The following is a 576716-nucleotide window of genomic DNA, read 5'->3' as shown; positions in this document are numbered from 1 at the left end:
GGCAAGACAATTGGTGTATTTTAACTCAAAAATATGAATAGAAAGATGTAATCTTAAAAGATAATCTTTTAAATCATCATCATATTCATTTTAATGGAAGACTCACTACATTGTCCTTTTTTTAAAATTGTAAACCAGTGACAATGGACCTGCATTGGTCTATAGCACAAGGACTGGTAACTAGTGATTAAGTATCAAGTAAAAATAGGAGAAAGCAAATGTAAAATTATAATGGATTTTAAAGGAAATTTACTTTTTTTTTTATTAACTAGACAGAATACAAACGTCAGATATCTGGTTCCTTCATTTTATATATTTCAGACATCTTTCTAGGTACATATAGAGCTACCTCATTCTTTATTATGATCATAAAGGTTTACCATAGGCTTATCCAAACTTTCTGGTTTTTTTCTTGTTAGTATCCCCACCCAAAACGAACCATTAAAGGAAAATAAACTATCAAATGTGACTTATTAGTTACAGTAGGAAAAAGATATTAAAATACTCAATACTTTGTTGAAAGTCCTGAAACTTTTTAGTTCAGTAAACATTTACTGAGCACCTACTATGTGGAAGGCCCTGTGGAATTCATCTGACAATATGGATATTCCTTGTACTTTGGACAACTCTTCTAATTAGTCAAAAATCTCAGAATCCTTAAGAATTACAAAAAAACTAGAGACAAAGTTCTCTCCCCCAGTGAAGAAAATTTAAAGAACATGGAAGGTAGTAATGAGAAAATTGTAGTCTTCAACTATAATTTCAACTGTTCAAATTTATTGGTGGAAAAGAAATCACTTTCAAAAAATGGTTGCAACAGTTGGAGTGGCAGAAGCACCCAGACTCCTTCACATCCCAGACAAACTGTGACAGGTCACTTTGGGTCAAATTAACTTGACAGGCCCAAAAGCCCAAAAACATATATTCACCTTTCAATAATGAATTCTCTGCTTCTTTCCACCCCCAACTCACTACCCCATCTCTTTCTGGAAACAAAAAAAGATTATTATTATTGTCCATTGTGCTTAAGTAAATCATGTTAAGATCTATAAGCCTTCCCTCTAGGAGGTAAATTATACAGTGTGAAAAAGAAGATACATAATAGTGCCCAAATCCTTGTGGAAAATCTCTGTCTAAAAACTATGCTGACTTGTTTTTCTAGTGTCTCTATTTAAAAAACAAAGAGGACATCAATCCTGCCCCAAATAAGGTCACGAGTTATGACTGGATGTCAGCTTGGCCACCATTTTTGGCCCCGAGTGAAGTAAAAGGGAGTCAGAACACCTTGTCCCTGAGAAGCAACTGCCTTGTTTTGCTAACAGGGTTTAGCAGTATGTTGTCTGTACCCAAGAAAGTGAGAGTCTAAAGTCACCATGGATTTTTCAGAATATTGTTAAAAAGTTTATCTTAGATAAAGAATAAAGAAGACAGCCTTTGGTCTTTGTCCACTGGTGTCCTAATACTCTGGCTTATTAGAAAGAATGAAAACTAGCGTATATCATAGAAGGAAATATTCCCTGATGTGGCAATATTCTAAAGCACATGCTCTCACTTCTTGATAAATCTGACACGAAGGAAAATGATCCTCTTCTGAAAAAAGAGCATTACAAGTCTCGTTCCTAATTGGCAAAGAATTAATGTAAGGTCCAAACTTACTTATCGGTAGGTTCACCTTTGGCTAGTTTTTCAGCACAAGCAACAGCACCTTTGTGAAGCCAGCAATATGTATCCACCGCTACTACCTGTCCCTTATACTTCCTCACGTGGATAGGTTCAGAAGCTTCTTTGATAAATTGCAGTAATCCTTGGATTCCCATAGTGCCAAGTTAACTATATGATATGAAAAAAGAAATGGAGAACAGCAATGGTTAAAGCAAAATATATTTACCCAAAAGTTTTGGAAAAATACAGAAAAAGAGTTCAAAAACTAACATAGCACCTATTATTGTTTAGACATTTGAGAGTCACTACTCTTTAATATTTTAACTGGGGTCCTCTCTGTCAAACAATTTCTATTGTCTAGAATACTTACCATAATAACATACTATCCCTATTTGATAGTTCCTTTATGTATTCTTTCTAAAGTGCTTTCCCTCTTGGAATCATAATGTATGCTCCAAGCCCTGGAAACAGTATGAAGCAGACAGAAAATACTAAAAAAAAGTATGAGCCTGTCTTCTCTCCAAAAAGGCATTGTTAAAATTGTGCATCCTGTGATATCACATTGCCTCTACAAAGGCTTTGTAAGAAACAACATGCAAAACACTTGGTAGAACATTTCAACTGAAAAATAAAATAAGCAAACAGTATTATAGAACTAGAGGTATACTTTTTTAGGACTGAAATTTACTACCATCAGAATGCTTTATTTCAAGAACTGAACATTCTGTTAACAGGCAATGGTGGTGCCCAGGGGCAAGTCCATCAGACTGAAAGCTACCCACAAATAATGTGAAACTGCCCGCCGTGCAGATACAGTTTCAAGATAAATGCTTCAGCTTTTCCATCCAGGTTGCAGCCCCCAAGCCCTTTCTATACAGAAACCTGAAGCTGCCACAGTCCTTTTTCAAGTAACTACTGCCCTCTCACCCAACTGCCCATGATAAAAAGTAAAAGCAGTAGACACTGAGCATTGCTTAGCATTTCAAAACATAAATCTCTCCCAACAGACATTAAATTAGGGAGGATAGGAAGAAAGTACAGGATCAGAAGTCAGACTTAACCCTGTTGATACTGTAGGAAAGCTCTGATACTCTAGTCCAGCAGTTCTCAAATTTCAGTTCGTTGCAGATTCTCAACTCCTCCACTCCTCCTGACTATGATTCACTAGTTGTGGCATGAGGCGGGAATTCTGAATTTTAAACACGTTAGGTAATTTGGGTGCACGTAGTCCTCAAGCCACAGTTTGGGAAAAACAATTACTCTCCTACCTCTCAGATATTCCTAAAAAGAGTTTTCTTTCATTCCAAGGGAAACTGTCAGAGTATAATTTTGTGAAACTTACATGTTTCTTCTAAGTTAGGTAAATAATCACGAATAAATGTTTCCTCTTCAGCACGATGAGAATGATGGGGGCCACAGGCACAAAGCATCCTCAGGAGACCTCCCGCGGCACCAGGTAGTAAATGACAGCACAATGTCACCGTTCCATCTGATCTCACAGGGCCTGGCAGAGCGCCCACAGGACTGTTCCAGGAGACACGTTCCTTTCGCCTGCACAACTTTAAGAAAACCATGTGCTTGTCAACATTTGGAAGCCGGGAGGTTGCATGTAAAACCGGCCTGCTCGTTTCCGCAGGAAAACGAGAGGTCCCTCCCTCGGTCCCCCAAATCACTTCCCCGGCCTATACACTCCAGCACCCCAATCTCCGCTCAGGGGTGCCCAGCCTGCCGCCCCCAGGGCCGCTGCAGGGTCCGGCACCAAGTCAGATATTCCCCTTCTGCCAGGAAGACCCGGATCCCGAAAGCAGGGACTGGGACCAGCGCGGACACGCTGCGGGCCTGCACTGCCCGCTCCACCCGCTAGCCGGGAAGGGCCCTCCATCTGCCCGAGGAAGGCCGGGTGGGGACCCAGAAGCCCGGCCCCGCGGCCCCCACTTACATGAGCCAGAGAACGCGAGGCCGCGGCGCAGAACTTGAGAAGCCGGGGCGCAGCGCAGCACAGATGGCCGGAGCTTTCAATTTGCGCGGGATGGCCCACGGCCCCGCCCAGAGGAAGTGACGTAAGCGCCCCTCCACGGCGCCGGCACCACCTCCCCGTCCACGGTCTCCCACTTCCGGCCAGAGCCCAGTTCTCGCCTCCCGGCTTCCCGCCGGCGCCAGCGCGGGCGCCGCCGCAGCCGTCCCCTTGGATCTCCGGGCGACCTTCCAGAGAGCTGAGTGGAGCTGGCTCTGCGGGCCCATGGCGCGTGGCGCCCGGGAAGCGCGTCGAGCTCCTCCCCAAACTGCTGGGAGTCGTGGAGCTCTCCCGACTGCGGCCTCGGATCCCGGCGCAGAAGCTCAGAGAGCGCCGTCGCGTGTTTGTGTTGAGGTCTCTAAACCGAAAAGGGGTCCTGGCTGGAAATCACCCCTAGTCCTTGTGCTGCTAATCTCGGCTCTTCATAGGCAGCTACACATGGGCTCCAGGCACACAGAAGGTGCAGCTTGAGGTATATGCTCCATGGACCCTTCCCCTTTGGGAAGGGGAGGGAGTGCCTGCTAAGTAATTGAACTGGTAAGAGACAGTCTTTCCTTGACCAGGCCAGCCAGGGTCCTCTGCCCTCTTCTCAACTAGGTCTCAGACTTGGCTTATAAAGACTTAAACAAACAGCAACATGGTTTTTAACATCAAGTCTTCATCCGTAGGGTGACCCCAGCCCCACTTAAGTGCCTGCCTGAGAAAACTCAAGGCTGCCAAAAGAATTCAGCATTTGTTCCAGCCACCACCTGAAGACAGGATCTCTTCCCCCAGCGTCTCTAGGAGGGGAGGTGCCTGACTTCCACAACTTCTGGTTAGCAGTCCCAAGTGAGTCTCCAACTCTCCCTTCCCGATTTTTAAAAAATGTTTCACTCCCTGGCTGCTGAGCTGTCACTCACGCACAGCCCCATTCCCTCTTTAAACTGCCCAGTCACTTCCGTACAAATTCAGGGTGAGTTCATTTCATGCTGGGTGCTTTTCCCTATTGCAATATATTATTGATTAAAATCTGTCCTGACCACTTTACATAGTGTCCAGCTTTGTTTACCTTTGGCATAAACCTGGGGAAACTTTATAACCAAACAGCCATGGAAAGTGGCCTATGGTGCACAGACTTTAAAGACATTTTTGACTTTGGTGGCCACTTGGGGCGAAGCTTCCGGTCCTCATGATACTCTAGACCTGGTTGTTGTCTTCTTAGGAATATTGTTAAAATAAAAAAAATGGGAAGAACCTAACTTAGGTCAGACAGGGAGGGGTATTTAGAAATAAACATAAAAAGAAATATGTGAATAAACTTCATATGAATAAAAAATTTAGTTTCCCAAAGTTACTGGGATTTTCTTCCATGTGACATTTCCCTAAATGAAAAAGACAGAGAGCTAGAGGCTTGATGGGCACATTTTTCTTTTTAATAATTCTCTTTGTAGTCCCCAAAGCATGACACATAATTAATTTGCCTCTTATTGCTTACCTTCTAATAATAATTCTGGTTATGAATTAGGGTTAACAATGGTGGGAAGTGGAAACCTAGTCATTGATTAGATCTACTTATGCTATTGATTTTCTTTGTTTCTTAATGTGTCATTTTCCTGACAGTAAACAAGAAGTATCACCTATTCAGTAAGTGGATTTCTGTTTATGAAATAAGTTGGCCAATGGGCTGCTTGCTGCTTGCTTCATACTCAGAGGTGAGGCCACCTGAGCTCCCTGAGTAATCTTCTCCATCAGTAGGATGGCTTGAGGATACAGATATGGGTGACAGTGTCTGATGGACCCTTCACTTTCACCCTGAGATAAAGACTAGACTATCAGTCAGACCTTGCCATTTGATGTACAGCTCAGGCCAAAACAGCCACTTCTGATTTTTCTCTCTTCATTTGGGGATGCTTGGGAAGAAAGAAGAAGTCAGATTTATTTGTGGGACCAAATTTCTTTTCAGACTTTTCTTCCGTTGTGTCTGTGAAATAAAGGACTTGTCAGTAACTGTCATCTATGACAGTTTTCTAGAGTCAAATTGTACCACTAATTTTTAGAGATCTTAATCCTTCTAGAAAGAAAGTATAATTTACTTAACTATTCTTTGTGCCTCCGGGGTAAAAATGTGTTTAAAAAACAAAACAAAACAAAACAACCAGGAGGCAGGGCTCCAGAAAGGCATAGTGGAACAAGGTAAACTTCAGAACTACTTAACTGGGCAGCAGGATTCACTGCCCAATCTGTAAAGTTTGGTTAAAAACAGGAAACAAAGGAGCTTGCTAGGTTGTGTTTCATCCATTACTTAAGACAATTAAAATAACTCTTATTTTTATAAAAAACTCTACTGTTGCCAGAAATTCTTGCTCAAATAATTGGTAGATTGATGATTAACAGGAATCATTCATATTCTCATTAAGTGCACAAGATAACAAAATTATGTGAAGTTTTCTATATTAAATAAAACAGCTTTTTGTTGTAGTTGTATTTGTTATCTGTTGTTCGATTAAGCACAAACAATAACTATCTCCTTTCTGTGTTTATTGACTACATGCGTGGAGGCTTATAAAAATTACCATATATTAGATTTTCCTCTTAATGTTTGATGTATTTTAATGACTAGATAAATGGCCACAGGTTAAGTTAGGCTCATATAAACTTCCTAGAACTAGTAAAAGAGTAATAGGATTTGAGTTTTTTAGGCTGTTTGGTTTAATAGAATGAGCATGAAATTTGGAGTCAGAAGTTGACCTCAGATTGTCAGTTAATTCTTATGTGATCTTTGTTAAGTCACTAAACCTCCCTTTTGGCTCCACTTTTTTTCCAGTTCTATGATGGGTATAACATTTTCTTTGTGATTGTGAAAATCAAGAGGATCATTTATAAAAACACCATGTAAACTGTAAAGTTTTATTTGTTAGTTATTCCTGTTAATATATGGGAAACATTCTCTTTGACTTGGCTGGTGAGCCAGAAACTTACTGATGTCTTGTTTCCATCCTGCAGTACAATAGGATTAGGAAGAAACAGTGACTATACAATCCCCGTGTCATGTCATACTGCCTGGATTTTAAGCTTAGTAAACCTAAGTCTTAAATTAGCTGTAGGAAGGTTTTATTTGTTCAGATCAGAGGTCCTGTTTGATTTTTCTCTCTATCCAAGAAATTCATGATTTCCACCTCCCTGAGCTAAAATCCTGGAGTATTTCTAAACAGAGTATGGTTTGAGATAATTTTAGGTCCAGAAATAAGTAACAATTGAAACAGAAATGGGATACGAATGGAATTCTAAGTACAAACTTACTTTTTCATGTTGAACATGACGCCCCTTCTTCTTTCCTGAAATGCCATCTGTAGACTCCATTTGTGCTTCTGAACCAATTAGTGGAAGCAGTCTTAGACTAGGGGGGCTTGGTATCTAGAAGCCATATATAAAGTTAGTAAGACATATTTAAAGCGATAATTTCTGTGAATTCAGGGGTGGGGGATAGGGAGTGATAAGGTCCAACTGCTTTCAAAAATACCCACTTTGCCAGTAGCCCACTATTAATTCTGAGGCTGTACCTTTAGTCCTGTCTGTAGTTTAAGTGTTTGATACCTGTAATCAGCATCAACATGTTCTTGGGAAAGGGAAATAACATGTTAAGAAACTATAGGTTAAGATTAAGTTGTAATATTTGGTTTTTGGTTTATTATCCTTGGTTAATAATTAATTCTTTAATTTAACAGGTTTTCTGAATTGGAGACTTGAAGGATGAGTAGGGATTTGGAGGGAAACAAGAGGTGGATGAGTTACAGGCAGAGGGGAAGTCCAGGCAAAGTCCCCGAAAAGGGAAGAACAGTGATGCTTAAGGAATGGTAAGTAAGTTAGCTTAGCTGGAATATGGGGAACATGGGAGAATGTGGTGGAAATTGAGGTTATACATGTTTGTGGAAGCATCACTCTGCTTGGTTATGCAGTTTTCCGCAACCTTGCTCGGTAGCCCAGGTTCAGGAGTGAGATGTCAGGTTCCCTATTGTTCTGTAACAAATCTAGTCCTGAATACCTCCAACTCACCCTGTATATAGGCAGAGAACCAAAAACAATCCCCGCCTTTCTGTTTTCAGTCTTGAAACCTTCTAAAGCATGTCTTCGAATCTGCAAAATAGAGAAGTGACTGTTAAAATGGAAAGGGCACATTACATCAGTGGCAAAATTCTTGGGTTCAAATTCTGACTCTGTCACTTATTAGCTGCATGACCTTAAGCAAGTTCTTTCCCTGTTGACTGGTTATGAGGATCAAATGAAGTAATGTATATAGTAAGGAGCTATTCAAATGTAAGATTTGGTGATATTGTATTATTATTACTGAAAACAATGTCAAAAAGAGTTTAACAGAAAAGAAGTGAATAGATAAATATTACACAATTGAGAATGAAAAGGAATGGGCAAAACAAGATTGCTATTAGAAATCAGATTCCAAAATGTATTTTAATTCAACTTGAGCATTAAATCTTTGTCGTTTTACCAACCAAGAAGATATAAATGTGTTAAGAAGAGGGTAAGCCTTATAGTATTGGGGGCTTTCAGTTGTTTCAAAAGCTTTAAAACCTTTCTAAAGATTTCCCCAAATTTATTTCATGTTTCAGATTACTTTAAAAGTTATTCCTTATTTTCAAGTTGGAAGATAATATTAAAAGTGAATCCAATCTTTATTTTCAAGTTGTGCTGTTCAACAAAACTGAGCATTGTTATGTTCTCTGCATCTTTGTCCATAAAGAGCTTATGATTTACTGGTGGGGTGAGAAGTAAGAGTAAGTATACCCAATGGAATACTACTCAACCATAAAAAAGAATAAAATAATGCTATTTGCAGCAACATGGATGGATCTGGAGATCGTCATTCTAAGTGAAGTAAGCCAGAAAGAAAAAGAAAAATTACATATGATACCACTCATATGTGGAATCTAAAAAAAAAAAAAAAAAAGGAAAAAGAAGACACTAACGTACTAATGAACTTATCTACAAAACAGAAACAGACATAGTAAACAAACTTATGGTTACCAGGGGGAAGAGGGTGAGAAGGGATAAATTGGAAATTTGAGATTTGCAAATATTAACTATTATATGTAAAATAGATAAAAACCAAATTGCTTCTGTATAGCACAAGGAACTATATTCAAAATATTGTAGTAACCTATAATGAAAAAGAATATGAAAAAAAATATATATATGTATGTATGACTGAAACATTATGCTGTACACCAGAAATGGACACATTATAACTGACTATACTTCAATTAAAATAAAATTTAAAAGTAAGTATATCAATAATTCTAATACAGTGTAGAACATGGTAAGTGAACATGTTATGAGACACAAAGCAGGGAGAGACTGGGCTCTTCTCGTAAAGTAGAATGAACATTTATTGAGTATCTAGTATCTATGATGTACATTTTCTGATTTTAATCTTCATAACAGCTCTTTGAGGGATTTGCAGATGAGGAAAGAGATAAAATAACTTACATGAGATTAAACCTAAGTCTGTCACATTCCACAGCCAGTCCCTTTCCTGCCTGTCACCCTGTCCTCTGGGAGAAGCTGTCTGAGTTCCATTTGGACAGAAGGGTAGCGTTTATGAAAATTGATTCATTTGGAAAGTGTTACATATTTATTAAATATGAAGTTGATACCGTGCAAGAATAATGGCACTCTGAGCACAGCTGTGTTTTACAACTTGGAGCAATATCCTCAGCTTAGAGGTTTTCAGCGTGGTGTTAACAGGCTTCCGTCCTTTTCGTCTGCCCTCAAACATAATGACGATCCAAGTGTTGTGCTTTTAATTCTCTTGCTTTATAGTTTTACCTTATATGGTTTTTGCCAAAAGAATATTTTATTTCGTTTTGCCTCTTCTCTCTTTTTATCTAAATGAAATTGCTATGTATATATCCTTATGCAAAACTTTCCTCACTCAATAGTATGTTTCAAACCTTTGTGTAGGTGAGTGTTATTCAAATTCATTTATTTTTACTGCTCCATAGTATTCCAAGTTGTAATTACATCATTGTTTATTTACTAATTACACTGTTGATGAGCATTTAGGCTGCTTTCAGGTTTTTGCTATTGCCAACAGTCCTGCTCTGAGCTTTCTTGTTCCTGCCTCCTAAACACAGACTCAAGCATTTCCCCAGGGTATGTCCTTAGTAGAGTAGGCCTGTTTTCAGCTTTACTAGATAACGTCTGTCATATTATTTCCCAGAGTGATTCTAGCAGTTTACACTACTTCTACCAGCAGATGAGTGTTCTGATTGTTACAAATGCACACCCATGACATGGTCAGACTTTATGATATTTGCCAGTCTGGCGGGTGTAAAATGGTATCTTACATTATTGACATGGATTTCCATGATTGCTAATGAGGTTGAGCATCTTTTCATGTGTTTATTGGTAATTTTTTTTTCTTTTGTGAACTATCTATTCAAGTATTTGACCATTTTTAAAATTGGACTGTCTTTTCTTCTTGATTTTTCTTATTGTGGATACTAATAGTTTGTCAGTTACAAAGAAGGATGGACTTTGATAGAGAGAGATCATGGTTGTGGTAAGGGGAGCCCAGGTGGACTGTAGGGGCAGAAGACTGAGAGTAATGCTCAGGAAAACAACGATTAGTCTGATTTGTAGAGGGTCGGGCAACTGTAGGTTAGTAATGAGGGATAAGTTTTAATGGGAGGTAAGTTTGGTTTGGTTTGCAGAAAATCCTGAGGAAATCCATTTTAATTCATTTATGCCAGACCTTAGCCTAAAGACTCATGCTGTGTCCATTTTTTAAAAGTGTTAGGAATAGAAATAAACAGCAGTATACATTTCTCTCCTATTTCTGCACTGAAGAGAAGTGTGTCTGTCTGGGATGGGCAGAATAATGGCAACCAAGGATGTTCACACCTTCTTCCTCCCACCCCCAATTTGTGAATATATTGCTTCACTTGGCAAAAGGGACTTTGCAGATGTGATTAAGGTTAGGAACCTTGAGACGGATTATCTAAGTGGGCCCAATCTAATGACAGGAATCCTTAAAAGCAGAGAACCTTTCCCACTGGTCAGAGAGACGAGACCACGGAAGAATGGGCAGAGAGATGCAACATTTCTAGCTTCGAAGATGAAGGAGCGGGGCCACAAACTAAGGAGTCTGAGATTCTCCCCTAGCGCCTCTGGAAATGAACACAGCTCTGGCAGCACCAGTGAGACCCAGGTCGGACTTCTGACCATCAGAACCGTGAAATAAGTGATATGTACTGCTTAAGCAACCGGGTTTGCTGCGATTTGTGACAGCAGCAGTAGAAAGCTAATACATTGGACATATCTAAATTCAAAACCAAAAGTGAAAAACCAAAGCAAAGTATTTTTTTTTTGTTTTGTCTTGTCTTTCTTTTTTGGTTTTTAAACCTACCTTGGGAGTAGAAAGACACTTGAAATACTTAAAATCATGTTCCACTTCAAAGGCCTTAGGAGGTGTACGTTTGAAAAGCAAAGACATTGAGCTCATTTTTTTCCATCTGCATATAAAGATACACAAAAAATGGTCAAGCGCATACCACAACTTTTATTTTCTGCCTACTCAACAAGTATCCATTTCATCCTTCTTTGTGTGGACTCCCACTTTCTCTGGCTCCCACGGCACCTGTCCTAATGATGCAACCTTTGTGCTTAACTCTTATGCCTCATGGCTTCCCAGATTTCCCTCCAGAGATTTCTGCTAAACCTGAACATTCCATGTAGTTAAATTCATTAATAGCCATTGGAAAAAATCTGTATAGTAAAGATGAGGAAACCTCTGGTACAAAACCAATGTTTGATTTGTTTTGTGACTCAGGGCGGCTCTATTATAGTTAAAACCTACTTACGCATATATTTGAGAAGTCATAACTAAATATTAAAAGCATTTTTAAAGGTACTAAATAGTATGTCCTAGGATGGAATTCTTCTACAGAAAAAGGCCCAATATGCTACAGACAAGACATAATTATTTACTTATAATGTGGACACGTATCCTACTTCAAGCTATCCCAAGTACATCATAGTGTCTCATACTTCTGTATCTATCATTTACATCGGTTACCTCTGCTTGTAATGTTCTCCATTAGTCATTCTTTATTTGTTCCACAATATCTTTTGAGTGCCTACTGTGTGCTAAGCGCTGAGATAAGAACTAGGTATATAAAGATGGATAAAACATTGTACTAGCCCTTAAGGAACTCAGAGGATAGTGAAGCAGATGCATACTAATTTAATTAGAATATGGTGTTTTAAGTACTAAGATATATGGATGTTCAGGGTGCAGCAATTACCCAAAGGGATTGATCAACTTTGCTTGGTGAACCTTACCATAGCCTGATGAATCTTAGCTCTACCACACCGCCTCTTACATTTCAGCTGGACTTCTTCCACAGAGCTCCTTACTGCCCAGCCAAGGCAAGCCTTGAGCCCTTCAGTGGGGTTTTGGCAGTCACCTGAGACCCTTGTTAATTGTTCTTAAACTGTTTCTGTTTTGACCCAAATTCTGTATGGCTTATGACTCTTTGCTTCAATTTCTATTTACAGCCATTCTACACTTTTGGACTAGAAGATGGCATTGGGTCTCCCCAGCTTTGACCCACTTAGGATTTCTCTAAAAGACTTGATCTTGGACAGTCCTCTCTGATCCTTCCTGTTTCGGACTCATCTGGTCTGCTGAATATTACCAGTCTAAGCAGTCTGGTCCCCCAAGGGCTAGACATCTAGACATCTACCACCTAGGGCTGAGCTTTGCTAATGTTGAGAGCTCAGATGAGCACTGATCTCTTCCATTATAACAAAGATTCAGATGGGACTGAGCTTAGCAAAAGCATAAAACAACTTTTCACCAATATTTTTTTCTCTACTAGGGGACTGGCTTCCTTCTTCTGAGCCTTGAAGCAAGCTCAAGTCTCTCTCCAAAACAAGCAAACTCATGAAACAAGCTCTTCTTCAACCTTAGAGCTATTTGACTTCCTTACAAAGTAATCTATACTGTCATCACCACGCATCTCCTGTTTATTTCTCAGCCACTACAATGTGATTTTTACCTATCAGTCTTTGAAATTTCACTCTCTAGAATCATTAGTGACCTTTCAGCTGATGGACATACCAAATCCAGTGTTTACTTTTCTGTTGTCCTGTGTGATTTCACTGCCATGTTCTACAAACATGTCCTCTTTACCACTTTTCTTAGACTCTCTCCTCCTTTGATTTCCATCATAGCACTTGTTTATGACTTTCCTTTCAACATCTTGGCTGTTTCTTCTTAATATTTTTTCACTGGTTTCTCTTCCTTAGCCTGCTCTTTACAGGCTATTTCTTGATTTCTTCCTTCATTTTCTGTTTTTTTTTTCACTCTATACACAGGACCTACATGACTCATCCACATTGAAAATACTAGTATGCTGATAACATCTTTATCTATAGTTATGACCTCTTTTGGGAGCTCCAGACAGGTCTATCTCATGCTGATTCAAGATCTCTCATTGGAAGTCCCACCAGCATCTCAGACTTAAACCTGTCCAGAACCAAACTCACTGTCTTTTTCTCCAGGCCTGGTCTTCCCCTTATGTAGTCTGCCAGAGTGATTTTTATAAAGTATAAAATCCTTTTGCTGGCCCATGAAAGTCTTAATTCCATTTTGGCCCCTATAGGCTTTTCTTGCTTTATCTCCTACCATATCCTCCCTATTTGCTCCCTGGACTTCAAGCCTTGAAAGACTATAACATAGTATTTTTTTTTTTTTAGTGCCTTTTCTTAGGCAATTACCTCTTTGATCTTTGAGTAAATCTTATTTTCCCCGCTGTGATTATTTTAAGAACTGATGTTCCTAGAGGTATTATTATACCAAATTGTAGCTTTTGTTTGCTTATTTCTCCCTTCCTCTGAATTTCAAAATTACCGAAAAGTTCTGGGCTTTTCACCTTTGAATTCTCCATGTCCAGCAGAGAGTCACAGTATCATATAGTTTAATTTCGTCTGCTCATCTGAAAACAAACAAACAAACAAAACCAAATGCTCTTACCTTTCCTGGTCAAATACCAGAGGATATTCATATTTTTGCTTCTTTTCTGTGAACTTGCTTTCTTCTTTTATTTCTATGGGATATTCATTAACATCACAAGGCAAAATAAAATCACTTGTCTGTGATATTTCAAAGACTCTTCGCTGTCCAAAATATCCACAGTAATGACCACTGAGGGCATGCCAGAGCCTGAGGAAAGGCAAAGGGAGGGAAGAGAAAGTAACTAGAATTCAGTGGAAGTTATTGTGTTCATTAGATCATTTATATAGACTTTCACTGACCCAACAAGGAGTTTTAAACTTGAGTCCATGACTTCCTATTAAATATATGGAGCTAATCATAGCACAAACATTTTTATAAGTTAGAATTCTAATCTATAATAATTTTGGGGAATGTCAGTTTAAATCTGTACAGGGATAACTGTTTATTAAACCCAGAAAACAAGGAGCAGATTTTTCCCAAAATAACATCACTCATTGAAGCTGAGCAGAACTCATGCTGACTTAGTTGAATTAGGCCGTATCTCATCTCAGTTGTCTACTTTCTGTATCGGCATCAGTAGAACTTATGAGAGGAGATAGCTACTAATGGTTTTACTGTTATCAAAATCATCTCAACCTCCATGCACAATTCCCACTATTGTGGAAACAACATTCTGTTTTTCACAACTGAGTTCTGCAGTAAGATGGCAAATGAAGTGGCTCTTATCCGTATGCATCACTTCTCTATCAATTCACTCCAAGAGGACCTTCTAAATAGCCCACATGCTTAAGGGTCATATAGAATGTCATATAGAGTGTGTGCTCTATGTCTTATGGAAATAAGACACAAAGGAAATAATGTTTGGCAGATCTCCCATTTATGTCCTAATCTCAAAGTAGCAAATGATGGAAACAATCATCATGTTCCTGCCTCAATGACCCAGGAGGAGGATAATCTAAATGAACTAAAAATAGATTCCACAAAGTCCAGGTGGTATCCCAGATCAAAGCGGTAGGCACTGAGGAGCAGGAAGGACGGAGGTGTCCAGTCAGGAATCTTCACACCTGACAGTGTCCTGAGTGTGTAACATGAGCATCTTACATTCCTTACATATTTTAATTCCTAACACTGTGTAGATGTTTTCATGGCCTTCCCGGAGCCTTGGCCAAAGTGAAGTGGACCAGACCTTTCAACACAGAAGTTCGAGGGGTGAGGGACTAACTTCAGGACAACTCTGAATTCATTCTACTGGAGGCAAGGACTGAAGTAGCTCTTCGTTCTCTTGTTTTCTGGTGTTTCCTGCTCCCTGTGGAACTTTCCCAAATGACTGATCCTATTTCTCAGCCTGATTTTCTGGGCCTCAGATATGGATCCTTAGCCCCTTCTATCCTCTGTCCCAGAGCTAAGTCTTTATTATGCTTTTTCCTACTATGAAATCAATCTTTTTGACAAGCAAGATTGTTAAAATTGCTTCTTTCTTTAGAAACTGGCAGCTAGTATTAGCAGAAGGACCTTGTTATGAAGACGACTGTACTCTGACAAAGCTATTAATAGAGCTAGGTCTTTTGAACTGAGTATTTAGGGAGATCTTCACTGAAAGGAATTGTAAAAGTAATTTCTCCATGCCACGGGTGACTGAGCAGGAAATGCTCATAACAACAGAGGTGTGCACACATGTAACATGTGGGGAGTGTGTGTGTGTATGTGTGTGCATTACAGTGCCCGGTTAACAACTCTGATGACAGGTAGCTGAAAATAAGCTGGAGCAGAGACCCCAGGGACAGAGTTGCGGAAAACATCTATAATAATGAAGTGTCATTATCTTATTTTTTCCTATGAATAAAACATATTCAGCTCTATCAGAGGAAGCAGCTGTTTGCCCTCAAATAGGAGCTTACCCGAAAGATTCACCTGAAACTCAACATTTCTAAAAATTCTTCATCTTCCCACATATTTCTAAATGTTTCCTTTTTTCAGTGCTTCCTCCCTCAGTGCATGGCATCAATGTTCACCCAGTTTTATATGCCGGGAGTCACTCTTGACACCTGTCTCTTACCTTCTCTTTCAGTTAACATTCACATCTTCTGGACTTTGCCTTCTAAATAGTTCTCCAATCCAAGATACTTATTTCCAGCACTGTTGCCTCTCCCCTAGTCCACGTCACTCCACAGACATCTCACTGGTCTCTTTGCCCTGACTTTTGCTGCTCCAAAATCCATTCCCCACACATTATTTTTTTAAATGTAAATCAAATTATATCAGTCGCCCACTTGAAATCCTTTGGTGGCTGTTTATTTCAAGGTGAAGATCCAAGCCCTTAATGATGTCTGTTAGATGCTACATGGGCTTGTCCCTGCCTAAATCACCAGCCTCAGGCTCGTTCAGCTAGCTAGGGTCTTTTGGATTTCAGTCCAGGGCCTTTCGTGCAACATAAAATATTTCTTCCTTTTCATCTTCATTATGCTTAAACTCTAAAACACTTTGAAACCTCTCTGTCTTTCTTGATCTTAACTAATTTTATTACCCATAAAAGTATAATTCATTATCATGATTTTCAGACATTTAATATATAGCAATTTGTCTCAAGAAATGTCATGACATTTCCTTTCTCTCTTTCTTGCTCTCTCTGTATATGGATGTGTTTTTAGCAGTTTGTGTATGTACACTTAGCATTACTAGGCAATTAAAAGCAAGTTGGCTTTGTACAGCATGGCCACTATAGTTATTAGTAGTAAGATAGTAGATCTTAAAAGTACTCATCACAAGAAAAAAAATGTTTGTAACTGTGTATGGTGACAAACATTAACTAGACTTATTGTGGTGATCATTTCACAATATATGCAAATATTGAATCATTATGTTGTACACCTGAAACTAACATATTACATGTAAATTATACCTCAGTTAAAAAAAAAAAAAGCTGATCCTGAAGGGAGGCTCTCTAAAGAATATAACTATGCCTCAGTCCTAATAAATCATCTAACTGGCACAGCCCTAGTGAATCACCTCCGGTCACTCCAGTCACAGCGCTGTGCTCACCCCTCTGAAGCAGGCCAAGCAGCCAAGGAAGAAGAGAACCATAAAGACAGGGAGGCTTTGTAGCATCAGTCACATTGTCATTGAAACAATTAGCTCACCTTCACTTTTCTCAGTGTTCTTTTCTAGGGCTTTTTAATGACTTCTGATCCTGTCTATCCTGTGGTCTTTCCGGAGCCTGAGTCTGTCTCTCTGAGCTACTCATATTGCTTAATATTGTGAAATAGTCTACAAAAACACTTATATTGGAATTATTTATTATATCTTTTAATATGGATGAGCATGGCATCTCATTTCCTTGGGTATGGAAAAGAATTACAAATCAGTGCCCACCATCTCAAAGCCCTTTTGTGCCACCATCTATTTGTTTGTTATTTCTTTCTTTTAATCAGCTAATCAAGTTGCACTTATGGTGTATACGTAAACCTTAGCTTAACATCCTTTTACCTCTCACACTCAAAACCCTGAATTCACAAGATGAAGGTCCATACCTTACTGAGCCATCGATGGAGGCCGTAAGCACCACTTGTTTATCTTCTACATAGATTATTTGAATAGTTTCTAAAGAATGAGCACGCCAGGCAAGCAGCTGTTTGAATTTCTAGATAACAAAGAGAAAGCATATCCCTTGTAATAAGTATGTACTGATCCAAATTCAGTCTTAAGCAAAACCATTAAATCACTAAGCTTATGAGTGAATGGTGGGGACATCTGCTCAAGACAGTGAAGTCCCACCCTGATGATCTCTTCTCTTGCTTGTTGAGGTACCCAAATTCCGTTTGTTGATGTTTGGTTAATCTGTACGTCTCCCTGGGACAGGAAGTATCTCACATCTTTAACAATTTATCATTTAATTGAGGCATAGCGATCCATTTAGCTGAGGATTAGGAGATGACCAGATGAAGGAAAAGCCTTAGGAGAAGGGTTGTGAGGGTACTGAAAGATATAATCAGGAGCAGGAGAAAGCAGAGTAGAAAGGAGACCAAAGGGGTGATTGGCAAAAAGACTTGTCCTATTTCCAAATTTTATCCCGATTCCTTTTTTTTTTTTTTTCTGGTGGTGGTGGTGAGGTATATATGATCACTATAATCCACAAGGAATTAACCAAAGGAATGGACCCAGCTCATTCTCTCTCAAAAACGTCTTGAGGCTTGATTGGTACCTTCCTTCAGAAAGTGACTTATCCTCCAGTACAGAGCCCTTAAATGGGTTTCAGAAGAAATTTCTAAACTGTGTGAACTAGAGTTGTCAACCGAGGAGCTTGCTCTATTAGCAGTATCCCCTTGGAATGTGTCCCCCTCTGTCACCGATGCACCCAGAGTAGGACCTTACTTCTTCCTGGTCATCTACTAGGGAGCTAGAATTCTGGCAGCTTAGAGTTCTGTGAGGCTCATGTCCCTTTAGCCTTTCACATAGGTTAGGCACAGTTTCTTGACCTTCTGATTCAATCCCCTGTTCCTAGAGAGCAAAGGTAAACTCTTCTGTATTCTCCTTTTTACTGTCTCAGAACTGTTCAGGAACATTTGGTCATCCAAAGGTTTTTTTTTTTCTCTGCCTTGGGATTAGATTCTCTAAGGCAAGTATTTCTCTAATACAGACCGTATCTATAATAAGAAATACATTTTACTTCATGACCCAGTGACCACATACAACTCCAGCTCATTCATCTGAAACAAGCTGCAATGTCCTTCACAAAGGGTACTTAGCCGCATTGTGTACAATGCACACTGATACTGTGTGTTCTATTCTATTGCATTTCAGTCCACTCCATTCTCTTCTATTTTCGTAAAAATACTGCTTGCCACTTATTAAACTGATTTGACGACCCCCTAGTGGATTACAACCTGTAATTATAAAGACACTGATCTAAGACTTTTCTTTTCTGTAAGCTTGTATGTATAATCATGTATTATTTCTTTTTCTGTGGACAGATTTTGGCTACCCTATCTCTTAGAATATCTGCATTCCATACAGCATCTTTTAAGCAGTACAGCTGCAAGAGAACCAGATGTAATCTCTGATTTATAGACGGACATATTAAGTTTTCACTATAGTTGTAATCTGTGACTGAATCTGGCTTAATGCATGGTATATGTTAGTCTGTGTAATAATGAGGTATCTTACAAGCAGATTCTGTGTTATATTTATAAATAGGCAGCCAGGTACAAATTAGAAAATCACATTGTCCAAATAAAGAAAAGGTTGAAATGAGGCTGAATAGGGAAGAATTTAAATAAGTCATTAAAATAGATTCTCTTCTTTTAGATTGGTGAAGATGCTTTCCAATCAACCCCGCAATTATTCTAATTCAATATTATTACACAACTTTGTTTTAAAGATTCTATCTGAATTTTGAAAGATCTTGATTGCCATCTTGTAGAAGGCCCATTTACAAAAATGTAGGCTTTGAATCATATTTTTACCTGCTAAAACTAATAACAGAATATTGATAATCGTTGTGAGTAGGAGAAAACAATTAGAAACCCTTCTCCTCACACGTGGTTCCAGCATATGATTGTTTTTGTTCACTCACAGCATGCCTTGATTGTAGGCCATTTCTAGTTGTTGATAAATGAACCATGCTTTCTAAGTTGAAACTTACTTTTTTCCATTTGCCAGCAGTATGTGTTATACATGTAAAGAGCACTGGATTAGAGGTCGAGAACCCTGGTTCTGGTCCTGATGTCATCAGTAACTATTATGTGATCCCAAGCAAGCCACTCCCTGATTTCACCTCTGCAAACTGAAGGCAGTCATACTAAATCTAAATATCTGAACTTTATAAAAACTATAATGGGTTCTTGGATGCAAAAAGAAAACTCTATAGATCCAATGAAACAATGTTTGAAGTAATAACCATTGTAAAACTCTGTAAGGCGTCTACCTAATCTATGTACCTGTATGTTAATACCTATAACTAAAAATAAAACATTACTATTGAAGCTATTATTCAGCTTTTGGATTTGAAGTATTAACTTAAAGGGAAATAAGGCTGTGATAATTAGTGCTTCCTTGCTTACTCTTTAATTAGTGTTGAGTTTTTGTAATACACGTAGACGTTTGTATATCCACATACACACAAGAAGTGCATATTTAAATGGTTACCAAATAAGGATGGTGACATTTACATTGCATTAACACTAAAAGTAAAATAACATATGTTTAACTGCAAGGAGGATTAGACTACAGGGGAGGAAAAGTTTCTTGAGAAGAATAATGGCAGGACACTAGGTTGAACTTTCAGGAAAGGTAATGGAACCTTATTCTATTAAGTGGTATAAGACACAGAAAATGACTGTGGAGGACTGGATGGTGTATGAATTCTTTTAAGCTGTGTGTTTCTACATAGATTCTAACAAGTAAGTCAAAATATGAAGTAGATGCAGAGTGACCAGTGGCTGGCTTACTCACTCATCCCCTGTTTTCTCCAGGAGAACATTGTGATTTGTCATATAGGTTAAGTTTCAATAGTATTAAATATGATTTGAGAGTAGGCAGTCTTGTCCTGTATTTCTGACTTTTGTGGTATCTAGCACAAAGAAATGCTCCATAAATAATGTGTTGGTTCATTAATTAAGCTAAAACTACAGTTCTTACCTTTTCATCATGAGGGGGATCCAGGAAGGAACTAATGCTGCAAAGGATAACATGCCCTTCTGTATAAAATTTAAACATTGAAATCTTTCATTAGATATTTTGCTGTCTAAGTAAATACTACCCAGACTGCCAAACTGTTTTGCTTCAGGCATTTACAATGGTAAATAAAACAGAATCTGAGAAACCATGTGTTTTGTTAGAAAAGACTTACCACATAGAGGGTAAAGTTAGTGCAAAAATATACAAGCTATTTTTAAAAAGAAGAAAAAATTTGCCTGATCTTAGATTTCTCTATTCTGCTGTAACCAGAAACAATATTGGTGAAACTATGGAGACTGACAGATAAATAAAAATAAGAATTCAAGAATAAGAGTATCAGAGTACAAAAGGGCTGGTGTTGAGTAATAAAGCAGATAAAATAAAGGTAACGATTGATTGATTGATTGATTGAAGTATAGTTCATTTAAAATGTTGTGATAGTTTCTGGTGTACAGCAAAGTGTTTCCGTTTTATATATATATAAAACAGAATATATATATATTCTGTTTTCAGATTTTTTCCATTATAATTTATTACAAGATATTGAACACAGTTGCCTGTGCTGTACAATAGGACCTTGTTTATCTATTGTTTTTTTACTTTTTTTTATTGAGTTGTAGTCATTTTACAATGTTATGTCGATCTCCAGTGTAGAGCACAAGTTTTCAGTTATACATGAACATACATATATTCATTGTCGCATTCTTTTTTTGCTGTCAGCTTCCACAAGATCTTGTATATATTTCCCTGTGTTATGCAGTATAATCTTGTTTATCTATTCTACATATGCCTGTCAGTATCTACAAATATAGTAGTTTGTGTCTGCTAATCCCAAACTCCTGATTTATCCCTCCTTCCCCCTTTGCCCCTTTGGTAACTAAGTTTGTTTTCTATGTCTGTGAGTTTGTTTCTGTTTTGTAAATAAGTTTATTTAAATAAAGATAACTTTAAAAATCTGTTATAAATCTACTGGTAATACTGAATACAAACATAGACAATTATTTTCTATAATCTCCAGAAGACTCAATTTTTGATACAAAATAGTTTGTTGTGACTTTTGTAAAATAACTTTTGAAATGAAAAAAAAATTCTTAAAGAGGAGGTATAAAATTTAGATATAAATGTAATAGCAGTACCTGTAATCTCAAGATTACATTACTAAACGATAAGTGAAGGGGTGGTTTCGGAAAAAAGAGAAAGGTAGTAGGCTAAGCTTTCTGTTTAACTGGAAGGATGAGGTTTCAGCCTAATTTCTAATAAACTGGTTAACTACTTTTTGAAAAACTTAAAGGTAAACACTGGTAAAATTAAAAACTGTGTTTACATATGCATGTGCATTTACACATATACATAATCTTTCAAAGTACTGGGGAGAAGAAAAGGAAATTTAGGCTTAATTCAAAAGACAGAAGAAAGGAAATAGAAAGGAATATTAAAAAAAGAATTATGTCACATGAAAGAATTAAGACCAACTGTATGGGGGATGGGGGGTGGGAAGGGACAGACTGGGATTTCAAAATGTAGAATAGATAAACAAGATTGTACTGTGTAGCACAGGGAAATATACACAGGATCTTGTGGTGGCTCATAGCGAAAGAGAATGTGACAATGAATGTATGTATATTCATGTATAACTGAAAAATTGTGCTCTATACTGGAATTTGACACAACATTGTAAAATGACTATAACTCAATAAAAAATGTTAAACTTAAAAAAAAAAAGCTAAAGCTCTAATCTGTTTTTAGAAACAATGATCAGTACATATATGTAAACTAAAAAAATATGCAGTATACTGTATATATGTATTTATATATAATATAATGTGTATGTGCAGTCAAATTGTAATAATTCTACCTAATAAAACTGAAAAAAAAGAGATTGCAGGAGAGAATAAAACAGTACCATCTTTCAAAAAAAAAACCCAATAAATACAAGTTCCCTATTGAGAAAAAATAATCTCTTTCTTCTCTAATTCATGCCACTACTCCCTTTAATAATGAAGATTAATTCAACATAACCCTTTTAAGATAAAAGTGAAAACTTTACATTCTTCCCAATATGTGAGGTAAGGGGTGGGTAGTCCTATACTCAAATTAAAGATGGCAGAAGTAGAATGTCTTACTCTAAATAAAGAGCTAGGAATGAAAGAGGTTCTCCTGATGTTCATTCATTTTTCTATTTGGGAGTTTGCACATCCCTCTTAGTCTTCCTTTTGTCTCAATAAATGTTACGTATTTTCCTATATTCATTTTTATATCATGTAGGTTACTAAGATACCTGTGGCCAATGACATAAGAGTAATGACTTACCCACATTGCCAGTCAGTAGTATTCTGGCGCATGAATCAGTATACAGCGATGTCAGAGAAACAGCAGTGTGTTTTGTGAAAGGTAGAAAATCTTTCAGTAGTCTTCCCTGTATAAAGTATAATAAATTCTATATTAAATATTTAATTGGAGTTGAGTTTCTCTGTAAATAATTTATCTAAAGAATTATGTCTATTACTTGAAACATGATTCTCTTCTTTGTAGTAAAAATGATTTGAAACTATCTATAGGGACTTATTTCCTTGAAATTAAATATTCATAAAGGTGGAGACAACTATTGATTATAAGCATCTGGAGTCTGATGATGGCAGATCACCTCTATACCTGGGGGTTGTTTTCTGTCATTCCCATGACTCTTTTCATGCAGTTCCTCAGGTCCCTTTTCCAGTGACATATTCTCCTTTTAAATATTCTTTTCAGATCTAAGTGTACCTCACTTACTTTGAGCAAGAATATTGTGTTTGCCTTTTCAGAAATACCTATTTTTGAATATTGGTGCAAGATAAGAGAGAGCAAGAGAGTCAAATTTGGCAGATTGTTTTTCAGTGTTTAGTGTAAGTCAGCACTGGGAAGGGTTTTCATATTCATTGCTCCACTTGGAGAATAAACATCCAAGCTTGGGAAGAAGGAATTTGAACCTGCTGCTTGTTTCCTGAGATTTAGTTGGATATAATCTTTTCTTTTCCTATTGTTCTCACACTTTTATCTATCAGGAAAAAAAGACACTGCTCCAATATCAGGACCACTTCAGGGAAAATTATTATTACAATATTTTGTAGTATTTTCAAACCAAGAGTTTCTTACTCATAAGCGAGGATCAACTGATAACCTTAGAGGTTTTATCCAGCAGACAGCTATGCTGTTCTGTGTTGTTGGATCTCACTATCTGTATACAAAACTCACTGTTTTCTGGATTTCCCTCTAGGAAGGAGCCTTACAAGTGGTACCACTCTACCTTCCCTCTCTAAGAATTTCATGGTCATCATCATCATCAGTCTACTCAAGATCCCTCCTTCTGTCATTTCTGTCTTCCCAGTTCAAACCCTGTCCCATTTTCCTCCCCAAATCATCTAAAATCTTTCAGTAAATGAAAGTTATTTTTTCAACTTGAAGTAAAATGTGTAAGGACACTCAGCACAATGTAATAACGTCTTCCAATAGTTTGTGGTACTTTTTTTTTTTTTATGGAGGGACTGGGGATTGAACCCAGGACCTCATGCATGCTAAGCACACATGCTCTACCACTGAGCTATACCCACCCGCGCTCTGTCTTCCAATAGTTTGGATAACTAAAAATTTATATATAGTTAACATTTCAATATTCATATATTCTTCCACTATAATACATCATTAATATTATCTAATATTTAAACATCCAATGAAATATATAGTGGCATGATTCATAGCCCAATGTAAAGAAAAATTTGAAATACATTGGTTGACGTAGCCATTTTGATGATTTGATCTTTTGATTACAAAACTGACCTATTACAATTTTGAGTAGTATTTTCACAAAACAGGCTTCAAAACCAGAAATTTGTCTTGACAGTTGAACAATACTAGAATCAGATGCTATATGGAACCTTAGAAGGATAAGATTTATTCAATAGTCCTTTTTATCTTTCCCATTCTTTGCTATTACAGGTAAATAACAGGCCTATCACCTCCATAGTCCACAGGCGGAGGTGTCCATCTTCATGTGCAGTGACAAGGATAGGTGGCTGAGTGTCTGTTAAATTGGTGCCTCCAAGATGTTTTTTATCCACTGGCTGTTGCTGTCCTCCCATGACATCTGTTTGCACACCTATTGGAAAATTAATGTTACCATTGTTTGTAGTACTTGAAATTTCAAATTTTATAGAATGTAAAAGAGGAGGCAGATAGGAAAACAGGGGGGAAAAACACATTCTTTTCCCTAGATTTTTTTTTAATGCCAGAAAACTTCAATCAGGGCAGAGAACAAAAAACCATTAACAAATGGATCCCATATCACTGGAAGAAATAGAAGAGCTTATTTTGGGTTCCATTGCAAAAGCCACTATACCGTGAGTAACAGCTAAACCTAGATAAACACCCAGTGTAAGTCTTACACGTTATAAAACGGCTTATGAATCTAGTATAAGTTTTAGGGAAACGGGCTAGAGACTAAGAAGCTAAGTAGTATTTTGGATTTTTTAAATCTAGAGTTAGTAGTTAAAAAGGCATCATCATAATGGAAATTCTGCTTCTTAGACTACTGAATCCTACGGCACCTCCACATTTAGTCACAAAAAGGATACATGCTAATTACAGGTATTCGATCACCTAAACTCCCTATTGCAAATAAATTATGTTATTATAAGGAAGAGAGGAGATTTCATACTGACCTTTAACCTCACTGTCATGTATGCTCTGTTTGCTTCCCTGAATTAGGGGAGAAAAAGAGAAAGTATTTGTATGACATTGTAAGGAAATGAGATATAGATGAGTAGATTTTTTTTCAGATAGCTAAATTTACATTTCTAATTATATTAGTTTTAAATTTATTTTTAATTAATTCTTTGAAAAATGCATTGCAAAGATTTTTATGTTCATAAATAGATATCTGTAACACAGCACTTGCCGAGTGTAGCGTAGTAACGAGAGTAATTAAATGCCTGGTGCATATTGTGTTCTTGGTGCATGTTGTCTCTGATTCCATTGACAACAATGCCAGTTAGGCTTTATTAGCCCCTTTTTACTGATGAAGAAACAGAAACTTAGAGAGTAAGTGGTATCTCTAAAGCTAGTCAGATAATAAATGAGTGTTTGGATTCAAGTACAAGTCTGTCCAACACTTACATTCTTACAAGTTTATTCTTTCCACCATGCTAGTGCTTTCAAAATAATTTTTGTAGTGAAAACTTTCCTTCAAACAAAATCCTAACTAGAAACGAAATGTGTAAAAATATATGAAATTAGAACTGAGAACACAGTTTGAAAACCACTGCATTACATTATGTGTTGTAATTACGTGCTGTCTCTTCCCTCTGTGAAATGTGTGTAATACTTTTTAAGCAAAGATATAGTCTAAAATGATTATTTTGAACGTAAAAGTAGCATGTGTAATTGATTTTACTTATGATTATTTTCAGATATGAAAACCTTGAAAATTGGAAAAAAGGATGAAAACAGTTTAGACATTGCTTTTTAGTGGAAACAAAAAAGTGTTTGCATATATACAAGGGAGGGGCTCAATTGCAACAAATCACTATTTTTGGACCAACATTGGGTATGACAGGAAGACATATTCTCCCTATTTCTTGCTTACCTTGCTACTCTGTGGACCTTTGCTAGAATCACATTGGGATGAAGAACATATGGAATCCTGACTTGATCTCCTACAAGGCAAGGGGGGAAGCGCAAGGAGGAAAAGTTGAGATATTTTGTCATACTCAGAGGGTGCGCTCCTCTTTTCAGTTTCAGTTGATTACTTCTTTCATCATCTGTGGATACTGTGGGTACTGTCTGAGTGTGGGAAACAAAAATCTGCCCTGTCCCACCGTTAAGGCTAGATTTAGTCCCAGAGGCTCTGATACTGAAATGGTGGAGAGCAGGGTGGCAATGGGGGCCCTGGAAAACCTGGTAACTTCTGTTCTGCAGTTTCCATTTCTGCTGGAATGGGCTGAAAACTGACTTAGGATTCTGGCGCAGATATATACAGAACATTCGTAGAATAAGAACACATTTTCGTCAAGGAGAAGGAGTGGTATTATATTCTGGATGATGATATGCTAGTACAGAAACTGATGTCTCCCCAGAGATGTGTTTACCATTGCCTATTGCCTGAAAATCAGAGCTCTCCAGCAAATGTAAATAGGAAAAATACCTTTTCTTAAAAATTAAAAAAAAAAAATCTCCTGCTCTCTCAGAAATGGATGAAGATTGCTCAGTTACAGTAGACATCACATGAAACCCGCTGTCATAGAGTCTTTCATATTTGCCCTATAAACCTTTTTTTCTGTTTTGTATCAGTGCTCAGAGTGTGGTCTGCAAGTGTGGTCAAGTGAGCATTTTCCATCTCTGACACTGTTGTAAAGGGAGCTGTGGGGCTGACATGGTAAGGGGCATTAGATCCCCAAACAGCAAATTGATCACCCTGGGGACTATCCACCTACAAAAACAGTAACAGGGAAGAGAGCTAAAGCCAAGTAGTCAGCCCACCTATATCTCCCCTCTATTGTACCTTCCTAAATGCTGAGATGAGGACCCTTTTTATATCATCTACATAAATCCCAGGCATTATTTCTTGATCCGTTAAGTACTGAGTTACCTTGCACATTCAGGTTTACGAAAGAGGAACAGTATGTCATTAATTCTAAAGCGTTTAGGATCCAAGTCACGGTCCACAGTGAAGCAATCTTCAGGTCTGTACCTGGAAATAAGCATACATTTACATGATAAAAATGTACAAATGCGGTGACTTACATTACTTATATCATATTGTGTATCTCATGCAGAGCCAATCAACTCCTGAAATGTTGATGGTTATTGTTAAATATGGAGAGAAAATCCAGAGGTATAGCATTTGAACATAATTTTCCTTAACAAGGCTCTATATAACGACATGATCTTTAGTGTTTAGAAGTCTTTTAACTTAGTAAGTTGGTCTAGTTTTCCAACCTGTAGTTCAGAGAGTGAGCTTATATGACTGCCTGGAAGTTTCATACAGTTTAAAGAATAGAATTCCACTTTTTAAATAAGTGGGGTGACAAATTTGAATAAAATACAGTTACTGCCCTCAAGCAGCTTATTTTTAAGTGGAAAAGAAAAGCAAGTAATTCAGTGATTACACTATTCTTGCTGTTCAAGTCTCCCATTGACCCAGATTCCCAAGAACCATACATCTTCCTAGGCAGTTTCCTGGAAGCAGAGTGATGGTCCCTCACCACCTGCCCTGGCACTTCATGGCTGGCTTTAAAAGCCACACTTGACATTCCTTACAGCCAATAGACCTTGTAGCTTTTTTTTTTTCCTTTAGTGGAAATTGCCTCTGCTAATTTGGATGATGAGTGATGAAGAATCTCCTGGGGAGTGAACCAAGCTCAGAAGCTGTGAGCTTGAGTTTGTGTTGAACTCATTTTTTACATACTTCTGCTCTGCAGGTGAACTGAATGGTGAAGTGGCTTATTCATTAGCATCAACAGTTTCCAGTTCATGCCCCCAAAAAGCATGGGGCTTTGAACTAAAAGAGAAGAAAAAGAAGGGCTATTTCTCCGAACTGGTGAAGGGAACTTAGATAAAGTTTGAGGTAGAGGAAGAAATGGCCTCCACCATGAATATGGAAACCATCTTCAGCTTTAGACCCAGACCTAAATTACCTTAGACAGTTTTGTGTTAAATTATATGTTTTGAAAAAATGCTCCAGTGATTCTAAATCAATTGTTTTTATAGAATCATCTTTTTATGGGAAGAGGACACTGTGTATGACCCATTATAATCAGCTATTTTTCTTCAGTTGGGTGTTGGGTTTGCGTGCATCCCTTGGCAAAATGCCTAGCACTTCCACAAGAAGTATCTCCACCTTTGAATTGGGAATAGTCTCAGGAGAGCTGCCCACCCCCCTCCTTTTAAGCTGTGACATTAGGACTATGATCTTTGCCTTTTTAGTCTATCTGCTTTCCCTAAGTAGTGAGTCATACACAAGCTGACACTTAACAGTGTGAGAATTGAATTAATAAGAAGGTGCACTCTTGAGGAGTGTTGGAAATGTTAGCTATCCTGATTGTGGTGGTGGTTTCATAGGTGTATACATCTATCAAAATTCATCAAATTGTACATCTGAAATATGTGTGGTTTACTGTACAGGAATTATACCACAATAACAGTGTTAATTTTTTTTAAATAAGAAGGTGCAGAATTGTGCAATGTATATTGATTTAGAAATAAAATGACAAGTATACAGTCTGTGAGAAAAGCCTAAAGGCAGGGGTTGAAGAGAAGGAGCAAGGATGACAAGAATTCTAGGGACAGGGCCCAGGAGAACCTGGCTGAGGTACAGAGCAGGGGTCTGCAAAAACAGCTACTTCAACTAAAGGTTCAAAGGAAAATACACCCAGAGTCCCCAAAAGGAAGAAATATTTCCTCCTAAAATGTGGTGAAAAGCAAAGACTCAGATATAGACTGGAAAGGGGCATGGAGTCCAGGTAGACCAGTAGAGTGTAAGAGACTTGTAGACAAGCAAAGATTTCTTTTGCATTTTCTTTTTTCTCCCCCTTGTCGTCTCTGACTCTCTTCTCTCCTCTTTCCTTCCCCCAGATGCTTAGATAGTCTTGAGTTTATTTTTAATTCATCATTGAGGTTCTTGGCCATCTTGTACCTCAGAGTACAGTTTTACAAACTCCTTTGACATAGGGTGTTCACACAAGGCCCTTGGTTAGAGCCCGATTATACAACTGGGGAAAGATTATTTATGATCTATCCATAGCAAATCATACAATGTTGCATTATTTCCTTTATAACCAATAGTAAGTACATTTAGAAATGGATTGCAGGGGGAGGGTAAAGTTTGTGGAACAGAGCAAATCTCACTGGTTGAGATGCAGAACTGTATATGTCATGCCCTTGTTGGTACTGGCCTGTAGTAAATTGGATGTGTTGGGGTGGTGAATGAGAAGGATAACTCATCTAGAATGTGTCTCACCATTTGACTTTAGTGACTGACTAGATAGAGGTTTCACTGGGAATACAGAAAGAGGTGTTTGTTGCAGGGCGGGGGTAGGTTGGGAAGAAGTTTTGAGCATGTGGGACTTTAAGGGTCTTGTTGGTAATCCAGATGGTAATTGCTAGCAGGATATGTGTGTTTGAAGATCTGAGGAAATTATTGTTTTAAGTTATTATATACTTTAAGTATTTGTTAAGGTTATGAATTTGGACAAGATCACACATGGAAAGCACATAGTAGAGTGAGAAGAGTAAAGGTAAAAGCACTTGGGAATGCAAGCCTCTAAGGTTCACTTTATTCATATCATTCTGGGATTTAGACACTTAGAACATAGTCTCCTCATGAACATAACCTCCAGGAAAAGCCTCCCTTGACAGAGTTATCACTTTTATTTATTGCTTTTTATTTTTTTAATTATTGAATGTTACTCTGGCTCTTCTGCAATGCAACTTTTTAAGGAAACGATTATATTATTTAAGGAAATGATGCAACTCACACTTCTTTGACAGTAGATGTTACAAAATTCCATAAGATGATCACTCCATTTAAAGTTCCAGCAGCTATCATGTTATATCCTTCTACTTGTAATAAATCAATGCAGTTCACTTCTGTACTGATGGCAGGATTCTGAAGAAGGAAGGAAACAGACTCATGACCATCATGAATACAGTATCTAAGCACAGGACAAATACAATGTGCATAGTTTGTTATTCTGTCATTAACTTAAAATGCCATATATATGTAGATAGATAGATAGATAGATAGATAGATAGATAGATAGATAGATAGATAGATAGATTTAAAATCCTAGAGCATGAAATTTAGTAAAACCTATTTTTTCTTTTTGGCATAAAGTATTTAATTTGTAGAATTTATTAAAACAACAAAAATATACCTCTCCTCTACTCTCTTCTTCCTTCAGCCTTGACCTATTCTTCCTTAATCTACCAACTATTAGATTACCTTCCCAGCTTTCTCGAACTTCTTGAAAGAATATTTCTTCTAACTTCTTGAAAGAATATTCTATATTAGCTGTTTTAACGTACTTACCTTCCTTTCACCCATCGTCTGGCTTCTGCACCATGCCACTCTATGAAAGTGTTTTTCTCAATATCACTAAGGACTTTCTATTGCCAGTGCTGTTTGATATATTTCAATTTTCTTGCCTCAAGTACTTTTTGGTAACTACTATGTTAGGTTCTTAGAATAGAAATATTCTATGTTAGGTTCTTGGAATAGTCAAATAGAATATCTGTGACTTGGAGAAACTTATAACACAATTCAGGCAAAGTGTTGATTAATGTACAGCTTTAAAGTGCTATATCAAAGGCATAAGCAAGACTTAGAAACATCTAAATAAGGTTAGAGGTCTGTTATTCTTGTCACTCTCAGTTGCTCTCTTTCCCCTGAAGCTCCTTGCTCTCTTGAGATGCTCGGCACTGGGCTTTCCTGGTTTTGCTTGTGTCTATATGATCCTTCCTTTTCTGTTTTCTCCTTGGTACTCTCTTACTCTACCAACCTTTTAAATGTTTATATCCTTAGGATTTACCTCCAGCCCATTTGCTTTTTCTTTTTTCTAACTCTCTCTGGGCAATCTCGTCCTCTTATGTTTCAGTAATCATCCCAATGTTAAGAACCTAATAGCCTAGTTCAGTCCCCTCCCACAAATTTCAGGCTTATATATATTAGAAATTTTATAAGTATCTCAAAGTTATGTCTAACCCATCACCTTCTTTAAGCATTTTCCTTCACTCTGTTCTATATCTCATTGGGTAGCACTGCTTCCCAAAATTAAATTTTAAAAAAGCAGTGAATTAAAAAAATGAAATAAACTTTGCTGTTTAAGAATTGGTGGCACAAGGAATTATTTCAAGTAATTTTAAAGTATGATAATTTGACTGCACATTCCAGAGCTATATACTCTAAAGACAGAAAGTACAAAGAAAACAAGATCTTGAATAGTTTCAGCTATCACATTGCTAGTTATTTTATTTTTTCTGACTCTGTAGTCTAAATTCTATAATATAATGTATCGTAATACAATATAATATGACATAAAACCCTATGTATTATATAGGATATATAGGTCATAGGATAAAGTAAATAAGTAATTATGTTGATGTCATTAGAAACAAAAATTTTCTGTGAGAGAGAAAGATATCATTTGAGATAAAATCAGTAAAGGCATGTTATTTTAAATATGAATGGGAATATCAATACAAACTGAGGATGTATTTTCTCTTAAATTTTTTTCCTAGCTCCATCCATTGAAAAGTTCTAAAAACAAGGCAATAAAAACTAGTGGCAATAGACATCTCTAAAATTCAGTTTGTAGTTTCTTAATACTGTTTTAATTTTATAATTAAATGAAGTTAATTGCACTAAAAGGAACTAGGATTTCTTGGGGAAATGGTGGATTCTAGATCTGGAGCAAGAAATGTACAAGATAAGCCTGGAAAATGATCATACTTGGAAGCTATCTGGAACTACTAGAGTCATGTCAGAAGAACTCAGGAGCCTGAAAAGTGTCCAACTAGCTTGAGATGGGACAATTTGAGAATTTATCAATAATAATGGCAAATGCAATAGAATGAAACACATAAGGAAAATTTAAATTTGTGATTTGATAATGATACTAAACAAACAAACAAAAAATCCACTAACCACTTTTGGAGGATGCAAGGGAACCTATTTCTTATTTTGAAAACTAATAAATATAAGGAAAGAGTTAATCAGTCACTTTGATTTCCTATCTGAACTGTACCTCAGTGCAACCAAATAGCTGATAACAGTTTTTCTTTAAAGACACATTCCAGCTAATAAATGAATCCAAACGGTAGAATGGGAACTCAGTGAAAGAATAGACCTAGATACTGATCATCAACTGCTGCTGACATCCAAAAAAAGAGAACTAGTCATTATGTAAATTTTGATGGAAGTACACGGCACTATAGTGACCTCCATGTCCTATAGTCTTATTTTTTTCAGTCAAAGCTTCATGCACCTGATATAACTACCAGATTAAAGGAAGTAAAGAAGTTAAATGCACCCTGAAGGTGCAATCAGAAAATGAGAAACTACAGTACCAGTATCTTCAAGAAATAAATTGCAAGGGAAAAAAACAAGAGAGAAATGGAAAGATAATCATAGATTAAAAGAGATTGAAGAGATGTATCAACTAGGGGTAACAAATTGCTTGACTGGATTCTGGTTGAAATAAACTGAAAATAAATGTATGAGAAAATCTGGGCAATTTGAAGAGTGTGAGATGATTATATTAAGGACTTCTTGTAAATTATATTTTAGAAAAGATTTGAGAAAGTAATAGCACATTTTTATTTTTTGAGTCATTATCATTTAGAGATCCACACTGAAATATTTAGGGATGAAGTGACACAGTGTCTGGGATTCGCTTCAAAATAATTGAGCCATTGACAGTGGTTGTGGGAAGTAGTAGGAATAATGAGAAATAAATTTGGCCATGCATAGAGCATTTTTGAAGCTGGGTGATAGTACATAGAAGTTCATTGTATTATTTTTTCTACTTTTGTATATGTTTATAATTTTCCATAATAAAAAGGAAAAAAATTCAGGAAATAAAACTTACATTAGCATGTTGAGAAAAGTTTTTCTCAATTATCAACTCCACATCTGGGATGGGAATAACCATGCTCCTATTTTTATTGGATGTCCTCAGATGCACAATACGGTTCCCGTTTTGCAGGACACGCACAACGTCAGGCAGCTCCCATATCACCGCCAGGTAAATATCGTCTTCCTTACCCTTGAATAGAAGTCCAGTGAGTACATGAAAAATTCAATTAATTATTTTATTTTGAGCTATTTTAAAGATATAGAGAAAAATAGAACATACAGTGACATACCCACCATTCAGCTTTATCAACTCTTAAGCCCCGTCTATCCCCTTCCAATATAATTCCTCTTTCTTTTTCACTCTTTCGAGGTAACTAGACACCTAAATATGGTTTCAGTCATGAAGAAGGCATTAGCATTCTTGGGTGGTAATAGACTCACAGGAAAAATAAATTAGTCTACCTCAATCATCCCAAAACAGCCCTGAGCATATTGCATTGTTAATCTTAAAGTAAACAAAGCAATTTTGGTGACAAACTGTAAAAGTGACTTGAGCATCCCAGAATGCATTATGAGTTATTAAGCTTCAGAGAGGAACCCTTTCCCAGAGTCTGCTAGGAAGCAACTCTGCCAGTGAATTATCTCCAAATGTGGATATAAACCATGTCAGAGGTGGCAGCTGTATGTGAATTTAATCTTTTTGATACCACTTCCACAGATCCCGACTAATCCCTTCAGCAAATAAAGGCTGGATGGGCAGGATGCTATGGTTGAGCAGCTATTCCGTTTTGCTCTTTGCTTGGACCTGGGCAAGGTTAATTAGGAGCAATCTAGGAAGGCTGATGGGGAAATACTATACTCAGTTTGCTGGCAAGAGAGAAGTTAAATGGGGGTTATCCAATGACTTGGTATTCCCAAGAAGAGCAAACAGAGCACATAAAAATGGATTGCAAACCTGGATCATTTTGATCTTCCCGCTGCGCTCCAAAGAGAGGAGCAAATACTGGTGTTTTTCCTGAGCTTTCAGGAAAATCAAGCGTTGCAACCAGTGCTCCTCCTCCTTCCAGTCTTTCCTTTCTGGCAACACTTTCTTCTCTTGCCCACTGCCAAAATCCCAGATTTTAACTGTTCCTGAGCACACAGAGAAAAGACTATATGGGTAAAAATAATTTATAGAAAGCCTGGCTTTTATCTCAGGAAAAAAACCCTGATCTAATTGAGAGCTTTCTGCAACAATTTATCCTGTTTGTTTCCTACTGAGACTGACATGTGAGTCTCTCTAGCCTTGCTGTGTACAAAATGTATTTCTTTATGCCTTCATTTGTCACAGGCTGATGGAAAATAATCAGGACCATGCATTTTCTTGAAAATTGTGACAGTCTTTTTTGAAAATCTCAGACTCTCCTATCTAAGCTTTCTCTCTTAAGTGGATCCTTTCTGTCTTTATTCTCCCAATACTTTCCAGTTTGATAAGATACTCTCCAATGTCTGTCTGTCTGCCTATCTATCTATCTATCTATCTATCTATCTATCTACCTATCTATCTATCTAAATCATGCCACAATTATTATTAATAGTAAAATATCGTTCCAATGGTGTCATTTCCTAAGGTGCTAACATGTTTCAGAAGTAGCTTTTATTGGGTAACAAAAGGTTTAAAGTAATTCCAGTAGGTAGGAAACAATCAAGTTTTGAGTTGTTTTGTTGGTTCCATAAGAAAAATGCAAAAAGGGTGTCAAGTGTTCTTACATTTAAAATCATACTTTTAAAAAAATTTAAGTATAGTCAGTTACAATGTGTCAATTGCTAGTGTACAGCATAATGTCCTGGTCACACATATACATACACATATTGTTTCATATTCTTTTTCATTAAAGGTTATTACAAGATATTGAATATAGTACTCTGTGTTATACAGAAGAAATTTGTGTTTTTTAACCTATTTTTATATATACTTAATATTTGCAACTCTCAAACTCCCAGATTTATCCTTTCCCACCCACTTTCCCCTCTGGTAACCATAAGATTGTTTACTATGTCTGCGAGTCTGTTTTTGTTTTGTAGGTAAGTTCATTAGTGTCTTCTTTTTTCTTTTTTTACATTCCACATATGAGTGATATCATATGGTATTTTTCTTTCTCTTTCTGGCTTACTTCACTTACGGCAATCTCCAGGTCCATCCATGTTGCTGCAAATGACATTATTTTATTCTTTTTTATGGCTGAGTAGTATTCCATTGTATAAATATACCACATCTTCTTTATCTGGTCATCTGTCAATGGACATTTAGCTTGCTCCCATGTCTTGGCTATTGTAAATAGTGCTGCTGTGAACACTGGGGTGCATGTATCTTTCCAAACTTGAGTTTCCTCCAGATATATGACCAGGAGTGGGATTGCTGGACCATAGGGTAAGTCTATTTTTAGTTTTTTGTGGAATCTCCACAATGTTTTCCATAATGGCAGCACCAATCATAACAAAGTTTCTTTATAGTTAACTTTGTTCATTTAGGAGATCCTGATGCATGGGCCAAGTGGGATGATAGTGTACATGCTGAATGCCTATTTCTAAGTCATTACTCAATGTAGAGAATTATCTTCCAACATGGGTTCTTATAGTGACCCAGGTTTAGAAACTGGTGGTCTGCTTCTCACAGCACTTTTCCTCCCCTCCCTTATCCCTAACCCCTCCCCCCTCCCCCTGCTGCTTGTCTTCCAGCTGTAATCCTGCTGGACATCCAGGGTGTTTTCCTTCCCTTATGCCAGGTTCCCTCCATCAGCAGTTCTCACAACCCCATCATTTGCTTGTTTTTTCACTAACAACATCTTTAAACATTAATTTCTTCCTATACACCTAGCACGGTGGTAGGAGCAGGGGATGAAAAGTGAGCAGGCATAGTTCCTGCCCTCGAGGACTTTATGGTCTTTTAGGAAGTCATAAAAGCAAAGGAAGTGGTCCTGCTCTCACTCTTTCCCAGGTAGGTGGACCACAGGCTCATGGCCCAGATTTCCTGCTACCTTAGGACTTTGGCAGTAAGATTTAGTGGGGTCGAGAGCAGGGCGGGTACCGCTCAGTTCTTCCCAGGCAGTGGGTTGGTGAGAATGGGAGAGTGCTGCTGGCTTGTGGCTAGGGCTTCTCTGGGAGTCAGAGAATCCTACTTTTCAGGGTGTCCTAGACCCAGAGTCTTTGTCAATTAACATATGTACCTCTGAGGAAGACAAAACGGTCAACATTTGAAAGAATTCTAGACTCTAGACCTAACAAAGTGAAATATGACTTGCTTGTATGAAAAGTAACACTATCTCAGTCATCTATATGAGTTTCTTCTTTCTTTTTTCAGTCTTATAGTCTGTTATTTTAGGTACCTCTTGTGTCTTTAACTTTTCATTAGCTTTTTGCAATGAATCTTTCTTTCTTTTTTAATCTAACAAAAACATGGAACATCCTTATGTAGAAAATTGCAAAATGTATAGTAAGGTATTACAATAGAACTAAATATAGAAACATAACACTTTCGTGAACAGGAACATTCAAAAATGTAAAAATTTCAAGTTTCTTCAGAATAATCCACAGATCTAATACAATTCCAATCAACATTCCAGCATGGTTATGGTGGACAATGGTTACCTGCATTGGTCAGAGCTCCTAACTTTCATATGTATGCAAGATATGCCTATAGAGTAGTAGGACTGCTTAAGAATTGTTCCAGATGAAGAGCAGTTGCATTTACTCACACCCCATCGATTCAGCATTCATGATTTTATTTCATGTGTATTGTTATCTGCTCACACTTAAACTCAGACTTTCACATCAGAATACTCATTCAATCCATCAATTGGTTTACAAGCAAGTATTAATTTAGGAAATATATCCCTACAGTAAATATATTCCAGTAGCTATGCAGATGGTCATCTTGTCTAGATAAAGCAGTTCTTTCAGGGGAATTCAGAATAAGGCAGGTGAAAGGAGAGGCAGGTTGTAGCTCTCTGGTTCCAGCAGGTTCTATGCAGTGCCTCACAGCATGAGGGGCAGCAAATGACACAGGACAACTGGAGCATGACATCCTCTCAAGTGTGACATGACACATGCCCTTAAGGAGCTGGATGAATAAACCAGTCCAGTATAGACTTCTAGATGTGATATAGCAAAGTTGGAAGGATATTTTGTCTGGTCCCGTATTGTCAGTAAAAATATTACCAGCAAGCGCTAAACTGAATTTCTGTCTCTTCGCTGATGGTATCCAAAAGTAGAAGGACAGAATGAGTCAGTGCAACACAGGTAAGTCCCAGTCAAGATGGACTGAGATGGTACATGTGAAAGGCTTTGCAGACTGAAAAGCAACTAGATAAGTGTAACGAAAGGTATTGGTTATTTTGAACATCGGTATCAAGGCCTTAACGCCTGTTAGAGAAGAGCCCAGCACTGTTCAGGCAGGCACAGCACTCTCCCTGGCATGCTTACAGATTCCAGCCTGATTCACACTTGCCCTCCAACCCAAACAAGTGAGATGAGATCCTAGAACAAATTCTCAGGACACTAAAGTAGAGAGGCCATGTTCTGGATATTAGTCTGACCGTTATATGCTCCTGTGGCAAAAAGAAATCCACTTTCATCGACAGCGGCAGAAGTCAGTTCAACATTGAAGCCATGTGGGTCTGAAATCTGATATATTTGGAGGCCAGTCTCGAGTTCCCATACCTACAGGAAAGAACAAAACAATCAAATGATCCAGAAGCCCTTCGGTTTGCATCAATTTTACAGTACTCAAAATAGCCTCAAAATTGGTGCAATGCACATCTAACACCTTTCCCAACATTCTGCCATGAAGGTTGGCTTGATCAAAGAAAGGGCTAAAAGATGCAGTGCTGTCTAATAGGCTGGAGGGTGTCTGTAACGTATGTAGGTGGGCTGAGACAAGCAGTGACTATTCCAGGCAGCCGCTGGCTGCCGAGGAAGTAGTCAGTTGCTACTGTCAGCATGAAGCTTAGCAGCAAGATAGAAATGTACCAGTTAAAAGTTCAGCAGACAAAGAAATCAAACTGAATTTATTCTCTGTTGACATTCATCCAAATGAGCTAGGGACCACAGGACAAAATCTGGGTTAACAGCAGGAAATCTGAGAAAACCCTGAGGAAAGAGCTCACTGACTTTTCCAATGAGTGTTCTGATTAGGGACAAGGGCTCAGCTCTTAAGAGAGAGAAAAAGGAAGGGAGTATGTGGGAGGCTGAGACTTCAGAGAAGGCTCTCTGTGTAATTAGGCTGGGTGCAATCAGAAAGTCTGAAAGCATGTCAAGTCTCATCATTGTCTCTTTCAAAACGGAGTAGAAGTTTTAGAGCCGCAGTCTTTTGGTCTGAATCTTTCCCTCTTTACGGATCTGCCAACATCGAGTGTATATTGGAATGCCAGCAAGTAAGAAAACTGAACTGGCAACGCAGAGTGATTGCACTCACGGTGTCTGGAGACAAGGGCAGCATAAACCAAGGGCCGGAGGTGGGGAGGTGCACTGTTTCTCCAAAGAACTGAAAGTCAGTTGTTGCAGCTGGAGGGAAAGAGGGAGAGTGAGAGAAGATGTAGCTGATGTAGTAAATAGTCTGAAGGCCAGGTAACAAAGGGCCACTGACTCAGCAGTGGCAGAGCCAGGATCTGAGTGAAGTCCGTCTGGCCCTAAAGCCCGTGTTCTTAACCACTGTGTGCCCCTGATAGAGACGAGGTCCTGCAGGGAGAAAGGAATGAGGGCCACTGCACGAAGGGGTCTCAGAGGCTACCTATTCCCTGGCCCAAAGTATGATGCTTCTCCAACAAATCTGGTATGAAAACTCACTTAGTTGTCTCCCCTTCCCCTTCTCTTGCAGGAAAGACAACTTTCCGCTTAAGAGGTCAGAATTTTATGAATACAGACAGGTTTTTGTTTCTGTTTCCCTCTAGTTACTCTGTAGACATTATCAGAAATAAGTGACACCTAAATGAACTTGGGAGATTTTGGCCTAAGAAAATCTCCACCAGACGAGCACAGAAGGTCAAAGATCGAGAGGAGATTTGAAGGCTTCCCCAGGGAGTGTTTTCCACTGCTCCGTATGTCTCCTTCTGGAGAGCATGCATGAAATAAAAGGATAAACACTTCAAGCAAATACCTCCAGCCATCACTGCTAGATGACTTCAGTGATCGTAATTACAGGTCTGGTTACAATGGTCAAGTACCCTGGCCTCTAGGGAACACAGTAATGACAGGGCCAGAGGACTACAGAGGAAAGGATGTGGGTATTCACCACAGAGAAGCCTGGGTTCATATCCCAGCCATGATGCTCACTAGTTATATGCACTGGAGCATGGAACTTTGTATCTGTCCACAGAGAACTAGCGTGAGGATTAAACAAGATCATGAATTTAAGGCACTTGGCACATATCCTGTGCTTACAGGGGTTATAGTAAATGTCTGTGCATTTCTTTCCCTTCCTTCTTAACGTTCTCTCTTTCCCATAGCTCAGTTTAAACATTTTACATATATATATATATTTATATGTATACATACACACACACATATACACTAGTTTTTTCTCCTTGATGTATTCTTTTAAAATTCCTACTTTCACAAGAAGAAGTAGCTTTATTTTTTCAATTGAGCATGTAGCTTAAAAGCAAGCAGTCTGAGCTGGCTTAAAATGCATATTTTTCACATGTTCATGAAAGCTAAAAATAGCTCTGATGTAGCTCTGATCATATGTGCTGTGGGGTTCCAGGACAAGTAAGAGGCCTCACAGAGAGCCAGAGGGGCTCCAGTCACAGGATGTCTGCCTGCCCCCAAATCACTCATGCTGTGAAGACATAGACCAGAAAACACAGACAACATTCCTTTCCTAAGACATACCTCCCTTAGCTGAGATAATGATCGTCTATACAATACCTGGACGCCAGACCATCAGAACTGGTCACAGCCCGGACCAGAGTCATGTAGCCCTACCCTCTCAAGACCCCCTCCCTTCCCTACTATCTCAACATTGACCAATCAGAGACTTGTACACGAGCTGACCACTGCACCTTGTGACCCCTCGGTGCCTGACATAACCCTCCCTAATAAAAGACCTCAGCAACCGGCCCTCGGGACACACACAGGCACCTCTCGTCTGTGTGGTCCGCTTTGTCTGTGACAGCATCCCTAATAAACTCCTTCTCTATTTTCACCCTTTGCCTTTGGTAAATTCTTTTACCGCCCATGCACCGGCCGGCCGGACCCCATGACATGTGCCACTGCCTTTATTTAATCACTCAAAAACTCACCTATAAGAAGAGAAAATTCTGCTTTCTCTTTTTCTTCCTGAAGAGTCAATAGGTACCCACCTTAATTATGGATTCAGAGCAGATAGTAAGTACTTGGTGAAAATATCTGTTGTAAAGCATGACATTGATTTCCCATTCATGAGTGTGAGGAACCTGTTTTGTATCTTGTATCATCCTAGTTAAAGGATACATGTCCATAACACTAGATCCTGGAACAGAAAGAAGAATCTCTCAGACATCCTCGATATTAGGAGATTTGAATCACAAAGGATTTTATTCAACCAGTTGTGTTTGGAAACAGTTGGTCAGTGAGATTATTAGTATCAGTGGGATTATTAGTGCCTAGGAAATCTAATGAGGTGAAAACATATTGATTTAATCAAAAAGCATTTTTGACAAATGAAACAAATATGATTTGGCCAGAGAAAAGTATTCATTTTGGGCTTCATTAATTTTCAAGTGTAGGACATTTGGACTTCCTTGATATCTTTTCAGTGGCCCCTATTTTCCTGTTTTTTTTATGGTTTACTTTTTTCCTTCTTTACAGTGTCTACCGCATGCCTCTTCATTTAGTGTAGAATAATAATGGTAATGGCCAGCTTTCTGCTGAAGGAAAGCTTCCGTTTAGTGATTGAGATATATTGTTGGAAAGCTCTGTCAACCAGTGAATGATAAAGCACTTTGTAAACATGGTTTTATCAAATGTAATGAACAAAAAGATTTGCAAGCCAGTGCTTGCAACATCAATGTTAAGTAAGCGTGATTCCTAAATCATTCATGGTGAATTAGCTGGGGAGCAGGTATTCCCTACTTGCATTTTTAAAGGGGTGTTTGGTTTGGTTGTACAGTAATCTTATAAACTTCAAGTATGATTTAACTCTCAAAAGCAACTATGTATTCTAGTGTAATGTCTAGAACTATAAGAACCTCAAATCTTTCCGCAGTTCAAACAAAAGTGAAACTTCTTCCCTAATTTATTGATGTGGATATTAAGCTACCAAAGGCTGACCCTTTGTATTGGTTTCCTCAGGTCCCTCCAAAGAGATCTCAATTGTAGCGAAAGTTTCAGTGAAAGTTACTAAACTCTTAACTAAAGTGTTTGAATTTTAAGGTAAATTCTATTCATATGTAAAGAACAGAGGTGGCCCTTCTGGAAATATTTCTCAATTCAAATACCTCAGGATGGAGGTGTGAGAGGGAGGTGGTGACCAGGAAATCAAGTAACACTTTGAGCTTCTTTGTAGGTCCTTTAACATTGTGCTGATTGTGACTGACTTTATCCAGACGGACACCAAAGCGGGATATACTTATGAACAGCTGGCAATCCTCTGCATGTCTGGCTAGTTGCCCTACTACTACGGAAGCACTGCAGTACAGAGAAGTAGGGCGGATTCAGGGCTCAGAAGCTTTGGGACTGAATCCCAGCTCTATGTTTTAACCCAGTGTCCTACTAGTCAGCTGAACTACTTAATAGTCAGTTTTGTCCTTTATAAAATAGGATAAAGAATAATGCCTACTTCAGGTGGTAGTTGTGCAGATCAAATGAAATAAAATCCATAAAAGCACTTCGTGAAAGAACTAGTCAAATGGTAGTTGTCTGAATAGAGTAGCGACAGCAACGGTGGTGACAGTAACGATGGCACATCCTACAATGTGGTGTTGCTGTCATTTAGAAGATGACAATGGCTGCTTCATTTGAAAGCACAAATTAAAATCTGAGAGCTAAGCTTCATGCAATTCTGGTGTCACGTTGATGGTTGCAGTCAGTGTATGCAATTTTAGTGATGACTCAGCAAGACACAGAATTGTATATTTCTGTAAGTAGAGTACCATCAGAATTACATAAAATTGGGAAGAAATTTTGATTTTATGGTTGTTTTTTGTGGGTTTTGTTTTTGTTTACGGTCTTGATGCTTGAGTCTTTAGCTACCCTGATGATAAATGATGTGGAAATGCTGAGCCCAGCAATCAAACATGCAAGTTGGGGCACTGAGAGAAAATTCACTTGCAGTCATTATTATGTTATTTTTGGAGGAGGTAGTGTAGAGGAGGGGAGCTTACAACTAGAATTAAGTTCTGTTTTACAAGATGGAAAATTATCTATCAAGCATCAAGTGCTTCTAATCCAGAAAAAAACCCAAATGTTAAAAATGGTTATATGCTACACCAACAGAGGGAGCACCAACCACTTCTCTGCCCTAATTAACCCCACAGGAATTCAGAGCAGGTAGGTGGTCAGTGGGAAAATGCTTAGTAAATGCCTTCTGGGTTGTTGTTCCAGAAGGAAGAAGTACTATTAATACCATTCATTTCTTCTAAAGCTCCTTCTAAGGGTTCAACCAGATGCCGAGCAAGGTCTTTGGTCTCTTTAGTAAACACATGTTCCTAAGAGGCAGCAGGAGAAGGGGGCAACAAATTGTTGGCATCAGTATGAGGGGAGGTCTGTCATTCAGGGCTCTATCCTCTCTCTGCACTGTTCTTTGTCTAGAACAAAAGGCAGGTGGGAGGGTCAGCACCCTCCTCACTGAGTAACTGTCTCTGAACCAGAGTGCATGGGGCCACATTGCCTTTCTCAAGAAAAGGGGCACTGACGCCTCACGCTGGTGCAGCCGCTCCAAGACGGGTCCTACTGCTGCCCCCGACAGTCACCGTAGAACTGGATTTGCCTAAATGTGGCAGCCGTTTACATCCCACTTCTCTGCTTAACCCCGCCACCCTGAATCCTAGGTTCAAGACCTCATCCACCAAGCCATAAAAAAACAGGAAGGGACAGAATTGAATTCAGTTGTCTACTGTGAGAAATCACGGTTTATAAATTCCCTGTCTCGTTTTGTTTTTCTTATAGTCAGCGATCAAGTGCTAATTTAAAAAAGGTTAAAAATCAAGCTCTGAGGTTTGTTTGCCATTAACTGGGTGCACTTACCTGTAATAAGCATGCCGTGATTGGCATCAAATACCATAGAGTAAATCTGCATGTCTCCGGGTCCTCCCTGGCTGTCATGGAAGACTTGTAATAGTGAAAGAGTCTGTATATCCCACACCCTGAAAACCTGGAGGAATAAAGATCATGGGTCACCGCTTTTCCACTTTACTTTCCCTACTCAAAGCTATTTAAGTGAAGCATTTTCAGAATCTGAAATATGCTCTTAAAAACTTGCAGCAAAGTATGATTTATATGATGAGAGAAATAGTAGAGAAAATATAAAAATAGAAAGCAAAAAGAAATAGCAAGGCTTCAAAGCAAAGTGTATGAACTCTATAGATCCAAATAAGAGAGGCATACAGAGCAATGAGTGGGCTCCACCCAGAGCCTGGGCACTGGAACAGACAGTGGCAGCAGGAGAGCAGCTCCTGCAGGGCAGACAGGACCAAAAGCACACTCACTGCTCCATGGCAGAGCCCAAACAGGGACTGAGAAGCAGTAGGTTGTGCTCTGTTTTCATCTGGAGGCACAGTTTATAGAAAGCTGTAGGATCAGTGAAAGGGGAGGACACTGCCTTTTGACCAGGAACTAAACCAAGGCAACCTCTGGCTCAGGGTCTAGGCTTATTTGTAGACTGGGGCCCAGGGGCCATGTGGAGGATGGATGGTTAAAGATGTGCAGGAGTGAGCATGCATACCACACACATGCACAAACGCGCGCACACACACGCAGAGATACAAGCCCCTAAATGTTAAAAAGAAACTATAATGTTAAGAAAAACTTAGGAAATGTTAGCTATCTTGATTGTGGTGGTGATTTCATTGATGTATACATCTATCAAAATCCACCAAATTGAACATCTGAATTATGTGTGGTTTACTAAACAAGAATCATAGAATAATAAAGGTGTTAAGGAAAATAAAAATTTAAAGGAGGGTACCTTTATGAACTTAAGAGTTGAAAAGGATTTCTTAGCACAAAAAGCATGAGCCATAACAAGCTGATAAATTTAACTAAATAAAAATTAAAAACCTCTGTTCAATCAAAGCGATAGTCACAAATTCACAAAGGATAGAAACAACTCAAATCCTCAGTGGCCAAGCTGAATAAGCACATAACGTATATGCAACAGAATACCATGCAGCAGTTAAAATAATAAACTAGAGTTATATGTAAGAACATAGAGAAATCTCAAAATACAGTGCTGAGGGGAGAAAAAGGAAATCTCAGTAATATTCATTCACTACATTCATAGAGAACATTGAAACATGCAAAAATTTGAAAATGGATAAAAAGGACACTATGAACTCATCTGCAAAACAGAAACAGTCTTGCACACATAGTAAACAATCTTATGGTTACTGAGAAAAGCGGGTGGGAAGGGATAAATTTGGGAGTTTGAGATTTACAAATGTTAGCCACTATATATAAAAATAGATTTTTTAAAAGTTCCAGCTGTATAGCACAGGGAACTATGTTTAATATCTTTAATAACCTGTAATGAAAATATGAAAATGAATATATGTATGTACATGCATGACTGGGACATTATGCTGTACACCAGAAATTGACATATTGTAACTGATGGTACTTCAATTTAAAAAAAAAAGAAACATGCAAAAATAAAACTATATACCATTTAGGGCCACTTACATATGTACTAATGGTATGAAAACATGGTACTTGTTCAAAATTTAATACAAACTCATCAAAGATTCATCTCCTCTGGACAACTTCCATTGGTCACCCATTCAACCTAGGTGTTCTTCCTCTGATGCCCATAGTACTTGCCTGTCTTAATGGCAACTAGCAATTATATGATGACTAATTCAGTGGCCTTTTCTACGAAACTGTAACTTGCTTGAGTGAATAACCATGTCTTATTTGATTCTGTTTCTCCAGTGTCTTATGTATTCTCTTCAGTTTGGTTGGTTAGTTGGTTTTTGGTCTGTTTGCTTGCGTATTCCCTGTCTTGGTCCAATAGGAATTTAGAGTGGTGCAGCACTGCATAAACACTCAGTAATTCTTAAAAAATTGAATGGATAATTAATAAAGGGAATAGCTTCAGAAAACATAATTCATTTACTTTATTCTTGGGTGGTCACAATACATTAGTTACTTTGGAGGTAAAAGGAGTAGTGCTATTCACTTGGCTGCACTGATTCCAGTCCTTTTCTCCCTCATCCCCCAGGGGCTGGCAGGGTTCCTGTCGTTGTATTAGTACTTCAAAGCTCTGGAGAAGAAAAGTGGAGCCAGGTCAGCCCTAAAGGGGTTTAGGAAGAGCAGAACATTTCAGAAAGAGACCAAGGTGATGTAGAGAGAACACCCGAGAGGACAAGTAGCTTCCACTAAGGAAGACTTGGAGGGGCAGAACTGGATATTTATTAACCATCAATTAAATATTACATATAGGCATATAAAACTGAAATTACAAAAAAAAATTCACCTTCTAGTAGCAGTTAAGAATAAAGATGATATTTTTAACAAATTGGGAACGCAGGAGTTAGGTAGAAGGATTTTTTTTTAGGTATTTTTATTTTTTATTGAAATATAGTTGATTTACAGCTCAGATTTCAGCCACCTTAATGAATTTCTCTGCTCTAAAAATTGTAAGCTGATTTTATTAAATTTTTCCAGTAATCACATTATTTGCAAATATAATAATGCAGTCACCTCATTTCTAATATTCATGAATCATTTTTCCTTGTTTTATTACATTGGTTAGAACATTTAAAATACAGTATAGTAAGAGCAATGATAACAGAAATCCCTATTTTTTGTCTTTAATGATGACAGGAGGGCCAGCTTGTGTTTTTCTATTGAGGATAATGGCTCTCTTCCCAATGCTGTATTTTTCACTCATTACTTTTACTCTTGTCTTTAAACATGTTCTTTCTCATGCTGAGATCAATAGAAACAGAACAGTGAGATCATTGCCCTTTCCACATTGACAATATTTTTCTCAGTGACTATCAGCTATTTCAGTCAAAAATTGTATGTATTCTAGATTTTCCAATAGTTGACTTTAAGGGAAGGAATTGCTCTTTTTCATTTTTGTTGTTCTCTTTTTGTTACCTTTGCGGAAGAAAGGCTGATTACATGTTGGTCCTTCTCATTTGTTACGATGTCGGTGATGCTGAACGTGTGCCCCACAAGTTTCCCCACTGGCTTGGTGCTGATGCTGGGATGCCACAGCCGGAGCACTTTATCGTCTCCTGAAAGAAGGATGTAGGAGACTACTTACATTCTCAGGGATACAGGTGGTCAAAGTTTAGAGAGTCTCTCTCACCCTTAATCATATCCTTATCTTCCTTCTAGTATCAAATCACAGCCTGTTTCTTCCAGGATGCCATCCCCGATGGACTGGCTACGAGTCTAGCCTTGTTTTGGATCTGCATCTTCTTGTCAAGGCTGTTTTGTAATAGTTGTATTTCCACACTTAAATGTGAATTTCATAAATATTTTATGAGTCTTTTTCTTGACTTAACACTTCCCTACTCATTCAGGCATTAATGTATTATTTATACTTCATTTACTTCCCAGATACTGAAGGCAGCTGTTCCTTTGTTTTCACATTCTTAAATTATGCAAACATTGTAAGAATAAAGGGAATCAAAGGAAGTGGAAAGTTGCACATAATTTTTACCATTATAACAAATCAACTCTTTTCATTTTTCCATCTTTCCTTCTAGCACATACCCATGAGCACACAAAATTTCTGTGGAGTTACTATCATGGCATAGATACTATTTTCTTAATTGTTACAATCATATGGGTACATAGTAAAGGATTTAAACAATGTGGAAGGATATATTTACTGTAAAAATGTATTCTTTTCCCCTATAAAATTCTAGTTCCACTCCCTATAGATTGTCACTGTTAGCTTATTTTTCTCTCTTACAGACTCTATTTTCAGAGTTGAGAATTAACATTTTTCCATTTATATTTAAACACTTGGAAATATTTTCAGGAAATGCTTTTTTCCAACAAAGAAAGAATCACTATCACTAATTTTTATCTTTGATACACATGTAAAAATATATTATAAATGTTGCCCAAATACAAAAATCACTGTTCTAAAACGTACTTTTATCAAGAAATTACAGTGTGCTATGTTGAATGTACAAAGAGTCTAGGGAATGTAGTCTAGGTGTATATCAAGTAAGAGATAATATAGGTTTGGTTGCTTTGCCGTATACCTCAAATTAACATTGTAAGTCGATTGCATTTCAATTAAAAATAAGATTTAAAAAAAGAGATAATATACGTTGGTGAACAGCTGGCAGTTTTATGATAAAATTGGATGTATATATAAACATATATGAAAATAAACTTTTTATTAAATTTTAATTTTTAATATCAGAATTATAATAAATCATGGGTAAAAGATATAGTCAAACAATTCACAGGAGATACAATTAGCTTACATAGGAGAAAATGCTCCACAGCATTGGCTATCATATAAATTAAATTAAAACAGTGTCATTTTATACTTATTGAAACTGGTTATCAGTTATACGATTCAAACTGAATAATTCCAATAATGCAGCAGCTTGCTTGCATTTGCTTTTCACTGGCTGTGGCCAAGAAGTATCACATTTCTCAGGTATGTTCAGAACCCTAAGCCACAGGCCCACAAATCATCCTAGATAATGTTGGCCAGGATCCCTGCTGAAATAGGCATTATCACTCCTGGAGGATGAGACTGGGCTGTCCCCAGAAGAAAATCTATGACTTGTATTTTACATGAAGGAGGATTGAATAGACAACTTCCACCTGAGAAGTGTCCAGGTCTCTTAAGCTAAAAACTGTGTCTGGTGTGCATTGTGAAGGAAAAATTTATACAAATTTTTAAATTCTCTAAAAGGTTTATCCAGCAGTAAAATGCTATAACTGTATGAAAATTCTTTAACTGTGTTAATTAGGGACAGCACTGTTTGCAAAGTAGAAAATCTCTGTATAACATGAACTGTCTTACCTCCAGTGACAATCACATTCGTTTTTACACAGTAACAAAAAGCGTTTGCTCCTCTTGGCATGGAAAACTCTCTGACAGGCCTGGGAAACACAAATTAGAAGTAAAGCTTGTGTGTTTTTCTTTATAAAGCTAATTCCAACTTATAGATAGATTATATTCAAGAGGCTTATTTCTAAGTTGTTACACATCCATTTATCCACAGAAAATATTATAAGTAAAATGGTTAAATTCTCCCTGACCCACAGAATCTACTTACTCTATAACATGATATTAAGACAGCATTTGCATTGTTTCTGTTTAAAGAGAAATCCAGTCCTCAGCCCTGCAGTTGAGAAAAACTAAAATACAACAGCTGTTTTATAGTTACTATACATTAGTAAACTCTTAGTATATATCAATGTAACTATTAAATATTTAACTAGATAGAAAATAAGATTACATACTATTTAAACTCAGCTGTCTATAAGCCTCTTTGTGTATTTATTATACATGGAACATAATGGTTTTGTGTTACAAATACTCACAAGGCTACTGGCTAGTCAATTAACCTGTAAGAATGATTTTTCATGTATAAAGTTTTACGGAAGAACTATATTTGGAATATGCAAGTACACCTATATTGATTTACTTTAATAGATCACAGCAACACACAACAAATGACAGAAATTGCTGCTAGCAGGACACATCATGTTCAGATTTGTGTAACTTCAGCTGCCTCCTGAAAATCTAATTAATCTCGTCGAACAAATGGGATACTTAACACCTGATATTTCTAAAAACCAGTTTCAAAGCTCCAAGGCTGCCATGGGTTTATCAACTGGAAAATACCTGAAAGTCATAGAATGTTTATATATATAAACTATTGTACTTACAAATTATCCTCAAGTCTCTTCAAGGATTCCAAAACTAGTGAATGAGTACTGTCTAAGGAGCAGGATCCAAAGCAATTTAGGGCTGGAATATATCTAATTTTCATAACCCAGTCATTATGTAGCTTCCTTTTAACACTGGGAATTCAAAGGAAGAAAGAGAGCTTATATTAGACTCACAAACACATCATGTTGAGTTTCTATTTGGTATTTCATTTTCCCTTTAACCAAATCACAACTCTGAGCTATGGTAAAGCTGTCCTATGCATTATACCACTTTCAACTGTTGAACTGTAAGTTCATCATCCAGCATAGTTTAAATGAAAGAAGTAAAAGTTTATCATCAGATTTTGAGCTACAGAATCAGAATTAAAGGAAGAATCTAGAAGAATCCCAGTCCAGTATTGACACTATCATCCTTACCCTACTGAAAAAGTTCTGATCATCCAAATGGAGGATTGTGTTTTATGTTATTTTTTATTTTATATGAGTCAATTCAGTTTTGACTATTCATATTTCCCATGAATAGTCAAAACTGAAGAACTAAGAAGTTTGTAATCCCGGATCACCAGTGAAGCTGAGGCTAGGACAGCCATCATATTCTTTGTCAAAGGCTTGCTCATCAGTACACAGCACACTTGAGGGAGAGGCTTAGCATCAGAGTCCAAAACTTCTGCCATAAAATTCTTCTTGTCTTAACCTGGAAGAAGCCATCTTCATGGTATTTTATTTACTCATATTTTACAGTATATTTGTTTCCTTATCCACAAGTATTTATTGAGCACCCATCATATCCCAGGTACCAGGGGCATAAAGTTGATTAAGGTAAAATTCTTATCCTCAAGTTCCTTAGAGTGTAGTTGGGAAATAGACATATTCGTAACTCAAGGCAGGAAAGTTTGACAATACTGGATTAAACAGAGTGGGGAGAGAGATTTATTTTTCCATGCCAGACTGTGTTCAATTTTAGCTCTGGATACTGGCAACTTCTTTCTTTAATTTCCACAATGTTTTGCACACCAGTGCTTGCCACCTACATCACCCCCACCCCTATGCAGTCAGTGAATGAATGATGTAGATATCAACTGCAGGAAAACTTTGATGGCTCCAGAATTTAATTACCCCTTTAGCCTTAATACTTTTCATGCTGTTGGGTCTGAGGACCGCTTGGTGTAAGAAAATGCCTCAACACTCAGCCTATACATACACTTCAGTCTCGAATTTAAGTCATGTACATAATGATCAGCTGCATGATTAAATCGTCTACAAAAGAACCAATGTGAATTAGCATTCATTTAACTGTACTCAGCTTCCTCAAATTCCTCAGATCCCTAATCTCATTTCTAACATTTCTGTCTAATGGAAATAGAGATGGAACACAGGCCGTGGAATTTTCTGACAGGTGACACATATCTCAGTAAAGAGAAGATTCATGTCTCAGCATCTATTCTAAGAGCCTATCATAATTGGAATAAAGTTCTTGACAGTAGGTAGAGCAGCACATCACATATTGGGGAGGTCCTCCACCAGAGTCTAGAACTTTGGTGTAACTAAGGAATACTGCTTATATACGAATGATAGACAGTGGAGCCAGATACTTTAATTATTGTCATTCTTAGGGTTCCAGCAATGGGCTAGTCGTACTTCCGTTGTAGCAACAGATATAATGAGCTTTTAACTACATATTTTAACTCTGGGATAAAATATTTGTTATATTAGTAACAAAGTATAATCGTGTGTTATTTAAAGTTTTTTTCTTATTCTAAAAGGAAAATTTTGTACAAAATTTAGAAAGTAAAAAAACATAAAGAAGAAAATAAAAATCACCACTCTGAAGTTCAAAGAGAATCATTGTTAACATTTTGGAAACTTTATATTCTATTTATTTATTTGTTTGTTTGTTTGTTTATTTATTTATAATTTATAGCTCTTTTAAAAATATATTTGTCATCTTTTTTTTTTGGTGGGGGTAGGTAATTAGGTTTACTTATTTATTTTTAGAGGAAGTACTAGGGATTGAACCTAGAACCTTGTGTATGCTAAGCACGCACTCTACTGCTTGAGCTATACCCTGCCTCCTAGTATTTTTCTAAGAAGAACTACAAAGACACACACACACACACACACACATACAGACATCTATGTATTTTTTAAATAAAAATGGATACAAATAACACATAGAAAAATAAAAATATTTTTACTTAATATTATATAATGAACATTTTCCATATTATTAAATGTTTTTCAAAACAGTTTAATGGAGGTGTGTGGCATTCTGTAATATGGTTATACTATGTTTTGTTTTATTAAATGCCCTTGATATCTTAAATATTTTTAGGATTCTGACAAAAATATATTTTACATATAAATATATTACATATGTATGACATATTTATAAAATATGTAAATATATTTATAGAATTTACATTACACATTTACATAATATCTGTATTATTTAAATGATTACTTATTTAAATTAATCATTCTCTTGTCGGCCACACTGGTAATCATATTTTTAAATACACAGGGATCACTCGTCTCAATGTATAAATGTTTATAATGTTTATAAATTAAGGCACTTGATGCAGTTGCCTAAACTGTTTTCCAGAAAGGGATTCAACTCACACTTTCGCCACCAGCAGTATGTGAGAATGCCTATCTCACAGTGTTATACCCATTTTTAACCTTTTCTAATTTTATAGGTGAGAATTGTATCTGATTTTACACTGTATTTCTTTGATTAATAAAGATGTTATATTTAGTACAAAATTTGTTTTTCTGCTAATAAAAATAATATGTCTTACTCTAAAAAACTTCAAAAACACTACAATTATAATGCAGGCAATCGAAATCACCGATAATCACCCATCAGTTGGAGGTAACTGTTGTTAGCATTTTTTTAAACATTTTTTTATTGAGTTATAGTCATTTGACAATGTTGTGTCAAATTCCAGTGTAGAGCACAATTTTTCAGTTATACATGAACATATATATATTCATTGTCACATTTTTTTTTCGCTGTGAGCTACCACAAGATCTTGTATATATTTCCCTGCTATACAGTATAATCTTGTTTATCTATTCTACATTTTGAAATCCCAGTCTGTCCCTTCCCACCCCCCTACCCCCTGGCAACCACAAGTTTGTATTCTATGTCTATGAGTCTGTTTCTGTTTTTTATTTATGTTTTGGTTTTTTTTTTTTTTTTTTAGATTCCACATATGAGCAATCTCATATGGTATTTTTCTTTCTCTTTCTGGCTTACTTCACTTAGAATGACATTCTCCAGGAACATCCATGTTGCTGCAAATGGCATTATGTTGTCGGTTATTATGGCTGAATAGTATTTCACTGTATAACTATACCACATCTTCTTTATCCAGTCATCTGTTGATGGACATTTAAGCTGTTTCCATGTCTTGACTATTGTAAATAGTGCTGCTATGAACATTGGGGTGCAGGTGTCATCCTGAAGTAGATTTCCTTCTGGATATATGCCCAGGAGCGGGATTCCTGGGTCATATGGTAAGTCTATTCCTAGTCTTTTGAGGAATCTCCATACTGTTTTCCACAGTGGCTGTACCAAACCACATTCCCACCAGCAGTGTAGGAGGGTTCCCTTTTCTCCACAGCCTCTCCAGCATTTGTCGTTTGTGGACTTTTGAATGATGGCCATTCTGACTGGTGTGAGGTGATACCTCATTGTAGTTTTGATTTGCATTTCTCTGATAATTAGTGATATTGAGCATTTTTTTCATGTGCCTATTGATCATTTGTATTTCTTCCTTGGAGAATTGTTTGTTTAGGTCTTTTGCCCATTTTTGGATTGGATTGAGCTGCTTATATATTCTGGAGATCAAGCCTTTGTTGGTTTCATTTGCAAAAATTTTCTCCCATTCTGTAGGTTGTCGTTTTGTATTACATATGGTTTCCTTTGCTGTGCAGAAGCTTGTAAGTTTCATTAGGTCCCATTTGTTTATTCTTGCTTTTATTTCTATTGCTTGGGTACACTGCCCTAGGAGAGCATTTTTGAGATGTATGTCAGATAATGTTTTGCCTATATTTTCTTCTAGGAGGTTTATTGTATCTTGTCTTATGTTTAAGTCTTTGATCCACTTTGAGTTTATTTTTGTGTATGATGTAAGGGAGTGTTCTAGCTTCATTGATTTACATGCTGCTGTCCAGTTTTACCAACACCATTTGCTGAAGAGACTGTCTTTATTCCATTGTATGTTCTTGCCTCCTTTGTCGAAGATTAGTTGACCAAAAGTTTGTGGGTTCATTTCTGGGCTCTCTATTCTGTCCCATTGGTCCATGTCTGTTTTTGTACTGTTGTTAGCATTTTTGCCTGATGATCATTTTGAAATGTTTATTGACTATTTGTACTGTGTGTTCATGTGTGTGAACTATCTGTTCATGATCTTTGCCAATTTTTATCTTGAGGAATTATTGTTTTTTAATTGAATTCTAACACTTATTAAAGAATATTAACCCACTGTCTGTCATATTTGTAATAAATATTTATTCCAGTTTGTCATTTACTTTTAAAATGTTATCATTTGATGTTTGGGTATAGTCAGATCTATCAACCTTTTTCTCTGAATTCTATATCCATTGTTTTCATGTTTAAAATCTTCCATATTTAAGTACTAGTAAACAGTCATATGTATCTTTTACATTTTTTCATGATTTAATTTTTCATTGAACTCTTTAATTCATTCAAGTACCTATAGATTTTAATAGCCTTTAAAATAGGAATTTCAGTTGCTAATTTCAATTGTCTGTCTTTCCTATTATATTGGAAGTTCTTTGAGATAAGAAACATTTCTTTTTCAGCTTTGTATTTAAAATCTCTACCATGGGGTCTGGCACATTATTTTCACTACATAAATACTTGAACAATGTCTATATTAAAACAGTTGGACTATCCATGTAACACTCTTACCTTTTAAAGTTCTTTGCATCTAAGACCTGACTTTGTAATTTTTTTTTGTATTTTGCCTGTTTTAGTCCAAAGTCATTGCTATTTACTGTGAATTTGTTCACAAAACCACCATCATCCCCCAAGAGGATGTCATCTCGGCAGAGCTGGCCAGGCAGAGACACTACACACACACAGAGGAGGCAATGGTCCATAGGTTTTATGACAAAATAGTTTTCCTGGAAACAGAAAGCTCCCTTTAATAAGTTGTGTAACCGTAAGCCTTAATTAATAACTTATTAACCATAAGCTTCTACAAGATATCAAATATAATTTCCTGTGCTATACAGTATAAACCTGTTTATCTATTTTATATATACCAGTCAGTATCTGCAAATCTCGAACTCCCAATTTATCCCTTCCCACTCCCTTCCCCCCTGGTAACCGTAAGTTTGTTTTCTATGTCTGTGAGTCCGTTTCTGTTTTGCAAATAAGTTCGTTTTTTTTCTTTTTAGATTCCACATATGAGTAATATCATGTGGTATTTTTCTTTCTCCTATGGCTTACTTCACTTAGAATAACATTCTCCAGGTCCATCCATTCAGTAAATATTTTTAAATCGGTTAAGTAGTAACATCTCAGCTACTGAAGGGATTAACATTAACATCTGCTCCATTGGATTTTTTTTTTTTTTTTTTGCCAGAATTAGGCATTTGATTTTAGTAATTTTCTTACCAAATGAAGCTGGACTGGAGAGAAAGAATTGGATAACGTGAGCATAATCAAAAAGCTAATACTTGGATTCAGAGAAAGGTATAAAAGAAGAAAGGAACTAATCATTCTCTCTCTCAAAAACAAAACAGGGGAGGGTGTAGCTCAGCAGTAGAGTGCATGCCTAGTATGCACAAGGTCCTGGGTTCAATCCCCAGTACCTCCATTAAAATAAATAAACTTATTTACCGCCCCCCAACAAAATTAAAGAATAAATGAAAAATAAATAAAAATTTAAAAACCGAAACAAACATACACTAAATGGAAAGAACATTCCTTTTTAATTAGACTCACAGAATATTAATGCTGGACTTGATAATTTTAGTTAAACACCCCCATTTTATATATGAGGAAACTGATATTCAATAGAGAAAGTGGGTTGCTCATAAACTACCAGTATGAAAAAGACAATCCAGTTTCTCTGATTATTTCTCTTGGCACATGCCTGGCTGCTTCCTTGAGCTTTATAATCCCAGACGACAATGGTCCTTTCGGTAGTAGCAACAATTCGTTTCAGCTGAGAGAGGTAATCACATCCTGTGATCCAGGAGGTATCCTGATAGACAAACACAGAATTAGAATGCTTTGTTTTGGGATATATAGTGTTTTGTCCTGTCACAGAATGATGGTTACTAAATAGTAGATTAGTTACATTAAAAGCCCCATTTCCCCCTTATTTGCAGAGGAGCCTCACAAAGTCTCTTCTTCGATGTCTTGAGTAGAGGCTCTCATCTTTTTCCCTTTCACTCTCACCATGAGTTTCTCAGCACCATCAGCTGGAGAATGAATGACACAGCCAGAGCCTGGAGCAGTTCCCTGGAAGTGCACAGCCACTGGCCGAGCAGTCACCTTTGTGCACTGTTCATTCAGGTGAGAACACTTCTTCACAGGAACTCAGGGAGACTAGATTTAGGCACTGAAAAGCAAGTTCTCTGGCCCTGTCCTTATGCTTAGACTTTTTAGCTGGAAAAGACCTTCGTGAACATCTGATCAGTGATCAAGTTGAGGGCAATGAGTCTCCCTTGTGTCTTCCTACAGTCACCAGGTTGGCGGGGCTAGATCCGTCATGTCACTGACAATACACTGCTGAACGAGAACAATGGCTCCCGCCTGTGAGTGCCTCCTGTGCCAGAAACTGTAGCATGTGTTTCAGGCATGCCCGTGAGTCTTCTGTAAAATCGGTTAGGAATTCTGACAAGTTTTTGTTTGTTTGTTTTTCAGTTTAAGAAAAAGAGGCTCAGAGACTCCTCTGCCAGGTGCCTGGCACCCTCCTTTGAAGTTCAGTGCAGTTCAGTGCATGCAAACAGGGTAAAAGTCAATCATTCCCATCTCTCATAAAGCCACAGTGGGATTCTGAGAGTAAGTCACCATAGCTTTACATCTGCCACAAGATTACTGTTCCAATTAACAATATGGATTAAATAAATTACAAAATTGCACTCTAGTTTTTTATGCTGTTTTCAAGTTTAAAATAAAATGTTTTCAAATAATTTCCATTGGTTATTGCCTTGTTCTCACAACATGGGTTTTGTCTATTTTTTATATTCCTCAATAGTGAGTGCTTAGAAAAACAGGCAAGGCTTTTAAATGGAAGCTTCCAAGGAGTAATCAGTTTCCAAGAAATTCTCTGCAATCATATCAACTCAAAAAGCAAGAGCTGGGTCCTCTTTGCTGTTGCTCAAGGTTTAGTTTGGAGCCTAGTCAATAAAGATAAAACGTAACCTATGAAAACATCTTTTTCTCAGGGCCTATTCAGGCTCTTCATTGATTGAGATCTTGATTAGTTATGGAGGAACCATCATCATAGCCCTCAGTTTAACTTAATTAGGAATTTTTAAAAGGTACTTACTGTAATTTTGGTGCTGGTCTGAACTTTCATCTATAAAAAGAGAGAGAGACTAATGAACGCTAGTTGGCACTACAGTTTAGAATGAAAATATTGGCTCTAAGGCAACACAGTATCTCCTTGGTTTAATCTCGTTAGTCATTTCTACCTTCTTTGAGTCTCCCCTGAAAGCTCTAGCTCTGTGGAATAATGCACTGTTCGCTTTGGGCAAGTTTATGCTTCTGTGGCTTGTCTTTAAGCCTGGTCATTGTGCTCTTAGTCTTAAAACTTTACTAGGAACAAAAACTTTTTGTTCCTTCTATTTGCAAACTGCCTCACATTCTTTAGCTATTCAGAGCAACATTTGATAACAAAATCTGGAGATGCAAAATAATACTAACGGCAACAGCAAGAATGCTAAATAGGTCAATACGAAGATAGATTGATATAGAAAAAAAGCATTGCATTTGAAAGTTATCTGTCAAGTTACTGAGATTTAAGAACATTCTATCCGGTGGGCTTCCTCTTTTACTCAGTAAGTATCTACTGAAGGGATACCGTACCCTCAGTACTATGCTCATTGAGGATCATAGGTTTATCCAAGCAGAGCTAGTATATACACGAGCAGCTTTTTAATACCTTTAAGGCATGTTAATTGCTCCTAAGGTAAAGGTAAGTGTCCAAAGTATATTAACGACCTGGTTAATTTTGCATGCTCAAATGGTCTTGGGGAAAGTCTAGAAAATGATTGCCAAGTAGGACAGATCATGTGAAAAGGAAAAAAATAAATCCAGGAGATCACTAAAAGCGTCAGTTGTGGTCATTGTAGACTGTCTTTCATCTGAAGAGTTCAAAAATGCTTTTCCAACCAGGAACTTTTTTCTAGATGGGAAAAATAAAGCGCTTCAAGAAATTCCTCCTCTATTTCTCTATCTCCCTCTTTAATGGAATTCACTTCAAGTTTAAAGTTCTCTTATCCACTCTAAAAGTGTTGTAATCCTTAGAGATATTTTCTGAATTTTTAAAATCTAGCCCTTTTTTTGCAGGATATTTACAGTGTACATTACCAAGCCCTCCAGAGAGCACCCTGAAAATTTTTCAATGTATTTGTTCTACTTCAGATCAAGCCAAAACTGTGAGTATAAGATATTTTGCATTATTAATGGCTATCTTTTAATAAATCATTCCTGTGATCCTCCTTACCAAATTACTTTTCTCATAGAATGTACTATCTTATTTTTAAGGCATGCAGCATTCAAAATACTATTCATTCCTGGTGTACTAAATCTTAAAGTAATTTTTTTAGCAATCTTTTCTCTCCAATTGTATTATCTTTTAAGAAACAGATGTGAGCATCTGCATGTTTGTGAGTATACATGTGTGTACCCATACATGTGTGTGCCTATACATGTGTGTGCCTACACATGTGTACCTTTACATGTGTGAGTGAATGTGTGTGTGATACATCCCTGGATCTGTGATAATGCCATCCCACTTATTTCACATAATCCTGAACTATTTCATTCTAAAGATCATTGTTCCTTCTCACTGTTTTTCTTTAGCTACCACATTAGTTCTATTTTTGAGGAAATAGAGGTTAAAAAATGAGAAGGGAAATAATGCACCAAGAAAAAGAGCTTGAGGAAGGTTTTCATACTTAGATGAGGCAAATCCATTTTTATTTTCACAGTATTTGTTCATAAATGTAGTCACACCACCAGTTACTAAATGCTTACGATGATGTTGAGTGCTTTATATTTATTAACTCATGTAAACAGCGCAACTACCTAGGGAGGGATGTTCTCTGATCTGGATGAGGAGGAACTGGGCACCAGAGATAAAAAAAATAACAGGCACAGCTGGGCAGGAAAGCTAGTCTGCACACCTACACTCTGAACCTCCTGCTGCGCCTCTGGGTGCAGGCCAGCCTCTCCTCTAACTGAATCTGGCCGCCTATGATGTAAATCACTGAAAGGCTGAAAATTATTGTTGAAATTTTAATCATTGGTTATCATTTTAAGTATATCTATGTGTATAAAGCTTGCCTCTACTTGGAAATAAATGAATAACTCGAACTCTTTTTTGATACTGATCACCAAGCGTTTATTTTCATGGTGAAACACGATGTAGACTATATCATCATACATGCCATTAAAATCTCTCATAGTTTGAAAATAAGTCCAAAACATAAATTTAGAAAGAAATGACATTAATAATAGCAATGCCTGAAAGTGTTTCCACATTCATCATCTTGTCTGACCTTCACTGTAATCCTCTGAGGGAGAGGGGACCGATCCTATTGTCCTCATTTTATAGATGTGAAAAAAAAGACATGAAAAGATCTAAGTTGGCTCATCGAGTTCCCTACTTAACATCTAGCTAGTAAAATAGAGGGGCTAGAATTTGAGCCTTCTTTTTTTTAACTTCAAGTACAAGGTTCTTGTTAGGACCTTTCATTGTTTTGTGGGATTATGACAAAAATTACTTGACTGGTGAGTTTTTATAGTTTTATCTGAGAAATTACCAAGGATCCTCTTTTAACGGTGCTGATGCCACATGGTTCAATATGGCATCCCGAGGAGCAATGCCACATGCAATTACCAAAAATCTCGAAAATTGCTCTGGGGTTCAGCAAGCTCCTCATTTTAGGAATACTTGGTTTTGTTTTTTTGGAATAAATCAGAAATATGACTATAGTTTCAGCTGCATCTGATATAGAGGCATAATGTATAAACAAAACAGAAGAGAGAAAGGGATGAAGAAAAGAGGACGGAATCCAAGCTTTCAAATTACCTGGCCATTAAAGATTGTTATCAGTCCTTTCTGAGAAGCTGTAATTAGTAAATCCAGCTGAGGAACCTTGACAATGCCCTTGATCACATCTCGTCTTCTGCTGCCTGTCAATGGCACAATACTCACTTTCAGTCCCAGCGGCAAAGATCCTGAAAGTCACTTGTTAGTTTTGTTTAAAAAGAAAAGAAAAAGAAAACAAACAACTTTTTTTTTGCTAGAAAGGCTCTAGTTACTTAAAAAGTAAACTAAAATAAAACCATAAAAATGAGCAACTTTGCTTTTTAATTATCCTTAGAGAAACTAATCTGACCTGACAGTGCTTTCCAACTAGATGTGATACATGAATCCCCAGAGGAAAGCGAGATGCATACCCCAGCCTCCACCCCCATGTGCACATTTCACAGAATGAGTTTTCCAAACGTCTTTTAGAATCACTTCTATTTTAAGATCTTTGCATCTCAGGAATTCTTTCTTTGAACTGTCATTATGATTTATGTAGAATAAAAACCTAATACTCTCTTGGGCTTTCTAGTACAAAAGAATGAAACTACCTTAATACTATTATTAAGGTTTTTTTTTTTAACTTCATGCATTTTGAAAAAAATACTTTTTTTTTTTTGCCTGTGTACTGAATAATAAAGCCACACATATTGGGCCTCTTCCCAGGGGGGGTTTAACTCGAGTTTTTACGATTGTAAACTCTTAGAGAGGAAAAGCAAGCAATCAAATCTCATACTCCAATATTATCACCCTTATCCATATGCATTCTCAACTGAGGAAGTATTGCCCCCCAGGGGGTGCAGATTGGTTCTTGGTGGGGCGTGTGAATGAGTCTTACTCTCTTTGTGTCCAAAGCTCAGATATACCTACAGTACATAGATACACAGTATGTCAGAGGCAATTAAATGTCTAGGGGAGGAGGATAAGGAGGTTGGGAAGGCATTTGGGATGAAAGGAGCCAGAAATTAGAAAAAAAGGTTCAAAAGACTCCTTGGGGATGGTCAATAATGAAAAAAAGGCTGAGAATACCATCCTATTTGAAGCCACTATCATTCTCACTGCTTTCAATCCTTCCCCTCTAAAGACCATATTCATCGCAGAAGCCAGAATAAACATGTGAAGTGCAACCCATGTCCTGCCTCTCTGCTATCTGAACCCCTCCCATAGCTTTCTATCCCACTCAGAAGTCTTTGGAGTGGCCACAAGGCCCTAGACATCTGTCCCCGTGCCACTGTTGCCTCTCCCACCTCATCTGCTACTACTCTGCCCCCAGCCCACGGCACTCCCACTTGAAGTGTGTGGTTTGGTCTCATAGCTCCTCCAGGTCTTGCCCCAGCACCCTATTTAAAACCCCAACACCATGTTCCCATCTCCAAAACAACTCCCCATACCCCTGCTTTGTTTTTCTCCACAACCTGCTTCCTTTCTTATTTTTTTTTTATCACATTTAAGACCATCTGACATATTATATAATTTACTTCTTTGATTTTCTTTTATTGTCTGTCTCTCCCCATTAGAATGTAGATTCCAGGAGGTCAGGGATTTTTAGATTGTTCACTGCTGTGTCTCTGGCACTTAGAGGGTGACCTGGCCCACACAGTAGACCTTAACAAATATTCACCAAGTGAATAAATGAGCTACAGAACCCAACTGCCATCTAGAAATTTGCTTTCAAAGTTCTAACTTAGGATGCTGGCAGCATGTCTCCCTTGTTCACTGGCCACTCCTCGCTCAGAGATGATGTTTGCCGGGGGAGCGGGAAGAGCTCCCTTGCTTCCTTGCATCAACTATCTTTGATGATAGTTAGGGTGGCCAGAGGTTAGGCCCTGGTGAGGCCTGTGGCTGGGCTCAGGAAGACTCAAAGACAAGGGTCAGCTTCGTTCAGAAGGGACTGAATTAGGTTTGGGGGCTTATTTCAGAAATACCAGCTTTGACCTAAACTATTCATTTCACTTCAGAATTTGAGATGAAATGTTGGAGGACAGTGGCAGATTCCAGGGTTTGCCTTTCCTCATCCTGGGCTTCTCCCTTTCTGGAGGGAAGAAAGGAAAGAAAACCTAAAGTGCCAAGAGGAGAGAGGGAAGTGAGTTCCTGGAGCTCAGGCTCAAATTTTAAAACAAATGTGTATGTAAAGTGATGGCTTCTTAAGCTAATACTCCTCTGTGATGGACCCAAATTCACAGTTTTAGAGGTGTAGGGTTAAACCTCCATAAGATAATCAAGGGTGAGAGTGTGGGAAATAATTCTAATTTATGCAAACTTGAAAATTTAATTTTAAGAATTTGTTTAAAAAATGTATTTGGTACCGGAGTATGCATTATTGAGGTAACACTGTAGAGAGCTTTAATTTTAGATCTGAACCCCTTCAGGAAAATGTGAATTTTTCCTCTTACATTCCCTACTTAGTGTCCTTCAGAGCAATGATAATATTTCAAACTCGACTGCAAGTTTCTTTCAATACTGCATTTGAAACTGTCACTTCTCTCTCTTTGGTTATAAAGTATTGATCAAGTACATAAGACCAAAAATGGTTCTATGGAAATGTTATAGTCCCAGTATTTATTTTTGAGAAAATATTAAAACCCACATTAATTCATTTGGGAAATTTAAAGTATCACCTGAAATTACAACTCGCTGTTTTCTAGAAACAAGGAAAACCAGATTTTCTTCATCCATTTGGGAAGTAAGAGAATCTTTCTCAGAGGCGAAGTATCCAAAGATCTGAAATCCCAAACAACACGTGTAAACATGCACCGTATCTCAGAAATGGCTGTGAAGTAAGAGATTTAATGTTGGTTGAATTTGACATCTTAATTTGGATTAACGGTCAACACCTTGCTTTATAAATATCAGAAGGCAGTTTAATATATTCAACATTCCATATGCTGATGGTGCATGATTTTTGAGCAGTCATTGATTTTTCTTTCCGATGGTTAAACCAATGTACCAGGCTGGCGTCCTTGCTCAGACTGATAGTTCAATTCAGAGCTGGCACTTGTTTGGAAATCAAATCAGCCTTCTTCAGACTGAGAACCCTAACACTGAGTTTGGCCTCTCTCTCTCAAATAATTACTCCTACCCATTTCCCATAAATCTTCCTGGGCAAAATTTTTCATTCCTCTGCGGGAGAATTTTTGAATTTAAATTTTTCTGTTTTACTGTTCCAAATCCTACCCTCCAAGTATGGCATGAAAGTAAATTACTAGGAAAGACTATCCTGAAGAAGAAAGGGCTTTTTATTTGTGAATCAACTGTCAAATTATTGATTCTAAGGAATCTGAAAAATAAGACAGCGGTCTTTCAGTTGTCTTATGAAAACAGAGAAGTAAAACTCTTATAAATTAACAACACACAGTATTTCCCATAAACTCAAGACTAGCTGGTGCTTATTAGTGACTAAGCAGAATGAGCTTCTTTCTGAGGGTTGGCATTTAAATGTGCCACACGCACACTGTGGGTCTAACCCCTGGGGGAGTAACACTTTATTTATTTTGAACAAAGAAAAGTAATACCTGGATTTTATAATATAAACATGAAAAATGAGTACCTCACACCAGTCTATAGACGCTTCAGGGTTGTTGCAGAGTTTCCTGTAAAAGCATTTCACATCTTGATTTTTCACTTCTGGACCGAAGAGTTCCTGTACTGCTGCATAAAACTTGTCATAATCAGTTGCATCTGCAATCAAACAAAGCACAGGAACACTGTCAAAACATTCCAAGGACTATGTTGCATTTTTCAGCTGCTTTTTTCTATTTGCTAATCCATTTTATCATTTCAACCTATAAAAACCAGATTCTTCTAAATTTTAAAGATCTTTTCATTCATTGGGAATGTTACTGGGCTCTTGGCTAAAATATTACTTAGTCAGAAGAAAGTATTTTACTTTGGTGTTTAGTATCTCTTCCATAGCTTTTGTTTTAATTATTTCAAGAGTTATTCAGGAACACAAAGATAAGAAAGTGAATTACTTCTTTCCTATCGGGAAAACATTTTGCTAATCAGAAGTGTTTGCCAGAGTTAGTCTTGAGTGGAAGAGAGAAGTGACCAAAGAACAGTTCTTGACTGATTCTTTGACACCGTAAACACACTCGCACAAACCACGTCATGGATTGAATACTGATTCTGACAAATTTCGTGATTCGCTGGGGTCTAGCTATTGAGCCTAAAGACAAGAAAGAGTTAGACACAGAAATACATTGAGCATCTGTTATGTGTCAGAACTGAGCTAGACAGTGGATTTAGAATGGAAAACTAGGTAGACAAGACTCTTTGGGTAGTTTATATTCCAGTGGGAGAAAGAAAATCAAAAAGTGAAAAAACAAAATATCTACAGATTGTGACAGGCAAGACTAATTACTAGAGATGGGCATTAGATTAGTGGTTATCTGTATAAAAGGGCATGAGAGAACATTCTGGAATGTTAGAAATGTTCTCTGTCTTGATCTTGTTTGGGAATTACAGGTATGTTTACATGCGTCCAAATTTATTGAGTTACATGCTTAGGATTAGTGCACTTTTTGTGCTTTATTGTATGTAGGTCTTACTTCAGTAACAATATGAAAATCATTAAGTTTGGAGTGAGAGCTGTGATAAAATTATCTAGTGGTGGTGGTTCGGGGTGGACCTGAGGGAAGCCCTCTCTAAGGATGAGTTAAAAAAATAAAGCTGAGGGAAAAAAAATAAGCAAAAAGGAGTCAGTCATATGCACAGCTAGACATTTAGGCAGAGGCTAGTGAACACAAGGACACTGAGCTGGGCAAAAGCTTGTCATATTTGGGAAGGTCTGTGAAATGGAATATGATGAGTACCTTGAGGTGAGATCAGAGGTGAAGGAGGACTGAGCTAGAGTTAGAAGTAAAGTGATCACTCCGGAGGGGAGGAGGACGGAAGGAAGGATAGGTGATGATTCTGGTAATTTGGAAGTGGAGGAAAGGGAGTTTGAGAGAATTCTTGTCTTTTGACCTTGTTTTCACGTAGGATGTTGGAAGCTTGGCTGGAGGAAGTGAGATCCTACAGGGGATTTAGAAAAAGTGGCAAGGATTTGGAAAATCAGTTACACAGAGAGGTAGAACGAACTGGACTAGGGAAAAATGAAAGCTTATTGAGTAGTTTAGAAAGTCTAGCCAAGTTCTCAATCAGGTAAACATATATATACACACACACACATATATCTTAAAATGTATGAGTCAGCTCTAACACTTAGAGTAATTCAGTAACTTAGGAAGATGATTTATCTGTACCTCTCATTTTTTAACAAATAAAATGGGGATAATAGCAATAATAGTAATGTTTGTCTATTAGAATTGTTATGAAAATTAAATATATTTATTAAAGTGATTAGTAAATTCTTAACTGCTATTCAGATAACACTGGTTTGGGTTTGAACACCCAAAGTCAACATTTTCACTTATTTATGACTACACAGCCTCGCATATTAAGGGGCTGGCCATGCTGTCCCTTTAGCAGTTTTGTGGGTCCTGCTACTTTCCTTGCAAAAGCTGTATATGTCCTGTTAGTCTTTTACTCAGCTGTTAAGCCTTCCTCTTCACTACTGTCCTCAGTGCTCTGAAGCCCCTCACTGCACCGCTCCCCTTCACCCCTGACCACGGTGCTGTGCTTTCAAGTTCTGTGTTGGCATCTGCTGCTAACAGTCCTGGCAGACCACTGTTCACCGCCTTCCCCTTACCTTGGCATGCTGGAAATTATTCTAGCCTAGAGGCATGGGGAGAGGCTCAGACAGTGAATCATGGTGAGGTAGGAGCCTTTCTTCTGCTTATGAAAGTCTTGAAGATCTTGTGATACCCTTAAGGAAAGAGATGGCAGGGGCTCACATGGATTGTTATTGGTCACTACACACTACTGAGAGGCCTGGAGTAACCGGAGAGCCATCAAATGGTAGATCCCATGGAAGAACCCCTAGATGTCATTTAATCCAACCCCTCAATTTTACATTCGAGACAACTAACATTGAGAGAAATGAAAAGAGCTCCCCCAAGTCTACTTAGCCAGTCAGGGACAGTCAGAACGAGGACTCAGGCCACTCAGTCAGTATCTTTGCTATTAGCTATGTTGCTTCTCTGATTGCTTAAAACTTTTCCCAGTTCTAATCAACAGACCCAGCAGGACTGCCCTGTGAGCTACGATCTTACCTTCTTTTTGGATAAACAAGCCGGCTCTTTCATCTCTTTTCTGGGCAGCTACACGTTCAACCAATTTTTCAAACCCTTTCAAGGCTGTCCTGAAATTGCTAGTCTGAACCTCAAGGTTGGAACGCTTTTCTTCCCCGATATCCATAGGGACATAGGGAATCTTTTATTTCCGTCCAGAAATAGCAGTGCAAATTTGCTAACTTGGAAAACCTTCCAATGTCACAATGCCTCCCTGCTGCCTCAGTTTTTTGTCCGAGGTCTCATTCCTTTGATATTAAAATCCCATCCTGTGGGTAGGAGTAAGAGTTGCTACCTCTGGGATGTTAGCAGGGAGAAATACTGACTTAGGCAAACATTTCAGTAAAAATCCTGACCTCAGAATGTTGCCATGGTGCTTCTGTGGTCCTCATTGCATCATAATATCTAACATTCTCCTTCCTTCACAAGGAGATTGAGATTTCTTTCCCCGCAGATTGTGAGTGTGAGTGTGTGTGTGTACGCTGCCTGAGAAGGAAGAAAAATGGGTAAAGACCAAGTAAGAAAGCTGGGCATTACTTTCTCCCCCCTATATCTCCTTTCACCTCAGACCCTTTACCTTCCTCAAGATGCCATGGGGAGTAAAATTCACATTCATTCTTGCAGCTCTACTGGATGTGGAAGCATGAACTTCTAAAGATGAAACTGTCTTTCAGCATCTGCCCTTTCTATCATACACGTCTGTCTCTTGAGTCACAGTGCCACAGTCAGAACCAATGCCACATGTATCAGGACATAGCTGTCATACTGCTATTTCCCATTGTCATTATTTTGAGAATTCTCTTATCTTTTCTCTTGTATCTTTCTCTTCTGTGGTTTATTGCCAACATTTAGGTGGCTCACATCCAGAAACTGTACGTGGAAGATAAATTTTGATACCTTGAGTATCTGAAAATATTCTTAATCTTCTCTCACATTTAATTGACATTTGGTTAAATACTGAATTCTAGGCTGGAAATTGCTTTATTTCAGTATTTTGAAGATATTATTCCATTGTCTTCTTGCTTTTAGTGTTGCTATTAGAATAAAGTCTATTTTGAGCAGATTTTGTTGCTGATTATAAACTATTCTGATCTCTGATTCTTTGTACATAACTTATTTTATTCCTGCCACACCCTACACCCCCTGTCTCAGGAAGCCTATAAATGCTCTCTTTGTTCCCAGTGTACCAAAATTTCACTGTAATGGATGTGGAATAGATAGATAGATAGATAGATAGATAGATAGATAGATAGATAGATAGATAGAGATATGATATAGATATACATTAATCATAACTTCACTAATCAGATCCTTCAAGAAATTGAATGTTTATTTTTCCCTAACTCCTTGGTCACCCAAAGCAAGATAATAAGCAAGATTCCATTTTTAAACAAATATATGTATTTTAGGGGAGGAGAATGTGGACAGGTACATAATTTTCATCAAACTGATTCCTACATCTCACACATCTGAGGAGCTCTATGCACAAAGAGAATCGACATTCAGAACTTGAAGGCATGCCAGACTCCTTAAAAAAAAAAAAAATCCAGTTACATTCACTAACTTCTGTTTCCTAAGATAGGAAATGGTTCAGATATGCTTGGCCAGATTTTCTGCAAGGGCTCTTCTGAGTCTCACTAGGGCCCAAGCTTAGAGAAGCCAGTGACGAATATGTTCCAGCCCTTGGAAGGAGGTTACTTGATTGAGTAAGGGTCGGAGTTTCCTCTCAGCGGACGTGCACCACGCAGAAGGCTAAGGGTTATCAGTGATTCTGAGCAAGAATGGCAGATAAAGCCTGCCCCCATTCACACTCTCATACTTTGTAAAAGATTTTTTTGGAATATAGGGATTGTGATGATTTAATGTTCCAGTGTAGAAGGATATTAAAATGGACTTCTTTCTGTCTTGGCAGAAGCTCCACAATACAAATGGCTTGAATAATTCCCCCATTCTAAAAAAAAATGCATATAGCCCATTTAGGGGGATGTGGGGAGGCACTGGGAAACCAGTTCTGCATGCATTAGTCCGTTCTCACCTTCAGAATACTTAAGAGAAGGCGAATTTATTAGGAGATTGAGGAGACCCTTAATGAGCACTTCTCTAGAAAAAATTTTCAGAGTAGTCAAGGGACCATGACTTTTCTCCACTTCTTTCTACCCAATGGGCACTGAAGGGGAAAGACTGAGGCTGGCCAGTTCTCCAACAGCAGGCCACATCCAGAACTCAGTGGGACAAGAATGCAAACATATTTTCAGAGGGCCGATGCAAAACTAAGCAGAGGAGCCAAGCTGGGTCATTTTGGGAGGGACCATATTGGCCAAGACTGTCTTCCAGGGTCCGAGAGGAAGACCCAAAGAGCCAGCTGACAGAGGCATTGCCCCTGTTAAGGGAGTTTTGGGATAAATATCTGCAGTGATCTCAGGCCCTCTAGAGAACCCACGAATCACTGTAGAAGAGGACACAGGATTGAAAAATCTGTGGTTTTGATTTGCATTTCCCTAATGACTAAAGATCTGGAGCAGCTTTTCAAGCGCTTACTAGCCATTTGTATGTGTATCTTTGTGGAAATGTCTATTCAAGTCTTTTGACCATTTTTGAATTGGGGTGTTTGGTTTTTCGGTGTTGCAGTGTATGAGTTTATGGATTTTAATTACTTATCAGATATACTATTTCCAAATATTTTCTGCAATTTTATATATTGTCTTTTTACTCTGATAGTGTACAAAAGTTTTTCATTTTGATGAACAAAAGTTTTTCACTTTGATAAAGTACAGTTCATTTTTTCCTTCTGCTGCCTATGCCTTTGGTGTCACATACAAGAAATCGTTGCTGAATCTAATGTCACAAAGATGTGTTATTTCTTCTAAGAGTTCTATAGCTGTAGTGTTTAAGTTTAGCTCTTTGATCCTTTTTGAGTTAATTTTTGTATATGGTGTAAGGTAAGGTTCTAACTTCATCCTTGCATGTAGATATCCAGTTTTCTGAGCATCACTTATTGAAATGGCCTTTCTCCACTGGGTAGTCTTGGCATCCTTGTTAAAAATTAACTCTCTATTCTATTACTTTGGTCTATATGACTGTCCTTATGCCAATACTGCACTTGCTTTTAAGTTGTATTTTTGGCATTCTCCTATTGTTAGAGCAGGCAGATAGCTAGATACGAGCAGAGAAAGGGGAACACAGACCAAATGGCAGGAATTGGGCAGATAGGAGGGGCACAAGCCAAATGCAGGAAAACATACATCATGTAAGGACCAGGGGTCCCTGGGAAGAGAAAGAAAAGTGGGAACCTTTGGGCTGATAAAGGATCACACATTTTGGGGTGATGAATGGCCTGGAGATGAACAAAGAAAGGTGAGAAAAGGCAGGAATTTCCAGTGTCTGAATGTTACCTTTTGCTCATTATGCCCTGATTTCAATAAAATTAGCCTTGCCAGTCAGAAGTACCCATCATGCACCGATGCCATGACACTTCTGAACCAGACTAAATAAGGACAAAAATCCCTCCTCCCTTTGGGAAGGTGGAGTTGGGATGATAATCAAGGAATACAACCCCAAACCCTTCCCTCCCCAATGAATATTCCGCCCACTCATTTTTACACCCTATGTAACTAACTTGCTGAAGAAACACAGGGCAGCTGCTCACCTGAGCCTGTCCACTCTCCCCTTGAGAGTGTACTATCCATCCTTTAATAAATCCTCATTTTACTTTTTTTAACCTCTACATCTTGTCTCTGAATTCTTTCTGGGATGGGACAAGAACCTGGAACACCGGTTGCATCCACTGGCAACACTATGATTATATAATTCTGAAAATGGATAGCAACATATATCATTATTGACAAAATAAATATTATCTGTAGTATCATCGCCTGTTTCTGTCAAGCATAATAAATAATTTTAACGTTCATACTATTATAAAAATAAATCTATCAAAATTCTTAAACATTTTCCCAAAGTCTCTTATTCTTTTTTTTTCCTTCACCGCTTTATTCCTCTTGCTTAGGCTTCGCCTGGGACTTTACTCTGATAGAGTAAAAGCCAAAGTCCATTTACTAAAGTAACCAAAGCCCTGCATGATCTGGCCAGTCACTACTCACCACCTCTTTGCCCTCATTTCTTCTCATTCCGCTCCAGCCACATTGGTTTCTTTGTTTCTCCCTCAATATGCCAAGCACAGTCCCACCCCATTACATGTACCCTATGCCTGTGGTGCTCAGTAAGGCTATCTGTAACCGCCGTCTACAACGTAACCTCTCCCTTCTTTCCAAACACCCTTTCTCTGCTTTATTTTTCCTTATGGCATATTTCGCAACACCATATATGTACTTATTTGATTATTCTTCCAACACCACCAGAATGTAAGCTTTATGAGGGCAGGGAGTCAGCACCAATAAATGAATGAAATGTTTTAGGAAAAATTATGAGTCCTTCCTTCCTTCCTTCAACTAATATTTATTGAGACCTTACTGTAGACTAAGCGCTATGTTGTTAACACAGTGGACATTAAACATACAGAACTTGTTAAATGGCTACATACATCTAGAATACAAAAGTAAATGAGTTTTTTTTTTTTTTTAAAGAAGTGGGTGGGTTAGTCTCATCAGTGACAAATCCAGACTGGAAGCCTTAATGACAAATCAAGATTTTTAAGGCAGAGCACACTGTCCCTTAGCTATTGCTCAATGCACCATGATGGAAAGCAACCCCACCCAATGATTAGATTTTACCTCCAAGGAACTTGGAATGGGGGTTCCCTGAGGCTAGTCATTCTTTATGGGTCTTTTAGAGGTGGAGAGGCACATACCCTCATAAAGGGCAGTTCCTTTGCTCTTGCACAGACACTCTGCTGGCCAGCAGTGCCCAGGACAGCCTGCAGGTCTGGCTCCAGACTGCATCCCTCTTGGGGCTTTTTGGGGCCTGTGCAGATGCAACAGTACAGCCCTGCAGAGACTGATCAGTTCACGGACCTGTGCTTGACTTGGCTGCTATTTTCACTGGGTAAAGGGCCAGAGGAAATGTGCTGCTCCGAGTATAGCATCCACCTCTCTGCACCTGCTAGATGTGGGCTGGAGCTTGAGGGCGCAGCCTGGGTCTCTCCGCAGTGAGGGCCTCAGTGACAGGGTGTATCGCCCGCTACTGCAGGATGGACAGGAAGGCCCATATGGGCAGGGTGTGGCCAGGGCTTGCATTAAGTGTGCGACACCGGCTGGCACCGGGTCATAACAGTTTCCTGAGGAAGGCAAAGCCAAGGGCGGGGGCCCCTCGTGTAACCCCCTACATGAGCACGTGGTGGGCCAGGCGCCCATAATGTTCCTGAATGAGTGAGTGAGTGGTCAACGCCCAGCAGCCTTCCTGCTGGGTGAGGGGGGCTCCTCAGTGATGAGCCACTGCAGATGATCTGCCTGCGGGGTCTCACCGTCTACAAGGGTGGGAATCAGGTCATGAAGGGGTGCGAGGCACCGAACCTGCCTAGCGGGGAAGCTGCTACGACAAGAAGGGGCGGGGTTAGGAGGCACGTCGGGGAGGGCGGGACTACGAGCTGCGTTTGGGCGGGGCTGCAGTGACGGGAAGGGGCGGGGTTAGGAGGCACGCCGGGGGCGGGGCGGGGTCCGAGCGGCGTCTTGCGGCCTGCGCCGTGGCCAAAGGGGCCGACGGGTACCTCAGAGCGCCCGGCGCCCCACCCCGGCCAAGAGTGCGGGCGCCAGGCAGGCACAATGGGAGGCGTGGCGGCGCGGAGGGCGCCGAGTGGCCGAGGCCTGGGCAGCCGAACCTCCCTTCGCCTGTCAGCCAGAGCGCCTACGAGCGCCTAGCCCTGCTGCTGGGCTCCGTGGGGCTTCCAGCGGGCCGGCAGCAACCTGCCGGTGCTCACCTGCTTCAAGTTCCCGCGGCTCCGCAGCCCCGCCCGCCTCCGGTGCTCAAGTCCGCCTGGGCCGCCTGCTGCCGTCTGTCCTCAGGGCCGCGCTGGCTTTCGCGTCCCGCCTGAGGGGCGGCGGGTTGGGGCGCCATGGACTACGCGTGGGACAGCTTCAGCAACAGCCTGTCCGGTGAGTGGCCCGGGGACACCTCCCGCCATTGCGGCCTCCTGCACGGGCCCCGCCCCCGTCCCCTCCCCCTCCTGCGCTCCGAGTTCGCGGCGGTGCTCTCCTGACCTCATCTCCCCCCACCTCTGTTCCTCTTTCACCGGCTCCCCCGCCCCCGACTTGTCTTCCTCCACCTTGACCTCACTTCCTCCCCGTGACCTCACCCCCATCCCACCTCCTCCCCCACCTCTCCTCCTCCTAAGCACGCTGATGTCCTTCCTTTCCTGTGCTCACCAGGCCCCACGCCCACCCGAACCCCAGCCTGCCTGCAGTCCCAGCTGCCCTGTAACCCTCTCGTAAGTGAGCCGCTGTCCAGCTCATCTCACTTCTCTGCTTTCATCTCCTAATTTAATTCAACAGAGACAATTTTACACTTCGAGGAAAGAAATGAGAGGCCGTAGGGTCAGGAAATCCAAGAAAAAAAAAAGTGATTATTTTGTGAAAGTTGGAGACAGTGATGAGGTCTAACTCATATATTACTTTCCTAAAATGAGAGGAACCTAACATAGTGGCAGGTGTAAACTTTTTTTTTTAACTTGCCCATTAGCTGTTGTAAACCTTTGACTGCTTCCTAGGAAGTGAGATAGTTTTATTCAGGTCCTCAGAATGCAAACTGGCATGTGTTCTATGAGCTATTTTTACTATATTTTCCTCCTTATAGGTTCCAGCTCACCAAAAATCTAAGGTGAAATTGCAGATGGCTCAGAGAATCCCAACTCAAATGAACAAATAACTAGCAGTGCAGCCAGTTGATTTCATTAAAGTAGAATTTCATTGTTAATTGAAATTTTCTTTCAACAATACTCTTAATTTAAGTCTCACTGAGACTTGACAGTTTGAAGGATGAGCCACCCCTCGTGTCATTGAAGATGTGATTTTATAAGCTTAAGAAAGAAAAAAAAATTTTTTTTGTTGGTGAGCTCCAGGAATTTCATTTGTACAAAGATCTGAAATAGAAATGTATATTTTTCAGGTCTTAAATTTCCTTTAAAAAAATCCTGAAATCTATTGATAATTTATTACTGCTTTTATCTTGGCAAATTTAGGGGAACAAAAATCTTTGTAGCATTATCAAAAGTATTTTCTTAAGAACTTTCCATGTGGTGACAAACCCAAATGTTATATTTGTTACGATTCTTACAATTTAAGCTCACAGCTGTGTATCATTTATTCACATACTTAAAAGCAAAAATTATAAAATTGTATTACATTAATTCTTTATTTGTGTGGGATGTTATGTCTATTTTTTATTGTTGAATTGCTTGATTTGAGGGAGTCTATATCTTTTGTTCATTTTCAGAAAATTAGAAAACATGTGAGAATTCATTTAATAACTTGCTTTAGTAGAGGCTCTGTCCTCATAACAAGTCGGGCTCCATTGAATTATAATTGCTGTTGCATGAAATTACTTTTCTCTTAATATTGTTTACAATTATATTCTTTCTTGACTTTTTTTCTTTCACAGGAGAGTTCCAGTCCAAAATGCATATGTGATACATTTTGACATTCACTGCTAAGATGAAATGCAGAAATGAACACCACACACTCATTTTAGTATTCTGAGGTATGATTAGATGTACTTTATCATGTTTTTATGCTGCTGACCTATAAGGGGGAAAAAAACGATAATAGGGTAACAGTTAAGTAACACCTAGGACCCGCAGCCTCAGTACTTCTGGAGTGACCTGAAACATCACAAGGAGGGTTTTATTACAGCATATTCACACCTCATGTGAGCCCTCAGCCTGGGCTCATACACATTTCCTTCATCAGAAGTTGTAACCAGGCACTCTACCTCCCAAGATGGCCAACAGTCTCCCAACAGAGTTTGATGTGGTTGTAATAGGGACAGGTTTGCCCGAATCCATCCTTGCAGCTGCATGTTCCAGAAGTGGTCAGAGGGTTCTGCATCTTGACTCAAGAAGTTACTATGGAGGAAACTGGGCTAGTTTCAGCTTTTCAGGATTGCTCTCCTGGTTGAAGGAGTATCAGCAGAACAGTGACATTGGGGAAGAAGGTAGTACCGCATGGCAAGACCTGATCTATGAAACAGAAGAAGCCATCACTCTTTGCAGGAAGGATGAAACCATTCAACACACAGAAGTTTTCTGTTATGCCAGTCAAGATGTGAATGATAACATTGAAGAGACTGATGTTCTGCAGAAAAGTCCTTCCTGGGTCGCATCTAGTACCCTCATTAAACCTCTGGATTCTGCGTGCTTATCTGAAGAAACACATCCGTTATATGTGAGTAGCTATGAAATGTCTGCCAAAGACACTACAAAAAACAATGGAGAAGTAACTGATGCAGCAGAAACCCTGGTGAAAGAATATTGTAGATATAAAACTTATAAACACACAGTTTCAGATGGAGCTAAAGACGAAACCAAACCTATCTTGGAAGACAACAGTGATCCACCAAAGAGAAATAGGATTACTTACTCTCAAATAGTTAAAGAAGGCAGGAAGTTTAATATTGATTTGGTGTCAAAGCTGCTTTATTCTCAAGGATTGCTAATTGATCTTTTAATCAAATCAAATGTTAGTCATTATGCAGAATTTAAAAATGTCACTAGGATTCTTGCATTTCGAGAAGGAAAAGTAGAACAGGTGCCTTGTTCCAGAGCAGATATCTTTAATAGCAAAGATCTCACGATGGTTGAAAAGAGGATGCTAATGAAATTTCTTACATTTTGTTTAGACTATGAACAACATCCTGATGAATACCAAGCTTTTGTGCAGTCCTCATTTTCAGAGTACTTAAAAACCAAAAAATTAACCCCCAACCTCCAGCATTTTGTACTACACTCAATTGCAATGATGTCGGATTCACCTTGCACTACAATAGATGGCCTTAAAGCAACAAAGAACTTTCTTCAGTGTCTTGGACGGTTTGGCAACACTCCCTTTTTACTTCCCTTGTATGGCCAAGGCGAAATTCCCCAGTGTTTCTGCAGAATGTGTGCAGTCTTTGGTGGAATCTATTGTCTTCGCCATAAAGTACAATGCCTTGTAGTTGACAAAGAATCTGGAAGATGTAAAGCAATTATAGATCACTTTGGTCGAAGAATAAGTGCTAAATATTTCATTGTGGAGGATAGTTACCTTTCTGAGGAAACATGCTTAAATGTGCAGTACAAGCAGATCTCCAGGGCAGTGCTCATTACGGACCAGTCTGTACTAAAGGCAGAGTCAGATCAGCAGATTTCCGTTTTGATAGTGCCTCCAGTGGAACCAGGAGCATGTGCTGTTCGCATCACTGAATTGTGTTCTTCAACCATGACATGCATGAAAGACACCTATCTGGTACATCTGACCTGTTCATCTTCTAAAACAGCAAGAGAAGACTTAGAATCAGTGGTGAAGAAATTATTTACCCCATATGCTGAAACAGAGATAGACAAGGAAGAACTTAAAAAGCCAAGACTCTTGTGGGCTCTTTATTTTAATATGAGAGATTCCTCAGGAGTCAGCAGAAGCTCATATAATGGCTTGCCTTCCAATGTTTATGTCTGCACTGGGCCTGACTGTGGACTAGGAAGTGAGCATGCAGTCAAGCAAGCTGAAACACTATTCCGGGAGATCTTTCCAAGTGAGGAATTCTGCCCACCACCTCCAAATCCAGAAGACATTTTCTTTGATGGTGATGACAAGCAGCCAGAGCCTTCTGGAACCAGTAACATAGTAATGGCCAAACTAGAATCCTCTGAGGGAAGCAAAAACCTAGAAAGCCCAGGAAAGCACCTTCAAAATTAGAAAAAAAGCAAACTGGAAGTGCTATTTTGGACCTTCATCCTGGCATCAGAATATTCTTATTTAAAGGACAATTTCCTATATGAGTGATTATATAGTGAATGCTATGCAGATGTTGTCTATAATTCTTCTTGAGACATTGTCATTGGATGTCTTTGTAAACCTGTCAATAACCGATTTATTGGTTATTGGACTACTTTCTGTTTCAGAATGGGGTCCATGACCCAGAAGCTTAAACAGGACTAGCTTTATTTTAGCACTGGATGTGTATGTGAGGATTCCATAATAGCAGTGGTGCGTAAAGGAAGGTCATATTGTATCTGCTACTGATCTTCAGATTTTATTATTGTCTACAGAACAATAATATCTAAGGAATATTTTAACTATTTTTGCAGCTTATTACAGTTGCTACCACCTCTGAATAGTGAAACACACACACAGTGGAAGTCTTATGTGGGTCTTTTGTTTATAATATAAACATATAAACATAGTTGCAATAGCAACTAATGCAAGTGCCACTATGATAAAATACTTTTGTCTGTAATTGTTGAAAGAATGGTTTTGCATGATCCTTTATTTGTGAAGGTGATGTTTACAGTACATCCTACAGCTTAATTCTCCTGCTTGACCCTTGTAACCAGTGAGACAGTGACGCCACCGTAGTCTTCTACATTGCAAAAAGAGTCAGAGAGTTCAGTTAGTAATTGAAGAGCTCATTCTTGGGAGATTTGGTCCAAAAAAAATCTAGGGGAAAAGATTAGTTCTATTTTAATATTTCAGAAAATTTCTGCAGAGCACTGCTCTGGCACCTAAAAGAAAATAATTTCTAAGTAACTGAGGCTAAAAGAAAAAATAAATTGCTCCAGGAAAATATATTTTAGAATGCCTGTTCTGAAATTCTGAAGGAGAAACTGAGTGAAGCATTTTTAACTTGGGATTTCAGATGGTTTTTAATAGCCACTTGTAAATAGATTTCCCAAGGTTTCTTGATGAAAGTGAAGTACTGTTTGGCTCCACCACTTGAATTAGCAGCACTAACTACAGTTGACAGTAGTGAATCAAAGGAGGATTTACCATGTCCCTCTGCTTGTGTCCCACCCCACAAATAATGAGGTAACCACCTTCATAATCAACTCCTACCGCTTAGCATTATCTTAGGATAGAAAATTTTTTTTTTCTTTCCCAAGAACCATCAGAAGTCATGAAAGCTGGTTGTACTCCAGGGGTGTAAGCTTGTGGAGCTGTCGGAGGTAAACTTCCCTCCCTTCCAGTCCCTGTTCCCATTCCTCAGACAGAGAATTATAATCCCATAGGAAGTGAGCCCTTTAATTACAGTTTTTGTCCTGAACAAAGCATTTACAATGTGCTAGGCACTTACTGTGCTCTCTCATTACAGTTTCTCAGCAACTCTGTCAGGCAGATATTATTGAATACATTTTCAAAGAGGAAATAAAGACTTAATAATTTGCTCTGAGTCTGGCTTGTTGAAGAGCCAACACTGGAATCTAGGCTTTCATGATTTCAAAATCTTTCCACTAACCTTAACTATTAGAAGAGTGTAGGTACTGTAGGAGAACGAAAAGATGCTCATGAAAACCAGTCTAGCATTGCTAGTGAAGCAGAGTAGACAGACGTCTCAACTTACTGAGTCAGAGAAATATGAAAATAAAGGTTAATTGAAAGTAAGTATAATTTAGCACTGTGGAGCTCATTAAAGCAGAATTTGTCTAAGTTTTAACAAAGTAATGCTTTTTAATGTATCTTTTGATTTGAACATTGTGTTGTAAAAAAGTAACATGTTACTAGACCAAAGTATGCTCTATGAATAGTCTCTTGTTGCTCCTCTATATGTGAAAAAAAATGAAACAAGAAAGATTTAAGTAACTTTCAGCTTACTGGAAATAGAGAAGCCATGAGTTGGTATATATATATATATATATGTCTTTTGAATATAGCAAAGTGGTATTATTGGGTGGATTCTAAGGTATAAACCTATCAAAACAACTGAAAAGTCTGAAGTAGACCTAAAAATTAGTTACTAAAATGAAAATTCAAGATGATATATAAAATGGAGGTGAAGGTAATGCAGACCTATTGAAAAAAACTTCAATTTCAACATCATGAATATTTTTATTCAGAAGAATTTGAGAAAAAAGACATTGAGAAGTTGCAAAAGATGGTAGAGCCAAAGATAATGGAAACAGGAAAAATGTTAAGACTAGATTAAAATAAGTGTTTTTTAAAAAGTAACAATATGAATATATTACATTCCTAGTTGAATGTGAATAAGTTGGAAATTTAAAAAAATATAACCAATAAAAAGCATTTTAAAAATTAGGGGATATTATAACCTAGTATAATTTTCTGATAAGTTGAAGTTTTACCCTAATAGGCTTACTGGTGAACTTTTTCAAATATTCAAAGGATAAATAATATCTATGTATCAGAAAGATGATATGCCAATATTTGCATTTTGAGGCAAATTTGGCCTCAATACTAGAAGTCAAAATATTTTGAAAAGGGTCTCATTCTGAACAGATGCAAAATGCAAAATACTAGCAAATACTATACAACATGAAAATTTTCTATGACCCAGGGTTATAAGGTTGGTGTTCAATAGCATAATCATCAAATCTATATCAACAGAACAAAATAGTAAATAATCCAAAGTATTAACTACAGATAACTTTAAAAATATTAGTAAAATTTATCATTTATTTAATTATCTCTGGTAATGATTTTGTTGGTTTCTCATTGTGATAAGTAATACTTAAAATGAAGAACTAACATCATTCCTACTAGGAAAACATAGGAAACATTTCTCAAGCAGAAATTAAATAATCTTGGCACTGTTTTTATTTATATATGGTCAAAAAACCTTGTCATTGTAATAAAACCTTAGTAAGCATTCATAAATGAGAAAGATAAGAGAAAGCACAAATATTTTCTATTAACATGGTTTTTTAACTAGTGAAACCTATAGGATAAGTGTACTGACAATAAAAGACTGATCCAGGAAGTTTTAAAGATTAATTTTAAAAATTAATCTTATTTCTAGATTCCAACAGTGATGAACTACAGTTTAAAATGTTTGTGTATTAATACATGCAAGTACTTAAAGTTACACAACTATATTGGGATAAATTAAGAAAGATGCTTATATAGAAGTGAGTTGAAGGAACCATATCCTAGTATAGTGGAAAACAAGTAAATAGGGACTCTGAAAACCAAAGTTATAGTCCTCACTTTGCTGTTTACCAGTTGTGTAATCTTGGGAAAATCATACCTGGCTTCCATTTCACCATATGTAAAACAGAAATACTGCTTCGCAGAATTATTGTGGGGATTAAATCAATGTAAATGAAATTGTGTCCAAAGGACTGATGTTAGTATGTAGATTTACCACATTTCCACTTACCATTAAACTGGACGTTTTATATAATTTGACAGAATTGTGATAAGTTAATTAGGAAAATAAACAAAGATATGTCTTTTTAACTTAGGAGAAAAAGGGGGAAGTACATCTTTCTAAATACACTATGGTATTGAGTAGAAAGTTTAAGACTAATAACCCAGTTGGAAAGAAATATATAGTAACTACTGGAGGAAAGATTAGCTGGACATCAGTGTTAAAAAAGAAATTAGATCCACTTCACATATGATAACAGTTAGTTCCAGATGAACTAAAATGTTAAGTATAAAGGTAAAAATAAAGACTGCAATTCTCATCCCAGTAATTGTGCAAAAGAAACTTTATGACAATGAAAATTATGGACAAGGTAGATGAGATGAACTAAGCAAAAGGAAAAATGTATACTAGATGGGAAGAAGACAAAAGAAGAGATGGGATAAAAGCTACTTGCTTTACACAGGGATAAAGGACTCTATTTTTTAAAAGGTAGATGCAAATCCATAAATCTTTGTGTGCTTAACTAGGCAAATTTGATTCGAGTTCAAAGGAGAAGATGCAAATAAGTCAATTCTTAGAATGGTATTCAGATTTCCTAATATTAAAAATGCAAACTAAAGCAATTTTGACCTAGTTCATGCAATTAGATCAACAAAAAATTTTAAAATTGCATGTATCCTAATACTAGTAGCATTATTTTTTTTTAAAGAGCTGTTTAGAAGAATATAATAAGAGCTCTTTAATCAATTTGTCTTTTGATAGATTTAACTCACTCTGAATAGCATATGTCCAGGAAAATATTTTAAAAGAAGAAAAAAGTTATTTGTATAAAGATGTTTCTGGAGATTCCATTTGGGTTAAGAAAAAAAAAAAAGCCCAGTAATTGGGAACTGGATAAGTAAATTTTCATGTATTGCTATCGCTCTCATAGACTGTTATGTAGGCATTAAATAATATTGATATTTGTAAACACTTTATGGAAAAATGTTTAAATGAGACTCAAAAACGTTAGAACATAAATTATTGTATTTACTGATTGTATTTGTGTAAAAATTTAGGTCTACATTGGAAAGAATCAGAAGAAAATACTGTAATTGGAGTTTAACATTAAGAGGTTCTTTTCTATACAATATTGATATGTGCAATGAAAAATAAAGGATTAATTGGTATAATGGTTTACTATTTGTTGAAATTTGATTTCTTAGAAACTTCTAAAATTCTTTAAATTAGAAAAATTTATATATATGTATAAGTATATATATTAGTATATTTTAACGTTAGTGTCAGAGATAATCTCCAAAAACAGAATGTTTTCCATCTCTTGCTGGGAAGGAATTCTTCGTCAAAATGGATTTTGTACCTTTTCTCAGTTGCCCAGCAGTAAAAAATAAGATATACTGTGACTACACACACACACACACACACACACACGCACGCACGCGCACACACACACATATGTATATGTATATACACATGTATAAATGTATACATGTATAAGTAAATATGTATAAATTATATATAAATAAATATATGTATTTTAATGGAAAGCACAGCACCAGAGGTGGAAATAATAGAAATGATATTAATGCATCCAGGACATTAGCATGAAGACATAATTACTAATTAAAGTATGTCCCCAGATCGAAGAATATAATTACTTTGGGAGTGTTGGAGGCTAGGGAAATGAAGGTTGGATTTGGATTGGTAGAGGTGGCCAAGCCTGGGGAGTGCTTTCAGGGAGATTGATGCTAAGGACAAATCTCAGGGTACTGAGGATGCTGGCAGACCTCTTCTTGTCAGTATGAGAGATCCAAATCAAGATGATGTAATACGACAAACATCAGTGGAATATCAGCTGTGGGTTATGAGTTTACATTATTCTAGGGATTAGAAATAGAAATATAAGCCAGGTCCTTTGTACCTGAGAACCAGTCTGTTAAAGGACATACATTTTATTTTATCTTAATGAGAATTTAAGATGTTTTCTGTCCATCATACTCCCCATTATAGCCACCTCCTCCCCCTGAAAAGAAAAGAAAAACAAAAGAAATCTGATTTGTGATGCATAGAATTCCTTTAAAGAGGTGACAAGACCTTTTATTACACAGTCTGGAACAAGTAGCTTAATACAAGTTAAAAGGTTGATCAGTTTATATTTTCTGAAATCTATTTCAGCTAACATTCTGTTAATCAAGAAGTCTTAAATTAATCAGAAGCTTTCTGTCTTGCCTTCACTGATGAGTGAAGAGAAGGTACAAGAGATTGGGTCCCCAAAACCCCAGGCACTGAGAGCTCAGGGAGTAGGAAGTATAAAGAAATGTAAGAGAAGCAGATCATAAAGTTTCAAAAGGGAAAAATTCTGGTTAGCACTAGTTTTACCTACGTTTGTTTCAGCAGGACAAATGGAAGTCATGCTTTTATTGCATTGAGGTAGTTGTTTCCTCTCTGAAGATTTTTAAATTTTTATTTCGGTATTTTCACTCTTTCAAGAGGTGTTATTTCCAGTATAGTTTTTACCCTTTTAACCAATAACCAAATGTATCCACAGTTCAGCAGCAGGGGACATACCTCCAGCTTTATGTAAGGCATGAACAAAGAAGCTGAGTGATTCAACTGAAAGAATTTGACTCTAACATGAACATTATGACAGCGGTTCTGCTACAGCATTTGTAGGAGTACTGCTTTTTCTCCTGACAACTACACTTTTTATATGAACCTCAGGCACTAAGGTAAGAAAGGGCAGGTATTTATATCCATTTTACAGAGAAGACTCGGAGGAATTAAATGACTTGCCTGGACTCTTTCCTAGTAAGTATTCAGATCCATTAATTAGAATTGAAATGTAACTTCTGCTTTGCCTTCATCTCAAGCGGGTTATTTATTGCATGCAAGAGTGCATAGCACATAAATCACTATTTTAAAAGTGGTGGCCTCTACAATTTTAGAGTACATTTATTTTTCAACAAGTAAACGATCATCCTATAAATTACAATTTGTGTAATTAAAGGGAGCTGACCTGGACTGGAAGAGAGGGAGTTGATTATTTAAGCTTACACCTGAAATCAAAGCAAACCATTTCTTCTGGTTTTTATGTCAAGAGCTTCATTTCTATAATAAAGTATTTTTATTAATTTCTGTTGATGTCCCTTAATGTTGACATTTGCTTGTTGCTAAATATATATTTAACCCTTAATACACTCTGTGAACAACTTGAATGAAGGGATACACATCATCAGAAGAAAAGGAATGACTTTGGATTCAGAGGTGCAGGGTTGGCAAAGATAAAGACCTGTTTGTAGTTCAGTCAGAAAGACATCTTCAGGTATTTTGTAGTTTTAAATAAATAGGAATCCTAGGGGATATCAGTGCAGTGGGGTTTATGCCAATTATTTTTGTTATAGGTCATATAATTAAAGCCTTTGAATATCCCATTTATATTTGAGACTTTTATTTGATCCTTTATTTATTTATCCCTTATATTTAAAAATAAGAACGGAAATATTGCGAATCAGTATGGAGATGTATTAATTTTACATCATTATGTTAATTTTATTATATGTGTTAAGTTTAATTCATAGTTCAAGTTTTTGTACCAATTTCAGTATTTTTACTGCACATTATAAAGAAATTTGGGGAGCTGACTGCTGAGGAAGAGCAGGGAATCTTTTTTTTAAGGCAATTAGTATGATTGTTAAGTTCTTAAAATTATTTAAGCGAAGTTTTAAAGAGATAAGAGCTGTATGTCCTGTTCCTTTAACAATTCTATTTTATGACATTATTTGTAATGCCTTCTGTTGTTGAAACACAAATACCAACCAGGTGTTTATTAAAAGGAGAAGGCAAAAAACGAGAATAGTTTGTCGTGAGATTGTAATCTCCTTTAAAACAGTCTATGTGTGTTGTACCTGTGTATTGCCTACAGTGTCTTGCATTTCACAGGCATTCAAAACAGATTTGCTAAAAACTAAGACCAACGAGCAGCTTCCAGCACCTCTTTTCTTCCCTCTAGGTTCCAGCTAAGGAACAGAGTACCACTGGGAACATTCTCTTAGACAACGTATCAAAACTGTGTTCCTGGGTCTTTGTATTATTAGTGCAGATGATTAGTTTTAGGATAAGCCTATGTGAGTTAATGAAACTACTTAAAAGTAGGGAACATTTAAATAATCTATGGAATGTTTCATCTAATACTTTTACTGATTTTCTCCCATCAAGACAGTGGTTCTCAAACCAGGGTGATTTTGCTCTTCAGGGGACATTTGACAACATCTGGAGACATTTTTGTTGTCAAAACTGAGAAGGGGGTGATATTGGCATCTAGTAGGTAGAGGGCAGGAGTTCTGGTAAACATCCTTTGAGGCACAAGACAGCTTCTCCACAGGAGTTATCCAGCTCAAAATGTCCGTAGTGCCAACTTGGAGAAAGTGCACTAGAGTAAAAGTCCAGAGTCTAGGCCGTTGAAGCTATTCAGTGTGGACATCTAGTGGCCAAAGGAGGAAATAACTTGGTTCTCAAACAATTGTACATATAAATAGAATCAGATTTAAGCTCCAGAGTTCTTCCCACTCCTGTGCCTTCTGCTAACTTTCTACCACCTAACACAGTTTTGATCCCAGATACTCAAATATTCAATAATAATAATAATAATGATACCATATATACTGCCATTTTAGTAACTACATTTATATTCTCATTATTGTGCGCGCGCACACACACACACACACACACACACACCATGAGACAGCACTTTGGTACAATTATTCCTATTCTACTGGTGAGCAAATTGAGATTCAAAGAGTCATAGTAATTTTCCCAGAGTCATAGTAATTATGTATAGAAACTGGAATTGAATCCAGGACTTTGGCCTCAAAAACCTTCCTCTATCATAGAATTTATAGTATTGTTTCATAATTGTTTATTTCTCTATTTATAATGCATCTTTGTTTTTCTGTTGCCTAGCACGGTGCCTGACATATTGTGTGTGCATGTTTGTTGATAAATGTTGTAAGTAATGCATAATCCTCAAGCTGTATCACAAAGAACTTTACTGGACTCAAACTGATGCACAGAGTCAACATTTGAACACCACTTTTTCATGTCCATGTTTTTCTAGACACTGTATCTTTGGCTTTGAAATATCTTCACCTTTGTCAACTTGATAAATCCCTCTCACTCATCAATTCAATTTTTTTTTTCTTAAAATCTTCCCCAGTATTACCCTAGGCAGAGATAAATACTTTGTTTATTGCATTCTCGAGCTCCCTAGACAGAGCTCTGTTTCAGCACTTACCACATTCCTGTAATTATTTGCTTACACGTCTGTCTTCTTCTCCAGACTATGAATGAGATCTTTGTCATAATTGCAGGCAGAGGGAACAGCAAACTCAAAGCAGCCACTTTTTACCGTGGCTGGTAGTTTGAGGCATGGTGTATATCCTAATATAAGCAATGTGGCAAGATTAAGCAATCTTGATAATATGCCAATGAGATTAGATTTTATAGACTGTTGTCTTCAAATTGGAATACACATACCACTAGGGGAATATAAGCTCTTTCTAATGGCTGTGCATGTGACCCTTACAAGATCAAGAAGGAATGTTATCTTTTAAGGAGTTGTCTTGTTGATGCTAGGAGAATGGTGCTTTTTTGAGCTGAGCAGGTATTCCTCCTGATGAGGGAGTTTTGGTCAATGCATAAAGCAGCACACAGAGCACAGTGTGGGAAGAGGAGATCAAAGGGCAGAGAAGAATTTTTTTATGTTTAAAGTTTTCTTGTCTTGCCATAAAATATGAATTTTATTTCATAATTACCTTCTTTTTTAATTCTTATTTTTTATTGTAGTGTAGTCAGTTTACAATGTTAGTTTCATGTGTACAGCAAAGTGATTCAGTTATATATATACATACATATATATTTTTTAGATTCTTTTCCATTAGAGCCCATTGTAAGAAATTGAATATGGTTCCCTGTGCTATATAGTAGGTCCTTGTTGTTTATCTATTTTATATATAGCAGTGTGTATCTATTAATCTCTAACTCCTAATCCACACCCCTCCCCCCACTCCTTGCCCCCTGGTAACCACAGTTTGTTCTCTATGTCTGTATATATTTAGATTTCACATATAAGCAACATCATATGATATTTGTCTTTCTCTGTCTCACTTATTCACTTAATATGATAATCTCTAGGTCCATTCATGTTCCTGCAAATGACATTTTATTCTTTTTTATGGCTGAGTAATGTTCCATTGTATTACATATATACCACATCTTCTTTATCCAGTTATCTACCCATGGACATTTAGGTTATTTCCCTGTCTTGGCTATTGTGAATAGTGCTGCTGTGACAAGTCCATGTGTCTTTTTGAAATACAGTTTTTCTCCAGATATATGCCCAGGAGTGGGCTTGCTGGATGGTATGGTAACTATTTTTAGTTTTTTAAGGAACCTTCATACTGTTTTTCATAGTGGCTGCACCAGCTCATATTCCTACCAAGTTTCCTTTTTCTCCACACCCTTTCCAGAATTTATCATTTGCAACCCTTTTAATGATTGCCATTCTGACTGGTGTGAGGTGATACCTCATTGTAGTTTTGATTTGAATTTCTCTAATAATTAATAACGTTGAGCATCTTTTCATGTGCCTGATGGCCATGTGGATGTCTTCTTTGAAGAAACATCTATTTAGGTCTTTTGCCCATTTTTTAATTGAAGTGCTTGTTTTTTGTTTGTTTTTTGATATTAAACTGTATGAGCTGTTTGTATATTTTGGAAATTAGTCCCTTGTCAGATGCATCATTGGCAAATATTTTCTCCCATTCTGTAGATTATCTTTTCATTTTGTTTATGGTATCCTTAGATGTGCAAAAGCTTTTAAGTATAACTAAGTCCCATTTGTTTATTTTTGCTTTTAATTCCAGTATAGGAGTATAAAAAATATTGCTGCAATTTATGTCAGAGTGTCCTGCCTATGTTTTCCTATAGGGGTTTTATAGTATCTGGTCTTACATTTAGGTCTTTAATCCATTTTGAGTTTATTTTTGTATATGGTGTTAGAGACTGTTCTAATTTTATTCTTTTACATGTAGCTGTCCAGTTTCCCCAGCACCATTTATTGAAGAGACTGTCTTTTCTGCATTGTATATTCTTGTCTCTGTTGTCAGATTAATTGACCATTAGTGTGTGGATTTATTTCTGGACTTTCTATCCTGTTCCATTGATCTATGTATCTGGTTTTGTGCCAGTACCACTCTGCTTTGATTACTGTAGCTTTGTAGTTAGTCTGAAGCCAGAGAGTATGATTCCTCCAGCTTTGTTGTTCTTTCTCAAGATAGTTTTGGCTATATGGGGTCTTTTGTGTTTCCATACAAATTTTAACATTTTTTGTTTCAGCTCTGTGAAAAATGTCATTGGTAATTTGATATAGATTGCACTGAATCTGTATATTGCTTTGGGTAGTAACAATTTTAACAAAATTGATTCTTCAAATTTAAGAACACAGTATATCTTTCCATCTATTTGTGTCATCTTCAATTTCTTTCATCAGTGTCTTATAGGTTTCAGAGTATAGGTCTTTTGCCTCCTTAGGTAGGTTTATTCCTAGGTATCAAATTTGATGCAGTGGGAAATGGGAGTTTTTCCTTAATTTTTTTCTGATATTTTGTCATTCATGTATAGAAATGCAACTGATTTCTGTATGTTAATTTTGTATCCTCCAACTTTGCTGAATTCACTGATGAGCTCTAGTAGTTTTCTGGTAGCTGGTACAGTCTTTGGGATTTTCTGTTTATAGTATTGTGTCATCTGCAAATGGTGACAGTTTTACTTCTTTTTTTCCAATTTGGATTCCTTTTATTTCTTTTTCTCATCTGATTTTTTTGACTAAGACTTCCAAGATTATATTAAATAAAAGTGGCAAGAGTGGGCATCTTTGTCTTGTTCCTGATCTTAGAGGAAATGCTTTCAGCTTTTCACCATTGAGTGTGATGTTAGATGTCAGTTTGTCATATATGACCTTTATAATATTTAGGTATGTTCCCTCTATGCCCACTCTCTGGAGAGTTTTTAGCATAAATGGATGTGAAATTTTATCAAAAGCTTTTTCTGCATCTATTGAGATGACCATATGGTTTTTATTCTTCAGTGTACTAATGTGGTGTATCACACTGATTGATTTGCAGATATTGAAAAATCCTTGCATGTCTGGGATGAGTCCCACTTGATTATGGTGTATGATCTTTTAAATACATTGTTGGAGTTGATTTGCTACTATTTTGTTGAGGATTTTTGCATCTATATTCATAAATGATATTGGACTTTAATTTTATTTAATTGTGATATCTTTTTATGGTTTTGGTATCAGGGTGATGGTGGCCTCATAGAATGAGTTCAGAAGTGTTCTTTCCTCTGCAAGTTTTTGGGATAGTTTCAGAAGGATAGATGTTAACTCTTCTCTAAATGTTTGGTAGAATTCACCTGTGAAGCCATCAGGTCTTGGACTTTTGTTTGTTGGGAGTTCTTAAATTACTGATTCAATTTCAGTACTGGTAATTTGTCTATTTGTATTTTCTATTTCTCCCTGGTTCAGTCTTAGAAGATTGTACCTTTATAAGAAATTATCCATTTCTTCTAGGTTGTCTTTTTTTGTTGGCATGCAGTTGCTCATATTAGCCTCTTATGAACCCTTGTATTTCTGTGTTGTCAGCTTAACTTCTTTTTTTTTAACATTTTTTATTGATTTATAATCATTTTACAATGTTGTGTCAAATTCCAGTGTTCAGCACAATTTTTCAGTTATTCATGGACATATACACACTCATTGTCACATTTTTTTCTCTGTGAGTTATCATAACACTTTGTGTATATTTCCCTGTGCTATACAGTGTAATCTATTCTACAATTTTGAAATCCCAGTCTATCCCTTCCCACCCTCTACCTTATTCTTAACTTCTTTTTCATTTCTGATTTTATTAATTGGGGCCCTCACCCCTTTTTTCTTGATGAATCTGCCTAAAGGTTTATCAATTTTAGTTATCTTTTCAAAGAACCACCTCTTAGTTTCATTGATCTTTCTTATTTTTTTTAATTCTCTATTTCGTTTATTTCTGCTCTAATCTTTATGATTTCTTTCCTTCTACTAACTTTAGGCTTTGTTTGTTCTTTCTCTAATTGCCTTAGGTGTAAGGTTAGATTGTTTATTTAAGATCGTTCTTGTTTCCTGAGGTAAGCTTGAATTGCTATAAACTTCCTTCTTGAAACTGCTTTTGCCATGTCCCAGAGGTTCTGGATTGTCATGTTTTTGTTTTCATTTGTCTCTAATCATTTTTTGATTTCCTTTTAAATTTCTTCAGTGTTTCATTGGTTGTTTAGTAGCATATTGTTTAGCCTCCATATGTTTGTGGTTTTTGAAGTTTTTTTCCTGTAGTTGATTTCTAATCTCGTAGCATTGTGATCAAAAAGATGCTTGATATGATTTCAGTTTTATTCAATTTACCAAGGCTTGCTTTGTGGGCCAGCATGTGATCTATCCTGAAGAATGTTCCATGTGCACTTGAGAAGTATGTGTATTATGCTGCTTTCAGATGGAATGCTCTATAAATATTATGTCAATCTGGTCTAATGTGTCATTTAAGTCTTCTACTACCTTATTGATTTTCTGTCTGGATGATCTGTCCATAGATGTCAGAGAGGTGTTGAGGTTCTTCACTGTTATTGTGTTACTATGAATTTCTCTTTTTGTCTGTTAATAGTTTGCCTTGTATATTGAGGTTTCCTATCTTGGGTGCATATATACTCATAATTGTGATATCTTCTTGAATTGATCCTTTGCTCATTATGTAGTATCCTTCTTTGTCTCTTGTACCCATCTTTATTTTAAAATCTACTTTGTATGATATAAGTATTGCTACTCCAGCTTTCTTTTGGTTTCCACTTGCATGGAATAGCTTTTTCCATCCCCTCACTTTCAGCCTGTATGTCTGTAGCACTTAAATGGGTCTCTTGTAGACAGCATATACATGTCTTGATTTTGTATCCATTCAGCCAGTCTATGTCTTTTGGTTAGAGCATTTAATCCATTTACATTTACATCAGTTGCTGATCTCTTAATTTCAGATGCATTTTACATATCCTCATTGGTGCTCTCCTCCCGTCACAATTACTGGTTTTGATGTCATATTTTACATCTAATTGTTTTTTCTATCTTTAACTACTTACTGTGGATACAGATGATTTTACTACTTTTGTCTTTTAACTTCCCTATTAGTTTGTGTGTGGATGATTTCCTACCTTTACTGTATATTTGCCTTTCATGATGAGTGTTCCCATTTTGTAATTTTCTTGTTTCTAGTTGTGGCCTTATCTTTTCTACCTGGAGAATTTCCTTTAGCATATGTTGTAAAGCTGGTTTGGTGGTGCTGAATTCTTTTAGCTTTTGTTTATCTGTGAAGCTTTTGATTTCTCCATCAAATCTGAATGAGAGCCTTGTTAGGTAAAGTATTCTTGGTTGTGGGTTTTTCCCTTTCATCACTTAAATATATCATGCCACTCTATTCTGGTCTGCAGAGTTTCTGTTGAAAAATCAGCCGATAACCTTATGGAAGTTTCCTTGTATGTTGTTGTTGCTTTTCTCTTGCTGCTTTTAATATTTTCTTCTTATCTTTAATTTTTTTCAGTTTGATTTCAGTGTGCCTCGGCTTGTTCCTCTTTGGGTTAATCCTGTATGGGACTCTCTGTGCTTCCTGGACTTGGGTAACTATTTCCTTTTCCAGGTTAGGGAAGTTTTCAGCTATTACCTCTTCACATATTTTCTCAGACATTTTCTCTCTCTCGTCTCCTTCTGGGACCCCTATAATGCAAATATCAGTGCACTTGCTGTTGTCCAGGGGTTTCTTGAACAATCCTCATTTCTTTTCATTCTTTTTTCTCTTTTCTGTTCTTTCTACTACTCTATCTTCAAGCTCACTGATCCACTCTATTGCTTCATTTAGCCTATTCTTGGTTCCTTCTAGTGTATTATTTACCGTCACTTTGGTCAGTTTGGGTCACTTGTGGAACCCTTTTTGACTTTATTTCCATAGCTGAGTCAGATACAGCTGAGAAAGGTCAAAACCAAGAGAGACATTTGTTTTAGTGACTCTTGCTGCATCACTCCAGAGTTTCTCTTTGGCAGAAAATTTAACACAGTAACTGCACCAATGGGCCAGGGCTGACTTTAGAGCTTTTATTTATTTATTGACCTGCTATAATTCACATGCCGTTTTCCAGTCCACATTTTCTTTTATGAGTAAATATGTCTCCAGTGGAATTTCCTGGGGACTGTCAGGCATTATTCCTTCTAGATATTTTGGCTTTTAAAGTATTCTGTTCATTCCAGATACTCTGTAAGTTATTGCCAGTGGAGAATGTATCACTTCTGTTCTGTCTGCCCCTTCCCGCCCTGTGCCATGATATGCTATCCCACTTTCTCTTCTTGCAGGGATTGTCTCCATTATCAGCCTAACTGTGCTGGCCTATGAATGTTATATTCATGTGGTTCATGCCAGAATGATCACTTTTTTCTGGACCTGGAGGGCCGTTACCTACATCTGGCTGTACACACTGGTGTGGTCAGGAGTGCCTCTCATGGGCTGAAACAGGTACATCCTGTTTCATGGACTAGGATGTGCTGTAGACTGGAAATCCAAGATGCCAATGACTTCTGCTTTGTGCTTTTCTTATTTCTTGGCTCCCTGGTGGTGCCTGTGGGTGTCATTGCTCATTGCTATGGCCATATTCTGTATTCCATTGAGTTGAAGTGAAGGGTGAGTTGAAGACTATGAATGCTCCTGCCCCAAACCATGCAGGGTAGAAAAGTTCATGTGGAAGAGAGTTATACTCTTTCCTACAGCTGGCACAGTTCTCAGGGACTTCCCACTTGATAAAAGTTTGCACTATAAGTCACTTTCTGAGAAGATCATTGAGGAGTAACATTTACTCTTTATATATCACTCTCTAAACCACAAGAAGGAAGGAAAGGGGTTCTGGACAGACAAAAATAGACAATAACCAAAAAAAAAAAACCTACATTCTCCAGCATTCTTAGAATTTAAGAACTCTAGTAAAGGGAATTCCACACTTCCCGTAATTTTATTCATCCAAAGTTCACATAAACCCACTAGAGAGTGGTACAGACATTTTCTCTGGAAATCACTTTTGAGTCATAAATGACAAGAGCTGACCACAGCAGGTTTGCTTTTAGGTGCTAGCAAGAAAGACATCTGGAGTTACAGACTGTGGGGCATACTCCACATCCCAATCTCTTAACTTCAACCATGTACATTTTCCTTACTCATTCACTACTTCTTCCTACTCTGTTCTCTTCTCTCATCAAAATTCTCCAGTCTCTTATGTTGAGATATGTTCCCTCTATACCCACTTTGGCGAGAGTTTTTATCATAAATGGGTGTTGAATTTTATCAAATGCTTTTTCTGCATTGATTGAGATGATCATGTGGTTTTTGTCCTTTCTCTTGTTGATGTGATGTATTACATTGATTGATTTGCGTATGTTGAACCAGCCTTGTGTCCCTGGGATGAACCCCACTTGGTCATGATGTATAATCTTTTTTATGTGTTGTTGGATTCTATTTGCTAAAATTTTGGTGAGGATTTTGTTGTCTATGTTCATCAGTGATATTGGCCTATAATTCTCTTTTTTTGTAGTGTCTTTACCTGGTTTTGGTATCAGGGTGATGGTGGCTTCATAGAATGAGTTTGGGAGTATTCCCTCCTTTTCAATCGTCTGGAAGAGTTTGAGAAGGACTGGTATGAGTTCTTTGTATGTTTGGTAGAATTCCCCGGTGAAGCCGTCCGGTCCTGGACTTTTATTTGTAGGGAGGTTTTTAATTGCTATTTCTATTTCCTTTCTAGTGATCGGATTGTTCAAGTGTTCATTTTCTTCTTGATTCAGTTTTGGTGGACAGTATGTTTCCAGAAACTTGTCCATCTCCTCTAGGTTATCCAGTTTGGTTCCATATAGTTTTTCATAAAAAACTATATTCTCGAATGATAGTCTATTTCTATTTTGTTTGTTGTAATTTCTCCATTTTCCTTTCTTATTTTGCTAATTTGTGCTCTCTCTTTTTTCTTCTTTGTGAGTTTGGCCAGAGGTTTGTCGATTTTATTTACTTTTTCAAGAAACCAGCTTTTGGTTTGGTTGATTTTTTCTATGGTCTTGTTAATCTCTATTGTATTTAATTCCTCTCTGATCTTTATTATTTCCTTCCTTCTGCTGCTTTTTGGGGCTTTTTGTTCTTCTTTTTCTAATTCATTCATGTGGTGGGTTAACTTGTTTATTTGAGATTGTTCTTCTTTTTTGAGGAAGGCCTGTATCACTATAAACTTCCCTCTTAGCACTGCCTTTGCTGTGTCCCATAGGTTTTGAGTGGTTGTGCTTTCATTATCATTTGTCTCAAGGTATTTTTTAATCTCAGCTTTGATTTCCTCATTGATCCATTGTTTTTTCAATAACATATTGTTTGATCTCCATACTTTCCTTTTTTTCTCCTTTGTTTCTCTGTTGTTGATTTCCAGTTTCATGGCATTGTGGTCAGTAAAGATGCTTGAGATAATTTCTATCTTCTTAAAATTGTTGAGGTTTCTTTTGTGCCCAAGTACATGATCGATCCTGGAAAATGTTCCATGTGCACTTGAAAAGAATGTATATCCTATTTTTTGGGGGTGTAATGCTCTGAAAATATCCACCAAATCTAGTTTTTCTATTGTAGTATTTAATTTCTCTGTTGCCTTGTTTATTTTCTGTCTGGAAGATCTGTCTAGTTATGTTAATGCAGTGTTAAAATCTCCAACTATGATTGTATTCCCATCAATATCCCCCTTTATCTCTGTTAGTAATTCTTGTATGTACTTAGGTGCTCCTATATTGGGTGCATATATATTAACGAGTGTAATATCCTCATCTTGTTTCACTCCTTTAATTATTATAAAATGTCCTTCTTTATCTTTCTTTATGTCCTTTGTTTTAAAGTCTATTTTGTCTGAAATCAGTACTGCAACACCTGCTTTTTTGGCTTTTCCATTGGCATGGAATATCCTTTTCCATCCTTTCACTCTCAATCTATATGTGTCCTTCTCCCTAAAGTGGGTCTCTTGTATGCAGCATATTGAAGGTTCTTGCTTTATTATCCAGTCTGCCCCTCTATGTCTTTTGACTGGAGCATTTAGTCCATTAACATTTACAGTAATTAATGATAGATGTGTGTTTATTGCCATTTTGAACTTATCTTTGAAGTTGAATTGGTATATCCTCTTTGTTCCTTTCTTCTTCCTTTTGTGGTTTGGTAATTTTCCTTTGTATTATCATGGATTTTATTTAATTTTTGTGACTCCCTTGTAAATTTTTGGCTTGTGGTTACCCTTTTTTGTAAATCTATTAACCCATTACTATAACTGTTTTTATTAAACTGATAGTAACATGATCTCAAACCCATCTTACTGTTAAAAAAATTTTAAAAAGAAAGAAAAAAATATTCTATATTTCCCTGCCTCCCTCTCCCACTCTCAGTGATTTGTATGTCTTCTTTTATAATTTCGTGTTTATTTGTAATTCATGAGTTATCACCTTTCCAGTTGTGTGTTTCTCATTTCTGTAGCATCCTGCTGCTTTTCTATTTAGAATAGCCCTTTCAGTATTTCTTTTAGCGTGGGTTTAGTGTTGCTAAACTCCTGCAGCTTTTTTTTTTTTGTCTGTGAAACTCTTTATTTCTCCTTCTATCCTAAAGGATAGCCTTGCTGGATAAAGTATCCTAGGCTGCATCTTTTTTTCATTCAGGGCTTTGAATATATCTTGCCACTCCCTTCTGTCCTGTAGTGTTTGTGTAGAGAAATCAGCTGAGAGCCTTATGGGGGTTCCCTTGTAACTTACTCTTTGCTTTTCTCTTGCTGCCTTTAGAATCATTTCTTTATCCATGACTCTGGCCATCTTGATTATGATATGTCTTGGTGTGGGTCTATTTGGGTTCTTCCTGTTTGGGACCCTCTGAGCTTCCTGTACTTGGATATCTGATTCCTTCTTTAAGTTTGGGAGGTTTTCAGTCATGATTTCTTCAAAAACCTTTTCAATCCCCTTTGATCTTTCTTCCCCTTCTGGGACCCCTATTATGTGAAGATTGGGACGCTTTATATTATCCCATAGGTCCCTTATGCTATTTTCATTATTTTTTATTTGCTTATCTTGTAGTTCTTCTGAATGGGTGCTTTCTATTGCCCTGTCTTCTAGATCACTAATTCGTTCCTCTGCATTATCTAGTCGGCTTTGCAAAGCTATTAGATCATTCCTCATCTCTGTCAATGAGTTTACCCATTCTATATGACAAACCTACAGCCAGCATAGTACTCAATGGTGAAAAACTCAAAAGCTTCCCACTAAAATCTGGGACAAGACAAGGATGCCCACTATCACTACTCCTATTCAACATAGTCCTGGAAGTCCTAGCCACAGCAGTCAGGCAAGAGAAAGAAATAAAAGGGATCCAAATTGGAAAAGAAGAGGTAAAAGTGTCATTATATGCTGATGACATGTTACTATATATAGAAAACCCTAAAAGGTCCACACAAAAGCTACTAGAGCTGATTGAAGAATTCAGCAAGGTAGCAGGTTACAAAATTAACGTTCAAAAATCAGTTGCATTTCTTTACACTAACGATAAATCAACAGAAGAAGAAAGTAAAGAAACAATCCCCTTTAAAATAGCACCCAAAGTAATAAAATACCTGGGAATAAATCTAACCAAGGAGGTGAAAGAATTATACACAGAAAACTATAAACCATTGATGAAGGAAATTAAAGAAGACTTTAAAAAATGGAAAGATATTCCATGCTCTTGGATTAGAAGAATCAATATTGTTAAAATGGTCACACTACCCAAGGCAATCTACAGATTTAATGCAATCCCTATCCAATTACCCAGGATATATTTCACAGAACTAGAACAAATCATAATAAAATTTATATGGAACCATCGAAGACCTAGAATTGCCAAAGCATTACTAAAGAGAAAGAAAGAGGCTGGAGGAATAACCCTCCCAGACTTTAGACAATACTATAGAGCCACAGTCATCAAGACAGCATGGTATTGGTACCAAAACAGACATATAGACCAATGGAACAGAACAAAGAGCCCAGAAATGAACCCACAAACTTTTGGTCAACTCATCTTCGCCAAAGGAGGCAAGAATATACAATGGAATAAAGACAGTCTCTTCAGCAAATGGTGTTGGGAAAACTGGACAGCAGCATGTAAAACAATGAAGCTAGAACACTCCCTTACACCATATACAAAAATCAACTCAAAATGGATTAAAGACTTAAACATAAGACAAGATACAATAAACCTCCTAGAGGAAAACATAGGCAAAACATTATCTGACATACATTTCAAAAATTTTCTCCTAGAAGAAATAAAAGCAAGAATAAACAAATGGGACCTAATGAAACTTACAAGCTTCTGCACAGCAAAGGAAACCAGAAGTAAAACAAGAAGAAAACCTACGGAATGGGAGAAAATTTTTGCAAGTGAAACCGACAAAGGCTTGATCTCCAGAATATATAAGCAGCTCATACGACTCAATAAGAAAAAAATAAACAACCCAATCCAAAAATGGGCAGAAGACCTAAACAAGCAATTCTCCAAGGAAGACATACAAATGATCAAAAAGCACATGAAAAAGTGCTCAATATCACTAATTATCAGAGAAATGCAAATCAAAACTACAATGAGGTATCACCTCACACCAGTCAGAATGGCCGTCATTCAAAAATCCACAAATGACAAATGCTGGAGAGGCTGTGGAGAAAGGGGAACCCTCCTACACTGCTGGTGGGAATGCAGTTTGGTGCAGCCACTATGGAAAACAGTGTGGAGATTCCTCAAAAGACTAGGAATAGACTTACCATATGGCCCAGGAATCCCACTCCTGGGCTTGTATCCAGAAGGAAATCTACTTCAGGATGACACCTGCACCCCAATGTTCATAGCAGCACTATTCACAATAGCCAAAACATGGAAACAGCCTAAATGTCCATCAACAGGTGACTGGATAAAGAAGTGGTATATTTATACAATGGAATACTACTCAGCCATAAAAACTGACAACATAATGCCATTTGCAGCAACATGGATGCTCCTGGAGAATGTCATTCTAAGTGAAGTAAGCCAGAAAGAGAAAGAAAAATACCATATGAGATCGCTCATATGTGGAATCTAAAAAACAAAAACAAAAACAAACAAACAAAAACAAAGCATAAATACAGGACAGAAATAGACTCACAGACAGAGAATACAGACTTGTGGTTACCAGGGGGGTGGAGGGTGGGAAGGGAAAGACTGGGATTTCAAAATTGTAGAATAGATAAACAAGATTACACTGTATAGCACAGGGAAATATACACAAAATGTTATGATAACTCACAGAGAAAAAAATGTGACAATGAGTGTGTATATGTCCATGAACGACTGAAAAATTGTGCTGAACACTGGAATTTGACACAACATTGTAAAATGATTATAAATCAATAAAAAATGTTTTAAAAAAATTCTCCAGTCTATTGCTCACTCTGCCAAACCCCTCTAGCTTTCATCCCGTTTAAATCACTTAGCCACATGCATCATTTTAAATCATGACCTATTACTCTCAACTTTCCTGTTCCAACTTTCTTCATATACATCTATTTTGAAAAAAACAAGCAAACAAATCCCTGGTTCAATCCAACTATTTGTTTTCTCCATGCCTGTAATCAAACTACAGAAAGGGGCTGGAGAAAAACCACACTGGATTCCCACTGTCTACACTCAGCGGTGAGATGTCCTCTCAGCAGTGTCTAGCAGTGCTTGGATCCCTAGATTGCTCGCTCTCACTATGCATTTGCTATTACAGATCCTCAGTCCTCATCATCATCTCTTGCCCTCCTATTCCTCCTCATTCTTATCAAACAATCAAGCCTCTTATTTATTATGCAAGACAAGGCAACTATCAAATTTCTCAACTCCCTGCCTCCCTTTATACAAACCTCTATGTTCACACTTGTTCTTAGACCCCTCTTTTCAGTTGCAAGGTAATGAGAGAGGTCTCTCAAGACCAAGCTGATCCTAGATTCCTGTTTTCTTCCCCACCCCGTTCTCTGCCTCAGGGACCTCCCTCAAGTAATAATTTTCTCTTTCACATATATCTTCAATCTCTCCCTCACTACTGGCTCTTTACCTTTAGCATATAACCATGTTAGCTTAATTCAAAAGCAGAATATACTCTCAACTCTCAGTAGTTATCTCTTTAATTACCTAACATTTATTCCTCAACCCATTGCAAATTGGTGATTCCTTCTTCTACCACACTCTCACAGAAGCAGCCCTCATTGTGGTCACTAATGATGTCCCAAATGTTAGAGTCAATGAACACATTCTATTTCTTTTTTTTTTTTCCTGGCATCTGTAGCATTGAGACTTCTGACATTGTTGGCAGCTTCCATTTAATTGTAATTTTTCTGCTCCCAAATTTTCTAGGACCTCATTCTCTTCTATCTTTGTTGCTGACTCTCTGGCCCCATCTTCTAAAGTCTCCTTCAAGGGCTTCTTTTCCTTGGGCCTCCCCAGCACTATGCTCAGCTCTCGTCTCATACTACACAATAGACATGGATGATCTCAGTTAACTCTAATAAGTTAATCATTTTAATCTCCTTTAATCTTTACTCTTAGAGAAGGTAATTGACTTGCTCAACATCACACAAGGAGCAAAAGTGGCGAATCTAGGATATGAACCCAGATCCTCTAATTCCAAACCTAGAGCTCTTACTAGGACTCCATAACCTTCTTAAAAACTCTAAGGAAAAACTCCCATCCCCTCAAAAACGCTGATCTGAAAATAGATTGATATTCTATCGCATTAAATAAAATCGCTTCTTTTAAAATATAATGGCACACATAGATAATAATAGTACCAGGAATTTAACAGTCACTACCACACATTTCCTCTACTCTAAAAAAAAAAAAAAAAAAATCAGCCATTTTACTTGTTCACGTTTTCTTCCATTCCTTGTCAATATGAATACAGAATTCTAAATAAATAATCTTAAAAATATCAGTAATTTAGATATATCAATTTAAATATATTTTAAAATAGTATAAGCACATGTTTTAACAGATTTTCTTTGGAAAATTTTTTCTTAACCTTTATGATATTGCTAGAAATAAAAGAAGCACTTAAAGTTTGTTGAAATGCAATAAATTTCCCAGTTTAAAGTTATACACTAAGTACTAGTGGTATGCCAGTGATTTTATATCAATATATAAAGCATTTGTATGTTTGTAGCAAAATTAGCTTCTTAGTACATCAGAAACAACCATTTTATTTAAGAAAATACTTTTGATATACAGGAATATTCTCCCCTTCATCTTAATAGCACATTTATAATAATAATAGGAGGAACTTCTAAAGAACTTTTTATCTGAGAAACTCAAAGAACTTTCAGCCTATAGGCCATTATTCATAAATATCTTTAATGGGGACAAACTAGGCATAGACATGCTGATTTTAGAGAAATGGGGTTTCTTGGGTTTTACCAAGCATTCTCCTCTATAGCTGAGCCCCTGATGAAACCAGCCACGAACAAATTCCTCATCAAACTGCACTTTATAGTCATTCGCTCTAAAGTGGAAGCCACAGTAGTCGCCATTAAGAATTTATTTGGGAATTATGTTTTCATCAAGACCAGCTGTAGGCTTTACCATGTAAAACTCCTGGCATCACATGTTTGCTGCCTGGTTTGAGAATCTGAGGATTTTGCTATGGATAAAAGATTCCAGGATCATGGAGAAATTATTTCCAATTTATCATGACTCTTTCAGGATGTCCTTTAGCAACTTGAAGATCTAGATAAAATAACTCATTTTATTCTTCTTTAGGCAAATTAGAAAACATTAAAAACCATTGAAGGATCTAAGAGACTATGTAGTTCAATGTAATATGTTAAGATGAGGGGACTGAGGCCCAGAGAGGTTAAGGGCTGGGCCCAGCTGCAGGTCCTGGATCAGATGTCAGCCTCCCAAGGTGCTATTCATTTCTCTTTCTGTTAGGGTAGGGCCAAGAATGGTTCTGAATATCTATTATGAAAACAATGAACAAAAATGATTTTTACATTTTCAACCCTTTCTTTTCCTTTTCCTTTCTGTGGCTTCGTGGCATTGAAGATCTTCAGACAATAAAAGTGATAAGGATTTTAAGATATGAAAATAAACTGGCCAGAATGTGCTTTTGTATGACATTCACCTTTATGATCCTTTGGATGCCTTATGTTGTGATTTGTTTCTTGATGTTTAGTGATTGTGGACACTTGGTCACTCTAACAGTATCTATTGTTTCATAACTCTTCACTAACTCCAGCACTGTGTATGATGCAGCTTTTTATATCTTCATGATCAGAAAGGTAAGCTTTGTACTTAACCAATCATTTTCACCATGTGGGTGGGGTTGTTGGAAAATACAGTACTTTTACAGACTTTATTCAGAGCAGTTTTGATGATAAAAACCTAAATCAAGCATTTTACAGGAAAGTAAAGGGTTCAGGAAGAAACGTGGATGTTTCCAGATAAAACAATAAAAATCCTAAGACCTGCCAATGGAGGTCACAGTTGTTAGGTAAAATTCCATGAAAATCAACATTTTATTCATCAGAAAATATTTTATGTCTAGTAATAATAACAACTACAATCAAAGTTAATTTATTTAAAAGTCTTACTGCACTATGCAGATTACATCCATTATCTTTAATAAACTTCATAAAATAGGCACTAATATTATTCCTTATTTTATTTATGGATTATGAGAGGTTCAGAGAAGTTAAAGCACTTGTTTGGTCCGGGACACGTTGATGCCTGGATTTGAACCTGGTTTGCTTGAATCCCAAAGGCCTACGCTCGTAACTTCTCATCACTTGGGGTTATAGGTACCATTAGCAATTCGTTGGGTTATTATTCACATACCACAGCCAATGTGCAGCTAAAGCCAATTTGCCTCAAGAAACTTCCTCTCTGTCTGTGAGAAGCCTATTAATCTATTTTTGTAGTGAAAAAGTTTCAGCTTTGTGGTCGTCAGTCATGGCATGAGTGCAATGGATCTGATACGATTGACATGAAGCTGAGCCTCTAAGTTAAAAGAATTTAAAAGTTATGAGTCATGGTTAATTACAATATTGAAATTTCAAAGTAACAGGTCATATTACTAACAGGCAAAATAACTACTCTGACTTCAAATGCTCAAGAGCTTGAAAGAGGAGGGCATTTTTATATTAACCTGAGAATGTTCAGTGCTAAACCGCCCTCTTTGTTTTTATGCCTTTCATTTCCCTTGAATATTGCTGCCTTATCCTCTCCATAAGCTTACTTTCATTGATAAGTTTCAATATCCTTTCAGCTGATGGTCTTTCTTTCCCTTTCATGTTGCCTTCCATTTGTCTATTTCCTTGAACCCAGAGATTTTTAATTTGGAATCCTTAGAATCTGAGAATTACTTGAGTTGGCCTCAGGAGAATCATTGGAGCCACTGAAATTGTTCATTAAACTTTTTGAGAATATGCATATGAATCTTTCTAGTGAGCCTCAACGGGCTAATAAGTACATTTAATGTTCAAAATCCCTTAAAGAAACATATCTAGCTGCTCTCATGGAAGGTTCATGCAACTTGAATCTAGATGTTATAAAGTATTGAAACAGACCTACGTGATAAAGTTAGTAAGAATTATAATAAATAAAAGACATAAAAGTCCAGGCTTAATTAGGTTGATCTGAACAGTACCACCTAACCCCCCAACAGCTAGCAAATAAAAAACAACAATCCTAATTAATCCAAATCCAGATTAAGGGCCAAACTTTTACATTTTTTTTTTCCATTTAATTTTTGCTTAGTTTCTTGGTAGTCACATGAACCACATGGAACCGGGAAAAGGCCAATGAATTTCAGAATAACTTCTGGGGTTTCCAGAGGAACTAGAACTGCCACACCCCTGCACTGGGGCTTTTCCTAGCACCTGATCACTCAGAAACCTGCTCACCGTCATAACCCGTACAGATCAGACTCCCAGCCCCATTCCCCCACGTACTTCTTCCTCTCCTACTGGCCTTTATAGACATCTGTTTCACCTCCACCACTGTTCAGACATGGTGAGTAATTAACAAACAAAGTCACAATCTATGCAGGCTGCACCAACCTGGTGTGTTTTTTCACACTCTTCATGGTTGGATAGTGTTCTGATCTTGATGGCCTGTGACTAGTTTGTGGCCATCTGTCCTCCCTGCACTACATGGTCAATCTGAACCCCCAGCTCTGTGGACCACTGCCAAACTTTTACTTAATATTCAGCTTTATTTTCTTCCTGCCCAGTTTCAAAGGGCCCTTTTGCATCTCCTATGTTTCCGACTGCTCAGATGCCAGCAACCTGCTAAAGACCTACCAGCAGTTGAGAGTTAAATGCAGATTAGACCCATTGAGATGTCACAGAAAGTCAGGGACAGACCAAAGAAAAAAGTGATTTTTAACTCTTCTCCCATCATTTTTATTATCACTCATGATGGATCACTATCAGTCGATGACAAAGACAGAACCAGTGGGTCAAAGGTTGATGTAATCCAAATTCGCCCTTTATAGGAATGTAAGATAGGGCTTTAAATCAAGATATCACTTTTAGACTACCATTATAAGATTGTTTTGGAATCCACATTCTATGTAATATTAACAGAAGTTTTGTGGTCCAGTAGAAAATCTGAATTGCTCTTAAGTTTTCTTGCCTCTGGGAGGAACTGAGCAGGACAAATTCTTTACTTCAATGGGTGCTTCATATAATGAAAAATGTTTTATGGCCCAAGGTGGGCATCAGGTACCATCAACTTCTAACATGCTGAAAATTTTCACTTCAAATAAATATTTTTAAATGATTGTATTTCCAAGGCAAATAGCACATACTTCTCAAAACTTATTTAGCTGTTAAAATAACTTTGTCTCATACACGTGTGAAATAGCTAGAATATCTTGAATTTTCTGTAGTGTTGGGTCCTATTCAGTATCATGACAAATGTTTGATCAATAAAATTTATCAAAGACAATTCTGGGATGAAAAAGAAAATCAACTTTTTAACTTTATGGGAAACAAAAGACTATTGCTCTATGAGTAATATGATTTTTTAAAAAGGAGTTTCAGACTAATATGCTACTGAGAAAGCTCTAGAATATACTATTAAACAGCAACACAGAAAAGAAAATAGAATGATTAATTTCAAGGTGATCAAGGTTTACAGGTCATCACTCATTAGCAGCAGAGATACATGGTGAAGCTGGTGTTGATGGCGATAGGCGTCCCCATCTATTTCATTTCAAACATGAACGTGGTAGGATTAGCCTCTCCTCCTAGTAATTTCCTACAATTTTGCCAAGACTTATGGATTTGGAAAAGGAGTTCCAACCAAAGCTGAACAAACTTACATTTGAAGGAGGATGAAAGTAAGTGTAGACTGTACTCACAAAATGTGCTATTTAATCTTGATTGCTCTTCAGTCAATCCCCTAGATAAATAATGGTCAGTGTTAGTAAGGAGGCCATTTTCCTATGAGTCATTATTTAGACTGAACGTGGATTATTAGGACCCAAGAATTTCCTTGACAAGATAGGAAAGACATAGCGAGTCACTATCTTATTGCCTAATTTTTATTTCTTAGATGATTATTCTACTAGTGTTGCATCTTCATAATTAGTCACGTTTGAAAGATTTCTAAATGATCCAGTTGGCTTATTGAAGAAGGAAGAAACAAACAAACAAAAAAGTTTTCACTAAACGAACTTTTAAAAATCAAGTTTATTGCTAGTTTTTCCACAGCATGTAGTTCGAGAATGTTAGTAAATTGTTTCTGAATAGAATAAAATACGGCTTTATATTGCTATGAAAACTATCTCCCTTTGTTTCCTTTCCACTCTCTTGTGTATATAGATACTTAATTTATAAACAAAACTCTTCTATCCTTCACTTAGTATGGCTATTAAACATTTGAAGAAAATCTTCAGAAGGTAATACTTTCATCTAAAAACTGGGAAATAAAATTGATTCATTTTGAACTCTCTAGAAAGCCCCTCAATTCCTTGTTTACACTTCCAGTTTTAGCAAGCAGGCCTGAGACTTGTGCTTAGGTGGTTCCATCCAGGTGATGAAAAGTGTAGTAAACATCTTAGGCAAATTGTGACTTTTAGTCCTGGGCGTTAAGTCAGTCCTATTAGGGCTTTAAAGAAAAGTGTGATCAGTGTCTTCCTTGAGGCCTCTATGGCCTTACTTTTTAAGAAGTGAAAGAGATCTTAGTCATTGCACTTTTATATTTAGAATGATCTGACTTAAGCCTAGTGCTATGGGGAAGCTGCGTTTTGCAACTTAAAGTGGTGGGGGTTTTTTTTCTCAATAATTTCAGTGAACACATAGAAAAATTATACATTGAATTTAAGTATAAGTTGATAAATACCTTCCATTAGTGAATTAAATAAAATGATGGAAACATGATTTTGATCCTGTTTTGATTACAGAGAATTCAAGTATTTGCTACTGCAGCATCTTTATATCACTTGCTAATAACATTAGTAATTTGTTCTAGTGACCCCAGGGAATTTGCAGGGAGACACGTCCTGTACTCTGGAAATAAGTGACCCAGTTCCATGGTCTTCTCAAGTATTCCAGGGACCTTGGTGACATGGAGCGCCTAAGTAGGTAGGTGCCACTGATGGCTATCAGCATTCCAAAGAAAAAGAGTCCTTTGTTTATCATCTGTAAAAAGAGCAAGAACTCTCATTTTATTTGTGCAGAGATTAAAATCTTAAAAAGAGACTTCATTCTTAAACAACATTGTATACAATTTCCTCTTTGTTCTTTAACCTGAAACAGTGATTTAATTGCATGACCACCAGGTGAAGCCCTGCAATGACTGGTAAGGTCAAGAATTTGGAGCTTCCTGCCTCCCTCTCTTCCTCCTCTCTCTCTGTCCCTGGAAACACCTGAATCCATGAGTTCTGGATAAAGAATTCTTAGCATTCAGCCTTTGTCCAGACATTAAAAAAAAATCCCACAGTTGAAAAAAAAAAAAAAAAAAAGAACTGTGAACTATGTCTTCAAAGAGAACTGTGCCAAAGCCACAAATGATTCAGTCACTGCTCAGACCCTGCACAAAGTGTCCCTGAAGAACAGTGATGGGCCCAGTGGCCTCTGTGACTCGGAAGGTGCACATTCAAAGACTCAAACTTGCACCTTCACCACCTACAGCCTATGAACGCCATGAGCTGAGGCTCCGTCTAGTCTGGGCTGGGTGCGCTCCCCTTCTATCCTGGCCTCTCACTGCACTCACTGTCCTGCCTCTTGCTGTCTATTTCCCGTTTCCCCTTTGGACTTAAAGCTTCTCTAGGGCAGGGACCCTATTTTATTATTTCTGTATTAATAAATCTTGATTCATCCCAATATATTCTCTACACAGCAAAGTAATCTTTCTAAAATCCACACCTGAGACTATGAGCCTCCTCTGTCTCCCTATTTCCCCTCAAAATAATATTCAAGATGTTTCAAGTCCTGCTTACCATTCCAGCTCTATCTCTAGCCATTCTTACACATACGTGCTTCTTCCAGCTCGCTGACATACTTGCTACTCACATCCTGAATGTGTGAGCGGTTTCTGTAACCTCCACCCGCCGGGGCCATGCCCGTTCTCCTCCGGGGCAGTGCCTCTCCACTGCAGGGGTCTGTTTCTCCCACTAGTCTCTGAGCCACGCAAAGGGTAGGGGCTGCTTCTCGTTCATCACCATTCCCAGCTCAGTGTCTACGTACTGAATAGAACTGTTTATTTAATAAATGAAATTGTAAAATTTCCACAGTGGAAGATCAGGAATCTGAATCTCCATTTCATGACATCTCTGAGTCAACTGCAAAATTAATGCGCTAGATAGCATTACACTGGAATTAGATTGTTTTATAAGTGATCCACTTTTTATCCAGTTTTATAAATTAAACCCATAAGAGTATTGCATGAAGCAAAAGTCAATTGCTAAATAAAAGTAAACGGTCACGTTGATAAAATAAACTAGAAAGTTTAGAAATATTAGCACCAATTTATCTTTTTTTAAATTTCTTCCCGTCAAGAAGTTCTCTCTCTCTCTCTCTTTGCCTTGTTTTTGTAATTTTGTTCATTAGGCTTCTGCTACCTGTATACCCAGGACAGTTTTTATTTGGAAGGCAAGCATTTGGTGTCTGTCACATCATTTTTGTATTTGCCTGAGGTAAATAGAACCATAACACTGTAAACTTCAACACATCAGATTTTTTAAAAAGTGTAATCTGTTCCAACCTTTTTTTGCCAATGCCAACGCAGCATTGCCTCGTGGTACCTTATTCTGGAAAAGGTGACCTGTAAGGAAGTTTAAAAAATACTCTTGTGTGTTCTTTAATGGCTAAAAATAAGATTAAAGTGAGGAAAAGTCTTAAATCCAGCCCTTACCATGGTATAGAGAGGGATAAAGGTAGATGGAATAATGGCATGAAGAAATCTCTCTATGTTCTTTTGGAAGATGAACCACCTTGAGTTGACGTGTGCTCGCATCTGCAATAATGTGAGAGTCTTAAAGAGAGCCTTGAACAAAGTACCTTTAATTGTTTATAACAACTTACTGTCACTCTTCATCCCCATTCACCACAAAGCCAGACTAGAGTAGTCAAATAAACTCCTATTTCATAATAGTCACTTTCAATCCTCTTCAGTCAGTGTCAAAAGACAATAACTTGGAAAGGTAGAGCAATTATACAAAACCTGTTAGAGAACAATATTTTGCTCAGGGGTCAATATGGGAATGCTTTTTCAGCAAGGGTTTGTCCAAATCTGTAAGTAGTCTGTGAGCCCAAAGGTTTGACAAATATCTGTTTCCTGGTCAGTTTGGAATATTGTTTATGGCAAGAAGAGATCTGTTTAAAGCTATGCCTCTCTTAACCTATTTCATATTCAGGATAAATATTATGTTCTAGTTGTTTTTAAAGACAAGGCAAGATACATCAATGGGACTCTCAGTATCTTATAGAGCTTCCTTCACCACAAATGAAACAATTCTGCTCAAGCTGAAGTCTACTTTATTTCTTTCTATCTTCTGGAGAGATGGAAAACAGTTACAGTCTTTTTTCAAAATCTATCTTGTCATTTTTTCATTTGATTATTTTAAAAAAATCTATAACCATAACCATTTACTGTGAGCTTTTCACATGACTGGCTCAAAATGGAATTGTCTTTTTCTTCTGAGTATTAATCACTGACCATGAATTTCTTTGTTATTACATATTTCTTTCAGTGCAAAAATTCCCAAAGGATATTCAATGCTACTTTAAGCTTCCCGCTTATAATGTTAAGAGCGGAAAGGTCATTTAATGTTTCTTAAATTTTCCAAATATGTTAACTAATATCAAAATTATATTTTCGTTAAAATAGCATATTACTAACTCTTCTAAATGTCTAAGATTTTGCACCTGTGACCTAGCAGAGATTGAAAACAGACATTTCATCAATTTCATTACCTCCTAAATGTCCCTAATGGAGATGATGTGTGTGGGTCATTGTCACTGTCTTCATAGTTACAGTTCAACTGTGTGTAAGGAATGCTCTGTGTATGTGTTTTCTTTTGGTCCTATTTTTATTCAGCATGCATGAGATGGAGTAGAATAAAGAAAAATTGAAGAATGTTTATTAGAATATCAGTACATGAGCTCATTGAATAGACCCAAACCTTATCACTTACCTCTATGTAATTGTACATGGATAGGTCTGAAATCGCATGGTCATCTGGAATTCTAAATCTTGAGAATTCAGGAAGACACATACCTAGAAACCAAATTAAATAATACATCTTTCCAAAACAGTCAGTAAAAAATGTGCTAGACTCTACACAATTCAAATTAAATGGTATGGTCTCTACTTTTAAATGTTCTCCCTAACCTTTTAAAACTATGGGCAACAAGGCTATGAATACTGAGCAATAACAAGTAGGTGTTTCCCACTGTGATTAAATAAAACTTATTATAAAGTTAGTATAATATGTACTAGATTAGAAAATCATTATTATTTATTTCACAAATGGAAAGCAGTTCATATAAGTGACTGCAAATGACCCCAAATCCTCAGAATTTGCTACTCTTTTTTTGTTCTCCCTTGCCACCCAATGCACATTTGTTTCATTTGTACCTAAGACACCTTATTAGCTTAAACTTTGGCTTCCCTGTTACTCTGTTGTCTCCCAGAGGCAGGCCCTGTATTTTGTTCATGTTTGAAAACTTAACCTGGTATATGGTAAGTAATAAATATTTGATAAATTAATGACTAACTAATATAACTTTCACAGGGCCAAACAACTCTAGTTTTTTGGGAAGCCATTCCTAAAACCAGAGAATGTGGGTGCAAGTCCCAGCTTCACCACTTCCTAGTTACACGACTTTGGACAAGTTACTTAACCATCTCTAAGAAATTTCCTCAGTTGTAAAACAGGGACAAGAATGGTACCAGTGCTGACAGTATGTTCTGTTCCATGAGCTCTCCGTCTACCTCCATCACTGTCATCACATGCAAACCAATCACACGAGGGCTAAGGAGGGAGGAAACAAAATGCCTCTGGATCCCCAGCACCTGAATGAGAAATTTACCCTGGAACCTATAATCTCTTCAGATTCAGACACCACTCTGTTCACTGACTCCCTATAACACCATAAGAAAACATTTACTGTGAACTTTCTTTGATGCAGGCTTTTCCCCCAAACTTTTGTTTCTTGGGATACAGTTTATGTACAATACTATATAAGTTACAGGTGTACAACATAGTGATTCACAATTATTAAAGCCTATACTCCATTTATAGTTATTATAAGATATTGGCTATATTCCCTGTGTTGTACAATATAGCCTTGTAGCTTATTTACTTTATATATAACGGTTTGTGCCCCTTAATCGCCTACCCCTAGCTTGCTCCTCCCCACATCCGTCTCCCCACTGGTAACCACTAGTTAGTTTTCCGTATCTGTGAGTGAGGCTTTTTTAAAAAAGAAAGCTTTACACAAATCATTTGATTTAATTTTCACAACTCTCTGAGGTTGGTATTATCCCTCTTTTATTGATGGGGGAAAAATTGAGCCTTTTAAAAGATAAAGTGACTTGTTCAAGGTCACAGGGCTAGTAAGTTGGCAAGTCAGGACTGGAATCTGGGTATAGACTCAGCTGGTGCTCCAAGTCTACCCCTTACCTAAAACAGGTTTAAATTCAGAAGTGACCTTTGAGAACATGTGATGCTGAGAAGCAGTAAAAGTTATCTAGTTCTCAGGCTATTGTTTGCAATTTCTTTTACAGTTGAAAATTATGTACATTTAAGTTACTTTCAGAATTATACATAAATTTTAAAACTTCAGTACTTGTAAAATGAATATATTTATGGAATCAAATTTAATCAAAAGGCAAATGGAAGTATCAGATGCAACCTTTGATAAGGCAAAAAGAAAGAAAATGCTGGAACTTCTAAAAATTTTTCTGAGGGCACGCTGTACGGGATGCAGGCAGAGCTGTTACCTAGGTTGAGAGGGAACGAAAGGAGTATATCTCTGCCAAACTTTAGTAATTGGAACTTTCATCTTTGTATAGATTGCTGCACAGACCTTCATGCACAAAACTTAGAAGAAACGATGCTATCCTCTCCAGGTGCTCCTTGTGTGATATGGGAAACAACAGTGGCATAGATGTTAATGGAAAAATTTATAACCCTGAACAGGAAATAAGCATCACTTATTGGTTTGTATTCATCCAGGGTCAGAAATAGGTGCACAATTAATCAGCAGGGCTAGTCCATGTCCAATCGAGAAATTTTACTTACTAAGGTCATTATTGAATTTATCCATTAATTCATCAAACACCAAGCAGTCTTCAAAGCCCTAAAACAAGAAAAATGGGAAAAAATAAACTGGGAATAATAAAAGCTTCTTAGGAACTTTCATCGGTGAATATAATTCACAGGATGTTTACCCTCAGTCAACACAGGAGAGCTGAATAGTCATATTTGGCATTGAATTCTGATTATAAAAGACCATTGATTGCATGTTTGATGGTTTTGTCTTTGCTCAATTGTTTCCTATATATGTAATTTAGAATTTAATGAAAATTTTAAATTACTTGTCATTTCGACAATTCTATTGCTTCTTCAAGAAGCAAAAATAATTATATTGTTCTACTATGAACATTAGAATAATATTTAGACTATTTAGGGCTTTAAGATTCACATTTAGAGCAATTTAATGACAGGATAGAACTTTCATATTAATTTACTTCCTATAAGCCAAGGTTAAAGCAAATTTCCAATATCAAGAAATCTGCAAAATTAGTAAAGTACAACATCTAGTCTGTTTCTTCCTTTTGTTTAACTCTATCCTTTGGAATAAAAAAGTGGAGGAAATAAAAGAATAATTTGGGATATTTTTCTTATTGGAGACTAAAATTATAATCTCTAGAAAAAATTACATTAAAAATTAAGTCTCAAATTGCTGATAACAAGTTTCTAAATTTCAAGTTATCAATACATTTTCTAACTGAACAAAAATTATTTTGTGCTTTATGCTCTTTTTATACATTAAATTGATCAAGTAATCCAAGAATTGACTGTAGTTAGTGATCGATGTAGTTCAACAGCTGGTATGGTTGTTGAATTAATTGTTTTCTCAGAGATTACGTGGGGATAGTTTTATTAGACACGTTTTTTATTTAAGATTTTTTCGGTTGAGACTGACCCAGAAAAATTTCAGGAACTTACAGAGGAAGAACTTACCGCATTCATTCCTTGCCCATAAAAGGGCACTATGGCGTGAGCTGCATCTCCCATCAACACGCAGTGTGATTTAAAGTGAAAAGAGGAACACTTGACGGTTATCATGGGCTGGGCGGGCAGCAGAAAGAAATCTTGTGCCAGGGCTTGTCTTCAGAGGAACAATAATCAAAATGTTAAAGTGTTAAGTTAGGTATTAAATCTTGCATAACTCTTTCTGATACACTGACTTTGTTACCGTAATATTTCATTGAGAACTACACAGGAATGCCAGGAAGGAAACAGGAGAGGGAGAACCGAGGTTTCTTCTAGTCTCAAAATTCCATTGTTCTAACCACCTTCTTGATTTGCAACAGTATTAATCACATCCCCAAAGATCAAGTTTGGCTGAATTTGAGTAACTTGAAATACGTCTGTGATACATGTCATGAAAATTTCATTATCAAGCACTTGGATCACACAATTGTCAACTACGTAGGTATGGTGTAGGTTTCCTTGGAAAAAATCAAGATGATGTCGTACATTTGATTAATGTGCAACAAACCAAAATTAAATTAATGTGAATCTATATGCATTCGGAAATGGACAATTGTAATCAAGCTCGTGTTTGTCAAGCATCTACAGAGGTTCCGTGGAAGCTATAGGTAGAGAAGTAGTACATACACTAGAGGATCTTAAATCCAGTCAGTGAGGCAGGAAATAGCCACAGAACAAGTTCTGAAAGTACCTAAGGGCTAAATTTTGGTGTCCAGAGATTTCGCTTCAAAGTCAGAGAAGGGGAAACCAAGACAGACAACTGAATTGTTCTGCAGGAAAGGATGAGAACTGACACTTCTAAAAACATCTGCTATGGTCTGGCAGTGGGCCAACCCTTTTAAATACTTAGCTCACTTAATTTTCAAAACCGCTCCTAAGGTGGGTATCCTGATGTCCATTTTAACACTGAGAAAATCTGAGACTCAAGGAAGTCAGGGACAGAAGCAGTACTAAAATCTTGCTCTTTCTGTAGCACTGTACTGCCTCCACGAAGACATCGCTAGAGGTAGAAAGTGAGCCGCGTTCCAGGAGGGAGGGACAGTGGGAGAGAGGCACTGAGTGAGACCAAATGATAAGGCCCTCGTGGAGGTGATGTGGACATGGGTCAGAGGAGCTGAGACTCATAAGCCCAACAGCTAATACAATTAGCTGTCAATCTGGGGTAACTTTATGTGCTCCTGTGCTGTATAATTCATAGGTATGATCTCCTTTATCCTCACAATAATCCTTGGGGCAGGGACTTATTATTATTGCCGTTTTACTGTGAGGGGCCCAAGACAGGAAAGCTTACATAGCTAGCAAGTCATGAACCTGAGTCTTGGTGTTGCCAGCTATATCCGCCGTGACACAGATTTGTGTCCCCACCAGCGGAAGGCAGCACAGCCTTCCCTGAGGGCCTGAGTGCCAGCACCAGGTACATAAAAGGCCCAGGGACACTTGTGACTTTTCTTTCTCAGGGGAACTGTCCTGGCCTGGGGCTTTCCAGAATTTCTGCTCCCAGCACAAGATCCTCTTGGACTTTTTCTGTAATCTAGGCTTCCTGTCCAGGTCACTGCACGATGGGTCATGTTTAACAAAAACTGAAATAGGTGCATTAACCTTTATTTGAATTTTGAATAACTCACACCAATGGGGCAAAAGGCACAACTGCACATCTTGGAACTTACTTTCCAATTAGAGGGATAGAATCCGGAAAGTACTTCTGGAAGAAATCCAGCACATCACTACTAGTTAGCAGTTTTTCAAACTCTTCAAAGGGCATGAACAAAGTACATGTGAAAGATTTGTTCTGTGAGAAGAGAAGAGAAGGAACAGTGTGAGAGAGACGAGGGGTCCAGGCAATGCCGGCACTAAGGCAGACCCTGGGAGAAATGTCCAAGCAGACAGGAAAGGTCCCCTCGCTTTCTCCCCTCACTCCCAAGGAAAAGTTCTGCCAACCAGGGTGCTCCCCAGCTTCCTGGTTATTGGGAGAATTCCTGTACTGTAAATTACAGAAATTTTCACCAAATAAACATTACACTCCTTAGATTATTAATAGGTTGGTTGGATTTGATTTCTCCTCTTTCCCCTCCCTTTATTGTTCCTTTTAAGACATTAAGACATCAAAGCATTGGACCCTAGGACTGTTAACAAGAGAAAGAAAAAAAAAAAGAGAGAGTAAAAGAACAACCAGAGAAATATAAATAGTCAATCTGTCTATATTATAAATAATATAAATATAATAACTATATATGCATATATATTATATATTTTAATAGAAAAAAAATCTCTAGGGTCTAATGGAAGAACAGAAATGCTCTTTCTTGATAATGTATATTCCAGTGTCCTACAGACCTTAAAGGATGAAAATACTTCCCAATATATAACCTAAGTCTCTCTGGCTTAATCTGGGGGCCATTTCTTCCTGCACTGTCTTGAGGGAGGTGACAGGTACCACCACACATAAACCCCCATTTGTCATTCATATCTGTTAAACCTCCTTTCCAAAGTAAATAATTGGAATTCCTTCAGGTTTTTCCTCAGCAATTCCACAGTTTCAAAGGTATCATCACCGAAGAGACTAAACAATGAAAAAGTTGATTAGGTAGACGCATACTGAGTACAAAAGTAAGTAACAAAAAACATTAATTATATACACAAAATGTCAGTTGATAAAAAAACTTTATACCTACCATGTTAGGAAGTGCAATCATCATAAAGGTATCTCTAGGCCAGATATGCAGATAATTAGGTTCCATGGCAAACTGCAGGAAAAAAAGCATATGTAATTAGTGTATTAATGCAGCATATCTGTAAGACTGACTCTGTTTATGTTATACTTGTTTCCACAGTAATTTAAATCAGTACCATATGCATGGTGATATGCACATCCATTGCTACATAGAGCAGAAGGTGTCTTAGAAGAGACTGTGTTCGGTCTTTATAAACTCAACCTTGGGCGAGTTTTTGATGCCACGGATAATTCAAGCTTTGAGAACATGCTGTAAGATGCTCTTTCTCTCTCTCCTGTCTTTATTTCCATGGACACACACACATACACATATGCACAAATATGTATATAAATATACATACATATTTAAATATACACACATAAACTATGTATGTGTGGATGTGTGTATATATATGTAAGTTTTTTACACTTTACTTTTTACTTTATTTGGGTACTTATTTGTATGAATGGAAAGATCCTAAGTTTAAATTTCATGAGTAAAACAAAATCTTACAAACAAGCCTCTTATCACTTGTTTACTGCAACATAAATAGTAGAGAGAAATGTGTTCTCTTTAGTGACCCCACTACAAGGCAGTAGTATCCTGAGTAGGTATTAATTGCTTAGAAACATGAATTAACCCAAACACCCAGTTAACCCAAACCATCCAGGTTCCCAGGGGTATTACATACATAAGACTATGCAATCAATTTCCCAACTATTTCAAATTCGTGTTACTTTTTACAAATGTTTAGAGTTCACGTACCACGTATATGTCTTACAGATTAAAAAGACAACAGAAAGCACAGAATAGTCTCCTAGCTAGCATTTTCACACTTTGTTATGGTTATTTGTATCTTACGAGAAGAAACCGTTTCTTCCCGGCTTTTTTATCCCCAGAGCCCCAAAGAAAGCCCAGTACACAAAGAAATGAATAAGGGCATAACTCTTTGAGCCCAAAGATCTCACAAAGCAGTTGACTAGGCAAGATACAAGAAAAGCCAAATAACTTCTTTTGAAACAACAACTCAAGTGGTAGAGAGACAAAAAGATTGGCTGCCAAAGTAGAAGCTGGGCAGGTAAGACATTTGTGGGGCTGGAGTGGTTAAAGTAAGGGATTCGTAGATTAGAGGGGACGTGAAGGCCAGTGGCTTCCAGGCAGGGGTAAACTCGCTGAGCAGAGGGGAGGAGGCACAAAGGAGCACCCTGCCTCAGCGGGTAAAAAGGAGACCAGCCTGGATGAAGTGAATGTCCTTGCCTTTCCCTCTTGCTATCTTTTGACCACTGTTACAATCTTTTAGAACTCCAAAAGATAAGAAAGCGAAGAAATGACAGCTGAAACCAATCTATCATTTGCAGCAACAGTAAAGGTTGAACCTGCTGATTAAAAATAGTCTGCAAGATAATATATACCTCCTGTCCTCACCATTGGCATGGACAATGGTCTGTCCATTGTTTTGAAATAGCAAATATGAGACCAAGAACACTTTGAAATTCATATATATTTCATGACCCTGGAAAACAACTCTAAATTTTCAGCTTCTTTAATAATAGTCATTCTCTCAATATATACCCTCGTGCAACAGCAGTCCCAAGGTCAGGCTCGTCATAATCCCCATGGATCTTACTACAAGTCCCTCCAAACTGTAAGTCTCAGCAAAGACAATTTGCTTGCTGTGCAAAAGCAGCTTTAAGATGAGGCTCCCACATAATTCCCCAAAGCACGCCCCTCATACTGTCACTCACCCCACCTCTCACCTCTACTCCAGCTGTCAGAGATGGAGTCAAAGTGTCTGTTACGTTAAAAAAGAAAGAAAAAGAGAGAGAGAAAGGGAGGAAGAAGAGAAGGAAGAAAGGAGTCAGAGAGGAAGAGGGAAGAAAGAAAGGGAGAGAAAGTTTCACAGAATTGTTTTGGGGCCATGTCAAAATATTCCCATATCTGAGTCACACTGCGATGTCAAAACAGCATTTCTTAAGAGAATGGAGACTTTCGATAAACCACTAATCATTCCTATTAAATAGGAACACCTAGGAAATAAATGGCTGTCTTAAATCCACTTTAGGAGGCATGAGGCCACTCAAGTCTGGGACAGTTTTTCAACAGAATCCTGTTACCCTATAATCCAGAACGATCAGATCTTGGGCCATGAGACTGTGACACACTTGAAAACCATAAAATATCATTGAAGAATTAGTAAATACATTTTTGACCAGGAGGAAGAAAGATAATGAAGTGTTAAAATATGGATTTGACCGGCTGATAGGATACCACTATCCCAAAGTGACTAGCTATTTTATAGACGTCTGAATTTCAAACAGGATAGATTAAATTGGGATGTCTAAAAATGGATGTTTTATATGCAAAGCAAATATTTAACTAATGCTCTTTAATTTTTATTACTTTCAAGCCAAGATCCTTATTGCTTCTGTTGGCATTTTAAATTTCCTTGACAAGTTACCACATTTATTTGCGTATGACAATACACCATGTACATACTGCATATTTGTCTCAGGCCACATAGGGTTTATGCACATGCAAAGCAAATCTCTGCAACAACTTGCTGTTCACTTTATTTAAGAACTATTTTTATTTAATCATGAGTCTAGTAACTCTGGATTGTCAGTATACATAGTTGATTCCCAACCCATTTTTTTTCTCTCTCAAGAGATAATATCAAAATGATACTATTGTGTGAGACCAGTCCCTCGTGTGTTTCCAACAGGGTAGTTGTAATTCCTCTCCTTTCTTCCCTGTTCAAGAAAGCCAATCAAAAGGGAAGGGAGTCAGAGTGATATTATTAAAGGGACACTTGTACACTCAACTTATTATTAACCATAAAGCACTTGTGGCAGACCCTAAAGCCGATCAGGACATGCTGCTGAGAACAGCTGCACTAGGACGTGCCCTACACTAATGCGGTGGGCGAGGGCCGGGGGAAAGGACTTACATCGCCATACTTGGGTGGAATAGTCAGCTCCATGTACCCATGAGGAATGTACTGCTGGCTGTAATCAAAGCGGGGTTTCTTCATGAGGTGAGTTCTGACAGTTGAATAGGCTCCATCACATCCTACAATGAGGTCACAGGTGACATCTTTGGGAACTTTGTCAGATCTGAAAAATAAAATAAACCATCCAAAAAAAAAAAAGTCTAGTGGTGAAAATGATGAGGTACCTCTACTTGGGCAGAAGTAGAAGGCCATGGAAGCATGACTAAGAGTTGAGTTCCCTGCATGAAGAACCTTGAAGAGAAGAACAAGTGTTTCAAACAGAGGGAAAGTATGAACATTGGCAAGGATGTGACCAGGGTCTTCTAGGAACATCACATTTTCCTTAAACAGAGGGGATCAGTAGATGAGCTTAAGAAAAGAATACAACTGGAGAGGAAGGAGAAGAGCATTTTGAATGTTAAGACAAAAGGTTTCAATACATTATTCTGGCAAAGGGGAGAAAACAATTTTTTTCCACTGGGGTGATGATGTATGAAGAGTGGTGATTTAAGACAACGTACTTGGCAGTGAACACCCTGCAGTGGAGGCAGAATGCAGAAGGGACAGGAAATGAGGACCAGGTACTGTAGTAGCCTACAGATGTAGGGATGACAGCTCATGGACCATGGTGCCCAGGAGGAAGGCAGACATAGGCTCTGAGGTGAACAGGAAGCATGAAAGATTGGGGAGTGCTGACAGGTCTAATGGGAGAAAATAGGGGAAAGGGTACATCAAGAAGGATTTTAATTATTGGAGTAATGGTACTAGGGAAGTCAGGAGTGGGACATGCTTGGAGATCAAGGTTTTAAAAGTGTTTGTGATTTGCTGCAAGAAGTACTTATGAAGGTGTCTAATGGGAAATTAATATTGATTAGGATTGAAGTAAGGATTGAGAATGAAGACGCAGGCCTGGCCTGGAGAGGTTAATCATAGAAATGTGAATTTACAAGTGGTTGTTGAATGAACTGTGAATCCATGGCATATCCCAAGAGTGGGACATGGGGCTTGGAACTTTAGAGGAAATGGAGTCGGCCAAGGGGAGGCAGACAAATAATATTCAGAAAAAGGAGAAAAGAAGCAGGGCAGAGGAGGGTCATCTTTTTCAAGAGAGTAGAGTGAAGCAGAGTGTGGCTGCCAGTGTGAAATACTGCAGGAAGGTGAGTGAGCAGGAACCTCAGGAAGAATCCCTGGGGTTAGTGCTCAGAAGGCATCTAAGTCCTATTTCAATAGAAAATTACTTGATTCTAGAAAGTATTTGAATTTTCCTGTTAGTACTTATGTAACTCTTTCAAAAGAGCCAAAGAACAAAGTTTACAGGTACAATTCTGCACTCCAACCCTTCACCCCTGAAGTCAAAAGGCTGACTGCTCATTACCCAAGCACTGTGATCATTCCTTCCTCAGGAATGCATTTCAACAGCCTGTGGCCAAAGTACACCTTTGCATTGGGGTATTTCTCAACAGCTGAGGAAACAAAGAAAACAAACAGACATGAAATTCCAATTCTTATTTCACTTAATCAAACAGAAATAGCAATCATTTTCTGAGAACAGAAATACTCTTAGTGATGTAAAAATAAATTAGTTAAAATGTAATTTGACAACTGTTTGGCAAATGTTCCAGGATAGTAAAAGAGATGAATAAAAACCAACTATCCTCATCTCAAAAAAAAAAAAAAAAAATCTAACTAATTCTATTTTGCAAATTCTTGTAAGACTGTAATTGTTGGCATCCTGGGAAAGAAGCAGTCATCACATATTTTAAAAGTTGCCCCCAATTTAAGGCTTAATTTACGATTGAAAATATTCAGTCAAACTTCTTTTTTCATACTATTTCTGAATGTGTATCTCTTTTTAGCAAGTCCTCTAGACTTCTGTTTCAATTTGTCATAAATACAGATTATTTATACTAATTCTTTTTGTAATCAAACACTGGAACAGTTAGGGCAAAAAAATGAGTAATAAGATTTGAAACTTCTCAAATAATAGAATAAAATTATTTTAGTGCATTTTTTTTTGCCTGCTAATAATCTGTAGTGAATTTCATTTTTTGAATTATTATGTTCTTATCACAGTAGTAAGATATGACTTTTGTTCCATTAATTCTTGTGAACAAGAGCTCTGTAATTAGGGGCTAGTTATGTTCTAAAAGCTACAAATCATAATGCAGGTGTTAGAGCTGGAATAAACCTCAGAGACGATTTATTTCAAAACTCTTCATCTTATAAATGGAGTAACCAAGATCCTGGAGAGAAAGGTAAGATGCCTGGGACCACACAAAGGGAAAAATTTAGGAAAACTAAGCCGGAGGTCTGACTTCCAATTCAACATTCCTCTCTGTACTTATCTCTCCTTTTTATCATGGGTTTGTCTTTTTTTCTTCTGCTTTGCTTGAGTTTGACTTGTGGTTTGAAGACTTTAAGATTCTTGGACATGGGATTGGAAGCTTTAGAATATTGAAATCTGAGAGACCCTAAGCCAAAGACTCATCTATGTTTAAGAAATCTTTTGGCAAATAACTTTGGAGAAATTAGAGTTTACCCGAACAATTAAGGGTGTCTTTTACAAACACAAAATGGGTTTGTGGAATTGACTTCTTTTGTAATTTAATTTAATTTAATTTAATTTAATTTAATTTAATTAATTTAAATTTTAAATTAAATGTATAATAATACAGCTCAAGAGTTTTCCATGGAGAACTACTCCCTAAAATAACTGATCTGTGGTCAAAGCCATTAGAGAAACGCTCACACTCTGACTTGCCTGGCTGTGTGTCCTGGTCCTCAACCACATGTGACTTTTGAGCACTTGAAATGTGGCTGGTCTGAATTGAGATGTGATGCACCCCACTGGGTTTCGACAACTTCTTATCCAAAAAAAGAATAAAATGTCTCATGAGTATACTTCTTACATTGACTACACATTGAAAATGATAATATTTTGGCTATATTAGGGTAAATATACTCTTAACATTAATTTCACCTATTTCTCTTTAGGTTTTCTACTGTGGTTAATATAAAATTTTAAGTTATACATGTGACTGGCATCTGAGGTCACATCTTGGACAGCATTGCTCTAGAAAATCCACACTGCAGGCTAGTGGAATAAAGGCCCTGAGAAGTATTGTAAGAAAAGACTTTTAAAACAAATTTGATGCAGAGTTTATCAGACTTACTTCCCACATAACCTTTTTCTGTTTGTTTTGCTTAACAATTATTAACATTCCACAGACTAGTGAACCATGAGACAACCCCACGTGAAAAGCTGATGCCGGTAAATGATTTAGTACAGTCCTTTTAAAGGGGAGGCTGTTCTGTCAGAAGGAAGAGGCAATTATCTGTGTAATGGGTGGCTCACAAGTTTGATGCCATTAAAGGAAAAGAAGCTGTGTAAAAGAACTTTATATGCCCAACAAAGCTTAGAGATCCAGAGATTCAGCATTCATTTGATTAACATATTTCTGTCATTTATGAAATCGCATGCTGTGCGGTGCATTCCCAATGAAAAACAGGGGGCGTCCGAGACTGGATCTCGCCCGTGTCCTAGCTCCTTATTATCAGTAGGTGTTTCACAGGTAACACTGGAGGCAGTGGCTATAACAGGTAAAAGCATGGACTTTGAAATAAACAGACTCAAGTTCAAATCCAGATTCTACTACTTATTAACAGTAGAATACCACTAATTCTACCACTTACTAACATCAGTATGCTGCTATGTCATTCACTGTGGAGCTCTCTAAGCTTCCTTTACCATCCATAAAGTTGAGGTGAAAATAATTCCCACCCGACAGAGCTGTTTAGAGGGTTATACAAATCAACGCATATGAAGCACTTAACATAGTGTCTGGTGCATCGATGAATGTTACTATTTTTATCTTAAGTTCAGAGGATGCGCTTAAGAAATTGTCTTAGGTCGACTATGCAACTTTCTAAAAAAGCTGTTTTGTAGTTTCTTAAGCTCAACACAAATATACCGAGAAACCTAGGTCACCCCCACCTAGCTACTCATCCAAAAGTCAGTCTTACAAATACAAGTAAAGAAGTGGAATTAAGAGTACTAAGCCTTATTTCTTAAGTACTTGGTGAATTAACTAGAGTGAACTTCCCTATCACTCCTCCTCCCAATTCAATTCAATTCAGTTTAATTCAACAGACACTGCAAACACTTTCTGGGTAGGGGACTGAGGGCAAACACAGATATACCACTGGAACTTCTGCTCTCCAAAAATCAGAGGCTGCTAGACTGTATTAAGAGGGATTAATTGATTTAAAAGATAATAGAAATACTAGTGGCATGCTTTGCATGGGATAAATCTGTTTAGTACAAATGCTGAAGAAGAGAAAAAAAACTATGACCAAGGACTACATAGGATGTGATTGGATTGATTATCCAAGCTACAAATTTAATTTGCAATCCAGAAGCTTTTCAATTAATGGGCAGGTCTTTTTAGTTACACACATAAGAGTCTTCAGGGTTATATTTTACATCTTCCTCTTTCTCAACCTTCGATACCCTGCATCTATTTTGTCGCCTAAAAATATCTTGAATATACACCTCCCCCTACAAACCACTTTGCTACAGACTTAGTCCAGGGCCTTGTTTTTGCACAAAGGGATTATCATAATACTCTAAAAACTGCAGCCCTCTATCAGCCTTTACACTATTGCTTTCATCTTTCTGAAATGCACATCTAACTGTGTCACTTTGCAAATTACTGTATCTGTATATCTGTTGTTCCACTGGACCATGAGTTCTTCATCAGAGTGAGCACTCATTCAATCTAGTGCATAGGAGACAACAGGAATTCAATACACACTGAACAAATGCTTTTTATTTAAGTTTTTTTTTTCTTTGCAAGGTGGAGGAGGTAGTTAGGTTTATAAATTTATTTTTAATGGCAGTATTGGGGATTGAACCCAGGACTCATGCAGCTAGGCATGTGCTGTACCACTGAGCTATATACCCTCCGCTTGATTTTTATTTAGATCATTGATAAGATGAAAAAGAGACAGTAGATGATGTATCACCACTACTTTTAAAGAAAGACTTTGCCTTGTACATAGTCTTGTTTTAGTAACCCATAAAGAGTGATAGTAAAGAAATTTCAGTATATCATGTGACAAGTTTAGTCTCGTGTGCTTAACTGAAAATGACAACTGGTGAATAAAACATTAGACTTACCAGTCAGTAGATCCTTGTTTAGATTTTCTCTGCTTATGGAAAGAATATACTGCAAGAAAAATATAGTAGATACTGTTCGTTTCTGGAGGGTGAACAAATGTACTTCTATGTTATTCACTCAGCAATAGGAAATTTTATTATTTAGCAGAAGGTTGAAAGCTTAGTTTTATAACCATTTAGATAAGTAACTTTTTTTCTGTAAACACTTTAATCAAATACATGTAATACAATATTCAAGTTTAAACTTAGGCTTTTTCACACATGTAAATGAAGTTAGAACACTCCCTCACACCATACACAAAATTATACTCAAAATGGCTTAAAGACTTAAAATATAAGACAAGACACTATAAACCCCCTAGAAGAAAACATAGGCAAAAATAAATCTGACATAAATCTTAGCAAAGTTCTCCTAGGGCAGTCTACCCAGGCAATAGAAATAAAAGCAAAAATAAACAAATGGGACCTAATTAAACTTGTAAGATTTTTCACAGCAAAACAAACCATAAGCAAAACAAAAAGACGACCTACAGAATGGGAGAAAATATTTATAAATAATGCAACTGACAAGGGCTTAATTTCCAGAATATACAAACAGCTCATACAACTTAATAACAAAAAGCAGACAATCTAATCCAAAAATGGGTAGAAGACTTAAGCAATTCTCCAATGAAGACATACAGATGGTTAATAGGCACATGAAAAAATGCTCAATATTGCTAATTATCAGAGAAATGCAAATCAAAACTACAATAAGATATCACCTCACACCAGTCAGAATGGCTAATCTTTAAAAATCCACAAACAATAAATGCTGGAGAGGGTGTGGAGAAAAGGGACCCCTCTTATGCTGTTGGTGGGAATGCAGTTTGGTGTAGCCACTATGGAAAACAGTATGGAGATTCCTTAAAAAACTGAAAATAGATTTACCATATGTCCAGCAATACCACTCCTGGGCATGTATCTGGAGAAAACTATTTTGAAAGGATACATGCACCCCAATTTTCATAGCAGCCCTATCTACATTAGCCAGAACATGGAAACAACCTAAATGTCCATCGACAGATGACTGGATAGAGAAGATGTGGTATATATACAATGGAATATTACTCAGCTGTAAAAAGAATATAATAAAGCCATTTGCAGCAACATGGATGGACCTAGAGATCATCATTCTAAGTGAAGTCGGACAGAAGGAGAAAGAAAAATACCATATGATATTACTTATATGTGTAATCTAAAAAAAAAAAGATGCAAATGAACTTATTTACAAGAAAGAAACAGACTCACAGACATAGAAAACGAATTTATGTTTACCAGGGGGGAAAGGGAGTGGAAAGGAATAAATTGGAAGATTGAGATTTGCAGATGCTGACTACTATACATAAAAGACATAAACAATACGTTCATAGCACAGGGAACTATGTTCAATGTTTTATAGTAACTTATAATGAAAATGAAAAGAATATGAAAAGGAATATACATATGTATATGTGTGACTGAAGCATTATGCTGTATATCAGAAATTGACACAATATTGTAAACTGATTATACTTCAACTAAAAAATAAATAACTGAAATTTTTTAAAAAATTAAATTAAGCTTAGGTTTTTTCAAAGTTTGACACTATAAAACCCAAACTTCTTTCTGATAGCAAAAATATTATTTTCACTAAGATAGTTTTGTTTTAACAATAAAACATAAATCTCATTATGTTCATTTTAGGTCTCCAAATCGAGTTGTTTAAAAACTTCAGAAATGACACATCACTAGAATAAATGTACTATTTCCCAAAGAAACTACTTGGAGAGGCTTCATTCAATGTGAAAGGCTGTGTGTGTGTGTGTGTGTGTGTGTGTGTGTGTGTGTGTGTGTGTGTGTGTGATGGGGCAAGGATTGGCAAGAGTAGGATGGACCCTGGCTGGGACATGTGTTGGTTGTTTCTGACTTCATAGGGCTGACTGTTCCATGGGGCACAGTCAGAATGATGCATAGGGCCCAGGATGCTTTTAGGGGTTCATGAAAATGTTTTAATCTTAGTTTATTTTAAAATCAGAAGAAAAAATAAATATGAATATATATAGGAATGAATCCAGTCTGGATTATATTAACCTTTCTATCAATGCACTCATATAATCTAATTCTTAATTTTTATTGTCTTATAGAGAAAGTGTCCTACAAAGGCCGAAGGGCCTACCTAGGGCCCATGAAATTCATAATGCAGCTTTGCAATTCAGGGCAAGTCTACTGCTTTAAAATTTTAAAGCATACAGTTTTCCAAATTATGGGACATTACATTTAACACAAATATGCTAACATTCATCTTCACCTCATTCAATACAGACATTAAAATTAACATCTAACTCTATGCCTGGTGTAAAAATAACTTGGTCATGCTACACAGGCAATGACTGAGGAAGAGCTTCCTGTGTCTTTATTAAAAACTAAAATTAACAGGGACCTTTTAATTCTCTGCCTTGTGGTTCTCCTTTCCAGTCTCCTGTGCCATTAATCATTGCATTTCAATAGAAACCACACTTCTTATTCAAAGTATATTAGGAAACATTCAAATTATGAAGCCTTTACATGGGGAAAATATTCTTTCCCTATTAGTTATCAGTCTTGGTTGAGATAATCTGGGAACTGATCACCTGGGAACCAACCAACCAACACTGGTCCTGCAGGAAGACCAGGGAGAGTCCCCGTCTAACTCCCCACCCCCACCCCCACCCCGTCTCTGGGCAGTATTGTAACTATAACCAAAAGTTTGAGTCACTCACATCAAACTCACTTCTCCAATACATATTCTAAAAGGCTTATCTTACAAAGAGTAAGTAAGAATAAGAACAAGTCAAGAGCTATAAAATGGCCCTTGAAACAAACAAACAAAAAACACTAAGAAAAAACCCAAAGGAAGTGGCATAATCTCCTCTGGAGGTTTGTTGGAGAACAGTGCAGTGCTGACTTGTTCAAATGTGCCCGAAAATACAATGTTTACATTCTAGGTCCTGAAAGCCTCCAAATGAGACTGTTTTCTAGTAAGGGGGTGCCATTTCTACATTTTGGGTCTAGGAGGTTAGGAATAAGAATTGAGGAACTCTGACCTGCTCTGTATATTACAGAATATTTTGGTATTTGGCAATCTGGGAGGGAAATGGGCGAAACCAGCAAGTCAGTCACCACAAGGGAGAAAGGGCAGAGAAAACAATGCTGGAGGACGGAGGCTCAGAGAAGGGGGTACAGAAAGGGTTTCAGAGGTCACATTGTACACAGTAGGGATTTATAAATTGTTTGTTGTGCCCTGCACAATGTGGGCCTTCCATGACCCCCAGGTCTCCAGCATATTCATGTGTACTTTGAGTGTGTGTGTGTGTGTGTGTGTGTGTGGGTGTGTGTGTGTAAATTAGTGAAAAGGGTGAGTTTCTCGTGTGGACCACATGCTACATAGCCAATCCTAGAGGAGGAGTGGGCTTGACCAAGAGGCAACAGAGGCCAGTACAAGGTAGGCTCCCTGAGGATTTGAAGAAACCCTGGGGTCATACGGATGGCTTTGCATCGCCACAGGCTGTGGAATTGGCCAATTCAAAGCAATTTTATATAGTTCTTACAAGACAAAGAGGCCCCCGTGTTCAACTCCAATATAAAAATAGTGATAGTAAGAGGGGTGGCTGTAAATTTAGCATTACTCGATTCTTAAAGATTAAAACATGGCAGGATTCATGGGGAAGGGTAGTTCCTCCTTCTGTAGTGAAGGTTCCAAAATGAGGACTCCCACCAACTCCTTCACCTTCTTGGGGAATCACTGGTGATGGAACTGCGTCTCTCTCTCTGTCTCTCTCTCTCTGTGTCTCTCTGTCTCTGTGTCTCTCTGTCTCTCTCTCTCTCTCTCATTCTCTCACCATGAGAGTAAGGAAGTTAATTTTAGCCTCGGGTCCAAGTCACTCTTCTCATCTAGATTTCCTGTTAATTTAAACCACATCTTACGCTTTGGTCTATTCACACTTTACTGGTTCAACCTCTGGGGATGGGATGGGTGTGTTGAGTTGAGTTTCCTCAGCTCAATGCATGTTAATCCAAGAGAAAGGCGGGCTGACTGTTATGAGTCCCTCTCGTTTTGGCGAAAAGAAATAGTGTAAACTAAGCAGTATCGCCCACACTCCTGTGACTGTGAGGGGCGCCTCCACTGTGCTCGCTGGCCACTGTCTGCAGGGAAACCTGCCTTGCTTCTCCCTTGATGTGGTCCTCACATAATCATGCAGCCTGTTTCTTCATCTGTAAAGCAAGGTGGTCGGAGTCAGCACATCTAAATTGGCCGATCGCCGTAAGATTCCATTATTCGAAAGCACATTTGCAAGTTTTCTCATCCAGTGCACCCTTGGCACTTAAACATTTACATTTTTTTAAAAAATTTGGTCTCACCCAACTTCCCTCTACAGGAGGACTGTCGTTTGATTGGGACAATGTGATTTTGCTACCAGTTTAAGATTTAAACAAAATGTCTGTTTCAAGTCTCACTTTCTCTTCTCTGAAAACAAAAGGTTTCCTCCTTTTCTGAATCATACAGCTCAGTGCTCCTGCCATCACTCAGTTGAGTTCTTTTCTCAATGAACTTGATTACTGTCTGTCCTCCCCAGGCGGCAGGCTCCTCTCCTGTCCCTCAGCAACTAGCACGGGGCATGGTGCACAGGAGGACGATCACTGTTTACAGAAAGCATACGTTTAGTTGGTGTCGCTATTTGATTTCCATGTGTAAATCTTCCTTGCCTGTTAAGAAGAGGTGATCTTTCCTATAGCACCAAGCTTTATTTGGGGCCAATTAAACAGGACATATTAATTATCTGAAGATGTTTATCTGACAATAGATAATCAGTGGGACTTTCCCTTCCTTCCCCTGAGAGGATCATGTATTAAGGCTCTGTCCCTAGGTTTTCACCTTACTGAAATAAGCAGGTTATTATTTCTAAGAAGTCACTAAATGGAAAAATTTAATCCTTCCCCACCACTGCTCCTTTCCTCACTCAGTTGTTGGAATGTTTTACTTTTCAGCCACTTTTGACACACACACACAATAACAAATTTACCATCTTAACCATTAAAATACACAGTTTGGCAGCATTAAGTACACGCACGTTTTTGTGCTACGATCAGCACCATCCACCACAGGACACTTCATCTTAGAAAACTGAAACTCCATCCCCATTAAATAATAGCTCCCCATTCCCCTTCTCCAGGCCCTGGCACCCACCATTCTACTTTCTGTTTCTATGAATTTAACTCTTCTAGATACCTCCTATATGTGGAATTATACAGTACGTGTAATTTTGTGACTGGTTTATTTAACTTATAAAGTCTTCAAGGTTTATCCATGTTGCAGCATGTGTCAGAAGTTCCTTCTTTTTAAAGGCTGAATAGTATTCCATTTTATGCTGTATAGAAAACCTACACTTCTCCTGTGTGTCTCTCTTTTACTCTCATACTATTACCACACTCACAACACTTCGGACACCAGATATGGAGGAGTTTTCCTCAAACCACGTAATTCTCTGCAGCACCAGCTGGATGTCCTATAATTGAACTCTGTTCTGACACTACCGGCTTGTAGATGGCAACAGATTCCACAGCTTAGGATCTCAGCCCCACAAGACTGTCCCCTCCCTTTAGATGCTGATTGCAAATGCAGTTCATTACCTGTGCTTCTGACTAATCCGCTGTAAAGCAGAAGTTCCCAGGATCACCTCTTCAGGCTCAATCAATTTGCTAGAGTGGCTCACAGAACTCAGGAAAACAGTTTACTTATGTTTGCCAGTTTATTATAAAAGAATATGATAAAGGATACAGGTGAACATCCAGATGGAAGAGATGCATAGGATAAGGTATATATTTGCCATCTCTAGGTGTGCCATTTTCCCAGTAACGCCATGTGTTCACAAACCTGGAAGCTCTCTGGACCCATACTATTGGGATTTTTTATGGAGGCTTTATCACATAGTCATGATGGATAATTATCTCCATTTCCAGCCCCTCTCCCCTCGCTGGAGAACATGGGATGAGTCTGAAAGTTCCAAGCTTCTAATCATGGTTTGGTCTTTCTGGTGACCAGAGTTACCTCATTAGAGCAAAAGACACTTCTATCACCCAGCAAATTGCAAGGGATTTAGGAACAGAGTCAAAGACCAACTATTCGAACAAAAGATGCTCCTAGTATTCTTATCACTTAGGGGAGTACAAGGGTTTTAGGAGGCCTTTGTCAGGAACCAGGGCAGAGACCGATACCTTCTATTATCTCACCTGTGTTTATACCACATTTTGTTTATTTATCCATCCAGTGATGAACATTTCGGTTGCTTTCACCTTTTAACTATCAGGAATAGTGCTGTTATGAGCATGGATGTTCAAATAGCTCTTCCAGACCCTGCTTTCAGTTCTTTTGGATCTATACCCAGCGGTGGAATTCTGGATCATTCGGTAGGTCTATTTTTAATTTTTTTGAGGAACCATCACACTGTTTTCCATGGTGGCTGCACCAATTTAAATTCCCACCAACAGTGTACAAGGTTCTTACTTCTCCACGTCCTCACCAACACTTACTTTCTCTTTCTGTTTTTGTTTTCTGATAGCAGCTATCCTATTGGGTGTGAGGTACTTCAGCTTCTTAAATCCTCACACAATCCACAAAGACCTTATTCCCATGAGCGTATGTACTTTATTTCTGGCTACCCAAAGTGTGGTCCACGGACCAGCAGCATGGACACCACGTAGGTCTATTTGGATTGCAGAAACTCAGCTTCTGCCCCAGCCCTACAGAATCAGACTCTGCATTTTAACAAGATCCCAGGTTGAATCTGAGAACTGCTAGTCTACCTGCAGTTGGAGCTCTGCAGAGGGTCAGAGACTCCAAAGAATATGAACCTCACTTGGGTTCTGCAAAATGAGGCATTGCTGAATAAAGCAAGTTGGGTTTCTTCTGTGGTTGACAGATGTCTAGTACATTCATTCTCTCTCAAAGAAACAAACCTAGAAAGTGTAATCAGATAAAAGTACATACTTTGCCCAACTCTATACGTTACTATTTAAGAGACAAGAAGAAAAACACAAAGCAGGATAATGGATATTCTTTCATAAACTCTGTATCATCATCTGGCTTCTGCTGTTTTAGAAATTACACAACACTGAAGCATTTCTGGTTCATTCTATAAGTTCTATTATAATAAATTTGGGGCCAGAGAGTCAGGAAAAGGCAACAGCATCATAAGACATAAGTTTACATAGAGTTGTTCTTGCATAGTATGCTTAACAATAAATACATGGTAATCTCTGCCTAATTGAAAGGAGATGGGAGGGAAAGGGCATCCCAGGCCAGTACGAGCAAAGCATAGAGGCAAAAAACCAGCTTAATAGTGATAACAATAATATCTATTATTGAACATTTATGAGGAACTTGGCCCTTTCTAAGCACCTCCTATGAATTAACTAGCACATGTTCTTGAATTCCAGAAGGCAAGTGATGCCAAAGATAAGGCTAGAGAAGAAAGAAGGGCCAACAAGCAAGTAGCAAGCTTCCAACATTAGACTCAGCTATTACCACTTTACAAAAAAAGCCCCTCCAGGTAAACCTACCTGGGACTTTGTCCCATAGGGAATTGCAGACTTTTTTCCTGAAAGAGAGTGAATCATTCTTGCTCTCATGGGGACACCTTGGGATACAATCTGAAATAAAACCAGAAATACTGATTTCATTTCCACAACATGGTGTCATGCAAATAAGACAGAGATTGATTTTAAAATGTGATTTTTCAAATATTGTCCAAATATCAAAACATAATGGAGCCATGGGAGTGCAGTATGGTGGAAACTTAATGAAAACCATTTTCCTGAAAATTTTAGTTTTTAGGTTTTTTTTTTTTTTAAACTTTTAGATTTGGGAATTGACTTAAAGTTTATATGGTCTAAATCAAATATTACAATTGAGGAAAATGGTTCATTGTCAGAGAGATAAGTGATTTTTCTCATGACCTCAAAAGAAAGTAATGCAAGAGGGATTCCTGAAACCCAGCACAGAGTGTTTTCCTACACATGCCTCAGAAGACTGTGGAGATGCAAACTGAACTTGTATTGACTTACACTATCATTTCAAAAACACATTGTCAGCAAAAGCACTATCAAGAAAAATACAGTATTTCTGTTCACATTTCTAAGATACATGAACGTGAGATGTTTGGCCACACTGAATCCGTATAAGGAAAACCCACAACAGGCCCACAGTCTTTACCCAATCACTTAGGGCCCATTGGTTTCAGAATTCAGAGGTTTTCAAATTTTAGGTAGGTAATGTAGTGCGTATGTGGATATTATATAACACACAGGACACCACCACATAATCAAACACAATATTTCTTTAGAAAAACATATTCAAGCTAAATGAGATTTTTTTTAAAGGCCATAAAAAATCTCACATCAGGTCAAGTTTGCTGCTGAATGGGTGGTGAAAAGCTTTCTAGTCCCAGAGTTTTTGGAGTACAGAATTGTGGATAAGAGATAATGGACCCAAGTAGTCAAACGGGGAGTTGCCTGCCTCCTCCGGTCCCGGAGGCCATCCCTGATCACACTGCAGCAGGCAGGGATTCCCTGTCTGGTTGAGAGCCCAGTGCCAGACGTGATGGCCAAGTTCCTACCTGGTACAGTATCCACCTGCCCCACATTATGCTCCGGTCCTCCCTCCAGGTGCCTCAAGTGTGAAATGTTCCCCCTGTTGTGAATTTTAGAAGCTTGAAAACCTTTGTAAAATGAGTTCTCATGCAGAGGGTTTTGGCATTAAGTGGTGCTTTGAACCAAGATGAAATCAAGACCATGCAATTGTTGAAAAACAGCAGGTGCTATCTTCTTTAAGGAATATGCATTAACAAGGTACCTGATCTTCCAGGCCAATGGCTTTCAGAGCCTGTCGTCCTCTATGAGAAAGGGCCAAATTAATGCTTCTTCCACGTGCAAATTTAGCCACCCGGAGATCTAAGACATTGGAAGTAGACGCCATGTTACACACACCTGCTTACAGCCTAGGACAGGATGAGCACCTGAACATCTGGTGCCATCAGGACCACATTAAAAGAGCTTGTTTACTCTTTTAAAGAAAACACTAATAGTAATAAATTTGCATTATGTTAAATTTCGATAGTTGAGGTTATTAATGAAATCTAACAGTTCATCTTAATTTTTTTTTCTTTTTAAAATCTAAAGAGGAAGAAGTCACAGAATCAGAACCACACCTCACATTGTTTAGTATTGTCTTACCTTCCCTAGCTTCGTATACATTAACTTGGAAATTCCTCTTGGCAAGGAAGCATGCATTTAACGATCCAACCTAGGAATCAAAGCAAGTTTTTCCATATTTTAATCTGATTCCACAAATAGAGGGGATTTTTGCTGGCTAAATGCAACCTCATGTGTGGCCATACTATTACTAGCCTCACTCATCACATTGATCTATTCAGTCACTGCTGGAAAATACCATTTGCAAAAATAATAGGATTAACTCAAGATTTAAAACGTATACTTTTCAAGGATGTTTTATTTTTTGAACTTTTTTTAATGATGAGATATACCTTTCATACAGAAAGATCATAAAACATGTGTACAGATTATAGAATAACTAGAGCAAACACTCACATAGCCACACTGATGAAAAAGTACAACATTGCTGATCTCCATACTCCCCTAGCCTCCTTCCCAGTTGCAATCCCCAAACTTTCGCCTAGAAGTTCTGACTTTTGTGATAACCTATCCTTGCTTCTTTATAGTTTTCCCACTTAGGTATATACATCCCGAGGCAGTTTAATTTTGCCAGCTTTTGAATCACATAATTAGCATCACACTTGTGTATTTTTTGCATCTGCTTCTTTAACTCAATAATAATGCTGATGAGATCTCTCCATGTGATTGCATGTAAACCCCATGTCATCCATTTTTCATTTCCATATGATTCTTCATCATATGAAATCTCACAGACTATTTAACCATCTTCCTGTTGAAGGACACTTGAGTTATTTCTGGCCTGAGAATATTAGTTTTTCCAGTTTTATTGAGATATAAGTGATGTATAAATTATATAAATTTAAAGTATACAACATAATGGTTTGATATATGCTGTACGTTGTGAAATGATGGCCTGGGAAAATTTAAAATGTTGCAAAGAACATTCTTGTACATGTACCCTGGTACACATATGCATGATTTCTTCTCAGATTCTATGCACAGAAGTGGAATGCTTGATCAAAAGTTTATGTATCTTCACCTTTATTATGCCAAATTGTGTCAAAGTTTTGTACGAACATGTTTTCCCACTGGCAGCTTCTGAGGGTTCATCTTGGCCAGCACTTGGTGTTCTCAAACTTTTAAACAAAGTGGTAGGTGGGAATGTGGTTTTAATTTGCCAAAATAAATAGATACTGCTAAAGAGACTGAACAGCTTTTCATATACTGATAGGCTATTTGGATCTCCTCTGTTGTAGAGTGTCCGTTTAAGTTTCTTGCCCATTTTCTGTTGGACTGTCTGCCTTTATTTTTCTATTTGAGTTATTTGAGTTATTCAGAGAGCTGAATACAGAGTGCCTCATTTTTAAATGTTGCAAATATCTTCTTCCATTCTGATTTGCTTTTTAAAAAATTCTATAGTATCTTTAATGACAAGAATCTCTTTGTTTTAATGTAGTTGCACTGATCAATCTTTTACATTATTGTTAATGCATTTGGTATCCTGCTTAAGAAATCTCTCCCAACTTTGAGATTATGAAGAATTTTTTGTTTATTGTCTTCTCACGGCTTTATAGTGTTTCCCTCCTATATGTTTATACGAGTTGCAGTGATTTGTTTACTGCCTCACCACTAGCAACTTAAATTTGGTAACACAGTCTACAATGATCGCAGTCAATTTTTCAGCAGCACGCAGTACTGTTAACTTTTCTTCTTGGAACGTTAACCTTCCTGTCTGTTTGCTTTCTCATACCTCTCTGGCCATTTCCTCTTTCTCTCTTTCACCCTTGCAAAGAAAACAATCAAATGTTGGAGTTTCTCAAACCTCCTTCCTGGTCCATCTCTCACATCCATGGTGATGTGAAAATTTACGTCTCCCACTCAGATCTCCTTTCAAGCTCATGCACATAGATGTTGAATCAATGTGGCTTTTTAAATGTCTCAAAGCACCTCAGAATCAACAGAGACAAACTGAAACTTGTGATCCTTGCCCCACATTGTGTCAGTTTTCTCCACATATTCCCTATGCCAATGAATAACATCCCATCTACCCAGTTGCTCAAGCTAGAAATCTCAGAATCGTTCTCGGCAACCCTCTCTCCCTCATTCTCCACAACCAATCCATTCCAAGTTCTACCAACTCTACCGTGTAATGTTTTTCCATCTATCCATCTCTTTCCATTTTCACCATTCTGCTTTATCACAAGCATCATGCTTGACTAATGTAAGCTTCCTGTCTGTTCTACTAGCATTCATCTGACTTCTTGACCATCTGTTCTCCACAAGCAGCCATTTGTTGTAATAGTGCAATAGGTCATTTGAACTAAGTCTTCTGCTAAGAGAAAAAGGAAGCCCAGAGAGGAGAACTTGGCATCAGTTGATTGTAGGGGAGGCTGAGAATCTCAGCAGGATTTTTGATAGACTCATGAAGCTAAAAGGACAAAATTTGGAGTTTAGGACACACACTCCAAACCCCTGCTCAGGAGGGTTTAATAAATGCCCAGGCTTTGAGTTAGGACCCTAAACAGGTATATCTTAGAAGTAGAATAAACTGGAAATAAACCAGTGATCAAAGGGACCAAAGCAGCCTTAGGAATCATCTCTGGCCCTGATTGAATTATGTTCATCTGGGATTGCTGGCAACCACAGACACTTAACAGAAGCAAACATAAGCCTCTCAGAGAAAAAATGACTCCTTGCAGACCTCAGATTTTCTCCATAATGTTTTTAAATTATGGAGATCACATCACTGTTCCACTCCAGCCTTGCTAGCCTACTTTCAGCTCCTGCACTCACCAGGTTCGCCCTCACAAGAGGATTTCCGTGGCTAACAGTCTTCTCTTTCCTCTTTTTCTAGCCCACTTATCCTCAGGTCTCCACTCAGCTTTACTTCCTCAAGGAAGCCTGCCTCGGCCCATCTAACTACCTCAAACCCCCTCTTAGGATGTCTCACAGCGCTACAAACTTCTCCTTTGAGAAGCGTTAAGGGTTGAATTGCGGTCACCCAAATTCATATGCAGAAGTCCTAACCCCAGTGCCTCAGAGTGTGACCTTATTTGGAGACAGGGTCTTTACAGAAGTAATTAAGTTAAAATGAGGTCATTAGAGTGCCTCCAAGCCCAATATGATAGGAGTCCTTATAGAAAGGGGAATTTGGACACTGAAACACTCACACAGGGAAGATGATGTAAAGGGACACAGGGAAAGGACGTCCATCTACAAGCCAAGGAGGGAGACCTGGAGCAGTGCTTTCCCTCACAGCACTCAGAAGGAGACAACCCTGTTGTCACCTTGGTTTTAGACTTATAGCCTCCAGGACTGTGAAATAATTAATAGCTGTTTTTTAAACCACTTGTTTTTGGTACTCTGTTGCCCTAAAAATCTAATACAAAGAGCTCATCACAAAGGAAAGTCCACATTCTTAGGGTGCTTCTGTAATCAATATCTGTTCTGCCCCACTAAGCTGCAAACTGTTTTTGCTCACCATGTTATCCTTGGCCAAAACCATTGCAACATAATACGTACCTGATCGATATTTGTTGAATGTATACATGAATGGTAGAGATTACATTTTAAAATAAAATTTGTAACCAAACCAAGCCAAATTTTATTGAGCATGTTACATATAACTTAATCTCCTAAACGTTAGGGGCCTAAAGATTATTAAGCTAAGTGCTCAGGCCTAGGAACACCTAACTGTTAAAAAGAGATAAACATATAAACCAATCAATGCTTAGTAAATTTTATATAAAAGTTTTGCAGATTTCTCACATTATTTGAATTTTGATTTTGATCAGTTAAATTTTCAAATAAATTTAATCATAAAACATTTACACATACTTTAAAAAAAATTATATGTTTTAGTCATTAGAATTTTATTCAATTTACCCAATGTTTTGAGTGCATATAAACTAGAGACCTTTCCTTGCAAAATAATCTAGGTCCAAAGGCGGAAATCAATGTTAAAAAAAAAAAAAAAGGACTAAATGAAATCTTACATAAGACACGCAAGAGATTAATTTTGCCTTGAGTGATGTACCAGACTGTATTTTCCAAAGGCGGCCATAATAAAATCTCTTCTGCCATGTGACCTCAATACTTCTCCATCAAGAAATGGAATTTATTTCTTGAATCCAGGTGGGCCTGTGATAGTCTTGACCAATAAAATGCAGCAGAAGTGACACTTGAGCCATTTGTCAGGCACAGTCCTTTGCTGGCCTGGAAACTTTTGCATCCTGCCTTTTGGAAGCCAGTGATCATGTAAGAAGAGTAACTATCTGGAGGCTGACATGTGTGAGAAACCCAAGCCATGTGGACAAGCCACAGGCAGTTGCTCAAGAGCCTCAGCTGAACGTTTCACTCATTAATAGCCAACGCCAACCACCAGCCACGGGAGTGCGTGATCTTGCACATCCAGCTTAGTCAAGCCTTCAGATGACTGCACCCCTAGGCACATGACAGAACACCCACAGAACTGTGAGGCATAGTAATAGATTTTTGTTTTAAGCCACAAAGTTTTGGCGTAGTTTATTACATAGCAATAGATGACCAGAACAAAGGGACTGGTAAAAACTTCCTGGAGATCATTTTTGAGTTGAGCTTTGAAGAATGAGACTATTTTGACACATATGTAGAGAAGGAACAAACTGATAAAGAGTATGAATCTTTGGAAATTCAAAAACAACTTTCAAGAGGCACAGAAAAATGATTATGTGGAAAATATTTATTGATTTCTAACTCTTACAAGATCTCTTTCTAGGCATTTAAAGTGATCCAAACATAATACATAATGGCTGCCCTGAGGGGATTCATGGTCTTGTCTGGGCCTTCATTTTTCCAAATACTATTCATGTATTTATTTAACATCTATTTATTAATTTTTTTCTCTGTGCCAGCTCTGTGCTAGGTGCTACACAACAGAGTTCAAGATACACCTGGGCCGCTCAAGGGCATTATAGTTAATTATAACAAAGGGTAATAAATAGTATGGTGGGGAAAGTGCAGCTATGAGAGTAGAGAAAAGGCCCTTAACCCAAATAGAGGGTTATAGAGTGAGGTAGGGAATGACTTCTCAGGAGAAGTGAAATCTAAGTGGAGACCGAAAGAATGAGTGGGAGTCAGCCAAGTAAGGGTGACTGAATCAGGAGGCAGAGACGTCTAAGTAGAAGAAACACATGATAAAGGTTAAAAACAACCACTAAAAAGAAGCAGAAATCTGATTAAAGAAACAATAATAATAATGTACAGACACGTGAAGTAGCTGTTATGTACCATTCACTCATTGCTCTATTTAATCTCCTCTGATGTGGAAGGAGGTAGATACTTTATTATCTTATTTTACAGGTATGGAAACTGAGGCACAGAGAAGTTAAGTGGCTCACCTAAGGTAACACAGCTAGTGAGTGCTGCAGTTGGTGTCAAGATTCAGATGGATCCAATCTGGGTCCAGAACATGGGCTGCTTAATAAAGTAGAAGTGTGGGTGAATAGCACATGGTTGAAGATTGAGACCATGATTAAGAGTAGCACCAAGATGTGAGGTTTTGTTATATGCTTTTCTCTTGTAGCATTAACAGCCTGGATTCTATGCAGAGGAAGAAAACCACTGGAATTAAGCAGGGTGGGATTCAGCCACATGGATGAAACAGAAAGCAATGAGTTGAAGTATTAGTTGGATTGATGGACAGTTAACAGCTGAGCTGGATGGGATGGAAGGAAGACAGAGAGGGCTGATGAACGGGGAATGTAGGAGGTCCCTGTGAAGAACAGACGTAGCAGAAGCAACTGAATGGGAGCGCTAGGAAGCTAGGAGGTGCTGAATCAGGGAGTCCTAGGTCTGACACTGTTATCCTAGATGGGGCAGTTCTGTGGAATGATCAGGTGCAGGTCCAGGATGTGGTCATGGGACTTGGAGGCTGAAGTATAGCAGAGGTGGAAGGGATTGAGAGCAGAATTCAAGGAACTGAAGGGCTAGGGAATTGGATGGGTCAACAAAAACTTTTGATAGTCACTCAAGGTGATGGTTAGGCTGGAGTATAGAAAAAAGATTATGTGTAAGTACTGAAGTCTTCAATATTGGGAGGAAGTGACCTAGAGGTGGGTTGATGACAATAGTGAGGAGGACAGAGGTGGTATAAGGAGATAAGTTAAGTCTCAAAGGGTTAACATGTAAAAATGGAAACTTACAGGGCTGAAAGTTGCAGTGCAGAATAAGTGCTACCATGGCAACCACCAATCTTCAGATACTTGAGCCATAGGAGAAGGCTGCAAGGCAGCTGCTGTCCTCAGGTTTAAGCTAAGGCCAGGAGTCTGGGGGGAGATGCAATAAATAAAGCGAAAACACTGACATTTAGCACACCAAAACATAGATCCAGAGGGCTCTGTGGAAGAGGTTGGAATGGAAGGTAGCAAAGAGAAGTTCAGCTGGGAGAGAGGAATCACAGAGCTGGCCGAGGGGACACCTGGGAGGGGATGCTTAACTAGAGGAGCTCTGAGCTGTGAGGCTGATGGGTCCTCAGCAGCCCCCGGTGGATGTGGGGGGTAAGGAGAGAGGGCCTTGCACCCGGGCGGTGTTTAGGGGACCTGTGAGTACAGGTGTGCAGGCACAGGAGGACCTGAGTCCTCTTCTACTATTCACTCCACACGAGTTTTGCTTCCTTTGCTCCAAGGCACCTTAGCATCTAAGCACTTGGATATTCCTTTTCTTAATAATCTGATGGTTTAGGGCTTGTGTCTCCTTTTGTCATGGATACTGCAGTCACCTAACTTTTTTCATATTATTCAATCTCTGCAGACTGTAGTGGTTAGTTTAAAAATGTAGTCAGCCCTCATTTAAACCATTAAGTGTGTGGAAGGTTTTAATTTTGCAAAGCAATTCACATATTTAATATCCTGAAAGGCCAACCAAGAAATCCTAAATCACAGATATATGTATATGCATAATTTTTAGAAGTATATATATTATTTGTGTGTATATATGATAAACATATATCATATATACATAGAACTTTCACATACATTTATAAAAGCAAAGGAATGGTAAACACAAGATTCAGGGCAATGTCATGGATTGGGGAGAAGCACAGAGGTTGTTATAAGTCACTGCAATGTATCAATTCCCAGTTGAGTGATGAGTTCAAAAGTACTGCTGCTTCTTATTATTAATAAATATACATATGGATAAACAAAAATGTCTTCTCCAAGACCAGTGGTAATAGGGAGTCCTGAAACAAAGATTATGGTCATTCCAATTCTGTGTACCCAAGGTTTGAATAAAACTAAAAGAAAAAAACTTTGGTAGGTATTATATAAATTTAGCTGAAGGATCAGTAACATCAGTACTTTTCAGACTCGCTCTAAATTTATTTCCCCTTCTCACTTTCTGTAAAACATGCTTAATCAGGAATAACTGTCAGTGCTTTCTTTAGCTGTTGCACAGGCAAAAAGGCTAGCAAGACAATAAAGATAAAAATGGAAAGGAAAATGAGTGTACATCATTCTGAGCCCACCACAAACCCTCTGTTAAGGCACAGCTGGTTCCTGTGCATCGATGGGGAAGGAGGGTGGTGAGAGGAGAGAAGAAACTGGACAGGGTTAAACTCCCGGGAGCAAGCAGTGGTTTTCCTGACAGTTCTTATAGTTAAGCCTGGACAGAACTAAAACAGTTCTATTAAGGACGTGGACAATGATGAAAAATCTCTGTATCTGTTCTGAAGCACCCAAAGTCCACAATAGCAAACTGTTTTGATCATAAAATAATATGTAAGTTAAATGTTTTATTAACGACTTACCTAGCCTGTCTATGGTTAAGCAGCGCTCTGAGGAGTTTCCTTGGTTACATAATTGTGGATTTACCCAATTTATTGTTCTTCCGTCTCTCCACCTCTTTTCTTATTTCCTTCTTTAAATGTCATGTGCTTTGGCCCCGCCCTGGCCTACTACACTGATGCCTAACTTACCAGTTTAAAGGATAATTTGAAATTGTTTTTTAAAAAATGTTGAGCTGTGCTTCTCAGGCATTCAGCAGGTGTGATTTTATGTAATAGGATTCACTAAGTTTCTGCTGATTCCCACATGATCTCTCCATCAATGATCATTCAAGTGTCCAATGATCATGAGAAAACTGTACTTTTTAATTTGTAAGTGCTAACCTTAACAGGAAGAGGCATCATGATTATAAAAATGTCATATATTTTCTGCCTTTTTATTGTAATGCACTTGAAATTAATCTGATAATGTAATGTTAAACATGTGTCAACTATTTTTGGCTTAATGAAGCACATAAAACTCTCCCTAAGAAACACAGAGTTTGTTTCTGAGTCTGTCACCAAATAGATGTTTAAAAAGCCAGTTAATACCTCCTACTCATGGATCTGTAGCTTGGTCTCTGAAGAATTTAATCTTTGAACATAGCAATGTAATGAGAGGAACTGGATGGTTAACTGCACTTACTCTGAAATAAGCAAATGAAAATCTCTTCATACTTTGTCACTGTTACATATGCCAGGATTGCATCTCTTATGCCAAATGTTGTTTTACTATTTAAACCTTACTCTGAACTCTCTGACTTGTACCATCTGAGTATGGGCTCTAAGGCCAAGCAATGGTCTTGACTGTCCCTCTTTTCATGATAAGATGAATGCCCCAAACACTTCCAAGTGGGGGCTCTGAGGAAAGCTTGTGCATGAATTTTTCTCTAGCCTAGATCCTTCCCCAGAATGCCATCTCTGACTACTGAACCTCTCTTCCTGAGAGTCTTAAGAGAATCTTCATCTCAACATACCTTGAACTTATTCCCATCCCTCAATCTTCAAATCTTCTCCTCCTCCTGTATTCCTTCTGTTAGTGAATGGTAACCTGCCCACTACCTCACCCAACCAGGACGCCTCGGAGAATATTCACAGCTCCTCTCCACCAACCGATACACATTTAATTAGGCAACAAGTCCTACTGATTGCTCCTTTTGAATCTCTCTCGAAATAGATCTCAAGCCCATGGATGATGCCTTTTCTGTACTAAAATCCTTTATTGCCTCCTCAGAAGTCTCTAGGAAAAAGTTCCAAATTATCAACATGACATAAAAGATTCTTATATGTGACCCACGCCTCTCTCTCCAGCTCCTTTTTGGCTATTCCCACGGACTATCTGCAAGAAGTATATTCAGGTTGCTGTATATTTCCTGAATCTGCCATGCACTTTTATAATTAAGTGCCTTTGAATCTAACGTTCCCTTTGTGTGGACTATTTTTTCCTGCTTTAGCCTTCATTTAAGACCCATGTCCTCAGTGTAATTTCTCTTAGTATCTCTCCTCCTCCATGAGGCTTGTCTTTTTGTCTTTAATTCCATGGACGTACATAGGTATATATGTATTTTAACATCTCTCACAATTAACTGAATGATTGATTTACATTTCTGTCTGATTTTCCCACCAGGCTGAGAGTGCCCAGAAAATGATGTGTGTATGGCTTGTACTTTATCAATCTTGCTATTTCTGGTACAGACCTGACACTTTGTAAAAACTCAACAGTTTTTAATAAAAAATTAGAAAATGCAGATAAACATAAAGAAAAACATAATCTCCCACAATCTTACTACCAGGGGGAACCAGTGTTAGCATTTTCTATGTATATAAAAACACATATTTATTTTAAAAATGGTAGCAGGTGTATATTTTATTTTATAATTTCCTTTAAAATGAATAGTATACTATGAATATATGTCAGAGTCATAAAATATTTTAGATCAAAATACTTAACAATTTCATTACATTTCATTACGTGCGATGCTCTTATATTTGTATATTTGACTTATTTTAATTTTTAGGATTATAAACAATTGCATGGTGCCCACGCAATGCTTTTGATACAATCACAGTAATGAAATGGTCCATCAAAGCACAGGTCTTCATGACAGGGACCAAACCCCCAAAACTTCTGAGAGCCACACCTTCTTTCTGTCTTCCCCATTGGTTCCTGGGCCTTAGAACCGGGGAGGAACGGAGTAAAGATAACAGAGTAATGATAAAGGATGTAGAAGAGAGTCTGAAATGAGCTGGGGAGAGGATTTTGATTACCTAGAACATTGGAGGAGTTTTCTGTATCGTCTTTGGTTTTGTTTTTGGAATAGCTGAGACGTACATGAAAGAGATGGAGAGTGAGTGAGATTTTTAGAAGGCTCTGTTACAGGTTTTGAATATACTTCAGATTTGGTGTTTTTGAGAGACCCCATTAAAGATTCTAATGCTTTCAATTTCCCTCAGGCTGAAGGATAATCGTTCCTCTAAATGCAGTGCCTTTCTGAGGCTGACTTCAAGATAGAGAGCTATTGCTGCTTTTTGCAGTTCTCCCATATTTTTAAGACTATCAGCATACATTTTTTTCAAATTGTCTTCTGGAAAAAAGGACCAATTTAGATTACCATCAACAATGGAGGAGTGCTCCCCCAGTGTTCACAGCAGCACTATATACAACAGCCAAGATGTGGAAACAACCTAAATGCCCATCAACAGATGACTGGATAGAGAAGCTGTGGTATGTTTATACAATGGAATACTACTCAGCCATAAAAAAGAAGAAAATAATGCCATTTGTAGCAACATAGATGGACATGGAAATTGTCATTCTAAGTGAAGTAAGCCAGAAAGAGAAAGAAAAAATACCATATGATATCACTTATATGTCGAATCTAAAAAAAAAGGAAAAAAGGACAAACTTATTTACAAAACAGAAAGACTCACAGACATAGAAAACAAACCTATGACATTGTAAAATTATTATAAATCAATAAAAAATGTTAAAAAAAAAAAGAAAACAAACCTATGGTTACTGGGGGGAGGGGGTGGGAAGGGATAAATTAGGAGTTCGATATTTGCAGATACTAACTAATATATAAAAAATAGATAAACAACAAGTTTATACTGTATAGCACAGGAAAGTATATTCAATACCTTATAGTAACTTAATGGTGAAAGAGAATATGAAAACAAATATATGTATGTTCCTAAGTGACTGAAGCATTGTGCTGTATACCAGAAACTGACACAACACTGTAAACTGACTATACTTCAATAAAAATATATATATAAAACAGTGCAGGAGTGCTCTTTTCTATTTGAGTGGACAGACAGATGAATGGGTGGATGGATAGATGTGTATGCACAGACGGACAGGGTACTTTGGAATCAATGAAAAGGAAAGAAAAACACGTTCTTGGCAGGCAGTTAACAAAACTTTGAGCTGTCTAAAGTCATTGGTTCCCTTCCAGATACTGCTCATCAGGCAGCAAAATAGGTAAACTCTGAGCTATGAATTCTCTTCTTATGTTGGTGAGAACAGGATTTATGAGGCACCTTAGAAGTCCATCAGGGTAGCAGAAAAAAATCTCAAAATGCTAGGCCTGTTAGAGAAATATAGGCACATGAGTGAGATGGCTGAAAGAAAACTTGTTTGGTGAGAGGAAATGGAGCACAAGCAAAACTACAAAAGAGACTGAGAAAAATTAATAGAGTGAGATGAAAACTTGTTCCCCAGCCATTGAGCAGATTCAGGATGACATCCGTAGCCACAAAGAAATCTACTCCACTTCTGTTTGTAAAAGGTGCTAGATATCGGGGCAGTAATAAAGTTTTTTCATATATAGGCTTAATGCTCGGGGAGTAGAAAGCAAAAATGGAGTGAATAGAGTTTTGTTTACTTTAATATTAATAAAATAATAATAATAAAGGTAATTAAGTGATTACATGTTTCGTCTCCTCAATATTTGCATAAAATAAAAAGTTTACACTTGAACAGAATTATTTTCTTTCCAATCTTCTTCCTTGTGTATTTTTTTTTCACCTTTCCCATTCTCTTCCTCCCCGTGGACTGACCCTAGTCCCTTACTCTGTCTAATCCCGTAAAGGCTCTCCCTGGGCCCCAGGGGGAGAAACTGCAACAGAGCGGAGAACCTTTACTGAGAAGTCTAAAGAATACAGTGAACTTATTTTTTTTCTGTGATGCCTTCCCTTCAAGACCCTAGATCTCTGGCTCTTTCAGTCTCTGCAGCCACAACAGCACCCTTCTCCAGTCTCATTCTTCCTGCCTTTCTGTCTGCTCCAAAAATGTGGCCAGCTCATTATTACTTCAGGGTCCCTCTTCTCAGGGGCAGTTGTCTCTTCGCCCAAACTGTTCTTTCTGTACCTTCACGTGGCTGCTTCCTGCTCATTACTCAGGTCTGTGGTTACAGATCTCCTCTCGGAAAGGCTATCCCTGACCACATTCCAAAGGGACACCTGCTGGGACACTCTACAGCACTAGGGCTTGTCTTTCATAGGGCTTAGGTCTCACCGACTAACTTATTATTACTTTTCTTTCCCATGGTCTTTCTCCTCGCTGAATGCCCACGATCATATCCTCAGTACCTAAAACAATGTTGGCACATAGCAGGCACTCAATAATATTTTGTCCAATACATGAATTCTCATTTTATGCAAAATTTTGATTGGAAACAATTGGACTGAAGCCTGGTATGGAGAAATGACAACATATGTCACATGCATTGGCCAACATGGCACATGGTATCATCCCTTAGCATCTTGAAATTTAGAACCAGAAGTGTTAGAACTGTCATCATACTTTGGGGAAAACACAAGAAGGAAGGCAAAACAAAAGTCAGAATTAGCACAAACTATGTAACTCTATGTGTGGTATAAAAAAAAAAGTCATCTATACACAGCCTAGAACAGTGTCTGGTGCATATTAGGCCCTCGATACATTTTTGTTGAGTAAACGAATGAATGAATACCTATGAACTAAAAGCCTGCAAATGATTAGACCAAAGGCAAAAACGAAATGATTAAACTTTAACTAATGGGGATATGTTGACTTCAAAATAGGAGTTCTGCAGGAGAGACAAAAATACAGTTTAGTTGAGGCAGCCCCACATTAAGCAGAACTAACTTTTGTATAATAGCAGTGGAAGCAGAGGAGAGACCCCCCTCCTCTATCTTGTTAGATGTGGAGCCACCTCAGCCTGTTCATTTCACCAGCTCAAGGACAGGGGAACACCTCACTCACCACCTTAAGCCCAGCTCCACCAGACCAGCCATGTAAGGTGACTAAACAGGTATTCCTCCCAATTACTCAAATAACCAGCGAACACCCAACATGGTTAATTTCATGTTTCTTGACAAAAGGAACCATTTATTCTTGTTAGACAGTATAAACTTGAGTTATTAACCAAAGCAGGGCAATTTTTTTTTATTGAAATGACTGTTTACACGAATATCTGTTTTTAAAACAGCCAGTTTGGTGATTAATCAAATTCAATTTGCTTTATTGTCTATTTTAAAAAAATGTTATACCAAAAAAAAAAAAAGGTGTGGGGGGGAAACAGACACCTCTGTATTTAATGGAAATAAAATAGCTTTTCGAGCAAATAGCAAAATAAACTAATACTACATTTTTAAAAGGTGTATTTAAATGTCAGAAAAGTTTCAAAAGAAAATTAACAATACTTACAACCGATGAATAATAATAAAGATAAGTGAAATACGTGAGGGAGATTATGAGGAGGTACAAACTTCCCTAACAAAATAAATGAGGCACGGGATAAAATGTACAGCATGGGGAATTTAGTCAACAATAATGTGATATCTTTGGTGACGAAGGTGGTCAAAAGGCTCAAACTTCTAGTTATAAATAAGCACTAGGGGTGTAATATACAACATGATTAATATAATCAGCACCGCTATATGTTACATATGAAAGTTGTTAAGAGAGTAAATCCTAAGAGTTCTCAATACAAGAAAAAAGTTTTTTTAAAATTTTGTAGCTATATGAGATGAGGACATTCACTAAACTTCCACTGTGGTAATCATCTCATAATGTATGTTAAGTCAAACCATTATGTTGTATGCTTTAAACTTATACATTTTGTATGTCAATTCTCAATAAAACTGGTAGAAAAAAAATAAAAGCAGTTAATCTCAGAGAAACAAACAAACAAAATAAGAGTAATGATAGTTAATATAATACCACTAACAGGAATAATAAATACAAACAGATTCTTACCAAGCCACCACCAATGACAGCTACATTTTTCCTTTGAATGTCAGATGAATCCATCACTTCTGAAGTGTTTTTCATTAATTGTTTCAGCTCTTGTCACGGAGAAAACTGTCTCCCACACACTGATTTCCCCAGTCTTTTTTCTGCCCAAAGCACTGCATGTGCGCAGTGTTTGAGCAGGGCTAATTTCCTTGAACTTACAAGATAGCATTTAACCCATTATTAGCCCAAGGACAATCAGTTCAGCTCTAGGAAAAAAGGGAATTCACTGCAATTACCAAATTTTGAAAAATCCAGCCAAGTGAAGACACTCACTATCTTATGTGTAAGACAGAATTTTTAAAGCTTAAGGTTTTTCTTCTTCCTTTTCTATACCATGTATTCTTACTTTCATTTTCATCCATAACTAACTATGAATGAAACTTTGCTCATCTGATGTCCCAGAACATTTAACACTTCTCTTAGAGCACAAGACGGCGTGGTTTCATAATTGATCTATGGAGACCGGTCAGGAATTTCACCTAAATGGTCCTCGTGCATTGCCTTTAACTAACTCAACCAGGGGAAAAAAATGTTTTCATAGTCTTAATGTTCTCCTGAGCAAGGTTTTTAATTGTATAGATAACAATACTTCCTTTTTTTAATTTTTTGCATCAAACTTCTTTGTCTTCTTTCACCCCATTTTAAACGTATATTTTTTATTTTTGAGCATATTTGTGAATTGAGGGTTTTTTAACAATGGAATATAATGTGTAAAACAAAGTAAGAACATAAATGAAAATGCTTCTTCACTTCCTAGTGAGAGTGGGAAGAATTCAGAACAGTATTTCCCTGATAAACAACTGGAATTAAATGTCATTCAATAGTGACCCCTTGTGGGTAAACATGGTTAGAGTTGCTAGAAAACTTTTTTGTAGTTAGGAAGATCTATTTGTTTGTTTGTTTGTTTGTTTAAAATAGGTAATACATTCACATGATATGAAATTCAAAAGGAACAAAAGGGCATATAGTGAATAGTCATTTTTCTTCTAACCCTGCCCCTTGGCCACCTCGTTCTTCTGCCCAAAGTTTTCTTCTACAAGCACCTCTCTCTTTCTTTCTCTGTCTCTTCTTCTTCCTCTCTCCTTCCTTCCTTCCCCTCTTCCTTTCCATAAACAGTAGCCAATTTTACACACTTTTCCACATTCAACATAAGCTCAAGAATTCTTTAATGACAGTATACAGAAAACTGTCTTTTTTTGTGGACTGTAACACAAAAAAACTGAAGTATGTCAAACACAAGTGTAGAGTACAATAACTTATTGTAAAGCAAGAACCCATGTATTCATCACTCAGGCTCAGAAAAAGAACACTGCCAGAACCCCAGAAGTCTACACGTGTCCCTCACTACACACCACCACCTAATAAATTAATTCACACTGGGTTTTTTTTTCTTGGCAACTTGCTTCTTTTTCTCAATATTACACTTCTTAATTAAGATCCATCTGTGGTACTGCATGGAGTTTTAGTTCATTTGTTTTCATTTATCCATCCTACTACTGATGGACATTTGGGTGTTTCCAATTTTTAAACATCTACATGTGAAATAATTTTCACGAATACCTACTGAAATAGGTAGGAAATCACATACAATCAAAACTGCAAGAAAGCTTATCACATAACCAGGTTTTTGAGCATTAGCTGTTTGTATTCCTTGCTTGGCATCTGCAATAAATGCTGCACTTACCCTCACCACAACCGAGTGTCAGTGGACTAGCTTTACTGTACACAGACAAATGGACCCAAGCTCGGTTCAGTGACAGATTTAGTTATGTGAGTCCATCTGGGCCAGATATCCAAGATGGCTCAGTCAAATGACTGAGAATTGATGCTGGGTGTCAGCTGGGAGCTCAGCTACAGCTGTTGACTGTGGCCCCTCCGGCATAAATGTCTCAGGGCAGTCAAACTTTTCACACGGTGGCTGGCTTACCACAGAGCAAACATCTCCAGAGGATCACGAGGAAGGAGCATAGCCTTTTCTGATCTACCTTCAGTAGTCGCTTTTCTCACATCCTATTGGTTATCAGGGAGTCATAAGTCCAGCCTAAATTTAAGGAGAAGATACTATTTAAACTCACCTGTGACAAAGTCACACTGCAGACAAGCAGATGGGATGGGAGATACTGTCGTGACTCTCTTCGGAAAATACATTTTCCACACTCATTTATTCATTTTTTAGAAATTATTTTTAATCACTCTGCAGTGCCAGGCTCTATTTCCTGAAAAATATTAATAATGATGCAGAAAATGAATCTCACACCATGCCCGCAACATAGTAAAGATTGTGGGCTAATAGGATGCATTTGGGCATCAATTTTTCTCTTCTATGAATAGGAATAATCATAGGACCTACCTCATAGGGTTGTTTTGACTGTTAAAAGAATAAATACACATAAAGTGCTTAGAAAATTTTCTGGATCATAACATGTATCAATAGGTGACTGTTAAAAGGGATTAAAATAGTCCATTTATAAAAAGTCTATCAGTTAACATTTTAAGTTAAATTGTATGGTAGAAACAGAAGATTAAACTCAAAATAAAAATGAAACAGAATTATATAAAATAAAATGAGAAACACATCAGGCAAATAGTAACCAATATACAACTGGCATAGAAATCAATATTTAAGAGAGTTTAAAATAACAAGTAACAGAAATAAAGTGATATTACTCAGTGAAGAGAGCCAACCTATGAAGAAATCATTGGAGCACTGTGTGTAATAGCAAAAAGTACCCTTCATTAAGAAACTGTATAAATAAAATGTTTTATATTCATTCAATGAAATACTGTTAAGTTAAAAAGATTATTAAGAAAATGTGATTAAGAAAATGTGCTAAATTCATGTGATGGAATACTACAAATTAAAAAAAGCATGACTAGATGTTAAAAACGGAATTCAGTTTAAAACAGTAAAACTTTAAGGTAAAATTTTAAAACCATTGTTTGCATAGCAATACTCAAACCAAAAAATTCACTGGTGAATATTATATTAAAAAATGATAGTATCTGGGAATATGGGGAAGAAAATGTCACTTCATTATTAGTAATTTGTTATTTCTTTTATTTTAAAAGGGTATGAAGCAAATACATCAAAATGTTAGTTAGCATTTTCTAGAAAATGATAGTAATTGTTAGTAAATGCTTGTTTCTCTAGTTTTCTGTCAAACCATTGACAACACTAACAATATTATCTTCACACTAAACTTTAGTTGTGTTGCCTTTTGACTTATGTTGTTTGTCTTTTGAAGGTGGAATGCATAAACATATGGGATGGATGGTTCATTGTTTTCTAAAACTGTTGCATTATATAAAGAAATCTTGGTTTATTTGACGGGGGAGATACTAAAATATAAAGAGGTGGGGGGTTCTGGAATGTTCTAATCCAACTATTATGCTCTCATTTAAATTTTCAAATTTTAAATATATGAGTCAAATTCATAAGCCACAAAATAACATAAAATGTGTTACCTACAGGTTTGACAGAGACTAACTCTAATGAGCTTGGCTTTGCAGGTCCTGGACTTTTGACTTCTGGATATCATCCAGTGGGTTTCTCTCTTGATTAACTGTCATCTGGTTCCAAGCAATTCAAAGAAGAGAGAAGGAAAGATAAAATTGTGGTTTCGGTTTGATTTTATATCCGTTCCTGCTTTTCTGTCATCATCTATTAAAACAATATGACTTTAGTTTTAAAATATATGTTATCAATGCAAAAAAGGCTTGGAAAACCTAAATGCAAAAGAAAAATTCCGAAATCACCTGTAACTATGGATATCTTCTGCACTATATTTAAAGAGTTCTTAAAGTACCTATTAAGAGAAAGGAAACTTCACAGTCCTCAAAATGACGTTAAAATAACTGAATAATTATCAGTGTTTTTTTTTAATGGATATTTATGATTTCATTCTCTATGCTTTGTTTTCCAAAGTTTCTATACTCTGGAAGGGATGAAAAAAGAGCCAATAGAAAGAACATGTAATGAGTGAGTACATGATAGATAAATGAATAAATAAAGTCTCTCTAGTCTACAGGCCACCATCTAAATAGTAACGTACTCATCAGCGAATACCTAGCTCTCCGTTAGCTACGGTAACACTGATTGAGGGGCACCACGAACCCTCTGCCCCATCATTCCCGTCCCACCAATTTCCCAGGAATCCCAGGGCTCCACGCTGAGGAAGTTAAGCCCGCCCCTCAACGCTTCACTGGCCATTGGCTAATGGTCCTGCTGCATCAGCCCATTCTGAGGCTGTTGATTGGATTTGAGTGAGGCCTATGGGCGGGACAGCCAGAGCGGAGGCGTGGCCAGAGAGCCCGGAAGTTCTACCCGGACCTCGGAGCCATGGACCGCGCGCTCCGACTCTTCGCGCGTTCGCGTTTTCTCTCGCGGGTTCCAGCCGCCGCCCCCGGCCCTGGCCCGGGTCCCCGTGGTGCGGCTGTCCTCCCGCTCTGGACTTCGAACGCCGCTCGAATGGTGAGCTCGTGCCGCTCGACCGCCCTGGCCGCGCCGCGGTGACCTTCAGGCCTCCCGCCTGCCGGCCCTGGCGTCCTGGGTACTGGGCTGCGTGTGCGAACTGCGCTGTGCGGCCGGGGCGCCTCCTCCGCCCGGCGGGCGCTCAGGCAGGCGGCAGCTCTGGGCGAGAGTCCTGCCGGGCCTGCCGGGTCCCTCCCCGGACGCTCCGCGGCGGCCGGCTCCAGCTGCGCTCGCTGCTGCGCCCCTGCCCGCGGCGGCTGCCCCCGGGACGGTGCTGGGGTGGACGGTGTGAGGAGCGGACAGCGCCACGATGGGACAGTGTCCATAGGGGGCCGCTCCGCCTCTGCTGCTGGGGGGCTGAGCTGGCTGCTGGGTCACCGTGGTGCGAGGAACTGCGCTTAGGACTCCAGGCGGAGTTGAAGGTTCTTGTGAACCTAAGGGAGTTTGCTTTTTATGAATTTGGCTATTCAGTTGCTTAAGCTGGTTTTCTCCACTCAACTTTTGTAAAACCCTGAAATGTGAAACATGGGCAGAGTGTCCTGAAGTCCGTTGCAGGAAATTGCGTGGGACCTAGCTACAGCTGCAGCCGCGCTGTTTATTCTGTAAGATTTCAAAGGAACTTAAAGGTCCAGTATCAGGTTTTGACACCCTGACTTACCTGAGCCCTTTTGCTCTTTAGAGTGTCACTGTCCGTAATTTGGACTTGAACAAGCATTGAATACATATGCTCACCTGTGTATTATCAGGAAAAGTTTGGGAAATAAATGCTAGTTTAGGAAGACTTATAATAATTCACTGTTCACTGTGCTGTGTAACTTGAGCTTTCATTAAAAGAGGTGTGACTTCAGACCCTACTCTGCTGCTCAGAGTTGGGATTTGGGGCAGATTGTACTTGTCCTCAGTGCCTACAGGTAAAATGAAAATAATTACAGATATTCAGTAAGATTGCCCCTGTAAAAATACTTTTGACTGAGTCTGGGATGTGATGAGTGCTTATTAAATGATTGCTTCCATCTAAGGTATTTCAGAGGCCCAAGACATTTCTGGACTATATAAACTTAAAGGTAATTTGATGACATCACTGTACCTGAAACTACGAAATCAGGGGTGCTTTGTATTTCTGCAACTCCCTGCTCTAATTATTTTAGTGCATTTTAGGACCTTTAATAATTTATTTATTTTTCACTTATTTAGTGTTTCGTAGAAGGGAAGAGGAAACTGGAGAACTGAATCTCTCCTGTAAATGTCAAAAAATAGCCCTGTCTTGCTTTTAGTTTGTGGGGTTAGCTAACGTCAGATGAGGATAGATTTTTTTCGTTATTCTAAATACATCTTTTGCCTTCTCATCTTAGCTCCAGTATCTCTGAGTTGATTTTATTGAAAGTTTTTCTTGTTACTAGTTTTAAGAAATTCACATAACCGTAAATGTCCTGTTGCCTTTTATTTAAAAGAACACATAAACGTTCATCCAATAGGAAGATTACATTTACTGAATGCCCGCTGTATATTGAACGCTGTGAATAAAACAGTCACGGTGGGTGCAGAGTTTAGAGGCTACTGGGGGATATTAAATAAACCAAGCAATTAAATAAGCAGAGTAGTCATGCACAGCTGATTACAATGTGATACTGAAGGGAAGAAGTACAGTGAGAGTGAGAATATATAATGGAGCCCAGCTATGATACCACCTTGGCAGCATGGAGGATAAGGAAGCCCTATATTTTTAAAAATTATTTTTCTTAATTTCCTTTATTATCTTCAGGATGGCCATAAAGTCTGGAAACATAGATAATATCTTAGTCTATATTGCAATACAATATCAATAAGCCATTTATTACATATTTGTCAATATTTCAAGACTTGGTGGTCGCCCCACATTTTAAGACCAGAAAGACTTTTTCTAGGAAGAAACTGAAAACCCAAACACAATGAAGTCAAATTTTGGGTATTTATCTCGTAAGAGAGTCTTTTTGCCTGAGAAATGATAATGGATTTTCTTGAACACAGAAATATTCTTTAAACCACATTAGACTGAGAATCTGAAAGGCATTTTACATTTTCTTTAGGGGGTACCATGATCTGGTTAAGGGCACCTTACACGTACCTGGGAACATCTTTTTTGCCTGGCCTTTCTGGTTTAGACTGGCTTGCAAATTTTGAGACACCTCACCATTTCCTGAGGTTCCTGGGGTTAGTGGCTGGTGATAGTTCTTGGTATTTCTAGAGCCAAGTAACAATCATATGGCAATGAACACTGGACACTTTATTCATTCATGCTTCTCCGGGAAGGGAAGTGATTGTAAATGAACATGCATCTTCCAGGACATTGGAAAATTGGATTTTTGTGCCTGCCCCAGGCCTAGCTGGTTACATTCTTTCAAGAGTTTAATTTTTAAACTTTTCCCAGAAATTCTGCTCTCTAAATTATTGGATATGAAAGGTGGACTTCAAGTGGACTCATTAGTGGGTGGAGAAATCAATGCAGTGGGCAGTTAACCAGCATTGGTCTTTTGACAGAACAGAGTAGCATAGAGTAGAAAATATGAGGACAGGACGTAAAATCGTGTCTCAGAATTTTTGTTTTAGGCTTGTGTGAGTATACACGTGTGTTTATGCACAGTGTAAAGGCTTTTCTTTCTGTAGGTACTTGTAAAGAACGTTTGACGAGATTGTGGTCACTGGTCCTCTACCTGCGTGTCTGTGCTTGTCTGACAGACACCAGCCCTGCGTAGGCATTGCCTCCTCCAGCAGGTTTTCTCTGAGTCCTGGGGCCTTGCAGCATGCTTTACAGCATTGCTTCTGTTTCTTTTCTACAGACTTCTGTGCGACCTATGTATGTCCTGGGTTAAATAAAGGGAGAACTTTCTGGCTTTTTGGAATAGTTTGTTATTAGCTAGCGAAGCTACTACACTGTTTGTTGTTACAAATCTGGGGTGTTTATTTTTATCACTATAAGGGCAGGAAGTATATTTTTTGAAGTATTTATTGAGATTATGATTTCAGCCACCACTGACATCTGCATTTTTTTAATGGTCAATGTCAAGATCCTAGAATTTGATTGTGGCTGTTGTTTCTTGAATTGGAATTTAAATTTTTCTGAAGTTTAAACTGAAGAACATAGTTAAAACTTATTCATTTAGATCTTTCCAGATAACTTTGCAGAGTTTTATCAAAACAACCTGTTATGTAGGTGACAGAGTTACTTCTATTTTATGGTGAGAATATAATAATTTTGAACACAAAAAGTGGTGATATAAATTTAAGAAATTGAACCTGATTGCACAAATGACTGATTGAAACCAGTCTCCTTTCTTTGGAGCAAGCATTTATTTGCTGTCTTATAACAAGGTGATGGAGAGGCACAACCTAGCTTATGTGCCCATCTGTTGTCATTGATAATGGTATTGCACCAATGTATTTTAACATACAAGGATATTTTCTTGCTATTCAAAACAAAGATCATTATGCAAAGTATTTTTATTCGTGCATTTGAGATATAAAACCCCAGCTGCAAGTTGGTGTGCAGTGGTGTCAGTGTAACCACACTCTGGGGAAAAACTAGCTCCACATCTTCAGATTCTTTTATTCTTTTATTCAGGGTAGCAATTGTTGTGGACCAATCTGGAGTTACTCCCTCTGTTTTTTGGTTTATGGAAGTGATAAAAAAGTTAATCCAAATGGCTTTTAGAATCCGACAGTCCTGAATTTGAGTATTTCCACCTTGCTGCTGTTGGGGTATCTACTGAGATTATTTAATCTCTCCTAACCTCAGTGTCTCCTTCTTTAAGATGGGAGTAATAATAGTAAAATCTCCAAGGGCGATTGTGAAATTCAAATAAGGTGATACCTAAAAAGTGCTTGCTATCTGGCACAGTAAATGATTATTTTTATTGGCTTCTCCTTATTTGCTTAGGCCAGTCCTCTGCAGACTTATTTCTTACATTTTCATTGAAATATAATTGACATACAGCGGTTATAAGTACAGCATAATGATTTGACTTACATACATCATGAAAAGATTGACACAATAAGTTTAGTGAACATCCATGTTATATAGACTCAGAACTAAAGAAATAGAAAAAAATTTTTCCTGTGATGAATACTCATAGGATTTACTCTCTTAACTTTCATATGTAACATATAGCGGTGTTAATTATATTTATCATGTTGTACATTACATCCCTGGTACTTACTTATCTTGTAGCTGGGATTTTTGTATTTTGTACTTTTTGACTGTCTTCATCCAATTCCCCTTACCCTTAGCTTTCCACTCCGGTAACCACAAATCTGATCTCTTTTTCTATCAGTTTGTTTGTTTTTGACTACAACACTTTGACTACAACAATAACTACAACACTATGTTAGTTCTTGTTAAACAACATAGTGATTTTTTAAAAGTTATTCATTTTATTGAAGTATAGTTGATGTACAATATTATGTAAATTATAAGTGTACAATATAGTAGTTCACCATTTTAATACTCCATTTATAGTTATTATAAAATATTGACCATATTCCCTATATTTTAAAATATATCCTTGTAGCTTATTTTATACATAATAGTTTGTACCTCTTAATCCCCTACCCCTATCTTGCTTCTCCCACCATGCCTCTCCACTAGCTCTCTGTATCTAATTCTCTGTATCTGTGAGTTTGCTTTTTTATTGTTACATTCATTCATTTGTTGTATTTTTTAGATTCTATTTATAAGTGATATCATGCAGTATTTGTCTCTGTCTGACTCATTTCACTTAGTATTAATACCCTCCAAGTCCATCCATGTTGTTGCAAATGGCAAAATTTTATTCTTTTCCTTGTGACTGAATAGTAGTATTTCGTTTTATGTATATATGTACCACATCTTTATTCATTCATCTGTTGATGGACACTTAGGTTGCTTCCATATCTTGGCAATTGTAAATAATGCTGTTATGAACATTGAGGTGCATGTATCTTTTTGAATTAGTACTTTTGCTTTTTTTTCGGATATATACCCAGAAGTAAAATTGCTCGGTCATATGGTAGTTCTATTTTTAGATTTTTAAGACACCTACGTATTGTTTTCTGTAGTGGCTGCTTTAATTTACATTCCCACCAGCCGTGCACAAGGGTTCCCTTTTCTCCACATCCCTGTTGTGTTCTTTTTCATGATAGCCATTCTCACAGGTATGAGGTGATACCTCACTGTGGCCTTGATTTCCATATCCCTGTTGATTAGTGATGTTGAGCATCTTCATGTGCCTGTTGGCCATCTGGATGTCTTTGGAAAAATGTCTGTTCAGGTCTTCTGCCCATTTTTTAATGGGGATACAACATAGTGATTTGATATTTTTATACATTATAAAATGATAACCATAAGTCTAGTTACCATCTGTCACTATAAAAAGCTACTATAATGTTATTGACTGTATTCCCTATGCTGTACGTTACATCCCCATGACTGACTTATTTTAAAACTGAGAGTTTGTGCCTCTTAATGTGTCTCACCTATTTCATCCTCCTGTGTCTCTTCCTTTTGCGACCACTTGTTTGTTCTCTTTATCTATGAGTCTGTTTCTGTTTTATTTTATGTGTTTGTTTTGTTTTTTAGATTCCACATATATGTGAAATCAGATGGTGTTTGTCTTCCTGTCTGACTTATTTCACTTAGCATAATATTTTCTAGGTCCATTCATGTTGTTACAAATGGCAAGATTTCATTCTTTTTATAGCTATAGTTGAGTAATAGTCCATATGAGATTTTACGTGCACTCTTCAAGAGTGGAGTTTCTATTTCTCACAGCCCTCTGGCCAAAGGTAGGTCACACTGGCCTTCAAAGCCAAAATTTCTAGGGGCTCTTTTTCCCAGAAGGACCCCTGGGCTAGGAAACCTGACGTGGGGCTTGGCCCTCTTGCTACTTGGAGAGAACCTCTGCAATTGTAATTATCCTCTAGTTTGTGGGTCGCCCACCTCTGGTTTAGGTCTTGATTTTATCGTGTCTCCACTCCTCCTACCCATTTGCCATGGTTCCTTTATGTCTATAATTGTGGAAGATCTTCTCTGCTAATCTTCCGGCCTTACTCATCAGTAGTTGCTCTGTAACTTGGACATCTTGACCACTCCCCTCCTCTGGAGACTTTTAGGCATAAAAAAAAATATACCTCGTAGATTATACTCCTATATTTCTAACTACGTACAGTATATTTTTCTTTGCATGCAATCTAAAAGGATTTATAACATATAAAGGGTTTTGTAAATCTAGTCCCAGGGGACAACTACAGAATTAAATTTTTCCTTTTCAGAGGACTGTTTCCTAAAATAAAATACTTGGCTAGGTATTTTTAAATCTTTTGAATCATCTGACCATGTTTATTTTATAATTAATGCAAGATGAACACTAATTAAACTTCTGAGTATCTGAAACCTGCTTAATATAAAGTATCATATATAAATTCCAAATGTCTTATTGTTTTCTTAATTAGTATAAATTGTACTTGGCAGAATCCTAGGTTCTCCATGAAAGGGATTTTGGGTCATGGGTTCTTGTCCTGGAGAGTGGATTGGCTTCAGGCTATAAACTCCCTAAAATCTTACATAAGATCATTTATGAATTTATGGTCATTTTTCTAGAGAGAGGATCCATAGCTTTACTCATATTCTCCACAGGTTCCATCACCTTGAAAAGATTAAGAACTGGCTAGCCCAGTCCCCTTGTCTGTACATTTACTGTAATTTATAGATGAGAATAGCTGGCTTGTTGACAGTGACACAGCTGCCAAGTGATGGGCTGTCTCACTGCAAAGCCTGGACCGTTTGTATTGCTCTAAGCTTGCTCTAAGCTCTCTCTCATGCACAATATTTGTAGACCACAGTTGAGCTTTCTTTAAATATATAATAGTTACAAATTTTAAAGTATCATTCTTGGGTCACTTTCCAAAGTTCCCAATAAAACAGACATTAACCTAAGTACATTGAAGTGGTCAGAGCTTGACCAATAATAGGCATACTCCTAAATTAGAAAAGATTATTATTTTTACTTCAAAAGCTTTCTTTGTATTTATCATGTGCATAGTATATAAACTCTATAATGTATCTTTAAGATCTATATTAATAAACTTGTGTGGCAAAAATTTCTCAAGAAAAAAGCTGGAGGTGGGGGAGTAGAATGAAAATCAGAATGAAGTTTTTTGTCTTTTGGGTGCTTACTGAGGTTTATTTTCCCTTACGTGATGTTTCCCTTGTATGACGCTACTTCTCTTGATACTTGGTTTCTTTTCAAGGTTTAACAGTGTCTTGTCTTTATCTTTAGGCAAGCCAAAATTCTTTTCGGATAGAATATGATACCTTTGGTGAGCTCAAGGTCCCAAATGATAAGTATTACGGTGCCCAGACTGTGAGATCTACAATGAACTTTAAGATTGGAGGTGTGACAGAACGCATGCCAGTAAGTGGCTTTTGTGGAAATGTTGGCTTATTTTGAATGGGTCATTTTACCTTAAAAATTAGTATTTTGCAGAGTTAAATTGTAAAGTTATTAGAGAGCTGGCTTTGTGAATAATATGTTTCTTATTAAAAGGTCTGAGAACTTTCTGAAGTTTGTATACTATTACTTTGAGCTGTGATTTTGAATATTTTGGATTTTTATTTGATAGAACTAAGTGATTTATCTTTCACTCTTGCTTGGATTTTTCATATTTTTATTAGAATTTTGCAGTTTGTGAACATTTTTAATTTTGATAAAATTTTTGTTTTTACTGATTTTTAAAACTTATTTACAAGAAAAAGATTTTTCTTTAATATTATACTTTCTATTGTTTTGGCTTCAGTTTCTAGAAAAGTAAATACAAATTCATAAAAATACTGTTTGTCATGATGTCTGGCATATAATAGGTAATGTATAAGTATTCGTTGACTGCCACGTGAATAATTTAGTGATCAGAAAACATTCTACCATATTCCGTTAAATCTAAGATGGCCTCAGTCAGAACTGACATGTACTACTAAGGAAGAAAAAGACTGTCAGTTGAAGTCGTGGCATGTCATTGACTGTAAGATGCATCCTGATTTCAGAGATGTTAAACTGTGAAAAGAACTGATGAAATATATTACAGAACCTACTGGAGCCCAGTTGGAGTATGAAAAATAGTCAGTGCAGGAATGCAGGATAGGCAGGTAAGCCTGGAAGTAACCAGGCTTCATCTGGTGAGATACTGTTTAACACTTATCTTCTAAATATACTTTTATCTTATAATAATTTTAACTTTCATAAATTAGCTCATTCCTAAGGCTTCAAGACTGAAACTTGACAGATTCATACAATTTTACAAGAGGCAACAGAATCTTCTTAGAAGAATATCTCTGTTACGGCCACCCGTAGCCAGTTTAATGGTGAGGTAAACAGGATCAGACTACATGGTTGAGTGACAGAGGGCAGCAGCTGATCTTTAAATATTCTCATGTAGTTCAGCTCCTGAGATGAGAGAGATCAGTCTTAACCAGTATTGATTGGAATAAGCGTGGCTCGTGTTTTGATTTTCCTTCTTCAACTAGCAAGGTGTGTGGTTCCAGGGGTGTGTGATTGCTGCTGCTGGGCAGTTGTTTGGATCTGGACAGGTGTCTGTGAAAGATGGATACATGCATTGTCAGTTTTTTCACATTTGGCTTCATCTGGATTAATTTCCTGAACTATATTAAATATAAAGCAGACTCTATGTGCCTTGAACTAAGTAGTATGATTAAACCCAACCCTTTGTACCTGAGGTCCATAGACAAACAAAACCAAAAACGATCATGAACTGCTAACGTGAGTAAATGAAGAGTAATGAGACCCTTCTTTTGTCTCATGATCCATTTACCATTGTGTTCAGTGAAATGCTGTGCTGTGACCCTTTTTCATTTTTATGAGCCCACAAACACTGTGGGCTCAGTCACTTGATTCCAGGAGCCAGAGTTGGTTCGCATTAGTTTATGACTTTGGCTGGCAGTGGGTTAGGGTTAGGGTTAGACTACAGTGTTCCTGTAGAAATATAAATTCTCATTTGTTTTCATGTGTAAAGTTTTAAAGTTTATAATGCCATGTGCCATTTTTCTCCATTTCGTTTGGGTAAAACATAATGTTTTAATTTTAATTTCTTAAAATTCAAAATAAAAATGTTCTGTTTTTATTTCCTTTCCTGTTTGCCCCTCAGTTTATCCTCTGTGTGGCCCAGGTTCAGTGTGTCTTACTTCTTACTTTTTGTTTTCCACTTTTATTTCCCTCTGAAGACTAGAGCTTCTTTTTTATTAATTTACCACCCTCTTCCTTACCCTTCCTTTCTTCCTTCTCTTTTTTCCATTCAGATATGGTATGCTATCTAAACCACAGTCTGTATTATTAATTTTGACAAGGACACATAATTTTACTTCTTATGGAAAACCAGGTATCACTTCATTGAAACCTCATCAAAATTACTCAGTTGATCCTTTTAAATTTGGTGAGGTACTTCGGTGTAGAATGTCGAAAAATTTGCAAACTAAAAGGGTTTGACATACGGTTTTATGAATATATATATGTCAGAAGGTATCATCTTTAGGTCTATAGAACTCTGGGTTTAAAAAAAAATTATTCCGAGAGGAGTGTCCAGGCTTTACTGACTAACTAAAATATGCTTTTTGGCTTTGGGATGAAATGATACCCAATCAGTAACTATTTCATACTAATTAGCAGTTAAATATATAATCCCATTATATTATTTATTTATTCAATTATTTATTTAATTGAGCTATAATTTATGTATAACATATAGTTTCAGGTGTACAACATAATGATTCAGTATTTGTGTACATCACCGCAATTAATCTAGTCAACATCCATCACCATATGTAGTTACAAAAAAAATTTTGTGTGTGATGAGGTCTTAAAATCTCTCCACAAGTTTCAAATATGCAATACAGTATTATTAACAGTAGTTACTATGCTGTACTGTAAGTCACCCCCGTGACTTACTTATTTTATAACTGGAAGTTTGTACCTATTAACCTCTTCGTTACATTTCATCCACCTGCTACCCCTGACAACCACCAGTTTGTATCTGTAAGCTTGGTTTTCTGTTTGTTTGTTTTGTTTCTTAAATTCCACATAAAATTGAGATCATGTGGTATCTGTGTTACTCTGTCTGACTTATTTCATTAAGCATAATGCCCTCAAGATCCATCCACGTTGTAAATGGCAAGATTTCATTCTTTTTAATGGCCAAATAATATTCCATTGTATGTTTACCACATCTTTATCAATTCATTCATTGATGGCCACAGGTTATTTAAATAATGCTGCTATGAACATGGAGATGCATGTGTCTTTTTGAATTAGTGTTTTTATTTTCAGGTAAATACCCAGTAGTGGATTGCTGGATCAGACAGTACACCTATTTTCAATTTTTTGAGGAACCTCCATAATGTATTTCATAGTGGCTGCACCAGTTTACATTCCTCTCAACAGTGCACGAGGTTTCCCTTTTCTTCACATCCTCGCAAACTCTTGTTATATGTTATCTTTTTGATAAAAGCCATTCTAACAGATGTGAGGTGATATCTCATTGTGGTTTTAATTTGCATTTTTCTGATGATTTCATGTGTCTATAGGCCATTTGTATATCTTCTTTGGAAAAATATCTATTCACATCCTCTGCCCATTTTTTAATCACTTTTTTTTCCTATTGATTAGTACGAGTTCTTTATATATTTTGGATTTTAACCCCTTATCTGATATATGGTTTGCAAGTATTTTTTTTCCATTCAATCGGTTTCATTTTTCATTTTTTTTGATGGTTTCCTTTGCTGTGAAGAAGCTTTTTAGTTTAAGGTAGTCCCATTTGCTTAGTTTTGCTTTTGCTGCCTTTTCTTTTGGATCTATCCAGAAAATCCTTGTCAAAACTGATGTCAAGGAGCTTACCACCAATAAACATAGTATTATGGTTTCAGGTCTTATGTTCAAGTCTTTAATCCATTTTGAGTTCATTTTTTGTGTATGGTATAAGATAGTGTTCAGTTTCATTCTTGTACATGTGACTATCCAGTTTTCCCAGCACCATTTTGCTACCTCTATTTTATTTGCTATTTTTACTTTTTTAAAGAGAAGGAAAAATTATAATGTAGCATGGGATCCAATAAGAGAAAATAATGAAGTAGGCTGGTGAAATGATTATCATTAATTTTTAAATATATGAAATAAAAACATGTTATAATGTCATATTAAAAATAGGGTGAATGATATATTGTGTATGTGTGAGTATGTGTATATAAGTGTGTGGGGCATACACACATATCTATGAAAAATCAATGTACTTGCTTTTGTTTGGTTCTCTGAACAAGTAGATAAATGATGATTCTTGGCTTTTATATGCTTATCTTCATCTAGTATACCTTATATCTTTTATATACCTATCTTTAATGTTCCTCTACATTCTAAGCATTTTAGGGTCGTAGTGTTACTTAAGTTATTGTTTTACATGCAGTCTTTGCACCTGCATAAAGTAGTAATCTTAAACTTTCGTGCTTAACTGAAATTGCAAATTTGAGATATTTTTCTGATTAATTTTAGATCCCAGTTATTAAAGCTTTTGGCATCTTGAAGCGAGCAGCTGCTGAAGTAAACCAGGATTATGGTCTTGATCCAAAGATTGCTAATGCAATAATGAAGGCAGCAGATGAGGTAAGAGGTGATAAATATGTTTACTTAATGGCATCAGACCCGTATTATCCCCTGGATGATGGCAAGCTCTGGCAGGAGGAAAGGGGCACTGTGAATCCCTGAGTTAATGAATTTCAGGGTAGGGTGGCAGCATTATTGTTTGGTAAGGTTATTAATATGGTGCTTAAAATACTATATTGTGGCAAATTTGCTGGATGACCTTTTATTTTCAATTCTCTTTACTTATAATTTATATAGTTTAAGAAAACTTTTTGACGAGATACCCTTTAAACTTATGTATTTGATTTATTTTATGTATAAATGATTCCTTTTAAAGCTAATTGGTTATTTGATAATATGTATGGAGAATATAATTTCACTATTCCACTAATAACATAATTGCTTAAGGAAGCAGACAGAGATAACAGTTTTAAAGCTCAGTATATAATGTTCTTTGCAGTACTGTTTGTTTGTTTGTTTATTTTTTAGATTTCTACCTTCAGCTTCTTTTTTTTTTAATGGAGGTACTGGGGTTCAAACCCAGGACCTTGTGCATGCTAAGCACATGCTCTGCTGCTGAGCTATACCCATCCCCCACCTTTGTTTGTTTGTTTGTTTGTTTTTTAATGGAGATACTGGGGATGGAACCCAGGACCTCATGCATGCTAAGCATGAGTTCTGTAACTGAGCTACCCCCCCCACTCCTACTATTTATAATAATAATAAATTAGACTGTGTAAATTACATTGTGAAGCCATAGTAGTTTAGTTTTTTAAAGAATGTCATAGAACAAAGCCTACCATGGAAGAAGTGGGGAGAAAAGATTGCAAAATGAATGTACTTTATGATCCTAGTTTTGTTTAGAAAAAATGAACATAAAATGTGTTTTTCTATATCTACACGTATACTCCCATCACTTGAAGTAGAGACTAGGAGGAGACGCCAAAATGCTGATTCTCTTTATTTGTGAGGGTGGAACTGTGGTGACTGTTATGCTTTTCTCAGTTCTCAGAATTCTTTACACTGATCACCTATTTATTTTTATACAAAAAAGTTTTACTTTGAAGTGAACCGTGTCTAAGGTAATCGATTTCTAAAGTGCCTATTGATTTTTTTTAAGCTAAAATCATTCCTAAAGATGAAGTTAAGCACCCACTCTCTTAGAAAGCTTACAATTCAAAAACTAATAAATTAACTAAAAGTACAAAAATATGACAAAAATAGGAACAAATCTAGATGATGTTTATATCTATGCTAGGAGGGTGCTACTCATCAGACATCTGTGGCGTGCAGTAGCTGTTAGTGAAGTCACACTGTTAAGTCACTCATTCGTTATCATGTTGACTCTGGCAGTAACATCTGTTGGATATTCCTGCCAAGTACCAACAGTAAATTTATCTAGAGGCTTAACATGTTTACCAGCCTTAACAGGTGGCCCTATCTGGATATTTCTAGAGGAGGCAGATGGAGAAATAGAAGAAAGATCACTTTGATTCAGTTTCATTTGCAATCAGTGAAATTGTTATACGTCACAACAGATAATCTTTCGCCTTTTAAAGTAGCAGTGGTTAGAAAAAGTGATGCTGCAGAAGCTTCAGTTTGCTGGACAACCACGAACTATATGGTACCATCAATAGCATACGAACAAAGTGAATGTCTTTAAGATATTATAAATGAGGCCAGCTTAATTGTATTTGATTAAAAGTGGTAGTTAAATGAATACTGAATATTTCTTATTTTTTTAATTTATTTTTTAACATTTTTTTCTGCAGGTAGCTGAAGGTAAATTAAACGATCATTTTCCTCTTGTGGTGTGGCAGACTGGATCAGGAACCCAGACAAATATGAATGTAAACGAAGTCATTAGCAACAGGGCGATTGAAATGCTAGGAGGTGAACTTGGCAGCAAGAAACCTGTGCATCCCAACGATCATGTTAATAAAAGCCAGGTCAGTATACGAACTCTTCTTTTCTTTGTTATAAATTGAGATTTTCCTTGTGAATAGGCATTAACTTTTGACACAGTGTTCATTCTGCTTATGTTCTGTAATGGAAAGGACTTCTTATATATTCTTATTTTTCCTAGGAATCTTGGGTATGTGTCTTAAAATTCATAAAAATTACTTTTAGGGGGAAAAAATCACTTTTAGGACACCTGAATTTAGTATATATGTATATCTTTATTGCTTGCTTTATATTTTATAAACTCTGTTTTGAAATTAAAATTATTTATAAGAATTACAAAGATATTTCAAAGAGTTCCTGTAGACCCCGTCACCCAACTTCCCTTAATATTGAATATTTTACATATCCCTGTACACTTATCCCACTAAGAGATTAGCATTGTTACAATACTCTTAACTAAACAGGCTTTGCTAGGATTTCCCTGGCTCTCTATCGATGTTCGTTTTCTCTTCCAGGATCCAGTCCATGTTCCACATTGTATTTAGTCATCATATCCCCTTAGGATCCTTTAATCTGTGAGAGTTTGTCTTTCGTCTTCCTCACTTTTGAAAGCAGTGGTCGAGTATTTTGTAGAATGGAATGAATGAATGAATGAAACCTCAGTATGAGTTTGTCTGCTATTTTCTCATGATTAGACTGAGACCATGGATTTTGGAGAAGACTAAGTTAACTCAGTGTTTTGTTACTGCTGGTCTTACATGCATCTGCTAGCTGTACTTCTCTATGTCTTGCTGTCATTTGTTAGTAAGCAGATATGATGATAATATATAATAAACATTCATTATAGGTGGTGTATGTAATACCAACCTAAACACCTCCCACAAAGGAAATCAGGTTGCGTTGTATTTGATCCTATGTCACTTGCCATACGTAAATGGCATTGAGTACAAAATATACCGAGTTTTGAGTAGTCATTTAGTGAGATTTTTAAATTGAGACATTCAAGTTTGTTTTTTGTTGCCTCTGATTTAATATTTTACATTTCTTTTGAAAATTTTTCAACAGAGCTCCAATGATACTTTTCCCACAGCAATGCACATTGCTGCTGCCATAGAAGTTCATGAAGTACTGCTGCCAGGATTGCAGAAGCTACGTGATGCTCTTGATGCAAAATCCAAAGAGTTTGCCCAGATCATCAAAATTGGGCGTACTCATACACAGGACGCTGTTCCACTTACTCTTGGGCAGGTAGAGGAGTGTGATTACTTTTGGTTCAATTGTGGGCTTCATACAAATGGCCAAAATAGAGATTACCCTCTAAACCACATTGGTTTAAGAAACCAGATTTATAACAATTCAGTTCAGTGGCAGAGATGGTTCTGCATTAATCAGTCCATAGTTTTCTTGGCATCCACTTAGGAGAAGAGCAGAGCATCCTGGCTATGAGCCAGACTTCACGTCAGTCTGCTTGAGTTCAAGTCTTAGCTTTGCTATGTGCAAGCTATTGGACCTTAGGAAAATTATTGAGCCTTTACGTGTGTCAGTTTTCTGAGCACTAAAATGAGAAAAATATTATCTCTTTCCTAGTACAGTTACGAGGTTCAAATAAGCTGATTCATGGAGAATGCTTAGAACCATTCCTGATGCATTATAAGCACATATTGGTGTTAGCCATCATCATCATCTTCCTCAGTATCATTATCATTTCTTCCTTTTCTCTCTTACTCTAAATTAGTAGGTTCTTTAAAAATTGATTTTAAAATGATTAAATGGGGCATACTTTACTCTTTAAAATTGTTTTGGCCACATACTCTCTTCTCCAAAATACCAGTATTTTGGAGTTTCTTGATTGTATTTTTACGTTTCTTTATTATATTTTTATGTTTCTTTATTGATACCTTAAAGACTGTAATAGTATACATTGCAAAGGAAATGTAAGGAAATACAGGGAACAGTTTTGTCTCAGTAAGCTTACTCCAGTTTGGGAAGTAAGACACACACAAGTTCTATATCAATAGATGGTTATATATGCCAAGTATCAAATGATGGTTATTAAATAATAGTTCTGTAGAAATTCAGGTGAGGGTGAGAGTTTGACTGCTGCTTACTTGGAAAGATTTCATTTGAAGTTCAGATAAGAACAAACATTGAAAAAAGCTTGATCACTTAGCTTAACTTTGTCACAAAAGGGGTGAGGAAAACTAGAAATGATTAATTGACATACAGATGATATGACCAAATTGAGCTCATTAAATTAAGTTGCTTCTTAAGACTGCCTTATTTCTCTTTGTATCATTGGCTCTTAATAACATGCATAATTTCTAAGGAGATACAGTATATGTTTTTGAAACTTTTAAGTATCCCTTTGTTTTCTAACATTTTTCTTTTTTGTGTGTGTCTCACATGTTGGAAAAACCATTGTGTGCTCAGGTCCGTTTGGGCCATGACTCAGCCTCCCATGTAAAATCATCACCCTGAATATTATGACAGAAAGTCACATTTTTCTGTTTGACTTTACCTTATCAGAAGCATGTATACTTGGTTTTATTGGAATTGTGTTTTGAGTTTTTTGACTGCAATTTTTTTCCCCAATAAAAAAATATATTTCTTAAGTAAATCCAGCTGTTATGTACATAAGTGACATCAGATCAGATGGATCAGGTCTACCTGAAAGAAGCTGTATCTTCTAAAATGTTTTCTTTAGCGCAGTATGAAATCCTAGTACTAATCAAAAGTATTCAAGGTTTTTCTGTGTTTTTAGGCAGGAAAAAAGATAGATTTCTTATAATCATATATCCTGGCTTGCTCAGTTGAGTTCCAGTTTGTGCCTTCTGTCCCTGCATAGTTCTTAATAGGGCCCCTGCTGTGTTCTCAACATGATAAATTCTGTGGTTACTTAGAATGTTATACTTTGGGAACCAGTGTGGCATTAATAGCGGAATTAGAATGCATCTTGAAGCTATAGTCTGTCTTTATCCTGTTACCTTCTTATGCTGTTCAGTGAGTCACTTAGCTTCTTGAGTCCCTATAAAACATCCTCGAATTCCCTGTCAAGTGTTTTAACTGAAATTGTATGGAGGATATTTCTATGTTTGGTTTTTTTCTTGAGGGGATTCAGGTTTTGTCTTTCTCAAAGTGATTTGAGGTACACCAAAAAATAAATTATTTGCAAATAAACCAATAATTTAATTTAGGACAGTTGTTCTTTTTTTTTTTTTTTTTAAGTTTATTTCCTATGTTGTTTTTCTTTGCTTTCTATTAGAAGACTAGTTATCACCAGGCCGCATGTTATCATCAGTGACATTATCTACCTGATAGGTTTATAAATCCTCTTTCTCCCCTATTCTTTGCTTGTCGTATGAATTAAAATAGCATAAATACCACTTGGTAGCTTATTTTGTACTTGAGACAGGTTTCTTAAAAACTTCTGTTTAATGCAGTTAGAGTAACTCATAAGCCATTAGGAAATTACATATTCTCACTTTAATTTTTTTCTCTTTTCAGGAATTTAGTGGTTATGTTCAGCAAGTGAAATATGCAATAACAAGAATAAAAGCTGCCATGCCAAGAATCTACGAGCTCGCAGCTGGGGGCACTGCTGTCGGTACGGGTTTAAATACGAGAATTGGCTTTGCGGAAAAGGTTGCTGCCAAAGTGTCTGCACTCACAGGTAAGTGATAATACGATTTATTACTCATTTCCATCATACTAGTCTGTATTTTTACCAGGTGTTTCTGCTTTGAATCTTAGAAATTTAAAGTTAGAAATAATATTTTCCCATTGAACGTGTATGTGCTTTATGTCTGTTTCAGAAGTTATAGTGTTAATCCTCTTGCTTTTTAAAAGTTTTCCATCCGTGAGTTCACACAGCATGTAATTAAAATCTGTTGGTGTTAACTTTGTTTACTATCAGGTAGTATGCAGTTATTTTCTCTTTAAAGATGTTTTGAATACTCATTTTCAAAGCAGGGAAAATCAACTAATGGTTGAGAAATTCATTTGAGTGATAAATATGTTGGTGATTGACAGGCTTAATTCTTTTTTTTCTGTGGCATGCTGTGGAGTTTTTTTGAATTAATGACTTTTTTGAATTTTCTTTTCTTTAGTGGAATACTATGCTCAGTAATGAGAATTGTCATTAGAGCTGTCATCTCCAGAAAACTCTTACTAAGATACAGATGTTGCCGGGGGGTTAGGGTTGAGATAATTATACAGTGCTCATTCTTACTTACTAGAGATTTGTTTTTTAATCAGATTTTAATTGAGAGAAATTGTATTATAGGGTTTAGAATGTGTAGATCTTTAAAAATTTGAACATGGGAGAGATTGAGAATGTCTAACTCTTTTGGGTCCCCTAATCTCTCAGGATCCTGTGGGCCCGGGCCAGAGGAGGGAACAGAATCCCTAAAATGGGGGAGGGAGGTTACAAAGAAGGGGGTGTGGAATAAAGCAGAGTGAGTTTTACCTATTTTTCATCTTTACTCAAGTGTAGTCAGACATCATACACACGTGTTTCCTGTAGGATAGTGTTTTTTTCTTTCAATATATTTATTGTACTTGTTTTTTTATCCTTTCAGTGTGCTGATATCATCAGTTTCTTTCTGCTTCTTAGAGACTTTTTGAATAATGTAGACGAAGCTTGAGTCTTAAGCATTTTTTTCTGAAGTAAAAATTGTATTTTGTTCTGTTTTTGCTTTTCATGTATTGGCACTTTCTGTTTAACTTGCTGATATTAGAAAAATGTTTAATTTTACCTGTTAACTCATACAGGTTACTTTTTCTTCAGGCTTGCCTTTTGTCACAGCTCCAAATAAATTTGAAGCTCTGGCTGCTCATGATGCTTTGGTTGAGCTCAGTGGAGCCATGAACACTACTGCCTGTAGTCTGATGAAGATCGCAAATGACATTCGTTTTCTGGGTTCTGGTCCTCGCTCAGGTCTGGGAGAACTGATTTTGCCTGAAAATGAACCAGGAAGCAGTATCATGCCAGGTAATTATATAGCTGGTAAATGTTAGAGCTGGAACTTGACTAGAACCCAGGCATTCTCATCTACAAAGCGGGTCTACTTTTGTTTAACATGATCCCCAAGTGGATGGGGACATGTATGGCGTATGTGTTTCAGAATGTCTTTGTGGGCCGCCTTCAATCAGGGCTCCTAGGAACATCACCCAACAATATAGGAGAAAAGAGTTTTAGTTAGCAGCATATATTTTGATTCCCACATTAGAAAATGTTTGATAGTTCTTTCTCATGATCCAAAGCCCATAGAGTTCTAGAGCACACTGTTAAAGTGATCAGCATGGGTTGCATAAAAATGAATTATACGAAACGCATCTTAAATTTTTCATTTTGGGTTTTGGCTCTTTAGGTAAGGTTGGCCCCACAGATATGGTTGGGTCCTTGCTTTATTATATGTCTTACTTTTTTTAATGAAGTTATATTTCCTTCTTTTCTGGATTATTTGACATAAAACCGAATCTTAACTCATACTTCAAGCCACAGTTGTGTTTGATGTGGTATCTTTCCTTGGCGGTTTTCTTGAAGGCAAGGTGAACCCCACCCAGTGTGAAGCAATGACCATGGTTGCAGCCCAAGTCATGGGGAATCACGTCGCTGTTACTGTTGGAGGCAGCAATGGACATTTTGAGTTGAATGTTTTCAAGCCAATGATGGTAAGCTTTAAATTTGACTTTTAATGTCTTTAACTGAAGGTTAGTGGTCTTGGTTTTTGTCTTTCATAAAGCTTTCTTAAAGTTCATGAGGTACTTGAATGATAAAGGTAGCAGTTGGAAATCAAGCATACATTAATGTTAGAGGATTAATCCTGAATATTTAGATAGGTGACTTTTAGCTTAAGTAATTTGATGGTTTGCTTTTTTTAATGGAAAGAAAAATTCCAGAAGTGGGATATAGGTTTCTCCCTTGTCCCTTGCCACTGGGGATGCCAGTAGCTAGAAATATGTTCCAGTCTACTCTGTTTAAAAAAAAAAAGAGGAAGGAAACCCTCCCTCCAGCCTGTCTCCTTCTTATGCTGTTGCTTTCTTCTTCTCTCTGAATTCAACCCTTTTAAAGGAAGACCCATTCTCACTTTTATTTACACTACAGTCTGCCTTACATCCCTGCACTTGTATATGAATTGTTCTCATAGCACTTGTGACCTCTTGAGTCCAGTAGACATGCCATGGCTAACATCTGACCTTGACTCTTCCCCTCCTGAAACACTCTTTGTCATTGGTTTCTTCAGCACGCTCTCTGCTTCTCTCCCCTCCCCGCCCCCCAAGGCTTTCTTCCATTGGTTTTATCTCTTCCATATACCTTGAAAACATTGTGTCTGCTAAATCTGTTCTTTTTCCTTCATCTTTATGAAGATGGAACAAGATGGCATCATCATTCATCCAGTTTCCCCAACTTCAGATAAGGGAGCTGTTGTCATTTAGAGTCCTTTACTTGTGTAAGGTATTGTATCTAAATATATATTAGAGGCTTATTTCCAGTGCATATCTGGTGTACAGTCTGATTTCAATTTGATAAGAACATGAATGACAAATATTAAATACATTCATTCAGTGTATTCATCAAATATTGATTATTAGTTTGTACCAGGCACTGTACTGGTTGCTAGTGATAGAACAATGAAGAAGACAGATTTTTTTTGCGTCTATGGAATGTACATTCTAGTGTAAAATAGAAAAATAGGCCAAAGTACGTCTCAGACCAATAAGCTTTTGCTTTCAGGTCAGATTCCAAACAGTTAACACCAACTGCCTGGCAAAAACAGTGCAAAACAATAAATGTCTTGCTAATTTTTTCTTTAAAAACAAAAGCCTGTTTTGTTTTTAGTAGAAAATAAGTCAAGATAATCAACATTTGCCATGTAATAAAATCATTGGTATCGAGTTAAACCTTGACGTTCTTTTCCTTCTCCTTGAGTCCATTGTTGGTTTTCAGACCCTGGGGTTTCAGACCAGAGGGATTAGGATGTAGATACGTGTCTTACTATCTATTGGGAATATTACTAAAAAGAACAAAAAAAAGCTAAAACAGACTTTATACTGTTTTAAAATACTGTGTGAAAGGTTATTTTCAAGTGACCGTGGAATATTTGTTTTGTTAAGCATAATAAACATGCTGATCATTAAGAACTAGGAAGCCCTGGGTGGAGGCTATAGCTCAAGTGGTAGAGCGCATGCCTAGCATGCACAAGGTCCTGGGTTCAAATCCCCAGTACCTCCTCTAGGAAGAAAGAAATAAACCTAATTACCTCCCACCTCAAAAAAAACCAAAACAAAACAAAAAAACAAACAAGAACTAGGAAGCCCTGACTTCACTGATTGCCTCCAACATATGCTGAACTTTCTGACGTCTGCATCTTTGTTTCTCTTCCTGCTGCATGGAAGATTCTTTTTCCATCTGTCTATTGAAGTCCTCTCCATCAAACAGAGCTCTATCGATTCCTACAACTGAAATTTGTTTCTCTTTCTCTATGCTCTCTAACATTTCATACCTGTGTTTTGTAACACCATAGACTGTCTTTGTTTTAGTTATTTGTATTTATACCTTTTTACCTCTTCTAGACTTATGTGCCCTGAAATGTTTATAATTCCTTTCATATTTGTTTTCTTGAGTATGATGCTTTGCAAGTTGTAGGAGTGCTATATGTTAATTGAATTGTATATTCATTTGTGAACCAGCAAATAGTATGTTATTGGACAAAGAAAAAAGGTAGGCTTAATAAGTCTCGTTCTTTCTTAGATTAAAAATGTGTTACACTCGGCCAGGCTGCTGGGGGATGCGTCAGTTTCCTTCACAGAAAACTGCGTGGTGGGAATCCAGGCCAACACAGAAAGGATCGACAAGCTAATGAATGAGTCTCTAATGTTGGTGACAGCTCTTAATCCTCATATAGGTATGCGTTTAAGGATTAGTAGTGCCATTTTGAATACAAAGTTAAAAAGCTGAAAAATTTTAAGAGACTTCTGGATCAGTGTTGGTGAACAGCAAATTCCTTTTGGACAATCGCTTAAAACATTTGAAATTGTGTTGAAAGACACTATATATTTTTTTAACCTTTATGGTGTCATAGTTCTTTCAAAAACTTGATTAATTATGCTTCATTTTATCTGAAATATGGTAAGTTCAGAAGTAGAACTTCAAACTTATTTTAATCTTGATGGAATTCAGATACTGCAGGACACTTGGGAAAGGTCCTCTCAGTTCATAATGTCACTAGGTGACACTGGCTGATTAACAACAGTGATTTAATTCATTTTTCTACCTTCTCTAGATGCTGTACTATACTTTGTTGTTTTATTCAACTCAGAAATGTATTAAATTAAAAGAAAAAGGGTTATGTATGCATTGCTTATAGGGAAAGGGGGGAAATGCAAATATTTTGTCTAAAATTATGGCTTTTGTATTGCAAGCCTTTTCCAGAATTATAAATATCTCATTATGTAGCTTCAAACATGTTGACTTGGATTGTAGACTGACTAAGACCATAGTGATCCCCATTAAATACACTCTTGACTCATGGGTTTTGAGGCATTCATTGCATTATGTGATGATGTGTTAAAAGCCTTTTCCCATCTTCTCCTTACTTCTGAGCTGAGATTATTAACATATTCTTTGATTTTCTATTTTAGAGCAAGTTATGATGTAGTCATTTGGCATGATATGATTACTGTTACGAAACAATCTTACTTCTGTAATCCTGAACTGTCGAGGCTGATTTTATATTCTTGGCTTTATGTTAAGTTATAATTTCAGTCTTTTAAAGTTAGAGCTCATTTGACTGCTTCAGGTAGCTCTGAGCCCAATATGTTATCTCTTCTTTGATGTACTGTTGACATTGGCAATGATATTTGGATTCTTTTGAAATTATTGTCCATCAGCATTCAACTGGAGAGACACAGGGGAACCCAAAGGCTCATGTGAGAAATGTTTCATCACATTTATACTTCAGAATTTATTACCAAAACATGTAAATTAGAGATACTCCTAAAGCTGAGTGATTGGTATGTCTTTCTTAGGGTCAATTTAGTGTGAGGTAAAGCCATACAGGATAATTGGGCAAAGCACACCTTACCAGTGACAGAGCATGAACCTTACAACTCCACATCAAGGGTTCTTTTTGTGCTTCTTATGTAACAAGCTGGTTGGTAATCATGTTTTGTGGGACTTGTAGAAGAGGACCAAAAGGATTAGCATAATACTTAGATTTTAATGTCATTATTAACATGAAAGTACAGAATATCTAATATTGACCCCAAAGGTTTAACATGAGAATTCTTCCAAAGTTAGTCTGATCAGTAAATGCCCTTTTCAGCATGTTTAGCATTCACAAATTCAGTTAAGTATAAAATTTACTATGCCCATGGTAAGTTTTATAGGTGGTTAATAATTGCATACTACATGTAAGATCTTGTAGGTGGTTGATAATTGCACACGACATGTAACATTTTGCTCGGTTGATGATCATATTGCCTCAGCAGGCTTCTTCTCTTTGGTCATAGTCCTCTGACCTTGGATTTTGTTTTTTTTTTTATTAATTTTTTTCCTCCTTCATTGGTTTCATTTTTATTTTTTCTCTGCTTTCTGGCTTTTGTCTTTGTCTTTTTTTGTTTAATTGCATTCAGTTGAAATAACTTGCAGAATTGTCCTGCCCCATCTTTATTAATTTCAAAAGCAGTTAACCTTGAAGTAAACAGTTGATCTCTCGCACAAGTACATATTTATGCTAAAACTTCCCAACCTGTACCCTTGTAATGTCTGGAAAGAGGCCAGTGTCTGGAGTGCTGAATAGAGAGCTGTTGGGAGCAGCTCGGAAGGCACATCTCTCCTCAGAGCCCTGCCTGCTCTTCCCTCCTTGTGCATGGACTCCCAGGAGAGGAGACGACTGTCCTGTCTTGTCCCTCTCAGAGCCTTCCACCACAGTTCCTGGTCAGGCAGTGCCGTATGTTCTGTAGTGCTGCCGCGTGCAGCTTGTTAATGCTTTGTTAGAAAGATCATTGCTTCTGGTTAAACATGCTGTTGAAACAACACATTTATCCTACTCAGATGTATGTTTTTCTGTCTTGATATATGTGTATATGTATATATACACACACATATATGTATGGAGATGTATTTATGTATATATTCTCCCCCTTCCATGAAAATAATTTGAGTCATTGGGCAATTTTAATTTAGGAACAAATCTTGCAGAAAGTGAGGTGTGTTTAAGTCTGTATTAGTTAAGAAAAGTAAAACTTATGTTCTGTATAAGAAATGACAACCATCAAGATAATCACTGTTAAATATTTTTAAGATTAAAAACTGTTTACTTCAGAGACCAGCAGCATCAATATCAAGTAAATAATAATGATTCCCTTTTGCTTTAGAAAACCACTGCTAACTGTTACCTCCCCTTTTAATTTTTCCTTCAGGGTATGACAAAGCAGCCAAGATTGCTAAGACCGCACACAAAAATGGATCAACCTTAAAGGCAACTGCCATTGAACTTGGCTATCTCACAGCAGAGCAATTTGATGAGTGGGTAAAACCTAAGGACATGTTGGGTCCAAAGTGATTGAAATAAATTTATAATAAACAGGATTATGGAGTATAAAATAAAGTGAAACAGACTCCTTACATTTCTTAAACAAAAATGGATAAATGTGAAGAAAGCTGCTGTGGAACTTGAGCATCTCTAGCAGGGCAGTTTGGTCAGTTTGTAAAACCCCAGGACCTGCTAGGTCCAGAGTGAATTTAAAAAGTGTAAAATAAAATAATTAAATTGTATAAAATCAAAAGAAAGACAGACTGATTGTTCTTTCATCATTAATTGACTTGTATTATAGCTGATTCTGTGATTTATGTGTATGGGTGTTTATTATTTCAGGTGTTTTATAAAAAAGCTTTAGAGCTTTAATTTTTTTTGGTTGGTGGTATTTTTAAAGAATTCTCCTGTGATGAAACAGTTCTTGTTAGTTCATTCTAAAGTCATGTCTTCAGACATCTTTTATTTTCCCGTGATTTGGGAGTATAAGCTGACCAAGCATTTGCCCTTCTAAGTGGGCATGTGTGTGCACACGCATGCATGTGTGTATTTGGAAATAGGGTAGATTAACAAAATTAAGACATATATATCCTATGTGCTAATTACACAGACACACATACCTCCTGATCTTATTTGAATTTTCATAGGCTGGAAAGACTGAGTCGAGAATTATAGGACATGGATTAGAAAGGACAAGGGGAGCAAGCACGAAGCTTGGAAAGAAAGGGAGGGTATCATGAAGGTAAGTCTTATCTCTCGTCTCTACACCAGCGCCAGGATTTTTCAGCAGGAATTCATTTGAAACAACTTCAGGAAGTTTTGAAGTAGCAGATCTAGGGAGATCCAGGTTAGGTTGATTTAAACTCGAAACTTAAGGCTTTATTTAAAATAGAGCCAACCTCAATTATATAGGGAATTGGGACAATTTGGTTTGCTCTGCCCCTTCCCACATGTATAATAAATAACAGGATTATGAAGAGGGTGATTCCCACTAGCTAAAGTATCTCTTCTGTAATTAGTGCTCTATCAAGTATGTTTAAAAAAAAAACAGGTTCTTTCCCCTGATACTTATTCTTAGAAAATTAGGCTCATTAACACCAACTCCCCTGTGGTATTTAGAAGGTAGCATATATAGCATTTAAAAGCATAATTAAAAGTTCTAATATAATGTTATATGTCAATTGTATCTCAATTTTAAAAAGTTGTAGAAACACTGTAATGAAAAATGAAATTATATTCTTACAACTAATCTCTTAAGCCTGAGTGGATATTCTTTCTTTTTTCTTTTTTCTTTTTAACTGTAAAAGAGATTTCAAATCTTTTAGTGGAACTGCAGAGCCCAGAGGATCTACTTTTAGTCCATGCAGTATTGTTTTTGGTGGTGTTTTTCACATGGTGATGATGGGATGCTCGTGCAGTTAGCTTTCCTGTAACCTATTTTGTTTAAAAAATATTTTTATTGGAAAAAATCAGACAACAAAATCAGCTAGAGGAGCGGTACCTCGAACTCAGCAACCAAACTGGCAGCTTCTGTAGTTTTGATACTGAGTGATGTTGAATATTTTGCCTTCGCAGGCGTCCTCAATCTAAACAGGCTGTCGTTTGAGGGCTCAACTAGAGACATAACCAATTATGTAATAAAGATAACAGCAGATCAAGTTCCTAGCCTCAAACAGTCTTTGCACAGCTGTCTACTATATCCTGGCATATTATGAGCCGTCACTGAATCCTTTGGGCTGACAGTCCTCTTTGTGTGATGTTAGTGAAATCAAGCACTATGCTTTATGATGAAATCCTAAGTAAGGGTTTTAGAATTCTCGGGGGGGGGGTTGTACTGAAAATCAACTTCAGTGTTTGTACACTGGGGACAGTTTTGTCTGACAAGGGACATTTGGCAATGTCCAAAGACATGATACAGGTAAAAGAGGAAAGAGAATTAAGATCTTTTAAAAAATGATGAAATTCTACAAAAGCTATGATCTCTTCAGGAAGGGCAACATGAGGATGATAGGTATCCCAGAAGGAGGAGAGAGGGAGAATGGACCAGAGAAAGTATTTAGAAAAACGATAGTTGAGAACTTGCCAAACCTGAGGAAGGTATTGGATATACAAGTCCATGAATCTAAGGGAACACCTAAGTTACCTTAACACAAAAAGTTTTTCAAGATACATTATGTTTTGAACTCTTAAGAAATTTGTTTTATAAGTTGTTATGTTTCCCTATCCTAACTTAGTAACAAAGGGTTTACTCATAATACTGTAGAAGTTTAGTTTAAAGTAATGGTCTTGACTGTGTACTGAATTTAGAAGTTGAAAATAATAGTATCTGTTTTATTCTTAGGGCAAACTGACATATTGTGCAATAAATCATCTTTTTAAAAAAAGACACATTATGTTTAAACTGCCCAAAATTATTGGCAAAGAAAGAATTTTAAAGGCAGCCAGGGAAAAAAGAATTATAACCTACAAAGGAATCTCTTGATAACTACAAAACATGAATCTAGAGCAGAGACACAAACCGTTAAAAAAAAGGAAACAAAAAAATATAGAAAAACACCAAACCAAAATGGCAAATGGAAACACAAGGAAAAAGAAATAAAGGAGATATAGAGCAACCAGAAAACAGAAGAAAAATTGGCATTACCAAGTCTTCATCTATCAGTAATCACCCTAAATATAAATGAATTGAATTCACCAGTCAAAAGGCACAAAGTGGCTGGGTGGATTAAAAACCAAGACCCAACTATATGCCACCTTCAGGACACTCAGCTCTAAAGACATAGGGTCAAAGTGAAGAAATGGAATATACTCCGAGCAAATGATAGCCAAAAGAAAGTGGGTGTAAATAGACCTCAAGCCAAAAAAGGTAAGCAAGAGACATTATAATGATAAAGGGGTAATTCATCAAGAAGACATAACAGTGATTGATGTATATGCACCAATATATGAGCACTAAAATATATTAAGCAATTAACAGGCCTAAAGGGAGAAATGAGCAGCAACACAATAATAGTAGGGAACTTTAACAACCCACTTACGTCAGTGGACAAATCATCCAAATAGAAAGTCAACAAGGAAACAGCAGCCTTAAGTGAAACATTAGACCAGATGGACTTAATAGATTTGTATAGAACATTCCATCCACATGCAGCAGAATACACATTTTTCTCAAGCACACATAGAATATTTTCAAGGATAGATCATACATTAGACATAAAATAAGTTTCAGTAAGTTTAAAATGATTGAAATCATATCAAGTATCATTTCTGAACACAATGATAGGAAACTAGAAATCAACCGCAAGAAAAAAGCTGGAAAAATCAGAAATACATGGAGACTAAACAACATGCTGCTGAACAACTGTTGGATCTATGAAGAAATCAAAGGAGAAATAAAAAAATACTTAGAGACAAATGAAAATAAAAATACGATATAACAAAATGTATAGGATGTAGCCAAAACAGTACAAAGAAAGTTTATAGCACTACAGGCCTACCTCAAGAAATAAAGAGACTGAAAAGAAGAGGAAATAAAACCCAAAGTCAGTAGAATGAAATAAATTTTAAAAGAAAATTTAAATAGAGACTAAAAAGAAAATAGAAAAAAGTCAATAAAACTAAGAGCTGGTTCTTTGAAGAGATAAACAAAACTGACCGATATTTAGCTAGGCTCACTAAGAAAAAAAAGGAAGCTCAGATAAAGTCAGAAATGAAAGAGGAGAAATTACAACAGACACCACATAAATACACACGATTATAAGAGAATACTATGAACAGCTATATATGCAAACAAATTGAAGATGTGGATAAATTTTTAGAATTATACAATCTTCCAAGACTGAATCATGAAGAAATAGAAAATCAGAATAGACTGATTATTACTAAGGAGATTGAAACTATAATCAAAAAGCTCCCCACAAAAAGAGTCCAGGACCAGATGGCTTCATAGGTGAACTCGGTCAAACATTCAAAGAAGATTTAATGCTCATTCTTCTCAATCTCTTCCAAAAATTTGAAGAGCAGTGAACACTTCCTAACTCATTGTATAAGGCCAATATTACCCTAATGCCAAAACCAGAAAAGACACCACAAAAAAGAAAATTATGGGCCAATATTTCTAATGAACATAGATACAGAAATTCTCAACAAGGTATTAGCAAACTGAATACAATACATAAAACAGACCATACACCATTGTCAAGTAGGATTTATTCCAGGAATGCAAAAATGATTTAACATCTGCAAATCAATCAATGTTATATACCACATTAACAAGATTAAGGATAAAAATCTTAAAATCACACCAAAAGATGCCCCAAAAAAGCACTTCAAAAGATTCAATCCCATTTGTGATAAAAACTCAATAAAATGTTTATAGAGGGAACATACATGAATGTAATAAAGGTCATTTATGACAAATCCACAGCTAATATCATACTCAGTAGTGAAAAACTGAAAGCTGTTCCTCTGAGATCAAGAGTAAGACAAGGATGCCCACTCTCACCACCTTTAATTCAACATAGTATTGTAAGTCCGAGCCAGAACAAATGGGCAAGTAAAAGAAAGAAAATGCATCCAAAATCGAAAGGAAGAACTAAAACTGAATAATATGATTTTATATGTAGAAAACCCTGAAGATGCCACTAAAAACTCTTAGAAATAATAAATGAATACAGTTGTTTCAGGGTACAAACTTAACACACAAAAACCTATTGCATTTCTATGTGCTAACAGTAAGCTAGTACAGTAAGAAAATTAAGAAAACAATCCCATTTATAAGTGCAACAAAATAAATAGATTACCTAGAAATAAATGTACAGGAGGTAGGGAAAGACCTGTACACTGAAAAGTGTAAGGTACTGTTAAAAGAATTGAAGAAGACACAAATTAATGGAAAGATACCCATGCTCATGGATTGTAAGAATTAACATTTTTTTTAAATGTCCATATGCCTAAAGCAATCTACAGATTCAATGAAATCCCTATGAAAGGAAAAAAAAATGAAATGCTAACAGTGCTGAGAGCTGCCTGCCATTAGTGACCTGAGCTGCGTTTCAGAGTTCCTGCTTTACTCAGCCATTTCTTGGCATAGACCAGAGTCCTCAGATCACTTTTTTTCTTTTTTCTATCTTTCTCACCCATAATCTCAACTACAGTTGCCTTTGAAAAGTACTCATCTGTTTCTCAAATGTTGTTCCTACAGAAAAAAAAGTCTTTAGACCCTGAATACTATTGTGTGTCTCGGCCACCAAAAAGAACATTTATGGAGAGTAACTGGGCAAATTGAGGGTACAAATCCCAGAACAAACAATGTATTTTTGACAAGAAAAATTGGTTGGCAAATGTTAAGGTTTTGGTGAATAATGATGATTTTTTAAGTAATTGTAATTTGTTCTGTACTTTGTCCACAGTTGTTTTGATTTGTGACTTTTATCAGTGTATCGAGTTGTTTTGTTGTCCTTATTTTTAGGAAGAGATTCACAGCATTGAAATATTTCAAATGCCAGTGATGTTAGATTTCTTGAATATTTTCCTTTTCCAGTGCCTGATGAATCATTGGACTATCATTCTGTCCCAAGAACATTATGGTGACATCAGTCTTAGTCACAAATTCATTACTGTAGGGGATGGGGGGCCGGGTAGCAGGATAGGGGAAGAAACCTACACAATGAGTAAAACCTGTTATAATTTTAAAGTTGGAATTATGACCCACATTTTAAAAACAAGTTTATTTTAAAGTAGATTTCCAAGCCTACAGTTGCTCAGCTGCCCTATTATCATGCTGTGTTCAGCTCTGTGAAGTCTTGAGTTTCAGGGATATGCAGTTTAGATGCTCTAGTTTGTAATTCAGTTTTCTTTTCACCAGCATGACGAATGAGGTTTGGGCAGATTACCCTATAAAAAGACTAAGTGTAGTAATTGAATGTAAGCCCTGATATGCTCTGTTATACCCCCTAAGCCATAAAGCTGGAACATATCTACAGGTTATCTGCTTCAGTTCCTTTTTAAATATGAAACTCATAGTAACAAGGCTCTGATAGACTTTCATACAGAGGAGATGAACACCAGTGTTGGTTGATTATCAAAGCACTGCATACTGTTGAAAAATCTAAATAGCAGAGCTGTTTTCAAACATGATAAATAGACCAAATAATTCTGTAAGAATTAAAGCAGACAGCTTTCCAGCTTCAGGATTTGGATGCAGCTGCCTCTGAAAAGTGGAACTACAACTGAGGTTTCTTGAGACTGGAATCATTGGCGGGCTGTGGATTTTTGTTCCCAGCCCATGGTATACTATTTGATTTTTTGAAACTGTGTGTTTATATTACTTTGAGAAAAATTTAAATGAATGAGCAGTAAAAAAAAAAATAATTAAAAAAATAAAACAGACAGCTTTCCCAGTTATGTTATAACATTAAAAGATAGCACAATATTGAGACTTTGGGGGTTTTTGCGAAAATGAATTACAAGTGGAACACCAAGTAGCACTGCCTTTCTTTTTCACTGCGCGTCAGAGCTGGGGGCTCCAGGGAGTGATGGTAGCCGAGGAGGATGGCCTGAGTGTTAAGTGCTGTAACTTGTCTCCTCTTCACAAAAACGAATTCAAACTCAAAGAAACTGGCATGGAATATCTATGCCATTTAACATTTTCCAACAGTAAGTGTTTAACATTTACTACCCCTTTGGCTTGATCGGGCCTAAGGCTTAGAAGATAAATGAGGCCGTCTTAACCTAAAAGAGGATTGCTCATGCCCCCGTGGCAGACAGTGGTGGGAGAGCCTCTCCAGCAAATAGCTTGGCGCACACGTGGGCGGGGGGAGCAGGTGAGGAAATTGTCCTAACCTGAGGGCCCGGGCCTGCCGTCATTTCTTTGAATTTCACTTTAAAACCTGATTAGTGAATTCTCATGTGAGCTATAGGCTTTGGGTGATAATTTTGTGTCAAGTTCAATTCAGCAGTTAGAAGAGATGTACCAATCTGGCAAGGAATGTTGATATGCACGTGTGGGGAAAAGGGCATATGGGGGATCTCGGTACCTTCCTCTCAGTTTTGCTGCGAACCTAAAACTACTTCTAAAACAAATAGAGTTTATTTTTTAAAAAGAAGATTAAGTAGTAAAATACCGATGGTAATTTCTGTTCTTTTTCTACCCCCTCCATATACCTTACTCACTTTTAAGTAATTAAAAATTACTATCTCAGACATCATTGCTAATGTATACATATACTGAATACGTAATATTTTGATTCATGAATATTTGAAGTGGCCTAATAAATAAATCATATGCCTTTAGTTTTATTTTATAACCAAGAAATACATGTAAAACTAAACCTCACCTCATCGTTGACGGCCGTCTTCATCTATAGGTGTGACGGTGAGAGGGAGAAGGTGTATGTACCTTATGACTTCAGTTTTCTCCATTAAATGGAAGGTCCACCCTCCCAACCTCATATCTACAGACTGGTTAGGTCAGATGTCTAGGGAAGTATTACCTTGAGCTTTGAAATAGTTTTATTTTGGGTATTATTTTGTTGCAACATTTTAAACTCAAGCAGATTAAGAAGTATGATCTCTGTTCTTCAGAAATTGATTTTGTTAAGTTTTTCTGTTTCATCACAACTAACACTTTAAATTACCAAAGAGCTTTAAGAACAAAGTAAGTTCTCATAGAAGCTCTATAAAAAATACTTAGTCCTATTGTGTATAAGTTACAAAGAGATTGAAAAAGACCCCCAAACACAAGATATCTAGAAAGAACCAGCCATTTGATCCAGTGAAACAGCTAGTTCTGGCAATTAGAACTAATATTTAATTGTTTCTCAAGAAATTGGACCACCCTGAGGGTTATCTTGGCCTTTTGTAGATACAGTGATGATACATACGATGAGATTTTTCTACCTTACCTACTTCTCTGCATGTATGTACTTCTCTAAGTTCTTTCCTTTCTTGTGTTTTAATTGATTGTTTAATGAGCGAGTATTATTTTACTTGGTTCTGACTATAAGTTAATAGTCAATCTTTCGTTATTAATCAAAGTTAATTTGAGGAAGGAGGAAAATTATTTATCTGACTTTAGTGACAACATTATAAGAAGTTTTTTGGTGCTTAAAAAAATCTTATCAAAACCAATATATTTTAACAGTGGACAGAAGCAAAATTTATTATCTTAGAGGTTACTTTTATTTTTATTGCTAATGGAAATTTCTGTGATGAAAATTATTTATGCTTTGTAACTTGTTCATTATTTAAATCATTTTATGTGTGAATTACTTAAAATGTTTTATTGTGAAAAATTAGAAAAGTAAAATATACAAAGAATTCTTAAAATTTAACAATAAACAAACAACCCAGTTAAAAAATGGGCAAAGGATCTGAACAGACACCTTAACTAAGAGGATATACAAATGGGAAGCAAGGGTATGAAAAGATGCTCATCATTAGGGAATTACAATTACGACAATGAGGTACCATTACCACCTATTGAAACAGTGAAAATCCAAAACACACCACCAAATGCTGGTGACGATGTGGAACAACAGGAACTCATTCATTGCTGGTGGGAATGCAAACTGGTACAGTCACCTTGGAAGGCAATTTCTTACGAAGATGAATACACACCATTAAACCAGCAATTGCCCTCTTTGATATTTATACAAATGAGTTGAAAACTTATGTCCACACAAAAACATGCACATCTTTACTCATCGTTTCCAAAAATTAGAAACAATCAAATGTCTCTCAGTAGGTGGATGGACAAATAAACCCTGATACACCTGTACAGTGGAATACTATTCAGTGATTTAAAAAAATAAAAGAAATGGACTATCCAGCCATGAAGAAAGACACTAGTGAAAGGTGCTAAATGAAGGTGAAAGAAGCCAGTCCAAAAGGCTACATACCATATGAATCCAACTATACGACATTCTGGAAAAGATAAAACTATGGCGACAGTAAAAATCAGTGTTCACCAGAGGTTTAGTGGGGAGGGATTAGCATGTGGAACATGAGCATTTTTAGGGCAGTGGAATCATTCTGTATGATACTGTAACGGTGCATACTTGACACTGCATTTCTCAAAACATGCAAAATTACACAACACAACTAATGAACCCTAATGCCAAATATGGACTTCAGTTAGTAATAATGTATCCTTGATTCATCAGTGGTAACAAATGTGCTACCCTAATGCACAATGTTATTAGTTAGGGGAGAAGTGGGTATATGGGAACTCTGTACTTTCTGCTCGATTAGTTAAAAGTATGCAAAAGTATACAGACGATAAATGGATTTTCACAAAGCAAATACTACAGATCACCAACTATAGAATAAGTTTACTATAGAAGACTTGCTGTAGAATAAGCAACTAACTAAAGTAGTCAAAGCTATTGAGTGGGGCACTATGCTTGGTTTTCGCCAGAGAAGTGAGAATAGAATATCCTACCTAGATGAGCTTACAATTTGGGGGGAACATCAGGGAAGTAAATTACCTTTACTTTAACAATTCTAAGTGCTTTGAAAATATTTTAGAAATGCATCTCTAAAATTGGATGCATCTTACAGTCAATGGCATTTTCTAATTAGTAACTCTTCTCTTTCTTAGTGACACATAAAATTTATGAGATCTTGGAATTCAGTAAAATATGGTAGCTGCTCCTTCGTAGTCTCTTAGAAGAAGACTTTCTCTCTAAACTTAAAAAGAGCTATTCAAAGATCTAGGCGACCAGGTTCTGGTGTTGGCGCCGTCATAATTCTGTGTTGACCTTGGCCATGTCCATTCATTTTTCTGATCTCTGGTTTCATCATCCATAAAATGGTAGAAGTTAAAACATCCTTAAAGTTCCTATTAGCTCAACATTTGAATCTAGGCCACTTGGTAGAACAGGGCAGAAAAAGTGCCAGGGTAATACGAATGAAATTGAATTGTTCTCTCCCTGTGAAGCACCTGGGTTATTTCCAAATAGAAAATGCAGCTTGGGAATAGTTGTGAGCAAGAAATGTTCTAGCCGAACTTAGTGAGGAAATAGCAGCAAGAATCACAGGACTCGGGGCATGCAGTCACACATTTTATATATTTGGCACCACCTTGGGCTTTCATATGAATAAAAAATGAAGAAGTTTTTAGTTTTTGAAAATAAAGTGTTTCGGATTTGATTTGCCTCCAAATTATACTTAGAAGTAAGGGGAAATTAGCTAAATCTCCAAGACACCCTCCAACTCTCCATCTGCCCGCTCACCCCCGTGTGTTCCCAACATCCCTCTGCATTCCTACCCCACCACCAGTGCCACTGAGTATTGTTCCCATGGCCCCTTCTCCAGGCATGTCCCAAGGCTCTGGCTTCTGTATACAAGTCTATACTCTGCAAACTACCTTCGCCTCCTAAAGCTGCTCTAGACTGTGGACTTCATCCTTCCAACCACTCCCCAGCAAATCTGTGAACAGTGCTCCAAATGTCTTAGCTAATACCAACAGCCAGAGAGCCTCCTTTAGGGCTGATTATGAAATTGTGGATTTTATGTTTCTCAGAGTTGTGACTGGTGAGCAAGTTAGCAAAACCAGAAAGGAGGCCGATCTTTGCTACTTGCTTGTAGGAGCAGGGGGTAAATTACACGATTATATTGTGTGTTAATGATAATCATGGGTTTTATTATGGTAATGAACAATTGTTCTTTCAGACGAACACTACAAGGGCTTTAGTCTAGCCTTTAGTCTTGCTTAAATCTGTTAATTAAATGGCCAGAGGTTTCTATGTAAACCAACCACTTCACTCACCGCTGAAACCCGACAGCTGTCTGCGTGACACAGAACTGCTGATCACTTCCTCGAGAATCTGTCTTCTGACAGTTCTGGTCAGAAAGGAAGATGAGTAATGTAATGAATAGGCATCGGAAGGGAAAATTTAGGGCCATTTAAATTAAATCTTTTCTGTTTTGCTGAATTGCCCACACATAGTGTAATAGAAAAATTAATGCAAGACTTTAAATACTGGAGACATTTTGAAAGACTATTACTGTTTGCTTTTTAATCAGAACTTGAGAATAGATATACAGATTTGTCTTCTTCTTCAGCTTATTGGCACTTCTTAATTTTATACATCTCATGCTTATTGGTGTCCTGGGTTTTGGAGGAGAACAGATACTGGGGAAAGCCATTATTTCTCTTTTCATATCTCCCACCCTCCCTTCCCAGTTTAATCTTTAAAAAAATGATCACTCACTCCCTAATTTTTCTTCTTTCTTCTTCATCACCTAGTCTATATCAATAATTACTTCCTAGATTTGGATAATTGTAGAGATTGTGATATTTGTGAGTTCACAACCATCAAAACTGATCTGATAACAGCATTCAATAAATAATCTGAATACCAGCTCGTAAGCTGGCTACCAGAACTATTTCCCAGAATTTTCCTAGCGTGCTTGCTGCTGAGTAAAATGCAACGAAATTGCTTTTGAGCAAGATGGTGGCATGAAGAAAAGGCATTTTTATTCCTGCTCGCACATTCCTATTTAAATGAACAGGAAAATATACAAATATATTTTTAAATCGCTGAAAACTAGACTCGGGTGTCACCCATACACCAGAGGAAGCGAACATGAGACCCTAGAAGGGTTCCTCTGGCCAGCTGTGAAGTTCAAGAGCAGAGGCAAAAATAGGCCCTGGAGCTGGAACTGCCTCTTGCTTTGTCCCACCAGTAGGATTTGTATTCCACTAGCAAACTCAGAGGTCCCTGTGTTCATTCCATTCTTGTTTCAGTCTAGAGAGGGGAGAACTAGCGTCCGCTGAAGTCCACTCCCTGTCCTGGTGAGACTGTGAGGAGAGAGGGGCAGGGACTTCTCTCTAGTGAACTGGCAGTATTGGTGGCATCGATGAATAGTCATTAAGTGAAAATCTATGATTTCTGTTCCCTCTCTGTGCCCCAGACTTGTAGATATCATGACAAGGGTTTGTAACTGTAAACTTTTCTTTAAACTGTGGGCTGAGATCGAAACTAATCATCTTGCTCAACTTCACCGTAAGATAAGTAAACTGAAATAGTGTAGGATCTATGAAAATATACTGCAATTTGCATAAAATGGGTCGCTCAAAAATAATTACATCCAGTGCCTTCTTCTGAAATGGATTTTCTGCCTGAGAAGGAAATTCTAACTTGTAACAAAATCGTGAGTCCACTGTGTGTGTGTATATATATATGATTTTATAATGAGTATTTGTGAAATGAAGACAAATTTAGGACAAAAAAGATTACATGAAAAAGATGAGAAACATACAAACTGAAAACCAAAAGATGGTTAGGAGAGGACACAGGAAAAGGAAAAGTTACTCATTAATAGTTATAAATATTAAAGGGGCACAGAGAAATCAAGCTACTCTTGGACCTCCTGATGTGAGAATTAGAAACAACTGCAGAACACTTGAGGGGAAGGTAGTTTTCCAAACACAAACCGTATAGCAGGATAGGAAAAAGCAAGAAGAGAATGGATATCTTAAAAAAGAAAAAAAAAGAAATCACAAAGTATATTTGACATAAGCTAAACATGTCAATATGCTTGACAATGTAAATGGATTAAAAACTCCCTCATTAAAGTGAAAAACTTTCAGACTGGCTTAAAACAAGAACAAAACAGCCCCCAAGGCCCAGAACATTTCACTGGGACACAGAGTAGGCCACCCCAAAATGGGCCTCCATGGCATATTAATTATTTTGAATTAAAGTTACTTAAGAAATGGCCAACACCAGGGGGACACTCTGGCCCTCCTTTCTGTCTCCTTGAAAGCAGGAGATAAATCTCCCACGTGACAGGTGTGCTCCCTGCATCTGGAGTTAGAAGGATAGGAAATCCAGGCTGAGAAGCCTACATGAACAAAGCGTGTTACTTCTTTAATTTATTACCCCAAGTGCAAACTGTTTAGACTCCACCAATTGAGCACCCCAAACCTAAGTTTCTTTGTTCTGTCAATTCTTCACAAATCTGTTGTTTCTTTGTCTAAATAGTCTAAAAGCTGTCTGTTTTGGCCACTTCTTTGTTCCCATTTCAATGGGACCTCCAGGCACATGAATTAAAACTTCTTTCTTTCTCTCTGTCCTGTGCACTTTCATTATTAGTGTAGCCACAAGAACTCAAGAAGGGTAGAGACGGAAATGTTCCCCTCCCCAACAACATTATTTATGAGGAAGGTACCTAAGGTAAGAAGAATGAACTGTTACAAATAAAGAAGTGCAAAGATTTTTTAGTTAAAGACAACATACAGGAGAGCAAGGGCATTAATATTAATAAGCATGTGCTCCATTCATTATATTTCTGTTCATTCATTTTCCCTCTTACGTACCTTCTGTGTGTCAGACAAGCAATTTACTAGGCACTGGGGATATGAATGAGTAAAACAGACAAAGTTCACACCTTAATTGAGCTTGCTTTGTAGCAGGGGACAAGCTAAACAAATAATTACATAATATAAAGTCAAAGAATGATAAATACCACACAGGAAACTAAAGCAAGGCAAAAGGAAACAGTAAGGCAGCATTTCAGAAGGAAGGCTTCTCCGAGGAAGTGACGTTTGTCCCAGGACCTGAATGAAATGAAGAGCCAGGTAGTTACTTGGGGATGCTTCGGTGGTCTGCAACAGCTTGGTCCATGGCATGTTTGTTTCCAGTTGACAGTAAGAGAAGGAGAATGCTCCAGAAGGTAAACCAAGCACATCGTGAAACACTGTTCAGTCTAGCTAACAGTTTTCTTTTTTATTGCAAGGCATTCTTGATGAAGGAAGCCATGTGCCAGTTTGCACTCTGGCTTATTATGTCTTTTTTTTTTTTTTTTTTTTATCTTATTACACGTTGAGTAACCCTGGTGGACAGAAGGAGCAAAGGACAAAGGCCTGCAGTGAAAACACAGCACATTAGGCAAAGTAGACAGAATGAGCAGACACGGCTAGATAAGTATATTTTGCTTAAATACACTAAATAATTATTTGACTTAAATGATTGTCTTAATTATTTATAATTAATAAATATAAATAATATTAATAAAAATTAATAATATTTCTTTCATATATATCAACATCCAAGATCTGCTAAGATCTCTCTCCTGAACCCACGACTTGGATCAATATATATAATTTTTAGTTGGAACTCTCCACTTTATGTGTAGTAAGCATTAAAACATAATGTGCTCCAAAACATAGCAAAGTCCCAATTCTGGTCCCTTAGGTCCTGCCTTCCCGAACCATAACCATCACCACCTTGGTTCAATCTACCATCTTCTAATGCAGGTGCTGTTGCAATGGATTCCAAGATTCTCTCTATGCCTCTATTATTGCCTTCTCCCCAGACTATTGTCCACTTAGAATCCAGAGTAGTTCTTTTAAAGCGTCAGTAAATAATCTTGGTAGCTTTTTTCATCCTTTCTCTTAGGTCTATTTGTATCTGTGAAATTGTTATCTGACTACCATAGATACAATTTCAACTCATCCCCAAACCAGGACATCCTTTCTCACTTACTTTGGTTTGTTTATGTCTAAAACATTTTATATCATTTGATGTTTGTTTTTGCTTATCTGTCTCTCAACCACTCCCCCAGTAGCTTTAGGCCACGAGAGGACTTTGTTGTCTTTATTTTGTCTGTAGCACCAAGAACGAGCTCAATCTACATAGATACAGATACATACATATTTATTTCCTAGAAGGAAAAACACATTTAGAAGAAAAGACTAGGGGCAGAATCAAAAGCATAGCTTTCCCTCTCATATAAAAACCAGATCTAGACTTAGGTCAGAAAAAGCTATTCATAAGGATCCTTGTGTCAAGGACAGAGAGACAATTGCAGTGGAGTTGGGGGACTATGACCATGGTGAGAGGGTGTCTCCTGCGATGGGGAGAATGCATAACGTTTACAAGTGTCTCAGAGGGCAGGCAGGAAAGTTATTTTCTTTTCTAGGGAGGAGTCATGAAGTCTAGAGAGAACTGGGTGTGCAGGAGTGGGATGAGCTGGTGGTGTGAACAGACAGTTCGAACAGGAAAGAGCCTTTCAGGGGTGGATGCTTAAGCTTACTTAAGCTACGGGCGAACCGAGGTTCAGCTGTGAGGAAGGGAGAGAAGCCTGATAAATTTTAAAGGAGTTAAGTTAGTGGGCAATTTTCCAGTTTGGTCAGTGGGGACCAACGGTTCAGCTAATCATTTACGAGACAGAGAAGGGGAACACGGAGGGCCTCGGTCTGCCTTGTCATGGGTACGCAAGGAGCCAACAGGGACATGCGCTATCACATGGGACAGGGGGCTGTCTGCAGCCAGCCATCTCCCAGAACACAAAAGTTGGAGGAGCCCTTGCCCGACACTGTTTTCCAGGAGCACTGGTCTCAGGTAAAGTTCCACGTCGTTAACCTGTAGGAGTTCGGTCCCAGTGAGGCTGTGCACTAACCTCACGCCTGGAGAATGGCAGCTGTGGTGCCATCAATCAGCCAGCAGCTCTTTCCACCACAGTGGGGTGCAGGAAGCACTTAGAGATGCGGTTCCTCAGCATCCCACCCTTCACTGTCCCCGTTAAGTCCCTGTGGGTCTCCATCCGCCATTCAGCTCACAGACTCTTGAATCTCACTTTGCCACCTTTCCTCTGGGTTGTCCAAAGAGAGCAAAAGGTGATTCAATGGGGGAAGTCAGAATATATATCTGGTTCTGTTCATTGCTCTACCAACCAATGTGATATATTATTATTGGAGCTAAAACAGCAGTGATTTCAGTTATAAATCATTTACTATCCCCAAAGAAAGCTGGGATTCACTTGTTCAGGCTTTCTTCCTTTTAAATAGCTTGCTCAGGAAGGCGGCTCTGTTTCCTAAACCTAGTTTGGCACTGATTCCCAGGATTCTGTAGCTCTTATTAAATACATAAATCTTGTGTTTTCTAAAGCACTGCTTTATATGAACAAAGCACCTCAAGTTCTTACCCAGATTTTTAAAGGATAAGAACTTTGGGGAATGCTGGGGCCATATTGGTCTTAAATAGAAAATGCAAACACTTGAAAGATGGAGTAGCAGAGAGGCCACACCCAGTCACCCAGGTAATGTCCATATTCTCTGTTTATAGAGAAGAAATCTCAGGGTACCAGTCCTATGAGCAACTTCTCCCCGGCCTCCCTATGATAGCTCCAAGATGAGGACAAGTCAGATGTCCCATAAAAGGATTAAACTGAAATAGTCTTCTCATACTCTGGCACTTGAGAAGAACTATGTTTCTCAACAAGCAGTAAAAAATAGGACTTTACACTTGCCTGGAATTCATACTTTAAAAGTGCTTTTAAATATACCATGTCATTAAATTTCACAACAATTTGGCAAGAAAGAAATGATCGTCTCCACGTTGCCGATGAGTAACACGAGCTATTATCTATTTCACACTTATTTCTTGCCAGCTCCATGCTAAGCACTCATTTAATCCTCACAACAGTCTTCTGACGTGCATGCTATTATTACCCTGGTAACACACAGATTGAAAATTAGGCTCAGAGACATTAGGGAAATTGCCTAGGGTCAGGCAGCTAGTAAGTGGCAGCGTGGAGATTTGAGCTCCCTTTTTGAAGCTCATGTTTTTCTGACTCCTAGTGCCCTGAACCAGTGGGCTTCATGCTACTTTGGCCACATAATTTTTGAATTATCTATGTGCTACTGGACTACAATGTGCATTAAAAACACACACAAAAGAAGTGTAGAAAGAGACTATGATAAAAATACATCCAAATAGAAGTTCTGATGGTTTCTCCTCACACCCTAATAGAATACCTGTGCTCTTCAAGAACTTAACCTTGATTAGTCCACTCTCCTGGCTCATTACCCTGTACGGACAGTGCGGAGGCGGTAATAAGGCCCACCATGTCTTGGTAAGTTGCCTGTCACACAATCAGTAAAAGATTTATTGGAGTCTCTCAGCTTCTAATTCCACATCCTTCCCCAACCATCCCACTGCCTCTTGGTCTGCCTCTGACCACAGTATTCTGTGCCCTGTGCTCAGCTGGATGCCTGCAGTCCCCATCCCCCATCCCCTCCTCCCCCACCCGCACCCCACACACAAGACCTGCCCACTCAGATCCTTCTCAGACTCTGTGATGAGTGACAGGCATTTGTACCCTAACTGTTGCAGTTGCTTGAGTGAACCAGGCTCAAGTCCACTTTAAGCCCAGTTTCTCTTGACAGAGAGCAACTTCTGTTTCACTGGATAATTGCTAACCTCTCCCCACTGCTTGATGCTGGGGAAGGCTGCCCGTTTAGCATGGTTCAACATAAGTTTGTTTTTGGCGTGAGGGAGAGTTTGTATTTGACTGATTGTACTCTTATTTGGGGGCTGAGCATGCCCCAATTTAGTATTCATCACTTTACTTGGGTGCTTTTTGCTAACTTCCAATGATTCTGTGAGTTCATTTTAATGTGAACAATACATACTGGTTTTTTTTCATAGCAGCACTATTTACAATAGTCAAGACAACCCAAATGTTCATCAACAGAAGATTGGATAAAGAGGATGTGGTGTTTGTATATACAATGCAGAGCTACTTATAACTTGCCTCTCAGTGCCCTTCCACCCTGGTTTCCTCATGTCCATCCTCTGCTGGGTCACATTTCCTTCCAAGCAGGCTTCTTGGGCACAGCTTCCAAAGATAATCAGTGCCCTTATTTCTGGAGGAGACACTAATTTGAAAAGATACATGCAGCCCAATGTTCATAGCAGCACTGTTCACAATAGCCAAGACTTGGAAACAATAAATGTCCATCAACAGATGACTGGATGAAGAGGATGTAGTATATATAGTACATATATAGCATATATACATATATATATATATATATGTATATATATATATATATAATGGAATACTATTCAGCCATTAAAAAGCAATGAAATAATGCCATTTGCAGCAACATGGATGGAGCTGGAGATCATCATTCTAAGTGAAATAAGCCAGAAAGAGAAAGAAAAATTTCATATGATATTGCTTATATGTGGAACCTAAAAAAAAAGGACACAGATGAACTGCTTATTTTTATAATGTAGATGATTGATTTCTTGAATATGTGTAAGCACATTTGACTGTCCTTTATGATTGGATTGCTGCATTCTGTTGATTCTTACTTTGTGGTTGGCTTTATTCCTTTGATAACTATGTAAGTTTAAAAAGCTAAAGCTCTAAACTGTTCTTAGAAACAATGAACAGTATATACATATAAATTTTAAAATTATGTGCAGTATATTGTGTTTATGTATTTACATGCAATATATTGTATAGGTGCAGTCAAATTGTACCAGTTTTACCTAATGTAACTGAAAAATTATTTTTAAAAGTTCTTTGTAAGCAGTAATACACTGTATAAAGTCATTAAATGTAGATGGCTTCCATAATCTATGTTTTAATAAAGCTAATAGACCTGTGGGGAAAAAAATACACACTGTTGCTTTGGCTATTTGCACACTGAAAATAATGTAACTGTGTTCAACTTTGCAAATGTCCCCAGCATGCAGGAAGGACATGTTTTGTTGGAGCCCTCAGGGCCAGGTGGCCGGAGTGGATCAACCCCTGAATGGGGCTTGAGATGGAGTGGGAAGCCTGGGGTCATTTTTTCCCCAGAGGGGGCACAAGCCTGAACGAAGCGTGTCTCATCAACAAGTGTCCTCAGCAAGAGTCTCCAGGGACCACTGCGGGAGTGTGAATTCTGAAGGTCAGGACTCTGGAAGCCCCCAATGGGAGCAATTGCTTTATCAAGATTCTCATTCCAAGGACTCCAAGCCTTTACCTCTGAGAGTCATTAAAAACTTCCCAGCTCTAGCTATTTCTTTTGAAGTCCACTCTCCCCAAATCATAGTAAAAGGCAGATAATAACAGACATAAAATCATCACTTTAAACTTTGTGTTTGCTTCAAAGTCTAGTTTTATCGTGGACAAGGATGTTGGTACCACTGCAGATCATTTGATTTGATTTGGTTTCACTTACCCAACAGACCTGTCTTCAGTTCCTGCCGCAGGCCAAGCAAGTTGCTGTGTGCCGGAGGGTGAAACAGTGAGCAGACGAGGCCCCTGACCTTCCGGAGCTGGCGGCCAGGGGAAGGAGAGGAGGCAGCAGCGAGCTGCACTGCGTCGCGCCTGTGTTCCAGGGGTGGTTCCGTGACGACTATGTGACAGTTCATGCCAAGCACTGCATTTGTTTCATTTCCCTTATGTCACCCATTTCTGTGATACTGAGACTTCATGTGGGCTACACACCTCATGCTAGGATAAAAATAGATTCCTGTGGATGCTCTGAGATAAGACTGGGCTCTCTGGGTAACCGGAGGAGCACCTTCTCCACTTGGCAGTGTTGTCCTCCTGCAGGGCTTCAGGACTGCGTCACCGAAAGAGGTGTCGGGGGCTCTCCAGCAACGGGCCCCTTACTCCGCCCACAGCAACAATGACTGGGTCGCTCACGTGGCTTCACGCCCTTGCTGAGGGGAGCTAGAGAGGAGACCCTAGAGAGCTGGCCCATCTCTGTGGCCCAGAGAAGGAATTTGAATATTGATTCCTTTAGAGCATCCAACTCCGTCACCCAGACTGTGTGTTCTTTCTCACCTCTTGGAAAATGCTGTTTGCCATGTTTCAGCTCATCCTGTGGGCCACACCAGAGTGACAATAAAATGTATGTGATCCCCCTACCCATCCATCTAAACTATACCCAGTCCCTGTGCTTTATTTCTCCTCCAGCTGTGCCCCTGGTGTATGATATTTCTATACGCTTCTGCGCTTGTGGTCTGCCTCCCCAGCTGGACTGTGACTGCGTGGACAGAGTGCCCTGTCCTGGCTCATCCACTGTTGTGCCCTCAGCTCACAGAGCCCTTCCTGGCCCATTAACTGTTGGTGGGTTGAATGAATAAGCAAAAGAATGAACAAGCAGGTGTATATCTTGCTCTGTAAATATCTTACACCGAGGCTAATTCTATTAGATTCTTATCGAAGAAGAACTGTGATATTTAAGGAAACCAAAGATGGCCTTTCTCCAACCAGAGCGCCTGTATTTGTGATCCTCCATTCACGTGAGGACATTTATTTGCACGTCCACAAAGCCATGTGGCCCCTTTGCTAGAGCTGTCTGAGTGACTCTGAACTCAGAGAATGACCTTCACACGTCTCAGATGTCAAGGCTTCCCAAGGGGAGTGAGTTGTATCCATGTGATGAGATATTCCACACACTGGAGCCCCAGGTTTCCCTGCTAGCCCCTCTGTGGCTTAACCACAGAAACTTGACCTCAGGGGGTTCCTTGCTCCAAGATGTAAAACCACCTCCTGGAATAAAGATATGAGAAGCTTGTGTTCCTTTGGATAAAGCCAGTGGGCTGACACACAGGGTTGCCCCAACTACCAAGTTAAGATGAGCCACAGCTGACAAATAGCATTGTTGGGTTCTCATACTGAGGACCAGTGATTTTTTAAAAATTGAAGTATAGTTGATTTATAATGTATAGTTGAAGTATAATGATTTATAATGTTCATTTCTGGTGTACAGCATAGTGATTCAGTCATATTTTTCATACTCTTTTACATTATAGGTTATTACAAGGTATTGAATCTAGTTCCCTTTGCTAAACTGTAAGACCTTGTTGTTTACCTATTTTATACATAGTAGTTTGTTTCTTCTAATACCAAGCTCCAAATTTATCCTTCGCTCACCCTTTCCCCTCTGGTAACCATAGGCAGGGCTGCTCATTGCGATGTGTATCGTTCATAACAGTATAAGTAAAACCGGATGAATCTGTGGATCCTATTTGCCACCCTTACAATGTTGGCCTCCATGACTTATGTAGAATTTCACATTTGCAAGAAATTTTCAAGCAATTGTTATTTCCATGTTTCAGTGTAGAACAGCATTTCCCAGTTTTCAGAGTAGAGGATACACCTCTGAACTTTCAAATAAATCCTTCCAGTCATCTGTCATCTGAAAAATCTCCTCAGGCATAATATATATTTTATATTTAATACAGATGTTTATTATGCAACTTTATGTGTCAGTCTTTGCCCTGGGATCTGGAGAGGCAGGAAAGAGTAACACATAATCCATTCTCTCAAAGAAGCTCAAATTTCAGTGCAAGCAAAAAATACACACATAATTACAAACCAATATAGTAATTGAAATACAGGAGTGCTAAACGGAGCACTTCAGTGAGACAAGGACTGGAGAGGTGGAGAGGTCAGGATGGACTTCTTGAAGGAGGTGATATCTAAGCTCAGTCTCAGAGGAGTCCACCTGGCTGGGATGGGGGGCAGGTAGGTACATTATTAGTTAAGGGGATAGTAGCTGCTGTAATGAACAACCCCCAATTTCTGTTACCTAATGCAATAAACATTTGTTTCCTATTCATGTTATGGTCCAATGCAGGTGTTCCTGTTAGTGGTGGGAGTAGGGGCAGGTGAGGCTCAGTCCCTGAAGTCAGTCAGGGATCAAAGTTGACAGAAGATCTAACATTTTCAACACACAACCTCTGGTGTCTCCTTGACATCCAGAAGGGAGAAAAGACGGGGTGGAGGAGGCACATCTGCATCTTATCCACTTGAAAACACTTCACTTCTATAGATACTGCATCGGACTGTGCGTGGGCCAGTCACATGGCCCAGCCACGAGGGCCAGGACTTTGTTTTGCTAACTGCTATGTTTCCTACACTGGAAGCAGTCCCTAACACATAGTAACAACAAGTACTTGTTGGATTTTTAATGATTGAATGAACCTTTCTACCATTAGCATAGTGTCCAGCACACAGTGCCGTTTGATGTATATTTGTAGAAATAAAATGCAGCTTCCCACCCTCCTCTTTCCCTACATTAAACGTGGTCAAAATGTAGTGAAAAACCTAAGGCATCAGAATATATGGACTTCTTGGTAATGAACCTGAGAGCTGTGGCAGGCTGGGAAAATTCTAGGAACTATTTGTTTGCTGGGCATCAAAGAGGAGCCCTATTTCTCATTGATTTCAGCTTGGAGGAGGTCCCGGGGATTGAACCCGGGACCTCTTGCCTGCCAAGCATGCGCTCCACCACTTGAGCTGTGCCCTTCCCCAACCCTATTTCTCAATTCGACTCTATTCACTGGAGAGTCTTTTCCTCCTGCCCTCCCTCCCTCCGTCCCTTTCTTCCAATTCCACAGGCATGAGCATATTCCACAGTGCTGCTGCCCCACATGTTTGGGGGAACACAGAGATTCATCAGGCACGCTTTTGCTCTGCCAAAGAAGTCCAGACACATCACCAAAAACAAGAATACGAGGAAAACAGTGACAAGCACCACGTGAGAGCCATTAGATAGAACCACCCCCTTGCCTGTTCTCCGAGGCTGCGGGGGGCTGGTTCTAGGACACCTCCCATCATCTATATGGTTCTAGGGCATTAGCTCTGCCTTTTCCCTACCTGGAGTCTCTGGTACACCTAATGTTCAGACGCCTTCTCCCACATCCTAGTTCTCGTGAGAGGAAAGTGACAGAAAAGATGACTGGGTAAAAGCCCTCTACTGTCAAAGCCACAATTTTCTTTCTTTCTTTCTTTTTGTTTTTTTATTGAGGTATAGTCAGCTACAATGTGTCAATTTCTCATATTCTTCATGTTAAACACCTGATGCCTCCCAAGAGAACTTTCTTGTTTCTACATATGTGCCCGAAAGTGATCATTCCCATGAAGCATCTCCTTATTGTCAGGCCCAAGAATTAGAATTACACGTATCAGCGGGACAGTTTTCACCCTCTTTAAGAAGTGAATTAATTGTAACGTATATAAATAGCTATTCCCACAGATGCAGCTGAGTCTGGAGGACACTCTAACCAGCAGGAGTTAGTGATATTTTTATGCAATCAGGAGGATTAAACAAGCACTGCTCCCCAGCGAGACATTCATCAGCCAGGATATCAAGTCAAGCTCCAGGTTCTCAACAATCTTATACTAAATGGATCATGAGTTCCCTCAGCAGCTTGAGCAATATGCTGGATTTGTCGCCCTAGGGATTCACCCTCTGTTACAAATGTTACAGGGCCCACTGATGACTCCCAAGGGCAGCAGGGATAATGTCAAGTTAATGTCATTAGAGGAAGAATCAAAAGATTCTTACCACATTTCTTTTTCATGAAGGCAATTTCAGTAATGAAGCGATAAGGACGTAAAACATTGTGTCTCACTGGGATATCAGCTGAATGGTTGTCTGTGTTTTTAATTTCAGAGGAAGTCAAGAATATGAAACAGTCTCAGTTCTGGTCATATCACTAAGATTACACTGTGTGCATTTTAACAGAGATTTTCTGTTTTCTGGCTGATGATGTCACTGACTCTAGCCCCCTTTTACTCTTCCAAGTAGTTGTTTGACTTCTATTTTTATGATCTTTTTGTTTTAGTAGCTACATGAGCCAAATTATTGACGTCAATCACAAAAAGTCGTCTAAATAGAATTTATCTTCTTTGATGTCTACAAGGAAGGAGAGCAATATCCTGAGCAGCAAGAAATATATTTAGTTCCCTGAAAACTGATAATAACCTAAAATGGTCAGTTTGGAGATCATGGCCAAACTGCAGTCACTGTCAAGAAAGCCAGCCTGCCTTTTGCAGACCTATTAGGCAAAAGCAGTCAGAGCTGTTCATTTCTTGAAGCTTTGGCTCTCAGTTACTCTTGGACCATCCTTCCTAGAACTCGTTTTTAGGTCATAACCAAATCCAGGATTCTGTTGAGATAGTCCTGAAAGTTCCTTAATGAATAGTCTGTAAAGTATATATTTCATTAGGATTAGGAAGTAAAGCTGTATTTTAGGACCCATATGAATAATGGCAAATATCCAGAGTCATATTGCTCATTTATTAGAATAACACTTCATCTCAGAGTTGTGTGATCATTCAGAGGCCTGAATCTGAATTTCCATTCTGCCGCTCAGCAGCTGTCTGACCTTGGGCATCTCGCTTAACCATTCTGAGTTTCATTCAGTGGTTGATCTTTAAAGTGAAGATAGTGTTTTCTCTTCTGACTTCAAAAGTTTTTTTTTTTAACAAGAAATTAAAGATGGTGAAAAAGCCATTTGAACTATGAAAGTTACAAACTATTAATTAAAATAATCCAACAAATGAGCCTCACGTACTTTTGCCTACACGTGTATCTGTGGGTAAGTCCTTTCTGCTTTACATTTTAAAAATACCTCAGACCAGATAAAACGAACCGAAAGACCTTTTTGTTCCTATTATTTTTAGCTCTGGAGGGGTGTTGAGATGGAGGAAAACAGCTTTAAAGCTGATTAAAGGGGCTTGGACTAAAACAGACTTAACACTCACTAGTAGACATTGGGATTTTAGATTCCACATGTGTTTGTCTTTTTTTATCTGGCTTATCTCACTTAGCATAATGCTCTCTGGCTTTATCCGTGTTGTTGTAGATGGCAGAATTTCCTTCTATTTTTTATGACTGAATAATATTCCTTAGTATATACACATCACAGGTTTTAATCTATTCACCCATGGAAGGACATTTAGGGTATTTCCATGTCTTGGCTATTGTGAATAATGCTGCAGTGAACATGGGTCTGCAGGTATCCCTTCTAGATACTGATGACAATTTCTTCAGATATATACCCAGAAGCTGGATTGCTAGATCATATGGTAGTTCAATCTTTAATTTTTTAAGGGACCCCTATACAGTTTTCCATAATGTTGATGTAGATCAAAGGCACAAATTTTCATTTATAAGAAGAACACGTACTAAGGCTCTAATGTACAGCATGGTGACTATAGCTAATAACATGGTGTTGTAGACTTGAAAGCTAAACATTCTTAGCACAAGAAGAAAAAGAATGAGCTATGTGAGGTGATGGATGTGTTAATTATTGCAATCTTGGTAAATATTCTGCAGTATATATGTATATCAAACCATCAAGTTGTGCACTTTAAATATATGCAGTTATATTTGTCAATCATTCCTCAATAAAGTTATCTTGAAAATACTGCTAGATAGAACAGTGATAATCCTCAGAGACTAGAGATTTGGAGAAAATATCCTGCCTCTTCATTAGAAGCTTGGACAAAATTTTCATAAACTCATAGTGTCAGGGAATACAGATCCTTGGCCCTAACTGTCTTTAAAGTTATGAGGGCAAATGACTGTCTTTCACTAAATTGTTGCAGTATCTTAAAGTTAATTTCTAGATCCCTACATAAGACCAACGCAACTGACTTTCTGAAAAATAAGAAGAGTAGACTTGGATATATAAACAATGAACGTCACCAACTCTTAGTCACTGAGGTGACCAGTTTTGGGGTATCAGAACATGAATTTGGTTCATCAAAGATCAGGCTCTTGATAAGACAGAATAAACAGAAGATAAAAGCCTTTTAAAAGAAAATGTTTAATCCCAAAGTAATTCTACAACTGCACATTTCCCCTGCTATAAAAGTGAGAGGTGAGAGGTTAGAGACTGTAGAAACAAATGCTAAGGTGGGAAAAATCTTTGGTGTATTTTAAGTTCGGGTTTGTGCTGAGTCATATTTTGACACCTTGGGGAGAATGTGATCGTGAACACCTCCAGTGGCTTCTCTCGTTTTGGACCCAAACCCTTTATCAGTAATTGCTGATGTGTAAATGACAGCTGATGAGAGCAGGCATGTCTTGATTGATCCTGGAAGAAAATATTCTCTAAACATTTTGGGAATTAGTTGATGCATTGTATTTGGTTTTAACCCATGTTGAGTCATCAGTAAGCAACAAGGCAATGTCATAAAACAAATACTTGCCTGGCAGTTTCTTTCTTATAAATGCAACAAAAACTGTTATTAGAATGTTGAAAAGATTTCACTTAATCCTTGCAAAAACTCTATGAGGTTGATACTTTCATTAGCTCTCAGCTTTCATTGAAAGATGTGAAAATTGAGGCACAGAAATGACAAGAAAACAGTCAAAGCATTTATTGTTATAGTTGTGAGACGAAGTTGTTAACAAGTACCCAAGTACATACAAATACTGAGCTGGCCCTGTCTGGATGCATGTGAAAGTATAAGCTTCAAAAATATATATGCAACTAATAACAGAATTCAAAAATCCATGAAGCAAAAATTTAAATGGTTAAAAGGAGAAGTAGACAATTTAATGATAATAGTTGGAGACTTGAATAACCCACTCTTAATAATTGATTGAATACAGAAAAACAGAAAGGGTTTATAAGACTTGAACAAAAGTGTCAACCAACCTGTACGAATCAGTATTTATAGAATGATTCAGCCAATGACAGCAGAATACACAATCTTTTCAGAAGCACATGGAACATTATTCAGAATAGATTATATGCCAAGTCATAAAACAAACTTCAATAGGTTTCAAAGGATTGGAATCATATAAAGTATGTAAATTAGAAATTTACATTAGAATGAAATTTGGGAAATCCTCAAATATTTGGGGATTAAAAAAACACACTTTTTAGTAACCCACTGGTCGAAGAAAAATTCTCAAGGGTAATTATGAAATATTTAAGCTGAATGTAAAGAAAAACACTGCTTATGAAATTTTATGAGTGGCCATAAAATGGTACGGCTAGTTTGCAAAACGGTTTGGTCATTTCTTAAAAAGTTAAATGTAACAAAGACCAGGTATCTTACCATATGACCAAATAATCCACTTCTAGGTGTTTAGAAGAGAAATAAAAGCATATGCCCACAAAAAATGTTGCACTTGAATTCTTGTAGCAGCCACTATTCATAGTAGCCCCAAACTGGAAACAGACCAAATGTACATTAACGGGTGAATGGGTGAAAAAAGGCAGTATATCCCTGCAATAGAAGATTACGTGGCAATGAAAAGAATGAACTACTGACACATGTTATAAAATAGATGAACCCCCAAAACATTGTGCTAAGTGAGAAAAGCCAGATGTAAAATACTACATATTATATGATTCCATTTATGTCAAATGTCTAGAAAAGGCAGATCGGACAGAAAGCAGATCAGTGGTTGCCTGGGTCTGGGGTTGGAAGGAAGACTGACTCGAAATGAAAACAGGGGAACTTTGGGGAGGTCATAGAAATGTTCTCAAACTGGATTCATGTGATGGTGCACAGCTTTATAGGTTTACTAAAAATCATTGTGGTGTGCAGTATGATGGGTGAATTTTATGTTATGTAAATTATACCTCCGTAAAGCTGTGAAAAATCATAAGCAGCAAGGAGCAGTGGTTGGGGAAGGAGAGATGAAACAAGACTGACAATGTATTTATGACTGATAAACATAGATGGCTCAGAATGGGGGCTCATTTTACTATTTCTTTTACTTTTATATATGTTTGAATATTTTTATAATAAAAAAGTATTTTGAAAGTTAATATTAAAACAAAATGAATAAAACGTAAACTTGCTTTTCCATTTTTCTGGTGTCTAAAGTATATATCTACCTCTTGAAAACAAAGTATCAATCCTCAAGGGTCTCATTAGATAATTAAACCATGAATTAAGTCAATTCAATTTAACAAAATTTGACTGTACATCAGTTATATGAAGGATTTCATCCTGATGCTTACTGCATTATTTTCTTCTCCCCTCCAGTTTCTGACTGATTGAAGCAGTCATGTCATTGTTTTTAAATGTGGTGTTTTTTGTTCCTTTTCCCTGAATTTTTATTATTGTTAATGCTGTACACTTAGAAACATTCTGTTCTGTATCTCTCTCTAGATCATCTTCCTTTCCCACATTTTTGTCTATAGATAATAGAGGTTTCTTGCAGATGATGGCATTTTTACCCCCTACAATTCAAAACTCCTAATTGATGAAGTAAAATACTTGACAATGTGGTAGGATAATTAGATTTTGGAAAAAGTCATTAGCCCCCTCAGTTGATGTCCAGCAGAGACAGTAATTCAATGCCATGCTCTGAGTGGCAGCAAGGTCTCACTTTGTAAAACTGACTTACTTTATGTAGAGATGAATTCCTCCCATCAAAGGGTAATGCACTCAGTTGAAGCAGCCAGTCATAATTCTAGCTTCACCTGTTTGAAAACCTCAGAAGGAATAGAGAGAATGAGGAATAGTTTTGGAATGTTTTGCATTCCCTGCTTCCCATGAAAATAGAATCACCTATAGTGGGACATTTGAGATACTGCACACACAAACCTTAGTAAGATATGTATTTGGAGGCAATGGTTGGAACCAAAGGAAGACTGATGTCCCTAGGTATCATCAGGCCATGAACTGTCTTGACTTCTAGAATTTGGGTACAATGTCAGGAAAATCAACACAAATTAAACAGGTTAACTCTCCAGAGTGGTAACTTTAGGTAGCAAACATAAGAGAGAAGATTATGGAAGGCTTCAAAAGCTCATCAAAGACATGGGAGAATCTCTGAAACATTTATAAAAAAAAAACCTCAGGTCTTCTGAAATCCCCACCTTTCTTCCTAGGGATAGAAAAGAAGCAGTAAGCACAAGAATAAATAAGTAAATTGTATAATATATTCAAAAGTGTCAATAAACTGGAGAAAAGAAATAGAGCAGGATAAAGGGGATCACATCCCTTGTATGTGGATTGGAAGGTGGTTTACATTTTGAAATGGAGTAATGATTGAGAAGATGGCATTTGGGCTAAGACTGGAAGGAGTCAAGAGAGCTGCTGGGTGGGAGAAGACTTCCCAAGGGCTCTGATGTGACTGGAGCAGAATGAGCAGTACTGGCAGGGGTAGGGAGTGGCTTGCGGAGGGAAGAAGAGGAATACAGAGACATTGGCATACAAAGGGCTTTCCTTTTACCTTCTCTGAAACAGGGACCCATCGAGGGTGTTTGAGTAAAAGGATGATTGATTTAAGTTTGAAAGGAGTGCTATGTTGAAAGTAGACTGAGCTAGCGTAAATGTATAATTCAATTGTGCATTCACCATAGCTCGTGTAGGTTAAGACTGGATCATACTTAACACGGTCAGAATCGTGGCAAATGTTCATTTTGTTAGACCAAGAGGAGCCATGGAGAAGAGCGGGCTGTAAGTCAAGCCTAGAATGTCAGTGGTAATGGAATGTAGGAGATGAGGGGCAGAGTAATAGTCAGAAGGGAAGTGTAGTCTCTGATTTAAGAATCTCACTTTATAACCTCAGCTCTGTTTCCAAGTTGGATTTCTTTGATGTGCATCTTTCTTTTCTCCATTTTGTGAAAAGATTTTAGTTTCAGAAATTGAATTTCCCCTAAAAGATCTTATTTTCAGTTACACATAAGACATAATTCAGATTTTTTTGTATTTTTTGAGCATATGCCAGTAATTACTTTCAATACCTGTTGACGGATTCTTTTCTATTCCCTGTCTTTCTTCCTTTTTGATACCTAGTTTCCCTGAAAGAATCCAAGACAAGATGAATGGAAGAGCTTTCCAAATAAATGTGAGAATCTTGTCTCTTGTCCTCTTTTGTTTGGACGAGTTCTCTCTCCCCCAACTTAGAATGTGAATGTGAAACAGGAGATGTTCCTCCTCTCAAGTAGCCATTTGTATTGCTTTGATACTCCTTTCCCTCTCATCTGAAACATGAATCATATTTATATGTATTAGATAGATGTTAAAAATGCATTTATCAAGCACCATTTTAATTCAAAGCACCAGGCTGGAAATTGAAATATGAACACAGGCTTGCAAATCCTCTGAGCTCCAGGAGCTCAGAAGCTAAATGCTTTCACTCCAGTGGGAACTTTGTTTGGGAACCATTGTTAAAAGCATCTTCTAATATTTCAACTCTGCATGGCCATGCAGAATTAACTGATTGTGATGACTCGGGTCGTGGGCAACTCTCCTGCCTGCACTAGTGGAAAGGAATGGGTCAGACAAGATGTTACAAACCTTCGCTACCCACACTATAGCCCAGGGTCACCTTACACTCTTGGTGACTTTCTGGGCTCATTCTGGTCTTGTAAAATCACTATTGGGATTCAGACTTGCAAGAGTACCTTATATATTGGAAAGAGTTAAAAATAAATCCAGTACATACAGATCTAGATTTAAACAGTAAGTCAATTACAGATTATTCTTTTTACCAAAAGGTTCATAACTGATTCCTTTAAGAGTCAAGCTCCTCTTACACATTTAAAACTATGATCCAATCCATTATCCACAGCTGACCTACTACTCCTTAGGGATACAAGTATGTAGAGAAGTGTAGCTGTGCCTTGACTGTAGGAATAACTCCTATTAATTCTGTGAAGTGAAAATATAACAGTATTGGAACTGAGGATTCCATGAAGATAAAAGCCTGTATCACAGAAACTGAAGACAGTTAATTACAGCAAAGGGAGGGAAGGAAGGAGGGAGGAATTCATCTGTCGTTCTCTCAAGGACACACCAAGGAGAAGAAAAAGGAACTGTATTTTCTGTTTCCCTACTACCACAGGGAAAGCTTTTAGATGATACTGTATTTTTAAAATGCCTGTTATGTCTTCATGTTTGTGCTCATGTTTGTATATATTAATATATATATTAAAAACCATACTTTAGGTAATTATCACTAACACGTATAATACTATATCCTATCTCTCTACCATGTTTACCAGCTCTATCGATCATCTATGTGTCTGTTTATCTATCTTCTATCCATATAGCCATTTATCCTTCCATTCATCCAGCATAAAATCTCTGCTCAAGATAACTACCTTTTCCAAGAAAATCTCTCCATTTCTAATTCTAGCCCACGCTGGGATCTAGAGTCATTCGAGTCTCTTTGAAAGTGAAAGATTATCGTGAGTCTGTTCCTCTCTTCAGGATATCCCACTTCAGGGAACTTCAGCAAATCAAACGGCAAAGCTACATCAGAGACTGCGGGGAATAACCACACACGCGCACAACCACAGCACACGCCCTTGGACTCTTAGAGTTAATCACCTGCTGAAGGGACAGAAGCCCAGCATGGGATCCAACTGCTCATTGGGGCTAGATTCAGGAAAACCAGCTTCTGCCACAGGCAACGGAGGACCAGGGTGGGCAGGTGAGCTTGTGCCTAAAAGACACTGCGTCTTTTACATGCGAGGTGAGCAGCTCGCCAAGCTCATTTGATCAGTAGTGTCCAGATGTGAGCATTCTTCCCTCTTTTTCATGTTTTCACTTCATTTTGAGGAAAACAATCCTGCCTAGCTCTCTTCTGAAAGACTGTGGGCAGGCCCAGTCTTCTGGGAGTCTTCTGGGAGCCGGGCCCAGCTCTTCAGCACACTTGGCTCCAGGCCATGGGTGACCAGTATGGCTCACGGCCACATGTCCTTCCCATGGACCACTAACCCCACTGCCAGGATGCCTGGGTTGCTGGAGGCCGTGAAGTGCCCACAGGGTGTCAATGGAATGTATCCAGTGCGTGCCATACACTCCCTTTTGATCAAAGGGAGCTGCAGGACAGAAGCAGTGACAACAGTTGAAACCAAGACAGCATGTCACATTTCCCAAGGGAGCGGGAGTCAGTTTGAGAAGGACTCTGTCTTTCAGGTCCCCACAGAAGGCATTGCTGGATGGCTCCCAAGGGAGGTGGGGAGAGTGAGAAACCACACAGGGCCCACTCCCGGCAACTGCTCCTAGCAGGCTTCTGGCTCAGGTGTCTGCGTACTGTGCCCTGACACTGGGTTCTTCTTTTGGCGATTTGGTGGCCTGAAGGAGGTTTTGGCGGCGATTACACACGCTTGGCTCAGGAATGAAGCATATGCTCGGCAGAGCCTGACTCATTATTTTCTGATAATGTTTACATCCTGAGCAGTGTCCTCAGAACAAAAATATCGGGCGTCGTGGGGTAGTGTCTGTGTGTGACTGCGGCTCAGCGCAGGAGCGCAGGCTCTGTTCTGGGCTCTCCGCAAATCGCCTGCTGGGCTGCAGCCTCGTGTGGCCACAGCACACTGACTCGCACCGTAGTCCTCCTCTCCCTCCTCCGTGATGCACTTTCACCCGAAACACAGATTCAACGATTAAAATGATTAAATGATAAAAAGCACCAGCTTTTGCATCACTGGAATCTGGATTCAAATCCCAGCTCCACTAGTTAGCAAATGAGTGAAACTGAGCAAGTCATCTAGGCTTTGAGCCTCAATTTACTCAGCAGTGAAATGGGAATAATAACATACCACTCATTGCCTTATTTTGAGGAGTAAATTAGATCACACATTCAAGCTGCTCTCCAAGGAAATTGGCATAAATAGAGTAAGTAATACTAGTTATTGCTATTGGCAAATCTGTCTCCAAAGCTTCTTTCTGTGAGCTGGATGGTAGGCGACTGCACTTCTGCTGATTTATGCCATAGCTGCAGCTGAATTCATTCCACCTGAAATAGAATTTTCTACCTGGAAAGGGATGCTGCAAGTAAGATTCTAAAATGAGGAACTGGCTGAGTGAAGGAGGTGGGGCTTTGGACAGTGAGGACTCAGATATTTCAGGCTACAAATCTGGTGACCCTTATTGTGCGGTGGAAAAACGCTTGATCAGATTGCCACCTGCTGTTCTCTGGAATATAGACCATGTGTCACAGCAGCTTTGCTATTAGCATAAGTAGTAGGAAAATTCAGAACCCTGGCATGTGGTTAAAGATTTTTTTTCCCCCAAGGGGAGGTCTGTACTCAGACTAGAGTTAGCAAATCTATAAGCAGAGATGGGAGAGGCATTCTTTACCTGTGGCCTGCATTTTAAATTCACTGAGAGTCCTGTATTTTGTATATATGTAGAATTTAAAAAATAAATGTATTCTTACCAAGCTGAGACATGCAAAGAGAGTGGCAGTTTTCCTTGGTAAAGGAAAGGAATCTTCAGGCTAAATATCACGCTTGGAGGAAATATTTGTTTGTGGTTAATCATACGTGCAATTAACTGACCAACAGCAAATAGATTAGAAGTCTGAATTTTTGATGGAACTGTATTGCCAAAAGCCCATAATTGTTAAACCTCTAAGTCCATTCCTATATCCCAAATTCCAACCAATAGAAGGGAATCAAAATTTCTGTGGCCCCCCAAGGGAAGTTACCCCTCCAACCTCCGTGCCTGCTTCATATGTAAATAAAGGACAATGGTCAAGAGATGGTCTCCCAGGGAGCAGAATGTGAGGATGCTGAACTGGATAAACCGAGGAAAGGATTTAAATGATGGAGCACGGAAATTCTGAGCTTTCCTGCCTGGAAATGCTTGGTATTTACTCTGGTGCCATCTCTGCTGTGTGCTTTCCATAGTTCTCTTCTCCAAATAGGAGTACCATTGAGGAGGCAGAAGAATGTGACTGTGCCGGGGACCAAAAGGTGAGGCCAAGGAGAGGGCAATAGTTCTCTCTTAGGTAAAAGGCCCTTGGGGCAGATAAGCGCCTGTGTCAAGCAGGCTTACTCTGCCTGGGCCCAGGTACACGGCAGCAAGCTTCACTGGTTTGTGTTGGAGCCTGGAGGCTGAAGAATCAGCAGGATGCTCTCCCCGCCTTCCTGACATTCTGCAAAGAGGCGTGTTTGGGTTAGGGTGCAGCTTGCTCTATCATGGGTCTTCTGCCCTTCTGTCTTTTTATAGAATAAACATGAGGACAGTCATTCTGGGGGATAAACAGTCTGGGTTTAGGTTCTGTGCTGGCTGTTCAGGGGAGTGGTCGGAGTACGCAGCTTTCTAGCATCTGGTAAGCCTGAGGCAAGGTGGAGCTGGGGAGGCAAGGGGAGCCATCATTCAGACCTCCAAATAAACCTCAGTTAGTCCTGTTTGACTCTCGTAGCCAGGGAAGACATTTATTTGCATTTAATATATATTTTTTTTACCCACTAATTGCACGAGATGTGATATTGGGTGTAGAATCTCCCTGTCTAGTGAATATATAACTGAAATCTAGTCAAAAAAAGCGATCACATCTCAGTTATCAGTATAATACACATCTGAATCATTTCACTGGTCTCTCTGAATTTTTCCTGATTTCTATTCTTGCATTTTAAGAAATTACAAAGGAAAAAGTCCTCTAAAATATGGCAGTCTTCCAAGCTCCAAGCAGACCTCAAGTTGGAAGGCCTGAAATTGAAAGCACTGGTAATGGATCTGCGCAAATCAAATAGGATAAAGTCCTCCCTTTTGGCATGAATAAAAACAGCCACAATCTTCAAGTAGCATGTAGTCGATGTTACGATTATGCATCTCCTTTTAATCTACTCATAAAGAATACAAGAAATGGCATAAAACGATGGGAAATCTGCCCATCCCTTTTTGCTTCTAATCTTAGTTTTCATAGGGAATATAAGGTCATAGTGGTTGGCTCATAGGCCAGCTGCATTAGGCCCAGTGTTTTAAAAGATTTCCTAAGTACTTGTTAAGCCAATGGATTAGAGACTACTAGGACACATGTGTAGTTAACAATATTAGGTTTCTTTACATCGTTGCAACGAGAGTGATCTCGCTCTGTGGACGCCTTAGGAATGTCTGGGTGAGGAGTTGCTGAAAGGGTCTTCTTTTAGAGGTTGGGCTTGTGTTAGATTTTGAGAAGGAATTGGGAAGCAGAGACCAGTTCTGGATTTCAGAATACCAAGAAGCTAGGGCAGTTTAGACGTTGGGCATCTTAGTAAGTTTTACCTAGGAGATGGGAGCATTAAATGGGTCTAGAGGTATGTTTGTTAAAGAAGCAGAATCCATGCAGAAATAGGTGATGCTAGCCAGAAGAGCAGGGTGGTGAGCCACTTTTGTGTCATGGGGTGGCCTTCTGTACGTCTTGTTCTGAACATGGTCGTGGAGGACCTTATTTATGTCTTGCTTTGAGTGTTACAATTTTGGGGAAATGTTGTGGTCTGGTTGTCAACAGGAACTTTTTTTTTTATTTACTTTCTCATCATCAAAATTTAAAAATCAAGAGATTTTCACCTAATCTGAATTTGTCTTCTTTTGGGAAAAAAAAATGGAAATACTGCACAATGCTGGCCTTTTATTCCCAGTCAGTCTCCACCCATTTCTTATTATTTGATAACAGAGATACTTTGCTATTTTACATTATATTCCTGACCTTTGTAGACATATGCATTTTAAACCTGTAGTCTAGATAATTAGCTAACCGTTGTTTTGCAGTGGCTTGGGTCTTTTCAATGACTGAAAATGTTTAATTCCCCAAATTTCTTCATAGTTATTAAAATGAAAGTATTTACCATCACTTAACTAAATCACTATGCATTAAATTTTGGTCCATATTATTTTCAAGAAAATAAAAGGAAAACCTCAAGGCATCATATATCATGTTTTAACTGATTGATCAGTCTCTGAACGGCTCAAATGATTTATGTTGAATTGTATAGGGAGTAAGCCAGAATACACCTTTCTAGCTAAATTCCGTAGGATGCCTATAACTTGTCTATCAGTAGCATTCTTGAGTACAAGTGACAGAAAAATCTTACTCAAACCGGGTGAGGAATATTTCCAAAGCTAGAACTTTGTGAAGTTTGAGATGATCCTCCCTCAATTCTAGGCAATAATCAGGACTTTATTTTCATATTTTTTTCTGGTATCTGACAAATTACAGAAATAAAATATGGAGGCCATGAAAGGGGTCCAGAGAAGCATAAAAGGATAACAAAGTTGGAGTATTGGTCCTCCAGAGCCCCAGGGTGTCTAGGACTTGGATTAATTTTTCCAGAAGAGGAGGCTGAAGAGGTGGTCAGTTACAGTCGTTGAAGAGTGATCAGACGTTGTTCAAGGCAGGTGGAAGAGCTGTTCTTCTTCTTCACCGAGGCCAAGACCAAGGGGAAATGACTTCTACTTCAGCCAGATGCCAGTTTAAGACTAAGAAAAACCCTCTGGTCACATGAATAGGGTTTGAGATGATGAAAAACATGTTTGAAGAGGATATTTTCTTTAGAAAATGTAGACAAAATAGACATTCAACAGGAGTAAATGAATTCTAGGGATAGTTTTGATCCTTGGAAAACTTTTACATTGAAGAAGTCTCATAATGTTCCTATCATTTCTGTGAGGAAACAGTAAGACAGAGCTGTAAGTCAGTAACATTCCCCCAACACACACACACACACACACACACACACACACACACAAACACACGGAGAAAGGAAGCTAAACCTGAAACCAAAAGACCAATAGGAATTTTTTATGTAATAAGACCATCAAAGTAGCTATTAGTGTGGTTCAATGACTTGATACTCAGAAAGCTCATGATTTTTCTTTTGTTTTTTCATCCCATGCTCAATACCTTAAGTTGCAAGACAGGCACGCCTCTTCTTGGCACCAACACACATTGAAGGCTAGGAGAGGCGGGAAGGGCAAGAAGTTAAGTAGGCTGTGACTTTCCTATTTTTCAGGAAAGCAAAAAGAAGCTCTCCTGAAATCTCCTGCAGGGATTTCTGCTCCCTGGCAGAGATTACTAGCTGTTTCTCCAGAATTTATTCTCCCAGAGTTCCCAATAACAGAAGCCAATTTTATGTGGGGTGTCACTGTACCCAGCTAAAAGACCACCTCTCCCAGCTTTCCTTGCAGCTAGGGGTTGTCAATGAGACAACAGGGAAGTCGTGAGGTTTTAGAAAATTCCCTCAGGAGCTGGCCAGCTCATGCCTTTCATGTCCTGGCTTTTTCCCCCTCTCCAGCCCCACGGTCCTGCCTGTACTGTGGTGTCATGGCTGAAGCCCCAGCAGACGTCCCCATTTAATCATGGGCAGTGGTGAACTGCCAGAGAGGTCCCTTCACTTTCTTCAGGACACAGAGAAGAAGGAATAGTTCTTGCTGGTGGCCTCATCTCAAGTTGTTTGAAAGTTCACTGTTCTGCCTCACACTTACCAAATTTGGAAACAAACTAATTTCCACCTTTGAGAATAGTTAATCCAGGTAGGTATTTGCTGAGGACTCCATTCTCAATTTTGCCAAAGACCAGAGGGAAAAACTCAGTGGTTTTAAGGGAAGGAATGTATATGGAAGAAACAGTTTTGGATTTAGTCTTATCGACTGAAAAAAAAAAAAAAAATACCACAATGTGAGAGTTGTGAGTTAAGTTTTCTTTGGGGCCTAGTGAGGACTGTAGCCCAGGAGACGACCTCTCAGAGAGCTCTGAGGAACTTCTCTGAAGAGGTGTGGGAAGAAGTCTGTATGTATGTGACTTTGGTGAAGGCAGTCACGTGCAATCAAGCACAGATCTTGGTGGAAGGTTGCTGCAAGTCATAAGAAGGTTGCTGCCAGTCATGGGGGCCAGATGTCTCTGTTAATGATTTTAGAGCTTTTCTAGATATGAGAAGATGCAAGAAACTGGGCTCATAAAAATCTTCTTCTGAAAATATCTAACTAAATGAAGGCCTGTTTTCCCAGAGCACAGAGTGCCTCACTCCTGATCTCCGCCCTGAACTCCCTTCAGGGAGCATTGAAGGTCATTGACTAGTGACTACTTTCTTTCCTAACTTTGGCAAGTGACAGTTTTTAGTTGGTAGCCTTTTTTATGCATATCAGTTTATTAGAGACATTACCTACCAAGTGGTTAATTTTGGCACAATACGTATACTCTGACTGGGGTTGGGGCAAGAAGCCCCTCATCGAGGCATCGCTACATTTATGCTAACTTGAGCAATTTGTCAGGGTGACGCCAAGTGAAAGATCTTATCTGAGGCTTTTTTTGTTTGTTTTTTTTTTAAACTATTCAGCATACTCCATATGTTTTCGTTTTCATTTTATTTTGGAAGCCCCTGGTTCTGGACAGGGTGCTAACCTGGGAGTGGGCTCTGCCCAGTGGCCTCCATTGTCTCTTTGGAAAGTTTAGGGCCATTTAAGTTAAATCTTTCAGACCCCAAGCGCCGTTCCTTCTGCTCCACCTTTTCTGCAGATGTGGGATACTGCTCTGCTGTTGGCACTTTTCTTTTTAGAACTTCTCTTTAGAACTTCTTTAGATGTGTTTAATTTGCTGGTTTTATTCATCCCTTTCTTTCTCTAAAACTTGCAGGCCCTTCTTAGCACAGGCAACACCCAAGTGACACTGAGATGCCTACAGCTTCTGGAAGATTACTCAGCTACTTTTGAAGTGTTTAAAAGCGTTCAGCCTCTGGATAAGGCTATCCATTCACAGTCTGCCCCTTTACCCTGAGAACAGAATGGAATTTGGGCAGCTACTCGAACACTTTCCACCAAGGCTTGGCATTCATTATTTAAAGGTAAACTCTCCTTTACCATACCTGGAATGTAGTTCCCTTGAAATTTAAAAGCAACCATTATTTTCTTCTGCCCAGCAATTCCTACAGTGCCTGTATATGGAGACATTCGCTTTGTCTTTAAGTTGAATCTTTATCTCAGCTACAACTGCTTAGACAAATTATGCCCTCTAGTTCAAGGTCAGGCTGTGGAGACCAGCATCCCACTACACACTGACACTTCGCACTGTTTTCCAGAGCGCTGATGCCTGCAGCTTTGTCTCCATAGAAACAGCAGTTCGATGTGGCAATGTTGCCATACGCTCCTGTGAACCATTAAGGTGAAAAATCCCACATGGCTGGGCCTCAGGCCCAAAGTCGTATGCTTTGGTGAGGACAGCTAAAAACTAAATAAATGCACAATTGTTTAAGACACAGCCGCATGGCCCAGAATGGCCTCTCTAGGTTGTCAGGGTCCAAGCTGTGTGCTTACCGAAGCCCACACCTAAATTCCCGTGCCCTGGCTCAGCTAAAGACTTACCACACATTATTTTGGTCTGGTCCTCAGATTTCTGGCCCAACCCAATAAATGTTGTACATAGTGGTTTTTACCCGCCGTCCAAATATTGAATCACTTGAAAAAAAAAAGATATGCTATACACAGGATGTCTGTGTTGCCCCAAAATGCACATGTTGAAACCTAATGCTGATGTGATGGTGTGAGCATGTGGGGCCTTTGGGAGGTGACTAGGTCATAGAGCGCAGTCCTCATGAGTGGGATTAGCCTTCATGAAAGAGACCCCAGAGCGCTGTGGGATTATCACAGTAGCGCAGCAATGAACTCTATTGTGTGGGTCTTTGGGTGAATTTGCATTCTATTTCTCTTGGGTAAACACTTAGAGATGAAAGGGCATTTGGGATTAAGAGATACACACCACTATATATAAAATAAACAAAAAGGACCTATTGTATACCACAGGGAGCAATATTCAGTATCTCGTAACAACCTATAATAGAAAAGAATCTGAAAAAGAATATATGTTATATAACTGGTGCGCAGTCTGCTGTGTACCTGAGACACTGTAGATCAACTATACTTCGATATAAAAAAGTCAATAGCAAAAAAAATTGGAAAACGTTCCTTCCCTTTCTAACCTCTGAAAGAGTTTGTGTGATATTGGTATTTTTTCCTCTTTTAACATTTGGAACAATTCACTAATGAGACTACCTAGATCTGGATATTTCTTCGTAACAAAAACTTAAATAATAGGCTCAATTTTGATAATTATTTTATAACTCTGGTGAAGTTGTTTTTCCAATGGCTGTTTCCAATTCACTGTCAAATGTATTAACATTAAGTTGTTAATGATATATTACTGATTATTTTTGTCTATGAGGACTTTAGTGATGTCTCCTTTTTTGTTCCTAATATTGGTAACTTACGCGCTCTCTTATTTTCTTCCTGACTTTTTTTTTTTTAATTTTGTGGGGGGAGGCAATTCAGTTTATTTGTTTATTTATTTATTTTAATGGAGGTACTGGGGATTGAACCCAGGACCTCGCACATGCTCAGCACGTGCTCTACCACTGAGCTATACCTTCCCCCCACCACGCACTCTCTTTATTTTCTTGATCAGTCTTGCTAGAGGCTCTTCAGTTGCATTATTCATTTTGTAGACACTGATTTAGATTTTTAATTTTTTATTGTGCATTTTATTTCATTTAACTGTTTTTGGCTCATATTTCTTGTTTTTTATTTAATGTTATTTTCCATTTATTGTGATGAAATCTCCTATTAGTTTTTGCTTTTTTCTTTACTGATATATAATTTAAATCTATAAATTCTTTTCCAAACACTGTTTCTGCTTTATGCCATATTTTGACATGATAGATTTTCATTGAAATTAAACTCAAAATGCTTTCGAATATTTATTTTAGTTTCTCTTTTGAATTATTTGTTATTTAAAAGCTTACTGATTGATATTCCTAACATTTGGAAATTTTCTGATTGGATTTTTGTTGATGACTTTTAGCTTAATTGCGCTACAATTGAAGAATGCACTTTCAGTTATTTCAATACTTTGAAATGTATTGAGGCTTTCTTTCAATGCAGCATATGAAATATGAAGTTTTGTTAAATGCTCATGAGCATTCCATAATTTTTGCCACACTGTTATCTTTATGTGACGTATATCATATTTACATTTTCTGTATGTTTACTATGATTTTGTCTCTTGGTTCTAGCACCTATTGTGAGAGGTGTGAAAAAAGTTCTCCAACTTGATTAAGATTTATATATTATTTTATTCTTCCTTTTTGTAAAGTCTGTGCAGTTTCGGTATTAGGATAATTCTGGTCTCATAGAATAAATTAGGAAGTGTTCCCTCTATTTTTAGTTTTTATTTTTGGAAGAGATTGTAGAAAATTGGTATAATTTCTTCCTTAAATGTTTGGTAGAATTCACCAGTGAAACCATCTGTGCCTCTTACTTTCTATTTTGGAAGGTTATTAATCATAGATTCAGTTCTGTTAATACACGTCAGCCTATTCAGATTATCTGTTTCTTCTGTAAGAATTGGTAAATTATATCTTTCAAGGAATTGGTCCCTTACTTTGTGGTTATCAACTTTGTGGATATAGAATTGTTCATATTTGTTTATTATTCTTGTCCTTCGTATTGTCCATGGCATCAGTAGCGATGGCCAGTCTTCCATTTTGAATATTAGTAATGTCAACTTTAAAATAAAACAGCCAGTTATCTCACCAGCAAAAAGAGTTTATTTGGGAATAGCCAGAGAATTGCCATTCATGAAATGCTGGCTAAGGTGAGCCACAGGCAAATCCAAAGAACAAAGGAGAGAAGTTTGCTTATATACAGAAAAGAAGGACTGAGATTTAGAAGGACCAACAGCAATACTTTTGATCAAGGTATTTGGAGGGCCTCTACAAATTTTGCCAGTTGAGTGTTAATAATGCCATTCATGCTTTAGAGGACTGAGAGTGGTGAGCACAGTGAAGGTGTAAAACCAGCCAAACAGCAGAGACTTGTTGAAGCACTTGGCCAGCAAAACAGGATTCCTGGTCACTATGAAGTTTAAATAATCTTTTCCAAAATGACTTTAGCCACAAAAAGAGCAGTAGTCTGTCTGAAAGGGAGAGCATCAGTCTAGTCTGGAAACATACAGATCACGACTAAGCGTATTTGTATTCATGGGACAAAGGAAGTTGTATGAAATCCATTTGCCAGATCTTGAATGGTCCATTAGGCGGTTGAAAATGTCTCTTAGCAGTACGAACAGTCTTCCCTGGGCTGTACTTTGAGCAAGTGACAAGTAGGCATTTTTTGGTGGCCTGGTTAATGGTTACCTGCCAATATTGATTCATGAAGGCTGTAATTTTGTCAGCAGACCAATAGTTTACTGCATGTGCAATGGTGAGAAGTGGGAATTTTAGAGCCTCCAGTAGGACGAGGCTGTTATTTGATCCAAACCAGAGCTTTCTTTTTTTTAATCAAACCAACAGTTGTTGAACTTTCAATCTTGTTTCTCCTTTTCTGAGGCCAATTTTTGGTGCTCTCTGACCAGTTTTTTAAAAATTACATTTGGGAAAATATCCCTCATTTGAATCATGGCAAAAGTTTGGTTGCTGTTATTTCCTGTAAGGAAAACATTCTTTGCAAAATCATCAGTAAGGTGATTAACTTCCAGAGAGTCACGTTTGGAAGGCCCTGGAATCTTAATAATAGCTAAAGTGGCAGGTAAAAGTGTTGCATCAAATCATTCTTAAATATAGCTGCTGTTTAAAATTTTGTTTCCACTGGAAGTAAGGAAACCAACATTGCTTCCACAACATTCCAAGATCATGAGCTACCAAAAGCATTTCTACTATCATTAGAAATATTGGCAGTTGTTGTCCTTGGCTAAAGTTCAAGCCTGTGGGAGAACATATAACTCAGCCTGTTGGGCCAAGGTAGCCACAGGTAAAAATGCTGCCTCGACACCAAAAGGCATTGTAACAGCATACTCAGCACAATATTTGCCATTTTCACTTTTTGAATAAGGACCCTCAGTGAACTGTGAGAAGTCAATGTTACCAAATGGAATTTCCAGTAGATCATCGTAAGGAGTCAGGAGCTGGTCCATCAGTGTTATGCAGTCATGAGGGACTTTGTCAGTGATTGAGGGAAGAAGAGTAGCTGGGTTAAGTTTATTAGAACATGAAAGTTCTATGCAGGCCAGTTAACAAAAGGATTTCATAGGAGGGGAGGCAGCTGGCTGAGAAACACTGTGATGGGAATTCAGGAGAGCTTCTACTGCATGAGGTACAAAAATGGTTAATGGGGCCCATTAGCCATTTTTTTCTCCTGGGCCTTAAGCAAAATGGCAGTGGGCATGATGGCTCTAAGACAAGAGGCGTATCTCCATGTCACAGGGTCCTGTTGCTGGTTATACTACCCCGTGGATCAATGGCAATCCCTGTGTTTTGGGGTGAGTACCCCAAGGGCATTCCCTTTCTTTTCATATATAAATAAGGGAGGGGGATCAGATAATTAGGGAGCCCAAGGGCAGGTGGGCTCATCAAGTTCTTTGTGTTGCCTCATAAAACTGGGCTGGAGTTGTTAATGTTGAGCACAACATATAATGGTTTGGCCATAAGAGAGAAATTTGGAATCCAGCATCAGCAATAACCAATTGGCCCAAGAAAATCTCACACTTGGTGTTTAGTTTTGGCTTTTGAGAAACATGGACACCATGAAATCTATCTGGATCTAGGGGTTCAAATCACTTTCTCCTATGCCGTGTCTTTCAGAGTTAGACAATGTGGATTAGAAGTAAGCATAGTGGTCACCTAGCTCAGCATTGTCAACGTAACAATAATCCCTAATGATCACTCAGCGTGTCCTCGGACACCTCCAGGGACGTGCGGCTCACCTCCTCAGTAAGGCCATTCTGAATAGCCCTGTTTTCTATTATTAGAAATCACTGTGCTGGATCTAAGTGAAATCCATCTGCCTGAAACTTCTACCTTTTAAATTTAAATTTGTCTTCTGGGGCTTGAAAGATTATATTTGATTCTTTTTCCACAAGAGAGTCCTTTAATGTTTTAAGATAATTATCACAACTCACCAAAGCCCTTTCCTTTACTGACAAAGTATCTCAATTTCTTTCCATTGTCAGAGTGGCTTTGAGCACCTCCCCTATCCTTATTGCTTTCCTCCAGGTTCACTCATCACCCCTCCAACCTGTTCCACTCTGCTCTGTGTCTGGCACTGTTCTAGGCACTGCGTGTACGACAGGTGGAATAAGTAGTGAAAACAGAACAAAATCTCTGTGCTCGTGGACCTTAAATCGCAAAGGTGGAGGCAGAATTTTAACAAAGGGTTGAGTGTGAAGGTCTATGTCCTTGGTATGTGGAATCGAGAACATTCTAGATGTGGCACACAGAGTGACTCTAGTCCTGTGCCAGGCACAGTTTCTAATAACTCCATTCATTTGGTCTATACGTCTCCACTATATTTCTAGCAACGCAGTTTGAGATTACATTATTTGGGGGGGAGGCAGGTGGGTGCTCTTTTGAACAATACTGAGTTTGTTTTTAACTACAAACAAAACAAACAAAACCCAAGTATCTTTTTCATTTATACTGATGTTCAGTCCACTTTATCCACCTTGTACTTAGTGTCAATTTACCGCTCTCCCATCAGGTATAAGGGTTAATATTAATCCTTCCTAAATTTTATCTTATTTGGTTAACGTTCATCTTTTCAGCCTGCCTTGGGTTTCACTGCCATTATTTAGTGCATTAGCTATTCTTCACAGCCTTGTGCCATTTAAAAATCTGATAAATGGGCTACTTACATCCTTACTCGAGTCACTGCACAAGCCCAGTTAGAACAGGGAAATTCTAAGGTCAGAACTCTGAATCTTCCCCGTGAAGTCCTCCTTTCTGGTGTGTCCTGGCCACCTAATCAGCTCTTTCTGCTGACTTTGTTCAGTCCCTTATGAATCCAATGAACTGTTATTCAAGCACTCATTTTACCTTCATGTTTACAAAGGTCTCACAAAAGAAACTGTCAAACGCCTTGTTGAATACATATTCCTATTGCCTTCATATAGTCCTCATCTGCCGGTCTGGAGACCATAATCACAGAGGAAATGAGGGTAGCCTGCATGATGTTGTGGTGGGGGGACCCTCACCAGCTCTTTGTGACCCCCCCCCACCACTCTTCACTGTAGGATTTCACAACTCGTCTGTTTTCTAATTGCTTTAATCCCAAACTCCCCAGCATGGGCTTTAGGTTCTTTGCATTCTGGCCACAATTTATATACCATCTTCATCTCCATTAAAGCCATTCCTTCTGTTTGACAACATCCATCTAAAACTTCTTGCCACTCATCAAACATTCATCTTTTATTCGTGTTTCTGTAACTCAGCACATGTTATTCGACCCACCTGCGATGCTGCTGGGCTGTTTCTCCCCTTTGTCCATCTGGAAGATTCCTATCCCTTTTAGAGACTCCGATAAAGTGCGTTGACTCTCATTTCTGCACTTTCCTAACACTTTGTGTGTACATGCACTGAACACATCCCACTGTAGTGATTTACCCATCTCTCTTCTACTGGACTCTGTCTTGAGCAAGGTCTGTTCATCATCAGAGACTAGCATCATGCCTGGTATGTTGTAAGGGACTTGACAGACATGTGTTGAATTCTATTAAAGAAACTTCCTTCTGGACGGGTTCTAGGTACCAATCCAGTTTGTGCATCTTCTCCCTTATTTCAGGCAAATTGGCTCTATTTTGCTGTCATCTTTTCTCTACCATGCTTTAAAAGTTCCTGAGAATTTTATTTCCAAATTCTCTCAGTGCCAATGAGTGGAACCTCACTGATTCTTGAGATAAAAAATTTTAAAACAATTGAGTGCCCTTTTCTTCCCTTATCTTGAGTCTTAGTTGCCTCTTAGATGCAATGTAAGAAGCATTAGATTTGGAATTTTCAGACTGGGGTTTAAGTCCTGGTTCTAACTCTGCTGAGCTGTGTGACCTTGAGAAGGTAAGTTCCCTTCACTGAAGCCCAGTTTCTCCATTTGTTATTTGAGAGTTATCCCTCTCATTTTTATTATTTTAATATTCTAATTATGTCTGCTATCATTTCTAATTTGAAGATTGTTCTTGGCTAAGAATTTGGAACCTAAGTAGATGAATTGCTCTGTGTTTTTCCACCTTCTGGGGTCATGACCCCACTTACCCCCATCCAGCTATTGGACTTTGCACCCAACACCAGCCCTGCTCAAAGCTCCAGATGAGGTCTGTTCTTGCCATGTGTAGCCCTCCTGCAGGGGCTCCACCTTCTACCTCTCATTCTGCCATTCTGATCCTGTCACTACATTCTAGGCACCATACACTGCCTGTTGGATAGACTGTTTTCAATTACTGTAGCTACAGCTGCCTCTGGTGTCTGACCAACAGAAATGATGGTCTACTTCTAGGCCACTGCTTCGGATATGATCAATATGACTGCTATCAGACTGTCTTTCCAAACACTTTATTTGCCTTGCAATGAAGGATTTTCACAGTAGAACAAAGCAGATAATACGAGTTTTGTTTTATAGTTAAGGGCACTGAGGCTTGGAATAGCCACGTCACTTGCCCAATGTGACCTAGATTTCAAGCAGTGGAGTCAGCTAAAACTCAGATGTTCTGATGCCTTCTCCAGTCCTGCTCCAACATGCCAAAAGGGCAGGAACAAAGTCTCAACACTTTCTGTATTCCTCCCCAAACATTACAGAGCATTCTCACTCATAATGTGTTCTCAAGTAATTTGCCAGTTAATTGAAAAGTGTATATAACATTTAAAAATTATGTGGTTTTGGAAGTAATCTCTATCAGCATTTAAACATTTCAACAGGAAGGAGTGTTATAGCGTGATTTCTCTTGTGTTTTGATTTCTACCCTCTTGTGTGAAATTTATCGGATTTACGCTACGTTAAGCTAAGTAGTTGAAAATGGAGTCACAGTGGCCCACGTGAACCTCTGTATTTGTTGTTTTGAAACGTCTGCTGTAGGACTGCAAGTGTTTTTGAGTAATACGCAAACTGAGAGTGCTATACCTTCGGGATTTATTAGGCAAAGTAGGATTTATGTCACTGGAACTGAAGGGGCAACTGATGGAAACAAGATCCCCGGGGGTGTAACCATTACTCCTACTGACAGACAGACTTCTTAAAAGGAGACCACTGAGTTGAGCGACTGGAAGGCTCTTTGCTGGAGGACCTGACTCTGCACTGCTGGGGTGGAGGGGGGCTCCCTCAGAGCACCTCGGAGCACAAGGTGACTTCCCACTCTCGCTTGTCGCTTGTCCTGAGCCCTGCTGCTGGACCTGGGACGCTTCCTTCCCAGTCTTCTCCTTGGAGTGGTTTGTTACCCCGTTTCCATTTCCCCACTTGGACTAACTTGTGTTCTCTGCTAATTGTGTGCTAGAAACCCAGCGATTCATGAATTGAATTGGCTACATTTCATCGTCTCCAGTCTGGTGATTCTTACCCGGCCTCACTGCTGGGCCCTGACAAACAAGGAGAGAGGAATAAATTCCTGATAAGGACAAATTTTAGGTTTTACTTTTTTTCCCCTCTTTTCTAGCTCTCGGACATTGGTATGAGAGTTCTAATTAGCAAGAAAATGGCCATAAAATAGACAAAAGGATGGTAAAAGTGGAGGATAATTCATTAATGAGAGTATTGTGCCATAAATAATTGAGGGCTGACTACAAAGAAGGAGGCATTTCTTAAAAATCTGTCATTTGGGATATGATTTCTTAAATCACTTTGCTTTTTTCACCCTGCCTATATCAATCTCAGATCAATTATCCCATAAAATGCCAATGTAATATTGTGAACAGTACAATCCTTTTAACATGTCCTCATCTTTGTACTTGCCCACGTGTCACTTACAATTCTTTCACACAATAAAAGCCTCCAATTAATAAAGTACTTTCTTCTAGAAATTCAAAATGCTTTCTCCATGTCACCGTTTAATTAATTCTTAAAGCCTTTCTCTGTGGAGTGGGTGTGGAGTGGGAAAAGGAATTATTCTTTCCCTTTATGACACACAGGAAACAGGTTCAAAGAGTGGATCATTTCCATCTACTGTGGAAACTTGGTGCTAATTCAGTTCCATTCAGTCACATAGACCACGTTCTTCTTGTGCACCCAGTCTTTCAAACACAGTCACATTCACGGATTTATTCACTCAATAAATCAGCAAATAATTACTGGTTGCCAGCTCTACATCTGATCCTGTTCTAGACCCTGGGGATACAGTAGTGAACAGGAGAGGAAAAATCCCTGACCTCCTAGAACTTAAATTCTTTCAGGGGAAGACAGACAACAAAAATAGTCAGTAAGTAAATTGATCAGGATGTCTAACGGTGACAGATGCTCTGAAAAGCAAATAAATCAGTGTGAAAAAGAAGGGGAGTGCAGGGAGGCTGCATAATTTTAAATAAGTTATATGGAGTAGGCTTCACCGAGAGGGTGCCCTCAGCGAGGTCTGAAGGAGGAACATTCACAGCAGGGGTATCAGCTCGTACAAACATCCTGTGGTGGCAGCTCGCTGGGAATGGGTCAGTGTGGCTGGAACAGGTGAGTACGGGGAGCAGTAAAAATTGAGGCCAGAAGAGGTAACAAGGTGTCGGATTGAATGGTGTCAGAATGAGATCACTAGGGGTGGGCCCAAATCCAACATGACTGGTGTCCTTATACCAAGGGGGAAGTTTGGACACAGAGAGAAACAGAGTATGATGTGAAGAGACACAGGAAGAAGCCAATGAGAGAGGCCTGGGATGGAGCTTTGGTTCCTTCAGAGTCCCTCAGAAGAAACCAACCCTGGCTGACGCCTTAATTTTGGACTTCTACCCTCCAGGGCTGTGAAAGAATATGTTTCTGTTGTTTAAGCCACTCAGTTTGTGATGCTTTGTTACAGCGGTTAGCAAACAAATGCAACTGTTTCCAATATTTCAACAATATTAATCAAATTCTATTTTTTCCAAGATATGAGTGAAGCTGAAGACAAAAACAACAACAACAAAAACCTTAAACGTCATTGCTTGGGGTGGAATTATATTCATTGGGTGAAGTAACAGGGCTTTTACCTGCCAGGAGTTCTAGCTGGCATGGAAAACGTGTACATGATTACATTTTATAATTTAATTTGTTTGACAAGAATATTTCACAATATAAGGTCCATGAGGAAAATGAGAAGTGATTTTGAGTGATGATAGCTGAAGATCACATGTTTATATGCTTTGGGAAAGAAAGAAACAGAAAGACATCCCAGAATATCCATGCTGTTTTGCTGTTTGCAACATAAAAGGCCATAATCTAGGAGGAAAGTACAAAAAGGAACATATTAAAACTTCACATTCTAAGATCCAGACGGGCTTTGAGAGATGATCTAATCTAATTCCCTCAGTTTACATATGAAAAAGGTGAGTACTAGAAATGTTAAGGGGATGGACATAATTTTGTTTCCAATACACTGTAACAAAAATTATGAGTTGTCTTATGAGGCTTGATAATAACAATGGGAGAAATCGTGAGATGTGCTATGACTTGAATCTTCCTCCTTGATGTTTGCCTTGAAACAGTAAGTAGTGAGAAGCACCCCTGAGTCATCAATGCACAGAGAAAAAGGTGTGAGTTACGTAGCAGAGGGATGACAAGTGGAATGAACGACATCTTGGTAGGAAACCCCTGGGTTGTTTTTTTTTTAACTCATACCATGGCTAGAGGCATTTTTGCACAGTTTTCATAGGGCTTTGGAGATTCACAGAGGCATGTTTGAACCCAAGCTCTGATAGAAGGTATATGACCACAGTCAAGTTTCCTGATTCAAACCTCAGTTTCTTTACCTAGTTTGTATGGTAAATTTTGTTAGAAATTGTGAGAATAAAAAAATAGGCATGGGAGGAATATAGATATAAATTATGTCTAGCTATATAAATATAGTAGGAATCCAATAAATCATAGTCTTTTTATACTAATTTTCCTAATGGGTTTCAGAATTCTAGCCTTCGTGTCTTATTAGAAATCCTTTCCTTCATCATCTCTACATGCAGACATCCTACGAGTTCTTGAAGAGCCCGGTTTGAATGTTGTCAGCCCCTTTCCTTCAGTCCATTCACATACTTTCTATCGTTCAGTCTTGCACTTTCATGAAGTCGTTGGTTTCAGGGTTTTATCTCCCTAACTTGGATTTCTTGTGGAATGGTGAAAAGCACCAGGAAGACTTGGATTTGAACTCTGCCCCAGCCACTTAGTCAGGGAAGCAGAACCACTAGGAGTAGACTGGAATAAGGGGGGAATTATAGGAACAAGAGTTACACAATTGTGAGGGAAGCTGGGGAAGTTACTTTTCAGAGGGAGGAATTGAAAGTCTGAGGAAAGTCACTACCAGAGCCTCTGAGACCCTTGTGTGCATGGGCGAGTTGAAGCTTATGGGGGAATCTGGGAAGCCAGGCATGGCCAGGTGCTGGAGGGGACCACGACAGGGAGCTGGTAGGAAGTCAATGGAAAGCTGTGGTTTTTGCATGGCTACTGCTTCTTTAGGTCCACATTCAGGCTCTTGGGATGTGTGTAGGGCTACTGTTGCTCAGAAGGGCTGGGAATTAGGAATACCTGGATGATGTGAAGTAAGGGAGAGCAAGGACATGCTAGAACCTTCTAGGACTCTGTGCATGTCACCATGTCAAACTACGGAGTGCTTCAGAGAGGAATAGGTACTGTCTCACTCTGTTTTCCCAATTTTGCACAAATTCCTCCTTTGGGACAAAAGTGGTTTCTTCTTAAGGTGGTTCTCATCCTTATAGAAGAATTAGTGACAGCAATCTGTAGAATAATTCTGGCGGATCAGCACCTCACTCCGTCCTTGAAAATGCCAGGGGGTGAGAGCAGTTGGGTGAAAGTTCCCTGAGCATCTTCTGTCAAAGCGAGAAACCAGATATTGGGGATGTGCCTTCATATTAACAGGTGGCAAGATTTTCCTCTCGAGTTGGCAGCCTCCAAATCTTTCCCCATTCCTCTAACTTAGGAGGAAGCTGTGAAAGTCGCAGGCAAATGGGCTGAATGACTCATTTGCTCCTCTCCATTTCCTTCACTCCTAGGATGTCTCGGTATCTCTCTACTCTCGTTATTTAAGCATAACGATCATCAGTTATCTGCTTCCCTCTCACTGTCAGTGGAGTCATCAGGCACGTGATGAAACTGCCTGCCGCGAGGGGCTCCATCCATTCCTGCATCCACCCAGCCACCCACCCAGCCACCCGTCGCCCTCCCTGCTTCTACTGCTCACACTCCCGTCTCCAGGCCTCCAGCGGCGCGCACACCGGCGGGCGGGGTGTGCCGGGGCGCGGGCTGCGCGCGCTGCGGCAGGGCGGCCGCCTTCCCCGGCCGAGACCGTGGGGCGGCCGGACAGGCGGGGCAGCGAGACCGCGCTCGGCCGAGCTCCCTCCGCCCCGCCCCCTAGCCCGCACCTTGGGACGCCGGGCCCCACGTGACAGTCCCCGCCTCCGTCCCCAGTCGCGCGCACGGGCCGGGCGTCTCGGTCCCGCGCGCTCTCGTGGTCCCAGAGCCCGGGCGCGAAGCGGAGGAGGGAGCGCGGGCCGCCAGAGCCCTGTGCCCGCGCCGAGGTGATGAAGCTGGCCTCGCGCTGACACCGCCGCACCCAGCCGCCGGGAAGCGGGCGCCGCGGGCCGCGACCTTGGGGAGAAGGTACGGCGCGGGGCGGCGGCGCGGCCTGGGGGGAGGGAGGCGGCGCCCCGGGGCCCCGCACGCGCCCCCGCCCCGGAGCCCCGCGCCCTGCTCGGCCGGGCTGACAGCGCCGCCGGCCAGGCGCCCGCGCGCGGCGGGGGCTCGCCTGCCATTTGTGGCCGCCGTGGAGCCAAGCAGGCGAGCCGGGCTTGCTCGTTTTCCCCTCCGCCTGGTCGCTCCGCGGTTTCCGAGGCTTCCGCAGTTAGGTGCTGCCCACGGTGACCCGGGTGACTGCCTGAAGGGCCGCCCTCCCAGCTAGTCTTGTTGCCAGGACACCTTCCGATGCCTCCTTGCAGAGGTTGGGCAGGGTCACACTGTGACTGCCGAAGCCGAGTGGGCCGTCAGGACAGCGGCCAGTGGCCGGCAGTGCCGGCAGGTGTAAGTGGGAGCCGCTGCCCCGGCTCTGGGCAGGAGCCCCGGGGCATGGAGGGGAGGCGCGTGACGGGAGGACGGCTGGGGCGGTGGGCCTCTCTGGTGCTCCTGCGCGCCGGGAAGCTAGACAGACACCTGGGAGAAAGTGTGCCGCCACAGGGCGCTGCCTTTCCGCCCTTTCGGGGGAAACCCCGTCAAGTGGAGCTGCAAGTACTGGGAGACAGGAGAACTATGTGGGATGAAAATGGTCACCTGGGTACCCCAGCCTCTCCCTCCAACACTTTCGTGAGCCCCGCACCCTTTAAAAAATGAGTATCCAGAAAATCAAGTCAACTGAAACCATAGCCAATGACTATTTTAACTGAAAGATTGTCATTTCTTACGATTCCTTGGGAGCACTGTAGGTGTAAATTAAGGTGGTGGTGGTGGTTTTAAAATCTATTCCTGTGCTACTTCCAGCAGTCAACCTCAGTGTGTAAGCAGCTCCGTGCAGGGTGGGTGCTGTGGGTGCTGTGGGTGCGGGAGATGAATCAAGGGAGACAGCCTCCTTAAGCACTGCCGTTAGGATCTCACTGAAGTCTCTAACTCTTGCAGAGTGACGGATAATTTCTGTATCTGAGGGTGGACCACGTGTGGTGACATGGCCCAGGGGAATAATTATGGGCAGACCAGCAATGGGGTGGCAGATGAATCACCCAACATGCTGGTGTACAGAAAGGTAAGATCTTCTTCACTTTCTTGGTAACAGGGAAACTTCTGGCTTCCTTGCATTTTTTTTTTTTTTTTTGCTCTTAATCAGAGTATATATCAATTCTGTGGCCTTGTGGATTCTCCAAATCCCCAGTGATTGCACACTCCCCTTGAGGGTGATCTGACGTTCTCAGGTGATGCATGTGTGTAGAGGCTCACTCAGGAAAGTAAATGAGGCGACTCCTACTTTGTCCTCACATGTCCCCAGCTGATCTTACATAGATTAATCCGCAGTCAGCAATAATAGCAAGTTTGGACAGCCCACATATTTTGTTTCTTACATACAGTTTTATAGCACCCATAATAATTTTTAGAAGATTTTTTATATACCCCCCTAAACATTTAGGTTATAATGATTATATAAATGTGTACTATTTTAGAAATGAAAATACACTACTTTGCAGTTCTGGGACAAGAGTGAATGTGGCTGTGAATATATGAGTGGTTTAATGATTTTCCTCCTAACTAAACAATTCTTTAAACTAAACTAAACAATTTTTAAAAATCCTAGCCTAAGTTATTTTTCATTTTGTGTTATTTTTATGATTTTGCTTATGGGTATTTATGTTCTAGTACCATATGCCCATTAAATAAATCTTTATATTTCAGAGAGTTATTTTCCCTTCAAACCAACACGATAGCTTTATGCATTTTATAGCAATGCTATCAGCACCAAACTTGTAGACACTAAGCCTCCATAATAAAGGTGTATTTTGAATATTGTGTGTGCTTCACAATGGCTGCTTTGGTAAGTTCATTCTGATTACAATCAACAATGTTGCTAAAGTTAAGAAGCAGTCTTAAGTTCTGTACCAGTTATTTGTATTGTATTTTATGCAAGGATTATTTTTCTTTAGTGTATTATCTGCAGCTTTTGTTGGCAAGATTTCTTTAGTTAACACTAGCAATGGGAAAAAGGAAAGCAGACCTCGAAACCAAGAAAATTGTCAAAGGTTTTGATTAGTGTGAGCCCACTGAAGAGTCCAGGATGTGTTTGCTAGAGAATCAGACCTGGTTATAAGTAAAGATTAGAAGTTGTCCACCTTGACCTGTGCTAAATCAAAACTTCCCTTCTGTGTGACCCAGGATCATTAAGAGGTAGTGATGTTATGTGTTTGAAGAAATCTGGGAATTGCTTTGATGTGAAGATGCCCGGGCATCCTGGCAGTGCTCCCCTGTGGACAGCAGTTTGTTGTGTACCTGTGAATGCAGTTCTGTGTGACTGCGACAGCACAGTAGGACAGGGGAAAAATTGAAACTTACTTGCCTGTTTTGGTCTTAAAGCATCCCAACTGGATAAGTCGAGAAAACCTAAATTATTACTAAAATTGAAATCCCTGGATATTTGCCCATTCTATAGAGATTTGGTTCTGAGAAGAACTATTTTGGGGGCAGTTATGCTATTTTTAAAAAAGTTATCATTTTTTTCTTATTGTTTTGTGTGACTCTGAACACTGTAAGGTGCAAGATGAGAGAATTGTAAATTCTATCTTAGAAGTTGTGCCTTGTGGAGAGTTGGACTTTGGGAGGTAAGATTACAGTAGTTAGTCATTTTTGTTAGGTCAAACACTGTATTCTCTGTTTCCCCATAAAAGATCAAGGGCTGAATTGATTGGACACCTAATAGTGAATACTGATTAAGTTTATACTTAATATGACATCAGTCCCTGTGTTTCATTTGGTCAGTTATCATGAGAAAAAGTGACAAATGAGACTAGGAGTGTTAGAAATAGTTATTGGATTATTTAGTGTACCTATTGCTAATTTTGAAACACTCTATAAATTATTGTATGACATCAAAGTGCTAAATTAACAGGCCTTGATGACTGCAGGGGGAGAGTCTCTTGTCTCACTCCTTCAAGCACTGTTATTTTGGCTGGTAAGCTCGGAACTGCTTGGGCTACTTTGCCCTGTTTTTACTAGCTCTTTGTTTAGGATAATGATACATATAATTTATTTCTAGAAAAAGAGTCTCCTGATTAAATCATTGCTGGAAAAAAAAATAACTCCATTCAGTAAATCTTACTCATAATGCTTAATTATGGATTGCCTGTCTATTCTTTTATTCTCCGAGCATATAATTTGTTATGGTTTGTAATATAAATAAAAATCTATCAAAAATACCATATGATTTATATGAGGAAACTCAGTGTTCTTGGTTATCATTTGCTACTTACCAAGTCAAATGGCCCGGGTCTGCAGGCAGGTATATAGCATGATGTCATGATGTCATGTGACCACTTTACCTCTTTTTCCTGTCTTATGTGGGCTTTGACATTTAGTATCTTCTTAATAGAAGCCAAATTTTAATGTGAAGAACAGCAGAAGAGTTGGAGAGGGGTGTAGGTTGAATCCATGTATTAGGCTGTTTCCGCTGCTCGACCTGCATAAAAGAATAAGCACTATGTTCCAAGTGCCTGATCATAGTCAGTCAAAGGTTAGGAAAGAAGCTCAGTCCCACAGCGCATTGCTTAGTAGGAGTGGAGAGAACGGGTACAGAAAATGCTGTTTCATCAACTCAGTGCTGATTTTCCACTTGTAGTTCACTGTCAAAACGCAGTTCTCAAAGTGGGTTCTGAACTAGAAATGTTCGTGTTGTTCTCACCACTTCCCCTCCCGGCAAGCCACCTCTTGTTTATTGCCCAGGATTCGGATGGTTTATACCTGACTAAAGATGGGCATGTGCTGTTTCCATGTTCTCTTGGCAGGTTGTGGATGATATTTAGGGAGCTTCCCATGAGAGGCGGGAAACAGTGAGTGGTTGCCAAAGCGGAGTACACAGAAAAGAGCTGGGATTTGTGACCTTCTTGTGTTCGTCTGATGTCTTTCCATTACGATTATCGTCATATGGATTATAGGAATTCCTCCAAATAATGGGAATATTTCAGAGATCTTTTTTCCATGGAGAGTTCCTTAGTAATGTTATGGGAAAAATAGACAATGGGTAGAACTGAAATCCTCCAGGCAGAGTGGGTGTCGCCATAGTGAAGGCTGCAGGCGGTGGAAACACTGCTTCACAATCAGGGTTGGTACCTGGACGTCAGTCTCAGATGTTTGCCAGGAGCTCCTTGGCTTAATATGAGGACTCTCTGTAGGCTTCATTTGATGTCAGAGGTACAGTAAAAAAAAAATCCATATGGACAAAAGATTTTTCTTACCAATTTTTCATTTTATAATGCGACCTTTTCCTAAGCAAGTGATTAAGTTAGAGTGGTTATGCCATTTTATGTATTTGAAACCATCTTATTTAAAAACTTATAAAATACGAGGCTTTACCACTTTTATTTATGGGGCTTTCTAGGCTGCCTTCAGACAGGCCTTAACTGGAATGGAATAGAAAGTAACCAGCTTCCTTAAGAAGAGACTCACTTAGCTCCAACTCACCTTGGATGCAGGCTAGCATCTTGAAATGTATGTAGAGGTGACAACTCAGAACTCAAACACTGCTCTCATTCTTGGTCTGCTTTGGGGAAAACTCTCCTTCCTGGGGCAGTACTGGCTGTAAAGGACGGCTGAGCTAGACCCAGGGTGATAGGGAAACGTATTCCAAATTTGGTGTCTGGCCAGCGTGCTGCCCACTAGACAGTATACATCACTTTTTGTCCAGAAGCTGACATTCCCGCATTTGAAAAACAAAATATCTAGGTCACCTTGAGGCCAGTATTTCAAATTGGCTGGAATGCTGGCTCTTTACTAGTAAGAATGATCAAAATGACCAATAATTTCTGATATTATTGCAACAACCCTTTATGCTACAGCTGTCAGAAAAGAAAATGAGAATGTTTTCCTCATTAACCATCTTAGTAGAATAAACACATATTTTGGATCTAGCAAACCTGTGAAGTTCACTATGCCTCTCCCCTCCCCAGCCCCCACCCCTTTTCCCTCACCCGTTCTCCCCTCTGTTCTACCTCCCTTCTCTCTTCATTTTCCATCTCATCACTCTCTTTCCATTTGTTTCTTCCTTTTTATTTTTCTTTTTGAAATAGACCTAAGGGTGAAAATATGATTTTCCCTAAGATGCTGCTCATTGTAGTTGTGAAAGAGAAAATGATGTCTTTTGGAGATGAGAGCAGGTACCAGCCTTGGTTGAGTACCTGTCATGCAGACACTTGGACAGGTGTGTCTAAACTTGGTATCAGATTGCAGTAGTGGCAAAAGGTTAGTCTGTAAGGATTAAGACTATTCTGTTCTTGACAAGTGAGATGGGACCACTAGCTTTTCTTATATAAAAAGCATAATGAGAGCTATCAGCCCAGGGGGAAGATCACCTCTGCTGATTGGCTTGACCTAGACATTGCCTTTGGAAGCTATTTCTGAAGTCTGTTCTGTGAAAACAGATTTATCTGCAGGATAGAGGAGTGACTTGTTTCTTCTTTGGAAAAGATGGAGCTACAGACATCACTAGGTTCTTAGTGGTGAGTTAGCTGACATTTTCGACATTAACTCAGTGCATTTGTCTCTTCCAGATTGTCCAACCTGGTCAGCCTTGAAGGTGTCATATTCCTCCCTCCTCGAAGTCCACTATAAGAAATAGCCTTTGGCATTTTTGAACCTTAGTTATCTTGATCTGTCTGGGTATAGGGTGCTGCTACAGACTAGTAAAGAATATCTGTAAGTATAACAAGAGAGAGGAATGTTAGAAAAGGAAGGAACGTTTGCTAATGCATAACCACAAAGGCATTTAAGCCCTCAGACTTCTAAATTAGGGGCTCAGATGGGAGGCAGGCATCAGGAGAAATTCCATTTCCCCAAAATTCCAGAACGGAGTATCTTCTATATAGATTATTTGAAAGCATCTTTCAGGACTAAGGTATGTTGTCTACTTAAATATGAATTTAATCTGTTTGAATCAAATGCAGACCTGTTTTTCCCTCAGTAATACAAATGTGCCCTGAGATAGGGTGGAACCATCATCTATGATACTTCTGAAAAACAGAGACATTTTATGAGTAATAATTTACTGATGAATTTTTGATAATAATTAACTTGAATTTGCAGCAAGCAAGCCTTCCATGGTTGAGCTTTTCCCTTACCAGTTGTTGCTTGTCAGTGCCATTTGTGGGATTAAGACAAGGATTTGTGGTCTGAATTTTAGTTCCTTCATTTCTCACCTCCAGCCTCCCCAAATCTGAAGTGTGGATGTAGTAAAGAGAAGCCATAGAGGGATTTTATTGCCTTCTAATAGCCTTCGTGGTTCTATCAAGTGATGGAAAACAAGAGTATTTTTAGGTAGTGTGGGTGATGGAATGTGATCACTGCAGAGAATATGAAAATATTTTGGATTTGGACAGTTTAGTGACTTAATAAATGTCAAGTCTCCCTGAAAATGGTATTGTGGAAAATAAGGAACACGAATAGTTGGCTCTGGCTCCCCCCTTCATAGCTGTGAAAAGGAGGCATTTGGAGGTCAGAGTTACAGAGACTTCTATCTTACAAAATATCAATCTAATTATAAAATAATTATAAATGATAAAGTGGATACACAGTTCCTTAGGGATAAAAAAGACCCACTTCTCTGCCGTTTGCCCAAGGCAATGTGAAAATTTAACTTACCCTCCTTTTAATTCCTTTTGTCTTGTGTCTAACTCAATTAACGAAGGTCTCAGGACAATGGAACTCTAATAGACAATCATGAGCTTGACTCCAGTTCCATTAAAACTGCTGCCTGGCCTAGGTTAGAAGAAACTGTGGCTGAGGGGCCTGTCCAGGGAGATGAGTTATTGTTCTGTCTTCCAGGAAAATATATAGGAAAATGGCAGCTTTGTAACTAACGTTAGCTGGGTTCTTAAGACTAGTCTAGGAGCCTTCTTATTTTAGGTCCTTTCTGGAGAGTAGCAAGTTGAAGTTTTCGGAGGGAGTCAGTGCACTGAAGCAGAAGCATGTGTGTTGCAATTGGGTGGTCTTGGTTTTAGATCATGGCTCTGCCACTGTTCAGCTGTGCGGTTGTGGGTTAGCAGCCTAACTCCTTTCATTTCAGTCTCCTTATCTATAAAATGATAAAAAAAAATTCCTTCATAGAGCCTTTTGATGGTAAAATGAGATAGCCTACGTTAAACCCTCAGTAAATGCCTCAACAAATGCTATTTAATTGTAAATATAATGATTATGTTATAATGTAACATAAATGTAATGTGTAATATATGTTACATTGTATCTTATAATTATAATAATTATTATTTTCCTATTACTATTTACTTAATAAAGCACTGTATATGTGCCATGGGGTCCAGTATGTTGCTGTATTTTTTTATAAAGGAAAAAAGCTGAGCGTTTTCACCACATCTAGTCATGTCTTTCTGATAGTTAAAGAGGCAGACTCTGTAGGATGCTTTGGGAATATCATTTTTATGACGCAGTGTCCTGCCGTGTATTATTAGTCCTATATAGCCAGCTTCTATTTTTTAATAAGTTCTTTGAGTTATTATCTAATATATCTTTGAAGTCTGCACAGTTCCTTAGATATTATGTAAACTAAATCAAGCCCTTGCATTCTGGAACCTCAGAGGTAAAAGGGAACTAAGAATTTATCTACTTTTTTATTTTGCAGATTATGAAGTTTAAGATCAGAGAAGTAACCTGATTTGTCTCAGGTCACACAGGTTGAATTCAGGTCTTTATTTGTCTTTCTGTGATGTGTGTGTGTGTCTCTCTCTGTTTCTCTTTCTCTCTTAAAATAAATGCAGTAAGTCTTGTGTTTGCAGTTAACTAGCGTCCTGCTCACCCTGTGGCATCCTTAATCACCCACTGTGACTAGATGACTAGATCCCCTTCTCCTTTGAACTGTAGGTAAGCTCTTGGAGCCTCGGGAATGCTAAGATTAGGAACCGAGTCTGACCGACTCTGGAAATAGTTCTGTTCCTGATTGGATCCTGACTGGAAGTCCTAGGCTGGGGAAAACCCAGCATGTGATGCTCTGAGGCGACACTGTCCAATAGAGCTCTGTATCATGGTGGAAATAGTCTACATGGATACTATCCAGTGTAGCAGCCACTAGCCCCAGGGAGCAATGGAACACCTGAAATGTGGCTAATGTGACCAAGGCCCTGAATTTTAAGTTATATTTAATTTTAATCAATTATAATTTAAATTTAAATAGTCCCCTGTGGCTAGTGGCTATTATATTCATTATCACAGTGATTATGGAATAAAGACCTTTGGAAAGACAGCATCAAACCCAAGAGACAAGATAAAAGAAAGTGCTGTAGTTGGCTTGACACTTGGCACAGGGTATTTGCAACACAGTGGGGCTCAACAAACAATTTTTTAAAATAATAAAGCCGATGTAAGGTTTTAAAGGAGGACCATGTCCTGCTAAGGTGATAGTATGAGACATGGTGATAAATGACATCAAGGGTTTATGTTTTGATTTTTTCCATCCTATGGAAACTTTCAGTGGTCTGCAGAGGGTGGCCCTCCAAAGGTCAGATGACAGGTTTTCAGTAAGTCTAAAGCCTGCGTATACCATGGATATACCAGGATGATTTGATGCTGTTGAAAGTATTCCAATTAATCTCTGTCTTATGGTATCTCAGAGATGCATCATAGCCATTCCAGTTCCTAACAAGACTGAGAGAAAACCAGAAGCTCTGGGTAAAAGGGATTTAAAGTGGTTGGAATCCTTGTTGAGAATTTAAAATTGGGATATAAAGGAATCTTTTTTTTTTTTTTAAAGCTCACTTGTCTTTCATTTGTCTCAGAACATTGAAAGGAAGGTGGTAGTTTATGGGAAGTAGTAATTAATGACCGAGTGACAATCTCCAAGTCAGAAGGGCTGAATGTGAATTCCTGCTCTGCGCTGACTGGCTATGAGAGCTTGGGCAAGTTTGTTAACTTCTAGAGATGACTTTACAGACTCATTGAGAAGATGAAGTATAAGTGAAAATGTATGACTGAGAGTGATTGACAAGTAATACTACAGACTCTTTTTGGGAACTGTGGACGTTACTGAGGTTCCTTATAAGAGTAAACTTTGCAAAACTCTCCCTGACAAGTCTTGTCTGCTTGCTGAGTGTCCTCACGGCTGTAGGTCATTTAGAAGCCCAAATGATGTGATTTTCCCCATTTGGTCTTTGCTAGACGATGTCAAGAACAATATAAATCTTTATGACCTTCTTTGGCCACACAAAATCTTTTGAATGTCAGGCAAACTGGTTCGGTAGAAACTTTTTCTCTAGTACAGAAATCTAGGGAAATATTTCACCTTTAATATTTAAGATGATATATACCAAAACATCTTGAAGAAAATTAAGTACCACATAGAGAAAACATATTACTAATATTTCTCTTGCTCAACTTTTTTAGGTGCATTTCCTCTGGAAATTAATGCCATTTGTCCCTTCCTTTAAGTTTTGTATTTTGGATTTTGACTTTTAGTTTATTGTTAATAAGAATAGTTGTCATTTATTGAGTGACTGAATGCTTACCATGTGTCAGCGCCTTTATGTTTATTACCCAGCTTCTTTAAAATAATGTTGCACGTTTGTTATTAGTGTCCTGTTTTTCTGATAAGAAAGCTGAAACCGACTCTTGCAGACTGAACGAATGCCCAAGATCACTCAGGGATTAGTGGCAGATCTGGTGAGCTCCTTGAGGGTGGAGACTCCTGTGTTTCACTGCTGTGTTCCCAGCACCTAGAAAAATGGCACTAGTCGGTATTTTGGAATACTGAGTACTAAACACATGAATTGATGAATGAACAAATGAATGAATGCTTGATCCAAAGGCCCCACTCTTGCCTCTTCACCATGTTGCTTCCATTTAAATTAGCAAATGGACAGCACACTCAGAATTCGGTTCTGCCCACCACACATGCACTGAACCTCAGCTATATGGTGGAGCCTTGTGGTGGGCGTTGGGGATAGAGTTGTGGACAAGAAAGACAGGGTCTGAGGCCTCACTGAGCTTGTTTTACAGTGGTGAGGACAGATGCCAGACAACTTATCATAGAGTGATTATTGCCATGAGAAGGGAAGAACTGGGTGGTGGGAAACTTTGTTTATGTGGGGTCATCTGATTTCTAAAATAAATATTTTGCTGATCTGTACCTTCTATTTGCAGTTCTGAGTGCCTGCCTAGCACAGTGCCCAAAGTGCCCAGCCTCTGACACTTTGTAAGTGCTCAATAGATGAATTAAATTGAGCTAAGCTAATATTGAAAGTCTTCAGAGCTTTACTTACGGAGACAGGTGAGGCAAAAGTGTTGATCATATTCCTCAGAAAATCAAAATCTCCTTCCATAGGCTTTCAGTCAGGCATCCTCAATACTGGTAACTCAGGACTGGTGAAGCCATCCTTAGCTAGCAAGAAAGAGTCAAGGGATACTCTCGTCATTAGAGAAATGTATTTGTTAAGCTTAAGTAACACTGCCTGTGTTAAAATCTGAGTACCACTTGTGAACTTGACATTCCCTTTCCTCTTCTTCTGTGGTGACAGCACCCTGCATTTTCATCTAGGCACCTGGCCACTAGAATAAAGATTGCATTTCCCGGGCTCCCAGGAGTGAGGCGTGGCCATGTGGTATATTTTGGCTAATGAGATGTAAACAAGAGAGGTGTGCATAGTATCTGGGAAGTGCTCTGAAAGAAAGGGGATACACCTTTCTTTTTTCCTTTTCTTCCTCTTGCTGGCTGGAATGCAGTCACCTTGGCCAGGGAGTGGAAGCTGAGAGTTGTGGATGACAGAACACAAAAGGGAGTGAACCTGGGTCCCTAATGATCATAGAGTCAATATATCAACCTGACCTGCCTAGATAATTGTACGTTAGAGAAAAATTAACTTATGTCTTTTTCGATTTTTTTATGATTTGATGTTTTAGAGTAGTTTTAGGTTTACAACACAGTTGGGAGGAGGGTACAGAGATTTCCCATATACTCACTACCCTACTTAACCTCCCCTGTTATCAGCACTACTCACCAGACTGGTACATTTTTACCAAGGATAAACCTACACTGACATCCCATAATCACCCAGAGTTCATAGTTTAAACCAAGTTCTACCCAACTCAATAACTGTATCCGAAACCTTTTATTTTTAATCTATAAAGTAGTTATAGGGGTCAAGTTTTGCTTGAAACATGCGTTTCTTGTTTTACTTTTAAAATAATCTATTTGCTTTTTAGGAATAAATCTAGTTTCTTTTAAACAATGTAATTGAGAAATTCTGACATGTCAATTATGTATATGGTTCAATTTAACTTAGTAAATATTTATTGAACAATTGTTTTGTTCAGGGTAATTTGCTGGAAGTGTCAGGGGTAACGAATCAGCGATGACAATAATACATTCTTTATCAGCACTTTACAATCCCAAGATTGAAGGATCAACAGATATACAAGTAATTTCATGTATGTGTATGTATAAAACCTCATAAAATTGATGATGCAGTTATTCAATTTTTAAAAAATTCCCATTTTCCTGTAAGGAAACCAAGGCCTGGAGAGGTGGTTAGCCCATGTCAAAAAATAAATGCACATAAAAACCATATGTTTCATTTTGCTGTCAATTAAATATGCTAGATATGAGGAAAGCTTTTGAAAGTATTTGAATTTATTTCTTTACCGTAGAAATTAGTTACTCATATAACAGATTTTGTAGCTGAAGATGCTCTTCTTGCAGTCTTTGCTTGCTTGTAAGTTTAGCTATTTGAAAATGAATCATTTTACATAATAAAACACACGCTACTTGAAGTTGTAGAGGTAAGCCGGTACTGCCTAAATTTATTTGAACCTTATTTTATGTCTAGAAACATTCTGTTGAGCATATTTATGAAAAGTAGTATGAGTGACCCTCCTTGGTAGCGTCTTTGTTGGAAAAAAATCTTAACACCTTTATTGTGGTATGATTCCCGTACAGTAAACTACACATATTTCAAATGTACAATCTGATGAATTTTGATAGATGTATCCACCAGTGAAACCGCTGCCACAGTCGAGATAGCTAACAGGAAATTGTACATTCTTCACCATGCAGATGAGGTGCTGAATTGAATTTTAATAAAGAGAGTCAAATAAGTGCAGTGAAAACAATTTATTTACATCATTTATTCCATCAATCTGTGGTGCCCGAGTATGTCAGAAATATCCACACAACAAAGCAAAATATAGACATTTCTGCTGTAGCATAATACATTCCTTTAGAAAAGCCCTCTGCAAAATCACACGCTAAAAATAACTGGCATTTTGAAGGAAATAGAGTTGGAATAGATCAGTCAAAATGTTTTAATCTCCCCAAACATTTAATGTTATAATTAAGCAATAAATGAAACAATCTTATTAAAAGTTCTAGCACAGCTTTAAAAACATGCTCCTTTCCCTATAACTAAAGAAATAACACAGTAACACAAGATTACTTTTTGAAAGTTAAGGAGAAGGTTGCTTGATGGAAAAGTATGTGTGGAAGGATTGAGTCTGTTGAATTATGGAAACAAGGACAGAGGGCCAGTAGCTCCAGAATTTTCAGGTGGAGGGAGAGTGGCAGGCTTACCATAAAATGGCTCTGTATCTAGGGTTTGCATGTTTGTTTTACACAAATATCGGAGAGAAATGTGCAACAAACTCCTTTGAAAGCTAGCATTTAGCCAGATTGCGCCAAGAGGAAGAATGGGTCATGTGGGGCAATACGTTCCTCCATGGCTTGCTGCACCCACTTGTGTGTGTACTTTGTGTGTGGCTGCTGTGTTGTGGTGGCACAAGATATAATGTGCTAAGAAATACCGTGTATGAACCCATGGGGCTTCCGTGTTGGTCTGACATAATTCTCTGATTTACCAACGGGCTAATTCTTGCTGTGGAAATACACTCTGTGTGAAACACACTACATCTGATGGTCATTGAACTCCTCACTGTTGGGCTAGGGAGGCCTGCCCAGTCAAGGTGAGAAAAAATGGCAAGTGTCTTTAAACTAACGGTGGTGCAGGGAAAGGAGGCAGAGGAAATGAACAATGGAGTAGAGAAAGGTAGACTAGGGGATGTGAACGTTTTGAGAACCCACCATATGCCAAGTGTGATTTTGTTTGATTTTTATAACAGTCCTGTGAGGTGGGTACTGAGGCCCAGAGAAGGTGAAGGCTTTGCCCAAGATCACACAGATAGAAAGTGGCGATGTCTGGAGTTGAAATCAAGTCTGCATAACCCCAGATCCTGTGTTTTGCAGACTATACCAGGCGACCTCTCTGCTGGGTTGGAATATGGGCTCTGTAGTCCATGTGTTGAAGGCTGTGGGCTACCCTTCTGTGACTTTGTAAATTTAGGGAATCTTTTAAGCTCCCGGAGCCTCTTTTTCCTCACATATAGGGATGCTAGGAATAGCCACTTCAGGAGATTATTGTGACAGTTATACATAACACACATAGGAGTGCTTTGCAAGTGCTTAAACATTATGCAAGCAATAAAGCATCTTATTTTCCCTCCAGAAAAAATTCCAGCTCTTTACATTAAAAATAATTATAAATATAAATGATTTAAGATTTTAGGCTTAGTAGTTTATACAGCCACAAGTTAAAAAAAAGAGAAAGAAGAAGATCTCTGGGATGTTTGGTTCTAAGCAAAATGCATCTGTATGTTAAGAAAACTGAAGGAAGAACCATTGATTCCAGCTGCAGACACTGTTGAAAATAAGTATCAAAACCAGACAAGTGGTGCATCATTGAAGCCTGTCTGGAGGGTTGGCAGAAGCAATGACGTTCTTGTCGGTATTCCTGTGCTTTAGAGATCACCTCTTGCCTTGTCCCCACTTCCCTCCCCCTTTTCCTGTACAGACATTGTATGATTAAATATTTGAAATGATTAAGAATGTGTGCTGGCAAAAATAGACATACAGATCAATGGAACAGAATAGAGAGTCTAGAAATAAACCCGCACACTTACGGTCAATTCATCTTGGACAAAGGAGGCAAGGATATACAATGGAGAAAAGTGAGTGGTGTTGGGAAAGTTGGACAGCTGCAGGAAAATCAGTAAAGTTAGAACACTCCTTCCCACCATACACAAAAATAAACTCAAAATGGCTAAAAACTTAAATATGAGGTATGACACCCTAAATCTTCTAAAAGAGAACATAGGCAAGACGTTCTTTGATATAAATTGTAGCAGTGTTCCAGGGCAGCCGACCAAGGCCATAGAAATAAAAGCAAAAATAAACAAATGGGACCTAATTAAACATATAAGCTTTTGCACAGCAAAGAAGACTATAAACAGAATGAAAAGACAACCTATGGACTGGGAGAAAATATTTGCAAACAGTGTGACTGACAAGGGCTTAATTTCTAGAATATACAAACAGCTCATACAACTCAGTAACAAGAAAAACCAAACAAACAGCCCAATCCAAAAATGGGCAGAAGACCTAAACAAATGTTTCTCTAGTGAAGACATACAAATGGCCAACAGGCACATGAAAAAACACTTAATATCGCTAACTATTAGAGAAATGCACATCAAAACTACAGTGAAGTATCTCCTCACACCAGTCAGAATGGCCATCACTAAAAGTCCATGAACAATTAATGCTGGAGAGGCTGTGGAGAAAAGGGAACCCTCCTACACCATTTGTAGGAATGTAGTTTGTTGTCGCCATTATGGAAAACAGTATGTAGATTCCTTAAAAAAAAAATCTGAAAATAGACTTATCATCCGATCCAGCAATCCCAGTCCTGGGCATATATCCAGAGGGAACTCTAATTTGAACAGATACATGCACCCCAGTCTTCATAGCAGCACTATCACTATATACAATAGCCAAGACATGGAAACAACCTAAATGTCCATTGACAGATGACTGGATAAAGAAGCTGTGGTATATTTATACAATGGAATAAACTCAGCTATAAAAAAGAATGAAATAATGCCAGTTGCAGCAACATGGATGGACCTGGAGATTGTCATACTAAGTGAAGTAAGCCAGAAAGAGAAAGAAAAATACTATATGATATCACTTATATGTGGACCTTAAAAAAATGAGACAAATGAGCTTATTTACAAAACAGAAACAGACTCAAAGACATAGAAAACAAAATTTGTGTTATGAGGTGGGAAACGGGGAGGTGAAGGGATAAATTGGGAGTTTAGGATTTGCAGATACTAACAACTAGATATAACATAGATAAACAATAAAGTCCTACAGTATAGTGCAGGGAACTATATTCAGTTCCTTGTAATAGCCTATAATGAAAAAGAATATGAAAAGGAATATATATAAAATATATATATATAACTGAATCACTATGTCATACACCAGAAGTTAACACAACATTGTAAACCAACTATACTTAATTAAAAAATTTAAAAAAGAATGTGTTGTGGGAGCATGCTGTATAAATATATTTTATAGGCTATAGAAAGTCACGTGGTCATGAAGGTGGCACTCAGGAAAGCTTAGTGCTAAATGAAGTCTTGTGACGCCTCCAGGTTGAACGCTGTAGGGCATCTCCTTTTTCACTTCTACCAGCAGTAGTGGCTCTGAAGCTAATCTGATGTGTCTTCCAAATATTTTGGTCTCTCCACTCCTTAGATAATTCTGGCAGTGCCTAGAAAAATTGGTCTGGGATAAGGATCTTGCTGCTAGTGCTGATCTAAAAAACTCTCTTTATAAAAAAGGTTGGATACTAACAAAAAAGCATAAAATTCAACATAATTCCATTGCTCTAAGATAACAGCTGTAAAATATTTGGTTAGTTCTTTTATACATCTGTGTGTGTGTACATTTATATGAATATAAACATAAATATAGCAGTGGTGCCTCAAGCCAGCTTAGACAGTGCACATCGCTCCCCAGCCCCATGTTCAGGGAGGGCATGTGGGCAGACTGAACTCAGCCGTGGTGGAAATTGGCCAGTGAGTGCTATAAATCAGGGCTTTTTCACCCCCTCCCCACTTCTTACATGTTAAACATTTACCAGCACATCACTGTGCGTGTGCGTGTGCATGTGCGTGTGCATGTGCACTTTTTTTTTTTAATCTTTGGAGTTTCCTTAAGAAGATCTGGTTTTAGTTTCCCTTTGTATCCCTAGAGAAACTAACATATCATCTGGCAGATTTAGTGGATATTTAATAACTGTCTGACAGATTTAGGTCTCTGTGAAGGAAGAAAGAGAATTGTGGTTAAAATTTTTACAACAGATTCAGTATATTTGTTTCTAATATTTTATTAAAAAGTAGCTCCGCAAACTATGACAAAAATGGCAGTTTTGCAGTTTGCTGTGTAAGTTGTTGAATTAATAGCAGTGGCATTTTCTCCAATCCCAGGAGTGTGTAAACAGCCATTGAAGCCCACACAGAGTAGAAAGTACATTGGACTAATCTGAAGTCCCTGCCCAACTTTGCTCGTCATTACTAGCTCGTTGGTTTGGACAAACTGGGTCTTAATTCCTCAGTTTGTGAAATGTGCACGTGTTTGTGCGTGTGGGAGGAGTATAGCTGATGGAAAGATGCTTTCCAAGCAGTGTGAAGGTTTCAAGATATGATTCAAGGTGCCTGAGTAACTTCCCATGCTCACCCAGCAGCCTGAGAGATGTAATTCATCTCCCAGGGTTACAGAACACCCCCTTACGGTGGGCTCTGTCTTTAGTTTCTTCCTGTGCTGTTTAATTTTATTTGGTTAGCCCTACTTTTGAGTGTCGAGATTGAAATAATCAATGTGCAGGAAATTAATTGTCTCATGGATATTATTTTTGATTGTTTGGAACATTAGACTGGCAAAACCCAGTGCCCTGCTGCTGACTGTTAATGACTCCTAATATGTCATAATTTAATAATGCTTGTGGAAATAAATGTTTGCTTTCTTTTGTATGTGCATATATTAGAGTCTTTGCATAAATCAACTGATGATTCTTGAAGTGATTTTATAGCTAGAACTACTGATAGGGTTTTTGCCAAGACATGGCCTTTTTATTGCAATTTCTTCTTTTTATAAAAATACAGAATGTCATAATATTCAAAGGAAACTAAAAAATTTGTGGACTTTCTTATGCTACTTTTAAAAAACTACAGTAGGGAAAGAGAATTTTGTCAGTTGAGTGGGTACTGCCGTTTGGGGGCACTGCTCAGGCTGCCCCTCCTCTCTGCATTGCTTTGCAATATACAAAAGGACTTAACCATTCAGTGTAGAATGAGTCCCTCCAGGAGATGAAGTTTCTTTCTCTAAGAAGTGCATCGGCTCAGAGAGACTGACCATTTGGGTGGATGGGAGTGGCACTGAGATTATCAAAGCATTCCATGCTCTAGAATGATCTTAATGACCTTTATGACCCAGCCAACCTCTGACTGAGGATGAATCCTGCTGTTTCAACCTCTGCCCGTGTGCTTAGTGGAGATCTTAATTACTCTTTAAACGGAAGAGGATTTTAAACTCCTCCATTAGCCACCAGCTTCATAATGTCAGTCGAGAAGCTGAGAATTCTGAAAAGCTTTTACTTTTCTCATCCATCATCTGCTTATTCTAGATGATTTTAATTCTGGCTTACCTTTTTTTTCTTCTTTTTTTTTAATTTGGAAGGGAATTAAACACTTTTGATGTGTATTACACTGACTTATTCCACTAGTAGACTTCTGATCAAGTTCCTTTGTGGTTATGGCTTTTGTTTTGCATAAACGTAGAACCAAACAATGCTCATGAAACCATAATGTTATAATTTCTATTTATGTAGAACTTTCACAGAAACTTGTTAAAATAAAGAAATACCAAGGACTATTTTTTCTACTAAAAAGGTGAGGAAACTAAGATACAAAATAAACAGAACCCTTTTGTACTACTAAATCTAAAACTCAAAATGGCTTTTTGATCTTGCTAATAGATCATAATACCTATGCAAATAATTTTGATATTCTTACAGAAAATAGTGTATTTCTTTAAATTATTTTTTAATTATTGAGACTGAAGGAGTCAAACCATGACGTAAGTTAGACTCAGTAAAAGATTGCCATAGCCTAACTTTTTTATTTTTATTTTTTTATTGAAGTATAGTTAATTTACAATGTTGTGTTAGTTTCTGGTGTACAGCACAGTGATTCAGCCATACATATAGGCATACATATTCTTTTTCATTATAGGTTATTACAAGGCATTGGACATAGATAGTTCCCTGTGCTATAGAGTAGGACCTTGTTTATCTATTTTATATATAGTAGCTTTATCTGCTGATCCCAAACTCATAATACCCTTTCCCCTTTGGTTACCATAAGTTTGTTTTCTATGTCTATGAGTCTGTTTCTGTTTTATAAATAAGTTCATTTTTATCATTTTTTTAGATTCCAAAATAAGTGATACCATATGATATTTGTTTTTCTCGGTCTGACTCACTTCACTTAGTATGAATATCTCTAGGCCCATCCATGTTGCTGCACATGGCATTATTTCATTCCTTTTTATGGCTAAGTACTGTTCCATAGTATATATATACCACAATTTCTTTATCCAGTCATCTATTTAGGTTGCTTTCATGTCTTGGCTATTGTACATAGTGCTGCTATGAACATTGGGGTGCATGTGTCTTTTTGAATTGGGGTTCCCTCTGGATATATGCCCAGGAGTCTGATTGCTGGATCATAAGATAAGTCTATTTTTAGTCTCTTTTTAGGAATCTCCATTCTGTTTTCCATAACGGCTGCACCATACTACATTCCCACCAACAGTGTAGGAAGGTTCCCTTTTCTCCACCCCCTCTCCAGCATTTATCCTTTGTGGGCTTTTGAATCACGGCCATTCTGACTAGTGTGAGGTGATACCGCATCGTGATTTTGATTTCCATTTCTCTAAAAGTTAGTAATATTGAGCATTTTTTCACGTGCCTGTTGACCATCTGTGTGTCTTCGCTGGAGAAGTGTTTGTTTAGGTCTTCTGCCCATTTTTAGATTGGGTTTTGTTGCTGTTGTTATTGAGTTGTATGTGCTCTTTGTATATTCTGGAAATTAAGCCCATGTTATAGCCTAAATTTAAGCAATATTTTGAACTTTACAGAGTGCTTTTAGAGATAATACTTCTTTTTAGTCCTCACAGTTATCCTGTGGGAGTTATTGTCCTTATGGAATATGGCAGATTAGAAACTTCAGTCTTAGGACACTTAGCCAAGATTATAGATATGAGGACATGAACCCAGGTTTTCTTTTCTTTTTCCCCCTTTTTTGGGGGAGGGGAAGTAATTAGTTTTGTTTATTTATTTTGAACAGAGGTACTGGGTGTTGAATCCAGGACCTAGTACGTGTTAAGCACGTACTTTACCACTGAGCTATACCCTCCTCTGAACCCAGGTTTTCTTACTCACAAAGTAGTTCTCTTTCTTCCAACCTAAGTCTTTCCTTAGCCACCTAGATGCTATTTTGAATAGATCTGTTATCATGGCCTCAGAATAAAGACTAGAGTGATCCGGTTGAGGTACATCAGTCACCACTAGATTACTCATGGCAGGTTTTCACATGTGAAGAAACAGACTTGCTGAAGTTGCCGTCACATCAACTGTGGTGGCATCTCACCAACTGAGTGTTTTTCTGTCAAAACCAGTAGTCTAGCAGGCCTTGTGGAGCATGTTGTAGAGAAGGCTAGGGGAGGCAAATGACAAGATTGCAGTGGTTGATGCCTTTAAGGAGTGCCTGGGTCTGCTTCCCTGCTGAGGTGGTTTGGAGATTCTTTCTAAACGATAACTACTGAATTTCCTCTCTGTGAGAGACTCTTCAAAACAAAATAAAACCCTATATTTGTTTGCCTTTTCCCCTCAGGTGAGAGTGAATTGAGACAGACTGGAGGGTGCAGCCTCGGTCGTGACTATGCCCCATTTTGGAATAAAACTCTGCATCCTTTGCAGGAGGTAGTGAAAACAAAGGCTGGTGGGGAAATAGGGCTGCCTGCTGCATTCTTATAATGTCAGAATCCGTACTATATGGTTCAGAAGTTCACATTTTAATTTTTTTTTCTTGCTCCTGTTCATGTCTACTTGTGGGGAGCGTTCAGAGGCCTTGTATTATTGGCATTCCAGCTAAACTCTCCAAGGATGGTCAAGCCGTCCTTCCGTTCCTGCTTCTCATTTGCTTACAGGTGTGCAACTAGGAGATAACACCACAATCAAGTTTCGAAACAGTCTGCACAATTAATTAGGTTTTTCTCTAAAAGGGAGGTGTTTCATTGTTTTTGATATTTCATTGGCAGAGTATGAAGTAAAAAGTTACTTTTAAAATTGAATGATACTCTTTGGAATAAATGTTTACATGAAGGGACTGGAATGGAGGCCGAGGGCACAGCGGCTGAGAGGGAGATTCAGTGTTAAAATTCTCCAAGAACAATTTTAGAAACTAGACTCTCAGTCTATTGCAGTTTTAACCTTCCTGGACCAACAAAATTCCTCCTCCATCTGCTGAACTCTCCCAACCTTTGATGGATGCTTCTCTTCTGATATGAATCACTTTTTGTCTCTGCATTACCATATATCTTTGCATTGTGTGTGAATGAATGCCCCCTGACTTGAGATATCGAATATAAACCATATTTCTCATTTTATGTCTCTGTACAGCATTACTGGTATAACTTCTAGCTGGCTAATAAAACTGCCCAGAGCTCTACTCATGAACAGTTGTTTGTTTAAATCTCTACTGTGAGAGAGTATATGGATTGGGTGAAAACGAGTAAGTAAATGCAGAAATAAAATGGCGAAAATGATCAGTTGATCCTGGGTCTAAAACTTAGTCTCACAGCACGTAAAAGTGAATAAATAATAGTAATAATAATGACTGTAATAAGAATATCAAAAACAACAGTATAATAGTTAAAATATATGATTTCTTTACCATATGTGAGGCATTGCACCTCGCATATGCTATATAACTTAATCCTTAAACTAGTTACAGATTTGGAGAATTTAAGGAACGTGCCAAGGCTAAGCTGCATTTGGCAGAACCAAGATTCAAACCCAGATGTTTTCTTAAAGCTTGTTCTCTCAGTCGTTTTATTATAATGCAATAAATTCAATAGATTCTCAATCAGATTTCATTAACATTCTTTTGTCCTCAAAGTGAAGCCACGAGGTTTTGCAATCTTAGTGATGACGTCCAGATCAATAAGTAAAAGCAGAGTGGGTGAGGGAGTGTTTGACCCAGGATGATACCCTCTTTCTAAAATTAGACTTTTTCTTTCATTTTTGATAGAGAGGATCTGAAGTTGGCAACAAAATAGTATATATATTTTAAAGTCCTCATTGTTTTTTTTTTTTTTTCTGACGTCTGCTGGAGCAAACAATTTTTAAAAAAACAGAAGGAAAAGTCCACTAAAGAGGAATACATTTAAAATAGGAATTTTAAAAAAGCCATGCTAAATACTCAGAGATGAAGTGATGGACTGATGAAGCCATTGGTTGCACCTAAATAGAAGCAGGGTTTTATTTTGCTTGGTAGCGTAGAAACATATTCCTTTAGATTCTAGGGTGTACAAACTGTTTCCATAAGAAAATTCAGCCAGAGTGACTTGATTAGGAGAGAGTATAATGGAACATCTACACCCTATTTTCTGGACATTATAATTCTGGTTTTGCATGAGTGTTTTCGATAGAGTTTTGTCTTATCAACTCCCTTATACTTCAGATCATATTGAACTTGCAGTCAAAGGAAAACTCCAGGTATTTCTCAGGGAAGCTACTGTAGAGCAGGGCCCTCTTCAAGTTCTACTTTGGTGATTGATTATTTAAGCCCAAACACTGGCTTTATATTTAAATCTGTCTAATTACACTTTATTAAAATAAATTCAGGTTTTTATCATGTTGAGTTTTTTGATCTGACAGATTATGTTCCATTTCCTTTCACTCTCAGATGTGTGACATGGGCCTTAAAGCTGATCATGTAAGACAGAGCCCTGTGGCCTCCCTTTAGTTAGAAACTTGCCACCAAATTTTCATTGACTTATTTACCAGTATTGTCTATAAAATCTAATTTGAAAGCATCATGTGTCCTTTAAACCTACATATTATCCAACAGAAGCACACAGGACACTTTGTCAAATATCTTCGAAGTTTTCACTTAGGTTCCTATAGTTAAAGAACATCCTCTTTTTATCTAGTACTAAAGACAGCTCCACATTATCCAGCAAGTAAGGACCCATGGGAACCTTTAAGGACCCTTAAGTGGTTGCTGATGACTTTTTGGCTGCCTTATGGAACAACAGTAGAGGGGACGTAATGGTAAGCTGACATCACCAAGCCCTGCGTGCAAGGTTCGCTCTTCACTGCATTATCACAGCCATTAAGCCTCTTGTGAACTATCTTGTACAGGACGATACAGGAAGGAGACGGGGCTTTCACTATTAGTGATGGACATCCCATCTGTGAAGATGTCCAAGCAGCTGTAACTGGGTTCCCAAGCATTTGGACATTTAAATCCCCTTATGCAACTGAGTGGTATGCAAGTGCATACCATGTAGCTAAGAATACTTTAAAATACTGTCACATATAAGAACCAAGTTTTAAGAGTGGAGAGCCCTTTGAGACCATCCACTTGCTATATTCCAGCCAAGCCTTATTTTATACTTAATGTGAAATACTGTAGATACATATCACTTTATTGTTATTTTATTATTAATACTGAGATACTTCCATTAGTGTCTGATGTCTGGATTCCAGTGTTGACTTAATAACTCTAACTTATTGTCCGTATATATGTCTTTATTTGCTCTTTTCCATCAGCATGTTTTACTCTTTGGTTATAAATTCCTAGGTGGTAGGGGATGTTGTCTGTGATACATAGACAAATGTATTAAACAGAGAATAAATGTTATGCTCAGACTCTCCATTGAGAAGGTGAAGTGGGTCAAGAGCGTCAAGATGGCAGGAGGTGGCTCTCATGTGGAATACACAAGTAAGGATTTAGTTTATGTAAGGAAGCCAAGGCCTTGAAAGGGAATCTCAGAATAACTGGATGGCATATGAATCCGTGTTTACTGCCCAGTGTTATCTTCTGCTTTCACAAAGGAGATGATAATACTGTTATCCTTATAATATATATTTAGAACCTAAAAATATATCCAGCAAAAGCAACTGAGGCGTGGCTGAGACACAGACGTCTGAAATCTTGATAGTCCAAAGGGATACATCTGTAGTATCAACAGTGGAGATGTGTATTCCATGATGTTTTATTAAAGGTGCATACTTTGGTATGCGGGAACCACATTGGTCTCTCCTCTCCAAACCTGTCTTCAGAATCCTGGGTGGCTGGGCATTTGGTCCTTAGTGTAGTGGGTTCCTGGGTGAGGTCTTAAGAAGCCTGGCTTGAGGTTCAGGGTTTCATTCAGCTGAAGGGTTGACAGCAGCTTCCGTCAGGCACATTGAGAGACCCAAGAACACATAAATGCAGAAAGCAAGCAAGAGGCAGGTCTCTTCCCCATATTTGGCTCCAGGTCATCCTAACAACTTGCTTACTGGAGGCCCAGCTGCCGTTCTAGAGCTGACTTGTGTTGTTTTATAAAAGTCAGCTGTTAAATTCTCAGGAGGTCTCTGTGTTGGTTTAAACACAGCCATTATTAAGCATTAAATCATATCAACTTACAATTCAATAAGTTATATTAAAAGGAGATAATAAATACTCAAAACTCATCACTTCTTAATTGTTTTTTTCCCAAATATTATTATTTTCTCTGCTTTTAAGATTATTACATCTTGTAAATAAGCTGCCTATCTCTTCCCAACTCTGAGTTTCGCATCATGCATTGGAATCTTGAAATCAGCCACATTGGGATATTTGTACCATGGAAATCAGTACAGGACAAGTGAATATTTACTTGATTGGTTTTTTTTTGACTTCCAGACCTCAGAAAGTCATGGAGAAGACAGTAATAATGCAGATATAAAGGCATAAACCTAAAATACGTCATGTTTATAGCTGTTACATTTGTGATCAGCAAAAAAAAAGGAAATATTCCCCTGATATTTGAAAACTGTTATCTGAATCAACAAAAGACAGTTGCTTACATCATTGATAAACAAGTAAAGTTTTGACATTCATCTTTATGGTTTACTTGTTAAAGTAAACACAGGTATCAACCAGCATTCATGCCACTTATTAAATTATAACAATAACTTTATTTTGAAAGGAGTTTTGAATTGGGATGCAGCTCCCTTTGTCAAATCATAGCTGAATTGCAGCCATCATTGGCTGTGGGCACAAAAGTTGGGCAGAAAGCAATGAAAGCATCCTGTGAGAATCAGTTGACTGTACAGAATTTACAGTAAGAAGTATGTCTGCTTTATTCTTGGTAAATTGTGTGGAACTCATTCTGTTGGTAAAATTTATAATAAATTTACGTGTATACTCACAGACGTTTTGGAGGGCCAGCTGCTGTCATTCATTAGCATGGTGCTGCCAAACTTGGAGCTGACAGTGTACCACCTACCCCTGCACCTTAAAAGTTTGGGGCTGTTTCTGGGGCTGTGATTATGAGGCTGTGGAAGAGCTCTTTCTCCTCCTTCCTCTTGATGATTAGACATTTATTTCGTAGACTCAAGGCTTCCTGTCTGTTTAAGAAGTTAACATTCCCAAGAGGAGTGGCCCATTATTCTTTTTTAGACCTTTGCATTCTATCATACTTGAATTTGTTACATTACTCCATCGATTAGAGAGCCGGGGGGCAATGTGGAAGTGAAAAAGCTCAGAATGGAGAGTCAGAAATCAAAGATGAATTTTATCCACTTCATTATTTTGTTCAAGGGCAGCAAGGAATTTAGAATTAGAGTTATTTACAAGTATTGGTCACTGGAGAGTTCCACGTCCCTTCTGAGACAGTGGTCTTAAATCATTTGTTTGCTTCTTTTATAAGGGTCTTTTCTGGTCAGCTCGCTCCGTGTGACAGTCCACAGCTCAGGGGCAGGAAGGTTAACAAGGTAGGAATTGTTGGTATAGGTCAAAACATAATTCAGCTGAAATTATCAAAAAGAAATCATATTGGAGAACACATTTAAATCTTTGGTACAACAAGAAAGTGACTATTGTTGGTTATTGATATATTTTTAAGCCATTAAGTTCCCGAAATTTATTTTCTCTTAATCTGAAATTTTTAGGCAATAAGGCATAGCTATTTTCATACATCAGACAGTTAACAGGATAACTATACTGGAGGAAATACAGGACTCGAGAGGAACACTCTGAGTTAATTATTTTAAAAAAAATATGAAGTCAAACATTAGAATTCCCCTGGTAAATGAAATGAAGTGGTTGATTGTGAGACTGATCACCATTCAATTTAAAATAATTCTATGTGAGACTTCTCTTTTTAGTCTTAGGTTGAACTCTGGCTACTATTAAGTAGATCTTGATTTCTGGCACTCCTCCACTCCCCAGCCCCAAACTTGTTTCTGCCATCATCTGTATCTCAGAAAATGGTACTATCATTCATTCCATTGCTTAGATTGAAAGTCTAGAAGCCATTCTTAATTCTATCCATCAACAAGTTCCCTTGGTGCTACCTTTAAATACATCATGACTTCATCCACATTAAATCATTTCCATAGTTACCACTATCATCTCTTACATAGACTATTGCTATTTATTCTCTGCAGTACAGCCAAAATGATCTATTAAACATTTCAGTTAGCTTTTGCCACAGCGTATTCAAATCCCTCAGTGCACTGCAGGGCCTCGCCTTGGCCGGCAAAGCCCGAGGGGGCCTGCGCCTGGCCATTGGTGTGACCTCTCCTCCCACCAAATCTCCTGCAAGGGTCTCTGTCTGGCCCTTTGCTGCAACTGCACTGATCTCTGGATGGGTTTCAGATGTGCCAAGCTCATACTGCCTCAAGCAGCTGGCACCTGCTGTTCTTCTGTCTGAAATTCTGAACATATACGTTATGTTATAGCAGCTCTAGCTGTGTTTTCAGAAGGGACCAGCAAAATGTCTAGTAATAATGATACTTTATAATTGTGTTATGCCTTGCCGTCTGTGGTTCCCATTTTTGTTAACCAGTTTTTAATTTTCTTAATGATTCTTTGAGGAATGTATTTTATAAGTGAAGGATCAAAACACAAGAGACGGTGAGAACCTTGTCGAGCATCAAAAATCATCAAGGTCAGAACTAGAGTCAAACCCAAGCCTCTGACTCCAAGTGCAGTTCTCTGCCTCGGAAAGTACAGGGACCAAGATGAGTGGCTGCTGGCTCATTGCTTTGATCACCATTTCGTGAATATTCATTCCATATCCCTCTGAGGGAAAAGGGTTTCTGATAGTCAAATGAACACCTTTGGTTGAGCTGTGAATTCTAAAAAGCAGAACAAGAATATTAAATTAATGATTTCAAATTTCAGGTAATAGCAGATTGAATAGGAAAGAGAGCAATTCAGAATTAGGAAGGGAAGCATTTAAAGGCTAAGGGGGATGGTTAGCTCACTCATCAGTCGCTCCTGTGAGCGCCTTTTCATGGATGGTCATCGGCTCCCTGGGGATTTTATGACGCTGCGATACTGTTCTGGAGTTTGGTAACCTTCTTGACTTCTTGTCTCTAGTGGATGGTAAAAAGAACATATTCCTGTCTTCCTGTGTTGAGTGTCTTTTTCTTTCGTCTCTCTCTCTCTCACATACACACATACATCACTTCTTCATCCAGGTCTTAACTTACAGTTTCCTAAGGTAAATATACTTAGCGGAAAATGGTTGACTTGACTAAATGAGAAAGTGGGTTTGCTTCAGGAGTCAATTTCTCAAGTTCTTGACTTTTTTCATAAAGAGAAGAATGACCACAAAAATTGGTTACTTGTTCTCCTTAAAAATGAAACTTAGTCCTTTGAAAAAAATCTACCTTTCAGACACCAGGAAAAAGCAAACATACTGGGTGCCTTGGAAATACGCCTTTATTAGCTTGTAATGGAATTGCTCACAAGACAGCATTAAATGGCATGTTTGGGCTGATGCATCTCTGATCTTGCTCTGGAATGCCAGCATGTTTTTGTGAGTAGCAGAGACTACGACATTGAAACCCCACTCACTGCTGTTCTTAGGACACGTATGCCAGTGTGGCAAATGGATTATTTTAAATTAGTAAGAATCTGAGTACTGGAAGGTGAGCTGTTAACCAGTCATGGAGACCCATGACTCTGTGCTATTTCAGTCGTCACGTTAAACACAATGTTGTAATTTGTGATTAATTCTAACATTTGCATTTTGCCTTGCCTCCTATGCCAGAGAATCAAATGTCACAATCTGTATTCTTTTCCGAAGTTTTCAGTGAATCAGGAATCTTTTTATAGGAAAAGACACTGTAAAGGAGAACGTTGGAACACAGTGTTCCTCAGATCTTTAGTGTTATCCTCACTTCTGCATTCTAGCAATGCTTCAGAGTATGAGTTTATTGTCAGAATCTCTTGTTTCAAGTGGCAAATGTCAGCTGTGTACAATTTTCATGCCAGATTCCATGGCTTTTGCATAACTTCTTTTGATAATGAAGAACTTTCTTTAGAGCAGCCTGTAATATCACCAGGGTGATTGGATGATTCTGTTCCTTCTGTCCTCGTCATTTTCTGTTTGAGTGCTTGCATGTCTTGGATGTTACAGGAGAGATCATTGAGAGATAAGCAGGTGAGATAAAACGAACAGTTTCTGAGCTCCTCATTTGTTACATCCTCACTCATTAATGCCAGTCTGACTTAAGTGATGGCTCGTCCGTAATGTAGAGAGTGAAAGGACAAAGGAGACTTGATGTTATAGGAACCAGTCCATGCAGCTGAAGTCCTTCCAGACATTTTTAGTTTACAATCTGCATGAGCTTGCTTTCCCCTAATAAATCCTCCTTTCTTTCTTTTGCTCAGTATTTTCCCGTGTGCATTAAGCTCGGAGGACCCCCACGTGGTGGGCTCACTGTAAGTATCTGTGGTGTGAACCAACGTGCAGGTCTGGGGAGCATGCTGCAAAAGCAGCCCAGAGTCACGGTCAGATCTACTTGATTATGGATCCTTATCCAGGCCGTGACAGACACTTTACAACTGTCTTGCCCAAGCCCTCAGAAGTACTGACACAGCTGAGCACAGTCCTTTCTGGGTCTCTCAGGAAATAGACCAACTGATAAAAAACAGTTAGCTCTGTCCTCGTGTCGGGCTTGTTGCTGTCCTCTTGCAGGGCAGATGTCTACAGTGTTGATTCCTTATCCAGGTACTTGATCCACATCAGTGTAAAAATATAAAGTTGATTTGTTTTGGTTAAACAGAGCTGGAATATTAGACTGTAGCTGAGTTTTAAGCTGACATTTGGATGGTCCTATTTTAAATACCAAAATGGAATCACAGCTCCTTCTATCCTCAGTGGACTGTAAGGGATTTGACTGGGAGGCCGGGCTGGTGTTTCTCCATTCTGGTCACTGTGCCCTGGGCTGCAGGCTAAAGAAAGCATCATTGCCTCCCCACCTCATTGTCCTCATCTCCCTGGCAACTGCGGTGGCACTGTTTCTAGTGGCATTAATGCCTGAAACAGCTCTTGAAAAAGAATAAAGATCATGTGTCCAAAGTTACTCCTGTTTTCCCGGCGATAAGGATGTGTGCATCCATCTGCACATTTTCAGCGTAAAATCATAAGAGTGAAATCAGTTATCAGAATGAGGTGAAAAGTTGAATATCAACATACAGCTGAAATTCTCATTGGACAATTTTTTTTATTGCCATCTGTATCTGTACACTGAGGTCAAGGGAAGATGTGACTTTCACCCACTGAATGCTAGGGAGCTTTGGGTCAGCCACCTTCTCTGATAAGACATCCCATTCATTCAATCACGCTTTCAAGAATGCTAACTGAGCATCTCTGTGTGTCAGACATTGCAGATGCTGGGAGACGCAACAGAAGCACAAAACAATTAAGGCTCCTGCTTTTATGGAATTTCTCTTCCAGTGTACATTCATTCATGTCTTGATATGACTTATGAATGGGGCCTAGCAAAAGGCCTGCCATGTGATAAGTGATCAATGGCTAGCATCCTCTAATTGTCTTCTCCTTGCCTGAATTTTAATTTCCCAAAGGACATCTATGTCTTTGTTGGCTTGAATGAATAACTAAATTTATTTTAGCAATTTGTTGAGATCTATTGGTGAGTTAATAGAAATATATTTGAAAGGCCTGTTCACTGCCTTTGCTCAGTGGGAAGTACCAAGATAACTGATGCACTCAAAACAGTCTGCTGTTTACTTTTATGTAACATGCATTTGTTATTTGTCAGTGCGTTTAGTAAGTTTTCCTTTAACCACTTGTACGTTCATTAGGATGGAGTAGAGAGTGTGCACTTTCAGGGCCACTCACAGTGGTTTGGATGTTCTCGAAATGTGCCTATAAATGACTCATGCAGTAGATTGTACACAGAGATGGGGCAAGAACAAGAGCATTTTTCTATGGTCACATTTATAACAAAGCTGAAAAAATAATCCCTAAACCACAAGAGACACAGTAGAATCTTTCAATAAAAATCTGTTTGAACAAAATACACTTAACAGGGGAACGAGTACCAATTTGCCTAACAAGGGCTTTGATTTTCATTTTTATAGCCTTTCTCCCTTACAAACCACATCATTACCTTGTTACCTTATTGTTAATGTGCTCTGAAAGGAAACAGTGGATAACCAGTCATGTGATACTGTTTTGCCAGTTGACCTCTTCTGTTCCAAAGTACGTTTCGAGGTGTGTGTGTATATATGTGTGTATGTGTGTGTGTATGGATGTGTGTGTGTGTGTGTGTGCGTGTATGAGAGAGATAATGAACATGATGTCTTCTTGTAGTTATTTAGAAGATACATTAATCTATCTTTTCTTTATTCTGATCTGAATTCCATGCTCTAAGACCCATAAATCATGTCCAGCCTCATTTCTACTGGTTAGTCACAGTGACCTGGGAGGAAGTCACTTCACCTCTTTACATGTTTTTCTTTCTATGAAAAAGAAAGTGAGGCACATGAAGTTTACCAGAAGACCTTTTCGTCCATCCAGTTATAAGATTATCTTACTCTTTTTATAAACGTCTCTGGGGGAAACTGTCCACCCCAGGTTCTTTGCATACATCCTCCAACATCCTGACACAGTCATTAGTGAGGATGGCTGTGTCTGAACCCGTGAGAGCATGACCATCATTGGGACTGCACTTGAGCTAGCAAACAGATTGAAAACGATGTGGGGTTGAGCATCAGTTTCATATTAATGCCTGTTTCTCCAATTATGGGTTTTTTTAAATTAATAAAACTAGTCAGTGGAGTTAGAAATACTGGGAAAATATATAATTTGTAAATTACTTCATTAAAACTTAGAAAAGGAAATTAGCCAGTGAAAATAGTTTAAAATTCCCTGAAGAATCTACCAGAGAAAACACGAAATACCTTTAGAGAAATTAGGCAATTGTACCACTCATAAACAGAAGATCTGAAAAATTAAAACCTTTAAATAATATACTAGATTAGGTTTATTGTAATAATGGGACTTTTTTTTGGGACAGATCAAGAGGATTATAACAGATTATAATTACTCCCATTAGTCATTGTGTTTTAGTTCATGACATAGCTAAAAATAAGTAATGATAAAGGATGCTGATAACAGTGTGCAGTTAAATAAATCTTTGACACTGTGTTCCCAGGACCTTCTCAAACCTCACACGTTGACAAATACATGATTTTCTTACTTTATTTTCAAGCCAGCTCTGTAACTATCTTTGATGTCCTCCACTGTCTTTCAAAAACAAGTAACTGTATTTTTATTTTTTTATATTTATTTTATTTTATTTTATTTTTTTAAGTAACTGTATTTTTAAACTAACTCCATATTTAGTAGTTTGTGTGCAACCCCGAGCCTTGTTAATTTAGGAAACTTGGATGGTCAGTCCTTCTGTCAACACACACCTCTCCCAGCACATCTCACCCGGTCCCTTCTCAACCCCTTGCTGAGTGATTTGCTTCTCTATCCAGCTTGTAGCACCTGGAACTCAAATTCCTGCCTCAGCCATGTTACAAAGTTTTGACCATTGGACACCTCCTGGACCACTTGCAAATAGCAAAAACAACAACTCCAGTCCATTGAGAACTTTTGATGGACAGAGCTAGGACCTGATGCTTCTCACCACTTCCAGGATCCCAGCCTGGCCTTAACCATGGCTGTGGCTCTCCTGGGTGGGTGAAACACCTCACTCGTATCTTTGCTTCCACACTTACCTCTATGGTCTTTTCTCTGCATAGCAATCAGAGTGATCTCGTTAAAATGTAAATTCACCAAATGAAAATTTCTCTTACAGAGGTATTCAACTAATAAATGGAGGCTAAGTGACAGAATGCAAAATGTTATCATTTTGAAATGATCGTCAGTAAGCTGCTACCAGCAGAAAATAAGACTTAACCTGCATTACTGTTCCTCCTGATAGAAGTATTCTTCTTCCACCTGTGAAGGCGTTTTGTCCAAAAAAATGGAGCCTAAATCTGAACAAGCCACTTGATCTTACTGCCAGTTTATAGGAGACAAAGGAACATGTTAAGTGAAACCATAGGCTTGCAATCAGCAAAATCCAGACTGTGGCAAACTGTGCAGAATGGACAACCCAGATTCTTCAATAACAGCAAAAACAGATGCAAGGGGAAAAAAAGAGAGAAATGTTGGAGACCCTAAACATTAAAAGAGACTTAAGCGATATCAACAAGTACAAAGTGTAGATCTTATTTTGATCCTTATTGAAGGTCAGTATAAGCTTGTTTCTACACCAAAAATGCAGAGGTAGAAACCTTTTAAGAGACTGTAAGAAGTATCTTAAAAATAAAATCAGCAAGCTTTAGGAGAAAAAGAGAATGACAGTTTGATTAGTTTACTTCCAAAATGTCTTGGCCATTATTTTAGAGAGTTAACGATTTTTAGTTAGAAGCTGGTTCTTTTGGATTCTAGCATATTTACTTAAATCAGAATTTCCCCATCCCCTCTATGGAACCCCCACCCCCCATTATCCTAAAGCGTATGATTAGATAACATGCTTTTTCCAGTCCTTGTTCCTTTAGTTAACCTTTGCACTCCCTACCCATCATCCCCAAGTGTTCAGGGAACATCTTGTAAAAACTTCAAGGAAGAACAAATCTCTTCCCTTTTTGGACTTTCAAGAAAACACTGATAATTCTAAATGAACTTCCTAATCCCATGGCCAAGCAAAGAGCTCAAAAACTTGATTGATGTCTTATTCATACATGTAGTTAGATGTCTTATTCATACATGCTGTAATGAATTGTGCAGCCCTTTTATTACCCTTTGTTTCTCCACAGCTTTCTTTGCTCTAGCAAACAAAATTAACTATTTCAGGAGCACTCCAGTGTAGAATGTGAGAACCATGGTTGGTTTTTTGCTTAAATCACAGCCAACTTAGGACCAAAGGACTCATTTTCATTCTGTTGCACAGCATTCAGTGGGACACTCAGGTCTTACAGATGAAATGAGTAAAAGGAAAGGCTTAGAAAATAAGCATATGAAAAGCTCTCTACCTTAGGGAAATGCAAATTAAAACAACAGTGAGATGGTACTTACACGCCTGTTAGAATGACCAAAATCCAAAATGCTGACAACACCAAGTGGTGGTGAGGATGTGGAACAACAGGGACTCTCATTCATTGCTGGTAGGAGTGGAAAATGGTTTATTCACTTTAGCAGTCAGTTTGGCAGTTTCTTAAAAAATTAAACACACAGTTACCATACAATCCAGCAATCACTTTCTTTGTGTTTTATCCAAATGAATTGGAAACTGTGTCCACACAAAGACTTGTGCATGGGTACGAGCAGCTTTATTCATAATTGCCAAAAGTCCTTAACGTAGAAAAATAAACTGGCATAACCATACAATGCAGTATTATTCAGCAATAGAAAGAAATGAGCTGTCAAGTTATGAAAAGGCATGGAAGAACCTTAAATGCATCTTACTAAGTGAAGGAAGCCAATCTGTAAAGGCTACATACTGTGTGATTCCAACTGGATGACATTCTGGGAACAGCATAACTATGGAAACAGTAAAAAGACAAGTGGTTGTCAGGGATTAGCAAGGAGGAAGGGATAAACAGGAGGAGCGCAGTGGATTCTTGGGGCAGTGAAATTACTCTATATGACCCTGCAGTGGTATATACATGTCACTATACATTTGTCAGGACTCACAGAATGTACAATACCAAAAGTGTTCCCCTAATGTAGACTCTGGGCTTTGGGTGATTGTGATGTGTCAGTGTGGGTTATTGGATTGTAACAAATGTACCACTCTGGTGGGGGATTTATAATGGGGGAGGCTCTGAGCTATAAGGGAACTGTATTTTCAGCTCAACTTTGCTGTGAACCTAAAACTGTTGTAAAAAATAAAGATCTATTTTTTAAAAAAAGAAAGGCTTAATAAAACTGGGAGGAGAGTACCTAAGTGATGCCTTAATGGGACTAAGTTAAGAAATAAAGTAAAAGGCTGCTCCTTCATGCTTATATGTCACTGTGCTAGGTTGTTATCTATTGATTTGCAAATATGAGCATAAATAGATTTCAGGAATGAAAATCATAGCTGTGTTTTGAAATTAGAGTGGGTTAGATATCATAGTCTTTTCTGTTTCCTGCAAAAGACTCTGGATGTATAGTAATACTGGCTTCAAATCATTTCCGAAATATTCCAGTTGCCATAGCAGCCAAAGCTGATGATGGAATTTATATACACAGCTCTCAGAAAAGAGATTTTCTGAAAAGGTCTGTGGAGTTGCTCAAGATGGTTGGCTTTTTCATAGATCGTCTTCTGCATTTTCTGCATTTATTCTAGTAACTAGGGTAGTAGGGTTGTGTATGTGTGTGTGAGAGAGAGAGAGAGAGAGAGAGGGAGAGAGAGAGAGAGAGAGAGAGAGAGAGAGAGAAATACGTACCTATTACCTAAGTGACATAACATGAAATGGTCAGTGTGGTAACTGGACAGAATAATTGAAATACTGACTTTCTTGGAAGATATGGAGACTGTTAACAAACCTAGGAGTGTCAGAGGTTAGAAGGGGAAGATCGAGAGTCTTTTGAACTGTATTAGCTCAGATTAGTTAGCCCTTCTTTCTCTTTAAACATATTATCATTTCTTGGGGACTGATTCTATATTTAAAATTGTACACATTGGGATTAAAATTAAAGTGCGGCGAGAAGTGCCCTCCGTGTCTGCAGAGATCACTGAACCAGCTCTAGACTCCCCTGAAGATGCAATTTTTTTTCTTTATCTGCTCTTGTTCTTTATCTGCTTATTTATGTGGTGGCAAACATGCCTCAGACTTGGGCATAGCTCAGTTGACCTTATTACATTTGTTTTTGTATTTCTCTTCTAGAAGGCTTTCCTAAGGTCACCAAAATATTATGAAAGGAATCAAAACAATGGACACTGAATTCTTTCTCCATGGCTATGCAATGTCCTTGGAAGATTAAGATGATGCGAGTCTTGGAGACTCTGAGAGAACTGATCTTTTTCGGTATTGCTATGCCAGATAACATGGTTTCCCTGTTGACTGGTGCTAACAGGTGTTTGCCTGATGTTTAACATGCATGGAAAAGAACAAGCCTTACTTGGGAAAATTGTTTGTGAGATGCTTCTTCTAGTCTGTCTTCTGTAGGCTCCAGAGTTTTCTCTAAAGTTGGTCCTTGGTTTCCACTTAGGCTAAGCACCTCTTTAATAATACACAAGAGTGCAGAGGACTGTGCTGAGTGCTATGAAGAAATGGTGAGATGTGCTATCAGGGACTATATGGAAAAACCTGATTAGTTGGAGGGGTGAGAGAAGAGAAGATGTCTTTGAAGCGGTGATGTTTAAGCTGAGACCAAAAGAGTAAGTAGGTGTCAGACAAACTGTACTTGGATTAACTGACCTCATTTCAACTTTTCAAACGTAATGCAAGCTCCCTGATCAAGGTCTTCACACAGGCTACCTAATCTTGGCTTGAGATGCTGGTCCTCTCCTGGTTTGTGATTATTTTTGTGATTATCCATTTAATCTCACTCTTTTCTGATTGTCTGCAATCAGGAGGTTAGATTTTTTTTTTCTTATCATTTGGTTTTGAGTAATACTGAATTATTTTGTGATTCCTCTTCCTTTTATAGACCTCACAGCAGCTCAAGCTTTACCAGGTAGTTCTTCCTACTGCTGGCCAATTATACTGTTGAATTTTCACCTGGTGGTGATGCCCCTGGTGACAGGGTCACTCTTATTTGCAGATGGATTCCTAAATTTCTGAAATGAGTTTTTTAGGATCACAGAGTTTGTTATTAATTTTTTTCTCCTGGGAGAGCTGAATAATCAAAGCCACATTCAAGATATGAAGAAAGCTGGTTGATTATCTATTTCTGCACCTCATTATAACAATTCACGTCTTCTCCCTACATTGATAGGGCATTTGTGTTGTATCCTCTCTGAATTTAATCCACTCGTCTTAGCCTGGTTCTAAAATGGTGATGCTATCCTTCTGTGGAATCATTCTCATAATTTATCTATCCTCTCCATCCCTCCTTCTACAAATTAATTCCATAAGCATTCATTGGGCGCACTCTGTGGGCCAGACACTTATCTAGATTCTGGGGATACGACAGTCAATTAAAGATACAAAAATCACTTTCTTGATGGAGTTGACATTCTAAAGATGTGAGACACTGAATAAAGGAAATCAGTAAAATACAGCATTTTAGTTGGTGATACGTGCCACAGAAGAGAAAAGTGGGAGGAAGGAATGTTGGTGGGCGAATTGAAATTTTAAATCAGGAGAAAACCTAGCTGAGAAGCTAACCTTTGAGTAAAGATGCAAAGGAAATGAGATGGCACTATCAGGGAGAGAATGTCCAAGCAGAAGAGCAACAAGGGGGAAAATCCTGGAGGAGAAAGGATGCTCAGCCTGGTCAGGGGACAGTGAATAGACCAGAGGGGTCAGAGTGGAAGGACCAACAGAGAGAGGAAAAGACGGTAAGTGCAAATATGTAACAGGGTCAAGCCGTGTAGTGCTGTGTGGGCTCCCTCAAGACATTCTGGCTTTTACTGTGAGGGAGATGGGAAGCCCCTAGAGTTCTGAAGAGAGAAATGACATGATCTGATTTACACACAAGCAGATTTACTCAGGCTGTTGTGTATTAGGCTGAAGGGAATATGGTTGGAAGCAGAGAGACTGTTGCAATAATCCACGCCGGAGGTGAAGCTGGTGTGGATCACAGTGACGGCCATGGAAGTGGAGGCGAGGAGAAGGACCCTGAGTATATTTGCAAGGTAGATCTAAGAGAGTTTGTTGATATATTGGGAGGTAAAATAAAACAAGTCAAGGATGACTCAAGGTTTTTTGGCCCAAGCAACTGGAAGTTTTGTAAAGCTGCTGTTGAGAGGTAGGAAAGACTGGAGGAGTGCAGGTTTGGTAGTAGATTGGAAGTTTGAGACAAGGTCTTCTTGCTTCTCCCTTTCTCAGTAGCCATGGCTTCTCTCAGGCCTTCCTCAGTCCTGACACACACACACTCCCTCATTCCCCACTGAGGATGGCTGGTGGGTTCCCAGGAGCTAGAGTCCCATTCAGTACTGAACAAAGGGGCTGGGGGAGGGGAGAGACAGAGTTGTCTTCTTAACATTTGATTTTTGGATGGAGTCCTAGAGGGCCAGGGACTTGAAGAAAAGTGCAAATTGTACAATCCTTGTTTCATTTTAAAACAGCATAATCTCCCAAGGAATGATATTAAGAACTTGGTTGTAGCTGTTCTGATAGGCTAGAATATATTTTCTTCTTTAATGCAGAATTGAGACCTCAAGCCATTCTTCTGGGACTCACATTTTTTAATTCCCTCATGCCTCATGCCATCCCTCTCCTCCCAGGCCCCTCCTGCCTGGTTTTAGGTCTTGCTCGCTCCTCATCTCTTGGGTAGAGTCCATATTTGCTTGTTCATGGCTGAATTTGTTGAATGAATGGATGTTGAATGAATGGAGCTCAGATCTATGATATTACTTGTAATGTCATCCTATCATTTTTTTTTTTTTAGTAAATTACTTTTTATTTGTTTTTTGGGGGGAGGTAATTAAGTCTTATATATTTAATTCTTTTTTTAATGGAGGTACTGGGGATTGAACCCAGGACCTCCTGCTTGCTAAGCATGCACTCTACCACTTGAGCTATACTCTCCCCCCACCCCATGCTATCATTGTAATTGGGTTTCCTTTACATAAGAGTTTTTCACATTGAGATTGGGCTTCATTGGGAAGGGTTCATTGAGATATGGGTACTTAAGCTGTTTGAATGATAACAAAGAGTGTGCTGCAAACGTCTCAAGGTGAAGATGGAATAAATCTTTGAGATTCAGAATGCTCAGAGAGATTAGCATGTCAGTTATTTGGTAAACTCTGTTTTATCTGTTAATTCTTACTTGTTTATACTATAAGGTCAGTTGTGTTATTACCTTAAAGGAGACTCAGCTAAAATAATGTTGATTTCAGGACAAGTTAAGTAAATAACAGTACAGGAGGGTCACAGTTATAACAAAAATCTTGAAGGTTGGGTTGTAAATGTAAGTTTGGGAAACACAGTTCTAGTCTAAACAACCAGTTGTTATTTGGAAGTGTTCTTCCACGTCTCTGCTCAGTGGTCATTCAGACTGTCATTGTGTATGGTGAGGACTGGGGATTTTGCATGCTACAAGGTCATTTCAGACAACTGGGATTCATGACAGTTTCCCACTGCCTTCGTGGTGCATTTCTACTGAATCTGTCTGATAATTGTAATGAATTCATGAATCTCCAACTCTCAGTTACCCTGGACTGCTTCTCAAGCAGGCATTGTTTGTTGTTTTAGTACTTATTATCAATCATTAGGTAGGTAGCATAGATTTAAATAATTATAAATATTACCTACTTTGGTTCACAGAAATGAATAGAAGAAGAATCAATTTAGATGAATAGAGAATAGACTGAACAGCTGATTCTTGTCATATATCCCAAGCTGGTCCTCGGGGGCAAGGAGAGACAGAGGCAAGACTCAGCTGGTTTGCTTTTGCAGGGATATTTTAGGTGTAAAAATTTCCCTCCTTAATATTATGGAAAAGTGTCAGTTTGATGAGGGAATTGCAAAAACTCTGTCTTAAGAAAACTAATTAAAACAAATCCAATTTGAATTGTATATATATATATATGTTTTTTTATTCTACGAATCTAGGGATTAATTTGTCTCTCCTGACTGTTACCAAACTGCATGGCAGATTTTATCGTTTCAGTTATTAAAGAAAATATTCTAAACCAGGGGGTGTTCACAGGCACCTGCAGCCAGGCTGAGTCCCACACAGCAGTGTCTGAAAGAACAACTTCATTTCCATGCATTCCACAGGCAGGGATATAGTCTGTGATGGGCAGAGTTAAAAAAACAACAGTTGTTCTGCCGGTTGCTGTGGTGATGGCCGCAAGCTGGTAGGACTCCAGAGATGAACGTCTCCCGGCTCATTTGGATGAGGCAGAGACGAAGTGATGCTTAGGGTGTGGGATTCCAGCTGTGTTTTTAACAGGACAGTTCCTGCAGAGGAATGTCTTTTCTGAGACAAGACTGATTTTATTTTTTGTTTTTCACTTGGAAACACATTTTTATGTCACTTGACCTTCTAATCACCATTTCCAGCAGCCACTTCTCAGCGCTCAGCCTCTGAACTTAGTACAGCGTTTATCATTGAGGGTGACTCACACTCTCGGCTTCTTTTCCGTGGTGCTGAAATAAACACTCACCTTTCTGTTTGTTTTCCCGGATTCTGTCAGTGCGGACTTCCCTTCTTCTTTTCCAGAGTGTGATCCTTCAGTGTCGCTGCCTGTCTCCTCTGTCCGACTCCTCTGGGTCCTTTCTCCCCCCTCTCCTCCTGCTCTTCATCACCCTGTCTCCTCCTCTGTTATCTGACCACCTCTCATGTCCATGCTGATGATTCCCAAATCCTTATTACTAGCCCAGGATTCTCTGTCAAGTTGCAAATTCATGTTTCTAATTGCCAGTGAGAATCTTTTCAAGATACTCTGTGGACACTTTAAACTCAATGTTCAAAATAAACTCATACTCCAACCTCAGTTTTTGTGACTAAGATGGATCTCGTAACTAGCCACCCAGGACTGAGTCTTTGAGGCTGTTCAAACCTCGCCCATCCCAGGCCGTTTGTATCCAACCACTGGTGGAGTCTTATAATCTGGCACTCAGATCTCCCGTGTCCTCGCCGTCAGCACTGGGGTCCCTCGGACGAGCCGTTATTGCCTGACGCTTGGGCTCTTAGAATGATCTCTCAGCTCTGATTGGCTCAGGACGCTACTTGCTGGAGCTGTCTCCAAAACACAGCCTCAACACAGCCTTTCCCAATATTCAAAATGTGCTCTGTGGGCAGAAGGAAGTCTGTATCCCTAAAAGCGGTGTTCACGGCCCTCCATGGTCTGACCCCAGGCCCTGCTTTCTGCCACAGCGTGGCCGTTTGCGCTCACGCGCCCAGTGCCCTGGCCGCTCTCAGGAAATGCGTTTTGTTTTCTTCCAGCTTGTCCCTGCTGACATTTCCCCTTTGCTTGATGAGTCTTTCCCTCAACCTCTGTTATCTTTACATTTATAAACATAACTATGTTTCTTATTATAAAACAAATTTTAAATCATGAAGGTAACCTCACAGAAACTTTCAAAGACAATAGAAAAATATTAGGAAGGAACTAAATGTCTTGCATAATGACATCACTCAGATGTAAGGACTATTATTACATCGTTTAACTTTATTTTCATTGATATGTATGTACCACACATACAAAGTTTTGTATGTACAGGTTTTACATTAGCTCTTTTTGCTTCAGATTACATTGTATGCATTTACTGGTGCTTAAAATGTTATTTGAGAATATTTATCTAATGTCTGTAAAATATTGTATCATATGGATATACTGTAACTTATTCAAGATCTACCAGTTTGTGTAGTAAATAATTTTACAGAGGTACAGTTTTCCATTGAATTTTTAGAATGATTATCCCTATACTGTTTTTCGGGACACATGGTTTATTTCCTTCCTCCCTCCCTCCCTCCTCTCTGTGGCCCCTTTATTTCCCTTGGGGTGGGGAGCGTTCAGTGTAGAGTAGGCATTTGGCTGCAGCAGGGGTGATGGCTTGTACAGGGATCCGCCCACTCTTGGCTCGAGTGCAGATCGTGTCTTCTCAGACCTGCAGCCTGGGCTGGTGGTGCTAGCACCAGCTTCTGAGTTCTGCACTGTTCTGTTGGATTAATGGGATCCTCTTGTGTTCCCACTATGTGTCTCTCTGGTGGACTAAGTGGACAAAGTACATGAAAACCCACGGCCCCGATGTCCCCTTGCTAACAGGTCTCTTCACTCCTCACTACACAAGCCACCTTATGCCATTTTGCTTTTGGGATCATATCCCTTTCCAGGGAGTGGCTTATTTCTTAAATGATCCCTTTTGCTTTAAGGAGTTAGTTTCTAAAGAAAACTATAGAAAAAATAGCATGGATTGAAGGAGAGGCTTAGCCACGATTCCTCTCACTGATCGCACCACAGGATGAGAGCTCCTCATGCTCTGCTTGGGACACTGAGAGTTCTCTAGGCTGGAATTAGAAGAATGAGGATGTCTGGCCTTTCCTTAGGCCAGGTGCACTGTCCCACTTTAGGCAGTAAACCCTGTTCTGGCCAGTGGCAATCTTCAGCTCTACAAGTTGATGACCAGTGGAACTTTTCAGGATTCTTTATCAGAGGACTGTCTGCCTTAGCTTCTATCTTCCTGTGTTAGCCTGTTACTTCAGTTGGGGGGCTGCTCACGAACTAGAAGCCACACATGAAGAAGCTACCCACAGTTCTGTGAGGCTCATCTGAAACGGCTTCTTCATGAACTGGTCCTGACGTCCGAGAGAATGTGGCACACTGTCTTCCTCCCTTGTGTTCTCGTAACACGTGGATTATTTTGCTCTCAAAGTGTGTGTCTCGTTTGGGATAATCTGTGTACATTTTATCCCCTTGACCAGTCTGAATTTGTTAAGGACAGAGAAATGCCTTGTTTACCTTGCCATTTTCTCAGTAGAAATCTGGGAGGGAGGTGGAGTGAGTGGAAACAAAACGTCAGTGCTCATGGCGCGCGAGGTCAGGCACGTGATAACTTTACTTGCGCCGTTTTATACTGACATTATATTCTGATTAATTGCATAGATGCATGCAGATCTCCTTCTAAGTACCAATGCTATGTTAAAAAGTAGTGTTTACATATATACGTGTTTATAATTCATCTAGCCAATCCATAAAATGTTTACTGTCATCCCCATTGATGGTTGAGAAAACCAATCTTTGGAAAGTTTGTATAATTTATCCAGACTTACACAACGATAAAATGATAAAACTGGTATCCAAATCCAGATCAAATCAATTGGAAAGCCTCTATGTCACCCTTCCGCATCCCCTACTTTTTATAAATGCTGAGGTGTTCAGTTAATGTGCAATTGAGTACAGAGTTCATTCTCTTTTCTAATCAATGAAGCAACCTAACGTGGAATGAGAACAGGTAAAATTTACTTTCTAATTTGTGTAAGTGAAAAAGGAAACAAATGATTTTTATTTTGCGCCCTGAGATAGTGGATGATGAGAGATATTTGGATTTCGTGTAACCATGTTCATTTTCCGAGTCAATACTTTTTTTTTTGTTAGAGAAGTTGTTCATATATCTTAAAATTTTGATCTGTTGGCTAGTGGACTGTGGGGGGAATCTGCACACATTTGTTCTGTGTAATGCTGCTTAATTTCGAAATCATCTGAACTGCACATTTGGCATCAGCTGCTGCTGTTTTCCTCTTGATCATCTTGCCTGTAGCAGTTACATGTGCACTCCCTAAAATGCATACTTCTCATTTACAAACACCTGTACATGTGAACCCTAGTTTCTAATCTGGCATTTGATGTAAAAGGGAAATTTTCACATGTGTGTGCACCTAACTAGAACATAAAACCACTGAGATGGGAAATGCAGGGCTCCTTTGGCCTTTGCACATATTTTTAACGATATCTCCCCTGGTGAGATAAGAAATTCCTCAACAAAGGATTTCCTCTGAGCTAGAATAAGTGATGGCACCCCCCTCTCAAGGTGAGTACACTGGGCAGTGCTGTGGAGAGCAGCCTCCTGTGCCCCTCCTTCCACTTAGGTAGCAGCAGGCAGAGCCATGCCCCTGCTCTGTCCTCCTCCCTGCCTCTCTGTCCACCTCCCCCCAAGCAGGTTGCCTGAGAGCCTGTTTGATCTTTGATGCACTTGAGAAAGTGAGATGTGATGAAGGCTTTCTTAACTTAGAATCAGGAACCCAGGCGCTTTCCAAATATTCTTTGTAGTGACTCCATAAATATTTGTTCAGTCAATGAGTGAGATAAGTGAACCCCTTTATGAAGCACTTATTTAACCACTGCTGTGTCATAGAATCTGGAGCTGTAAAATTGAATGAGAAAGATTAAGTGAGTTGCATAGAATCTAACTGTTGAGGAGGGTTGGTAAATTTAGTAGATGTTGCTATACAACATGGTGAGTAGTACGGCAGAAGCATGGACAGACTGTTAATTAAGGGAATGTAGAGAGAGGACAAATGAATCAAGCTTGTGATTCAGGGAGTATTTCCTGGTAACAGGTGTACTAAATTTTGAAGTATGAGTGGGCACATACTAGTTGGAGAAGGTCCACAGGGCAGAAAGAGGACACATTTTATGCTAAGAAAAGTACAGAGTTAAGGAAAGATGTCGGTTTGAATTGACTGGAGAAGGGAGAGTTAGGTGCTAAAGCTTGATAGAGAGGCAGGAGCCAGACCATGAAGGGCTTGTGTGCCGAGCATCTCGTGGAAAGGCTGACTTGCACTGTCCTAGGTGTAGGGGTTGCTCTGAGACCAGCATCCCTTACTGAGGGAAGAATTAGTGACATGCCCCACCTTGCATATTAAGCCTTATATAACAACAACAACAAAAAATGGTATGGGCATTTGCAGAAGCTGAATGGATTTATACAATCACTAAGCAGGCAGGTTGCTTTGCTTTTGGCTGGCGTCCACTGTCAGAACAATGCAGTCACTGGGAGGCATCCCATGGTAGTGGTAATTATGCTCTAGAAAGGCTTATTTTCTGGGGAGTAGCTGGAGGCTAAGATGAAGAGGCTTCAGGTGCCAGAACCACTCATCAGATGTTGCACCTGAGTTCTAGAGGTTGGGGAGGAATCCCATCCCCCAAGTCCTCAATTTCTGGACCAGAGGATTTGGGACAGGGCACCATGAAGAAAATTTTCAGGACTTCACAGAAAAGGATTTATTCCTTTATGGGATTTTGCAATAGTTAGGATCTCTCAGTTTGAAAATAGAGGTATTCCTTTTGACTTACCTTACTTCTCTTGGTGGTGGATAACCTTGAGATCTGCAGCAATGCAGTTTCCCACTGGAGGTGTCCAGAGATCAGAGAGAATGTTCCCTTCCTTTACAGCACTGCCCCACAGGCACGTCAGCACATTCATAACAGATTCAGATGGAGTTGGAAGGAGGATCCCCTGTGTGCTTTATAATACTCATGTCCTCCAGAACATCTTCTCAGGGGAAAAATTACAGGCATGCCGGTCTCCTTACCTATTCAGGGGTGAAGGAGCCTCAACTAGATACATGAGGAAGAACAAGAACTTTGGAGCAGAACAAACCTGGAGTCAAATCCTGAATCTTCTCATCCTGAGCCATGTGATCGCAGGCATCTTGCTTTACCTCTCTTAGCCCAGTTTTCACGTGTAAACGTGTGTGAAGACTTCACAGGTGATGAAATATCAAGTGCTTGGTCGTGTAAAATATACGATCTGTTGATGTTCCTTTTTTGTCATTGCCAAAACTTGACAATTTCTGTGCTGTGGAAATTTTCATTATTTCTCATCAGTTCCTATATCAAGTAAAATATTAACTGATCTGCAATGATGGTGCCCCCAATTTTCTAGAGGACTTCCACTTTCAGATGACTTGTCCTATGTCATGTATCTTGATTATTCTTTTTTCAGTCAGAAAATATGGCCACCACAGATGTCCAAGCCTGACAGTTACTTCCTTTAGAACAGGGCAGGAACCTAATTCCTGGCAATGCATATTTATATGGAAGTCCATCTGTCATATGTATCGTAGGTATTTATAGGTATCTGTAGACATCAGGATAACCAGAAGGACCATCCTTTGCCTAAGATCATTATATGAGGTAGAACACTTCTTGAATTACATAAAAATAGAACTGGAAAAACTAGAATCAGGGACTTACAGGTCTTACACTGTACTGGTGACCTCATTGCCAAGTGTCCTTTATGCCCTGGGAGAAAGAGTTCTGTCTTCACTGTGATCCTTTATGTTAATGGGCAGAGACAACTCCTTTGGTGCCAAGACCCCTGGACACATCACGGCATCTCTCTGCATTGATCAGTTTAGTAAAATTTTGTTATGTTTACATGTGTCACTGTCTAGTGGCTTTGAAAAAATACCCTAGTCAGCTGTACGCTGGGCTTTAAGGTCAGGTAATTTTACGATGACATGCAGGAATCTATATTGTGAAGGCTCTCGAGTGGTTGGAGTCTTTGCAGGAATTACGCACCGAAATCTAGACGCTCTTGCTGCTTGTGGTGGGCGGTGTGTTAGGTCACCCAACAGAGAAGAGGGCTGCGGGTTGCATGTCCAGGGGACACTGCTTCTCCTTGAACAGTGCGGCATAACTGAGGACTCCTGGAAAGTTACAATAGTCAGGTTGGCAGCAGCAAGCCACAGGGAGCTGGCCGTTATCCAGGGTGCTGAAAAGACGTGATGGAAAGATCTCTGTTTGGGCTGGACGGACAGAAGGAAGAAAAGCCCAGAGGTTGAATCAGACTGATTGCTGATGAGGTGGGTTAGACATAATCTGCATGGGATGGAACTAGCAGATGGTCTGTGTATTCAGGCTTGCTGATGGGATTATACCGTCATATACTCATCTCCCCTGCCTTTTAAAATCACAGAAATGAGAATGCTTCCTGGTGGTGTTTCTGAACTAGGTTTGGGTGGAAGAAAAGGAAGCGACTCATATATGAAATAATAGGAAGCAATTTCATCCTCCTTTTTTAGAGTTGACGAAGGGGGTCAGTGTGGTACAAAGTGAACTGAAAGGGGAACCTGTGTTCTGATCTTAGTTTAACCATTAAGAAGCAGTATAACATTGTCTGACAGAATACCTACCGAATTCTGACGGAAGATCTTGTACGAGCTGAGCTACAAGGAAAATCCTCATGAAACTGCATAGGAGAAAAAGAAAAGAAAAAGGAAATTGGGATGGGACCTGCCCCCCAGGGAGGGAGCAGCAGAAGAGGGGAAGCCCCCTCTCCAGGAGGGAGGTCAGCTGGGACAGAAGGGGCACTTTGGAGGCTCAGAGGAGAGCACGGGAGCCACTTTGTGGCAGACAGAATGGAGAGAAACCAGCACAGAGGTTTCATGTGGTCGCTAGCCTGAGATGCCAGTGGGCTGGTGCTTGCCAGGAACTGGATGCCGGCGCTTGGCTTCAGAGGACTGACCTGGGGAGAGGACTGGGGTTGACAGCCCCTTAGGGGGCTGCAGTGTGATATGGGCTGAGGCTGGGAGTGTGTGCAAAGGAGCCTAGGTCTGCCACAGAAAGCTCCATGGTTGGCAAGTGAGAGGGGAGGGGCTGAGCACCATAAAGGAGGGATGTTGCTTGGCTGTAAAGGCAACACTGTTAACACACTCTCATGACGGGAGGGGTATGATGCCACCATGGCAACCGCCTTTTCCATGAGCCCACAGGCTGTGACCTGAACATAAAAACTCCCATTGTTAATGAGCCCGTATAAGGCAGGGACAGATGACACCGCAGAGGGGACTTCCAGGTGGACATCTCCTGTGGAGGAATACCCAGAGGCTCCTCTCCCAGGGGAAGCACCCCAGCCCCACCTACCACTCAGAGCAGCTCAGAAATGGATTTGGGGAGTTCTGTTCTAACAACCAAGAGCAGACCTGGCCCTCCCAAAGGGCTGTGATAACCACAGAGCAAAGAGGAGGCCCCACCCAACACTGAGTGCAGGCTCTGGTGTCAATGCTGACCATACCCATCAATCAGGGGATAGCAGCCAGCCCACACACAGGAAGCATGTGGCAGCCACACACACGAAAAACGGCCCTCAAAACCAAAATATTAGCCACCCATAGTCTACACGGGGACTCCCCCTTATAAAATCAGCCCCTTAAGATCATAGTAGATAACCATTACCCCTAAATTCATAGTGTTAGAGAAATACAGGTAGAGTGAGAAAGCTGAGGAAACTTCCCAATTAAAAGATCTAGAGAATTCCCCTGAAAAAACAATGAAATAGACCTTTACAGTCTGCCCAATCTTGAGCTCAAAAAGAAAATGATAAAAACACTGAAGCAATTAAGAGAGGCTATTGATAGAAATGTTGTCTATAAGGAACTGACTTCAATCATAATAATAAGCAGATAGAAAGTGAAGGCTAGAAAAAGAAATGTATACAAACATTAGTTAAAAGAAACAATGAGTGGCTGTGTTAATGTCACATAAATTATGCTTCAAGGTTAAAAAATACTAGAAACACAGGAGGACATTATATAATAATGAATGAATATGTCCATTCTGGAAAAAGTCATAGCAGTCTGAAATGTGTATGCATCAAGAAATAGTTGAAAATATTTGAAGCACAACTCATTGAATCGAATGGAGACATAGACAAATCCACAGTTCAGCTGTAGACTTTAAGACTCCTCTCTCTAAAATGGATTTGAGCAACTTGACAGAAAAACAGCAAGGGTATAGAAGAACTCAACAACACCTTCAGCCAGCAGGATCTAATCAATATTTAAAGAACACTCTAGAAATAAGACATATACACATATTTTTTAGATTTTATATATATATGTGTGTATATATCTATTATTTTCCCCAAGTGCTATGGAATACATACCAAGATAGACCATGTCCTAGGACATGAAACTGACCTCAGTAAACTTAAAAAAATCGAACTCATACATAATGTATTTTCTAACCACAGTGGAAACAAATTAGAAATTAATAACAGAGTGATAGCAGGAACATCTTCAAATACTTGGCCATTAACAACACGTTTCCAAATAAATTATGAGTCAAAGAGGAAGACAAACAGGAAGCATTTCACCAATAATGAGCTGAATGAAAATGAAAATACAATTGCTGTGTATAGTTAAGTGGAGCTGAGAGAAATTTATAGCATCGAATGCATGTACTACAATAGAAGAGAAGTATCAAATCATTAAGGACAACATAATTTCAAAGCAGGCAAAAGGAAGGGAATAATAAAGATAATAACATACATAAATGAAATTGAAAATAAAAAAGTAGCGAGATCCTTGTAGTAATGGACAGGTCTTTTCTTTGAGTGTATCCTGGTGGTGAAATTGTACTATGCTGTTGCAAGACGTTACCATTGGCAGAGATTGACTTAAAGGACTTAACGACCTACAACTGCATGTCAGCCTACAGTTATCTTAAAATAAAACTCTAATACTGAAGATACCTAAGACCTAAGTCCATGCTACTAGCTAAGTGTTTAGAAAATGAGTATTGACTCAGTAAATGCATAAATACATCAATTAGCACTAAATGCTAAGTTAGTTATTATCTTTGATAAAATACCTTTTTTTGGGGGTACATCTGTAGCACTGAGTGTGTCTACACATAATACATTTAGCTTTTACCTTCCCTCAAAGAACAAATACAGAACTAGTAAGAAAAGCAGCAGAAACCAACACCCATTTTTCACAGTAACTGGACTGTGCCTCTCCTCTTGAGTCCTAAATGGAGCTCTCTGAGCTTCCTTGGATACTGAAGGAAGTAACATCTTTGTCCGAATTCTCTTTCCTGTGCTCCAGTGTATTTCTTTGCTCGGCTACATTATAGAGATGTTCTGAGATCTCGCTTCATCCCGTGTGGCCCATGATTTCCCCTGGTCTTCACTGAGGAAGGAACCAACTAGAGTGGGCGCTGACTGTGTCCTACTATGGAGAAGATATGTATGTTGATGGAGGACGACCCCAGGTGAATAACGGGTATATGTCCCTTTTACGGTGCAGTTGAGATAGTGCTGCTCCCATTTTCTCTCAGAAGATGAGGAGAATGGAAATAGGAAACAAACAGTCCATTTTCAGTGGATCTAGAAGGCACCTGCCACCCTAAACCACAATGTATGAGGAAGGGTGGACAAGTACACTACAGGTCAAGGAGAAGTGTGCAGAGACATTGAGTCAGGATGCTCAAAATGACAGTTTATAGACAAAGCCAACAGAGCACAGGTCGTAGTTAGGGAAGAGGCTGGGCTGACGCTTTTCCTCAGTTTGGCTATCTCAATAGAATTAGTTGGGATAAAAGTGAAATTTTATCCCTGACAAATTCAGCTTTAAAATGGGAAATACGAGTCTTTCAAACAGAGAAATGAGGGGCATCATGAAACCAGCCTCCACCTGACACTCCAGCCAGATTCATGTACAGAGCTCATACTTGCAAGTACCTACTTAATTGGGGAAATTATACCAAAGGAGATACCAATCTAAAATGGCCAAATTGGGGTTCTTTTGATATTTCAAAATTGGTATTTTTACGTGCACAGTTGAAAAAAAAAAGGCCAGATGTTAGATCAAGCTTCAAAATAGGTGGAACAACCTGAGGGGCAAAACAAACATTCACTGTTGGGAACAGTGATAACGAGGTTCACAGGCTGGTAGGGGAAGGGTGAGTGGTGGGCGTGGGTGAGTAGCAAGGTGAGAGCTGGGAGCGGTGAGGGAGGGTCTGCACTGCACAGCCTAGAGCTGCTGGAAGAACCCTCCCCTGCCTTGTGTCACAGAGAACCTCTCCAACACCCTGTAAATAAATACCTGCTCCAGGAAGAACTCACACTGATCAAAAACAAGTGACAAATAGTAAGGGGTAGAGGTAAGGAGAAGAGCCAAGAACAGGTTTTGTACAAAAGCAACGTAGAAAAGCTTAGAAAACACAAATACAAAAGGCAGCTGGAGAATGTGCACCTAAAAAGTATTCCCTGAACAGAATGATATTTATATTTAAAAAAAGTTAAAGAAAACCATAACTTCCCTAAAATGAAAAATTTAAACCACGCACATAAAGTCATGGAAGACGTGATGTGGTGAGGCAGTAAAATGTGAACCGTGAGCTGGCTGAGTTCAGGAAATAAGTGAAAGGAAAATAAAACCATCAAATATGAAGCCCTGCTTGGAAGCAGGACAAAGGAAATTTAGAGATGATTGAAAATGTGGCAGGAGGAATGGGGAGATATTCCTCAAAGGATGCAAATTTTCATTATACAAGATGAGTAAGTCCTGGAGACCCACTGGACAGCCTAGTGTGTATAGCTAACAATACTGTATTATGTACTTCCAATTTTATTAAGAGGGTAGATCTTAAGTGTTTTTTTTATCATAGAAAATAATAAATAGGGCAGTAAGAAACCTTTGGACATGATGAATGTTTATGGCATAGATTGGTGGTGATGGTTTGATGGTTTCATGAACACAAACTTATCTCCAGATTCACATGTTTTTACACATTAAATGTGTGCCAGTTTTGTATGTCAGTCATACCTCAGTAATGTCATTTAAAAATATGGTTGAAAATATAAGTGTGACAGCATATAGCAAAGCAAGCAAGATGAAGACCAAATGAGCAAAGGGTAAAATGATTTTTAAAAATGGAGTAAATAGGGAAGAGAAAGTGAATCAACATACACATACTTACTATTCCTGAAGAAAACAGTCAAGTAATGAAATGCAAAGAAAATCTAAAGATGGGATTTAAGAAAAATTCTCATAACCAAAGGAAGCCTTGAATCCAGCATTCAAGTGCCAAGAAATTTTGACACATAGTAATCAAAATCTAAAATGGCCACGTTGAGTTTCTTTTGATATTTCTGAATTGATAGGGTTGCAGTTTTCCATCGTCAGTCATGAGACTGGGAGGAGTACTGAGTGTAATCACAGGGCATTTCCATGGGCAGTAATGAGGTTTTACTAGTAATACAATTTTATTCATTTTAAACCTGGAAAAGTCATGAGTTCAAACCATCCATTAAAAAAAAATTCTAACTTAATTTCTATATTTTCCACTTAAATACATTAGAGTTTACTTTCCCCTTCTCAGTTAATGTCATAAACATATCTGCATAGATTACATTGATATTTCTTCGTCTGCAAAATTTCTGCAGATATCCATGCTACAAAATCATAAGTAAGACTAGTTTCAAGTACAGAGTTGCCTTAGAATGACAGCATTACTAAAAATTATTTAAATAGTTCTGTTGTTTGTGTAGTCTTTTCCTCTTCAAACAAATCCAGTCCAGATGCTGAAAATACTAAGATGAGGGAGACGTGACGGGTGCTTCCACCTCCGGATGGATGTAGGAAGTCACAGGAGACCATCGGTCCCAGTGGCTTCAATTGGGACACTTACGATGCATTTGGATAGAGGAAATGTATTTATGGTTCAGAGAACAGCACATCTTCTTGTCATCAGAATCACTTTTCTTTCTTTTTCAATTTCTTTCCCTTTAATTTTTCTCTTCCCTTTTCAATTTCTCTGACTATCTTTTCCCTTTTCCTTGTTTTCTAAATCTGACCAGAGCCATATGAACAGACAAGCTGAATGCATATTTCTGGCAATTATTCTTGGGAAAAAGCTTTGGAAAATTATGTGACTATGGTATTACCATTACCTCCTGGTAGAATCTATCAAGATAAAAGCTTGGCTTTAAATATGAATGACAGGAAATAATCTTAGAACTATTTCAGACTCAGACATTTTAGAGTAACCTCTGGGAAAAAAAAAAAGCACACACTCAAACTAAAATTAAAATGGTAAAAGTCTAAACAGAGGAAAATTTTAAAACTGTAGAAAAAGGAACATTTCAGAAAATCTCATAATACCCTCAGAGAGATAATAGAAGATTCAATGCACTCTATCCTAAAAAGAGAAATCAGAAAACAGGAAAGAGCTTTTTGAAATAAAAAACACATGGTGCTAAAAAAAAAATAGAAGACTTCAATGAAACTTGAACTTTGCTTGGAACTAAAATAAGAGGCAAAGAAATTGACAATTGAGAGAAAAAAGATGAAACCTGAGGGCTCCGATGCATGTCTCCTGGAAGCTCTGTAGAGAGAGAATAGAAATAATAAGAGCAAAGAAATGAGTGAAAACAGTAATGTGAGAATAATTCCCCATAGCAAGGAGTATGAGGCTTCAGAGGACACGCATTGCCAAGCAGCCAGCACCAAAAATTGAAAGAGAAAAATTAAGGCAAATCATTGTGGATTTTTAGAACACCACAGAGAAAAATTAGGTACAAACAAAGGGCTGGGAATAGGAGTTGGATCGGACTTCTTAGCAGCAACCTGATCCACTAGAAGTTAGAGGTCTGAAGAACAGTGGTGTGACCTGGTCACCGTCATCTGACTAGAATTCTAGACTCACTCTGACCCTCCATGGAAGGTGAGGAAAGAATAAAGACATTTTCAGACAGGCGAGGCCCCCCAAATCTACCTTCTGTGCATCCTATTTTGAGGAGGATACTGGAAAACGGGAGAAGCTGAGATGAATCTGGGATCCTGGAAGCAAGGCCCCAACCTCAGAAAGTGGGGGGTGCAGGTGGCCTGGGGAGCACCCAGTGCAGCCTGGAGACAAAGGCAGAAGCTCTGGGGCAGAGGTCTCCAGATAAAGAAAAATGAAACAGAATGATTTCTTATATGTTGAATTAGTGGAGCACAGACTTGACTTATTTAATCACGGCACAGACAGAGAGCAAAGGTCTGAATTATAGGGCTCCTCTCATAGAATACGATGCCAGATCCAAAATCTGAGGTGGTTTCAGGGAAGGGAAGAAAGAGGATTTGTCTTGGTTTTGTTGTCACATTTTATATCCAAAAGGTTTGCTGATGCTACTTAAAATAAAACTCCATCCTCCACTGTGTCCCTGAAGTTTCTACCCAATGCTTAAAAAATATATTAGTTGAATAAGTGAATGAATGTTTCGTATGTGGACCTGGGTCACACAAAGTGTTGAAGAAAACAGAAGACTGCACAGAATTCTTTATTCTGTACTGAGAGAAGACGACGTGCAGGGGACATAGGCCTGTGTCCAAATGAGAAGGCTCAAGAAATAAGGTGTTCAGCAGTGACTAAGACCCGGAGAGAGCTTTTAAAATAAAGGAAAAGGAATGGAGCCGAGATAATCCTGATAAAAACCACCTTCAAAAATTAGATAATGGAGCCGGTATGTGATCTTGACAACATCGAATTCCCCAGTCCTGGGGGTTTAGTTAACAGATTTAATTAGGCACTTCCAATTATTCTGAAATCCTGGAGACCTGGCATGAAACCTGAGTGATGCGTAGAAGCTGCGTGATAGTTTTCAAAATAGGTGAATAACAGTCTTGAACATTCGATGTTAATCCTCAGAGCAACAGTGATTTCAGTGAGATAAGGCAGAAGAACGGCAAATGGCTCTGGACCCCTGGAATCCTGGGTAGAGGATTCTGAATTTAGTCGTGGCTCACAAAACCTTGACTTCTCCACAGCACCCCCTACAGGGCACCTCTAGTCCAGCCCCTGGAAACCAGGCTGTCTTGTACAGAGAAAGGCAGGGAGGAGAAAGAGGGAGGTGAACGTAAATCATTCTTGTCTAGTACTCAGATGTGTTGGGTTCCAGGTGACCTGGATGCTAATATTTTACCTCACAATTCAATCTGAGTAATCAAAGCTGGTTTTTTTTTCCCCCTGAGACTCAATGTCTACCCCATATGTATTGCTGACTCATTTCTATTTATTACCCTGTGCTTCAGTCCTTGTAACTGGACCAAGTCCTGTCTTTCTTTTGCTTGTCCAACCCATACAAACCCATCTTGGAGCCCTGTCCTCAGCCCCACCCTCTTGCCTTGACCCTGCATCCTGAGGACGGATGTTGGTCTCATGGGACTGCCCCTGGGAACACTTCCCGTGGCTGCTCTCCACTTGGCAGTGGGACGTTTCTCTGCATCTTCTTGGCCTCTGCTGCCTTCCTGGGTGCCCTGTACCAACCGCCTTCTGGGTACTCGGAATCACCAGTGAGCTTTACCTTTGCCCATGAGCGGGTCTGTTTTGATTGCCTTCTCTTCACCTTATGGGTGAGGGAGGGATTACCATCCTAAGATTATGGGAGGGCTGAACACCTGGCACCTGACACTGGCCAGGTGAGGTAAAGAGCAGTTTATTGAGCTTATACACTCACAGCCTGGGGGAGAACAGAGCGCCACACAGAGCACAGGAAGGCTGCACTCCGGAGCAGAGTGAACAAGCAGGCAGGACGGGTGGCAGCCTTTGTAGTAATGAGGTTGGGTGACCCCTGGTTCCCGTGGGAGGATGTGATTGGCTTGTTTGGATAATTCCATGGGCTGGCAGGGAACTGAAGCACACTCTTCAGGGATAAACAGGTACTGTGTCTGCGTCCCTTGATAAGGAAGGCTGTTCGGCTAGGGGACCTGACCTGCGGGAGCACAGTGCAGAGGGGAATGTGCAGTTGAGCCATTCCTGGCCCCTCCTGGTTTTCCTTAGATTGTCAAGATGCATAGAATATCGGGCTTTAATACCTCATTTATGCCTTTTCCTTTATCTCCTACCCTATTTGTGTGTTTATGTCTACTTAATCCTTTCCTGCCCCAAATACTGCATTTACCTTTTCATCTCTTGTGACATCGTGAAAGTCACTCCACACTCACCGCGTTGATCTCCTTAGTATGACGAGGTAAAGTAGCTTGATGGAAACCTCAAGACTGAGGATAACTTCATCTCACAGCTAAGAGAACTGAGGCTACAGTATGCCTTGATCATAGTCACACCGTTAGTTATGACCAGAAGGAGTGGCCTTGGAAGATGACTGGCAAAGTTTTAAAGTTTTTTCCATCAACAAACAGAATTAATGTCCTATTTTTTTTTTAAAAAAAAATGCTTTTAAAGAATTATTTTTCTATAGCTTATGGAAATTCAATACTTAAACACAAGTTAAAATATTATTAGCTAAATAAATGATGCTGTATATTGGATACACTCTGAAGATTTCTACAAGTTCCTGGTGGTACATGATGGCCATAACAAGCAATATGGAAAACTTTAGGATTATTATTTCTTATAATTTGGAAAGAATGGTCATTTCCCTACTGTCTGTTTAAAACCACAGATGCAGCATTTGTTTGAATCCCTGACATGAAATCCTGTGACTTCTGACTTGTTCCTGCAGCATTTTCCGTGGATATTAGACCATCCAGGCTCAGTCCCTCTTTGTGGCCCCCAGTGTTGGGATCTGCAACAATTTGGGATACGTCAGCCCTGTGGGGCAGGCGTTTTGGACTCTTTTATTCTCTGCTGCATCCTTAGTACCTTGACACATACCAGGAAGCCTGTAAATGCCTGCTCAGTGAAGATTGAATACATGATTGGTTTCCACACAGGTCTGCCTGCTTCCAGAAGCTACCTCCAGGAAGGGAGAGGTCACCTGGTTCAGAGCTGTCCGGCCTGTTCTGTCTGTTGGGTACCTGAAGGGCATCGACAGTTGGACGTGATGCTCTACTTTGTGCTTTTACAAAGTAAGACAGAGAAGTGCAGGGACCAGCCCTGTTGGTCTTACCCACTCTGCTATACCTGTATTCTCTGGAGCCGTTCCAGTGGAAATTAGAAACTTCTGTTTGGTTACTGCCTGCAGGGCTGTTGACTAGAAGCAGGCTGAAGGAGTTGCTGGGAGTATTCCCATTATAATGTTGGTATTTTAAATAAGATAAATATTGTGATATATTGGGGTTTTCCCCCCATGAAATATAAATGGAAACACCAAAAGCAAAAAAAGAAAGAGAGAGAAAGACCAGAAGACCAGAAGCAGAGGCTGCCTGTAGTCATGGCTATCTTGAAGAAATGCAGTATTAGAAATTCAGTTTAGAAACTGAGAAATTTAGTTTAGAAATTGAGAAATGACTTAAGGAGTTATCATTTAGGAATAACTGATCCGCAGATTCTAAACCCGAGGCTTTTGTAATTATTTTGTTACTAATAATAGTAGCAATATAAAATATGGCTACAATTAATGAACTTTTGATTCAGAGGTTAAGCTCATTTTCTGTTGTTTTTAGTGCTGTTTTATTTCAAAGCTCACAAAAAACTCTATTCCCACAGGGCTGTGCATTAAGGCTAGGTAAATCAACCTCTCTCATGGGGCTTATTGAAATTATTGATAGCACCCGTGAACTTCTGACAGCCTTTTGTTGAGAGGCATTGCTGCCGGAGTATGATGTTATTAAGATGAAATATTCATTTGTTTGACTGACAGTGAGATACTTTGCAGTTTCCATCAAAGAGCCATTAAATGCCTGGGTCCCCACCAGCTGAAAAATGACCTTAAATATTTTAAGAATTATAGCAGTGGGTCATTAACCATAGACACACATATCTCTCCTGTGTCCTCTACGGTACTCAGGACCCATCCAGAGGGTCCTCCTTCCTTTTTTTTTTTCCCCGTAGCACACTGTGAACTACCAAGGCATTGCAAGGAGGAATGAAGAACAGAGTGGGGCCGTGGGCTTTAACCCTGTACATGAAGGGCTGACATTCAGACTTTGAGGATATATAAAATGTGCCGTGATGTTGGTAAATAACTTTAATTCACTTGAAAATTTCTTTTTTCCACCCGTCCTTTGAAAATGACTGTTATTTTCATTGGCCCATCCATGTAGAACATATGCAACACATATTTTCATTTCAATCAGAAAATTACCCTCATTTTTGAACCTGCAAACACTATAAAGAATTAGGGAAAATGGCATTTTTGAGTTCTTGCTTTCTTAATCGTCATAATTTTCTATAGGTCTAGTATCACTAGATGGTCATCTTTCTCTCCTTGGTTATGATGAACATCATTGAGGCTGCTGGTCCTTATTTAGCGGCTATCTTCCAGGTATAAAGGATAGAATAGAATTCTAGAGCTGGGAAGGATTTTTGTGATTATCTCAGTTGTTGCCCTCATTTTTGAGAGAAGTAACTTGAAACCCAGGCAGAGCTGAAAGTGGAAGACAGAGCACGAGAAACCCAACAGTTTGAGACTGCTGCTTGTGTGGTGTGGCTTGAGGGGGCCAGCAGGGCTCCCTTCCTGAACGCCTGCTCCGCTGACTGCATCATTCACCAAGACGTAAAGCCTTTGAGGCTTGAAGAAGTTTTACATTAGATGTTTTCTTTTGAAATACATACGTCTTAGTGAGGAGTCCCATCTTAAGCCTGTTTTAGCCAATTCTTTGGACATTTGCTGAAACTGTACATAGTATTAGTGGAATGAGACACAGGATTGATCTGGGTTTAGGGGACAGGGAAGAGTGGGATGGAGGAAAAGGGTATTCGAATGCTTTGTTATTGACTTTCACAATAGTATTGTCTACAGATAAGGCAGATAATTATCATCCCCACTACTAGAGATGAGGAAACCAAGATTCAGAGAGGTTGAATGTTTTATCGAAGGTCAACCTATGGAGCAAAAACAAATCCCCCCAAAGTAAACTATAATACTTTATTCTTTGCTATGTCTAAGCCCAAGTTGAATGTCTTGATTTTAAATGAATGCTTGGGTTGGTTACCCTGTGATAAAGCAGGTGCCATTTCGAGGGCAGGTCTGGCTTTTTCAGGCAATATAGGTAACTGATACACTTAACGGGGTGGACAGAAACAGCTGAGTTACGTTAAATGATTCAACCATTGAACAAATATTTAGAGCCACCTTGTCTGTGCCCAGTAGAAACCAGGAACAGGAGAGTAATACCAAGTGATCAGTCCATACCCTCCAGTCACCGATAGTATGCTGTGAGAGTTTCCTGCAAGAAACAGTAGAACATTTCTTGTGTGTGGCTTAGCCTGCAATTAGTGTAGAAGCTCAAAAAAGACTGAGGCTGGGAGAGCCATGATGGTTAGAAGAGCTCCACGGTGAACTTGGGACTTTCAGTGGACAGGCCAGGAGAACTTAGGTGGGTACAGGACAGATCTCATATGAATAGGAGACAGTATGTTGTAGCTGAACGAACATAGGGTGTCAGATGACTTGCATTCATTCTGGTCTTCATTCTGTTCAACAAATTGATTATGGAATTATGAACCAATATTTTAATCCCTAGATTAAGTTTTTTTTTAATTGAAGTGTAGTCAGTTACAGTGTGTCCATTTTGGTGTACAGTACAATGTCCCAGTCATGCATATACACACATATATTTGTTTTCATATTCTTTTTCATTAAAGGTTATTGCAAGATGTGGAATATAGTTCCCTGTGCTATACAGAAGGAATTTTTTTAATCTATTTTTATATATAGTGGCTAACATTTGCAAATCTCAAACTCTCAGATTTATCCCTTCCCACTCCCTTTCCCCCAGTAACCATAAGATTGTTTACTATGTCTGCAAGTCTGTTTCTGTTTTGTAGATGAGTTCATTAGTGCCCTCTTTTTCTTTTTTAAGATTCCGCATATAAGTGATATCATATGGTATTTTTTTTCTCTTTCTGGCTTACTTCACTTAGAATGATGATCTCTAGATCTATCCATGTCGCTGCAAATGGCATTATTTTATTCTTTTTTATGACTGAGTAGTATTCCATTGTATAAATATACCACGACTTCTTTATCCAATCCTTTGTCGATGGGCACTTAGCTTGCTTCCATGTCTTGCCTATTGTATATAGTGCTGCTGTGAACATTGGAGTGCATGTATCTTTTCAAATTAGAGTTCCCTCTGGATATATGCCCAGGAGTGGGATTGCTAGATCATATGGTAAACCTATCTTCAGTTTAAGGAATCTCCATACTGTTTTCCATAATGGCTGCACTAAAATACATTCCCACCAGCAGTGTAGGAGGGTTCCCTTTTCTCTATCACCCTCTCCAGCATTTATCGCTTGTTGACTTTTGAATGATGGCCATTTTGACTGTTGGGAAGTGATGCCTCATTGTAGTTTTGAATTGCATTTCTCTGATAATTAGTGGTATTGAACATTTGTGTGTGTGTGTGCCGGTTGGCCATTTGCATGTCTTCATTGAAGAACTGCTTGTTAAGGTCTTCTGTCCATTTTTGGATTGAGTTGAGTTTTTTGCTGTTGTTAAGTTGGGATACAGAAAACTTGATCAGCACCATCTGTCAACTTGACCATATTGACAGTTATACAATTACAATCCAATTAATGTAGGATACACATTCATTTCAAGTGTAGATGTAATATTTATCAAGAAATTATATTTTTGGGTCAGAAAACAAATGTATTGATACAAGACACTAATTCTGTTTTTATTTTATCCCAAAGACAAAGATATTTAAATTATTTTATTAGTCTAACATCACTATCCCTATTTTTTTTTCAGTTGTGTAAAGGAGCCTCAGTTAGTCCCAGCTTACTCTAGTTAAACATGGTTTGATTCTTGCTTTTAATGGCCACACACACCACTTACAGGCTTGCATTATATTAAAGAAAGCTATTGCAAAGCTTTACCCTCTGGGCCTCCTAGGCCTGCCATCCCTGGCACTATTGGTAAAGAACATATAGCATGTGGCTATTTCTCTCATATAAGTGATTTATGCACATAGATTCTCTTTCTTCCTATTATTACAACTTAAGACTCATACAGAAGTAGTTACCGCATCATATTAATAACAGTCGAATTCAAGATATACACATTCAGGAAGTATGACTTGGTAGTGCTCTAAAATAAACTGAGCTATTTGAATGAAAAGATTTCATTCAAGGGTACCTTTATCCTTTCATTCAGAAATAATTGTTGAATCTGTCTTACAGGATGGATCGTTGCTTTGAGGGAGCTTACAACCTAGAGAAGGACACAGTGAAATATTCCAAGTGTGTCTCCTCTTGTAGACAAAATGAAGATCTGTTCTCTTTTAAAGACCAGATGCATGATTGCTTCAGCCTCCCTCCTGCTCGAGTGCAATAATTCTAGTCTTTTGCCACGTCTCTTCCCGTGTATTTCTGGGAGTTCCAAGGGGATGGTTACTATTAAGTGAGTTTCTTCCAGTTGCCACTGTGCTCCTCAGCCAGCCAGCCAGCAATCTCAGGTCTAGGACTGCTGCTGGCTTCCTTCTGTGCGCCCGCCTCCTAGAAGTGGCTCCCTTTGGGCAGATGCTACTGTCCCCTGTGTTGCTTCATCCAAGCGTGGGCGCTTATGTTTATAAGATTTACAGTGTGTTTAGGAATAGCAGAAGAAAACAACAACAAAGAGAACAATTTATAATGGCTACTAGAAGGGCCATTTTAAAGCCGACATGCCCAGATCCCTCAGATTCTAGCCTCTTACCATGTTGCAAAAGCCAGTTTACCTACCCTTAAAGGACTGATCGAAACCCAGAGCCATGCATCCTCCAAGTCTCTGAGCAAGAGGGAGATTAGTTCTTCTCATCTCCATTCTTTTCAGTTTAAGATATGCCTTCCTAAATCTTGTAGTGGTACTGGAATGAATCTCTTTATGGGGACACTGACAGAGGAAATACCTGTTTACTCCAAAAGAAATTTCACATTCTGCTTCTACAGGGATGTGGTCTAGTCCTAGAGTTTAAATCAGACAGTCATGCTAGACCACCACAGAAGATGCATCAGTATATTTCTCTAAGTTTGAGTTATTGTCTAGAAATACACAAGTGGAAAAATATAGGTAAATGTAAGTGAGTCAGATTCCGTTTCTTTTTATAGTTGCATCTCACTTTCAAGCAGACCCTACATATTCTTCTTGCTAATTTTGGGAGTATCAATTTCTGATCTCCTCTGATAGTTGGCCCAGTCTTCGTATATACTCCATCACCAAAGACACTCATACATTTTTTAAAGAAAGTAATAGTGTACAATTGTATAGGTCCATCTAAATCCACACTTGGGAAAGGAATTTTGCTCTAAAGGAAACAATCTGGAGACATTCAACTATGCCTCCCATGAAGGAGCTCTTTTATTTTTGGCTTCTAACACTCTGCATCCAGAAAAATCTCTATCTGTTTGCATATCTCACGGTTCTTCTGAAAAAAATGTTCTCTGAGTGATGAGATGGCTGCCTCTAAGGCAGAATCAAGTGTTGAACTGTTGTAATAGGAAATATCTTTACTGGCTGCTCCAATTTCATGGTGTTCTCAGGTTCTTGCCTTCCCAAAAAAAACAGGTACTTTTCTTCATTTCTATTTGCATGTTAATAGGCATGTGAATGTAGCCAAAACAGAGCTCTTGATTTCCTTCTCTACCCCCAAATTTCTCCTGCCCCTCTGTACCCTATCTCAAAAGGGCCGACCAACCCCAGTAATTTGGTTGTTCAAGTAGAAACCTAGGTATCTCCCTTAATTCATCCCCTTTCCTCATCGCCCCTCATTCTCTCTTCCAAGCCATTAAGTATAGTCTTGTTGGCACTACATAAATTATATCCCAGATCCATCCATTTCTCTCCCCTCTGGTCAAGTGACCCTGTGATTATTGTAGTAACCCTCTAACTGGCCTCTCTGCTTCCATTGTATATCCTAGGAGCCAGCAACCTTTTAAAAGTGAAAACCAAGTGGGAGAGAAAATATTTGCAAATGATATAACTGATAATGGGTTAATATCCAAGATATATAAACAGCTCATAAAGCTGAATATCAAAAAAATCAAACAACCCTATCAAAAACTGGGCAGAAGACCCAAATAGACATTTTTTTTTCCCAAAAAGACATACAGATAGCTAACAGGCACATGAAAAGATGCTCAACATAGCTAATTATTAGAGAAATGCAAATCAAAATCACACTGAAGTATCACCTCACACCTATCAGAATGGCTGTCATCTAAAAGAAAATAAATAGCAAATACTGGCAAGGATGCGGAGAAAAGGAAACCCTCATACATTATTGGTGGGAAAGTAAATTGGTGTAGCTACTATGGGAAACTGTATGGAGGTTCCTCCAAAAAGTAAAAATAGAACTACCATATGATCCAGCAATTCTACTCCTGGATATATATCTGAAAAAAAAAAAAAAAAAGAAAACACTTATTTGAAAAGATATAAGCACTCCCATGTTCATAGCAGCATTAGTTACAATAGCCAAGACATGGAAGCAACCTAAGTGTCTATCAAAAGATGAATGGATAAGGGAACATGTGATATAGATGAATGGATAGATAGACAGACAGACAGACAGATATGAAGAGGAAAGTGGGGAGGGGCAAGATGGGGTAGGGGATTAAGACATACAAACTACTATTTATAAAATAAGCAAGAAACAAGGATATTTTGTATAACATAGGTAATATAGCCATTCTTTTGTAATAACTTTAAATGGAGTATAATCTGTAAAAATATTGAATCACTATGCTGGAGACCTGAAACTAATATAATACTGTAAATCAACTATACTTCAATTAAAAAATAAAGAATATAATTTTGCAACCTAAAAAATAAGGTGAAAACCAAATATGCCACTTACCTGCTAAAAACCTCACTTTCCTGCTAAAAACCTCAGTTCCCTACTGCACTTGGAATAATATTCAGACTTCTTTCCATGGCCTATGAAATCCTATGTGATGAGTTAAGAATCCTTGATTCTTGGTGGCTTATTGGCTATTAAGGGAGAGGAAGTGTCAAGATGGAGCTATATTTAATGAAATACCCAACATAATTCAGGTGACACTTATCAACTCTGCTTCTTCAGTTCAAATGCATGGTATAAGTTTCATATATATATATATATATGTATGTATAGTCAGTTTACAATGTGTCAATTTCTGGTGTACAGCACAATGCTTCAGTCATATAGGAACATACATATATTCATTTTCATATTTGTAAGTTTCTGATTAAGTCACCTTCTCTGGGATAAAGAGAGAAAACAAGGTTGGTTTGGAGAATAGGAATGGGAGAGGGGAACAAACAAAAGACACAAAAGACTGAAAGAGTAGCAAAAGGTATTACAAATGTTTAAAGACGAGATTTCAAAAAGTAAACATATTGTTTGTTACCTGTAGAAAAAATAATTAGATTCACTCTAGGTTGTGCTTCTCGGGTGATAACCATGTGCAAGAGTAGGCTTCCTAGAAACACGGACAGTAGGGGCCTGTTCGTGTGCACAGACATGTGTATGCATCTGCGCTGGTGTCTTGTCTTGTTTGTTCGTTTGTTTAATGAGGGGGAGGTAGTTAGGCTTATTCACTGATTTCTGATTGGAGGAGGTACTGGGGATTGAACCCAGGACCTCTTGCGTGCTGGACATGCACTCTGCCACTTGAGCTATAACCTTCCCCCTTCCCTGGTATCTGAGTCACTCTTAGTAGAGTTGGGGGTGTAGGGATCTTATATGGCTCATACTCCCTGAAAGGTGAAGAGGGTTCCTGAAGCTCATCAAACTCTCAAAGGCATTTTTCTAAGTGTGGCATCACTGGCTGCTGTCTGTTCCACGAGGTTGCTGAGTGCTTCCACAAGGCAGAGGGCTGAAGGTCAAAGTAGCCCCCTTTAAAAGCAGCCGGTTCCACAGGCATGTGCTGCCTCTTCTCTGTGGCCTTGAAGCCTATAGGATGGAGGTTGAGATGAAAACAGAAACCATCTCTGGACAATTTATGCCTCAAGAAATACTAAGCCAAATTCATTTGCTAGGGCATTACTAATAGTGTTTATACAAAAGTAAAATGACTCTTAGAGTCAAATGTGGGGCAAGGTGTCCGAGGACTCTTTCCATTACTTGAATTGTCAAGTGGAAGGTACTTCCTTTGGTAGGCAAGTAAGGCTGTCCTGAGGCCCCAGGTCTTCTGATTTCTCCCTCACTGGAGAGAGGCAGAGGGCTCCTGGAGAGGACCTGGGGAGAAGCAAACAGCTGAGTAAGGAGTGCGGGGAGGTCCACCAAGACTGTCCTCTTCATGAGCACCGACCTTCTGAGGAGGGCGGATGGGCTGCCTGTGATGAAGATGAAGAAGTGATGGAAGCAACTTAAAGGCCTTTTGATACCAGGTTTTCTTGATGCCCAGAAGACCAGCACGAGTTGTCAGGAGAGTGCTTAATATGAACGGAAATGGCTCAGGGAGCAGGGCAGTGATTTGTTTACCTTAATATTGGTCCCCCAATCATAGTATTTCTATTTTTCTTGTTAAAATCTAAAATTACAGTGTTATTAAAGCCTTATCATTTAACATTTTAATGTTATAATTAATATATTATTATAATTTTACTATATTTTCAAGGTTATATTTCTAATTTTATATATATATAATTCCTAGGTGTTAATATATAAAATTTCTAACTCTATATAGTGGGAATGTAATGTATAATATACATAAAGATAAATAACTATACATATAACTTAACTGTATACAAAATATATAGTTATATATTTATGTTTTTTATATATTTATATTCCTATTATTTTTATGTACTTATATATATATATAAATATACATTTAGCAGACCCGTGTTTCAATGAGATCTACTCTTTCACATGGTTACTACCTTAAAACTGGCAACCCAGTTTGAATTGAATAGGTTTTGATTTCACACAAGCAATATTTACACACACAGACACACACACACATGTTAATAATATTTGTGACCGTGTTTAAAGAACAGACTCTCTACCTCCATCAAACTTATCTATTACTTGAGCCTGATACTACTGGTCAGAATCATTACGCCTAGTGGGGCATCCCTTCTGTGGTGGCAGGTGTCTAAACTGCAGGATCAGTGCACTGAATTATTAATAGCAGCACATGTCACTCTCCACTCTGCCCAGGTGTCCGCCCAGGCACTTGCCTGTGTCACTGGCCGTTAGATGACTCCACTGTTTCGCCATGCAGCCTTCTCCCCCTGCAGCGCTCTTGTCTTGATTTTCCTCTGTCTGTCTCACCCTGGGTAAGCCATTTCACCTTTCTGGGCTCGTGCTTATTCTCTGAAATAATGAGACTGGACAATCTGACCTTCTAGGGCTCTTGAGAGATGCTGACAGTCTCTGTTTCTATAATGTTTATCTGACTCAAGCCGTGGGGCCCTGCTCATCATCCATTTACTCTGTTCAAGCCACTTCTGTTTTAGCATCACTAAGTGGCCTTCACGGGCTTCACTCCTGCCACAGGCATGCTGGATTGCAGACAGTGTAGTAATTGATGGCGTGCTAGTTGCTTTGCACTTTCTATCTCCTCTGATAGAAGCGTAGCAGATGCAGGTGTAATTTAATGGTACTGATTTATGGATTTCTGGCCTCACTCCCAGACTCAGAAGGTCTCTGTGAAGCCTCATATTTTGCATTTCTTACAAGTTCCCCTTGTTAATACTGCTGATAACCCTTGAGAATCAATGATCTAGACTAGGAACAGGGACAGTTCATCCCTGGCAAGAGGAGTAATAAAAGGGGACTGAGAGAGACAACATCACAGCACGTTTGGAGTATTGCAGATGGTTCATTTGTCTGGCTCATAAGTCACAGGTAAGCAAGTAACAAAGAGTCAGATGATGGGGGGGGTGCTTAAACAAGAGATTGATTAGTTTGGCCTTTATCTGGGAAGGCCATTGGGAGAGGATATGGAAGAGTTTCAGATGGAGGAACACAGTCAGATTTGTAATTTATGCGGATCATTCTGCCTGCTGAATGGAGAACACCCTGAATGGGGTCCACCCTGAATGCCTCCAGAGGCAGAGGCCAAACAGCAGAGGCTGCCATCCGGGTTAGAACAAGTGAGGTTACCGGCATGAAAGCAATGTAGTGGCAGTAAAGATTAAGAGTGAGAGGTCCACGAGCTATGTGGAGATACAGTGGCCAGTGAGATCTGGAAAGCAGGTTAAAAAAATGTTTCATGAAAATCTCAAGAACTCATCAGACTCTGTTTTTTTTTTGAGAATTTAAAAAAATTATTTATTTATTATTTGGTTTGTTTTGTTTGAGGGGGAGGTATTTAGGTTTATTTATTTACTTATTTATTTTAATGGAGGTACTGGGGATAGAACCCAGGACCTCATGCATGCTAAGCACACACTCTAGCACTGCGCTACACCCTCCCCTCCTCATCATGCTCTGTAATGCCTCATTATCTACTTATCTCTCCACCTTTAATATTTCTAGACATTATACATATATTCACTGCATAAAAATTGTAATTTTCTTTCTCTTATTGTTCCTCCCTGGAACATTCAATAGATTTAGTGGAATGGGGAAAAGAGAGGGTTAGTAAAGTTCCATAAGGGAAAATAGTATTCATTGAAGTTCTTGGGGCAGCTGTATGTGTAATAAAGCTGTTGAGATCTGTTTTGATGGTACAAAATTGCTGACCCCAAAGTAACTGATCCCAAATGGTGTGTTGCAAGCAAAGTGATATTCACAAAACCTGTGTAACATGGTAGTATCTTCAGGCAGAAGTTGTAGCTGTGGTTGCTTCCTTTTCTTCCTCCTTTTCCTCTCCAGACGTCTAAATGCACACACACACAAACACACACAAACACACACAAACACAGTGTTAAGAACTGTACAGGTTGGCCATCTCCAAGTTGCTCCCTCTCCTGGCTCCCTTGGCACCCTACACCACATTTCTGTCCCGGCACTTTCTACAGAGCACTTTTGTTTTCTGCATGTGCATATAAGGCCCTTGAGGGAAGAAGTTGTTATGAGAGAGAAACAGAGGGAGTGATCTATCCCTCGGCTGACCAGGCTCAGTCCCAGGGACTATCTTGGTGGATGGAAGTTTAGGCTCACTTAGGGAGACTAATTTAGGGTATCTGCAAAGCCCTTGTTCCATCTGGTCTTGTCCAAGCTGATCAGAATTCTCAGGGGAGCCCCCAAAACCTTTCTTTCCCAGGGGATTCTAGAATAGAGTAAAAAGCTACACTGCCATCTTTTCTGGCCTAGATTATACTTGAACACCGATGTTTGGGTGCTTTGTCCTGTACTATCCTTTCCTCAGAGAAAACACTTAGAAACAATATGTAAACCAGACACAGTAGGGCTCCTCTGATTTAACTGGTCATGCCCACCTTGCCTTCATGGTGGAGCCTCCATCCAACGTGGAAGAGAGCACCTCTTTTTTTTTTTTTTTTTTTTTGTCTTGCCAGTTCTGTATTTAACATCTGCTCAGAGCACAATGTGTGCCTGTTTTATTTTATTTTATTTATTTATTTATTTTTTTACTGACGTATAGTCAGTTACAGTGTGTCAATTTCTGGTGTACAGCGTAATGTCCCAGTCCTGCATATATATATATTCATTTTTATATTCTTTTTCATTAATGGATATTGCAAGATATTGAATATAGGTCCCTGTGCTATACAGAAGAAATTTGTTTTTTTATCTATTTTTATATATAGTGGTTAAGAGAGCATTTCTTAGCATTAAAAAATGTGTTGTCTCTCAATAAAGCTTTCTTAATTTATCTTCTATATATTCACTCCTGCAAAGAAGGCTTGCTGTAATCTCATTCTGTGGTCTGTAAGTATATAAAATGTGCTTCTGAAAATAGAGATTTTGATGGGGCCTCCTAAGGAAACACTATTCCTGTGGGTGGAGTTTGAGATGTACTGATACACGGGCATGCACACAAGGCCCTCAGGCAGGCAAAGCTGGGTACCATTTGTCTTCTTAGTGTCATTTTCATTGTAATCTGGGCAAGGGTGGATGTGAGCTGAGACCCTACGTTTAATTTTTTTTTCTAAATTATAGTTTCTGAATATAAATTTGTTTTAATGCTAATTCTTTGTTTTGTTCATTGTTGAATGTTTTAACGTGGCAAAAATCTCTACGTTTCAGTTTTTTTGTACTTATAGTTTGATTATTGCTTAACTTTTTTCTTTTCTTTTTTTTTTTTTTCTTTTTTGCTTTCCTTTCTGGTTTACACAATCACCTTTGACCCAGCACTTGTCTGTGTACTTAAATCACTTTCTCAAAAGACCATTAACAAGTGCTTGATGTGCATTTTCCTTGGCTTGCTCTCCATGGGAAAGGCTGCATAATGAACAGAAATGGGCAAAGCAGAACTTTTGAGAAGGCAGAAAAGAGTTTTTCTTTGTAGCATTAATAGGGCATCAGTTTTGCCCCTGGAATTTATATACATTGAAGATAAGATGGATTTTTTTTTTAATATCCTGGAATTATGATGAGCCCTTGATCAATGGAAGATTTTCTTCCTGTAGGTTTTTTGCTCAGACCTATGTTCAAGTTTTAACCTGTGTCAGCTTCAAATTCAGAGAAAAGTCATGTTGCTTTTTAAAAATTTTTTTAATTTAATTTAATTATTTTGGTTTGTTTATTTATTTATTTATTTATTTATTTATTTATTCTAAATCTAGTTTATTTTTCACCATGTCATGTTGCTAGCTCAACATCTTCATGAATCCTTACACCAGGCGACATATTAAAAACTTTTCAAATCTTCAACTGTCATGTCATTTTCTTTCTTTTCTTTTTTAACCTTTTTTTTTATTGAGTTATAGACATTTTACAACGTTGTGTCAAATTCCGGTGTAGAGCACAATTTCTCAGTTATACATGAACATATATATATATTCATTGTCACATTTTTTTCACTGTGAGCTACCATAAGATCTTGTATATATTTCCCTGTGCTATACAGTATAATCTTGTTTATCTATTCTAAATTTTGAAATCCTAGTCTGGTCTGCAGCCATACCATCCTGAACACGCCTGGTCTCGTCTGAAATCCCAGTCTGTCCCTTCCAACTCCCTGCCCCCTTGGCAACCACAAGTTTGTATTCTATGTCTATGAGTCTGTTTCTGTTTTGTTTTCTTTTAGATTCCATATATGAGCGATCTCATATGGTATTTTTCTTTCTCTTTCTGGCTTACTTCACTTAGAATGACATTCTCCAGTAACATCCATGTTGCTGCAAATGGCGTTATGTTGTCAGTTTTTATGGCTGAATAGTATTCCATTGTATAAATATACCACACCTTCTTTATCCAGTCATCTGTTGATGGCCATTTAGTCTGTTTCCATGTCTTGGCTATTGTAAATAGTGCTGCTATGAACATTGGGGTGCAGGTGTCTTTTTGAAGTAGGGTTCCTTCTGAATATATGCCCAGGAGTGGGATTCCTGGGTCAAATGGTAAGTCTGTTTCTAGTCTTTTGAGGAATCTCCATACTTTTGAGGAATCTGCATACAGTGGCTGCACCAAACCACATTCCCACCAGCAGTGTAGGAGGGTTCCCTTTTCTCCACAGCCTCTCCAGCATTTGTCATTTGTGGACTTTTGAATGATGGCCATTCTGACTGGTGTGAGGTGATACCTCATTGTATATTGCTTTTTTAATGAATGTAATTTGGACATGATAATAATGCTGGGAACTTCCAGTTGCATTTACTTAGTTCTGTCTTGTACATGTTCTCTCCAATCTAAACAAGCTCAGTGCAGTTCTGACCTAGGTTGTGGCCTAGTGACAGATCATGTGCACAGTTTAATAAGACAGGTCTTCCTTGTCTGTAACCAGTGTGTTTATAAACTAGAAATATAAAATCAAAAAATTAACACCATCCTCTGTATGTGATGGAAATGCAGAAGTCCTTATTTCAGGGTCAAATGACAGAGTGTTAACAAGAGAAATTAGCATCTGTGGGAGGTTTAACTGGGCCATTTGGTATCTGTAAATTTGCTTCATGACTAACTCTACACACTGAGGAGAAATAAAAACCTTGAGCTGCGAAATTGCATGTTACATAATATAATATCCTGGATACATTTCACTTTTTATTAGTTTCCATATGAAAAACAAAAACAGGTGACTGGTTCCTTTCTAAGCGTTTAAATATGTGCTTTGTGCTAGTCATACATTCAGCTATGTTTCTAAAGTGTCAGCAATATACAATATATATATGTGGGTGTGTATATGTGTGTGTGTGTGTGTGTATATATATATTTGTCATTTTGGGGTGTTCTGCCTTCTCTTCTTTTCCACAGCATCTCAGTGGGAAGGCAAACCAAGGTGCTTGTACTGAGAAAGCTGGAGGGTCCCAGAGGCTCCTCCCACTGGATTGTTCCCTCTCATTACCCCATTTTCCACACAGAGGAAGACACAAAGTCCAAAGTTGACTAGTCAGACCCTTCGTCCATGGACTTAAAATCCTGAGTGACGTGTCAGCTGGAACACTTTGTGGCTGAAAACATGAGATAAGCCAGCTCGTAGCGGCTTGAACAATGCATACATGATCTGACCTAAGAGAGCTGGAGACGAGCGTTTGGTAGCCCAGCACCATCGCAGAAGGCTCAGGCACTTAGCGCTTCCCTTCAGCTGTCCTCCGAGGGCTGGCTTTTCATTCTCATGTTTGTCATCTCATGTTCCCAAACTGCGGATGTGATATATTCACACGGGCACCCAGGAGCATATAAAAACAGAATACGAGGGGGAGTCAGGAATTCTCTGAAAATCTCTCTGTTCTCTCAGAAAACAAACCTTCCCAGAGCACCTTCAGGAGATTTGCTCTCATGTTTCATTTCCTACACCTAGTTAAGGGAAACGGGGAAAACGGATACCTGCCATTCTCAGCTGCTATCCTGGGAAGCAGCTTTTAGTCAGCAAGAAAGGAAGGAAGGAAGGAATGGGCACAAGAACAAAACAAATCTCCCACCATCAGAACGAAAAATCAAACACTAAGTATTACTGGAGATTTTCCATTCATTCCATTGGCCACATCAGTGTGAGCCATGTAACTAGTATTGCCAAGGAAACCTTATAGAGGTGCCTGATTTTTGTCTGTTGCAAGTTTTTGATCTTATACATTCCCACGTTTTAAAAATATTTTCCTTTTTGCTTAAGTTGGCCAGTTTGCTCTTTACCAAAGTTAACCCTAACTGATTCAGAGAACACTGAGTTGGAAGTTAGATTATCTGGGTTCTGACATCAGCTCTGTCATTCAGTGTTGTATGACCTGGAATTAGTCATTCTACCTCTGTGAACTGTGGCTTTTCATCTGTGGAATCAAATTGTTTAATGGCTTTGCATGCTGTTATCACTAACAGCTATGATTTTGTAAAGTCTATTAATACGTGCAATTACAGGCCTTCTGTCTCTTGAATATCCTTGGAATGATCAAATAAATTTGCTTTTCTTCTGTTACATCAAAAAACAAAGAGCGTATTAGTATCATGATAAATAAATTAGAATAGAAATTAGATTTAAAAACCGGAGAGGCTTCTGAAGGCCAAATTGTATGCCTAAAATATTAGAAATTTAGTACCCTGGAAATAAATTTGTTGATTATATAGTCCAGAGTGGAATTAAAAGTTCCTACCCCATGAACTTTTTTTCCCCTATTTTGCTACTTTGCTGTAGTAAATCAGCAAATAACAACTAGGCACCTACAATGTGTTGACACTACTCCAGTTACTGAGGATGCAGCAAAGTGTGGTGCGTACATTTGGCTTAAGTTTGGCAATGGTAGCAGAAACTCAGAGACACACCGCTTAAATCAGGGAGCATTGTATGTCTTTCTCATGGAAAGCCCAGAACTAGGTGATCCAGAGTGTTAGATGGAGACAGAGGCTCTTGTCATGTTGTTGCTTTGCTCTGTGTGGTCCTCCTTTCCCAAGGTCACCTTGTGGTCAGGACGCTGCTCAGCTATCCGGGCTGATTCTAGCTCACAAGGAGGAGAAAGAGAGAAAGAAGGGAGAGAGCAAAGAAGTACAGTTTCTTAGGAAAGATTTCTGGAAGCTGCCCTATGAACTCTGGCTCACTGGCCACAACGTACTCAGTCTGCTGCCTCTAACTGCTGGCCGGCTGGGAAAGACAGTCTTTAGATTTTTTTGCCCTATACTTGCTGAAAACTTAGGGATTCTGTTACTTTGGAAGGGAAGATGAGTATTGATGAACAACTAGCAGACTTTCCTATACATGGTGATTCAGATTCTCGAGATTTATGTGTAAGTACATAATTAAAGTGCAATATCCAAAAAACAATAATAAACATCCAATTTTAGAGTTTTGGGAGCAATAAGAGGAGCTGCGTGTGTGTGTGTGTACATGAGCACGTGCACTGTGTACCTGCATAACTGCATTTCACAGTGGAAGGGCAGGTGGAGAGAAATCAAGAAAGGTTTCAAGGATAAGGTAACGTATAAACTAGATTTGAAATGTAAATTATAATATAGGCAAGAAACATCATAGGGTGGCAGGGTACAACCAAAAGTTCAATGCTAAGGAGACCAACGCTGAGTTATGGATGATGGAAAATGATATTAAAGTAGCAGGCTGAGATTGTGTCATGGGAATCTTTTCATAGCATCATATGAATTCTGTAAAAAGATTGTAAGATTCTGTTTGGTAAAAACCAAAGGCTTGCAGAACTAATAGCATTTCTGTATACTAGCAATGAGCAATTTAACAATGAAAATAAGAGTACAATTTCATTCATGACAGTATCAAAAATCCCAAAACAGTTAGGAATACACGTGACAAAAGAAGTGCAAGATATGTGCACTGAAAAGAAGTTAAAGAAGATCTAAATAAATGGAGAGAAATTACGTGTTCATGGATTGGAAGACAATACAGTCAAGATGATAATTCTCCAATCAATCCACAGGTTCAACACAATCTCTAAGTCCTCACAGGCTTTCTTTTTTCTCCTTCTAGAAACTGATAAGCTAGTTCTAAAATTTATATGGAAATGTGAAAGACCCAGAATATCCAAAGCAATTTTGAAAGAAGAAATTAGATCACTAATTAGACCATTCAAATCAAAACTTAGGAGCTTACGTTAGACATTGTGATACTGACTTAAGAGTACACATATAGATCAATTGTACAGAATTATGAGGTCCAAAATAAATCCTATATTTATAGCCAACTAATTTTTCAACAGAGGTGTCAGGATGATTAAGAGGACAGTTTTGTGTAATACTGGGAGAATTAGATATCCACAAGTAATTGGTGAATCTAGATCCTTACCTTGTATCACACACAAAACCAACACAAAATGGATCATAGACCTAAATATAAGAACTAAAATTGTAAAACTTCTAAAAGAAAACATAGTAGGAAATCTTCATGATCATGGCTTAGGCAAGTTCTTAGATGCGATACCAGGAACACAATCAGGAAAGAAAAATTAGTAAATTGAATTTTGTCAAATTAAAAACTTTTGTTCTTCAAAAGACACCATTAAGAAACTGAAAAGACAAGCTGCAGCCTGAGAGAGAATATTTGAAAATCATTTATTTGATACAAATATGTGTTCTAGAATATATATAGAAATTTTGCAACTCAATAATAGAATTCATTTAAAAATAGGAACATAACTAAATAGATATTTCATCAAAGAAGGTATATCATATTAATAGCCATTAAGCACATGAAAGGATGCTTAACATCTTTTGTCATGAGGGAATTACAAATTAAAACCGCAGTGGAATACCACTTCTCACCCACTAGAAAATGGCTATTATCAAAAATACAATTACCAGGGTTGGTGAGGATGTGGAGAAAATGAAACCCTCATGTATTACTTGCGGGAAGGTCAAATAATTCAACCACTTTGAAAGACAGTGTGGCATTCTCTTAAAAAGTTAAATATGAACTACAGTGCAACTGAACAATTTTATACTTAGCTATTTGCCCAGGGGAATTGAAAATAAGTCCACACAATAATATGTGCCAGCAGCCAGAGATGCACGCGATCCAAATATCCATCAAATGGTGAATGACTGAAAAAAGGGGTATATACATGCAGTAGAATATTTATAACACTTAAAAGGAACGAACTACTAATACACGTTGTAACGTGTAGGAACCTCAGGAACATTATACTAAGCGGAAGAAGCTGGATTTAACGGATTGCGTTCATGTGAAATGGCCAATACAGGCAAATCTATAGAGACAGAAACCGGGCAGTGTTTCTTGGGTTTGGGAGTTAGAAACAGGCTTCACTGAACATGGGCAACACAGAGTCTTTTAAGGGGTTATGGAAATGTTCTCAAACTGAATTGTGGTTAGGGTTGCCCAACTTTGTAAATTTGCTAAAAATCATTGAATTATACACTTAGAAAGAGTGAATTTTATGTTATAAATCTTGGTAGCACTCTCAAAACAAAACACGATGATCTGATTTAGAGTGGTCTATGTCCTGAACTGGAGATGTAAGTCAGAAATCCTGGGAAGACTTCTGAATACATACATGTTCAGATTCCCTCCCTCCTCTGCCCGCTGCCCCAGGGCTGTTCTGATTCTTTAGGTTTGGAGTTGCCTTAGGCATTTTTTTTTAAATGAAAATGCTCCCAGGCGATATTGATGGTGTTATAGGAGGAAGACACTGAAGACTTGTAATCCTGAGAGGGCCAGGGTTACATTTATCTTTGAGACGCAGAACAATGACAGTTTAGTAGAGGGTGAGTTTGAAGGTAATTTGACTGCAAGGAGCTTACTGCACTTACTCAGGGAAAAGTGGTAAGGACCTCAAGAACCTGTTTCCTTATCTAGAAAATGGGGAGAATAGACTCGTTTTATTAGACCTTAGCTTCATGGAGCTGTTGTGAGGATCAAATGAGTTTATTTGTGTAATGTTATTAAAACAACTCCTGGTACAGAATATTGTATGAGTATTTGTAGTTGCTATTGTGATTATTACTATTAGCAGCAGCTTGGGACACGTCTAAGGATCAGAAGTGGAGATTTGGATGATCAGGTGAACAAGGTAATATTGACTCAGTAAAAGACAAGGGATCAAGATGACACAGGAGAGGAGTGGGGAGGCAGGGGGCTGGGGCGGGGCACCCTGTCCCTCTGTGCCAGGAGGAACACAGGTATGGATGTGGTTGTAGGTGTGCTCGCAGGTGGCGGGGAGGTGGGGATCTGAGCTTGGAAACAGGCACTTTAGTTGTCCCTACACTGCGGCTGGCACCTCACTGTGCTCTAGGGAGGGGAAAGCACGTTTTCTGCCGAGAGGGGCGTGGTTGTGGACGTGGAGAACCAACTTAGCCCAATACATTCTTGTTTCCTCATCTCAAACTTGACCTTAGTACTTTTACTAGTTCTTAGTACCCCCTCTTATTTCCCTCAGCGACCAGTCTGTGAGTCACTACTCCCTGAATTCTCTACATGTTTCTCTTTATCTTTATTTTAGGTCAAAACTTTCTCAAGTTGGCTTTGATGAAACTAGATCTGAAATGGCTTCTAGTTTATTACTTTGTTCATAAAATAAATGTATGACTAGGCAGAGGGATGACATAAATGCCCCTGGAGGCCAGACAGGGAAGACTCTGCCAGTATTTTCGCATTTTACAAAGCAAAAGAGCATCTATTTATCCCTTTTGAGGACGTAAAACATAACAGACTATTTGATGAAAATTAATAGTACTCTCTTTAGTTCTAATAAAAAATTCATTTATTGCCATAGTATCTTTATAGATATGAAGTGTCTTCCTCTTAGTGATTTCCTAGAACTCCAGTGGTAGAGTCACATTTTGCTTCATACTAACTCTGGGAGAGAGCTGGGGATGAGAACAGAGAAGCCGGATAAGGTGGCTGTGTGTAGTACAGACCACAAGAACGGTGGCTCCTGGGAGTTATTTGATATCTTACCGAGGTAATAAGGTGTGGTCCAATTTCATAAATAGTGGAGCGATTGAAGAAAGAAGAGAGAGAAATACTTTCTCCCTGAATATAAAGAAGTGAAAATGAGGAGGAATTGATAATGTTTGTGTAATGAGCTACGTTACTTGACCTCCTCTGATTGGAGAACAGTGCATTCTAGTTTTCTGTGATTCTGATGGAGAGATTTCTGTACAAACCCAAGGACAATTAATTTTTAAGGAATCATAATAAAACAAGCCCTCTTTGACCTATGGCTTGATTAAACGTACTTTAACTTTACTTAGTGATTCAGAAAGTACCCTCAGGCATTGTACAGGCTTTGAGGTAAGTCTCATTGCTCCCCCAGAGTATGCCGTAGTTTATGCCACATTTCTAGAAAATGAGGCTGTGTGCCTCCAAGTTAGATATGTTTTCTCACTACATGGACACACAGCAAGTAGGAATTTCCAAGAATGATAGGGCAAGGACTTCCGGTAGAAAGTCAGCCTGATATTAGAGAGATGGTGTAGTGTAGTGAGAAGAACCTTGACTGTGGATGGTGGAGGTTATTGGTTTTGTGAACTGATGAAGCCTGATCTTGCAGCCAAAATTCTGAATGTTGAGTAGCAGCTCTTCATGCTGCACTGCAGAGGTTATCTGTTTTCTGTTATAGATCCACAGTAATATGTTTTAAGTCAATTACTCCCTTTGGTTTCAAGATAGGAGGCTAAGCCCATTGCTAGTCTATTTGTTTGATATCTTTATGTTTATAGAGGAGTTTTATCAGTGGTCCCAGGATTTGAAGATCTGCATTAGCAAAATTATTTTAAAGTGATTCTAATAATTTCCCGGAAATTTCTCCTTCTCTCTCCCTTTAATGATGTGGCAATGTTCCCAGACCAATCAGGTTCAATTCTGATGATAAACTGATAAGATGCATGCATCCCTGAGGAGGAGGAAGGAAGGAAGTGGGCTACCACACCATTTGTAAAAAGCTCTTTAAATATTTCAGTCAACCATCTTTGGTGCAACCCCATTTCTGTCTCTTCAAATATTTAGAGCAGCTCAATTAGCTTTGGAAGGCGATTTCAGAGAGCTTTCAGTTAGCTCATGGCCACAGACAGATGGCATCCGATGACTAGTGTGGAGGCTGTCTAACCTCTAAATGAGGGCAAGTTGAAGTGGAAGCTGCAGGCATGAGGACTCTTGGCTAGAACAAGAGCTTGGGGCTGCCAAGAATTCAGAGACCAGAGAAGAGGTTTAGAGATTTCACTACTGTGGGAGGTTTCCCATCATCTACTTCCTAAGTTAATTTTCTTAAAAATGTTCTGGATGCCATGTGCTTGACTAAAGCTACAGTAGCTACAGTGTATGAAGATACAGCCTCGGAAAGCAAGGCCTGAACTACGAATCAGTGGACCGTCTGTTCTGGCTTTATCAGCAAATCATGATGGTGGTAGGAAAGGGAAATTGAATGCTTTCTAATTACCAAGTATGGCATTTTCCAAACATTGTCTTTAAAAAAAATCTTACTAAGTAGATATTGGTTTTCCTTTTTAAATTTTTTTTAAAGTTAGAGCTAATTTTATTTAGATTTTAGACTTACTTAAATTTATTTCAAAAATAATGCAGAAGGTTCCCATTTGCCCCTCACACAGCTTCTCTGGATATCAGCACATTATACAGTCATAGTGGAATGCTCAAAACTAGGAAATTAACATTAGTACAATACTGTTAAACGACAGATCTAGTGGTTTTCCCGTTACTGTCCTTTCTCTGTATTCTTCCTATTTTAAATATAAGGACACTGAACCACAGGTAAACCTTTCTAAGGATATAATCAGCTCAGGTCTGGTTCTAACACATGTGGTCTTTTTATTGTATCATGCTCGGTCTAATATTTTGGAAAGAGCTGTAGCAGAGATCTGAATTCTTTTTCTGTATCTGCCTCTAACTGTGTATCTTGATCCGAGTCGTTTTTCTCTGGGTCTCAGTGTCCTCAGATGAACTTCGGATGATCATATGATTCCTATGATTATATAATTCTGTTTATTATTTTGTGATCTAATTGGCTTCATTTTTTTACACCTTAGGTTTCTCATCTGTTCAATGGGCTCAATGCCCATAAATAACCCTTATGGGAAAAAAAAAAAAAAGCAAAACTTTTGTTTCAGTAACTTATTTTTGTGTAGCAAATTCTGCTGAGCCTGATGGCTTTTATTTATATGCACACTATTTTAAATTCTTTCTTTTTTTTTTTTCTTTTTTTTTTTTGGTGAGGGGAAGATCATTGGGTCTATTTATTTATTTATTATTAGGTTTTTCTTTTTTCTTTTTTTTAATGGAGGTCTTGGGGATTGAACCCAGGACCTCATGCAGGCTAAGCATGCGCTCTACCACTTGAGCTCTGACCCCCAACCCCCACACACTATTTTTTTTATGCTCATGGTTTCTGAGAGTCAGGAATTTAGACAGGGCACAGTGGGGTGTTTTTTCCTGCTCCTTCATGTCTGGGGACTGAGGTGGAAAGACTCAAATGTCTGGAAGGATCACTTCTGAAAGAGTTCCTTTATTCTCATTCTTTGGCATCTTGGCAGGGACAGATGGAAGGCTGGGCTCTCCTGGGACTCCTGTCTGGAACATCAGCGTGCAGCCTTTCTAGTGTGGCAGCCAGTCTCAGGGCGGTCAGACCTCTTCCACGGTTATGGCTTCTCCAGATCAAGAGTCCCAAGAGAACCAGGCAGAAGCTCCATGGCCTTCCTGAAACAGCCTGAAAAGTCATTCAGGGTCGCTTCTACCATGTTCTGTTGGCTACTAGCAAGTCATAAGGCAGCCCAGATTCAAGGGGAGGCAAATGAGACTTCACGTCTTGATGGAGAAATGACAAGGTCACCTTGTAGAAGAACGTGTGGGCTGGGAGATATTGTGGGGAGTGTCTTTGGAAAACACATTAAATAAAGTAATAATAAGGCATTCCAAGCTCAGCAGAAGATTCCCTCCAGGTACCTGGTTAATCAAATCACTATTGCTTATTAAAGCTCTGAGTTGCTGGTACCTTTAATTTGACTACATCTTTTCTTGACCCTGAAATCTGGCCTTTTGCATAATGAAGCCAAATCGACCTCTGTCCTGAGCTATCAGGCTCCATGCCAATTACCCGCTACCTGACAGACCTCACCTTCTCCCTCTGCCAACAAGTTTTGCTGCAGAATTTACTTTAGCCTCAGGTGGATTTCATCACATTCCAGTGCATCCTCGGCCACTGTCACTTGCTGGCTGGGCAGTATGAGCAGTTTCTTTCATCTCCGTGAGACCCTCATCTGAGATGTGAGGAACTCAGGGTCCATGGTTCCTGGGGTCCCCTACAGCTCTCATATTCTCTCATTGCATGTGTGCACATGGATATATTCCTATACATGGGTCTTATTTTGCTGTAGTAGAACCCACCTTAGAAAACTCTTCCCCAGCTGACATAAGTGAATTTTAAAAACCTTGGAATTCTTCATTAGAGCTGACCTTTGTATGGCCAGGCCAGAGTCATTGCTGCATCACATCCCAGCTTTCCTTCTGAATGCAAAAGCCACACATGTTCTTGTACATTTGAAGGTCCGCATAAGTAACCTAAACAGATCATGACAATTTTTGATGAGGTCATCTGGGCAAATAAAACCTATCATCTATTACAAGGTGGTTTTTAAAACTTTTGAAACTTCACAATTTAAAAAAGCAAAAATATAAAACAAAAACTACATGCAGAGTAAATTGTTAACATAAAGAGTTTTGGAAAATAATTATTTGCTGTTCTACTCAAGGGTAATAATGGCTTTCTCTGATCAATTCCTGCTTACCCTTTGGTGTTCAGCTCAAATGTCACCTGCTCATGAAAGTAATAGATCAAGTTTCCCTATTATATAAATTCCTAGTATCTTATTTATCTCCTTCATATAACACTTGCTGAAGAGTTACAAAATTGAATAATTACTATGTAGTTGAATAATACATTGCTGATTATTTTTTGCCTCCAGTTTTGTATAAGCTCCATGGTGGTCTAACTCATTCTAACCCCCGCTGCCTGGTCATTAATAGGTGTTCGGCACAGCTTCACTGTATACATCAATGAAGAAGGGGACGCACTCTCAATCCTGTGTACTGAGATAGCTCATCTAATCATCTTAACCACCAGACTGTGAGACTTGGCTTCTCCTGAGCATGACTGGAGCAAGTGCTCACAGAAAAGGATGCTAGCCTTTCTCCAGCCCCCTCTAGGGGGTACTTGCATACTGTGATGGTAGCAGGCTTATTGTTTCATACATTTTGGTGGAGCATTGAATAGTCCTGCAAAACATATTATTTGTGCTCCTCACCTAGAGGATAAAATAGATTTCCTTGCTCTCGCTTCCTCTCACTGAGGGAGCATCTTTATTTGGCGAGTGCCATTCTCTGCTTTTACAGACGAGTGTGCTAGGGAACTTTAGGGGACTTGGGGCGCTGTCACTTCCAGCACTCTCGGTTTGAGATCTAGCCGCTACCCTGCCCTTGTGAATGACACCGTACCCTCTTGATCACATGCATTGCTCCTGGCTCCCAGACCCAGTTTTGAGTGGTGTTGCAGATATCAGCACCCTTGAAGAGGTTTCAAACATTCAGTCTGACAGATCGATTTTCCCTTACTCTCACCACCACTAAATGGCACTCTTTTCTCAGTGGCAGCAAAACAAAGGCGACTTAGCATGGAAACTGTGACTGGGGAGTTGGCATACAGCTCCTGTTTGTGTCTAGTACAGGCTGGACTGTTATCACTGCTGATTTCTGTACCTAACAAGTCAGAAATAACTGAGCTCAAGACAGTCTTCATACTTTCACCCTCACTGTCAACATGAACTTTAAGATGCTAAGTAAGTCATATGCTCGAAGAGAAGCTTGGTGGAAATATCACTCAAAGGCTGGTAGTATCTCTCTAAAGTGCACATTAAACATTTCACATCCAAAGCCTGCTCATTCACTCCTTCAGCCAGTACTTGTGGAGAAGATGCTATGTGCCAGGTGCTGGGGATACAACAGTGAACATGAAAAGAACCCTCCCTGCCTTCACGTGTCCTGCCCCATTTTAAGAGAGACGAAACTGAGCACAGAATTTGAAGATTTACTTAAGTTCTTATGGTATCAGCAATCTTCAGGTATACTGCACAACGCCTTGAATTTTCTTACATTGATATGTTACCAGAATAGTGTCTACCGTTTATTCCTTTTAGAATCACAGGGTAAGGATCCCTGGCGATCATTTGGTCCTGTGTCGTCCCGTGTCCACTGCTCGTTCATCCTCCACAAGGCGTGATTCCCATCTTACAAAGCGGTCCCACTGGAAAGCCTTTTCCTGAGCCTCTGCTTATCCTCCTTCACATCTAATCCTCGTTCCTTGTAATTTGGGAAACTTAAAGAGTAAACACTCTGTGGAATGTGCCTGCTGTGATTTCCATGACCGCCTGTGCAGCCGTGCAGAGCAGGGGGACAGCCCAAGGCTGGAGGACCCCTGCCAGCTGTCCTTTTCTCCTCTTTCTGTGATTTGGGTATAAATCCATCAATCTTTTCCATTATTTTAAAGTGCTCATATTCCTTATAGAGTCTCTCTTCAAGGCTCCATTTTCCTGGAACAGAAATACAATAATTTCAGTGTAGTCTGAATGTGGATAAACTAGAGAATCATTATTAATTCTCTCGTTCTGGGCACTATTCTTTAACAACACCTAAGGTCACCTTAATATTTTTGGCAATCGTATTACATTACTGATTCATTTTAAGTTACTTTATATCCTTTGTGCCTTGGTTTCTTCACCTGTAGAATGGAGATGCCAATAATTGACTTCAAGGATTTTGTACGGAGTGAATGAGTTAATGATTTGAAATTATTAGACACGTTAAGTGATTAGAGCAGTGCCCAGAAAATGGGAAACTCTTGATATGTGTTTAGCTGCTATTACTGTTACAATTTATTAATGGTCGGTTAACATTCCTGTCTTAATTGTATCGATGTTCAGTCACATTCTCCCCATCCATTCTAATGAGGTTTTTGTTTTCATCTTTAAGAGTAAGTTTCAGGTTTACCGAGTATAATCATGTTAAAATTCCATTATGCCACGTTATTTGGATCACGATACTCTTACCTAATTCATGCTTTGTTCTTCTAGGCTTTGCATTATGTCACATGTGATGACTGTGTCATCAGTGGGCCCCAGACTGTCAAGTCACTGTTAAAAGTGTCAGATTGGCTGGTGCCCGGCAGGGGGCCACTAGAGACATTGTTCCAGGCTGACCCTGATTTAATAATTAGTTTTCTTTGGAGATAGATGCTCAACCAGTAAGAAGCTGACCAGAGTTTATTACTATTCAGCCTTTATTCCTTGAGCAACAGATCCTTCCTTTTGGGACATAGTGTCGATGAAGGCAGAGCCCCTGCCTTCAAAGGAGCTCCTCTTCTGCCTGAGTGCTCACAGATTGTGACTGTGGCTCTGAGATCCCTTCGACAAGGACTTTCAGTACCTGATAATGTAGTTAAAACAACCAAGACCCTCTTACCTCACCTGAATATCTCTCTGAATTGTGGTTTTAAATCTCTCTAGATTTCCTCCCCTTGTCTGCCAGACCACATAGGTAGATTGGAAAGATCAAGAGTGTTGTTTGAACACACAGCTTCTGCGGTGTTGTGAGCGTGTTTGGGATCTTGTTTCTGATTCTGGCATGGGGCTGGAGTGGGAAAGATGAGTGGAATAGGAAAACCATAGTCTACTTTTCACCTGTTCCTCTTTGTCACGACAGAGGAAATTGCATAGGGCAGGGCCAGGTAGGGAGGGCGAAGGATTGAAATTAGGCCAGTTCATTGAGGTGCTTATTATCACTGGCCTTCCTTCATCTTCCAAAAGCAGAATCCTGGTGTGGTCCTGGTCCATGGACATCACCGAGCCTGTCACAGTAGCCTCATTCCTGTGATCACTGATTGGCTCAAACGTGAGCATGAGAGCTATAGTGTGTGGCAAAGGCCAAATGAGAAGTACTATGTCCTAAACAAATGTAAGGGTTACTACTATTTTTATTTAGAGGAAAAAAAAAACAAACAAACAAAACAGAAGGCAAAGTTATCAGGGTTTCTGCTCAAAACTCCACAACAAATAGAGCAGAAAGGATCCATGTACTCTTAACTGAGCCATTATTTTTTTTCCAGAGACGGCAATTCAGTGAACCTTCCATTTGAGTGTAGTTTATGGACAATTAACTGCTTCTGTTTGTGTTGAAGATCTGGGAGAATGAGATCTAAAAATTAGCAAAACAGTTTTCCTTGAACGTTTCACTTGAGTTTTTTTGGTGGATTTGGTTAATGAACCCTTTTGAACGTGTCCATTGTAACTCTCTTTGCTATTACTTTTTATTTCATTCCAGCAGTTATTATAGCCTGAAATTTCTTTGCTTGTTCATTTGCTTGTTTGTTCTCTGTCTCCTCCCGCTAAATGTGGCTGCGTGAAGACAGCGGAACTGTCTGTCTCATATTCCAATGCCCGGAACATATAGCTGATTAGTAAATATTCATTGAATGAACACTCAGACTTTGTAGGCATCTCTACTACCTTAACGTGTAAACTGTACATACATATTTTTAAGCACAAGTTCTATTCCTGACATAGTGGTAAACAAAAAAAAAACTCACATGTGATTCTTAATCTTTAAAGGGGAAAAACCAGAAGAGGAAGAAAGGAGAAGGAAGGAAGGGAGGAAGTTAGTTTTGGAGGGTAAGATTAGACATGGGGGCTTAAATGCAAAAAAGGAACACTACTGTTTAGATTTCTGGCTTGAGCAATGAGCTTCAAAGGTGTGAGAAAAGTCAAGTGTCTTGATAATTTCCTCCACAGTTTTATTCATCCAGGCTGTGAATTATCAAGACCCTTTACCTCTTGTTATCAACACTATACCTTATATTGCTTTTTTTAGGAGTTCCTTCAAAGTTAGGATCAGGAAGATATTCAAGATCGGAGATTCTATACATACTAATTGATTTTTCTCCATTAGCTAATTAGTTTGTGCATTAGTAAAAAAGTTAAAAATAATGATTAAAATTAATTTAGGGGCCCATCTATGGATTCTGTTATTGATTCTTGAATTTCATGACAATTGATAAAAAGAGGTAAATCTATTGATAAATAATTTACTTTTGTGTACTTAAATGTATATATAATATATGCATATATGTGTTTATTATTTTAAACTGAACAGTTCTGATAAGAAGATGTTCAAATATGAATTTTAGAATAAGGGATCGTAAAGCCCTCAAACGGAGTATTTCATTATTGATGCTATTTAATTATATCATGTATTTTATAGCTCATGTAATTGTTGCTCTATGAAAAGTCAATTTAAGTCATTAATGAAAACTCCAGAGTTTTCCACCATTAACATTTGTTTTAATATACTTTTTTTTTTTTTTTTTTTGGTGGGGGATAGGAAGAAGAAAAAACAAAACAAAAAGGCAATTGAGACAATAGTCTCTTCTGTTGTTGATAAATCTAGCTGACCTTTAAAGAGAGCTCTCTAAATTGGATTCTTTCATTTTCAAATATTTCTATTCTAAATTGGCAGACACCACAATTGTTAGCTTTTTAGAGAGAAAGAAAAAGGGTGCTATTGTTACCTTAATTTTATTTTTTGGCCAAAATTTATTCACTGAACAATACCCACCACCTGACATTTATGATACGTGTTTTAAGGCCTTGCACATCACGTCTCACCTGGGCCCACTGCTCCCCGTGGCCTGTAGAATGAAGAACGCTCTGGAGCTTGACAGGCAGTCAGCCTTTGTTCTGCAACTTTCTCTTCCTCTGGGATCCTTTTCATTTCAACCAGTTACCCTCTTCATTGTATGTGGACTCTGATTCTTGAGCTCCCTTCTTTATGTTGTTTCTAAGAGTATTTTGCCGTGTATGGTTCTGTCCCTCCCTCTCCATGCATATCTAAGTTCTTCCCATCATTTCAGGCTTACTTTTTTCTAAAGTTTTTCTTGAACTTTGGTCAACTGAACTTACCCCTTAAAACTGCTGTAGTATTTAATTTTGGTAAATTTATACCCCCTTCACCCATTCCTCCCACCCCTCATTTATTAAAAATAAATTATAACAACCATCAGTAAGTAAAAAATAGTAGCTTAATGGGACTACAAGAAAGAGCCTTCCCCCCCCCCCCCCAGAAATACTTTTGGTAATATTTGACATTTAGTCTATGTATCTAGATTGTTGGCCATTTTAAAGGGCAGTAGAGTTCCTTTTAGGGTTGAACCTCAGGTTATGGCTTTAGGAACAGAACTTCTGTTTTCAAATAACATCATCATCTGGACTGCATGTGTTCTATCTTTTGGTCTCAATAAAAATATCAAAGGAATTGTCAATTTCATGAGGGTTAGGACTGTTTTTGTCCTGCCACTACTGTATCTTAATTATTTATAAATGTGTCTGCTATGCATGAATGAATAAGTAAAAACAGAAGGAATCTATTATGTTTTAACAGAAAAAATAGAGTTGCAGGGGTTTGTGTGCTTGTTTGGTGATTGCCCTCTGTGTGTCTATCAAGAGATTGGGGTAATGTCCAGGAGCATTCTTGATTCCAAGTTATAGAATCTTCCTTTGGTTGGTTTAAGAAGAAAGAAATTTGTTGACAAGCTGTTGTTTGGGGTGCTCACAGAGTCAATGAGAAACTGGAGGATCCAGCTTGAAAAGGGGCAGGAGCCAAGGCACCTCTAGATGGTCATGAAAGCCAGAAATGCAGGCGCCTTCTAAAGAGGAGAAAGTAGAGCAAAACAGAAACATGGCCTGAGTTTGAATAAGAAAAATCACAGGTGAAAGGTACAGAATCTGCCCAGGATCTGCCAGACAGCAAGGTTACATGCTGAGTGTTCAGAACAAAGCATTTCGGGATGGATCCTGCTCTTTGCTAGATTGATTCCCTCCAGTTTTGATGCTGTGGCTCAAATTAGGTGCCCTAATTATCCTTATGGAGAAGCCTATTTTCTTACTAGAGGAAAGGGAAGATGTATTAAAAGTATGTTTGCCTCATACGTGAGCTACTTTTAGACTAATAAACTATGCCAACTCGTGTTATCTTGTTGCTGTTTTCTGTTTGTGAGTTTCACAGGCATGGGGACATGTGCCATGAGTCTGTCATAAGAACTGAGTGTATATTTATGAATGAACCTGGATAATGTGTCCATTCATCAACTCAACATTTACTGAATTAAATTGTTATGGAAACAGCCCAACTATGGAGTGTGTGCCTGTGTATGTGTGTTTGCAGAGTTGAAGTAGTCGACTAAAATAACTCACATTCTCAGCTCTCTAAGAGCCTGTCGTTTTCTCAAGTAGCCGTGTATAAACAACCAATTGTAGAGATTATTCTGCAAAGTATAAAGAAAATTGAGTTTGGAGTCACAAAGTCCTGAATTCTGGTTCTGGCTCCCCCCTATGTTCTGTCTGCTGCAGTAAGATATGCGGTGAATCATTCAATCCTCATAAGCCCAAGCTTCTCACCTCTAAAATACAGGGTTGCTGTGAAGATTAAATGAATTATAGTGTGCAGAGTGCCTAGGAGAATGCCTGGCACAATGTAGACGCAGAGTAGTTTTACTTTTTATGTTCTAATTTATGCATTTTTTTTTTTAGGCTGTGAGTTCTGAAATTAAGGAGTAATTTATTCTGACTGTCAGGATGAGGAAAGGGATTTCAGCTTGCCTTGAAGGATACATCGTGTTTTAGTGAGTAGAGAAGAGGCAGAAAGTTAGAAAGCATGGCATTACTAAAGTGCAGGAACAGAGAATCCTCTAGTGAGGCTTGAATGCAATTTGTGTGAAGCTATTTCATGGTGGGCAGTTCTGGAAAGGAATCAGGTTGCCAGGCTAAAGAGTGTGGCCTTTATTCCACGCACCCCCCCCTTTTTTTTTTGGATGTCATATGTAAGTTTTAATAGTGTTTTGACTAGAACATGAAAGGGACATTTTGAAAAACATTTTTTAGATGTTTATGTTTTGGTGTTCTAATCCTTTTCAGCTTCTAAAACAAATCAATTACTTAATATAGAACATAATGAGAGAAATCAATCTATTCTGCCTCTTATGTAAAATGACTAAAGCAAGGGACTGTCATGATCTGACATATAGTCAGGGAATGGACTTAGGAAAATAAGGCCATTAGAGAATGGGAGATGGACTGCAAAAATGAGATTGATGACTTACAGACCAGTCAGGAAACTCTTGGGATAGTGCAGGCCAGACATGAAGACCTGACTTAGAGAATAGTGGAGGCGTGCAGAGAAAGGGATATTTCAGGGGACATTATGTTGGTAGGATGAACAAGTCCCTGCTAAGTAAGCCGGGGAAAATTGATCATTCCAAGGTTTCTTACTTGTGTCACGAGTGGTAATCAACATAAAGAATATGAAAAAGGGAGAAGGTTTTGGGAAGAAAGATGACAATCTCCAGGTTCATCCATTCTGCTGCAAATGGCATGATTTTATTCTTTGTGCCTGAGTGGTATTCCATTGTATAAATATACCACAGCTTCTTTATCCAGTCATCTGTCAGTCCTGGAGAAGAAGAATGAAACCGGAGGAATAACCCTCCCAGACTTCAGGCACCACAAAGCTAGAGTAGTCAAAACAGCGTGGTATTGGCACAAAAACAGTCACACAAATCAAGCTAAAAGACTTGCCTAAGCTCACACAAAGTGAGTGGCAGATGTGTCTGACTGTAGAGCTGGAGAGAGCTCAAGACTCCCTGCCTCCTGCTGACCTTTTAAAATGAGGACTGTGGAAAAGACACACATCAAGTTGGTAACAGAGTCAGGAACCTCCAAGCCCCTTGACTTCTGATCTATTGCTCTTTCTGCAATGCCATTTTGCTTCTCAAATGAGGTGCTACTATAATAGGAGGGTAATTATAGGGATGGAGACCTTGTTCTCTGCTTAGAAACGCTGTCCCACATGCAAGCTGTTCCCTGGAGATCTGTTTCTCAACATTATACTTCCTTGTGGCTGCCAGGCAACAAGAAATGTGTGTCAAGGTGTGTTTCGTATATAAGGCGCTCTGGGACTGATCGTTTTTATTTTAAGGGAGATCAACACACAAACACACATACACTTTATGTTACTGTGTTTACCAAAAATGTCACTAAAGATTTTTATCCTCCTTGTATCTGATTGGATGACTGTTAATTATATAGGACCTCAAAACATTTTATTATTTTCCTATTATTGCAGTATTAGATTTCTATTTAACATTTCGTAAGATGAAAGGCTTCTACCCAACCAGATTCTAGGACCCCCGAAGGGTCCTAGAATTCCTTCGTATCCCTTATAGTGCCAGTCAGAGTGCCTCATGTAAGTCTGATTTGGTATAAATTTGCCAGTTAACCTGTCACTAAAACCTATCTGTGCTAATCACACGCAGTATTAGCAGACACTCTTGGCGAATTACTTCTTGGGCGTCCAAAGCTGTGATGTTATATTTTTCTGGAATTTGACAGAGAATTGTCCTAACAAATTCTTTAGATCAACTGTAAATCATTGGACTTTCTATAATTGTTGTGTTGAGGGAAACTGTGCTGGGACACTTGTTGTCCGTCTGAATCTGTGTGGCAACGAATCTTATGCTTGTGGAGATTTCATATGCATTCGTGTTATGGATAATGAAAAGCCTTTGTAGCTACATTGAGACATACCTGCCCGTAGGACTTTGCTTAGTTGTGGCTGCCTTGTTCCAGTATGTCAGTGGGAGTGCTAACCGCCTTTTACTTGCTCTAATTTGGTGCCGCAAGGACTCAGATCATTAACTGATTGATGATTAAATTTCACCATCAAGCAAAGTTTTTGAGAATCTATAAAACATTAGACATTTGTTGAATTCTAGGACTTAATCTGTGAACATATTGGGCGTGCCCCCACCCCCACTGAGCTTAAAGTTCAGCAGAAATGTAGCCAGTGATGCACCATGACGGAAAACAGTTAGCACGTCTTTGGGCTGAGCTACAATGTAGTAGGCATCTTTAGAATTCTATGCGGTGAGCACTAAAGATTTATAGCACAGTTTGGCTGCATATCTATCTTACAGTAGGATCTAAAACTGATGCACAAGACATAAATGGAAGTGTAACGAATAACAAGTGTATTTCTTTATTCCAAACATCTGGTGTGAATAAATGGATTAAATTTTGGCTGGATTCTGGGATTATATCAGTAAAATTTAGGATATCGTCTTTAGAAACTATATCCACAAGGAATATGATCTATTTGGAGGGCTTTGAAATTGCCTTATCTTATGCAGCATATGGTCCTGTCTTGGGTGCTCTTCATTTCTCTGTGCTTAGTCCCTCCCTAAGTGATCACAGCTAGTCCTATGGCTTTAAAATCCATCCAAATGCTGATGATTCCCAAACTTATATCTCTAACTCTCAGCAGTCTCCTGGACTCTTCACTTACGTATCCAACTACGTTGTTTACACCTCCATCTTATTGCCAGTAGGCATCTCAAGTGTAATGCAGCTAAACTGAACTTCTGGATTTCCCCCTCCCCTTCCCTTCTCGCTAGTTTTCCCAGTCTCAGTAAGTGACACATCCATCCACCAGTCAGCTGCTTAGGCTCTTAAGATAAAGACCTAGGAACTGGCTTTCATTACCCTCTTTTTCTCTCCATTCCCACCTCATTCCCATCAGGAAGCCCTATTGGCTCTGTCTCCACAATATGCCTTGACTCTGTCCGCCTCCCTCTGGAGAGGACCCCTTCCACAAGCGTGTCATCCGGGGGGTTATTCCTGAAGCAATGAGTGAGGAAGTGACATTCAGAGAGCTGGATGAATCCCCGCCAAACTGGTGATGACCGAAGTGACTCTGCTGTGATGGCTGACCAGTCTTCTTCCACTCCTTGCTCCTCTCTCCTGCTTGTAGTGATGGTATAAAAGAATCTTCCATGCTGCTGACGTGTAACAGGAGACAAGGATGCCTTCTTTTTCTCATGTATCTTTCTTCTGATATTTTCTGGGAATTCGAGTCTAGAAACACATGAGGAATAATTTCTCTTTCAGATACACTAAGAAAGAGCTCCATTCGTTGCTTTTCAGTGTCCAGAGAACCATCCTTGATAGGAGTGCTCTTCCTACTGACCACAAAGCTGTGGAGTAGTTGCCCCTGCGTAACTACTTTCTTGCTTACTTTTTGAAAAGAGCCCAAGATTGTGATGTGTTCTACTTTGGGTCCACCACTAACTAGCTGTTTCCTGATGTGTAAGATGGGAATTAGTAATAGCCTCACCTAAAAGAGTTTTAAGAATTAATTAAAATACTTCATGTAAAGCTCTCAGCCCAGTGCCTGGGGGAGAGGATGATTGAAATCTTGAAAATAAAACTTTCCCTTGAGTGTGCCATGCGATACTCTGAGTTTTCGTCTGTATTAATGGCTCATTCTAATTCCGTGGATCTGAAACAAATCCATTTCTTATCTGCTATTGGGAACAGAAGAATCAACCTCTTCCTAACTTACATTTTGGGCCAAGTACAGATTTAGACTTCTCAAGTTGCCTCTTGATTTCTGACTCTGTTTTTATAACACATAGAAACTACTTTTGTGGAGTATAATTAAAGTGGTGTAATGCTTCCATGTCAGATTTTCAATTTTCTCAGTATGGTACTTCAAGCAATGCCCCAAGGTTAACCATTTTATTTAAAAGTTGGATCTTGTCTTATTTATTTCATAGGATCACTAAAATTGTTGGGAAATTCCTTTATGGATTCAGGAAAAAAGGGCTGTGAGCTCCTATTTTGCTTTGCCGTCCCTTCAAGGTGGGTAACAAGTGAACATATGAAGTCAGTGCACTTGGAAGTAATTTGTGTCCTTGAACAGTCTCGATAGACTGTGGGTGCTGGGTTAAACTGATTCAGAAACATGAACAGTGTTTGCTCACTCATCCTTCCTCCAAGGTACATGTGAGTAAGTGTGTTCCGAGTGTGTTCTGGACGGATGAGAATGTGGACCCCTGTTTCTCAGTACCGTCTCAAGTTGCACGTCTTACTGTAAAGCTACGGTATCATCTGGCTTGACTGGCGGAAGAGCCATGTTGGTGGTTGGGAGGCAAAAATTGATAGTCATCAGATTACCACTAAAGCAGGTAGCCTAAAGCCAGACAACCACTTTTATCTCAGACTACTCAACCATACTTTCTAGATGCTTTGAAATAAAAACTTCTGGTTATTAAAGTCCTAAAATATGTTTATATGTGTTGTAATATTTGATTTACAGCAATCCTGTGACCTAGATGAAGCAGGCATTTTTATTTATTTATACAGACAAGGAAAGGGAGAGTCAGACAATCACAAAGTATCAGAATTCACTGGAAGAAGTGAGCTAGAACAGAGGCCCAAGTGTGGAGTCCAGAGGCTGTGGTTCAAATGCTAGACCTGCCTTATATAAATGGTGACTTTGCCAAGAGATATAAAACCTCTGAGCCTCAGCTTATAAATCTGAGAAGTGAAGATTAGAATAGTCATCATACAAGGAACATAATTTGGAAGCTGTATTTAAGATACGAAGATGGTCCAATAATCTCTAAAGAAAAAATTCGCAATGGCCTATTTATTTCTCTTTCTAGGACCAAAAACGTTATGCCAAGCAAATTCCTTGGCTCCCTTGTATTGCAAAAATTTGACAGAAGGAAGGCCTGGTTGCCATGTATCCTTAAAGTTGTTTGCCTTTTTACTCTTTAAAGGAATATTGTGAATTCTTGAAAAAAAATAGTGCAGTTACTGGGAAAGAATCTCCACTTTTCATTGCATTCTTTCTGAACTTTGAAAATAAAATTTCCTTTCCTGCTGATTTTGTCCTTTTCCACTTGACAGAAACAAATAACTCATTTCTCAAGGTCTGAAGATGGCAACGATGTAAGGTTTCCAAAGTCACCAGCGAAATTAACTGACATCTAAATCAAGGTTAAGTTTAGACACAAAACCAGATTGACTTTGTCCTTGGATTGTCAGCTCAAAATCTGGAGAATTCTGTCCCATGTGAGTCCAACTTGCTGTCCACAGAGCATTACAATATGGATAGTCCCTTAATTTTATTTAGTGAGTTAAAAAAAAAAGTACAAATCCCAGCAAGCATATCCTATTCTTTGCCCTCTTCTTTTTGTTAAGTATTGGATTTTAAGACACTTTTTTTTTCCCGTGAGTGAATGTAATTATTTCAAATTCTGAAGGTAATATCTCTTTTTATGTGTATCATTTCATCTTTATATTTTGCAATTTCCTTATTAAAGTCAGTGTGTTCATTCACCCAAAAGCATAATCAGTGATGCCAGGAAAGACTTTGGTATCTAGATTGTCACATAAGCTGTGCTTTTGTCTTTTAATAACTTGGCAGAATCAGAAAACAGAAGACAAAAACAACAAGTATCTTGGCAGCATGAAAGTCGTTGTATAAACAAAAGGATCCAAGGGAAAGCAGCTTGTAGAACACACTGAGTCCTGGTAGAGAAATTCTAGTTTGCTAAGGGTTCATCTGTGCATAATCAGTTCAGTTAACCTTTCTACCCCATAATTTCCCACTTGTCAAATTGTGAAGATAATGCACTTTTTCCTGGGTGGTTAAGTGGGGTATTTCAAGAGTAGCACAAACGCTAGATCTACAGAATATCAAAATAAATCCATTAAAAAAAGGAAACATCTAGTCAGTCCATTTGCTACAGGTGCATTCACTTTGATTTTTCTTTTAATTGAAATACCGTCAGTTACCATGGGTCAATTTCTGGTGTACAGCACAATGTCCCAGTCATGCATATACATAGATATATTCGTTTTCATATTCCTTGTTGTTAAAGGTTATTATATAACTTTGATTTTTTTTTTTCACCTACTGAACTGAGTGATCAGGAAAATATTACAAAGTTGTTTAACTAATTGTCTGATGAACACAGAGAGAAGGCTGGAATCCTTTCCATTTAATGTACCCATGTCACTCATGGATTAGGTGCAGAAATAATCTGTTTCTCAAAATACCCAGGGTATTCCCACGTGTCAGTCAATGATAGGTTTATAAAGTGATTTAAAAACTTCTAGAACTCATTATTATAAAACTGAACTTCAGAGGATTTTGGAATCATGCTGTACTATGATTACAGATTTACATTTATATTTAAACTTTTTGACATTTTATTTCACAGGATTGTGGTCATATTAATGCTCAGTAAATACGTATTGAATGAGTGAATGAATGGATAAATGAAAGAACATTTATAAGAGTTAAAAGAACTGAGTCATTGGCTAAGATTAAGTGGCTATGTCTCAGTTGAGTCATTGGCACAATGGGACTGATGTCTGATTTATGGGATTTGGGTGAGAAATGAAAAAAAAAAAACCTTCGGAAACCACTAATAACTTCAGATATAATGTGATGCTTTATTTAGTATGGCAGCATTTGATTTTTCCAACATTATGAGAAAATGACATGTTTGATGAATGAAATTTCTAGGCATTCACCAATTCAGGTAGTATTAAAAATAACTAATTTGACAGAAAAGTTTCTAAAATATGGTACATGTTTCTTTCCTTTATTAAATAGAACATAATGAACATAATTTAACCTTGCTCTAATGACTCATAGTCACTGTTACAAAGTGGGCTGCAAAGTAATCAGTTTTTCTTGATGATTGAAGTCTGTAGGACTGACGGCTCCTACACCAGACGGCCCCTGACTGCTTTCTTGTCTAATTAGGTTATTCTTGTCACCCGTCACTTCTCACTATACTAAGATGACTTTATTGCTTCCAGTCTTTAGTTCTCTGTAGGCCCGGATGAGGAAGGATTTACATGAGAAAACAGGGATCTAAACTTGTTTAGGAGCACAGGTTTACCTAAAATGCACAACAGGTAACTTTCATCCCTGGAGCTGGAGTGACTCTCTTTCCACGCTATTGCGGCAGAGTGAACCCTTCCCTGTCGCACAGGCAAAGTCACTTTCTGCTCTCTGCTCTGATCTCAGTCTGCCCTCTGCACATTGACCCATATTTGCAATTGCAGATTTCTCTGTCGGCCTGCCTCTTCCTTGACAGCATGGTAAACCTGGGCAGAAATCATCAACTTTATTCCTCCCATCATGGTGCCTGCGTAGTAAGTTTATTATAAATATTTGTAGAAAAAATGCGTAAAAGATTTACCAGCTCTTTTTGTTTCTGTCTCCCCAAATAGCACTGTTGTGTATCTTTTCAGGCTGCTTGCAAAGTTGTCTAGAGTCAAAACATATTAAAGGGTAATTATTTCTGATTATAATATTCAGGGATAATTTATTCAGGTTTCACTTCTAAAATGACATTTTTAAAAGATTTATGCACCTTATAAGTAAAAGGAAGGGAGGTGAGAGGGAAAGAATATAAATGAAAATTAAGTTGATTCATTATTTCAAATCTTTGGAGATTAATTGAAAGCAAAACCTGCGTGGTTACTGGAATGCCTTTTGCAGAAAATCTGAATGGTGCCCGACACACTCTGTGATGAAGAATTGGCATGTCAAAGAAATTCTTGTATTCTTGTGAAAACCGGTATACAAGATAATATTGCTACTGTGTGCGTGACTCAGCTGCCACAGTGGTTCCCCCCATGCTGACGAGCCTTTCTGAAAGGAGAACCACGTGGTAACTGTCCAGCAGAGTCATTGTGGGGTTTCATTGGGAATGCCACTAAGAGACCAGTTGAGATTTGGGTATATTCCTTATTGCTGCAACTACCTGTCCTCAGTTGAGGTGATGTGGGAAATAGGCTGGTTGAGAACCAACCTAACCATTGAGGGTATCAGTTATAAACACAGTCACACACACACAGAGGAATATATATAAGGAGAAACCAAACCAATTTCTGTCAAAGAAACTGCATATAAGAATCACAGTCAAATTTGCTTCTGTTTCATAGGTAAATTTCTCACTTACTAACTAAAAAGTGATCAAGTCATCTTGTATTAGCCATCAGTAAAGTGTATATACTGGACTCAGTATAATATAAAGAAGCACACATACATACATGCATACATACAATGTCACATTCACATACACATTAGGATGAAAAAGACTCTTGATTTTCTTAACGACCATAAACTTAAGGAATATTTGGATGTATATACAAATATGTAGTTTTCTATATCTATTTATATATAAACATATAACCTATCTATGTGTGTGTATATATGTATAGTTTCTTACAGCAGCAGAAAAAACTACCACACCCTTCTAGTGACTTAAAACAACACCTGTTTATGAACATGGAGTGTCTGTGGGTCAAAGGTCAGGAGTCTGGAAATACTCTAACTGGATCTTCTGTTCAGGGGCTGACAAGACTGAAATCAAGATGTCAAGCAAGCTCAATTAAGGAGGGATCCACTTCTGAGCTTCCTCAGCTTACTTGCACAGTTCATTTCCTTTTGGCTGTAGAATTCATTCTTCTTCCAAGTTAGCAATGAAGAGAGAGCATTTGCTGCTTCAAGTCAATAGAACATTTGAAGTAACCACGTAGTACCAGTAAAGTTGTCTTGTCACTGGACACATAGATGCACTTCCAGCCTGTGAGGCTTAACATGCCTCCTGGAAAATAGCAGTCATTCAGTGAACATGTGTTGAACAAGCGAATGAATGAGAATGTAAAGGAGTAAGAAAACAACATCTTTTTTGAGTCCCTATATGGTATTATGTCAGTTCTCTACATACGTAACAATCAAGATGGAATATTTAATCTGCCGAAAAAAGAAAAAACAAATCAAAATTTAATTCCTGCGTGGACTGATTCTCAAAATGCTTTAAAGGTGCGTTTTACTGGTACCCTGCTTAGAAACTATATATTGAAACTATGTGATTTACTGGTAGTTTTGGAACTGTTGTCTGAATCATTTATGCCTATCACTATTAAATCCTTTTTTTCTATTTTTCCTTAATCATAAAATATGGAGAAGGTGAAATCATTATATTTCATAGATAATGGAAGACCAAAACAGGTCATGTTGCTTACCCAAGGACACATAGCAAGAAAATTCATCCAAAACTGAGAAAATAATCTTCCTTCTAGGTTATGGCTCTAGCTTAAGGTTTGCAAACCACAGCAAGCAGTAATGGTGGTCTAACCGGACAACAGACTGAAATTAATTTAGATTATGCAATTTTGGTATATAGGAAGTGATCATATTGGATGCAAATGAGTCGGGGAAGAAAAGTATCCAGGGAATTGAATTTCTTTGCATTATTCAATGTGTCTCCCTATTTTTATAATAATCTCTGGGTCTTTCTCTGACTGGCCAGAGAGTAGTTTCTTTCTGGGGGCTACCCTTGCTGGAACATGGAATCTGGTGTGTATGTGTTATTAGTTCTCTGTGACAGGCTGGATGGAGGTGGTGATTGTCAACACCAGGGGTGCTTCAAGTATGAAATAGATGTGCAAGTGGAGTCACAAAACTTAGCTATGAATGAAGCAAAATTTAAAAAAAAAAACCTTCTTGGGAAAGGCAATGAATGGCTCTGGGGAGAAAGAAGAGACTGTTTTAGTCTCTTGTTTTGGCATATAATTTATATTGGGAATCTTGTCCTTAAATTATTTATGTTCAGAGCTAGCTATTGTGACAGGATCAGGTTTTCCAGATGTTTCTTCTGATGCTGACATTTTATTGAGTAAGGATAAGGGACCAATTGTATTTCTCCTACATCAGTGGCTTCTGGATGTGCTTCAGCCCAGAGCATACTTGCCTTCCCTTCCTCAACCTTCCTTTGCTGCCAACCTCAGCCCACACAGAGCAGAGCAGTGGTGGTTACCTGTTTGTCTTCAGCTAGCAGACAAAAACACCTTACTCTTTCCAAACTGTGACTTTTCCCCTTAAAGGAAAACCTAAGTAAGACCTTGTAACTTGCATCTTTCTCAAAACAAAGAGGCATATCAGGAAATTTGCAAGGTGAAAAAAAAAAAACACTCAAAGAAAAGGCAGATTTCACTCTAATTATCACCAGTGGAGCAGCTAATTAAACTGGGAATGAGACCATGGAGTTGTAGAATTCTAAAATAGCAGAGGACCTTGAGGGCTGTCTCATCCAACCTTGAACCCAAAGTGGGAATCTCTTGTCAGAAATCCTGCTTGAATACCTCCAGTAGTGATGGGGTGCTTCATCTCAGGTCAGCGTGCTCCCTTTTTATAGAGCTCTAATTGGTATGAGATTCTGCCCTCAAACTCTGCCTGAGGCAAGTAGACATATAAAACATTTTATAAATGACACCAAGTCCTGGGGTGGGAAGGAAGGAGCAGGAAGGAAGGAAGAGCCAACTCCTCCCGACTCACTATGCTGGCCCTTCTGGGCGAGTAAGATTTCAAGAAGAAAAAGAGGCAGGAGAGCTAGCAGAAGAGGAGAAATGATAATGCTCCTCACGGTTTTCAGCAAGATCGACTAGTTCAAGGGATCCCTGCCCCTCTGGCAGCTTTGGGATTAATTGGCTGGATGTCAGTCCCGTGCTGCAGACTTATTGTTGCTCTTGTGGATGGGAGATGCAAAATACAAAGTCCAGCATCTCTCTGCTTCTGTCCCACAAATGCAGCCAGATACACGGTCCTTATCTTGGCAGGCCCAGGACAGTACAATGACAGATATGATTAGGTTTCTGCCGAGGAGTGCCAGCTCTTTGAAAGCAGGTGCCTGGCGGGTTAATACCCTGCCTCAGTGCCAATCAATGAAACATTATATTTATGGCTTCCCAAAGAAGGTGGGATATTTTGAAGGTTCACAAAGCTGCTTCTGTGATTAATGCTCTGTGCCTCAGTGAATGATAATAGTGTCTAGGAGTTCTTACTGACAAGGCCTTTTGCCAGACATCACTGTGAGACAGATAGAGGGTATTGGGCCATACCTACTGTCTGCATATCTGTGCATGCATGCACATTGTGTGTGTGTGCGTGTGTGTTTGTGCGCTCATGTGCATGTACGCATGTGCATGTGGTGGTTGCATTTGCAGGGCAGGGTTGGTATAAAGACCAGAGAAATAAATAGCATATGCAACAGCACATGAATATCAGTTTGAATGAGAATTTGAATCTTTTAACAGCAAGTCCTGTGTCTGTCTTCCAGAAGCAGTTCAATTGAGAAGTGCTTTTATTTTTCTATACATTATCAGAACAAGCTTGGAAAGGCCATATGAGGAGAGCACTTTAGGGTGAGACACACCTATACACTATGGGCGTCTCTACTCACCTCTACACTGCTAGGGCACATTTCACAAGGTACCACTAAGAGAAATCTCCATCACAGACACCTGTGGGGACAGTGAGACTTGTGTTTTAAAAGGAGGATTCCTGGACCCCCCCTCGGACTTACCGAATCATAGTCATAATACCCTCTATTGTTGTTGTCACAAAGGCAAGATTTCATTCTTTTTACCGCTGAGTATATTCCATTGTATGTATATACACTACATCTTCCTTATCCATTCATCTGTCAGTGGACACTTAGGTTGCCTCCATATTTTGACTATTATAAATAATGCTTCGTGAACATAGGGGTGCATGTATCTTTTCAAATGAGTGTTTTTCTTTTCTTCCAAAAACACCTAGAAGTGGAATTACTGAACCATATTGTAGTTTTTAATTTTTTGAGGAAACTCCATACTGTTTTCTATAGTGACAGCTCCAATTTACAGTCCCACCAACAGTGCACAGCTGTTCCCTTTTCTCCACATCCTCACTGGCACTTTTTATTTGTTATCTTTTTGATAACAGTCATTCTGACAGATAAGAGGTGAAATCTCATTGTTTTGATTTGCATTTCCCTGATGATTAGTGATATTGAACATCTTTTCATATTCCTGTTGGCCATTTGTCTTCTTTGGGAAACTGTCTCTTCAGGTCCTCTGCCCATTTTTAAGTCAGATTAATTTTTGTTTTTAATTTTGAGTTGTAGGAGTTCTTGGCATATTTTAGATATTAAACCTTCTTTGAGTCTGTCATTTGCAAATATCTTCTCCCATTCAGTACGCTGCCTTTTGTTTTGTTGACAGTTTCCTTTACTGTATGAAAGCTTTTTAGTTTATGTATAGAAACATATAGATTTCTGTATGTTAATTTTGTATCTTGTAACTTTACTGAATTCATTTATTGGTTCTAATAGTTTTTGTTTTGTTTTGTTTTTTGGTGGCTTGTTTAGGACTTTCTAAATATGATACCATGTCATCTGCAGACAGTGACAGTTTGAGTTGTTCCTTTCCCAGTTTGGCTTCCTTATATTATTTTTCTTATTTAATTGCTTTGTCTAGGACTTCTAGAACTATGTTGAATAAAAGTGTCAAGAATGGGCATCCTTTTCTTGTTCTTGATCTTGTAACAAGTGCTTTTGGATTTTCCCTGTTGAGTATGATGCTGGCTCTAAGTTTCTCATATATGGTCTTTATTATGTTGAGGTATGCTCCCTCTGTACTCTGTTGAGAGTTTTTACTATAAATGAATGTTGAATTTTGTCAAAAATTTTGTCTGCATCAACTGAGATGATCATATGAGTTTTATTCTTCAGTTTGCTAATGTGGGGTGTCATAGTGATTGATTTAAGGATATTGAACTATCCTTACATCCTCAGGATAAATCCAGTTATAAATAAGCTCACAGTAAATATAAATATATTTAAATATAAATATTAATATAAATATAATTAAAAATATATATATATATTCACAGTATTTCACTAAGTTTTTCAGAGTCTTTTTTTAATGAAAATCTGTTGTAAGTTGAGTTATTAACAAATTTTAACAATAAACCTGATTTTCAACTTTGAGATTATTTGTGTTCCGTAAAATTTTAGGCTAATGTACTCCTCTCAAGAAATGCAGGTTATCGCTTATGAATTTGTGCCAATGGATGTCATGGTGTCTTGCACTCATGATAGTTGTATTTAATTATTTAGTTGTTCAGTTATTTTTTCCCTTTGATTAAAAAAAACATTGCTTGAAATTTTGTTCTTTTCCAGGTGTTGTATTTTTATTGATAGCTGATAGGCTTTAAAATCCTTGAAGACAAGGATCTTTTTGCCTATATGGAGCACAGACCTGGCCTTGTGTAGATGTTCCATAAATGATTATTGAGCAGATACATAAATGAACATTTCTCTGAACCTCATTCTACGTGTGAAGATGGGGGAGCCATTTTACCAAGTCCTTGTGATACGGTAACCAAATTCCTGTGCATTTCTGCCTGAAAAAAATGTTAGTCCCTCCAGATTATCATACTTTTTAATTATCTCCATGTATGGCTTATAAGAACAGTAGAGTATTTTCCATTATCTTCAGGCTTTCAGAAAGGTTAAAATTGGATTCATGGGAGTTTCTTATTAATAAATAAGGGAGCAGAATCCCTGGCTTGTGAACAGTGACAGTCCTTTAAGGGGTCCATCACTAATAGACTGCCACTCCTTTCTTTCATTTTATTTAATCCAGGACATCACATTTTACAGATAGGATGTATGATGATGCCACATTTAGTTTTCTGTATTTTTAAAGTAGCATTTATTAACAGGATGTGTACTGTGATTCAAACTGCTGTAATGAGCCAGACCAGTAACAAAATGTCCTTCATTCTCTGCTTGGTTAATAAATATTTCTTCTGCATTTTGTTATGGGATAGCTAGCAAAGGAAGCCAAAATTTTTTGTTTCTTTAAAAGAAAAATATCAGTGAAGAAACGTTGGATTTTGGGGTATAATCAGCAGCAGCTTGTTCATTAGTACTGCTTAGATTTGGAATCATAAAAAAGACATAGAAAAATGAGAGCTGTGATGTTATGAGAGAAAATTTCGGTAGATCCTTAACAGTTTAGGTGTCTTTTTAAAACAAATATTCTCCTATTCTGTGCCCAATTCCCACACATATATCTGAAGAAACAGTCTCTTCCTCACTCTCACCATCTTTCACCTCTCATCTAGAACAGTAATTCCCCCCTGTGTTCCCAGTACCATCAATGTCAGCCAGCTTATCCTGGAAAATTGTTAAAAATACAAATTTTCAAGCCCTACTTCAGATTTACCAACTTGGAAACTCTGGGGGTGGGACCCAGCAATCTCTGTTTTAATAAGCTTTCCAGTTGATTATGATACAGGCTCAAGTTTGAAAACCACTGTTGTAGAAAGAGAGAAATGGCATCCTTATTTTGGTGATTAAGTTCAAGTGAAGAAGCAGAGGTTCAAATTCCTTTACTTTTGCAAGGAAACCTTTGGCTTCTTTCCCTGTGTGATGTGTTTAGTTTAATTCGAGAAGGAGTATGACTCATGTGTGACTCTGGGAAGGTGATTTTATTCTTAAGGAACACAGACTAAAGTCCAAGAGAGGAAAACATATTTTGCCCATTTTTTTTTTAAAGTGAATGTCACCGGCATAACCACATCACTCTTCAAACTGGCATTAATTCAGTTACTGTTGCTTCCTGAATTGCCGCCATCACTGTCGTGTGGCAGCCAGCTCTCCCTTCAAAGCAGAATTATCCTGGCCTCTTGTTTCCCTGCACTTTGTAATTAAATCTTTCTTCCTATTATTTCACATTAAATTGCTGTTAACACCTTTCTTCAAAGATGGATGGGACAAAGTAAGGAGTTGTCACCTTTAGATTATATTTAAAAGGAATATTAAAAAGCAGAAACACTCAGTCCAAACCCCTAATGGTTCAGGTAAGGGAACGGTGTTCAAGAAAGTTAAGTGTCTTGTAAATTTTGGATCTTTGGTGGTTTAGCAGAAAACGTTTACCACTGTTTGTTGTTAGCAATTCTTTTGCATAGTTAGGAAAAAGATTTTAGAGTTACTGACTAAGATATTTGTTGGTGTGAAGCCATACTGACCTCATCTTTGCCTTTTTCTTATTGTCTTCATTTTTATTAACAGACATGAACAATTGAAAGCTTCCTGCAGGATTTGTAGAGGTAATTACTTGCTCAAATGTTGCCAAGAAGAAAGAAGATTCATTCCAGGACTTTTTTCGTGTGTGTCAGAATGATTCTAGTTCTTAAAAATGGATATGAACAATGGTCCATAGTACAATTGAAAGCGTCAGTACAGAGCTTAGTTCTTTTTTTTTTGTTTCCTCTGTTGTTAATCACTTAAAATGGGTAATTAACTCTCAAATTAATCCCTGAAAAATTAAAGGAACATCTGTCTGGTGAAGTGCATTATTTTGGATTTTCCATATAACAGAGGTTACCAAGTGGGTACTTGCTGGGCTAGAAAAATTTGAACCTCCACCTCTGTTTTCCCTCCTTTTTAGTTGGACAAACAATGCTCATTCTGAATCGAATACCTCCATCTGTAGTAATGCTGGCAATCTGAAGGCTGCAGTTGCTGAACAGTGATAGCAACTTTCTGACTTACAATCTTGCTCTAAATTCAGAGAGATGGATCAGTAGATTATACAGTCAGAAGCTTGCGATTCTAAAGTACCCAGAAGAAATTCAGTTACAGCATTAATTTGATATAAAAATAATTACTGAAAAGTGGTTTTAATAATCTAAGAGATCAAGGATGAACTTTGGTTGATTATCTGAGACTCATTCCCCGCCCCTTGGCATACTCCCAATATTATGTAGGCATTCATATTCCCACATGCTTCACAGCAGTGCAAGGCATGCTTAGAAGGACCAGCATCACCGGGGGGCTTGTTGGAAATGCAAACGCATGGGCCCTATCTTAACTGCTGAATTCTATATCCCAGAAATCTGTGTTTTAATAAGCTCTCCAAATAACCCGAGTGCACACCCAAGTTTGAGAACCATTGCTTTTGAGGGGGGGTTGATTGTATGTCTTCCATTCTCTTTGCCAGTGAATGACCTATCAAGCATGCATAACCAAATTATGACTGATCTGACCTAAAGATATCTCTTCTATGAGGCTGCTGGGAATACTTTTTTGCTATTTGAAGGAAACAAAAGTTACACGATAGACTCATTTTTTGTCTTTGAACATTGGTCTAGGAAATGTGATACCTGGGACTCTTGCAGCCATCTTGTGACTGTGAGTGTCACAAAGATGCAACCAAGTCTAAAGTCACCCTACCTCAGGGACTCTCTTTTTGTGAGATTTTTAAAACAAACAAAAACCTATTACTGCTTAAAGCAGTAATTTTGATTTTTGATTTCAGTTTTTCATTTGTTTAGTTACTTGTTTGTTCACGGTGGCCAATAGCCAAGTGCACTTGAACGCACAAGGTCATGTATAGCATTTTGTAAATAAATCTTATGGTTGATTTGGTGTTAAGACTGAGGGTAAAAAACTCACCTCTTTTTATATCACTTCTGTTTTGAAAACCCTTTTTCAAAATGGTTAGAAAAGTATAATTTTGAGAAATTTTTTAAAGTTATATTTACCCCTGCTCTATAGTGCTAATTGGCATATAAATAGAAGCTGTCCTTCTGTTAATATTTCTAGGTAGGAGCATCAGTATAATTATTTAGTTATTTAACTATTATTTAGTTTACCTTGTTTCTGTCTTTGAAGCAGCATATAGCACCAGGGAGGAAATTGCAAACTGTATCCAAGGCTGAAAAATCTTGAGTTCCCACCGCATTCTATAAAATTCCCTACCTCCTCCTGATGAGCTGCTTTTTTTTTTCCTGCTTATTATTCTGCATGTTCAAATAACATTTAAGTAGTCAGTTTCTGAGCAATTGTTTTGCAAAAGAATTTTGAAATATTTCAGAGTTGTAAATCATTCGTATATACTTACATATATATGTATTCTATAGTTTAAACTTTTTCATATTGTGAAATCCTTTATGAACTTTTTTGTAACATACCCCTCTGTATTTCCCCTTTAAATCTATTTAGCTATACCTTTGAAAGCTCATTTTTGTTATTTTCAGTTGACATTTGTTTATCCTTATATATTTATGATATATGTTAAATTTTTTGCAAAGAACAATCTCAAAAACTATGTTTTTGCATCTAAATATATACACTTAGATACCTGTTAGGACTGTTTGTAGTCTATCCTGTTTAAATATTTACCTCTAGTTTTATTTTAATTATAAAATAACATGGAAATGTATTCTTTGTAAATGGCTGTCTAGTGTGGATAGTGAAATATTTTACTAATTTATTCCTAGCTTGATCGAATTGTGCTCTCTGATTTCAATTATTGAAATATGTTGAGACATACTTTATGGTCTAGTGTATAGTCATTTTGTTTTTGTTTTTGTTTTTGAGGGGGAGTAATTAGGCTTCTTTATGTATTTTTTAAATTAATTTTTCATTTTATTTTATTTTTTAGTGGAGGCACTGGGGGTTGAACCCAGGACCTTGTGCATGCTAAGCACGTACTCTACTGCTAAGCTATCCTCTCCCCCAAGTATATGGTCTTTTTTTTTTTATAATTGTTGCATATGAGTTAAAGAAATTTTATGTATTTTGGAAAAAAATTTCCCCAATATTGCAAATATACTTTGATAAATTGCTAATTATCCTTCAAGTTCTGCTATGATGTCACCTCCTCAGGGAAATCTCTCCTGATAGTTTCAGGCAGATCCTTCATCTGGGTTCCCTCAATAATATTACTTTGACATGGAATTGAAATTTATACATTTATGTGAATATCCTCAGAGCATAAGATGCTAGGTCAAAATTAACTAATAATTGATCTTTACTATTGTACCTAATCTAATGTTGCACCATAGTACACATAGTAGGCACTCAGGAAAGATTTCTGGAAGGAAGGAAAGAAGAAAGGAAGGGAGAGAAGAAAGAAAGAAGGGAGTGAACAACAGAATGGCGAAATTTCAAATTTAATCATATACTTAGGACTCTGCAAGGTTGGCTTCTATAGTTAGACAATGCTGTCACCAAGACAAAAAAAAATCATCTCAAGGTTGCTAAATAAAGAATGCACAATTTGAAAAGAAGAAATAATTATAGCCAGCACTGAGGTGGTGTTTTCTGTATCAGGCCCTTTGCTGAGCTCCGCGGTGGGTGTATGGGGGGCTGGGAGTGGGAGGGTGTGAACTCACTGGATCCTCACAATAGCTCTGTGAGGTGCATACTATTATTTATCATTTCTATTTTTCAGACGCTGAGACTGAGGCACAAAAATGTTGACTAACGTTCCCCAGATCAGAAGCTAGAGAGGCGCAGTGCTGTGATTTTTATCTAAGCAGTCCTGTTCTAGAGCCAGTGGTTTGAACTCAATAAGTACAAAAAGGAAAAGCTCAAATTTTAGCAATTTTGAGAGAAGAAGGAGCAAAATTTGAAAACTCTTTGGGAGGCACCTTTGTCTTCTAACCCTCGAGTGGCGTTTCCAAAACTCCATGTCCCATCCGTGGTTCTGCCCTCTGCTCCCAGAGGCCCAGGGCCAGAGTCATTTAACCCACTGGAGAGAAGGGCGTTTTCCCTTTGTTAGAGGGAAGCTGGGAGATGATGTCTGAAGAGCAGGGAATAAGCCCTGTGTAGTCAAGGGGAGTTCACAGGTGCCTTCCTATCCCTTTGTAAATTAGGTGAGGGGTGTAAAACTCTCCATCAGCCCAGGCGGTGTCCATGCCAGGTCACAGAGAAGAGGACCCTACTCAGATCAATAAATATTTATGGACCTATTGTATTCTCAGCACCTGCTATGTCCCTAAATTACTTTAGTTTTGAAAAATAGGAGGATCACTTTATTCTTTGAACAGCTGGCATGAGAACTTTTCTTCAATAGAAGACTGACTTTGTTGGGAAAATTCCTTGCTGATACTTGGAACAGAAGCTGAAGGCTGAGTGTGGGGGAGGACGCTGAAGTGCAGCAGGGCAGAAAAGGAGCCCTTGGCTTCTCCACGGAGGAAGGGGAGGATGAGGTCTGTGTCTGTGTGTGCACATCGGAAGTATCTGGATGAAGGTCAGAGACCTGGAGAAATCGGACCGTTGCAATAGGATGTAGCCCTCGTCCAATCCCCTCAAATCTCAAGTGAATTCTAGAAAAACTTGAATTGCAGTGAGTAGCGTTCTTGTGGAGAGCTGTGTCAGGGCTGATTTTGAGCTCACTCTGTGCAGGCGCGGAGTAATGACCATGTGTCTGGATAAAGCTGAGGGAAGGAATTAGGAGAAATCTCAAATGGCTTAAGTCTTCCTCAGGTTGTTCGTTGAAGGGTCAAAGCAATTCTCCATAAACTCTGGGGATGTGGAATCCCAGCTGACAGCTAAGTTGTGGTTCATGAAGCAAAAAGACAAGACCATGCCCCGAACATTTAAGGTCCCAAGAAGCATTTTCTGCCTAATGTCTTGGGAGAAGGAAAATGCTTTAGTCCCACATCTTTATATAAACGAGTTTCAGGCCTCACCGGTCTGATGGTACAGAGGGAATCAGTTGATCGGTAACAATCCAGCTTCCCTGGTCCTTGCCTGCATCTGCAGTTCCTTGCAGTTTCCTACCAGTTCTTCCCGAGCGACCCTGAGAGGGCCGGAAGTGTGTTCCATATGTCCAGATGAGCAGGTCAGCTCCCAGGGGCCATTCGTGGTTCAGCTGGGGATCAGATGGCTCTGCCCGTCTACCGGGCATCTCCTGCCACAGTTCTTGGACACTTCACTGCACGAAGCTGAGATGGATTCCAAAACATTAGTCATGGTTCCCACCGAACGTTACTCTCTTAATGGAACTTTCTAATTACTATTATTATTACTACAGCTTTTTATTATTTTATTTTTCTTTGAGTGCTACTTCGAACGCCCTACCTCTGCCTTCTAGAGGAGTGAGACAAAGATCTAGAGGGAGAAGCAGCTGCCCTCGAAACCTCTCTCCTCATTCGCTGACTAACGCTTTTCTAAAGCTTGATGTCTTGGAGAAAGATCTTTTCTCCACTTCTGGCTCTTGTACAGAGGCTTATTCCCTAAGCACACCCCTCACTTAGCCTCACCCCTGTGTTGACTCTTGGCCTGGGAAATTGATGTGATTATTTTCATCAGTAACTTTTGGAAGAATAACCAAGCATCCTAGGTCCAGCTTTATTCTTTTTCTGGGGATCAGGCTTCTTCCCACAAGGTGGATGAGTTCCCCTCCTCCCCAGGGGCTCGCCTCTCTTAGGGTGAGGGGAGAGGGATTCCTGGGGCTTGCCCAGTCCGGTGCTGCCATGACCTGGGGGGATGAATCTGCATCAGTCTGAGGTGCGGTATTATCAAGCTTCTTTGGTATCAAACCTATAGCCACGTTCTCTTATCTGGCCCCTAAGTCTTTGGTTGATTGTTTTTAGGAAGAATGCACTTGCCAGACTATGAGAGATTATTAGAGTGGAGGGAAGGGGGCATTTCCTCTGCTTAGACCCCCATCACTCTCTGAACTAAGGCAGTTGTTTTATAGGCAGAACAGCCGATTTTGAAAGGCATTGATGAGGTAAAATCAAAGAGAATGTGGGAGCTGATTGGATAATGGAGAAATGGTATGAAGAGAGAGCCGTTTAGCCAGACTGGATGTAAGGTTCTGGAGCCAAGGGTGTTGCCGAGGTTAAGCAAGCCTCAAGGTCACGGCAGGACAGGCCACAGGGGTAAGTTGTCACAGAAGCTTGACTGAGGCCATCCTTTTTAAGTCCTGATGGGTTCATGCGTACTCCTGAGAGTAGCTCACACTGAGTTCCAGAGGCCTCTCTGGTTGCACAAAAACAAGACCTTGTCTTTCTTTATTCACTGATTTAAAACTCATTTAGTGAGCACTTAATGTATACTAGACAGGAGGCATTTGGATGGCTGAGAGTAGTAAGAGTGCTAAGGAGAAGGTTCAAGTCCTAACTCAAGATCAAATATTTATTCAGTTTTTATTCTTTATTTGTTCATCTTGCCAACAGGATGAATGAAGTGACAAGTGGTTAAATTACGTTAGTGTGAACCCACTGAACAGCTAACGTGACAATTGTATTTGCCTAACACAGAATTTGCCAAAGACGATGCTGTAAGTGTTTCTTAAAGAGTAGGGAGTAGTGGAACAGAACTTTATAATTACTCTTAGAAAAAGGATTAGCAGTTATAAGACAGGGAAATCAACATCTCGTCTTTCTTCTCTAAACCTCAAAGTTGCAAGTCGATCATGACTGGAAATTTAAGTCTTCAAGAAGCTTCCAAGCAACCTCTCCACCCTGATTTTTATCCTGGAATGTCAAGCCATAGCTGGTTACATTTTATGTATGGCTGCATCAGTTACAAGGTTTACTTCCAGACAGATTTTTTTTCAAATGACAGTTTTATTGTTGCTGCTTCTTAGGGACTTGTTTTTCATTCCTCTTTCTGTTGTTTTTCTTTTATTTCCCTAACCTAGACCCATACATACCACAGGGACCCTCCAAGTATCTTTGCACTGAGCATTAGCCTTTGAAATTTCCCTACAAAATAAGGTCCTCCGGCTCCACTGTTTTGGAAGCCCCGCATACCACAATCCTGTCTTAGAAAACTTCAGTGTAATTGAAGAGTAAGATCCCTGGGAGCCTTATATTGGAGACATCTGCTTAAAACTTTTCTTTTTCCATCAATATTTCATGATTTGGCCACTGAATCCCTTTTCCTGATATCATCTGTGAACTGTCCAAATTATGAACGTTCTGCTCTCCGAGTATCCTTCAGAGTCCCGAGAAACACACGGGGGCCTAGGCAAAGGTATTTAATGGACTAAGAAATACCGTCTACAGTGCAGTGATAATCCAGAGAGCAGTGTTCACGGGCACCCTTTTCCTGGGGTCAGAGCTTTCCACTGGGGCCTGAGTGTGTGTGTAAAATCCTTGCCTCTAGTCTTTCTCCAATATCCAGAATGTGATGTGAAGCCGGCTTCCTTAATCTATTTAAAAAGTGCTTAACTCATTTACCTTCACTCTAATCCTCTGTGCCCTATTTCCTGAACTCTGGACACCAAACATCAGAGCCTGCTGCTATGGTATCATGAATAGCCCCTTTCTTGCTGGATCCACTGTTTGTTTCTTTGTTTGTTTTGTTTGTTTGTCTAGTGAGAGACCACTCATTAGAATGGAAGACACTCTTATCACCCAAGAAATTCCAAGGGACTTAAGAACTCTATGTCAGGAACCAGGGTCAAAAATAAGATATTAGAACACAAGATGGTCTTAGTGCTCTTATCACTTAGGAAATTAAAAGGGTTTTAGGAGTTCTGTCCCAGGAATCAGGGACAGACACCGATATATATGTTTTCTATTATTCTGTAATTATGCTTTACAAACATGCTGCACATGCCATTAGCTTTGCCCTCCCCCCCCCCCAAAAAAAAAGATTCATACAAATTCCTGTATATATAAAATGTGGAGTAAGATTTTTTTCTCCTGTGTAACTGGTTCCTTTTTCATCCTGGCTACCTCTTTCTACCCTTAATAACTCTGCCACTATGCTTCCCTTCACCTGGATTCTGTTTTCCACTCAGACTACTGTGTGTCACCTAAGTTACAGTGTGTCATATTTTACCTTCCTTCTTTGCGATGCTAGGTAATTACCTGTGGCTAATCAATATATGTTCACTGCTTGGCTTGTATCTCTGTTGTTGCCTTGACAACATATGTATCATACAGCCTGTGATACCCTACTTTGTAGTGAGGAATGTTGGCCTACAGGACAAAAGTTCTGTGTCATGAAAGATGTATCCTGGCAAGGGTTTAAACATTCATAAAGGACCCTGAGATCTTTGGTGAGTGGATGCCTTTCGCATTTACGTCTGTTTCCTCAGTAGTTTGTATTTACGCTTGAGCACTTTTACTGGAAGAAATGGAATACTTTTAGGAACTGCATAAGTTAGTAGACATGAGTGGAGAAAAGGAATGATTTAATTACAGATTTTGTATGTACATTCAATAGTGTCTTCCTAGGGGTACAACTTAGATATTTGCATCCATAGTGTTACACTATCTATTTGCATAACATTCAAGGAAGCACTTTATAAATTATGGAAAATAAACAGTTTTGACTTTGAGACACTATTATAATGTGATTCCTTTTTGCACATAAGTGCATATATTGTAGGTCTAATTATACTCCTCATGTACCTTGTAGAACCGGGAGGGAAAATATAGTTGAGGAAAGGACTGTTCCTTCAAACCAGTATCAAAAAGTGATTACATCCTTAACTGTGTTAGACACACACACATAATACATGTAAGTAATATAATAATATATAGTTATAATATCACTATATTTGAACTATTTTTAAGGCAGTGCCCTGAGCTTTGGACAACAACAGAACAAAATTAGGGTACCAGGTTAGGATTTCTGGCCAAGGCAGTGGCTAGGGCAAGCCAAGCTAGATCATGGTGCTGAGTCTCCCATGACCTTCTGATGTCCACTTCCTCTGAGCTCCCTTCCAGGGGCACAGGTTCCAACCTGATCCCTTTTCTTCCCTTTCTATCCGATGAGGTGTGCATCTTTCTTACAGCCTTGGTTGTACTGGAGTACTTCTGCTAGTTTTCTGGTTAGTGAGACTTGTTCCACATGTGGGTGTATTTCTGATGTGTTCACAGGGGGAGGTGAGCTCCATGTCCTCCTATTCTGTCGTCTTGGTTGATCTACAGCATCCTTTTTTGACATACATACATCATGACATGATTATCCCAGTCAGTTTAGTAAACTTCTACCAGCCCATATAGATACAAAATGAAAGAAATAGAAAACATTTGTTCTTTATGATGAGAGCTCTTAGGATTTACTCTCTAACAACTTTCAAATATAATCATACGGCAGTTTTAATTATATTTATTTGTGTTGTATACCACATCTGTAGTTCTTATTTTTCTTGCAACTGGAAGTTTGTACCTTTTGATTGCTTTCATTCAATTCCCCCTCTCCCCTTATCCTCTGGTAACCACAAATCTGATCTCTTTTTCTATGAGTTTGTTTGCTTTTGAAATATGATTGCCCTATAACCCTATTAGTTCCTGCCACACAACATAGTGATTTGTTATTAGCATACATTTCAAAAAGATCACCATGATAAATCTAGTTACGATACGTCACTGTACAAAAATACTACATAGTTATTGACTATGTGCCCCACACTGCACATTTCATACTGTGACTCATTTATTTTGCAACTGGAAGTGTGTACCTCTTAATTCTCGCACATATTTTTTTCCCTCCCCCTGCCCTGGCATTCACCACTTGGCTCTCTGTATCTATAATTCTATTTCTGTTTTGTTCTATTTGTTTGTTTTGTTTTTTTAGATTCCACTTGTAAGTGAAATTATACCTGACATTCGTGTTTTAACTATAAAATAATAGACACAAGCTATCTGGCAATAAGTAAGTCAAACTTATTTTATTTTATTTTATTTTATTTTATTTTATTTCATGAAACTGTTGAGTATTGCTGTCAGGAAGAAGGCAGACAAGAGTCCTGGTTTCCTTCGCATGAGAATTTAGTTTTCATGGGGAACACAAAATTGTAGGGTACAGAAAAGAAACAGTTATTGGATGAGGAGTTACACATTTGCATGTCTAGGTTTGGACCTGTTCTGCTTAGGAATTTTTTATAAACTAAGTTATTATGTATCCTAATTTCTCTCTTAAGTGTAGAGTAGACTGAGTGAATAGTTGCACTAAACCCTGTGCAGAGAGCTTTCTTTCATAGATAGATCAGTAAGAAGGAGGTGATTTTTGACAAATCCTCATCTCCAGGTGAATCAGAAAAGTCACATTGAATTTTTCCTTATTTAGAGTTAACTATTCAGTGGGTTGGAAAGGTCAATATGGCTGTACAAATGCTTTTGAAAAATAAAATCAATTTTAGCTTTGTAGTGCCTTGAATTGGCAGCACTAGCAGAGGAAGAGTTAAGGGAGAGATTCTTTTTCCTTTTTCCTTCTACAATTTACTCATCAATCTCAAGATAATTCTAAGAAATTAAAATTTAAAAAATCAAGCCATGAAATAAGTAAACCAAGGAATGTCACACGGAGAAAAAGGTCAGTTTCAGCAGGAGCAAAAATCAGTTTAAAACTTTGAAAACCATGAAACATGAGGCAAATAGCCAAATCATCATGTCTTTATTTTTAGTGTGTGCATCTGAAGTAGATAAACCTCCATCATTGGCATGATTGTGCTTTTGTCTTTTTAAAGTGCTTTTGCCTTACCTTTAGGTTATAATCCTTTAAAAACTTTTTTTTTAATGGGAGTCACAGACAGGGTATTAATTCTTACTCTAAGCAGGCTGGATTAACCTAGGCTAAGCAGTAATCATATATATGGTGGTGGTGACTGCAGGTCGTTATTTTGATCATTCTTACTAAAACAACACTGAAATCGTTCCAAAGATATCTCTGAGCATCCATTTTACAACAGAAGTTATCATAAATTATTTAAGTACTATATACTGATATCACATCATTAAAAATAGATATTTTTAGCCCTTCTGCCCACACTTAATCCAAAACCCTCCTGTTTCCTCTCAGTGGAAGCAGAACACAGTTTTCTGCTCATGACTCCAAACATAGCACTCCACGCACTCACAGTTAGGTCCGTCTGGAACAGCGCTGGCAACCAGGATTTTCTGAGAATATATAGCCCTGACTGCCTAAGGGATCCATTTTATGTAATAAATTAACTCCTCTCCTGTGCCTTCAGAATGCCCCAAGTCCACTACCAAACTGGAGGGAATTAAGGCAATCACTAACATAGTCTGAAAGGCTTTAATTCTCTTAAGAATCCCCATTGGGAAGGGAAGCTGGACTTCATTTGGCATTGTCCTCTGAGTTTTTATAAAAGAATAGTCCAGTCCAGGGAAACCTGTACATCAGTAAAACCACTGGACAAGCCTCTTTTTCTAGTCCCTTCCAAGGATTTCACACCTCCGTCTCTTCGGCCCTGGAAAGAATGTTCAGATTCTAGGTCTTCAAGAACACAGATGGGCAAAGAGCCACCTGGTGCTTCCAGGTTGGGAAACAGTACATCACGGATGCACACAGATGTCTTGTTTCCCTAACTCAGAAAGTTTGCCGTGTTTTTCTACCTTGATCAATGCCGCAGGGACACTTCTTTACATTTTTTATTTGATGCATCTTCCCTTCTGGTCTTGAATCTCTTGACTATTTTCTGTATCTGAAGCCCCACTGATAGTGATGGGACTCAGAGAATTAACCTGACACTTACAGCTCTAACCAGAGTAAGGGGACAGAAAGGACAAAAAAAGTTAGTATGACATTAATCCAAAGGATCAGCTCTTACTATCTTAACTTCTTGTTACTTTACTACACTGTAATGCTTAATCTTCTGAAATCAGGATTCAGCTCCACTTAAGAAGATCCCGGGACATATGCTCAGTGACTTAAGGGCAATATTCATAATGGTACCTGATAGTTTTTGAAACAGTTAATATATAATAATATTATTATTACATATATAATAATATATTATTATTGATATACACTATTTATATATTAATGTATAATGATATATATTATTTCTTCATTGAACATGCGAGATCAGTAACATCTCCATTTAATGAATTAAGGTCACAAAGGCTTTAAAAAGGCAACTTCCTCAGGATTTTTTAAATAATATGCCACCTAGCTAAATAATTAAACTTAGCCTCCTTTTATTTCACACTTGGCCTGGACTTGACAGACTGCTTTACTGTCTCTAGACACACTGCTAACACTGGAACTTTGTATGTTCACATTTATTGTGATGGAATGGGCTGCCTTTTTGCCTCTTTTGTTCAGTTGCACTGCTCCTTCATTGTTTTCACGTTATCCCAAGTGTCGTTACGAACACTTTGTGATGATAAGAGACCCCGTAAGGACTTTTAGAACATTCTTCAGGAATCTCTGTAGATTCTTGAAAATATCGATTAAGTCTAACTATTCTATTGTGTCATTTGGTATCTCCGTTGCCTTATTGATTTTCTGTCTGGAAGAGCTGTCCAGTGATGTTAGTGGAATGTTAAAATCTCCAACTATTATTGCATTTCCCCAGTTTTTCCCTGTATATCTGTTAGTGTTTGTTTTATATATTTAGGTGCTCCTATATTGGGTTGCATATATGTTAATGAGTGTAATATCCTCTTCTTGTATGTCTCCTTTTATCATTATATAGTGCCCTTTTTTATCTTTCTTGATGGACTTTGTTTTAAAGTCTATTTTGTCTGATGTGAGTATTGCTACCCCTGCTTTCTTGTCATTTCCATTTGCATGAAATACTTTTTCCATTCACTCACTCTCAATCTATGTGTATCCTTTCCCCTAATGTGGATCTCCTGAAGCAGCGTATTGTAGGCTCTTGTTTTTATTATCCAACTACCACTCTGTGTCTTTTGATTGGCATTTAGTATTTTGACATTTATGGTAATTATTGATAGATGTGTGTTTATTGCCATGTTTAAATCTTGTTTTCGGTTGACTTTCTATTTCTTTTTTGTGCCTTTCCTTCTCTTCTGGGTTTTGGTTTTTCCTTCTGTTGTTTGATAATTTTCTTTTGTATTAGCTTGATTTTTCTTTTTTGTTTTTGTGACTCTGTTGTGTGCTTTTTGTGTGTGGTCAGCCTGTTTTTCAAGCATGCTAATTCTTACTGTGTCTATTTGCTTTAGCCTGGTTATCATATAGACTCAAACACATCCTAGAAGGAATGAAAAAAATCTCCATTTTCTTGCTCTCCTTTCCAACATTTTATGATTTTGATGTCCTCTTTTACATCTTCATGATTATTCTTTTACTATTCATTATGGTTATTGCATTTCCAGCTGGAGTTTTCTCTTTTCTATAGCTTCCTGTTTCTTTTCTCTTTGTAGACCTTTCAGTATTTATTTTAGGACAGTTTTAGTATTGCTGTATTCTTCTAGTTTTTGCTCGTCTGAGAAATTCTCTCTCTCTCCTTCTATTCTAAAGGATGGTCTTGCTGGGTAGAGTAGCCTAGGATGCAGGTTTTTGTCTTTCAGCGCTTTGAAGATCTTGCCACTCCCTTCTGGCCAGCAACGTTTCTGTAGAGAAATTAACTGATAGCCTTATGGGGATTCCTTTGTAACTAACTCTTTGTTTTTCTCTTGTGTCCTTTAGAATCTTCTCTTTAACTTTGGTCATTTTAATTATAATATGTCTTGGTGTAGGTCTGTTTGGGTTCATCTTGTTTGGGACAGAATGTGCTTCCTGTACTTAGCTGTCTGCTTCCATCTTTAGGTTTGGGATGCTTTCAGTCCTTTTTTCTCCAAATATATTTTCAATCCCCTTTTCTCTTTCTTCTCCTTCTGTGACCCTTATTATACATAGATTGGCACACTGTATATTATTCTATGAGTCCCTTATATTGTTTTCATTTGTTTCTCTGTCTGCTGTTCTGATTGGGTGATTTTCATTATCCCATGTCTAAATCAACTATTTGTTTTTCTGCATTATTTAGTCTGCAGTTGACTGCAGCTTGACTTTTATCTCTGCAATTGAGTTTTCTGATTTTATTGGTTTCTCCTTATATTTTCTAATTCTTTTTTTATAGTATTCCGCATGTCTGTTGATAACCTGTTTTATTTCTTTCAGTGCTTTTATCACCTCCTTTTTGAACTCAGGATCTGGTACACTGTCAAGGTCTATTTCATTGTTCATTTTTTTCAGGGGACTTCTCTTGTTCTTTTAACTGGGTGTGGTTCCTCAGCTTCTTCGTTTTACTTGTATTTCTCTGACTGTATTAATTTAGGAGTAACGGTTATCTACGGTTCTTGAAGGGCTGCTTTTTATTATTATTATTATGTGGGAGCCTCCCTGTGTAGATTGAGCCTGTCCTTAATTTTTGTTGGGAGGGCTGTTTTTACTACAGACGTTGTGATGACTTCTTCCTTTAGTGAGACTGTGTTAAAATGCATGCCAGGCAGAAAGCCCCTTGGCATTTCTTCTTGGTTCTTCCTTGTAAATCTCAGAGGATTAGTAAATCCAGGGCATGTTCTGCATTCCCTGCCCTCTTCTCTCACTCAAAATAATGACTATCTTTAGATATTTTGTTTTTTGGGTATTCACTGATGATTACTTTACTTTAAGAGAATGGCTTGTTTATCTTTGCTAAATGCTGGAGGTTGCTGAATTTGAAGTTAATTCCAGAAGCTAAAGTAAAAGGTGATCACATCTGAAATCACATACCTGCATCAGTGAGAAAGTTAGCAAAAAAGACTTTTCACTCATTAGGAATTCTGGTCTCTCCTGAGAGAGGGCTGGTGATGAAATTCCTGACTCTGTCTACCAGAGTTATAATGAAGTGTGACTAATTTTAAAAGAAGGTGAACAATTTAGTCCATTAGCACTGAATTTAAAAGACAAAAAAAAAAAAAAAGGTCATTTTTAGGCAGACTAGTTTAATTGCTGATGACCACTGGCAATTTTGTAGAATGTTTACATACAGTATTTTATAACCCCCAAATGCGTAACAACAGATGTTTGAATAGAAGACCGTTTGTGAACAAAGTTGATGACCAGGATGGGAATGGGTTTGAGAATCACTGAAGAGGAGGCTTTCAGAGAGGTTAAAATTGGAACTGGGGGCAGAAGGAGAAGAAGGATTTCATACAGTTTATCATTCTAAGCTGGAGTCTTGCTCAGTCCCATCCACTGTTCTGTTATCCTATGCTCAGCATCTCCTCACCTTCAGAAACAGGCTCGTGAGAAGGAAAACATATTCTGACCCTTTAGAACTCAATGTCATCCTTATGAAAGATAGATAGATACATACATACATACATACATACATACATACATACATACATGTCTTCTTTTGGAATGCTTGAGATATATGAGTCCTTGGCCTTAAATTAAATTGTCCCAAAGAGGTTTAGTATTTATTAGAGTTACTTTTTTAGTCTCTTGCTATCTAGTTTGCTCTTTAATTTGTCTGCTTTTAGCATTCTCCTCATAATTTTCTGTTGCTTATAGTGGGAAAGCAGATAATCACGCATGTCAACACCTGTTTATTATAAATATAGACTCTGAGTCAATGCTTAAGGGAGTTTCAGTAAATAAGAATGATGTGTTTTTTATATGTGGACTTTGTGACTGATTTGAGCTTTTAGAAACTAGATTTTTTTTGGTCTGTCTTTATATTGTTTTGTTTGTTTGCTCATTCTATGTTATGATAAGGTTAATGTATAAATCATATCTGAACTAAGAGGAAAATGTGGAAATTATGGCTCAGGAAAATTGAAGATTTTAAAATACAACCACAGAGGTCACTTTCAATTTCCAGATTCCTAACCTTGCTCCTTTGGGATCCAACAAACTGAGAGGTGGACCTTAATTCAGCACCCAAGCAGAGGTGATGATTGCTACATCGCGGGGTGCTGAGGTGATTAAAGTGGGAATCAGAGAGGTTTCTGTGTTCATCTAAGCTGGCCTGATTCAAACCATTAAGCTGATAATACAAGGGTTTATGGGCTGATACTCGGCAAGGCAAAGCAGCTTACTCCTCATTTCTGGACAGTGTGTCAGGTGAACGAAGGACAAATAGCAACAAAACAAAAAGTCGTAAGAGCGTATCTATTTTTATGTTTCTGTACTTATTCCATGTAAAGATTTGAATATTGTTGGGGTCTTTGGGGGAGTCTGATTTATAAATAAAAAAAAAGATTTTCTTTTCTACCTGAATTCTGAACCAGTTGAAAATCACAGTTGAAGAGTAAAGCATCACAGTATCACTTTGGTTGCTGATAAAGCTATTGTATTAAAGAGCGTGTGAACATAGGAGACTTAATCCTGAAACCCAGTCCTTAACAGACTATGCACCCACTGGATGGTAGATTTGGATATGGGCTTCCCTACAGGGAAAGGATGAGCACTGCAGGCCAAGTTCTCATTCCCAACTCTTCTACCTACGAAGTCAGACAAGCTCCACAGAGTAGAGTGAGTTAGGGAACAGAGAGAGCCAGGAGAATTGGCTAATGGTGTTCCCTCCCCATGGAGAAGAAACACGAGGAGTGGAGAATGAGCACCCCTAGGTACCAGAGGTGTGTGTAGACATCTGAAGTCCAGTGTTTATTGTCTGTCTATGGATGGTACTTTATATATGCTGTGTCACTTAATTAAAACACTTTACCCCAGCCCAGCCCCAACCCAACCCTACAAACATTGTAGGAGAGTTATTATAAACATGATTATCACCATATCACCATGAGGAAATGAAGCCTTAGAGGAGTTACTTAGCTTGCTCAAGTAACATGAAAGATAAGGAGAAGATCTGAGAGTCAGATGCAAACCTGTTTTACTCTGGAATCTATTATTCCTACATCCAAGTTTCTCATGTCAATAAATCTGAAAATACTTATCCAGGCACATAAGATTTCTTAACTGAAAATCGTTCTGAAGCTGTGTTGATAGGAATTTGATAATTCTTTGATACAACATTTAGACTAATTTAGACTAATTTTAAAGACTTTTTACTTAGAAATCATTTTAGATTTACAGAAAAGATGTGAAAATACTGCAGAGAATTCCCTCATGCCCTTTACTCAGCTTCCCCTAAGCAGCATCTTATATGATTATAACATAATTTTAAAAAACGGGAAATCAACTATTAACTAAACTACAAACCTTATTCAAATTTCACCATTGTTTTCAATATTGACTGAATTTTTTGAGGGCAGTAACTGTGTTATATTCATTTTCAAATACATAGTGCCCACTATAAGTCTGGTCTAGAGTCAGTCATCAGTAACTCTTTGTGGGATGAGTAAATGAATGAACAGATTTTGAGCTTCATACTACACCTTGTATATGTGTGTATGTGCATGCCAAAAGTTTGGAAGCACACATTGAAGTCTGAAGTTACGATCTGAATGAATGTTATTCAGTGCTGCATTTCACATTAGACTTGGTAAAGCACAGCCCTCTGACACAGAAAAATTGTCAAAAGCCACAGAGAATGTACTGATTGGACTGAATTGGAAGATACTAAGTGGGCAGAAGGCTACAGTATGACATTCATTTTATTACTTGTGTGCAGGCATGTACATTTCACACCTCACTTCAGTAAATGTCTGGGCAAGAGGAGCAGCAGTTGCTGGCAATCAGCCTTGTATTTCTGGACAGGTTATGGAAAATCATAGAAACTCTCTTGTTTGAAGAGGAAATCCAAACCAGTGCTTTTAAGTCTTCTATTTTCTTTTGCGCTGAGTTCAGTAGAGATAGCATTAAAGAGGTATGAATCTTGCTATGACAATGGTTTCTGATCATGTATAATCAAAGAATGTGAAGCCAGGAAAGGAGCAATATTCCAAGCACCGAATTCTAAAGCTTAATGGACGCTAAAATAGCCACTCTTCTTTCTGTTTTTCCCATCATCTTTTAACCAAACTGAAAATATTAATGTGACAAAGTGCAAAAAGACAAGAATATGACATCATTCTTAGGCAAAACTAGTATACAAAATTATTGTGAGAACTGATTTTTTTCCCAAAAATTCAACTTTTAAAAAGTTTTAATTATTTTATTATTGTTATTTAGATGGAAGACGTCATAGCACGCATGCAAGATGAAAAAAATGGAATTCCTATTCGTACTGTCAAAAGCTTTCTTTCCAAGATACCTAGCGTCTTCTCTGGTAAGTTTGCATTCAGTGTAACATTATTTTCTCCAGCATTTTTCACATAATTATTTAAAATTTATTCTAGCCATTTACTGTGGAAATTCTCCATAACTCATTATTCAGTAATTACTTACAAAAACTCATGTCATGTTCAACATCATGTTGGATACTTGAATTGATAGTAAAACAAAGTAAAACAGCAAAACAGATCATGACCTTATCCAAAGTTAGTTACAAAGGCAGAAGAGAAACCAAGAAAAATGGAGAGAGAGAGAAATGTGTTTTATTTATAAAGTAGACATTACAGAACTTTTCAAAACATTGAGTAAACTACAGCCATTAAAATTGATGTTTTAAACATAATTTTTAGGCCAAAATGCTGCTGTGTGATTCCACTTATATTAATTCAAAACAGGAATGAACACAGTTATAAAACTTATAAAATAAAATCTATGGGAAGGTTAACAGAAATTTCAGGATACAAATATATGTACATATATGCATGATTGGGACGTTGTGCTGTACACCAGAAACTGACACATTGTAACTGACAGTACTTCAGTTAAAAAAAAATCCTCCCCCCACAAAAAACAAACAAACAAACAAAAAAACAAAGACAGATGAACAAATGTGAAATAACAGAACATGATATTAAAATAAAGGTGTATGAAACAATGTCATGTAGATTATACATAGAAATTAAGAGGGTGACAAAAATCAATGCTGGAGAGGGTGTAGAGAAAAGGGAACCCTCCTACCCTGCTGGTAGGAATGTAGTTTGGTGCAACCATTATGGAAAACAGTATGGAATATCCTTAAAAAAACTGAAAATAGACTTACCCTATGATCCAGCAATCCCACTCCTGGTAATCTATCTGGGAAAAACTCTTAATTTGATAAGATACATGCACTTCAAAGTTCATAGCAGCACTGTTTACAGTAGCCAAGACATGGAAACAACCTAAATGCCCATCAACAGATGACTGGATAAAGAAGATGTGATACACGCACACACACACACACAATCTTCAGCCATAAAAAATAACGCCATTTGCAGCAACATGGATGGACCTGGAGATTGTCATACTAAGTGAAGTAAGACAGAAAGAGAAAGAAAAATACCATATGATAGCACTTATATGTAGAATCTGAAAAATGACATAAATGAACTCATTTACAAAACAGAAACAGATTCACAGACATAGAAAACAAACTTATGGTTACCAGAGGGGGAAGGTGGGGGTGGAGGGATAAATTGGGAGTTTAGCATTTGCAGATACTACCTACTATACATAAAACAGGTAAACAACAAGGTTCTACTGTATAGCACAGGGAACTATATTCAATACCTTGTAATAACTTATAATGAAAAAGATATGAAGAGGAACATATATATGAAACACTATGCTGTACACCAGAAATTATACGACATTGTAAACTGACTATACTTCAATAAAAAGAAAATGAAAAAAAAAAGAAATATGGAAATCCCATAGACTTGATTGAAAGCGATTAGAGAAACCCTAGAGAAAACGGATAGTCACAAGTTAGAAGTCTGTGCTCTGGCTGCAGGAGACAGTGAATGGCCAAGCTCTGGGGACTTGGGTGTGCTGGGGCCATGGCTGGCAGGCTTAGAGAAGAGACAGACAGACCAGAGCCTTAGCAGCAGGTAAGGAGGCTGGTGCTGAGCATGTGGAGGGGACAGTGCTTGATGGGGTTCATGAACAAGAGTTGTGTGGTGCTTCCTTGTGAACAGGGATCAAAAGAAGATGAATGAGCAGGAGGACTTTGGCCTTGGTAAGATGGTAATAATTAGGACCAGAACACAGATAAGCAGGTCCAGATGTTGGTGTTTAATAGCTGCATTGCTCTCAGATGAGAGAGAGCAAGGGAGCAGATGAGAGCTGCAGCAGAATGACATTTTGCTCTAACAAAATGTGTTCTCTTTTTTCCTGTTACTGTCTTTCAAGTCCACTTTGTTCCAGTTTCTTGTTTTTCCTCGATGATGCCCTGCATTTTCCCACATCTGGGATTTTATCTTTTCCTTCCTCAGTATCCCTCTTCCAGACTTCCAGGTCATTCTGATTGTTAAATTCTGCCCATTCTTCAACAGAGAGCATTTTGAAGAAAACTGTCCTGAACTGTTTTTCCTCTGTGCTCTCAAAACACTTGTTGTTATTTGGCCTCTTTGATAGCAGTTATTATGCTCCGTCTTGTCTTGTAGCCAGTTGTGTATAAGTCCTATGTCCCTGAGTAAATATTGAGCTCCTTGCCATCAATAAATCAGAGAATTAACTTCACGTCTAAACACAAATCTGAGAACTACTCATACTTTGTTGACCAATGAAAAAGAGAACTTATCTCCTTAAAATACTTCAATACGGGTTTGTAACTGAAATGCATTTGGAATCCAAGCGAATAAATTTACTAAATTGCTCATCTGAACTGGGAACTGTGGTCAACTCAATAGTGCTTAGCCTATTCAAAGGCACTCCAATTCGGGGATTTTTATGACAACGTACATCAACAAAAATGGCTGAACATGAAAGATTTGTCCGTCACATTAAGCTGAGCTTCACGCTCGAGTTTCTGTTCTGATGGTAAATCTAGTTCTTCAAGTAACAGTTCCTCATGCACTTCCAGCACAGTTCCAATCTGCATCATATTGGAAGAATTCTTGATTGGCAGTGTTAAGATCTTCATTAAAAATAAGGTTGGACACACAGATTGAGATTGAGCCATGAAGTGCCTGATACTGTTTTAACATTTATTAACGTGAAACAGCGATGGTAGTTGTGAAATAAAAACAGTATCATTGGCATTTTTAATATTATTGTATTTAGTTTCTAATTATCATTCAGTGTTTCCTGGAAACTTTCAGGAGCTCTCTGCTTCACAGGTTCAGTTAGGTGCTCTGCTGTAGATTTAATTTGTGTGTCTGGCATTATGTCTAGTAGTTTCCCAATCTCTTTGTGTTAAGATCCCCAAATTATAATGATCTGGATCCCCATCTACTTTACTGTCAGTTTTTGGTCTTTTTTAGTAATTTTCCTTTCCTGATATTTCTTGTGGTGATTTGGGCTCAATTCCTGTGGTCTTTTGTGGAAGGACTTGCTACCCACTGCTTGCTCTCCTGCCTCTTTCTGCTTCTCCTTTCTCTCTCTCATGTTCTCCTGCAGAGCTGCTAATGAAACAAGAGATCTACTAGCTTTATTAATTTTACTAAAATCGGAATCCAATTGTGATGAGTGATGTCATGGGTGAGAGGAGGGTAGTGCGATTGTTGGGGAAAGGAGGCTGTTTTGTTGTATGTAGACCATCCTACAAGGGAAAAATCTTTAATCTCTAGATTTAAGAACGGTTAAGTTAGCGCTTTCAGGGTGCCCATGTATGCTCCCTAAAGCCGTGATGCACAGAGCGTGATCCATGAACTGATCCTATCAGCATCACCTGGAAATTTATTAGAAATGCAGTATCTGGGCCCACTTCAGACCTGCTAGTTCAGAACCTCACTTTTAACGCCAGAGTTTAAGAGGGCTGCCTTAAGCAGGGCAGCAGGGCTGGACTGGATTCCAGGCCAGCACTTGTGTTTTCCTGGGTGCCGCGGCCAACCTGCTTGCACAGAGCTTTCTATTCCCCTTCAAGGGCTCTGATTATTTTTTCTGCAGTCTGGCCTCAATCGAGCCCGCCCCAGTTTATCTGTTGTTTGTTTGTTTGGTTGGTTGGTTTGGTTTTGTTTGCTTGTGGTTGGGAGAAGGGATTAGAAAGAAGAATCTAACTCCTTCTAGTTCCTTTACTCCAAGCCAAGAGCCTCCTCAACCCCTAAGATCGAGGGATGTTAACAGTTATGTGGAGGGATGGAAATTATCCAGCTCCACCAGGCTGCACCCTTGCATAATATGTATGTCGTGGTGGCCAAGTAATGCTCACATCGACCTCAGGTGGAAACAGCTGTATTGAGAAAGTGATGATGTAATTCCATCCTCTCTCAGCACCTGAGATCCAAGCCCAGAATCAGGTCAAAGAATCCTGCTACATAGATAATACAACTAATGGTAGTTTGGGATTTGGCAATTTTTTGTTTGTTTATTTCCCCCATCTTCTGATAAATAGCTTCTTCCAGCTAAACAACCAAGACTTCTCTAATTATTTTGATTTTGGAATTGTGCATTTCACCTCCTGTTTTTTATGGTCCAAACATCAGAGAAAAAAATCTTTGGATGAACACTCCATGCTGATTGTTGAACTGTGAAACAAGAGATGACCTTGGGTAGGACAGTGTCCAATCACAGCATTGCTTTTCCCCAGAATTGCCTTCTCAGCTTCTGAGGTAGCTTAGGAGGTTGCAATGGTGTTATATGACTGGACCCCCTCAGGTTCAAGGGATGAAATCAGTGGTGGGTATTTGAATGTTCTCATATTCTGGACATTCAATATTTCATTTATTCTAGATTGTGGTGAAATAAACCTTCACCTATTGGATGAGTTTACTTTTCTTCAACGGAATGACTGGGAAGTTACTGTATTTCCAGATTAGCCACAGCAGGAAATAAACCAGAACGCTCTTCTCAGCTCATTGTAAATAGTGTAGGTTTTCATTAAACTTGAATTGTGCCATCCTTGTGAAGCAGCCCACTGAGATCAAATAAGTCTGCAAGACTGCCTCTTGGCAGCTAGCAAATAAAAGTGTCCCTATCAAATCAGATTATTAAATGGGTTTGAAAATTGAACTTACTAAACTAACTCTCAGGAGCCAAAAAGGCTGGTGCCTGTTCCAAATCAGAAATTAATTGGGGGTTCCTAGTCAGCCATTCCTGCATTTCATATATTTCTGTCTTTTGTCTTTTATTAGCTTTGGAAGGTTCCCCATCACAGCACATTGATACTTAAGGAGTTGCATCTTTTTGCTGCTCTTTTGCAACTTAATTCCATTCTTCATCAGAATTGGTCACTTTTAACATGCTCTCATCCAAATGGCTTGCTGCCAATTGGCAAGAGCAATATTTGTAGTTAGAAGAGTTACCTAATACTGCCTATTCTGTGTGGGTTTGGCTAACCTCATGTCTTTTTTTAAACTACTTTATTGAGAAATGACTAACATAAAAAGCTATACATGTTTAATACATTCAACTTGACGAGTTTGGAAGTATAAACAGGTTAAACCTTCACCAATATCTATGACATAAACATATCCATCATCTCCTAAAGTTTCCTCTCGCTCTCTTTATTTATTTACTTACTTACTTACTTACGGTAAGAACATTTAACGTTAAGAGCTTCCCTTCTAGCAAATTTTAAAGTATGCAATACAGTATTGTTAACTATAAGCACTGTGCTGTACAGATCTCTATAACTTACTCATTTTGTATAACTGAGAGTTTGTACCCTTTGACTAATATGTCCCACTTCACTATCACCCCAGCCCTTGGTAACCACTATTCTACTCTCTGATTTTATGAGTTTGACTAATTTTTAGATCCCTCGTATGCATGGTATCATACAATATTTGTCCTTCTGTGTCTGTCTTCTCTCACTTAGCATAGTGTCCTCCAGGCTCACCCACGTCACAAAAGGCAGGGTTTCCTGCTTTTTTAAAGCTAAATAGTATTCCATCAGCCTCAGATCATAGGCTCAGGAAAACATCTTTAAATCCATTCAGACCATTTTTTTCCTGTCTGTTCTTTTTTTTTTTTAACATTTTTATTGAGTTGTAATCATTTTACAATGTTGTGTCAAATTCCAGTGTAGAGCACAATTTTTCAGTTATACATGAACATATATATATTCATTGTCACATTCCCTCTGTTCTATCCTTACTCTTAGTAAGTTTGATAATAAAGGAGGCCCTAACCAGTGATGTGTTGAGTTACTCCACTTGCATAGAAATAGGAATTATTATATTTCATATTACTGGATGTGGGATCGTTACTCATACATTATTGTTGTTTTGGTCCTCTAACTGGGTACACAGTTCTCTTTGATGCCTTGTTGTTTTCAGGCATGTGTATGAAAACTGCACAGTATATATGAGCTTAAAATTTAAGTTGCCTTTAAATGAAATAATTTGAATATGTCCTGCCTCTTAGCTTTTATTCTTCTAAGGGTTGTGTGAATATTTGTTAGTGTCATGGAGAAATGATCTATGTAGACTTAAACTTATCTTGTGGGTAGCTGCACAGGTAAGAAGAAAAAGGAGAAAGCATGGTTATATGGACTGGCTCAATGCAAGTTTTAATAAGTACATATTTTGCATTGAAAAGTTTTTGAGAACAGTTTTCAAAGTGCCTTATGATTTAAACCTGTTACATCTGAAGTCAGCTTAAAGATAATAAGAGTAAGTAATGTGGAATATTTTTCTGGGGAGACTGTAAGACTATGTAGGTAATCCTAAGATGCTTCTGAGAGTCTAAGATGCTCTTTTCTGAAGCTGACATCTTGCTGTGAAATATTTTTCATCTACCATTGGAATGGCTCGCATGGATTCTTTAGAAATCCAGAGAGAAATAGATTACTTTTGAAAACAATTGTAATATTTTTTGGCAGGAATCATGCTTGTAATATTTTGCTTTTATAATATCCCATAGATAATTCAAGAATCCAAAGGGGAAATTTATGAGCAGTACATAAGGAAGAACAGAAAGTATCGGTAGTTCTTAAAGTTCAATTCTGAAAAAATAAATTCTTGGAGAAAACAAGAAATGTTGACTATATTTGCAAGCAACATGAACATTTGCAAAAAGCCAGTCCTTTTTTTGTCCTCTTCTTGACACAACTCTCCAACAAAGTGACAGAGCAACTGGCATCTAGTAACTACACAGTCAGCCACGCTGAGGAACAGGAAGGGAAACTCAGTTGTCACATAACCAAATATATATTTAAATTATCTTTGCTTTGCGTGATTCTTCACCGCATCTTGGTTGTCACTCTCATTGTAAAATAGCACCATGAAGTGATTAGAAATAGTAGAGAATTCTAATGTCAGCCAGTTGAACTCTCTGGCATATGTTCTAGATAATTATTTTTCTATAGATAAAGACTACTGGGGAAATGATAAGTTTAGCTATGTCTTGGACTCTCACCATATTTATAGACAAATGGCTTATTTTAAATTGTAGTTAAATCAATTTGATGTGACCAAGATGAAAAGCAAGCTCTTATTTTTACCGGAATGTTAAAAGAGACAATAACAATTGAGAATATTTGAATGCTTTGATTTCAGCTTTAGCTTTCGTTACAGTTCGTCACGCAAACTCAGCCCAGGAACTGTTTTCTCTTTCAGGGTAACTGTAAATGGTGGTGCCATTTCCCTGGAGTACTTTTTGGACATCTGAATTTGCTATTTTGTATTTTAAGTGAATATTATATTAAGTGATTTTGTCCTCCACTCCAAATAACGCCATTCTAGAGAGGGGAAATTCTGTCCACATCCATAAATAAGTCTATCAAAGTCTACAAATAGGAATCCTCTCTGACTACCAGATGTGTTGGTTTTCTGGAGTAGTTCGATTACCTTTCACTCAGAACATGGTGGCTTCTCCCTCTGATGTTCAGCTAGAGCCAAGACTCTTTCCAACACAACAGAATCACTTTATTGTTGTATGAACAACAGCTGTAAGTAAATCTCTGGAGATGAACTGTTCTGTGTAAGTTATGAACAGAACTCAAGAGCAAATCATTAACAATGGCCAAAACATAATTTGCTGGACAAAAATCATTATGCCTAAAAAAAACAGATTTCTGTTCTTAAGGAGCTTTCTGGAAAAGACTCTAAGAACCATGATGAATGTCTAGTTCTCTCATCCCTACCCAGGAATCTGACAGGATTCATGGTTAAACACAGGGTGAAGGCACAACCATATAGCCAAGATTCTGTGAAGAAATATTGAACCTCACTAGTATTGTAATTTATTTTTAGGGTTTTGGGGGAAAGAACAATTGATGTATATATTATTTAATATTTCCAAAAACCACTCTTACATTTTTACAAAAAGGAACTGTGCATGGCAATGTTGGGACCATTTTGGCATGGTTAAGGAACAGTATAAAAGGCAGAAAACAGAGTGTGGCCATAAACAAACAACTGTCTGTAAGTCTGAGGAATCCCAGCTGGTGTTGAATTTTATCTTATTATCTTTAAGCATCTGGACTCTTCAGATTTAGAGATGATGCCAAATTGTTCCAAAATGTAAAAATCTAAGCCATGAAAGAAAGAAAAATCCTGGATGAGAAAAACCAGCGCATGTGAAGAACTTTCTGGAAATTTATCAAGAGGGAGAAAATTTAGCCATGTAGAAAGTAATACATTTATAAAAAAAATAATGCAAAGTCAAGTCTGGGGCAAGTTTAGCATTAATAGTTAAGACTCATGAAAGGAACCAGAGGGTCACCAATAATCTAGTTCCCAAAGTTGCTGCTTCATTGTGTTCTTTTTACCGACAAAACCTGATGAGGTTTTTGTTTGTTTTTTGTTGTTTTGGGGAGGGGTGTAACTAGGTTTGTTTATTTATTTATTTACTTATTTATTCATTCATTCTTAGAGGAGGTACTGGGGATTGAACCCAGGACCTCATGCATGCTAAGCACACACTCTACCACTTGAGCTATACCCTCCTCCAATGAGGTCTTGACTAAGGCGTTGAGTGTAAGATGGGAAGAAATTAGGCAGAAGTAGAAAAGTGTCCTACCCATATTTAGAACCATAGAAATATGAGCTCCTCGGAATTAGAGCTATTTCTGCCATTTTTAAAAAATCTAACCTCAAGCCTTACTTAACAGAGTCAGAAAAAATTTGATGAAGGAGCATCCCTTGAAAAGGCAGCTCTAGGACATAAAAGAGATGTTAGAAATCTGTGTAGCTTAGATAATGAAAGGTAGAAATTGTTACTGGTCATGTGTTAAAAATATAAATAGTTTTACAGGGTTGGGTAGCTGTAGATAATGTGTACCCAAGAGATGAACAAGAAAAAATGGGCTATTTGGGCTTTATCTTTAACTTTTGATGTTGGTGCTACTGGGAAATTCAGTATTTCTGTGTGTGGCACATAGAAAATGAGCAATAAATGGGAAAATTATTATAGTTAATACCAATAATATTATGACTTTTATTATCACCTTCAGAGGTCCTAATTAGGGCCAGACTTAGACGTTCTCTTTCTTCCCAGATAGGTCATCTGTTGCAAGACTATGAGTAATTACATGTGTCCGAGGCTCTGTAGCACACGGCACAAGGATTTTTAGTAGGTCCCCAAAAGGTATTTGTTGAATTCCTGTTACTTTCGTTAATAGATAAGTCATTCCTCTCATTTTCAAGGTACCTTATAGGTTTTAATACTCTTTAATGTGTCCTTAGCTTTTATTCCTCATAAGTAACTGAACATATGAAATTGAGATCTTCTAGGGAGATAAACGCATGTTAATTGCTCTTTTCATATGGTGTCATTTGAACTTGAGATCATTACACATTGATACTGATTTTTTTCCTTAAATAAATCACATTTTGACTTTCTTAACTAATTTCTTCATTATCATGTCAGTGCCCAATGGATTGTGCCATCTGGACTATTACTGAAAGAATAAAATGGTGAAAGTCAGAGGCAATCTTGCAAATTTGTTTTGGGAGACTTAGCTGATGCAGACATATTAAATTTTCATTTTGTAGGAGTTATCAACTCTGGAAGTCCTCACCAATGTTGACTTTTCTTTAAAGCAACAGACCTGAAAACCTTAGTTGTGTTCATTGGTGAGTTATTTTCTAAAAATCGTAGAAATGATAGATTTCTAAAGAAAAACCTATCAAGTTGGAGCTTTACTTCTTTAATGCATTAGAACAGCTTTCTTTTGGAAGGAGAGCAGAATTGACTATGGAGATAGATACTTAGTTGGGGTGACACTAAAGCTTTAATTATCTCCAAGAATGAATAAATGTTAATGACTGCATTGCTGGTCTGGATTATTTTGTGAAATGATGAGTCAGTACACAGTGTTTGACTTAAATTATTTTGCTCTGCCTTTTTATCTTGATGGTACTACTTGGTTTTTCTTCATCTCTCTCTCTCTGTCTCTCTCTCTCTACATACTTGTGAGGCTCCCATTTTTCACCTCCTAGAAATTCTAGGATAAAGAACTATCCTGTCCTTACCCCCATCCTATCCTTTTCACATCCCCAAGCCAGCACATACTAATCATTCCTTTCTTTGGGTTTTTCTAGCACTATGTCCTTCTTCATGGAATTTATTTTCCCTGACATTTTGTCCTCAACGAGCATGTGCTATGATTCCTTCTAGGGGCTGTAAGCAAGAATAGTTTCTCATTTCAATTTGTATCCTCGGGATATTCAGTGTCTAATGTAATGACTTCTCTTAGGACAGCTGATGTCCCAGGCATTCAGGTACATCCACAGCAAATTTCACTTCTTGATTCGTTGGCCGTGGAAAGAGCACTCAGTGTAATTATTTGCTCTGTTGGCCTCCAGCACTGAGTGATGCTTTTATCTCAGTGGGGAGCACTAGAAAGATGGAAACTCTGCTTTGCTGTCTCTTACTGGATTTCAGGATGGAGACTCAGGATGGATTCCAGGGTCGAAAACACTCTCAATTTCAATTTTATTATTTGGTTTAAAGTGAATTTTTAGAACATCATACATTCCCATGTTCAGGTGTAAATATTCTTCAAAGCCTGTCTGGAATGGTGGAAAGAGTATATATATTCCGGTAGTAAAGAGACTTGGATTTTAGTCCTATTTCTCATATAACAAAGGAGAACGTTATGTGTTAAGTAACAGCTCAGCTCTGATGCATTTGAGAATATGAATGTTTTGGTCGTATCTGCTGCCATAGCAACTACCACCGTTTATTGAGAGCTTACAGTGTACTTGATATTCAGTAAATATTCACTTTTTAGGTGTCTTCTTTTATGTATAATCGTCCTTACAAAGATAAGTAAAGGAAAGTTCAGAGAAGTTAAATAACTTGCCCCAGGTGATAGTGTCAGTAACGTTCTAGGTATTTACACCATAAATACATTTCCTGCAAGTAATTTCACTACACAACTAACTGGCTGTACAGCCATTTTGCTTTAAAATTTAAAAATAACTGGTTGATTGACAGTTGTGGTCTTATTACCCTAGAAAATGATAGCATACCAGTCTTTGCAAATCCTTTGGTGAGCCAGTCCTCCCTCCTACCCGTCAGAATCAGATGTTTTCGAAGTTAAGCAAGTGTAAGAGACGAGTAGTAATTCCCAAGAGCCTTTGAGAACATTAATAATTGATTCTTTAGACAGTTTAGATACAACATCTTGTTCTCTCTTGCTGTCTTTCCCATATTTATCAAGTGTTAGAAGCTGGAGGCAAAAAAGAATCAAGTTCCTCCTATCCCCCGGCCCCTAAAGTGGTTACGTGATTCCTGATGAGTGTAAATTTCTTGAAAACGGTGAAAATTTTAACAGTATGTGGCTTACAGTAGCTCACCAAAGGATTTGCAAAAACTGATCTGTTATCATTTTCTAGTGTGATGTAACTGTCAATCATTTATTTTATCTTTTACAGCAAAATGGCCTCAGGCCAGTTAGTTGTACGGGAAACTGCTTGCAGGGAAGATGTTTACGGGAAAATAGCGGACACGTGTTAGGTAAGCTGTAGAGCTGACATTTGAATCTAGGTTAATCTAGTGTGTGTGTGTGTGTGTGTGTGTGTGTGTGTGTGTGTGTGTGTGTGTGTGTGTGTGTCTGTGTGTGTGTCTGTGTCTGTGTATATATACATATTAAGATAATAAATATCATTATATATAGTGTGATGTTACATTATATATATATATGTCTCATGATCTGATTCCACTAAATAATTTGAATTCTCCATCTTTCCTTTCTTCATTCTGCATTTAGTTTGAAAATGCCTCTTTTTATTTTACAAAGAAATCAGTCCAGTAAAAGACTTCTCAAGATAAGATGGGTAATAATCAAGGGATTTTTTTGGTGTTTGTTTTTTGGGGGTTTTCTTTTTTTTTTTTTTTTTCTGAGACTTGATTAGTTTACAAGCATTATAGTTCACTCATCATAGTACCTGGGTGTGTTATTTAGGAGATAAGTACAGTCAGTGATGGAGGAGAAAACAGCATTCTGAGCTGTCCTGAAGGAGAAGAGTGAGGTGGAAAGAAACAGAACAAAGCAGAGCACAAACAGGACAATGGCTGGAGGGCTAAACAGGGGACTAGGCTTATGTCAACTTCCCTGGGGACCCATCACTGCATTAGACACACTGGCCCACCTCGCATCCCTCCTTTCCACTGACTCTGAGCAGCGTCAGACCATGAGCAGGAACCAACCATGAACATTCCCAGAACTGTGGCACATCAGAATTCCACAGCAGTATGTCCATCACTTTACTCCACATACCACCAGGGTTATCACGTGACGTGATTTGCACATTTGTTCTTATAGATCACCACAGAACAGATTTGTATCCCAGTTAGCCACTTTGTCTCTTTCATTTATTCTTTGGGTCAGATGTCTACTAACTCATATCATTTGCATAACTTCTCAGATCTGTTTCCAGGGAAACAGTTGTGCTTTCTGTGCAAGTATAAGATTTTATGCTAACTCCCCTTTGTCACATTTTGTTACAAAGAGATATTTTGGGCCTTTCTTCCTCAGAGCAAATTTCATGTTAGGAGTCTTCCAGGTGCCATCTGTGGAAGGTACTGAGATTGTAAAGGACTGGATTGCCTGTGAAAGATCTGCTTTCTCTCTTTCTCTCCCTTAGCAAAGACTTGTTAATAAAAAGTTAATGAGTCCTCGGTATAAAAGCTTTGGTTTTTAAAGCTTTTTGCTACCTGATATCTTTCTTAGACTAAGACTTAGAGAACCCAAAAAAGGAATTAAAAATAGGACTAACATTTTCTTTAAAAATTTAAGGATCTTCCTCTTTTGGATGAGAGGAAGGAGATTTCTTTAAATATTTGACTTTTCCCCCTTTCTGTTGTTGGCAGCCTTCAGATGTACACATCTCATTGAAGTCATTCCAGGCTGAAAGCCTTTATTATCAAACACCAGAAAGCTAAAAATAAGTATTCTACTCTTTCTCTAGAGGTTATTGAATGTTTCTCTTAACCTTTCTGGTCAGGTGGCCTTTTAGGAAGAGATAGATGTTAATGATTGCTGGGGGCAAATGTGGTGGAAGATCAGTAAATAATTCAAAAATAGCTGCACTCAAAACCACCCTTCAGTGCCAAGCAGTCTGGCTTGTTTCACAACTTAAATAGTTTTGAAAAATGGTGTGCAGCCAAAAGCCCAAGGCCAGTGTTATGTTACACCAGTAGTAGCTATTGTATTTGATGGCTTCAAAGCCATCCTCCCTTTTCCTGGCACCATCTCCTTGGATTTCCTTTGGGTAACTATTTCACCCCACTCTCAGTCCAGGTGATTTGAGTGGGCCGAGTCAATCAGGATCAAGGGTGACAGGAGGTAATGTGACTCAGGCTTGGCAAATCAGAGACTCGTGGCCAGGAGTTTTGCTACAACCATTGGAGAAAGAGACCCTTTCTTTCGGCAGATTGTTAAGCTGGTAGGTGTAAACGTAAGGTGAAATTTGTCTGAAAGTGAAACCAGTATAGAGGAGAGCAGAGCCATAGAGCAGAGTGAAAATTGGTCTTGACAGCAACTTTTTGAGCACCTGGATCCAGCTGTACCTGAAGCTTTTCAGCTACTGAGTCAATAAATTCCCACTTTACTTAAATTAGTCTAAGCTAGGCTTCTGGTAATGAGTTCAGAATTATACATTCCTCTTAATTATCTTCAGTCCTCATCTTTTTCCAAGGGATTCTTTTGCAGCTGATGCCAAACTTAGTTATTTTCATTTTTTAGGGTGGGGAGAGGTTTCTTCTAAAGTTGCATGTTTTTATTTCTTTGGGTTGCTAAGCTAAAATAAATCATCATTCTTTCCCTCTTAAAATTAGAGCAAACGAAGACACAAAGACAGTCAATTTTTGTCTATTTTTGGCCTAGACTCGACTTGTCACAGTTGCAGAGATTTCAAAGAAAGAAGATGACATTTATAAAGAATGTTAAAGGGTAAATTAATTTCACAGGGTATTGCCCATTAACTTCTTAATTATGTGACTATAGTCAGGTTTCTGTGGCTTTTTCTTCCTCCTAGAAAGAAGCCTGGTAATACATACTCTTGATCCTACTGCAGTTTTTCAGATTCACCCCTTTCTGAGGGAGTTTCATTACAGTATGGACCACGGGAAGTAAAAGCTGTGTTTTATTTACTCTCATATCATGTGTCAGTGGTCCTGGTATGAAATCCATGGTCAGAAAATACTTGCTGAACCAAACTGCTTTATCTAACTTTGTCATCAACGTATATATTTATCCTACAGAGTCTCCTCTTTAGTGATGTTTTCTCATTGAGCACCTTCTACAGTCAGATTTTGTGAAAGACATTCATGATACAGAAATGAGGAGGCATATTCCACCCAAATGCACTGCTCATCAGCATGGAAGAATGACTAATAGAGTGTATCTCCTTTTCTTCCCCAAATACACAGACGTGACTGTTTGAAATGCATTAACCCGCAAGGACAAGGAGAACAGTCAGGAGAGAATGAAGCAATGGATCAAAGACGAAATTGTTTTTTGTTTTTTGTTTTTTTTGGAATAAGAAAAGTGATGGAGAAGTGAGTGTTCACATTTAGCAGAGCAGAGAGAACTATAACCCACCTTCCAACCCAGTGAGAAATAAGCCAGTTTGCCCACAGAACTCAGTACTGTGAAAAACTTAGATGAGCAACAAGGCTGAAAAGAGAGAGATTTATTGAAACAGTAGGTCTAGAACAGCTGGATCCCTAGGACGCTTCCCTGCTCCATTGCAACCTCCCAGCAAAGGTGGTGTTTTATGTTCTAGAAACACTGGGCAGCTCCTAAGTTGAGCATGCTAGGTGCAGTAGGAAGAGCTGGACTGGAAAAGGTAAACGCAAATCTATATTAATGACTTTGGTCCCTTTTCCCCAGTCTGCCTCCAGGGTGCTGACACCCTGCCTAGCTAGGGACTTGGGGGATTCCCCTCTGGAGAAAGACGCTGGCCCCCAGAGCCACGGCAAATGGCAAGGACTTTTAAAGTATAAAGGCATGAAATTATATAGGAAGACACGTGCACACATACACACACACCTGGAGAAAGGCATTGATTCAGCTTCAGTAATTCAGCAAATACTTCTTTAAGATGACAGACAGCCCAGGCCCTGTGGAATCCAGGGTATCTTTAGAGTTTCCAAGACTGGCTAGAGAGAGGAGTATGCTCTCTTTCTGAATTTAAAGAGTGAATGATGGAACTTAAAATCTGTTTACCTGTATATTCCTCATAATTTTAAACTTAGTTTTATTCTGGGCTTTTGATTGACAGATGCTAAAGTTTTCATTGGAAACAATGGTTCTGTATTTACATAATTCAAAAGTAACTTAAAATTTGTATACTTTGTCCTGTCTCTAAATATTTTCTATGCATTACATTTTTCTTAATAGTTCTTGAAATCATGGTCAGCCTCTTACATTGATGATCATCTCTTCTAAGATTTTATTTTTTTGGTCTGATGCCTTAGGTCAGTTTCATTACTTTTGGTCTGCAAGTTCCTTGAGATCAGGACTCTGCCCCACTCACTTCTATATCCACACACACAGAGATGCTAAACACATGCTTGTTACCTTTTTTGCATGTCTATTGTTGAGTGGTCCTGCAGTCCTCAAGCACCAGCGCAGCGTCATGTGCTTTAGCAGTGTATCAGGCATCATTTTATTTTGTATATTTTCTGATGCTTTGACATCTTGGGGCCTTGCTAACCTGTGAGATGCTGCCACTTCCAGGGCTGACCAATCTGACTGGCTCACAAGTGCACCTTTCATAAAGAAACCAACAAACCCAAGGCCCACATCCCCACCACTTCCTCTTTCTGGCTGTCACAGAGCTCTGACACTTTTTAATTTTATTTAATTATAATTATCTTTAATCTCATGCATGTTCTGTGAGGCGCTGCTATGTCCTGAATTGTGCCCACCCTCCCCAAATTCATATACCGAAGCCCTACTCCCCGGTACTTTAGAACGTGATTGTTTTGGTGTATAGGGCCTTTAAAGCAGTGCTTAAGTTAAAATGAGGCCGTTAGGGTGGACCCTAGTCCAGTCTGACTGGTATCCTTATAAAAACAGGAGATGAAAACACACAGAGAGGTACCACAGATGGGTGCGTACAGGGAAAAGGCCACATGAGGTCACAGTGAGAAGGTGGCCGTCTGCAAACTAAAGACAGAGGCCACGGGAAAACCCACACCTGCTGCCACCTTGGTTTGGTCTTCCAGCCTCCAGAGGTGTGAGAATATAAGCTGCTGTTGTGTGGGCCATCCAGGCTGGAGTTTTATGTTGCGGCAGCCCTAGCAGGCTAGCATAGGCACAAAATAGAAACTGAGGAATTCATTAAAAATTAAACCATGTTCTTAGACCCAATCAGCCTTCTGTTCAGGACTAGTTCTTAGCAGAAACCACGGAATGTCTACTAAATTAATGTTCTGAAACGTGAATGGCTATCTTTTTATATTGGTGATGTTTAAAGTACCTGGCAAGGCACACTGGCTCTGAGAAGTACCCTGTTATGTAGGATGTAATCAGTCCAGTCCAAAACCTCCTACCTAAGAAGTGAGTTAGAAAATTAAAATTGCAGAGTATGCTCGTCTGTGTATAAACTAAGGTGAATTCCCAACAGAGATAGGAAAAGAAAAAAAAAACAGTCGTGGCATACAAAGTTTTCATAGAAAATGCCATCCGCCACCAAGATAAGTAGAGAACACATGTTTAGTAAATATCAGGAAAAAGGAAGACAGTCCGCCTTTATTGATTTGGTTTTTACAAAATGTGCACATAATGGAACCCCAGCGTTCTTGTCAAGCTTTTTGAGAAGGAATGGACATTTTTTTTTAATCCCCATCATTCATCCCTCTGAGTTATGTGAATGTGATGAATTATGTTTCATTTTCTCTTCTAAAGAGGGGACTATCCCACATTGTACTCTGTAGCCAGTTACCCCAACATGGCCTCCTGTTGGGCTGTTCTTGCAATATTTTCATGTAGCGGCTTGCCAGATTCCATGCCGAATGTAAATATTGCCCATTCCAAGCGTGCTCTGCACATCCTCTGGGTTTGTTCTTGTGCCTGCTTCCCGGTGGGACAGCTCTGCCCACAGTGCAGTCATCCTCCTCTATAGGCTTATCTCAGCCCTAATTAAGCCCTGAAGAGGCATGTCCTGATGGCACTCATCTTGGACTCAGCCCATCAGTTCTACTCCTGTCCAGGTCATTTAGATGGGAGCAGTCACCTATGCATCTTAACTACTTGGTGAGAAACTAACAATAGAAAACATAGTTTTTTGTTCTGATTATATTGATCTCTGTAATTACTAATATATCTTGCCGATCTCATACTTAGAAAAAGTTCTTATTTCTGAGTAGGTGTCTGGTTTTTCGTGATTGTTTACTCACTGAATGTGTAGTTATCCAAAGTCCTGGAAAATAGTTCTCAGTGGTCCTCACTCAGTCCCTGCATACTCAACACACATTGGTAAGTGTCTGCTAAGTGTCTGCTAAGTGGCAAGCTAAGATCATGGAATAGAGTTAAATCAGGACAAAGCTTATACTTAAGGAGTTTCCAGTCTAGTGGGGGAGAAAGATAGATACACAATGATCTTCGTAACTCTGTGTCATAAATACTACAATAGAAATAGAAGGGAGAGCACCGTAAAGTCAAGCCACAACACATAACAGAGATCATTCCTTTAGCTTCATCTAACTACTGTGGCAGTAAGGCTTAACAATACTCAACCGGTAACTCCACACAGCTAATTAGCAGTTAAGCCCTTTGGGAAATCCAAACCTCCTGATGCTAAACTGTGCAAAGTAGGACACACTGTATTTCAGTCCAGAAAGAAAACATTTCTTTTCTTCTCTTTCCACCAAATCAACAAATTAGTTCATTATTTGTGCCACTGATCCCAGAAGCTCCTTAACAACCAAGTTTGGCTGAAGATTCTATCTTATTTCCTTCTACAGCAAGGTAAGGGGTAAGCAGTTCAGTTTTACCTTAGCCAGGGAGTTTTACAATAATGGTCCACAGAGTGCCTCTAATGGATTTCAGTTTTGGTGTTCTTGTTCCTAAGTCAATCAAGTACCTTAGTTTAAGTGCTTCAGTGACTGTCTCTGAGTCTTAGATGGGATATTAATTATTATTTGAGGAGCAAAAGATGAGAAGTAGGCAGTTGGGCTCATCTAAAGAGATAAGGGTTCTTAGGAAAAAAGAAAGAAGTCTGTACGAACTATGTGTTGCAGGCACAGTGTTGCCCATTGTAAATATTTAATTGAGATCTCATAGTTTTATTTTTAATAGTAATGAACTTGGTGTATGGGTAGAGAGAAGCAAACGGAAGTGAGCTGTTCAACTAACCATTCAACTACAGGATAGTCCTGCAGCGTAGTTCCTTCATTCGCAGTGTCTGTGTTGCGGAGACCAGAGCAAAGCAGAGCAGAAAGTGTATTTTTCCTCAGCATGATTGCTCTAGTGAACCATCTGAGAATGGACTAGATGCTTCAGAGTTCTATGGCTCTTTGTAACATGGATCAATGGGACATGAATCAATGCATGTACGTTTCTGATTGCTCAGCCATCACTCACATAGACAGTCTTGAGAGTAAACTGAAGAATGCCTTCATGGGTAATGGTTAGTTAGGAGTGATACCAAGATCAAAATTTCATAAAGGTAGTAGTTGAGTGTTCTTGCCTGAGATAAATAAGAATATCATTTACTACATGATTCATTTATAATATGTCCTTTATGTTGCACGCACTTCTGCATCTTGAGATAGTTTATATGCTGTTTTTTACCATGCATTGTAACTGCTCTCTGTGTGGTAAATAGTTCTGAATAGCATCATTAAAGTGCACACCAAATGCCACGTAGTGCTCTAAATGCTATGTATGATTTATCTTATTTAATCCCCTGAACAATTCCATGAGAGAAGTATTAGCCTAGTTTAGTACTTGGGAAGTTTGAAGCTAAGAAATAGTTCATCCAACGTCATTCAGCTAATAAATAAATGAAGTTTATTTGCACATAGATAGGCAGATTCCAGCTCTTCCACTTGACAATATACACTTTTAATAAAGCTATTGGATGGCTAAAACAATATGATATTTAAAACATAGATATAAACAACATAGAGTAATAGATGCTTTCTGCTATTGAACATTAATTTTGTATCCAAATTTTCTGATAACTTGAACTAAAATATAGTAGTATGTATAATTCCCATTGATATTAAACAGAAACATAGTGTTTTTAACCAAAAAACGATGAACTTGTTGCTGGTGCCACATTGTAAAGGGGATTTAACAGCTGACATGTTATACAACATAAAGGGTAATGTCTTCAAGAACAGCATTTCAGAAAAGAGTTTTTATGGCTCCTCTATAAAAGGCGGCAAAATGGGATGGGGGTTAAAACTCGGAGAGCACCCCTCTGAGTCAAGTCTTTTGCCAGGTATTTGTGTGTAAATTTTTCCATCTGAACAGCTACTTTGTCATTATTCCTTGCTATTGTTCCAGTTTTATAGATGAGAAAACCAAGACCTACAGAGATTAATTAGGTTGTCAAGCTTACACAGCTAATAAGTGGTGATGGTGTATCTTTCTCATTCCAAAATCTACGCTTTCTTCACTACCCCATGTTTAAAATACAAAGATGGGTCAAGCTAGAGTCTCATATATATGACTTTCTAGTGATGTTGCCCTTAAAAGAAGTGATTTTGAAAGAAGATCTATCACTGGGATCCAGTGTTTTCTGAATACATCATACAGGAACCCCAATAAATTAAAAACGTAAAGTTAAGATATTCCCATTAGAGGGAGTGTGTGCAGAGCTCCTGTCTCTTCCCTCTTCAGTAGGAATGCTAACGGCACTCCAGGGGTTCAAGGACTACTTGGAGCACTGGTTTAAAATGCAGATTCCTGGGCCCATGACCCCAGGTAATCTGATTTGAGGCTATGAAACTGTATTTTAAATAAGCTCTTTAAGTGATTCTGATACAGATGTCTTGGGAAAACACTGATTTGCACAATTCACAGCCTGCCCCTTATCTGATTTCCTTCGAGTATCAGTTACCTAGGTTTTTGGACAAGATCTCCAAGATTCTTCAATTTGGTAAATTTTGCTTGGATTGCAAAAGCAAATGCTGATTTCATTGATTACAATAACACCATCATTTGAAAATGTAATGGAAAAAAAAAAACAGCAGTGCCTGGCACAAAATGGGCTGTCGATACTATTTGCCAAATGAATGAATGGATGAATGAATGAATAGTAAAATTGCAAGGATTGCTCCAAGTTGGTAAATAAGAAGAGACACAGTACACGGGCCCAGTGCAAAAAGATACTCAGTTGAGTTAGGTAAGATAATTGTTAAGAAAACTAAAGGGTGTCATGGATCAACATCTGAGTTTTTATATCTTTGATTTCTTCTTAGTGATTTTTTTCTACTTTTAATATTTGCAATAATTTACAATGAGATTAATTAATCAGCTTTACTGAAACTCAGTAAAGCACTAAATTGAAATCCTATTAATCCTCTAAACATCTGTTACTTCAAAGCATCTTCTGGAAATAGAGGATGTCATCTAGAGAAAAGAAAGGCCAGTGAAACAAAGTTTTAAACGGCTGTCAAGTAAGTAAATCCCATACTTTTAAAGAGAAGCGGTCCTATGATTAAAATGGCTGTTTTGGGCCCTAAATTACTCGCTTTCTGAGATTCCCATGCTGAGAAGCTGTAATTCTGCTCTGAGTCTCTGTGTGAGAGCCTGCAGTTATCCTGGCAATTTAACAGGCCCTGATCTGAGCCAGAAACAAAACTCTGACTGCCTTTTCCAGAGGAGAATATGGAGTGAGTGTGTGGTGTGGAACATCTACTTTGCATTCACCATAACCCCAGTCATGGAATGTCCGCTTAGATTGTAGCAGTATGATTCAGTACTGATATTCTCATTCCTTAGAATTTCTGCTTTTCTTTTTGCTTCTTTTGCATCCCAGTTGTGACTGCTAAACTTGTAAAAGCTGAGATAAATCACACTATGTTTATACAAGTAAAGACTTCAAGTTATGCAACTGTCTGCCCTCTGCTTACTTACTGCAGCTAAAAACAACAAACATCAAAAAAATATTTGCTGCCTTCAATTCCTACATAAAGTCAAATTAAATGCCTCAGACTCTACAACATTCATCTATTAGTGTATGAATTCAGTGGAGGGATAGCATAGCATTTCCCAATCCAGGGTTCCTTGCCGTGTTGATAAGGATATTGTGAGGGGAGAAAATCTGTTTGATACTCAAATACACTAGTGAAATGAAAGATTTAACAAAGTGAAACTAGGCCATTTACTGCGTTACTGTAGGCTTTAACATGCTGGTGTTCGCTGTGCATCACCAAAGTTGGTTCCAAAAGCAACCATTTCCTAGAACACCTCACAAGATCAGTGGTGTAAGGAATACACTTTATGCGCTATTGTCTTTGTATTCATAGGGGAGCAAAGAGCAATTGAGGAAAAAGTAAACTGCATTATTTTATTTTTCTTTTCAGAAAGAGCTGAAAAATATTAGCAGCCTCAGGAGACAACTTAGTAAGTGCAGATTCTGAGGAGAAAAGCTTTAGTTTTAGGTCATCTATTTTGATATTGCTCCCACATGAAATGCTCTAATTCTTCAAACTATTAACTTCCATCAAGAGTGGAAGTTAATAGTTTGAAGGCTTTTTTGTGGCTTTCCTACATCACTCATTCTGATTAAATTTTCACTAGTAAACTAATGTTGGTAAGGAATTGTGAGAGAATAAGGCTAAACAAGAACTAGGTGAGGATTCAATGAACCGTTGTGACTCTGTAGAGTGGGTGTTATTCTAGGCATTTGAAATGATGACAGGTCAATGTGAAGCAAGGAGAGATTGGGTACATTCAGCTGAAAGTTTACAGTCTTGGTTAAATGACATTAGTTATGATCAGCCATACAGATTTCTATATTCTTGGATATATATTTATGAATACACAATTCTAAACAATGAGTCACTTTTCATTAGAAGGAAGCCCTTTCAATGCATACTTCTCAATTCATTGAGAAGGAATTCCTATAGAGGATAATTTCTAATAAGGTTTTGATAGATGATGATGCAAGCTGTCATCTGTTTAATGATTAAGAGAATTGTAGGTGATCACTGAGTGAAAAGTGAAAAGTAGAAACGTTGAGCCAACTAGCATTAGTGGGATGGAACAGATGACCTGTGATTCTTGGCTGTTGGCATACTGCCAATCCTGGGTCTTGGAGTGAGATATACCTTTTAGTGATAGATAATGAAGGTTCAGTGTGGAAGATTTAATAGATAACAGAGAGAAACAGATGAAGAGCTAGGCCACCAGGAAGTACTGGGAACGCTAACTCAGAGTGATGAAAAGATCTCACCAAAGGTTTCCCCTCACTTCCCAACCTTCTCCTGGTGAACTTGTCTCTCAATACCCTGTTCAAGTATCGCTTCTAAAATCCTGTCTCCTACCCTCCTATTCCTTAACTGATTGCATTGTCTTCTTGTATGCTCTGATAGCATCCTGTTTATGTCTCTATCTTAGCACTTATTAAAAATGGATTAAGACTTTTAGAAGCCCTTTGTGCTGGGAGGACAAAGCTATTATGTAACCCTACAATGTAATAAAAATGAAAATAATATTAAATAATAATATGAGGTTAATGAAGTCAACAAAGCTCTGAATTTGTCCATTGGTGCTCTTGTTCTGTCTCTTTATATCAACTATATCTAAATTTTCTAAATTTTCTTCTCAAAATTCTTCATGCTTCACTAATGCTAGTATCCAGATATGATTTTAGTCTTATGTTGGATGACTTTTTTTCACTTAAATTACTCATTTGTGCATTTATTTTCACCAATATACCATGAGCTCTTAAAGGGAAAGAAAATGTGATTCATTTATGATTATATTAGAGTTTGTCCACAAATATTTGTTGAAGTGGACTTAACTGAACCTTGATATACGATAGAGAATTTGGTTGCACTAAGTCCAGGATATCAATCGATAGGCATTAGTGAAACTTCTCAGTCTCTAGCTTTGGGGCATAGTCCAGAAGGAAGCAGGGGGTGGAGGGTAGTGTAGGGGGGAAAGAAAAGGAGCCACTCCCTTTCCTAAAGAGACAAGAGAATGAGGCAGTAAGATCTGAATGTGAGATCCAACATTAGAGCTAGAGAAGCCCAAGTGTTATTTAATTTAGTGAGCCTAAAGTCTTAGATCACTATTTTTTAAATCCACACCACTTCCCACCCCCAGTATAGGTTACGAACTTGTTCTAGAAACCATGATGGTTGATTGACTGATTGAAGTATCTCCTCATTCATATTTTTTCATTTGTTCAACAGTAGGCTACTATATGTCAAGGTAGGTGTTAAGGATACCAAGGTTAACATTAACATACCTCATCTAAAGCATAACAGAGTTTACAGACTAGTAGGAAATATATCATCACATGAATAACCTAGCTTGTCCAAAGTGGTGTTTACAACAGTCTCTCATTGTAGATGCACTGGTATTTTTCTCTGATAGGTTGGTGCATATGCTATTAACAATTGTTAGATATTTTGAATATCACCCTTATTTTACAGTGAGTAGCTATGATATAATTAGAATACAGATTTCCATTTTATAAGTTACTTTGTGTAGAGAATGAAGGAGAAGGGTCAAGACTAGGGACAGAAAAGTGAGTAAGAAGGTCATTGTAGGGACCCAGGAAAGGGAAGAGGGTGCTGGCAGCCTAGATTTTGAAAGTTCCAGTAGAGATGGAGAGAAACAGATGGATTTGAAAATTATTTAGGTGATAGAGTTAACAGAGCTTGGTAACTGATTGAATGTGGCAAAGGAGGAAATAGGAGAATTTTAAAATAATGTCCAGATTTCTGGCTTAGACCATTGAGTGAATATGGGTCTAGTCACTGAGTATATAAAAGAACCTTAAAAGGAGGAACAAGTTTGTACAGGGAAAATCTGTTCAGTTTGGGACATGTTGAAGTTAAGGTACAAAGTTCAAGATGTATGAGACTTATCTTAAACTCCGTGTCCAGTAGGACCAGTCAGCTATACAGTCCAGTCAGGAGACGATACACATCTATCAAGGCTGCACCTTGAGTGATGCTTCAGAGGGAGGGGCTGCTGGGCTTGCTGGATCTTGACATTGCCTTTGTATAGCCAGATACACAGTTTGTGCATCACTCAATTCAGAAACAAAAATTTATTTCTAACACTGTTACCTAATTAAGCCCTCTGGGAGACACGATGATAACATAATATGGAGTAGTTATGAAGCCACCTCTGGGATGTAGATCCCCGATCAGCTCCAAATGTTAGCTATCCATCCCTGGAGTATGGATTCCTTATTTGGATACTTCAAATGCTAACTAACCCACTCCACACTCCACAGATACATCACACTGTTCATAATGAAGTATTTTTAAAGTGAATTATTACTTTTGACCATTATTTCAAGTCTGAAGCTCATGAGAAAGATAGAGGTTAGAGGTATAGATTTAAAAATCACTAGCATGTAGGTGGTAGAGCAAAGCCAAGGGAGCAAATGCGACGTTCAGAGGATGGTGATTAGAAGGGTCTGGGACAGACTTGGGAGATACCAACATAGATATAGTATGGCTGGGCAATTAGATCCTGAAATAAAGTTTGCACCTTGAGAGGTGGGAGAGAAGCCAGGATAATGCTGTGTCACTCAATTCAAAGGAGGTGAGGGAGTAGCACCAGTATCAGATGTTCTCAGGAGATGCAGTAAATTAGGGTGGGCAATGTCTTTTGAAGTTTTCGTTGACTTGGGCAAGAGCAGTTTCAGTGGCACAAATTGGGTGAAAACCAGACTGCAGTAGAGTGAGGAGTAAGTCAGATGTAAATTCATGCACACACAGCCGACTCCTTCAAGAAGAGCTTTTAGTCATAGACTAGTTAATCATAGACTCTAGAAAGGACCTTAGGTTTTATCTCATTTCTCTAAGAACTGTTACGTGAGTCCATGGTGACTCCTGCCCATTTTTAAATCAAATATTGAACACCTACTACCTGCAAGACACTAAGCTGTCTTAGATTATGCCAAGATGGACATTGCCTCTACACTTACGTAGTTTACAATCTGCTGAAAGAATAAAATAAGTATACAGATAAACTAACACAAGATCCAAGGATTCAAAACTTGTAAATTTAACTCTTAGAGCAGGACAAGAACATAGAACCTATAGTAAGATAGGTGGTAAGATTGTGAATTTTGGAGTTGGACTGCATAAATTCAGACCATCTCCACCATTTAACTCTCTCTTTTCTTGTCTCTACATCTTTCTCCTCATACGTAAAACAGAAGAAATATTACAACTACTTTATAAGATTTTAGTGAAGATTAACTGATGATTAATTTAAACTAAGGCTTTAAAGTAACATAACAAATCCCAATAAATAGTGGGGATTTTTACCTAAACTGGCTCTCTTATTGTACAACTGAGAATACTGAAGCTCAAGGAATTTAAATGACTTATCCAAGTATGTCAATTAATTAAGGTTAGAGCTGGAACCAGGACATCAAATAACTGACTTCTCATCCATTTTTCCATATTTTCAGTGAACCATGTTCCATCTACTTTCAGTGTAAATTCTGAGAAAACAGTACTTATCCAGTACATATTATACAAAATTATCAACTTGGATAAATCTCCACAATTAGTTAAAAAATTACTTAGTGTCCAAAGTAATGTTAGCTAAATCAGTCATGCCAGAGAAAATTCACTGTCTTGAAAGTAAGTGACTGTAAATAGATTAAAGAGTTACTTTGATCATAGCAATGGTGTGCATGTTGGCCTGGGCTAGGAAATCAGTGGGGTGGAAGAGAAAGAAAGGACTCTCCTTATTCTGAGAGGTCGTACACATGGTAGTGAATAGCAGATAAATGAATAAATGTTGTCTGTCTGTCCTAATTTTAAATAAATGGCTTTAAGTATGCATTTGTACAATTTTAATAATGATTGCCCTGAGAGAAATCTCAACCTATTAAATGACTATTTAATAATAACTATTTATCCTGTACACATAGAGAAAGGAGAAGTCAGACCCCATAATTAACAGTTTAATATGCTGAAATGAATATTAAATGGCTCTTGGACTCAATACAAAGATAGGGGAGGAGTTCTGAATATTAATCCGCTGCCTCATCTTTTCTAAATGGAGCCCTGAGAAGCCCAGGAGAGACCACAGATCTCCCCACCTGCGCCTCCACAGACAGTTGTCTTCTAGTTCGTTTACTCATTCAGCAAGTATGTATTGAGCACCTATTGTATGATAAACAGTAGTTTCTGCACTGTTAAAGTGGTAAGTCAGACAGATATGATCCCTGAACTCAGGGAGGTTTACATTTTTAAAAAGAGATGCAGAAAATAAAGACACACAAATAAGTAAGTAAGTGAGAGGAGACGGCTGCATTGCTAAGAGGGAGGTTAAATGGGGTGATGGGACAACCACAGGCAGCAGTGTAGGAAGGAAGTTACCGCTTTAGAGAGGATGCCTGTTAGGAGGTGACACTGAATTGAGATCAATAATAAGAAAGAATCAGCCACATAAAAATCTAAAGATAAATCATTCCAAACACCGATAATAGTATGTGCAAAGATCCTGAGGCAGGGATGAGCTTGCCTGATTGAATGCTGGAATGGTCAGTAAGGCTGCAGCCCAGTAAACAAGGTAGAGTGTGGTGTGAGAAAAGACTGGCGAGATGGGCATGAGCCCGGTCATGTAGGTCAGGGGATTGCAAATGTTTTTAATAATGTAACTCATATTAAGATAGTATGTTTTGCATTGCAAACAAATACACACACAACATATGTATATATAAAACTGAAAAACAAAATAAAACAAAACAAAACTTACCCCTACTACATATAATGCACCATGGTATTTTTTTATTCCACTCTATTTTTTTAAATGTAAGTCTTAATCTGCCAAACTGATATGATTAATGGTTCATGATTTACTAGTGTGGGGTCTTGTAGAGCACAGTAAGAAAGTTTGGATTTTATTTCACTTATAATTGAAAAACATTGGAGTGCTTTAAGTAGAATACTGATTTAAGATTTAAAAAGATATCTCTATTTGTTGGACCGTAGACATGCAAAAGTGGAGACCAGTTAAACAAAAGAGAATGATGGCTTGGACAAAGGTAGGGATGGTGAAGAGGGTGAGAGTGATTGGGTGAATTTGATATGGGTGCTAATGAGTCTGCTGATTATTAGAAATGGGCAATAAAGAATAGAAAGAATCAAGGATGATTCAGAGATTTTGGTCCAAGCAACTGGCTGGATGTTGGCATCCTTAATGAATCTGTGGGACGTTGGTGAAGTAGCAGGTCAGAGAGTGAAATTTAAAAGTTCTGTTTTAAACACATCATACATTTGGACTGCCTATTAGATGTGGAAGTGGAGCTGTCAAATAGATGGTTCAAGTCAGGTGTTCAAAGAGGAGGTTGGTGTTGGAGACGGTAATTGGGACTCAGTGGTATGTGCTTCATGGAATTGGATGTTTCATCTAAGGATGGAGGTGAGAAGATGGATGAAGACTGAATCCAGGGAAACCCCAGCATTTAAAGGAGGAAGCTGCCCAGGAGTTTGTCAGCTTCGTGCATTTCAGACAAAGTTATTCCTTAGTGTTGCTCTCACTGATTATTCTGTTGTGCACTGTTCTCGCTTTGCTGGACTACATCATCAAATCACAGTTTAGCACTTAGTTGCATTTGATATGGTTCTGGGACTACTTACTAATCTTCAGTTTTATATGTTTTCTTCCTAACTTTATTGTAAGTCTAGTAAGATCAAGGATTCTCTGCTACCTCTTTTATGTCTGTCAAATCCATTAATTCCATACATGTTAATTAAGCATGACAACCACAGGTCATAGAACATTTCTGAGCACAGAGGAGTAGACGCTTGTTGTATCAGAAAATTCATGATGACAGCAGTGAGCGTCGAGCACCTTATTGTTAGGTAGAATCCTCGAATGTAGAATTACTTAAATGCTCTCATGGTCAATCAAGAAATAATAGATGACCAAAGAGTACATTGTAATATAATTGGAATTTGCTGTGTTCTTTGTTGACAAATAGTGATGGAAATTTTGTTTTTAAATTCCCCGAATTGACTATGACGTTCTTACTCCCCAAGGGAAACCCTAGGAGAGGTCTCCAACTTTTCAGATCAGCGTGGACAATATTCACTAAAGCAAATCAAGCAGAGGTGTACAAGGTCACAGTGGAGTGTGTCCTGCAGGTCACTGAGCAGGGGTCTGTCTGTTCTACACTGTGTGCATAGTGTGGATTTTTTTTTTTTGGTAGAACACTGATTTCTGAAAATAAGTAGAAAGCGGCTGTACAGCTGAGCTTAAACATAGCCTAATTATGTCATCAGACTACCACAATGAGATAATTTTTTCACCCTAATTCTCACCATCTTCTGCTTGATTTGAAAGACACCTACATATGTTTGACTAAACTCCAGGTGTTTCCAAAACATATGCTGTTTCTCCCTAAAGGCATATTAATTGGGAAGAGAAATCCATTATCATCAAGCAATAACACTGAAAATACCTCTTGAAAAATACTTGTACTGTCAGGAATAAAATGAAGATTGGTGTCATACTGTAAGGCAGTTCACCTGAACTCAGTGAAAACTGGGGCTAAGCAGACTTTCCACCCAAAAAGAGTATCCTCTCCTTCTTGGTCTACACGTGGTAAATGCCTTTTTTTCTTCTCTCCCACTGAAGTGTAGCTGATTGGTCAGTACCAGCCTTTTTAGCAGAGGTGCCCACATTCCCTAATGAATAATAATAATTTTAAAATCCTGGTTTTTGAGGACTTGCAGCTTTCTTTGAACATGAATTAGCTAGATTAATTCCAAAATCTCTTCTGCAAAGAATTTCCAAATTTCTGGTAATAGACCATAAAAGGAGATTCAACATATGAATATAAGCATATTTCTTAGGTTTACGGTATTTTTCCCAGTGCTTCAAAGTCAAATGGTACTTCCCAGACTCTAAATTAAAGATATCTTTTGAAATTTCTTTTTTTCCCCTATACTTTCCATTAATGTCAAATTTGTACAAATGTTAGTGAATGTTGGCTGGGGATATTTTTACTACCTCAACATGAAAAGGCGTCATTCTAGTCAAGATGAATTTGGATCTTGCTAATAACATTTAATCTTTCTATCCATTATCAAAACAAAAATCTAAATATATTATAGGAAGCGTAAATACAGACATACCTAAAAACCCAAAAAGAATTGTCTGGGAAGATACTTTCACAAACTTTGATGGGGTTTTTTTGTTCTGAATGGTGGACTTTAGGGGATTTTTGCTTCTTCATAATCCCTTTTTATATTACCTGAATTTTCTACAGCAAGTGTGAACTATCTTTGTTAAACAAACGAAATGCATAGATTTTAGTTAAAAGGTGACATACACTTAAAGGCCTCCCATACATATGACAGGATTCACTACAGCATCATTCTTTTCTTCCTGAGAGTTTTCTGTCTCTGAATCATGATGGAGATTCGTGTCTTTGTAGTTAATTTGAGACTAGCAGGTGTTCCACTGCAGCACCTCAGTTGCTATGGTTGATGGAAGATGTCTTGGCCTCTTTCGTGTTACTAAGTCATCCCACGGACATTTACAGACCGCCCACCACGCCCTGGTACTTGATAGGTTCTTGAGATACAACAAATAAAAGAGGCTTTCTTTTCAATCCTCAAGCAGTTTGAAATCTAGCAAGATGTTAGCGCCCAAATGACATCATCTCTCCTTCACCAAAGGTTGGTTAGTTCAGGGCCAGGGTCCTGAGCTTTGAGCCCTGAGTCTGAGTGCTCAGAGCCCCTGAATCCTAAGTGCAGTAAGTAACTTGAACCTCAAGTCCCTCCTTGCCCTGCCTGTGACAATTTGGAGTCTGATGCCTGGTGGCTTCATTTCTGCAGATGACATCTGAAGGATTGGGGAAAGTGGGAGTTTGGGGATCAAAGGAAGGGGGCACCTTTGCCACTAAACAAGGAGAAACTTGATTACAGAAGGTGTCAACACTTAGGCCTTCATCTAAAGATAGGAGGCAGGGCTGCATTTCTTGGGTCACTCCTATGTTATATATTCACAGGACAGAGTGACTGCCTATCTGCCTGGGGACATAGAGTCAGATAGGCATTTTCTGGTATTTTTTTCAGTTCTCAGTATATCAAGTTAATAATGTAGAAAATGAAGTGATGAGAAACTAGAAAGTTATACCAAACTCTGCAATCTGAAATAATTCATATTAATTTGACTTTGGTGAAAGACCATTGTAGTAAAACTTAGTTTTTACTAGTGTTTTATAGATCAGAAGAATTCATAAAACCAAAATATTAAAATGATAACAGTAATAAGCCCCTTATAAACATTTCAAAATATCTGTATTTCCTAAGTATGTTTTTCTTCCAGTTCACTTTTGAAAGGTAATAATCAGAATAAAAGTTTGCCTTTAAAAATATGTTATATTTTTTAAGAGTCTCATGATTTAGAATTTGAATCCCTGAATCTTTGCAGAATCTTATGTCTTCTTTTACCTCTGACATGTATTTGAATTATGCACACACACACACACACACACAGACACACACACACACACACACACACACACACACACTCCTACTGGATAAATATGACTTTACTAAGAGAGAATTGCAGAGAATTGTTCCCATGGAGAAGTAATATTTTCTGTTGGTTATTTAGGACCAAGATTTATATCAGCTAGGGCAAGATTTCTGAGAATGAGAGAAACATTTTTTTGAAAGGAAAAATATGAGTTATCTCCACACGTAAAGCTGCTTGTAAGAGAACCTTTGAGAAGAAGGACGTTCAGTAGAAAAAGCTGTTCTTTAAAGACCCTGTGCCTGTGCATGTCAAATATATTTAGAAGCACACTTGTCATATCAATAAAACTCTTTGGAAAGGACCTTAGTCTAGTGGTTTGAGATAAATGATTCCTCTTTATTTTTCTAATGGCTCCATCTCATCAGGATTTAGTTGGAGGTTTCCTAAAGCAAAGACTATAGCAAACACTGAAAGGCCAAGAGTGAACTAGGTAAGATATGGCCACCTTGGGTTAGTCTTTATAGTTTTCCTGCAGGTAAAAATGGACTTAAGGAGTCAGATGGCTAATTTCTGTCCTTCCTAATATATCAGCATAGTGAAATTTAGGGAAACAGATCAATAGAGTTTTTTTTTTTAATCTCCTCTGTCTGATCCCTGTGCTTGAGTGCTGAAGGTAAATATTCCGTGTGCATACCTGAAGAAATTCTGCATCCCTGTTTTTTTCTATATTTCAAAGAACTATCTGGCTTCGAAATTCTAGGAGTGAAGTTAGACACTTCCTTTACATCACCTCACTTGATTTCAGAGCAAGTCCTGAGCTGCACACTACCTGGTTCTTGTCTTCTGTGACCTAGCATTGATGTTCTAGCTCCCTGCCACCAAACACTGTCCCCCGAAGAAATAATTCCTCTTTTCCTTTTATCTTGCGATTTACAGCCCCTCAAGCACCCACGGTCCACCACACACCCCACAATTCCTCTTCAAAGAGGGTCCCTTCTACCCTGAGTATCTAGTAATATTAAGCACAAGAAGAGCTAGAGGGTTAGAAGGAAATGGGATATCCATCCCTGACCTCCTGCAAGAGTATTGCACCATGCTCTCTGAATAATTTTCTTTCAATAGTCTAGGTGTTTATTAACCGGTCTCTCATTGTGCTGGTTTTGTTCTTTGCCCCTTGTTCAATCCATTTAGCATTAGTTTATCTTCTCCCTCTCCATATAGCCTCAGTAAATTCTATCTGAATGAGTGAATCAGAACCCCATTTACCACCCCTTCCATGACACAGAGTAAGACATCTATAAACAAGTGTTTATTATAAAAACTACTTGCTTTCTGTTATGCAGCCAGCATAATTTTATAGCAAGAAGCATAATGTTACTTGATATTTTTTAGGTATTTATTGTTTCCTTTTGGAGAGGAGCTGTGTGACTTTATCATGACTCTTTGTCATCAGTTGGACCTTGTTAGCTTTAATTTACAGGTCCACGAGCGATAGCTTTGTAACATCCTGTTTCATTATGTTTTGAAGCCTCTTGCTTTATTCAATGCTTGATACCTGCAGAGAGATTTTGCTGTCATCCCGTGGCTTGTAATATTGGATCGTTATTCTGGCAACAGTAACACAACTTCATTAAAGGTTATATTTCAAATCATACAATGCTTTCAAATCATACAATGGCTTGACATTTCATTTGGGAAAGTCATTTGGGAAAATATAAGCATGTGAATGGGGGTTATTTTTCATACATATGCAGATCAAGCTAAGAGAAGAATATTTTGAAAATAATGAGGTCGTAGTCAGAAGTGACATGACAGAATGTCTGAATTTACATCTTCATTTTATTTGTGTCCCATGGTTTCCTCTTTCTATGAAATGTGTATTGATGCATTTATTCTTACCAGCAGACATCAAATATATGCTAAAGTGTCTAGACTATCAGTTCCCAGGACAAGCCTCTCAAGATGACTCTTCATGAGAGAACCATGTGGTCAAATAATTGTGGGATATACTATATAGTATAAGTTCTTTTTGGAGCTTCACAATATGCATTAGCATTTTTAAGGTTCTGAAGAGTCCTGCAGTGAGGATACTTTTTAAAATGTTTCTTAACCCAGCACTTCTGAGCATATTTGATAATAAACTTCCTTCATTTTTTTTTTTTTTGGCCAGCAACTTCAATTTCAGTTTAGAATACACTTTGGAAATGTGTGCTGTAAATTAGACATTCCCAAAAGTTTGAGTATTGTGAACAAATAAAATTAAATAATATATTAGGGGACTGTCGTAGAATTACTAACCTCATTTTGCCAAGTAAAGACATAAAAAGAAAACTGTCATCTGTCATCTCTATAATTTACTAAAAGAAACAGCATTTTATCACCAACAGTTTTTAGAAAGAGCAGTTAAAAATAAGGCAGCTTGTAAATATTAAATATATTTGGCTTTATAAAAATTTCAAAATATTTTTATTTTTCTCATCTCATTTTAAAACCAGTGAGAATTTCATCATGAGTGTGTAATACATATCAATTGGTTTTGCCTGTGGAACATTCCTTCCTCTTTTTTTGACATCAGAACCCCGCACTTTTCCATAAGAAGGACTCTTTTCAACGTGGTTTATTTGGGGGTGGTGTGAGGGGACTCACTGTGTTCCCTGGTCAAAGGTGTGGGTGTGACGTAGGCTAGCCCACTGAGCCCCCCTCCCCCGATCACAACCTTGGACTCTCAGCTTCCATCTTTGGTACTACGCGGAGAGGATTTTGCAAAGAGGAGAGTGTTTTAAATATCATTTTGGCTGTTATATGGAGAATGGCTTAGGGAAGAGAGGTGGAAACCAGGAAGCCCATTAAAAGCCCCATGGTATATAGTGCAGAGGAGACCTGATAGTGGCTTAGACTAGGGTAGTGACAGAGGACATGAGAGGGAGTCAAGTTTTGAAATCCTCTTGCTGACAGAGCCAATGGGACTTGTTGATGAAGAGGGTGAGTAAACGAAAGATCAAGGAGACTCTAGGTTTGGATTTGCACAACTAGATGGGAGCCGTGTACTGAGGGGTGTGTGTATGTGTGTGTGTGTGTGTGCATTTTAAAAAATTACGTAAGTTGCAGTGACAACCAGACCGACTTAAATTTACTCCAGTGCTCTGGGGGAGAAAAGAAACCCACATCCATCAATCGGTATCGGGTGTACCTGTTATCTCAATGGACCATGGCTCATGTAGAAGAACAAGAAACCACCTTGAGACCGCCCAGTCAATCCAGTTTTGCCATTGCCTGAAGGGAGCAGGAGGTAAACTATACCTAGCTATTCCTTCAGATAAGTCTCCAAACATTAGTGAGAAAGTGGCATCCTAAGAAGATCAACCTTAACGCTCGGCGTAATAGTTCAATCAAAGGCTCTTGGACAAGCATGGAAGCTGTAATGGTGGGATGTGCGTCACTGAAGAAAGCCTTCAGAAGAAAGCTGCAGAGTCATCGTCAGCGGAATGAGGGTGTCTGATATTTGTGCCTCTCCATTTCACATGTTGCCACAACCAACCATCTTCTAAAAAGTGAACACCCCCAAAGAGAAATGAGATAAGATGAGGCTAATGCAGTCTTTTTGGCAGTTTCTGTTTACAGCAGAACTGATGCACACAGGCACCTGTGTCTGTACCGTGCACTTGTGTACAGATGCTGTGGATCAGAGAGCTTCTAGACAAGCTGCCAGTGAGAGTGTGTTCTCCCCTCTAGGGGGAATTATTCAATTTAGCAGCAAATGGATCCGTATGCAAGGAAAACTGATGGCAAATGAGACCCTGGGATGCAAGGTAATTGAATATTCATGGTGTTTATTCTTGTTCAGATATTGTAACAGTCATCTTAAAGGCTTAAAATATTAAATTTCTTAATTTTCACATGTCACTGCACTTGGAATATTCTGCTCAAATGGCAACAACTGGCTTTATAGCAGACGGGTGGAAACTCATTTTCAAAATGTTTGACTCGCCACTGAAATCATCTTAAACCACAATCCCAAGCCCCATGGCAGCCTTTTTTTTTTTTAATTAAAAAGCTAAATTGGGGGGGGGGGTGTTTAGAATGAATGAATATAATTACATGGATTTTTTTAAATTTCATAAGAAAGCACTGAAAATAAATATTGGTGTCTATACCTAAAGCTAGAAGAAATTGGATGTTGTCTTATTCTACTGGACTGTTACTCTTTTTTCCTTAGTAATTTTGTCAGTCAGAAAATCGTTGGATTTGTGCCACCTAGTACAATATCTTCCTCAAATTTCTGCATTTTTTTTAACTTCAAAAACCTCACCCTACAACCCTACTTAGCCATTTCCAGAAATCTTATCCCCTTGACTTCTGCATCGTCAGTCTTATCCTCCATTATCCAGAGGGAGAATCTATTGTTGCAGTTCCTCAGAGCACCTGATTTCTCCTACCTGCCAACATTGGTCAGACCCCGTACCTAGAAGGGCCTTTCTCCCTGTCTCGACGCATCTAATTCCTAGTTTCTTTACGATACAAATCAAGTCTTGTATCCTTCAAAGCTCCTTATGAAGAACATCGTTGTTGACTCCTTCATGTCTGTTTTGTGTCTCTTTACGCGTCGTCTCCATTTTCATCTATCCAAAGTGTATACCCTCTACAGAGCTAATCATGCCTGCCTGCATTCTCACTGATCTCCCTCTTCTTTGCCTTCATCTTCCTAGACTCTTAAGCAGCATCTCTTGGTTGAAACACCTTCTTTGGTTGGCTTTTGTGGTGCCATGCTCTCTGGGCTCTCCTCCCTCTCAACCTCACTCTCCATTCCTGCCTCAGAATCTAATACTGAACTGAATCCGATGGCATAGGGCTGTGTACGAGGCCATCTTTTTCTATTTTCCAACTACATCAACTCTAGCTGTATAACACGTGTAACATTACAACGTTAAAGCTTTGGCTAGGCACACACTGTATTTGTATTTATTCCTACAAGCTGGATATGAGTTCCAAACTCTCTCCTAGCAGACAACTTAATGTAGACACTTGCAATTCAATAAGATGATTTCTTGGTCAAAGGGAAGATTGTAAACATATCCCTTCATCTAGTAGTGCTTCTCATTCACAGGATCCTTTTAATTTTCTTCACAGTGCTTAGTATCTGAAATAATTTCATTGATGCATGATTATAATTGTCTGTCTCCTTCACAGCAGTGTAAATACAGCTGGACCATGACCTTGCCTGGTTCACTATTAGGAATGTGGTCACTCCCCATCCAGAGCTTAGCATTCAAGTGCTAGAAGCAGATACTAACCAAATAATTGTGCATCTAATTATTTACAGATTTTTGTGTACTACAAAGAAGTTTTTAAAAGATATTAAAGAGAAAACTTGCCAATATCCATCCAGTGCTGCTGTATTTAGAATATATACCTACATCATCATACACTCTTCATACTACCTACTGAAAAAAGAGCATAAAGAATTTAGACTGTATTTTACCTGAGAAATTTGTCATCCCATTGTTTCAGCACCAGCATGCTCTCACCTCTAGAAAGTCAGTGTGCTATCAGCTACAGTATTGAGTTTGTTAATTATCTAGTAGGCATCAGGTGCTTGGGCTCTGTATTCCCTTCTAGTGGCGCCATCAGGTAACTCAATTCATTGGAAATGATCCCTGTGATAGTTCTATTCTTATTATGAACTGTAGTATCCTCCATTCAAAGGAAAGCTTTTTTTAATTTCCCATTTTTATACATGCTTCACCTCTGTGGTTCTCCAGGCACAGATAAAGGAAAAGGACAATCCTTCCTCCCAGAAATTTTGTTTTAGTGATTTTCAGCAATGCGGAATATGTAAAGCTCCCTGCCACAGCCCCAGGTGCCCTGGGCACTCCAGGTGGCTTAGAGCGTGCACCTGGCATTGGACTGAGAGTTTGAATCTCAGCTTACTAGCTGTGTGACTTCGGGAAAATGACTGAGCTTCTCTGTTTTACTTCTCTTAGCTGTGAACCTGGGTAATGATAGCGTATAAAGGATTGTTGTGAGGATTAAAACGCCTAACACACATAAGGCCTTTGAATCAGATCACCTTCATAAGTGTTCAATAACTATCTAGTTACTACTACTGCCTATTAACTTTGGGCCTATCTTCTTCAACTCTTGTGTACTTTCACTTTACTTGAAAGCTCATATCCTCAACTCTTTTCGTGCATTTGAGAGTATATCACATGACTTAAAGTACTTTGCATTTTGTGAGTTGAAATATGTTTTCTCTGAAACCAAGTGATGGCATTCACTCTTCCTTAGAGCATTTTAGATTTTCTCATAATAGAGCCTGAAGCCAATTGGCCCCTGAAGCTAATTCCTGAGGACTCAATAGAGTGAATAGCAGCCCTTGAGAATTTCCAAAATCAATAACTCTCAACAGGAACTTATCAAAAAGTAACATGGGTAGAAATTAGCATTTTATTTTGCAATTGCTTTTTTTAATGTGGCACAGTAGAAAGCTGTACTAAATTGTCCCCAGTTGAAATTAATACATAATCATTTCAAATCAATGAGCTGCAAGGTTTTGTTTTGTTTTGTTTTTTTGGAGAATAAATACACATCCATCTCCACAATTTCTTTTTTGTTTTTTTCATTCTTTTTCTTATTGAGTTATAGTCAGTTTACAATGCTGTGTCAATTTCCAGTGTAGAGCACAATTTTTCAGTTATCTCCACAATTTCTTTTGCTCTGTGTGTACATGTGTTCATTTCTTGACTAAATCTGACCTTGCACTCCATAATTTAGTCTCCCAATGGCATCCTTAAACCTACCAAATAGCATTTAGATTAGATTAGGCTGTCTTTAAAACAGTCAATTCACGTTTCTTTCTTGAACATAGTGGTAATATAGTGAGATATCACTCAGAAATGTCGCAGAAACATTAGCCTGTCTTTCCTAAGTGGTGTTTGTGCTTCTCCCTGGATGGTGTGTGTGGCAGTAAAACCAGTCTAGACAATAAGAGCACTTGTATTCAGTCATAAGGAACCAGAATAAGCACAAACCTCAGAAACTATTACTGTGATCACTCAAGTCTGCAAGATTACGAACACGTACTGCCTGGATCCAAACCAGATTTGCTTGAGTGAGTCATATTTTCCTTCTTTCTCTCCGTAAGCACAGCTTTCAGCTTTTGAGCATCTATTATGTAAACGGGCTGGGCTTCACAGACTTCCCCATAGTCCCGCAAATATTCTGTTTCCCTTTGGAGTATAATGATTTAGACATGACCTCTAAAGCTAGAAAGCCTAGGTGCTAGTCTTGTTTCCACCAGTTGTGTGACCTTGGGTCAGTCGCTTCATCTTTGCACGTCAATATTCTCGTCTTTAATAATAGTGATAGAAAGCATCGTCAAAGCAAAAATTGCACTGGACAAACTCAAACAGGCTAGGGGGACTTTGTTCAAGTCTATTGTAATAGGGGAGAGAAACCAGAAAGCAATCAGGACTCAACTCCAGTGAAACAAAGAGCAGGAGAGTTTTTGAGAGCTGGGTAAGGAGGATCATGGACCGTTTATCTGCATTTTCCAGTTGGCCTTAACCCAAAGAGAAAGCAATCTTTCCCGTACCTTTGTGGCAGGAGGGAGTTTTATGATTTGGAGCAAGGTGCCCACTGAGGTTAGGCTCCTATCCTCCCACAGAGACTAGGATTTAGGGGTGTTGTCCTTAATGATTTCATTTCAAGGGAATGGTTCCCAGGTCCTTGAGAAAGAGCCCTAGGTTACAAAACAGGCAAGAGGTATTTAAAACTATACCTCAAAGGAACAGAGAAAGAATTTCAGCTACAAGCTTTCTAAAGGAAATGCTTTAAGAAAAGGGAGGTCTGTGACCAAGAGTCAGGAGGAAGCCTGGCTGAAGAGACTGTTATGGCCATCTTGGCCGTCACCTACATCCTTGAAGGTTGTTATAATCATTAAATAAGTAAAACCAAATGAGTAAAATGTTAAGTGCTAAAAACAATGCCGTAAATGCTCAAAAGAATATTAGTTGTTATTCACAATAGGTGGAACATCCACGGTTTAGAGAATAGGGTTTAGAGTCAAACAGATCTGCCCATAAATGTCTACTTTAATGAGGGTGTGGGGCAGGTTACTTCACCTTTTAGTCTCACTTTTGCCATGTATTGTGTAAGGTTGAAAACATCTATCTAATAGGGCTATGGTGAGGATTAATGAGGTCTTGAGTATTATAGGCCTTGCATGTAATCAGTTCTCAATAAATGATAGCTAATATTATTCTCTTGGGTCCCTGTTCTGTATCTAAAACTACTGCTTTAAACAGCTTTCCAAAACAGAGTTCAGAGAGAACCCAAGAGGCAACTGGCCACCTTTCCCATCACTGACTGTCACCCATCCCCACCTTAGGTATGACAAGTGCCCAGTTGCTTATCTTTTCCCACTGTTTTTCTCAGATTGAACAGAACACATGCTTGTGTATTGAAAAGTAAGTTAGCACTATGGAGGTGGGCCACCAAACAATTAATGATTATTTGATAATGGAAACTAATTAGATTCCTCTAGGACACAAAACTGGAATATTGCCATATCCATTAGGAATGTTTCCACATCGATTTTTAAGAATACAGAAAAAGACTTTTGATTCCAGTAAATGAATAGTCTACCTTCCATCTCCTTTCTCTCCGTATAAGTTTAAAAGTTAGACAATTAGAAAAAAATCTGAAACTCTCCACACGTCACTGGCTCTGCTAATACTTAGTTCTTATTTCAAAGTTGGGTAAATGTCTTGTGACGCCACCCTTCCAGTAAGCTGTTACGTTTGGCGCTGCTTTGCCCCAGTCCGAGGTGTGCATTGCTGTCCAAGTGCTGTGTGTATGCTCAGCGGCGGACTAAAGCATTATATCCAAGGGAATAAGCATTTTGAAAACAAATTACAGACCTTAGAAATGAAGATAAGTAAGCTGGATTTTGAAACCACCTTTTTTGTTAAGTTAGAAATGAAATGTTATTGTCTCCTTGCTCTCCTGTTTACTCGGCTCTGTACCTCACCCCTGGCATGTGCGCTGAACCAGTGAGAAATAAAACAGCAAACCTGCTTATCACAGTAGAATGAACACTTCCAGGCAGCTGCTGTAGTGTTGCAGAGGAGGATGGACAAGTGTAAATTGTTCATTGTTACTGATGCATGCAAAATAGAACTTCTTTGGTTCCGGAACCCAGATTGAAATTTGAGAAAGAAAATGAGATGAAGCACGCAGCTATGGTGACAGCACTAATAAGGAGGTTTACCGACACCGCAAGTCTTTCTGTCAGCATTTCTAATTAAACTGTAAACATTAACTGAATTACCCTTCTGTCTCCATTTCCCACTTACAGTATAAGAACCATATTATTTGCTTCCCGTCAATTCAAAGGAATGATACAGAATTGCTTCTGAAGATAAAATATTGTGATCCACTCTGGGAAAAACCAATAAGTTGATATGGTTGATCATGTTTCCTTGAGTATTTAGCCCTGATGATAGTAGCATAGAATTTATTATACTGGACAGGGAAATAAAAACATTTCACTCTGTTCTAGGGAAATTTACACAAAACTAGAACTTTACACAAAGATTTAAGATTAATCCGTTGACCAAACTGATGGTTGTTTCAGTGCAACAGCCTAATTTAGCTAATGCATTTTAATGGACCCCTCAAAAACTACGTCCACACCCTAACTCCCAGAACCTGTGAACGTGAACTCATTTGGAAAACATAAAAAAGACCTTTGCAGATATAACAAAGTTAAGGATCTTGAGATGAGATCATCCTGGATTATCTGGGTGGGCCATAAATTTGATGGCAAGTGTCCATGTAAGAGACAAGGAAGAAGAAACAGAGGAGAAGACCAGGTGAAGATGGAGGCAGAGATTGGAGTGATGTTGCCACAAGGAAAGCCTGGAGCCACCCGAAACGGGAGGGCGCAAAGAAGGACTTTCCCCGAGAACCTTCAGAGGGAGCATGGCCATGCCAACACCCTGATTTTGTACTTCTGGCCTCCAGAACTGTGGGAGTAAATTCCTGTTTACATAAGCCACCAAATTTGTGGTAATTTCTATGGCAGTTCTAGGAAAATACACATGTACATTTTATTGGCAAGAGAGACCACGTCGCTAGAATAAGCAATTCACTGGATTATATTCTTTTTTGTTTAGATACAGCTTATAAAACAACTACTGGCTACCCTATAATAAAACAAAATCCACTTAACTGTAAAACTATGCCATGTTTATGTAACCCTGGATCAAGTGGGCAAAGCAAGAATTCATCCTTTGAGTCAAACTGGTCACTTGACATTATTGATTCACTGTTTCTTGCCAGGCTTTGTGGTGGATATTCTTTAGAAGTTATTCCTTCACACAACTTCGTGAGTTAAGTCACTTTATACCCATTGTTTTTCAAATGAAAGAAATGCATAAAGATTTAGTCACTTGCTAAGATTCTCATAGATAAGAAATGCGACTTCTACTTTCGACTCTATAATCTACAGAGTTTATGATTCATCAGTCCCAGCCTTAGAATAAGAAAAACCTGGACAAACTGAAAATCACTGACCTCTCTTAGACCCATCAGAGAAATGAGGTCATGGGCCGACCTGCCACCCCGAAACCTGTGGAGATGAGTTCATTCAGGGAAGTACCGTACCACATGAGAGCAGGGCATGGGGTGGATTGCTTGTGGGGAACGGAAGTTGCTGGGTATTGTAGAGCAGTAGGAACACGTAAATAGTAACCCTGATGAATTGCTGGAGGCTGAGGAAAGAGCAGCGTGAGAGGGCAAGGCTCCTGGTCACCCTGGGGCCTCACACACTGTGGGCTTCCCCTTCAGAAAGCACACCAGGTTCTCAGGGCTGGCTTCTGAGAAGAATGCCCTCAGAGCTGTGGCAGGGGGAATGGAACGGTGACTGTCCCAGACTCTCTCCCTCAACTCTTTCCAAGGGGAGGAATTTTCCGGAGGGCAGTTCTGGAACTTTATCATAGCTGGGGTGAAGGGATTCTGCCCACCTCCAGCACTAGCTAACTAACCTGAGGAATAAAGAAAAACCACAGTCATAGGGGACAGCACTTCAAGGAAGTAGGAAAGGAGCAGGGACAGTGGGAAAAAAAACGAATCTGTGTCCCTTGAGGAGGGAGGGACAGAAACACACATGAAGGCCACAGCCTTACTAAATGACTGAGAAGTAATCAGAAAATTATAGAATGCCAGTGCCCCCGTTTGCTATACCCTCTACCACCACACCAGCAAGCCTCCAGCACAGTAACGCTGTGGTGCAGTTTGAAGACCAGTAAGGCACAAATCTTCTTGAATAGTACCGAGAGTGTCCCTCAAATCAAGAAAGAAGACAGAAACAAGCGAACAAATGGGCCCTGGAGGAATTTGAAGCCTCTGATCCTATAGCTTCAACTAACATTAAAACACAGCTGAACACCTCTCCATATTAATAGAAATTTTCACACTAGCGTCTTATTTACCTTGGTAAATCTTACTTTTAGTGTTCAAAAAAGCTGAAAGGTTTTCAATTGAGATAATCATAGTTTTAATTTCCAAGAACAGTAATGGATTCTTTTTCACAGTCACCGAATTCTCTTCTGCCTATGTTTGGGCTTAAGTCTTACATTTAGGTCTTTAATCCATATTGAGCTTATTATTTGTATATGGTGTGAGAAAAATGTTCTAATTTCATTCTTTTACAAGTAGCTGTCTGGTTCTCTAGCACTGTTTATTGAAGAAACTGTCTTTTTCCCATTGTATATTCTTGCCTCCTTTGCTGAAGACTAATTGACCATAAGTACGTGGGTTTATTTCTGGGCTCTGTGTTCTGTTCCAGTGATCTGTGCCCCGTTTTCTGCTAGTTTTGATTACTGTAGCTTTGTAGTTCTGGAGGCTGATATTTTCAGTTTTGTTCATTTTTCTCAAGATCACTTTGGCTATTCAGGGTCTTTTGTGGTTTCATATAAATTTTTGGATTATTTGTTCTAGTTCTGTGAAAAATCTCATGAGTATTTTGCTTTGGGAGTATGGACATTTTAATAATATTAATTCACCCAACCCATAAACATGGAATATCCTTCCATTTCTTTGTGTCATCTTCAATTTCTTTCATGCATGTATTAATAGTTTTCAGAGTATTCCCCCTCATAAGTCAAGTTTATTCCTAGGTAATTAACTCTTTTTGATGTGATTTTCAGTGGGACTGTTTTTTTGCTTTCTTTTTCTGATAGTTCATTTTTAGTGTATAGAAAAGCAACAGATTTCCGTATATTAATTTTGTATCCTGCAACTTTACAGAATTCATTTATTTCTCACAGTCTTTTGGTGGAGACATTAGGGTTTTCTATGTATAAAGTCATGCCATATGCAAATACTGACAGTTTTACTTCTTCCTTTCCAATTTGGATGCCTTTTTTTTCCTTTTCCTGTCTGATTGCTGTGACCAAGGCTTCCAACACTGTGTTAAATAGAAGTGGTAAGAGTGGACATACTTGTCTTGTTTCTGATTTTAGAGGAGAAGCTTTCAGCTTTTCACCGTTGAGTATGATGTTACCTGTGAGTTTGTCATAAATGGCCTTTATTATGTTGAGATATGTTCCCTCTATACCAGTTTCGATGAGAGTTTTTATTATGAATGGATGTTGAATTTTGTCAAATGCTTTTTCTGTGTCTATTGAGATTATCATGTGATTTTTTTATCTTTCTGTTGTGAATGTGTTATATCACATGGGTTGATTAGTGGATATTAGACCATCCTTGCACCTTGGAATAAACTACTTGATCATGGTGTCTGATCCTTCTCATATATTGTTGAATTTGGTATGCTAATATTTAGTTGAGGCTTTTTTTGCATGTACATTCGTGAGATACGTTGCTCTGTAATTTTCCTTTTTGCATAATTTTCATCTGGTTTTGGTATCAGAGTAATGGTGGCTTTGTAGAATGAATTTGGGGGTGCTCCCTTCTCTTCAATTTTCTAGAACAGTTTGAGAAGGGTAGGTATTAGCTGTTCTTTATACATTTGGTAGAATTCCCCCTGAAGTTGTCCAGTCCTGGACTTCTGTTTGCTGGGATTTTTTTGATTACTGATTCAATTTGACTGCTAGTGATTAGTCAGTTCAGATTGTCTATTTCTTCCTCTTTCAGTCATGGAAGATTTTATGTTTCTAGAAAGTAAACCATGGCCACTTTGTTTTCATCTCCTCTCACTGTTAACTTCACTGACTGTTCTCACTGTACTTACCTCCTTGCTGCTTCTCTTATATGCCAGACAGGCTTCTACCTTTGTGGAGCCTTGTTATATAGCCTTGAAATTAGTTTCCTCTGCCTGGAATAATTCTCCCTGGATGTCTACATAGTGTATCCCATTATTTCCTTCAGATCGATGCTAAAACCTTACTTTCCAGAGATGTCTTCACTGATCACTCTGTGAAAACTAGTAACAAGCCACCCACCCCAACTCCAGGCTTCTTGCCTCGTTACTCTGCTAACGTTTTTCCCACTGCAGTTATCACCACCTGACATATTTACATGTCTATTTGCTTATTTTCTGTCTATCCTCATCAGAAACTAAGAGCCAGGAATGTTGTTCACCACTATTTTCCATGTTCCTAGAACAGAACCTGGCCCACTGTGAGCACTGCAGCCTTTCAGAAACTGCCATTTATGGAGTGGCCATGGCTGGACTGTACAAAATGCTTAAAATGTATTTTCTCTTTGCATCGTATTGAGACTTTGAGAAAGAGCTATTATCATTTTAACAGAGAAGTAAATGCAATAGGTTTTCCTTCTACTCTTCAGTTTTCTAAATTGTTTCATTGTTGGAGAAAAATATATGACAAAGTCAGATATGGTTCTAAATGTATGTAGAGTAGTTAAGAAATATTACACACTGGTGATTGAAGGAGCATGAAGGAATATAAGGTTTCTATCCTTTACTCAAACTGGTAAAATGGTAACAGTCATAGGTTGTGTTTTTATGTATATATAATGTAACTTTGTCATCAACTATGAAATGCTGTACAAAGTGATACTCTCAAAAACACTTAGGTAAGTGAAAATAAATTCTAAATAATGTTAATACAACTCATAGGATGGCAGAAAATAAATGGATACCAGAAAAACATGTTGGAAAAAAACAGAAAACAAAAAATAAAATGGCATACTTAAACTTAACATATTAATAATTACATTAAATATAAATTTTCTAACACACCGATTAAAAGACAAGGGTTGACACAGTAGACAAAAAACATGACCCAGCTACATACTCTCCACTAGGGACTAACTTTAAATATAACAATATAAGCAGGTTTATAGTAAAAGGGTGGAAAAAGTTATATCATATAAACGTTAATCAAAGAAAAGCTGGAGTAGCTATATTGAGTTTACACAAAGATGTTGGAAGTTGTAATAGGAGAACGGACATGGTGCTGTGAGATCCCAGGGAAGAACCTGTGTCTTTAATGGAGGAAGTTTTTCCAGCCAGAATACACAGTATTTGTTAAAGTTCAGAGTATGAAGCATCATGCTATGTATGGTTAAGGAACTTCAACTTGATGCTTTTGTTTTTAAGTTACAAAATCCAGACCAGAGAATGGTGGGACCTGACATTGAGAGGTAAAAAGTAAGTCAATCATAGAAGACCTTGCGGGCTGTGCAAGTTCATCAGACTATCCAGGTGCCAATGAGAAGGTCGTTGAAGACTTTTCATTAGATGACATGTATATGCAAATACACATTTTGGATGGTCCATTCTTACTTTGGTTCTGGTCACTTACAGCATTTCTGAGGGTTTAATATTAAAAGCCAAGGTAGAGATTTTAATGGAAACGTATGTGAAAAGCCTAGCACATCTTGAAGAAAAACTCCACAGATGTTGATTTACTCTTCCTTCCTATTGCATCTGCACTGAGGGGATTTTTTTAATTTATCAGTCAATCAGTATTTTCTTTATCTCATTCATCCCTCATAGAGACAATTAGACAGTTAGACATGGCCTATGTGTAGCTTTAAAAAGAAATATTGAGAACAGAATGCTCTCCTAGTTTTTTCGTTATGACTAGCAGCTAGCATGTGGAATTGATTAATTTGATTAATCACTCAATCATTTACCATTGCAAAGTTCAAATATATTAACTAACTCCAAATACATAGTTATATTTGCATATCTTACATTTTTATTTATCACTTATTTCTTGTGAGTCCAAAGAACTTTAAAACTGGAAAAATAAATAAATGAAATAGTCCTTTACCGAGAACCTACGTCTCCATCCTGAGGAAACACTGCAAACTTATTCTTCTCTTAATTTTTTTTTTTACAGTGCTCTTTATCACAATAAAGGCTGCATCACAGAACCTTTTTCCCCTTCCTTCACCTCACTCCACAGCACTTCCCACAGTGACCCTCACCATCCTGAACAAGAGACACAAGTGTTGTTTTCTCAGAGGATGATTTGGAAGTAGCTGCCCTGGTTGGGTCAGTAATCATCTTGAGCTCTGAGAGAGGATGAGAAACAACCCTTAGAGTCATCTCAGGTTCCTTTTACCTTCTCATTATAGTCATTTTTGCTGCCTTGTTTTTGCAGCCTGTCTTTAAAGCTTCTTAGGCTTTGAGGAGACACTAAATCCTTGCTTTAAGTCTGAAGAGATCCTTTTATGGTTTATGGAGCTTACAGAACAAAGTTTAAAAATCCTGATAAACTCCCGTGGTCATGATTAAATACCTGCTCAGAAACCAAGGGAGCTCTGCCCCATAACTAACTTTTTTCACTGTGCTTTGCCAGAAGGTAGGGAAATGTATTTCTACTCTTTTCATCTTCAGAGTACACTAGTAGTAATTGCTATGAATATTTGGACTTTTGTCTCTTTAATTTGCAAATGTAGGTTATGTTTACAAAGGTCAGTCTTTTGTGTGATTCTGCTTTTGGGTCAAGGGCCATAGAACTATGGAGTAAGAACCCGGAAGGCAAATGTGATCAACCGCATCATTTGCTTTTGCCATCACACCTACAAATGCCTTTAAGTGTCCTCTTTTCTACATTTTTAAAGCATTATACACCAAGGCTTAAAATGTGTTTCAGATGTACCAAAAGGAGTGATCTCTGTTTTCATTATTACTCTCCCATTAGTCTCTGAATTTCAGGATGCTATTAGCTATGGAAGATTGCAAGATGGGCTTTTACATTATAACTTTATCCAGTTTCAAACTGTGACCAGAAGGTAATTCTAATTCTATGAAAACTGGATAATCTTTTGTAAATAAAGCTGGTATATAAAAATCCAGCCATAACAATACTCAATTGGATGTTATTCATTTTAGAAAATAAACTATTTGCTTAAAAAGATTTACACCTGTGTGAAAACACACAATTGCACACCCACCAGGAGGTTCTTTTGAATGGCTCTCTCAGTGCACATAAAATGTGGCTTTATTCACATACACACAAAAATGTGTTCACACTCTGCCTTTCAGGAATATAATTATTTCATAGAACAAAACACATTTGTATTTATAACAAAGCAAAATAACATGCTTCTTTCATTAACAATTTGACGTACTTTTGAGTTCCATCTCGTCTTTCTTTTCTGCTTTTTTTTTTTTTTCTGATAGAAATACATAAGCTGAAGAACTGGAGGAAGCTGTAGTTTACACCTGTTGTTTTGTCTGCCAAGTACCCATTCTTGCTGGAAACTGTATCCATCTATGCATCCCCCAGCACAGCTATGTTTATGATCCCACCATTATAGGAATGAGGACCTTCCCGAAACTGAGACCTTCCATCGGAAATTAGGAATTGTGACTGCAAAATTTTAGCCTCCAACTACCTGCTGCCTTCAGTGAAGGAGATGTAAACCCAGGAACTGTGAGCCTTTATGACCCACGTTGTGAATGGGAAATGGCAAAGACTGGTTTTCACAGAGAAATAAGTCCAGAAAGGAACCAAGATAAGAGCAGGAGAGGAGATTCTGATGTTGTCAGAGTCCTGTTTCCATTTGTTTTTGATGCCCACATATATCCCTTCCCTTTGGTTCCAGGTACCTTTTAGTAAGTTCCTTCATTTATTTGTTTATTTTTTATGCTTCCCCCAAAGACTGTTCTTTGTAATCATAAGTGTCCTTATGATATAACTCAAATTTTATTGTTGCTATATTAATCTTAGATACTAGCAATTTCTTATTTGAAAATATCAGTGGAGATTCTTCAAAAAACCGAGAGTAGAACTACCATATGATTCAACAGTTCCTCTTGTAGGTATTTATCTGAAGGAACAAAAAACACTGACTTGAAAAGATATCTGCTCCCTCAAGTTCACTGCAGCTTTACAATAGCCAATGTATGGAAACAGCCTAAATGTTCTTTGATGGATGAATGGAGAAGATATGGTTTCTGTACACAATAGAATATTATTCAGCCATAAAAAAGAAGGCATTTTTACTATTTGCAACACCACGGATGGACCTTGAGGGTATTCTGTTAAAGAAAATAAGTCAAACAGCAAAAGGCAAACACCATATAATCTCACTTATATGAGGAATCTAAAACAACAACAAAAACCCTACTCATAGATTCAGAGAACAGATAGGTGGTTGCTAGACGCAGGGAGTGGGGGATAGATGGGAGAGTTGCTGTGAAGGGGGTCAAAAGGTACAGACTTACAGTTATAAAATAAGTAAGTCCTGGAGATATAATATACAATGTATTGAATATAGGTAATAGTACTATATTGTATATTTGGAAGTTGCTAAGAGAGTGGGTGTTAAAAGTCCTGGCTGCAAGAAAAAAAACTTTGCTATTATTTCTGGTGGTGCTTGTTAACTGGACTTATTGTGGTGATGATTTCATGATATATACAAATATCAAATCATTATGTTTTACACCTGAAACTAATATAATGTTTTATGTCAATGATACTTCAATTGGAAAAAAAAAAAAAAAGAAGTCAGTGCCTTCCAGCCAAAGACCACCAGGAACCCACCTATGATTGAACAAGTCAAGCATATTATTCTGCAGTGAGAGAGAACACATACCATGGGGAAGCCAAGGGATGTCTCAGTAGCAAAATGCTAGAAATAATCTATTAGTGGATTTAGACACTGGATGCCTTATTGGATCCTCAGACCTGTCAGTGATCGTGCAGTTGCATTTAAGATAGAGTTGCCTGCGTCAGCAAGTAGGAACACGAGTAATCATCAGAAACAAAATGTTTTTAGATATTAGCAATTACTTTTTTAAAGATTAAGGAAAGATGTAGTTCATTCTTTCAGCTTTACAAATGGGTAATATGTCAGCTTACAAAAAAAAAAACTTTGTTTTTTAAATCTTAAAGAAATTATACAATTAAAAAAATTAAACTGAAAAACCTGTTTGCATGAAGAATTTTTTAAAAATTAATGACAATTAGAGATACACTGGGGTGTCATTAAATGCTGGATGGAAATCATTGTTAGAGCTAATTTTTCAGTGTTTTCAGTCCTTTGCACATAAAGTTCATGTCTATAAACATGGATCTATACCTTCAGTAAACGTTTAACGGTGGTCTGTGTTGTAGCACTTTGAAGAGAATGGGAGAAGTGTGATTAGTATTGTCTCTTCCCTCATAGGGACTCTGCTTCACCCTACCGTCTTTCTTTTTTGTCCCTAAAACTGTAGGTCTACACCAGATTTTCATAGAAACTCAAGAAATGTTCTTTATATACTATTTAATGATGATGATGATGATAAACATGTAAATTCCTATTTCAAAGGACCGTGAATAATGTTGGGAAAGCATTTTCCAGATATATAGGTTGTCATATTTAGCAAGAGATCCTGAGAATAGTTATCTCATCAAAAACATGATTATTTATAGTATTTATTACATAAAATATATTTGATTGCCAGCACTGTGTCTGTGTGGCTCTGAGGGTTCAGCAGAGGTATTTAGACAGTTCTAAGAACCTACTTATTTTCCTGAAAGAAAAATATTGTAAAGGTCAATGTCTTTACCTCAGGAATATTTAGACCCCTTCCATGGTGTTGAAGAGCTGAAGTTTTTCATTAATAGCTTTAACAGAAATTACAAAAAGAAAGGTTTTAATTGGAACATTTTGGTTGCTTACAGAGTCCTTATAGTACATGTTTGCAAAATTTCACAGTAGCTTTTCTTTTGGGGAACCTCAGTTTCAGGTTCAGGGTGTGGACGGCTGTAGTTGTCACTCGTAGCTGAGGTGTGCTTAATCTGTGGCGGGGCCACGGCCTGCAGTGGAAGTACAGTAGGCGCCAGACACAGCCTAGTCTGGGTCTCGGCACTCCTCATCAGAGTAGACTTGAGGAAGCCCCTTCACTACTCAGGTCCATAGCATGGGTGAGGAAATAATATTGATGTCTAATATTTTGTTGTTTCTTTGCTTTAATGATGGATGGAGTGGTGAAGTGATCATCTTGGAAAGGGAAAATTATCATTGCAGAGGGTGATTACAGTAGCTGAAAATTACATACCAGTCAACCATTCTTTGTACATGGATGCCATCATTTTGTAAACTCTCTTAGAGTAGGATATGGCGGCGGGGGTGGATCTTACTGTTTGTTCATCTATGTTTTTAACATTACTGATCACCTTTTGTATGTCAGGCACTGGTCTGGGTGTTTGAGATCCAAAAATGAATAACATACACCCCTACTTCAAGGAACTCATGGCGCAAAGGGGAAGACAGACAGAAATTAACAGAGGATGATAAAACCGTTGACAGGTGCAATGAGTGATGAGCATATTAATAGGACTTAGAGGAGAAAGAATTTACGTGATAAGGTGATGTAGGGGGTGAGCAGAGTAGGCTTAATATATGAACTGAACTTTATGAAGTCAGTTGGGATTAACCGAAGGAAAGAGACAGAGACAGAGACAGAATAGTATGAACAAAGTCGTGGAAGTAAGAAACAATATGGCATGTGGAGAATTACGAGCAGTGTGTGACAACTTTTGCTTGTTTTTTTTGCTTGTTTTCATTTCAAAAATAGATCATGGAATTACACAATAATAAAACTTTCACTGCTTCTGCTAAGTAGAGAGAACACATAATTTTGTAACTCTAAAAGTGATATATGCCTCTAAGAATTCAAGACAGGAGTATGGGCATTGATCAGGGCTAAACTTTCCAGAGGCTGTAATTGAATTGACTTTTATTCTTAGGGTATTAGATACTGCCGCATCTCTTAGCTAGTTTCACATTGGAGCTAATCAATAGCTCTAATGCCAAAAAGATTTTTAAAGGAAAGAAGAAAGAAAAACCAAAAACCAAAACAAAACAAAACAAACTCCCAAATCCTGCATGTTACTCCAATGTCTTCAGAATAAACTCTAAAACGTTCTGGATATATACATTTGTACATGAAAATTTTAGCAGATCCACCCACGTATTTATTAATGCTGAGAAATTAAAGCTGAGAAATTGCTAGAAAGGAGCCATTCCCTCTTACACCCCCGTTGGCTGTGATACCATTGAATCAGTTCTCAACATGACTAGGATAGCACTCTTTCAATTTTGCTTCCATTAGATGCTGGAATGTTTTTCTCTTTCTCTGTCTCTACCTCGATCAACTTGGAGTTAAGGTCTATTCATCCACTATGCTCCTGGACTGGAAACTTTGAATCCACTTAATTCTCCCCCTGGCCAACCCCAGACCTAATTAGTTGCAGTGTCCTGAAACAAGTCTAATTTTGTCCTAATTTGTGCACTGAACTAGTTCAGGACCTTATACTTTCAATCCTGCATAACAACCAGTAGAAATGTTGGCTGCCCTGCCTCTTTTTTTTTTTTTTTTTTTTTTTTGGATGGACCTAAGGCTCTAGACACACACTGCCAGTTACATTCCTTAAACTGGCTTTGAAAACATTACTCTTCTGCTCAAAAAAACATTGCATGTGTCTTTCTCTGCCTGACTTATAGAAAAAAACTCCAAATTCTTTAGCCTGGAATTCAAGACCTGCTAAATATACTGTGAACTCTGATTAGTTTCATGTTCCTGTTATTCCCAGCACCTAGTATATAGAAAGTGAGCTGTAAGTGGTTTTTATGGACTGTTCTCTACTTTTTAACTTTGACACAAGTCTTTTCAGCAGCTAAATTTCCATCCTTCTTATACATTAAAATCGATCTCAAAATTACATTTTCTGCACACTCTCCCTCATTTCTCCTGTATGAAGTAAAAACATAGTCACTCATGTTTTTTATTCATCACACATTGTTAAGTTCTTGCTATGCTCCAGAGATACAAAGATGAGTATGATAACCCTGCTTCAAGATACGTAATCCTTCCAGTGAGATTCCGGGGAGAGTGTTGTAAACTCATTGGACAAAGGTGAAGGTTAAGGAACATCCTATTGTGTAAATGAATCTTGAGAGTCTTGAAAATAGTGGAAAGACCTTTCGGTCAAAGAGAATGGTACTAAAAAGACACGGGGGCTTGACACACACAGGAGTGCTCAAAAACTTGACAACACGTTTAGGCTGGCTTGAGGGTTGATACAGGGATGGAACAGGGACAACCAGAAATGAGACAGGGATCATCTTATAGAGTGTTGGTTATGCCATGCTAAGAATTGCGCTTGAAACATGTTAGGCACTCGATAAACATTCATTCAATGAACAACTCAATGAATCACTTTATCCACTCTTAGTATATTAAATCTTCATGCTTAAATATTTCATATTTAATAACTGACTAGTTTGCAGCTTGGCTCATTGAAGAACAATATATTCAAAGTCTGTTTTCAATACTTCATATGTGGATGATCTTTCTATAACAATTAGACACATTTCTACTAATATGAGTGCCAAATGTTGAGTTCTTAAAGTTAACATTTATAAACAAATGTTCACATATATTTGTGTTCTCCTCTTTTTCTTTTTCCAGGGTCGGACATTGTTCAATGGTTAATAAAGAACTTAACCATAGAAGATCCAGGTAAATAAATCATTTTTCCATTGATAGAAGTACTTTCTTTGTGGTTTTAAGAAATGCATTTTCTCAGGGCTAATATGACAAGCAAGCAAACCTAAAAAATTATAATTATATTTAACTATGTTTTTCACATTTATATAGATCTTATGGTAGTAAACATACATTTAGCTAAATTTTATTTAGTTTACTTTTAAATTTTTTCAATATGTAATGTCCTGTTTTATAACATTTGATTCAGGTGATTGGTGACTTAGAATGATTGCACTGTATATATGCCCGTAAATAATTATACATATAATTTATAGCAAGTGATTATGAGATAATGAAATTTCTCTTCTGCAAACACATAGAACTAAATCTCATTAATTTATAATTTTGCCTTCAATCCATTTTTGCATAAGGTTGAAAACAATATTATTTGTAATCCCAAGTTTTATTGGATTTTATGTTTTAATGCTCTTACTGAAGTCACGGACTCATTCATTGTGGGGGACATCATGTCTATTATGCAACACAAAACAAATGTCCAGAGTTTGGGAACAGTTTACCAGCCCACATTTTCATTGCCTTGGAATACATTCCTAATTGTGAGGAATTTCATGACTTAAAAAATATATCATGTAAGAGCCTTCGTGTGTGGCAAACAATTCACATCACTGAAATAAAAATAAGATGTGATTTGTTTAGAGAAGATGCAGAAAAAAAACCCATAAAAACTGGGATTACAGTGGCTGAGAATGGCATAGTAGAGAAAGATGGCGATACACTGGCTACACAACATACTACTCCTTTGATTAGGACGAAAAAAAATACAGCATGGCTTTTGCTCCCTCCTCCTCTGGTGCCTCTGGTGATTACCGCATTAGAATGGTTTAGAAGTAATAGTATATGGATGCAGAGTTTTTATTTTTCCTCAGTTTGAGCTAACTTTATAAGATCATGCCATCAGAAAATATAGATCTAATTGTGTACGGAAATGTCTGTGTATCCCCTGCTCATTTGGTACATGATCTTTTTAAATCCTTATCCTATTAAACAGGACTAAAACGAGTAAGTAAAGGTGAAGCAGCTACTGCCAACATCAAATTATTACTAGGTGAAAAGAGGAGATGATTTTGGGGAAAGGAAGCAATGGTCTTGCCAAGTTTACCTTTCGGCCTCACCTCAGTAATATTCCTGACTTTATAAACTGTTGCACCAGACATAAGATCTCAGTGCTAAAAAACAAACAGACAAACAAAAAAAAATACCACTCCGATAGTCATTGATAACCAAGGAACTACTGATTTGCAAAGAACATCATTTCTCAAAAAGTGAAGTAGATTCAAAAGAGTATTTCTTTCATAGGTTAAGAGTGAAAGTGTAGTTTAGTAATAGACTGAGAAGCAGAGAAAATATACATGTATAATAAGCTGGTAAGAAACATTCATTGTATATAATTTGCACATGAAGTATCATTTTAGCTAAAATGTGTATGAAAAACTGATTTTATTTGCTTACTCAACAGTTTAAGGAAGTTGTAAAACTTCATTAGAAGGTGTACATATAAGATAAAATCAATCATGTTCAGGAAAGAACATTCATGTTTTTTAACCATATTTATGACAGGCTGAAAAAATTACTTTTTAGTTGGATGGTTTGTTTTCTAGAATGAACTAGCTCACCATCCTTGGAGTGAATAATCCTGTGCTGTATTTTAAGAAGCATTGATGTAAGAAGCATTAATGATTGTTCTGAAAATAAAACAGGTTTTGCACACAAAAAATGACTCAATCTGGCAGCGTATTTCTAACTAAATATGGTCAAGAATGTAGCTGGCATCATGAAAGTTACTTTGATGGCTGCATGTGTAAAATTAATCTTACCATTTTAGAACTGCTCATGAAAAGAAACTAAGTAGTTATTATAAAGCTAGGTATAATTTTCACTTCATTAACTCTCTGAAGGTATTTAAAATTAAAAAAAGAAAGTCATGTCAGGCTTCTCTCTTTGTTTAGTTGGTGGTCAAGTGGTTGTCTGACGACTTCTAGGGATTATTTGAAGTTCTAAGTGTCAATAATTTATAGAAAGATAATTTTGTCACAAGTTGGAAGAAGAATCTACTGCCTCTGTATGGGTGCCTGTTCTGGTGATCTATTTGGAGATGGAGGGAGGTTTCCATGATTTTCAGGGACCTCTGAGGGAAGAGGGTTATATAATTTAACACTAATATATGTTTATATATACATACCAAATTTTTTTATCCAATCATTCATGTTTGTGTCTTCAGTTTCTTTCATCATTGTCTTATAGTTTTCAGTGTACAGGGATTTCATCTCCTTGGTTAAATTTATTTCTAGATATTTTGATCTTTTTTGATACAGTTGTAAATCTTACTGTTTTCTTCATTTCTCTTTCTGATAGTTTGTTAGTAGTTTATAGAACACATGTTTCTGTATATTAATTTTATATCCTGCAACTTTACTGAATTCATTCATTAGTTCTAATAGGTTTTTGTGTGTGCTTGTGTAAACTGCAAACAGTGATAGTTTTACTTCTTCCTTTCCAATTTGGATGTCTTTATTTCTTTTTCTTCCCAAATTGATGTCACTAGGACTTCAATACTATGTTAAATAAAAGTTGTGAGAGTGGGCATCCTTGTCTTGTTCCTGATCTTAGAGGGAGTGCTTTAAGCTTTTCACTTTTGAGTATGTTAGCTGCGGGTTTGTCATATATGACCTTTATTATTTTGAGATACATTTCCTCTGTACCCACTTACTTAAACATTTTTCACAAATGGATGTTGAATTTTGTCAAATATTTTTTCTGCAACTATCAAGATGTTCATATGATTTTTATCTTTTATTTGTTAATAAGATGTATCACATCAATTGATTTGCAGATGTTGAACTATCCTTGCATTCCTGGAGTAAGTCCCATTTGATTCTGATATATGATTCTTTTAATATACTGGTGGATTCAGTTTGCTGAATTTTGTTGAAAATTTTTGTTTCAATGTTCACCAAGGATTTCGTCTTGTAAATTTATTTTTTGTGATGGCCTTGTCTGATTTTGGTATCAGGGTAATGCTGGCTTCATAAAGTGTGTTTGGAAGGTTTCCCTCCACTTCAGTTTTTGGGAAGAAGTTGAGAAGGATAGGTATTAAATCTCCTTTGAGTGTTTTGTAGAATTCATCAGTAAAAATCGGCTGGTCCTAGGCTTTTGTTTGTTGGGAGATTTTTTTTTATTATGGGTTTATTTTTTATACTACTAATCAGCCTATTCAGATTTTCTATTTCTTGATTATTCAGTCTTAGAAGATTGTAGGTTTCTTGAAATTTATTCATTTTTTCTAGATTGTCCAATTTGTTGGCATATAATATTTTATAGTAGTCTCTTATGATTCTTTGTTTCTGTGGTATGAGTTGTAAATTCCCCTCTTTCCCCTCTGATTTATTTATTTGAGTCCCCTCTATTTTTCTTGGTTAGCCTAGCTACTTTGTTTATTTTGTTTATCTTTTCAAAAACACATCTCCTATTTTCATTGATATTTTCTACTTTGTTTTTAGTCTCTTATTTATTTCCATTCTGATCTTTTTAATTTCATTTCTTTTACCAATGTTGGCTTTGTTTGTTCTTTTTATAGTTCCTTTAGGTATAAAGTTACATTGTTTTTTTTTTTGAGGTTTTATTGTTTTGAGGATTGTTTTGCTATGAACTTCTCTCTTTGAGCTGCTTTTCAGCATCCTGTAGATTTTAGTATGTCATATTTGTTTTCATTTGTCTTCAGGTATTTTTTTTCTTTGATTTCTTCTATTATCCATTGATGATGGTTCAGTAACATTTTGTTTAATCTCCATGTCTTCATGTTTTTCTCTTTTTTCCCATGTGATTGATTTCCAGTTTCATACTATTGTCAGAGAATAACTCAGCTTGGTATAATTGATAATTCACAGCTTGATATAATTTCAATCTTCATGAATTCATTGACACTTGCTTTGAAACCTAATATGTGATCTATCCTGGATATTGTTCCATGTGCACTTGAGAAGAATATCTATTCTGCTTTAGGATGGAACATATATATCATAGGAATACATCTCCTGAGTCAATCTGATATAATGTGTCATTTATTTCTACTGTTTCCTTATTTTCTGTCTAGATGATCTATGCATTAATTTAAGTGGGGTGTTAAAGTCCCCTACTATTGTTATATTGCTTTCAGTTTCTCCCTTCAAGTCCATTAATATTTATTTTATATATTCTGGTGCTCCCCTGTTGGGTTCATATACATTTATAAATGTTATATATTTTTGTTGAATTGATCTCTTTATCATTATGTAACATTCTTATTTGTCTTTTATTACAGTTTTTGTTTTAAAGTCTATTTTGTCTGATATGAGTATAGCTACTCTCCATGTCTTTTATTCTTTTTTTCTTTTTTTATTTCTTTTTTTATTGAATTATAGTCAGTTTACAATGTTATGTCAATTTCTGGTGTTCAGCACAATTTTTCAGTCATACATGAATATACATATATTCATTTTCATATTCTTTTTTCACCATGAGCTACTACAAGATCTTGTATATATTTCCCTGTGCTATATAGTATAAACTTATTTATCTGTTCCAAATATACCTGTCAGTATCTACAGATCTCGAACTCCCAGTCTGTCCTTTCCCACCATCCTTCCCCCTTGCAACCACAAGTTTGTATTCTATGTCTGTGAGCCTGTTTCTGTTTCATATTTAAGTTCATTTGTCTTCTTTTTTTTATTTTTTAGATTCCACATATGAGTAATATCATATGGTATTTTTCTTTCTCTTTCTGGCTTACTTCACTTAGAATGACATTCTTCAGGGACATCCATGTTGCTGCAAATGGTACTCTCCATTTCTTTTTATTTCCATATGCATGAATTATCTTTTTCCATTTCTTCATTTTAAGTCTGTATGTGTCCTTTCTTCTGCAGTGAGTCTCTTATAGGCAGCATATAGATAGGCCTTGCATTTTAATCCATTCAGTCACTTTGTGATTATTGAATTTAGTCCATTTACCTTAAAGTAATTCTTGATAATCATGTACTTTTTGCCATTTTGTTAATTGTTTACTAGCTGTTTTTATAGTTCCTCTCTATTCCTTTCTTTTTCTCTTTTTCTCTTCTCTTGTGTTTTATTTTCTTCAGTATTATGTTTAGATTCTATTCTCATTTTCTTTTGTATATTTACTACAAATTTTTTTCTCGTGGTTACCATGAGATTCACATATGACATCCCGTTTAAGTAATAAGCTGTTATAAGTTGGTTGCAACTTAAGTTTGAACACATTCCAGAGCTTTATGTTTTTAACTGTTCCCCCATAAACTTTTTAACTCATAATGACACATTTTACATTTTTTATTTTATGCATCCCTTCCCTAATTATTAAATTTTTAGTTATTTTTACCTATTTGTCTTTTAATCTTTATGCTTGCTTTATAAGTGATTGACCCACTACATTAATATATATTTATCTTTCCCAGTAAAATTTTTTACTTTTGTATGTTTTCTTACTATTAATTAGTGCCATTTCTTTTTAGCTTAAAGAAATCTCTTTAATATTTCTTGTAGGGCTGGTTTAGTGGTGATGAGCTCCTTTAGCTTTTGCCTATCTGGGAAAATCTTGATCTCTTCTTTAATTCTGAGTGATAATTCTTGGTTAGAAGGTTTTTTTTACCTTGAGCACTCTGAATATGTCATCCACTTCCTTTGGCCTGCTGAAAAATCTATGATAGCCTTATGTAGTTTCTTTTTGTATGTAACAAGTTATTATTCTTCTGCTGCTTGTAGGATATTCTCTTTATCCTTAACTTTTTAAATTTTTCATTATAATGTGTCTTGGTGTGTGTCTCTTTGAGTTCATCTTATTTGGAACTCTCTAGACTTCCTGGACCTGGATGTCTGTTTCTTTCCCCAGATTAGGGAAATTCTCATCTACTATTTCTTCAAATAATTTTTCTGGCTCTTAATCTCTCTCTTCTCTTTCTGTGATGGAAGGCTTTTCAGGTTGCTGAGGATTCCAGTGCAAGAATGTGCTTAAAAAGAAAATAGATAAAATTCTATATGCCTATAAATCAACAATTTTAAGGGAGCTTTTATCTGTACTTTTTGTTTGTTTTCATGAAACAGTGGAGGCACTCCATTTGGGGACATTAATGGCTGCCCATGGCTACTTCTTTCCAATCTCGGATCATGTCCTCACACTCAAGGATGATGGCACCTTCTACCGGTTTCAAGTAAGTTTAATAAAAATATACTATACCATACCAGTAACATATAGTTCTGCATTTTGATTATTTTTTCATAAATTTTGAAAATTATATTTTACTTTGACTTAAGCTAGTTAGAATCTAATTAATGAGCAATTTGTGAAAAGCTAAATTATGTGTTGATTAGAGTTATATTTTATATAAAAAGCTTGAGAAAAATTCAGAGTGATTTAATGGAATTAAATGGGAGGATTTCATCTTTCAGTTACATTTAGCTACTAGGAAAGAAGTTGAGGGACATAACTAAAGTTATTATACTCTGGACCCCACATAATCCAGAGCCACCTGCAGTCCAAGCAAACACTCATGTGAACACTTGAAGATCAATGGTAGAATTTAGCTAATAAATACAAATCCTCTACATGTCTGAGACCTTCTACAAGCCTGTGAAGACTGACATGCATGATGCTTTGCTTGCGTATGGACATCTGAGACAAGAGGACACCTTAGATAACTTATAAACTGACAAGAGTTCTTCTAGGTCATTTTCAAATGAGACAGATGCCTTTATTCTTTCAGGAAAGGACTGTGGACTCTCTTTGGTCATTGAGCCTAGAGTTGACACTTGAGATCACAGTGATTTACTGGAAGTGTATTCTACATTTCATTAGACATTATGGTTCATTAGTAACTGACTAGTGGATAATGGCATATAAAATTAAGGCACAGAGCAGCTTCAAAATGGCAGAATAGAAGGACATGGAGCTCACCCTCTCCCACAAATGCATTAAAAATACATCTACATTCTGGAGAAAAGGAGAGACTGGTTTTAAAGAGCTTTAGAACAAAGCAAGGGGGTGGGTGCAAATGTTAAATTAATTACATCACTACTAGATATAGGCAGAACATTATCAAGTTCAGTAGGCCTAAATCAATGATAGATGATGATCTTTTAAATTACATAAATTAATGTTAAATATTAAATGTTAAATATTTTAATGATACATCCACATTTGAAATAGGATCTATATATGACATAACTGTACATCTAATAACTATACAATCTTAAAACCAAGATTTAAAAAACAAACAAAAGAAATTCCAGAATACTCAAGGATAATTGAATTCCTGCTTCAATGTCTACCAGAGCATTAATCAGTCTATATTTGAAAAGCTCCAATAATAGAGAACTGCTTATTATTCAGGGTGTTCACATCCATATTTGCATTGGCTCCAAGCAGGATTAAATTCTTTATTACATTGAAGTGAAATTCAGCTCCTTGGAAGGATTTTTAAAATCATGAATTAAAATAGGAAACTTGCAATATTGTGTTTACAATTCCTCCAATGAATGATTGAGAGTCTAATTATCATTCGAAATCTGAAGAAGCTTCGGGGCATGAGTTTGTCTCAAACAGAACTGACTGGCATGCTGCAGTATGTAAATTTGTCTCAATTTTTCAGTTGTGATTTTTGTACTTACTGTACATTTACAATGGTGTAATTATCCCCTCTTAACTGAAATTGAAGTCTGACATGATTATCCAGGTTACTTTCATGACTTTCATCACATTAGTATATGTGCCAAAGATTACTTAGTGATGGCTAGGTAGTTTGGGATCAGTTTCATAGCTAAAGAAGCCAACTCTGAAAGGCAGAAAAACTCATTCATTAAAATGTCCTAAAGTCTAGTTGAACTGTAAAAGTAAATTTTTAAATTCCAACAGACCATAAGGGTTTGTTATTCTTTAAATTATCTTTAACTATAAATCAAAATATTCTTCCTAGAAAAAAAACATTGCAATATTAGTGAAGAGCATTGATTTTATGCCATTTCCACATAGTTTCACAGGATAAAATAGCTTCATTCATCTACTTTTACAGTCAGGAAACTTTCACTAAAGCGAATGATAGGAAAATAAAGAAAAATTGTAAGAATGCAGCTGAAAACATTTCTGGTGGTTTTGAGGAAAAAAGTATGTGTCTGACCACTCTGACTAGAGTATATATTTTAAAATTAGACAAAAAGATATGCATGCATGTGCACACACAGAGAAACACACTCATCTCCTAAAATAAAGAAGCAACCCAAAGGGAATAACGCATTCTATGAGAAGTATCTCAGAAACCAGCATCCACATGAAATGATGATTTTAAGTACTTTGTTTCTCTGTGGTTTCCCTAGAGCAGTGACCCAATTTTACCCTCAAAGCTCCATCTCGCAAGGAGTTAAGTGGGATTCAGTTGCAAGGAGAGGGTGCTATTTAAAGCCTTGATATCCGCTTTTATCTAGTGTTTCAACTTTCTTACCCGCTAAATTTCTTCTGTCACTTTGTTCACATAGATACAAAACTAGTATAAGTAGCCTTCTTTATGACACTGGAGCAATTCCCAAGGAAGAGAAGAGGGTATATCAAATCCCCTGGGAGTCCTGAGTAGTTTGGAAGGACTCTTTCTCAAAGATTCAAATAGTTCTCCCCAGTTACCCATTTCCTCTCCGTGTGAACCCCTCCTCTAGAAGGTAGAATTATCAAACAGGTAATCAGAGATGACCCCACATATGCGTGTTCTATGCAAATTGTTCATATAATTGACTAAGAAGTATAATTAAGCCCGCAAGGCTGATGTCTGCAGTCACTGGTCCATTGAGTGCCAGAGTCATCATCATCCAAGGAAACAGTCTGAAAGAGTAGACAGGTAGTCATGGAGATTCCTCAGGGTCCAGAGCCAAGCGTGTCCAGCTAGCAGGGCTAGAAAAACCCCATTAGAAAATATGAAATGCTGATGATAGTAATTGGGTTTTCCCGATAAGACATTTTCTCTGTAGTGTCATCAGTCATTTTCAACAATTTCACCAAATTATATTTGTCTATTGTTAAGCAATCAACTAAGACACTATTAGCTATTTTTGTATTATATTTTAATTAACCTTTTTATTGAAGTATAGTTAATTTACAATATTGTGTTAGTTTTAGTAAAGGACATCATTAGTTTTTTTTAAAAATGATCTCTGACTTGTGAAATTTAAATATTTAGAGCAATAAGTGTCTCTATGAACAAATTTTTTTTAAGTGACAGGGAAAGGTTGTTTTAATCTAGTTAGATAATGTTGAGAGCTGCATTATATTATTAATAGAGCCAGGGAAATGATTTCCAGATCTTAAGGAAAGATTCTGACAGTTGAGCTTCTGGATCTACTGAGGGCAACGATGAAATACATGAATCATAAAAAATAATTTGCTGTGTTTAAATAAATTTCATCATGAGTCTTATTGAATATAATACTCTTCTTTCAGTCTTCATGAATTAACAGTTTTTGTTTGAATAATGCAATCAGTCATTCTACCTTTATGTCAGTTGATATAAAATTGTAGCAAATGTACACAGTTTTAAATATCTTCTGATTCTGCACATATTTGGAGGCTGAACAATTGCTTAGTAAAGTAAATGTGAAAAAAAAGCCTTATAGTGCCCCGCTGGGTACTTTTTCTGGATTATATAACATACATTGTTAGCAAACTATTCTAGATAATTGATGAAGATAAACACAGCTCATAAACCAGGAACTCCACTAATTCTTTATGTGCCTAACCTAGGTTCCACTTTTTTTCATTCTGCAGACACCCTATTTTTGGCCATCAAATTGTTGGGAGCCGGAAAACACAGACTATGGTCAGTGCAGTATCTCTTCATTTTATTATTAACACCCAGTATTTATGGATGAACACACATGCTTGCATTTTATTGTTTGTCACTGAGAAAAGAAAACCACAATTCTCAGTATGGGACTAATATTTCTAACATTGAATTTATGAATGGCCTTGTTTGGAAAGTCACCAAATCTGGTGGCAGCTTTTTCCATGTTATAGTGGCCCCTGCGACTATTTAAATTAAAAAAAGTTTAATTCTGAATAGATTAACAAGTTGTAAACAGGCTTGAAAGGGTTATTATTATTTTTCCATAGCACCTTGGTCTGCTAGAAAGAGCAGCAAAGGGGCTCAGAGAGCCCGAATTTTAGTTCACCTCTCCCTGTTAGCTGTGATTTGTGGTAAGTCCCTTGCCTTTCCAGATTCCATTTTTCCCACTATTATTTGAGGCATCCTATGATTCTGTAAGCAGATGGTTGTGTTAAACATGGAAAGGCCAACTGCAAGCAAAATAAAAGATACAGCAGGAAATTTAATCATAGTGAATCAGGTTCAGTCAACTTAGACTGAACCTGATTCGGCAGACATGATTTTAGTTAAGCTCTTCCAGAAACTGGGCCCCTTATAAGTAGTCATCTTCTTACATCTTCCTGAAAGCTACAGTTTTCAAAGATAATATCACATGGTTTTCGAATGTCATTTCTACAAATATTTATTAAGGATTTGTTCCGTAGCCAAGTGCCGTCGTAGGTGCGGGGATGACAAGGAGACTGAGTTCATCTACACTGTTGGGTAATTCATAGACTAGATGAGAAGAGAGAATTATACAGAAGGAGTTGCTGTGAGGTGCTCAGTGAATACAGCAGTGGTATGTGTAAAATATCTGGAAGCTTAAAGGAATGAGAGAGTGACTTCATTTTTCCAAAGTGATTTCACAAAAGAGCAGAGGGCATTTGAGTTGGATTTTAAAGAAGGAGGGGAGGTTTTGCAGGAAACAAGGCAGGGAAGGATTTGAAGCAGGGGGACAGCATATTCAAAGACAATGAGAAACTTCATGGAAATCTGACTTTCTTTGGCCTTCCTCCTGGAGAGACATTTTGTAAGAAAACCATAGGAAAGTCCTTAGAAAACCAATGGAGTTTTCCTTCATTTCTGTCATTTCAGAAACTTAATTTCAAGTTCATCCAAGGGTGACCAGGTGCCAATCAAAGATTCAAACTAACATAACTTACGGAAGACAATCCAAAGCCAGGATACTTATTGATGAATAGAGAGAATAGGTGATTCATTTCCAGGAGTGGGGATGTTGATATTTTCTTCATCCCAGGCACACATTCTTCAAAACTGAGGCACTTAGAGAAAGATGATAATTTAAAACAAAAACAAAAAACCTGCTGATTTGTGGATCTGAGTTGGAGAACTTTGCAGAGTATTTTGTCCAGCCTGGGATGTTACCTGGGCATTATTTCACCAAAGAGTATGAATGTCTAGCGGAGGAAACACTTGCACAGCTGGGAAGCAGCTCATGGAGAAAACCCAGGTGTTGGAGGCAGGCAGACCTAACCTCGGATACTGTCGCGATGGCGCACCAACTGTGTAACTTTGGTGCGAGCCATGTAACATATCTGAGCATCAGTCTGCTCTCTTTTCAGACAGAAATAATAATACTGACTTTCTAAAGTGGTTGAAATAGTCCAAATTAACAAGTATTGGTCCTCTCACACTTAATGAATCAAAATTGTTTTCACTCACCATCATTATTGCCTGACAGATACACTGCCTCTGTTCCTCGCAGAAAAGCAAATTCTTATCCTCAGTGTTTGCTCTATCTATCTTTTGTGTCCTTCATAAATATGTTAGTGTTCACAATTGCAGTTCATGTTTCATCACTGCACAGTAGATTAACGTTTCAGTGGTAAGCTTGTGGAAATGGCATGGCTTACATAGAAAACCATTTACAGAACATCCCTCAGAGTCCACCATCTCAAAATTATTAATGTCATTCAGTTTCACATTAACTCTTAATTGGTGTCTCTTTCAGAGGGAATTATCTTCTAAACTTTCTCCCCAAACCTGGAGAGCTTGCAATTTTTAGCTAAAAATAGGCGTAGTCTTTATTATTATATTTGTTTTCCCCCGAATAAACATAAATCTGTTCATGTCTCGGTTGCTTGTATCCTATACAAGTGAAGAATAAAACAATTATTCAATAAGAGGTTATGGGAAAAAAAGAAAAGAAGTGAAAAGATAATGATCTCAGACACTGTACCACTCCTGCAGGCAATGATGTCTTCTGTGGTTTTTCTTTTTAGGTGCAAATAAGTTATAGCAGCAATTCAAATTATCCAACTTTGAATTTCCCACCGCCATTTGTTTAAAGAACATTTGTGAAGCATGGACGCCTGCTGATAAAAAGGGTGTTGATACTGTGATGTCGTGAGGTTGTGAGGCCCAAAGCACAGAGATTACTTAGGATGCCTTTTCTGAGACAGCTTGGGGCAGACAGGAATGTATTGCTTCAAGCAGTTTTAAAAAATGGTTTATTTTATTCTATTAGCATCCAATGTCTGTTTCCATCATCCATTTCAACTTATTAGGTAGCTCCTGCAAAACATAAACCTCCATAGGTCAGTTTATATGGAGAAACACTTTCCCATGGTTTCCTTGGTTTTGTAGAAAAATAGAATATGTTGATCATGTTTAATGGTCTATCTGTGCCTTTATAGTTAAAGTGAGTTTCTTATAGACAGCACATTGTTAGACATAGTTTGTTGTATATTCTGACAGTCTTTGTCTTTTAATTGTTACATGTAGATCATTCTGATTTAAATTATTAATATTGTTGGATTAATATATATCATATTGGTAGCTGTTTTCTACTCATTTCCCTTTTTCTTTGTCTCTATTTTTTATTTTTTTGCATCCACCCTTTTTCTGCCATCACTGATTTTAACAGAGCATTTTATATGATTCAGTTTTCTCCTCTAAGTGTATCAACTTATACTTCTTTATAAATTTTTAAGATTGCCCTAGAGTTTTAAATGAAAATTTGATGTCATTCTTATCCTTTGTCCTCTGCATGTAAAGTGTTCCATCCTATCCCTACCCCAGCCTCTTTCAAGGTTTTCCCTTTGTCTTTGATTTTCTGCATTTAGAATAAGATGTATCCGGGTACAGAGTTTTGGGCATTCCTTCTGCGTGGTGTTGTGTGAGCGCCCTGGATCTGTGGTTTAATGTATGTGTTGGTTTGCTAGGTGACTTCAACAGGAGCAAGAACAAAATTTTTCTCCCAGTTGTGGGAGTTGGACACCCATGACTGCGGTGCTGGCAGGTCCGCTTTCTCCTAGGCCTCTCCCCTTGTCTCGCAGAGGCCGCCTTCTTGCTGTGCCCTCTCAGCGTTTTCTCCGTGCATGCAGATCCCTGGTGTCTTCTCTTCTTATAAAGACTCCCATCATATCGGATCAAGGCCTCACCCTTATGACCTCATTTAACTTTATCTCTTTAAAGGTCCTATCTCCAAATACAGTTTCATTCTGAAGTTACTAGATGTTAGGGCTTCAACAGACGCATTTGGCAGGGCCGCTATTTAACCCATAACAATGTTCATTATTAATTTGGTGGAAACTCTTTGTAAATATTGCCTCAAGGATTTCTGCTGCTCTTTTCTTTGTCCTCCTTCTGCCATTCCCATTGTGTGTGTGTGTGTGTGTTATATCTGTTGTGGCTGTTCCACAGCTCTTGGGTATTCTATTCTCTCCTTTTCATTCTTTCTTCTCTTTGTATGTCAGTTTTGAAAGTTTCTATTGATACGTCTTCAAGCTCGCTGATTCTTTCTTCAGCCGTGTCCAGTCTGTTGATGAGCCCATCAAAGGCATTCGTCATCTCTGTCACAGGGTTTTGATTTCTTGTGATTCTTTTTTGATTTTTTGTAAGTTCAGTCTCTTGGCTTACATTACTCATCTGTTCTTGCATATTATTTGCCTTTTCTGTCGAGCCTTTAGTATACTCATTGTAGTTGTGTTTAATTCCACATCTGATCATTCCCAAATGTCTTCAGTATCTCAAGTCAGCTTCTCATGCTTGCTCTGTCTTTTCAAACTGTGTTTTCTGCCTTTGAGCAGTGCCTTTTAGTTCTTGTTGAAAGCAGGAGATGACGTACCAAATGAAAGAAACTGAGGTCAGTGGGACTTATATGTGAAGCTTCATGTTTATCTTTGTTTACTCTTTGCTGTCACTGTATGTTTTAGAAGCTAAAATTTCCTCTGGTATCCTTCTTTTGTCTCCCCTATTGTCTCTGGTTTCCCTAGATACTTCTTCTGACATAAGTTCTGAGACATGCAGGTTTTTTTTTTTTTTTTTTTCCTGCTACTTCTGTTACTATACAGAAGCCTTATTGATGTGGTGGTGAGTGTGTATGGGGAAGCATTGTAGAATCCCATGACTAGGGTCTCAGGTTTTCAGTGAGCTTGTGCCCCTGAGCTATAACCTTCACAAGTGCCCCTTGGTTGTTTGAGAGTTTTTTCCCCTTTTAGGTGAGAAGGCACTTGAACTGATTTTTTCTCTTCCCCTTGCTGGAAGACGGCACTGGGCTGGGATCGATATTTCTCTTCCCCCAGGCAGTTTAGACTCTGGTATAACCCCGTTTATTAGGCTCCATTATTATAGTTTCCCCTAGGCCAACTTCATAAAAAGGAGCAAAATGTTCCAGCTATGTTTCAGAATGGTTACTCTTTCCCTCCTTTTGTGGAAGCACGAGGGAATTTTTCACAGATCCTCACTGTGAGAACCTTGCAGGGCTTCAGTAAAACTCACAAATATGTGGTAGCCCCCCCAAGATTCTCCCCATCCCCTTTTTAATGCTCTGACTTGTTCTCACTGGGCCTACAACAGTTAGTCAGTTACAGTTTAAATTTTCCTGGCCCCATACTGGTTCCTGTGGAAGTTTCTGCTGTTCGGCTTGTGCTCCAGTGAGCGATGATTCTCTGTATATGCTTGTCTGTCTCTTCAGTTGGGTGAGAGACAGTGATTTGCCCTTTGACCCCAATTCCTTGCTGATTCTAGGAAGAATTGTTGGTTTTTACTTTGTTTGGCTTTTTTTTTCCAATTTTTTGAGGATAGATGGGAGTAATAATTTCCAAGCTAATAACCTGCTGGACCAGAAACAGAAAGCAGATCATGACCAAGCTTGTTCTTTTTGTTTACTTTTTTTCTGGCTTTTCTTTCATTTTTTTGCTTCAGTGTTTCATCATGGGATAGTCTCTGAGCCAACATCTGAGAAGTGGGAAACATAGAGTTGCTTGTTTCCCCTCCATGTGTTCTCCCTTCCCACTGAGCTTTGGAGAGTGTCTGAAATGCAGTCATTAGTGTCTTTTGAGGTTGTTATTTTCCCCTTGATTTCTCTGTGGCTTTGGAGCTGCCCTAGAATGAGAGGGAGGGAAACCTGGCACACTCAATTAGAAAAACACAATATAAAGGCAGAGAGAAATGAAATAAAAGCATGTCTAAGCAGAATTCTATAAACCTCTCATGTTTTTAAATTTTATATGTGTTCTATCATAAACCTATAAAGAACATACTTTCCATGCTAATATTCCAAGATTTTTTTCCCCAAAACTATCATGATCAGTGGTCACTTCTTAATTAATGTGCCCTGGAACAAAATCAGAGGTGGATCCAGAAAGAAAAATAAAAGGTTACATCTTACCAGAAATGTCTCATCATGATTCAAAATTACAGATGATCTGGAATAATTAAAAATTTAAACCACAAAGTGAACAAAATTAAAATCCTGAAGGGAATTCAGGATGGAAATACAGAATGAAGCATGCTGTGATTTGGACAGATAGGCCCCGAGATAGTTAAGATACAAATCCAAGGAAGAATTTCAATGACCCCAGATTCTTGCATCTTCCCATAATAGAAAAGCACTAAAATCATTAAGTTTGAGATATCTGTTCTTTGTGATTAGCAGTAATCCTTTTATGCTTGACTACATGCATTTCCCAGCCAAGAAACTCATATATATATTTGCTCCATCACTACCTCAGAGCAGTTCCTCAGAACTGAGAGTCTGTCTCCTGGACTTTAGTCCTCAGTAAGGTCTCTGGGTAAAACTGAAACTCACTGGTCTTACATTGTTCATTTTTTATTTCAGTCGACACACATAATGTATTTAAATGTATGTGCAATATTCATAAACATATGTAAAGGTATATAATATTTGGGCAAGAGAGTAAATAAGGTGTCTTAATCTTAGCATAAGTTGGGTAAAAACCAGATCATTTAATGGCTTACTCCTTTTATCAGTAAGTTTTGTGTCTTGAAATGACAAAAGCTTGGGACATTTTATGAAGGAGAATGATTTGTGCCAATATTTGTATTCTTAAGATGTCATAAATGCTTTAGCTCTAAAATTAAAAAGTGAATAGTCTCAGACAGTAAATCAGTTCTCACTGTTTACTGGGTACATGTGTTTTGTTTTTAAGACATAATTTGTTTTTTGCTAAAACTAATTCCTGGTGAATAGTTAATGTATGAAATGGATTATATTACCAATGCTATGCTTTATACCTATAGTAATAAAATAGTAGATATAGTTTTTCTTTTTTATTAAGATAGATGTATGGGAGTCCATCATTTCTGCAAATTAGGTTACTGCAGTTTGGCTGGATCACTGAGGATTCTAGAGATGAGAAAGAATCAGATAAGCAGTGCATCTGCTACAGGTGTTTTCCCAGGAGAGAGGAGGAAGGAGCAGAAGATTCCTAACTCAATTCAGAACCTAGCAGTTCTCTCTCTTTAATATGCTGATTCTTAACAGACAGTACTTTTTGGAATAATAAATTCCCATCCATCCATGCTGTAATTTAAAGCTGAATTTCAAACACACTGATGATGGCACTCTAAGTAGAGTAAAAGACACTATGGCTCCATTACCTTACCCTAAGTAAGTTTTAGGTAGAAAAAAATAACTCAATAACAATTAAGTGGCACTGTATAGGAGAAACTGTGGAATAGATATGTCTATTTCAGAAAAAAGGAGGGTGGATAACTCATATGTGAACTGTAATGTATCTCATATGTGCATGTTATTACGTAAAACTATTGGAAGCCTATTATCTACAAATGCCACTGATGAAAATATGCATCGTGACACACCATGGGATTAACTAAACAATTTATAACAATCTAAATTGGTGATGGCAACATAAACATTAACTTTCCATTTAAAGTCACTGAAAATCATGACCAACTCAGAACAACACTGAGGATGCTATAATAATATCCTCTTGAAAAATGACTGGAATCCCAATTACCTGTGGGTATGTGCATTCAAAACTTTGCAACATTGCCAAGTGTCATGTGAACAGTAAGACTTCCCAGGAAAATCTGAATCAGAGGCCTCCGTAAATTCTATTAACAGGTTCATCAGGTCGTTTCACAGTCCTTCAGGAAGAGCCCTGGAGCAGTGGACTGTAGACCTGACTTTGAGAATCATGGATTTAGGGGGTTGTTTGGCTTAACCAAGCTCTCCCAGTACCAATTCCTTAGATAAACCAAGTACGCCTTCTAGCTTTGTTGTGAATTAATTGAATCACATAATCAGGTGCCTCTCTTCAACTGACAACACAGAGAAAGTACTTAGAAAATTGCAATTGTAGTCATTCACTGGTTATTTGATCATTGTAATTGTAAAAGTACATCCCGTAATTGTGCAGTTACAATTACATGTATTGAAAATGGTAATTGTGGTTATTGTGGGAACTGGATCAGGATGGAAATATTTTGGCTTCATTGGAGCTTTTACCTGGTGAGGATAAAATAGAAGGGAGGTAAAGGGCTTTGACAGTGTCAGTGTACAAGCAAAACTCCCCATTATGTTTAGGCTTATAAACTACAGGGAGCACATTTATTTCATTTAAAGTTTTACTAAAGAAAAACAGCTCATCATGGTGGCCGTGAGAAAAGAAAAGCTGTTCTCACTCCTTACAGAGACTTTTTGAAGATCCAAGAATGGAAAGGAAATTTTAAAAATAAAAAAGGTCATTAGTGAGATTTTTTTATAATTTAAATAGGCTTGTATTTTACAAATTAGCCATGCTATTTCGTGAAGACCTGGTTTTCTCAAGCCTAGTAATTAAAGCTGAAAAAAAAGTTGAGGTGAATACACATATCAACGAGAGAGGCATTATTTTTTCAGTTTTAATATCGAGTGGCTGGGAGAGGCAACAGACTAGTGTTCACTCAGTTTTTGTTCTTTGAAATTTTTCTCAACCAGTGATGTTAGAGACAGAACCTTTACACCCTGGGTGGTGAATATTCTACATCCTGTGACTCTCTAATTGGGTAACAAGAGCATTTTGTGTCATCGAGCTGACATAGGACTACTTCCACGTCCAAGTGATTTGCCAACATTATTTTTTTCCCATAATAAAAACCTGCTTAAAGGGAAAGTTGCATATCTGATTTCACATTTTCCCTTGAGCAAGGATGGAATGGGGAGACTTTAACATTTTGTTTCTGCATTCTTTTAACAGAGGGAGATTTAGATGGTCTTAAATCACACTAAACAAAGGCCCTCATGAGAACCCTGAGGAAAGTGAGGCAGGAGAGTACACTTAAACACCTGGCCAGGTTCTGAATTTTCTGTTGGCAAAGCAAATGCATGCGCTACGATTCTTTCTTGCCCCAGAATGCCAATGTCAGTGAGAAACCATGACATTCTCCAGTCATGGAATGCTAGAGCTGGAGGGAACCTGAGAGATCATTCAGTTCAGCCATCTCAGCTAAAGGTGAACTGAGCTCCAGAGGGTGACAGGGCTCACCAAGCCTGGTCACACTTTATGGGCCAAGTTTAGAGCACACTGAAAAGGTTAATAAATAGAAGACTGCCGAATTCCTACCTAGCTGAGCATCCAGTGAAGACTTGCAGTAACTTGTTGAATAGTTGCAGCTTTTCTCAGGCTATCAAGGACGTATATACCATGTGTGCTTTGCCACTGCATTTCTGTCATTGTCCTGGAACTGGCGAGATCAGCTTTCTGTGACTCACCTGGGCTGTGCTGTGCTAAGTTTCAGGCGTCAGGTTCTTGTTAAAGAAGGTTCTCTTCAAGCCTAGAAATATTCTTCTAAGGCTGTCCAGTCTCCTACCATTGCTTTCTGGTTTCTTTGTAAAGCTTTAGCGAGCTCCCAGCTGTCATGATAAAAGTAACAGTGATAACACACTTACTCCCAGATCACTGTGCTGTTTGTCAAGTTCCAGTACTCTTCCTCAGGCTGATTTCCTGGATGGAGAGGGAGAGGGTGAGAATTGCAAAGCCTTCTTACACATATTTATGTTTTAGATATATTTTGCCAGCTGGGGAAGAACAAGTTCTCTTGTTAGTTTATAGGAAGGACCCAGAATTCCTCTGTCATTCAGTTCAAACCACCAGATGAAATGCCTTGGAGATAAAATGTGTCAAGAGTGACTTCAGGGAATTGAATTCACTAGGACATGACTTAGTTGCTAAGAGCTTTTTGGAGGTTGCTGAGTGCTCTTTGGAGGTTAAATCCTGTCCAAAGGCTGGTGCAGTGCCCTGAGAGGACATTTAACGATATACCTGGCAGCCTCTCCAGGGCACAGTTACACAAGGAGTTATCAAAGTGAATAGTCCTACAGCCTCTTTCCAAAGTGACTGGCACAGCCTTGGGTGAACTTTGTAGACATTTGCTTAGAGATCCTGGTCTCCATCTAGCATTTCTATGCCTCAGGCCACTAAGATGCAAAATCTTAGTCTGCAAAATCTTAATGAACATACACACAGAGGACTTCGCTACAGAAATCTGTGTCACAATACGGATTAGCCAGACTGTATGAGGTGTCAGGTGAACACTGGGAAATTAAAAGCTCAAGATTCAACGCCCCAAACTGACACTTCCACTGATTAATTTTATTTCATCCCTGACACAACCGATTCTGTCAATGCACTTCAACAAATACCAAGCATCTTTTATCTAGTGATGCGCAAGGCACTGAGCTCAGGTACTGGCAGGAACAAAAGTAAGGAGAGACGATCTTTAATCCACATCAGCTTATAGTCAAGGAGAGGGAACAGGCAGGATCCAAAGTAAACTTTATATTTCAACATACCTCCAGTATGACCTTTGTCTGACCTCCGGCTCTTTGTCTAGGACATACATCAGCTCAGGACTTGAACGCCACACCTCAGCACTTCCACTGAGTACCCTGAATACATTGCATTTTACTTGCCATTCTTTTTGTATGATACATTGGAAGCGTATACGTTTTGGAATCAAACTGCTTCATATCCTGACACAGCATTTAATAGCTGTGACCTTGTGTCAGTGACTTAAAGATTCAGTTTTCTCATTAGTAAAAAAAAAAAAAATCACAAAATCAAATCCCATTTTATACCCAACAGAGCATCAGTCATAAATGGTTACTCAAATCAATAGTTTCCTCCCTTCCTGTTTCTGCATATCACCACAGATTTCTTGGGAGGAGGGCGGGGTTAATGCTTTCGCTCTCTTTGTCTGGCTTTGCAAATCTCAGTCTGTCACAAAGGATTCTTTTACTTATTCTTCATTATATTTGACATGTATCATGTTAACAGAGCAAACAGAGAGGAAAATGAGGGTTACTGTCTTGGTCATTGCTGGGTTCATTAATGTAAGATTTTTCTTTCTGGCTTTCTAAAGAACACGGCAAGCACCAATTAACACACAATGCCGTGGCAACAGTCTCAAGTGGATTTTGATTTGCAAATCACATTATTCTTGTCTTGAAATATCTTCATTGGTTTCCTTGCATTATAAGCTGTACATTCTGAGCTTCAAGGTTCAGAACCACAGTGATACAGATAATCATAGCATCTCTTGGTTTTTCAATTCTTTTGCCCTCTTGTTACTGCGTCCAAGCTTGTAGTGCTCGCCACACGACAGGCCAGTAAACTGAGAGACAAGCTCTTGGGGTAAGGAATTGCGACTTTATGCAGAAAGCCAGCGGACCACGAAGATGGTGAACTAGTGTCCCAAAGAACCATCTTACCCAAGTTAGAATTCAGGCTTGTTTTCTACTAAAAGGAGAGGGAGTGTGGTTGGTTGCTGCATACTTGTTGGTGCGAGAATCCTTTGTTCTTGCAGCTGTCCACGTAGGTCCAGTCACAGTGCTTTTATAAACCTCTAAGGAGAAAAATGTTATTCTCTGTTCTGCAACTTTTTGTCTCTGTCTGAGTGGAAAAGTCATGTACCTTTAATGGTCAGAGCCTTGATAAGGCTATTCTGTATATTCAGGCTTTGGCAACATTCTTAACTTGTAGCGAAAGCAACAGAATAGAAAGGTTAAAGTAAAGGGAAAAGATCCAATGTGGAGTCAGAGTCATTCTTCCCCATCACACTTGGTACCAGCAAGAGTATTAGCTGAGCGTAGTCCTTAAAAGTGGGAACGTGGCAGTGTTTCTCTATCATTTACGATGTTTATATACTTAGCAGTGTGTAAAACATTTTGAGTGGTATGCATTATGCCGCTGAAATTGGAAACGATCTGAATTGCATTTTATTCAGTGTTTTTAAAAGTATGTTTATATCCATCTGCCTGTATTATTTTTCTAGAGACTAAGGCTGATATTCCACATTGTCCAGCTTGGTTAACTGATGATTGATTGTCTGTGTTAGGCAACACACAAAAACTTTCCCAAACCTTCTTTGCCCAAACCCCCAGGGAAAGAACAATTTTATTCACTCAACTAACTCATAACAGAGGGAAAGTATTCTCTTTTAAAGCAGACTTTATAAATTTTAGGTTTCTGTTGCTTGATTTCTTCAGGCAATTTGAGAATGATAGAGATTTAGAGACAGAGAAAGATAGAGAATAAATGTTATCCTTTTGTAAAACTGCAGGTGACAAGCATATATTTCACTAAAAAATATTCAAGTTGTTACTGTAAATAATTAGATTTAGTCCAAAACTGCAGAAGCAAATGAGTTTATTTTATACTCACTCCTCATATATGGATGCATGACTGGGTCTTGAAGAGGAGCTGTTGCATGTGGACCAATCAAAAAATGCAACAAAGCGTGCTTTAAGGAAGGTCAAAGCTTTGTACCATTAACAGACCTGGTCTTCTCTGGAAGAAGATTGTATATTTCATACTTTTAGTTTATATATTAATTATTTTGCTAACAAAAATTCAGTAGGTTCCATTCTCTTCTCCACTCCCACTCCCATATCCCCCCAAGAAGGATGACCTGTGTCTATATCTTAGATGTTAGACTAAGGAAGGAAGAATGAGATGCCAATACCACTGATAAGAAAATAAATTCATAAATGACAACATAAGCGCTGATCATTTTTTGAAATAATTTATTTTAGAGTTTAAGTCAAAGTGAAAATAAAATAGCAGATAATAATAATTATCAGTTATGAGAAACTCATTTATCTACTATGTTTGATAACAAAAATCACACTTCAAAATGACGCTCTCAGGGAGGAAAATGACAATGGAACTTTCAAAATAGAAAGAGTCTACCTTTTCCTGTGGAAGTAATTTCAAAATATTCAGGGGAGCTGTAGAATTAAAGGACTGAATTTCCCTAATAGCTCTCTATCACAGCCTCATAATTAACCAAGTGGGTTCTTTTGTCTAATGCTTGACTTTGACTCTTGCCTCAACCAAGAATTGCTCATTTGCTCATTTGTATCCTACCTACAATGGCTCTTCTACAAACTGGGAACATTAACAGCACCTGCTTGTTCGTGTTACTATGGAGGGTAAGGAAGATGATGCACATGAGATGTTTGAATAGTTCCTGGCACACGGAAAGCGTTCAGTAAACATTGGTTGTTGTGATTACAGTATTCATAGCGCTGCTCATTGTCTGTCCCACTCTAGACCAGAACCATGTAAGGTAAAGGCAGTGATGGTTCACTGTGTTTATCACTGTGTCCCCAGGGCTTAGAAGAACTTTTACAATGAGGGATTAAGGATTTTAAAACATAAATTATTTCCGCTTTGAGGTAAAACACTTTGTGCACATCATTTTGAATGGCAATATTTTATCTCACTGAGGAAATATGCATGATTTCTTTCCCTGTTCCCCACTGTGTTCCTGTATTCCACATCGTGGATGCTTAAGTCTCTGCCTTTTGTGTTATTTCCTTGGGTTATCATCTTAAAAGAGGAAGTATTGGAACAGTGGCCGTGAGTGTTTTAAGGCTTTATTACTCATTGTCAAAACTTTCCAAGAAGCTATTCCCTGTTTACACGGCTCGCCAGCTGTGCTGTTTCGCTCTTCTGTTGCCAAGATAGCTTATTCTCGCTCTGTGGTATCTCTGCTGTGTTGATGAGTAGAGTGATTTTTGTAACAGGATGTTGAAAGGGAAAGTCAGCTATAGTGTGAAGTGGATCGAGACCAGACATGAAAGTGTGGTGCTATTCACACACGCAGAGTATCAATCACAGTAGTTGCCGGCAACCCACACTGAGGTTATTTAAGGCTAAGACATTGGCTTAGGCTGATTTTGCGGCTGTGTGGATGTTGGGAGTCATTGCTCCCACCAGACCGAGTGGGAGGAGCAGGTGGGGAGTGCCTCCACCTCAGGCCCAGAGACAGAGATTTCCAGGGGCTCCTGAGAGTGCTTGACAAGAGTCACCTACCCCTGGGGACACACTGGACCGTGGACTTCCAGACTCAGAATTTCAGAGGGTAAGAGACAAACTGTCGAGCTACGGACTGGGCGTTGAAAGGGAGGCGGCTATATGGTAAAGCCTACTTTCAGGGTAAAGAGTACATGAATGTTTCTAAGCCATATGCGAGAGACAGTCCTGTCCTAGAAGGCAGCCTGAAGGGGCAAACAGCATTGCACAGAGAGGCTGGAGGTACAGTTCAAGGGCTGTGGCATTTGCCAACCCCAACACGGGCACGGCAGGTGAGAGCTCCCCACAGGACATCTCGCAGGGGAGGCAGACTTTCTCCACAGCGTCCACAAAAGTACCATGAGAAATACAATAAACCTTAAACCCCGGCTAAGTCCAGAGAATGGCAGCACTGGATCATCACAGTCGTATCAGTCAGGTAAGAAGGTCAGAAGTCACCTTTCCTCTGTTTCTTTGCTCTACTCACCCCCAGAGGACTAGAAGCTGGTTAGCAATACTTGGCAGGGGGCACAGAAGAACAAGCTGGAGAAAGAAGCCACTCAGACTCCTTTCACCCACAGAAGCTGGGGGGAGGGGAGGACGTCACAACCTTAAACCAAGCTTGGAGTTTCAGCCACTACTGGACATTCTTATTAATAAGCTGGGACTCTTTGAATTTCCTGAGAGTGACAAACAGGACTGTGGAAGTTGCTGAGTTTTTGTCATCACCCCACAAATAGTCTTTAAAAGATAAAAACAAAGAGTTGCATTGTGACAGTAGAGGTTACATGTGGATTACTTTGGTTGTAAGGTGGATGTTTTCCAAATATTTATTTGGCAATTGTATGTCTAGTCTCTGTGAATTATGTTTGTGTCCTGTCCGTATTTGGTTATTAGGATCTCAGTGATTTGCTCACTGATCTCTGGGATACAGCTCTGTACACTTTTGCCATGAACATCAACGTTTGCTGAACAAGCTACTTACGCTGCCTTATAGAGTTTGTGAAATTAAATGGAAAAACTAATACCAGATTTCACTTTCTATTCAGTTAGATGTGTGATCCAGAAACTTTGACTTTTCCATCTAAATTCTAAGTTATATTTAGGCCGAGTTCTCTGCCTTTCCTACACTTTTCTTGTTTTAACCAGCGTAGCACTTCAGGGCCTCTCAAACTTTCTTCCATTTAGTGGCAGAGCTTCCTATTAAACTACTTGTTTGTTGACCCACTAAGTCCTCGAAATTGTCTCATTGTAGTCTCCCAGAAAACTGCTGGAGAGAGATAGATTTAAACTTGAAACTGAAGTTAAACCCTTGATAATGGAAAACATCTTAAGTAGAACCCCAGAAGTGGCTTTTTTTTTTTCCATTGATTATTTTGAGTATTTTGGCACTGAGGAACAAATTCAAGGGTTATATTAAAAACTATTCATACTTTGTATTTGGGCCTAAGTTTGTACATAAGATCATACAGGGCACGTTTGGTGCCTGAATAATTAGGGGTAGGTACAAAAACACTTGGCCTGAGCCATAGTTTTGACTATGCCTAAATTCTCTCATTTTTTTTCAATCTTTGATAAACTGGGAAATTTCCTAGAAACTCTTTTTCATCTACTTGATCTTCCTTCCTCATCCATATGCTGCCCAATGCTGATACTCCGTGCTGAGAAAGAATGAAACTACCATCTGTTCCTGTCAGCGTTCTGGACTGTGTCTAGACTAGATTGGCGAGACTGGTGCCATTCCAGCCATGACCATAGTTGCTGTACCTTCAACAATATTCGGAGTGTTCCTCACACTGCCAACCCAGCCTTCGCCTTTTCTCTCATTTCTCTTTTTGAAAGAGTCTAGTAGAAATTACTTGAATTGATTTGACTTCTCAATAGCTCCTTCTGAAAATATCCTGTTCATTCATTTACTTGTTCATTCACTCATTCAATAAAAACATGTGAAACAGCTACTCTGTCCCTGGCACTGCCTAGCCATGCCTTCATTTTCTTTCCTAGACAATAAAAATAAATTGCACTTACCTATAATAAAGAATGTGTAAATTCTTAGTGAACATTCATCTAAAAAAATTACCCTGCTCCTGCTTTATACGTTAGTTTACCTAATGAGTTTAGAAATATGATTTTGAAAAGAACAAAGATTAGATGACCACAATAAAGCAAGTAGAGACTGACACAGGAAGAGATATGAGATATGAAGGAGGGCTGACTGATGGAGCGCTTAGCTGCAGCTTGAAATTTGATTAAAGGAATTTCTATAAGAAAGCTGAAATTATTTAATCAGGTAATTAAAGAAAATTCAGTCTTTCTCTCATGAAGAGATACCCTCAGGAGTATTGCACATACACTACAATTTATTTTACCAACTGTTGAGAACATTTCAGATATATTATTAAAATCACAGTGGCCTCTACAGTAAGAGTTTCTTCCCCAACATAATTTCTACAGTAAATTGTGGCCAATTAGGAAATTAACACATCATGTCCTTTTTGTTTTGGAAGTTTGACTTTTACGAATTTTGAAAATTAATAATTTTAAAAATTAGTAACTTTGAAAATCTCTATTTGAAAATCATTTATATTAATAGAAAAATAAAATTACCATAGTCTAAAATCATATCCCAGGTTTTTAGTGTTTGTAATGTTAGCATCATTACATGGTTGTCTCTCTCCTTTGCCTTGTCTTTCATACAGGAAATCTTAGAGGGCGGAAATTGAATAAATAGCATAAGTGTTTTCAGTGACCTCAGATTTTTTCGTGTAATTTAGTTCCTCACTGATATCAGCTGGATTTCATTAGCAAAAACTGAGGGTGGTACAGCTTAGTGAAAAAGTGGTATTTAAAAAGCATCCCCCAGAGCTAGCCTTACGAAAAGTAATATTTGATAGTCTTTATCCAGTAGATTTATTCAGCATCTAGAATAGTTTATCTTGAATTTTATGAGACTCAAATGCCATATATTATAGGAAAATGACAAAAATATTCTGGAAATTGGGACTTTACCAGGAGGTTCTCGGTGTATTGTTATTACCACTAATATTCCTGAAATAACTGAAGAAATTTGGCTGCTTGATGGCAGTAGGGCTGTCAACATTCTCTCTCCATCTGTCATTCATCCTGTAAATCTGCTGCCCAGATGGACTTGCCCTGGCAATGGAGGAGACTGAGTCCTCAAGGAAAATGGAGTTAAAAGGTAGCCGTATTACAGTTAGGGCAGACGTTACACTGTCCTCGCTCCTAGTGACAAAATGATTGACTGATGATTGGCCCTTGTGGAATGAAGCCAAGAAGATGCCAAGAAGCCTTCAGTGTGCATTTATAGATTCTTTCAGTTGACATTGCCAGGAGGATATGGAAATAATTGAATGTGCCAATTCTTTTTTTAAAAATGGTGCTATTTGTATATCGAGATTTGTAAGTTCATTTGATGTCTTATTTTTTTCTCCTCATATTTTGAGGAAGCTAACATTGTGACAGCCATTTAATAAAATAAGGGAAATCATTTCCAAGTTTCTAAACATGCCAGTTTTCTTATAACACATTTTAAATGTACTGCTATGTTTGAATTTCAGTAATGATGTTATGGATGATTTATTTTTGACCAAAAATAAATTAATAAAAAACAGAAAATTGCAACTTGGGGAAAAAGTGACAAAGACCAATATATCTTGATTTCTACTGCTCCATTTTATTTTTAGTGCCTCAGTGTAAATAAGCAGGAAAGGAATGATTGGTTTTTTTTTCCTTTTCAGCGGTTTACCTCTGCAAAAGAACGATGCAGAACAAGGCAAGGCTGGAGCTAGCCGACTATGAAGCTGTGAGCACCAGGGGCTCCCTGACAAAGAAAGACGTAAAAGGAGCAGGAATAAGGCCTATGGTCATTTCTGGGCACTCTTAACTCTCTACACTCATGGATCTAGGGGTCAGATTTTTAGGGAAGGGAAGCATAATGATTTACTACATCCCTGCCTTGCTTGCTTCCCCTCATTATTCACACTGAGGATGGTGAAATTCTAAATGCACAAACTCAGAGGAGAAAGGGGAAGCCTATCTTATTTACTAAAATTGACTTAAATGTAGAAACTTTCTATATATACTGTGTATAGTGAAGGTATCCGAACTTAGAGAATTAAAGAGCGTTTACACTGGGAAAATGAATTTTGCGAAACCTGTAGGTTGGTCACCATCCGCAGATTAAATTAATCACATGGAATGTGTTGAGATGGTTGCTATGTTCTGATATACCAAATTTGAAGCACTGTCTACAGATGGGTAGTAGCGGGCCAAGGGTTTACATTACCTTTGGGAACTGGATAGACTGACTAAATCAGTAGTAGAAATGTATTGCCTTCATGTTCCTCGGAAAAGTGAGCACAGAAAAATCCGGTGGATTAGTCTTGAGCACTTTTTTTCTGTGTATAGGTATTTGAGCATTTTGGATTTTATTTGTATTCTCTAATGTTAATACTTAAGATAGGTTTTCCTGTGTCCTGTATGACTATTAATATGAGGATTAGCTGCATTCAGTGAGCATGACTTATCATGCAGAGCACATTTACTCCTGTAGAAATTTTGGAATGTTTTTTTCTGGATAAGTACATATGGTTGATAACCTAGAAGGGAGAAGGAAAGATGAGCGCCAGACGAGACGTCTTCACCTTGGTGTGTTTTTCAGGAGAGTCTGGCCAGGCTGCAGAGGGCATTTGCCCGGAAGTGGGAGTTCATTTTCATGCAGGCAGAAGCACAAGCAAAGTGAGTCCTTGTGAGTCTCTTGGAAGATTTGTTCAAGTTGTGACCTTTTATCCAGAGAGGCACTACAATTAACACCACTTATTATTCATTGTTGTGATGTTGACAGAGTGGACAAGAAGAGAGATAAGATCGAAAGAAAGATCCTTGATAGTCAGGAGAGAGCGTTCTGGGATGTGCACAGACCCGTGGTAAGCACCAGCACTATCTCGACTTCGTAATCTCAGCCTCTGGGAAGTGGAGGAAGGATGTGGTAACTCCATCGCTCTTCCCAAAGTCTTTTTGTGTAAGGGGTTTTGTGACTAGGGGTTAATAGTATAATATTTAACTTATACAACTGCATTTTTCTAACATGGCATCACTTGGTGACTCATTCTTGGCTTCTGGGGTGCTTGATGCTTTCATACACTTAAAGAAGACTGCAGCAAAGTGGTTTTGCATGGCTTACTATCTACGTTTTTTTCTGGATTTATAGTAAAAGTAAATAAAATGATCATGGAGGGAAAAAAGAATTCTAGTGGACTGGCCTTTCAAAATAGAAGAGTGTTGATGTTCCAGGTTCGGGCGTGATGAACAACCAGACTTGCCCCACACAGCCCCACAGGGAGCCAGCTTACATCCTTTGCACTGACTTTGTTTTTGCTTTGGTTGTTACATTTTTTCAGGTATTTTTGCCTGAAATTTACCTGAATTTTACTGAGGTATAACTGACAAACTAAACTGGAAGATACTTTAGTTGTACAGTGTGATGATTTTATGTATGTATGTGTTGTGAAAGGATGCCCACCAATGAGCTCATTAACACTGACTTTGAAAGTTGATCTAAACAACTTGCAGTGCAGGGAATCTAGGCCAGTTTAATTCTGGCCACATTCAGAGGTGTGCAAGGCGAGGTGGAGTGGGCCACAGAGAATGAATCACCTTTCCTCTCACCTTGAAAATTCAGTGACCTGATGGGCGCTCTAGGCTTATGCTTTGAGACAGTACTATGGGAGAACACTATTTATAGCACAAACTATAAAGCGCAAGACCACAATTATAAATATTCTTGCAGAAATACTATGACAGGTACCACCCTGGCACGTTTTGGAGGGACTGGGGGTGGGGAATATGCCTGGTATTATTTCAAAGCATGGGTCTTTTTAAAAATCTTATTGAAGTATAGCATACAAACTAGAAATGCAAACCAAAAACCACGAGTTAGTACCTCACACTGTTTAGAATGGCTGTTCTACAAAGACAAGAAATAAGTGTTGGTGAAGATGTGGAGCAAAGGGAATTCTTGTGCACTGCTGGTGGGAATGCAAATGGGTGCAGCAAGTATGGAAATCAGTATGGTGGTTTCACAGAAAGTTAAAAAAGAGAACTGCTGTATGATTCAGCATTTCCACTTCTGGGTATTTTACCAAAGGAAATGAAAATGCTAACTTAAAAAGATATACGCACCCTTATGTTCAACACAGCATTATTTACAATAGCCAAGAAGACATGGATGCAATCTGTGTCCATTGATGGATAAGTGAATAAAGAATGTGAGATACAGGCATGCCTCAGGGATATTGTAGGTTCAGTCTGGTTCCAGGCCACTGCAATAAAGTGAGTTTCACAATACAAGTGAGTCATACAATTTTTTTTGCCTTACCAGTGTATATAAAAGTTGTTTTTACATGTTACTGTAGTCCATTAAGTGAGCAATAGTATTATTTCTATAAAACAATGTACATACCTTAATTTTAAAATACTTTTTGCTAAAAGATTCTAACCAGAATCTTTATTGCTAAAGATTCTTGCCTTCAGCAAGTCCTAGTAGTAACACCAATGATCACTGATCACAGATCACTGTAACATTATATAATAATAATGAGAAGTATGAAATATTGTGAGAATTACCAAAATATGACTCAGAGACACAAAGTGAACAAATGCTGCTGGAAAAACATGATGCTAATAGACTTGCTTGATGCAGGGTTGCCACAGACCCTTTCAGTTTGTTTTTTTTTAAATTAAAAAAAAAGCAATATCTGCAAAGCACAATAAAGAGAAGTGCAATAAAATGAGGTATGCCTGCATGTATGTATGTAGGTAAGTGTGTGTATACATAATATAATGAAATATTATTCAGCCATAAAAAAGCATGAAATCTTGCCATTGTGACAACATGGATGGAACTTGAGGGCATTATGCTAAGTGAAATAAGTCAGAGAAAGACAAATACCATATGATGTCACTTATATGTATAATCTGAAAAACAAACTCAGATGCAGAATAGACTGGTGGTTACTAGAGGTAGGGGGTTCAGGGCAGGTAAAATGCACACTGTTGGTCAAAAGGTATAAACTTTCAGTTATAAAATAAATAAGTCCTGGGGATGAGATGTACAGCATGTTGACTATAGGTAATAGTACTGAAGTGTGTATTTGAAAGTTGCTGAGATAGTAGATCTAAAAAATATTCATCACAGGAAAAACATAACTGTGTGGTGATGAATGTTAATTAGACTTCGTGTGGTTATCATTTTGCAGTATATACAAATATCGAATCATTATGTTGTACACTTGAAATGAATATAATGTAATATGTCAATTATATTTCAATAAAAATAATTTTTAAGAAAGTATAACATACATACAGAAGATTACACAAAGCCTAAGTGTACAGTGAATTTTCACAAATTGAACACAGCCAAGTCACCAGGATCCCAGAGTCCTGCTAATAACCATTCCAGTCACTGTTCCCTAGGTCAATGGTAACTTCTGATACCATAGATAAGTTTGCCTACTTTTAATCTTTGTATAAGTCTTTATCACTGACCTTTATCAATATCACTCTTTTTATATTTGACATCTTCTCTTGAGATTTTTCATATTATTGCATATAGTCGTAGTTTGTTTATTCTCATTACTGTATCAGTATCTATTATATGAGAGTAGGGGATTTCGTTATATACTGATGTTAAATTATCTTCCACAGTGTTAATACTCCATTATTTTATCCATGATTTTGGTATTCAATTTATTATTTTCACTAACTTCTTGTATTCACGATTCAACTTAAGTTACTCCTGACTTTTTTTTTAATCGCACAAAACCATCAACTCAATCTCTTTAATGTTTAGTTTCAAAAGTGATGCAGACCTCAAAATACAGAAAAACAGATGAATGATACGGCATTATATATAGGAAAAGAGTAATCTTTTGTTCTATATAGAACTTATGAATCAATGAGAAAATGACAAAGAAATGAAAATGTAATGGAAAACATTTGTATGTTTACCTATCACGTTTGCAAATAATTTTTAAAAGGTAATATCATGACCATATATTTACATACAGTCTTACCATCCGAGGTCCAAAGGGCCATTTTAATTCTTTGGTTGCTGGGAGAGGAGTAAGTAAATAGTTATCTACGAATGTCAAAATTCAATCTTCTTAAATTTATTGAGATTTGTTTTCTGTCCCAACACATGGTCTATCCTTGAGAATATTCCGTGTGCGTTTGAGAAGAACATGTATTCTGCTGCGTTCAGATGGAATGTTCTGTATAAATCTATAAAGCCCATCTGATCTAGTGTTTCATTTAAGGCCATTGTTTCTTTGTTGACTTTCCGTCTGGATGATCTACCCACTGGTGAAAGTAGGGTGTTAAAGTTCCCTAATATTATTGTGTTGCTGTCAGTTTCCCCCTTGAGGTCTGTTAATAACTGCTTTATATATTTTGGTGCTCCTTTGTTAAGTTCGTAAATATTAATAACCATTACATCTTCTTGATGAGTTGTCCCCTTTGTTATTATATACCATCCAGTTTTGTTTTCTGTCTGATGAGTATGGCCACACCTACTTTCTTTTGGCTGCCATTTGCTTGGCTTATCATCCGTCCTTCACTTTGAGCCTGTGTTTGTCTTTAGAACTGAGATGGAGCTCCTGGAGGCAGCATATGGTCGAGTCTTATTTTTTTAAGCCATTCAGCCACTCTGTTTATTGATTGGTGAATTTATCCATTTACATTTTGGGTGACTGATGTAGGAGGACTCAGTACTGCCATTTTAGCTTTCGTTTTCTGGTTGTTCTGTTTCTGTTGTGTCTTTTTCCCTGTGTTGCATTTCGGTCTGCCATTTTGGTTTGGTAGTTTTCTGTGATTTTTTTTTCTCAGTTTTTTTTTTTTAACGTATCATGTTTCTGCTCTAGATTTACGTTTTGTGGTTATCATGAGGTTTGTATAAAACATCTCATTAATAAAATTGTCCTTTTTCTTCTGATAGCATCTTCTCTTCATTTGCCTATATGGGTTCCATCCTCTTCATCATCCTCTTATGTTTTTATTGTCTCAAATTAGCCCTTTTTATTTTGTGAAATTGAAATAGCAATAGTTATTTTCACTACTTTTTTCCCTTTAACCTTTAATGCTCAATTAAGTGTTCAACAACCTATTCTGATATAGAATTACAATTTTCTGATTCTCTTTTTAACTTACACAATGTTTGTGAACTTTTACCTTTTGTTTTAAGTAGACTACATCTTTCAACATGTCTTATAAGCCAGGTCTAGTGGTAATTAACTCCTTCGGCTTTTGTTTGTCTGGGAAAGATTTTGTTTTACTTCATATCTGAAGGATAACTTTACTGGATTCTTGGCTGACAGCTTTTAATCTTTCAATATTCTGAGTATGTCATTCCACTCTCTCCTGACCTGTAGAGTTTCTGCTGAGAAATCTACTGATAGCCTAATGAGGGTTCCTTTGTAGGTCACCATCCTTTTTTCCTGGTTGCCCTTAAAATTCTTTTTCTTTGTCATTGACTTGATAATTTTGTGTTGGAGAAAGTCTTTTTCTGCTGAGATAGTTAGGTATTCTCTTAGCTTTATGGACTTGTATATCCAGTTTCTTTCCCACATTTGGGACGTTCTCAGCTATTATTTCTTTAAATAGACTCCCTGTTCCCTTCTCTTCCTCTTCTCCTTCTGGAATGCCCATTATTCTCATGTTGCTCTTTCTATTGGAGGCAGATAGCTCTCATAGAATATCTTCTTTTTTTTTTTTTTTTAGATCTTAGTTCTCTCTTTCACCTTCCTCATTTCTAGAGCTCACTAATTCTCTCTTCCATATGTTTTGTTCTGTTTCCAGTAATCTTCATCTCATTTATTGAGTTCTTCAGCTACAGAATTTCTGTTTGGTTCTTTTTCAGTTTCAGTCTCTTTGGTAAAATATTGCTTCAGTTTATTAATTTTATTCCTGAGCACACTGAACTGCCTTTCTGAGTGTTCTTGTAACTCGTTGAGTTTCTTTACGACAGCTACTAGGATTCTCTGTCAGTTAGATCACAGTACTCTGACTTTAAGTTTGGTTTCTGGAGGATTGTCCTTTTCCTTTTATGATACTATGTTAACATAGTTTTTGATGGTGCTTGATGAGTTGGTCCTCTGTCAGCATATTTGAAGTAGTGAAACCTTTCTCCTTCAGGTAAAGCTCCTTTTTTTTTTTTTTAACTTGAATCTAACAAGTTAAGGGATCAGTAATTAGAGGCCTTTCTTTGGTTTTTCAGTAGGTGGCACTACAGCACAAGTTTTTAGTTTCTTTTGCCTGAATTGCCTCTGGTTATAGAGAGTAGGCACCTTCCACCCTCCACAGTCTCGCTCAGAGGTGCCCCCTGGTGGGCTTATTGTTGCTGCTACTTGTGCCCCCAGGGTCACTGGTGCCTGGCTGTGGCTGTTGTCACTGGCGTTGCTGCCTGGGGCTCTGGAATGGCAGGCACCTCCACCATGACCACCGTCACCTGGGTTGTAGGCTGCTGCCACAGGGAGGGGGGGATCGGAGTCCTGGGCACCTCCACAGCTGGAAAGATGGGGTCTCCAGCTCTCCTGCTGCTGCTGCTCGATCCCCTGTGGCCGCAGGTTCTGCTGTGGCCAGATGTGCGTGAAGTTGTGCACCGCCTCCCCTGCTACTGTTAGGTTCTCAGGGGTTGCCAGTCAGCCTTGGTGGTCGGGGGCTGGGATCAGCACTGCCTCTCCTCTTCCCCTTGTTCTGCCTCCTCTATGTGTCCCAGCTTTTCGATGTACAGATGTGTGGAACTCTCTGGTGTCCTGATGTGTTCAGCGGAGGAAGCTTTGCTGTGCTTGAATGTTTTACTGGTTCTAGGTTGAAGCAGAGGGTCAAAGGGAGCATTTCGTGCCACCAGTCACTCACTTCAGTTTGCTTTTCTTCCCACCTCTCAGAGCACAGAGTGAATTTCTACCTCCTGTTCTTTGTGTTATCCCCTGTCTTAGAACTCCAAGTAAACGATGTCACCTACTCTAATCCACTTAATTCGTGTGTACAGTATTTATGCCCTGAGTTTCCCTAAGACATCATGGGAACTTGTCGACATTTCATTTGTCACAGGTGTTATACTTACTGCCTCAAATATCCAAAAGTCGAACTCTATCCAAAACACAGCCAAGAAATAAACTCTGAAAGTCTTAACTTTTTATAAGACTTGTTAAAACTCCTACACTTTAACTCACGTGCTTTGGCAGGTTAACGCCATCACCATCATCTCTTCCTAGATTATTGCAATAACCCTGAAACGGGCATCCTTGCTTCCACTTTTGACCTGACCCTATCCTGATAACCCATCCCCAAAGTACTCATGACTCCTGAGTGAGTTGATTTTTTAAACAGACTTTTTTTTTAACTTAAAAAAAAATTTTGAACCTTTTTTGGGAGGGAGTGGTAATTAGGTTTATTTGTTTATTTATATTTGGAGGAGATACTGGGGATTGAACCCAGGACCTTGTGCATGCTAAGCATGCACTCTACTGCTTGAACTATACCCTCCCCTCTATGAATAGAATTTATTTCTTAGAGCGGTTTTAGGTTCACAGCAAAATTGAACAGAAAGTACAGGTGGTTTTCATACCCCTCCCTACTCCCCTCCCCCTGCACACACAGCCTCCTCCACTATCAACATCAACAGAGTGGTACATTTGTTATATTTGGTGAACCTACACCGACACATCATTGTCACCCAGAATCCATAGTTTACATTAGGGCTCACTCTTTGGTGTTGCACTTCTATGGGTCTGAACTCACCTATGATAACATGCATCCACCATTATCATGCTATACGGAGTTTTTTCACAGCCTAAAAAAATCCTCTGTCCTCCACCTATTTTTCCCTCCCTCTCCCCAGCCCAGTGCAACCACTGATTGCTTTCCTGTCCGCATAGTTATGCCTTTTCCAGAATGTCATATAGCTGGAATCATACACTATGTAGCCTTTTCAGATTGGCTTCTGTCACTAAGTAATGTGTATTTCAGTTTTGTCCATGTCTTTTTGTATTTAATAGCTCATTTCTTTTTAGTGCTAAATAATATTTCATTGCGTATCTGTGCTACAGTTTATTTATCCATTCACCTAGTGAAGGACATCTTGATTACTTCCAGGTTTTGGTAACTATAAACAAAGCCTCTGTAAATATCCATGTGCAGGTGTTTGTGAGGATCTAACTTTGCAAACCTTTTGGATAAATACTAAGGAATATAATTGCTGGATCATATGATATGAGTATATTTAGCTTATAAGAAACCACCAAACTATCTTTCAAAGTGGCTGTACCATTTTACATTCCCACCAGCAATAAATGAGAGTTCCGGTTGCTCCACATTCTCTTCAGCATCTGGTATTGCCAGTGTTTTGGGTTTTGGTCTTTCTATTAGATGTGTAATTGTGTTTCATTTTTGTTTTAATTTGGAAATTCCTAATGACACGTGATGTGAAGCATCTTTTTATATGCTTATTTGTCATCTGTATATCTTCATCAGTGAGATATCTGTTCAGATATTTTACCCATTTTTTAATCGAGTTGTTCATTTTCTTATCATGGAGTTTTAAGAGTTCTCTGCATATTTTAGATAACAATCCTTTATACAGAAGGTCTTTTGCAAATACTTTTTCCCAGTCTGTGACTTATATTCTAAATCTCTTGACAATGTCTTTCATAGAGCAGAAGTTTTTACTTTTAATGAAGTTCAACTTATCAATTTATTTCTTTCATGGATTATGCCTTTGCTGTTGTATCTAAAAAGTTATCACCAAACTCAGTGTCACCTAGATTTTCTCCTATGTTATCTTCTAGGAGTTTTATAGCTTAGCCTTTTACATTTGGGTCCACTTTTGTGAAGGACAAAAAGCTTGAGTGAGTTTTTAAAAATCTAAAATCATACTAAGTCACTTTCCTGTTTAAAATCCTCCGATGACTTTCACTTATGTTTAGAATTGAACCAAAATTTTTACCATGGTCTATAATTTCCACGTAACCTGACAACTTTCCACGACTCCAGGCTGTTGTGGTACCTTTCCCCTCCTCTGTCACAGTAGCCTTCCTCTTGCCTTTTGAGGTGGGGAGTTCGTTCATGACATACAATGAGGTAGGATTACTTAATTAAGAATCTATAGCCAGCAAATAAGGTTGAGTAGGAAACAAATGAGTAAATATTATAGAAGAGAATGAATGGAAGGAATTCCAGGGTAATTGCCTCAAATGACTTCTTTTAGTTTGTGTGCAGCATTTAGTAAGTGGATGGGTGAGCAAGGCTGAAAGGAACAGAAGCTAAATCAATTGTTAACTGCCCTGGAACAGAAAGAAAAGCTTAAAAATAATATCCTGAGGTTGAACACTTTGAAATCTGTAATGACCTTGTATAAGGGTAAGGGATCGTTTTAATTGAGCTATAATACATTGCAAATTGCATTTTTTAGAACTTGTACCGTGTTACAGAAGGACAAATCGTTTTCAATAATGTACCCTACTGGTATCTGAAGGCTCTTGAACTTGAGGAGTGGAAGTGCGATGCGTTTTATCAGTGGCCGCTGCTGGGAGAAGCCGCGGGGCCGTCTGCAGAGGGCTGCCAGGGCTTGTGTCATCACAGCCCTTGCTCAGGTTCTGGAGCGTGAGTGCCCTGGTCAGAAACTTTACACCCAAAGATTCCTTTGTCTCCCTGTTTTCCATTTCTAGCCTGGATGTGTAAATACCACTGAAGTGGACATTAAGAAGTCATCCAGAATGAGAAATCCACACAAAACACGAAAGGTAAAATCAGTATTTGTTATGTTGATCTTGGTAATGAGCTGTACTGTTTAGAAGATGTCCCCTACCAAAAAAAAAATTTCTTTTCTTCTATTTCATGGAGTACCGTATAGTATCTTCCCTGCTCTTCCTTGTTCTTGGCTAGAAGAAAATCTGAAAGTTCAAGCCCTCGGCTTCTGTCAGTTCCTCTTTCCCTGGAAAACAGCCCCCATCCTGATTCTCAAGCATGCCAAGTTCCCAAGGTGTAGGGGTGGTTGTGACAGGAAAAAGATGCTGAGAGAAGAGCCATCAGCTGAAAAAGGCGTCTCTTTGAGAGCCCAGGAAATGAAGAAAAGTAGATGGAGATTATCTGAAAAAAAAAAAAAAAAAGTTAACATGCATGAAAGAAGGGCATTGTTAGAGAAAAATCAAAAAAAAAAAAAAAAGACATCATCGTGAAGATGTTTAATTACAGACATTGCATGAGGACCACATTTAACATCAGAATTTTGTGACATAACTCTGGGATAGTGGTTATAGGTCTGAGATCTCTTATGTGAGGAAGTATGTAACAAAAACAGTGCTATTCTGAATTCAGGGACATCAAATATAATCTTTTGAAAACATAGCAGGAATATCTATTGGTTTTTTTTAAAGTAACACATATATGTAGAAAGCATTTTTATTCATTCCATAAAAAGTGCTTGATGCACGTAAGAATGTCCAGCCTATAGCAGTCACTCTGAGGACACACACAGCCTAAGGTCAGTGCCACTGGATAAAAGCACCCCACAAGGTCGAGACTTCCATGGCGTTTTGCTCACGCACCATTTTCCAGGGTATGCGTCCCTGCAGTAGGACTTTTTATTTGTAGTCTTATTTCTTAATATCTTTTTCATCCATCTCTAGAAACATAAACATTACGTTCAAAGGCCCCAACATGGTCCAAGTATCTTTTCTTTTAAAACAGTTTACCTTGATGTTAGAATAAAGAAGCCACAGGAAAAGTGCCACAAAACCCATTCAGATGAGGGGCTTTAAAGCTTTTGCCCCTAGGATATCTTGGAGAAAAAAGAGGCAAAGCCAGACCAAAGCAAGCCTGTTGGCCCCTCTCTCTCATGATCCGCCCTCCTCACTCCTTTTCATCCTCTGCTCACAGCGTGGCCTGAGTGCACCAGGGACTAGACTTTGTGGAACCAAATTCAGAAATGCAATCAGCTCTCCCAAAAGTGCATTAAGCCACTTCTCACTCCTTTCTGAATTCTGAAGAGTTCATATTGCCTCATTTTGTGTTACCACCAACTGAGATACGGTCTGATTCGGAAAAACAAAGTGTACGGATTAATGGGTAGAACTTAAACGTAACAAAACAATCATTTACGCTCTCTTTTTAGCCCTATACTCAGTGATGCTGTCTTACCAAACAGCATCGCTGATTTTGAAAACGTGGAAAGCATTCGTCTGCAGGATTCCTCTTCACGTACCATCAGCCCTCGTTTAATGGTAGAAAACCATGAGTCACGGCAAAGTGAAATGTTGTAAAGAGACGGAACCAGGGAGCTCAGCTCTGTTTGTCTAGGTTGCAGCCTAACTTCCTATGACTCAGTAACAGTAGGATCGCAGAGCCTAACGGCAGAGCCATACAGCGCTAAAATTACTAGAGAAAGACAGATGTCCTGCAGAATGCAAACTGCATGCAGATCCTTGTTTTCAACAACTGGAGAAGAGTGATTTTTCTCACCTTCTGTTCAATGTAGATTCCCATAGTGAGAAGTGTTGAATTTGCTAGAATCTTCCCCAAGAATGTGACTTTACATAAAAGTTTATAGGACTCTAAACCACGTACTGGTTTGTCTTTTAGAATTATCTTTATTTATTACTATTACTTTAGCTCCTGTTTGGCTAGGAGCTGGAATGATCCATTCACTCAGCAGACTTAACAAGTCTGTACTTAAAGCCAGTTGTGTACCGGTCTGGAGGTACTCAATGATAAACAGACCAAGCCCTGCTCCCGTAACTCATGGTCTAATGAGAGTGCACATTTTGAGCCAGCAAACAAATGTGTGTTTGCATGTGTGTGTGTATATATATATTTACATAATTCTCTTAAGTGTTATATACTAGTCTACTCTGGCTACTGTAACAAAATACCGCAGCCTGGGGAGCTTAAACAATAGGAATTAATTTTCTTACGGTTCTGGAGGCTGGAAGTCCAAGATCAAGATGCTGGCAAATTTGGTTCCTGGTGAGAGCTCTCTTCCTGGCTTGCAGACAGCTGCCTTCTTGCTGTGTCCTCCCATGGCAGAGAGAGAGCTCTGGTGTTCCTTCCTTTTCTTATGAGGACACCAGGTCTCTAGGATTAGAATTCCACCCTATGACCTCAGTTAACTTTTATACCTCCTAATAGACCTCCCCATCTCCAAATACAGCCACAATGGGGGTTAGGGCTGCAGCATATGAAATTTGGAGGGACGCGTCTCAGTCCATAACATGTTATCAACGGAATTTGAATGGTTCATGATTCTGAATTGCCACGCCATTTTATTCATGAATAACTTGACAGCAGGCAGCAAGCTCTTCCACCAAACTCCAGAGATTTCACAGTTCTGTCCCTGTGGAGCAAGCAGTTCTGTGAGAGTCTAGACAGAAATGGCAGAGGCCAGCCTACCAACTCTGGAAACTGCCTTGCCTTCTGCTAACTGGGCTGTGTCCTTTACTCCTTCCCTTAGCTGTGTGATCACCCTCTGTCTTGTTCTGCTGCTAATAAGGAAGTGGAACCCCTGGACTGGACTTGACCTTTGAAAACAGATACTTCCCTTATTGAAGACAGCTACTGTTTCATTCTTTGGGATTCAGCTGTGCTAATATTTCTTGTGATTATATGTCATAGAATAAAGGACACCTATATGTCATATATAGGTCAAGAATAAAAGCCCAAGTGAGTGACTCCCTAAAGCAATGATTTAGCATAGGTACTTAAAGAATATCAGGGTTTGAGATGTTATATTTTATTGTTGAATTTCAAATATGTCTGTCAAATATGTGAAAGGCAAACTTAGATGTATATCTGACTTGAAATATTTAAAGTATATTTGGGATTAACCAATGTTTAAATCTTTCTTTTAATTTTAACATACTTTACCTAAAATAACATGAAATAGGTAATATGTATTTTCTCAAGTTTCTGTGAAGGAACGATAATGCCACGTAACCAGAAAGAAATCAGCCTGTTCGAGGCAAATTTTAAGGGGCTCTGTGTGCCTGAGTTTCTTCAGTCTGATTCTAAAATTTTAACTATAATAGGTCAGGCTGTATAATTATAATTAGCCAGGGTTCTCTGCAGAAACAGAACCAAAAGAACAGAGATCTGTAGATCTCTAGAGAGAGAGAGAGAGAGAGATTTATTTGAAGGAATCGGTTCACAGGATTGTAGAGTGGCAAGTCCAAAATCTGACAAGGCAGACCAGCCGGTTAGAGTACCAGGGAAGAACTGCCATCTGCTAGCAGAATTTCCTCTTGCTTGGAGGAGCTAAGTTCTTTTGTTCTATTCAGATCTTCGGCTGATTGGATGAGGCCCACCCACATTATGGAAGATAATCTACTCAGAGTCCACTGATTTAAGCTTTAACCTAATCCAAAAAGTATCGTCACAGAAGCAGCCAGAATAATGTCTGATCAAATATCTGAGCATCATGGTTCAGCCAGATTGACATATCAAATCATCATCACAGGATGGATCCTTCTGTGGGACAATAGCCAGGGGGGATCCTAGAAGGATATAAAACCTAAGGAAAGTGACAAAAGCACTTTGCACATGTGACTGCACCCACACTTTGGATTGCTTCCTGTAACTCTAGAACCCGTATTTCAAAACAACACTAAGTTGTTTAGTGTCTCATTATCATTCTTTCCTCTGTCACCTCCTTCTGGCACTTAAGAGTTTAGTTAATATTTTAGCGAATAATATGTTAGCTAAAGTGCACATCCTGAAAGAAGAATTGCCACATCCAGGATTAAATGTCTAGTTTCCCTGCTAAGAATGCAGTGGTTATGGCTGTCCGTACGTGAATAGGTTGGTATTTCCTCACTTCCATATGCAAAACGGGGACATTTAAATGTTAACGTGTTACATTACAGAATAAGCCACTCATGTCTTCGGGTAGCACAGAAGTTTGAGTAAGAAGTACAATAAATTTGCTAGTAAGTGAAACTTCTGCTCAAAATAGAAAAAAGAGGGAAATATTATAAAACCTTGGGAGCAGGCAGGGCAGAGTTTAGCCCTGGATGTTACTGGATGCAGTGGTAGACCTCTCTCTCATTCTTCTCAGCTCTCACTCTGCACTGGCTTCCTCCACAGGGCATCAGACTTGGACACAGTCCATTCTTCAGTTGAGCTGAGCATCCAAAGGAAAGAGAAATATTCCTCCCGCCCTTTAAAAAGTTAGAAAAATCCCAGCGATTGCCCTCCACATAGAAAGGCTCCCTGCCCCTCTTCTTGACAAAAAAAAAAAAAAAGTAGAGGAGAGAATTTTCTTTGATCTCTTCTGAAATGAAAAGGGATATCACAGTGAACATATTTATGTAGAAATCAAATCTGTTTCATTTAATGAATAACCTATTTGGTATTCATTTGGAGGGTACTACATACGAAAAGTGCTGATCCAGACACCCCGGGGAGTAAAAGGACATTAATCAAGTCAAAGCATCTTGATTTCATAATTATCTTCACTATTAAAACTCAAAATGGATCAAAATTAGTTACTTTGACTTTCCCCCACCTGCAAATATTAAGGCATTGAGACAATTTTATTTTTCTTTCTCTCTTGCCCTACCTCTATTCCACCCACCTTATGCCAAGATTTTACTATATTTCCTTTTTCTAAGAAATGCAAATCCTTTTACATTGCAAATGATCTTCATGACTTGTATGCCAAAATAGGATCGATTTTCTTGCCTCCTTTGTCCATTAACTGAACATAAAATTGCATTATTCATGGCTATTTCCACACTAGCCAAGAATCAAGGTTAAAAGCAAGCACTGGTCCCCAGAAAATGAATGGTCCCTTGAATGATGAGAGGACTCCTGATGTTTACTTGCATGTAGGACAAAAAAAGCAACTCATCTGTAACCTCAGAGCCAGTAGCCAGGCTGCTGGAAGACTGCTTGAAATGACACCTCCCACTGGTTTAAGTCTAATATGGAACTTCATGAAGATCATTTGAAATGCACGCATATTGAAATAATCATAGAAATGTAGAGACATAAGGTAACTTGTGGACCATTTTACTTCTATGACAACATAAACTATGGTATTTTTCTAGAAATCTTTTTAATTATCTTTAATCTTAACCAAAAAACATACTATTAGAACTGCCAGCTGTCTTGTCCTAAAAGCATTTTTTACATGAACTATAGATTCTTACTAAAGAATTTTAAGTAAGTAAGCCAAGGTAAGCAAGAATGGAAAGTTCAAGCCTTACAAAGTTTTTTATTTTCTTTACCAAAAGTTAAAGTGGTAAGAACTGAAAAAATAACAGACGTTGGAAAATACAATTATTGCATCCTTGGTGATCTTTCACTTGCCTAATTTTTTAATATCAATCTCAACTATTATGTCAGAGTTCAGAGGGTTGTGTTATTTTATCAACTTCAAATACAAGTAAAATACTCGTGGCTCATGCAGGGCTTTTCTGTTTCTTCAGTGGAAACTAAGTCTCCTTGAACTCCAGGCACTATGTTCTTATTACTCTTTTCTTTCCTGATACTTGTCACAGTTTTACTCACATGTTTATTTGGGGATTGTTTGTGTAACCATTAGGTTATGAGTTCCAATGAAGGAGGAAGCATACCTATCTTTGTCTGCTTCTCTCTCCCTAATGCTTAGCATTATATCCAGCAGATAGTACGTGTTCAGTAAATGCTGAGTGACTGAAGGAAGGAGAGAAAAAGAGAAAAATCCAGCCAGTCTGGTTCAGTCCTATTAATAATTCACAGAATATGTGCTACTCCTTGGGTTGAAATGGATACCCAGTAACAAGAATTGAATTCTAAGAGGTTGGGGCTATGGCAGAAGAGGGGAGATTGAAGGACCAACCAAAAGTAGTCTGAAAACCAAGTCAAGTTCTGTTAAATATGGGCTAAGAGCAAAATAATGGGGAGTCACAAGGAAAAAGGGCTCAGGAATAGAGTCAAGAGGTTAACATTGAGAAGAGGTAGAGTCCAAGTAAAAACAGGTCAATAAAAAAAAAAAAACGCATTTGAATTTAGAGACATTGGTAAGGTTGGTGATGGGCCTGAAAACTGGCTCAGTTAAGCAACTACCTCTTCTGACTTCAATGATCTCTTTCCACTATTTGGTAACTAATTCTGCGGGGCTCTAGCAGTTTTATCATGTCTTCGTTCTTCATCCTCGGGTCCAAAGAGAAAGTGGTCAGTAGCTAACATTAAATTATTTATTTTAAAGTAATAATACTTTGATATTAAAGAAAAAGTAATTTGGCCTCTCCCTTGAGTTGACATGTGAGATGTCTCACCTTCAGTGGGGGATGAATGTTTGTCCCCAGATTCTTATTCATACTAAGCGATGGGTCTTTCTCAAAAATAGCATTCCTACATAGTAGATTTGACCTTTTGACAAAGTAGTAAAGGAGCCCTGGGACATTGAGAATCCCAGAATGTGTGAGACCTCTGGGGTCACAGGTATTTGCAAATGGCACCCAGTGGAATCAAAGGGCAAGACTAGTGTTATGAGGGAAGTAACGCGGTGTTGCGACGGGAAAGTAGGAGCATGATGGAGGGTCTTTGCTCATCATCAGAGGCCAGATCAGCAATGGAATTCTTAACCTAGTCTCTCTCCTTAGTACTCCAGTCCTTTCCTAGGTAAAGCTCAGAGTATTTTTTTCCTTTTTTGGTGTATTACATTTTTATTCTATACTATCTCCCCCTCTCTTTCACTCTGAAATCAGTACTTATTAGATATTATGTGGTGTTGTTATTCCCCAACTTATTACTTTCAGCTTAACCCCACTTTTTATCACGCTTACCTAGTTCTTTCCATGTAATCAATTATCCTGTCAGTTACTAATCTAACCACATATTTTTTCCAAATCTCTGTGCTTCTGTTTATATGGCATTTATGATAGCAATGCCTTTTGAATTTTGATAAGAAGCTTAATCCAATATGCAGCAACGTTTTGAGTTACCTTAATGAATATATAACATTAAACTACTTTTAGAAACTCTGTGACTATAAATGGTATTTTGTCCTAATATATTTCTTTTTTATTTTAATACAGTCTGTCTATGGTTTACAAAATGATATTAGAAGTCACAGCCCTACCCACACACCCACACCGGAAACTAAACCTCCAACAGAAGATGAGTTACAACAGCAGGTGGGTCAGCCTTACAACTTACAGAGTAGCAAGTATGAAGACCAAATGGTGAATGTTAATAGCAGGTATTTTTTAAAGTGATTTGTATGATTGACTATTTCCTATAGATTTGCAGTTAAAAGGTAATTTTTAAGATATGTAGTCACTTGAAAATGTATCAATATATGGAGGTAGTTTTCAAAACGTTTCACTCTTTAATTCCCCAAATCCTTTTCCCTCTAACCAGTTTTTAAAAGTCATACACACTGATTCATAAGCGCCTCAATCATGAGGAATTTTGTACTCCAGAACTCTGTCTTAAAGAACGTGAAGACACGAGGTTGGTGACATTAGATAATGAGTCTTCCACCTCCAATCGTGTGACATGATATTCGCAAAAGAGTGCTTAATCTTGTTTCTGCAGTGCTGATCTCTATAAGCTTTTGAATTTTTCCCTTATTAGCACTGATGAGCTGTCATGGTATGTACTGCTTCTTGTTTCACCCACTGATCAATAGCTTTGGCCCCAAGTAATATTTCAAAGTAAACACCAAGTGTCTCTTATGTCAAATGATAGTTAAACCTCTTGGTTAGTTAAGTCATGGGACTTTTTCCCCTTTTGCATCTTTTCCCCTAATGTTTTAATGGACCATGGTTTGTTAGTTGTGGAATACATACTTCTTCTAGTGTATTTATAATCACCATGAAGGAAAAGTAGTGATTATGTCTGTATGAGAATTTGTCCAGAAATGTAGATGACACATATCGTTGATGCTTTGTTGGGTTAGTATTATGAAGTAGTTTGTTTTGCAGTTCTAGTAACAAATAACAAAAACATTTATTTTTTGAATTTAATGTTTGAGGGAGAAATGCAATTCTGATTTGATTACTCACCTTGAATAAATGCTTAAAATTTCTATATAACACTTTTTAAATAAAGTTACATTTTGTTAAGCGGGCAGAGTGTTCAAATTCATTGCTGTTCTGAAGCAATATTGGTTATAAATTTTTTTGTTAACTCTTTGAAAGCCCTCATGTTTGCTTTTTGGACAGACTTTGAAATTGTACTGACTGAAAACATATTCTTGTTTAGAATTTCCCAGAGAATTTCCCATATTCTTGTTTAGAATTTAGAGTTGAAAATCGTGAGAATGTCACTACTTATGTAACTACTTCTTTAACGCTTTTTTTTTTTTTTTTTTTCAGATAAAATATTGGCAAATACAGTTAGACAGACATCGGTTAAAAATGTCAAAAGTTGCTGATAGGTAAGTATTTCAAGATGCCCGTATAAATTTTAAAAATTTCAGATGACCATTAAATGTGTTCAAAAATGGTAAGAGAACTGGAGGCAGGAGAGTTGATAGAAATAATTGGAACCCTATAAGAAATATTTCTTTCTTTTTCCTTTTGAACATGGAATACTTTCAAAAAGCTCTTTTATTGTAATTTAAATAACAGAATGATCATTATCATTATCTTAAGTCCCTGGAGGTCCAATCTTCAGGCAACCAGAATCAAATACAGAAGATAATTCCAAGGAGTTGAATCTTTTCACTCCTGCTGAGAAAGGAAATTTTCGATTTGGCAACTTTGAAGCTCTCTGTAAATTCACCTTAACATTCGCATTGCTTGGTGATTTTATGACTTCGGCATTTGAATTAAAGTCGGATTTTATCTATTTTCCTTTTCTTCATTTAAATCTATTCTTCAGGCATTTATGTGCTTCACTTTGGGACGTTGCCAAATCCTACCTCTCCAGCTTTTTTTCTCTCCTCTCTCCCGTTTTTCTTTCATTAAATACAGATTTTTTTCAAAAATTTGTTGTCAGTCATTCCCCTTTTATCTAATTCCTGTAAATATTTTTGACAAAAATTTCATTTAAACCTCTTCTCCAAGTCTAACTAAAATCAGATCAACTGTGGGTGGGCTTGTTGACCAAGGATTGGAACTGGCCCTTAGCACGGCCTTCTACACACTGACCTCTTCCATTTTGTGTCATTTTAATGGAGGGATATTGACTCATATTGGGCATGGGGAGAGATGGATTCCTTAGCCACATTTGTCTGCCAAGAAGCACAAGAAGGTATTCATACATGAAAGTTACTGAAACGTGAAAACTGCCATTGGATTTCATTCTATAAGCAAGCAGGGACTCCTTGGCCAGACATTTTTATATTGTGTCCCTTACAAAGATCGGATATAACCTCAGCCAGAAAACTAAGGAAAATGACAATATTTTTTTTTCTCTCAGTCTGCTGAGTTACACGGAACAGTACGTAGAATATGACCCATTTCTTGTACCACCTGACCCTTCTAACCCATGGTTGTCTGATGATACTACCTTCTGGGAACTTGAAGCAAGGTAAGTGATGCTTTCTCTTCCTTCCAAATATTTCACTTATTTCAGGATTTGAGTAAAATAGGAAGAATCCTATAGCGGACTAATCGTAAAGATAATTTTGCCCTGTGTCTACATTACTCCATGATATAAAGTTCTTGTTCAGGGTTAAGTTTTTTGAACTTAGTTGTTTGCATTTATATTAAGATTTGCATTTCCAGAAAGACTGGCACAAAATTAGAGGTGCAAAGGGTTTTAGGATAGACTCTTCAGAGTTAGAATCTTTAGTTCTTAAAATTTAGTGCATTGTTTTTAGCTTCTTTGAAAACCCACATAGCCACAAATGTCCATCTGTTCAAGTAAAGTGAATGCTAGATTCATACTTTCTTAAGCCCAGTACAAGTATGCCTTTATAAATTCAGTTTTAAACAAAATGAGTCCACTGTAAACACTCTTAAGAGAAACTGACAAGAGACTGACTTCTTAAGAGAACCAAGCACAATTTAAGACTCCTTGGTTTTCTTTCATTGTCTATATATGGCAAGAATTATATTATGAGTCTTGACAGAGTCATAGAAAGGTCACTGCATACCCCTTTACAGAGTGAAGATTCAGTATTCTGTAGCACTTTTCTAGATTGCATTTATGGACCGTTTCTTTTTTATGTCCATCCAGTGGTTCTTAAATGCTTGACGAGCGCAGAACTCTTTACCCATAAGTTCCAGATTTTATAGATATGGAGTTTGGAACCCCAAAATGTTGTGACTCAGCCAGGACTAAGTCACACATTTAATCAACAACAGAGTCGTAAACCAGGATTTAAGCCTTTTGGTTCTCAATGCATTTTCTTCCCGTACAACCTGCCATGAGACTGCATTGTATACTAGTTAAGAAATTGAACTCTGGGGTCAGAATGTCTGGAATATTACCTGTTTGACATTGGCAAGTTGTAACCCTCTTTGCACCTCAATTTTTCCATCTATAAAATAAGAATTAAAATAGTACCTCTCTTATAAAGTTGCTGGAAAAAAATCTAAAAGAGAGAATCCATCTCTTGGCATCTAATGCTAAATAAACGTTAGACTTTATCATTAATGCCTAAGTTTCATCGCACCATAATTTCATGCAACGCCATCTGAGATTTTTTTCAAAAAAATATATTAAAGATGGGAACTTCAAAGCATATATGATTTTGCGGGGAAATATAATAGCAAAAGATAGAATTTGTAAGGAAAGGAGTATGTATGGCTTTGTTTATATCTTCTATAGCAAAGAACCAAGCCAGCAGAGAGTGAAACGATGGGGCTTTGGCATGGATGAAGCATTGAAAGACCCAGTTGGGAGAGAACAGTTCCTTAAATTTCTAGAGTCAGAATTCAGCTCAGAAAACTTAAGGTAAGTCATGCTGTTTGAATCTTATACTATAAGCAAGAAAGACCTACCCGTGATGAGTGGTTATTCTGCACTTAATAGACCAGTTACTATCCCACCGACATCATGATGATGATTTGAACCCACTGAATTTCGGCCTCTTGATGGAGGAAGGAAAGATAACAAGGCAAAGCTCTTTGTCCAACATTATCACTTCCTCATCATGGTTTCTTTTACGCTGTCTCCTGATCTTTTAACTTTGTAAATCTGATGCATTGAAATGGACTCCTTAAAGAAGTGTAATACTTACTAGCGTTTGGCAAAGTGGAGAATGATTAATAATATTTATGCAGTTAAATTAAAATATCACTTATTTATCAATATTGGTCTTCTTTGTATATTGCATCTCAAGGAAGATGTAGAAAAAGAGATTGGGTGCCTGTATCAAATAACTGGAAACAAAACTACGGAGGCAGCTCGTTTACTTGGCACACTTAATACAGCCTCAGAGCAGCTGAGAGCGGCACCACCTTGAGCTGTTAGTGCGCGCCGGAGGGGCGCGCGTCCCACCATCTGTTGTAAACATCCTTCTTACGTAGTTTTGAAGTTTTTCTAACCTAAGAAGTCACCTGGAAATTGAATTTTTTACTATGAGACATTGGAATAGATTTTAATGGCTCTCAGGTTCCTGAAGTGAGTGGTAACTTTCCACTACATAAAATGGTTTTTCCACAAGCTCTTTCCTTTATTATTCTCTTGAAACATAACACCCGAATTTACTTTCCCATGACTTACGCAGTTCTGTGAAATTCATTTACAGAAAGGTGTCAGCATTCATTTATTTTCACTGGAACTAAGCAGTGCCAGGCACTGTCACATTCTTCTTAGGGGATTTAGCAGATACCAATACCAAACCGTTCAGAAATATGTAGAATTCTGATGGATGTCCCAAGGATTAAGCAGTATAACCACAGACAGAATCTGAAGGAATTTAATTATATATGCATGCCTGTCGTGGATAGTTGGGGTGTAACTTCTATTCTCTTTCAAGTCTACGAGAGCCCTTGTTGACAGGGCTTTTGCAAGGTCTACAGTTGCTAAGGATTTTTATTGGACCTACTAAATAACATTTGCTATCCTGAGATCACATCCTTAATTACTGAGTACAAGAATGCATAAAAATAAAGCAGAGATAAAGTCTATTTTTAACCTTTTAGTGGATCTGGTTTCCTCTAATTCTAAGTGTTTTAAACAATGCTGGCATCACGAGTATCGTGATGAAGAAAGAAATAAGCAATGCCTCACCTGTATCACCCAACCGAACAGAAGTCTTTCCCGAGCTTATGAAAGGTACAGCCTAGTGGTGAATACAGGGAAGAAAACAGGTGATGACGCCGAATGATGGATGTTAGATCAGAGACATGCAGAAGGATGGCAAACCCAGCGGTGAAGATCAGCAAAGGCATCCTGAAGGAAATACCTTCTAAACTGAGACCTGGATGACAGGGAGGTTACCAGGCAAAAACGGAAGAGGGAAGAAGCTTTGAGGCCAAAGGAACAGCATGTGCAAACTCTGTTTCATAAATGAATTGAATCACTGCTGTTTCCCTAGTTCATATCGTAACCATTTCTTATCTCTGTGCCACACTGGATTCCCTGCTAAGTAATTACATATAAGACGTATTACATATTTCATCTCTAGCGACATATGTATTTCTTGAGCATCTACCATAAGCTTATTAAATGTTTCCCTACCAAGGATAGATAGATATCAATACAATTCTTGAACACCTACTATATGCCATAATATGCTTTATATCCACTACTTTTGTAAGGATGCCATGCTATATTTTGTATTCATTATTTCTTACTATCATTCATCTAATCATCACTTAAAACTGAAGTGTACATATTCTTGCCTCGTTTTACAGGTAAGCAAAATATGGCTGGAAGAGGTTAAGCGTCTATTCCAAGCCAGATTACAAGTAACTGGCGTCTTAGGCTCTCTGTAAACCAATACTAAGCTACTGTCTGCTGCTCCCGCAGTCTGAACACCCTGCTTCTGCTTAGGTATCTGGTGTCACAAACAGAGGGAGACAGAACAGTCCGGCTAGCCAACAGGGCTGTTTGCACCTAAGTGAGTCTCAAGGTGTCTTATCTAAGCAGCAGCCGTCTAAGCACCTGCTGCTTATGGAAGTGTGGTGCTCGTATGAGCGTTGTCTTCAAGTACTGAGACAGAAAAAAAAGTCAAGAAACGCTGCAGATCGAGAAGTGCTTACTCCTTAAACAGAGCTTCTGCTCTCCCTTGGTGTATTTTTGTTCATTCTTTTTTCAGGTAAAGCAGAATAAGAACTAAGTAAATGTAGGGAGATGAGTGTATGTAACATGATGGAGTGTCAGGCACCTCATAAGCGCCCTTTACATAATTTATCTCCTTGAATCTAATGGAAACCCCGTGAGACAGGCATTATCATTTCCATTTTACTGATGGAAAAACCAAGGCTTAACGACATTAAGCCACCTCCTCATCTTCTAGCTACCATATAATAAGGGGAGAAGGGTTAGCCAGTGCCCGTTATGTTCTGCTAAGTTATTGCAATGATTACAACAATGCTGAGGATAAGAAAGGCCGTGATGCTTTGGGAGAGGCATTCAAGAGAGTGGTCTTGAGCGTGTCATCTGCTGCAGATCTAGGGCCAAGCTCTAGCTATGGCACTCCCAGTGGGCAACTTATGTAAGTGACTTATTCTTCATATCTTTAGTTTTCTCTTCTCTAAAGCGGAGGAAATAATAGTGCGTATCCTCAGAGTTGTAGGGGTTGCATGAATTAATACAGCTAAATCACTTAGAATAGTGCCTGCACTTACTGACCAGTGTAAGTGCTGTTGTTATTACATCCTTAGCCCATTGGTATTTCATCCGTATTTTCAAGTCTATTTACGATGTCACTGCCGTCTGCACAACTTTCCTAGAACTTGCTTTTCCAGCCCAGTACTTGCCTCAGCAGAGGGCCTCCTTCCTGCTCTGCCTTCCCAGACTGTCTGGTTTGTGCTCTTCCTTGAGAATCTCATGTGCTTCCTTGTATCTGGCCATGTGAATGGTGTATCTTTGCTAGGTCCAGGACAGAGACATTTTTTTCATCAGGGTGTTCACAGCTTGCTGAAATGAACTTGAATGAGCATGCATTACAACACATCGGCTCCCTCGGATTGCACGTAGCCTCCCTGTTAGACTGCAGTGTCAAAAATCTGTATTTTAATAGGAAATGGCCTTGCTCTTTCCCTTCTGAAAGCAACAGTGATAGTTTCATGTTGAAAGCATTGTTCAAACTGTGGATTATCGACTGTTACATCTGTGTGTGTAGGAAAATGGTGTCTAGAAACTGGGAAATCACTAGATTGAGTAACATTTGACAGTTACTTATTTCTGAGCTTTCATTAGTCCCTAAGATAAAACCTAATAGTTACGAAGGTGCTGCTAACCCCTTCCTACCTCTCTCAAGACTCTTGTAGCCTGTAATGACCTTCATCTCTGTGGTCATCTTCTCCAGTTCATGATCACATCTACCATCAGAGCAACAACGAACCCCGCTGAGGATAACATAGCTCTAGTACTTCCTTTCTCAAGTACTTTTTTTTATTTACCACATTATTATGATATACATATTCATCTATTCAACACTGTTTCTAGGTCTAACCAGAAAGCTCTAACACAGAGCAAAAGGAAATTTAAAAAATGAAACCCATTCATAGAATGTGGCTTCTTATTAGACTTTGCTGTTTGCTCTTATCAACCAAAACATGTTCTGGTGTTCTTTTCTTTCAACAGTTACTCTATTTTCTACAGAAGTGTATAAAATATATTTTTGTATTTAGAAGTAAGTCAGTATATATTTATTTTCTCCAGAGCCCCTGAGTTGCTATAATGCCTCTGCAAATGTAAGCCTTTCAGACAGCTGTATGTAAAGGTTGCTGCTTCTGTCATTTCATAACTCTCTGAATTAAACAGCCTAAAATTAGTTACTTGCCCTCATTTCTCCAGCTAGGGCATTTTCTGGTCTTGTGTCCAGGCTGCTTTTAGTTCCAGCAAAGCTTCACTGTAATTCCCTTACCAGGTAAAGCAGAAAACCCTCTCCTTACCAACCCTCGTTGCTCAAATGGACAAAAGATCCAAAAAACAGAGTATGCTGTAATACTTTATCCCCCTAATCTGATGGTCCATGTCCCTCATCCTAATTCTTTTCAAACTTCTCTTCTTTTCTAATAAATGGTTCTTGAGCGGTGCTGCTTTGCTTCAGTAAAAATTAAGGTTGTATAGAATTAGTGCCCTGGCAAGATCTGCTTTTAACAGAGAAGACCCAAAAGAGATTGTTTCCAGTATTTCCTTTCCCAAAATGTTATATCTTTGAGTACAACTAATAAAAATAAAAAAGTAAAAGCCTGTTATTGGAAGCCCTCAGACAAAATGAGTTTATTATGATATCTCACTGTGAATTGTATGGTAGGTCGATATTTTAAGAATTTTCAGATTTTGAGGCATTAGAGTAAATGCTTGGTGTCACATTTTGCATAGATTCTGGCTAGCAGTGGAGGACCTGAAGAAAAGGCCTATTAGAGAAGTCCCCTCTCGAGTTCAGGAAATATGGCAAGAATTTCTAGCTCCAGGAGCCCCCAGTGCCATTAACTTGGATTCTAAGAGCTATGACAAAACCACACAGAATGTGAAGGAGCCCGGACGATACACATTCGAAGATGCTCAGGTTGGTACACGGATGGGCCTCACACTGTGGCACAGATGTGCTCCTGAGAAGTTGACAGTTGAGATACTTTTGTTTTATTTTCATTGTAATTGGCAGCTGTGCCTAATAATTTCCGTCTAGGAAGCTGTATGTAAAAGAGCTAATTGATCTAGAAAAGAACTGGGATGCTTTAAAGCGAAGAGTTTTTAAAACCTGGGAATGTTTTGTAAATGTGAACGTTTTTATGTGACAATTTCTTGAAGGGAAATATTTGAAAACATTTACTTTGTTTTCTACTCTGTTTTTCACCCCAGTAACACATAGTTGAAATCTTAAAGTCGTCTTCCAATATGGAGATTCTAAGACTCTGACATTTCTAACTAATTTATTATTATGACTATTCAGAACTACACTAAATTAGCTTAAAATTATGTAAAACTCATACCAGCTTTGTCTCTGATGATAAAATGACATAGTAAATTTAGGCATTTATTAATTTTTCCAAGTTAATTTTTTAGTCTACAAAAAAAAGGAAATTGGTATTAAGATATTAACTTCCTGAGACAAACTTTTAAGCTTTTTTTTTTTCCCTCAAACTGGATGTAATTGCCTCTTTAGAAACAATTTGAATTTCCACTTTCTCTAAAAACATACTATGCTCAAGAGGAAAAATAAACTTACAGTGAGAGGATAGTATTTCCTAATGAATGTGTTTAAATTGGCTTTTAAACCAGAACATGCATACTTCATAATTCCTTAAGCCTCTCTTAGAGAAGAATGCTAGCTCTGGAAAGTATCTTGTTTTGTAGATAACGTGCTGGCTAACATAAAACATAGAAGACGAAGAATAAGGTGCACAAACTTCCTTTCTCATTTTTGCTCTTGGTAGAAAACCCGTTTATCCTTGGCTTTGGTTTAAAAAAGAAGTGAGCCACTGTGCAGAAAACTAACACAAGTTGAAACGGCTGTCTGGGAACCCAGCCGCCCTGGCTTTGCCATGGTCTTCTATGTAGAAATAATGACATTTTATAGAGACGCATGAGAGAGGGCAGGATGAAAATTCTGGCTCTGTTGCTTATTTCCTGGCTGATTTATCTTTCTTTCCGTTCAAGATAAAACTTGAAGTATTTTTCTAGAGCCAACCACATGTGAAATGTTTGGAATGACCTTCCTGAAATCTTAAAAAGAGCACATCTTTGTTATCTGTGTCATTGAAAAGCAGTCTTGCCTAAAAGTTCTTCATTAAAGGGAAAAGACGTAATTTTCTATAGAAAACGTTACCACTGGACCCTAGGCTTCTTTTTGCAATTAACTTCAGATATTTAACGCCAGGTTTTTTTGTGGGTTTCTTAACCCTATATTCAAAAATATAATAATAGAAGTTCCTGCCACTGTTTAAGAAGAGATGCAAAGTCATAAGAAAGCAGATTGTGGAGCCAGACTGCCTGGGTTCTAGTCTGAGCTCTGTGACCTGTTGCCAAGTACTTCACTTCCTTATGCTTCAGTTTCTTCATATTTAAAATGGATATGAAAATGGTTACCAACCTTGTTGAGGCTTGGTGAGGATGAAATTAACTAATCGGCAGGCATTTAGAAGTGTACCTGGTATGTACTCAGGTGTAATCGAGCACTGACTATTCATACCCTCATGCTTTGCTAAACATTTGTCATTCTTCTAATCCTCACAATAACATGATTTTATGGATTAGAAAATTGAGGCTCAGAGAGATGAGTAAAGTGGTCAAAATGTACATGTTTGTAAATGGTAGATCTTGAGCAAGACAGGCGCTGAATCCCAAAATGCTTGACTCCAAAACAAGACATTGCTCCACTTTTCCAAAAAACAAATTCCAATAACAGCTCCAAATGCACCATACTTTTGGAGATGAACCTTAGGCCAAATATTGAGGCCGAACCCTGAATGTCTTTAAATTATTGCTGATGTGTTTAAGACCAGGGAAACGGAGTCATTTCTTTAAATATGTATTTTCTCCAAACAAGAAGAGACTGGGACATTCAGGATACTCTCAAAGAGTTCAAAACTCTACATCTAACAGACTAGAATGAACAAGGAGCATTTACGCTCCCTTAAGATGCAGTTGGCCAAAGCAGACTCTCCCTAGACTGGGCCACCACTGAATTGGATGAATATGTTTTTTCCTTTGACTTCTTTGTCTACCAATACTCATCCAAAACAGAACATTGCAGACTGATTAGGATTAAATTCTCAAATATTTACCTAATCTCTCTCTGAATAAGTAAAAAAAAAAAAATGCACGCAAATTGGGAGGCTTAGCAATTAATATCACAAAATTTATTTTTGGACTTGTGCTCTGACCTAAAGTGGATGTGGATGACAGTTTTCCCCAAAGTGATGATCTGAGAAGTCTGCCCCCTCCAAGTACATGTAGATGCCAAAGGTATCTGGGATGCTTACTGAATCTTGACTTCACATCATTCTCTTTTGGCCTGGAGTAATTTTAAGAGACTGCAGATTTATTTATATTCTCAGATGATTTATATAAATCAACAACTTGATTTGAAATGATTTCATGAGCATCTGCTAACTAAATTTCATGTTTTTAGAGGACTGCATGTGATTTACCTCCTCCATAGCTCCCAAACCAGTTTAAACAGTGATCCTTGAGTAAAATAATAAATTTTGAGGTCTAAGTGTTCTGTAAGCATATAAGGTATTCTCATCAGCATGATTATGATTATTTTTAGCTGCTTCCAGATTTATTTTTCAACCAGATGTTGTATTCTTATCACAGCATTTGACTTTTCCTGAGAAATAATAGAGAAGCACCTCAACCATTATTTCTTTTTAGGAGCACATTTACAAACTGATGAAAAGTGACTCATACCCACGTTTTATAAGATCCAGTGCCTATCAGGAGCTTCTACAAGCAAAGAAAAAGGTATTGGTTCTTTGTGAACTTTTTTGACCTAGTTCTCAGTTGTAATTATTTGGAATAGTTACCTCTGATGGGCCCACCATATTGGACAAATGGTAAGTGAATGTACTCCAAGACCACCCCCCAACCCTTTGCATCTTCTAAGGGCTATTTAAGTTGTATGTGTTTCTGTTTGTTGATTGCTTATTTTCTTTTTTGTTGTTTGTTTCTGCAGATGTTCATGCTTTACAGCGTTTTTTAGAAGCTGTTTTTATGTTTCATGTTAGTCCTCCATATGCCTAGTTTAAGGAGATAAAAAAATGACAGTAAAGAAGGGGAAAGAACAATGTCATCAGATCAACAACTTAAAGAGAATTTTCTTTGCCCAGTAACCTAGCATGTATGTTTTGTGCCATATGCCCGTAACTAAAAATAGACTCATTTTTTTCTATGATAGTTGCCAAAATTCAGGAATGTTTGCTCCCAGATGTTGTCATTTGGCATTCATCCTGAGTCAGCTAGTGCCCCTGCAATGAGGTTTCACACCTAAGATGGTAGCCAAGCACATTTTGGAAGAGCTGCAATAAACCACGTTGTTCATTTGATGTTTATAATCGAAGTCTCACTGTCAGTGACACCTTATATAACCAGTATTTCAGGGAATGGAAAATCTGGATGTGAACATCAACATCATTCATTACTTTTTAATGTCAAAATAGTCCATGGCTTCTTGAAATTCTGAGATGAAATTGTAATTTTGTGTAGTTTATGATCATCATTTAGGCTAATGGGATTTTTTTTAAGTCCATTGACTTTGCAACTGGAAACGTACACTCTGTAGTTGGGCTGTCCAGTGCAGCAGCCACTAGCCACAGGGGGCTGTTTAAATGTAAATTTAAATTAATTAAGATTATAAGATCCTAACCAAATTTCAAGTACTCAATGGCCACAGCTAAAAGGCTTTTGAAACGTTAGACAGTATAGAATGAAACTTCCATGCTTTCAGAAAGTTTATTTCTGAAATAGAATTAATATTATCAACAGAAATCTAGTCCCAATAGAAAATTATGAGGAATTCTGAAGGTAAGCCACTAGATTTTCAAATATTTAGGTTTTGAAAAGAGCATAAAACCTTAATATAGCTACTTCATTTTAGTGCAATTTGATTTTGCTTGAAATCACACCATTTTGTTCGCACAAGAAGAGTTTTGGTGTTAAAAGTAAAAGCGCTACTTTAAACAGAGTTCGTGTCTTGTGACGAGAGGCCTTGTGTGGCCGCTCTCCCGCCTTCCTGATCCCTGTGATTTAGAACATGATTTGGTATTGCATCATTTCATCATCCTGTCTTTTTCTGCTCTATTTTCTTTTCTTTTTCTTCCTTCTTTTCTTTCTTTCTTTCTTTTTTTAATGTTCCTTATTTCCCTTTGCCCCATCTGACCCCATACATGTAAGTCGGGATACTCAATGGATCACAGAACATCTTTTGAAAACTTTGCACAGAATGTGGTAAGTTTTAATTTTTGAGGAATCGTTAAGTCCAATTGAGAAACTTTCCCAGTTTAAAGCTCCATCTTCCACCTTGCATCCTTTGATGTAACAACGAAGGTATTGCCTTTATTCAAATTCAGAACTTCGTGCTTCCTACTTATCTTTCTGTCCCAACACTTTCTAGACTAGATAAAGATATCATACGTGAAGATCTTCATGTATCAAACTAATGTTTGGAAAGAAGTGTGTATTGTGATACATAAAATGAAGAAATAACTATTCTTTATATTTTAATTTTTATTCCAAATATCCTTTTATTTATTAAAGATAGTGCATGCATTTCTATACCCTTTCCCTTAGCTCTTACTAAGGCTTAAAAGATTAAGAACAATGAGGGTTCTGTGCTTTCTACTTCTGCAAGGAGAAAATGATTTATTGAGCAATTTAAAGCCAGACAGTATGAATGGGGTCAGTGACAATGTATACCCCACCAAAGTCCAATTAGCATGCCTTTCTTACCTTTATTTTTTCAGGATGATATTGAAAACTATTGCATAAATCATCTGGGAAACCAGTATTTTCCCTACCAGTGTTTTCTTAGTATCTTGCTGTGTGTTTAGTGATAATTATTTGTTTGTGGGGTTTTTTTCTTTTTTTTTTTTTTTCTTTTTTTTTTTGGTGTGCCAGTGCCTCTGGTTCTTTCTGACATTGTGTAAGCTCAAACTAAAGCCTTCAACACATTTATTTTTATAGGGCAGAAACATCCCTATTTTCCCATGCCATAAAAACTGTACACCAACACTGAGGGCCAGCACTAACCTGTTATGAAAAGAGGTAGAAAAATCTTGGTTTATACTCAAGTTTGTCTGCATTGTCTGTTGAGTTGTGTGGTTAACTCCATGCTGCTGCTGCTATGTGTGTGTGTTGTGGCTTTTGCTGTGATGGCCAGTTAAGTGGAGTTATGTGTGTTGAAATGTAAACAAATTGGATTTAAACAAAAATACGGTTTTTGTTTTTAGTTCCCTTCAGGGAATCCTTGCGGTGGGAAATGTTAATCAGTTCCTTTTATGAACTGCCAATTGTGGCTGTGCACAGAATATTTGAAAGCCTTTAAAAAGCAGTATATACTTTGAACGTTCAATGTGATTGCACAAATTAAAGGGCTGGAAAATGAGGGACTTTGGAAATTAATCACCCTATCAACTTCCCGAAATTTGGGCTGGCTCTTATGGAGTCTCTGACCTTTAATATAAAATTTGCTTAAGCTTGCCTCGTAAGTCACCATGGGATGATAAAGACAGTGCTAAAGAAATGCCTCGAGATTTTGCTGGAGAAAGTCACCATAGGATGTTGCACAGTACTCTGTCCATTGTTTGAGAATTGTTTCAAATTCATTCTTTTCTAACATAATTTGACAGAATATTGTTCTTGAGATTGGATTGGAAATGTCTGTGATACAATTAAAAACATACAATGCAACTTAAGGAGGAAGGAAAGGGGAAGCAAAATGGTTGTTTCCTCCAACACCATCCCCAGATCTGACCAACTTCCCCAGCCCTTAACAAGGCACCACACTGTCCCTCACTGCAACCTTTAAGAAAGGATCAATAGGAAATAAAGGGAAGAGAGAATTAATCATCTACACCTTCAATGAAAATTCGTACACCAAGTGCCAACTGTACTCCAGACACTGTGCCGTATCTTGAGAACATGTAAAAGGAATAGACCTAAATTGCTAAGGTACATAATGCTATAACCAAAACGTGGTGACGTTTAGGAGAAAGATAAATTATTTCTACTTGGTGTTAGGGTGGCTAGGGAGGGCCCATGAGTAATGTGAGAATTCCAAGAAGAAATTACATTTAAATCGGTAAATAAAATTTCATTAAGCCAAGAAGGGCAACCATCCTTTTAAGGAGAAGCAGGGGAAAGGCTGGAATTACTGATGAAAGAGAAGTTGAGTAACATTCATACCAGAACACATGTGTACACACAACATACTGATAAATTTCAGATAACCTTCAGACACAATTATTTAGGGCTAATCCTTTTCCATCCAGAAAAATAAAGAGTAATATTTTTCATTGATTACTTTATTTTGGTAGTACTCTAAATACATGGAGTAAGAAAATTAGAAATGCTCTCTGATTTCAATAGATTACAAATGATTACATTTATTTAATTAATCATGAGAAATAAATTTCTATCCTGAAAATTATTTATAGGCACAAATTTAAAATACTACAATATGCATCATTAAATCTTAAAATGGTTAATGTCTATTTAAAGTCCCCTTTAAATTTGTGTTTTCATTTCATTTTTATTTCCTCTTGGCTCAGTGTTCCTCCGTATTATAATTACTTTTAGGACCCGCAGTTGTGTTAGGCATCCCAAGTACTTACATAGTAAATTTTCTGGGACATCTTTATAGGATCAATAAAATGATTTTAACACAAGATAAAGAATCAGTGATTTTATTATAATCAGATGGACACAATGGAGAAAAGAGAGTTTAAATAAACGTTTTAAAGGAGACTTATGTGCAGGTTGCTCTGGTAAATACAGGGAGGCTACAAGATAAAGAGTCTCCAAGAAAAAAAAAAAAAAGGAAATGGTGAAATACAGGTAAACTAGTATACAGACTATGAAAGGTGAAAGGAACTGGGAAAAGTGAGATAATGATGTCACATTTATTGAGCGCCTGCCATGTACCAGGCTTTGCACTAGACACTTTATATTATCTAATTTAACTTAATCTGAACCTGCAAGTTAGATAATATGGTAGTCATTATTTTACTCATTTCACAGGAGAGAAAAATAAAAGGTCAGAGGAGTTACTTAATTTTCCCACTTAGTTAAGGAGGTGGCACTGACCCCAAATTTATTTCGTTCCCTACTTCTTTCTCTTTCCACTTACCATCTTGCTCCCTGATATTCTTCCAACTGGTAGAAGATAAATAAATCCTGCCACTTAGGGATAACCTCCTCTTGGGTCTGAATCCATTGCCATTAATATTTATTTGTAGAAGTTTATTTACATTTTCAGCATAGTTATTTTTATAACCTGGTTTATAAAAATGGCATCACTGTTTTGTTTCACAAGAGTCAAAAGCGTTTTGCTAGGCAACTCTTCCCGGTACCACTGGAAATTCCATCGGTTACTGGGGCTAATACACTTTTGCTGGCACTTCAGAGAATAATTATAGTAAACAGCTAACAGTTGCATAACATTTTACAATGTTCCAAGGACACTCCCTGCTGTCTGTTTGTTTTTTGTTGTTGTTCATTTCAAACAAACAATCTTGGGAAGTGGTCAGGCAAGTGTTAGCACCATTCCACAGATGAGCAAATTGAGGACTAGTGAAGTGAGGTCACTTCACCAATATTAATCAGTTGTTGAGTGTTAGAGCCAGGAGTGGAAGCAAAGTTTTCTGACTTTGAGTTCATTACTTTATAGATTACTCCTTTTCTTCCCATTATGCTCAACGCTGGAAGGATAAGAGTAACTCACATTTGTGTAATACCTTCACCTTGGCTTGTTGTCTCAAGAAATCTCATTTCTTGTGATTTACTTTTATATTTCTTTATTTTCCTTGCCATCAGATAATTTTTTTAAGGTCTTTCAAGGGTTACTATGTCCTCTCATGCCTTTAAATGTTATTCTTAAGTTGACTTCATTGTCTTTTGACAAAGTTCATGTAGCAGTTGTTTTCTTCCTCCATTACCACTATTAAATACCATCTGACACTATTTCTCCAACCATTCAGTTATCATAGCATCTGTCTGCCTTACAAACCTTAAAGGGAGAACAGATAGGAAACACGGGGAGAAACAGGGTAGGGGGATTGGTCATCCAGACCTTCAACCAAAACTCATAAGCCAAGGGCCAACTATATTATTTATTACCTCTTCTCCTTAGTTTGGCTTTGGGTTACAAAAAGTAGAAATGAGGATTAGAGAATGTTAATGTTCAAATTCCAGGAACTCACCTAATCTGACTTCTTTTGGAGAAGAATTTTACCCTATCTCAATGAAGACAATTACTTGCAGAGCCTTAAAAGCATTGACAGACAAGATGTAATGATCCCCTTGCTCCCCCATCCTCTCTCCTCTGGTATACTTATGCCAGTGCTTTGGGCTTGTAAGGTGTGCTCTCAAGACTGAGACAAATTACCTGGAGAAGATTTGGAAGCTCTATGAGAGAATTTTAACAAAAGGACTGAGTTGGCTCTGAAGTCACTTAATCTTTTGCAATCAAATCTGTATTTAACTCTATAAATCATTATATACATATTGATAAGAACAGATGTAAATATAAATCCTATAACTTGTTTGGAGTATTAAAAGTGAGAAAATGGTTATAGGCATATTCATATAGAAAACTATGTTAGAAAACTCCTAGAGTTCCCTAAGTAAATATAATTTATAAACTGGGCACTGGGTTTCCCTACCAAAAATATTACCAGCAAACACACAAAGTGAGTCTGGTAAGGAATGTACTGTTTTCTCCTCTTTCTTCCCTTATGGACCTGAAACTCATCTCACTTATCATTTTGTTGTTGGCATAGATGGCTGTCCATCTTGTTTTATTGAAACTGCTTGGTGGTGATGACTTGCCTGAGAAACCAACTTTAGTTTCCCTGCAGCATGATGTAAATTGATTGGTGTCAAATATATCAAGCTATGTTAGCCTGTTTAGTTGGGACAATATATCTTTATTTTCCCCTAGTAGAATCAGTAGTTCTTATGTTGCCACTCAAGTTCTATAAGCTGTAAATTGTATAGCAGTTTTTGGTCAAAGAGCATCCAGGAGAACCCTGGAGATTCCTCATGAATATTTTGAGGCTGCTGAGTAGACAAGCCCCTAGTAGGAAGCTTCCCCCTTTGCTGCTACGTCTGCCAGAGGCAGAAGTTTCAGCAGGATTTCCCAAAACACTGTTCTGATGTACCCAAGGCCTTGGGTTGAAGCCAGCGGTCGTGAGGCCCCAGCTACCTGCATTGCTCCCTGTCTAAGAATACGTGGAGTGGGGAGGGTGTGGCTCAAGTGGTAGAGCACATGCTTAGCATGCACGAGGTCCTGGGTTCAATCCCCAGTACCTCCTCCAAATATAAATAAATAAACCCAATAACCTCCCCCTCATAAAAAAAAAAAAGGAAAAAACATTTAGAAAAGAATATATAGATAATAAGAAATAATAGGATGATAATAGTTAACAATAATAAGTTAATAATAATAGCAATAATAAATATAAATAATAGTTAATATTAAGAAGAAATAATGTTACCACCAGGAGAGGAAAACGGCCTTGGTTCTTTGTCTTACCCAAGAAAAAGAACTTAAAAGGGAAACAAAGCATGCTATTAGCAGAAAGTGTTATTAGTAGAGCAAAAGTTAGTAAAGTAGAGTGCCCTTCCAAGAACTGAAGGCAGGCTAACCCAAGAGAGGAAAATGGTGTTGCTCTTTTGTTTCTCTTGGCTTATATCCTGGCTTAGGGGCGTTCTCATGATGGACAGCTCACATCCCTTGAGTGCTCAGGCATGCCAGTCTCCTTTGTGCATGCTCTTACCCTGATGCAGAAAAACCTACGGGAAGGAACACAAACTGCAATGCTAATTCCGTCATAATGAGCATTGGGTCATGTTAAGCTGAGTGCGTCTCTCTACTGCACAGCCGCAGCGTTCAATTCTAACCGGCTTCTTTGTTGGGCCTCATTTAGAGACGGACTTACCCTGAGCACAGGAGTACCGTTATCTTCTGAGTTTGCTCCCTCCCCATTCCTCTCCACTTGCCCAGTGCTCATTTCTATTTAACTGCCTAACAATAACCACTAACGCGTACACCTGAGTTGGTTCATTCTTCGCATTAAAGTTAACTCTTGAATGAACAGAACTAGTTTCCTAGCTTCCCACTAGCTCGCCTCACGTAAGTCGAGACAGTGTTCTATGAAGCCGCACAGAGGAGGCAGGGAGAAGAGTTAAGCCTGAGAAAGAGACCTGCCTATTAAGTGGCTGGGGTTAGCAGCCCTGAAGGAGAGAGAGAACAAAGAGAGAACCAGAAAGAGGGTCTGAGGACTTGACAGATTCATTTGTGTTCCAGACAAGGACTGCCATGGAGGTTTCCAGTTGGAGGAATGTAGTCCAGATTGGGCAAAATCGCATATCCTCTGCCTTCTGCATCACATTTTGATAGTTGTTTTTGTCACTGGTGTTTTTCAATGTCCAGGATCCAACAGTAATAAGAGCAAGCATTGGACAATTCTAGAAACAATAATTATATCTGTAATTTCAACCAGAAGGTACCATTATTAAAACAGGCTTGTGCTAGTTACTGGAAATTTAAAACACCATTTTTAAATTATACTGACTATCATATCTGGAGAATAGAAGTTCAGCCATCTTTTTTTTTTTTTGGTTCATCAAGTCATTCCAGATTACTTATTTTAGTGTTAAAGATCTTTTATCTTTTATCTGTTTCATCAGCAATAGGAAAATTACCCAGTAGACCTGGCAGAGTTATAAATGGGGAGAACAAGCACCCATTATCAGGACTGTTCACTTGAAATTTACATTTTAATATCTAGGAGGAACATCTTCCAATGCCAAAAAGAAAAGACGATTAGGAAGTCTTTATCTTTTCTAATTTTAAAAGGTAAGTCTTCCAAGCACTTGTGGGAGATATTGAGAATGATGAATTTTTTTGGAGACTCAGAATTGAAAAGGAATTTAGAGGCATCAGTTTCCCCAGGTCTAACCGTCAGCCCACTGCATGAATCCCCTCTGTAGACTCAGTGACTAGTGGGCATCCAGGATTTGCTGGCTCGTAAGTGTCAGAGATGTGGTACCCTTAGAAGGCAAAGGTGGTCAATTCCATTTTTTAGAAATTTATTCCTTATTTCAGCATAATCTACTTTTCTGTAACTTCTGAGTATTGATCCTAGTTCTGTCTCTTGGAACTAGGCAGAATAATACAAGCATTCCTGTAGATCTAGGCAACTGTTAAAATTACTTGAAGATGTGATTGTATCAGCTCCTCTCAGGTTTTATTTTTATTTCCATTAGTTAAAATCTAGTTCACCGTTTCTCTGTATGGTTCAGCTACCCACATCCCATATCTCAAAATTACCAGGGGCTTGGAGCTTGGAAAATGCAGATTTCGTGATCTTATCCCAGATAAACTGAATTAGCATCATTATCTCTCATTCTCTCTCTCTCTCTCTCTCTCTCTCTCTCTCTCTCTCTCTCTCTCTCTCTCTCTCTTCTCTCATTGGTTTACAAGCATCTCAGAATGAAGTTTAAGAACCATGATCGAGGTAGGAGCCTGATCAAAGATCAGTGGTTCTCCTTACCAAAAGATCAGTGGTTCTAATCTTAAAGTTTCCTCCCTTTAGCTGTAGCAGAATCATCTAAAGAACTTCTTATAACACAGATTGCTAGCCCCCACCTCTCAGAAAGTCCAATTAAGTAGTTTTCTGGTAAGACCCAAGAATTTTCATTTTTTTAATAATTCTCGAGTGATACTGATACTACTGTTTGGAGACACACTTAGAAAACCACTGCCCTAGCCTAACAGATTCTCTCCACTGATAAATGCCAAGGCGTAATGATAAATGCCCAATGTCACATCTGAGAGGCTGCTCTCCAGTTGTGCCCACACATGTTTGCAACCAGCATTTGAATTACGTGGATAAGAGTCACTTGTGTTTGTTCCCATAGCTGTTTATCATCATTGAAATGATAGTAATTACATAATTTATTTAAATATTATATAAGCCGCTGAAGTTTGAGTGCAAAAAGAAAAAATATTTCTATGAAAACTAAGCTGAACACTTAAGACAAAGATGCCTTAAAATTGCTATCAGATTAAATCTGAGTGAGACTTGCATTGGGAAAGCAATCTTGTAATGTTTTCTCGTTCAGTAATCTCACGTTCTTTCACTACCTTAGGTGCTCTTACATCCACCCTAGTTAATCAACAGTCCTCCAAAATGATAACTGAACACAATATTTGAGATGTGACCGAACCAGCATAAATTGGAAATATCTGCCCGATAGGAAAGAAAGAATATGTATAACTTTTACAAACCCATCTGAAAACTCCATCAGCTTCCTCACCCCAGCTCCCAGTCACAGCACCCATGTCAAATTGTAGGGTCATTTGGGGTGTAAAGTATTTTTTTAATCTAGAATTGTTCTTTCTTGTGAGCTCAGATTACATTTTCCCAGTCTTCTCTTCTGCTGCTAGATTTTTCTTTTATTGTTTGCTTATTCATTTTCATATAAGTTTGATTCTTTATTCTTCTTTCCATTAAATTTTATCGTGTGAGTTACAGCATTACATAATTTTTTGGAGTATCTCTTTGTTACCCAGCCTTTTAACCAGAATTAGCAAATTGGCATCATAAATGCTTTCATCAGAATTCCATCAGTTTAGTCATGCAAATTACTAATTAAAATGAGATAAAGAACAGAGAATAAGACAGAAATCGACTCCTCCAAAAATTAGCATACCTTGAAGACAGTTGTTTATTTAGTTATGAACCTCACCTTTTTCTGTCTCATCCATGGAGATACCATGAAAGACTGCTACATGCCTTACTTAGTCCTATTAGGTAGTTAGATAAGTATTTGGGGCAGTGGGCAGACAGGTGGTGGAGAGGGAGGATGGTCCAGAAGATGGCATTATGCCCACCTCTAGCATAGTGGGACTTTACTTCTAATGAGTGCCAGCAAGAAACCGGTTAGCACCTGACCGCTGCAACCGCACAGGAGCAGAAAGGTACCCAGACATGACCCAGTGCTCATCTTATTACAGTTAACATTGTGGTTTAGGCGTCCCTTCATGGGTTTTTCTGTGTGCATCATGGGTAAGGACATTGACAAAGGGGACCAAACGTGACTAAGCACTCCAGGGACAAGAGCTGTCAATCAGTCAAAAGACCACCTCTAGGCGAGGGTATAAGAGAAAGGGAGGCCAGAACTGTCACTTTTCCTCCCTTGGATCAGCCCACCTCCCGTTCTTGGAGGTGTACTTTTCCTTTTTTTAAATAAATCTTTTAAAATCTTTCACTACACAACGCACCATCTCCCTACTGTAAACTTATCTTTCGGGTATGACAAGAACAGGGGTCTTTACCTTTTGGGGTAACAGTCCTGGAACCTTTGTTTAAAGCAACTTCCTGACCTCACCTCTGGTGGATGCTTTTTTTAAATGAGCACGTGCATGACAAAAATCTAATGTGGTTTATATGGGGAGTTCTTTGCAAAAAAAAAAAAAAATCAGAAGAGCAATACACCACTAGACAAATGAGCAAAGGACTTGAGCAGTTTTAACAGAGGAAATACAAATAGTCAATAAATATATATGAGAAAAGAAAATGAAAGTCTGTATTAATAGCCTAGTATAATTCAAAAAGCAACAAAATAACTTTCCTCCAAACAAGTTAGTTTTAAAATGATAGTATCTAGTGTTAGAAAGGGGACAAGGAAATTGGTTTCATACACTATCAATAAGAATATTGATTGCTAATCACTTTTCTCAAATAGAGCTTTACAGAATGTGTCAAAACTTCAAAATCTTCTCTCACTTTCTAATAATTTAATTCTGAGAAAGCCCAGATGTTTACACAGCTACCAGACTATTCATTGCATCATGTACCTGCCCAAAAAAAGATGCAATCTGAATCTACAACAGTTGCGAATTTCTTAACTGCATCAAGGTATAGCAACGTGATGCAGCTATTAAAAATTAGATTTTAGAGCAGTGACCTTCATCTTTTTCTTTCATTGCCACCCACATTTGACATAGCAATACATATACGTTTGTGAGTGTGTGTGTATGTTTATGTGTGTAAGATTAAAATAACATTTCAGAAACAATACATTCCCTTATTATGTGCAGAGCACTCTGATATTTTTTATCTATTCTATAATGTTTAATTTTTTTCTTAATGTTGGTAGCATCTTTCTAAATTGATTTCCTTTCCCACTAATGTGATGAATTTGAACAGAATATTATTTTAGAAGAAACATATGTTACATGGCTAATTGATCAAAATATGATCATTTTAAGAAGCATGTTACTCATAATAAGCCATAATCCTATGCACAGTATAATTTCAGTTTTGTAAAAAAATAAAATAAAAAACATATTTTGCATAGAAAGTAGAAGGATACATTAGTATGAAAATAATTGTATTTTGGGTAATTTTTATTCCTCCTTTATATTTTCTCTATGTTTTCTTCATTTTCCCTAGTGGATATACACTATTTTTATTTTAGGAAAATATTTTAAACTAAGGAAATGAAAGTATTTGGCTTTCCTTGTTCTTCCTCAGACCACACAGGAAGCTAGCAATAAATGCTGAAATATAAACGTGTTCATTAACCATCCCTTTTTAATACATAATAACAGAATTTTTCCAGTGCTCAACATTAAATACGCCAGCCTCCAAGCCAGCGACAGAATCCCCTTCCTTCCTTCCTGTTTTCCTTCCTTCCTTCCTCCTTTTCTTCCTTTCTTTTTCTTTCTTTTTTCCTTTCTTTCTTAAATTTCAATAATTTGAGTTTATCTAGCTTTCTAGGAGCTCACACTCCTCACTTTTGCTAAAATTATATACTATGTTTTAATAAACTCACCTGCAAATTAACCTAGGAGAACTGGTTTCATTTAAAGCAGGGAAGATCTTTCCAAACACCTAGCCTAGTTCAGTTCTCTCTTTTTTTTAATTGAAATACAGTCAGTTTACGATTTGTGTCCATTTCTGGTATACAGCATAATAGTTCATTCATACATATACATACATATACTCATTTTTATATTCTTTTTCATTATAGGTTACTTCAGGATGTTGAATATAGTTCCCTGTGTTATACAGCAGAAACTTGTTTTTTATCTATTTTGTATATACTAGTTAGTGTCTGCAAATCTCGAACTCCCAATTTATCCCTTCACACGCCTTTTCCCCCTGGTAACCATGAGTTTGTTTTCTATGTCTATGAGTCTGTTTCTGTTTTGTAAATAAGTTCATTTGTCTTTTTTTTTTTTTTTTTTAGATTCCAGATGTAAGTGATACGTTATTTTTCTTTCTCTTTCTAGCTTACTTCACTTAGAATGACAATCTCCAGGTCCATCAATTCCTTCTTAACATATTCCCAGTTAGTTTTCTTGACAGGAACAACCAGGGCAAAATAAGAGTTGAAAAGACCCAAATTCTGTCAGTTCATTAGTTAAAATTTAATATTTATTATATATTTGATGAGTCCATATCACACAAGTGTTTCATTGTGTGGCTATTTTAAGATGTACATCCGTATTCTTCCCTTTCTGTTCATTTGTGTTTCTATTACCACAAACCCCAGGTTTACTGGTTTACTGTAGGTCTGTATTTCTCCATTGACTTCCATGAGTGTGTGTTTTTCTCATTATCTCCTGAGACAACAGCTTATCAGGCTAAACTTGTACCTTACCTCATACCAGGCCAAATATTAATAGCTAGAAGGATATTTGAAAAGAAAAAAAGTAGACAGAGAAGCATGTTACTATTTATTCCATTTACAAAGATGACAGTAGTTTCCACCCATCCAAATGAAAAATGACTATGAGTTGCAAACAGGTTCCTACTTCAATAAAACTGTTTTGTTTATCCTCCCAGTAGTTTGAACCAAATTACAGTAATCTATAGTTTTAAAAGAAATAGTTTTATATTAGTACCTTTCCCCTCCTCCTCAACTATGTAAGATTCACTATTATGCTTCAACCAATACGTGGTTTTCTCCATCCCTCAAGTGGCATTAGAAACAATAAACACTTTTTTAAAATACATTACTCAACCTCAGAACGAATATATATGCACACCTGTATCCATTTATGTTAGTAGCACAAGAGAAAACAGTAGGAAATACAGAAAATAATACAGTCTTCAAGTCTAGAAAAGTCATTTTTTTTTATTCCAGCATTATTTGATTAGTCTATTGCCCGGGTTTGAAGTGTAAAAGCAGTATAATTTCAGCTTTCAATTCATGAGAAATGTTCTGCTCTTCTCAGAGTCAGAATAGTGCCTTTGGGTGTCAGCGTCCTAATGAGAAAGCATGTAACAGTAATAAAAATAATGGTAATCATATAATAAGGTCATTCATTGCTAACATAAACTGAGGACACAGAATGTTCTAAGAATAGCTTTAAGTCACTCACTTGTATTATTCTTCACAAAAAGCTTTAAAAATAGGTACTACTACTATCCGCATTTTATGAATGAGGAAATAATCACAGAAGTGATGGCAAAAAGAAACAAAGCAAATTTTGTTTATAAGACCAGTGGAAAGTAGGGTGTCCTGTTAAAAATCTGCATTTTCTTTCATTATTTTTCTCTCCATAAAGTGATTAGAGCAGAACTAAGTGAGAAAGACCTTTGCTAAACTTTGGATCTTCTACTATCGGTTGCTGAAAGCTAAGTTTTGGACCCTTTTCCCCAATTAAAAGAGAATGGTACTTGGTTTTCATTATTGCTGTTAAAAGTGTACAAAAAGGCCCTTGTCAGTTACTGCACAGTATGTAAGGCAAGGCTGATTTTTAGATTATTAATCATTTCTTAAATATATTGTTCTTTTCCCAAAGTATGGCCGTGAGTGATGATAGCGCTCCCAACGCCTCACCAGCCCTCAGTCAAACCCCGAGCCACATTAGGTAGTAAATCAAGACTGTTGCTGCGACTGATGTATTACTAAAATACTATGTTTCTCCAAAAAATCTTCTGATTTTCCCTTATTATTTTATCCTCTAAGAAGTACAAGTTCCACCCAATAAGTCAACCATCTATTTTTATACTAAAACATGGACAGTGAGGGATGAAACAGAAAAAAACCAATTGACAGCCTGCTATTCTGATCAGAAATTTTGAATTTCTTCCCTCTCTAGAGTACTTGCAATTTACAGTTTGGGCAATCAAGATTTCCAGAAAACGACTATGTATTCTAGATATTAATACAACATGTTGAATCAGAATATATGGGATTTGTCTGGGCTGGGGTTGGAGGAAATCAGGGGGGAAAGGAAGAAGCTGTCTACAGTTTGAAGTAGAGAGCAAATAGACTTTTGTCTTTAGATGTCTAATTGGCACCATGTTTTTGCCATTACTGTATAGGAGAGGGGACATACTTAATCTTGAGTTTCCAGCTATCTCACCCTCAAAAAATAATTTTATTTAATTAAATCATACCCTCTGCATATCTAGATATTTATAAATGCAATGCTAATTCCAGCAACTGAACAAGAATGCATTCACATTGCTATCTTTCAGAGCAGCTCCCTAAGGTTTGTTGTAACACGTCTATAACCAGTTGCAAACCTAGGTGTTGCATCATTGCTAAGCCTCAGTGGAACATTTTGGACATGTTTTCTGATTTGCTGATTTGTGCTGTGAACCATCAGTCTGTTTGCAGTGGGGAGGAAGTGGGTGGGAGGGGTGGGAGGATGGAGGGAGGGAGTATCATTTTGTTCAATGTGTGGGAGGAGGGACGGAGGGAACTTGGTCATGAAGCTTGAACTAAGATGTACCTAAAGGGTTTCATTTTGACCTTTGCACAAAATCAGCTGCAATAAGTAGATGTTACTCATAAGCAGGTTTTCAGTGACCATATTGTTTTCTTTTTTTTTTCCTTGTTTATATTTTTTTCTCAGGGGAAATCTCTCACGTCAAAGAGGTTAACAAGCCTCGTTCAATCTTATTAAAAGGATCGTCTTGTAGCATGAGAGCGAACTGGAGTCATTGCATATACTTTGTAGTTCTTTGTCGTTACCTGGAGCAGAGGACGTTAGACTAAGATCTTGCATGAGCAAAGGACTTGAATTGTTCTTTCTGTGTGTACATTACGGCATTGCCATCTCCAAGGGACTCTGCCATCTTGATGCCTCCATTTCAAAATGTCTGCTAACTTCCTCCTTGTACTGAGCTGGATCTGTGTCTTTTCCTTTTTAACAATTCAAGTGAAGTAAACCTTTCCCCCCCCCTTTCTCTCCTTCCCTTAAAGCTTCTTCTAGACACACAGTTCACTAGAAATTCAGTCAGTCACAAACTGGAAGAATTGTAAAAGGAAAAAAAAAACATATATCAATAAGTATACATATGGCTTCACATTTATTAAATAAGAAATTAGCACAGAAAGTTCATTTCACCAATATATCACAGTCAGAAACAAGCTCATGTCTTTGTTGCCTTTACATTCTCGGTTAATGTTCTTGCATTTATTTTTATACCATATTTAAATAAGAGACACCTTTTACTCCAAATGTATTAAAGTTGACCCCTTCTCTGTAAATTTGTGTATGTTTATATTGTTGTTTTATCTTTCATTAAAAGATGCATAATCTCGTTGTTTTTGTTAACTGTTGACTTCTGTGCTGAGAGTGAGAATGCTGAGCAGGCATCGGCAAATGTGGTCCCAAGGTAAGCGCTCCCCCTGGGAGTTTATTTCAGGGTTTCAAGACCAGCTTGGATGCTGCAGCAGCCAGCAGCAGACTGAAAGGGATTCATCCGGGAGCTCATCTGGCATCAGACAGATCCCTTTGCTCCCGTGAAAAACAACACAAATCGGCTTCCACATTTTCAGAGCTATTTATGACGTCTACGTAGGCAAAGGATCTTCCAACAAAAGTCCGTGCCTTCAAGCCTGGGGGAGGTAGCTGTTTTCACCTAATTCATACAATCAAGCATATGAGTCAAAACAAAAGAGGAGACTGAGAAGTATGTTCCGAGCAAAACAAGATAAAAACCCCAGGAAAATAAAAACCTAGTGAAACAAGCTATTTACCGCATAAAGAGTGAAGAGTAATGGTCCTATAGTAATCAAAACTGCATGTTCTTACAAAAAATCAGCGAAAAAGGATGGAGAGCCCAGAAACAAACCCACACTTATATGGTCAGTTAATTCTGTGACGATGGAGGCAAGAATATACAAGGAGCAAAGACAGTCTTTCAATAAATGATGCTGGGAAAACTAAAATGCTGCATGCAAAAGAATAAAACTAGACCGTTTTCTTACACCATGTATAAAAACAAATTCAAAATGCTTTAAAAACCTAAATGAAAAATGTGAAACCATAGAACTCTGAGAAGACATAGGTAGCATGCTGTTTGATACTGGTCTTAGCAATATTTTTTTTTGGATATGTCTCCTCAGGCAAAGGCAACAATAAATAAAGCAAAAATAAGCAGGTGGGACTACATCAAACTCAAAAGATTTTTCACAGCAAAAGAAACCATCAACAAAATAAAAAGGCAACCTACTAATGGGAGAAAACATTTGCAAGTGATGTGACTGTAAGGGGTTAATATCCAAAATATTTAAACAGCTCATACAGCTCAATATCAAAAAGAGCAAACAATCTGATCTTTTTAAATAGAGAACTTGAATAAACAGTTTTCCAAAGAAGACTTAGGGATGGCCAACAGGCACATGAAAAGATGCTCAGCATCTCTAATCATCAGGGAAATGCGCGCCAAAACCACAGTGAGAGAGCGCCTCACACCTGTCAGGCTGTATCAGAAAAAAAAAGACAATATCAAGTGTTGGCATGTGGAGAAAAGGGAACCCCTGTGCACTCTTGTGGGAATGTGAATTGTTACAGCCACCGTGAAAAATAGTATAAAGCTGCCTTAAAAAATTAACAATGGGACTGCTATACAGCCCAGTAATTCCACTCTTGGGCATACCAGAAGTTTATTTATTAGACAATTAGGGGTCAGAAATGTTGTAGATCTTAATGTGCATTATTAGGCACAGGGTTAATGAAAAAAACGTTCTAAACTAAATTAGTAATGATGAAATTAACTAAATTAATAATTATGAAATTAATAAAAAAAATTTTAAAGCCAAAATGGACTGGGACACTGATAACCATACCTTGTCCTGAGCTTTGCAGAGTCTCAGAGATGGTGCATCAGGAGGTAAATATCAACCAAATTCTGAACTCTACCAATATGATTATCTAAGTCTAGTGGGTTTTCAGTACCAGTGCTTAGTGCACAAAAAATTAAAATCTGTGTAACTTTATTCTATTTCCTACAAGAACCGGGGAGAGAGCTTGCATTTTGGCATCAGTTTGAAGTTCATCAGAGATGATCTTTTTATCCACCAAATGGGCAAACGAGATCTTCTACAAGCCCATTACACAGAGATTTGGGGAAGAGGATATGAGTGGCTGGGCTGAACCCACTTTATATTTCACTATTACTACTTTATATTTCAGTGTTATCACTAGGATAACTCATTCAAGTAATGGACAAGCAGTTTGAGGACTTTTGGTCCATTTATACTTTCCCCAGGATTTGCTATTTCCTTTGGTCATTAGCAAATCACGCCCACCCACTTAAACGTCCTTCACTGCAGGCCCAACTCCGCGGGCGCCATGAAGCCCTTCTGGATTTCCCTCACTGAAATCATCGTCTCCTCTGCAGAACGCTCAAGCTCATTTTTGCTCTTCTACTCTTAGACATATAATGAGTATATTTTTAGAAATGAAAAATCATCAAGATTCTCTAGCATATAAATGTGTTTATATGCAAATCCATGCTGACTAATATACTTAAGTTTATTTTGCTTGTGATGTGTTCTAAAAGCCAGTTCAATCCCTTAGGAAATAAGGTTCCTAAAACTAAACAACAATCCACATATAAAATAAATCTTACAGAGGTATAATAATACTTTGCATGTAGTTATGCATTTAATACGTTTCTGTTACCTGAAATTTGAGACTGTCCTGGAAAAAACAAGACGATACCCCAGTCATCTATGTTGCCACGTTTTATACTGCATGAGTTGTGTTCATGTCTATTCTTCCCTTCCAAATTCTCAACAAATTACCTTTAATTCTGACCATTCTAATAGGAGTCCAAATGGGCAGTTTGACCTTAACAAATGATTTTCCTGACATTCAGAGAATTCGCTCAAGACTAATTAGCAAGTCAGGATTTTAATGGAAGTGATCTACCCCAAAGCCTGTCATTTCACTACCCTACAAAGTTTTGCTTGAGTGACTTTGAGAAGGTTCTCCAGCTACGAAATTAAGATCCCTTCATGTCACAGTAAAAGAATTTACCTTTGAGTGAAGGCATGGTCTTGGGGAGTTGAGCCTGCCAACTGTTTCAAATTCTGAGGGCGTTCCCTTGGCCACTGTCATTAAGATACATTGTGCTATACCAGGAACGTCTCCCTCTCCTGTTTGCTTTGCAAACCATTGACGAATACTTGTCTCATCTGATTAATCAAATTGTTTATAAAGTATAATGGGATCCCCCAGATTATCTTGGGCTGACTAGATGTTGGATCTTGAGCAGTTAATTTCTTACCTACAGGTATGTATTTCCTTCTCCTTAAGGTGTGGGTAATTGGAATAGATACTCTAAGATTCCTTCACCAGAACGCCAGAGAGGTATTTCCTAGGATTACTTTTTGGAGTTTTGAGAACAGGATGAAATACAAAGAGAGAATCATCAGAATAATATTGCTTTTTAAGAGATAATGTTATAACTGCTTTAAAATGTACTGTGTGGGATTCTATTGTTGTAATGGTTAAATCTGCACTCCGAAATGCACTATAAATTTGGGTATGACTGTCCAAAAATAAGAGTAAACTATATTTTTGACTCACGGATTATAAACCTATGTAGGACAGAAAATGAAGTGAGATGAATAAATTTCACATCAAATTTATCTTCTGTCTTGGTAACACTCTTTTAAACCCTACGAACTTAATTTATAAAACATAATGTTCTTCCTCTGTGTGCCTTGGTACCTTTATTCTTGCCACAGAAGTCTCTCCTCTGTGGTTCATTCTCCTTTTTTTCCTCTTTCCTCAGTCTTGTTATAGTTTATGTCCATTGTTATGTTCAGACAATATTGCGATGACTTTTTCTGAACTAGGCACTAAAGTTGCTAAGCAACAGCATTTATGTTACGATGTCAGGCTACCCTCTGAACCCATTTTTTAACCAGCCCCTTCGTGATTCCAAATTCACATGCCCACCACCCTGGTTCAGGAACCCAGTGCAATTAAAGAAAAAGAAGAAATCTTTCATTCCAGAAGCCTTGATATCTAAGAGCTATAGAGTTTGGTGACTTTTTTCTTTTTTTTTTTTTTCTTTTAGATGCAGCTTCTAATTGTCCCTGCAGTCAGACTATTCTCTGAGCCTGGTCTTTGGTCTCCATTTGATTTATTAGGACTTTCCCGTTGTCTTTATTCCTCAGTGTAACTCGAGTCCATGGACAAGTATGTGTCAACCTCATTATCACATGGGGTGCAGAGACAGCAGAATCTGTCCTTAAGTTTCATCTTTGAAGAAAACCAATTAATACTTGCATGAAACATAGACTTGCAAATCTGAATAAAATTAATCCCCAATAGAAATGTGACCCTGATGAAACAGTTGTCAAAGTCACTGAAACTTCTTCATAAAAACGATAAAAAATAAATGTGGTCTCTGAGTCCTGGGTGAAACTTTACAGTCTTTTTAAAGTATTAGCAAGTCTGACATCTAGTGGTCAATTGGTGTTTCTAAACTAGCTAAAGGAGACGAGAGTTCAAGCGAATTGTACAGACGTCATAAGCATACACATCTGACTGATGGAGTCAGTGCAACAGAATTAAAAGCTAAAGAATGGAAAATTATGAAGGTTACTCCGATATTTGCTATACCTGTCTATGATCAGATGACTTAAGTGGCTGTGGACTCAGAGACATGAGTTCCAGGCAACCACTTCACCAGGAAAAGGGAGACAGAGAAAAGAAAAGGTACATGGGATAATACGTGTTTGTTGATAACAGTAATAACTATTTTACCTGAGACTGTATGACAGGTCTTGTGCTAAATGCTGCAAACATCACTGTTTTCTCAGCGACCTTGAAAAATAAGTAATGTGATACTTACGCTGGATGAAACTGAAAGGCTAAGTGACTTGCTGAGCTGCCCACATTCTTATAACAAAAGTTAGTAGAGGTAAATCCTTTCCCTTCCAGCTCGGCTACAATAGCCCAGCACATCGTAATGGGCAGAAAGAGCGAGTAAGAGTAATTGTTCCTGTCTGATTATGGGGTAATTATAGGACAATAATATCCTATTATTACTTAATATCAATAATATTGTTAATTAATATTATTAAAATAAATAATATTATTGTTATTATCCATAAATTGAAGACAACTAAAAGAAAAAGTAACCCTCGGCCTTAATACAGAATCTTAAATTTTATTTACTAATCAATTAGCTTATGTGTTTGAATTATTTTTAAAATTTGAAACTTTTCCCCCCAGTTTTATTGATATAATTGACATATAACATTGGATTAATTTTAGGTGTAAAACATGATGTTTTGATGTATAGATATATATGTTTGGATGTATATAAATATGTTTTGATATATGTATGTATCTCAGAAGGATCACAGCAATGTGTTTTTCCTTAGGACATCATAATTTGCAGCTGGAAACTATGTTAGAAGAGAGAGGAAATAAAAGAAATCCTTTCTCCCTCCATGTCTCCATTTTTCTGACCAGAGAAGAACTTTCACAAGACATGATTGATTGTCCTTTGAAGTATCACCAACCCTCACCCTTTTTTAGAAGCCTTGGGCGGCTCCTCGCCATGCCGTCCGGCCACCCAGGTGGGCAGTACTCCAAGTATCTTCTGACCTGAGCTCAGCACGTAGGAAGCTCAGTGAACTTCTCTAAGGTTTTAAATGAAAAAATTGCCGGTGACAGGCAGTAAGTATGGCTGAGCCTTCAATTGCTTTGCAGGCTGAGTTCTGAGTCACTCTAAAAGACCTATGACATTATTCAATTTGAAGTTCATAAGTTCTGGAAGAACTCCTCTGAATAGCCATGATGTCTAAGACCCTACTCACAGAAGACAGCCCTGGTCTGAGACAGAAATCCCTACTCTAAATAAGCTAGAGTGAGGCGTCTAGGGGCAACATGATCCAAAAAGACACTGAGCAATTGACCTAGAACACGTCCCTAAGTGTGATAACAAGGGAAGGGTGAGTGGTGACATGCAGAAGGGGCCTGGGGGCGGGATGGGGCGGTCACCCAGAAACTTACTAAGCTGTGGCCCCCGTCCCTGCTCACAACACTCACTGGTTGTTTAATGGTGGGCTGTTTGCTGCGGAAAGAAATGTCAGGGCAGGAAACTGGCAGGCTTGGGATCAGGACAAGGAGAAATGTTCTCTCTTATCTCAGGCCAGGATGTTCCTTCACGAGAGAGGTTGACTCTGGGCACTGGTCAGCCACCTGACTCTTTGAGTCATTCCTTGTAGACAACGACTGTGAAGCCAGTATGTTCAAAGAGCCGTGTGATCAGAAACCACGTGTGTCAAAGCAGCCTGTTGCCAACAATCTAGTGAATAAAACAAAAAAGAAGCCGACTCACAGATACAGAGTGGTTACAAGTGGGGAGAGAGAGAGGAGGAGGGGCAATACAGGGGTAGGGGAAAAGGGGTTATTATGGGATTAAATGAAATAATCTGTGTGAAACCTGAAAATTTTAAAGCACTATAGGATTTAAAGAATCTTTCATTAAATAAAAAATTTTATAATTAAAACAAACAAACAACAGGGAGGGGCATCTTGATCCCTTATAGGCTGAGAAATTATTGTTGACACAGCAGTGGAGGTCCAGGACCATTGCTTCCAGCTGTAGTCAGTCCTTTGCGCTGCTGGGATGCCAAATTTTGATGGTATTGTAATTAGGTCACATGCGGGCTAACCCAGAGGACAATGACTCCACCAGGCTGCCAGAGATGGTTTCAACAGCAAGACTGTGTGGCAGCAACAGCTACAACAACTGAAAAAAACACCACCATTGCTCCGATGAAATAGGTAGTAGCTAGAACTGATCATTCAGGACTGAGAATTGTCCATGAGGCTTTATTGTGATGATCACAACAAGGTGAGGCTCTTAAGGGGAAGAAAGCATCCTCACAGTAGCAGATGGAGGCCTAGGTACATTTAATTTGAATATATAAATAGATGTGAGAGAGTAAGAAACTAACTTAACGAAATGGCTTCCCGGATGCTAAAGCTGTTCGCTGATTGATTCTGTCGTAAAATTTTTGCAACTTGTTGTTTCTTTGACAATGCCCCATCCCTGTTTTGCTTGTTCAGCTGCTTTTGTACTAAACAGCCCCCAGCCTTCCCATTACACTCTCCCCTCCCTATACGTTCTTTGCCCAGAGTAGCTTTTCCTTTAACTCCAGAAGCCGCACAGGTGGTCACAGGCTGATTAGCCTCAGAAGAACGAACAGGCCCTCCAGAGTTTCTCCGTGACGCCAGGTGGATTCACCAAGACTCAGAAGAATACAGCACCCTGGAAAACACCCTGATTGCTGTCGCCTTTCTGTTCCGTCCAGTTTTTCTACAAAACCTCGGGACACCAACCCCAAGAGGGATTCACAGCCTCTAAGGCACCAGCCCGCTGTGACTCCCCTTTGCCTGGCAAAGCAGTGAAGCTGCTCTTTGCTAATTCTCCCAAAACTCCGCCTCTGAGTCTCATCTCGGATGCTGGGGTACAGAGGCTGGTTTTTCGACAACAGATGCAGCTTCGTTTTATTGCTAAACTAGGTGACGCAGGATTATAGTTAGAATCCCAGTAGCTGCCCCTGAAAAAGCAATGCCTTTGACACCAGCTCTGCGAACTCTCTGTGTTCACGCTCCTACTCGGAACCGCAGCCAAGACGACCCTTTCTGTTCTAATGACCATTGAACTGCCAACTATTGGGGTGGCCGGAATAAAGCCCCAGAGCCTGAAGGTTCTCATTCTAATAACATAATTTTCAAAGAGGGTAGAAAGAAAAAAATATTTCTCCAGGTATATTGTCCTCCCTCGTGTTTTTTTTTTTTTAAGTGGCTTTCATTCCTTCTCAGTACCAGGAATATACCCTTATTCTTGAAGTATGTGCCTCTGTCCCTGGCCTGTGCCCTGACTAGATGTTGAATAGACTTTCTTTGAAGACAGTAAGATAAAGTAAAATATTCCCCTGTGGTTTAGTCAGATTTTAAAAAATTGCTATGATAGTGCCCTATCAGTGAGACCGACTGGTGCTTTGCTGCCAATTTTCTGCTGTTCCTCCCTCTCTTACCCAGTGTTCCCTCTTGTCTACAAAGGGCCTTACACCTGTTGTTTTTATTTCATGTTTCATTCTGCATGATTCCTTTTATAAATTCTACTTTCTTTCAATTTCCAATTTTTGCTATCTAATATTTAGAATATATAGAATTGAGGTAGTTTGAATCTCAATCTAAGAGTTTATATGCTTTGGTTAAGAAAATAAATATATCATTGAAAACATGTAAGTTAGTGAATAAACTTATACTGACCTTGGACTTAACCTCATCTCTTCTCTTCATTTCATTTCTAGATGATCTCATCACGTTTCCCAGTTTTAATTTGAAATGTATATGCCAGCAACAGCCAAATGTATAATCTCCTGGCCAAACTCCAGCACCGTCCCCCATCTCCCCTCTCTGCCCAAGCCTCAGTCTCAGATACCCATGTGGAGGGCTAATACATCCAACACCCAGACTCTTTCTTGATTCCTGTAAGGACTGTATCGTGATGCCCTGGAAAACTTGTGTGTAGCCAAATGGGCCACATAGCAAAGGCTTGAACCACAGCTAATCTGAGTCTTGGCAGAATGCCTTGAGATTTCCCCAAAATACAAGAGGATAAGAGGTCTAAAAGTTGTGGCTCCAAGTCCATCTCCTACTCACTGTCCCATCTCCCCTGAAATTCTGTCATGAGACAGTTTCTAATCGCCTCCCAGGTTCTGAGGAGATGCAGGTAGCATTTCCTGCCCAGTTACCCTGAGAATAGAGCTGCAGACTATGAAACCACTTTGCTTCAGTCAAGATTTGGCACTGTCCCACACTTGCACTGCCATCAGCCAGCCTCTTTTGTCCCAGGTCATCATTTTTAGCAGGTGCGGCAAGGATCGTGAGGAACTAGCACCTTTGACTTCCCTTTTTTCTTACTATTTTTTGTGACAAATAAACTATCTAAATCTAAAAGTGTATCTTTACCAATAGGATCTGTCAAGTCAAGGCCTTTGCCTTGGCTTGTCTTGTGTGTGTGACAGCTTGACAATTCCCACTTCAGGGCTGTTGCATGCAGTTTCCTCTGCTTGGAACATCTGCCTCCAGATGCATGGCCAACCCTTCACCTCTCTTCATGCTTCTGCTCAAAGGTCTTCCTTGTTCAGCAAGCCCCTGACCTCCACGCTTGCATTTCTTTTCTTTCTCATGCTCTCATATTATTCCCCATAAGATCCAAATTGCCTGATTTAAGATTTATTTGTTTAATTATTTATTGTCTGACTCTTTCAATAGAGTGTAAGCCCAATGAGGCCAAAGAAGTTTTCTGCTCTGCTCTCTACTGTATCCTAAAAGCACAGACCTAAAACAGTGCCCAGCACTTAGTAGGAACTCAGCTAATATTTACTGAATGAATGAATGATTGAGTCATGAAAATGTGAATAAATTCTTCCAAGAAACAACAGTGGACTCAGTGTTTATAGACTGCATACTGTAGATGTGTGAAGTTGAATCAGTCTATCTTGGTCTTGACTGAATTTTTATACTTTGAAAAGATAATGTCTCAAAACTTCATTGCTATAAACTTTATATTGATATTTGACTCAGTTAACATTTTGTAGGTAAACAGATCTAGATACAAACTATTCTATTTTTAATTCAACAAACATGTAGTGTTTACCTGTTAGGGAGTGAGCGTTAACCTTGTCAGCAACGTGAAGTCCTCGCACGTAACTGAACCCTCAGCAAATGGTAGCTGATGTTGTAGTGGTTTAAGATCAGAGGACAAGTGAATTGTTCTGAAAAGTGAGAAAAGAACCACTTTTGTGATCTTTGGAATCAGTCTTCATGGATTTAATCAGAGATTTCCCTGTGAAAAAGGAAGGGAAGGCATTGTAGGTTCAGGAGACATAACCACATGGCTTGAAGACATCAGGCATACAGGAACAGGGCAAATATTGCCTCGGTCTGAAGGGGAGCAAAAGTGGGAGATCAAAAAAAAAACTTGAGTGTTTTGAATTTTTTATTGTCTTTGCTTTAGGAGGAGTAGAATTTCTGAAGTGCTATATAGTTTTTTTAAAAAATCACACTCAAAAAAGTAAAGGTAAAATTATGTCAATGGAGAATGTGTTTTTCACATGACACAAGTTTCTAATGAGTAAGAAAATATCGTCTTTAATTCCATTTCCCTTGAAAACAGTGGTTTCAAAAAGTGAGAAACAAAACTTGAAGAACTTAAACTTCAGGAAATAGGATTTCTTTTTTAGAGATTAAAAAGATACAAAGTAGTTTAGTGAAATCAAACCATTGCCAGATTCTTTTTTTTTCCCCTTGAAATAGATTTGATAGTTAATCTAATTGTCTATTAAGTGTATTCCTTTTATAAAACCCATTACGTGTCACTCTGTTTCAAAGTTTTGAAAGAAAAATATAAACAGTGTTTAATCCTAAGCAAAATTAAACAAGCATAATTTCATTTGGAAATACTTACGAAAACTTACATTCAAAAAAAGTAAAATCTAAGTCCGACAAAATTGTCCCTAGTTAAATGGCTGCTTCAGGAAGAGAGATCACCTGCTGTCAAACGTGGAAAATACAATTAAACAATAAATGTCTCCCTGAGAAAAACATTAGTCGTGAAGCAGCGAGGGGAAACAAACGATGTCACGTTAACTCTAGGAAAGACAGAGTCCTTTGTAAAAGACGCTGTCACATATTTTTGCAAATAGCCTGTTTCTTCCAGCGGAGATTTGCAAAATATGACAATTGAGCTCACCAAATCTCTAGTGGTTGCCTTGGAAAAAGAAGTGGAGATCATTCTCCCCTTTATCAAACTAGCTGAGCCCTCTTCTGCCTCCTTAACTACCATCTCAAACTCCCATCTGCCACAGAGGAGAATAGGGCTTATTAAAATTATGTATCAGATGAGGATTTCATACCCCTTCAGATGTCCTGGAATTTGTCTTTTTGCTTTAAAACATACTGTTAGGTGGCCTCATACCTTTCACTACTTCTCTTAAGAATACTTTCTAAGAGTTTCCAACTCTTAATATCGCAAACTCTTCTGAAGTGCTTGCCATGATCTGGGGCTTCAAGTAAACCATTTCCTCCTGCTCAAGCTTTGGGAAGGTAAAAACAAAACCTTAGCAGAGCCCCCGGAAATTCTGTACCTTCATTATGTTACTTGGCTTTCCTGAACCCCAGTCTCCCTAGCGGTGCTCATATCCACCTTTTCCTAAATCATCATCGTCACTGAGCTCCTCCCAACTCATTGTAATCCACATTTGAAAAATTAATGCAATTTCTGTTATGCATTGTACTAAAGGAACACAGGAATGTCTAAGATGCCTAACATCAGCTCCTTAAAGGGGCTACCCATCCAGAGCCAGAATGAGAACCTGAACACCTAAAAGGATTTATTCCAAATATACTCAAAAGAGTCTAAAATAAATCTTTCTGCAGCCAAAAACACAATGAAATGCCCGTATTTACCAAGACTAAGCCATTTGGCTGTGGGTTTAGGGAAAGACAATGACTCTTGATTATAAGGAACAAAGGACATGTGTAGGGACTCTTGTGATCCCGTGTGTGTGTGTGTGTGTGTGTGTGAGTGCATATTTGTGTACTGCTAAGAGGGCTCCCAAGTTCTGCTGAGAACCAAATAACTCTTACAAAACAGTACTTTGATAAGTTAAGTGTAAATGAATTAGAAACATACAGATTAAATTTCCCTTAATGCACATGGATTTAAAAATTAAGGGGAAAATGCGTGGCAAAGCGAATTTTGGCTTTTACCAATCCCAAAGCTTTAGAAAAAGAGTTGGAGATGCTCTGTGATACAGCTCAGGAAGATGTGGCCCACTTCCCCTCTCCTTTTTCTAAATCTTCATTTGTTCACACACACAGTATCAGAAAGGTCAATGGAACATTTCTATTGGAGATAATGCATGGTTCTAAAATAAGACTGTATGAGAAAATCCCTTGTTCACTTGCGAAGTTGCCATACATTTGCATTTACGGTGCATAATTAATTCGGGAATCTTCTGAAGAAACAGTGCTCTTCCTTAGCCCTCAGGAGAGAAAGGGCAGCACCCGCTTCTGCCTGTGTGCTAGTGTCTGTCTGACTCTACTCCATAAATGTATTTCCAAAGGATTCTCAATGGAAAACACCTTCTTTTAATTTTCTCCAGATGTTGTTCTTAGTAGGGATGAATTTTCTGAGTCTCTCCTAAATCCTGCTGGGTAATTCTGCACATGGTCATGGTTAACACAAGCATGAGATGAATTCCAGATGTGGAAGTCATCAGAATGATCTACAGATCTAAGGCGTTACTCTGGAGAAAATACGAGGGCTGTTGTGAGGTCATAACAATTAAAGAGGGTCACGCTGAAAGGTCTGGGAGTTGCAGCAGAGGGGAGGGAGTGAGCAGAGGGTAGTTAAGAATGTGAATCCCTCATATTTGAGGGTTACCCATCCTGAGTCAGAGAACCAAGACAGGTAAAGAAGGAGAAATATGAAAAACCTTTATAATTTTAATATTATTATTATTTGAGTAGATATCCTCTATATCATCTATATGCATTCTAAAGGCAAAATGACTAATTTTCTGTCTTCTATCCATAAATGAGTGGTTGATATGATTGCTTGATTGAAAACCACTAGAAAACTGTATAGAGATTCACAGACTAGAAGGACCCAAAGTAAACACAGAAAGCTGGGGGAAAAAAAATCTTATGCAAGAAAGAGAGAAACACAGCAGGAATGTCTCGGTGCTATGGGACGGCAGAAAGTGGATTTGGAATGGGAAAAGCCTGGATGCAAATGCTGGCAACAGCCCCTACAAGGCACAATTCATTCTTTCCACCTGTAAATGATGATAATACTACGTATCTCATACATTTGGATTAATGGAAAAGAAGTTCTATTCCAAATGTTTTCTTGGCAAAAAGTGCCAGAATATAACTGATTTGGGGGCAAAAATGAAGTTGTCATGAGTATTTTATTTAATTGTATCCTTTTTAAATATATTATGTGTATTTATTACATAAGTGGTTCACAGTATCACATATTCATTTCAATTCAAGTGGTATAGAAACATACGGAGTATACATAAGAGAATCCTCTTTCTTTCTTTTTCTTCCCCTTTCTTTCTAATTCTTCTCTCTAACCCCTCAAATAAACAAAACTAGTGGGTTGATATGCATTTTTCTACATTTTTGTATATATATATAAATACATGCATGTATCAGAGTATTGAAAATAAAAATAAGATTATACTAAATATACATTATTTTGCAACTTGCAAAAAGCATTTAATATGGTAGAAGCAAGAAACATTTTAATTTCATTCCAATTTTTAAGAGTTACACATTTGTATGAACATTGATGCAAATATCTGAATTAAATACTATAATAAAAGAATAATGCAAGTATAGTTTAATAAAAATGCAATGATAGTTCAATATTAGTTAATATATTACTATTTTTCATCACATCAATAAATCAAACAGACAAACCATTTGCTCATTTTGAAGAAAGGCAAAAATTGTTTTGATAAAATTTAATATCAATTTATAGTTTAATGATATCTCTTCATAAACCATGAACAGGAGGATTTTTTTTAACAAGATAAAACATACCTGTATCAAATAATAGGGAATCTCTTATTAAATGTAAAAAACAATAGAGCTGATCTAAATATATGAGGAAGAATATAATAATTTTTGCTGCTATGCTTTAACATTTTTCCAAAAGCAGTCACAATACAATGAGAAAAAATGAAAATATTCATATATAAAAGGACATGAAATGTAACAGAACATACAAGAAAATCAGCTGAAATACTATTATAACAAATAATAGAGAGTCCAGAGTAATGAGGTGAACATCAAGTGCTATAGACCGAATGTGCGCCCCCCAGACTCATGTGCTGAAATCCTAACCCCAAGGGGATGGTGTTAGGAGGTGGGGCCTTTGAGGGTGATTAGGTCAATAGGGCTAAGTCCTCACGAAAGGGATTAGTGCCCGTATAAAACTGCTTTCTGGAGAGCTCCTTCATCCCTTCTGCCATGCAAGGACACAGTGAGAAGGTGACTGCCTTTGACCCAGGAAGATGTCCTCACCAGCTCCTTGATCCTGGATTTATGGATCTCCAGAACCATGAGAAATAAATTTCTGTTGTTTAATAGCAAAAAAAAAAAAAAAAAAAGAGAGTCCAGTAAGCTGGCTAATTACAAAAAAAAAAAATACAAAAATCTCAATGCTTTTCTTTAAATCTGCTACAATTAAAAAAAAATGCAATGTGTATAGGAGAAGGTGATGCAATTCATCATAGTACCAACAGATACAAAATTCTTATGAGTAAATTTAATAAAAATATATGCGACTTTTAGAAATAAAACCTAAAGCAACACCAAAGAACTGAAAGATGATGCTAATAAATTTAGAGACATACTATGTACTAGACAAGATGAATTACTTCCAGAAGCATGTTGGTTCTTTCCTAATCAATCTATAAATTAACACACCTAGTACTATAAAATTCTGATTGGCTTTTAAAACTTAATTTTCCCAAAGCCCTGTAGCAATAAATTCCTGAAGATAATGAAGACAACTTCAAAAAAACAGAAGATTGGCATGTATTTAAAGACACAATAAGGCCATAATTATCAAAACAATATTCAGTATTGAATTGACCCAGGTAGAGGCAGAAATTAATGGAAAAGCACAGATCGCTCAGAAAGAAACCCACGTATATTTAGTATTGCGTTAAGTGACAAAAATGACATTTCTAATCAGCAGAAAAATTACGGATTATTCAATAATTAATTGTGTAATTACTGGTTAACTATCAGAGGGAAAGGAAGGAAGGAAGAAAAAAGGAAAGAAAGATTAAATATACTTTATTATTTAACCACAATCTGAAATACATGTATATTTTAAGTCAAGTGTACAATATTGTAATTTGACATTTAAGTACTTTATGATATGATCACCACAATAAGTTTAGTAACCATCCGTCACCATACAAAATTATTACAGTGTTATTGACTGTATTCCTTATGCTGTATATTACATCCCAGGTCTTATTTTACAACTGGAAATTTGCACTTAATGCCCTTCACCGATTTTGCCCAACCTCTCACTGTTCTCCCCTCTGGAGACCATTCATTTCTTCTCTGTATCTGTGAATCTGTTTCTGTTTTGTTTTGTTTTGTTTTTTTAATTTGTTCATTTTGTTTTTAGATTCCACATATAGATGATGACATACAGTATTTGTCTTTCTCTGACTTATTTCACTTAGAGTAATACCCTCTAGGCTGAACCATTGTTGCAAATGGCAAGATTTCCATCTTTTTTAAGGCTGAGTAATATATATAGATAGATAGCTTGTTTTTTGCTATTCTGATTGGGTGATTTCCAATCGCCTATCTTCCAGACTGTTGATTAGTTCTTCTGTGTCGTTAAATCTGCTGTTGGTTCCCTCTAGTGTATTTTTCATTTCGGTTATTGGATTCTCTGGCTCTGACTGGCTCTCTTTTATATTTTCTATCTCTTTGTCGAAAATGTAATTGTGTTCCTCCACTTTTCTCCTGAGTTTGGTGAGTGTCTTGATGACTCCTTATCTGGAAGATTGCTTATCTCCATTTCATCTAGTACTTTTTCCAAGGTTTTGTTTTATTCTTTTATTTAGATTGCATTCGTTTGACTCTCCATTTTGCCTAACTCTGTGTTTCTATGTATTAAGCAGATCAGTTACACCTTCTAGCCTTGAAGGAGTGACTTTTTGTGGGAGTGACTTTTTATGGAAGTGACTTTCTGTAGAGCCCAGTAGCCTGGTCTCCCCTGGTTGGCAGAGCCAGGTGCTCCAGGAGCGCCCCCTAGGTGGGCTGTGTGCGCCCTCCTGTGTGGCTGGGCTGTGACTGCTGTGGGCATTCTGGTGTGGCAGGCTGGACCCTCTCTTTGGGAGCCATTTTCTGAGGACACCAGTCCCAGCAGAAGGTGCCTGCCAAATACAGCAGGATGGGTTGTTTTCTCTCAATTTAATTTTCACTCTATTCCTCCCACCCACCTTAAGGGAAAAAAAAATTTTTTTTCAGGTTTCTGAACTCTGTGTTTGCTTACCTATGGGAAGGCAAATTGCTACAACATTTTTAGGGGTTATTTTGGTAACATAAATGAAAAAGCTATTTCATAGAATTGATGGGGAAGAAGAAAAAGAAGACTTTATGTAGTTGCCATAGTAACAGGTTGGAACACAGCTTTGGGGCCTCATGCTCCACAGTCCATAATTAGTTTTGCCTTAGGCCCATTAATGGAAGCCCACTCCTCACAGGTAGCTAATTCCATCTTTCTTTACCCCCTGGATCTCAGGAAGACTGTTTCAGAGTTGGTGCCTAACTTCCTTCTGTTACACAGAAAGGAAAGGGTTAAAGAATCTGCTTCAGAACTATTAAATAATTATTAAGTAAGCACTGAGTTAAGCATCTAAAAATAAGCTGCTTTCTCTACTGGATACTAAAGTGCTCTAAGTCTTGAAATGTTTTAATGTTTTATACTTGCACAAAATTCTTACACCCCAAAGCACTCTGCATTTATAAAACTCTTTCTGAAATGCCAAGTTGAATTTGGTATCTATTTAAAAACATATAGAGAAAGCAAATAATAATAATAATATAAATAATAATACATGGCTGGCCACACAGCAGAATGTGAGATTAGGAAAGTTTCTAGATTTTTCCTCCCCTCAGGAAAACAGAGCAAAATTCTCATTAGAGCCAAGGAATGAGTGAAAATCTGAGCCTTTCAAATGATTTCCCAGTACTTCCATCTACACCTGACTGGAGGGGAAATTTTCAGGAAACGTGACAACAAATGAAGAATCTCAAAAAATTGAAGCTGAAAAGCACACTAACATGTGGAATAAACCTATATTTTTGGAAGGGGAAACTTGTGGTGGGCATAACACAGTAGGCCCATGACATGCGGGTTGGCAGAAGAATGACCAGAGACTGAGGAAAGTTTAATAGGATGCTGCTATGGGCAACTGCGGGCCACACAGGCAAGAGGTGCCTGCGTCAGTGCAGAGGGTGGGTGTGCAGGGTCTTTTATTGGGGGGGAGGGGGCTGTGAACACAAGGAGTAGGAGCTGCATGATTAAATCGTGCACAGGCACCTGATTGGTTGTAAGATCTGTTGATGTGATGAGTTTTGTTAGGGTAAACACACATGAGGGGATGTTTTACATCTTGCAGAAATGCAGCTATGCAAAGGATCCTGCAGTGGGGAGTCGGGGTTAAGGTGTCAGTAGGCTCCAGGCACACAGAGCCCAGGGGTGGGGGTTTTATGACTCTAGAGAGTGCCAGCCAGCTCCACAAAACTGACACCCAGAGAGAAGTCAGTTGTCCACATCAGTCAGTGAGGTGGTGACCTACCAAGCTCTTCAGCACAGGTGTCTGTATTTCTCTGTTTACTGTGTCTTCTTCTGGCCTTCTCCTCTCCCCTCCAGTTCACCCCTGGGCTGTGTGCCTCCAGGGCAGTCACAGTGTGGCAGGCAATGTGCTACCCTGGCAGTCTTTTTTCATTTAAATTCTCACCACAGCACTCGGAGGTACTGATATTTCTTTTTTCACAGACGAGAAAACTGAGTCTCAAAGAAGTGTTGGGACTTGGACACAATCTGGAAGCCAGTTCTGTTTAGTTCCTGAATTGAGGATCCCAGTTATTCCATTTGAGAATCAAGGAAGAGGTTCTATTTCACTGTGCACAAGTTTGTGTGCCCAGCGTACAGTGAGGCCAAACAACCGAAACGTCAGAGTTTGGGGCAGAGGAAGGTTCATTGCAGAGCCGAGCAAGGGGAGGAGGTGTTGAAAACCCCCAAACTCCACAGCAAAGCATTTTTAAAGGCAAAGTGAGGGAGGGCTGCCCCAGGGTGTGTGATCAGCTGTGCACAGTTCTGTTTGGTTGATGGTAATCATCCTTAGGTGCCAGAAGGTCTGGGGGCTAATGATCATCATATAGTTAATTTCTTCCATTTAACGGTGGTTTTAGCATCTGAAAAACTCAGGAAATGTGCACCAGACACTATTAACTAGATACTCAGGGAGGAGCTACAGCAGAGGGTATGGAGGAGGGGTCTGTCCCAGGAAGACCCAAGAGGGTCCTGCTTGTTTACAATGTCTCCTCCCCAACCTGCCTGTTATCTACCCACTGGATTATCTGAAATAAGGTTTTGTTAAAGGTTACATGTGATCACACATCCCATGCTTTGGAAGGGAAACTTATTTCCCACCCTTTTATTCCTTTCTCTCTGTATACATTTTTAAGGCATGTGGTAATATTTCCACCCATATCTAGAGAGCAAATAAACCTAATCTAGATAGATAGATAGATAGATAGATAGATAGATAGATAGATAGATAGATAGATAGATATGCTTTTCAGATTCTCAAAGCTCTCTTTCACTGAGTGCCTGCCACGTATCATGAAATGTAAATACACTGTCTCTCATCTGCACAGCGACCCTGAAAGTTAGACTTGGCGACATTTGCTTCTTTTGTCGTCTCTCCCCCTCGCTCAGTTACAAGTGCCTAACAGAGTCTCAGAATCACATAATGGCCTTAATCGAATTGGTACTGGTTTCCATAGAGACCACAGAGCACCTTCAAGTCCCTGGATCCCACCATTAATCACGGGCTTTGGTATCTACAGAAGGGGAGTCCAGCCAAAATGTGCAAAGTGCCATCTCCGAGCAGCAGAGCGCAGCTCCACCGGCTCCCTGTTGTTTACCAGGCTGTGGAATCTCATCATCCATCACAGTGGAGCCAGCTCCCTTCCCCCTCCAGCTCTGAAATATGTGACTTCTCCGCATGCACTGGTCTCCTACCCAGAGGCAGCCTTGCTTCTGGCAGCTCCTCCTTGGAAATAGACAGGCTTGGAGACTGCCTGCTGTGTTTGGAATTGTTGTGACTCCAAGCCTAAACCAACTTGAGAGAGAGGAGTGAAGAGGGTAGTGCGGGAGGCAAGGGCGAAGAAAGAGAAGTTGAAAGGTGGGAAAAGATGTAAATAGCACTGTTTAGAAGGGCTCTGGGGGAAACTGTTTCTCTGTTAACCAGGCAGAGGGACCTGAGGGTACTTGACCCCTGTGGAGTTGAGGCTTATTGTCCTGTTCATTCTCCCTTCCATCTTTTGCGCAAGGCAGTGAGGAGTATGGAACAATGTGAGGGCTCAGGGCTTCTGTCAGCCTTACTGTGTCACAAAAAAATGATGTGCCTTGAGGACATTCACAGACATAAGTGACTTAAAAGGATACTTCTTTTTCTCTGGGAAGATGCTTTCTCCATTCAGGGAAGCGTGATATTTCCAAAGAAGTGATATCTGTTGCTGTGTTTTTGATACAGGAAAAAATGTGGGGCAAGAGAATGGCCATGTGTCAGGTCTCAGTTGAGTCCCTGGGACGCGCCCTGCCAAGTGTGGGTCCTTGGCTTTGCACAGGAAAGAATTCAAGAGTGAGCCACAATTGAGTAAAGGTAGACTTACTCAAAGAGCTACATACTCCATAGACAGCGTGCAGGTTGTTTCAGAAGGCAAGAGAAAGTTGTGAGGTGTGGGGGTTGGGTGCTCAGTTTAAAGTGAAAATAGATACACACTCCATAGGGTGAGGTCTGTCTCACTCAGAAGGCAGAGCAGCCTCGAGGTGTAGGGGTTGCTGGTTTTTATGGGCTCAGTAACTTCATATGCTAATAGGTGGGAGGGTTACTCCAACTACTTTGAGGAAGGGGCTGGGATTCCCAGGAACTGGGTCACTGCCCACTTTTTGACCTTTTATGGTTAGACTTGGAACTGTCATGGTGCCTGTGAGTGTGTCATTTACCATATTTATATATTACAATGAGCATATAATGAAGCTCAAGGTCTACTGGAAGCCAAATCTCCCGCCATCTTGGGCCTCAAGGCCAACTGGGAGTTAAATCTTCTGCCGTTTTGATGTTAATTATTTCTGTCCCATTCCTTGAATGGCTGTGACCTGCCCCTTTCCTTCCTGTCTTAATTTGGCTGCTGCTGTTGGTAGTTTTGCTTTAATAAAGTGTATCATCATCCACATCCTAGTCCATGTGATGATTGAGTACAAACCTGTCCATGATTTACTGGATACTGCACAGTGTGAAGAAAAACGAACATAATCCCATTCAATTGAAAGTAAGGTAATAACACGTGTCAAGGAAGCTAGCTAGCACCTGGCACTTATTTTCCAAGATATATTCCATCATCTCTTCCTGGTATGGAGTTATGGATAACTTTAAAAGGCACTGATATTGAAACAGATGATACAGCTATAATCTCTATGAGCAGATCACTAAGCAAAATAAATGAACGCTACACTTAAATTATATCTAAGCAAAAGAAGATTTTATGGATAGAAATAAAGAAGAAAGCCTAAATCATACTGAGACAAGATGAAATTGTGTCTTGTTCTGGCTGGGCTGCTGTAACAGGATATTACTGACTAGGTGGCTGATGAACACCAGAAATTTATTTCTCACAGTCCTGGAGACTGGGAAGTCCAAGATCAAAGTGCTGACAGATTTAGTATCTGGTGAGGATCTGTTCCTTGGTTCACAGATGGCTCTCTTCTCCCTGTGTTCCCACATGGCAGAAGGGTCAAGGGAGCTCTCTGGACTCTTTTATATAGCACTAATCCCACTAATGAGGGCTCCTCCCTCATGATTTAGTCACCTCCCAAAGGAACCACCTCCAAATACCACCATATTTGGGACTGAGTTTCAACATATGAATTTAGGGGGATCCAAACATTCAGTCTATAACATTGCATGAGAGTAAGTAATTACATATTTTTTATTTAGCCTGAAGATTCCCCTGATGTTCGCATTTAGAAGCTATTTGGAAAATGAAAGGAAGTGCTAAAGCAAGTTTGGAATAAAACTATGGCTAAAAAGCAGCTTGTACATAGGTCCTGTAGTGTCAGTTTTTGGAGGACCAGGGAGAGCATGTGTGAAGGAGAATTGTTCTCAGAGAAGATGCTCTCTTTTCCTTTAATTCTCCAGGAGAATTTAAGAACCCAATGGGAAGGGTGGGAAATCATGATGACTTCAAGATGACACTTGTACGTAGATTAAATAGTGTAGACTGCAAATGAATAGGTGAATTGATGTGATTTGAAGAAAGGCAGTGAGATTTGCTATTAGACTAGAATCTTTCTGTATACAAGATAATTCTGTGATTCCAGCCAAAGTCAAATTGATGTTGACACAATATTCTGATGTTATCCAAGTTATCCAAGAGATAAATTGGAAAACCCCAATCCAATAGGTTCTCCTTTATCAAAATGATCAATGTTGGCTGTGTAGAGTGGCTTAGCACACTGTCTGTTGGCACTATGCTTGAATTTCTTTCAATCCTACAGTGAGAACAATCCTTCCAAAGCCCTGTGCCTGCTCTCTGTGTGAGGAGGCATTTCTGTGATTCATCAAAAGCCCTGAGGGATTAGAGAATGTTAGAGGTGGAGCTTCTGAACAAGTAGCAAAGAGTGCCATGTGCAGCAGAAGCCTACAGATCAGAGATCATAATGGAAGGTGCAGATGGAAAGCAGGATGGAGAAATGCAGCAGGGAGAAAAGGCGGAGTGAGGGCGTGTAATTATGGAAACTACCTCAGAGCTGTTGGAGGTAAGATCTCTACTCCAAAAGATTACAACATGGAAAGTGTTCCAAAGACTAAGATCTGTTGCAATATCTTGGCATTCATGAATTAATTTATCCTAGAATTATCCTTGAACATACAGTTCATCTCCTCAATGTTTCTATTCTGCTCTTTTATGCTCTCTTTCCAATCGATTTGTCTTATTGAAAGTTGTTTTAGAAAAAAGATAGGGAAAGGGAGGTCAGAAAAATGTAGATTAGGCTTGTCGACTGAAAACAAAATGCGCAACCTAAAAGCTGAGAATTATGTTTTATTTGGTGGACTTACTGAGGACTTAAGCCCAGGAGATAGCCTCTCAGATAACTTTGAATGATTGTTCCAAAAAGGTAAGGGAGGAGACAGGATATACAGGAATATTTGCAAAAAAAAAAAAAAAAAAAAAAAACAGATAGTGGAACATCAAAAGATTACTGCTAATTAAAGAAAAATCAGACATCTCAAGCTAATGAATTTAGTGCTTTTCTGTGTATGGGAAAATGCAAGATTCTGGACTTAGTGAAATTACTCTTTTGATATGAACCTTAACTATCTCGGGCGAGTATCCTGTTTTCCTCCATCCTGAATCCCCTTAGGGTGCACCACTGCTGGTGGCTGCAGTGGTTGATGCCTTGATAGTTGCAACATCCTTTGTTTACTGATACGGCAGTGATACTGTGTGTCCACAGTATGTACTGTTACTTGCTATTGCTCAGAGATACTTGAGAATAGTGGGAAAATAAGGGCTTTGGAGATCTCAGATGAACCATAGAGTCAATCAACCAATTGATATCTAGAATATATATTAGATGTTTAGTACTGGAGGGAGAGAAAAAAACTATTTTGAAATCAACAGGGCTCTTAAAACCCAACTAGGATGACAAACATGTAAATGATCAGAACAGAGAAAATGACCAGAAAAGAGAAAACGTATTGGCACTGAGTAAAATATAAGAGGAAAGGATAAATAACAATTGCAAAATAAGTAAGGGAAAGAAGCCACCAGAACCAGCTCTGTTTCTTGGAAAAGTCTCCAGGAAGAGACAGTGCAGGACTGAGCCTTAGTGCATTGATGATTGTTCAAGGAAAGACACGAGTAAGAGTGTGCATGTGGGTATGTCCTGATGTGGAAGAGCAGGATATAGGGACTGAGCAAGAGGAGTGAAGGTGTTCAGTAGCACGCGACTGAGTATGAAGAACCTTCACATCTAGATTGGATGCAGTTCAAAGTAAGTAACCATTGCTCAGCCTTGAGTAATCTGATTAAGAATGAAAGTGAAGAAAGGTTGGAAGCAAGGCTCCAGAATGGAATGAAAAGATAGTAATTTAGGCATGAAATGATGAGAGTCTGCCCTGCACAGATATGGGGTAATAGCTGTAGAGAAAAGCTTCAGTTGCTATCTCTCAGAAACAGCTAGTTCACTGGAATTACTTTACGGAGTGGAAATTCTAATAGCATCTAAATATTATTTCTTTTAAATCTGGGATTTGGTCATGCCTGTATTTTAATCATGCAAAACATTCAGTCGGTTGGCAAGCTGTAGGACTGGTATTGTTATTTTTGTATCCAGTAATTCATTTTTAAAATGTCAGTAAATTTTTGTGTTATATTGCTGCTGGTTTACTGTGTGTTGGGGGGGGTGCCATTTAACATTCTTTAGTAAGAAGGATAAAAAGAGAGACAGAGAGGAGACGGATCGTTGTTTATTTTACGTTCTGAAGTTTAGAAAACTAAGGCTGGTGCCTCCATGATCAATGTTTTTAGTAAAAAGCCTGTCTGGAAAAAAATGTAATGGAAATTTTACCTTTTAAAGTTACTTCTGGTTTTGTTTATTTTATTCAAGGCACCATCAAGTGAAGCTTTTCTTGTATGTCGATTTTAAGGGTAGAAAAGCTTTCAAAAAAAAGAAGAAACACCTTCTCCCAGATAACATCTTCCATGTGGAAATTGCTTTACTTGTTCACTCAGAATTTTCTAATCCTGTGAACCCACTTTTAGCCTTGGATATGGGGGATCTGCTGTTCAATGTGACATCTAGCAGTCCATGCCTAATGTTAACCTTTCTCAGTCAAGTTTCATCAAAGACTTTCAGCTGCAGAATTGACCTTGAATGAGACTCCTGAATCCACTAAGGGGATGAAATAGGATTTTTGTGCAGTTGGCCAGGGAGCAGCAAGGGCTGTGTATAGGCATCACACATCTGCTCTCAGAACTTACTATGTGTTTCTAAGGAATAATCTAGCATCTTTCGATTTAAACCTGGAAATTTGTAAGTGCCTGTTGATTCAGTATTATTAGTCATTATCTCCACGCTAGAAAGTTGTAACTGACTTTCCAGGGAATAAGGGCAAGATTTTTTTCACTGAAAGATCATTGGCTTTGGTACCATTGAGTTATTCAAGACTTTTAAGTCCAGAGAGCCAAGAAAGATCCGCATTTAGGGTATGTCATTCCCTGGTGGCTTTAGTTTTTTTCATTTCATCTGTTTGCTATGAAATCTAGAGACTAAATCAAAATACCTCTTTAGTTGAGCATTCACTCAGTTGTTACCCCTCTGCTACAAACTTTTTTATTTTTCTCTATGGTACTTATTGATTCATATCTAATTGCTTTATTAATTATCCCTCTAAAGTACCTTCTCTTCTCTTTGACAGTATGTCACATCCTTTATAAACCAATTTAAAATTTCCCCTATGCAATAATCCTAGAATTATCATTTCTTCAGCACCTAAATATTCACTGTATATCTTAAAGGATGAGTAAGAGTGTCCCTGGAGAACAGTGTTCTGAATGGAATTGTGTCATACCCCACCCCCTTACCCCCACCCCAATTCACATACTGAAGCCTTAACACTCAGTGTGACTGCATGCAAAGATAGGGTCTTCAAGGAGGTAATTAAGGTTAAATGTGGTCACAGGGTGGGAACCTAATCTGAAAGGTGACCTTACAATAAAAGGAAGGGATACTAGAGATGTCTCTTTGCATGTGCACAGAGGAAAAACCATGTGAAGACATACAGAGAAGATGCCTCCTGCAAGCTGAGAAGAGACAGCTCACTAGAAACCAACCCCAACCCTTGATCTTGGACTTCTAGCCTCCAGAATTGTGAGATAATAAATTTCTGTTTTTAAGCCACTCAATCTATGATATTCTGTATGGCAGTCTGAGCAGACTAGTAAAAACAGAGTGTTGCAAGAAGAAACTTCTAGGAAGAATGGCGAGCTCTTGCAAAGATCCAGGATGGATGCATGTATGTTACGCTGATCTGCTGTGATTAGAATGCAGGATGCTTTGAATGGATAGCCTGATTATGAGAACGGGAAGGTGTGTTCTGGAGGGACTGGAAAAGATCTTGTACACTGTGCTAAGAACTTTGATCTATAGTGAGGGATTCCTACAGTGAGGGAGTCATTAGGTGATTTCCACCGATATTCATATATTTTTATGACTGAAAATTCTAGCATCTGTCAACATTTGTAGCCAATACAATTGGCTGCCTGGTTTGGGCAGTAACAATGGCTCTTGGTCCCTTAAAAGTTTTTCTCTATTCATGTTCAAAGACGTTTCATTGAATAAGCTTGAGTCTCTTACAATCTGGCCATGTGTATCAATATGGAAATGTGGAGAATGCCACGGTCAACTCTGTGTCTCAACAGACTGGCTGTTGAGATTATCATTAATGGTGCCCATTTCAAAGGGTTATAATAGGACCATTGAACAGAAAGATTCCTTTAGATTTGAACTTGGCAGAGAAAGACATTGCCAGAAAATCAGTTTATCCAACATTTGAGTTGCATAAGTGTCAAAATATGTTATTGGAAGATGACATTTTCAGTTCATACAAGAAAACGTTTTGAGGGGTAGTTTTTATGGAATACAGAACATGTCATTAATTAGCTTTATTCCCAAGAAAGAAAAATGAGGCACATATGTGCCTTAATCTGCTCTGGTGGCTAAACTCTCTAATTTTACAATATAATTCAGTTTTACAATTCTAAGTATCCTGACTTTCAAAGATACTTATAATAAAATTGTATCTGTTAAAGAGGTAAAAAAGAATTTAATTCACCAATTTTATGAAACATGGAGCATCTCATTATTTTTAGGGGTTTTTGAAACTTTGGCATTTGTTTTGGTCTGGTTCTAAGGAGAAGCATATTTCTTGTTCTTATTTTTATCCTTAGAATTTTAATGAAGGTAAAGTATTTTAACTTAGGAATAAGTCCCAAACAAGTGGATGTGAAAGAAATAGATATAAATATGACAAAGAAAATATTTTAATATGTTTAGTGTAGAGTATAGGTGGAGAATGTATGGGTGTTCATTATACAATTATTTGAGTATTCATTTATTTTTTTCATGATAACACATCAAAAAGAAAATTCAGTTAAATTAATCAGCATAATACACATTTTCAATTTTCAGTTCTCTGATGATTATGCCCTGGTTCAGATGTCATGAAATTAATTGTTTAACCAGAAGTTATGGATGACTAAACCTTGACAGAATGTGTTTTCTAGTCAATGGAAACAGAATTTAATGATAGTGCCTCTTGGTTGATGTGGCTTGTAAGGGTAATAGCCTGCCCTAGGGCTTATGTGAATGGAGAAACAGTCCTTTATTTGGAACTGATTAGATGTCAGATCTTGCGTTAATGACTTTGTGAACATTTCTTTATTTCACATACACAGCAATAGAGTTTAGTGAAGGGCTCACTCTGTTTTGTAGATGAAGAATCTGTGGCTCAGAAATGTTAAGCTATCCAAGATCACGTAGTTAGGAAGTGGCAGACCTGGGCTTAGACCCAGGCTTGTTTGACTCAAATTTGTACTTTTGAAAACTGCCTTATTAAATATTCCACATCATTTGATACAGAATCTTAGAACTAGTAGAATCCTCGGAAGTCATCTAGTTACCAACCCCCTTGGTTTACAGAGAGGGAAATAATGTACAATCAGGTTAAGTAATGTATTCAAAATCATATAGTCTCTTAGTGGAAGAGCTAGAAAAGATTTAAATGGCCATACCATTGTAGCATAGTGCTATTTTAATATAAAATGGAAAATCAGAGGTGTAAAGTAAATTCATCTGATTGTTTTGTTAAGTGCCACATTGAGTCTAAAAATCAGCAAACTGTGTTTACTATGGGATGCCACGATTTCTTATATCCCTTTCCACTGTTGGTTTAGCTCTTTAACTTAGAATTTATTTAGCTCAATTTCTGCAGTCCCTTTACCCCAAACTTTTTGCTGGCACTGTTCCCCTAAGGGATGGATAGAAAACAGCAGAAGAACAAGCAAGGAAATGATGCTTTTTTCCCCATAGTATGACTTTGCTCTTTAAACACAGGTGAAGTTATGTCATGCAAAATAGTGTCAATGATATAGTTCAAGTTTTCTTGGGAATTATAATTTCCAATGGGCAGATTTAAATGACAGAGAAACTGAAACCATTGCCTGATGAAAGAATTCAGGGCCATATTTCAAAGCAACCTCACGGTAAATATATTCTAGGATCTCGGCAATCTTACAGAGCAATTCTGATATATGTCTGACTATATTAGCATTGACGATAAATTCACTGAACACTAATTCAAAATCCTGTAAATAGTAATTGATTGATTTTCTGCCAAGAAGACCTCGTAACAAATGTGATATGTTCGCAGTTTTGAAAAGGACAGGATAAAGGACAAAAAAAAACAACCTCATAAATTGAGACATTGAGAGAGAAATGGAACTAACAAATTTCCTCTTGTTTCCAGGTGCCAAATTTTTATCTAAATTTTAGGACTTGTTGCCCCGTGCTGTGTTCACATGTTTACATACCTATTTTGATGGTAAGGATCATGTCTGATTTGAGGGAGGGTACATCCAGAAGTCCATTGCTTGGGTTCTAGGGCAAGACAGGGTTCAAATCCCTCTCTGTCATTTTCTAGATTGTGGTACTGGCCACTGCACATAACTGCTATGTTCCTGCTTCCTCATCTTTGTATACCTGAGTGGTTGTTAAGGTGATTACTAATATATGTCGTAATAACACTCAGAAGAGCGCTTGGTACATGGTAACATGTTAACACTCATAAAGTAAGTCATTATTATTAATTTATGTCTTCATAAATGACAATGAATGGCGCAGCAGTAATTTTTATTTTTTATTTAATTTGATTCATTAAAACTATACTTTTTAATGAGTGTTACATGTATTCACATTTCTTACAAATGCATACCTAAAGAATAAACAAAAGCAGAGCTCTAATAAGTATCACATTGCAAATACGCAGCTAGAAACATGAAAAATACATCGAATTTTCACAGTACGAGGAGACTGTAGTACTAATTCTAAACAGATAAAGCATCTGTTTATCTTGGATAAGTCTTTTACCTTTTATAAGTCCTATTTTCATCTCTGCAAAACAAAATACTAGACCACATTATCCCTTCTTACTTAAAGATTCTACAACTCAAAGACAAAATGTAAAAATACAATAGCAATCACCTTGGGGTTCCAACCTTGACACATATCATCTACACAAGGATTTGATACTTATCTTTGCTATCCTGTTTTGTAATTTATGTGGTTGAATCTTTTCTGCCCATCTAGTTTGAAGTCAGAAACTATTAATTCATTTATTCAATGAATATTTATTAAACATCTGCTATGCACAGGCAACAGAAACCAGAAATTCACAGTGATTAAAGCACAAACTCTCCTTCTATAATGTTACAGTCTAACATGTGAGAAACGTATATTGACAGAAAATTCAACAAGTGTTATAGATACACAATAGAAATTTGTATGAAGTACAATCAAAGCACAAAGGAATGAGATACTTTGTACTAAGAGATGGCAGTGGTAAGTAAAATTCTCACAAAGGAGGTAAACACTGGTTTTATTTTATCATTCTATTCCTATCAGTGCTTACTGCAGCACTTGACGCTCTCCCCCCAGCTTTACTGAGATTTAATGGACATATAACATTGTATATGTTTAAGGTGTATAATGTGTTGACTTGATACACTTATATATTGCCACGTAACTGTCACCATAGCTAACACCTCCATCACATCACATAGTTGCCATTTCTTTTGCGGCAAGAACATTTCACGATACTTTTAATATAAGTGAAATGCCAATTAGTACTTTCAAAAGATTATCTTTAAAGATATACATTATTAGATGCATTTGGATATGTGGTTAATTGCACATGCTGTAGATGCACACATCACAGGAGCTGCCACTCACAGCATTGTTCTCTCATTTCCACTCTGTAACACTGTCTACTAGATTCCACATAAGAATCAATTGCTTATCAAGTTATTTGTATCTTGTCCTCAATTTGCCTGATATTGACAAGCCACCAAATAAACTTTCAGAGCATAGATTTGTGTTAGCAATATGCAGTGAAAGAAATTTTTTTTACCATCCTGTGCAAGACTGAGCATGAAAACAAAATCTTCCTCACCATCAGTTAGACATGTAAAGGTGGTGTGATTCTTTAAAGAGTGATAACACTTCTGGAAGGTGTACCGCTGAATACTGGATATAGAGCTAGAGGATGGTAACCCAACAATAAAAATCATATAAACCTTATTTCCCAAAGGCCGAGTGTTACCACTACATGGTAATTTTCTTCAGTTTACTATGTAGAATTTGTATGGTTTATACTGTAAACTTTACAGGGCAAACTTTATCTTATGAAACAGTGTTAGGAACTGAGAAACTCAATGCTGAGGTGGAAAACATTGAGATTTTTCTATGTAAGTCATCAGCAAACTTACCTTTATTGAAACTGAATAAATATATGGAAAAAAGAAAATAGTTCAGAGGTGGAGAAGCAACCTATTAAGGCTCAAACTCAGATCCTTTTTTATCGCCCATAATTAGAGAAAACAAAATTGAACCTTTCTTTGAATTTCCAGAATGAGTGGACGGCAGAAGAAAAGAAGGGAAAAGACCATTACAGGAAATAAGGGAGAGATCTGAGTTTTCTAGACATCAGCAGCAGAAACTGAATTTGAAGTGAGCCAAAGAGGGCAGTTTCCACATCAGGAACGAAGTAGACCATCAGTGAATTCAGACAAAATTTCATTTTATCTGTTTCATTTGGAAGCAGTACTAGAAGACACAGTATAGTGGGCATCTGGAGTTTAGCCCATAAAAAGGAAATAGGATCCTCTAAGAAATAGGGCCTGGTTTAGAGAGAAAGTAAAGAGATTGGACTATTGGAAGGGAGGGAGAATGATGTGATGGCTTCTTCAGGAACAAAAGTCTTGATCATCTTTAGATGTGTGTCTTTTAGAATTTCTCCTAGAATCTTACTCACTAGTACTTCTTTAACCTATATTTTAATTCAGCTTTTACTAAGAATTTCAAATGAGCAGACTTTAAATAATGATCAATGGGTTGCATGTTCAACAATATAAGACACCATAAATTCCATTGGACTTAATCTATGTTTGAACATACACTTTCTTTCTTCTTCCATTGTCATTAAATGGAAGAAAGAACCACATTTTAGTGTAATTTGCAATGGAAATTTGCAATGGAAAAGGTGGCTGCGTTTGTGATATGCATCCACAGCTATGTGATTGTGGGGATTTCCTGGGTGGTGGGGATGTTCCCTACCCCTTGCTTCCTCCTCTTTTCCCATCCCTCTCCTTTGCTGTGTGCCATGGTTGGGTGCTTGCTAGCAACAGTGAGTGCAGCAGAGAGCTGCAAGCAGCTGCTGCGCTGTCCATACTTTGATCAGCAACTCATTTCTAAACCTGGCTGAATGGAGGCATTGATTTGTTAGATTCCTGTGTTTACCACCTCATATTCTGCCTCTACCTTTCTGCCCTTCTCAGTGATGAAGAAACACCTCATTTCACAGAAGCACAGCAAAATGGAATCAAGAGAATGAGACAAAAGCCTGGGCTTGGCTGTACAGACTGAGCTGGATTTGAGCCTGGTGTGACCTAGCAAGGCGAGGCACTGATGTTGTGGCAGATCTTCCTTGGCCTTCCGGGGCTGTTGAGCAATTTCTTGGATCCCCATCTGTGAACTCTAATCCTATGCCAAGCAATACTTTGCAGTGTTATTCCACCCATTTTGCAGCTACCAACTTTGCAAAAAGCTGCAGGTAACAGAAAAGACCTGAGAGTCCACTGCACTCAGTCCAGAAGCCAAGAGATAAGCCTGGCTTTTACTAATTCAGCCTTGGCAGATCACATCAGAGCTGTCAAAAGGCCATGAACTGTTCTAAGCTCCTGCCTTTAAACTTGTCTTGTTTAGTTCAGCTCAGAAGCCTGGAATTTGTGAAGGTAAACATCTCTTATCCCATGGATAAACTGGATAATGCGGTTTTAAATACAAATGTATATTCTTCAGACAAGTAAAACTGCCCTGGCATTAACGGGGTCATTTATCTGTGTTGACGTAAGTAAGCCGTAAGCACTGTCAGGGATGCTGGGGTTTGGGGACTTCCTTAGGTTTGGATCTCGAGTGACCAGCAGGAACACAGGGTGTGAGATGAAACCGTAGCTCTTATCTTTTTGGATTATTAGATAACTTGTACCCTTTCTTCTTTGTGCCAAAATTTAGAAAGTACATTTTCTCTTTTGTGCTTTCCATAATTGCATAAACTGATGACCTGGTTTATTTTTTATACCTATTACGTATGTACTTATTCTGATTATTTAGTTTTGTGATCAAATATTACAAAGCTGGGTTTTCTAAGGTTAACTTTTTCACAAGATCAGCTCCATAAGAAATTAGGATTATGGGTCCAACATTTTAATTTCCTGAGTTCAAGATTATTAAAAGAACTTGATTAATTAATGGCATTTGTCACCTGTATGTGCTTTTAGTGGAGTCATAGACTTGGAGTTCAGAGTTTGCATGCAGTCAGCCTTGACTACCGTTGGCTATCTCTTCTTAAAAACAGGCAACCATTTAGCCAAAACCCCAGCCTTTGAATATGAAAACAAATGTATGTATGTATATGCATGACTGGGACATTGTGCTGTACACCAGAAACTGACACATTGCAACTGACTATACTTCAGTTTAAAAAAAAAAACAACAAAACACCAGCCTTTGGATTCCCAAATATTGGCTTCATAGAATGAACACTGAATAGAGAAAAAGTGGTTTTGAGGAAAACACTCTCAAATAGATTTTCAAGTGAAGCAAAGTTAAGGTGTTTATCGTTACTTGAAATCAGTTAGAAGTGGGGGAGAAGTTTCCCTTAGCAGTTTCCTGTCCTGCCTCATTAGCCAGATGAGCCATTTGGCTAAGTCTCTGCTTTAACTGATTAGGAAGTTGAATAGTCTTAGCTAGATGACCGACTTCCATCTACCCTAATATACAAATTATTAAATAAAGCTCATTATACCATTTTTTGCCAATTCAAAAATGTGAACTTATTAACAAAAAAGAAGAAAAACTCCAAGTCAACAAGAACTGTTCCCTAATAGTCTTTCAAAATGTTTTAAAAGCACTCTAGAAAAAAAACTTTCTAACTTTTATTTTTATCCCAGTCCATTGTCCTCTGGCCCAACTATTGACAAATCATCTCCCCTGGGGGGATCTGGTGGAAAAACTCCGGGCTTGGCTGGTATCTTCATCTGAATCAAGGATGGACTTGGTGACTCTTGCCAGGCTGTAGGCTACCCGGGTGGCTTTGTGGTCTGTGGTTTAAGCAAAGTTGGGGGATGGATGAAGGGGACTACATTATTCTTTAGTAAATGAAATATAGAAATTCCAGACATCCTAAACACTCCTCTGGAACCAGAGAGCAAATTCTTCATCCATTTGGAAGTTTCACTGAAGTGAATTATGGGAACAATATCTCTTAATATAAGTCTGAAACTATTGTGTTTGAGAACAGGAGATTAAAAGCAGAGAACAGCTTTATAGAATCAACTAGCATAAACTCCCCAGAGAAATACAATTTATAGGATTTCCTCTGAGCAAGAAGGGGAAAAATGAATATTTTCAAAGCTTCCCAGAAACAGGTAAGAGTTAATAACAACAGCTGGCAACAAAATCCTGTAACGAGTACAGTGGGCAGGCACTTTTCTGCAGCTCTAAAGGCTGAGAGGCCAGGCACACAGATTTCTGCTTTTCTGAAAGTCACCCAGACACAGATAAGAATCAAATAAAAAACACAAAATGTAGAACAATATGATCCTTTTAACTCTGAATAACTTAGAAAATAAAAAGAAATGATGATACCTTAAGCAAGCAGGAGAAGTATACAACTTCAATAAAATAAAACCCAGAGACTTGGGGTGTCTGAAGAATGAAGCAATTCCAGTTGCAGTGGCTCTTAACTTTTTCAGAGCATGGGATTGCTTTGAGAATCTGAAGAAAGCTATGTATGCCCCCTCTTCCCAGGAATATTAACACATGCATTTGTGCATGATCTTGTGTTCAGTTCACCAGCTTGTCAGTTCACTGACAGTAAATTCTTTTGCATGTACAACAGGCGGCAGGTTAATAAAACTTATACAGCAGGTTTTTTCTTCTTTTTCTTCTTTTTAATAATGGGTTTTGCAAATCCTTAAGAAGGTAGGGTGAGACAAGTTTATTAGTGAGAGACAGGAATTAGCTGTGTGCTACAGAAATATTAGTGTAATTCTAATATTCTAATATTATTATTCCCTCTTACCCTGCCTCAAAGAAAAACTAGATAAATAAAATAAGAGGAGACTGTGGCATACCAAGGGGTGGTGAATCTCAGATGCTCTCCAGTATACACTGGCACTTAAGCTTATGGACATTTTTCTTCCAAATCTACTTATTTGGTAACATTTGTTTGAATCATTAAAATCTTTGAGACATATCACATGATTTGTCACTTTTGTGTCTTTTGCCTAAGGACAGTCACCCACTGTGGCACTTCACAGTGTCTCCCAGGCTCTAAAATATTATTTTCCCAATCATGGTTTGTAGTGACAGTGGTCTAGTTGATCACATTTCAGAGGCAAGGGGAAAAAAGAAGAGCCATTCTGAAGCATCTGCAGGGGACCAGCACGTGAACTGACATTCAGAGAAGAAGGAAGTGATGCAGGTCGTGAACGGAAATCAGTGAACAGGAGGCGAAGGTGCCAGAACTTTATTTGGTGCACATGAAGCATATGTGGTGCCTAGAGCACAGTTCCAGTTTTTCCCTAGATGCAAATTTCACAGCAAAGCAGCAAAAGTCTCAAGAATCACTTCATTTGTAACTGACTCAGTACCCAGTTTCTCTGTGTTTCTGCTCCCACGTGCCCTTAAAACCAGAATGCACAGACCAGTCACAACCTCAGGACAGAAAGGTAGTGGGCCTGACCTCAGGGCACCTGTGTTGGCATCAGCCTCCAAAGCCTCAAAAATATAAAACAGTTGAACCTTCATCTCTCTTATTAAGAGTTCTTCTTGACATATTGGGTTCCTCAGTGAAGAGCAGAGAGAAATTCCTTAAAATGACCTGTTTAGCCAGGTCAACATCAGCAGTTTGATTCTCCAAGTTTCTTTACCCTAAATGGCGACAGAACAAGTTCAAGTAGAAACATTGCTGAATGAGCCTACCTTCTCTTTGCCTTGCCCTGATGGTATGGGACTATTTGACACAAGAGAACTAGGTCTGAACGTTTAACCCTTGTAATTGGTGAAGAGATTCAGACCAGCTAACATATCAGAAATTTAAGTGAAAATGACACTTTGTGGGCACAGGTTTTATATTAAAACTAAGATCAAAAGATTTGTGTCCTGTTGCTTGACACATTGTCTAGTTAAATCAAACCAAGGGCAAAGGCTAATTAACTACAGGATAGCATGGTGGGCCTATAGCTGATAATTGATAGGACTTGCAAAACAAAATAAAGCAAAATAACAACAACAACAACAACAAAAACCCCAAAACCTCCCTTTTGTTTGGCTAGAAATTCATGAAAGGATGGACTCTAGACTGAGTCAGATATCCATTCTACCTGCCAGCTGAAATGTTTCTCAGTCCTTCCTCCTTGTACAACCTAAAAATTATAATAGATTTGACATTGTGAAAAATTCAGGCCACCATAAAAGATACACTTGGCCACAAGCAAGGCATTTGATCTGAACTCCAGACCCTGTCTCCACTATCAGGATGCAGACTTTTCCCCCTATTTTGTTTCATTCCAGAGTATAGTGAGGGAATCATTTTAGCTCTGAACATCCTTTGTGTGTTAGAGAGGACCTCTTGCCCCTGCCGCATTTAGAGAGCACAGAAGTGGCCCTGTGTGCTCGTCAAAACTACTGTAAAATTGTGACCTGCTTTTTTTTTAAAAAGGTTAATGAACTATTCAGATATCAATCAGTGACGCCCTTGATTTCAAATGGGAGTAATGTGTTTAATGATAAAAGACAATTCTGGTAATTCTTTTGTCTTCTAGTGAAGCTGTAAGCTTGAACAACTTGTCCTTTTGGTACAATCCCATACACTGTTACTAGCACTTAGAACTCATTGCCACACAATAGTTACTAGCAACACCTGAGTTGATCTGCATATGGCGCTAGATGACATGGGTGAGTGAATTAGCATCCACACTCATCACTGATTTCAGTTATCTCTAGAAACATAGGATCAAATTTTCATGTTCAGACTATACTTAAAAACTATTTCTAGAGAATACTTTGTCACCGTGAAGGTATGTTATTAATTGTATTATGTAATGATGAAAGGAAGAGTTGTGCTTTTTAATTAAGGCACTGGCACTTAATTTGCAGTGCTATCATATTGCATGATAAAAATCATATGCTCTGAAGTAACATGAGAGAAAATGTCACTGGTTACTCCTTATAGGAATAGTTTTACATTCATATGTATCTGTATAAAATTATCACATATAATTATTTCACATATATAGGTTTATCATCACACTAGTATTTTGATATGTTTTTATAGAAATATCACACACACAAAAGTGCACAATTACTAAGTAAAGTGTACAGCTTGATTTTTCAGAATGAACACACCTGTGAAACCATCACCCAGATCAAGACATAGAATATTAACTTCATGATTTTTGTGTGAAAGTTATACATTCTTTTTCATTGCTTTGTATTATTCCATTATGTAAATTGTAACACAATTTATCTGTTATACTGGGTCTTTGCTTTTATTCCAGTTTTTGAACAATTGAAACCAAAGCTACAGTGGAGTGGAATTACTGTACCATAGCATGTACATATTTTCAGCCTTTGTAGATACTGTCAAACATTTTCCAAAGTGATCATACCGACTTATGTTCTCTCTGGCAGGTATCATATTTCTAGTTCCTCCACATCCTTGCCAATGCTTGGTGTCCATTTTATTTTAGGTGGTCTTGTGGGTTTGGAGTGAAATTGCGTTGTGGTCCCCATTTGCTATTCCCTGGTGAATAATAATGTATAGAACTTTTTCAAAATTGTCCATGTGGCTATCCTCTTCTGTGAAGGGCTGTTTAAATCTTTTCCCATTTTTCTCTTAGATTGTCCTTCTCTTACTTTTTTATAGAAGTTAATTATATAGTCTGTATGTGAATCCTTTATATGTATTACAAGTCTCTTCTCCTACACCGTGGTTTGCCTTTAAATTCTCAGTGGTGTCTGTTGATGAACAGAAGTTTTAAGTTTTAATTCAGTCCAATCTATCAATCCTTTCTATTATAGTTATTGATATTCAAAAAATTTTTGTCTATCACCTAAGTCATAAAGATATGTATGTCTTTGATCCACTTGGATTTGACTTTTGTATTTTGTGAGAATTCCTGTTTCTTCTGACTTTTATTTTAGTGAATTGTCCATTCTGTTTGAAGAATTGTGTCTGTTTGACCATAACTCTCCAAATTTTGGCGTAAGTTGTTCACTCTATCCTTTTATCAATTTCTTTACTATCTGTGGGAACTATGGTTGTGCTAACAACTGGTGTTTTTCTCTTTTCAGAATATCAGTCTTCTGAGTAGTTTATCTATCTTTTTAGGTTATTCAAAGTGAACTTTTGGCTTTACTTTTTTTTTATGTATAGTGTTATGTTTGCCATTTCTCTGATACCAGTCATTAGCTTTATTGCTTCATTTTTTATTCTTGGTTTAATTTGCTATCCTTTTTCTAGCTTATCTGATGAATACTTGCATAAATTATTTCTAGTGTTTCTTCTGTTCTAACATATGCCTTTATATTTTCCTCTAGAACCTGCTTTAGCAGCATCCCATCACTTTATATGATTTTTATTATCATTTATTTCAAAACATTTTCTTATTTGCTGATATTCTAGCTCCCATTTTGATGTTATCTTCAACCCATGGGTCATTTAGAAATGTACTGCCTAATTTCCAAATATTTGTGGATTTTCTAGTTGTCTACCAGTGGACTCAACTGAAGACTATGAATAATCACTAAAGCTCCTCTTCCTTGGCATATCCTAAAATCCTACCTCTGTTTTTCCAGCCCTGCAAGACTGCCAAAATCTCTGCTTAACTCTGTAGACTCCCAGAAGTTTCTTGTTCCATCGACGTACATATTAAACATCAACTAAAAACTTGAGGAAAGTCTTCACATAGGATTTTAGGCTCAAGCCTTGGAGGTTTAATTTCCTGCTCTCTGGGATCTGATTTCTAAGAAGTGGGTGTCTTGTAAGTAATGGTCTCTAATGTCCCTGTCCAAGGGCAATCCCCATACACCACTCTGCATTTGGCCTCTAGTTCATGTGCTGCCATAGGGCGTAAACTCCAAGCAGAAAAGGCAAAGACAATTGTTGTGTTCAGCTCATTGTGCTTCTCTCTCTCTGGAATGTTGACCTCTCAAGTCCTGGCTACCTTAGCTGCTTTCTGATGTCTTCAGGCCATTGTTTTTGTATCTTATCCAGCTTTTATAATAGTGCCCATTGAGAGAGTTAGGCTGATAAAAGCTACTTCATCATGGTCAGAAGCAGATTTCTTCAACGAGCATTTTAGCCGACCAAAGTGTGGTAGGTTTGATTTATTGTTCACCAAGTTTCACTTGAGAAGGTTACTTTCCTTTCACTTGGGCTTGTGACTCTCGATGGATATTGGGATGTTAGCAGACATGATGCAAGCGGAGGCTTTGGATGCGTTTGCTTGGCTCAGCAAGCCCTGTCGGTCTTCTGCCATGCCATTAGAAGAACTTGTCTATTTGGTCTGCTGCTCCAAGGAAGATGAGAAACATGTGGGGCTGAGCTTCCTAGCCAACCCACAGACCTGCAGCTAAAAAACCCTGCAGACTCATAAATTAGCTCAGTTACAAAGAGAAGAGCCATTCTAGCCAACTAGCACATCCTTGGGAATAAATTATTATGGTTGTTAAGATACTGATTTGGGGGGATGCATGTTACATAGCATTACTTTGGCAACACTAAAATACCGATACATAGTGATTTCCCTTTAAGGAGTTTAAAATTTCCTTTCCTCCCACCTACAGCAGAATTGGCTTCTGGTGAACACACTATTTTTGAAAGTGGGACAGTGGGGCCAAGGGTGCATGTAAGTTTGATAACTTCATACACATTTAATATTCTCTCTCTCTCTCTTTTTCAATAGTACAAACTATTAATTATTCTTTGGCAGTCTAGATTCCAAAGATACACAAATCAAATACTAACACAGATTTTTTTTAAAACTGAGATATAATTGACATGTACTTTTGTGTAAGTTTAGGTGGGTATACAATAAACTTGCATATATGAACGTACCAAACCATTGGTGTTGGTTTGGTACATTTATATATTGTGATATGATTACAACAGTGCATTAAGAAACACCTTTATCATGTCACATAATTTCCTTTTTTGCTGAGAACAGTTAAGGTTTAGTCTCGTAGCAACTTTGAAGTTTGTAATACAGTATGATTAACTCTAATCACTGTGTTGTGCATTAGATCTGCAAAACTTACTTATCTATTAGTTGTAAGTTTGTAGTCTTAAATGCTCATCCGCCCGTTTCCCCTACACTCAGCCCCTGGCAATCATCATTCTACAGTCTGTTTTTGTAAGTTTAGCATTTTCAGATTCCACATATAACCTAACAGATTTTTTAATCAGTTTTTTTCTTAACAAGAGAAGAGAGTTGGAGTCAATGTACAGATTTGTTAGCTCTAAACAACAGCTAGAAAATAAATGAGCTGGACAAGTCAGCAAGACAATCTTTAGTGTCCTTAACCTCTACATCTGATGAGAAGGGCTATTGTTCTAAAATGGTATGAAAATTGTTATTGCACAGGTGTGGAGATTGGTTAACACAAGTCCAACCTTGGCCCACAGGTCTGGAAAAATGACATGAACCTGTTAATGTGAAAAAAATCACTTTATCCCCGGCAGGTTCTAGCAGGTTAAGGTGGAAAGGCTGAATGGTGCCACGAGTACCACAACAACCTCCAGTCAAAGGCTAATTGCGCCAATCATGAAACCCGTGAGAAAGATCGTTACTGACAACAGCCTCAATATTCCTCAAAGGAATCTAATGCTTTTGCCAAAGTACCGGGTTTAAAATGCAAAATAGAGGCCCACAGAAAGCCTAAAGCAGTGGACTTCATGAAAAAATAAATTAAAACAATGAAACCCAGGCCTACATGGTACTGTTGGTTTCTTTGTTTGTTAGAAGCAACTAAACACATTTTTTAAATTATTAATTTGTTTAACATTTTTTGAAAGTGAATTTTAACCACTTATTTCTAAGAACCTAGAAGAAATAAACCACTAATGTGTACACCCTGTGGCCCAAACACATTGAAATCAAGGGTAAAGGGTCAAATATAAGGCTTCTCGGCTTGTCTTTAGACAGAAGTGCTGGAACAGGACTGGAGATGATGTTCATTTACCTGAGTCAGTTTCTTAATGTTCTTTCTCATCAATTTTCTTAAAAACTTTTTTGCTATTTTCTTTTTCTCTTTTTTTCTTTTTACATTTTTTATTGAGGCATAGTTGATTTACAACATCATATTAGTTTAGGGTATAGGACATAGGGACCCAACATTTTAATAGATTATACCCCATTTAAAGTCATCACAAAATCATGGCTGCGTTTCCCTGTGCAGTGCCTTACATCCTTGTAGCCTATCAGTTTTATGCATAGTGGTTTGTACCTCAAAAGCCTAAATTCCCTCCCGTTCCCCTCCCTACTGGTAACCTCCTGTCTGTTCTCCATACCTGTGAGTCTATTTCTGTCTTGCTAATCTCATTCACTCTGGATATAAAAATTATACATGTTTATTGTGGAAACATATATAGAAAACTGTAATAATACTAAAAATAATCTGTAATTTCCTCCTCTAAGTATCTTGGGTATATATCTGGGTATAATGGCATAAATATAATTTTGAATAAAATTGATTCCATGGTGTGTATGTAGTTTGGGGCCCAGCTTTTTTTTAATATCACATGAGCACATTAATATGTGATTTAATATTTTGTTTTTGTTGTTTTCTTGATATTTATGTTTATGTGCTTTGTTTGTTTCTGTCTTGTGCACAGATTCTTTTCATAGTAGTCCTGAAGGTGCAGAGGGCAGGTTATTTTTTTTAAATAATTATTTTAACAAGGTATTTTCTTTCAAAAATACTTCTGATATAATTTTGATTTGTAAATGAATATGCAATAATCATTTAGAATTGTTTGTTTTTAATACCTGCTCCAAACTCTTTGAAACCATGGTATTTCTGTTTTGACTTTATTATTTTCAAATATTCTTCAGATATACTGGTAACATATATTTGAGGATGTATTTCTGGTTCCCTCCCACCTAAAGTCAATTTGGTTTGTAAGGAAATTCTAAGTCCCAGCATTTTCTAATCAAACATTTGTAACTCCCTCCACTACATGGAAAAGTTTGAGGTCAGTCTGATACGTGTGCTTTTCAAGTTAAACTTTCATTCTGTCTATCTGAACACTTGTAAATTTTTTCTCTATCACTATTATTTTCGATCAGTTTATCTAGTATGTTTCTCTTACCATTTTTTCCCTAGGAATGTTGTCAGCATTTTGGTTTACATGTACAGATTTTCCATCAGATAAGATGTTTTCCTCAAATGTTTTTGAGTATTGCTTACGTTTGGTGGGGTCGGGGGGGGGGGGGCATCTTCCCTGATCATCTCCCTTCTCTCTGCTTCACATCTTTTATCTCATCATTTTCATACATCTATTTTTCTCTGCTTCCACATCACTGATCTGTTTTTTCTGGAGTCTCATTTCTACCTCTGTATCTCCATTGCAAATTTTATTTTTTTATTGTGTTTCCTTTTTGGGGGGTGGGGGAGTCCTATGCAAATTTTAATCCTGTATTAGAGCTTTTGTTTTTTGCCTCCCTTCTCTCACCTAGTGTACTTCTTAATCTTATCCAGCATCTGTTTATTTCAATTCCCAGTTTCCTTATGATTTTCCACTTGTGTTGCACAAAGGTTGTGTCTCCTGACCTCTTGCTCAACTGTTCAGCAGTTTCCAAAAACTTTTCCGGGGCCTGGAGTCAGTCGCATTCAGAAGTCTGCTCTTACTTGGCTTCTTCAAAATGCTGATAGATCGGTTCCCTTACTCCACAGTATTTTATCACATTTATCGGTTTTTCCTTCATCCTAGAATGACAGAAAATCTCAGCTCTTCAAACTCAGCAGCCTGCCTGGATCACTCTTGGCTCATTCTATTTATGCTGACTTAGATTGAATCCAGTTTTCGTATTTACTGAGGGAAAGGTTAGTTGATATGAAAGCCCCTCAACAATTGCAAAATCTGGAAGGCTTTTCACCATGTCACTTGGCTGGACTGAGGCTGGATCTTCTATCTCACTGTCACTGGTGACTGGAGATCAAACTAAGTACTTGACAACCATAATTGTTAGCAAGTGCATCCACCTAGCAGTCTCCTCCCACCCCATCCACATTTTTTGCTTCACTTGTGAGGACTTCTCGTCCAAAGAAAAATATGCCACCATCTTCTCTCCCTTTCTCTCTGCAACTGCATTTCGGGAGTTAGTCCCTGACTGCATGTAGGAAAGGAGGAACTAAGAAAAGAAGCACCGAGCAGTACAAACCTGCCAAAGCAGCACCTTCCAAAATACAGGCAGTGTCTAGCTTTCCGGTTTGTGTACGTTTGTTTATCTGAATCAGGGGGTAAGCAGCTGGGGGAAGATGACTTCCCCACCAAACTTTACCAAGTAGGCAGACTAACACTGGCACCTACATTTTTTAATTAGGTATTTTTAAATTTTTTAATTTAGTTGACTTTTCAGGTAGCACGAATTCTATCCAGATGTATATATATTTGCATGCTGGTTTCCTGTCTCTTTTAGTGTCTTGGTGGGACATGCATTAGGAGAGGCTGGATTAGAAGCTGGTAACAGAATGTCCTTTTAAACTAAGGCCTCTCTTCATGTCTTTAAGTGTGACTGTCTTCCCTCATAGCTGCCCTGACAGTACCGTGGCTGAGATATGAAACACCAGTCTTTGAGAAATGCAAACCTGGATATGATGGAAGATTCAGGTCAGCCTCCCACCCCAAAAGAAGTGTCTCCACAACCTGGCCATTTAATATCAGATAACACATACTGCTTTAATGTACAGTTCCTCTCCTATTCCTAAATGTGGATCAATAGCTTTTGCTGTAGATATAATTATCTAAATGCTGTGGATATATTTGCTATTAGACATATACTGGGAAATCTCTCAAAGTTTTATTTTGCGTTATCTATAAAGTATCCCCATCATGTCAGACAAAACCCATTTACCTGAGTGAGTAGAAATTGACACAAAATAGTTGTATTATTTACAATAGTGTGTTCATATGAATCAAAAATAAATTTTGGGTGACTGTATTAATTTTACTGTTAATAGGAAATGTAAATCACTTAATGAATAACCATCATATTACTTCAAATGGTATTTAATATCAAAATTGATTTAATACAGGAATGTAATTAGGCCACTGCCATTTTGATAAGCATTTTTTAATAAATACATCGTTGAATCTAAATTGAAGTTTTCAGGAGTCTATGGATTAATGAAATAGGATATGAATTTCTATGTACAAGTAAGTTTCTCTATGGAGAGAGTCTGGAATTTTCAGCAAATTCTCAAAGGAATTTATGACCAAAAGAAGGTTAAAAACCATCTTTAGTAGGATTAAAAATATTTTGATAGCAAGGTCTTTTTCTTCCTATTTTGAAATGATGAACATAGTGCTCATGAAACAACAACTGAAGTGTTTCAGGAATTACAGTCAGGAAGGCTAGGTGGCTTGCCTTGGGACAGCATACCACACCATCATTAATGATCTCTGGGTCCCGGGGTGTGTCTCTTACTAAGCCCTTGGTTATCTTATTTGTGAAATGAGGAGTTTAGACTAGAAATGAATTCTAAGATCACTCCCAGCCATAAAATTCTAGGACTAGTCATGAAGATTCATATATAATCTGTAAAAATAAACATAAAAAACAAGCCCCGTGCAACAGATATGCCTTTATTAACATAATCACTGAAATATTAAAACAAAAAAATTACTCCTTGTGAATTCTCAGAATCTCATAAAAATAGTTGACTCTCAATTTCAGGTCCCTTGAAAGTTAGACATTTGATTTCGGATGAAATCACTCGATCTGTTTATGTATTCTACTATCTCAATACTGTTCTGTTGTGATGCTTTGCATGATGTTTAAAAAGTTTAATGAACAAAAGCAAACATTGTGGTCACTTCTCAAGACGGTATAAGCAAACTAAGGAGTAAAAGGGAAAAACACAATGGCTCATACAATCTAAGCACACAGTCAGAGAGAAGGGAAACAGCTCTTGTCCCTCTAAACACTTGTTATAATTTAGCAGCAAGACTACCAGAGTGTGGTTGGAAATGAGAGGTATACAATCACTGCGAAGATGAAAGAGAGAAACCGGTTGAGAAGCACTGGACAAATTTAAATGCTGCCGGGGATTCTTGTTTATTTGCCCTAAGAAGCAGTCCAGGTACTCTGTTAGCCAGCACCTTGGGTTAAACCTAGAAATATTTACTATCTTCTTGGCTCAACCACTGGACAAGTGACTGAAAATTACTCACTCCATTTGACTGGAGCTGGAGCCACACATCTGACACTTTCAGGAGCATATCATGAAGAGCTATTTTTAAAATCAAGTGGACTTTTCAGTTTGAAGAGCAAACCAGTGCTCCATATGCAACTGATGGGCTCAGAATGGATTCCACTTGATCTGAGAACAGAGGTGTTGATGGCTCTTTATATACACATCTACCTAATACTCTAATCATTTGCTTTAAAATAAAGTAGTTACGCTAAAGAATATTGAGAGACAAATATAAAGAGACAAAGTTTGACAAAAAGACCTCAAACCAGATAATAAATATGTCTTCAGGCCAGAAATCAACATACATGAAATGAAGTTATTTCTTCAGCCACATAAATTGGCTGTTTCTTGATTATTAGGAAAGTTATTAGGAAATAACAATTTATTTTCTTATTTTGATATTTTCTTATTTATTTTTTATTAGAAAAAATACTTAGTGAACACTTACTGTGTGCCAGGCAATATACAAGGCTAAGAGAGAGGGAGAAAGAAACTGGGGTTAAAAAGAGACAAATTGTTTTCTTGGGGTAAAACTTGGCCATTGTAGAGCCCAAACTTAAAACCATTTCAGATAGGCACTCAAGCCAAAGCTTTTTCCACTATGTCATTTTACTGATCTGGGCCAATGTTTAGACTTGGACTCATGATAACCAAAGTAACAAAATAATGCCTTTTTTTATGCAGACACCTTTTGTGGGTGTCACTGATTATAATACTCATTGAATCCTGAAAAAGACTAGAAACGGCGATATAGTTCTTTTAGAAGAAAATGAGGCTGAATGGCCTGACAATTTTATAAACTACAATTATTGCCAAAAAGTACTGTCTTATATGAACATGCTGTTATCTGTACAAGCTTATTTGTCACTTTAATTGTGTAGATAGTATAATGACTCATCGTGATAATCTAACCTAAGACTTCATAATTTCACTTACATGTATTTAATGTACTAGTCTCTAGAAGGAATAAAAGTTAGTTTTTTTAAATAATTCAATTTTCTATCCATCGATTCAATAAATATAATTAGCACTATAATGTGCAACATTTTGTGAGAGGTAGTGTTACACAGGGGTACCACTGCTGCCCTCAAAATCTTACAAATCATGAAGGTACATAAGCCACACATTCAACTGAATTCGACAGTCATCAGTATTTATCAATTATCTATTTTCAATATGATGCTAGGCACAAAGAAGTTGTGATGTTTAATAAAAACAAAATTTTAGTATTTCAGCATAAATGCTCGCATGATACATGTTCTTCATTCACTGAACAAAGCCTTATTACAAGCCTGCCCTTGAAAGTTCACTATCTAGTGGAGGAAGACCTAATTAATAGATGAACAAACAAGTGCAGCTGTAATTACAACTTGGAAAAGGCGTCAGGTAGGTAAAATGGAGACTAAAGAGGGACACGCACTTATATGAGCTTTATTAAGGAAGACCTGCAGGAGGGCTACCGTGAGAGTTGAGACAGCTCCCACCATGTGAAGCATCAATGACCAGCATCCCAGCAGATGGGAGGACGTGAGCAAAGCAGGAAAGCACACAGCAGCCCTGGAGACAGAAGGGAAGCCAGTGCGGCTGAATCACCGAGAGTGTGAAGAGGGCTGCTTGTAATGAGGGGAAAACGCAACCTGGAGCAAGATCCGGCCCTTGAGAGGTGCAAACCACGTAAGAGTTCAGAGGCTGAAGGATGGAGCAGGACCTGGAAGATACCGTGGGGGAGCTGGGGTTGGAAAGGAGGTTTGAAGAAGCGATATGTTTTCTGTAGGTCTGATGGCGTACGCAAGAGGCCATGGATAAGACCGCAGTGCAAAAAATAACTCTAACAATGGCACGTGGTCCCAGACGATTCAAACGTTTGTGCAGGGAACTGTGGCAGATAAGCTTGTAATGGTGAGTTTATGAGAAGTCTTAAATGCTGAGATAAGATTTATGAGGTCTAGTATTTAAGCAATGAGGAAACAGCTCAAACTTTCTAAACAGGGAGTTTCTATGATCAGAGGCAAGTTTTGAAAGATTAGTCTGGTAGAATATGTGAGGCAGGTTGTTGGCAGAGATAACCGAGAGAAAGCCAGTCAGATAGGCGTGAGGTGGTGTGTGTAATCCAGGGTGATGGCGGGGAGCGCTTGCAGAGGGAAGAGCACAGAAACCACTACACAGACTTCACTGTGCTTCACGTCACTGCACTTTGCAGCCGTTGTGTTTTTTACTAGTTGAAGGTTTGCAGCAACCCTGCTTTGAACAAGTCTGCCGGCATCACTTTTCTAACAGCATTTGCTCACTCATGTCTCTATGTCACATTTTGATAATTCTCACAATATTTCAAACTTTCATTATTATTATATTTGTTATGGCGATCTGTGGTCAGTGATCTTTGATGTTACTATTGTAATTGTTTTGGGGTGTCACGAACCACACCCTTAAGACGGTGAACTTAATCAACAAGTGTCTGTGTTCTGACTGCTCCGCTGCCTGGCTGTTCCACCATCTCTCTCCCTCTCCTCAAGCCTCCCCATCCCCTGAGACACAGCAGTATTGAAGTCAGGCCAATTAATAACCCTACGGTGGCCTCTAAGAGTTCAAGTGAAAGGAAGAGCCGGATATCTGTTACTTTAAATCAAAAGCTAGAAATGATTAAGCTTGGAGAGGAAGGCATGTCAAAAGACAAAAAGCTAGGCTTCTTGTTCCCAACAGTTAGCCTAGATGTGAATGCAATTCCAACGAACACACGGATGAATGATAAGAAAGCGAAGCAGCCTTATTACTGATATGAAGAAAATTTTAGTGGTCTGGCTGGAAGATCAAACTAAGCCACAACATTCCCTTAAGCGACAGCCTATTCCAAAGCAAGGGCTTAATTCTCTTCCATTCTAGGAAGGCTGAGAGAGGTGAAGAATCTGCAGAAGAAAAGTCTGAAGCTAGCAAAGGTTGGTTCATGAGGTTTAAGTAAAGAAGCCGTCTTCCTAACATCAAAGTGCAAAGAGAATCAGCAGGTGGTAATGTAGAAGCTACAGCAAGTTATCCAGATCAGCTAAGATCATTAAGGAGGTGGCTGCACTGAAACAACAGATTTTCAGTGTAAACAAAAGAGCCATATATTGGGAAAAGATGCCATCTAAGACTTTCATAGCTAGAGAGAAAAAGTCAATGCCTGGTTTCAAAGCTCCAAAGGACAGGTTGACTCTCTTGTGCTGATGCAGTTGGTGGTTTTAAATAGAAGCCCATGCTCATTTGCCATTTTGAAAATCCTTGAGTTCTTTAGAAGGATGCTAAATCTAAACTGCCTGTGCTCTACAAATGACAGCACGACTGTTTACAAGATGGCTTACTGACTACTTATTGCTCAGAAAAAAAGATTTCTTTCAAAATATTACCACTTGTTGACAATGCACCTGTTCACCCAAGAGCTCTGACGGAGATGTACAGTGAGATTCATGTTCTCATGCCTGCTCACAATACATCAATTCTTCAGCCCATGCGTCGAGGAGTAATTTCAAATTTCAAGTCTTATTATTGGAGAAATACATTTTACAAGGCTATAGCTGGCATAGATAGTGATTCTTTTGATGGATCTCAGCAAAGTAAATTGAAAACCTTCTGGAAAGGATTCACCATTCTAGATGCTGTGAAGAATATTTGTGATTCACATGAGAAGGTCAAAATATCAACATTAACAGTAATTTGGAAGAAATTGATTTCAACCCTCATGGATGATTTGGAGGGGTTCAAGACTTCAGTGGAGGAAGTAACTGCAAATATGGCTGAAATAGCAAGAGAACTAGAATTAGTTCCCAGCCTGAAGATGGGACTGAGCTCTTGCAATCTCATGGTAAACTCTTTACAGATGAGGGATTGCTTCTTATACATAATCAAATAAAATAGTTTTTTGAGATGGAATCTACTCCCGGTGAAGATACTGCGAAGACTATAGAAATGACAACAAAGGATTTAGACTATTGCATGAATTTAGTTGATAAAGTAGCAGGAGGGTTTGACAGGATTGACTCCAAACTTGAAAGAAGTTCTCCTGTGGGTAAAATGGGGTCAAATAGTCCTGTATGCTATGGAGAAATTGTTCATGAAAGGAAGAGTCAATCACTGTGACAAACTTCATTGTTATCTTACTTTAAGAAGTTGCCACATTCATCCCAACCTTCAGCAACTACCACCCTGATCAGTCAACAGCTGTCAACATGGAAGCAAGACCCTCCATCAGCAAAAAGTTTACGATTTGCTGAAGGCTCAGGTCATGGTTAGCATTTAGCAATAGAGTATTTTTAAATTAAGGTACATATATAGTTTTTTTAGATGTAATGCGATCGCACACTTATTTAATAGACTACAGTACAGTGAAAACATAACTTCTATATGCACTGGGAAGCCAAAAAATCCATGTGACTCATTTTTTGTGGTAGTCAACTTTATTACGGTGGTCTGAAACCAAACTTGCAATATCTTTGAGGTATGCCTGTCTTGTCCCTAGTCACTAAGTACTGTGTCATTGATCTCAGCTCACTGCCAAGCATCTAGGAACAACTGTGGAGAGAAGCAATTTTCAGGGTAGACAGATGGTTTGAAGACTATACACTCCATCATTTCTCTGGTTGCTCTAAAAGTCACCCCTTTGTAGAGGCATACCAGCCAGAAGACATGCCATAAAGGAAAATAAATGCAGAAGCAGAAGAAGATTGTGGAAAAATTTATAAGTTCAGCTTGGGATATGTTGGGGTTGAAACTGCTTCCCCTTTATATGAAAAATCACATTATTGGTATAAATATCTTTACCTACAATTAAAATCTCAATATTCCTAATAGGGAGGTGTGACACTCCAGTTTACACCATGTGGCAGTGATGCGTAGACCACTGAAAATCAGGGAATATGCACACGTTTCACTGACAGCCTTCCATTTATAGGAAGAAACTGGACCTTATGTAAATCCTGGTGGTCTTTTGGGTATAGTGGGGCGGGGCAGGGCCAGGGCTGGCGATTCAGTGGGGACTGAGGAGTAAGGGGGAAATGACATTCCATGCAGTAAGCCAAATCTCTGATTTAAAATAAAAACTGCCTGAGTCAAATTTCCTTTTCAAGTCTGATGCTGTCATGCGTAATTGGATTATTCCAAATGTTATTTCTACAGTTTTGTTTTAAAGTAGAATTATATCAGCTATTCAAAGCACAGACTGGTTTGCCATCTGTTTCTGCCCCCCAGTATTCTGCCAGGTGGGTATTTGCCTTTTTAGAGAGACAAGGAAAGCAGACAACTTGGGATCTGAGGAAGAACACGCAATGGGGCTTATTAAAGATGGCGGCCTAACCCAGTCCTTCCTCTTCTTCTCATTTGGGAAAACTGTTGCCAGAAGAGAAAGAAAATGTGAGAAAGGGAAAGAAGTTAACAATTTTTTTGGCACTTACCATATGTCAGCTCAGCTAGGTGTTTTCTGGGTATTGTCATTTAGTCCTCATACGCTTGTAAGCTGTGTGTTATTGATCTTTTTTACAGAACTGAGGAACAAGGTTTTGTAGAAGTTAAGTTTGCCTAAAACTGCATAGGGCATTGCTTTCGCTGTCTATTTTTCTTCCCTTAATATGGCAAGTCAACTACTGACCCACAGACAATATTAATTGTATGAAGAAGGTTTTCTTTTCCCTTGATAAAACACATTCTCGCATCATGACTGGAAGTGAGCTGTACTCCAACAACCCATGTGGAAAGGGCAAAGAAACCCTGGCAGGGTCAATAAGAGTAAGGCTTTCTCTTCCATAGTCTCAATATGTGAATAATCCCTCCTTTTAGAATTGAATTCATGACTATTAAACATTTAAAATATATATATATTCTAAATAGAAATATCCTCATTGCCCTTTCAAATTTTAAGTTTAATCATTGCTTGTGTGGAGGAAGAGAGAGACAGAGACAGAGAGAAAGAGATAAATGGATAAGCAGACAGTATAATAGCTTAGTAGTCCCATGCTGCCCAGAAATGATCATGGTTTTAAATTTGTACATACTTGTGTGAACTTTTTCCTAGGCAGATGTGTGTGCGTGTCTAGGTACACACACACACACACACACACACACACACGAGATTTTTCTATAAGGACTTCTCCTTTCATTTAACAATATATTATATAGACATCTCTCTATGCACATATCTACCAAATTCTCTGTAAAAGCTTCACTATATTCTGTCATTCAGAAATGTCTACCAAACTTAAATAGCATTTCAAGAGCAAAAGAAAAACAGTACAACAACGTGCAAATCTGCAGCTACTCTACAACTAGTTGGCTCAGGAAGCAGATACTTTTTTAGATGAGATTTTACTGGCAGGTAAAAAAAAAAAAATTAAAATCTTAATGGATCTCCAGTTGCTAGAATCAGAATTAGTCCATGAAATGCTCAACGTGATTTTGGTGATCCCTTTCCCATCCGGATGGCCTGGCCACCTCTTGATGCCCTATTTTCCAACTCCTCTTGTGGGGTGTGCCCCTTGTAGACATGCCCACTACCAAGGCCTCACCCACTTCCAACTTCCCCACTTCTCTGTCCTGGGTCTCATTCTCTTGGTACACTGTCCCCTTACCCAGCAGGAGTATCAAACAAAAAGTTGCCTGTGTAAGAAGCAGCAGCCTGATTCTGATGGAAATCTAGTTGGGAATCATAGTTGAAAAAATTGTTATTTATCTGTTTGTATTGTGTAATACAGTCACTACTTCATAAAATTCTCTCTTATCTCTTTAGCAAGACTCTAGGGTCATCAAAAGAGAACATTTCATAAAGTACAAAGCTGATTTTTTTTTGTCTAACCATCCTAAATAATCTTGCAAATTTTTTGGAAATTTCATCCATATTGTTGTTTATATAGGTCAGGGATTTTCAAACTGTGGACCATGATCCAAATCTGGCCCACTGCCTGTTTTTATAAATAAAGTTTTATTGGAACACAGCCACACATATTCACTTATGTATTATCTATGACTGCTTTTACTCTGTGGTGGCAGAGTTTAGCCATTGTAGCTTAAAAGCCTAAAATATTTTCTATCTGGCTTTTACTACATAAAAGTTTTGCCAATCCCTCATACTAGTCAATATTCAATAATAACTTCTCATAATTTAATGTGTCATTTGTCCTAGGGTTCCAACTTGTTTTGTAGAGACACAGTACCTTAGGTCAAGGTACTGGGAAATACTCCCAGTGGTGAGAATTCTTAGAAGAGTGACTGTTTCATGAGACAGGTCTTTCTCTCTGAGGACAGTGAAATGTTCCCTTGCCCCCTCCAATCATTCTAAGGGTTCCTCAAATGCCTTCTCATCTTCATTCATTCTTAGCACCATAGCTGAGCTTGGAAAGAGCCATACAGTACAACTCAAGAAGTTCTGTCTACCAAAAAGGAAGAAAAATTCAGGAAAACAAATGAAAAAGAAAATGTGGGTGGGGGCAGATTACTTGTTGGTATCCCCTCCACCCTTCCGGCCTCCTGTCCCTACTCGGATCACCAGTGAGTAGCCTGAGGTGTAGGAGTGGCTGGTGGTAAAAGCATGAGCCTGCAGATGTGGGTGTGTGCCTGTGAAAGCAGGGCTGTTGGAGAAATGCCTTGTATTCAAAGGAGAGAAAATGTGTCCCCAGGGACAGAGAGCATCTGTAGGAAATTACAGACTTGAGATCATGTGTATTTCAGAGTGAGGAAGTCGGTATGTAAGAGACTTTGACAGGATGAGTGATGAGGGTGTGTCTGTGCCCAAGACAGTGAGCGTGTGAGAGAGTGACTAAGGCAAGGACAGACATGTGTCACAGAGAGGCACCATATGTGTGACCAAGTGTGTATGGAAGGACAGAGAAGGAAAATAAGTGAAAGAAATCAGAAGAGAGAAAAATATGGATGAGACTGTGATTCTTCCCACCAAGAAGGAATTAGTATATATACATATATATGTGTCACATAGTTGGTTTTTCACATCACTCTCAGAAGAGCAAAGTATTAGAACTGGCCACGGTTACCCAGATCCCAGGTAACAGGGGAAAAAAAATTCTCTCCTGGAACCTGGATATCAACATATATATATATATATATGTCACATGTATGTATGTGTCACTTTAGTATAATTACATTGGATGTCATCTCAATGCCACTAACAAGAAATTCACTCTGAATCCAGCATAACTCCTCTGGGCTGTAAGGGGGAATAGAATTGGATGGCAAGAGGGTTTACTAAATCCCTGTTTTTTAATAAATGGAGGTAATTTAAATAATATAGACAGGAAAATCATATTAAGGAGAGATATAAGAGCAACCTCACAAATTATATGGTCTTTTAATGTTTAGTTGAGACTTCTCTTCTATCATTTACCATGTTCTACTGTATAATTATCAATTCATCACCTATTTCACTCATCTATATCCCAGCCCCTACTGGGTCTCCTACACAATGTTTGGTGCTTAGTCATAATTATTATTTGTTGAATGAGTTGGCTAATTAATAAGTAAGTAGGTTAGTTATAGGTTGAAAAATCACAACTCCGGTCTCCAATCATAAGTGATAAAAAGACAGCTGTTCCTAAGTTCCTCTAGACTCTGGCGCTTCCTGTAATAATCACATGGTAGCTAGAATCATGGTCATCGTCACCACTAATGAAAGACAATGACATAAGTGCGCAGATTTCACTGCGATGGTTTTTCACATCACTCTCAGAAGAGCAAAGTATTAGAACTGGCCACGGTTACCCAGATCCCAGGTAACAGGGGAAAAAAATTCTCTCCTGGAACCTGGATATCAACTGATGTAAGAGAAGAGTATGTCTGAAGGTGGGTTTTGCTCATACAGGACATAACAGAGCTGACTATTCCCCAGCAGCAGCCCGCGTCTAAGCATTTACTTCTGCTGTGTCTAAGAGATACTGAATCTGCTCCTGGCCTGGGAGTGGGGCAGGGGTTCTGGCTAGCAGGTCCGGCATTTGATGCATCTGTATTAGTGCTCTGGAAGTTTATAGATTAATTTTTTTAAGTGACTTGTAATAAAACACTATCTATTCCATGTTACATAACTTTGGCCCTAAAACAACTTAGTCCAGAATGTCAAATTTTGGAGGTCAGGTAAAATCTCCAGTAATCTTAAGCCATACATTAGATCTTCACTGATTAAAGGGCTATTGGATCATTTCATGAACCATAGAGGTTAATAAAAATATGTGTGGCCCTCATGTCAGAGGAATAGTTCATTATGCAGCTGACAAAGTTTCTTAGTTCACTGTTCCCACAAGGATAGGGACTAATCTCTCCACTGGATGGTCCAGTTGGCTATATCAATTCACTAGTTTTTAAACATGGAGAACCCATGGGCTAGAGGAAATTTTTAAATAATAATAATAAAATTTAGTAAATCTGTATCTTGCAAAGACCCAAACACAGGGCCTCTTATTTCAGATGTTTTGCTTCCCTTGATTTTGCCTGTAAAATTACCCAGTAGAGTTCATGGCTCTCAAGATGTGAGACCAAGTGATTCTCCTCTTTACTTCCATTTACAATTTAATCACCTCTGAATGCGTAGCAGTTCCATGACATTTCTACCAACTTGATGACTTCTCTCTTGTGAGTCTCTCTGCTGCCTCAGCTACGGAAGCCTGCACACAGACTCTGTTCTTAGAAAGATGAAAACTCTTCTTCAAATGTGGGGTTTCCAATCTTTCAACAATAGGATCTCTGCCCTTTTTCACACTGATAGAGGGACTGGGGAGGCATCTGGATTATTCTCCAATTTACTGTCATTTGGTAGTGGGTGAAAGGAGTTAATGAACCTGATGCTGGTGATCATGCCCATCTCAGGAGAATGGGCCTTCAAGCCTGTGATTATCTCTATAAGTAACGTGACAATAATTTTGGAAATGTTCTCCTGGTATCTTGTACATGGACCCGTAATCCGCTAGATCTCTGCAGCTTTATGCCTTCAAACTCTCTCTTTCGTTTTCAATCCCCTGTTGAAATCTCACTTCTTTTAAAAACTCTTTCATGATACCAAGCAATAAAAACACTCTCCAAAAGGATGGCTTCCATATCTGGGAAATAAAAGGTAGAATAAAAAAGTAAAGAGCAAAGGAATCTTCCAGGTTCTCACAAACGTTCATGCCTCATTTCAGTTATTTCATTTCAACATTTGTTGTTTAAAAAAATAAAAATTTGTCCCATTTGCAGTTCCAAAACAGGGAACCCTAAACAAGTCATTTTATTTGTCTGAATATCAATGAATAGTTCTAAAAATTTGCAGTAAGACCTATGCTGTCTCTTAACGAAAATCAAGTTTAAAAAAATGCATGCGATGCTTTGAAAAAAATGCATGTAAATGGTAGCTCTATTCATTTTCTCCATCTGCATAAATACCACAAACATAGAAGCTAAATACAGTACCCATAATACTAGGTGTAGTTTCAAAGTCCAGATAGATTCGACTCAGTACTGTGTGCTGAGTATCACAGGGCCAAAGTCAAGGTGTTGGCTGGGCTGGTTTTCTTATCTGGAGGCTCTAGGAAAGAATCTACTACAAAGCTTATTCAGATTTTGGCAGAATTCAGATCCTTGCGATTTTCATGCTGAAGTCCCTATTTCCTTGCTGACTGTCAACTAAGGACCATCCTTAGTTCTTTGAAGCTGCTCACATTCTTTCTCACGTGGCCTCTTCCATCTTCAAAATCAGCCATGGAGTACTGAGTTCTCACACTTGAAATCTCTCTGATTGGCCTCTTTTTTTTTTTCCTCCTCTGCTATCACCCAGAGTTCTCTGCCTTTGAAGGTTTATTTGCTTATGTTATGCCCACTGGAAAACCTTTCTATCTTAAGGTTAACTGTATATAACATAACACAGTCATAGAAATGAAAATTCATCATAGTCACAGGTTCCAGAGATTAAGATGAGGAGTTTTAGTGAGCCAGTTTTAGAATTCTACCTATAATTTCAAGGTATCAGATTTAGCAAAAAAAAAAAAAGAAAAAAGAAAAAAAAAGTACAGTATACCCAGTTAAATTTGAATTTCAAGAAAACAACAAATCATTTTCAGTCTCTCATGCAATATTTGGGGCATATTATACCAAAAAAAGTTTTTATTATTTATCTGGAATTCAAGTTTAATTGGGCATTCTATATTTTATCTGGCAATCTAACAAATAAAAAAAACACTTAATCATTTTTTTTCTTTGCGTTACTATGTCAAAAGTTCTTGATTCCAAATGTGCAGGTATATTCATTTAATAATATTGCAGTTTTTGGTGTTAAAAAAAAGTTACTCTTCTTTAATTTTGTCTTATTTCATTATTTTTAATCATGTTACTCACAACCTACAGAATTGATTTCATGATGCACTAATGATCAGGGTATGCAGTTTGAAAACCAAAGGTCTGAAAATAACGGATGAGAAAAACATGGTGGCAGCATTTTTTCTCTAAGCTAATAAATCTAACAATCCTAAGTAGTAAAACCGTTTTCAGAGTCTGGGGCCCAGCTGTAAACGTTTCTTTCCTTTATGTATCACCTTCTTCCTTTGCTAACTATCAGATGGAACTATCATTTGGGGGAAGTTTTGCCCAAACGGTGGGCTCCAACTAGAATTTTTATTTTAAGGTAGAATAAGGATGGTAGGATTTTAGATTGAAGGCCTTGAGAATGAGAGAGAGAGAGAGGTTTAGGGGACTGTGTATAGAAACTTCCAATAGGCTTTAACTGTGCTTTGTATTGTGTGGTGTCATGTGGGTTGTGGGTACACGCTTATTGGCTGTATTACTCTCTACACTTTTTATATGCCAGAATTGTTTCATAATAACAAAAAACAAATGGCAAAGTGGGAAATAAATATCAAACACATTCATATAATAAGAATAAGCTATGAAAGAGGGATGAGGCATCTGGGAGAGAATTTTATGTGTGACATATAAAGTTGGAAACTTAAGACTCAGACTCCAGTTGCTTTGTGTGGCCAAAAAATTATTTCTCAGCTATTTTCCCCATGTTCATTCTTATCCTCCCCCAAGACTTATCATAATACTAGATAATATTTATTGAGTACATATTATGTCCTACAGTCCATGTAACTGGTGTTACCTGCATTGGTTACTTCCTCCTCACAATAACCTTCAAGGCAAGATACTGCTACTATCACCTCTCTATAGATAAGGAAAACAGGGTTCGGAAGATTAGGTAAACTGCACCAAGTTGCAAACCTGATAAGGGACAGACAGAGCCAGGAATCAAATCAAATCTATTTTCTTAGCCTCCAAAGTCTACTGCCTCACAGAAGACAATGATAAAAGAAGTAATATAATGCTCGACTTAATCCATGCTTGGCACAGATCACCTGTTCAGAATGAGTACACCATCAGAAAGTATCACTTAATCACTAAGGAACAGGACAGAGATGGCTATGTTTATAGCTACCTGAGACTTGATGAGGGATTTCTCTGATTTTATGACTCATTAAGCTTATACTATTGTATCCACTTCCAAAGGTAGATAGATAGATAGATAACCCTAGCTTAAGATCCTTAAAAGAGGAAATTTGACTGACAGTCAACCACCATTATCTCTGCATGGTGGCAGACTGGCCTTTGAGCCCAGCTAGTTTGGTATCTGTAGCCATGGCGGGAGCACATGAGAAGGATGCATTGATAGCCATCAAAGGAACTACCTAGGTCTGCTGTTTTATCTGTGTGAGTGGCAGGTATCATGATGGGACTGTCCAGGCCATTAGCTCACTATATTTGTCACTATTAAATCTTATTTTAGCCATCTCCTATATTTGCTGCCTAGCCTATGTCATAAGCACATTTAGGTTAAAGGTGCTTCCATCTTCCCTTCACTATGAGTCTGCCATCTTCACCGCTTCCTATCCACATCTCAGGACTAAAAGTACAATGTGGAAGCCTTGCTAACATCTAATAAGCATGAAATAATTAAAAAAAAAAATCCACAGCCACCTGCTCCCTGGGTCTTAAGGGAAAATATAGGGCTTGTGTTGAATATTTGATCATTCTTTTTCCTATTAATTTCCCAGGTTCCTTCATGTGTTCTGTTCTCTGTTCCACTGGGGTGATAGAAACATGACAGATGGCATTCTCATGCAACACAGCCAAGGGCTATATTTTTTGCTATAAAACTCTTACAAATCATTCTTATGCATTTGGGACAGAAATATGGTGACATAAGAGAGAAAAATACTATTACATACATGTGAACAGCAGAAATTTGTGGACACTAAGTGTACAGATTCAAATATATCAATGAATCATAAATGCATATTTCATTTGGAGGTTTTGATATAAGTATACAGCATTAATAAACAGAATATCTGGCTTTCTATAAAATAAATATAGAAAAATAGATATTAGATTGAAGAATTTTAGTTATCATGTATCAAAATCACTTAAGGAGTTTTAAGTTTAACCTGCTATGATACTCTAAGGAAAATGATTATAGCTATAAAAGAGACTAAACAAACATTTACGGATTTATCAATAAATTGAGGAGGTAAAAGAAAGCTATTAAGATGAATGTATAGATAACAAAGAGAAAAATATCAGTGTTAGAATGGCATCCAACCTAAGGTGGAAAAGGAATAAAAAGTAAGAATAGAAAAGATCAAGAATGTGAGGCTTGTGGGAGGGTATAGCTCAGTGGTAGAGTGCTTGCCTAGCATGCACAAGGTCCTGGGTTCAAACCCCAGCATCTCTATTAAAAATGAATAAGCATTTTTTAAAAAGTAGCTTCCCCTCCAAAAAAAAGAATGTGAGGCTTATAGCACCAGAAGTGGAATCAGTCTTCAGTATACTAGTTATGTAGGAACCTTGTGTCTTTGAATAATAGAGGAATAATTGTAACTTCTTTTATTTTTCTTCTATATTATTTTGAAAGTTTTTTCTTATTACAAATATACATATTCATCAGAGAACTTATTGAGATATGTGAAAAAGATCATTTATTATCACCTTTAGTCCAGAAATATATTTAGAGCTAATCATAATCTTTTAAAAAACTTAATAACATTTCATGAAGCTCATTCAATGAAATTATAAACTATTTTTTTAATATTTTAAAGGTCCATAATAAAATCAAAAGTCAAACTGAAATAAAACCTGGATCATCTAGTCTGATCTTTTTAATAATGCTTTCATAATCTCTTTAGATGATTGTGAGCCCTTTTCCTGACCACTTCAATGACTGGGAAATTATCAATTTGCCAGGAAATCTTTGAATGCTTGAAATTGCTTGAATGCTCTAATGATGAGAAGTCCTTCTCTATCCTGAATTTTGTCCCCCTCCTCTAATTTCTCTCCAGAAGAGCACTGGACTTGGAATTCATTTCAGAATTGTCCCATCCTTTAGTGCCAATAACCGTAGCTAAATTATGTTATTTTACTATACAAACTCTACCTAAAAAATTAGGCTAACAACACTTACCCTATATCCCTTATAAAGTTGTTCAAAGATTCAGGTAAGAAAATATGCAGAATCACTGCCTTATCAACTCCTCTGAATACACACCAATTTTTGACTGTCTTCTATAAAAAGTGCCACACTGAACTAAAAGGATAATCCTGATGTGACTGAATGCGTGGAGAATAAAATGGGATTGTTCTGCAGAGCAGGCCACTATTATGCATGCTGAGATGCAGTTTTTCTTATTACCACAGTCTAGCCATTTATAAAGGGCTAACTGAACTGCAGCATTTGAGAAATGTCTTCGAAAAAATCTTTTTAATGTAGCAAAATGATAAAAAGAATGAATGTAGGATAAGTAAATATGAATGATCTGTTTTCTCCTAATTATACAACTGATTGGGTGCAGGAGGTGTCTCCTTCATCATCTGGTTTTGCTCTTTATCTGAGGAAAAGAAGGCTTGTATTATCACCTAAAACGATGTTTAAGATTTATCTGTGACTTTGTGTTATCCATGATTTTATTTACACTGTCTTTCCAGTGACATAAAGAGCTATACTGAGCCCCTAAAATAAGCAGAAACTATAACAACCTGCTTGTTTTTATCAGACTATTTTCTTTTTTCTTACAAGGAAATTCTATGAGAGTACAAATTATTGGCAATTTATCTGAACAAATCATGATCTGTCCCAGATCATATGTAAAGTAACTATTTATCAAGTTGGTCATATGATTTCATGAATTGTTAGCTCTGTTGTGCAAAGGCGGGCTGGAACATTTCATTTACTTTTTAGTTAATAGTTTGTATAGAGAAATAATCTCAAAAAGATAAGGAAATCAGTCATCCAATCTCCCATCTCTGTTCACTGTCTACCATCATGACCTAACGCAGGTCACTTCATCCTTCTCTGACTCTATTTCTCCACTGGAAAATCTGGAAAGTGTTACCTATGACTCCTTTGTTTCTAAGATTGATAAGACCATTAGAGGAAATACACTCTACACATTCAAAAGTTTATGACAGTGTCTTTTGTGTTTTTGTTTTTGTTTTTTTTAACGGCTTACCTAAAGATAGGGAATGGACTGGAGTTATTAAAGCAATAAGGATATGCCATTAGAAGTTGAATGTGGTTGGCAGAAACCAATGGCCAAATGTGGTTTTGTTTTATATTTCTTTTGTCAATTTCAGCTATTTTATGTTGACCTATTCTCAGAAGAAGTCTTCCTGGAATGTGCCCAAATAAGAAGGTATTCTGTTTGGAAACAAGACATTTCAAGAACTAATTATTGTTTCCTGTGATTTTGCAACAAAATGTGTTATGAGTTAGGCTGGAATCAGAACACCAAACACCAAATAATATAAAAGGGGACAACATCGGGAAAAAGTTTCAAGTCAAAAATCAAAATAGAGCTCAGTGATTTCAGAAGCAATGGCTTCTTGTCAAGAATAACTGTCATTAAAATTTCCATAGGCACCAGTGAAAATGAATTTGGGGTAAAAGGCGAAGGTAGGGCCTATTTTATAAAACACAGTGAAACTTTATTTTGTTCTTAATTTCCCCAGCCAAGTTTGTAAAAAATTTCAACATTTTCTTGGGCTCTTTCTCTGCTGAGGACGGTAAAGGTTTATCTCTATTGACATATACAGTCAATGAAAAATGTAATCCAGGAAATTTTATCAGCAGAGTCTGACTAGTCTTCTTTGGCTTGTGAAGCACACAGAGTCTCAGTCTTGAGCCTATCAGTGGAGAGACCAAAAAAATATTCCAAGAGGAAGAATGCAGGCAGCTCTGGAGCCCTCTGGTATGACACAGCGAGCCCACGCAGCAGAGTATCGTCTGGCGTCCTTTTTCCAAGTTCTCTGGATGCCGAAGAGTCTGATTTGCGTTTAAAAAAAAGAAAAAAACCTTCTGCATTCAATAAACAAAAGTAAGGATGATGACCAAAGAGCTATTTGGAACAGAAAACAAACTCAAGCATTGAATGTTTTGTACTGAATTCATTCAAGGTTTTATTAGTTGATTTCTCACTTAGGTTAGTAGGCTCAGCTTGCTTTTAATTTCACTGAGCCTCAGTTATTCAAAACAAAAGGAGCCTGGGATGATGATGTGTGTGAATGAGGACTAATCTCACACAGGCTTTGTACATTCTTCACATTGCAAACCCGTCAACAAAAGGAGGAAGAAGATCTGAGGGGAATGAGTGGGTTTTGTGGGTTTACGGGATGGAGAATTTCTCTACATAAACAGGGAGGTTTGGATTGGAAATCTGCTAAGAAAAACGTTGCAGCTGACCACAAGGCAGTAAATCCACAGACTGGAAGGAGGGAAAGGGAAACTGTGTGTGGCTGCAGCGTTTGTGGATTAGATGCGAAACAAGTGCGGAGCGGGACCACGCAGGGGGGCGGCTGGCGCGGTTTGCTCGGGGCTCAGAGTGGATAGCACTCGCAAAGCGCGGGGACAGCGCGGAGCACGGAGCTAGGGCTCCGTGCGCCTCTGCCTGCCCTGCGCTCCGCCCTGAGCGCCCCGCGTGCGCTGCCTGCTGCACCCCTTCTCCGTGCGCTCCTGCCTGCGCTCGGTTCCCTGGGCGCCTGCAGCCCTGACACGTCGGCGGTGACTCAACTTTCGCCGTGCTGGGACCACACAGCTTGGAGGAGGACAGGGACCCCAGGACCGCGCCATCACGTCAAAGCAGGTATGCGCTTGTCACGCCCAGTCTGCCTCAGACGCTCTCTCTGATTTCCACCTTCACCAGGCGCCTCACAGTAATTGACGTGGTTTATCCTGTTGCCCGCAAGAAGAGAAAGCGCTGAGTGAAATGTCGCGCCTGACTCACCCTAGATAATTAAAGCTGTGAGCATGTGTCTGGGGCCACAAGTTGTATGCACCTATTGAGTTATCCACGGATGTAAAGCAAGGACCTTCAAACTTGAACATGATCCCTTTAAAAAAACAAATCAACACGTGTGTGTTGCCGTGCAGCCGATTTATATACCTCGTGGTGACTTCCATTATAGTTATGACCTATAGCAAGTCAAACATTGTCTGATTGTTGGAAAGCAGTCTTTGAACTTTTCCCACCTACCCAGATCAGGTTAATATCCTCCCCACAGGAATAGGAACCACAGTGGACTTGGGAATGATTGTGATTTTAAAGCATGTAGCCAAGATGGACTAAGCTCATGAGTGAAATATCATTGCATCATTATGCTATGGTTGAAGGAGAGAAAGAGAGAATGTGGTTGTCAAACACCATCCTTGTGTACCTGATTTATTTTTACAGTTGAAAGTGCATTTATTTATATTGTGCACCCGCAGACAGGATGAGTTCCAGGACCTCATGTCTTGCTACTTTGAAATGTCATGAATTAGAACTGTGCCATAAATATGACACTTGTAAGGGAAATGTCAATTTTTGGTGTGATTTTATTTGATCCTAAAATTGGTGGACTTCTGGCTATTTCTTTCTCTTTCTCCTTTTATTCTGAAGCATGAATTTTGTAAAAACAAAAAACAAAAAACTATTTCTTGGGACTTGACCATGTTTGATTTTGAATTTTGAAGATGGTTATATAACTTCTTCCCCTCTTGATTACTTATGATTAAATTAGCATTGCTTAATGGGTTCAATCTTTCCCTGGAAAAGCCAGAGGGGACTGAATAAAGTCTCATTTAGAAGGTTAGTCTTGTTTTGGGTGATTCCCCAAGTACTGGAGTTCAGCTTCTCTGAACCCTTGTAAAGAGAGCTTTTCCTGCAGTGGTGGACATACACAGATTGGAACTTTAGTTCAGTAAGAGAATGACCCTATAGCAGGTGGAAGAGCAATTGCAAAAACAAAACAAAACAAAACAAAAAAAAACCCAATGTTTTCTGAAGTCTCAATAACACTCTTCCCAGTGGATTCTTAGTAGATCATATCCAAACCACCCACTGATTTTTCACAATCAATTCTTCACTCATGCCTGGTTTTCAGGGCAATCCTTATCCCAAGACATGTGCCTGACCAAGAAAAATAGGAAGTAATAAAAAAAGGTAGTTGTCTTAAATATTACAATGGAGAATTTACACTGACCTGTAAAAAAACCAGATAAACATGTTCCTTTGTCATTTAGGGAAGTGTATGCTTAGCTATATCATGGAGTCATGAAAACTATTTTTTGCCTATTTTTGCCACTGCTGGATTTTAATGAATTAACAGAGTATTTTTGAAATCATATCAAAGAATAGACATGGCAAGTGCATATCATATTTAGGAGAGAGCAATTTTTTTTATTTTATAGATAAAATTTTTCTTTTTTTACATCATGAAGGAAACTGAATTTACCTATTCAAATAAATATAAATTAATAGACCCAACTAAATTCTATCAGTAGTTAAAAGGGTAGTAGTTTTGAATTACTATGAATATTTGTCACTCTTCCATAAACAGAACATCTGAAATAAATTGAGACCCACTTCCCTCTTACCATTTAAACTCTAAAGCAGTGTGGGCATTTTGGTAGCAACTGCATGCATGTGAATATGTATACTTTGTATGGATTAAGAGATGTTTTAAACAATGCTTTGGTTGCTCATTGTTTTATGCTATCACTCTTCATTGACAGAGGTAATCAAAAGTTCATTCCCCATGCAGCTTAGTACAGCCTGAAGTTTAGACACCTTCAGGTTACAAGTCTGGTAATGTTAAATGAGGTACATGCATTCAAATCTCTTTAAACATCTCTTCCTTAGGCATCTTCCTCCTAAGGGAAAGGAATGGAATTAGACTCTTGAGTCTGGGTGCTGAGTACTTATTGATGTGCAGAGGACTGGCCAGCCTGGGTCAAGGACAAACACTAGGAGGCTTCAGAGGAACAGGAACACGCACACAACAGATTAGACCAGCCACGTTTGTATTCCAGGGTTGCTACAATCACCCCAGGTTGCAGGCATTTCCTCAGTATCAGAGTCCTTTAAGGATTTAGGGGAAAAGTAACAGAGCATTTCAACTGGGGAAAATGTGCTGAGTATTGGGCTTGAAACAAATCACATGAAGCTCCAGCAAATAAGACAAACTGTTTTGAAAGGGAAAGTATGTAATTATAAATCAGGCCTCTGGTGCCATCTACTTTCCTGTTTGCTTAGCTACTTCTCTTCCTACCAAGGCCACCATCACCCTGATAGCAAAACCAGACAGAGTTCCTTTTCTTTTTTTCTTTCACTGTAAATTGGGCACCCTGAACTAATAATGTGTAGAATTAATTTTGATCACACAATAGGCTAAAATATGGTCCTCAAACTATTCACATAAATGCACACCACTCTGGAATACTTCCCACAGCCTGTGGTATGGTGGAGCACTGATTTGCAGAGAGGAGTCTCAGAGCCACGTGGGAGCTAAGGGGGTTGAAGCAACAAGGATATGAGACGGTATAAAGATTGATATTCTTAAATATAAATCCGGGAGCCAAATGAGTTTATTTCCTCTAATTAGCTTCAAGTATAAACTTTTGGTGAGATTTCCTGAGAATTTTTAAGCAAATTCTCATGCCTACACAGGTTTCTCACACACAGGTGTGGTGGGATGGAAATAAAGACATCTGATGTACTATTAACCCTCCTGTATATACAGACCAGAAGGGGGCAGCATGCAAACTGAAAAGTGATGCTGCCTCCCCATCAGGGGGGACTCCAATCTCCAAATGGCTAAAAAATGTCCCCCTAACTTTTATGCATCCTCCTCCTTTTGGAAAAAAGATTCTAGAGTCTTAATAAGGGACTAAAGCATTCAGAATGGTTTATTTCTGTTTTTATCTACAGAATTGGTGCTGCCTGGCAAAATAAGAAAAGTACCATATTTAGCAGAGAACTCACTTTCCCTTTTAATGAGCTTGACTCTTAGATTGAAGCAGTCTGTTTAAGCAGTCTTTATCTTTACTCTGTCAGGAGATGGGTGGGATAAAGGGAGGCAGAATACAGGGAAAAGAAAGAACAAAAAAGAATAAGGTTTCTTGTGTTGGTTCTATGGGGGAAAGTTTATGAGCTGTTTTATCAATAGAACCAGCTTTCATTTAAAACATGTCTCAAATGCAAGTTCAGGACCACAAAGGTACATTTTGCACACTGACAATCAATAGTACCTCCAGAAACCAAGCAAATTTGGTTTCTAAACAGAAAAGCTGGAATAGCTTCTCTTAGTGTTATCTGGAGACTAAGACATGTGCTAAAAAAAAAAAAAAAAGAAGCATTAATCATCTACTTCTTAGAAGCTCAGAGATGGTCAAAATTTAGTCCAACCTTTTTTAAACTCATGACTGATACGTTGTTTCCTTGCACTGTTGTTACCTTCGTAGATCAGTCATATTCTAGGTACAAACTATTAATGTACCCCCAAGAGAGAAATAATGATCACTCTTAGAGTGGATCACCTGCGACTGGCAGTGAGCATTTCTGCGTGTTCATCCTAATTCAGCCACCTGGCAGTTTTAGCTTCAGAAACACCCTTGTCTCCTTGCCACCTGTGATTCAATTGCCACACACTCATACTAGATATGAAGGCCCTACAAGAAAGCTCAAAGAAGAACTTTTAAAACACAATGTCTGAAATGCCCAGAGCAAACGCATTCCGGATGAAAAAGCTGAGGCTACACCTAAGAGGAGAAGGCAGAAGGGACACTGGGCTGGGAGCAGGCACACTGGAGAGTGGGAAGCCATGACGGCTGTGCCAAGAAAGGCTGACCCTGAGGCTGCTGAAAGAGTGGCCCCGGGGAGGCCAAGGGGCTGCCCACCAAGGGCTCAGGACCTTGTGTGCGTAAGTGAAGCCTTGGAACCTCTGATCACTACTTCTCTGCAGGACAACTGAACTCTGCTAAGAGGTGTCGTGTCCTCAAATCACAGAAGAAAGGTTTTGTGTTTTTTTTTCTAGGACAAAGTGAAGATTCCTTGGTGTCTGAGAGGAAAGGAAGGTCATTGTATGTCTCCCCCATTCTCAGCCAGATCAGCCTCTGCTGCCCTTCCATTTACCGTCTGGAACTACGTAATGCCCCAAGGCTAGGAAAATTTGGATGAGAGTGGAAGATTCATCCAGGGTCACTATGGAGCCAAACACAATGCTGTAACAGTATGATAATGGCCGATAAGAAAGGGAGAGATAAATCCTAGAGGCTAAGGGAAGGGTGGGTGTGAGGAATGGCAAGATTTATCACCCGAAGTCTAGGACCAAGACTCTCCACGGCTGTTTTTCACTTTTTAGTGTAGTACTTTCCAACTCCTTTCAGTCAGAGAAACTCTGGGTTCCATCTCCCCTTTCTCGCTTATTTTCCAATAAAGAAATCTCCTGGCTGAAGGGGAAACCTCTGTGAAGGCACAAACCTAATTGAGAGGTAAAGCCGAGGATATAAGATCGTAATATTTGGGGAGACACAATAACCCTCATAAGAAGACAAATTTAAGGGTATGTTACATTAAGGAAATATTTCTGAATTAGGAATACAAGGGAATTAGAAACAAAGGAAATCTGTAACATATGGGGAAATTCTCTTGAAGAAGAGTTTTTGAAGGATATAACAGCAAGAACACAAATATTCCCAAACAGGACTTTGATGTTATGGATTAATAGCAGTTCCAAGAGCAGCTCCTCTCCTACAATTTATTTAAACAGTAGAGAGGGGGAAAAAAAGAGGACACATTGATCAGGGGACAGTTGACTGCCTCATGTGAAATGCTAAGTTGACTTGCATCGTCTGCATCAAAAATGTTATCCAACCTGGCTCTATACCTGTGACTCGAAAGGCTGTGAAGAAGTTCATCTCATCTATGGAAAATAAGCCGCCTTGCTCCGCCTTTATGCACTTATAGCATGAACCCTGGATAAGGCATTATATTTTCGAATTAGAGAAGCAGCATTTGGGGAAAGTTGAAAGATGTGTGATATTGTGCTTAAAAATCCATCAGCTCTGTCATGAGATTTCCCTTCCAACTGGCTTTTGTTAAGAATCTCATTTCATCACATCTTCATCACATTTTCAAGTGATCTTTAATTTTCTTCTATTAATCACTTACAAATAGACTCATCTGACATCTGTTTAATGTTTAACAGGTGCCAGATTATAATAGACATATTGTGGATATTATCTAATTTAATCTTTCCCACAACCCTGGGAGTTTATCTTCTACCACTTTTATTAATTAAGAGATCCATAACATTTGATAGCCTAGAGCATAACCATTCATACAAGTATGCATTCAACAGATCCCTATTGAGCTTTTTCTTTGAATAATAATAAGAAGAAGATACTATGGTTGTTTTCACTAGCACGATCCTTTATATTTTCAGATACAAGGTTGCATTTAACTCCCATAAAAGAATTAATACTTCTTTGCAAAATACTTTGCTTTCACAAAAACAAAAACAGCAAACATCTTTCTATAGCATTAGCTTATAACTAAATGATTGAAATTAGGTACATAAAAATAATCTAGATTGGCTATTGCTTGATTTAGGTTCATACCTGTAGAAAAATCCCATTTGATAGACTATAAACAGATGAAAAATATTCACCCTCAAGCTTACTACCTGAGGGAAAAATAGGTCTGTGGCAATTTTAACCCCCCTGCTGAGGATGTGCTCTTGTCTCACGCCATGTCCTCTAGCCTACAGAGACCACCCCTCATTACTCCTTATGAAATATTTGGAGCAATATAGAAATGTGTAGCTTCAGACACATATACCCAAGACTGCAACTTGACAAACAGTATGGAAAAAATACTTAAGATATCTCACTTCTGTGAACTCAGAGAATGTAAACTTTGAAGGAAGCAGACAAGAAGCATTGCTTTGTTTTAGAAGGTCAAATGGTATTGACTCTTTTGACCTCTAGGTCAGAGGTTTATCTGGTGATATTAAAACTCATTAACCTAAGAAATGCAGGAGACTCGGGTTCGTACCTCTTCCTGTTTTTCACACTTACAGTGTGGCCTTAGAGAAAGTCTACAATCTAGCGCGTTCACTCTTCGCAGCAATACGGTGGACGTGGATCATTGTATTTCATCCCAGTCCTAAACATCAGTTCACATGCTTCCTTCCGTGACAATAGCTGACATTTCTTGAAGGATGACTGTTTGCTGAACATTTTATAGGAATCATCTAATCTTTACAAAAATCCTAATATTATTGTTATGATCCCCATTTCACAGAAGAGATAACTAAGGCTTAGAGAGATTAAAAGCTTTCAAAAAGTCATACAGCCAAGCAAGTTGCAGAGCTGTGTTTCAAATCCCCCTCCTCCACATTTCCCTTCCTATGTTGTACTTTCATTCACTTATTCGTAAGTATGTATTGAAAAGGTACTATGTGGAAGGTGCCATGCGCCACTGTTTTTAGGAAGAATAGTGAAGAGCCCAGAACAGGTAATTATAATGGTGTTTGCTGAGTATTATAAGATGCTCTGAAAATGTATGGTATTATTTTTGCCTTGTTAATAAAGCCGTTTGATAATATAAGTCTAGTCATTAAAATAGCTCAAATCTTTTCTTTACAACATTTCAGGTATTTCTCCCCGTCCAGTATAGCATGGTTTTAGTCTTCCTTGCATAAATTTTTTTGTAATATGTAATTATCATTCACTAAATTTTAAGTCCTCTCAAGGACAGAGGACATTTCTTCCTTATCATTTTATTTCCTAGCACAAAATTGGTATTTAATTAGTTGTCTCTCTATTGAGATGCAGCTGCATCCAATTTGGAGCAAGGATCAGAGACTCCGGCTTATCTGCTGAAAGGCACAGTCTTCAAAAAGCTCTAAAGACACACACCTAGCATCTGCTGAACAAATGACAAACTGAGTCACTTGACCTGGAAAAAGGTGTTTTTTCCCCTTATGTTACTGATCCCTTATGTTACACTTCCCTATTTAAAATGGTCCTCTCAGTAAGAAAATCAAACTGTTGTTAAAAAATTCAATTAATTCTCTTTTTAAAAAAAAAACTGCTTTGACTTTAAAATACAAAATGAACCATCTTGTCAGATTTTTTAATCCCCAAGTTAAAGAAAATTTTATTATTAGAGGATGCCAAGGTATTCCTGCAAGTTTATTGTTCATTCCTCTGGGCTTACATGGGCTGGTTGTAATAAACTGGAAACCTTGCTAATTTTCTAGGTTCATTAGGAATTCTAGCTCATGCTAGAAAAGTGATAAGGTTACTGAAGATTCTAGAAACAAGTCATTTTGTGGATTGGAAGACAATTTAGGAGAAGCAGGAGAATTCAAGAGGACTGACTTGCTCTATGTGGTTGCAGATTTTTAAAAAATCTCTGTAATGGGAGTTCTTTACCTTGGAGGAGTCTGTGAGAATTGAGGGAAATTTGTCAGTTTGGATGGGAAAAACGTGCATCTTTATTTCAACCACCCTGTACCTGAAATTTCACTTTCCCTTTCGTTATGAATACGAACAACAAACCACAGTAGTATTAGCAGACTAGTAGCTTTGTCACCAACAGAAATCAGAGGTATTTTCACATCACATTACAGTTCATACAGATGTCACAAAATATCACTTATATGTAACACTACTTCAAAATTATGGTAGTTATTACACCTACTTCTAGATCTTATTATTAGTATGTTATAAAGAAGACCATATAGATCTATATCGCACTTTTGTTTTTAAAATATATAGTATGTAATATAAAATATACAATAAGTAGTGTTACATATTTCTGAGCTTAGGAACATTATTCTGAGAAAGAGATCTCAGGCTTCATCAGACCCAGAGGAAGTTTGTGCTGGGGTTGGGGGTGGAGCTGGACAGAATTCAGTTGAGAGAAGTCACACATCAGATATGGAGCTGGGCCTTGATGCTGTGACCTAACATGAGGCTCTACACGCTCAAGACAAAGAGAGGACTTAACGTCCATCTCTTTCTTGGGACGGACTCCTCAGCCAACAGTGGGCCTCTCCCTCACCATCCTCTGTAGAATGAATGGATGAGTGAATGAGATGCAGCAGTTCTTCACCCCTGGTGCCCCGAGATGATGATGAGGATCAGCATCAGGTGGACTGTTCACTGTGCAGGAAGTATGATCCCTTGCAGAGTCACACAGGCGTCTGAATCCAGGAGAGGAAGCAGCAAGTGCAGGGCGTCGATCAAGCAGCGTGTATCCACAGCTGAAAATCCATGTTCCATGACTACTTCATTTATGCTTGCCATCCTACTCCAGTTGCGTTTACATGCCATTGACCTGGAGTCATTGGGCTGTGGAAGATAAAACAGCTAACTCCCAATAAAAAGTTCCTTTTATCCAAATTTGGAAGCAAAATGTGAACTCTATTCTTGGGGTTAAGTAAGACAGCACTGCTCATGACTGATGTCTGAATCGGCACCATATGGATTCATACAAAGGGAAGAAAACAATCCTCAGTTGTAAAAATATCTTTGGTCTTCCTCAGGGTGCTATGTACCCACATGTTTCTCTCGGGTGGTTTTGCTATAAACGATTATTCTTGGAGTAGTAGAAAATTTCCTTTTATAGTGATTGCGCACTTTCCCAGATTATCAGTGTAGCATACAAAATCCCACAACTTCAGAAACTCAAAAGATCAAAGGCACTGAAGTCATTGGAGTCTTTTTCCTCACCACACACCAGAACAATAGTTTGACTCCCAAAAAGCCCGTTAATGACAATGGGAAAGCATACTTTCATAATTACCAAACTGCACTGTGAAACTTAATATGCATTCTTAAATCTTGCATTAGGTATTTCTATTGTTTCTTGATGGCGCTGAAATTCAGATTGTCTCCATACGATTGAAACCGCTCAGCTGAAGTTTGGAGTTGTTTAGTCAATATTAATTGCTGTGATGTTCAACTGATTTTATGTTTCAAATGACAGAGCTATTGCGTAAACCCAAAAACATTTATTAAGATGGCTTCTGAATATAGAGACTGTGGTTTATGATACAAACTCAATAATCTCAGTAAAGGAGAGAAAAATACTTTTTCCATCTACATAACCCCGTCAGTAGTTGGCATAGGATAAGTGCATTGAAAATGTTTTTGGGCTACGTGAAAAACTTAGAGCATGTGGATTTGAAAGTAAAGATCTCTAATTGTTTAACTATCACAAAGTCACACTATAATGCTTAACAAATTGGCTATCAGCTTAGAACTTTAGCCATAGTTTGTCAAGAGTTCTGATTTATATATATTCAACAGACATTTATTGAGTGATTGCAATGTGCCAGGCACTAGAAATATAAACAGAGACTGAAATATGGTCCTGTCCTCCAGAGGCTCCCAGTCCACTAGGGAGACAAACAGTACACCACAGGCAACATTCAATAGCAAGGGCTACCTCTGAGCAAAATGAAATGAGAACAGAGCAACGATGACAATTCAAACCCCTGGTTCTGCTTAGTAGGGATTACAAAGCACGTGTTGTCCTGGAAGAGACGGTGTTCTTGCTATGCTCGGCAGTTTACAACCCTCACATATAATCTGGTTAGCAGTTTCGTTTTTTGTTGTCCTTGGGACAGTAGAATAGACCCACTGGGCAACTTTTTCCTAGTTCCTCGCAGTATGAGTGAATGCATACGGTTTGTGGCATCTAAAATCTTCTGCTAGTTTGCTGGCCTGTGGCTCAGGAGGCTCCTTTGGCCCTCTGCCCTCTGAATGCACTGGTTTCTGGGGTTTGCTGCATGCCAGGAACAATGGTCTCATTCCCGACTTTTTCCTCAAGGATCTCAATCATGATCATGAAAAAAAGGATTACTGGAATACAAGCAAGTCACATTCAGGTGTAGCTCTTTGGGAAAACATGATCTGCGGAAAGCAGTGTGCCTCAGTAGGGCAGTAATACTCTCTTTCTGATTTCATATCCAGCTTTGGCTGAATTGTAGCTCATGAGGAAGAACAGTGGGGCCGGCTTATAGTTTCTAGGCGTTATTTACTTGTGCACTGACCAAAACGCAGTGCGGAGCAAGCGAATATCAGAAGGTCAGATCCTTTTCTTGGTTTCTTTTTTTCCCTTCTCCCCCATGTATGCACAAGGAGATAACCAAATGTTTTCCTATCAGAACATAAGTTAGGGCACTTCGACATGACTAGACACAGCTGAACTGGAATCCTATTTCATAACAGAGGCTTACCTGGAGTGCTCTAAACTATTTTCCATAGCCTGAGATGGCATTGAAAATAGATTCAGTCACCTTGTTATATCAGGTAGGTACATACAATGACCCTTGCTAAGTAGTAATTGGAGACAGAAATGGTTAAATGATTTCTCTATTATGATGTTGCATATCCTTAGCTTTCCCCTGGAAAAATGTAACAGAGCTCTCAAACACTGACTTAGTTTTCCTTACGTAACAAATGCTACGTGAAATGACTGATGAGATTCTGGATTCTACCTTGTTTAGATAATGAGAGCATCCTTGTTTAGATAATGAGAGCGTCCATCTCCCAAATGAGTTCAGGAACACTAATGATGCAATGGTAATAATGGCAACAGGATAACATCTATCAATTCTTGAGCCCACACAACAGTAGAACAACCTAATTATCACCGTTATTATAGTAGCCACCACTTATTTAGAGTTCATTCCAAGAACTGGAAGAAGGTTTTTACATGCATTTAAGCCTTAGTAACAATCCTGAGAAGAGCATTGTTATCCCTGTTCTCCAGAAGCCTGAGAGTCAAATTATTTCCCCTTGGGCGAAAGTTAGGTCCTCTGCTTATCTCCCTCCAAAACTCTAACTCATAACTTCCATGCCGGATTATGACCTGGGTACATTATTAGGTATTTTACAAACACAATCAGATTTAATTTTTAAAGCAACCCTTCAAATCAGGATTTATTATTATTCCTTTCATACAAATGAAGACCCAAAGCCACACTGCCAGTTGTGAGAAGCCAGAATTCAGACTCAACTCGACCTGACTCCAAAGCCCACATTTTCTACCCACTCAGTACGTTGCCTCCAGACATGTTCCAGGACATTATCCTCATCCCCGGATTGCCTTCCCAACCGGTCTTCTGGCAATTCTGGTGCCTGGAATTCCCTTAAAAGAGAGTAACACCTTCCATTCCATAATTTGGAATATGACTTGGAAAGAAAAATACCGCTAGGATGTTTGAAGGTCAATCCGAAGATCCCTGGGTTGCCAAGGCTGGCGTACAAGTGCGCACAGAGAGGGGCCACATGGGGTGGGGGGAGGTACAACACTGGTAAAGCAAAAGAAGTAAAGAAAAGGAGCCTGAGAGTTAAAGAAGAAAACATCTAAACATCTACTTCACATTTTTGCTAAGGACTGGATCAGTGTACCATATTGCCTAGTATTAAAAAAAAGAAGGAGAAGGAAAAGAAAGAAAAGAAGAAAAAGAAGAGGAGGAGGAGGAAAGAAGGGAGGAGGGGAAAAGGAAGACAGCGAAAGAGGGGGAGGGAGAAGATTCTGATCTAAGTTTTTTCTTTAAATTTCCCTGTAGGATTCCCTGAAGATATTATTTGTAAGCACATATGGGGCCAAAGGGCATATAAAACTTTAATTTGGATTTTTCTTCAGTCTTGCCCTTATATCTTGTTTTGGATTTATTATTAAATTCTCTAATGTTCTATCCATGTAGGGTTAACCCACCTCTCATTCTAAATGGCAGAAAGAGTTTCTCAGTCCAGTTTTTTTTATCCTCTTAGGCTCATATTTAATATTCTTCCCTATTTTATTTACTGAAAGTGAGCAAATAAAGAATGACCAAATTTTCATCCATTTATTATTTTATCACACGTGTCCCCTGTATGAAGGACTTCAACTCCACGCAGCGACAGGTTGCTCCCCATAATGCTGCTCTATGCCAAAGGCCATTCAAAATGCTTTACAGTTAAGTCATGTCATCCTTATGAGGCTGAGACAATTTTCATTTGTATAATTTGTGCTGAATCACATGAGAACACTATGCCTTTCCCTCCCTGCAGTGCTGTTGTTTCTCACTGGTAAATCTGCTATATTAGTAATGGTAAACCAACTAACTAAGCTTATTAAAATTCAGTGGAAAATAAAAGTACATAGGCTTGTGGGCAAGATAGTAGATGTGAGGTGGTCTTCTAGCAAAATGTCTGAGATTCTGTGTGTGGACTTCCCATCACCTGTCTTAGTTATTCAGAGACCATTTTTGACTTGGTTGCCAGTTACTGTCTGTGTTCAGAGATGTCAGATAGATGATAATTAGGCATATGAGGAGCTACTTTAATGGTAACAGCTCTAGAAAATATAAAGCTTTTAGCATCCATTCAGAGCCATGGATGCTGACCTTCTGTGTCACCCTGGACAATTTATTTAAATATGTTCTTTGGGTTATTTTCTAACTGTGAATTGGGAAGAACGAGTTTTATTATGTTATGGAGCTATGGTAAATAATGTTTGGGGATGAAGTTCAACATGATAAACAAAGGAAGATTTTCCCTGCAAACATCCAAAAGACCACTGTTTTGTTGGTGTCTCATTGTGTCCACCGGCACAATAAAAATAATTATAAGCCAAATAATCTCCTTCCACATGAACTTGGCTTAGGAATGAAGTGTCTTACAGTTCTGATTGCATTTCACTCTAGAAATCATGGGATGTGTTAATTAGTATTATTTAATTCATATTCCAGGTGAAACTCGATTTTATAAGTAGTCTTCAATCAAACCTACCTATTTCTATACATTGACTCTTTACTTCATTGTATTTTTGGTTCCAAAGCCAAGAAGGAATGTGTCACAGCTGTGGCCTCAGCTTTTATAATTCTTCCATTTGTAGCCTGGAGTAGAGGCTCCAGTCGTAAACTTTTATATCCTTGAAACAAGACTGTAAAATTTCATAGCCAATTGTAGAACTGTGGCCTGAAAAACCTATTCAAATATTTCCAATATGAACTTCATCATACAGTGGAATTAAGTCATTTATTTTCCATCAAAAGCATGATAAACAGCCCCATACTTCGTAAATCAGGAAACCAGATTGCCAGGGAAGGTACTGCGCCTACCAGTTGGATTGCTGGAACAGTTTCAAAAACTGCTGGATGCCCTCCAAAGGCCCCTTCCACTTCAGAAAACTCCCTCTCCTTCAGCAGGTCATGACTTATCACCAAGTCTTGGGCAACTCAATCCATGGCCATCCAGAGCCATCCATTTCTCGATCATGAGCAAAATTACCAAGCCTAGCACGAGAAATAATGGTCAGAAGATGTTGGAGGTGGGAGATACAGGGAAGAAGGAGCAAATGTACAAAGAGGAAGTTCCACCTAGAGATTAGACATCTACTAACCTAAATAAGGAATGCCAAATTCGTAGGATATTCTACCTACTTGAGCCGTATGTCCCAGTGTGACCTCAATACAAAGCTCCATAATTAGATGCTGAACAACTTGTTTAGGTGTATCGCTAAGCAATGGAACATCTTTCCAGTTGTCTGACAACATTAGTTCAGCTTCATTCAATTTACTCATTCAACAAATATTTTTGAGCTTCTTGTGCACATTGGTCATCTTGCCAAGCTCTGGGGATACCCTGAAGGACCGTGACTGTATCATCCATGCCCTCACTTTACAGTGGCAGAGACTGAAAAATAAACAAGTAAATAATACATAGTTTTGTTAGTTGCTATGTAGAAAATGGTATGTGTTGCTTTAGATTGAGTAGGCGGGGAAATTCCCTTGTAGGAGTTATCAGCTAAGAAGAAGCCAGTTAGGTAGAGGTTGGGAGAAAAGCACAGAGTTCCCGAGCCAGGAAAGAGCAGACCATGTGTTTTCTAGGAACTTCTGGAGGTAATTGTTAGGGGAGGGTATAGCTTAGTGGTAGAGTGCTTGCCTAGCATGCATGAGGTCCTGGGTTCAATCCCCAGTAACACCACTTAAATAAATAAATAAGTGAATAAACCTAATTACTTCCCTCCCTGCAAAAAAAAAAAAAAAAGTTAGAGGTGAATGTGCTCAGAGCTTAGTGTGCAAACAACAGTGGCACAATTTGAGGTGGAAAAGCAGGCGAGGGCCAGATCCTATGCAGTGTCACAGCCTTGGGAAAGAGCTCTGATGTTATTCTGGGTGAGCTTTAACCTATATTAAAAGAATGACTGAGTATAACATAATGAGGAACGTCTAATAGTACAGAAACATACCTTCAGATAAATATTCTTAAAATACAGATGTAATTATAACACATTCCTGCTCACAGATCCGCTGTTCCCCCAAGTAAAGATCCTGTTCTTCACGGAGAAGGAAGTCAGGGTCCATTTCTGCTAAGCAGTGACTGGAAGTCAAATTAATTACATAGAATAAAGATGGACTCGTACTTTTGCTAGTAATGAATTTCCAGTCCAGAGAGTTTTACAAGTATTAACAGCATACTAGTTCTTGGTGGATGATAATGATTAGTGAGCGAGGAACTCTATCCTTCTGAGATGATTTAGCTTTGTCACTGTGTAGTAATCTTTGCCTTAATGTTATGTTGAGACAGAGAGAAATTTTCCTTAAATCTGCTTGTGAAGCATAAGTTTTGAGGGTAAGTCAGAACTTCCCTGCTCTAATTGTGTGTGGGTTTGGAGGGGTTTTGTTTTGTTTGTTTGTTTTTAATGTGGGTTCTGAATTAAATATAGTAAAATTCTTTGAAAACTTATTTTGAGGGCCCAAGTGGGGAAACTGTTCTGAGAAAGAGCTCATTAGATGGAAATGCTTTCCAGTTATGTTAGCTTCCTCCATAGTGATACTCACTCAGTTCAATGTTCCTCAAACCAAGGGCGGGACTTATTCATGGGTAGGGTAGGTTCCCATGTATTCTTTGCAAATTTTTGAAGGGATTTTCTACCAGCTAGAAACTTTCTTTTTCTTTAATCTCAAGACTGAAGTCTCTCGTCAGTACATCTCCCCTGGGAGAAAGAAGAGTATTTTATCTATTTAATGCCAGTCATTGGCCAAGATTTGAATCCTTTGGTTACAGCGGAGTTGCAGATGACAACAGTTAAGGGTGAAAAATTGAAGGCAGCCTCCATACCCTGCCCTGGCACGATCCGGAGAGCAAGCACCTCCTTGAACTTTGCACTCAGGCAACTTCATCTCATCCCAGCCCTGACATGTAGGTTATGCTTACACAGCATACAAAGAGCCTTTACCTTGATTGTTTAATTTCATTTTCAATATAGCCTTATGAAATAAAGCAAATATGATGACCCCCTCCCCCACAAACTGATAAGGAACCTAAATTTTCAGATGAACATCTTGCAGTTAATAGATGGATTGGAGCCTAGAGCTTCATTTCAATGCCATGCTGCCTCTACTAAACCAAATGGAAGGAAAGCTACAAAAATGGGAAAGGGTGGAGAGATAGGATGGCAGTAACAATAAACCCGACAGTATGCACTGCTCATTCTTGTTCCAGCCCCATGTGTGGAAGGGGAAGCCAGCTCTCTAAAGGATTCGACTGGCAGAGGGCAGCTTCAGAAGTAAATATGACACAGAATCAAATGGAGATGAGCAAGATCAAGAGAGAAAGCAGGACAGGAGTGGAAGAAGGTGCCTTAGAAACTGGAATTGATGTAGAGCATACTTGAAATTATATAAAGAAATTCTGGGTCTGCTCATTGAATAGAGTGCTTGCCTCTATAAAGGCACTGATTTCAGGTATATTTGATGCTAGCATATGCATGACTAGCTCCTACTAGTAAGGGGTTTGATTAAACAGGGAAATTGGCAATTTCTCATCAGCTATTTTCACATCTTGTTATGTTTCCTAAATAATGCCTGCACTTTTATGTGGTTGGATACTTCTGATGCTTACTCAGGCTGAACATATTCTCATTCTCTTTTGCCCCTTTTTCCTCCATGGGATTAACACATATTATACTAGATAAGTAACATTTTATACAACTAAGGATTATTTCCAAAGTGTCACATTCCAGAAATTGTACTTTCAAATGGTGATTCAGTGTAATTATAGATTACAAGGCAATGTGGACACAGAAATGAATTTTTTAGGACTTGCCTAAGCAAAATGAAATCCTAAACTACCCTAAAGGAAGATTGTCCTCATCACCAAAATAAGAAGGTGTCATAAGGAGGAGAAACAAAATACAAGAGGTTTTACTAGAGAAAATGTAAAGTGGGGAAAATAAATCAGCAATGGATTCCAGACATAGTTTTCTGAGAAGTAGATTTTCCTCAATTTCGTTTGCTCTTTGGAATTCTAGAGCTGTATAGTTTTTGAAACATTTAGTCTTTGGACCAAAGCAGAGAAAATACATAGCAGGTTTCTTAATAAAGTTTTATTCAAATGAGACAATGAAAACCTAGTACTTTAAATTCTTGTAATGAATTATAGCATGGCCTTCCCTCCCCTAGAAATGCCCTTTTGCTCTAGCTTTACTTTTCATTTGAGATCTTAACCACACTTCCAAGCCCAAGTGATACACCATCGTGCCCTGCAACAAACCTTTCCTGACGACCCCAGACAGACCCCTTCGGAACTCCGTAAGCATTTCATCCACTCTTACAGCATCTGATAGTCACGTATGTTGATGTCAACACCATTACAATACTGCTATTTGTTTGAGGAAAGAAAACTGTATCTTAAACATGCTTGCATGCCCATAACTCCAATCACAGCATCTTACACATGAAAGTAAGAATGCTTTCTAGGCCATTACAGTTTACAATGTGCTTTCACCACAAATCTCATCTTATCCTCACAATCAACCCTGGGAAGTTGGTATATTTATTATTTCCTTGTTATGCATGAAGAACGAGAGAGTAAGATTGAGAAAGGGTTTTGCTTAATTTCATGCTGGGTCTTCTGACTCCACATCTGTGCTCTTTCCAATGCACGTCTGTCCTCAAAATATTCGTTAAATGAATTGGAAAATTGGAAAAATGAATTAATCAGTTCTGGGGGATAGTCGGGGATCCTGCTGCAAAGTTGACGTTACAGTCTACTGTTGATCCTCCACAACTTTTTGGCTTCCGTAAAAGTGTCTAAGCTTCTCCACAGACAGTGGTGGTAGAGAGAACAGGTATGGGATTTAACTGCCATGTGGAATCTGACAGCCGAGGTTGGGGGATGTCAGCTCCCCGCCCCTGAAGGTTTCAGAGGAATGCCTTGATACTGAATGTCTGAAGGGCAAGGAGAAGAACCTCCTGCTCTAGAAAGTGCCAGATAGCAGATGGATGCCCACCTAAGTGTGAAAAACGTATTTGTTACATTCTGGACAGCATCACCCCAATAATCAATTGCCTACCATCCCATAAAAATAATTTTACTTGAGTATCTCAAGCTAAGAACTATAAACTAGCTGTCTTACTAGAGGAAGGAAGATGCTGGGGAGAGTAATGTGGGTGAGAGCATCCATCTATTTCAGCTCTGGAACTCTTGACTCAAGCCTGTTCCTTATGCTCCGTTGTTTATAGAAAGTCCAATATATAAAATTCTCAACTGAAATTCATCGTCCCCCATCTTGAACTTGTTTAAAGGTGAAGAGTCTCAATCTCTGCCCTAGGGCTTCTGATTCATTAGGATCTGCTGAAGAGTCTTGAAAGCGGCATCTTAAACCCACAGGTGATTCTAATAAAAGTGATGAGTAGGTCACAATTTGAGAAGCAATGAGATATAACGTGCCTCTGTGAGTCTGGCATGCAGACTGTGTGATCATTCTAACCTTCCCGTTCCCTCTCAAGATCCTTTTATAGGTCATCATCTTAGTAACCCTTCTAAGCAGCCTTAATGCTTGCTGTGCATTGGGCTGGAGCGCATAAGAATTCATGGCATAATATCTCTTAAGAATTCCAATTTCACTTCTTTTACCAGCAGTGAAACTGGGGCCGCAGAGCCTGCATGGAAGCAGGTTGGAAACAAATCAAAACGAAATTAATTGACTGGGAAATATGATATACTAATCAGATGCGTTGCTCAGAAAGATTCTGTGAGGATAACTAGTTAAATAGCGAGTGCTTTTATACCCATTTTTTAGATGAGTAAACTAAGAGAATTACTATGCCAAAGGTCATGGGGTGAAGAAGCCATAAAGAAAAGAGTAAGTCCATTGCCCCCACACCCAGTAGTCCTCAGATCATACACCTTCAGCTTCCTGCTCTTTGAATTTAATGCCATGTATCTACAGAGGTTCATGAGTTGCTCTCAAGAAACTACAACCTTGAATTTTTGGATATTTTGTCTTTAGGACTTAAGTTACCTACTTAGTTCAATTATTTCAGAAATGTAGACTTGCTCACATAGATTTAGGCTGCACCTGGTTCATTTTCATTGGGAATTTCCTTGAATCTACTGGCTGAAGTTACAAAATATTTTATACGGAATATAGGTAGGTAACCTATAAGATAATGATAGTTTATGATTTAAAAGTTGCTATTTTTGTTAAATAGGTAATTTAACAGCTTCTGAATTGATCAAAACATTTGCAAACTTGACATTGAAATGAATATTCCAAACTGTCATTTCTCAAAGAAATATGTTTCATGATGTTCTGATGATCAAGTTAGGACCAAAACCCTGTTCAAGAAATACCCATGTAAGTAGTATACCCATCTCCATCATCATTCATATATACGCATATATAAACTTCATTTTTTTAATGCAATATCCAAATGGTGGCAACCAGAGCTGAAAACAGAAATGTCTTCAATACTTAAGGGTAGTACAACATATTTGTATGTGTCGCTGTTGGAGAAAGTTATGTTGATAGTAAAGAAGAAGAATCTAAATTAGGAACACACTGAGATTTCCCTTTTTTCCCCCATTTTTTCTTGTATGACACATGACAGAAGAAACATGGTTTTAATTTTAGAACTTCTCTTGTTGAAATAAGTTGTGACAACCTCACTTTTATAGTCGACTCAATTCCATGTTCATTTTCAGGAACGAAACTTCTATTTATTTTGATTTTGACCCTGCCAGGAATGTTTTTACAGTGTGAAGAAGAGATCATGGCTTTGTATGGCTCTGTAAAGGAAAATCAGAAAGATCTACTCTAAACCTAAGACTTGTTTTGGCACCTATTGTAAATAGAGACAAAAGATAATTCATTTTGGAAATTTGTGCCAGTGTTTCAAATATGAATCTCACTGATCTGCTTATTAGAAAAATACTGAAACTGAGCAGGGAGAACCATGTACACTTTACTAAAACATACACATCAGAAATGGAATGAAAAAAATCTTTCCAAGTAAATTCTTACCATATATTGCTTTCTACAATATTGATTATGTGCTGAAAAATAAAACATTGTAAGCGAATGTAAAAGAACTGGCAGGACTCAGTCAACCTCAATTCATAGTGGTTAATTTAAACTCATAGAGTTTAATTTTGTTCCAGTTGGGGTACTTGAAATTTAAGGAAGAAATTGTTATAATTTCTGATGTATTCTCTATCAGGTCCAAACATTTAGTTAGTTTTACTCTAAACAAAGACTTAAGTTTTCTGAAAATTTTAGAGTTGTACTTTTGACTCCCCATTTTCCACTACAACACTAACTAAATCAACCAGGATGCTTGGCAGCCTTTGACACTATGGACTCATGTGGTTTTATGGTTTCTTAAAAAAAAAAAAGTTTTGTAACCAAACATGTTTATTTGCCATTTTTATATCTTCTTTAGCAAAGTGGTAATTCACATCTTCTTCCTTCGAATTGAGTTGTTTTCTTATTACTGAATTTTGAGACTTCAGGATATAGTCTGGATACAAGTCCCTTATCTGATACATGTTCTGCAAATATTTCCTCTAACTCTGTGGCTTTTCTTTTTGTCCTCCTAACAACATGTTTTAGTTTCTTTTGAAGAGCAGACATTTAAATTTTGGTAATCTTTGATTGGATACCAGATATTGTGAATTTTACCGTTTTTGGGCACTGGGCAATTTTCTAACCTTTCTTTTTTTTTTTTTTTTTTTTGGTGGGGGTAACAGTAATTAGGTTTACTTACTTATTTATTTTTAGAGGAGGTACTGGGCACTGAACCCAGCAGGACCTTGTGTATGCTAAGCATGTGCTCTACCACTAGAGCTATACCCTCCCCTCTGTAACTATTCTTGAGCTTTGTTTTGGGGAGTAGTTGTTACATGCAAGCAGTTTGGTCCTTTTGAGTCTCTAATCTACTTGGATAATTCTTTTCCTGGCCCTTGGTAGTTACCTCACATGAAATTTCGGATCAGTACTCAGCTGAACACTAGAAGAGGACCCTGCAAAGATATCTGGAGTTCTCTCTCTGTGTTGCTCTCTCCTCTCACAGACTCTGTTTTGAGAACTCTATCTACCTTGATCTCCCCGGACACTCAGCTTTATACTCGTAGTTCAGGAAGTCCATTGGGTTCCTCTTGTGTTCCCTCTCCTTGCAGTGCAGCCTAGAATTCTCTCAGAGCAGTAAGCTGCGGCAATCATTAGGCTCACCTTGCTTGTTTTCCATGTCCAAAGATCACTGTCTTTGGTTTTCTTGTGTTCAGTGTCTTGAAAACCATGGTTTCAGATTTTTTTTCTGTTTTGTTTGGTTTTGGTTTTGGTTGTTTTAGACTGGAGCATATATCAACGTTGGATGGGTAATCATAGAGATCTCACTTTTAATAGATCTCTAACCATTGAAAATTCAAACGCTATTCAGAACAAGCCTGCCTATATCTTTCATTTGACCAGAAATACAAAAAGGAAGGAAAGTTAAAGGACACAAGTAGGTGAGAGATGGGAGGTGAGCTAGACAAGGCCATCGAGATATGTGGTCCTGGCAACACAGGAATTTACAAGAAGACCTGGGACTCCAGGCCAACCTGGTCATGCTGGCTTCATCCACCGACTCTCGGTCACCAAGAACCTCAGAAGTTGCTACAGAGACTGCCCAAAATTCACATAGGTCCCCTTGACTAACATGCTGGCAAGCTCAGGCAAAAGGCAGCAGTCCTACCCAATTCTTGGATTAATGGCTGGGTACAGAACATTTTTTTTCATCCTCGGCTATTCTGCACTTATCTGCATCAACTTGTTATGCCATTACATTGCAGAATGTATTCCTACAGCAGTTTTTGCTAACCTACTTCCTACCCTTTAGTACACAGTAACAAGCAGACAGAAGTCATCTACTGAGAATTCAGCCCCCAGGGCATTGCACTCTCCAGTCACAAGTCTGCATACTTCTTAGCACATTGCAAGGGTGTGTAAGAGATGTTAAATTAAAGACAGATGTGTCTCTGTATGTGACGCACGCACGAACACAAACACACACACTACAGCCCTAGAACACATAATACAGTGTTTAATAGCGTAAATCCTGAATGGGAAGCCCTGTGTTAGATGTAAATAAGTACCTCTAGAAATACTGGAAATCCCAGGACATTCTCCAGAGTCTTGTCTCTTGGTGTCTTTCCCACAGAGAAATAGTAGCAAATTAGTAATCAAATTAGCATATGATTGTGCCCATCGGAGAAAAACTGTTGAATCAAAAGCATTGATATGGGGGAAAAGATAAGTAAAAAGCAAGATTATTCAGGCCTGGTCCCAAATCTTGGGAAAGCTGTCCATGGCAGCTGTCATCGCCTTCATTATCCTGGCCTTTGTCTGGTTAATTTTAATTTCAAGTCTCCAGATGGTTGTGAAGTCCAGGCAGGAGCTGCTGCTGTCTTTAGATAAGAAGCATGAATCTACGCGTCAATGCCCTTAAGTCTGGTGGCACGAGGGTTAGTTAACAGTGCCTGGTAAGGTCGCCTCCAACGAAGGTGGGGGGCATACTGGTGAAGGTGTTTCCAATAAACATAGTTGCCAGGTTGGAGGTCAGGTGGTAGGTCTTTGTCTCCCAGGGGTGAGCTATGAAGAGACTGCTCTAGGAGCTTTATATTAGTTTCAAGGGCTTTACTTAATCCTTGCATCTCCTTTCACCACAGCAGGTTCATATTTCCCTTCATCGAGTCACATGGGTCTGCCAGTAACAGTTTCAAGTGGTGGCAGTCTATTTTTTTCCTGAGGGAGTAGATGGGACATTAAGCAAAACCAAAGGCAGTGCTTGGGCCAAGGCAGCTTAAATGATTTAACTGATTTTGCCAGCTGAGTTTTAATTATTCCATTGGCACATTCCACTGATCCAGAGGACTGGGGATGGTGAGCGCAGTGAAAATGTTGCATAAGTCACAGACACAGCATAAAATCTGTCCTGTAAAGTAGGAATCTCCATCGCTACATAGTTCAGAGGGAAATTCCCCAAGTTGGCTTATTTTTTTCCAATTCACTTGACTAACTGCTGTGGCTGTAGCTCTGGGACAAGGAAATGCTTCGACCCAGAGAGAAAACATGCAAATCGTTACCAGAACATACTGTACCCTTGAGAGGGAGACAACTGGACAAAGTCCATTTGCCGAATCTCAGTGGGTCCCCAGAGGAGAGGAAGATGCCCCAGAGATGTACGAATAGGTTTTCCTGGGTTATATTTAGGACAGATTTGACCTCTTTGATACGTTCGGGAGGCCATCTTGCAATAGTATTGCTTTCCCCAAGAAATGGTTTTTATCAGTATTCCAATGAGTTACTTAATATATGTGTGTAATTCAAGATTTGTTCTTGGAGGCACTCCAGGAGGACAGGCCAGCCGTTGGGACTGAACCATAGGTGCTTTTTAGAATCAAACTTTAACCTTGTTGTAGCCATTTTTCCTGTTCAGTGGGTAACCAACTGTTGAGCCTCCATAAGATTATCTTTTAAGTCACCACCAGGTTTGGGAGGCCATGGAGTTACAGCCAGTTCTCACAGGAATTCGTACTTTTGGGGGTGCTGCTGACTTAGTGACAGCGTCAGCCAAGTGATTTCCTTTGCTTTCCTTGGTGTTTGCCAGAGAATGCCGGAAGCTTTTTGTTTTTTTAATGGCCTCCAGAAAGCTTAAATCGTTTAATAAGCTGTGTATAATCCTTCGCCCAGGAGAGGTCAGGAAGCCTTGATGTTTCCAGGGCTTACCAACACCACGCCCTGCGCTGAAGCCCACCTGCTGCCGGTATACACGCTAGGAGTTTCGTCTCTGGCTGAAAAGGAGGCTCGAGTTAGCGCACGGAGCCCTGCGTGCTGGACGGAGCAGCGTCAGGTGCAGCTTAGCTCCCGCAGTTTCAGTTAAAGGCACCAGAGCCTGCCCAGCCCTGTTCATGTCCAGTCTCGGTCTTCAGACACGACCCCGCAGTAAAGCAGGTTATTTCTGCACTGTCCAGCGGTGCCTTCCTAAATGTGAACCGGGAGTTAGCAGCTGGTTGGTCCACGTCAAGTCGTCCTGAGGGGTTTTATTAGACGGAAGAGGAGAAGAGGAGCAGGACTGAAGCTGCTGCCGTGAGCAATCATTACGCTCGAGGCGGGCGGCAGAAGGGTCTCAGGAGCGGCCAGTCTGCTGGTAGACAGATGTGGACGGGGAGTGAGCGGGCTCCCCTGAGGGCGCGCGCGCCGTCAGCGGGGAGCCCGGGCCCACTCCTTCGACAGCCTGGACTGTGTTTGTGGTGGCAGCAGCTGCTCTCGTCCAGGGGGGCAGCCCTGCCAGCAGTTTGTGCTTCTCCAAAGGCCTCTTTCTCTCTTCTTTTCCCTTCAGTCTTAGGAATCGGAGTTGATCTAGATAAGAGTTCCCAGAGAGGTTACAAGATGACTGGGATAAACAGGGGACGTTTTAGGATCAATGAAAAGGAATGGTTGGGATCTGAACTGTCTCCAGAGCTGCATTTCTAGTTTTGCAAAGATTTGTAAGATGAACTTAAGTGACATCATATGTGGATCCACCCATCCAACTTCATCATCTGCAGTTTGCTTGTTTATGTCAAGGAGCTTTCTCAGCAAGTGTGAATCCAAAGATTTGTATGTTCCGTTCAGGTGATTGTTGGTACCCTTAGCATGTCCAATTCACGTTGTCTGAACATTACATGCCGTAATCCAAGGGTGAACCTGATGGTGTTTTGGTGCCATCTCAGTAGATGTGGTTTTAAAAGGGGCTGTCATTACAGGGGCTAAGTCTGGTTAGCGTCCTGCATGAGAATGAGAGAGACAGCAGATAGCAAGGAGGAGAACATTGCGCTGGACATTCAGAGGAACAGGAAGGAACAGAGGGAGCAGGGGGCAGTGAGCTCTCAGAAGCCCCAGAGGATTTTTCCAATTTTGAAATCTTTTGAGACAATTTTGAGTTAGTTTCTCTAAGGGAAGCAAAGGTGGATTCATTATTACATTTGGACTCCTCAGAATACTGACTGAAATATGTTTCTCTTTCTGGGTGAACTGTTCTATAGCTTTTCTCCAGTTGAGCTTGCAAATAAATTAATGTTAGGAATCCCAAATGATCATCAAGTGGGCCAGCCAAGTCCATGCAACAGAAATTTTCAAGAGGACCGCTTGCAAGTTTTTACCATATAATGAGCTGAAGTTCCTCACCATGGCTGCCCCTCAGCAGTGCCTTTAGAAACCGAACTCCCCATAACTGAGTACTCACCAGGATGAAGGATTCCCTTCCCATGTAAAGCTGGCAGCAGAGGACACCCCGAGAAAGGCTGGGAACCTCGGCCAAAATGGGAGGATCTGAATGAAGAGGACTTAACCTCATGGCCGTGGGCCACCCAGGAGACAACAGAGTTTAGGAGACTCCCAGAGGCCCCTTACTTGCATCCACAGCAACAGAGACAGAGGAGAGTCTGGCTCCCAGTTCTGCCTCTGTGTAATGTTGAACAATAATCAGTACTGAGGCTCCAAACCACAGAGAGCTTTATTTGGTGTCTTAGGAATTGCAGTCTAGGAGACAGAGATTTAGGTAAAAGGAAATAATTTACTAAGGAAGCGAAAGACTCAGGGGCTTATAGAGTCAAAAGGTACAAGGTTGTTAAAATTGTCTGGCAAGAATTATGATTGGCTCTGATGCAAGAAAAAAATATTTGTCCTTAACGTTTAGGCTGACATGAGCTGTTTAGGGTAAGGGTTCGATAAATATCTTTAGTTTCTGGAACATTGTGCAGATGTTCTGGATGCCTGTGTTAAGACAGTAAGAGGTCAGAGTTTAGATTCTATCGGGCTAAGATGTGTGTGAGTCCCACTTCCTTAGTGGCCTCCTGGCTCCATTTTAGAGAGCTATCTTAGCAATGCTGACTCCATTTTGATTTTCTTTCACGCTAATTAACAAGGTGGGGTTTTTTTGGTTAATGAAATGACTTTGCAAAACAGTCATATTTTAGATGTACTATATTTAATGATATACAATATTCAAGCTTATTTTCTCTCATGAACGAGTTGGTGTGCCTGATGTTAGCTTTGAACTCTGAGATTTGCATAACTTCATATGCTGAAGGAATGGGAAGATCCAGAGAGTCTGATAGTTTACAGTTCTTTACAACGTGCACACAAATCACCAGAGATAAAGATAGGAAAATGGAACAGAGTTTTAACACTCAGGGAACTAAAACCACATATTTTTAAATGCTAAAGATCACTCAACAAAGTGAAAGAGATGTGTTAAGGGGTATAAGCAAAATTGAAAATGGTTAAAAATACAGGAATTGAACTGTTTTTCCTATACTGCTTGAAACCACTGATTGATATAAAATTTTTTAAGTCACAGTTGAAGCATTTTGAGTATATGAACCCCCTTTCATTCTCTTCTTACTTTCATAGAGTAGATACACCGTACTGTAAAAAATTATAGTAGTTCCACATTACATATGCTATTTCTCAAGAGATCAAGTTTCAGAAATAGTGCCAGGCCTATAAATCAATACCCTTTGAAATATAATTACTTACTTATTCCTATGAAAAATTAATGTCAAGGTAGATTTTAACATTATAGCAAGTTACCACTGATGACATATTTTGTGTTTATGTCAGATTTTTTTTAAGGTGTACTTTGTCCCTTCTGAACTTGTGTTGGACTTACCCAACACATTTCACAGTGTGCTTCCTCTCTTACCTTCCCAGACTGCAGAACCACCTTAAGGTGAAGCGAGCCCGGCTCAGCCTTAGGTAATTCTCAGTCTGATGGGGGAGCTGACATTAGAGACAAAGAGTCATGATACAGTGATCTAGAAAACGCTTCTGAAACCTAGGAAGGAAAGTAGCTTAAGTTTGAGAGGCTTCACAGAAGAATTACTTCAGTGGGATCTTGAGAATGTGTAAGAAGGAAAGTATGAGGCTTCAAAGAAAGAAGGTGAATTTTGGCTGGGATCCTGTAGAATTTATAAGAGTGGAGAGAGCTCTTTTTTCCTCAGAGACAATGAATAATTTTTGCAAGAAACTTCAATTGACTAGAATGCTTAAATATGTTTTTGAAAGATAAAAACATACTAACATACTAAGCACAAAAAAAATTAGGACACCTTTGTCCCAAATCAGAAGCATAAACAAAGTTTTATGGCTGATTAATTTGGATCATAAATTTCCTATGCCAAAGCATCAGATGATTCCGGTTCTGCCAGAACTGAGTGAAAAAATTCAAAGAGTTATCCAGCATTGTAAGAAGAATGCATTAGCTCCTGAGAAAGTAAAATGCTGAATCAGTTGCTGTGGAGTGGATAGAGATAGTTCTGAATTCCACGCATCTGGAGAAATGTGAGTGAGTGGCAGAGACATCTGGCAGATCAGTCTAATTGGCTTCTCAGTCTGGATCCCGTTGACCTCAGAGTGAAGTCTTTCTTGTGGAGTACTGTCCTTTTGTAGGATGTTTAGCATCATTCCTGGCCTCTACGCTCTAAATTCCACAGCAGTGACAACCCAAAGTGACTCCAAACATTGACAAATGTTTCCTGGGTGGGGCAGGGAAGGGAGAGTCATACCTGGCTGAAAACCACTGATTTAATCAATATAATATGAAGAGAATGTGTGATAAAGATACAAGCGTGGCCCCACCCAGCCCAGATTATCTGCACCCAGCCTAGGACCAGTTATGTAAAACAGACTCTGGGCCCTTCATGGCTTTTGCCTCAATGATTTCCTCAGATTTGGAAACAGGAACCTAGGTCATTTCCTTGTCTTGCTGGAAAGAACACAGCATCAGTTCTTCAGTTTACATCCAGTCTGAGGATTTATCAGTATATTTATTCCAGAAAAATATCCTTGCAATGCACAACGAATTTATAGAGGTAGGGAAAAAAAATCCTTCAAACTTGTGGACCACTAACAGCTCGATCAAACTCAAAATTAGATCCATCAAGGGAGACATAATTGAGACAAAAGACAGCCGCAAAGTGAAACCAATCATCATATTCTAGGAAACCACTAAGTCTTTGAGCATGGGGAGAAAAAGAAATGAACTGAACAGAGGAGACTTGGGAAGTGAATTAACCAGCGGAGACTTGAAAATTTGGCTAAAGACATTGATGTTTCTGAGCCTTGGCATGTTGGCAACCAAAGTCACAGCTCCAGCCCAGGAGGGGCCAGTCTTGTACCACAGTCTTCCAGTCTACTGCAGCAATCTGTGGGCCCCTTTGGGGTTCCTCTCCCTAGCCTACGTCCATACTGTCCGGACATATCAACATTCATTTTCATCTCATGCTCTTAAGAATGGTAAAATGCAACCTGCTGTTATTAGAGCTGAGCCGACCCTTTTATCCAAGGAAACTTAGAGCCAAGAAAACCAATTTCTCTTAGCGTTCGCCACAGGCATGAGCCAGAGAGAAGTCAGAGTGTCCCACACAAGCCCATTTTCTGTCAGTCTGAAAAAACAAACTGGGACGATGCCAGGAAAGCAGAACAAAGCAGAAGAATTCCCATCAGTGCTGGTAGGGGAGAAACTGAGCAGTGCCATTTCCCTCCTTAGCAACTGTCTTCTCTCAAGAAGCCCATTTCTTCTTGGGATTTTTATACAATGTCTAATGTGTTCTCTGCTATTAATGGATGTGATTCCAGTCTTACTAGAACACAACCTCCCAGATCACTTTTAAACCTAGCATGTGTGCTCTAGGAAGGAGTCCCTTCAAGGATTTCAGGTTCTGTTTTGTTTTCTTGGTTCTAATCCTGTTTTTCTCTCCTCTTCTCTTGGCAAGACTTGAAGGGCTAGTCGTGCCCTTTTACCCCCACACCCGTCTAGCAAAGGAGCTCTTCAATGCAGTGAGGTAGTCTAGACAAAGAAAAGTCCAGGTGATTAGTCGAAAGCTTGCAAATGAGCTTTGTAGGAGACCACATCATTACAGACCCTCACCCAGGCTCCTGTGGTTTGGTGTGTGTACAGAATGATAGTTCTGGGTTTCCTCTCTATAGAGAGGAATAAAATAATACTGACTTTCAATCAGAGACATAACTGCAATTTAGGCAGGCGCATAGAACAGGGTGGCTGATAGCTATGCTAACTTATGTCATGAGATATGAAATCCCAGCACATAGCAAGGGATCCTGAGTCATCTGAGTTACCACAGCCCTCATGCATAGTAAGACACCAAGGCAAGCAATTAGAACTCAGACAGAACAAATATTTCCATTTTGAGAAAACAAAAGAGGAGGCGTCAACAATGGAATGAAGCAAAAGCCACAAGATCTCAAATGTGACCAAGCAAAGTGTTGCTGTCAGTGTAAAGCAGGAAGGCAGAATGGGTTTCCAGTGTTTGTAATTCAGACCTAGATTACTAGAAAATTTACAATAACTTTGCAGTTTAAAATCTCCATTTCATCCGTGTTACACAGAGTTTATTTATCATGATGAGTCAATTGCCCTTTTCCTCATTCCACTCTCCAAAGCCTCCGAGTCATTTCTTCACCATGTGTTTACGGATTATATGTTCCAGAGAGTCTGAACACACTATTTCAAGAGGGTCTTTCAAAGTCCTGGAAGTGCTCATGCATATTTTAAAACCATGTATCAATGTATAAATTCATTGCGTTAAGAGCCTGGTGTTCTGAATGATCAAGAGAATGTTGTAACAGCTAATAACAGAAGCAAATTAGGGCCTTGGGTGGGGAATCCAGGAAAGAAGAGAGATCTTTGGCTCCCCTCTCCTCTAGAAGGTAGTATGTGTTTCTCTTCTTCCTAAGTACTTTTAGATGGTTCATTCCTGCAAGTTCAGAGAATGGACCTGGAAAAGAGATAAAATCCTGGCTGGTTAGGCACATACAAAGACTTGTCATCTACAGGAAGACCTTCAATCAGCCTTCGTAACTGGAGTTCTGACCAATTTGGCATGCATCGGGCTATTATGAGAAATCCAGAGGGAGTGGTAAATAAGGCTGGGATGACTAGGGCCTGGCTAGTGAGGAAAAGCAGCTCTGTGCACATGGCTTGGGTTTAACATAGCAAATGAGGCTAACTTCCCCTTCCAAATGTCTCTAGTTCTGTAAGCATGAAATGCTGTCTCAGTCCTTTTTGATCTACATCAAGCCATCATGGATGTCTGCCATGCTCTTGGCATAGGTACTTGGGAAAACGACATTGCTGCCAATTATCTGATACAGTTATTTCACTTCTAAAATGCAGTATCTAAAAATTGTTCCTTTGAGAGATATTTCAAAGTATTTTTAGCCAGTGTGCCAAGTTTCAGGTTAATTTTGGGAGAGCACATACACATTTTATTTCACTCAATTTAATATTTTATAAATAAATAGTTTCTCATTGAGTACATGCTGTCTACTAAACTAGGTTCTAGAAATGTCTTTACATGTCTTTAATACAGATGTGAGCAGAGGGGGGATGACTGATAATTCCATGCTCTTGTAAACCTTTTCCCAGGTTCCCAGCTCTTCGTTAGACCTAAGGAGGTACTGTATGTCAGTTCTACTTAAACAGGTTGACATTGCTAGAAGAAAATCAATCAAGAGGAAATAAGAAGTATTCTCAAAAAAATAAAAAGTTTGAGAGTCAAGACAGAACTGCAGACCTTAGCATTTGGGGGCACACTCAACTTGAACCCCTGGGCTTTTTAGGTGGTTTATAAGTAATAAGGGTAATAAACTTGAAGGTTAGTGTGGCCAAGAAATTTTACTTTCCAGACAATCCTACTTCAGCTTGTCCCTCTCTTAATTTATTGACTTTTATTAGTTTTGAATTCTGTTGTTTCAAACATATGAAGTATATTGATATTTAATGTTTCATTAGTTTTAATAAAGCAGAATTCAGCTTTTTTATGGGGGTGGAGTCTGTCAATCATGTCTGGTTTCAATGTCTGAAGTAAAGTTCTATAGAACATGATGGAAGTTATTGCATAAATCATAGGTATTTTGTAGGATTTATATTATTGATATTTTTTTCTATTTTTTATCATAGGGTAATACACCTTCATTTTTTGTAGAAGTTACTGAACACTTTTTTGCTGTTTCCTTGGGTCTTGGCTCCATTTTTCCTTCCCTCCAGTGCCATGTCCTGCAATTACCATGCTTCTTAAGCTTCACCCCATTTCCTTGTCTGTGTTCTCTAGGAGACAGCTTCAGAGATCAGCTTGGTGACCAGGCATGAATTCCCTCATCCTTAAAACTTATCTCCCTCCACAGCTAATTTTTTCTCATTACTTCCCATCTCAGAGAATTAGCTATCTAATCTTGTCCAGCATTCTGTTTTTTCTTTCCTGTATTTCCACACTCCTCCTATATTTTGCTCTCAATTTAAATATATTCAAGTAGCTCCCATTTTTAATTTAATATTAAAAAGGGAAAGAAAGAAAGAAAGAAAAAGGAAGGAAGGAAGGAAGGAAGAAAAAGAAAGAAAGAAAGAAAGAAAGAAAGAAAGAAAGAAAGAAAGAAAGAAAGAAAGAAAGAAAGAAAGAAAGAAAGAAAAAAAGAAAGAAAGAAAGAAAGAAAGAAAGAAAGAAAGAAAGAAAGAAAGAAAGAAAGAAAGAAAGAAAGAAAGAAAGAAAGAAAGAAAGAAAGAAAGAAAGAAAGAAAGAGAGGCTGTAATTTCTAAGGCCTCTTCTAGCTTCTGGGGAAAAATTCTGTGTTTATATCCCACAGCATAACCAAAACTGCTTCAACTAAGGTGTCTAATTTGTTAGGAATTAATTGGCCATTTTAGTCTTATCTTCTCTAACATCCTGTGGCATCCCACTTTGCTCAGCACCCACCTCCACGGTACTCTTGCCTTTCTTGGGTTCTGGGCGCTCCCCCTTCCAAATTTCTCCATCTCATTCAAAGGAATTTTAGCCTCTGCTCATCCCAAATATCAGTTTTCTCCAGGATTCAATATTTGTCTCTTTTAAAACTCACGTTAATCCTGGGAGCTCTTATCCTCATGCACATCACTACAGATGGTCTGTAGATCAACAGCCCCAGCTGGAACTTTCTCTTAAACTCCAAACTTATATTTTCAATATGCCATACTCCCTATCCTAGGATAAATTACTACCCAGCCTACTGGACTGAGAAAATTGAATTGCACAGGCACAGGCATCAACTTCTCACCCCACTTGATACCAAAGTACCAATGCACTCTTCCTTCCTCACACATTTTCTCTAGGGTTCAAGGCAAATTAACCATTTTTTAAAAGAATGATTTCATTTGTTGTTTTTCCACGTCAGAGTGGTTAGTGATAACTATTATTTAAAACTATGTGTCAGGAGACATAATGATGGTGGAGGGGGATGCTGAGCTCACCTCCACCCAGGAACACATCAAAGATACATCTACACATCGAGGAATGCTCACTGAAACTAACCCGGAGACTGGCAGAAAGACTCATCTACAGCCAAGGCTGTAAACAATGATCCACACAGAGTTAGGGAAGATAGAAAGAGACACAACCAGGTCAGGACCTGCACGCCTAGGAGGGGACACAGGAAAAGAAAGGGATTACATGGCTCAGAGATCCTCCCTAGTGAGTGAGTAGCTCAGGAAACCAGCAGGACTGACAGGAGGGCAATAAGAAGCCTAGACTCCACCCCTGAAGAGCGCACACATGCTTGCTTACTCCTGGGCACGAGGCAAAGGAAGCAAATGGAAATGGCCCAGAACTCTGGGTGGTTTCCCACAGCTGTCCCAGTGCATGCCCCTCTGCCCCCTCTAGCTCTCACCCCCGAACCTCAGGGATTCTGCACCCAGCACCCTGGTACGTGAATTCACCCCCAATAGGGCAGTGACAGCCACTGAGCAAAGGAGAAGCCCTGGCTCACACCCGCTCCAGCTCTAGCCCCTCCATCTCCAGCGCCATCTCCAGCCAGCTCACCCTGAGGGAAGATGTGACCTGTGCTCACTTCATACCCAGCCCTCCTACCCAAGCACTGAGCACACACAGACTGCATAGGGACATTCCCACACAAGGACATCCTCACAAGACCAGGGTACGGAACTGTTTCACCTTATTTCATAGAGACAGAGAAAGTTAAGCCAAATGAGAAGAGAGAGGAATCTGTTTCAAATGGGGAAATGAGAAAAAAAGCCCTCAAAAAACAACTACTGAAGCACAGATAAATAATTTACCAGATAAAAAGTCCAAACCACTAGTAATAAGAATGCCAACTGAACTAGGGAAAAGAATCGATGAACACAGTGATACATTTAACAAGGAACTAGAAACTATAAAAAAGAATCAGTCAGAGGTAAAAAATACAATAACTGAAGTGAAAAACACACTAGAAGGAATTAATAGCAAGTAGGTGATACAGAAGAATGCATAAGTGATCTGGAAGATAGAATAATAGAAACCACTCAATCAGAACAGCAAACAAGAAAAACAAACTAAAAATGAGAATAGTTTAAGGGACCTTTGGGATAACAACAAGTGTACTATCATTCGCACTGGGGACGGGGTCCCAGAAAAAGAAAAAGAGAGAGAAAGGAGATAAAAATTTATTTGATGACTGATGACATTATGGCTGAAAACTTCCTATCCTGTAGAAGGAAGCAGATATCCAGTTATAGGACGCACAGAGGGTTCCAAACAAGATGAACCCAAACAGATTTACTCTGAGACATACCATAATTAAAACCGCAATAGTTAAAGATACAGAGAGAAAGGCAGTCATAGAAATCTATCATTCCATGGAACCAGCTTTCAGAGATTTATGGTTTAGGAGATGTTGAGCTACTCCCTTTTCTTGAGAAACTTTTAGGGCCCAATGTGGTTGTCAGATGGTCAATGAGTATCTACAAATAGAACCTTGGAATTGAAACATTAACTAGCATGAGGAACAACCTTGTCCTAAGAATGCCAAGAGTCCTTGGGTAGTGAATGTAAGGGCTGGCTCTGTGTTTGCTTATTAAATAGTTTTCTTCCAAGCAGTAAGGTAGTGTCTGTGTCTTAGGGAGTGTGCAAATAAATCTGAGAAGGATCAACCTAAGAGGGATTAATAGTACCCTGACATCACTTGGGAGGTACCTCACCAACATGTCTACTCTCCGAGAGTTCAAGACTATTTATAGAACTAATATTCTCACTCCACTACCATTTTTCTAAGTCATTAAATATATATTCATGGGACTTTCTGATAATCCTGGAATTTAGTGATTTTTGAGCAGATTTAAGTTGTCTGTTTTTCTGTTTTGTTTTCTATTCATCTGATATATTAATTTACTATTTTGTGTAATTGATATGTCAAGTAGATATTGACACTTGCTTGCTGTAGGGCAGAAGCCCATGGGGGCTGAAGTCATTTCAAGATGAGATGGTTCTTTTGCTGCGGCCATGAGAATAGCAGTATGGGAAGGATCTGCTATTTTATTAAATGAGCTGTCATTTTTCTATGTTCATTCTGGTTCTGACCCATGCCTTTTTGTATTTCCTAAATTCTTTGATGCAAATAAGCAATCACCAGGTTAACAAGCTTTATTTTAAAAATTGTGGTAGTAGACAATTTTGAAAAAGCGAAATCTATCCAATGGTTCAAATGAGCCCATCAGTAAGGCACAAGATAGATTACCATAACGTCACTGGGACACGACTTCATAAGAATCCTTCTATTTGACTTTCCTCACCTTGCCAGACAATCCCACAGAAAAGAATTCCTCCCCAGCACCCTCACACACCTACTGCAGTAAGGCTAAAAGTTCCATGTCATCATCAGAAGTGGTCAGATAATAAACTGAATCCAAACAGATCCTGTTTTACCTTATGGCAACTCTGGCTTCTGAACATAGGAATCTATGGTGGTGATTAAGTTAATGATCTCAACATGGGGATTTATCCTGGCTAACCCAGGTGGGCCCAACATAATACATGGGTCTTCAAAGTAGGAAAGCCTTTCCCAGCTGTGGTCAGAGGGAACTGTGGTTAAAAAACAATGGTCAGAGAGATGCAACGTTACTGGCTTTCGAGACAGAGAAAGGGAACCATGCATGAGTCAATGCTGGAAAGAGCAAGGAAGTGGATTTCCTCCTAGAGAGGAGGCATCACCAAATACATCACTATCCTTTGTTTTCCCTGAAACTAGTATGTGAAACGTACATTTGGAAAACTTGAGAAGGAGTGATTCTTCAACTTCCAAAAGTATTTGCCTTTTAAAAGAATCCATTTTAAGATTCCTTCACATAGTTAAGAGAGTTTTTAGCTTGACACATTTAAATGACTCAATTCCTAAAATTTGGCTTGCACCAAGACTTGAAGTTGACAATCAGCTTTGCTCCTCCGCACAGGAAACTTGAAAAAGGAACACACCATCGTCACTGACAACAACAACTGAATACACTCTGAAAACTCGCGGGAATACTTTGGAATTAACTGATATTCTGTCAAAGAACAAATTCATCGAGGAAAAAAAAAGTGCTGCCTTTCGTAAAGACAATCTGTACTTTAGGAGTTTGTGTTTTCCAAATTAGTATTCAGTAATGCCAAGCCATGCGTACAATTTTTTTTATCCAAAGCCTCTTTTAACCAAAAGCACAAAATTTGGAGCAGGATCACAGTGAAATTTGTTGCTAGGGAAAGGATGTTTCTTTTTGCGAGGTGGACGTTTCTGAATGAGATAAAATTCTGATCAAAACATAGTTTTCAAATGGAGTTGGCTTTTCTTAGGAATCCATCTAGACAGCAAATTGAGAAACTCAGGCTTCACTTACCAACTCTGACCTTCAGACTTGGGACGATTTAATAGCTCAAAAGAGAAAATAGGGGAGAACATGTTTCTCTCCACATAAAAACTAACTCTATTTTCTATTCAGAATTTTGCACATCCCTTAAAGAAAAAGCAAGTACATCCAGCCAGAAAATGATTGATTTTGCCTTTTATGAATGATTTAATTAGCCCTGTCCCTCCGACTGATGGCAGAATTTGACAGATAATATTTCAAAACTGCAGTTTTCCTTTCTGCACTAGCATCTCTCTATTCCCTTGCTTTTCCAATAATATTCATCCCTTCGCAAAGCACAAGCCGGTCAATTACAGCCTGAATTAATGTGAAAAACTGACATCCTTAGAAATGTGAGAACCAAATCTGTAAGTTACATGAAAGGAATTTAACAGGCGTGATTTTCAAGAATTATGAAATCTGGTTCTCCCTGTGAAATGACTAGAAATAACACTGATGGCAAAATCTGCTGCTTCATAAGGTGCTACCTTCACTCTCTTGGCATCTCTGTCATGCCTTTGATTGATGCTACATAGAATCTGGATTTTTGAAAGCTAGGGGATTAGGTAGTAGGTCTATGTCTTAGGACTTCTATTTTCTGCTGACATTATGTATGTTCCTGGCTATTAATATGTTTCAGAAATTTTAACATTTTTTCAACAAATTTATACATTATTTTTTTAAAACTCAAGGCATTTCTCTTGAAGAAGAGTTGCTAACCAATGTGCCAGGACACACTGATGGGCTCCAGCAGTTTATAAATGTGCGGAAATAATCCCTTCAGAAATGTAGGATGGCCAGGAGAGGCCTGAAGCAGACAGTCCCTGAATTCTTTGCCTCCAAGTGTGAACACACAGAGGAAAGCAAAAATATGGGGCTCCTTGTTAAAAAAAAGTTTAGTAAGAATTCCAGACAACAGTAGGTTGTTTCCATTTTTAAATATTATTTTATGGTTTTCTTTGGAGATTTAAAATGATGTAATTGGAAAGGCACCTTGTTAAATTGTAAAAAGGTAAAGGGAATTTTCATTTTGAGCCATTGTGATATATGTGGAAAAACCAAGGAACTTTTTGTCAGAAAGACATACATGTGATTCATGGCCCTTAATAATAATGGTAGAAGCTCAGTTTTCTTATTTGGAAGATGAGAATTTACTTTGACAAATATTTACTGGGAAATGTACTTACTCTGGAAGTTTCAGACGTGTTAACTTATTTAATTCTCACTGCAACATTATGCGCTGGTAGGAGACTCTTTCCCCTGTTCATAGATGAGGAAACCGCAGCAAAAAGAGATTTTAAAACTTGCTCAGGTTTTCAATAGTAAGAAGTGTTGGAAATGAGGCTGGAGCCCAGGCAGTCTAGTTCCAGGGTGTAAACGCAAATCACTGCTTAACTGTCTATTTACTAATGCATGTTACATCATTGGATCATATCGGGCACTTGATCATCATAATAACAAAAATAAAACCCACAATCCGGACACGGAATTAAGGTTCAATTACCATGACTCTCCTGGCACCTATCATTTTCTAGGTCTCTGACGTTAAAACCTGAAAAATTTCCTAACTGGGAACCGATATAAACCAGAAGACAGGAAATTATTTTTTGTTGTTTAAAATCTAGATCTACATGAAAAATAAATCAAATAATATTCTTTTTGGAGACACAGTATATGGTACTATACTTAATGGAAATCCCTATGAAAGGTATTTTCTTCCCAAATGACCTGAAATATATTTTTAAGATTTTATCATAGATGTTCTTCTGATATCACTGTTCAAAAAAAAGTCTAAGATAATCCCTAAGGAAGGTAGGTAAACGTAGGGAACAGAGAATAAAATAAAACCACCAATACTCATTTAAGCCTTATTTTGATAAAGAGAAAACAGACTGGATTTTTACTATCAAACATGTTGATTATACAGTTGCTGATAAATGTGAGTTTGCAGATAGACCTGGGAATACTTTGCAGTTTCTATGGAACTGCTGAAGAGTCAGGGCTGGAGAAAACTCCATGACCTTGATTCCAAACCAGGCTTCTCAGAAGTCCACGGAGCATCCTGGGGGCAGGAGAGGGAAGACTGCATGGGAGGTCTGTCATAAAGGCTCAGAGCTTTCTCATTAGAAGAAAGATCCATGATTTCGGTGAGAGATCTAGAAACCTTTAGGAGCCAGAAGAATCATCACCTAGTAATTTAGCATCAACTCTGTGGTTTAGTGGTGGTCCTTTTCATGTTTAAGAGGGGGAATTGTTTAAACAATATAGCTGGTTTGAAATACACTCAGAACCAATGCAAACACCAACTGGGCTGCCCAGAAACCACACATTGTTTTTTTCAGACAAAAGATAATGATACACTAATGAGTTTTACCCTTTATTGCCCTTTCTGGTACACAGCCTCAGGAAGAAAACCCACAAAACAAAATTGTCAGTCCCAGAATTTACAATATTTTGCAATGACTTCTTTAAGTGCTGGTCTTGTGTTGATAAGTATTTGTGTTAACTCATAAATTCCAACTTCATATAATCTCAAAAGTGCCCTCCCAGAGAGAGGAAGGAAATGAGGGAAAATAATAAAAGACTTGCTGATACGGAGTGCCTCTAAGAGACAACGCACTTTTGAGATATTATTCTAGTGCATTTTTGACCTCATTAAAATACAGAGATTAGTATTTTAAATTATGGAGAGGAAAAGTGAGGCAAAGAGAAGTTGGACTAATAGGTCCATTTGATAATAAGCATTTAATAAGTAATCAAAACCACAGGTGGAGGAAAAGTTAAAATTGAATTGATTGCACTTATAAAAGTATGATATGACTGTGTCGAGAGTTTGTAAGATTCGTCAGAATCATTTGTTGTTTCAACAAAGAATAAGCTTAATGGCACAACTGCCTTAGCTTTTCAAATAATAACTTAGAAATTTATTTTAAAATTCTGTCAACAAAAAGAACTATGAATGTGAGTATTTTACATGAATACTTTATATGGAATGATTCTTAAAACATTTCTTTATAAGCAGTGCTTAAAACAAGTAACATCTCAGATGTTGTATTGCTCCTTAAATCAACGTGTCAGGAAAGTAAGAAATGTATTGCAATTAGCAAAGAGCAAAGTCATTGCATTCAGTTATTAAAAATTCTTATCATTAGAGCTACCTCTGCCTGTAAGTTATGAAACAGAAAGCTCATGTACAAAAAGCCAGAAGACTTTTAACAGGTCATCTAAAAGACCTGTTAAAATACAGATTGCTGGACCCCAAAGCACCTCATCTCCTCCCCAGAATCTCTGACTCAGTAGATCTGGGTGGGGAGTGGAGGTTGGGGGCAAAATTCTAATAAAATCCCAGGTGATGTTCATGCTGGTTGTCAGGGAACTACACTTTAGGAAACTCTGATCAAAATTAGTCAGCAATTTATTGTGAAAATAGAAAAGGGCCCTAATAGTAGGCAAATAGGAGGACATTTCGGTCTTAACTTCCAGAATTATTCTACTAGTTACTAATTTATGTAGGCAAATCACTTTTTTAAATATTTTATATTTTATATTAATATAGAAGGATGTTGTCCACTTGATGTCAAAACTTCTCCTTTATTATTAGGTATTTATTAAACACACTGATGTTTCCACACTGATGCTCTGTTCACATCTTCCCCTGTATTCCTCACCAGCAAATTCTTCTCCTATGTTTATTTAGAGAAGAGCTTCTCACAAGTAACATCTGCCCCTCGCTCTTCCCTGTATTGGGTCTCTCTGAACACTGCTCTCCCTGAAGCTGCAGAAGCCGCAGCACACGTTTGAGCAGCGAGTCATCTGAAGTGGAAACACACAACACAATTACTTGTAAATAACCTCCGTCCCATCCTCCTGTCACAAACCATTAAAGAAGTCCTCTTCTCTAAACACAGGGAAATTGTTCAAAGAAAGAAGAGCTGTTAGATCTAGATTTCAATTAACTTTAACACTGATTGCCTGTCACTGGACTAGTCTCTGGTCCTTACTAATAAGGACGTCATAAATGAAGTTTTCCCTGGGAAGTGGAATGCAGCCTAGATCATTATATTTTAGACAAAAAAATTAGGTAGTTTTTTTTTCAGACTATGAAGTGCTTATTAAAAGTTCCATCTCTTAGGTTCCAGCTCAAATCTTGAGAATCAGAATTCCTGTAGTATATGATCCTGAGATCTGCAGAGTTAACAAATTCCCAGGTGTGTCTTGTTTATAATGAAGGTTGAGGGCCATTTATGAAAGAAAAAGAGTCCTATATTGAATTTGTCTTGAATACAAATAACAGACATTGTTAACAGAACTTGCTCTCATGGAAAAATATGCCAATACTTGTGTTTGGAAACAGCATATTAGAAAATGTTTGATAAACTTGGCTTAAGGTATAACTGGTTCTGTCTGATGTTAACAAAGAACATTCACTACAAATAATTCCAAAGTTCAGCAGAAGTCCTTTTTATTCACATTATTTATAACTAGGCTGATTTAAGGAAGGATCTAAACAGAGAGTTATAAGAAACAGAATGGATTCCCACCCCCAAACATATCATGAGCACATGTGCACCCAGTAAATATTTGCTGCATGAATGATACACTTAAATTTGTTTCATTTCTCAAATAAAAGACAAAGGAATGATTCCTAATCTCCCAGGCTTCCCCTTTTCAAATTCCAGTTGTATTCTGCTATTTACAGTACTAGCAATTATGACATCTGTAATTTCTCTAAAATATTACATATTAGTTCATTTATATTAATTGGTCAATTACTATGTGCCAGGACCCATGCTGAGTTCCAGCGATATGGTGGTGATCGAAACAGATTTGGTCTCTAATCTGATGGAGTTTTCCATTGTAGAGGACCAGTTAATTAGGCATTTTGTGAGAAATTATTTGAAAATCAAGGAAAAACTCAGGAAAAAGTGTAGGGAACTTTAAGCCGAGGAATCAGCTTGGAGCTTGCCTCGTGTTGTTTAGTTTTTAGGGTGATGTTGCTTGGGTTACTGTTGTTGTGGTTCAGAAAGTAATTTCTCTCCTCTCCAGTGTCTTTTTTAACCTCACTCAGAGTGAATCCTTAAATATTTGGAAGGCCGATGAATTCTGGCTTCTCAACAACATCTCAAAGCGTAATAAACTGGATTTGTTACACATTATCTTCACTTCCCCCCGACTGCAATCTTGCTCCGACTCCCATTGCATCTCTAAAGCTCCTCTGGCCAAGATTACCTCCATCAGTCCAGTGAACACTTCAGGCTTTCCCTCATCTGGTTTCTTAAAAGCCTTGGCTAGTCTTGCTCTTCCTCAGCCACCCTCGTCGGTTTACCTTCCTCACTCCCTCGAAATGCTTGAGTCCTCAGAGTTCCACCTTCAGCCCACTTCTCCCCTTAACTCCACCCCTGAGTGATCTTATTACCCCATGAAATAAACATCACTTCAGATCCACCCTCGGAGGCCCATCTACCAGGCATCTTTCTTTCCTTGTGCCATAAAAACTCTCCTGCCCCTGACAACCAGCTGTTTCTCGCATATTCTCTGCCGCAGTGAGTACCAGCCCCAGCCCTATCCCCATCCTTCAGCTGTCTAAGGCAGACATCGAGATTTCCTCTTTTTCCTCATCCTCACGTCCATTCAATCACTTCAACATGTGAAAAAGTCCAAGTATCTTGAACTCTTCCTTCTGTTCTATCCCCATGGCCCCTTAGTTCAGGTCCATGTTGTTTCTTTCATGGATGACTCAAATAGTCAACTAACTTAGTCTCCTACTTTCAGGGTTAGTGTCCCTTTTTGTTTATGTATCTCATTCCTGGCATGAAATTGATGTCTTACTCATCTGTGTATTCTGACCTCTAGGAAAGTGCGTGGAACATGTTGAATGAAGATGTGAATCAATCAATCAATGCTCACGATGTAAAAGTAATGCCTGTTGCAGGTGTATAAATAAACTGTTTTTAGTGTTAGTGTTCATTTTTAATGAGTTTTTGACACTTTTTTTTTTACTTTTTCCATGATTCCATGTCCCTTGGCACATTATAAGTCTCTTGGTTGTCTCTGGTTATATTTGCTTTCTTTGGTCAAGAGCCTTGAATTTTCCCTCTAATTTGTCTGAATTCAGCATCAGTTGTCAGTAAGAGCTAACTTGAAAAAGGCAGGGTGCATAAGACAACACCAACTGAACCAGACTTCTTGATTCAATTAAATTACTTAATATGGGACTTTCCAGTCCTCTATGACCCATTGGCCAACAAAATGTTTTGGAAAACTATCAGGAAATAAAGGTTGCAGAATTCAAGAGAAATGAGTTCAGGAATAGGAGAGGAACAAAGCCTGAGGTCTTTCTTCACAACATTTACTTGTGGACATGAAATTTTTATATATCAAAGAATTCAAGGATAAATTATTCTTCTTGCTCGGTATCATTAATGCAATTCTCATGCTTAGAAATAATAACATAATACTAAACTTTAATATACTTTAGTGTACTATTCTCTAAACATTTTTAGTTTTAAATCTACATAACCTCTCACAAAATTTTTAATGGACATCTAAAATTTGCAATGGATGCCATTTAAAGAATATTGCAAAGCTGATGTTATAAAATAAAATGGTTACAATACTCTTCTTAACATCTCCAGAGGAATCTAAATACCATAGCTATTGTATGCCCACTATTACCCATTTAAAAAATATGTGTAGAAAATATTTCCTTACAGGAAATTTTACATTATTTTTTTCCTTCAATTCATATTTCTCCCTAGTTCTCTCAATAGCATTTCCTTAACATAACAGGTTTTAGGTTTGAAAGCATTTATTTTTCACCTTGCCATTCTTTTTTGTGACAAAAAGTGGGCATATAAATTTTACTTTTAATTCTGTCTCTGTAAAATTTTAACTATTTAAATTTTTCCTGTGGGTTAATTACTCATTAGAGTTTAGAAGAGTATTCAATTAAAATAGTATAAATATGTTATAAATTTAGCAAATAATTATTAAATACAAAAAGGTAAATTTTAATTATTTACCTTTCTTAAAGAGATGGCCTATACATGGAGATTTTTGTTGTTATTTATGTTTTCATGATTAATATAGTTATTGCCAAGAACAGACAAGATTCAGCAGAAATTTTCTACCATGTAAGTGTGTGTTGTGTGTGTGTGATCATGTATACAATACATATTTTTTTTCAATTGAAGTATAGTCAATTACAATGTGTTAGTTTCTGGTGATTATGTATATAATATAGATTAAAGAAATATGTTCACACATATTGTAATAGTAATCTGTTTTTAATAGCAATGAATGTCTCAGTATCTTAAAATATTTCAGACTTATATGTGAAAAATCAGTTATCATTAAAAATTATTTTTGGTGATATATCAGCTGACAATTTAATTAGCTCCTTTCTTCCATTTTAATTTAAAGCAAATTATTGAAAACAGCTCAACTTGAAAAACCATTTCTCTATTAGTCGTTTACATTTTAGTGAGGGCACCAATATTTAGAATTGTCCTTTTGTTTGGTGACTTTGTTATACCTCAGGCAATAAACCACAATAAGAATAAGTTGCATGAAATCTGTCCTTTTCTTCTGTCAAATGGAGAAAGAGTTTCTCTCCAGTCCCCATCCCTGCTGGACCTCTGTCACAGTCCCCGAGTACACAGACAGAAAACATCCATTCAAGCAGATGACCAATGCGGTGCCCTAAGGCAGTTTTATTATAGCCATACAAATTCTTAGAACACAACTGGGAAGTGCTCCCACTATGAAAATTTAATTTTGATTCATTTGAATTATTTGAATATTCTTGTGCAGATGTTACATATTATTTATTATTCATAACCATTAACGGAAAAGCAAATATTAGTTTTTCTAATCAAATCTAACCTGAATACTCATTTTTAAGAAACTTCAGAACCATGCCCAAGTTTCTTCACAGCCACAGGCCATGGGGTTAAGTCCCGTCCATTCTCCTATTATGGTTGAGGTTATCGGCCTTTCTTAAGGTGTCCACTGCTGCCAGCTTTACATGGGAAGGGAATCCTTCATCCTGGTGAGTACTCAGTTATGGGGAGTTCGGTTTCTAAAGGCACTGCTGAGGGGCAGCCATGGTGAGGAACTTCAGCTCATTTTATGGTAAAAACTTGCAAGCAGTCCTCTTGAAAATTTCTGTTGCATGGACTTGACTGGCCCACTTGATGATCATTTGGGATTCCTAACATTAATTTATTTGCAAACTCAATTGGAGAAAAGCTATAGAACAGTTCACCCAGAAAGAGAAACATATTTCAGTCAGTATTCTGAGGAGTCCAAATGTAATAATGAATCCACCTTTGCTTCCCTTAGAGAAACTAACTCACAATTGTCTCAAAAGATTTCAAAATTGGAAAAATCCTCTGGGGCTTCTGAGAGCTCACTGCCCCCTGCTCCCTCTGTTCCTTCCTGTTCCTCTGAATGTCCAGCGCAATGTTCTCCTCCTTGCTATCTGCTGTCTCTCTCATTCTCATGCAGGACGCTAACCAGACTTAGCCCCTGTAATGACAGCCCCTTTTAAAACCACATCTACTGAGATGGCACCAAAACACCATCAGGTTAACCCTTGGATTACGGCATGTAATGTTCAGACAACGTGAATTGGACATGCTAAGGGAACCAACAATCACCTGAACGGAACATACAAATCTTTGGATTCACACTTGCTGAGAAAGCTCCTTGACATAAACAAGCAAACTGCAGATGATGAAGTTGGATGGGTGGATCCACATATGATGTCACTTAAGTTCATCTTACAAATCTTTGCAAAACTAGAAATGCAGCTCTGGAGACAGTTCAGATCCCAACCATTCCTTTTCATTGATCCTAAAACGTCCCCTGTTTATCCCAGTCATCTTGTAACCTCTCTGGGAACTCTTATCTAGATCAACTCCGATTCCTAAGACTGAAGGGAAAAGAAGAGAGAAAGAGGCCTTTGGAGAAGCACAAACTGCTGGCAGGGCTGCCTCCCTGGACGAGAGCAGCTGCTGCCACCACAAACACAGTCCAGGCTGTCGAAGGAGTGGGCCCGGGCTCCCCGCTGACGGCGCGCGCGCCCTCAGGGGAGCCCGCTCACTCCCCGTCCACATCTGTCTACCAGCAGACTGGCCGCTCCTGAGACCCTTCTGCCGCCCGCCTCGAGCGTAATGATTGCTCACGGCAGCAGCTTCAGTCCTCCTCCTCTTCTCCTCTTCCGTCTAATAAAACCCCTCAGGACGACTTGACGTGGACCAACCAGCTGCTAACTCCCGGTTCACATTTAGGAAGGCACCGCTGGACAGTGCAGAAATAACCTGCTTTACTGCGGGGTCGTGTCTGAAGACCGAGACTGGACATGAACAGGGCTGGGCAGGCTCTGGTGCCTTTAACTGAAACTGCGGGAGTTAAGCTGCACCTGACGCTGCTCCGTCCAGCACGCAGGGCTCCGTGCGCTAACTCGAGCCTCCTTTTCAGCCAGAGACGAAACTCCTAGCGTGTATACCGGCAGCAGGTGGGCTTCAGCGCAGGGCGTGGTGTTGGTAAGCCCTGGAAACATCAAGGCTTCCTGACCTCTCCTGGGCGAAGGATTATACACAGCTTATTATACGATTTAAGCTTTCTGGAGGCCATTAAAAAAACAAAAAGCTTCCGGCATTCTCTGGCAAACACCAAGGAAAGCAAAGGAAATCACTTGGCTGACGCTGTCACTAAGTCAGCAGCACCCCCAAAAGTACGAATTCCTGTGAGAACTGGCCGTAACTCCATGGCCTCCCAAACCTGGTGGTGACTTAAAAGATAATCTTATGGAGGCTCAACAGTTGGTTACCCACTGAACAGGAAAAATGGCTACAACAAGGTTAAAGTTTGATTCTAAAAAGCACCTATGGTTCAGTCCCAACGGCTGGCCTGTCCTCCTGGAGTGCCTCCAAGAACAAATCTTGAATTACACACATATATTAAGTAACTCATTGGAATACTGATAAAAACCATTTCTTGGGGAAAGCAATACTATTGCAAGATGGCCTCCCGAACGTATCAAAGAGGTCAAATCTGTCCTAAATATAACCCAGGAAAACCTATTCGTACATCTTCCTCTCCTCTGGGGACCCACTGAGATTCGGCAAATGGACTTTGTCCAGTTGTCTCCCTCTCAAGGGTACAGTATGTTCTGGTAACGATTTGCATGTTTTCTCTCTGGGTCGAAGCATTTCCTTGTCCCAGAGCTACAGCCACAGCAGTTAGTCAAGTGAATTGGAAAAAAATAAGCCAACTTGGGGAATTTCCCTCTGAACTATGTAGCGATGGAGATTCCTACTTTACAGGACAGATTTTATGCTGTGTCTGTGACTTATGCAACATTTTCACTGCGCTCACCATCCCCAGTCCTCTGGATCAGTGGAATGTGCCAATGGAATAATTAAAACTCAGCTGGCAAAATCAGTTAAATCATTTAAGCTGCCTTGGCCCAAGCACTGCCTTTGGTTTTGCTTAATGTCCCATCTACTCCCTCAGGAAAAAAATAGACTGCCACCACTTGAAACTGTTACTGGCAGACCCATGTGACTCGATGAAGGGAAATATGAACCTGCTGTGGTGAAAGGAGATGCAAGGATTAAGTAAAGCCCTTGAAACTAATATAAAGCTCCTAGAGCAGTCTCTTCATAGCTCACCCCTGGGAGACAAAGACCTACCACCTGACCTCCAACCTGGCAACTATGTTTATTGGAAACACCTTCACCAGTATGCCCCCCACCTTCGTTGGAGGCGACCTTACCAGGCACTGTTAACTAACCCTCGTGCCACCAGACTTAAGGGCATTGACGCGTAGATTCATGCTTCTTATCTAAAGACAGCAGCAGCTCCTGCCTGGACTTCACAACCGTCTGGAGACTTGAAATTAAAATTAACCAGACAAAGGCCAGGATAATGAAGGCGATGACAGCTGCCATGGACAGCTTTCCCAAGATTTGGGACCAGGCCTGAATAATCTTGCTTTTTACTTATCTTTTCCCCCATATCAATGCTTTTGATTCAAAAGTTTTTCTCCTATGGGCACAATCATATGCTAATTCAAAAAAAATGAACCCAATTGTTGCATTTGCGGACAACTGCCCTTGTCACTTCTGGGTTAACTTGGTGGATATCTCCTCTCCAAAGATCCAACTGGTAGCTTTAAGAAATTTCATTTCAGAGGAAAGAAATGTCAGTACTACTCTAGAAAACAGGTATCACTAATTGGAACTCAATGGATGGCCCATCAACCAAACGTTAAGTTACTCTGGACATCAGTATTAGTTTTCTGTCGATGCTACCTAGGCCCAGTCTCAGGAAAGAACTAGAGCAACACCAAAGAATGTCACCTCTTGTCTATTCTGAGGGGTTAGGGGCATGTACCATTCCTCTATTATGGGACGGATTATACGGTTAACACAGGACTCTGGACATCTAAGTACCAAACCCCCTTTATGTTGGGAACAGCTCACCATACAAGAATGAACTTACCTGATAATACCCAACATCTAGGATGGGCACCATGTGATTCTTGTTCTGCAACTATCACTTTAAAAGGTTGTCATTGGTTGGGAATTGATTGAGTACTTTCTGGGTGGCCTCAAATGGAATCCACAGGCTTTGTGAAGTAACCTCTGGCCTTGGCTTCCTCTCAGGTGGAGAGGACATTGTACCTTAGGGTTTCCTTGGATTCAAGAGCATATTTGCACAATCCTCAACATGGCCCCTGCAAATTACCCCTTGACAAAAGCATGATGGGTTAGGTCAGTCTTTCACCAGTATGATCACTTGGCAGGTATTTTTATTCCCTCGCTGGGACCTGAAGACATCATAACTCTTATAGAAGCATAACAAAATTTATCCAACAAGTGCTAAATGACACCCAACAAGCTATAAATCATTTACATTCTGAATTATCTTCAATGAGAAAGGCAGTCTCACAAAATTGGAGGGCTTTTGACATCATTACAGCTCTCAGGGTGGTACCTGTGCTACAATACAAAGTGAATGCTGTATTTTTACACCAGGTGAGTCATCTAATGTCACTCACTTAAGTTATTTTTAAAAAGCAAATAAATGCTATGAATAACCCCATACCCAGTTTTGGAGAAATATTAAAAGGTTGGTTTAGCTCAGGTAAAAGTTGTCTAAAATCATAGCCTAGGACATCGCTATTGATCCTTGCCATATTTATTACTTTCTGTATATTTTGTAAGTTTTTAATGCTCTGTATCTCTTGCTGCTATACTATGATGCCCTCCACAGGAGAAATGATAGCTTGATGTCTGGAGATGACTGACCACTCCTCTACGAGTCCCCCTAGTGCAAATCCGTGAACTTCTCGTATTTTCACTCTGTAGATGGTGCCTTGTTGCTCAAACGTGGCCATAAATCTCTAAAAGTATACTTCGCACACAACCACCTGTTTCCCTCCTTATGGGACATGACTTTCTGGGAATGAGTCTTCCCAGCACTGAGGAAGTCCATGCTGATGCCAGATGACCAAATGGTTGATCACCAATGCTTTCCAAAGAAAGATCTCAATCAAAAGGATGGAACGTGAAAGGAAAATCACAATGGAGTCTGTGCTGCTAAGGGTGCTCTCTAAAATGCAGCCAGGAGGCCACTGAAGAAGTGGGACTTACACACATCTCATTCCGGATGGAGTCTGAACTTTCCGACACTTATTGTCTTCATATAGGCATCCAGAACACCTGCGGTTGTGTTCCAGAAACTGGAGATACTTATCAGGCCCTTAACCTAAATAGCTCACGCCAGCTCATCTCTTAAGTGCAAATATTTCCCTTTTGAGTCAAAGCTAATCATAAATTTTGCAAGACAACTTTAGCAACCTTGTGGCTTTTGTCTTTATAAGCCCCTGACTTTCTCTTCCCTGGAACACTCTTTCACTTTTACCTGAATCTGTGTCTCCCATATTGCAATTCTTAACACCCCAAATAAATGCCTGTGCCCTTTGCATCCTTGATACTGATTATAGTTCAGCAGCTCTCCCGCTCCACCGCCCCCAATCACCTGTCTCAACCAAGTCCTCTAATTCTTCTCTCCTTATAGGATGTTCTGGAAAATTTCCATGTCCTTGCTCCTCGTGGCTGCACTGGGGAAGCTGGAGGAAATTCAAGGGGCCCGGCCGGCAGGAGCCATCCCGTCGCCTCGCAAGGATAGAGGCACCAACAACTCGCAGAATTGGCAGCACATCAGGGAGGTGCTTTCCTCCAGCCAGGAGGCGCTGGTGGTGACAGAGCGCAGGTACCTGCGGAGGGACTGGTGCAAGACGCAGCGGCTGAGGCAGACAGTGCGCGAGGAAGGCTGCCACAGCCGCACGGTGCTCAACCACTTCTGCTATGGCCAGTGCAACTCCTTCTACATCCCGCGGCCGGGGGGCGAGGGCGAGGGCTCGGGCTCCTTCCAGTCCTGCGCCTTCTGCCGGCCCCAGCGCGCCGCGGCCCTGCTCGTGGAGCTCCAGTGCCCCAGCCGTGACCCGCCCGTCCGCCTGCGAAAGATTCAGAAGGTGAAGCAGTGCCGGTGCATGTCTGTGAACCTGGGCGCGGACGAGTCGTGAGCTCGGGCAGGATTCACAGCGCGCCTGCGTCCCCGTCCATCCCCGTTCCCACGCGCCCCGAGTCCCCCGTGACAGGCATGTGTCCCGTGCCCAAGGCGTCCTCGTCACAGCCCAGCAGCCTGCGGAGCCTTGCGGCTGTGCCCCTGACCCACCTGGGCGCTGCACCTCCGGAGCCAGGCTGTGAGGCGCTCAAGAAGGTGCTGGAAAACCCCCGTCGTCGGCAAGAACCTTCCGGGAGACGCAGTCGGTCCAGCGTCGCTGTTCCACAGAATGAGGAAGCGGATCTCTCCCTGCTCTGGCCCGATGGAGTCAAGGGCACTTCGTCAGTCCTCTCCGGGGCTGCTCACTGGCCTCACTGAGAGCGTCCCCTCCGGTGAGCCCAGGCTTCCCTCTGAGGCTGGGGTGTACGTCTGGCCAAAGCCCATGGACAGGGAGGTCCTCCTGACAAACTCGATACCAAGGAGATGACTTGAGCCCCTTGGATCATGAAGCGGAACTCCCTGGGGACCTGTTCACAGCAGCCACCACCGCCTCCTTCTCCTTACTCCCACTCAGTTTGTGGACTGAAGATGAATTTGGGTGTGCACACTTTTACTGCTGCAGTTACAACATTATCACGCACAAAGGTCTCCACGTGGACACTGGTTTTTATAGTGACCTACATCGTAATAGGTTGTTAAAAAATATTATAGACCTACCCATGTATTGTTCCAAGTGTTTTGATTCTGGCTTTCAGCTCCACTCTAAGGACCAGAGTTGGTGATGATCTGCCCAGAGGTGTTTTGCTCAGAAATAATGATTCTTAGATTTGGCGGGGGGATGGGAGGAGTAATGATTTTACATTGAATAATAATTTTCACTGAAAGTACTAAAGCATTGCCACACAACGTAGGAATTGGGTTGGGATGGATGGGTGTAGGGAAGGGGATTCACTGGGAAGCTCAAAAACCCTTTAATTTTTAATGTGCTGATGTGGAGTGAGAAGGTATACTGTTTCACTGCCATGACACCAAGCAAAAAAAAATATTCTTGTTAGAGAAGTAACTAAAAATATGAGGAGTTGGGTCACTTTGTGGCATAGGAGGAAATAAAAGGTATCAAATATTTCACATATGATATAGAAATAGAAATCTGAATTATCATACAGAAAACAACTAGCTTCGTTTTCAAGGAATGGACTTTGAAAAGGATGAGCAAACATTTGGTCACCTCTCGTTTTTACAATGAATTGTTAAGGTTTTCGTGTATGGTCTCTTGATATAAGGAAACTAACATAATTCGTTTTCCTGCAAAATTATGCT

The 576716-nt window shown here is 38.4% G+C and overlaps 8 protein-coding genes and 1 long non-coding RNA gene across 22 annotated transcripts in view; 6 read left to right on the top strand and 3 right to left on the bottom strand.

Moving 5' to 3' along the window:
- Nucleotides 1-3793, bottom strand: part of EXO1 (exonuclease 1) — a 27787-nt gene extending 23994 nt beyond the window's left edge. For both annotated transcript variants that reach the window (XM_010992070.3, XM_064477208.1), the window contains exons 1-3: nucleotides 3602-3793; nucleotides 3005-3221; nucleotides 1657-1830 (exon numbers count right to left, since the gene is read on the bottom strand). In XM_010992070.3, the coding sequence (XP_010990372.1) occupies nucleotides 1657-1817 (161 nt within the window). In that variant the 5' untranslated portion in view covers nucleotides 1818-1830; nucleotides 3005-3221; nucleotides 3602-3793. The remainder of the gene's footprint in view (nucleotides 1-1656; nucleotides 1831-3004; nucleotides 3222-3601) is intronic.
- Nucleotides 3794-3809: 16 nt separating this feature from the next.
- LOC135318789 (uncharacterized) lies at nucleotides 3810-33161 on the top strand. Its single transcript, XR_010377144.1, has 4 exons — nucleotides 3810-4148; nucleotides 4345-5367; nucleotides 7381-7509; nucleotides 33071-33161. It is a non-coding gene; the product is annotated as an uncharacterized LOC135318789 (long non-coding RNA).
- On the bottom strand, nucleotides 5356-71500 carry WDR64 (WD repeat domain 64). Of its 2 annotated transcripts, none has more exons than XM_064477207.1 (28): nucleotides 71367-71500; nucleotides 62872-63002; nucleotides 61943-62045; nucleotides 59325-59428; nucleotides 56556-56585; nucleotides 55152-55262; nucleotides 53960-54174; nucleotides 49018-49152; nucleotides 48146-48225; nucleotides 46243-46382; nucleotides 43168-43294; nucleotides 40305-40453; nucleotides 37542-37665; nucleotides 33923-34098; nucleotides 32981-33157; nucleotides 29870-30000; nucleotides 26983-27084; nucleotides 25981-26050; nucleotides 25058-25094; nucleotides 24356-24495; nucleotides 22674-22779; nucleotides 20325-20383; nucleotides 17219-17328; nucleotides 13710-13898; nucleotides 11079-11184; nucleotides 7709-7789; nucleotides 6956-7069; nucleotides 5356-5636 (listed from the first exon to the last, which is right to left on the bottom strand). In XM_064477207.1, exons 3-28 carry the CDS (start codon nucleotides 61998-62000, stop codon nucleotides 5553-5555), a joined length of 2955 nt encoding a protein of 984 aa, XP_064333277.1. In that variant the 5' UTR covers nucleotides 62001-62045; nucleotides 62872-63002; nucleotides 71367-71500; the 3' UTR covers nucleotides 5356-5552. The 2 variants fall into 2 exon arrangements, with proteins under 2 accessions (XP_064333277.1, XP_031294406.1); XM_031438546.2 differs by lacking the exon at nucleotides 71367-71500 and adding an exon at nucleotides 65477-65621.
- On the top strand, nucleotides 71406-79916 carry CHML (CHM like Rab escort protein). 2 transcript variants are annotated; one of them, XM_064477209.1, is made up of 3 exons: nucleotides 71497-71541; nucleotides 71815-71873; nucleotides 73043-79916. In XM_064477209.1, exon 3 carries the CDS (start codon nucleotides 73381-73383, stop codon nucleotides 75331-75333), a length of 1953 nt encoding a protein of 650 aa, XP_064333279.1. In that variant the 5' UTR covers nucleotides 71497-71541; nucleotides 71815-71873; nucleotides 73043-73380; the 3' UTR covers nucleotides 75334-79916. The 2 variants fall into 2 exon arrangements, with proteins under 2 accessions (XP_031294404.1, XP_064333279.1); XM_031438544.2 differs by lacking the exon at nucleotides 71815-71873 and having other exon boundaries at nucleotides 71406-71541.
- Nucleotides 77387-101555, top strand: OPN3 (opsin 3). The gene is given in 6 exon segments (XM_010992162.3): nucleotides 77387-77410; nucleotides 88781-88901; nucleotides 90186-90419; nucleotides 90422-90530; nucleotides 98963-99215; nucleotides 101168-101555. Coding segments are annotated over 6 exon segments (1005 nt in total). The 3' UTR covers nucleotides 101432-101555.
- Nucleotides 101556-102614: 1059 nt separating this feature from the next.
- KMO (kynurenine 3-monooxygenase) lies at nucleotides 102615-144161 on the bottom strand. Of its 2 annotated transcripts, XM_010992076.3 has the most exons (15): nucleotides 143843-144161; nucleotides 129837-129906; nucleotides 129457-129554; nucleotides 128166-128255; nucleotides 120549-120597; nucleotides 116745-116832; nucleotides 115328-115493; nucleotides 112342-112413; nucleotides 111337-111458; nucleotides 109637-109784; nucleotides 108692-108749; nucleotides 106580-106662; nucleotides 105298-105399; nucleotides 105148-105207; nucleotides 102615-103583 (listed from the first exon to the last, which is right to left on the bottom strand). In XM_010992076.3, exons 1-15 carry the CDS (start codon nucleotides 143915-143917, stop codon nucleotides 103410-103412), a joined length of 1455 nt encoding a protein of 484 aa, XP_010990378.3. In that variant the 5' UTR covers nucleotides 143918-144161; the 3' UTR covers nucleotides 102615-103409. The 2 variants fall into 2 exon arrangements, with proteins under 2 accessions (XP_010990378.3, XP_064333282.1); XM_064477212.1 differs by lacking the exon at nucleotides 105148-105207 and having other exon boundaries at nucleotides 143843-144013.
- On the top strand, nucleotides 142770-172700 carry FH (fumarate hydratase). 3 transcript variants are annotated; one of them, XM_064477211.1, is made up of 10 exons: nucleotides 142770-142883; nucleotides 155642-155776; nucleotides 159911-160021; nucleotides 161773-161949; nucleotides 162971-163153; nucleotides 165410-165575; nucleotides 166692-166895; nucleotides 167451-167578; nucleotides 169659-169812; nucleotides 172331-172700. In XM_064477211.1, exons 1-10 carry the CDS (start codon nucleotides 142785-142787, stop codon nucleotides 172471-172473), a joined length of 1500 nt encoding a protein of 499 aa, XP_064333281.1. In that variant the 5' UTR covers nucleotides 142770-142784; the 3' UTR covers nucleotides 172474-172700. The 3 variants fall into 3 exon arrangements, with proteins under 3 accessions (XP_064333281.1, XP_010990376.1, XP_010990375.1); XM_010992074.2 differs by having other exon boundaries at nucleotides 142770-142895; XM_010992073.2 differs by lacking the exon at nucleotides 142770-142883 and adding an exon at nucleotides 148185-148352.
- A 50375-nt stretch (nucleotides 172701-223075) lies between these two features.
- Nucleotides 223076-466054, top strand: RGS7 (regulator of G protein signaling 7). Of its 8 annotated transcripts, XM_031438552.2 has the most exons (19): nucleotides 224351-224383; nucleotides 287150-287268; nucleotides 341350-341446; nucleotides 352977-353058; nucleotides 394113-394163; nucleotides 400308-400414; nucleotides 404008-404059; nucleotides 421431-421495; nucleotides 422354-422430; nucleotides 422537-422618; nucleotides 431415-431489; nucleotides 438762-438860; nucleotides 440046-440107; nucleotides 441094-441204; nucleotides 442450-442575; nucleotides 447124-447310; nucleotides 450121-450210; nucleotides 452428-452508; nucleotides 465350-465411. In XM_031438552.2, exons 3-18 carry the CDS (start codon nucleotides 341378-341380, stop codon nucleotides 452500-452502), a joined length of 1410 nt encoding a protein of 469 aa, XP_031294412.1. In that variant the 5' UTR covers nucleotides 224351-224383; nucleotides 287150-287268; nucleotides 341350-341377; the 3' UTR covers nucleotides 452503-452508; nucleotides 465350-465411. The 8 variants fall into 8 exon arrangements, with proteins under 8 accessions (XP_031294409.1, XP_064333274.1, XP_010990383.1 ...); XM_031438549.2 differs by lacking the exons at nucleotides 287150-287268; nucleotides 352977-353058 and adding an exon at nucleotides 223076-223254 and having other exon boundaries at nucleotides 224260-224383; XM_010992081.3 differs by lacking the exon at nucleotides 287150-287268 and having other exon boundaries at nucleotides 224295-224383.
- A 60510-nt stretch (nucleotides 466055-526564) lies between these two features.
- Nucleotides 526565-576235, top strand: GREM2 (gremlin 2, DAN family BMP antagonist). Its single transcript, XM_010992083.3, has 2 exons — nucleotides 526565-526615; nucleotides 574908-576235. Exon 2 carries the CDS (start codon nucleotides 574909-574911, stop codon nucleotides 575413-575415), a length of 507 nt encoding a protein of 168 aa, XP_010990385.2. The 5' UTR covers nucleotides 526565-526615; nucleotide 574908; the 3' UTR covers nucleotides 575416-576235.
- Nucleotides 576236-576716: the final 481 nt, after the last annotated feature.

Source organism: Camelus dromedarius, chromosome 21 (assembly GCF_036321535.1).
Source record: "Camelus dromedarius isolate mCamDro1 chromosome 21, mCamDro1.pat, whole genome shotgun sequence".
In the NCBI taxonomy this organism is placed as follows: domain Eukaryota; kingdom Metazoa; phylum Chordata; class Mammalia; order Artiodactyla; family Camelidae; genus Camelus; species Camelus dromedarius.
The sequence above is the reverse complement of the archived record's forward strand: the minus strand, read 5'-3'. Positions and strand labels throughout refer to the sequence as shown.

Excerpts from the sequence above, each read along its gene's own strand:
- WDR64 (XM_031438546.2), bottom strand. The coding sequence starts at position 65,621 with ATGGATATCGGGGAAGAAAAGCGTTCCAACCTTGAGGTTCAGACTAGC. Across the intron at positions 49,153-53,959 it reads GATGCAAAGAACTTTAAAAG|TGTTAAAAGGAAGCTACATA; the intron begins GTAAGAGTGTTA and ends TTGAATTCCCAG. Across the intron at positions 11,185-13,709 it reads CTGGTATTTGACCAGGAAAG|ATGGAAAAAAATGAGCTCAA; the intron begins GTAAGAGCATTT and ends CTTTATATGCAG.
- CHML (XM_031438544.2), top strand. The coding sequence starts at position 73,381 with ATGGCCAACAGTCTCCCAACAGAGTTTGATGTGGTTGTAATAGGGACA.
- KMO (XM_010992076.3), bottom strand. The coding sequence starts at position 143,917 with ATGAAAAACACTTCAGAAGTGATGGATTCATCTGACATTCAAAGGAAA. Across the intron at positions 129,555-129,836 it reads TGTATACGAAGCTAGGGAAG|ATCTCCGGGTGGCTAAATTT; the intron begins GTAAGACAATAC and ends CCAATGTCTTAG. Across the intron at positions 103,584-105,147 it reads GTTGGCATTGGCAAAAAAAG|ATGATAAACAAAGGACTCTT; the intron begins GTTGGAACAGAT and ends CTCTTTTTACAG.
- FH (XM_010992073.2), top strand. The coding sequence starts at position 148,221 with ATGGACCGCGCGCTCCGACTCTTCGCGCGTTCGCGTTTTCTCTCGCGG. Across the intron at positions 163,154-165,409 it reads TTCCACTTACTCTTGGGCAG|GAATTTAGTGGTTATGTTCA; the intron begins GTAGAGGAGTGT and ends TTCTCTTTTCAG. Across the intron at positions 165,576-166,691 it reads CAAAGTGTCTGCACTCACAG|GCTTGCCTTTTGTCACAGCT; the intron begins GTAAGTGATAAT and ends CTTTTTCTTCAG.
- RGS7 (XM_064477202.1), top strand. The coding sequence starts at position 259,140 with ATGAGATGGCACTATCAGGGAGAGAATGTCCAAGCAGAAGAGCAACAA. Across the intron at positions 400,415-404,007 it reads GCACCTTCTACCGGTTTCAA|ACACCCTATTTTTGGCCATC; the intron begins GTAAGTTTAATA and ends TTCATTCTGCAG. Across the intron at positions 438,861-440,045 it reads AAGATGAGTTACAACAGCAG|ATAAAATATTGGCAAATACA; the intron begins GTGGGTCAGCCT and ends TTTTTTTTTCAG.
- GREM2 (XM_010992083.3), top strand. The coding sequence starts at position 574,909 with ATGTTCTGGAAAATTTCCATGTCCTTGCTCCTCGTGGCTGCACTGGGG.